This window comes from Malaclemys terrapin, chromosome 3 (assembly GCF_027887155.1).
Source record: "Malaclemys terrapin pileata isolate rMalTer1 chromosome 3, rMalTer1.hap1, whole genome shotgun sequence".
NCBI lineage: Eukaryota > Metazoa > Chordata > Testudines > Emydidae > Malaclemys > Malaclemys terrapin.
In genome coordinates, this window is record NC_071507.1 from 51,228,950 (window position 1) to 51,805,665 (window position 576,716).

Consider the following 576,716-nt stretch of genomic DNA (forward strand, 5'->3'; position numbering starts at 1 on the left):
TAAATTAAAGATCCTCTGAAAGCTCCAGCGTCCTGGCCAAGTTCTAGTTTGAATAACTACATTCTGCCTGCCTGACTATATTCTGCAGCTTCATTTGGAGAAGTTATTTTCCATTCCCTTTCTTAATTGTCAGCACACTAATAAAGCTGATCTATAGCATTGCTAGCACAGAATAGCTGCCATGCTCCATCCCAGAGGTGGCTGTGTTTTAGTGATGTGAATGAACTTTATACAGTAGGCACAGGGCAAAATTCTTCTCTCTCACTGAAGTGGGGATCTCTGCTGCCTGCCATATTCAGGATTTGTTTGACATGGGAACACAATAAGGGCAAAATTAGCATTTAGTGAGCTGCTTGGTATGTAAGAATGGAACATTTTACCCTTGGATTATAAAATGCTGTGGGATCCTTGCAGATGAAAACTGTGATGTACAGTGAAACCCGTGCTAAGGGTCAGCTGGGAAGGGTGGGCACCTTCCCTAAGGTCCAGTAAAATCTCTGGCCTCAAGAGAGTTCCTCTCTATTAATTGCAGTGTGTTATACACTGTAGCTACCCAGCAGTCCCTCTGGCAATTAAGGGGTCTCACTGTAACTACAGGGACTGTAATGACCTGGCTATATGTGTCTATGCGACAAGCTCCCACTTTCATGCAGAGGGACTAAAAGGGGAGCTCCTGCCCACTCACTATTGGGAGGTCCAGCCTTGGGCCTTGAAAAAGAACCCTCTCAGCTTCTTTGCCCCAAGGCCACTTCCTTCACCTCTTCCAAGATATTTCCCTCATGACCCAGAAGGATTTACACAGTCTGTTGCGTATCAGGATCTGGCTCTCCAGTCAAACGTCCCTTCCTTGGGCATGCTGTCTTCAGGCTTTCTTAGAAGTCCAGGAGCAAAAGTCCAAATAAATAACAAAATCCAGACTAAACAAGCTTCCCCTTCTTGGGGTTTCTTCTTCAGCCTTCTGGCCTCGCATGGCCATTCAACAGACCCTCTCATCAGCTCTCCCTCTTCAGTGGGAAGGGAACTGGTGGTATCTTCTGGCCCCTTCACAGAATTCTTTGCTGTGATAACCTCTAATGCTCAGCTGTCCCTCCAGACTTCAATTCCCAGCATAATGGGTGCGACCAAACCCAGGTGGTGCTGGATCCAGCTCCCCCACTACTCCCTAGTGGATGCATATGAACTGCTCACTGAAGTATCATAGACCCTATACCAGTAACCAATTTTTTTTCCCCTCTAGCTCAAGTAGCAGGGTCTGAGTTTTTGGAGCAAGGGGGTCTCAGGTCTTTCTCTTCCATCCCTGCAGATCTGATTGGCTATGATGTGCAGCATAGTGACAACTGTCTGACGGGGCCGGAGATTTTTGATGGTGCTATTATCCCTCCCAAAACAGCATAATAATCTGCATGCACCTGCATGTCTAAACAGAGAGAAGTCAGGGATGGCCCTAGCTCTGTCCAGCAAGTGCTCTCAGCCAGTTGAGCCAAACGAACACCTCCCCCCAGCACAGCATCCTGAGTATGTCCCACAATTCCTTACCAGCCATGCAGCACAGTAAGCTAACCGCATGCAGCTCTGGATTAGCTTTCTGCTCACATCTGCTAGTCATCAATTTAGTCCAATTACGCATGATCACAGAGGTGTCTCACAACAGGACTGGGTAAATCAAATCGAAATCCACTGGATGCTCCTCCTGCCCCTCCCCTCTTCTCAGGCAAAATGCCCCCATTTCAATATACCTCCTACCTATCGCAGTGGCTCTCTGTGTCTTTCACTCACCTTTCCAGGCTGGGCAGAGTGCTACACTCCATCCTCCTTTATCTGTATGAGGCAGGCAGTTCTAGAGGAGCCACGTCCTCTTTTCTTGGGATCTGGTCTCCAGACAACTGCTTAAAAGTAAGCCTTGTCATTGAATACACTTCTCCTTGCCACTTGGCTGCATCTGCAAAAAGATGATTAAGGTCATCTTGTTTCTCTTCCTCATGCGACAAGCCAAACAAGTGTCTGTGCGCATCAATCCTTCTTCTCCCTTGGCACTAATTGCTTGTTGACTAAAATGTCTGCAGCTGCTATTAGGGGGAATGCAGGACAGGGAGGGGGGTGGACTGAGCATGGGGCTAGGAGTTAGGAACTCCTGAGTTCTGATCCCTTGTTGTGTGGCCATGACTTCAGAGTTGCCAAGCACCCGTAGCTGCCATGTGACTTGAGTGCCTTAATCGCTTCATGAGTTCTTCTCGCTGTATAATGGGGATCATAGGGCAGGAGTGTTGCAAGAGCTCACTAATTCAGGTCTGTAATATGCGCAGTATTAGTAGGAAAACCTGACTGTGCCTGGTTGGGATTCCTAGCGCTTCGCATGTAGGATGGCAAATAAGAACTTGCCCATGGGAGCAATGCAGTGGCTAGTCTAACCGTTCCCTTCCCGCCCACACTTTGCAATGTTTCCATTGACTGTGCTGAAGACCATGCAACATGGTGCACTGCAAAGCCAAAATCTCACTCTGTGTTGCTGCGGTAGAGTGTTATAAATATTGGCCAAGGTCCAGAGGGCCGTACTCACTTGTGGACAGCTTGCCTTACATCTGTGTAGTCATATTAGTTCAAATGGCAGTAATTCCTACCAAAGAAGCATTTTACACCAACTTTGCACGGGACTAAATGATGGTGTGAGGTACAAAGCTGTGGAGAATCAGGCCCTGAATAAGGATGGTTTGTTCCACGTGTGAAATCGACAGGAGAATCAGGCCCAGCAAGTGCAAATAGCTGCCTCAGCTTCTGCCTTAGCAGTCAAAGGAGATCCCACACTGTAAAGTGATCGCTCGCATAGGGCGGGAGAGCTTTTCCATGGGGAATTATTGGGCTTCTCCTTCATCTTTCCTGTCATCTCAGGCTAGAGACCTTGGTTTATGCCTCAGAACAGGAGTGGTCCAGAAACCTCTTCCCCCAGTCATTCACTCAAAGGGATGCTGCTGAACCTAACGCCAATTAATTTTTGGTGGGTCTGCATTTCCACATAGTTTCAGACTGCCTGCCAGGCCTGGAAGTGCGGCAAGAACATGAGCAGTTCCTTCCTTGTGCTATTTCCAACCCAGACAGGCAGTTTCTGAAATCTCAGCCTGACATCAAAATCCCAGTCCAATTTTACAGCCTCGGGAGATTCAGATAAATTTCATAAAATCAACTGAGTGTTTGGGTGCAAGAGGAACCCAACCTCCCACACGTTTGAAGTTTCCCCTCTACTAATGAGGTTTCCTCACCCTCTTTACCTCTCTCATATCCTGGTACTGACATGGCTACAACTACACTGTATACCTACTTTTAAAAACGCAGCGGGATTGGACAGCAGTGGTTCCAAACAACGTAACTTCCAAGTGACACTGCAGTATTCTGGGATATTACCCTTTTCTACAGTAGTGCATCTTTGTGAGATAATCTGGTCCAAATCCAGTCCTGGCAGAAATGGGTGCAATTCCTGTCGATCTCAGTGGGAGATACACCCACTTGCTCCAGATCTCAGTGGGATCTCATGTGTTTACCCAAGCTAGGCTAGTCTGGCTCCTTTTAGCTTCTTCATCAGGTAAGGTTGTGAACAGTTTCCCCCTTGTCCAAAGGGACTTGCTCATCATCTCCCTTGTTCGCATTGTAGAGTCTCCTAACATTATACCTGCTTTAACCTCATGACTTGTGGTGTGAGGTCAGCCAGACATTAATCTCTCAGTCTTCCAGAGCACTGTGAACCAAGGGTGGCAGAAGCACCACTCACAAGTATTCACAAGCCTGTCAAGACACAGATGTAGCCATGTGATCAGCTGCTGGCTTGTCCCCCAGGCTGCACTTTCAGCAGTGGCTCAGAGACTTGAGTGCTGGATCACCAGTGAAGCCACTAGGAGGTACCACACAGAAAGCAGCATAAGTATCTTTCAGCTTCACTTGGCAGGTTTGCATTAACACACTTCCCTGTCTAATCGGGTAGGGCAACAGCATCACAGAGCACACAGGTCCGGTAAGCAGCCCAGGCAACACAATGCTGTGATCTCCAAGTCAGAGATAAGTTAATATGCTTTGGAGTCTACTGAGTGCCTGCAGCTAGACACCTACGCTGAGTTTTCATTAGGGATTCACAGGTCCCAGTGCAGTCAGCACCTCTGAAAAACCAGGCCACTTATTTTTGTGCACCCAGGTTAAAAAATGTTGGCTGAAGCCTTTAAAGAGAGGAAAGCGCAGAAATGGGAGAGGGAAGCACAACGTTGAGCTGGTTATAAAATCATAAAGGTCCATATTTATTTATTAATTTTGATAAGGAACTAAACCTCTTTTGGAATAGTCCAGCTGCAGATAGCAGCAGAATTGGGGCTTTCAGGGGTCTTTCACTTCTTCAGGCAAAAATCCTTCACCTGTAGGAGAAGGGGATTGCCCACTTTAGTTCCCCAATGGGGCAGTATCCTAGGACCACCACTCCCCCCTCCCAAATACCTGAACGTTAGAGACATCCATCTCAATTTTGGTTTGAAATCCCTATGCTGGCAGCAATCAGAGAGAGGGTGTGTGAGAGAGAGAGAGACCGTTCCTCTTTACTTTGGTTGCTTTACCTGATCATCGTTCAAGAAGCCATTTCAAATTGGAGGTGTCTGAGAGATTAGAGGTGCATCAGCAATGAAGTGTGTACCAAAGCCGATGTGATCATTAGAGTTTTAAGAACCACAATGACCAGCTGGGTCCAGCAGAGCTTACAGCATATTCCCCTAATTGCACATAATACTTGTTCATTAATTTTCAGTGGAACTAGCTAGGAATCAGAAAGCGTGATTAGCACTGAACCAGGGATTGTTCACATATGAGCATTATTCTTTAATTTTACTACCCTAGTGCACCTCAGGCCAAGAGTAGTTTGTTGTAGCACCACACATGTTCCTGCTAGAGGGCAGTAGTAACTGTTACTTCAGACAGGACTAGCTGGTCCTGCTTTAATATTGTTGTTTTTAGGCTGCCAGTGAAGGCCTGGAAGGACATTATGCCGTTCATTAGGCAACACCTTTCTGCTGTGAAAACCTTGCTCAGTAAGAAGTGAAGTGCCAGTGGAAATGGAGATTAGAAAAATATATGTGATTTCAGAGGGAATTAGCATAGAGTGAATTAAAGAGGGAAAAGGAGAGTAAGAGAAGAGGAAAACAAGAGAAAATGATAAAGAACCAATTAACTTTTTAATCTGTAAACACCATTAGTCAAAATCCTTTGAGATGGGCCCCCAGAGGTGATGACCCTAATAATAGTGAGGGTGTGGTCAATCCCAACAGTAATGAAGTGTTCCTACCATCTTCAATCTTAATTTCAGTTCAACAGGTTTTTTGCTGTAGATTGCTTTTGTACATCCCCCTCCAAACCGTCTGCACCCTAAACTTCGCAACAGTTGGTGAGTGCATGAGAACCTGAAAGAAGAGCTGACTAGGCAAGTTCCATTGTCCAAGCTGGGAGATGTGCAAAAGGTAAGTAAATAAACGGTATAACAGTGGAACAGAATAGGAAATTCACAATCCATTGTCAGTACTCTGTGGTATTATTGCTAACTTGGATAATAAGAGACTTTGATTATTTTTAATGATATGAGCCAAATTGGAGGTCTTTGAGTAAAACAAGGAAGGGTTATCTTGTGCCTTAGGCAATGGATTGGGGTCAGAAGATTGTGGCTCAGTTCCCTGCTCTATCACTAACTTTCTGTGTGCCCTTGGGCAAGTCACTTACTGTCTGTGTGTCCCTGTTTCCCCATCTGATTAAAAAAGGGGATAAGATCCTTCATTCAATCTTTTGGTGCCTCAGTTCCCCATCTATAAAGTGGAGTTAATAATATCGCCTTCCTCCTACTTTTTATCTGTTTTTTCCATTGAGACTGTAGGCTTCTTGAGGCCTTTTATGTGTATGCGTGATGGGGTGGAGTAGGCCCAGAGGCCAGCCCCCTGCTGAAGGCTTTAGGGTCCTGCTATATTCATCCCAGGAAAGAAGCAGTGGAGCTAAATCCTCCAAGCAGCCTATAGAGACTGCACAGGAAGCAGCCAGTCAGGGGGAGGCGGCAGGGGGCTAGCCAATCAGAGTGTTGCAGGCTAGTATAAAAGGAGCTGCAGTGCAATCCCCAGTCAGTTCTTTGCTGGAGTCAGAGGATTATTACTGGTGCTCCTGGCTGGCCAATGGGAACTGCAGCACCATAGACAGCTCAGTATTGGCAGGGAGTGAGAAAGAGCTTCTCGCTGGTTGGCTGGACCTGAACATAGAGGAGCACTGAGGTAGGAGTGAAGCTTTGGTGATGGCTGGGGCTGTGGGGAAGTGGCCTAGGAAACTGAAAGCAGTTTTGTTAAAGGGATATGGGGTGTATGTGGCAGCTATTCTGAGGGTCCCTGGGCTGGAACCTGGAGTAGTGGGTGGGCCTGGGTCTCCACCATAGGCCACTGGAGAAGTGGCCTACAATTGGACAGCAATAAGCCCCCCAGCAAGGGATCTGAACTACTTAGTGGTCCAGGGCAAAACCATTACCTCCAGGGAGGAAGCCCTGGGTTACAGCCTGATACCAAGGCAGGGACTGTTTAAAGACTGCAGCCACACCTGACCAGAAGGGGTGCTTGGGAGAGGTGGGTGCCATGCTGTTACAGTATATACAGTGGCTAGCACTATGGGGCCACAATCTTGGTTGCAATCTGGAGGTGCTACTGTAATATAAATAATAGTAAGTCGGACTCAATGAGGACTTTTGGAATTGTACTTTTGATTGTGTGTGGGTGGTGGTTTTTTTTTTTTTTTTTTTAAATATGCCACTGGCCATGATTTGGTTCTGTTGGGCCTCCGGGCTTCCTGGGAAGTAGTGGGGATATGGTGGGGTCCTTTTCATAAGCACTATTAGCATGACCTTGATTTGAAAGGTCTCTTTCTTAGTGTTTGATATCCAATAAGGACTTACTGAGAAGCATTTGATCAGGTAACAAGTATGTTTTCAAGCCATAATCCCATAAAATTTATTAGCCACATGACTATGGCTTGAAAACATATTTTTATCTGTGCTTCCTGACTGAAAGATCACACATTGTCATACAAATGTCTGATTTGAGCACTGAATAAAATGCTGTCGATTGGGATCCATTTAAACATATGATTTATCAAGTACTCTTCATTAAGTTATCTGATTTCCTTCAAATGTCACTGATTACCCAGCCTGAGACTATTTTATTAGTCTGTAGTGAGGCGGCCTGGCTCCCAATCGCCCCAGAGAGGGATGAGCCCCTCTGGATGCCAAAGTGGGCGGAGCCACTGGAGCCTGTGCCTGCCCCCCCCCCCTCCCCCCCCCCCAAGGTCAAAGCGCAGGACAGGAAATATAAAAACCCCACCCCAGAGCTCAGAAGCTGCCTGGCTGCCGGAGAAGCCAGACTCTGGTGGCCTAGCTCCCGCTGGGGAGACTCCTGCAGCCTGTGACCAACCCAAGGACTGGCCATACCAGTCAAGGCCTGGTGCCGACCAGACCCCGGAGAAGCTGTTAAGCCTACCTGGGAGAAGTGACCCAGAGGAGCTGCCAAGCCTACCGCTCGCTTAGTACTCTGAGGAGCCCATGGTGCTTGATTCTGTGGAGGACACCGACCAGACACAGGTACTGCTAGAGGGGGAGGTAGGAAGTAGCCCGGGGGCAGCTGACCCTAGTCTGGCTGCGGCACACCCAGAGCCGATGTCAGTGTGTTGCGGCCAGGATCCCCACTGACACAGTGGCAGGCGGCCTGCCGCTGTCAGGGCCCCGGGCTGGGATGCAGTGGAGTGGGCGGGCCTGCGTCCCCCCTGCCACCCCACTAACTGGTGGCAGTCTCCCCCTTGCCCCAGATGCTCAGAACCAGGGGCCTGGGTTTTGTTCCTGAACGATTTGCTCAGCCCCTGCCTGAGGGCCTGAGCCCTTGACTGTTTCCTGCCCCCGCTCAGGCTAATTCCTCGACTCACCGGACCTAAGTAGTGAGGCGGCCTGGCTCCCAGCTGCCCCAGAGAGGGGTGACCCCCAACCGAACCCCTCTACAGGGTCTAAAAAAAGAGGTTCCATATCCAAATTTAGAATCAGTGAGTGAGGTATAAGGAATGGATGGACATAGACTGGAACAAAACAGGGGCCTCCTTTAGAATCATTTGGTTAGTGAGGGTCCTAATGAACCTTGAGTAGAGCCCTTTGGAGTCTCTGTATTAGGCTGAGAATATGTTGCATATTTTGCTGCAGCTTTTGCTAAGCCAAAGTGATCAAGTGTATGTAGTGAATTAAGATATCTGCAACTGGAATGCTTCCTGGAGAAGGCTGGGGATAAAGGTCATCCAGAGACCCTATAAAACCAATCTGAAACCACCAGTAGACCTATAAATAATACAGATGCCAGACAAAATTGTGCTGTAGCTTGCCTTTAACCTAGTCTCCCTAAACATTTACTTCTAATTACTTTTCTTAACTGCATTACAGTGTACTTCCTAATTACAGCAGGGAAACACTTGAGTTGTAATTTTTTTTTTTAATCGCTTTTCTCTTAGCTCTCTACCAGTTAACTCTCCTGGCCTCTAACTTTATGTAAGTGAGTACAAGCTGTTTGGCAAATCCTTCAACCGATGGCAAGCTAAAACTGCAAGGGACAGATTAGGAGACCCTATTCACAGTGAGGATCACTTTACCCCTTGAGTAGTGCCATTGAAATCAATGGGACAACTTGCAGATGCCACTCAGTATGAGTAAGAGTGTTGTTAAGAGCTGATGTAAAGAGGAAGCCATTTATAGTGCACAAGTTTTATTGGTCCTACAAAACTCCACAACTATGCCACATTATTAGTTTCATAAGCACAGGAAGTAGAGGTGCAGGGGGTGCTACAGCATCCCCAGGTTTTGTGCCCAGTGTCCTGGCTCCTGGCCTCTGCCTCCTCCCAGCTGCCAGCCCTGCATGTGGGGTCCCGCTTGGCCACCAGCCCTGTACCCGGGGCACCACTGCCAGCCCCGGGGGTCCTGCCCAGCTGCTGGCCCCACACCTGGGGCTCCGCACCCGCCCCTAGCTGTGGCTCAGCCTTTGCTGGTCCGCATTTTCTCTCTTCCCCCCTCCCCCACGCTCCCCGGAGCCATGGCCCTACTCCCAGCCCCAGCTCTAGGGGCAGGGCCGGCTTTAGGCCAATTCCACCAATTCCCCTGAATCGGGCCCCGCGCCTAAGAGGGCCCAGTGGCAGGACCGCCGGGGGGGGAGGGGAGAAAGAAGTGGCCAAGAATCCCTTCCCTGGCTAGAGGCTCCTTTTTAATTTTTACTCACCTGGTGGCGCTCCGGGTCTTCGGCGGCACTTCGGAAGCGGGTCCTTCACTCGCTCCGGGTCTTCGGCAGCAGGTCCTTCAGTGCTGCCGAAGACCCAGAGCGAGTGAAGGACCCACCGCCGAAGACTAGGAATGCCGCCCGGTGAGTACAAGCCCCACGTGTTTTTTTTACGTGGTTTTTTTTCTTTTAGTCATCCCTGCCGGGGCCCCGTCGAAACTATTCGAATCGGGCCCCGCACTTCCTAAAGCCGGCCCTGTCTAGGGGATGGTGAGGGTCACGGACCGGGGTAAAGGCAGGGTGCAGCTCAGCAACCCCACTCCAAAAACTGTTCCAGCACCACTGGTTTGTTTGCCATCTATTGGCACCTTATCTATGAACTAACCTACTGTTTCTATACAGAGGGAGCCGTCTGGTAACAAGCAGTATAGTCTGGCCCCAAAGGAGTAATTTCACACAATGATTCAAACAAAGCAAACCCCCTTCCCAAACACTGCAGGATTCATTCATAAGTTGCAAATAGTATATAAACTATAGAGGCAAGTATATAACAAATAAATATCAGGACTGGCAAGTATTAAAAAGGCAAACCAGTTAAAAATCCTATTGTTAAAGGACCCATTTCCTTCCTGCAGGCCCCAACCCTGCAAATATTTAGGCATGTTATCATAACTATAAAGGGAAGGGTAATAGCTGTCCTGTGTACAGTACTATAAAATCCCTCCTGGCCAGAGACTCCAAAATCCTTTTCCCTGTAAAGGGTTAAGAAGCTCAGGTAACCTGGCTGGCATCTGACCTAAAGGACCAATAAGGGGACAAGATACTTTCAAATCTTGGGGGGGGGGGGGGGGGGAAGGCTTTTGTTTGTGTTCTTTGTTTGGGAGTGTGTTCGTTCTCGGGACTGAGAGGGACCAGACATCAATCCAGGTTCTCCACATCTTTCTAAACAAGTCTCTCCTATTTCAAACTTGTAAGTAAATAGCCAGGCAAGGCGTGTTAGTTTTCCTTTGTTTTCTCAACTTGTAAATGTACCTTTTACTAGAGTGTTTATCTTTGTTTGCTGTACTTTGAACCTGAGACTAGAGGGGAGTCCTCTGAGCTCTTTAAGTTTGATTACCCTGTAAGGTTAATTTCCATACTGATTTTACAGAGATGATTTTTACCTTTTTCTTTAATTAAAAACCTTCTTTTTAAGAACCTGATTGATTTTTCCTTGTTTTAAGATCCAAGGGGTTTGGATCTTGATTCACCAGGAGTTGGTGGGAGGAAGGAGGGGGAATGGTTAATTTCTCCTTGTTTTAAAATCCAAGGGGTTTGGATCTGTATTTACCAGGGAATTGGTGAAGGTTTTTCAAGGCTTCCCAGGGAGGGAAAAATTGAAATGGTGGCAGCTGAACCAGAGCTAAGCTGGTAGTTAAGCTTAGAAGTTTTCATGCAGGCCCCTACATTTGTACCCTAAAGTTCAAAGTGGGGATCCAGCCTTGACACATGTGAATAGTGCTATTGAGTTCGCCGGGACTACTCATGTGCATAAAATTAAACACATGGAGTATGTCTACATGGTGGTGGGCGGGGGGGACCCTACAGCAGCAGCAGAAAGTCTCAGAGCCCCATCTACAGACTAGAGCAAGCCCAGCTCTGTAGAGCCCGGTGCTGAAACTTGCTCCTGTGGGGGGTTTATACCATGTAGACGTACCCATGGAGTGAAATCCTGACCCTTGCACAAAGCACTTGCTGCTGAAGCATTAAATCAGTGCTGGTCAGGCCACCGCTTGCAGGAGCCAGTGCCCAGCCTGGGCAGGTCCTCCAGTGTGGCTGTACTGCTCCCAGCCCTGCCCACTGGGGCAGGCACCAGGCTCCCCATCAGCTGTCCCTTTTCATGTTGGTGTGTGCAAGTGGCTTGCATGCTCCCAGACAGGAGATGCTGACCAGGCGGGGCACTGGCTACTGCAAATCCACTTGAGATCTGTCGCTATCCGCATCTGCGGACATTAATTTTGTATCCATGCAGGGCTCTACTTGTTCGGCAGAGTGCATGCAGTATGTTACAGAAGAGAGATGTACCATGTTCTCTCATGGAGACTGTCTTCCTCCTTTTTGCTGCTTTTCCTTCATCTAAAATAAAAGCCATTCAGAGTGGAAAGTATATAGGTTTGCTCTTTGTTTCTGGATGTGCATAGCAGTGGAGATTGTTAAAGAAATTCACAAAGCACAGTTCAGGCAAATTTCAGCCAGTGCAGTAATTGCCCTGATCAGTAGCAATCACTGCAAAACAGGAAAAACATCTACAATTTACAACGTGTGGGACCACGGACACTAAGATGTATTTAAAAGTGCTTCACGTAACCCCAGCCTCTTCCAATTGTGACAGCACTCCATGAGTTTCCAACCTCTTCCTCAGGTGTGCCCTCAAAGAGCTCAGCACACAAAGAATCCCTTTATGTAAGCTCCAGGTCCCCTGATGACTATAGTTCCCAGATCATTCTAACAATCCCTTTCCTAGAGTGCACCTGTCTTTAGATAGCGATGCACCTGCTTATAAAAGACTTTAGCTAAGCACACTAAAGTGACATGAATAAAAGCCCTCTGGAATTTTAAATACAGATCCCAATAGAGCTCAGTCCGGAATGGGAAAGTGGCTGGGCACTCAAAGGGACAAAGCCCTTTTGCTTTAACCATGTATTTATTAGAGATGGTGGTCGTTCAGGTTTTGGTCCTAGGCTTCCCTTTCATTCTGCCTCTTAATTATAGTCTTATCACAGCAAGGCCTGGCTTTAGTGTGAGCGCTTATTTGCATCATCCATTTTAGTGACTAGTGTTTGTTAGAGGTGTTTGCTTTCAAATTGAATGTGATGTGCCCCAGCTGCTACAGCCAGGGGTATTGCACAAGCAATAAAAGATCAAAATTGCCTTCTGAACAGGATGATTATAACTTGTGTGAAATGTATCAGAGGGGTAACCGTGTTAGTCTGAATCTGAAAAAAGCAACAGAGGGTCCTGTGGTACCTTTAAGATTAACAGAAGTATTGGAGCATAAGCTTTCATGGGTGAATGCCCACTTCATCAGACGCAAGTAATGGAAATTTCCAGAGGCAGGTATAAATCAGTATGGAGATATCGAGGTTAGTTCAATCAGGGAGGGTGAGGTGCTATGCTAGCAGTTGAGGTGTGAACACCAAGGGAGGAGAAACTGCTTCTGTAGTTGGATAGCCATTCACAGTCCTTGTTTAATCCTGATCTGATGGTGTCAAATTTGCAAATGAACTGGAGCTCAGCAGTTTCTCTTTGGAGTCTGGTCCTGAAGTTTTTTTGCTGTAAGATGGCTACCTTTACATCTGCTATTGTGTGGCCAGGGAGGTTGAAGTGTTCTCCTACAGTTCTTGGGTCAGATATCAGGAATGGCAATACATAAAAACCATTTGCAAAACTCTGACCCAGACCCCTCAAGACTGTGCTTGGTATAATTTTAATGGCATTCCGAGGGGTCGAAAAAGTCTTCTACTGTGTTCCAGCAGCTGAAATGAAACTCTGATTAATACTGTTCACAGCTGGTAATAAGTAACTGAACTGCCCTTTGATCACCAGTAGCCTTTTTCTGTACGTAGCAGAAGCCAAGTGAGCAAGTAACAAAGGAGTGGGGAGTAAGGGAGGTACTATTAATATGTCACATTTGGCTTACACATGCCTGCTATTTAACTACAGTCCTCTTCTGTCTCACACCCCGAGGCAGCAGAAAACTAATAAGCCTGTCAACGGGGGAGATAACACAACACTGATCATTACAACTTCACTAAATAAGTCATTTGAAATTAATTATATTGCACCCTAGTAAGATTAGCTCTGGTTGACTCTACTCCTCTTAGATGATGATGATGCCAGGGTTGAATACAGTAGTTCTAACCTTGTGCTGGCTTGCAGATGTGCAGCATATAACTAGGGTAGGAAATCGATGAACACTGAGTCTGTTCATATGGTACCACAGTCTCATGCTGCAAAGTGCAGCATCTACTGCCCAGAGAGTGGAGAGAATTTAAAGCCCTGGCACCTCTGCAGACTGGCTGAAATCCAGGCAATGATGCCAGTTTATTTAGAGGTCTGAAGGATGATCTAGAGGCAGCATAATCCAACTACAGCTCCAGAGCTTGCTACATACCTCTTCTATGGGTAGGTGCACTCAGCCCCTGTGAGAAGTCTGGGGTCTCTTGCATCATGTCTGAGCAGCCCGTGTTTGCTAGGGGGAAGAATGGCTTCAGAGGGAGGAGGCCACAGTGCTGAGGCTGGAAGTGAGTTAAAGGGGTGGAGATGGAGGTAGCAGAAGCAGATCTTGGAAGGCACCAAGCCTTCCCCCACTAGTGTGCTGCAAATGGCAAGTTAACTCTAAATCAGCCATTTATATTTCAGAGCTATAGAGTTACATGTGACTGTCCAAGACCCTAACTATGGCTACCGTGGCATCCATTGGTCTCATCAGAGTTGTTCTCACTCTGCCCAGAAGAATACCAGGACACCAGTCACTGCAGAGCTCCCTGAAATATGTGAGAATGCAAAGCAAATTGGATGGCCTCTGACTAAGGCTTCCATCCAAGAAGAGAGGGGAGCAATGCCTCACCCTATGCATCCTTGAAGGGAACAAGAAGCAGAGATGAAATGTACTGAATGGCGTTTCAGAGGGTCCCAAACCAACCTCCACCTGGTATTCCAGTTCTGCTGGGTGATGGCTTTGTTATGTTGCATCAGTAGATTATGACAGAGTCAAGGTGATGCAGAGTAGAACACCTTACTGCAACTACTCCATGTCTCTGCAACCCTGTTCAGCAATGAAATGGCCCAGCAGCTATTCAAGGCTGGGCACCTCTGTTCTGAACAGTAGTGAGAAACTGCTGAGCGCAGATTTGTTCTTTTAACCTGTGGCTAGATGGTGCAAGCACTGCTATGGCTGAAATAAATACTTGCAGCTTTTCTCTGTGGGAGCTGCTGTAGAACTTGAAACGTTGCAGAGATGAAATGCCTGGGCTGATGGGCTTGAACTGTCTCCTCTCCACTTCAGCTGTTACAGAGAGCAGCATTTCCCTTTGGGATATTCTCCTGGGGAATCTGTCCTGCCTAACTGAGTCCTACTCTCTTGGCCTTACTTCCTGTCCTTTGGGGGGTGGAAAGGTGTTAAACACTGAGCTAGCAAGGGAGGGGAAAGAAAAACAGACCTTGTCCACGAAGATGCAGCTTGAACTCCAGCTACGTTAGTAAATTTTAGCAAAGATGGGGGGGAATGCTGCTAAAGAGTAAAACATTTTGGATGTTGTGCTTATCAAAGGGTTTAGTGGGAGAAGATTATTAGTGCAGTATGATAGGAACTGTGCCTAACGAGATCCCTCTCTGAAGAGCTCACAAGTCTAAAGGTCTGAGTGAGAACACTAGTGCTCAATGCATTATATAGACCAGTATGGGCATGAAGAGAAAGATGGCTTTGGAGTTAAGGCACTGGACTAGGTGTCCAGATGTAGCAGTTAGGAGGTTTAGGTTCAGTTCTCCTCTTTGCCCCAGGCTTTGTAGGTGAGTCTGGCTAGGTCGCTTTTAAAGCTATTTAGGTGTCCCTGCGCTCAGCGTTTCAACACTTAACTGATTTAGGAGCCTCAGTCTCTTTTTCAAAAGAGATTTAGTCACTTAGGAGACAATCTCATTGACAGTCAAATCTGGGCCTTAATCTGTGTGCCCCCTGATGACAATAATAATACTTCCTTTCACTTGCTCTTCCCTTTCTTGTCGTTTTTTAGTTTGTAAGCTCTGCAGAACAGGGACTGTCTCTTCCTGCATGTATGGTCCACACTATTCCCAAAGTGGCCTCTAGGCATGGCTGTAATACAAGTAATAGCTGGAATTCATGCAGGGGTTCAGTTTTCAAGAGCACATAAAACAGGGAAAGGAAGAGGGAGGAGAGCTTAGTACACACTAATTGTGAGGCTGTTCCAGGTGTCCAGTGCAACCTGAAAAAGGTCCGGAGTGGGTGAAGAAAATAATGGTAGTAACGTTTAGCTATTCTATAGCACTTGCCGTTTAAATATCTCAACGTGCTTTACAAACTGGGCAATTATCATTGCTCCCATTTTACATACACGGAAATTGAAACAAAGAGAGATGAAGTGACTGTCTCAAGGTTGCACAGCAAGTCTGTGGCTGTGTCAGGATTAGAGCCCAGGGAATATCCCCTCTGCTTTGGTCCCGTGTACACCAGGTAAAGGGGGCGGAGTGGCATAAAGGGGCTCTAAAAGCCCCAGATCTGACCCAGGGAGAATTTCTCTGGTGCTGGAACTTCTTGTGGCTGGCTTCTGAGAACCCCCTCATAACGGGGGGTGGTGTGTGTGTGTGTGTTGTTCTGGGCAGCGCTGCTGCCCCAGGACAGCCAGGAACAGATTGCCATAAAGGTTGCAGGAGGGGAGGGATAGCCCAGCCAGGCAGCGGTACAGCTGCGAGCAGCGGCAGCCAACAGGGCGGCTAACAGGGGAGTTTGAGAGGGAGTTCTCATTGGAGGAGAAGGTACCTGTATTTACATCTGTCCTGTGTGTTCTTGGGTGTTCTTGTGTGTTTGTTTGTAGGGGCCGGCAGGGGCTGGGTGCTGGGACGGACGCCGAGCCCTGAGCAGGGGGCGGGGCTTGGCTGATCAAGGGGCCCATAAAAGCGGCCGCCCAGCCAGGCAGCGGTACAGCTGCGAGCAGCCAACAGGGCGGCTAACAGGGGAGTTTGAGAGGGAGTTTGCAGGGGGAGGTAAAGGGGGAGGCAGGAGGGCGGGGTGTGTCGTGTGCTCTGTGTCCCCAGGTGCTGTGGGCAGAGACTGCAGCAGCCATGAGCCACGCAGCAGCAGCAGACAGAATGCAGATGGCTGCATGTGGAAGCTGTGGTATGTATATAGTCCTAGCAGGAGACCCGGAACAAAGGTATGTGTGTATGAAGTGTCGCCTTATAGTGTTACTGGAGGAAAAGATTAAGGGGCTGGAGATGCAGGTAGAGACCCTGGTGGAGTTTAGGCGGGGGTTTGAGCAGCTGATGGAGGATGGGCAAGGCGGGGCTGAAGGGGAAGGCTCTAGGGTGCAGGAGGAGGCAGTAGTAGATGACAGCGAGAGGGGAATGGAAGGAGGAGATCCAGGGAAGTGGAAGCATGTGACTGTGAGAAGTAGGCCAAGGAAAAGGAGGGCCAGTGAGGGGGGAATAGAACTCAGGAATAGGTTTGAGTGTTTGGATAACGAGGTAGAGGGGCAGCAGGTGGTGACTGAAGGTGGGAGGGTGAGGAAGAAGAGAAGAGCTGCTAGTCCGAGAGAGAGGGGGGAGGAGTTGATGGAGACAGCACCAATTATGGGCCACCAGAGGATACAGGAAGGCATAAGGGGGAGCATAAGGGAAGATAGGAGCAGACACAGGTCAGGACTAGAGGGATCGGAGACTAGATCACACTGTTGCCAGGCGACGGCAGGTGTATGTAATTGGAGACTCTTTACTGAGGAAATTGGACAGGCCTGTGACCAGGGCGGACCCGGAGAACAGAAGGGTGTGCTGTCTACCGGGTGCAAAGATACGCGATGTGGACCTGCGGTTGAAAAGGATCCTAAAAGGAGCAGGTAAGAACCCCTTGATAATCCTTCATGTAGGAACGAATGACACGGCTAGGTTCTCGTTAGAGAGAATCAAGGGAGATTATGCCAGGCTGGGGAAGACTCTCAAGGAGATAGAGGCTCAGGTTATCTTTAGTGGGATTCTGCCTGTTCCGAGGGAAGGGCAGCAAAGGGCTGATAGGATTGTGAGGATAAATAGTTGGCTAAGGGAGTGGTGCTATAAGGAGGGCTTTGGGATGTATGGCCACTGGGAGGCTTTCGGGGACAGACACCTGTTCTCGCGGGATGGGCTTCACCTGAGTAGGGAAGGAAATAGACTTCTGGGAGGGAGGCTGGCTCATCTTATCAAAAGAGCTTTAAACTAGGAAGTTTGGGGAGATGGTTGGGAGATGCACAGTTAATCTCCACGCCAGTTTCCGGTATTGAAAAGCTGAGTGTAATAAGAGGAGACATAGCCGGGGAGATGAGATTGGACATAGGAGGGACAGGGGGGACGAACACAAAGAGGCCCGCAACATACAGTGCTAGTAATGGGAGACAGGCTAAACGACATACATTAGGCTGTTTGTACACCAATGCGAGAAGCCTAGGTAATAAAATGGAGGAATTGGAGCTCTTGGTCCGAGAATTGAAACCGGATATCGTAGGAATAACTGAAACGTGGTGGAATGGCGGTCACGACTGGAACGCAGGTATGGAGGGGTATGTGCTGTTTAGAAAAGACCGGGATAAAGGTAAAGGTGGGGGGGTGGCATTGTATGTCAATAGTGAAATAAGCTGTAAAGAAATAATAGTGGATGGAATAGATAACACAGAGTCCGTCTGGGTGATACTCAAGCTGGGTAAAAGTACTACTAGAGCCTCTCCGGGGATAGTGCTTGGGGTGTGCTATAGACCGCCGGGATCGACCCAGGATATGGATAAGGAATTGTTTAATGTATTAAGGGAGGTAAATACTAATAGAAACTGTGTAATTATGGGTGACTTTAACTTCCCGGATATAGATTGGGGAACAAACGCTAGTAACAATAATAGGGCTCAGATGTTCCTAGATGTGCTTGCGGATCAATTCCTTTATCAAGTGGTAGCTGAGCCGACGAGGGGGGAGGCCATTTTAGATTTGATTCTGGTAAGTAGTGAGGACCTTGTTGAGGAAGTGGTAGTGGGGGACAACTTGGGCTCCAGTGATCATGAGCTAATTCGCTTTAAACTAAATGGAAAGAGTACCAGAATTAAGTCAAAGACTAGGGTTTATAATTTTAAAAAGGCCAATTTTAACAAATTAAGGGGACTGGTAAGGGAAGTGGATTGGGCAAACGTATTAAGGGACCTAAAGGCAGAAGAAGCCTGGGATTACTTTAAGTTAAAGATGCAAGAGCTGTCAGAGGCCTGTATCCCCAAAAAGGGAAAAAGATTACTAAGCAAGAGACTTAGACCGAGCTGGATGAGCGACCGGCTGAAAGGGGCGATTAGGAACAAACAGAAAGCGTACAAAGAGTGGAAGAGGGGAGGGATCAGTAAGGAAACTTACCTTAGTGAAGTCAGAGAATGTAGAGATAGAGTGAGAAAGGCCAAAGGCCGGGAAGAGTTGGACTTAGCGAGGGGAATTAAAAGTAATAGTAAGAGGTTTTACAGCCATATAAATAGGAAGAAAGCAAAGAAAGAAGAAGTGGGACCGCTGAAGACTATAGCCGGAGAGGAGATTAAAGATAATCTAGGCATGGCGCAATATCTCAATGAATATTTTGCATCGGTGTTTAATGAGGCCAATGAAGGTATTAGGGATACTAGCACCGTTACAGAGGGGCATACGGGATGGGGGATTACCGCATCCGAGGTAGAAACAAAACTAGAACGCCTTAATGGGACTAAGTCGGGTGGATCTTTATCCGAGAATATTGAAAGAATTGGCGCGGGAAATAGCAGGCCCATTAGCGACTATATTTAATGAATCTGTAAACTCGGGGGTAGTCCCGTTAGACTGGAGAATAGCCAATGTGGTTCCTATTTTCAAGAAAGGGAAAAAAAGTGACCCGGGTAACTATAGGCCTGTTAGTTTAACATCAGTAGTGTGCAAGGTGCTGGAGAAGATTCTGAAAGAGAAACTAGTTGAGGACCTTGAAGTTAATGGCAAATGCAATAAATTACAGCATGGTTTTACGAAGGGCAGATCGTGCCAAACGAATCTGATCTCCTTCTTTGAGAAAGTAACGGACTTATTAGATAAGGGAAATGCCGTGGACCTAATATACCTGGATTTCAGTAAAGCGTTTGATACAGTACCCCATGAGGAACTATTGGTTAAAATGAAAAACATGGGGATCGATATGAAAATCCAGAGGTGGATAGGGAATTGGTTAATGGGGAGAATGCAGCGGGTCGTATTAAAGGGTGAATTGTCGGGTTGGAGGGAGGTTACTAGTGGAGTGCCTCAAGGTTCGGTTTTGGGACCCATCTTATTTAATCTATTTATAACTGACCTCGGGACCGATTGCAAGAGTGGGCTGATAAAGTTTGCGGATGATACGAAGGTGGGAGGAGTTGCAAACTCGGAGGAGGATAGGGATACTCTGCAGGGAGACTTGAATGAGCTTGTGAATTGGAGTATCAGAAATAGGATGAAATTTAATAGTAAAAAGTGTAAGGTGATGCACTTGGGGACGAATAATAACAATTTTAGTTACAAGATGGGGATGCATTGGTTAGAAGTAATGGAAGAGGAGAAGGACCTAGGGGTCCTTGTGGACCGCAGGATGACTATGAGTCGGCAATGTGACGTGGCGGTGAAAAAAGCCAATGCGGTCTTGGGATGTATTAGGCGAGGTATATCTAGTAGAGATAGGGAGGGTCCTGCTTCCGTTGTATAAGGCGCTGGTGAGACCTCATTTGGAGTACTGTGTGCAGTTCTGGTCTCCAATGTTTAAAAAAGATGAACTCAAACTGGAACGGGTGCAGAGAAGGGCGACTAAGATGATCAGAGGAATGGAAAACCTGTTTTATGAAAAGAGATTAGAGGAGCTTGGGTTGTTTAGTCTGACAAAGCGAAGGCTGAGGGGGGATATGATTGCTATCTTTAAATATATCAGAGGGGTTAATACAAGGGAGGGAGAGGAATTATTCCAGTTTAGTACTAATGTGGACACGAGAACGAATGGATACAAACTGGCCGGGGGGAAGTTTAGGCTTGAAATTAGACGAAGGTTTCTGACCATCAGAGGGGTGAAATATTGGAACGGCCTTCCGAGGGAAACGGTGGGGGCGACGGACCTGTCTGGTTTTAAGATTAAGTTGGATAAGTTTATGGAGGGAATGGTTTAATGATAAAACATAGTAGCCAAGGAAAACCAAGCAATGGTACATGAACAGCATAATGGCCAACAAGGGTCAGGCTAGAGACTCTTGCCTATATGCTCGGGGTATTACTGATCGCCATATTTGGGGTCGGGAAGGAATTTTCCTCCAGGGTAGATTGGCTGAGCCTCTGGAGGTTTTTCGCCTTCCTCCGCAGCATGGGGCAGGGATCACTAGCAGGAGGGTCTCAGCCGATTGAAGTCACTAAAACACAGGATTGGGGACTTCAACGGTAGAGTCCAGGGAAGGGTCTTGCGGCCTGCAGCATGCAGGGGGTCAGACCAGATGATCATAATGGTCCATTCTGACCTTAATGTCTATGAATCTATTGGCCTACTAAACCCAGAGTTGGGAGTTCAATCCTTAAGGGGGGCCATTTAGGGAGCTGGGGTAAAAATCTGTCTGGGGATTGGTCCTGCTTTAAGCAGGGGGTTGGACTAGATGACCTTGGTCCCTTCTAACCCTGATATTCTATATTATCAGTTATGCTTGTGTCAGGGAAGTCAGCTCAGGCCTGGAGCCATGCAGAATTGGGAGAGCACAACAATGGTTTAAAGCCACCTTAGTTGTCATCCTCCCCCTGCACTACTCCCCCATCTCTCAAAGTGGTACAACATATAATCTCACTCCAGGCCTCCTGAATCTTTTACTGATGGGTTCCAACTACTAGACATACTGCCTCTCTGGTCTAGTGGTGAGAGCAACTGGGCCTCCTCATTCTGCTGACTGAAAGTTTTGAAAATATCCCAGTGGTTCTTGTTTCTCACTAAGTTGTGAGGCTAAGTGACTTAATGTTTGTAAAGTGCGCTGTGGTCCTTGGAAGGTGCCATGGAAGTGCAGAGAGTTATCGTGATGTTTGGAAACACTTTATAAATGCAGATTATGAAAAGACAGAATGTTGTTCTAATAGTTGAACAGAAATGGGGGAAACCCCAGAAGGGCTACGAAGGGTCATAGCAAAGTGTTCAGCCTCTTTTACAGATTCAAGAATTCTTTGATTAGGCACACTTCTTCCCAAAAGGACCTTTTCTTTGCAAATGAAATTGGTGCTCTGTCAGCATGCTGTTTGCAAAACAAACACACCGCTGGGCTGATGAGATGTAAAAGGAATTGTATTGCTGCAGGGTGTGCAAAGAGCAGATGTGGTTTCTCTGTATGAGAAACAGAAGTATGGCTATACAGATGGGAAGCAGGGAGAGTGGATGTGAGGTGTGTGCTGGGGGCCGGGATGGAGGAGAAACGTAATTTCATTAGTTTGTAAAGTGGACTGCAAAGGGTGAGAAGCCAAGTATAGGATATGGAGGTAAGAGTAAGATATTTAGTTACCCCCTCCACACTAATACTCTGTCTGAGCCCTGGTCTATGTTATGAGTTTAGGTCGAATTTAGCAGCGTTAGGTCAATTTAACCCTGTACCTGTCCACACTACCAAGCCTCTTTTGTCGACTAAAAGGGCTCTTAAAATCAATTTATGTACTCCTCCGCGGCAAGGGGTTTAGCACTAAAATTGACCTCACTGGGTGGAGTCTGGGGTAGTGTTGGCGCAATTTGACGTTATTAGCCTCCGGGAGCTATCCCAGAGTGCTCCATTGTGTTCTGGACAGCACTCTCAACTCAGATGCACTGGCCAGGTAGACAGGAAAAGCCCCGCGAACTTTTGAATTTCATTTCCTGTTTGGCCAGTGTGGCAAGTTGATAATCATGGGTGACCATACAGATTTCATCAGCACAGGTAACCATGCAGTCCCAGAATCACAAAAGAGCTCCAGCATAGACCGAACGGGAGGTACTGGATCTGATCACTGTATGGGGAGAAGAATCCATGCAGGCAGAACTCAATTCCAAAAGACAAAATGCCAATATAGTTGCCAAAATTTCCAAGGGCATGATGGACAGAGGCTATAACAGGGACACACAGCAGTGCCGTGTGAAAATTAAGGAGCTCAGGCAAGCCTATCCAAAAAACAAAGGAGGCAAACAGTTGCTCCGTGTCAGAGCCCCACACATGCTGCTTCTATGATGAGCTGCATGCAATTCTAGGGGGGGCCCTACCACTACCCCACCACTGTCTGTGGAGACTTGCAAGGGGGGAGTCTCACGCAACAGGGATGAGGATTTTGTGGATGAGGAGGAGGTTGAGAATAGCGCACAGCAGGCAAGTGGAGAATCCTTTCTCCCCGGCAGCTAGGAACTGTTCATCACCCTGGAGCCAATACCTTCCCAAGGCGGGCTCCTGGACCATGAAGCCAGAGAAGGCACCTCTGGTGAGTGTACCTTTGTAAATATAATACAGGGTTTAAAAGCAAGCATGTTTAATGATTGATTTTGCCCTGAAGACTTGAAGCATTTGCAGCCAGTATAACTACTGGAAAAGTTTGTTAACGTGTCTGGGGATAGAGCAGAAATCCTCTGGAGACATCTCCATGAAGCTCTCCTGGAGCTACTGTAAAAGCCTTTGCAGAAGGTTTCTGGGGAGGGCAGCCTTATTCCGTCCTCCATGGTAGGACACTTTACCACACCAAGCCAGTAGCAAGTAGTCTGGAATCATTGCAGAACAAAGCATTGCAGTGAATGGGCCCAGGCTTTGGTGGCATTCAAGCAACATCTGTTCTTTATCTCTGTGTTAGTCTCAGGAGAGTGATATCATTCATGGTCACCTGGTTGAAATATGGGAAATTTGTTTAAGGGGACATTCAGAAGTGCCCGTTCCTGCTGGGCTGTTTGCCTTTGGCTGAAAATGAACGCTATGAGAGGAGGGAGGAGCATGATGAGAGGAGGCAGGATGCAATGCTGAGGTTAATGGTGGAGCAAACTGACATGCTCAGGCATCTGGTGGAGCTGCAGGAAAGGCAGTAAGAGCACAGACTGCCGCTGCAGCCCCTGTATAACCGCCTGCCCTCCTCTCCAGGTTCCATATCCTCCTCACCCAGACGCCAAGAACACGGCACCCACCAGCGGAAGGGCACCCAGCCACTCCACCCCAGAGGACTGCCCAAGCAACAGAAGGCTGGCATTCAACAAGTTTTGAACTGTAGTGTGGCCTTGGCCTTCTCTCCTCTCCTCCTCCAGCACCCCACCCAGTGCTTCCCTCCTCACCCACCCCTCCCAGGCTACCTTGCAAGGTTTTCCGCCTATTTGTGTGATTGAATTAATAAAGAATGCATGATTTTGAAACAATGACTTTATTGCCTCTGAAAGCAGTGATCGAAGGGGGGAGGTCGGTTGGCTTACAGGGAAGTAGTCAACCAAGGGGGTGGGTTTTCATCAAGGAGAAACAAAGAGAACTGTCAGACCGTAGCCTGGCCAGTCATGAAACTGGTTTTCAAAGCTTCTCTGATGCAGAGGGAGCCCATCTATGCTCTTCTAATTGGCCTGGTGTCTGGCTGTGCGTAATCAGCCGCAACGTCCCACCCCACCATAAACCTCTCCCTCTTACTCTCACAGATATTGTGAAGCAAGCAGCAATAACAATGGGAATATTGGTTTTGCTGAGCCTAACCTAGTTAGTAAACTGCGCCAGCGAGCTTTTAAATGTCCAAATGCACATTCTACCACCATTCTGCACTTGATCAGCCTATAGTTGAACTGCTCCTTACAACTGTCCACGGTGCCTGTCTATGGCTTCATAAGGCATGGCATTAAGGGGTAGGCTGTGTCCCCAAGGATAACTATTGGCATTTCAACATCCCCCAACAGTAACTTTCTGGTCTGGGAAGTAAGTTCCTTCCTGCAGCTGTTCAAACAGACCAGAGTTCCTGAAGATGCGAGCGTCATGAACCTTTCCCGGCCATCCCACGTTGATGTCGGTGAAACGTCCCTTGTGATCCACCAGAACTTTCAGCACCATTGAAAAGTACCCCTTGCGGTTTATGTACTGGCTGCCAAGGTGGTCCAGTGCCAAGATAAGGATATTCGTTCCGTCTATCGCCCCACCACAGTTAGGGAACCCCAATGCAGCGAAGCCATCCACTATGGCCTGCACATTTCCCAGAGTCACTACCCTTGATAGCAGCAGCTCAGTGATTGTGTTGGCTACTTGGTTCACAGTAGATTTGCCCACTTCAAATTGATTCCCGACTGACCAGTAGCTGTCTGGCGTTGCAAGCTTCCAGAGGGCTATCGCCACTAGCTTCTCAACTGTGAGGGCTGTTCTCATCTTGGTATTCTTGTGCTTCAGGGCAGGGGAAAGCAAGTCACAAAGTTCCATGAAAGTGCCCTTATGCATGCGAAGGTTTCGCAGCCACTGGGAATCATCCCAGACCCGCAACACTATGCAGTCCCACCAGTTTGTGCTTGTTTCCCGGGCCCAGAATCGGCATTCCACGGCAGGAACCTGCCCCATTACCGCCATGATGTCCAAATTGCCAGGGCCCATGCTTTGAGAGAAGTCTATGTCCATGTTCTCATCGCTATCATGATTGTGCTGCCGTCACCACTTCGCCTGCTTTTGAAGGTTCTGCAGGATAATGCGCGAGGTGTTTACAATGCTCACAACAGCAGCAATGATGGTGAGCTGAGCGGACTCCATGCTTGCCGTGGTATGGCGTCTGCAGGAGAGCAGAGTTGCAGCGGTGGAGGACAACCGTTAGCACCACGCACATTTCCTGAGGAAGAACACACGTACCCAGAAGCACATGACAGACAATTCACTATTGAGGCAATATCATCAGAGCAGAATTGCAGCAGAAGCGGGGTGTGACGATGGTTTGCCGTCCTACTGCACCGTCTGCTGACAGCAGCACCCAGGACTCAACAGCGGTGGTGTCAGTGAGCTGAGCTGAGTGGGCTGCACGCTTGCCGTGGTATGTCTGCATGGAAAAAAGGCGCGAAATGATTGTCTGTCATTGCTTTCACGGAGGGAGGAGCAAATGGCGACATATACCCAAAACCACCCGCAACAATATTTTTTTGTCCCATCAGGCATTGGGAGCTTAACCCAGAATTCCAATGGGCAGTGGAGACTGTGGGAACTGTGGGGTAGCTACCCAGAGTGCACTGCTCTGTAAGTTGATGCTAGCCACGGTAGTGAGGACGCACTCCGCCAGCTTAATGCGCTTAGTGTGGACATATGCAATTGACTGTATAAAATCGCTTTCTAAAAATCGACTTCTATAAAATCGACCTAATTTCGTAGTGTAGACATACCCTGAGTGGCTTAGCATTCTATTCCTTTGTAACAGGGAGAATACCAATGGGCCCAATCCTCATTCCACTTAAACTAATGGCCAAGACTTCAGTGGGCACAGGATCAGGCTCATATGCTGTAGGACAGGAGAGCAACTATGAGAGCGGAAAAGTGACAATGTGCAAGTGGAATTCTAGAGAGTGATAAAAGGAAGGGAACTGAGGAAGGAGTTTGGGGTTGATGGTGAGTGGTTTTTTGAATTTTCACCTGATATTCCCTGGCACAGTGTTGAAGGTCGTTTTCTCCCGTCACATGGTTAACATCACTCCTTGAGGTGGCCCATGTCGGAGAATAACAGAGTTCTCACTTTTTGTTTGGATACAGCAAGTCAGATACTTTATTTTCTCTAACAAAAAGTGAAAACTCTGCTTCCACACCCAGGAAAACCTGGGTGCTGACACCCATTGTCCTTTTCCTAGCATAGACGGGCCCTCCTAAGATAAGTAGGGGAGCAATGGCGCTTGTGATACACGTTGGCTCTGGAGGAGATACACATGGTGGGATTCTTGAGGTGGGGGTAGGGGGACCATTTGTGTCCTCCCATAGGTAACATTTTCATGCTTAGGAATGTAAGCTTATTGCCCACCTAGCGATAGTTTTACCACTGTTGGCTTAGGAGGGGTCTATTTAAAAAACATCATTAGGGCAACATTATTGAAGTCAATGAAATAAGATTTGCTTCTATTTAAGTCAATCTAAACTGACTACTGCTTTGGGTAATCACCACCTGGTGTGCAGGAGAGATTTAAACTGACTTCAAGATAGGTGGAAGGAAGCAGGAGTGAGTTATGGGGACTTGTGCAATCCCTCCCCAGAGGAAAACTGTTTGTTTGTGGTCAGTGTGGGCATGGAGGCAGCTAAAAGAGCTGAAGAGTGCAAGGGCTAGTTACAATATGAAAAGGTAGTCGCATGCTCCACTTGAACTAAATTACTCTACCTTTATTGCCCAGACCAAGTACGGAAACTTGCATTCCTTACACAGACACACATAATTGAGAGATACATAATGCCCTTTATGGCAATAGGAAGTCTAGACACTGGACCTTTATGGTATGACTTGCCTTCTCCAGGTAAGGCACCTCTTACACTTCCCATTAACTGTCACATTTCACGTCTTTGTATTATCTTAGCTGTGAGGCACATACACAGAGGCGTTCTAGGGCTGGCTAAACCCACATGCTGTAATAAAGACTCTTATGACAGTGATGCTGTGAAAGAGGGTTGGAGGAGAATTTCCAAGGTGCTGTACTTTTATCGCAGCCCTCAAGCTATGTGGCACTGTGGCTAGGCTAGGGTAGTTAAGCCTATGTCACAAATGTCACCCTGATTCTGGGGCAGCTTGGACCAGTTCAGTCCCTGGAAGAAGATAGAGAAGTCCTCAGAGCTGCCTAAATTTGTGCCCCCACAGACAAGGTCCCATGGGCCTTATGCATCTGCATAAAGTTGGGATGTAGAGATGCCAGGGCCACAGATCTCACTACTCCCCTCTAATTCCCAACACGCTCCTGGACCGCCACCTGCACAAAGGGTTTCCTTTGCACGGGGAATTCAGCAGAGAGCTGATGCTTTGTGGCTGGTGGCAAGGGGCTTCAGGGCAGCCATGAATTGGACCCATAGATTTTAAACTTGACCTCAGGCAGTCATTCATTCCACCGAAGGGTGGGGGGAGGCTGGAAACCTTGTTGGTAACAACATTGCTCATCTCCTCACTAAACTGAATGGTACAGATGTTCTTACTCTCTCCCCAGATGGAATTCTTCCCATGCCTTTGATAAAATCATCCTACGATGTAATGGATGCACAGTGATAATTAGACCGCTGTGAGTCATGTAGCTTGGATCTGGATTCAGGTTTCAGTGGTCTTGTGAAGAATCTGAAAAGCAGAGTATTGTGCAATAGCTTCCTCTCTGGATTAGTGCCTGTAGATTGGAGGCCTACAATGAGAAGCAAGTAATCTAATACTTTTGCAGGTGTATAGTGCTCTTAATCAGAAGAACTCAAAGCTCTCTAGAAATAATGCCCTGTATCTTTGGGGGGGTTTCCCCAGTAAAGCTACAGTGTGTGCATGTGCCAGGCGTTGGACTACTGTGTAGAATAGCTCTAGCTAGCCTCATTCATTCCTAAAGGGATTGGTATTCTGGAAGGGTCTGTGATAGGTCCCAATGCCTCGTGTACCAGACAGATTATGACAACCTAGTTACAAGCAAAACAATACACAGTAGGAAGAGGCTGGTTATTTCAATGGCTTTGTACAAAGAGACCTGTATTCACCCTCTGAGGCCTCATGAGCTTGTCTAAAAATAGTGACTGGACTTGTATCTTGTAATATGGAGAGGTAATTGTGGTGAGATTAGTGCAGACATGTGCTCCTAAACCCCAGAGGACCATAGCGTGAGAGCATTATTCCTGGGAGACGTTTTTGTAGTGCAGAGAAGGGGAACGTAATGAATAAATGCCAGTGGGAAAAAATTGAAGAGAAAGGGGAAAGTGCAAGGAATAACAATCAGGAATTGAAATCCTTAAAGGAATAGCTACTTCAATGCCCTAAAGTACGGCACCCTGTTTAAGGTCACAGTAATTATTCTGTTTCCAAGCAATGTTTTTGCCAATATAAAAAATAAAAAGAGGTAACCAAAGTATTCTTGACATAATGAGCTCATTTCAGACCTGGCATCAGCAGTTTCAGTTCCATTGATGTCAGAGTCCCACCTGCTTATATCAGGTTGGAATTTGTACCATTATTTCTGTGTGGCCCTCCTCTGCCACAGAATTCTGCAGTGATCTTGAGTAAGTCACGTAATCTCTCTATGCCTCCATTCCCCCATCTGTAAAATGGGATAATAGCACTTCCTACTTCGCAGGGGTGTCAAGAGGATAAATACATTAAACTGTGAGGTGATCAGATAGTATGGAAATAGCTAACATATAAGTATCATAGATATATTTGTTTTCTAAAAGTTTTTTCAATGAAGTCATATTGATCACCTCAGCAGTGAGTTAAATTTAGGCACTGAATGGGCATTTCGTCCCCTTCAGCCAGACTCAAACCATCTTTTTTGGTTGGGCTAGCAGTTTTATTCCTTCCCCCAGCAAAAGGAACAAAATGTTAACACAGAGGGGGAAAAGTCTACTCTCTTACTCATCAAGGCATGAGTATTCCATGATATTGGCCCAGTATAATTGCAAAGAAATGATGACCCAGCATTATTAGGTCTCGGACCAGACTCTTTCAGAGATCTAGTCATAGTGATCATCATTTCAGTCTCCTAAAATCTTTAATGAGATTAATTCAATGAGAAGGGATCCTTTATCTGGCAACCAGCCCTACATTCTCAAGTTCATGTTGTTAAGAAATAGCCACTCTGCATGTACCTGCTGCTTCTCCCATATTTAGACTAATGAGGGCAGAGTTTGCATGGCTTGTTAAATGCTTCCTGTCATGTTCATATTCATGTTCTTGGAGAATTTAAAAAAAAAGAGGCCAAGCAGAGAAGCATTCCATTAAAAGCTTATGACCTGGGCAGGTGCTTTGGACCTGTATTTGGAAAGGTGAATCTGTGGTTAAATAGCAGCTGGGAACACTAGTAGAAGAGAATGTGACCTCTTTCTTTCTGGGACTATAGTGATGCAATCCCCTACTGATTTCAATGGGGCTGCAAGCAGCAGGAGGAGGATTTGGTTCATGACTCAGCTGTGGAAATCTCATTTAAAAAGAGAACCAAAAAAATCCCCCTCAGAGCAGGATTGGGTGCAGCATGTCCGTCTTAACTGTTACATGCTGGGGATGAGAAATGAAGAGCCTTTGACAATTGATCTAGTGCTGTAAATGTCATGTGGTCGCTCTGCCCCCAGGATCTTACAATCAAATCTAGACAAGATGAAAGACAGGACAACAGCTGTGAGGACGTTGAGAGCTGGGGGGCTTGATTCTCCATCACTCCGCACCTCATGCAGTCACTTACATCATGGCACAGAAAGTGTAAAAAGCCAGTGTTGTGACTGGTTAATATTTCACACCCAAATTGCACCGATGCAAATGACACCAGCAGGTTTAGGGCGGTGGAGAGCTGGGCCCCAAGACTGAGGTTACTGGTACAGGAAGGATTTCTGGCTGGGAAGCAGCTTGACAGAAAAGGAAGATTCGGAGGGGCTTGACAGAAAAGAAGTGGGAGACAGTCCCAGGCATAGGAGGAAGCAAATGTATGAATGAAGGTGTCATTGCTGAGAATGGACGGAAGACTAATGCAAAGAGCAAGTGGTAAGGAGGGCGAACTGGATGCAATGTAGAGAGAGTGTGGGAAGGAATGAGAGGAGAAACGTGGCAGTGACAAAGTCTATGTAGGCCTCTGAAAGTAAGCATGAGGCTCTTGAATTTGATCAAGTAAGAAATGAAGGTGTCAATGAAGGGGCTCAAAGAAGTGGTGATGTGGGTGGAGCAGTGGGAAAGGCAGAGGACTTTAGCAGCAGCCCTTTGGTGAGGGGGGAGGACACAGAGGAGAAGGCCATTTGCTCTCTGTAAGTCATTCTTCTCTCCATCAAATTCAGATACTTCTATCTTCACTTCAGAGGCTGCACTAAGGCTCTACTGTCCTAACCTGCAAGGATTTTCAGTGAAAACCCCACATGCCAAACACTTTTTGTGAAGGGAGGCCAAAGAACAGTCTCCAATGTCCAGACTTGCTAGAGTATGGAGCAATAACACTGACCTTGTGGGATGGTTCTTGAGGTAGCCAGGACTGCTCATCATCTTGTTATCTCCTACCTCCAGCATGAGGGAGTCTTGCTTGTTTAGTTTGGTGTTCGCTCCCTGATGCCACCAGCTTGTCAGGCACTCTCCTCTGGGCTATGCCAGTCCTGTCTTTGCCTGGCAGGTTAACAAGAGGTGCATCCCACTCCTAGAGTTCCCCTGAAGCATTCCACTATGTTGTCCAGCCCCGACACTGGTGCTCACAGAAATCCCAGATACTCTGACTCCAAAGGAGCAGTGTGCCCCAGTTTTACCTTCCTTCACTGCTCCTGTATAGTGTACAGCACTTGTGAGCACCTATAATAAATCTATTTAAGAAAGACTAGAGATTCCATTAGAAACAGGAGAAAGTGATGGAAGCAAATGGTTATGATACAAAACAAAATAATAAAATGTGAACTACAGCCTACACTTTATCAATTGTTACCCTTTCCTCTCTAAGAAAGTAGGTTTCCCCCCAAAGTTCAGTCTGTTGCAGTGCTGGCTGGCTTCACGGGAACCAGGATCCAGTCTTTAGGGAAACTCCCCTGCTCCACAAGCTGGCTTCTCAGCAAATGGATGCAGAGTGTCTTTTGTGATAGACTGAATCAGTCTTTTGCCTTTATTCACAAACAGGGCAATCCCCCTGTCTGTTATAATGTTCCTTTTTATTTCCAAGTGGGTTTTTTTGTATTACAGTTGTCTTTGGTGGATTTTCATTGACTGTTCTGAACCTTACATTTCATCACTGGCTAACCAGGAAGGGATGACAACTCCTTCCCACTCAAGACATATGAGTCAGATGACTCACTTTTACTCATAAGACACAGTTTCCAGTATAGTTACATTATTCCTTAAATATTACCCATACACACATCTTACAATGACTGAGTATTGATAAGTTACAAGCGTTCAGTAGTGACCTCACATGCTACCCTTCATGGATAAAAACCATGAAAGTGGTAGTAGGTGTAGTGAGTTTATCAGGTCTGAGACCAGAGTTGTTTGTTAAGAACATAAGAATGTCCGTACTGGGTTAGACCAAAGGTCCATCTAGCCCAGTATCCTATCTTCCAACAGTGGCCAATGCCAGGTGCCTCAGAGGGAATGAATATAACAGGTAATCATCAAGTGATCCATCCCCTGTCACCCTTTCCCAGCGTCTGGCAAACAGAGGCTAGGGACACCATCCCTGCCCACCCTGGCTAATAGCCATTAATAGCTCTATCCTCCCTGAACTTACTTAGTTCTTGGTGAGTCCCTTGCTGGCTGGTACCAATGGCCTCTGTGTCACACTTGGGAGTAGGAGTAACCAGACAAGATACAAAGCAAGTCTGAGTCTCAGTAGCTTAGTATCTAATTATATTGGAGGTGGGCTCAACTTGCAACTTGCATCCATAGTTTGAACACCCCAAAGTGCTAGTTATTTGGATCTGGGGTTCTGGGAAGGCTCCATTCCTATCACCTGTAAAGTATGGGATGTTCTGATCCATGATGAATACTCTCTAAATATACTGGATTTATATAATAAACAGTTTCAATATAAAATATAAATGCAATTCACTCTTAAGTTGTGCTTCAAGTGATCTGAAAAAAGTAGGATCTATCATAATCTGAGAGCAGCAGTTTTGGTAAGACAAAACATTTTTGTTTGTGCTGGGTCTGCAATCCCTTTGCAAATTCTGCCCCACCCCCCTTTAAGCAGTACCTTTATCCAAAAGATCAGCTCAAGGCCTATGCAAGTTCCACTTACCTAGGGTTTAACTAGGTCTGGATGTAAGTGGGGCACATATCTCATGCTGGCATCTTCACAGGGATGCAGTTCTTCCTCTATAAATTACATAACAATGTCACAATGTATGAATGTTCTTGGCTCAGATTTAATGTGTTACACAATGGTCTCTGTGTGATGCAGCAATCATCCCTGGCACTTTAAAGCAATATTTCAAGGCTTTCAAAGCTTCATCTTTTATTTCACACAGTAACACCTGAAACTATAAACTGTGGGGCTTACTTTCTTATCTCTAAACCAAAAAGCTTTTCTCCTGTTATGCCCATCTGCTCCACTCTTGTGAACCATCAGCACTGTATGATGGAATGGAAATGTCAGGATTCAAACCATAGGATTCTTGTACGATTCCTGTCAATTTTCGTAGACTGCTTAAAAGAAAGGAACGGACAGGCTTGGTAGGGTGTTACTGCATGCAGCAGCTGCAATCCAGTCCACACATGGTACTGTGTCTAGATCACATGTTTGACTTACCAGTGTTGAGAGGAGAGAGATAAGGTGGGTGAGGGAATATCTTTTATTGGACCAACTTCTGTTGGTGAGAGAAACAAGCTTTCAAGTTACCCAGAGCAGTTCTTCAGGGCTTGAGTAGTCCTAAACTTTATGCAAATGACATGTAAATTATTCAGTGTGTTCTGTTTGAGTTGCATGAAACCCATTTCCTAATGTTTAATATATGGGCTAAATTCTGCTCTGTTACACTCATGCAAAGCCATTGACTCCAATGATGTAGCTAAGAGCAGGATTTGGCCTTATAAAACCAATGTTGTTTGCTAATGGAAACAGTTCTATAGCTGCATATTTACTCTGAGTCCCGCTCATCTGCCATCTACACTTGTTAATCAGGACCCAATGCAACACTCCATACTCAGGCAAACTTCACACTAAACTCTATGGGAACTCTGTATGAGTAAGGATGGGTACATTTTGTCCCTAAATTTTGGAATCTGTGGAAAACACCCCTTCATAGCACCAGGGCCGGCTCCTGGCACCAGCGGAGGAAGCACGTGCCTGGGGTGGCACATGCTAAGGGGCAGCATTCCATCCATTCTTTGGGCGGCACAGTCCGAGCAGCTTTTTTCTTGGGGTGGCAAAATGGTAGAGCCAGCCCTGCATAGCACCATCCTAGCTCACTTGGATTATAAAAAGCAACAGAGGGTCCTGTGGCACCTTTGAGACTAACAGAAGTATTGGGAGCATAAGCTTTCGTGAGTCAGAACCTCACTTCTTCAGATGCAAGTAATGGAAATCTCCAGAGGCAGGTATATATCAGTGTGGAGATAACGAGGTTAGTTCAATCAGGGAGGGTGAGGTGCTCTGCTAGCAGTTGAGGTGTGAACACCAAGGGAGGAGAAACTGCTTCTGTAGTTGGATAGCCATTCACAGTCTTTGTTTAATCCTGATCTGATGGTGTCAAATTTGCAGATGAACTGGAGCTCAGCAGTTTCTCTTTGGAGTCTGGTCCTGAAGTTTTTTTGCTGTAAGATGGCTACCTAAACATCTGCTATTGTGTGGCCAGGGAGGTTGAAGTGTTCTCCTACAGGTTTTTGTATATTGCCATTCCTGATATCTGACTTGTGTCCATTTATCCTCTAGCATAGTGACTGTCCAGTTTGGCCAATGTACATAGCAGAGGGGCACTGCTGGCACATGAGGGCATATATAACATTGGTGGACGTGCAGGTGAATGAGCCGGTGATGTTGTAGCTGATCTGGTTAGGTCCAGTGATGGTGTTGCTGGTGTAGATATGTGGGCAGAGTTGGCATCGAGGTTTGTTGCATGGGTTGGAGCTGGGTTGCATGGGTTGCATAGATGGGGCTGGAGAGGAGGAGCAGACTGGGTTGACCCTATGTTGTCTTGCCTCATACCACATAATTATCTCGGGATACAGATGTGTTTCTATGACGCAGCTGCTGCCCTTCTTTGTACTTTCACACAGTATGTACAGTTACCTCTCAGTTTTTCAGGCTCCACTGGATCAGAGCAGTCTGGCAGCTGCAGCATAAACTGAAGTGAATGTGTTTTTAGGGATTGCTGCAGTTACTCTGACATGCCCAAGTTAGTGGGTGGTCTGCAAAGAGGCAAAACGGAGTCGGAGGGCTAGATCCCTGGTTCCAGCAAGGCTGCTTTGTGTTACTGGCGGCACAAAGCATCCTCAAAGCCAATTTAGCTGCAGGTGGAGCAGTTCCCATGCACAGGGGAAACCCCAGGTGGTACAGACTAACTGTAATAGCCCTTACACCATTCCCTTCCGGGCCATCAGCAGAGGTGGTGTGTCCTGAGGAAACTAGAGCATGTCCAGGTCATTTCTGTGCCCAAGTGATCCCCAGCTGCAAACAGCCCTTTGGGGTCATGGACAGCTGGTGTAATAAAGAGCAGTTCTGAGGCTTCTCTACTTTACACCAGACCAAAGAGTGGCAGAGTGGCCAGACAGCCCCTAGAGCAGGAAGCATAATGTTGACTTAAAGCTGCCTGTGTCCACATTTTCAAGGTGCACTAACCACAGGATCTTGGGTTTGAGAATTTTAACATTTTCCTACGTTAATGCCTCTGTTCCAAATTACTAGGCAGAGAGGGTTGGAACCAAATATCTGGAGCCAAACCTGCCCCTTAGGTTTTAGTTCCACGTCCGCTCCCAGACTGGAAGGTGCCTCTCTCCTGGACAGGGAGCAATGTCAGGAAGGGGCAAGAGTGACTATCAGCAGTGGGCTGCAGCTAGAAGGCACTCAGCTCCACAAAGGATCATGCTCCCAATGAACTGCTGTGGTAACTTGCCTTACCTTGGGCATTGCTTAGATGACCTTAGAATGCACTGTTATACAGATGTGATATTTTTAAGTACATCCTTCCAGGTAGTTACAAGTTTCTGGAATAAAGTAGACAAGCTGTGTGGTGCTGCAATATATAATGACCACTTATTAGGATCACCTCTGTTTCCTATGAAATCACCGGAGGCTGTGTAAAATATGCAGCTCGGGTCCATTATTTGCTCCCCTGGGCAGCAACTAGCTAGCGGTATCGGAATAGCAAAGATTTCTATATTCATTTAGTCATGCTCAACAACCTTTACTCAGAGACTTGATCTGTGGTGATGGCCAGGGGATAATTAGATTTCTGCCTGTTCAAGTTTAGGATCTTTATGATTCAGCAGAGTCTGTTCAGTTGAGCTGTTTGCCTACTGTTTAGGGACTTCACTAAAGAAAACGCAAGTTCATTATATAAGTGCAAAGTAAAGTGTGTTACTGAGTGATAGGCTGGGTTTTTCTGCAGTGAAAAGGAATGAAAAATACCATTGCTCATCACTCAATTATCCCTGTGTTTAGATGTCTGCAATAATGATCTTCTTGTTCTAAAAGCAACGTTCACTTAACTGGATCTCAGTGGCTCTGGCTATTCTATGTATAAAGTGATGTGTGTCTTGGGCTATGAGATTTAGTTGTACATATTTTGACAGAAAATAAATTGGGAGGCATCACCAATGCAGTGGAGGGTGGGAATATTACACTGGAAGAATTTGATGACCTTGAGGACAGGAGTAACAGAAACGGGATGAAATTCAATAATACAAAGTGCAAGACCGTGCCCTTCAGGGTGAATAACATGAATTTCAACTATAAGGTGGGGGAGTCATCAGTTGGAAACAACACAAGAGACTAAAGACCTAGATGTATTAGTCAATTAGAAGATGACCATGAGCTGCCAACGTGATGTGGAAGCAAAAAAGGCAAATGTGATCCTAGGATCACATCAGATGAGGCATTTCCAGTAGAGGTAGGAAAGTATTAATGCATTGTGGAAGGCACCGGTAAGAACTCATGTGGAATACTGTGTACATCTTTCTTAAACATGGGTGACCAGAATTTAATTCACACTAGACCAGGCATGGAGAACATCTACTAGGATGATCAGGGGAATGGAGACCCTATCTTATCACTTGCATCTGAAGAAGTGAGGTTCTTACCCACGAAAGCTTATGCTCCCAATACTTCTGTTAGTCTCAAAGGTGCCACAGGACCCTCTGTTGCTTTTTACTATCTTATCAGAGGAGACTAAAAGAGCGCAGCTTGTTTAACCTAGCAAAACCAAGGCCAGGGGAATATTATGTCTCTCAATAAATAAATTGAGAGTTTGTAGAACTATTTCACAATCAAACATACCCTTCAACAATATAATTTGTTCATTTTCCCCAGGAGTCAAAACACTTCCAGATCCATCTGAAGCTTCATGTTAGTAGAAAAGCCCGGAAAAAGAGAAGTTGAATGGTGTGATGCCACTGTTGGCATCTTTATAGAGATCTTCTGTGGTGTTTTCTTCAGAAACAAGTGGGTCACTTCAATGATACATAGGGACATAATCCTTCCCCACTGCATTTTTCCTTCTCATCACAGCCAAACTTTTTGCAAAGAGTGGGTCCCTTATACAAGGCTCAGCCATGCACACCTTGGTCTGGTTTCACCTTAGTGGATAATTTCCTGACCGTTTTTAATATACATTCAGTCTCCTTTTTCAGTGCTTACTGGACAGTGGTAAAATAGTTGTTCTGAGGGACATGGAACCTTAAATTTTTGCTCTGAGTATAGTGTTTAAGATCCAAGCTTATGATTCTAGGAAATTAAAGACATCATGCAGTAATTCTTCTTTCCTCCCTGGCTTTCATGTGCACTTCCCAGGAATATTAGTTCACAGACTCTGTGAGCAGCTTTCTTGGTATTGTCTCTGGGGCAATGCTTGATACATTTTTCTCTCCTCCTTGCAGATGGAACTCTTCCCTTAGGTCCTTAAATAGGCTAATCCTTCCTTACAGGAAAGTAATGAGAAATTAATTACTGTAGTCTCTGATAAACCAGGTGAGTAGCAAACTTTAGACTGGTGGTGGATAACGCTACACTAGAAAGTAGCAGAAGTCAGACAGACTTTCTGTGTATTAGAGCAGCTTCTCCTCTTACGGTGGCGAAGAACATCTCTTTTTTTTTATAACTAATGATCCACGTCACACTTGAAATTCAAACCACAAGGTTTGACCACCGCTAGGTTGGTTTTCAAAATGACTGTTTATTGCAAACAGCTTTGAGGAGGTAGGTAAATTTTGGATAGGAGGGTGGTGATGTACTCTAGTCTTCTCCTCTCTCATGTCCAGGGATTTACATGTAAAGTACCAGTTTTAGCCCATGTTTAAAGCCTTGACCAGTGCAGTGAGAATCCATTCTTTACCCAGAGAAGATTGTTAGCTGGAGGGCAGGGAGAAGTGACTTCTTTTCCTGCTGATGGAGTATAGTTTTCGGAGCCTCTGAAGCTTCCTCCTGGCCTGGATCTCTGCAGAGGTTCTCATTGCTGCTCCTGCCTTACATAAAGGGCTGGACTGTGAGATCTTTACTCAGTAGCATCTGATGCAGCAAGTAGTTCCATTGACTTCAGTAGAACTGCTGATCTCATGGAGTAAGATGTAACACAGTGTAATGGTATCAGTTTGGCTCAAAGTTAACTCAGGGTTTTGGGGGAAGTGGGAAGGGGAATGCCAAAATATCTAACGGGCAGATCTGCTCTTCCATTGGTAGCAAGCATTGCTCTAGGTGCATAACTGGAGTACAGAATTGTTGGCCTGATTTCACTCCCACTTACAGTGGTGCAAATCAGGAATAGCTCCACTGAAGCCAATGGAGTTACACCAGTGTACCAGGAGAGCAAGATTAGCATTAAGCCTGGAATCTTAATGTATATTTTGGAACAGGAGCAGTGAGGATAGAAGCATAAACAAGTTTGGGTTTTGGGGTTAATTGTTTAACCCTAGTGACTGTGGGGAAAGGAGCTTAGATGAAATCAATGGGACTACTCACCAATGTAAGTACTTCCCAGTCTGGCCCTAAGTGAGCATTACCGAGTCCTGTCTTGGGCATGATGAAAGTAACCCTGGCTATTGTAAATCCAGCAATGGACAGTCATGGACCATCTCTTCACACACTTTTCTCACTGGTAAATTGAAATTTAGTTAGTCCCCATCTCCTTAACGCTGCAGGGATGGGAATATTAAAGACTATATCTGGCACCCAGCCAGCGTCCGATACTAAACAAACTGACACCCTTGACATTCCCATGAAATATTAACACTAGTAAGACCCAGTTCTCCTCTCACTTAGACCAGTGTGAATCAAGGGTAACTAATGGAATCAGTGGAGTTACACCTTTGTAGTGCTTGCACAAGTAAGAGGAAAATCAATCTTACAGAGAACAAACAAAAAGAAAAAGCAAAGATGAAAGCCTGTTAAGAGGAAAGTACTAAGTCACTGCTTCTTCCCGCCTCTGGAAAACAGTTCTTGTAGCAATGATTCACTGTGGAGAACTAGAACAGCTTAAGTCCCCCTTGAGTTAAGTCACAAATGTCTACTGAAAAACCTGTTGTTTCAACCATACAACAGTGCATCTTTCAGGCTTATGTGGCATTTGGTCTTCTGTCTGCTGCATGTTGGCTGGGAGGAATTAAAAATCAAAAACACCTCCGGGCATTCTCCAAAGCGGCATCACAACTGGCAATCTCCCAGTAACACCCAGCAACTGAGGTTCTGAATGTTCATTAAAGAAACCAGAGCAAAACTTAATGGGCCTCATTCTGATTTTAGGTTCACCAGAGTAAATCTATAGCAACTTTCCTGAAGTAGAAGTATGACCAATGCAGACCCAGTGTGAGAGCAGCATCAGTCTTTATAGCTATTTTTTCATGAAGAGGAATTTTTCCTCTGATATTCACAAGTTTATTTCAACCATCTTCAAACTAAGTGTTCATATTGTATTTTTCTAATATCACAGGTTTATAGACATTAGAGACAGAAAAGACCTAGTAAGTCACCCATTATTTCTTCCGACCAATGCACGATTATTACTAGTATTTTAATCGGACTATCTTTTAAAAGTCCTATGCTATGGAGCTTCCATCATTGCCCCTGAAAGATTATTCCTCATCCTAATACATTTCACTGTCAAGAAGGTTTTCTGATATTCGGCTTATATTTTTCACTTCAACCCCACTGCTCCTAACTATGTCATCTGGACCACCATAAATCATTCTCTCTACAGTCTTGTAGGCATTATCATGTCCTGCCTTGGGCCAATACCCTGCAACAGCTCTACATGGATGAACCCCCAATGGGCACAGGGTTTTCTCGTGTAGATCCAACTGCAGGATCAGGGCCATAGTCGTCTTTAGATGAGTTATACATCTTTGGCTGTCTTTGCGCTTCCCTCAATCCTGCTGCCCTGTTGTAATTTACAGTATTGCTTTAAATTGTGGAAATCCTGCCAGGTTGGTTGGATTATTCCCTTGCAATTCTTTCCAGCTGATGATGCCAGAAAACAGGCACTGCGTGGATCTGAGAAGGGAGAGCAGATTTGAGTAACACCTCACCCTGATTTCTTTCTGACTTCTGCCTCAGAAATGGATCTTTGCCTGAATCTGTTATTTTTTGGACGTTTCCTCCAAACTTTCCAGTGACACAATTACTGGCTTATATTTATTTTCTACGGTGGATGACTTCTACCTCTAATACTTTGTATTTATGTAGCACTGTTCAGCCTATAATCTCAGAGTGTTTCACAACCAATTAAGGGTCCCTTCTGAGGTATATATTACAAGCCCGGTTTTACTGAGATTATTACTTACCCAACTGAGATACATAATAACCAATATTGTCTCATTATTTCCTTGCACTCCCCTATTGGTCTATATCTATCTGTTGTCTCTTTAGGGCAAGGACCATCTTTTTGTTCTGTGTTTTGTACAGCACCATCGCACACTGAGTTCCTGTTCCATCACTCAAGATTTAGGCACTATGGTAATACAAATTAATAAGTCCCCATCAAAATGGGACTAAAACCTAGAACTCGTGACTCTCAGTCCTGTGCTCTAACTAGTAGACAATTTTATCTTCCTCTTGAATACTAGACATTAGAATATACTGCCTGTTTTTCTCCCTTACAGTACAAACACAACAGAAACTTGGCAGACCACTTCCTCTTTTTAACTCTCCAGTTTCATGCAGCTTAAATTTCCCCTTGCACCTGATTTTGCCCACTTGAATTTTTATCTTTGCCCACTTCCCCCCCAGGAACTATTATTGTACATTAATCTAACTTCCTCCGGAGCAAAGATTCGTGCTTTATGTGAATCAAAGCATCTTTTTCATATGTCCAACCTCAACCCCTGTGATTACCCAAAAGACCATGACGTTTGTGGCTCAGCTCTGCTCTCACTCTGTTTAACTCCAATAAAGTTACTGCTGATTTGCTCCAGTGCAGTGGTCCCCCACTCTCCAGCAGAAGACTGTCAATGACAATGAAAAATAGACTTCCATTGCCTCCCAATTTGAGACAGACCTGGGAACTTACTGCTAAATTCTATACTTGCAGCACACTTTTTTTAAACAATATCTACTGTCAATGTTCAACCACGACAATGATGAGACAAGAGGCAGATGCTGGTTACAATCAGTGGGCTAAATCTGGTCCAATTTACACTGGTGTAAATTCACTTACTTCGGTGGAGTTCTCCAAATTGCCATCGGTGTAATTGAGAACAGAATCTGGTCCCTTTTATTTCTTTGTTACATCTTGCAGTCTAGTGAGCACATGAAAGCATTGACTAAGTGGAATTGGAAATTGGATACTCTCAGCAGGGACTTTTCTGTTTGTAACCCCAATGCATGCTCTTATCTATGTTCACATGCAGAAGTCACAAGCACCAATATCGGTCATGTGACTACAGAAATAAGTCATGGAAGATTCTAAAGAGTTTAAGACTGGTCCTGTTCCTGCTGAAGTCAATGGCAAAACACCCACTGACTTCAATGGGGGCAGGATCACAGCCTCTGACTGGTAAGCAGGGCAGACAAAGGCAGAATGAAAAGACATAAGAGAGGCTGTACTGGGTCAGACCAAAGGTCCATCTAGCCCAGTATCCTGTATACCGACAGTGGCCAATGCCAGGTGCCCCAGAGGGAGTGAACCCAACAGGCAATGATCAAGTGATCTCTCTCCTGCCACCCATCTCCACCCTCTGACAAACAGAGGCTAGGGACACCCTTCCTTACCCATCCTGGCTAATATCCATTAACGGACTTAACCTGCATGAATTTATCCAGTTCTCTTTTAAACGCTGTTATAGTCCTAGCCTTCACAACCTCCTCAGGCAAGGAGTTCCACAAGTTGACTGCGCTGTGTGAAGAAGAACTTCCTTGTATTTGTTTTAAACCTGCTGCCCATTAATTTCATTTGGTGGCCCCTAGTTCTTGTATTATGGGAACAAGTAAATAACTTTTCCTTATTTACTTTCTCTACATCACTCATGATTTTATATACCTCTATCATATCCCCCCCTAGTCTCTTTTCCAAGCTGAAAAGTCCTAGCCTCTTTAATCTCTCCTTATATGGGACCCGTTCCAAACCCCTACTCATTTTAGTAGCCCTTCTCAGAACCTTTTCTAATGCCAGTATATCTTTTTTGAGATGAGGCGACCACATCTGTATGCAGTATTCAAGATGTGGGCGTACCATGGATTTATACAAGGGCAATAAGATACTCTCCGTCTTATTTTCTATCCCCTTTTTAATGATTCCTAACATCCTGTTTGCTTTTTTGACTACTGCTGCACACTGCGTGGATGTCTTCAGAGAACTATCCACGATGACTCCAAGATCTTTTTCCTGATTCATTGTAGCTAAATTAACCCCCATCATATTGTATGTCTAGGTGGGGTTATTTCTTCCAATGTGCATTACTTTACATTTAGCCACATTAAATTTCATTTGCCATTTTGTTGCCCAATCACTTAGTTTTGTGAGATCTTTTTGAAGTTCTTCACAGTCTCTTTGGTCTTAACTATCTTGAGCAGATTAGTGTCATCTGCAAACTTTGCTACCTCACTTTTTACCCCTTTTTCCAGATCATTTATGAATAAGTTGAATAGGATTGGTCCTAGGACTGATCCTTGGGGGACACCACTTGTTACCCCTCTCCATTCTGAGAATTTATCATTTATTCCTATCCTTTGTTCCCTTTTAACTAGTTCTCAGTCCATGAAAGGACCTTCCCTCTTATCCCATGACAACTTAATTTACGTAAGAGTCTTTGGTGAGGGACTTTGTCAAAGGCTTTCTGGAAATCTAAGTACACTATGTCCACTGGTTCCCCCTTGTCCACATGTTTGTTGATCCCTTCAAAGAACTCTAATAGATTAGTAAGACACGATTTCCCTTTACAGAAACCACGTTGATTTTGCCCAACAATTTGTTCTTCTACGTGTCTGACAATTTTATTCTTTACTATTGTTTCAACTAATTTGCCCAGTCCAGACATTAGACTTACCGGTCTGTAATTGCTTGGATCATCTTTAGAGCCTTTTTAAAATATTGGCATTACATTAGCTCTCTTCCAGTCATTGGGTACAGAAGCCGATTTAAAGGACAGGTTACAAACCATAGTTAATAGTTCCGCAACTTCACCTTTCAAAGTGGCTGAAAAAGGAAGCATCTCTCCACCAGGGTAATTAACCAAATGTTTTTCTTTGTATGTGTCTGTTTTTTTTTTTTTTTTACATCAGGATCAGCTGCAATGTTGATATTTTAAACTAATTAAATTCACAGTTCTGCACAGACTTCTGAGCAGCCAATAAACTGGTTTATATAATTTACGATTTATTATATAAGAAATTGCCCCAGTCAGCACAGCAATCTGTTAGAATTAAATCAGTTTATGTAATCCACAAAGTAAAATCTGTAAATTGTGTGAAAGGTTTGCTCTTCTGACTAGTAATGTAACTCCTGAAAAAAGCAGAGAGATGATAAAATTTTCTGCCAGAGAAATAGAGACGGGGCAATGAAAAATGTGCCATGCATCTTTGTAGTTGAACTTGTAAGGATCTGATTTCTATTTTTAAACACTTTTGACACATTTGTTCCCCTCACTTTTACTGTTGGGCCTGGATCCTGCAATTAGATCTGTGTGGCCAGATCCCTATTCCCTCCCAGAACCGCAACAATACCTACATCCCCCTGCTCAGCTCCAAATACAGAATTGGAGTTTTTAAATATCTTCACTAGCAGGAACTAAAACCTCAGATCTATTTTAGTGTAATGATTTCTGAATCTCAGCTTCAGAAGATTTAGAAATAAATCATATTTTGTAACAAACATACTTAATTATATTCATTTCTGAAGGTTCTATCACGTACTAATAGACATGACTCTGGGATTCTTAATAACCTTTGAGTAACAATTTTTAAAAAATGTTCCCTGTCTATAAATGTCCTTTGGCTTCAAATGGAGTTTTGGGTCCTCAGCCCTTCAGAAAATCATGCCCCAGGAGTCTGATCCAAAACCCAGTGAAGTCCATCAGAATCTGACTTCAACAGGCTTTAGATCAGGCCCTAAGTGGGTGGCTGATTCTCCATTGCCCTGCACCTTTTGGGTCCCGTACCATGTCTTTGGCTTGCTTTCCCTAAACTGAAATCTTTCCTCAAATACCCTAAACACTGCCTAAAAATGTACATGTCTCAAACTTCTGGAGTGCAGTAAATATGGCTGAAGAATCAGATCTATGCACAAAGGAATGCCAATTCCCTCCAAACTGAACTTTGGGGGGAAAAGCCCATGCACTCCAACATGTTTACATTAGAAGTACAATGCATTAGTGTAATATTCTTCCCACTTCTCAATTGATATAAGTAAAGGTTTTAATTATTGAAATTATGCAGTTGTAAAAAAATGATTTAATGAAATTATTCCTCTCATTTACATTCATGGGCTCCCTGCATTCAGACAGTATGACACATGGTAAATTACACTGAAGTGTGGTAGAATAATTACCAAAGTTGTAATTCAGCCTGAGGACCCTGCACTTAAATCATTTCAAGTCTAAGTGAAATCAAACTGCAGAAAAGTAGATCCAACATCTTCTAAGGAGGATTAAATGTGACACCTGGCTTTTGAAATTCCTACCCCCTTTCTTTTATTGAACTGTGACCTAGACTCAAATATAATAATCTCAATGGGATGTTCTTGTAGAACTGAATTCTGCTTCCATTGAATTCAATGGCAAAATGTCTATTGAGTTCCATGATGCAAATGAGTCTTGGCAACCTTTCTGTAACATCTCTGATGTGGGCTCCAGGCAGGCAGTGTACTACCTGGGACATCATGTCAGTCAGCAGCTAGATGCCTCCATCCCCCTCAGGAGGGAGTCCCTGACCACCATCACCACCCTACAAGGGAGGGGGTGTGTGCGTGCATACTGTGCAGCAACTCTTATCAAAACTGACTTCATTCTTTGAGATTACAGATTTGGTTGATAAAGGCCACTGCATAGATGTAATATACTTAGACTTATGTAAGCCATTTGACGTTAATACCATACAACATGCTGATTAAAAGAATAGCACTATACAATATCAATTGAACACACATTAAAAGGATTAAGAACTGGCTAACCAGATCTCTATTCAACATTTTCAGCAATGATTCTGAAGTAACTATAAAATTACTGCAGCTAAAATTTGCAGATGACACAAAGATTAGCAAAGTGCTAAATAATGGTGAGCTCAGGGCAGTCGTACAGAGCAATCTGGATCCCTTGGTAACCTGGGCCCATTCAAACAAAATGTGTTTTAATACAGCCAAATGCAAAGTTATACATTTAGGACCAAGGAATACAGGCCATACCGATACAACGGGGGGATGGGGCGGGTATCTCTTGGAAAACGGTGACTGAAAAGAATTTAGGGATCATAGTGGACAAACTGAACATGAGCTCCCCATGCGATGCTGTGGTAAAAGGGCTTATGCAATCCTTGGGTGTATAAACAGGTAAGCAGTGAGTGGGAGGTGATTTTACCTCTGTAGACAGCATTAGTCAGACTGTTCCCGGAATACTGCATACAGTTCTAGTGTCCACGTGTTAAAAAGGACAACGAAAAATTGGAGAGGATGTAGAAAAGAACCACAAAAATGGTTGGTGGGCTGGAAAAAATGGCTTACAGGGAGAAATTTAAAGAGATTACTTTGTTTAGCTTATCAAAAAGATTGAGGGTATGTCTACACTGCAATTAAAAATCCATGGCTGGCCTATGCCAGCTGATTGGGGCTTGCAGGTCCGGGCCTAAGGGGCTGTTTAACTGTGGTGTAGATGTTCTGACTTGGGCTGTAGCCTGAGCTGTGGGACTCGCCCATCTTGCAGGGCCCTAGACCCTTGGCATCTACACGGCAATTAAACAGCCTGTGACAGGTTGCTATCAGCAGCATCATGACTACTGACAGAGCTGTAGCCTGGAGAAGGCTGCAGGCCCAACTAAGGGCAATTATATGCTTTCTGGTGGGGGATTGTGAACACCTGGGTGGCAATCACTGGGTTAGCAAGGTAATTGGGGAGAATATAAATAGAGGAAACCAGCTACAAAGGTAGCTGAGGAGGGAGCCCAGCCCATGTTATGGGGATGTAAGAGGGAAATAAATGAACGTCTTGGTGACGAATAAACAGGCAGCCTGTGTTTATGATTACGGCATAGGTGCCGACTCTGTGGGTGCCCTCCGTGGCCAGAGCACCCTGGGAAAAAATAGTGGGTGCTCAGCACCAACCAGCCACAGCTGATTGGCAGTGGGGGTGTAGCGGGGGTGGAGTAGCCCAAGGGAAAACTAGAAGTTGGTGCTTCTGGACTGTGGAACCATCTGAACTGGCCAGATGGTGAAGTTAACCAGGTAGCGATGGAGGCACTGTGTGACACAGCCTCTTACCATGAGACCTGCAAACCCGAGTGAGTTGGCATAGGCCAGCCACAGGTTTTTAATTGCAGTGTCAACATATGTGGAGAAGGGACCTGATTACAGTATATATAAATACCTTAACAGGCAGAAAATACTGGGTACTAAAGGGCTATTTAGTCTAGCAGAGAAAGGCATAATAAGAACAAATGGCTGGAAGTTGAAGCCAGACTAATTCAAACTAGTAATAGGCACAAATTCTTAACAGTGAGGGTTAGCCACTATCACACACTGCTCAGGTAAGGGCTGGGGTCGCCATCTCTTGGGGTCTTCGAATCAAGGCTGGATGCCCTTCTGGAAAATATGCTTTAGCCAAAAATGTTACATTTCAGTCATATGCAAGTTGTTGAGCTCAATTCAGGTTTAACTGTGAAATTTAATGGCCTTTGATATACAGGAAGTCAGACTAGATTTAATGGTCCTTTCTGGCACTTAACTCTCTGAATCGGTTATCTTAAAAAAAAAAAATAAAAAAATTTTGGTCCCATCTCTATAAATAATCATAATTCCCGTATATGCCAAAAATGTGTTCTGTTTGAATATATGGGTATATTTATTTCAGTTTCACTATGTTCTATAGCTGTATCCGAAAAATGTAACAAAGTAAAACTCCAGTGTAATATAAACAATATTATATTCATGGCACCTAATTACAAAAAAGAGTGACGCACTAAAAATAGCATTCAGTATAATAAAAGGGGAATAATTAATACTGCAGCAGGAACCTGACCGCTAACTTGTTAGTGAAACTTTAATGGGAAGGGTTGGTTTTTCATTAGCAAGCATAGGCGATGAGGAGGGTGGCTTCTGTGGAAACTTGAATATCTGAAAATTGGGTTATTCAGGAAAAGCCACAACTGGCTCCTTTGGGGAGCTCATGCAACAGTTGTATAGGTTCCATTGAAGTCCCACAGGATCCACATTCATTGAAGGGGATAATGGGTCTCATGTAGAGTAAACAGGGAAGCAACAAGCTTGCAAAGGCAGCAGAGCTCCAGCTGCTTTATAACCTCCATGCAGTAGTGAGTGCTGCTGGCCTTGACTCTTCAAGCTATGCTGAAGTGCTGCTGTCAGAGGGCTGCCTTTCTCTCCTTCCCTCTAGCCTAGGGAATGCTGGTTCCCTTCTTACCCCGACACTCTCCCTCTGTTAGTGAATCTCCTATTGTAACTGGCTAGGTTATATGCTGCCCTTTACCGCATGGAATCAGAAATATACAACTGTGTGCTATTGCCATTGGCCCTATATGATTATCTGCTAATGGAGATTCCCTTTTAGTTCAAGCTGTGTTTCTGGAGCAGCAGGCTCAACATGCAAGCCCTGCTATTGCTCAGAAGTTCAAAGTGGCCATGGTGTAGTATAGTGATGACAGGTAAGTTACAATATCACCTTTATGATAGCTTAACTCTTTCAGGTAAGGAATAAAGATCACAGGTGGGAAAACCTAAACTTATACATACCTCCAGTGAAATAAACAGCTGATGTAATTGGCACAACTCCATTGTAACTGGGCTGTGGATTAACTTAATTAATTTTATGGCTAGAAGAAAGAAAATGGCTGCAGCTGGAGGATAAATAATTTACTGGAAACCAGAAATGGACAAAGATCTGATACTTAATTTCTCCAAAGGTTTGGGGATGTGTGGAGCTGGCCATAAAGTTTTTGATTCAGGGCCACGTCTCCTGGATTTAATAGCTGTATGCTATTTTTCTTGATGTTTGTTAGAACAACTACTGAAGGAAGTTGCAATGATACTAGTGTAACACTGATGAAATCACACTTTGATAGTTCTTTGACTGCTCTGCTATAAAATGAAGTCAAATATAAACCAATGTATATGACTCTAGAAATGTAAAAATAAATAATTCTGGCATAAGTGAGAGAAACTCTATTGCCTGTAATGCAATTACGTCCATTTACAACAGGTTTAAATTTGACCCATGTGTTTAGACATCTGGGGACTTACAGTGCTCAATAGGGTAAATTTGACACCGTCTATGCTTTATTTCATTTCAAAAATGTATCTCTGCTTCTATTTTTATTGTGTAGAAATGAAATTTTCCCACCAATTCAAATCGTGGAACTAGACTAACTAAAATGCTGATTTAAAACTATGTTGATAGAATCAAATCTAAAATCTTAATTACATCTCTACCCTGATATAACGCTGTCCTCGGAGCCAAAAAATCTTACCGTGTTATAGGTGAAACCGCATTATATCGAACTTGCTTTGATCCGCCAGAGTGCACAGCCCCCCCCCCCCGGCCCCCCGGAGCGCTGCTTTACCGCATTTTATCCGAATTTGTGTTATATCGGGTCGCGTTCTATCAGGGTAGAGGTGTATTTGGAATATAATTAGGTGGTGCTATAAAATTATGATACCTTGTGTTATCTAGATATTACATCCTTAAATTTCTAAGAACCCTTCCTATATGCAGACTTAAACAGCCATTTTGTTCTCATAATTGCTGCCCCTGTGGCAGAGAAGGTACATGCTCACTTTGTTCCTTCATGGAGACTTTATCTGAGGTCTTCCTTACTGTTGTTTTTCCTTAATCTACAAGTCAGTTTGGGTGGAATGTACATGGTGCTGTTTATGAATGTAAGCACCTTGGGGCAGGGATTTTTTTTTTAATTTTTTTTATTTTTTTAGTCTGTATTTGTTCAGAGTCTAGGAGCACCTAGGCACTGCTGTAATACAAATAATAATGAATGTAAAATGTAGCATATTGAGCATGGATTTTGTACTATATATATATATATATATATATATATATATATATATATATATATATATATTCAAATCTTTGGAACACACACACAAACTCCCTAACCACTGATGATTTGGTGAAATGTACCAGATTAGACAGCTCTGGAAATGGAGCTCTTCTATTTATCCATATTATAGGCATAGAATGGGCACTGGCAGGGCGAGCGTTCACATTCTGCTCTACCACTACCTAGTCTCGTTTATTATTAATGAGAACTTGTAGCATTTCTCACCCATGGAACTCAAAGTACTTTACAGAAGGCGGGTAAGCATTATTACCTCCATAATAGATGAGGTACAGACTCAGTCACATCCTGAGTCAGTAGCAGAGCCAGAAATGAAATTCAGGGGTGAAATCCTGGCCCCATTGAAGTTAATGGCAAAACTCTCAATAACTTCCATGGCAGTCATGATTTCACCTGCAGTCTACTGGCTCCCAGTCTAGTTTCCAATTCAATGGCTTGCACTGCCTGATTTCAAGGGACCATCTCTAGGGATACATGTCTGATTCGGATTATATCCCGTTCCATGCTTAGCCATCTATCCTGAGATGGCAAACAAGGTTGCCAGTTGTGACACAGCCACTTGTCTGCATCCATTTCCTAGTAGACAAACTCATTTTTACACAAGCCACAAGCCAGGACTCAGTTAGTATTGAGTTTCAATAACTAATGAACTGGAAACCATGACTTGGAAGTGAAAGGTACTCTATCCTACTAAATTTATCCTGAGGTATCCTACACCCCGTGACTTGCCCTTAAAAGTTTACTATGAATCCTAGAAACCTTTGTTGTGGGTTCCTACATAATGTTGATAGTTTTCATATTTAGAGTGGTGTTGCAAATCCAATACTGTATATTAAAACGCACACATACTGAACTGTCTTGGGGTATGAGAGAGGCAGGTATTAATAACCTCTTAAAATGCTTTAATACTGGACTTGGTTTTAAAATGGTGTTTGATTGTGTGATTGATGAATACTTCAACTAGAAATAACCAAGTAAGGGCTTGCTGTCTCTTCCCACAAGAGTAACTACATCAGTGGGATAACTCCTGCAAGGCAAGTAGGATTTAGTTCTAATCAATAAAGTACAAAATGTAATGTTTTGTTTATCCAGCGAAAGAAATAGACCTCCTGTTTGCAAACCGAACAGCTTTAATCTGTACAGGCTTCATATTTTTGTTTAATTTCTTCTGTGTTTTGTTGAATGAAATGAGAGAATAAAGAATGCTTTCATGTTTACTAAACCTCTCTTTGGCATCAAGATGCTCTCTCATTTAGGCTTTTATTTAATTATTTTAAAGAAACAAAGCAAAAGCAATTATGTAGGTCATTAGTTTAAAAAAAAAAAAAAAGTAGTTCAATCTCAGGTCTTCCCTATGCCTCAAGTCTTTGTAATAAAGCTTATTTAGCACTAATTGATAAAAACTATACCGATGCCTAGTTATTCATGCTTGTGGATTGGTCCTAGACAGGGCTGCATGTCTGTAAGTGCTGATGATTCACTGATGAAAAGAGAACCATCCTTTTTGAGTCTCCTGTGATTTCCTTCAAGGACTGAGCACACTCATGGTCCAACCAATATTGATTATATTAAGAAAGGGGAGGTCTCTACTAAAGCCCTCTCTTGTAGGAAAACTGAACACCCTTAACTCCCATTTATAACTGGTGGGAGCTGAGGTTACCCAGCACTTAGGACCTGTGCAGGATCAGACTCAGCAACCGCAAAACTGCTATTCCTAAACCTTCGTAAGTGTTAGTGATTCAAAATTTGTTATAAGTAGTAATTGTTGCACTAATTACATACCTATGCTTGAAACCAGGCTTATTAGGCAAGCCTCTTTTCCAAGTGACCACCCTAAATGAGCCTGCTTGGAACGATTGCTTTCCTGCAATCATAGTGATTATAGGGACAGCAATCCTTTAAGGAAGAATAAAACAAGAGAGAACAGACCTTGCAGGACAGTGGTAAAATCAAGATGTGGAATAAGGAGGAAAAGACTTTTAGATGACTGCTGTTTTTTAAATTGTATATATGGCACCAAGATATATTATAATTGCATTATAAATGAAATTGGTAAGATAAATAGGATGGAAAGGAGATCCCAGAAGGTATGATAAACTTTGAAATCCCCTGAATTTCTCAGAGTTTATCCTAATCTTCTGAGGGTTACCTATTACTAATTAGGCTAGCTGGGTTGTTTGGAGGATAGGATAGATATGGATTTTTAATATTTATATAATACCTAAAACTGCACTAGGCACTTCACACATTTAAAACTAGAAGCCTTTTCCTGAAAAGTTTCCATGTATTATTATATGGATTCATAAGGTGCCCAGTATGGTATTTGGACACAATTTGCATCAGTGAGATTTGGGACCATTAACATTTCCAAGTAAGAGCAGAAATACACTACACTGCAGATATGAGGATTTCTCTGGAAAATTCTCTGTATATGGAGCATGTAAATAGGTTGAAATAAACTGCCAAACCCATCAACTGATCACAAGTTTGTGTGGAAATGCTCAGCCTGTTACGAATATAAGAAAATACCTACCATAAGGACTTGACAAGGTGTGTTTTATAGGTCATTAAGCTGATATGGGTCTTAATGGTCTTGTCTTACAAATCATTCAGGACTTATATCACACACACACACACACACCCTTTAAACATCAGATGGATTAATTTAATTTTGTTTTAAATGTTTCCTTATTTTTAAATATAGTTTTTTTTCATAGTATTGTCGTTTTTCCCCCCTTGTGGCTAATTTAAAAAAAAAAAAAAAGGAAGTTGGTTTGTGGCTATGATGGTCTGAATGCTGTTTGAAGTTATGTGTATTTACAGTTTGAAATGATTTTCTGTTAGCCCAATCTCTTTCCTAGTCCATGGCCCTTTTATATTTTAAAGTAATTCATCACAGAGGTGACTTCTTCTGAGTGAAACTCTTCGCTTCTCTATTAGACTTACCATCCCTTTACACCAGGGGTGGGCAAACTTTTTGGCCTGAGGGCCACATCGGGGTATGGAAATTGTATGGTGGGCCATGAATGCTCACAAAATTGGGGGTAGGAGTGCAGGAGGGGGTGAGGATTCTGGCTGGGGGAGTTGGGCTCTGGGGTGGGGCTAGGAATGAGAGGTTCATGGTGTGGGAGGGGGCTCTGGGTTGGGGTGCGGAGGGGAGCTGTGAGGGCTCTGGGGTGGGGCTAGGGATGAGGGGTTTGGGGTTCAGGAGGGGGCTCTGGGCTGGGTTTGAGGGTGGGAGGAGGATTGGGGGGGCCCCAAGGGTGCAGGCTCCAGGCGGCGCTTACTGCAAGCAACTCCCGGAAGCATGTCCCCCCTCCGGCTCTGAGGCGTGGCCATGGGGCTCTGTGCACTGCCCCATCCGCAGGCACCACCTCTGCAGCTCCCATTGGCCAGGAATCGTGGCCAGTGGGAGCTGCAGGGGTGGTGCCTGTAGATGGGGCAGTGTGCAGAGCCATCTGGCCACATCTCCGTGTACTATGTAGGAGCCAGAGGGGGATCATGCCAGCTGTTTCCTGGGAACCATGAGGAGTAGGCAAGCCCCCAACCCCACTCTCCAGCTGGAGCGCCGGAGCGGGGAAAACCCCCGAGCCTGCTCTCCAGCAGGAGCTGAGGGCCAAATTAAATGGTCGGATGGGCCAGATATGGCCTGTGGACCGTAGTTTGCCCACCCCTGCTTTACACCCGTGCCCAGCTGGAACTAGTCTGCAATATTCCCTTCCCTACAATGCTCACATTAGCTCTAACCAAACCATATATATATCCAGTAAGGAGTTCAGAAGCATTTGATCAAATAAAAGATCTGTTTTCAAGCAGTAATCACACACAGGTATGATATTGTACCACAGATAAAACTGTGTGCGCACACACATGCTGGAAAGGGGGAGGGAGGAGGCCCTTAACAAGGAGCTTGATTTTTCGATGAGTTGGCCTATATTTTCCTGAAATGTTAGGTGGTCACCATTAATGGATCTCCTACTTGCAAATGAGCTGGGAGTAAGCAGGAAACAGCTCCTCAAATTGAAGCTAAGTTGTAATCAAACTAAGACACCTCTGCGTGTTAGAAAAAAGCCCCAAACCACCTGCTCACACCAGCTAGGACAGAGCTGAAAAGCTCCCCCTCCAACTATCTGGAACAGAGCCAGAACTGCCTCTCACCAGATGGAACCAAACCCAAGCTGCTGTAACTAAGCAAGAATCTCCCTCAGTCTTATTTTGGGCATGTTCCTAAATAACAGGAATGTGTTTCTGGGGCAATCAGGCATGGTGCTGTCACTGTTTGCCTTGGGTCTGGATGGAGGTGGGTTGCTTTGGTTTGTGGGATGTGGTTTTAGCTTGGCTCATGTAAGTGAGCAATGGATGTGACTTGGCTGAGGTAGGGTGAAACTTGGAAGGCAGAGCTTTGGATGTATCCAGGGTTTTGACATGATTCCAACATGCTGGGGCTGGCTAGTGGTTCTACCTTTATTCTTCCCCCACCCAAGAGAGATTCTGTGTTACTTCCAATAGGTCCAACCATATATATATATATACGTTGAGGGGGGCATCCAAATGTGAGAGAGCATGCGATCTGCAGCTGTGAACCACAGAAATGTTGAGGGGACATATGCTCACTAGTGGCTGTGCTTCATTTGTGGTCTATAGCAGGGATTCATACAAGCTAGTTTCAGGCCCATTTACTGCCTCTGTCCTATTCTCAGATGGTCAAGCTCCATCTTCTAGCACTTTTCAGTCACTAAGGTGTCTTAGCTCTCCAGCTAAGTCATAAAAGTCCATCCCTTCCAGCATTAAAATCCAAACGGAAACAAAACCATTCCAGACTCTTGTTAGGAACAGCCCTTCCTCTCAGGGTCTGTCCTCTTCCTCAAGCTGTTAGCTCAGATTTTAGCTCTCTTGGGTTCCAGTCAATTCCTTCTTTCCCTTGTTGGCAGGAGCCCACCTCACGAAGTGGTAGCATGGGGGAAACCCAACCCACCCTCTATTACATGTCTGCAGCCTTGAGACACTAAACAATTGGGCTGTCTGCCATGTGAAATGCCCTCTCTCTTCTTCCCAGAACTGCTTCCTATATACCCAGCCTCGGCCTCCTCACTGGCCTTTTTATGCCTGTTCTGTCAATTTTTAATTAAGTGCTCATTCCTAGGTTTGATCTCCCTAGAACCTCTACTGACTGAACTTAGGCTTGCACTTGTATCTCCCCCAGCAGCCTCTTTAGTTACATGCTCCCCTTGTGATGTGACCCTTGTACACCTGCTAAGTGGGTTAAATCTGACACAAGTGAAACTGGCCCCCAACCTCCTTAAAGGGCCCTTTCAGCCAGTGACAGAGAGGTTCTGGGAACTTCTGGCTGATTAAAAGTGAATCCAGAAGGATATGTGAGTATTTTGTTTGGACAGCGTTGGTGGATTCATTGACCTGGAATGCCTTCCCTTCTCTAACTTGGTGAACCATATATCCATCCTCGCCTCTTTCCAGTCCTGACTCTTTTAAACGTGCATGTGCCATGAAGCCAGTTAGTGTTGTTATGCCACTCACCAAAGGATTTGCTATTTTTAATGTATTAAGATACAAAATAAATAGCTGTACCGTTGTGTGATAAATCCACTTCCTGATTACCTAGTGCTTTGTGTGTGCCATGGGGGTTGTTTGTCTACTTAGGGCTTGATCCCTTAGCCCTGTGCACATGGTACTCTGAAATTGAGGGTACTTGGCTTTTCACAGGATTCGACTTTAAGATTGTGTTCCTTGGGGAAAGGACTGTGCATTCTCTGCATTCTGTACAGACATAAGCACACTGGGAACTTCAATAGCAGCTGCCAATGATTAAGCAATAACTATTTATCAAAAGGGACACTCTTTTCCATTTGTCCCCTCTCCATCCAGAAGGGAGATGTGTTTCATTGGCACCCTTCCCAACATGTTGAAGTCACGAATGAAAATAAGGGTCTCCTGAATAGAGAGAACATAGGAATTGCCATACTGCATCAGAACATTGCTCAAACTACTTAGATATTCTGCCAACTGTATTGGCCAACACTTGATTGCTTCAGAGGAAGAAGCAACTCCATAATATAGCTGGCTTTTTGTGCTATGGTGTACGTGGGGGAAGGGGAGAGATTGCTGCAGTGTCTCTTTGGCTTATGGAAGCCGTTCTCAGCCATTCTCACTCATTGATCTGGCTGGTGAAGTGAAGACCCACAAGGTGAGTCTGATGTGAGAGCAGCAGAAAGAACCTGGCAGGGGAGTTTCTGCTGCTTTCAGATTTTCTATTGGTAAAGGGAGCAGCAACAGCACCTGACAAAGGAAAAACCATCCCAGAAATTGTGTGACTTTCTTCCTCTCCACTAACAGAAGATCCATTTCCGCCATTATATCCCTGTCCTTCCCGGGGTATGAGGGGAACCAGGAGACATCCCTCTCCTTCCCCCACCCCTTTATCAGACAAGTAATACATTGATTTGGCATAAAATCTCTTTTGAACGGTCTTAAAATCTAACTTGCAGACAATTGCAGCGGATTGCTCAGCCTCATCTGAGGAAGAAAACCCATCTCCCCCGCTCACCATACCCTCCGTTTATATATCAATATTAGGGCTGTCAAGTGATTAAAAAAATTAATTGCAATTAATCAAGCGATTAAAAAAAATTAATTGCCATTAATCGTGCTGTTAAACAACAATAGAATACCATTTATTTTAAATATTTTGGATGTTTACTACATTTTCAAATACATTGATTTCAATTACAACAGAACACAAAGTGTACAGTGCTCACTTTATATTTTTTATTACAAATATTTGCATGGCAAAAAACGAAAAATTATTTTTCAATTCACCTCATACAAGTACTGTAGTGCGATCTCTTTATCATGAAAGTTGAACTTACAATTATAGAATTATGTACAAAAAAACTGCATTCAAAAATAAAACAATGTAAAACTTAGAGCCTACAAGTCCACTCAGTCCTACTTCTTGGTCAGCCAATCACTCAGACAAACAAGGTTGGTTACAATTTGCAGGAGATAATGCTGCCTGTTTACAATGTCATCTGAAAGTGAGAACAGGTGTTTGCATGGCACTGTTGTAGCTGGTGTTGCAAGATATTTACGTGCCAGGTGTGCTAAAGATTCATATGACCCTCATGCTTCAACCACTATTCCAAAGGACATGCTTCCATGCTGATGATGGGTTCTGCTTGATAACGATCCAAAGCAGTATGGCCTGACGCATGTTCATTTTCATCATCTGTCAGATGCCACCAGCAGAAGGTTGATTATCTTTTTTGGTGGTTTGGATTCTGTAGTTTCCGCATCAGAATGTTGCTCTTTTTTAAGACTTCTAAAAGCATGCTCTATACCTCATCCCTCTCAGATTTTGGACGGCACTTCAGATTCTTAAACCTTGGGTCGAGTGCTGTAGCTATTTTTAGAAATCTCACATCTTTGCATTTTGTCAAATCTGCTGTGAAAGTGTTCTTAAAATGAACATGTGCTGGGTCATTATCTGAGACTGCTATAACAGAATGTGGGTAAAACAGAGCAGGAGACATACAATTCTCCCCCTAAGAAGTACAATCACAAATTTAATTGACGCATCATTTTTTTTAATGAGCATCATCAGCATGGAAGCATGTCCTCTGGAATGGTGGCCGAAGCATGAAGCGGCATACAAATGTTTATCATATCTGGCATGAAAATACCTTGCAATGCTGGCTACAACAGTGCCATGAGAATGCCTATTCTCACTTTCAGGTGACATTGTAAATAAGTAGCAGGCACAGTATTTCCCGTCAATGTAAACAAACCTGTTTGTCTTAGCAATTGGCAGAATAAGAAGTAAGACTGAGTGGAGTTGTAGGCTCTAAAGTTTTACACTGTTTTGTTTCTGAGTGCAGTTATGTAACCAACAAAAAAATCTGCATTTGTAAGTTACACTTTCATGATAAAGACATTTCACTTCAGTACTTGTATGAGATGAATTGAAAAATACTATTTCTTTTGTTTATCATTTTTACAGTACATATATTTGTAATCAAAACTAATAATATAAAGTGAGCACTGTACACTTTGTATTCTGTATTGAAATTGAAATCAATATTGAAAATGTAGAAAAACATCCAAAAATATTTAATAAATTTCAATTGGTATTCAATTGTTATAAGTGTGATTAATCACGATTAATTTTTTTGAGTTAATCGAGTGCGTTAACTGCGATTAATTGACAGTCCAAATCAATAAAGATTCTCTGTTTGGGTAGAAATTGGGGTGAGGAGCACCAGGGATGTACTGCTACCCACCCCCTGCACAACACCCCAATGCATATAGTTGGGTTTGGCTGGCTAGGGCCCCGCTTGGAGAGAGAAACTCCTTCCATATATGTTTCTTCTTTTGCCCCATTTTCTTCCACTTGCTGTATCCTGTTACCACCACATAATTTCCAGACTTGTGAGGAAAAAACATCAAAATGGGTGAGTTCTGCTACTCTGGTGTACTCTAACCACAGCTTCCTATCTTACCTTAACATGCATGCATGTGTTCAGGAACTTTAGTTGCCCATATGTGCACCATGATCTGCTTCAAAAGCATAGGCCTCCTACCACCTGAGTTGAAGGAGAATCTCTATTAGTTGTTAGCAATATTGGGCCTGACACTCAGTGGAGCAGTTCTGACTCTATCCAGTAGAAAGAAGTGTGCACATAAACACTAGCTAACTTAATAAATGTCATCTGAAGACATACAGTTTTCCAATCCTTATTTAAACCCACACACTATTTGATTCAATGATATCCCGTGGTGGTGAAGTCTACAGACTGACTAAATCCTGCTGGGTACGGCTTCCTAATAGGCAAACTGCTTCAGCCAACAGTCCTGATTGCCCACCTGAGGCAAATACCAGAATAAAGAGCTTTGTAATACACCCTCTTCTTGCCCACACAATCGGTGAGGAATGTCGGGGATGGAATAATATGAATTAATCATGTCTCACATAGGATGTTATGTATAATTGGTCAAACATACCACAGGCTAAATGATATTAAGCCCTCAGGGCTGCCTATATATTTGCCCTGCTTTGAAGCACAAACAAGGTGGAAGAAGACACTTTGGTTGATATTTAGCTGTCTTTGGAAGTGGCTCATAATAACAGGGATTTCATAAAACTCTGGTCGTGTACACAGACAGTGCTACATGACTGTACTAGGCTCCTGTCATGAATGCACTATGTGCCACAGAAACTCAGTCCTGGTCTATACTACAGAGTTAGTGTAAGTGTCGTGGTAAGGCATCTTAAGTCAATCTAATTACATCAGCGTACACGCTACAGCCTTGCTCCCGCCGATGTAAGTGCTCTACCACGCCGACATAATAACTCCACCTCCATGAGAGGTGTAGGGCTTATGTCGGCAAAGTTAGGGCAAAGTAGTATCCCTGTAGACCGGGGTGGGCAAACTATGGCCCGCGGGCCATACCCAACCCGCGGGACCGTCCTGCCCGGCCCCTGAGCTCCTGGCCCGGGAGGCTTGCCCCCAGCCCCTCCCCTTCTGTCCCCTCTCCCCCGCAGCCTCAGCTCACTCGCTCCACCGCTGGCACAATGCTCTGGGTGGTGGGGCTGTGAGCTTCTGAGGCAGCGCAGCTGCAGAGCCTGGCCTGACCCAGTGCTCTGTGCTGCATGGTGGCGGCGGTGGCGTGGCCCAGCTCAGCACGGCTGCTCCTGGCAGCGCGGTAAGGGGGCACGGAGCAGGGGGGTTGGATAAAGAACAGAGGAGTTCGGGGTGGTGATCAGGGGTGGGGGTGTGAATAGGGGTGAGGGGGAATAGGCAGTAGCATAGCTAGCGGGGTGCAGGGGAAGCAGCCGCTTCCCCCACCTTTCCAAAAGCAGCTGGAGGACCGGGGGGGGGGAGGGGGAGGCTGGCGGCCTGCAGCGCAGCTGGCAGCCATGGGGGGGCGGTGGGCACGGCCGGAGGAGCGGGGGGGCACAGCATGGCGGCCGGCAGTGGTGGCTGGAGGAGCGAGGGGGGGCCACGGGGGTGGCGCGGCAGGGCCGGAGGAGCCATGGGGGGGGGGGTGCGGTGCGGTGCGGCCAGAGGAGGAGCCAAGGGGGGGGGCACCTTTTTTATGTTTGCTCCACCTCCTCTTAGAAGCTGGCTACGCCACTGGGAATAGGGGGTTGAATGGGGGCAGGGTCCCTGGGGAGCAGTCAGGAAGGAGGGGGGTTGGATGGGGTGGCAGGGGGCAAGTTGGGGGCAGGGGTTCCGGGGGCAGTCAGGGGACAGAGAGAAGGGGTGGTTGGATGGGGCAGGGGTCCCGGATGGGGGGCCACCAGGAATGAGAGGAGGGGTTGGATGGGGTGGCCGCGGTCAGGGGACAGGGAGCAGGGGTGTGTGGATGGGGCAAGGGTCCAAGGGGGTGCCGTCAGGGAACGGGGCTGTTGGATGGGGCAGGAGTCCTGGGGCGGGAGGCAGATAGGAGGTGGGGGCTCCCGATGCGGCCCTCAGGCCAAAAAGCTTGCCCACCCCTAGCATAGCTGGAGCTACAGAAACCTGGCCTGTGTCATGATTGTGCTTCCAACTCTTACAAGAACAGGTACAATTGTTGGTGTCTCAAACAGCTCTTCCACGGGTCTTCAAATGTCTGTACGTTTTGTCATTGACTCAGATATACTACTATGATCTAATATGAGAGACACTTCACAACAGCAAAACAAACAAACAAAAGTGTCAGAAGGGCCAAATCATGCGACATGAATGGAGCTCAGCACCTTGCAAGATCACAGCCTAAATCAGAGGTGGGCGAACTATGAAGAAGTGGGTTGTAGCCCACGAAAGCTTATGCTCTAATAAATTTGTTAGTCTCTAAGGTGCCACAAGTACTCCTGTTCTTTTTATGGCCTGTAGGACCATCTTGCCCGGCCCTTGCGCTCCCAGCCGGTGAAGCTAGCCCCTCCCCTGCAGCCTCAGCTCGCTGTGCCACCAGCGCTCTGGGCAGCGGGGCTGCGAGCTCCTACTGGGCAGCACGGCTGGGCCAGCCATTGACTGTAGTGTATTAAATTGCTCCCCGTAGGAACGTGCTGCTTATGGAGCACCAGACCCACAGCTGTACGTAGCACATTCCTACAGCGAGCAATTTAATACATTACTCCCACCCTCCATACACTTTCAGAATCTTGGTATAGCCCTCAGGCCAAAAAGTTTGCCCACCCCTGCTGTAGACACTGTGCTACTTACATCTATTGGCTGTCATTCTGTAATTACTGTAGTTGCTTGTAAATCGACCTAACATAGGTCGACTTAAGTTTATGTGTAGACATGCCCTCGGGCTTCTATGCCTCATGCTGGATGGGGTACATTGGAAGATTTGCAGCAGATTCTTGCCAGCTCTTGATATGCCTGTAGCACGTGGCACAAGTAAGGGTATTTACTGCATGCTCTGGCCTAATCCTGACATATATTAAGCATGAGGCAAAGGAACATTTACAGCAGACTCCTGCCTGTCCCTCCTGTACATGCAGCACAGGAGACACGAGCATAATGGCAACAAATTTGCGCCAGCTCCTGCCCTGCATGCAGCACAGTGCATTAGCAATAAAATAAAATAAATAAATAAAAATAAAAAAATATGCAGAAGACTTTGTCCGCTGCTGTCATGTATTCATAGTAGGGCGCCCAGGAGGGCTGACACCCCAGATTCTTGCTTTCTCCCGCAGTCCCTGCAGAAGAGTGGGACCCATCAGATTTTGCAGCAGCAGCCCCTGCCATGCACACACAGCACAGGGAATGCGGAGGGGGTGGGGGCTGTGCACGCTCGGAGCAGGCCGGGGGTCTTCCCGTCCCTCCTGGGAGGGGGTTTGAGGCGGCTCGTGCAGCGGGCAGGTGCAGGCTCGGGCACAGGCTTCCCATTGGCAGCTGCCGCAGCGTTGGCTCCGGAGCCGCCCACCTCCTCCCTCCCCCTCTCCCAGACACAGGTGGGATGAGCGCGAGCGGCGGCGCGCGCTGCGTGTGTGGCTCAGCCCTTCCCCTCCAGCGGGCGGGGGAGCTGCCGCGGCTTACGGAGGAGACGGCGGTGGTAGCGGCAGCAGTGGGTCGTGCCCAGCTGGGGACTCGCCCGGGGGAGGCAGGCAAGGAGGCTCCATGCAGGCGGGCAGCCCTCAGGTAAGGGCGCAGTGCTCACCTGGGTCCATGCACCGGGGAAGCAGCGACAAAGGGGAAGGCAGTAAAGGGGGGAGTGTAAAGGGGAGCAGCGCTAGAAGCGGGCGTCAGGGGGAAGCCGGGGTGGGGAGTTAGAGGGGGAACCGTGCATTTCCCTCTGGAAGAATGAACAGAAGCTGGGGCCTGCATTCAGTAACCCCCCCCCCATCCCCGACAATTAGCTCCTGGGTGGAAATGGGAGCGTTGCAATATTTATAAGACGAGAGATCTAAGTCGGGGGTCTTGGCAGACTGGAGACCCTAGGTGGTTTATAAGACTTTATCATAGTGGCAACAAGCTGTGAATTGCATGGAGCAGCACAGTGAAGGTGGCTTCAGTGCTGCCTCTTTGCATTGAGGCTGATTTGCTGTTTGGAAACTGCATCCCATTCCCAGGGAGTCTTGGCTATTGCAGAGGGTAGAAGGAGAGTTCAGATTGGCACAGGGGTTTCGTGTGTATGCAGCGTGCGGGCGGGGAATTGCATATTAGGAGAGGGTGTTTTGGGGAGTGTGGTTTGCATGTCAGGGAATAGACAGTGGGGGATGGGCTGGACAAAGATGATTATAAGAATAATAATTTTATATCCTGTCTTTGGGGTACATAGTCCTGACCAGATGTGTAGGTGGCAAGGTCCTTGCCCCAAAGAGGTTTCTGTTGCATGTTAGAGCTGGGAATGGGATTGCACCTTGGAGAAGAGTGGGCAGAGATTTCATCTGGAGGAAGGGAGAGATTGATCCTCAGCTCTGAGATTGCTGGGAGATGGCAAGATAATATTCTCTTTCTTGTTGCAGATTATTGCAAACCGGATGCCCTTTGTGGATAAAAGATGTATCATGGAATGAACCTGAGCAGCGGGGATCCATTCTTAGAGCAGCAGCAGCAGCAGCAATCCCCGTCTCCCCGGAGACTCTTCGTGGTGGTCTTGTGGCTTCAGCTGGCGCTGTGCTTCGGCCCTGCACAGATCACGGGCGGTGAGTGACTAACTCATGTGACTGACAGGCAGCAGCAGCGCCCCTGCAAGCTAGAGAAAGAGGAAGAGAGAGAGGCTCTGGCAGGCTGCAGGCAAGCGGGCTCTCCAGTGACGGGGTGCTGAGCCTCCTTGCTGTGTTTAAAGGTTAACTCACTTCTGTCTTATAGCCCCCCCCTTACTTCTCACTACGGTTTACATTAAATCAAGCCATTTGACATTCAGGGCCCCCCTGCGTTTTTCCCGTAATTTGAGCACTGGAGACATCCCTGGTTTCTGACCCCATATGCACAAATTCCAGTCTGAGAGACTGTCCTGCACCCCACTGCATACAGACACCTCCTTGCATGAGAGCCTTCCCCTGCATGTGCCTATGCACACATGGATCCTGAGATGCAAGAACCCCTTCTCTCCCTTCCTGCTCCCCAACACTGAGGCATGCTGACAGGACCCACCGCTATATGCATATGTAGAAACCTTCTGTCCACCACCCTTCTAGACACATGCACAGAGAGGTGCTGCCAGGAGAGACTCCCCCCTCCTTATCCCCTTCTTTTCTCATTCCAAAAAACAAACCATGGATACTAATAGGAGAAAATCCTCACACTTCTCTCTCTCCACCCCCTCTCTTCCCTTTCATAGACACAGACTAGAGAACTGAATCCCCTTTCTCCTGAAAAAATCCCACACATACATGCTGGCAGGCAATACACCCCTCCCCGCATGCTGAAAGAAGAGGAGAAACTTCCCTCATATATACACACACATGGATGCTGGCAGGGTAACCCTCCCACACTCCTATACACCCTGCTTCCCCTTCCATACATGCATACAAATACTGAGAGGAGAGGAGAGAGCATTCCCTGCTGCCTCCAGGAAAGAACAATCATGTAGGTTGATGTGGAGACAACTACCCAAGGCACTAAAGTGGTGACAGGAGACAGCCTTGCCCAAATGCTGGCTGGAGAGAAGTAAGTGGTAATAAATATTTCTAGTATAACCACACATGAATTTTTATTTTAAAAATAATGTAATGCTTTAATAATGAATAGCAAGAATCCTCTTCTGTTAGCTCTCTTGCTATTCTTAACCTATGCATCTGGGGAAGCAAACCTTTTCTGTGTTTGGGAGGGAAGAAAACATCTAATGTGGGGCTAAATAAAGAGACATTAAAATTCAGTTCAATTGCATCCTCTTTGAAAAAGGACCAGTTCATGTTTGTTCTTTTTATGATTTTAATTACAATTTTTTACACCTTTTTTTATTTTATGGAGGCTTTTGAGGTATTTTAAGCACATGCGTTTAATTACCAAATTGCTTGAAACTGATTCCCTAATTAGGTCTGGATTGCAGGAAAAGTCTTCAGATAAACTGCTGTGCTGCAAAGTGAACTTAGTTGGAATAACATTAGCAGTTTCAAAGGATTTCCACTCTAAAATGGTGTTATATTTTTGAGGGGGGGAAATAAACTGTTTTGCGATTGGATCACACAATTAATGGCAGACCGAGAGACAGTGTAAGAGTAGCTTGGGGTTCTTTTCATGCTTCTGAATTACATCAAACTGTTCAAATTTCGGTGCTTGCAGTTATGCTCATAAATCCACTGTTACTCATCCCACTTCTATTTTTGGTGTTTATATGCTGCTCCCATTGTCTTCAGAAAAGCGGCCTTATTTTCAGAAATGTATTTTAGGTGCCTAATGATGGATTTAGGAGCCATATTTAGATACCCAAGTTTGAAAATTTTGGCCTGAGTTAACAACAGGCATGAGAAGAAACTCAAGCAGCTCCTACACTGACACACTTTCTCTTATTAATTATGTGGTCCATTTATAAACTGTCTTATCTTTTTTTCCTCTCAAGAACATAATGCCATTTTAGAATAGAAATCCCTTGAAGCTGCTAATATTCCAGCTAAGTTCACTTTGCAGTCGTACCTCCTGTGCTATAAAAGATCCTGTGTTTTTTGAAAGTGCTGCCTTTCTGATGAGTCTTAATTTATTTTTTAAATTAGTGTGGTCATTAAACACCCTGCTTCAGTTGGTGGGATATTTCACGAAAATAGAGTGTTAACTTTGATGTCCTGACCAACTCTTAAAGCACAATTACGTTCTGCCCACCTATGTTTCCTTTACAGTTTCAGTTGGACAGGCCAACATTCATTTTGTGGGCCACCTCATAAGCGAGAGAATGCCTCATGGATCCACCTCCTATCCCAAACCCCATATCCTACTCCTTAATTAATTGCAGATTAATTAAAGGTGCTTTGTAAACTACAGTTTTTGGGCCTCTGAGATGCATTGTTCTTTTAACTACCTGTGCTGAACTCTTGTGTGGTGGTGGATGTTAATAAACAGCTGCTCCGTTTCACTTCAGCAATGAAACCTGATATTGTTTCTATATCAAACTACATTTGTAAAGCACTTCGGGATCCTTCAGGATGAAAGGTTCAGAGGAATGATATGAATCCAATATATTGTTTGTTAATATGAAGAGCTTTTGTTATAGGCCAGCTTGAGGCAAAAGAGAAATTCTTGTCCTGATCCCAGTGAAAATTAATGCATTAAACAACTTTGATTAAAAGAACCAGTGGAAAAATATCGATTGTATTTCTAAGCAATATTATTTTTCAGTGAGAAGTACTGTCTATACGCAGTCTGCTAAATCAACAAATCTTTCATGTAGTAGAATACATATACCTGTTTTTCTGAAGGGTGGAAGTGGTGAGACAATGGGGGTTTATAGTTAAAGAAGGAGACTGTGACCCAGGACTCATCATCCTTATTTCCCACTCTGTTATGGTCTTGGGCAAGCCACTTCGGCCACTTGTTTTGCATGCTTCAGTTTTTGATTGCTCAACTTGAGACGCAGGGTGTGATTTTGAGAAGTGCTGAGCACCAATTGGACTTTAGTTGGAGTAATGGTTGCTCAGCACTTTTGAAAATCTGGCTTCTATAGTACTCTCAAGTTGGATATCCAAATATTAAGGCATGCACAGTCAGTGAATACTGTTGAAAATTTGGCCATTAACCTCTTTGTATCTTAGTTTTCCCTATCTGTAAAACAAGGCCTTCACCAAGCAGGGTGTTGAAACATAACTAATAGTTTATAAAGAGCTTTGATTATTTTAAATTAAAGATGCTATGCAGGTGGAAAGTATTTATTCTTTTGTTTCAGTAGTGGTTCATCTTTAACAACATCAATGTGCTATAAGGCAAAAATAAAAACTAAATAATATGTTGAAAAAGAGGAAAATGATAGGTTAGACTTTGCCATGGAGCACTGTTTTCATTTACAGGAGGAAAATACATTCTTCCCTTTCTTACCTGAGGGCAGAATTTGGCCCTAAGTAATAATCTTGTCATGACTTGTATAGCTCCTTCTATTTTATATCTGATTGTTCTATAAACTGTATTGATTTTAAGGTTCTGCCAGTTCACCCCAAATCAATATTATTTATAACCCTTCTTTTTTTTCTTTTCAGTGATTTTTACAGAGAATAAATCTGTCTGTAGTATTTTTACTCTCTCAAAAGTGGTTCCTGGAATGATCCATCAGAAAATTCACTCCACAAATGAAATCAAAAGATCAAACTCTTCAAAGCTCAGTAGGCCTAATTCCTCCCTGGTGTATGTAACTACATTCACAACAGAGATGAATTCAACCCCCTTGACGTTAGCTTGGGACTTTCTTCTAGTCACCTGGTATTTTTGCTCATCTTGTGCTTTTTACTGTTAGTCTATAATGAAGAAGTGTTTTTAATAATAGAAATAACCAGTGTTAAGACCTTCAGACACACTAAATACATAGCTGGTGCTAAAGGCAAGATATTTATTGCACATAAGCAATTTACAGAGTTCATGGCTGTACATGTATCATTCTGAGGGGATATTAAATATATATATTTTCCAAACATTGCAGATCTCTGGAAGTATGTTAATTTCTCCAGGAATTTGGAATTTTCTAATGACTGGGGGCAAAGAATTCACCATGTGAAGATTTATTTTAGTCAGTTTCTGAGTTTGGACGTGGGCTTTCGATTTTACTGTTGTAACGGGAGAGACGCTTGAGCTAATTTCTCTGTTTTGTTTTCTTGGTTGGCTCTGGAGTATTTCTAGTCCTTTGGAATGTCACTTTTTGGGGGGGTGGGCGGAGGGGAGGATAGCGCTTTGAGGAAGCTCACTACTGCAATTTGAGGGAGTATTTTTGTTACGTTTCAATCAATGTCAGCTTGTTTGTTTTTTAGTGGTTGATACTTTCTTGGAGCCAGATTGATACCTTTGCTCACACTGAGTAATCCCATGCTGTACAAATAGTTCCCATTTAGAGTACTTATGACATGTATGTAAGGTACTATTCGTTGTGAAAAAGGGTGTTGCATTCTGGCATTTTGTGAGGTACTCAAACATGCTTTGGAGTCTGTTGTAACCATGAAGAATAGTGTTTTTGCTTGTTAAATATAGGCTGAATTTTTATTGCTCTGTGGTTTTATTGTATTGCAGCCTGGACTCTGCCTGATTCTGGATTTGATGATTCCATAAGAAATCTTTCTCAGGTTGCCAAGCAAAGTAGAACTCTTCCATCTGGATAAGTCAAATCCTGTGCATGCAAATGACTTGTGTTCACATTAGGGATGTGCATCGCCTTTGTTTTGACAACCTACTGTCTGTCTTTGGTGGTTTTTGGAGACACAAAACTGCTTGAGATTGTCTTTTTAATTGGTGCATGCAAACTCTTAGATCTTATAAAGAGTCTTTTCTGAACAGACTCCTATTTGACTGACACCCCAACAAATATATCTGTAGCCAGCATATTTTGCTTCTCCCCTTTCAGTGTGGCTGCCTCAGTTGACAAGCAAAACAGACAGCACCCTTCTTTTCAACCTGAAATATGTAACTGAGGTTGGTGAAATCCTTAATTAGCTTTACAGTATCAGCCTTGGCTTGTTACTTTGTAAGACCTGGTTTAGGCATTGTATCTGCAGTAGCTTCCTTTCATATATCTGCTGAGATATGTTCTAAATTCATTCCACTGAGTAATTCTGATTTAAAATGACAAGTTCTTCTACACACCTTGGTATGACAACAGATAGTTTGCTTAGTGGTGTGTCCACCCACATCCTTGTGAGTTGTGGACTTATTTGATAGGCTAATACTGTAGCAGTTCCCTCTTGCGCTTCATGAGAAGGAGGTTGATCTTGTTGCTAAGGCATGGGAATAAGAATTAAGATCTGTGTTCTGTTCGCAGCTCTGCCCCTGACTTGCACTATAACCTTTGGCAAATCACTTAGCACATCCTTACAGAATGGTCCAAATTTGTGTGCCTGCTTTCTCTGCCATGATGATTGGCACTAATGAAAAAAGAACAATGCTCGGTTGCAAAGTACCTGGAGACGTACCTGCAGAGCCGCATATGGAAGATGCTGTGAAGTGAAAAGTATTTATTATTACATAAAGTAAAAGATTAATCTTTAACACTGGTTGTTTGCCTCAAAAGTTAGTAAGTAAAGATCCCTAATGAAGGTAGAAATATTTCATCCCTTTGATTTCTACAGCTTTTCTTATGGATATTTCTCTGTATAGAGCTTTGATCACACACTTTGAATTTTTCAAGTATCTACCACCTCTGCCTCTCTGATATTCATATGTTCCTTGTAACAAAATAAACCTCACTAGAAACCATGACTGCTGCACCCTTACAACTCCACTGATGTCAAAAATGTATGGGGTGGTTTTTGGTAGGGCCGAAGAAGACAGAATGTGACCCCAATTCAGATCTGATGTAAGCAAATGCCACATCCATGAAAGACTTAGCCAAATTCAGTAGTGACCATAGGCTACACATCCCATGTAAATTGGTCCGAAAATGAGTGTAAAGGGTAAAATGGTGTAACTTGCACAAATGTATTGTTCGGTACACTCATTTTATGTACAACTTACACACTGAGAAGGCTGAAGGTTTATATGTTGCAGGAAATCCAGCTAATTACAGTGTAAGATAAAGTAGCCTGCCTACTTCTTTTCACATCTTCCCATTTTGTTACTTTCCTTGCCATGTTACAGATCCATCAGCATGTTAATTACTCTTGGTTTACACACCCACTGGATGTATGCGGTATTGTAGTCATGTTGGTCCCAGGGAATTAGAAACATTACTTTACCCACCTGGTAGCTTTTATTGGACCAGCTTCTCTTCATGGGAGAGCCAAGCTTACACAGAACAACTTGATGTCAGATTGGAGCAAATTGCAGCACTGACCCTTAACATTTATTTATACTTGTTTTCTAACCACCTTACGCCATTGTTTGTAGGTGCTAATTTGGCCACCTGTGTTTGCAGAAGGGGTTCTTGGTGCCTTTCCCCAAACAGCTAGTCTGCTCATATGATTAGTCTAAATTGGGGCATTTCTTTTTCACGTATTGAAAACATTAGAACAATTTGTTAATACCATCTGTGCACCCCAAGCACCTGCTGATAAAATTTCAGACATATTTTCACACTCAAAGAGTGATCCTTGAATCACTTTTTTCTTTTATGTAGTCATATCTTCTTAATGATGTAGTGTCCATATTGAGTTGGATTTCTGCTTATTATTAAGGAATGATACAAAGCATCCACTCCATGGGGAAGTTCAAGTCTTTATTAAGAGAACTTTTCGGTTGAACAGTTCTCGCTATTGTCAACATTACTGGCCTTAGAAAGGTAATACATGGAGTTAGTCTGCTAGCATCACTACTAACACATTGCCAGGAGCATCAGATTAAAAGAAAAGATTAAACATATTCTAGCAAAATTTGTTGCCTATTAATAATAATTAATAATAATAAATAATTCATAGTTCTTTTATATAGCCCTTTTTGTCTCTAGATCTCAAAACATTTTAAAAAAGGAAGTTAAGTATCATTATCTTCTCTTTGTAGTTGGGGAAAATGGGCACAGAAAAGTGAAATTACTTTGCTTAAGGTCACATTGCATTGTCAGTGGCAGAGCTGGTAATAGAACTCTGGGAATAGATCTCCTGGTCCAGTGCCCTGTTCATTGGACTGTATTTTTTCCATGACAATGCAAAGGAAAAATGACTTGCAATTGCAATTTAAAATGGAGGTGCTGGGGCGTGGGCAACATCTACAATTTTCTTTTGATGCCACATTTGTATGGTAAAAATATCTGATGTATCTTTTTGGACTCAATTCTCTCATCACTGAAGTCAGTGACAGAAATCCCATTCACTTTATTGGAAGCAAGTGCAGGCCTGATGTGTTGCCTAAAGAAACTACACAGGCAGACTGTTAATCTAATCTTTTCAGGTGAGATTTATCTGTCATAATACTTCCGAACAGGAGTAGGTGTGTGGGGATGTGTATATTTCAGGTTGCACATGTCTTTTTCCAATATCAGAAGTATCTTTATCTGAATAATAAACAATAAAAAAGTATTACCCTTGAAAAACCAGCCATCTCTCTCTCTCTCTCTCTCTCTCTCTCCTTAGAACTAGCTGATGGTCTGTGGGATGGGGTTCTTATACTTTTTCATAGTAAGGAACACACATTAATAGTGAGAGAGTATCTTATGGATATCCCATAGATGTCACTCCCAGTTACGATCACAGGACTTTTCACTGTCATATAACAGTCCTGCAGCAACTACAGCAATTGTTTACATGGAAAGATAACATAAGCAAAGTATTGAATGTGTTTGCAGGTAATTTTAATGTGCTTTAGTGGCTGGAAATAAGGGGAGCCAATTCCATGTCAACAGCCAGCTCTCTGCAAGCCATTGTCAGAAAACAGTACCACCCTTGTCATTTGTTTTGGGATCAGTGGCTGCACTCAAAAACTTCTTCTTCTTTTCCTACAACTAACTGTTTCCCTCCTGCAAATAATACTGACATGTGTTCCTTGCATGAAGGGAAAGAAACCAAAGAAACAGTTCAATTCAGTTCCTTGCTGTTTACACCAGATGGCTATGCTGCTGTCACATTTTGCATATTCTCCTGTGGTAGAAAATGTCCCACTCCAGCCAGAAAGGGGTTAATGAGCTCCTCTGGGCACAGTCAGCTGATGCCTGTTCCACCCGGAGAAGGATGACTACTTAGAAGGCATGATCCAAACACAGTGAGGGGAGGCACTCGAGGGTAGCAGAGCTCCCTGCAACCACAGAGTGGAACTGCTGACCCGGAAACTTGCTGAAGGGCCTCTACCGCCTGGAGCCTCTGGACAAATGAAGGGACCTTCTTTATTTTGTTTGCTCTTTCCACTCAGCCTGGGCCTCACAGACCAATAAGGAGTTAGAGACTCAGCCCTTGCTAAGAGATTAATAGTCCATTTGCCTTGCAATCATAGTGGGGCAAACCCAGACCGTTTTTGGACTACCAGACTGTTATATTTTTCCTCTGTCACTCACTGGGACTGCTGAAGGACTTTAAGAAGAGGGGGAACTGCCTCCCTGAGATGTGTAGCTGGAAGCAGTGATGAGCTGGAGCCAGGGACGGAGAATTGAGGGGTTGGGCAGGGGGTGGGGTCCTGAGGTGCAGTTGGAGTGGGGGGATGTCTCAAAAAGGGGTGGTCAGGGGACAAGGAGCGGGGGGGGGTGGGTTTGCTGGGTTGAGGGTTCTGAGGGGGGCATTTGGGGGCAGGACGTGGGTGGGGGTCGGATGGGGGGGGCAGATGGGGCTTGTACTCACCGGGTGGTTCCCTACTGGGTCTTCGGTGGTGGGTCCTTCGCTCGCTCCGGGTCTTCGGTGGCTCTGAAGGGCCTGCCTCCAACATGCCGCCGAAGACCCGGAGCGAGTCAAGGACCTGCCGCCGAAAAACCGGTAGGGAACCGGTTCTTAAGACTTTGGCAGCTCATCGCTGGCTGGAAGGACATAGCCTTGTGGCAGACAGACTTTACAGCAACTACTTGCAGCCAGGTAAAGGCCTCTGGGACAGAGGAGGTGCTCTAGGTTCATAAGCACAGCCTCCGACATCTCCATTGAGCTGTGCATTATGGAGAGGTGGTAGGCTTACCATAGTTGAGGTTGCAGGTGAGATTCTGTTTAAAGCCAAATTTTCCATTTTTGGAAAAACCTACAAAAAAGAGTCAGATCAGCTTGGAAGCTTGGCAGAAAGGACAGGAGCTACAGTAGACTGGGGGAAGTGAAGGTTAGGTGATTCAAAATTTGCAGAAGATACAGAATTATTAAAGATAGTTAAGATACAGGCAGACTGCGAAGAGCTACAAAAGGATCTCTCAAAAATGGGTGACTGGGCAACAAAATGACAGATGAAATGTAATGTTTATAAATGTAAAGTAATGCACATTGGAAAGCATAATCCCAACTATACATATAAAATGATAGGGTCCAAATTAGCTGTTACCACACAAGAAAGAGATCTTGGAGTCATTGTGGATAGTTCTCTGAAAACATCCACTCAGTGTGCAGTGGCAGTCAAAAAAGTGAACATAATGCTGGGAATAATTAAGAAAGGGATAGATAATAGGTCAGAAAATATTATGTTGCCTCTGTATAAATCCATGGTATACCACATCTTGAATAATGTGTGCAGATGTGGTCGCCCCATCTCAAAAAAAGATATATTGGAATTGGAAAAGGTTCGGAAAGGGGCAACAAAAATTATTAGGGGTATGGAACGGCTTCCGTATGAGGAGAGATTAATAAGACTGGGATTTTTCAGTTTGGAAAAGATGGCTAAGGGGAGATATGATTGAGGTCCATAAAATCATGACTTGTGTAGAGAAAGTAGATAAGGAAGTGTTGTTTACTACTTCTCATAACACAAAAACTAGGGGTCACCAAATGGAATTAATGGGCAGCAGGTTTAAAACAAATAAAAGGAAGTATTTTTTCACACAATGCACAGTCAACCTGTGGAACTCCTTGCCAGAGGATGCTGTGAAGACCAAGACTATTACAGGGTTCAAAAAAGAGCTAGATAAATTCATGGAGGATAGGTCTATCAATGGCTATTAGCCAGGATGGGCAGGAATGGTGTCCCTAGCCTCTGTTTGCCAGAAGTTGGGAATGAGCGACGGGATGGATCACTTGATGATTACCTGTTCTGTTCATTCCCTCTGGGCACCTGGCACTGGCCACTGTTGAAAGACAGGATACTCTGAAAGGCACTGTGAGACACACTGATGAATTTGTGTAGTAAATAGTTTCACATGATGGCATTTCTATATAATGAATGAGGCTAGATGGACCTTTTGGTCTGCCCAGTAGGGCCGTTCTTATGATTAAGGGGATCCTGAAATGCTGCAGCCCAACAATGAGTTTTTTACAAAGATGCTAAATTCTTCTAATGCTGTTCTACACACATACATAGGGGAAATAGCAAGATGCAGGAGACACATGAAACTGGATTCTCTTTGTTGAGATCTCAAACAAAGAACTGAAAAGAAGACCTGTGAAATCTAAAAAGCTTTTTCAGACCTTGTTTTTGGAATTAAAGTTGTTAAAACGCAATGTTGAGGAGTTTGTGCAGACTCAACACCAAAGCACTCCCATGTACTCTGTGTGTGTGTATGGGGGGGGGGGGAGAGTGCGTCCCATCAAAACCACACTTTTGCAAAAGGGAAGGTGCACTGAACTGGGAGCCAGGAGACCATGGGTTCTAGTCTCCTCTCTTTCACTGATTGGCACTAGGTGTTGTATATACTTGACAACTTGTTAAGCAAAGACTCATACCCCTATTTAAAAGGCAGGAAGGTATCTTTTCCTGAATTTTACAGATACTGTAATGAAAGAGAGAACTGGGAATAGGATCCAGGTCTCTAATGTGGCAAACAAGTCTCATTCCTTTAGCTATATTGCCTTTCAGAATGAATGTGCTGAGCATGTGTCCTTAGCGATCCTGCCTGCTCTAACCACTAGATTACACTTCATTCCCAAGATTAGGAATAGAAAGAATCCTGATTCCCAGTATTCTACTGCTGTCTAACAAATAGCTGTGTAACTCACTGGCAAAGTGTTTATTCAAGTGGCAGAGGCCAGCGGTGTAGATCTAAAAGTTCTGTGTTCAAACCTTGCTGCCAACCCATGAAGGAGTCATTAAGGTGATGAAATTTCTGTTTTTTCTGTTTTTTTGAGGTCACCACTAAGTTTGTTTTAAAACTAGATTGTGTATCCTCCCCAAAAGCGATCTAAAGAGACAGATAGGCCAGGCTAGGTAGGGGGCTGGCAGAGATTCTGCAAGGCAGAGCCAGGAATAGAACAGGTCCCTTGTATACCAGAGCCAACCCTTATCCACATAGCCTGGTGCCTCTCAGCCAAGTATACAGATTTGGCCTATTTTTCCTATGCTGCCTGTACAAAGAGGCTACTCCGGCATACTGACCTCTGAAAGACACTGTGAGACACACTGATGAATTTGCGTAGTAAATAGTTTCACATGATGGCATTTCAATGTAATGAATGAGGCTGCAAGGGAAAAAATGGATGAACCTGGGGCTAAGATAATAGACTGGACCACAGGTGAACTGGCTTTTATGTATAGACATCCTATGTGATCTTGGGCAAGCCTCGTACACCACAATTTCTGGAGGTAGTTACTAATTAATGTCCTTGAGCCTTAGCTCCTCCTCTGTATAAATTGGGGGATAATAAATATATTATCTAGGAATGTTTGTGTCATGGAATAGTCTGGAGCTATGCAAGAAGTGTATTAGAAAGGTGTCTGGAGCATTTCTAGGTGGGGATGAAATGTGGGGGACTTAGAGGAACTAATCACTTGAGAAAATGGTACTCAACATAAGTTCAGCATCAGATCCTCTGATTGTAAGCACTTTATGGCAAGGAATGTGTCTTTTTATCTATGGCTTTTAAAGTTCTGTGTAAATTTACAGTGCTACACCAATGTTTTTGTAATACTAATTAGTATTCAGGAAGCATGGTACCTATGAGTGAAACAGGCATATTGCTCTGCATCACATCTCTCTCACAATTGCTATGATATTTTTAAAGAAACTGTATGAATAAAACACTGTTCAGAGAATATACAATGACTCACTCCAAAAGGAAAATAAATAGTAATTAATTTGGGTGCACATAAATTGGAATTGAGTGCATTTTAAAATAGCTTAATTGGAACTAATTGCTACTTTAACCTTAAAGATGGTAACCTGAGAACACAAGGGGAAGTAGTCATTATTTTGTTGTATCATTATGGGGAAACAGTAAATGTAGGAATGCACAGGCTATTAGCCTTATCTTGCAAAGTGTTCAGCATCTGTCCCTCCAGTTGAGGGCTCTCAGTGCCTCACAGAAGGTGCTCAGTGTCAGAAACTTGCCTGCTCCCCCTCTGGAAGGACACCAAGTGTCTACATTACAATGTTATAGCCCCTGCCCCACAGGCTGAGCCCTTGCGAGCCAGAGTCAGCTGACATGGGCTAGCCACAGGTGTTTTATTGCAGTATAGACAAATGCTACGGCACGTTCCCAGGTGTAGACCTCACGTCTGTACCCCTTCCTTGGGATATGGTGCTCTTGAAAGTTGGCTACCTTACACCCTGGAACCAGCCCTCCTGGTAGCTTTTGCACACTCCCTCGGAGTCTGCCTGACTGTGGGCACTCTGAGCTTCTCGATTAACCCCTTCAGGGACAACAATGGCAGGCACATGGAACACAGACTTAGCCAGGGAATTGCTTAAAAGCACAGGTATGTCTATTCTTGAAACCCTTGAGAGTTACAGGTCTTTGGAAAACAACACAATCCTGAATATACAGCCCATTTAGGGTGATCTCGCCCCCCCTTGTCAGCCCTGGGTTTGATATGGGTTCATAGGCTAGATGGCCCTTCCACCAGCCTACTCACTCCTTAGCCTGGCCTTCTTGCATGTGGCAGTGATCTGGCTCCCTGCTCAGAGAAACACTCATCTTTTAAAACAGTCTGTCCCCCTTTTTCCCATGTGCTTCAGCAGGGGAAATTCCAGAGTGTAGCCCCAGTGTAGGGAGTCATTCAGAAATCAGTGGCCCTACCAGTAGAAAACCCATCATTCCAGAAGAGAAGAATCAGTCACCATTAATGATCCTTGATGGCTTTCTCATTTTTAGCTCTCTCCAAAGTGTCTCACACCCCTGCATGAGCAGGACACTATTCAGAAGAGGCTGGCTGTGTCAGGGCTAGGCTGGTTGTTCAGTATAAACTGGATATCTTATTCAAACGTGGTGAGTACAATCAAAAGTGACAGTCACAATGAAGGTTACAGTTGACAATGGCATTCACAAAACAAAATGGAGTTTATGGTTTGACACACAGACGTTCCCCCCCCAATCTGTCACACTCAGCACCTCAGAGGAGCTGGGCTCTTTATCACTGGACATGCTGCCTTGTACTAACTGTGAAGGATTTAGGAGGAAGAAACTAAATAAATGGGCCCACAGATGAGGAGAAGGATGTGGAGAAAGAGACAGACTAATAATTACATGTGCACATGTGTGCTTTTATGAACACATACATGTATGTTAGTCTTAATCTTATGTGCACACGCACGCTTGCCATGAAAGTCAAAAAATAAACGATGTGGGAGTTGGAAAAAATTTGCTACTCTCATTAGCAGCCATTTCAAGGATATCTTCAAGTAGATTAAGCAGCTTTAGTAATACTAAGGAGGAAGAAAAAGGAGAGCAGCAGAGCAGTGAGGGATGGGCACTGCGTTTAACATTTCTATCTGAGTGCCATCTGTGTGGGTGTTGGAGAGGAGCACTGGGCTTGGCATATTCAGTTTCCATTTCGTTTTTATGTAATACACAGCACTGTATTTCCTCAAATAGATTCCAAATGAAAGAGAAATAGATCAGATAAATTGCATTCATTGTGGGAGAGAGGGATGTTGTCACAAATAGGCTGAAAAATACCTATTTACAGTGACTTGATTTGATGGGAAATCTCTGTCTTGGATGCTATTGATCCATGTGGTTTCCAAATCCAAGTTGGTTGTGTGTGTGTGAGTGAAACTTTTACTCAATTCCTCTAATGGATTCTCTGGAAAATCCTCTGGATAGAACAAGTAAATCCATCGTGTTCAAAAATATCATCAGTCAGCCTTGGTGGGTAAGGATATCAACCAATAAACGAGAGGATACAAAGTTATTTAAAACATAGGGTTTATAAAAGATAGTAAAATCACTGTTCTGTATTAATACACTGTAAAAAATTAAGTCAAGAGCACACTGTTTACTATATAATATTATAAATTAGCCCTGGATTATGTTAACTAATTTTTTTCCCCATGGTAGATTAGCATCTCAGATCGGAGAATCATGTTCTTTTAGAAATGTGCTTTAAAGCAGTAGGTGCTAGATCAGAGGTGGGCAAACTATGGCCCGCGGTCCACATCTGGCCTGTGGGACCGTCCTGCCCGGCCCTTGAACTCCCTCCCAGGGAGGCTAGCCCTCGCCCCCCCCCCCCCGTCCCCCTTCCCCACAGCCACGCCAGCAGCACTCTGGGTGGCGGGGCTGCGCGATCCTGCAGGGCAGCGTGGTAGCGTGTCTGGCTTCGGCCGAGTGGGGCGGCTGCCAGACATGCTGCTCTGAGTGGCATGGTAAGGTGACTGGGGGGTTGGATAAGGAGCAGGGGTCCCCTGGGGGGCAGTCTGGGGACAGGGAGCAGGGGGGTTGGATGGGGCAGAGGTTCTGGGGGCGGGCAGTCAGGGGACAGTGACCGGGGGGGGGGTTGGATAGGTGTGGGAGTCCCGGGGGGCCTGTCAGGGGGCAGGGGTGTGGATAGGGGTCGGGGCAGTCAGGGGACAGGGAGAAGAGGGGGTTGGATAGGGGGTGAGATCCCGGGGGAGCAGTTAGGGTCGGGGAGTCCCAGGAGGGGGTGATCAGGGCACAAGGAGCAGGGGGTTGGATCAGTTGGGGGTTCTGAGGGGGACAGTCAGGGGACGGGAAGTGGGAGGGGGTGGGGGCCAGGCTGTTTGGGGAGGCACAGCCTTCCCTACCTGTCCCTCCATAGAGTTCTGCAACCCCGATGTGGCCCTCGGGCCAAAAAGTTTGCCCACCACTGTGCTAGATGATGTCACCAAGCAGACTACCATCTGATGTTTGTAGTAATTGTATAGGCTCATTATTCTCAACTTAATTTCTGAAGTTGATTGGATGGGGAGAAAAAATAACCTTGCTATTGTAGCAAACAATGCATATTATAAAAAGCTTTTGTTCTTTATGTGGTGGTATTTTTTGTAGCTTTTTATTCAGGTGCTTGTGTGGTCAATATTTCTTTTGTAATGCAAAACTAAAGCATTTCAGGCAGCTGAACCAGAACTTTGTAGATTTAGTAGCTCTTCAGTAAATGGGCCCCATGTTGTCTATGCTAAACTGAAAACGATGTGTTGGTTTTTGTCACTTTTTTTTTTTATTTGTGGAAGTAGGGTCTGGGGATTTTTCCTACTGATCATATTTCCATTCCCCTGCAAGTGTTCTTTCCTTAGGCCTTGGCTACCCTCAGGAATTCACAGCGCTGCTGCGCCAGCACTGTGAAGCGCGAGTGTAGTCGCGCCGCCAGCGCTGCAAGAGCTCTCGCAGCGCTGTAAGTACTCCACCTCTCCGAGGGGAGTAGCTTGCAGCGCTGAGAGTGAGCGTGCAGCGCTGCAGGCTCTGATCACACTGGCGCTTTTCACACCCCTGAGCGTAGCAAGTTGCAGCGCTGTACAGCGCCAGTGTAGCCAAGGCCTTACTCTCAATGGCTTGCATCACAGTGACCTCCCTTCAGGTTGAGAAGCCTAGGATTATGAGAACTACTGTCATAGCTGAGTGCTGCAAGGGCAAATTAGGATCATATGTGCTGTCTGCGAAAACTACCAGATAGCACTCAAAGATTTCATTTTAAGTGTAAGATCTTATCCAAATTGCGCAAAAGTTAGCTCTATGTGAAGTATTTATATCATAAAGCAAACAATGAGATTGTGATTCAGGGATACCATTCCTCAGCAGTCTGATCAGAGTAGAAAGAGATTTACTTGCTTCCCCTCTTCATGAGGTGATGTTAAAGCCATCTTTCTGAGCATATTATTTCGACTCCACTTTCCTATCTCAATCTGGTAAATCCCTGATTTTTGTAGCATTGTTTTGCAACTTGAACAACTGCTCCTGTGTAGCAGAATTAAATCTTCCAGTCTGTTCTCGGTCTTCCTTGAATAAACCTGCCTGGTATTGTGAAAGGACTAAGTGATGAGAGAGGAACTTCACTGGGAAGATCGGCCCCAAGCCTAGCAAGTTATTTTTAAATGTAAATGAAATCATCCCTGGGTCCTTACACTTCTTCCCTTGGACACCCTACCCTACTCATTTGCAGCACACCTTATTGGTTACAGAAACTCCTTTTTGCCACCTTTACCTCCCTTAGAGACTGAAGACCATTTCTGCCTTTTAGAGGCAGCTTGTGTGAAACACTCACATAGAAGTTTTATTGGAAACAAGATTTATTAAAAATAGAAAATCAGATTAAAATAAAGTCATTTAAAATAGATGAAAATAAAAGAAACTGTGCATAACATACCTCATTTCAGTACTTTGCAAAATCCCATAGAAGCCAGCTCCGCTTCATTTAGCTGTAAGCTCTCTAATGTAGCTGCTCTAAGCTGATAGGAGTGAGCTCTCCTGTCAGCTTAATTACTCCAGCCCCTGTGAGCAGCAGTAGCTATGTTGGTGGGAGAAGCTCTCCCACCGACATAACACTGTCCCCACCGGTGCTTAAATTGGCATAAATTATGTTGCTGGGGGGAAGCTAATTCACACTTAAACTGTAGTGTAGCCACAGCCGTAGGTGTAGGTAGGGCTCTACCAAATTCACATTCATGGAAAAACTCATCATGGACTGTGATATCTAATTAAAATATGACCATGCAAATCATTGTTGCTACCACTGTTGTATAATTGCAACAAATCTTATACAAAGTGTGACGCATGGCCAGAAAGGGTTAAGCAGGATAAATGACCCAGATTCAACCTTTAGAGACATGTTAGAAAAGTATGTAAATGGTAATTAGGACCAATCCATGGTAGATAGGCTAGAACTTTGAAATGCAAACCTATATTGTTAGAAATTAGAGGTGATACTAATGGTATGTGTGTATTCATATCTTGTTAAATGTTAACCATGTAACCAGACAGTTCCTGTCTGTCACTATAGCTGTTGATTCAAAGATCAAAAGGGAATATTAACATTTTAGATGAACCTTGGATGAAATAATGTCATTGTCTATATGTCTCTTCAAAGTTTGTGATAGACTGCCTAATGGATAAATTGCCTTAAGTTAATTTGTGTAGCTAATTACTGATGATGCTTAGGAAATCGGTCTATTTCAAAGTATCCATAATTGCCTATTGTTCGCCTAAGGACTCCGAGCTGTCGAGGAAGACCTGGAACTGTATAAAAATGCCTGGGATCCTGATCCTTTTTATCTCAGATCTGCTTCATGCAGGGGAAGCTTAAGCCTAAGTCTACATCTACACTATGGAGGGGTGTCGATTTAAGATACGCAAATTCAGCTACGTGAATAGCGTAGCTGAATTCGACGTATCGCAGCCGACTTACCCCGCTGTAGGGACGGCGGCAAAATCGACCTCTGCGGCTTCCTGTCGACGGCGCTTACTCCCACCTCCGCTGGTGGAGTAAGAGCGTCGATTCGGGGACGCGATAAATCGATCTCCGAGAGGTCAATTTCTACCCGCCGATTCAGGCGGGTAGTGTAGACCCAGCCTAAGATTGAGATCTTCAGTCCTAAGCTGGAACACCCTGAATATGAGCATGGACTAATTCTAAAAGAACTCTTTGCAACTACAAAGCTCACCATCTCTACTATGAATCTAAATCTCAAGAACTGTACTCATGTCTGTATGTATACTGATCTTTTAACCAATACACTGTTTCTTTTCTTTTTTAAATAATTTTTAGTTTAGTTGATAAGAATTGGCTGAAAGCGTGTATTTGGGTAAAATTTGAAATATTAATTAACCTGGGAGTTAATGTGTCTGATCCTTTGGGATTGGTAGAACTTTTATATGATGAATAAGATTTTCAGTAATCCTCATCATATTTCACTTGGGTGTCTGGGTGGAGGCCTAAGGCTGGGTTACTTTAAGGGTACTGTGTTATTGGCTTCTGGGTAACCAGTGATGTATTATAGAAGTTGTTTTGTCTGGCTTAGTAAATCTAAGTATTGGAATATCCACCAGCTTTGGGGATTGTCTGCCCCATTCTTTGCAGTTTACCCTAATTGAGTGACCTCAGTTGGCACCCCTGGGACCCCAGTCACACAGACTGTGAAATCTGGTCTTTTGTGTGCTTTTACCCTATACTATATAGATTTCATGGGGGGAGGGAGACCAGTGTTTCTCAAATTGGGGGTTCTGACCCAAAAGGGAGTTGCAGTGGGGTCACAAGGTTATTTTAGGGGGGCTGTGGTATTGTCACCCTTATTTCTGAACTGCCTTCAGAGCTGGGTGGCTGGAGAGCAGTGGCTGGTGGCCGGGCGCCCAGCTCTGAAAGCGACACCCCGCCAGGAGCAGCGCAGAAGTAAGGGTGGCAATACCATACCATGCCATCCTTACTTCTGTGCTGCTGTTGGTGGTGATTCTGCCTTCAGAGATGGGCTCCTGGCCAGCAGCCACCGCTCTCCAGCTGCCCAGCTACGAAGGCTGCGCCGTCGCCAGTAGCAGCTCAGAAGTAAAGGTAGCAGTACTGCAACCCCTCCCCCCCACACACACAATAACCTTGTGGACTCCTCCTCTCCCCCACCCCCCAACTCCTTTTTGAGTCAGGACCCCTACAATTACAATGCTGTGCAATTTCAGATTTAAATAACTGAAATCATGAATTTATGATTTTTAAAATCCTATGACCATGAAATTGACCAAAATGGATTGTGAATTTGGTGGTGACCTAGGTATAGGGAAAAAGGAAAATCTCTCATTTCTAGAAAGCAAGTCCTTTTTTATTCTCCTGATCAAACTAATAGCCTCTCCCTCCAGTGTTCAGAGAAAACTCTCTCGTCCCCATCCCTATCCTTGTTGGCCCCTTCAATCCAGGGCAGTATCCCTCATTTTCCAAAACTGTTGTTTGAATACAAAACACACAGTGAGGGTTGGTGCCTTCCCCAGGAGATTATCTGAGGATGGGGTGAAGGTCCTTTTAACAATGCTTTGTATCAATGCGACCTGCTTAGCTACCAAACTTAAGTATAGCATTTCTCAGATCATTTGGTCTGTCTATCTCCAGATTATCCAGGCCTCTTTTTTTTTTTTTTTTTAAACCTTTTTCGAATGTTTCCTTTGCCATGAAATATAAATGACTGACAGACATTCTGTCACAGGAGGTGAAATGGGACATTTATCTTGGTGGTAAAAACTTTCAGAGGTTTGGGTGTAGCTTCGCTTCCCAGGTGGTGGGTAGGTCTGGGCTTGTTTGTCTTATCTGATTCAAGTTTGCATTTACACCAGGTTTATCTGGTGGGCAAGATGTTGTACATGGATGCTGATATTTGAATCCAAGGGTCAATAGATGCCTCTCTTAAAAATGTTCATGTTCTCACTATCATACTGTATATTAGGAAGGGAATGATTCTGCATATCTAGGCCTGATGGTCTAGGATTTGTAAAGCTAAACAACAGCAGTTTGATGCTCACATGAGTCACTATTATTTTTAGCTCTAAAGACAAGACAGTTGGTCCGAGGGCTTACTTGTCTTGCCACACCAGCTGTCGTTTCCTAAGGATGATCTGCCACCACTGATGTTTTTAACTCCAGGGCTCCCTCTTTAATCAAACTTCTGCAGGATATACTTATAGCTGTTCAGTTTTTTCTTATTACAGTGTCAGTCCTTGAAAGAATGGCTCAGTGAAGTTGAAAGGTGATCTGTTGCTATTCTTTTGCAAAGTGTCCTTTTTATGGTTCTCAAGGACCAAGACTTAGAAACTTGAGCTGCTGGAGTACCTGCAAACAGAGCAGGAGTAGCAGAGGCAGGAATTTACCTACAGTAGCAATATAGCAGACTTTGGAATAGGCTGGATAATTTCTTTTCTCCATTCCAATTTTGAAAGTTTATTCCAAATAATAATTTCAGGGATCAAAATTTGTGTAATGATGCTAAAATAAATAGATCAGGGGTCAATTTTTTCTCTTTTTGGTCACTGATCCAAGATCAGAATTTGGAAAACTATACTGGTTCTGAAAGCACTTTACTGGTCTGCTAAAGCACTCATAGTCCTGGCAAGTTGCATTATATTTAACTTAAATATAAGTTAATATACTAGCATTCTCATTACTTATCCCAGTGAAGTTTGAACAGCCATTATTATTCTAGTCTATTCTATTCAGGTTTTTATACTGTGCATGACAGAAGGGGTGAAAAAGAAGTGCGGTTCAGAATGGATTGGAAGTTCTGAGTTGAGTCAGTGAAGAGAGAAGGAAATGGGCAATAGAGTAACAGACATGTCTTGACTTGAGTGTGAGTCTATACTCTTATGTTCACCCTTTTTACACAATGATAATAAAGTACAAAGTACGCCTTGTGAACTATCATTTGAGAACTCATAATCTACTGAACATTATTGTCCTGGTAAAATGTGCGTAGCAACATAGTATATAAAGTTATAAGATTTTACTGTATGACATTGTTGTGACATGCTCCAAGTTTAGAAAAGCAGCCTGAACTAGTTCCTCGGGGACAAAAGGTTAACCAGCACCTCAGCCAGGTGTTAGCATAATCAAGTAGACTATCACCTAGATAAATGGCCATTCTTTGGCAGGAAGAAAAATGTGAACAAGAAATTTACATTTTGGGCAATGTAACAGCTGGGGTTTCCCCGTGTGGCAGACTGGCTGTCACCTGTACCCTGGCTGGAGTTCTTCCTTAAAGACAAGAGAGAGGTATAAGAACAGAGGACACTCAACACAGATTACTGTTCTCGTCCACTCTTCTCTGCTCACAGCAGCAACAATGCCTGAAAAAACCCTGAACTGAGGGAGAGGTCCTGGCTGGGAGGCTTTAGCTAGTAAAGACGGCAAAAACCACAAGGTGAGAAAAATCTTTGCTTTTAATTCATTTAGTTTGCCAAGTTAGATATTAGTGGTGTTTTATCTTTTATTTTTTTTGTAACCAATTCTGACTTTTATACCTCATTACTTGTAATCACTTAATCTTTCTTTCTGTAGTTAATAAACTTGTTTTATTGTTTTATCTAAACTAGTGTGCTTGGATTGTAGTGTTTGGGAACATCCATTTGAAAGATTTGTGCATATCATTTTCTGTTAATGAAATGATACTTTCTATGAGCGTGTACTGCACAGAAGGAAAGAGCTAGGCAGCACAAGACGCACATTTCTGGGGACAAGTCTGAGACTGGGAATTTGCTAGTGTTGTCCTGTAATGTAATTTGAGTGGTTAGCTATAACACTCTTTCAGTTCAGGTGCGAGTGACTTTACATGTGAGTGGCTGTGTGTGAGCAGGACCAGGAGTGGTTGCTCTCACAGCGAAGCAGTTGTAAAAGACATCCCAGGTTGGTGATTTGAGGCGGCACAGTTGTGATTTGAGGCAACCTGTTCAGATTGTACCCTGGGGAATTTCACCCTCAAGAGGGCCTGTTGGAAAAATCATAATCAATGGTGGAATAGTATGGCACAGGAAGACTCTGAAAGACATGATCAGAAATGTGTGTTTGAGATGTCCATTTTTGTGGCTTCCTCCAGTTAAGGATAAAAATGGAGAATACTGCCAGGATATTGATGCACAACCTGAGCTTTGGCCTGAGCATTATTTTTTTTTTTAAATTAATGAACTGATCCCTCACCAAGATGAAAATTACAACTTAATCCAAAAGTGAACCCAGCAGAAAACAGGCAAGTGACATTAGAAGAAATGATGATGAAGTACCTTGTCATGACAATATTTCATTGGAACTGCTAAAGAGTGGGTGCCCTGATTTAGTTAACTGATTTCATGCATTTGTCTTAAAAGTTTGAGGAAACTGGTTACATTCCAGAAGGTTGGAAAAGGGGCTGCATCGTCTCTTGTTTCAAAAAGGAGAGTAATCAGCTTGCTCAAATTACAGGGGAATAACCCTGTTATCAGCCCCGGGTATTACTGTAAATACAATACTACTGAATTGACTGAAATATTGTCTCAACCCAAAAGTGAGAGACAACCAATGTAGTTTCTTTACAGACTGATCTACAATTCCTGCTATATATGCTCTGCAGAATGTTATTGAACAACATTTAGAGCAACAAAAGGAAGTTAATGTTGCATTTATAGAGTTTACTGCTGATTTTTGGCTCTGAATTTATCAGCACTGTGAATACTGTGGTGTCTGAGGACTTAGTATGCCTAGGGGAGAAACTGTACCATAGTACTTTTAGCTGTGTGAGGGTCAATGGTTGTATTATAGACTGGTTTTCAGTAGGATCAGGAGTACACCAGGGATGTGTTATCACCTATGTTTTTAAAATATTTTAATAGATTTTCTAATGACAAAGCTGATTGAGGCCAAAGTATGGGGTGTGAAATTTAAAGATTCATCTTTAGAGGATCTCAGGTATATGGATAATATTGTCTGTCTTGGAGAGACTACTGACTAACTACAGCTAATACTGGAAGAACTGTGGAAAATTGCAGAATTTATGGGACTTGCGATCAGTGGTGGTAAAAGCAAAGCTATGCATGCTGCTTATAAAACAGAAATGAATGACCTGCTGATACTACATGTAGAAGGCAATGACACTGAATCTGTGATTAGTTTTATCTATTTGGGTAGTCGGTTGACAGGAGGTTCTATATCCGAGGAATGCACACCAGGCAGGTTTTGCTTCGTTGGCATTTCAGCATCTTCAGAAGCCCATGTTCGAGCAGTGGAAATGTCTGTGAGACAACTAAGATATGAGTGTTCAAATGTGGCAGTGATTATAACTCTTTTATATGGAGCAGAAACAGATGAGAGTTTAAAAAAAACTGAGGAGAGAAAACTAATCAGTTTTCAGCTTCAAAACTTATGGCGTATTATTAGCATTTGTTGGGTTGATTTTTGTCACAAACAGGGAGATATTGAAATGATCCCAGTGAGTTGCAATCTTGCATCAGTTGAGATCAAGATGACTGGATTGGTGGGGTCATGTCCAATGTGCAGAAGAAGGTATGCTTTTACAGAAGGTTTATAGAGCTGAGATTGAGGGAAGTAGAGCCCGGGGCCAACCATGAGTGAAGTTGGAAGATGCAGTTCTGAGGGAACCCTCCCATACTGACTATTGCCGAAGGAAGAAAAGTTGCAAGGAACCATTTAAGATGGAAATCCATTCTCTGTGCCACCATGGCTACATCATATCCATGTAAATCTGCTGTGCCTGCTGCTCTTCTACCACACTCATCACCAAAGTATCTGAACTCCTTCCTGTAGTGCACTAAGCAGTGTGACTACACATCTGTCACATGTTGGTTCTCTCATCTTCCCAGAGGGAGTGGTGTGTCTTGTTTTGGTAGTGTTTAATAAATATACCTGTTGCTACATGTGTTCATCAGAGAAGGCAAGGTCTAAGAAATGTGCCTCACACTTGGAATGGGAGTCGGGAGGTTTGTGTTCCTTTTGGGAATTCATTCCACAGGCTCAGACCACCCTCGGAGAACGTTCTGTGTCCTGCACAAATGAGCTTTACTTTTATTGTCGAGAGTTGCTGTGCCAGAGGGGCGAAGTTGTCAGTCATAGTCTTTGTCCTGAAGCTTCAGTCGGTGTTCTAGTTATCATGGCCACAGGCTATGGAGCACTTTAAAGATAAGGACTGAGATCTTGAAGTCTATAGGAAGCCAACGTAGAGGCCGGAGGAAAGGTTTCATTAGAGTCCTGTGCTGCTGCAGCTGTCTTAAGCAGTTCTCATTTTCATTTTAAAGAGGAGCTATTGTAACCCATGCCAGCTTGGCGTCGTGCTCTGTCCCCCTCTAGTGGCACCTCGCCCAGTTAGAGATTGATGAGTCTGCTACAGCCTTGGCTAAGAGACGTGGCTTTTAGCTCATGCAATGGGGACTCATACACTGAGTTTCAGAGGTCCCAGGTTCGATCCCGCCAACAACCGGGGTCTGTCGCTGTTACACTATGATGGCAAAAATCAACAAAAGTGAATGGAGAAAATATTGGACTTGGAAAAAAGATCAAAGGTTTAACATTTTAAAAGTACATGTGGATATGTCCCAAACAAAAACCCAATCACAGTGAGCCTTGAAGCCTGGGCCTACAGATGCAGGCTTTCACTATGGCACTAAAAATAGCCATGTAGACCTTTATTCAGCATTGACCTGAGCACTTGGGACCAGATACACAAAGGGAGTTAGGTGCCTAAGTCCCAATGGTAAATGCCACTGTGACCACAAAACCCCTGCTGAGCTGCTGCCTAATCTCAGCCAGTGCCACAATTTTTGCTGTAAAAGTTCCCTAGACATCTCCTAAATTTCTGTCTCTGGGCATGCAAAATGTTGCCTTGCTCTAGGTTCTGGATGCCTGAGACCCAGTGGGATCCTCAAACCAGGTGAAGAATAGCGTTCCCCCACCTGTCTTGTTGGTGGGGCCCAATCCACATACTGCAATAGTTGTTGGCATTGCCAAACCTAAGTCATGTTGACTTTCAGTGTGACTTAAGAGCCTAAATGCCTATGTGACTTTTGAAAATAGAACTTAGGCTCCTGAGTCACTTAGACACTTTTACAGATTTAACCCAAAGTTCGATATTTTCCCTCAGTGTTCACCAGGACCTAGACTGAAGCTTTCCTACTTTCATTATGAAGGACCTTGCATTTGGTCAGAGCAGTTCAGAAGGCTGTAGAGCTGCCACATTGATCACTAAAGATATATTTGGCAACTAGTTTTGACAGTTCACATCTCATTAGAAAAATGTAACCTCTTAGGTACTCAAAGTAGCATGTAGAGATTTATCTCTGTGACCTCAGTGTGACTTTACAACGAATTTTACAACAAGCTTTACTTGTTGAATAGAACTAAAACCATAAGCAACTCTGACAGTGTAGGGGAAAGCAGCTAAAGCAAATTCTACACCAAAAAGGTAGATCAACCCTGCTACATCACTCAGGGTGTTTAAAAAAAAAAAAAAAATCCACCCCCCTGAGCAATGTAGTTAAGCCAACCTAACCCCTGGTGTAGATAGTGCTAGGTCAACAGAAGCCTTCTTCCATCAACCTAGCTACCGCCTCTCAGGGATGTAGGTTAACTATAGTGATGGGAGAACCCCTCCTGTTGCTAAAGTGAATGTAGTGTGCTGCTGTAATGGTTTAAGTGTAGATATAGCCTAAGTTGCTGCTAAATGCTCTTCAGATACTTGATAACAGTATAACCAAAGCAAAAGCGCTGCATTCAGAAGTGTGTTGGGTCTTTGTGCTTCAGATATAGTAGCTTTTTTTTTTTTTTTTTGCTCATGCAGCATATTTGATGAGAAGATTACTGCATGTGCATGAAGGTGAAGGAAAGGATTTTTATTTTTAGTTTTTAGTTTTTCTGAGAGCTTGTACGCACAGCCCCTTTACTGGAAAGACTTAGCCTTGTGTACGTCTAATTTGAATTTAATTTATAAGGAAAACCTATGGATCAAGAATCTTGATGAGCAGTACTTAGTTCTCTATAATGAGGTTTCATCCTGGTGCACGTGGAAGGTTAATGTGAGTCAAAAAGGGAGGAAGGGGCAGAGAAGGAGGAATAAGGGGAGAATGTGCCCTGTGTAAACAGGGAATTGCAAGCTTACAGAAAGTAAGACAGACATTTTTCAAATAAGTTTGAAGTTTGCTCCAGGCAGTTTTAACTTACTCAGCCAGCACTTATAGTGGCTGATAACTCACAGTGACACGGACTCTGACAGTTGCACAAGGGTAAGCTCCCCAGAAGGATGAACTATTCTTGAACCGTTTCTCCAGTATACCAGGCACAATCCTGCATTCCTTCAGCATTGATTATGGAGGTCTGTTTTATTCCAGGGTCAACATATTGATTGCAGATAATATGTCTGAGCACTACTGCATCCATTATGTAGTACCGCAGGGCAGTGTGGTGCAGTAGAGCCTCTTGCGCCACACTTAGCCCTTTTTAAATTCTTTTTTTCCCGCCATTCCCCTTCAAAGCGCTGTAAAGAGTATTGTTTTGTTTAGTAATCATCTGCCCTGTGGTGTTCTGTCTTTGGGGTAATTTAATAATTTCTTCCAGTCTTGTATTCCTGTCTAGTGAGTGCCAAGTAATCTGTTACATGTACAGTTTCACTTGCACAGCCAGTTTTCAAGCGTCATAAGTGGCAGCTTTGAGCTGATCAGCATTAGGAGACAGTCAAGGCAGTAACATTATTTTTAAGCCTTTCTCTGTGCATTGGTGGAGGCTGCCTCTTTGCTGCTGAATCACTGTACCTCTTGCTAAATATGCCAGGGTCGTGGGTGTTGAACGCTGCCTGAATGTAAATCCTTTTTCTTGTAGAGAGCCCTCCAGACTCAAGAATAAAGTGCCACAGTAGGAGTGAAGCTTATTTGCATCCTCCCCATGCAGATCACTGCAGCTTCTGTGTGCTGAAAGGTCAGCTGGGGAGTCAAGACCTATCACGAGTCCTATCCTAGAACATGGAAGGTTATGAATTATGGTCTACTGCAGAGAGTCTTTAGTTGTTAGATAGGTTTTAGGAATTAAAGGGACACTGTCAGGGTTGACAGGCCCTAAATGCCTCCCTACTCTAAAAGAGAGTTATTTTTTAAAAATATTAGACTGTGTCCATGATACAGGAAAAAAACTTATTAAGCTATTCAGGACTGTCTGTGACTGCAGCTGTGTTAAAATTCTAGGTCCTCTGCTAAGTGATCTACCAAGAGCACATAGGGTCAGGGATGTTTTTGTGCATGTTACATTGTCGGTCTGTTCTCCCTGCTTTCTCTCATCCCCTGAGCTGGCAGAGGAGTGAAATTGACAAGACTTTTGCTCTCCCAGCTCTTCAGGGAGGAGGAATCTTGTCAATTTCAGGACCATGCCTGCTTACAAGAATTCAGCTGGCAAGGAAAAACAGATAGTATCATGGGGATGTGTGTGACTGCAGCTGAAAAAAACCTCTATTACCCGGTTTTACCAGCAGTCCTCAGGCTAGAGAATGGGATTTTAACATTCTCGGACAGTTGCTAATTTTTTTCTGTATCAGGGAGGCATTTAAACAGAAAAAGAATACTCTGAAGATTTCATTTTATTGCATCCACCTGACCACTGTGACCTTTTCAGGATATGATGTGCTAAGAGTCAGGCTCTTTCTTAGTGTCTCTCTGTTAACCACACATGTCACAATTTCAGGGTAACCACATTTATTTCTTCCTCTCCCTCATCCACTCCAGGAGTTCCTAGTCAGGTCTCAAGGTGTCATCTGCCAGGAACCTTTGTCCCATTCCCTTGTGACCGGGGTTTTAAGGCTGCACAGCTCCCTGCCTTACATTATGGCATCCTCAGCAAACTAGTGTGCCTAAAGGCTAGTGCCTGTGCGTTGTTTTCTCTCTCTCAGGGCTATCAACAGTATATTGCCAGCAGTTCCAAGTTACCACAGACCTCCTTCTAATACCACAGACCACCTATATTTTAAGGTAAAAGCATTACATACAAAACGTAGTAAAAACAATAGACAGATTTGAACACACACAAAATGTACCAGGAGTCCCCCATCAGTCTAGTGGAGCCCTAGTAAGCCAAAGTCTTTCCAACCTTTGGGCAAGTGTTGGGGCTCCCACTGGACAGAAGGTTCAGTCCATTTGCAGGATCAGAAAGAGGACCTTGAGTTGGTTCAGATGCAGCCTTTTGATGCCAAAAGTGCTCTCTCTTTGTCTATTGGTCTCTGAAAACCCAATTTGAATGAGTATATGCTAACCACCCCAAGGCTGATATCTTCCTGGAGGTATGCACAACCTAAGTGATTTACTTTAATCACCACCCCCTTGTTTTTGATTTCTTGAGGAGTTGTGATGACCCTCCCCATGGAGTTGTGTATAATCCCTGGCCCACAGTGATACATAAACTTAATACAATATGGTCCTCAAAGCTATTGCATGAGATTGCAATATCTGTCTCAATTGGTGCCATTTGTGAAATAAAATCAATTTCCTTATTAGAACTCAGTCTGAGTTCTGGTTGCTTGCATGTAGTTGGGACTACCACGTAACCAACCACAATGATAAATTACTTAGCACCCCAGGGGAAGGGGGTGGGTGTTTGTGCGTACAGATGGACCTGCACACATAAAGGCTGTAATTTGTATGCATGTGGTCGTGTGCAAAAATAGTACATGCAGAGTTCTGCAAACACAAATAGAAGCAGTGTTTGAAAATTTGGCCCATAATAAATAAGCGATGAACACAGTCTTGACATGCATATAAGAGTCTCTCAGTCTTTAAATTGATTATAAGAGGGCCGAATGGAATGAGGATTTGTAATAGGATATGGAGTCTTCCTCCTGCTAAAGGTCATTCCCTGCCAGAGCCAGACCTAAAGTTGTTCCCACTGATGGTGTTTATTGATCTGTGGTCCTAGAGGGTAGGTGTTTATCTTGTGCCCCCTTTGCAACTGACACTAATTTAGCTTGCTTGCTCTCAGTCTTGAGAGATTGGCTGTGTACTGAATGGGCATGGAGAATGAGTTACCTTCTTGACCTTAGAAGTTGTCAACCTAAACAGGGTTGCCATAAATTGATAGGGCAGTATAAGGAAGCTAGAAGCTGCTGCTAGGCCATGCTGTGTCACTTCTGGACCCTATCCTGCTCAATTGAAGTCCATGGGAGTTTTGCCATAGGTTTCAGTGGAAGCAAGATCAGGTCCTGAGTGAATAGGTAGAAGAATTCAGGCACCAGGGCTGCTTGTACGGTACCTTCTAACTTGAAGGTTGTTTAGAAATAACTTCATTTGAATTTATTTTTAATTATAATTAGTGCCATTTTTTTTTTTAAAGTGGCATGCTCTTCTATGGAGCGCATCTCATGTATAATTGGCTGACCTGCCATCAGAGATTATTGCCTGTCAGCTCTAAACTGCAACTCACAAAATCAAAATAGGAGGATTTAGGCTTTTAGTCTTTTGAGGAGCTGTAGTGTGATGGCTAATCTGTGTGAGCAGATGGCATCTTGCACAACTCTTAAGACTGCATCATAGTTTCTACCATAAACTCCTTTATTAGTCAGGAACGTATAAGTCAATTGTACAATTTTTGCTTGGAGCTAAAACTTGACATTCAAGGTCACAGCCTAACTGCAATGTCGCTGACCCTCTGAGGTAGAAAAACTCTGGAAGCCACAGCTTTGTTGTCTGAGCGACCTGATTTTCCAAGCTGCTGGGCCCTGTAACTCCTGCTGAAACCAATGGGAGTTGCAATATCACAGCTCCTTTAAAAATTGGACCCCAAATCAAGAGACCTACCCATTAGGACTTCAGGTCATTTGAGCACCATCAGATGGGAACAAGCCCTAACCCCTATTTGGGGGTCCCTGAATAGCATCCATCTGGCCAATACTCTCATAGTGCAAAATATATTGGCCTTGTTATAAATTGACTTTAGTGGCCCAATATACATCTCTACCCCGATATAATGCGTCCCGATAGAACACGAATTCGGATATAACGCGGTAAAGCAGTGCTGCGGGGGGGGGGGGGAGGCAGGCCTGTGCACTCCGGTGGATCAAAGCAAGTTCGATATAACACGGTAAGATTTTTTGGCTCCCGAGGACTGCGTTCTATCAAGATAGAGGTGTATTAGCCCAGTATATTGGCAATATTTTTGCTAAAGTGGTCAGTAAAAGTACTGTAAAATAAGAGGCTAATTGATTTGGTATTTCATTTTTTGAAACATTTCACCTTTCAGTAAAGAGACAGAACCACGTATTTAAAAATACATGTTTATATGAAAAAAAACATATTATTCCTAAAGGGACATTTATAATTAGGCCCTACCAATTTCACGGCCATGAAAACACGTCACAGACTGTGAAATCTGGTCTCCCCGCTGTGAAATGTGGTCTTGTGTGCTTTTACCCTATACTATACAGATTTCATGGGGGAGATCAGCTTTTTTCACATTGGTGGTCCTGACTCAAAATGGAGTTGCAGGGGGGTTGCAAGGTTATTTTAATGGGGTCATGGAATTGCCACCCTTACTTCTGTACTGCATTCAGAATTGGTTGGCCAGAGAGTGGTGGCTGCCGACTGAGGGCCCAGCTCTGCAGGCAGCAGCGCAGAAGGAAGGGTGGCAATACCATACCATGCCATATTTACTTCTGTGCTGCTACTGACAGTGGCTCTGCCTTCAGAGCTGTGCTCCTGGCCAGCAGCTGCCATTCTCCAGCTGCCCAGCTCTGAAGGCAGCACCGCCACCAGCAGCTGCGCAGAAGTAAGAGTAGTAATACCTCAACCCCCCCCTACAATAACCTTGCAACACCCGTCCCAAACTCCTTTTTTGGGTCAGGACCCCTACAATTACAACACCATGAAATATCAGATTTTAATAGTTGAAATAATTAAATTTACAACTTTTAAAATCCTATGACCGCGTAATTGACCAAAATGGACCATGAATTTGGTAGGCCCCTATTTATAATCTATTGTGTAAATAATCTGCATTTTAAATAGCCCCTAAACACATTCACACAATGAATAGTTTATAAAAGCTGTACATATATATTTCATCAGAGAAATATGTATTTCATCATTTATATGGCAGAATACTTCTCTCAATAACATACTTTAAAAAACAAAGCAGACCCACACATCATGCACACAAATAATGTTTAAATGAAGTTCAAGTTGCAAAATAAATCGGTTAAAACCAGCAAATTAGTTAAGACTGACACATTATTAGTAAGTATTCTGCTGTGCTTCACTATTACGGAGGTCTCAGATCAGTAGATAATTTTATATACTCTGACATGCAATAAGTAGGTAAGACCAAGAGGTTTCTAGATGGAGGGAAATGCATCACTTCAGTGAATTTACCTCTGCTTATGCCACCAGTCAAGTTTGCCCCGAGTATCAAGTTTAACTGTGAAATTCCGGGTTTTAATTGATTGTGACACAATCCTTACGTTGCTTTAAGCTTTGTGTAATTTGTGGGGGGGGGAGGGGTTTCAATGCATCTTAAATCTGAGGATTTGGAAAGTGTTTTTGCATTGTATTCTAGCTACTAATTCTTTTCCAAAGCAAGTGTTAGCTAAATATATACAAAATATGCAAGTGGTGAGTTGTGGCAGTGGCTTCTTAAATAAAACAAATAACATCAATTTTATGTTTGCATAAAATATTTTATTAACTCTTCCACCTCTACCAATGAAATGGCTATTCCTGAGACTAAATATTAAGGGTGAAAATCTCCTCCAATGTGCAAGGCCTGAGTGTATGAAATGAGTGTGTATGAAAGAATTCTCCCCACTCATCCATGGTTGATATCAAAGCTTGCTAAGCTCCTCCTCTGTGGGTTTTCAGGCAGTGAACCTGTGTAGTTTATACAAAAACTATGAATCTGAAGAAGTGGGCTGTAGCCCACGAAAGCTTATGCTCAAATAAATTTGTTAGTCTCTAAGGTGCCACAAGTACTCCTGTTCTTTCTGCGGATACAGACTAACATGGCTGCTACTCTGAAACCTGTGCAGTTTATAGACTCGCTAGTCATGCTGTTGGCTTTTGCCTGGCCTGCAGTCGGCCATGTTGCTGCAGAGAACTTCTCTATGACACAAGGAGGATGCCTGTTTGCAGCCTACACACTGGCTTAGTTGGGTAAATTTCCTCCTGATCCTCCTTGTATTTGTTTACCCTAGAGGAATGTTCAAAGCCAGCACAGTGCAATCCACCCACCTTGCTCTGTCTCTCAGCAATCTGAATATGAAGGAAGTTATTGTAGGAAAGCTAATTGAATGAAACGGGTCTTACATTTTGTTCTGATGGGGATAACATTAATGGTCATCTTGACAGCCTGTGAATGCAAGCTCTACAGAAGTGGGCCGTGTACTGAGACAGCTGCATCCCCTGCACTTGCAAGTCTTACCCTAGGCAAGGTGAGTTTTAGGATCATTGAGAGGAGTGCAGCTCTCATGGTTACAAACAGGGAGCAGCTGGGGGTGATTTAGGAGATAGTTGGGGAGCATCCTGTTGAAAGTTTTTGAAGATGAAAATCCAGACCTTGAATTGGATTTTTGGGCCAGATGCCAGTGCAGTATGTAGAGCAGTAGGGGTAATGTGTCCTCAGCACGCTTTGCTGGGTTAGAAGGGAAGCCATTACACATTGGACCCTCTGGAGTTTCTTTGTTCATCCCCAGGAGCAGTGAGTTCTGGTAGTGGAGCCTGGAGGTGATGCAGATTGTGGCCACCTTTGTCACAAATGGACGTGATTTTCTAGCCTGCTAAAGGGCCACTTGGATGTCCAGGAGCAGTAAAGAATCCAGAAGGACCTCAAGACTGCACACCATCTTCAGGATGGGAAAGCATTTACCCTTGGTTGAGGGTGATATTACGGCTTGGCTAGTTCTCCAGAACACTTTTGTCTTCCTATTAACATCACCTTTGTCTTGGCTTGGATTTAGTTTCCGATAGCAGCCCTTCATGCAGGTGCATTATTCACTGAAGCATCGAGAGAGCTGTGTGAGGGTACTGCCTGTATTTGATGTGAAGGCCATGTAAAGATGGGTGTTATCCATCTACAGCTGGCATTGGAATCCATAGCATCTCTGTCTTCTGCAGAGGTTTACAAAGCCTGTATAGGATGGGAGGAAATGATTGAGCCTTGTGGGACTTCACAGGTGAGTGATGTCAAAGCAAAAGAACAGCTACCTGCCACAATCTGCTTTGATCTATCCTAGAGGAGTGTTCAAAGCCAGCATAGTGCAAGTCCAGCCATCCTATTACAAGGTGTCTCAGCAATCTGAATATAAATATCTATCCATAGCTAAGAGTGCCATCTAGCTGCCGTATCCTGGCTTTGAGGAGTCTAGTATGTACTGCTGGAGATGATGGTTCTTCACCTGCTGCTCAGTTTACGTTGCTCGGGAATGGTAGATTTGACACAGGCTGACACATGAAAAGTTTTAACACCCAAGCATTCAAAAATGCTAGTTTTTGTAGCTGCAAATTCTAACACCTGTGTGTGTGTGTGTGTGTGTAGACATTTAAATTCTAAATGTGCATATGCAGAGGTTTGCACCTGCAAGGTGCAGGTACATATGTGCTAGTTTGTATACTGTGCATGCAAAATTGTATATTGTGCTGAGTGGACAACTATTTGAAAATTTGGCCTTAAAAATGTTTAATCTATGTATAGAACCACCTACCTCTTGCCCTCCCTGGCTCCCCTCCAGAGTTGCTGTTGGATTGGATGAAGATCAAGGAATTTAGCAACCTTTCCAAGTACAAATTAAAAGTGCAATAGTAGGAACTTTGCACTAAGTGTAACGAGATAAAAGTAGAGGGACTGAACTTAAGAAATCAAAAGGCCACTTCAGGCTTTATGTAGGGCAATGCTTCTGCATCTGGTCTATTATTTATTATTACAATTTGGCAACTGTACATCAGCTGAAATTTGGAACAGTTTACTGCATTGTGTCTTTATGAACATGCAACTTGACTGTATGCTGTCTTGGCATAACTAGGTCCAAACCATTGTGGGGATAGCTCACATTCTTCAGTTTCCTTGTGTTACTGCTTTTATTACAGGAGCAGCTGGTTTGGTTGGAATGTTTCAGGCTTGGTTAAATCAAAGATGTGAAAGGTCGTACGAACTGGCTTTTATTGGAATGTGCTAGTTATCTCGGCTAGTGGTTGTTTAACAATCAGTCTTCGAGAATACCTTTCATCCATTGCACAGATAGTATCAAAGGTCTGGTAGTGCAGGAAGGGAATACAACAGAAAATAAATTAAATGCTTTTAAGTAAGCGGTGCAAAATGACTGTAAATTCAGCACCATATTTGTCTATGCGTTTTGAGACATTTCTTGCTTGCTCTGATTCTGAACATGTAGCGACAACATTTTGGTTGAATAATACATAAAATGACTCTGAAGAATTGGGACCATTTCAGAGTTAGTTTACTTAAAAAATTCTGGGGTCTGGATAATGGGCTGTAGAAATTTACTATTTAAGCCAGTTCAGATTCTGCTCCAGTGAATAGTGACCGAGAATTGTTGCTAACTGGCATTGGATGATTTAGCATGTAAAATAAGTTGGTGGTTCTCAGTTTGGTTCCAGTTGCTCAGTTGTCCACACCACAGACGCATCCTAATTGGCCCTTTGCAGTCTCTGTATGGAGGCCAAGTTTGGAATGGACCCTGGAAGCTGAAATACTCTCACCTTTGAAAGTGATCTGGCCAGCTCAGGGTTGAAGTGCACTGAGGTGGGGGACGTGAAAGGAAGCTCACATTGCCAGTGTCTATGCAGTTACTGAAGGGCATGTCTAGGCAAACACTGCACAGCAAGCTGGGGTTTAAATCTATAGCACTCCAGCGTGCCAGCTCACTGTCTGTGTGGACCCTGCTGCCATGCATTAAAATTTCCCTAGTATGCTTTGACCGACTAAACAGTTTGTTTAGTCTCCAGGAGTGTTGATCCTACACCAGCACAAAATTCACTCTTTTGTGCCTAAAGTTTATTTTCTTGAATTTTTTTTTTTAAACTGCATTTATACTTGGCACCCTTGTCTATTATACCTTGTGGGATAAAGGGTGCTCTATAACAAGAACTGTGGTGCTTGTGCCAGGAGGTGTCAAGAAAAAGTAAACAATAAGAGCAGTTCTTTAAAGGGAGCCACTTTCTCTGCTTTCTCTTTTATTGACCTAGCACCAGATTTGTCTATATTCTTATCTCATTCTGGCATTTATTTCTTGATCACTTGAATGTGTCTTTGTTTTCTGCATAAAACTTGAATAACAAGTCACATACCTATGGATTTTAAGAAAGGTGGGAAATCTATCCATAGGGCTCCAAACACGTGGGGAAAATCTCATGTGGGGCTGGGAGCCTTTATATCAAGATAACATCTTTAAAACCTGTTTCTAATGTGATGATTTTGGTCTTGTTTCTGAATCTAAAATCGGTATCAGTTTTCCACTGATACCATGTTAGGTTGCATTTTCTGCATACAGACTATTTTCCCATTGTGCCACAGGTGGTATTTTTGCATTGCTTTTACTACCCATTGTGAAATGAAAAAAAGAGTCCCTGTTTTAAAAAATCACAGATGAAGACATCGACATTATTTAAAGAGAAAGGCGTAGCAGAAGTGTAAAGTTTTATTTATTTAGTTAGTTTATTCTATTCTAGTCTGATAAGATTCTGCAGAGAGAAATTAGGTGATCTGAGAAGTGGATCACAGTCACCTGCAGGGAAAGTTTGAGGGAAAAAAGCTTGATAGAAATGCTATTTTTCAGTTTCTCTCTGACATCAAGGGTTGATTATATAACAAATGATTGTTAGGTATGATGAGCTGTGTTGTAGAAGGGGGAGCTGGTAGCACTAAAATTACTAACAGTTTCCATTATGAGCCCCTGTTTTTAGTTGCTTATACTTTTGCCAGACTATAAACATTTGGATGCATGCTCTTTCTGTGGCTGAAAAGTTTTGAAAAGTTTCAGCAAAAAGGACTCAGCTTTTTTTGAGAATGAGGCTAGGGGAAAATAGGTAGTTTTGCCAACATTAAATTATTTTCACAATCGCTATTTTGAAGAGCTCCAGATTTCTTAAAGGTTTGGAGCAGGAACTTGAAATTTGCTAGGGGTAGGAGGTGCTTTTTGCTGTCCCTATGAAAATCTACCATGATTTGGTCAAGCTATGGGGCTTAGAAAAGCACTATCTTTACAATAGAGTTTGTCAGAGGCTTGATAACATCTCTGAACATTCTTTCTGCATGCTTCCACTGAGCATGCTCCATGGCTTCCATGGGCCTTCCTCTTCATGGAGCATGCTCCATGTTCCCACATATTTTGAGCTTCAGTTGTTTTAGACTCATAGACTCATAGACTTTAAGGTCAGAAGGGACCATTATGATCATCTGGTCTGACCCCCTGCATGCTGCAGGCCGCAAGACCCTTCCCTGGACTCTGCCGTTGAAGTCCCCAATCCTGTGTTTTAGTGACTTCAATCGGCTGAGACCCTCCTGCTAGTGATCCCTGCCCCATGCTGCGGAGGAAGGCGAAAAACCTCCAGAGGCTCAGCCAATCTACCCTGGAGGAAAATTCCTTCCCGACCCCAAATATGGCGATCAGTAATACCCCGAGCATATAGGCAAGAGTCTCTAGCCTGACCCTTGATGGCCATTATGCTATTCATGTACCATTGCTTGGTTTTCCTCGGCTACTATGATTTACCATTAAACCATTCCCTCCATAAACTTATCCAACTTAATCTTAAAACCAGACAGGTCCGTCGCCCCCACCGTTTCCCTCGGAAGGCCGTTCCAATATTTCACCCCTCTGACGGTCAGAAACCTTCGTCTAATTTCAAGCCTGAACTTCCCCCCGGCCAGTTTATATCCATTCGTTCTCGTGTCCACATTAGTACTAAGCTGGAATAATTCCTCTCCCTCCCTTGTATTAACCCCTCTGATATATTTGAAGATAGCAATCATATCCCCCCTCAGCCTTCGCTTTGTCAGACTAAACAACCCAAGCTCCTCTAATCTCTTTTCATACGACAGGTTTTCCATTCCTCTGATCATCTTAGTCGCCCTTCTCTGCACCCGTTCCAGTTTGAGTTCATCTTTTTTAAACATGGGAGACCAGAACTGCACACAGTACTCCAAATGAGGTCTCACCAGCGCCTTATACAACGGAAGCAGGACCTCCCTATCCCTACTAGATATACCTCGCCTAATACATCCCAAGACCGCATTGGCTTTTTTCACCGCCACGTCACATTGTCGACTCATAGTCATCCTGCGGTCCACAAGGACCCCTAGGTCCTTCTCCTCTTCCGTTACTTCTAACCAATGTGTCCCCATCTTGTAACTAAAATTGTTATTATTCATCCCCAAGTGCATCACCTTACACTTTTCACTATTAAATTTCATCCTATTTCTGATACTCCAATTCACAAGCTCATTCAAGTCTCCCTGCAGAATATCCCTATCCTCCTCCGAGTTTGCAACTCCTCCCACCTTCGTATCATCCGCAAACTTTATCAGCCCACTCTTGCAATTGGTCCCGAGGTCAGTTATAAATAGATTAAATAAAATGGGTCCCAAAACCGAACCTTGAGGCACTCCACTAGTAACCTCCCTCCAACCCGACAATTCACCCTTTAATACGACCCGCTGCATTCTCCCCATTAACCAATTCCTTATCCACCTCTGGATTTTCATATCGATCCCCATGTTTTTCATTTTAACCAATAATTCCTCATGGGGTACTGTATCAAACGCTTTACTGAAATCCAGGTATATTAGGTCCACCGCATTTCCCTTATCTAATAAGTCCGTTACTTTCTCAAAGAAGGAGATCAGATTCGTTTGGCACGATCTGCCCTTCGTAAAACCATGCTGTAATTTATCGCATTTGCCATTAACCTCAAGGTCCTCAACTAGTTTCTCTTTCAGAATCTTCTCCAGCACCTTGCACACTACTGATGTTAAACTAACAGGCCTATGGTTACCTGGGTCACTTTTTTTCCCTTTCTTGAAAATAGGAACCACATTGGCTATTCTCCAGTCTAACGGGACCACCCCCGAGTTTACAGATTCATTAAATATAATCGCTAATGGGCCTGCTATTTCCTGCGCCAATTCCTTCAATATTCTCGGATGAAGATCGTCCGGTCCACCCGACTTAGTCCCATTAAGGCGTTCTAGTTTTGTTTCTACCTCGGATGCGATAATCCCCCATCCTGTATGCCCCTCTGTAACGGTGCTAGTATCCCTAATACCTTCATTGGCCTCATTAAACACCGATGCAAAATATTCATTGAGATATTGCGCCATGCCTAGATTATCTTTAATCTCCTCTCCGGCTATAGTCTTCAGTGGTCCCACTTCTTCTTTCTTTGCTTTCTTCCTATTTATATGGCTGTAAAACCTCTTGCTATTGCTTTTAATTCTCCTTGCTAAGTCCAACTCTACATGGCCTTTGGCCTTTCTCACTCTATCTCTACATTCTCTGACTTCACTAAGATACATTTCCTTACTGATCCCTCCCCTCTTCCACTCTTTGTACGCTTTCTGTTTTTTCCTAATCGCCCCTTTCAGTCGGTCGCTCATCCAGCTCGGTCTAAATCTCTTGCTTAGTAATCTTTTTCCCTTTTTGGGGATACAGGCCTCGGACAGCGAAATAACATTTGCCCCTTTAGCCTATGGGAAGGGGGTATTGGGCTGTAATCCTGGAGGAGATCATGAGTTCTAATCTCTGCTCTTCTGTTGACTGGGAGGGAGGATGGTCAATATGGTTCCGCCTGATGGAATTTGTTATATCACTTTTCCTTTTTAGAAACCTAGAAAATTACATGTAATAACACTAGGTTAAAAGAGCAATAAGGTTGCAAAGTCAAACATGCCAAATTTAGGAAATGCTGGTGTTAAGATTGTCTCTGCAACCTTAATTCTAGCTCCCTTATCCCTTAGTCTAACCTAGGTTCTTTGCATGTAGTGTGGCATAAAATATGTGGGGAGGGGAAACACTTTAAAAATTATTTTTATGCATGTGATTTCCAGATAGAGTCTATGAGCCCAGTTACACAAGAGATGAGAAACCCACATGGGAAATCACAAAGGGGAGGGTTGATGTCTAAAAATGATGCTTTCAACATCTGAAGAGGATCTGGTGAGTGCCAGTCTGCATTATCTAGTGAACAATCCAGTGATGCCAGTCGACCCTCCCTTCCTGTTTATAGGATGAGAAACGGAAAATTCCCTCATTCCACTCCAAGCAGACCAAAACACCAGTTCTTGTTACTATGGCATGGGAGTCAGATTGGCAGTATCCTCCAGGTTAGGGGGATGATAGCTGAGAATTACTGTTCATATACTTTAAATGCATACTTTAAATACATAAAAAACAGCGTGAACAAGACACAGAGTAAGCAATTCCGATATAGGTCAGAGAGTAAGAACAAATTATCATTATTTCAATAAATGTGCTATAAGAGAGAACAGTTACTACCTGCTGTCTCGATCTCAAACCATTTTACACTTTAAGGCAAATTCACTTTGAAGGACTGTGCCAGGAATGGGATGCAAAGCATAATAGAGCTACCTTAGTTTTGTTTAGTAACATTTTGAAGGTCAGTAGTCCAGAGAATTAAGGGGAAGATGGTGCAAGATGGTAACAAAAACTGGAAAAGTTCCCTATGAAGAGTCTTCTTTCTTTTCTTCCTTTCCATCCAGCTGTGGAGCCTCATATGTAGTTTATCCATGGTGTGTGTCTGCATGTGTAATAAAAATTTTGTTTAATTACAAGAAGTTTGTGTCAGGAGAACTGAGAATTTGGATTCTGTTCTAATATTTGTACTTGCACATTATATATCTGTGTTTTAGAGGCTGACATTGCTTGTTTGACCTAAATTGGTTCTATTTACTCTCCTGAAGCTAATTCTTTTTGTTGTGTAGTTGAACCTGCTTGTTCTCTAGTGTCCTGTGCAAAACTCGACTGGTCATGCAGCTATCTGACTGCTTAAAGACGAAAAATCCTTGTTCTCTTTCTCCTCAACTTTACCTTGTTGAATGGAGCAAATCATACAATAAATTTACATCTGCTTTTAACAAACCCGTGCATGTTATAGAACTTGGTCTGAAGTAATAACTACCCTTTCTTGAAACTTAACTTCTCAACTATAATTGTTTTAATTATTTGCCCTTTGTCATAATATCTTTCTATTATATTGAGATTTCAGAGACACTCTCTTGTGGCTACTTTAACTTAATATGGCTAAAAAAAAAAACCCCCAAACATGCATCTGGAGGTGCACACACTCACAGGACCAGCCTGATACAGGGGGCACAAACCAAAAAAACAGTGTTCTCATAATTCCAGTCTTTTTGAGCGGAGGAAAGAGATGATGGCCAGTGATGCAGGTTCATTCAGAATGGGGTGAGGAAATGCTTTCTGGCAAGAACAGCTGAAGGAATTGTGGCCCAGCCTGACTGTTGGTAATGCACATTCAGATACTGTAATTATTGATCAGGCACACACAGATAGGATTAGAACTTGGGACCTCCCATTTCAAATCACAGCTTCTCTATTTGATAAGCTAAAGGAACAGCCTCATCTTCTCAACTAACAGGAACTATTGTACATGTGTCCATGTGCGGTGTCCAGCTCCCGCATTGGTGTGCACTTTAACAACAGATGAGTGGGGCATAGAGCCTTGTTTATGTTTATAATGAGAGTGTGTTGGGCACAAAAATATGCCCGTCAGTTTATCAGATTTGTAAATTATTTTGGAGGTAATTCTTCCAAGCACTCAAAACACATAAAATCATTCAACACTTCATTTTAGTTGTTAGTATTATCTAAGGAATATCTCTTTGTGCCTCATTATCCCACGCCCACTGCAGCTGGATGGAAGCAGTGTATTAGAGCTATCACAACCGTATTGCGACTCCCACACTATTTTTCTCTGAGTGACAGGATTGATCGGATCTCCCACAGCTGCAGGAACTTGAATTTATTCTTTTCCAACTGTAGAAATGACAAATGTTAGTCCAGTTATCCTCCTCTACAACTGCAACCCTCTTGTGTGGTGCTAGAGATCTGGAAACTTGTTCACAGTGCAATAAAGAGTCCAGATAATTCTCTTACGAGTCATGTGCTGACCCATGTCTTTGTCTTACCAAAAAGATGATGGGTTTAAGTGCTGCTCTGTTCTTTGTCACCATTTCCTTTAAATAACACCTCAATAGCACAAGAACAAGGCTTCTCCAGCTTTTTCATAGAATGGAGTGCGTCTTAGTGGTTGAGCCATGTTCTCTCTACATCCTCTCCCAATCATAGCCCCATTTACAATGATACAGCAACACTGTGTGTACACAAACACAGTAACTGGAACACTGAGTCTAGGGAGCAGAAACCAGGAAATTAACAGGAACAGGGAGCAGGAAGCAGTAAGACAAAAGGCAACACCCACACCAGTTGTCATATTAATATAATCACTGTGTAAAAAGCCCAGGGTGAAAAGGTATTTTCCCATGCTCTTACAAGACACATTTATGTGCCTAATAAACACTGAGGATTTCATGGTTCTGCTGAAATCTGTTAACATATGGAACAGACTAAAATGCTACAAGATTTCAATATGAAAGGAAAGCATGTACTTCACAATGTACTTACCAGGAAGAATATAGTTCTTCACTGTTCTAAATCTAAAACAATTTCCTCCTCCATTTGGATAAAGTACATTTTGAAATGGGTGTACCCATGTGTGTTTTTTAGCTGTCAGAGTAAATATGAACCAGAAGCTTTATTGGCACTGATTGGATGACATTCAGTAATTGCTGAGTTCATTCCGGTTTGGAGTGGCTGTGTTTGCCAGGGATGTTAGAACATCACTACCATTCATCATAAAACAGTTTATAGAGTCAAGACCGCATCCCTTGTGACCCAAGGGATAGCTGAGGCGGATCAGATCAAAAATGCTTCTAGAAGTAAATGTATTTCTTTACCGTACTGAAACAATTAGTTCTTACCTTGGAAGTCAGATAAAGGATGGTGTCCCTGTGCTGAAGTATGGTACTGTATACCGAGAATATTAGCTGCAGGCAAGGGAAATTCCACAAAGTACCTCCAGGATTTTTCAAGAACATAAAACTTAATTAAAAGAGAAAAATTGATCAGGGCCATCTCTACGTAGGAGGCGATATAGGGTGCTACGTTTAAGTAAAAGGCAAGATCCCTGCCTGCCCCAGGGCCTTACCATCTAACTCACAGGCAGCATTTATCCTCACAAGAAAAAGTCAGAGTCCAGTACTTAGTAAAAACAATATGGGAACTGGAAAGGAAAGACTTGAGACAGGCAACCCATTATGCACATGGCTGGATGCTGCAGCATAAGGATATAGGGTCTTGTATTTTTCTAACCCCCCCTTGCTACATAATTCAGGATAGTGAGGTTTGCTGAGGATGAAGCATCAGCCTTAGTTTGGAATTTTTGGTCTGATCACTGCAGCGTGAAGTTATTGAAAGAACAATCCCAGGTGACCTGCACACAAACAGATTTGGGTATGTGGCCTTTCTCTAGCACAGCATATGTATAGATCTGACTGAATGCACTCTTTTAAAAATGTATTTATTTATTTAAAAGAAATCTGATGTAGCTGTTGCGTCAGAAAGAAATACAGCACTGACGGAGAAGAGGCTGGGGAAATACTTACCTTAAACCCTACAAAGAAAAATAACATCTAAATAAGTTGCTTGTTTAGGTGTCTAAAATTCTTATCAGTACTACTTGATTAAGAACAATGGACTATATCATTGTTACTTTCAGACCCTTCCTAACTCCCAGCTAATCAGACAAATGATGCTATCCCCCATAAAAAATTATATAACAGATATTTCTTTTTCTGCCTCCAGTACTTTGAAATGATGAGAATCTATTTGCATGGCAGCTTGGGATATGAATATCTCTAGAAGAACAGGACCGACGTCTAAAATATTTTGAGTATCAGATATCACAGTGGACTAATCATGGTGTGTGTATTTTTGTTACTATATAAATTTGACTGCCTAGGTCTTCGCTGCTGTCATTGTGCTGCATGTGATGGCCACCTATAGTTCTTTGGAGGAAGGCCAGTGCTTGTTCATGTCAGAAGTGTGCAGTGCAGATGCTCTGCTTCTCTTCAGTTCTCTCCTGGCACCAATGCCACCTCCCACCTCTGGCCCCCTAGCTCTACTTCACATCTGTGTCTGTCAACACGTCTCTTCCCCACTGGTTCCGTGCCACTCCCCCAGCCTCCTGGTGTTCCGCCTCCCAGAATCCCTCCCCACACTTCATACTGCCCTGACTCCTCCTCCATGCCTTCCTGGCTTCTAATGATGCCTGCACCCACTCGGCTCTCACCCAGCCTACAGCCTGAGGTTTTACTTCACCTGCCCTTTCCAGTCCAGCAAAGCCTCTCTACAGCTGCTCCAGCTCCTCCCATTTTCACTGCTTCACCTTCTGCAGCTGTCACTTCAACCCCCACCTCTGCTTCCTGCTCTGTTCTGTTCTATATAGATTTTTATCATCATGGGCAGCGGGTATAATAGGCCAGGGGAGGCTCTGCCTTCCCTGGTGCTGCTGCAACCGCCGGACCCCCGGTTGCGAGGTTCAGTGGTGAAGTTTTTGCTTTATTATGCCCCATGCAAGTTTCAGGGTGGCTGAGGAAGCACATACCCCCTCCTGAGCTGGGGACCTGCATGGGGCATATCAAAAGCATCTTCTAACAGATGCTTTTCCCCTGGGCAGTTTGGGTCTGGGGAGGGGAGGCATGGTGCAGCTTTGGCCAGCCCGGGGCTCCTCCAGGCAGGTGGAGGGGGGCACTCAGGGCTTTGACCTGCCCGGGACTCCTGTGGCTGGGGGGAGGGGCTCCGGTCATGGGGAGGGTACAGGTGGAAGGGGCGAAGCCAGGGTCTAGCCTCTCCAAAGGGGGGCTTCACCCACCGCCCATGACTCTCATCACTGTCAGATCTGAGTGCCTTGCTTGTAGTAGTGCACTAAACAGTGTGACTAACATCAGTCAGGTGAGGCTGTTACTTATTTTCTCCCAGGGAGAGAAATGTGAACACTGGAATGTTTTGTTTTGGTAAGTTTATTTTATTTTTATTTTTAAATATCTAAATATGAATCCTTCCCTCGCTATCAGACATCCCTTTTAGGGCATGACCAAGGCTCAACCATACCTGACTATCCTGGGCCGCTCTTTGTGTATCCTCTCGGTTAAGTCCCATAAGTTTTTCCTGTCTAAGAACTGTTCAATGGAGAGATTATTTCAGTTGGCCCCTTCTGAGAACTACTCCAGCTACTCAATGGCACCTCTGCAATGGCAGATGCTCTGGCTTCATTGTTAACTCATGTCCCAGATATTTCCATCTTCTTTTCTGGATCATTTGGAGATAAGGATTTGTTGAGATTCAGAGATTTCGGCATTTGTTGTAAATTTATTCCATTTCACACCAAATACTTTTCTGAGCGCTTGCTTTTGAAGTCATTTAGACATCTGTCTGTATTTTTTTGATGGATTTCCAGTTTTCCACCTTACTATGAGGATGTGAATTAACATTGGAGTAGAAAATGTGTAGTTTGGTCTCTGAGTTGTAGTTTTTTTGTTTTTGTTTTGTTTTTTTCTTGCAGCTGCTGCCTTGCCAATTCATGACATTTTCCCCTTCTGGATATCCCATTTACCTTGCAAATTATTGCTGTGATATGTAAATTGATTCACCTTTGCCGTCTAACGTAATGCTTGAATTGGAAATTATTGGGGCTCTCATTAAATTTGTTTTTTTCCCGTAACTCATTATTAACCCTGTCTTTCACTCTTTGCTTGCATGTTGGATCAGTTGTCACTTAGAAGAGCTGTGTTGTCCACAAAATATAAATCTTCTAGTGTACTGTTGTGAAGCAATGCGTTGCCTGTATGTACCTATGTTGCTATGTGTTTGTTAGAGCAGGCAAGTCAAAGAAAAGTGCCTTGCACTTGGAGTGGAAGGTAGTGAGGTTATAATGATCCTTAGTTCCTGTGGGATTTGAGTTGACCTAGTACAACTAGCTCCCAAGAAGTCTCTGTCGCCTGCACAGAGAAAAGCTTCATCCTTATTGTAGAAAATTCCATTTTGTGCTGGAGGAGTGGAGTTGTCAAACCCACCTAGTTTCCTGATTATCTCACTCCTGGGTCATTGATGAGTTACTATGTGTCACTTTGACAGCCTCCTTGCTCAAAACCAGAGGTCCACAGATTTTAGAGAAGTGCTTGTAGGAGTATTTTAATAGTGACTTCCCTAGAATGGAGTGCTTTCCTAAGAGGTTCGAGGTCTTTACTAAGCTGTCTAGACTGTATCTGGAAGGAGTGTACAAGCTTTAGGGGCATTTCCCTTTGGTATTGTGGAACCTGAATTGGAAGCAATTCTGATTCAAAAGGACAGGAAGAAACAAGGGTTAGAAACCCACTTCTGCATTTTGTTATTGTAACCTACTTCTGATTTTTACAGCCTTTTCATCATGAATAAGATGACTCATTATAGTTCAGAGCATTTATAATGTATAATTTCACTAATACAGCCATTTTATTTTGATGATGGTGGTTCATTATCTACGCTCAAATAGATCTCTGCTTCCTTTGTATTCAGTTGTTTCATTTTATATCATTCTCTGAAAATAGCAAGCAAACTTGTCATTTGTCTCCAAGGAATGTACACTTGTTAAGGGAAACCACAAACTAAAACCTGTGCTGGATGTTTAATATTAGTGAAGCATAGGAATATATGGTCAGCTCTCAGCATGGAAGGAGATTAGTAGAAGAGTGCCCTAAAGATCCATATTAAGGCTAATATTGTTTAATGTATTCCTTCAGTGACATGGGAAAGGGGATGAACAGTAAGGTGGCAAACTTACATATAATACACAATTATTAACAGTAAGTTAGTCAAGTTCAGAAAAGACGTTAAGGAACTCCATTAACAAAGCTAGGTGGCTGGGCTAGATGATGGTTGCGTTATGAACTACAACCACTCCAGAAAAGAAAACAACTCTGGGTGTCGTAAGCACCTCAATAAAAGCGTCTGCTTATTGTGCAGCAGTATAAAAGAAGCAAATAAATGTTAGCATGTGTTAAGAAAGGTGTAGAGAATAATCTGAAAATAGGATAGTGCTTATTATATACATTGATGGTACGCCGTCATTTCAAATACTGTATTTAGTTCTGGTCACCCCATCTCAGAAAGCATATAGCAGAAATGGAAAACACTAAGGAACAGCAATGAGAATGATATAGAGCCCTGGAAAGACTTTGATATAAGGAGTGATTACAAAGATTAGGAGCTATTTAGCTTAGAGAAGAAACTAATAAGAGGGGACTTGTTTTAAAGAAGGTCAAGTTTGTGATCGTAGTTCTCCTCTGGGCAACGAGACACCCAATGAAATTAAAAGGAAACAAATATAAAACTGATAAAAAGGAAACACTTTTTCAAATTCAGTGCATAGTTAACCTATGGAGTTCATTGCCACAAGATATTACTGAACAGATAGCTTAATAGGATTCAAAAATATTTTATATTTATATGGATAATAAGAATCTCTCTAGTTACCCCAACATTTTTTTATCCTATCTAATGTATTAACCTTCCAACTTCAAGATGTAAGCCAGACATTAAGTGCTTGGTCTTAAGAAGAAAGTCCTCCTATTGTCAGGTTAGACCGTAAATGTCTGTTACAGAGATGGTTCTTGCACCTTCCTTGGAAGAGTCTGGCTACTGTCAGAGACAGGCTGCTGGACTTGGTGGGGGGTATTGGTCCAAATTGGTACTTTTTCTTTATTTAATTCTTTTTAGGGGAATACTTCTACCAAGGGGTAGATACTCAGCTTCTGGAAACTACTTCATTGATGTCAATGGAGCTACGATAATTTATACCAGCTGAGGATCTGGCCCATGTCTTCAAAAGCACTCTTTGCTGGGAGGGAATATTTCACTTTAAAAGTTGTGTGAATGGTATGTTAAGTCACTCCCACAGGTTTCAGCTTTGGCAATTTTTGAATTTAAACTTGAAGGGCCAAATTCTGCCATAATATGTACACATACAAGTCCCAGTGAAGTCGGTGGGAGCTCTTTGCTTGGATCTGAAGGCAGAATTTAGTTCAAAACATGCTTCTCCCATTTTCTCGTGTTGCTTGTCAGAATATTTGAGTCCTGTGTGATTTTATGTGGCCTTATTATTTTGAATACATATGTAGAGACACATTTATTACGTTTTTGTATATTGACTTAAATCTGGTATTGCATAATGCTATTTGCTGTGTTCTTGCAGTTCAGTGCCTTGAGGCCCTTATTAAATTACAGTTAGTATTATTGTTCCTGGAGTTATTGGAACGTGAAAGGGCTTGGGGTGGATGGGTAGTAAAAGTTTTTCCTGAAATCCTTAAGTATTAAATCCAGATGAGGAGAATATTTTATTCATCAATTTATATAGAATGCATATTTGACCTGTGTCTGGTGCTTTCTATAAAACATACAAAAAAGTATTTTCTAGAGGCATAAAATACTGATTCAATAATTCATTCCTCACAGAGAACTCACCTGCCATAACATCTAGCTCCTAAAGTAAATGAGGGCCTGATTTTTTTTTTTTTTTCCAGCCTGGCCCCTCTCTGTGTCCACAGTACAGTTACTGTGGGTGCAGTTTATTTCACAGAAATGCCTGTCTACCTAATGTACAGCTACAGTCCTGTAGTTAGACATTTCAGTGACATAAACTTGGAATTATTTGTGTATGCAAGTTACAGGCACAAAGGGAGGCCACGTTTAAAAAATAAGTTTCTAAATGTTCCATTTAAAAGTCTTACTTGAATAGAAGTATTTTGCCAAATGCCATATGATCTGAGGCAACGTCCAAAGACCTTGTGGGGATCCTCAACTGGAAAACACCTTGCTTTCAGCAAAAACACCTAGCCAATCTTATTTATTCCAGTCTCTTAGGTAAACAATGTGCCAGGCCTAGTAGGACTTTGTATCTTGTTCTTTCGGTCCTTTATATTGTACCTAGAACTAAATAAGGAGCCAGCCTGCAAAACACACATTTTCTGTACTCTTCAGGCTTGTCTACATGGGAAAATAGCTCGGAATAGATATTCATCAAAGCTATTCCTCATTATCTCCCTGTGTGGACACTTATTCTGCACTACAAGTGCCTGTGTGTGGTTTGGCTTAGCCCACTTCCAAAGTGGATTATTATTTATACATAGTGAAATTTGTCACAGATGAGAACATGAATGCTGAAACCTCAAGCCATGTACATGAGTATTTGATTCCTGAAGTTGTCATTGTGCCTTGAAGAAACCAGATATTCTGCTGCATGGTTTAAGTGACACTTCATTGTTCTGGATTTGCTTTGATTAAATGTATTTTATACTATTGGCCTATAATAACCACCTCATGCTTCATTTCTGCTGCTTTTTTGCTGTATTTAATCAGGGATGCATATGTAGAGTAAACTAATGAATGGTAATAGTAATTATTTTTTTCCATACTGCTGAAAAATCTATGATAAATACAACAGCAACACTAAAATGAATATTAAATATTTTTTTAAAAATACCATAGAAGAAGTAACATTCTGATTTTTTTTATTTTACTTCATGTTGCATACCTAAGGGTATATTCTCACAGCAAGAATTTAGAAAACTCCCTGTTAAGCCCATGAGAGTTTTGTGTATAAATTCCAGCTCAGACATAAAGGATGAAAATACACTCCTTTGACAGTTATGCTGAGTTTTTATAACTGAAACGTAAACTGTGTTGGTATGAGCTAAATGCTCTCAGAAGAACTACTGGCAGATTTACTTTCTAAATTTTGCCTTTCATTTAATTGATGCAAAGTTCAGAGAATTGCACAGTAGCGTGTAACATTTGTTGTTTCATAGGGATTAATAAATTATGCAGTCAAACTTGTCAGCTTTAAAAAACAAAAAGAGGCTGGAAACAATAAATGCCTCTTGCATTATAAATGAATTGGCTTATTTGTAAAGAGGCATATATATACTTCAGTTGTAGGAGGAATTTATGATTAGGGAGACAAACTGATGCTCTTTAAGAATAAACACACTGCTCCAGGAAGAAACAAATGCATCTTTTAAAATTTTGTTTTGGCCATATACGTAAATTACAGATTTGATGATGATTGTCTGAATTGGACCTGATATGTATGTGAATCCACTTGAAATCTGCATATTTGGATTTGACAGTTTCTGACCTAGCTGTCACTTCATCCCTCAGATTTCATAAAATGCAGACAAAAATATAAATAGCAGATAAACTGACAAGATTTAGGACCTGGTCCTGCAACAAATTTTGCTTGGGTGGACCCCTGCTCCTGTGCAGAGTTGATTGACGATACTGGCCTTAATTTATCTTATTATTTATACAGTTTCAAACACACAGATGTCCTTCACTATAGAGGGTAGTTTTTGAGACAGGAGCCTTCTTTCTGCCCCTATTCACCCTTTGTGGAATCGTTTTTGAGGGGGTAAAATGTTTCTTGAAAACTGTTTAAATTAAATTGTACCCTAACAGAGTCATCTTGTCACATAGGTGGGGATCTACGATTGTCTAGGTATACTTGAGAGAGGGTTCTCTTTGCCTATGAACCTTTAGGAACTGCCACATTGTATTAAGCCAGTGGTCTCTAGTCCTTCTGGCCTTTGTATACAACCATTTATAAAATTTGCCAATATTTAGTTGTCTGTCTTCATGTGATACAATTGAGTAGGACTCTTTTTCATTTGACTTTCTCTTAATTTTCTGCCTGTACTTCATTAACTTCTGTCTTCTTTACTAGGATATAGAGAATCCCCTTTAATAAATCCTCCTCTTAGGGGTGTCTGATCCAAACTTTGGGCTCCTTCACACCTGTTAGCTTTACCCCAGCCTTTAGTTTAAAAACTGCTGTACAACCTCTTTAATTTTACATGCCAGCAACCTAGTTCCATTTTGGTTTAGGTGGAGCCCATCTTTCCTGTATAGGCGCTTCCTTTCCCATAAGGTTTCCCAGTTCCTAATAAACTAAATTCCTCTTCCCAGCACAATTGTTTCATCCACTCATTGAAACCTTGCAGTTCTGCCTGTTTAACTGGCCTGCATGTGGAACTGGAAGCATTTCAGAGAATGCTACCATGGAGGTCCTGGACTTTAATCTCTTACATAGTAGCCTAAATTTGGCTTCCAGTACCTCTATCCTGCCTTTTCCTATGTCATTGGTAACTACATGTACCATGATCCCTGGCTCCTCCCTAGCACTGCCCATAAATCTATCTAGATGTCTTGCGAGATCTGCAACCTTCGCACCTGGCAGGCAATTCACCATGCCGTTCTCCCGGTTATCACAAACCTAGCTATCTGTTTCTAATAATTGAATCCCCCATGCTATCACCTGTCTCTTCCTAATAACTGGAGTTCCCTCTCCCAAAGAGGTATCCGCAGTGCGAGAGGCTATCATGACATCATCTGGAAGGAGGGTCCCAACTATGGAATCATTTCCCTCCGCTCTGACTTCATGATCTCCTTCCCTGAGACTTCATCCCCCTGAACAGCACAGAGGCTGTCAGACTGGGGCTAGGACTGCTCTCTGTGTCCCAGAAAGCTCTCTCAGAGAACATCCTGCCAGCTGCTCCTTCTATTTTGTAATGAGGGAGAATCCAGCTTGGGTGTCCCTGTTGATTGCAGCTGTGGCAGTGTGGCCTGGGGACAGAGGTAATCCCTCAGGTAAGCTGATCACAGACCATTTAAGGTGTTGTGGGTGCCCCTCGCAGTAAAGGAGCAATTACAGTCTGCACCAGCTGCATTCTATGAATGCTTTTAGAGTGTACTGCAGTATTAAGGTGTAATGCAGAGCACCTTACGGTAGGCCAACCTGAAGGTAAAAAAGCATGGGTACCAGTGACAAGATTTGCATCTGACGGGAAAGGGCATAGCCTATTAGCCAGGGCAGGTGGTAAAAAGCAGACTGAGTTAATGCTGTCATGCTGTCCGCAAACAGCAACTAGGCGTCTGTCAAGGCTCATTCCCCACTCTGAACTTTAGGGTACAGATGTGGGGGCCTGCATGAAAACTTCTAAGCTTAACTACCAGCTTAGATCTGGTCCGCTGCCACCACTCCCAATGTGCTAATTCCCTTCCCTGGGTAGCCTTGAGAGTCTCTTCACCAATTCCCTGGTGAGTACAGATCTAAACCCTTTGGATCTTAAAACAAGGAGAAATTAACCATTCCCCCTCCTTTCTCCCACCAACTCCTGGTGGATCAAGATCCAACCCCCTTGGATCTAAAAACAAGGAAAAATCAATCAGGTTCTTAAAAAGAAGGCTTTTAATTAAAGAAAAGGGTAAAAATCATCTCTGTAAAATCAGGATGGAAAATAACTTTACAGGGTAATCAAACTTAAAGAGCCCAGAGGAACCCCCTCTAGCCTTAGGTTCAAAGTTACAGCAAACAGAGGTAAACACCCTAGTAAAAGGTACATTTACAAGTTGAGAAAACAAAGATAAAACTAACACGCCTTGCCTGGCTGTTTACTTACAAGTTTGAAATATGAGAGACTTGTTCAGAAAGATTTGGAGAACCTGGATTGATGTCTGGTCCCTCTGAGTCCCAAGAGCAAACTCCCCCAAAACAAAGAGCACAAACAAAAGCCTTCCCCCCACCAAGATTTGAAAGTACCTTGTCCCCTTATTGGTTCTTTGGGTCAGGTGTCAGCCAGGTTACCTGAGCTTCTTAACCCTTTACAGGTAAAAGGATTTTGATGTCTCTGGCCAGGAGGGATTTTATAGTATTGTACACAGGAGGGCTGTTACCCTTCCCTTTATAGTTATGACAGCGTCTAAAATCATCCCTAAGTTGTGAACCCTAGTAACTAAAGGCAGAAGTACTCCCTCATGCACCTCCACCATTTTCTCCTATGCAGGAGCTGACATACTGCCAGTGTATCCTTTCACCCTTCTCACCTGTTCAGTTTAATCACTGGGCTGCATGTCAGCAGTCCCTGGCAGACTTGTTTTGTGCACTATGGGCTTTTTGCCGGTGTTGTAGCTTCTCATGCTTTCTAGCCCTGCATGTCTGTGGTCCTGTCAGAATGGAACAGCAGCTCATAGAATTGCCAGGGAGAAGATGGAAGAAACCAGATGAGGAAGGGTGCATGCAGAAAGGAACATTCAGAAAAGAAGGATGAGATGAAGTGTGAGGAAACATTCTTTAGACATCTGACATTGTAGGTCTTATCTAAAATTCAGCCATGTTGAAAATAATTTTCTTTGATCACAGATTTATTCTTGATTTTGCTCCCAAACTTAAGCGAGTACTTGGGTGCTACCTGGAATGTTCCCATCAGTTGAGATAAAATTAGGGTTGCCAACATTATATTTCAAGAATAAGGAACTGTTTTCTTAGCAACCCATCCCACCTCTTCTCCCCATATTATCATTATCATCATCATCATCATCATCATCATCATCAATAATAACAAGCAGTACTCACATTCACAAGGGGTATTTATTTCTGCTTTATGCAGCACTCAGCAGCTTGTACAGAGATAAAATAATATTTAGGGCTGTCAAGCGATTAAAAAATTAATTGCAATTAATTACACAATTAAAAAATTTAGTTTAATCGCACGGTTAAACAATAAGAGAATACCATTTATTTAAATATTTTTGGTTTTCTACATTTTCAAATATATTAATTTCAATTATAACACAATACAAAGTGTACAGTGCTCAATTTATATTTATTTTTGATTACAAGTATTTGCACTGTAAAAAACAAAGAAATAGTATTTTTCAATTCACCTCATGCAAGTACTGTAGTGCAAAGTCTTTATCATGAAAGTTGAATTTACGGATGTAGAATTGTTTACCACAATAACCCTACATTCAAAAATAAAACAATGTAAAATTTTAGAGCCAGCAAATCCACTCAGTCCTACTTCTTGTTCAGCCAATTGCTCAGACAAACAAGTTTGTTTACATTTGCAGGAGATAATGCTGCCAACTTCTTATTTACAATGTCAACAGGCGTTCGCATGGCACTGCTGTAGCCGGCGTCACAAGATATTTACGTGCCAGATGCACTAAAGGTTCATGTGTCCCTTCATGCTTCAACCACCATTCCAGGGGACATGCATCCATGATGATGACTGGTTCTGCTCAATAATGATCCAGAGCAGTGTGGACCGACACATGTTTATTTTCATCATCTGAGTCAGAGGCCACCAGCAGAAGATTGATTTTCTTTTTTGGTGGTTTGGGTTCTGTAGTTTCTGTATTGGAGTGTTACTCTTTTAAGACTTCTGAAAGCATGCTCCACACCTCATACCTCTCCGATTTTGGAAGGCACCTCAGATTCTTAAACCTTATCTACAGCGCTCGACCCATCTTTACAAATCTCACATAGCTACCTTCTTTGCGTTTTGTGAAATCTGCAGTAAAAGTGTTCTTAAAACGAACAACATATGCTGGGTCATCATCCAAGACTCCTATAATATGAAATATATATGGCAGAATGTGGGTAAAACAGAGCAGGGGACATACAATTCTCCCCCAAGGAGTTCAGTCACAAATGTAATTAATGCATTATTTTGTTAGTGAGCGTCATCACTATGGAAGCACGTCCTCTGGAATGGTGGCCGACGCATGAAAGGGCATATGAATGTTTAGCATATCTGACACGTAAATACCGTGCAATGCCAACTACAAGAGTGCCATGCAAATGCCTGTTCTCACTTTTTGGTGACATTGTAAATAAGAGGGCAGCATTATCTCCTGTAAATATAAACAAAATTGTTTGTCTTAGCGATTGGCTGAACAAGAAATAGGACTGAGGGGACTTGTAGGCTCTGAAGTTTCACATTGTTTTGTTTTTGAGCGCAGTTATGTAACAAAAAAATCCACATTTGTAAATTGTACTTTCACAACAAAGAGATTGCACTACAGTACTTGTATGAGATGAATTGAAAAATACTATTTCTTTTGTTTATCATTTTTACAGTGAAAATATTTGTAATAAAAAAAATATACACCTTGCTTTCAATTACAACACCAAATACAATATATATGAAAATGTAGAAAAACATCCAAAATATTTAATAAATTTCCATTGGTATTCTATTGTTTAACCGGGTGATTAAAACTGGGATTAATCGCGATTAATTTTTTGAGTTAATCGCATGAGTTAACAGTGATTAATCGACAGCCCTAATAATATTATTGTGATAAGGGACTGTTGACAATCCTAGATTAAATGTCCCAGGATATCCTAATAGTTTACTCCTGTGGGGACATGTGCTACATTTATTTTTATCAAGGAGTAATCTGCCATTTTTACAGGCCTCATTAAAGTCTGCATTAGGAAGCAATTGCCCGTGAATAGAGATGCCTATGTTAAGGAGGGTTTTATTAGGGTTGGCCCTATAAAAAGCTTTAAAACATGGAGCAAAACCTACTCTGAGGTGTCCTGACAATATCTGGCAGAGGGATTTCCAGAAGGTGAGCAATTTTGTGGGTATCTAAAATTCTGGTTCAAAATTGAACTTGGTTTGGAAACCTCCAGACTTCTGAGAGATAATTGGCTTCTGATTTTTCAGGCTTTTCATCATGAACAAAATGATTCATTATATAACAAACAATTTAAAATGTAGAATTTCAGTAGTACAGTCATTTCAAATGGATTATAATGGTTCATTATCTACCCAAAACAGAGCCCTGCTTTTTAGTCTTCTGATTGATTTTTCATCATATTTTTACACTGACAATACAAAAGTAATTTAGATAGAATGAACCTGAATAAAATGCTCTCTCGAACATGCTGTCTTATCCATGTTGGGAGAACTGCTATATCTCTATGACCACAGTTTGGTCCAGTAGTAAAATAGAGCCTATAGCAAAAACCCCTTCTGCATCAGGGACACGTCTTATTGCTGCCACGTAACTTCCTCACTCCTGAGCTACAGCAGAATGTGTTATTACTAGGGCTCTCGGTTAATCACAGTGAACTCACCTGATTAACTCAAACAATTAACCATGATTAATTGCACTGTTAAACAACAGAATGCCAATTGAAATTTATTAAATATTTTGGGTGCTTTTCTACATTTTCAAATATATTGATGTCCATTACAATACAGAATATGAAGTGTATAGTGCTCACTTTATTTTTATTACAATTATTTGCACTATAAAAATGATAAAGAGATAGTACTTTTCAGTTCCCCTCATACAAGTAATGCAGTGCAATCTATTTATCATGACAGAGTAACTTACAAATGTAGATTTTTTTTTGTTTCATAACTGCACTCAAAAACAAAACAATGTAAAACTTTAGAGCCTACAAGTCCACTCAGTCCTACTTCTTTTTCAGCCAATCGCTAAGACAGACAAGTTTATTTACATTTATGGGAGATGCTGCTTCTTATTTACAATGTCACCTGAAAGTGAGAATAGGTATTTGCATGGCACTTTTGTAACCAACATTGCAAGGTATTTATGTGCCAGATGTGCTAAACATTTGTATGCTACTTCATGCTTTGGCCACCATTTCAGAGGACATGCTTGCATGCTGATGATGCTCATTTAAAAAAAAAAAGTCTTAATTAAATTTGTGACTGAACTCCTTGGGGGAGAATTGTATGTCTCCTGTTCTGTTTTACCTGCGTTCTGCCATATATTTCATGTTATAGCCATCTTGGATGGTGTTCATTTAAGAACGCTTTCACAGCAGATTTGACAAAACACAAGATACCAATGTGAGATTTCTAAAAATAGCTAAGCACTAGTCCCAAGGTTTAAGAATCTGAAGTGCCTTCCAAAATCTGAGAGGGACAAGGTGTGAAGCATGCTTTCCGAAGTCTTAAAAGAGCAACACTCAGATGCGGAACTACAGAATCCAAACCACCAAAAAAGAAAATCAACCTTTTGCTGGTGGCATCTGACTCAGATGATGAAAATGAACATGCATCGGTCGGCTTTGCTCTGGATCATTATTGAGCAGAACCCGTCAGCAGCATGGACACACATCCCCTGGAATGGTGGTTGAAGCATGAAGGGAGATATGAATCTTTAGCGCATCTGGCACGTAAATATATTGCAATGCTAGCTACAACAGTGCCATGAGAATGCCTGTTCTCACTTTCAGATGACATTGTAAACAAGAACCAGGAAGCATTATCTCCTGCAAATGGTAACCAAACTTGTTTGTCTGAGTGATTGGCTGAAGTTGGACTGAGTGGACTTGTAGGTTCTAAAGTTTTACATTGATTTATTTTTTAATGCAGTTATTTTTTGGTACATAAATCTGCATTTGTAAATTCAATTTTTATGATAAAGAGATTGCACTACAGTACTGTATCAGGTGGATTGAAAAATACTATTTCTTTTGTTTTATACAGTGCAAATATTTGCAATAAAAAATAAAGTGAGCACTGTACAGTTTGTGTTCTGTTGTAATTGAAATCAATATATTTGAAAATGTAGAAAACATCCAAAAAATTTAAATAAATGGTATTCTTTTATTGTTTAATAGCATGATTAATTGCAATTATTTTTTTATCCATTGACAGCCCTAGTTATTACACATAACTCTACAAGATAGGCCCAGAGGTGCATCAGTACATAGACCTAACAAGTTGGATAAAGGATGGAGTTTTGATCCTGATAGTGAAGGGTGGGTAGAATTTCATTCTTAATTCTGCGGTCTTTACTTCTGTGGGTTTAAATCAGAATAGTAACAACATTTAACATCATTATTGATGATGCAACTTTACTGTTTATCCTTTGGATTTCCCAAATAACTAGTGGAGATACCCTGAGGTAATTGAGATCAGAATCTGGCTCTGCATCTTACAATCATATAATAAGTATTGGACATTGCAGTTTTTCCCCCTATGATGGTGGGTCACAGCCAGTTCAACATAGCAAGAAAAACTCCAGTAAACAAAATAAAGGTTATATTCCTTTCCTCTCCAGGGACTCATCTAACAGTTTGCAAAGGAATGAAGCCATCCCTGGTTCTGAAGTGATTTTTACTCTACTGGCTAGCAGCGCAGAGTGTATCTAAGACTTTTCTGTTATAACCAAAATAATTGTTTTTCATACTTGGAGCATCTTTGTCGTTCTTTTCAAAGATTTATCTTTTGGTTCATGCTGAAAACTCGTGCCCGGTTTCATCATACTCTAAAGTGATCAAGGCAAAGATAAAATAACTAGTAGTACTTGTGGCACCTTGGAGACTAACACATTTATTTAAACCTGTCACAAAGCAAAGATGTTGATTCCATATGATGAGATTGGTGTTCATTTCATTTTTATGATGGGACAGAGTAATTTCACAGTGGCTGTTATTAATAGGTTAGCTTAGATGAAAAAGTGACACAATATAGTAAGAGGAAAAAAGACATGAAATATTGGAACGTTATATATTGTATCAGAGACATACATTTGTGCTCCTTCTATACAACAGCATAGAATGAAGCTTAACTAATTAGTCTGGGATGCCAAGTGGGAAATTTTTGGCAAATTTTGGAAATGTAGGGAGGAGGGGGCAGAGTGAGGGCAGGGTCTCAGTGGAGGAGGGCAGAGCGGGGACAGGAAGAACCGGAGCAAGGGCAGGGCCTTGGCTGAAGGGGCAGAGTGGGAGCAGAGAAAATATCTAGAGTAAATTTGCTGTAATGAAATCAGCATAAGATGACCCCAATGTTATACCCATGATAAAGGACAGTCATTACTTGGACTTTTTAAAGAAATTTCAGAAAACAGCTTGACATTCTGACACTCTGCACCCCATATTCATCATAGTGATATGATTATGAAACCGTCACAAACATGATTTACAAAAACATCCATAATTCTCAAAGCAACCACTGCATAATATACCATCCCCCTGTAAAATCACTCCTGAGGTTAATTCCTTCATAAAAATGTAGGGAAATGCAATGAATCTCAAATTCAGACAGCGTTTTCCAGACTATAAATGAAGTTATGAAAAGAGAGAAAGGGTCAAATCCTAGTCCAGTCAAAGATACCAGACACACTCCTATTTTTCTTTATTGGATTCTCACTTTTGGGTTTTGTACCAGGTTTGTTTTGAGAATTACTCATGATAATGGGCTAAATCTTCAACTGCCCTGGAACATACTTGGTATATCTGGTGCGGGGGGTGGGGGTGCGGTGGGGTGGAAAGGAGGGTTACACCGTCTCTTTCTGGGCAGCTTTGTCAAAACACAAAGTAGCCTTAGAGTTGCTCTAACTTGTAGCAGTTTGTAATGGCCCCCTAGGGCCATGATGTGAAGGGGGGGGACTCCACAGAATGTGATGCACTCCAATCAGAGCCTGCCTTCCTTCCCTGTTTCCCTGTGTGGGGCGAGGAGGCAGGAAGAAGTGGCATTGAACTGGCTTTGCTGTTTTAAACCAGTTTTCTACCTCCCTTTGTGTCTTTGAAGCAGCATAAAGGGACCTGAATGCTAACTGGGATCTGGCTCCATATTTTTAAAAAGCAGAATTACATGTAAGTAACTTCCCTCTGATGTAGGTGGGGCCAAGGTTTGTCCCAAATCTGCTGTGGCTATTTTGGGGAATTACTGAAAAGAATTGTGAGTTCAGCTTTTATCATCTTTTTTTTAACTACTGCAAGATAAATTACTGTATTCTATGCATCCGAAGAAGTGGGTTGTAGCCCACGAAAGCTTATGCTCAAATAAATTTGTTAGTCTCTAAGGTGCCACAAGTACTCCTGTTCTGTATTGCATAGGTAACCAGTCTGAGTGTTTCCTCCCTGTACCATTCCCCGACCCTTCCTTTCTCCACTGACAAGAAACCTGAAATATTGTAGAGCAGCAAGTGGACTATACTGCCTGTATTACTTGTAGCTTGTGGGAAACACTTTGAAGCAGGGGTTTTTGGGAAAGTTTCAGGGAATATAATACCACCTTCTCCTTGCTGTTCCAGTTCCCTCCTGGAAATTGCAGTGTGTGCACAGTCTTCACACACAAATTGTGTCTGAGGGGTGGACATAGGTTAAGATAGAGGCCACATGCGGCTCTTCAGAAGTTAATATGTGGCTCCTTGTATAGGCACTGACTCTGGGGCTGGAACTACAGGCGCCAACTTTCCAATGTGTCAGGGGGTGCTCACGGCTCAACCCCTGGCTCTGTCCCAGGTCCTGCCCCCACTCCACCCCTTCCTACCCCCTCCCCTGAGCCTGCCATGCCCTCACTCCTCCTAAGACTTGTATGAGGGGTATATAACCCCACCAGTGTAATGAATCCATGGCTGCACGATCGTCGCATTTGTTAAAGTGGTGGAGGCATGTGTATTTTGTGCAGTAGGTCCTGAGTTGTATGATGTCTGTACTGTGTGTATTGGGGATTTGTTTCGCAGTATCATCACAGATGAGACTTAAGCTCCTGTGACTCTTTGATGCTCAGGACGAGCTTCATCTAACCGGGAATGGGAATATGTAGGGTGAGTCTGTGGCCTGTGCTGCTCCCTTTGTGCTTCTCCAGCAATGCAAAGGAAATGGAGACTGGCTGCATCGCTCTAGCTGGGGTTCCTCATGGCACAGGAGAACCCCAAGGGTATAGACCTAGTAGAGCAATTCCTCCTGCAGCCCCTGGCAGATGGGGTCTGTTGGGAGTAGGGGAGTGGCTCCTGGGGGTGTGATCAGCTGGTGGAGTTCAGAGCAGCCATGGAGCCTGGACTGACACTACAGTGGAGGCACTTGAGGCAGGAAATTACTGAGGCCCTACAATACGTTTCTTTTAAAATCAAAACATTAAATCTGTAGTTTGATGGTTTTCAATTTTTTCCAAGCATCCCTCCCATTGGCTGATTGCCCCCCTGCTGATCTTGTTGCAGAGCTGTTTGCTTCTTCAATATGCTGTACATATTCAGTACAACACTAAACCTTAGTTGTTTTTCAGAAAAAAAAAGGGGGGGGGGGCAAAAAAGTGTAAGACTCTGCATACGTTGTAGTGAGCTTGAAAAAGTGCTAGACGCTCATTTTAAAAATGTGATTCCTGGCTGTTTGTTGGTTAGTTAGTTCTCTGAAAGCAAATGTCTTAACGTAATTCCTCCTGGTGTTAACTCCTGCTAGTGGTCCTCAACCAGGATTTTACCAGTATGTGAACTGACCCACAAGCCAGCTTCATTGTGGGATCTCATTTACCCAACATAGAAAGTCACTTTTTCCTATGTACTGACATTCCCCAGAATGCCCATCCTGCCCCCAACCAGCTCAGCTCCTAGACTGGCACCTGATTCCTTGGATCGCAGCTAGACTTCATACCCTCTATGCTTTCCCTTTCACTCTCCCTTCCCATTCCCTCCCCCCTTCTCTTTTTCTGTTTCTTCCTCCCTGCTTTCTTTTGGCTCTTCCAAATCACTCTGGTCCCCCAGCTCCTGTGATGAGCTACAGATACGTTACCTGCTTTGTTCCCTGCAGACATGTGGGTCAGGTCTTTATTGACTTTGATTAGATATTGAGTGGCTAGGCTGACATCGCTTCTACTTCTAGCTCAATAGGCTGGAGCTATGAGAAGGGGCAAAGTACCTCAGCACCTGGAATTTCCTACTGGAGATTGGGGGTGAGTCATTTCCAGTGGGGACAGGGTGCCCTAGAATGCCCCTAGTGATGAGCTTGCTGACAGGCATTAGTAGGAGGCTTAGGGGCTCCCGTTCGCTACAGGACTTGCAGTGGGTGATTGTTGTGTCACTATCCTCCACTGGCTGTCGCTGTTCTCCAGAGCCTGTCAACATGGTGAATCCTAGAAAAAGGAAGACTGCAATTATTTGAGTAATAAATGAACATAATTGACTTGCATGTTTGTTCACATAGGATTTGATGACCTCCATGCTTGTGTTGATCCTGGAGTCCCTGAACATGGCTACAAGACACCCAGTGCAGGTGTTTTCTTTGAAAGTGCTGTAGTCCGGCTTCACTGTCAAGAAGGATACAGGCTTAAGGGTCCTTCGAAAAAGATTTGTGTGAGACATTTTAATGGCTCCTTGAGCTGGAAACCAAGCGATAAACCTGTGTGCCTACAAGAAGGTAAGTTAATTTTGTTTAAACATTTCACAAACCTCAATTGGGATCGCTTACATACATACCATTATGTCTCCCTGCAGAGTGCAAAAGCCTGGAACCAGTTTCATAGGATTACATTCAATATGTGTTTTAATTTCTGAGAAGTTTTTATCCAGATAAATTAGCTAGAATATGCCTGTGTGTGTTGTCAAGGCAGGAACAGGGGAAGTAAATGAATCTTAGCCATGAAAGTAATAAAGTCCCATTACAAATAGATTTATCACTGCTTTTGTCAAAACACACAGAGAGAGAATACTGCCACTGATAACAGAAACATTATTACTGTTACTGTTCACTTAGTGATCCTTTCTGTAATATCTTACTATAAAAATATAATACATCTTTGGTATCATTAGAAATTAATTTTAATCAGAGGTTTAAATCAATTATTATTTATTACATGTACATAGTTCATAATTAATTAGAGGATGAAATAGGCAGAGCAAGTAGTAGTTTATTGGTACTCTATAAGTTTACTTTTAAGTAATTCAGACATTCATGGGGTAAAACCAACTTGATTTTTGTTGCATGTAAATATGGTCTGTTTAAAAATGTATCTGGTTTTAAGTATTTGAGACACTGCTATTTTTTCTTCTAAGATGTTAGATGGAAGCAGGATTAGACTATCTAATCACAAACATTAATTCTGGCCAAAAATGTGTCCAAGTAGTACATACTATTCATTTCACCAAGTATATTAAAACTATCACTTCTTTCTACAATGGATTTATTTTTGTTCAGCAGAGATACTATAATCAAGAGACATAAAAAGTGTCAGCAGGATTTAGTGTGAATGCTTTACTTCTGTGAAACTTTATAAATAATATTTGGCTGGGAGTGTTATCTCTCTATTATATTAAAAACTGTGGGGCAGATCTTCAGCTGGTGAGTCATGCTGATTTACTCCAGCTGAACAACTAGTCCTGTGTATCCGAGAAGAATTTTTCTTCTGCTGTTTTTTTTTTTTTTAACCTAACTGTATACCTGTTGTGTTTTAGGGCCTGCTTTTGCCCCCATTAAAGTCAGTAGCAAATTACCCATTGACTTAAGTGAGATCAGGGTCGAATTTTATTTCCTAAGGCTCCCTTCATGTAAAAGAAGATAAAATACCATTACCTAGACACGTAGATCTGATTCAAAAGAAACAACTGAATGCTATGTGACTAAGACTTAGCCCAAAGTGAACAGTAACTGCAAATATATTATGAGGGAAAAACACTTTTATATTTTGTCAGTGGTTATGAATCAAATCTTCTAAGCATGGAAAGTACAAAGGCCTATGGTTTTGGATGGTAAAATTTATATCCTGGTGGCATGTTCTTTCTGAATCATAACTGAACCTTTTGCGGTCAGTCTGTTTCTGGTACTTTTTCTTTCAGTAAATCTCATTAATAGTTTTGCTTGTTTGTTTTGTTTTAATTTTTAACAGGGAGACATGAAAGTTTTGCTCTTTCATTCCATTGGCAAAGCAGGAAATTACCATCTTCCCAGGACAATTCAATTCCATTTTGCTGTTTGTGAAAGAGACGCTTCTATTATACAATGTTTTGCACATTTCATGCTGTGGCAGAAATAATCTTGTAGATATAGCACAGTAAATAGCAGTAACTTTTTTGTTTTTACTTCACTGTCTCATTACCAGCAAAATAGTTACAAAGAAAAAAATCAGCCACATTTTAACAGCACGTGTGTAATATTCACACGCTTGCATATTCCATTCACCTGGCATTGACATCCATACTCTCTAGCCAAATAAGTGTTGATGGAAAAAATAAAAATGGAATGACAATGGAAACAATTATGTTTAAAATTAGCAGTAAAACTAGGGGAAAAAGACAAGTTCTTGTAAAAACTTATTTTCTTTTAGACATTGCTAAGTGTTTGCTTGGGGGTTCTGCATATCTCTGAGCCAATATATGTATCACTTGTTGCAACTGTTACACTGAGCATTAATGCATTTTTATTGTGTACATAAAAAACAGTTTATTATTATCCATGGATGAAATTCTGCCCCCCATAGAAGTCAATGGCAAAACTCCCATTAACTTCATTGGGGGGGAGGGTCTCAAGATTTCACCCCATGTGTGGGGGATGGTAATGTGATGGGCTGAGTGCCCAACAATCTCATCGGAGGCAATCATTAACTTGCACCATTGGGCATAACATAACATTGCCTGTCAAGGCCTTAATCCAGCAAAATACTGAAGCATAAGCTTCACTGGGTGTGTCTACGCTACGGGATTAATCCGAACTTATATAATTCGAATTTTGGAAACAGATTGTATAAAGTCGAATGTATGCGGCCACACTAAGCACATTAATTTGGCAATGTGCGTCCATGTACCGGGGCTAGCGTCGATTTCTGGAACATTGCACTGTGCGTAGTTATCCCATAGCTATCCCATAGTTCCCGCAGTCTTCCCCACCCATTGGAATTCTGGGTTGAGATCCCAGTGCCTGATGGGGCAAAAAACATTGTCGCAGGTGGTTCTGGGTACAGCCTCACCCCTCCCTCCATGAAAGCAACGGCAGACAACCATTTCGCGCCTTTTTTCCTGGGTGAACACTGCAGACTCCATACCACGGCAAGTATGGAGCCCGCTCAGCTCAAGACAGCAGTCATGAACATTGTAAACACCTCGCGCGTTCTCGTGCAGTTTATGCTGACCCAGGACCAGAAAACGAGGCGAGGAGGTTGCGGCGATGGCAGCACAGCGACAAGCGTGATATGGACATGGACACAGAATGTCCCCCCTGCGTTCTTACACGTCTGCGTGAGGAGGCTATGGAACATGGGGAGGATATGCAGGGGCTATAGCGGCACTCTGTTATCCTGCTGCAGTTCCTGAAGCTCCACCAGATGCTGGATCATGTCTGTTTGCTCACGCAGCAGCCCCAGTGTTGCATCCTGCCTCCTCTGATCTTCCTGCCGCCACCTCTCATCTGGAGCATCCCTCCTGTCCTCACGTTGGTCCCTCCTGTCCTCACGTTCACTGGCTTCTTTCCTATACTTTGAAACCGTGTCCTTCCACTCATTCAGATGAGCTCTTTCACTGCGGGTGGATTCCATGATTTCTGCGAACATCTCGTCTCGCGTCTTCTTTTTCCGACGCCTTTTCCTTCGGGGCGGAGGAGGGAGGCTTGAAAAATTTGCAGCTGCTGGAGGGAGGGAAAAAAGGAGAGAATTTTTTAAAAGGATACATTTTGCAGAACAATGCTTATACTCTTTCACAGTGACCAACACTATTCACATTACATAGCACATGTGATTTCTGTGCAAGGTCGCATTTTGCCTCTTAATATTGAGTGCCTGTGGCTTTGCTGCTAGAGATCACAGACTCAGGTCCAGGCAACAGAATTCGGCTTGCGTGCGGCCATGGTAAGCCATTGTCTTTCGGCGTCTGCGCCCTCCTTTCCCACATACCAAGCAAAGCCCACTGAGTGCTACGGTTTTCCTGTTAACCTTCAGCAGCAGAAAACAAATTAACCCCCTCCCCCATCCAATTCTCTGGATGATCGCTTTATCCCTCCCCCCACCGCGTGGCTGGTATCAGGGAAGATCCCTGCTAGCTAAATGCGAAAAGCTCTGGGCCAATTCCCCCTCCCCCCCCCCCGGGCTTGGCTAACTGCAGGGAAGGATTTCTTTTTAGCCACAGGCAAACAGCCCAGTAGGAATGGCCACCTCTGTCCCCTTAATTAAATTCCCGTATTTCAACCAGGTTACCATGAGCGATATCACTCTCCTGAGGATTACACAGCGAGATAAAGAATGGATGTTGCTTGAATGCCAACAAACACCGGGACCATACGCTGCCAGGCTGGGTCATGCCATGATACCAGATTACTTGCTGCAAGCATGGCGTGGTCAAGTGTCCTACCATGGAGGACGGAATAAGGCTGCACTGACCAGAAACCTTGTGGCAAGGCTTTTGGAGTACCTCCAGGAGAGCTTCATGGAGATGTCCCTGGAGGATTTCTGCTCCATCCCCAGGCACGTTAACAGACTTTTCCAGTAGCTGTACTGGCCGCGAATACATCCCAAGTCCTCAGGGCAAGTAATCATTAAAAATGCTTGCTTTTAAAACAAGTTTTATATTTTAAAAGGTAAACTTACCTGAGGTCCCTTCCATGGGGTCATGGTCTTGGATACTGGGTTGGGAGGGTACTTCAGTCAGGCTGAGAAAAAGATCCTGGCCGTTGGGGAGAACGGAGTGCTGGGTGCTCTCCGCAAGCTGCTCCTCCTCCTCCTCATCTTCCCCGTCCGCAGAATCCTCAGGTGTAGCTGATGCTATGGTCAGAGGTGGGGTAGTTGTGGCGGCCCTCGCTAGAACTGCATGCAGCTTAGCGTAGAAGTGGCATGTCTGCGGCTCTGACCCGGAGTGACCGTTTGCCTCCTTTGTTTTTTATAGGCTTGTCTGAGCTCCTTGACTTTCACGCAGCACTGATCTGAGTCCCTATTGTGGCCTCTCTCCATCATGCCCTTGGAGATTTTTTCAAAAGTTTTGGCATTTCGTCTTTTCGAACGAAGTTCTGCTAGCACTGAATCCTCTCTCCATATAGCGATCAGATCCAGTACCTCCCGTACGGTCCATGCTGGTGCTCTTTTTCGATTATCGGCCTGCATGGTTACCTGTGCTGATGAGCTCTCTGTGGTCACCTGTGCTCTCCACGCTGGGCAAACAGGAAATAAAATTCAAATGTTGGCGGGGCTTTTCCTGTCTACCTGGCCAGTGCATCCGAGTTCAGATTGCTGTCCAGAGCGATCACAATGGTGCACTGTGGGATAGCTCCCGGAGGCCAATACCATCGAATGGAGGCCACACTAACCCTAATTCGAAATGACAATATCAATTTTGGTGCTACTCTGCTCGTCTGGGTGGAGTACAGAAATCGATTTTAAGAGCCCTTTATTTCGAAATAAATGGCTTCGTTGTGTGGACGGGTGCAGGGTTAATTCGATTTAACGCTGCTAAATCCGAATTAAAGTCATAGTGTAGACCAGGCCACTGTGAACACATGACTACTCATGTTTAGAGTTAAGTATGTGCTTAAGTGCTTTTTTGGATTGGAACCCAAGAGAGTAAGGCCCTGATTCAGGAAAGCAGCTAAACATAATACTTTACTGGTTAGGGATGCTTTCCTGAATTGAGGTCTAAATACCGTACTACCAAAAAAAAATAGATTTAGCAATAGAAAAGAATGATTTAAATCATATAGTTCATCCCCCTGCTAATAAGCTCCTGATTCAGAAAACCACTTAAGCGCATATGTGAAATAAAGATGATGATATGCTCTTCCTCCCATCTTTTTTCTGTCTTGTCTATTTAAATTGCAAGCTCATCCGTTCCGGGACTGTCTCACTGTTGGTCATATTAAAAGAGCTATTTTAATGGTCCAGATGGCAGTACCTGAAATTTACATAAGGCATAATGGCAAATATAAACAATCAACATCTGTCTTAAACAGTCAAGTAGTGCTTGTAACACAAAGATTATTTCACCTTCTGATGGGTTATAGTGATGTATGTTAAAATATTAAAAGCCTGCCTCACCACTAATTGCTCCAAATTTCTATGCATATCATTAAAGAAGAAAATGTCTGTCTGTACAGTGCTTACCTCTATAGGGCACCAGTCTCAGTTGGAGCCTGTAGGCACTGTTATTATACAACTAGTAACAATAATTAACAAAGAGCAGGACTCCTGTGATGTCTCCAGAAATATAATCTCTTTGTCATCCACAGAATTATCATACCAGCCTAATTCTGCCAACTTTATTTTATAGCACTCACAGACCAAGTTTTTCCATAATTTACAAAAATATAACTTAATGGGAAAATATAGATCCTTATATTTGTTTTTAAGAGGACACTGTCAAGATCAGTTAACCCAAAACTGACAATGTTCTTAATAATGCCGTTCCTGTCATATTTCCCTCCTAATCCTGGAAGACCTATACGTGCCCCTTAACAAGCACTGCAGCATAGATAATATACAAGCCACTCTGGTGGGCAACTGTACAGTAACATACCTGGAGCACTGGATTTCTTCATTGTTGTGTACATGTCCTGTTGTACCTCTGAGCTGTCTTTGTGTGCTGTTCTTGGAAGCAGGAAGTAGTTAAGAAATAATCCCTGAAATCTTAATTTAGAAGAGGTCATGTATGTTTCAGGGTCACAACAGAATGGAACAGACAAACATGTACCTCGGTATGAAAGATGAGCTCCATTTACAGCCATTGGGCTGCTGGAAGTTCACAAAGGTGTCTCTCAGAGAATGGTTTGGGCTCCCCTGCTTTCACATTGACGTATTAGATCTAAGCAGAGCATGCAAGTAGAATTCTTTGCTCTATAATGCTGGTAAAAGATCACTTACAACATGTGATGTGGTTTACACGTTCCAGGGGATTTGCTGAAGAGTGCCTAGAAAAGCAGTGACAGGAACACGTTTTATTTTGTCTGATGAAGAAGTCTTTCAGTTCGGTCACTTACTTTCAGCTATTCCAAATGGAATCTGTGGCAGCTCATCCAGTTTATGGAGGGGAAGACTACAACTGTTTATTCTTTCATTTAAGCCAACCAGGGTGTAGTGGGCTAATAATGGTACAGTGAGCAACTGCCACTGTATTCTGCTAACATCCATCTGAGTAAAATGTTTCAGTCTGCAGCCATCATTTGGGATAATAGGAACGAAGTCACTGTAATAGATCATAGTTACAGGATCAATTTTCTCTGCTTTGAAAATAAAATTTCATATTTCATCTCTTTGTATAGTTTGCTCCTGTATTTATGTAGCAGCAGGACACCATTATCCCAAGAGTAAGCTTTTCATCGGTATTGTCTCTTGCCTTCTGTCCTGAGCTTCCATCTGCATCAGGCTAGGAATTGGGATCCCTCTCTGTCATTCCATCCCTGAAGACTTCCACTGAAGCCCCCTCATGACAATATTCAAGACTTGGCATAAGGCTTTTCTGTTGGGTCAGGGCACCATTTTTTCACTCCCATGCTCACTAGCTCTCCAGTTTTTTGAGGGAATGTCTGGGTTTTTAACATGCCGTGGGTTTAACTTTTTGTTACTGTACACATCATCCGAGATCTGGGCGCTCTATAAATTAATAATCTCTGTTGCTGCCGTTCCCCTGCAACACCCGCCATCATCCATGAACACTCCAGTGGACAGCTGGTGTGCTCTGCCAAAATACCTGGCAAATTCAGCAGTAGTGAAATAGTTAAAGGTATTGGGAAATCATCAAATTTTTGACTACTAATTGTTTTCCGATGACATAATAAAGTCTACTAAAGAAAATGTAATCCGGAAAGGACAGGTATAAGTTGAAAACACAGAGGGATGTGTTTTTAAATTGGGGCAAGGCACCAGTCTCCAATTAAAGTCAGTGAGATCTGGTGTCTGAAAGGATCATAGAACAGAGGTTCATCTGCGAGCCATTGCTAGAGGTTTATCTAGTCTAGTTGTAAATGTCTAGGCCTTGCTTAGAAATTGTGCCCCTAGTAAACAAGCGGCTTGAAAGCAAGATGTTGCAGTTTTTCTTCTTTATGGATGATTGATTCCTAAATTGTAAATTTAAAAATATACTATCTGTGAACTTGGCAGAAGATTTCTCTTCGTTCCCTAAAATTTGCAGCTCCCAAGTGATTTTCAAAACAAGGTAGTTAGGCTCCTTGTGTAATAGTGCGGGTGACCGTCTCCTGGGAGAGAGATGTTTGTAAAGCAGCACAAAAAGAGACTTATGATGATTTTTATTTATTTATTTATTTATTTGGAGCCCTTTACTCTCCTTATGTTTTCTGGTGTCTACAGATTCTTAACTGTTGTCTCTGACATGAGTTGGTTCCTGGCATTCAGACAGATGATTACATGGGCATATTTCTCCAAGATTTCCTTTTTCCGCTTTCTAATCTTATTTTATGTTTATGAGGAGGATGAACTTTCTGAGTCATGTATACAGTTCTCTCTTACTATTTTACCTGGCTGTTAACTGTTTAGTATTAGTAGAATTTTTCTCTCTCTCTCTCTCTTTGTCCTCCCTCACCTTCCAGCCTATGTTTCATCTATTTGTGTATTTTTCCACTTTTGCTGCTTTGGCACTACTGTGTGTCTGTGCCCGTGTATCAATTCTCCACCATTCTTCCTCATATTTCATCTAGTGAACACAAGATTTTCAACAGTGGCTATTGATTTTGGGTCAGCTCAGTTTTGGGATACCTATGTGGAGGGCCTGATTTTTCAGAGGGAAGTTTCAGACAGTGCTGAGCAAATACCTTTTAAGGCATATCCGTTTGAGCACCAAAAAACTGAAGCATCCCCCCAAAATCGCTGGTAACTTTTGAAAATCTTGGCCATTGAATACACACTGGGCCTGAGTCTCTACTCCTTTACACTATTTTACACTGCTGTGACTACATTGACTTCAGCAGAGGCACACTGATGTAAAACTGCTGTAATGCATGCAGTAGAGAATTAGCTCCATCCTCTCTGGAAAGAGGGATTTTTTCTTATCCTTTGAACTAATGCCTCACATACAGTTTACACATTTTTACAAATAGACATCATCAGGGCTTAAATTCTCTTAGAGTTTCTGGGAGGCCCCCCACCCTTGCTATACAAACTTCTGAGGGTTGAAAATATTCCGCTCCAGACAGCTCCTACTGAATTTAAGCCCTGGACATCATCCTCAATTGATTTACCTTATTCAGCATCTCTGCCTAATATTCACAGTATGCAGCCTGGGAAGGTTAAGTATGCATGTGAATTACAACTTCATGGCCTCTTTATGACCAGCCTGTGGACAAATGTCTGCAAATGGATAACATGATGTGATCTCTTCAGCTATGTGTTTACTCTGTTTTACTGTCTGTGAGTGATCGTAATGTAAATCACTAAAAGCAAAAAACAAATGAGCAAACTGAACACTAGTAATGTGGGACTTTCTATTAGCTAAACACTGACGGTGTGTAAGGAGAAGGATATAAATATGCAAACGATATCTGCATTTCCTATTTTCTTTCCTCCTCGCCTCCCTGCCCCTACTCCCCCTCCCCCCCACTCCCTCCTGCTTCCACTGACTTACTATACATGCAATTTAACTTGTGCTGCAACGGAAGGGGAATATTAAAAACAATCTAGCTAGGCCCTCTTCATCTGCTTGTATACGACAATTGGAAATACGTACTCTCATTATAACACACCAGACTCTACTGTCATACAATGGACTGTGGTACTGATGAGTGACTAGGAAAATGTATATTAACTGAATTGCATTTTGTGCTGTGCAGGGGGCAAACTGTTTAACCAGAACAGATATATTATGGGTTAACTTTGCTTAAGAGCTTGACTATTGAGCCGCTGGCCATGGTTCTTTTTTTGTAACTAAATTAATAATATATAACTTTTTTATTAAGTCACAGATTGCCTTGTTCCGCATGTTGAAGATGCAGAGGTTCATAACAAGACATACAGGACTGGAGATAAGTTAATAATCAGTTGTCATGAAGGATTCCAGATCCGTTACCCCGACTTAGACAACATGGTTTCAATATGTCAAGATGATGGAATGTGGGATAATCTGCCCATTTGTCAAGGTATAGTACCCCAGAACACCTTATTTTATAGCTCTTACACCTTGTAATCCTTTACCAGCACTTTTTTCTGCGGCTAAAGAGGATAGCAATAAGCTGATAGATTCAGCTGTACAGTATTTCTACAAAGGCTTTTGGATTTGCTCATCCCTATTTGCTTTTGGAAGTAAAATTCCACATTCCAGCATAGCTTTATTTTAAAATATGTTAAATGTTACTTTTTGCTAGTCTAAAATCTGAGGCGGGCATATCCTTTTTTTAATGAAACAGGTTGAAATTCACCCTTGTTAGGTCAGCACAAGGCCCTTTGGACCACCTAACCCTGTGCACTACTTCATTTAGTGAAAGAATTAGTTTTTTTTACTGCTTTTTGCTTTGTTAGCCCTGCAGAGCTGATGCAACTAGGAGAGAACAAGTTAGAGTCTATTCCATCTTGTGCATTATCAACTGAATGGTTCACCAGGTTTTAAATCAGTTACACCCATGGATACTGACTGAACACTCTGCAGTTGCACAGGGCCTAATTTGGCCAGCAGAGCCATTAGTGCCAGTGATGGTGTATGAGAAGGAGACAGCTTGAGTTTGTCTAGACTTGAGAAGAGTGATTGAGGCTAGGCTGCCATTAGTGGACATGTGTTAAATACCCTGATCCTAACCCCAGCCCTTTTCTCTTGTATGGCCACAGATTAGCACCTTTAACCTCAATTTAGCTAGTTGAGGTTGATCCTAGGCTCCCCTGGGGTTAGTCTTGACCATTTTAGTCAAGACAAAAGGTGTTAATCTGCGTCTGCACCAAGGGAAAGATTAGGATTGGCTAACCTTGACCTCTTTTCCTTATCTAGCCAGGTCTTCTGTGTGTAATACAATTTAGAAAAGTATACTGTCATTTTGGGTTTGGATGTGAGAGTGCTGAGCCCGCTTTGAGTTGAAATCCAATGTGAATCACAGATGCCCATCCACTTTCAAGTTATTTCCATACATTTGGAACACATCTGGAAATGCAGTAATGAACTATTGTATTTTTAATGGTGTTGGGGATTGCAGAAAGCATTGAACATTAAGACTTGTCAGCATGGTGCATGTGTATTTTTTGTCAGTTTGATAGTTCCTATTATTCTGTAAATCTCTTTTAAAATGCAGGGAGAGCAGAAAAATAATCAAATTTCACTTAACAGACGGTTCCTAAATATGCTGTGGCCAAATAGAAGATAAAACAAGGCCTTGAGTGATTAATTCTGGCTTTATTTTTTTTTTAATTTAACCTGCCGCAGAGTCTCTACATATTTCACAAAGAAAGGTCTGATAGCTGCCATGTGGCACCAGCATGTTGAAGTTGGGCAACTGCCATAGCCCAATATTGCTTTGCACATATCTTAGAGATTAAATAAATTGTATCTGTAGATGCTAGCAGAAAAAGCAGAACCCTTAAGAAAATCACCTTTTCCAGTCAAAATGGTGAATGCACTTTGCACCATCGCATGCTGGTGCAAGGGGCATTTGTGTGTAGTGGTTTTAAGTGCCCCTGCCATTTTAAAACAAACAATGACAGACTCAAACACTATTTGTTTTGCACTTAAGGGACTTGCTCACACAGTTTACAGGTGGAATTTTTCTGGGCTATTATTCAGATGAACAGTCGTATCCATTGCTTTCCTCCAGTGTGATGTCAAAGCCATGGAACAGAAGACAACTGCTGCTACACACACCTCAGCTGCAGTGGATTGATAGCGCTTCCTAAACACACACCTCAGTTCTCCTCCTGCTTAATTCAACATTAACCACATTTTAAAAGTAAATTTAGTGCAAGTAAGCGGTATGACATTTGGTATCTACGAAACAGGTACAGAACAGGCAATAACACTGCAGGCTTCCTTACGTTGCTCTCCAGTGGTTCTCAAGTCTTGCTGTGGAGTTAGCAGCTGTTCCAGGTGCCTCCGGTCTGTTAGGATTGCCATCATGAGTGCTAAATATGAGGTGAGCACTTGTCCACTAGGACATGGACCACCAGCTCATTTTAGATAGCCCACCAATTACTGTGGACCCAATTCTCATTGCACTAAGGCCCCTTTCAAGTTGTCAGAGCAGTGTAAAGAGGTCTTGGCATAAATGAGAAATGGGACCAATGATTTTAGGCATTAGACAGTACTGGGATGGATTTAAGTTAACTAGACGTAAATGGCTTTGTTTTCTAATACCAACCCCAAGTTAGCAATTTTAGCAAAGGAAAAAACAGTGAAAAATTGTTAGAGTAGATAAAGTTAATTTGTTTAAAAATAGGGGGAAATGTATATGACCTTCTAATTATATTTTTGGGTGAGAGAAGCTGAGCCTGGTAACTAAGGCCCAGATCCTCAAAGGTATTTCGGTGCCCAACTCTGATAGATTTCAGTTAGGTGCCTAAATACTTTTGAAGATCAGGGCCTAGATGGCAACAAACCTTAAGTGCAGAGCATAAGTGTAGCCCATAAATCTGATCACATCTGACTTTGGGGATACCTGCCCTGGAGCTGGAGGTGTGACTGTCAGTCCAAGTAGACATACCTCCGCTAGCTCTGATTGATCGAGCACGCTAAAAATAGAAGCATTGCTGTGATGGCACAAGCAGCAAGATAGACTACCCTGTTTCCCCGAAAATAAGACATCCTCCGAAAATAAGGCCTACTTACAGTTTTGCCTCTCGTTGTAATATAAGGCATCCCCCCGATAATAAGACCTCCCCGATAATAAGGCATCCACCGATAATAAGGCATTTTTCATTTCTGAAAAATAAGACATCCCCTGAAAATAAGACCTAGCGCATCTTTGGGAGCAAAAATTAATATAAGACACTGTCTTATTTTCGGGGAAACAGGGTAGCCACCTGAGTATGATCCCATCTAAGATGTGTCCTCAGGGCAGCCAGCACCTTCCACCACTTGCGCTGCTATGGCTTCACTTCTATTTTTAGGGTGCTAGTTCAATCAAAGCTAGCATTGGTATATCTACCCGAGTTGCAATTACACCTTCAGCTCCAGTGTAAGCATACCCTTCACGAGTGCATTTGTCTGATGTGAAATTTTGGGCTGATTTTGGAAAACACCCTCCCTAGTTGCTGAATGACAGGATTTTAAAGGGAAAAAAGTTTGCTGGATCACTAAGAATTGTGAACCACTGGACGATGCCACCCTCTTTCTTGTTTTTTAAGATGAATTCTTGTGGAATTAAAGTTTCCATGCTTCTGGTGAAAATGGGAGGCTCCTTGTTTCTGGGTTAGACCTTCATTTAACTGTACCAGAAGATTAATATTTTTTTTCATACTTTTTTATATGCTGTGCTCTGTGAAACTTACATTTTGGAGGGGTCCCCCCTCCAAACTCTCTTGCCTCCAGAAATGGGAGACCGTCTTTCTGTGAACCCAGATTAAATGTCTGAGGAAAGGGCAGGTTAAATTTACTATAGCGCTGTGAACTGGGTGCTCATATGCAATATGATTTTCTGCACGTCATGTACAGTCACATAAGGAATTATAACCAGGCTTTAATACTACACTTCACAATGTACTTTTAAAATTTGCACTTACGCAGTGGTCCGTTGGGGCCTGTGCATCGGAGCTCTGTCATCTTTATCTGGACATCCAAACAAAACCTTGTCTGAACTTAGTGACGTAGGACCAGATTGTCAAACGTATTTATTTAGGTGTCTTCAGATGCATATACACACTTAGTGGGATTTTTAAAGCACCTATTGAAAATCTCAGTAGATGCCTACCTTCTTCTTTAGGGGCATAAATACCTTTAGAAATCTGGCCAAGAAGCCAAATTCACCCTGGTATAATTCCATTAAAGGTAAACTTACCCCATTTAATAGTCTGGACTCTTTGCCTGCAGAAGTGCATGTGTTTTATATTTGGTACATAGAGGAGGTAATAGCCAATAAATAGGGCCATTGTGGCTCTATTTGAGCAAAGGGGATTCATGAACTAGTAAAACTACTATTAAAAGCCGTTCTGCTGAGGGCTGAACGTGCTGCAACAGGTTTCCGTCCTCTCTCCCCCTCCCCCAATGGCCAGTGCCCTGAATTATTCTCTGCCTTTGGATTAGTTAGAAGCTGTTTCTTTAAAGTGGTGGCTTGGCATCTCAAGAAAAGGGAGTTGAAGGTACCCAGCACTTTGCAGGATGTACTCAAATTGGAAGATCTGTCCTGTAGCTTTTATTTTGATAAAGTACGACTTTAATTTTTACAGTTTGTCTAACAAGGCTTGAAATTATGGGAATCCATGTGACCTTCCTTCTGGAATTCCTGATAGTGACAAGAGGCCTATTAACGGTGGTTATTGCCACAACAAACAGCTTCTATTAGTCTCATAAATTTTCATAAGGGTTTTTTCATTCCCAGATTGCTAATCATCGTTCCTCAAAATCATTGCAAGCTAAAAATCAACACCATTAGTCATTACCAAGAGGGTCATTTTTTAAGGCAGTGAGCAAAATAATTGTAGTTTATTTCAGTACACAACTTGAAATCTCAAGTCTCAATATCCACTCAGAACATTGTTTGCACACATGTGAATCAAATATTAGAAAGTCGTGAGTGATCATGTAGTGAATTTCCTTTTAGTCCAAATGTCATCTCATTTGTGAAGCCAACTGCTGTCAATTCCCCCTCTAGGGTGCCAAAATTACAAAGTCTGCCTGGAGTTAATCACTCTGGGCCAAATTCATCCCAGGTGTAACTCCACTGAAGGTAAATTTGTCCCTTTCTAGATCGGCTGTGGCCACTGTTCTCAAAAATGACTGGTGAGTTTAGGTGCCTGCATTTTTGGGTGCCCAATCTGAAACACCTGGAAGGGCCTGGTTTCTGGAAGGTGAGCGCACTGAGCACTTTCTGAAAATCTGGCTCCTCTAAACTATTTCAAATTGGGGTCCCAAAATCACTACTCGTGTTTGAAATCTTGGCCTCTTTTGCTGCTCTGCACATCTCGTAACAGCATCAATTTCAGTATTAAACATAACCTCTGTGACTGCCTGTTTGAGGAGAGGAATGAAACCCATGGTTTTGTATAAGTGACAGTCTTTGTTTATTAAGGATTCCACCTCATAATAAGTGACAACTGCTAATCCGGTGAATCTGTGGGTGTGCAAAACAAAACATTGCAATTGTCATTAATGCTATGTTGGATTTGCAGAGGATAGATCTGATCTTGGCAGAATGTGTGGGCTAAGCAATAAAAGAACTTGAAATGAGGTAATGACAATCTCTCTCTTAGATGCTCAATGAAGTAGGAATGCCATTCACTGTGGGGAGGATGGGAAATATTGTGCTTCTCAACTTGGGAACCATAATCAAGATGTTACAATGACTAAGACGAGCGCCTCATAATAAAAGATACCTTCCTCTTCTTAATTTGCAGGTTGCCTGAGGCCATTGGTTCTTCCTCATAGTTACATTAACATATCTGAGTTCGAGTCCTCCTTCCCAGTAGGAACAGTGGTATATTATCAGTGCTTTCCTGGATATAAACTAAAGGGGACAAAGTTCCTTGAGTGCATGTATAACCTTATCTGGTCACATAGCTCACCTAGGTGCCTTGATGTGGAAGGTAAAACAGCTTATTTGTTTGTTTTTAATTTTGGACAATTTAACATGATATATTTTATTTGAATTTAGGGCTACAATTTTTAGCTCCATTTTGCCCACTGTCTCCTGAGGACATACAAAGTGCATCCATTCAAGTTCCTGTTTTGTTGTATGTATACTGTGTAATCTGGAAAATCGCATAGCTTAATTGTTAAAATTACTTACATAATGTTTGCTCTTTCGGCATTGTAATCATAATAGCTGAAGATTGTAACAACGAAGATTGTTTAGTTTTTAGATTTTAAGTATAAACAATGTAATCTGCTGTCTTTCTAATGAAATGCTGAGAAAGTTAATGAATCTATATTCACATAAGGACAGCCTGAGTAGCTGAAAATTTCAGCACCATACCATTCTGAACTAAAAGCATTTGTAAATATTAAGTATCAAGTTTCATTTCAGCCTGCATGCCAGGTGTATGCACAATCTAATACTGCATGATTTAGCATTAAGAATATTTGATGTACTATCCAAAAGTACTGGAGTGTTTCTTATTTTTAATTAGCAGTCTGGTTTCCAAAATTCTAAAAGGGCTTTGCAGTGTAAGGGTTCCACCTACAGGAACTGATTTTCTGATCTAACATCCTAGAAATTTAACCACAAAACAGCCCTGCATAAATCATCTTTCTTTTTATTTTTTGTAGTACATGTAATACAGTGTTATAGATAAAATTATTAGAAAGCGAGACTGCCTGTCAGATACCATAAAAAAAATTACAAAATGAAGCAGGATAAGCCAGAAGAAAGTCTGTGTGTTAGATAGGAGCATTAAAACCCACAAACATACGAAACTGAAAGTTTTGTATGTGTCATTTCCCTGTGCTCACTTAACACAGATGACAGTCTGAACTGCCTCTTCCAGCTCTCGTCAAAGTACATAGCAAAACTCCCATTGACTTTAATGGGGGCATGGATCATTTGTATTATATTAGCACCTAGAGCTCCATTGTGGAAAGCTACTTAAAAGTATACAGAGAGTATGAGAGAATCCCTGCCCTGAAGATTTTGCAGTCTAAATAGACACGACAAAGAAAGGGTGGGAGGAGAGGCAAAGTAGTAGTATCCCCAATTCACAGATGGGGAACTGAGACAGAGATTAAGTGCCTTGCCCAGGGTCATACAGGAAGTTTGTGGCAGAGTGGGGAATTGAACCTAAACCTCCTGAGTCCTGATCCAGTCCTTTAATCACAAGCTCATCCTTTCTCATGATCACTTTTGGCCCAGGGCTTGTTGTTCTGTTGTAACATTAAGACCAATTTTTTTCCTGGTGATTACTTGTAGAAACCCCATATATAAGGTGATGTACTATCTGAAACATTTGTGGTTTGTCTAAGAATGGGTTATTTTGACTTTGGGTCCTTTCTGTTTCCATATGGGTATGACAGAGTCTTATAGCTGACAACTCCATTTCTCAGGTGTCATGTGGGACTGTTGTAACTGGAACTCACAGAACTTGTAAAGTTCCATCCAGCACCTGTAAATCAACTTTAGGTATTCACATTTGAAAATGTTGGCCTAAGTGACTTATTCAAGAAACATCAGACTTTGTCCTGTCTCCCATCCATTATAACCTCCCAGATCCTTTTCAACAGTACTGCCACTTAGCCAGTTATTCCCCATTTTGTAGCTATGCATTTGAGCTTTCCTTCCAAAGTGAAATACTTTGCACTTGTCTTTATTGACTTTCATATTGTTGATTTCAGACCAATTCTTCAATTTTGTCAAGGTCCTTTTGAATTCTAATCCTGTCCTCCCAAATGCTTGCAGCCTCTCCCAGCTTGGTTTCATCTTCAGATTTTATAAGCATACTCTCCACTCCATTATCCAAGTCATTTAATGAAAATATTGAATAGTACTAGACCCAGGACAGACATATGCAGGACCCCACTAGAGAACCCTCTCAGTTTGACGGCATACTATTGATAACTACTTTGAGTGCAGTCTTTCAACCAGTTGAGCACCCACTTTATAGTAATTTAATCTCGACCACACTTCCCTAATTCACTTACAAGAACATCATGTGGAACTGTGTCAAAAGCCTTACTAAAATAAGATCCCTCACATCTGTTGTTCTCCTCCCCCTGCCCCCCATCTACTAGGCCGGTAACGCTGATGAAGGAAATTAGGTTGATTTGTCATGATTTGTTCTTGACAAATCCATGCTGGCTCTTCCTTATAATCCAGTTATCCTCCAGGTGTTTACAAATTGATTGTTTAATAATTTGTTCCAGTATCTTTCCAGGTATCAAAGTTAAGTGATTGATCTATACTTACTGGGGTCCTCTTTGTACCCCTTTTTAAAGATAGATATTATATCTATCCTTTTTTAGTCCTCTGGAATCTCATCCGTCCTCCGTGAGTTCTCAAAGATAATTGCTAATGCCATAGTTAAGGTTGCTCAACACTTGCCATTATAAGATTCTGTTTTCAGTTGCTTATCATTCTTCTTCGAGTAGTGGCCCTATGTGATCCCACTTCAGGTGCGCATGTGTCTCTCAAGCCCTTGATTGAAGATTTCTAGCTAGCAATGTCCGTTTGGCGTGTGCAAGTGCGTTATGCCTCTTCATGGCAGACACCGAGGCTGTCTAGATTGGGGGGGGGGGGAACAGCCCTCACTTCCTTCTCTACTTCCTCACCAGTGTGCAAAAGGGCAAATAAGTACTGTTCTTTACTTTTGTTTTTCTTTTTTTACTTATCATGTCTCTACCTGAAAACCCATATAAATTGACACAAATTGCAAATTAAAACTTTTTAAATGTATCAGAATTTTACTCACTTGGGCGCATTTGCCTCATGGCACACAAATTTGACCTCTGCTTCAAAAATTTGCACAGAAGAAATTTTTCTTTTACCTTAATTATACTATCTTAGGAGCCCGCTATAACATAGTACCAAGGTTCAATACAAAGTCATATAAAAGTTATACAAAAATGCATAATGCAGAGATTTATCTACAACTGCATTGATTGACTGCTGTGTGCAGTAATATAGTGACTCCTGGACCTACAGGCTTCCACACACCGTCAGTGCCTTGCTAGTGTGCCATGCGCCGTGAGATCTCTTCTCTTTGTGTGTGACTGTGAGTGTTTCCCTTGTATGTGAATTTATTCAACAAAATCTTGAGCTTCATAATGGATACCATGAGTGAAAAGAAAAATAGAAAAATAGAATCAGAGCACAGAGTTCAACACTGAATGGACAAATAAATACTTATGTACTATTTCCAAAGACAAAATACTGTGCCTCGTGTGTCGCGAAACGTTAGCCGTTCCGAAAGAATGCAACCTTCGAAACTAAGCATCCCAATCTCGCCAAATTGAGCCCAAATGAAAAAATAATTAAAGCAGCCAGTTTAGCGAAAAACCTTAATAGAGAACAGCAAATTTTTCAAGAAAGTGAGCACTGAGAACGATACAGTTACAAAGGGTACGTCTACACTTACCGGAGGTTCCGGCGGTAGGCAATCGATGTTCTGGGATCTATTTATTGCGTCTGGTTTAGACGCGAATAGCTGGTTTAGACGTGATAAATCGATCCCGGATCGATCCCGGAAGTGCTCGCCGTCGACGCCAGTACTCCAGCTCGGCGAGAGGAGTACGCGGCATCGACGGGGGATCCTCCCTGCCGCGTCTGGACCCGCGGTAAGTTCGGACTAAGGTACTTCGAATTCAGCTACGTTATTAACGTAGCTGAATTTGCGTACCTTAGTCCGAAGTGGGGCGTTAGTGGGGACCTGGCCTAAAGTAAGCTTTAAAATTTCTAAGGAAATTGCTGCTGCTGGGAAATGCTTCACAGAAGGCGAGTTATTAAAAAAGTGTATGTTGATTGCTGTATCTGAGTTATGCCCAGAAAAGAGGGGAATATTTGAGAATATCAGTCTATCATGCATGACTGTGCGGAGAAGAATAGCTGACATTTCTACCAATCTAAGTGATCAGTTAAAGCAGAGAGTCAGTGAATTCTGCTTTTGCTCCCTAGCTATGGACGAAAGCACCGATTTAAAAAACACCGCCCAACTTCTTATTTTTATTAGAGGTATTGATAAAAACTTTGAAATTACTGAAGAACTTGCTGGCATGTGCTCCACAACGGATCGCACAACCGGAAAAGAAATCTCCAGTGAAGTGATAAAGTGCCTGAATGATAAGTTGGGATTAGATTTCACAAACTTGGTGGCTATTTGTACTGCTGGTGCTCCAGCTATGTGCCAAAAAAATGTTGGAACAGTTACTCTTCTTGAAGAATTTATCAGGAGAGAAATAACCAAACATCACTGCATTATACGTCAGCAGGTTTTGTGTAGCAAAGTCTTAAAATTCGAGCATGTACTGTCAGTGGTAGTTTCCATTGTAAACTACATCCGTTCTAGAGGACTAAAACATAGGACATTTCGAGCCTTTCTTGAAGGGGTAGACACCGAGTGCAATGACTTAATCTACAATACAGAAGTGAGGTGGTTGAGTCGAGGAAGAGTGCTCCAGCGTTTCGTTGCTTTGAAAGAGGAGGAAGCAAAATTCCTAGAAAATGGGCCAATAAAATTCCCAGAGCTTGAAAATGAGTCCTGGAATCAAGATCTCTTTTTCTTTTGTGATATTACAGCACACCTGAATGATCTCAACATTCAACTTCAGGGAAAAAATCAACTTATATTTCAAATGTGTGCAGCAGTGAAAGCTTTCAAAATGAAATTGAAACTTTTCAGAAGTCTGCTGTCAAAAGGTGAAATGTGTCACTTTCCCACTTGTGCACAGCTTATCCCTCAGCACAAACACGCCGAGTTAGGAGAAAAATACGCAAAGCACATCATTCTTTTGATTGAAGAATTTGACAGAAGACTTACGTTGTCTAAAGAAGAAGACATCCAGTTGAAGCTGATTGAAGATCCCTTTTCTGTGGATCCAGAGGAAGTGCCACTAGATTTGCAGTTGGAGGTTATTGAACTTCAGTGTTCAGCAGTTTACCGAAATAAGCACAGAGAAAGCAGCTTGCGGGACTTCTACAAAAGTCTGGACAATGAAGTTGCACTGAAAACATTCAGCATTTTTGGACGCACTTACATATGTGAACAAATATTTTCCATCATGAACATGAATAAAAACAAGCAACATTCTTTTCTGACTGACGACCATTTGGAAGACATTATGAAAATATCCACTTCAAATATGATCCTCCGAATGCAGCAAGCTTGTTGCCGAAAAGAGATGTAATATTTCTCATTAAATTTGCAAGGTAATTATGAAAAGTACAAATGTTTTCTTTCAACGGAACAGATATTTTTCATTTTTCCATGATTAATAAAACAAAATAAAATATTTTAAAAAATTGTTTGATTTAATTGAAAAATTCTTAATAAAGTATCACACCCCCTCCTCCCCAAACCTTAGCTGTTTCGGCGGGATGGTGCTGGGGAAGGAGGGTTTGTTTCCGCGGGGCTGGGCGGTGCTGGGGGGGCGTGTTTCTGCGGGGCCACGGGGTTTCGGCCCTCAGCTGTTTTCTTTGGAGTAATATGGCCCTCACCGCTTTACAAGTTGTGCAGGCCTGGTCTATTCTATGCCTTTCCCTTAATGCCCCTAATTCTAAGGGTATTGAACAAGATCAGGCAGGACGAGGCCAGAGTTATCCTCAGAGTACCTACCTGGCCGAGACAAGCTTATTATCCTTACCTACTTCAACAAAATATCCAACCGTCAATCAAGCTCCCGACCATTCCTCTTCTCCTGTCTCAGGATGTGGGTTGCATGCTTCACCCCAGCCTGGTGGTTCTACACCTCAGGGTGTGACTCCTGGATGGTTCTCGGGAATAGAGGTTTCCTGCTCTATGGATGTGCAGCAGGAGTTATTAAACAGCAGAAAAACATCAACCTGTTCTTCTTCCCTGCAGAAATTAAAAAAAAAAAATTGTCCAGTGGTGCAGTCCATTTGTCCATTGCACCTCTAGCTGGAATTGGTTCCTAGATTACCTGCTGGATCTGAAGACATCCAGGATGTCCATCAGTTGAGTCAAGGTACACCTGGCTGCCATATCAGCCTTTCATCCCCCAGTAGAGGGATTCTCCATTTTTGTTCTCCTGGTATCGTCCAGAATTATTAAGGGTCTGGATAATCTCTTCTCCCACATTAGACACACCACCCTGTCTTGTGACCTCAACCTGATTCTCAACCACCTAACAAGTCTTTCATTCACACCAATGGTGACCTGATCCCTACTTCATTTATCTATGAAGCTGGCCTGGCTAGTTGAAAAATCTAAATGGTGCTTCTTATTTTTAAATTAACTGAATCTACGATCATAATTTGGGGGAAATGATAATCTGTGAAACAATATTAATTTTGAATGACTGCACCTTCTTTGCATTGTAGAAATGTTCTTTCATCTTCATTGTCTTGGAGTTGATGCACCCTGCATTGTTCATAGCATTGCAAGAAAGGCAAAAGACAACTTGTAGTCTGTTCCTTTTTTGGTCTTTTACTATGGCAGCCCTATGGATCAAGCTGAAACAAATCACCATTTTACACCTGCTGTATCACCTCTGTTCTTTGCAGAAACTCCTTAGCCTTTCCCAAATCAGCCAGACATCAGAACTTTCATGAAACCATAATTTCCTGCCCTCATGTTTCACATTTGCCCCCAGATGCATGATACATTTTATCCATGGTGTTGCAAATGTGTGAGGGATTAGACCAGGGAAAGCAGATCAGGTTTCTCCCTCAGGGCTGTCTTTTATATTGAACTTAAATGTTATCTGACAGTGCACCTCTAACAGAACAAGAGCACTACGCTGTGTCACTGGAGAGAGAAATATTACTTTGTGCATCAAGGTCATATTTATTGATTTTTCAGTCCACTTACTGCCATCACTGGGCCTGCTTCTCAGCTAGAAGAAATCAGTGCAGCCCCATTGACTGCAAGTCATTGGAATTATGCTGATTAGCACCAGCTGAAGATCTGGCCTCTCATTATAGAATCTAAACTATATATATTACATGCTAAATCAGTTTGTTCACTTTTTAGGCAGGAGTCAAAGGTTCACATTCAATTAATAGAAGAGCAAACAAAGGGTTGGAATCAGAATTGTATCACTAGTACTCAAAACCACCCTGGCTTTGTATGGTGATGTGATGTGATGTAGGGATTACTGCATTAGAATCTGCTCTGATCTAATTTTAAAGCCCAAATCAAGCACAGATGACCCAAGGTCGTTTTCAGAACTGACCCAAACTTGTGTCAGAACCACCACCTCATCCTAGGGGCTCAGCCTGGTGGGGCTTCCCAGGCCCCATGCCCGCAGTCTGTCTCTGACCCCCTCCTGCCTGTGGAGTTGGCACAGCAGTGGCTGTGTGCCCTACTCCTGCCTTGCTGCACTGCACATGTTGCGGAGTGACTGGCAATGTATCGACACCATGCTTCACAGCGCAGGAAGGCAGCAGCAGCCAGCAGAAGCAAGGCACGTAACCTCTGCCACCCCAACCCTGCAGGCAAGCCGAGGTGATCAGAGCCTACCTGACCCAAGCCAAAGGTTGTTTTCAGACCCAACACTGGTAGTTGAGTTCTGTAAGGTTGCAAGGCTCTAAGCTGCACCTCTGTTTGCTTCCTGGTCTCTCTGAGTGCACACCCTCAGGCCTTGTGCATGTACCTCTCCTGAGGCAGAATCCTGCAGTCCTCCACTCTTTGACCAGATTCTGGACTACAGTACCCTGTGCCTGAGTCATGCTTACTCAGCAGATCTGGCTGGGTTCAGCACCTGTGGTTCTTCCCTTAGGATCTCTCTGACCGTTGATGTATATAGTGACCAGGCAGCTTTCTTAAAACTAAAGCACTGTTTATTTCACTAGCTAGGAACAAAGCATTTAGAGGAAAAAGGATTTAAAACCACAAACAGTCTGCATAGGTCAATATTCAGCATTCATAAATTATTTCAGCGCCACATCCATCACACATGGCAGAAAGCACTGGCCCAGAAAGATGAAGCTTCCTGGAAAGTCCTTTTTGACATCAGTAGTAAATTAAAGGCCTGATTTGGAACAGGGCTCAAATCTAGACTCCTGCCTATGATTGTGGATGCAATTGATGTTGTTTGGACACCAAAGTATAGTACCTGATTGTAGCTACAATGCAGGTAGTGGAATGCCTAAATAACATCAACTGCATATGCAAATAATTATGAACATCAAATTGAACTTGCACCCACAAATTTTGAGCCTGAACAGCGAGGCCAGGTATTGAATGTCTGGCCTTGGAGGTTTTAAAGAGACAATGCATCATCGTTCAGTGAGGTACTGAGTTTATTGGGGTACATGTTTACAGAAGGGAAAAAAATGCGCAGAAGGTAGGTAATGCTGTGACTGACTAATACAGTACTTGTTGTAATTGCAACCCCAGTGCTCCAAACAGCCATGCGCTCCTAGCACAGCACATAGATGTATTCAAACATGATTCCGCTCATGTCTCTTTAAAAAAAAAAAAAAAATGGGCTCCATCTTGCAAAGTGTTGTGTTATCAACTCCCTGGCATCTCAGCAAGATCATGACAATAATTTGTAGTTTAAATGAAAGCTGCACTTGTTTAGGTTATCACCTCTGTGCAAAAGATCAGGAGAATTGTGCCTTGCCATGTATAAACTGTGAAATGTATTTGAAACTACAGTGTTTAATTAAGATCAGCATTTCTCCAGTTGCTCTGTTGCAAATGGTTGCATTACTAACAACAGCTATAGAGGCCAGTCTGAAAGTTCAGTGGGAGTTTTGCTTGAGTGGGGACTTGCAGAACTGAACCCATTATTTGTACCTCCAGTCACAGGGAAGGGAAGTGATTGTTAAAGGAGGAGAAAGTTATTTCAGTGTGAAACTATTATAAAAACAGAATGGGAAACGGTTTTCTAATCTTTCACTTAGGCTCATACTGCTGATGTCGCACTGATACCAATTTTCAGCAACAAATTTGTTGGAGGCAAACCAGAAAAGCAGGTTTTCATTAAAAACTTAATTATTCAACTCATTTCACAATTCCTGCAAGGTAAAAATGCTGCTCACCATGTGAACACTCAGCTTGCTGTGCTGTGTTAACGTAGCTAGTTTTTCTCTGACTCTTACAATTTGTACTCAGACAGATGTTCTTGGAGATTACACAGAATTAAGACATTTTTGGTCCAGTGCCTAGAGCAAACAGCTGGGTGTCAGGAGACCAGGATTCTACTGTGGACTACCACTGACTTGCTGTGTAACCTTCAACCAGTTGCTTAACGCTTCTGTGTTTCTTTTCTTCAATTGTAAAATATACACACAATGTTGTGAGGCTTAATTGACTGGTGTTTGTAGGAGCTAGAGAGATCTTAGGATAAAAGGTGCTATCCAATTGCATATTATTCTTACATGTTCAACCTTCTGTGACGGGATTTACTACTCACTGCTGTGGTGCCTTCTTGTGGCTCATAGGGGATTAGCTCTCAGCCAGTCTGACGCCCTGACCTTCAGTTGCCCACCTGTAGTGTGTGTGTGTGTGTGTGTGTGTGTCTCTCTCTCTCTCTGGATTTGGGGTGCTCTCGCTCTGGGGCTAGGTGACTATAGATTGCCCCTTACGGTGTACCCTTCTGGACAAACGGTCTCAGGCAGTCTTCTGATCTGCTGGTCAGACTGTGCCACTTCCCCAGTGGCTGATAGGGGAACCGAGACCCGCCCACTATTCCGCATTCCAGCCCACAGACTCTCTGCCCACCAACCACCATCTGCTCCTGCTCTGACTTGTTGCTGTTTCCCTGGGCTCTTTCCTACTTTTCTTCTCTAGCTCTGGCCCTCTGGGTTACCAGTGGAGCTTCCTCTACTCCTTGTGGCTATTTCACCCCCTTTCAGATTCTTGCCACAGTCTATAGTCCAAGGGAGGATTCCAGGGTTATTCTCCCCCTAGACTGTCTCCTTGTCTTCTGCCACATCCCCTCCTCTGTGGGTAGTGACTGCAGAGCCTCTCCTTGACATCCTCTTTCTTTATGAGCCTTGCCCAGCTCCACCCCTAGGTGGGCTTCATCAGTCTCTGGCTCTTCTCCAGATGCAGCCTAATTGGCCCTTTTTAACCTGCTCAGGCCTTGTGTGGGGTGGAGACCCCATCATACCCTCTACAAGATTCTTCTTGGTGCCTTTTAACAGCTTCCCATGATCGATGTGATCACCTCATACCTCTGTCACTTTAAGTCGTATCTGTTACAAGTCTTTATGCTATAGTCTTTACTGATTGTGGTGATTTATTTGTTGTTCGAGATTAGTTTGATTCAGTGTTGCTTTGCTGCGGGGAGTGTGGGACAATCTAAAAAATTCCTTGAAAGCACCTCTTCAGTGTCAAAGCACGAATTCCACATGCACAAGAACTTTCCAGTTTGTCCCGTTATAGCTACTACACAGCTGGGTGTACACTGGAAATGCATTCTGGGTATTGGAATGCAAATGAGGACACTGTCAGCCCCACTTTGTATCTGGAATGCCTACTCTTCGTAGAGACTCTTTTCGTGACCCTGGCAGTGTTTTTCATTTGCAAATAGGAAATAGTTAATTTATTGTCATGGTTAAGAGGAACTTACTCTAATAAAGCTTCCTGTTCTACTCCTGTTTCATGAGAAACTGATTAAAAGTAAATTTTGGTTTATGAAGCTGTTCTAGATCATTGTGGTTTTATAATACTTGTTTTTTAAGCAATTGGATCTGCGGTTCCCTCTATTCTGCAGCTCTCAACAAGTTGCAGACCAGCTGAGTCTGAGAATAAATCTTCTCTCCTACCAGTGTCAGACTACGCTGTGGGTTGAGAAGGGACTTGTATATAATTTGAGATATTTTTATTTTGCAGGTGAGAATGAAAGATGTTTTTAATTTAATTTATGTTCATGATCCTATAACTTAAGTCATGCAAATAAAATAGAAAAAGTGCCCTTTTTTGCTTATTTATAATGCATAAAGAATTTCTGTTCCTCCCCTTTCCAGCCCTAAAATAAGATATTTTTTCTTGCTTGTTTTCGCATTAGACATATCAATTCTTGGCTACTGATTTTTCTCCAGAAGTCTTTATGGACAACTGGAGAACTGGTTGGATGATGATATGAGACTAAAGACTAAAATTGAAGTAACTGTCTGTTTTGGTTTTTTTGTTTAAAGCACTTATCTTTTTGTGTGTTCTTGTTACCACATACCCCTGACAAATTCTTAGAAGAAAAAAGGCTCTTTGTGAAAGATTCTGACACCTATGACACTTCAATTAAATATGAAGATATAGGCACTGCAGTAATTTCTATAGTGATATATGTTTATAATAGGGGAATATGAGGTTGGAGTTAAGGCTTCATGTTGTAGTGCAAGCGTGAGTAATACGGTCGGTGTGTGTATAGGGCACATGTTGGAGGTACATGGTAGTTATTTGTGGAGTAGCCGAGTCTGTCAGATAGACTAGGTACTAGGTTGTGCGAGTTTGTGAAAGAATGATCCCTTAACGGGGCGTTTGACTGAGTGGGGGTGACACTGTTGTTAGTTAAATGTTTTTTAGTGGCAGTTTTCATAAAGAAGCAGAAATGGGCACAAACATCATTTTTTGTTTCTTTTAAAGGTTAACTTTAAAACCTTATTTTTCAAATTGTGCAGATGTTTACATTGTGATGTGGGGTTTGCCTTTGAGTCAGTATTTAAGAGACACTTTTCTCTACCGGCATCCTGGAGCCAATCAAAAGGGGGTGGGGCCATTCCAGAATAGTTGGGTCAGGCCACCCGGGGGGGAGAGGCTCCTTCAGCACCACTCCTGGGCAGACTCTGTTGGCACTGCCCCCGCCCCCCAGCCAGAATTTAAAGCCGCCCTTTCCGGGCAGAACCCCAAGGGGAGAGCAGCAATGGCAGCACCACCTGCCCTCTATGGAGTGAATGCCTCTCTGGAGCAGATGCACTCTATGCTCACTAGGTCCAATCCACCCCTAAATCTGATATGTAGGGTGGGTGGATGGGGCAAAACTTCACACTGGCAATAATGGATCTGAGTATTCTGGTGAAAAATGACTAGATCTCCTGGCTCTATTCTCCCATCTAGTGGCCAGCCATGGTATTGCTAACACTAATCTTTGAAGGGGCCACCTGCTTCTTGTCTGCTGGGGAGTATCATTAGAGTGAAAATTAGTGGGCCAGGATGAAGAAGATGGTAAAGGTTAGCACATTACCTCCCGAATGCTCCTCTCAGAGAGGTCAGAGTCCCTCTTTCAGGATGGTAGGTTAGAGGAAGTATGTATTGAAAAGACAGCTCTCATTTCCTGTGAATGGGGAACTAATGACTTTCACTGCACTCCGGTAATGTGGACCAATCTGGAAGGTAAGTAATGCTCTTCCTCCTTGGTTTCCAAAGCCTATGACAGGATGATAAACCTTGGGAAAGGTAATGGAACATATGTTTAGGAGACTGAGGTTTCCTGTGTGCCTTCTTTGCGATAAAATAAATAGTGATTATCTGGTCACTGTGGAACAAATGTGAAAATCACCTTGTTTTTCTGTTGCCATCTGCTTCACGTTAATTACAGAGAGGGAAGGAGTTTTGCTGACAGTACCGTAGTAGACTGGCGTCTAACGTCAATTTAGTTAACATGAAGTCCGGTTGTCTTTCTGGTACACAGGGGGAGACTAAGGCTGCTCGTGGAAGGGGAGAAATGCAGATGGCTGGATTTCAAGTATCCAGCTTGTTGGTGTGCACTGTGTGTATGAGCATGACAAGCAAGAGGGACAGGAGAGGTTCTTCTCTCTCCTGATCTGTGCACAGATGGTATGCACTTCGCAGGCATGCCAGGACATTTCAGATCTCCATTATTATCTAAGCAAAATGTGAAAAAGTGCTTTCCCTGCACTTTGCCCACTGCAGATTTTACTTGCACTGGCCTCATTATAAAGACTGATCTTAATTCTTTTTCATCCTTTAAAAAATAACAAGCAGGGATGCACAGCACATTTTGAACAAATGTTATTTTTGTTAAAAGCACCTACGTCCCCGTATGAAACATTAAAAATCAGGCCATGCATAGGGATGTTCTGAAGGTAATCTAGCACAGACAGAAAAGCAGCTGGTAGTCTGACACAGGAGGCAGTCTGCTAACTAGAGGAAAAACATATTATTTGATTCAGATTCTGATTCAAAGGCAGAAGATGGGCTTTGAAATGCCCTGGATCAACAGATTATCTTGCTCTTTTTGTCAGCCTTGAGTGTGAAAGTCAAGGCAAAGCTTGAATAATTTTTCTGCCGTTTAGCAGTAGCCCAAAGACTAAGCATACCAGCCAGGATGAAAAATAACTGTGTGATCATGCCCACAAAACTATGACCTCTGCAGTTTAAGGAACTAAATTGTTGTGTACTGTTAATTTTAACACGTCAGCTTCCAGTTTGTAACTTCAAAAAATGTAACACTACATCTCTCTTGCTTCCCCATTAAGGTTACTTGGAGTTATGTGAATGCCCAGAATCTCTCCTGAAGTTAGTAATGCCAAAAATGTAGGAATAGGCTAACATCCTGTGGGCAAATGCACTTGTCCACAATGAGTAGGAAGCTGTTCTGAGCAAATACCATCAACTTCTGTAGCATCTAAGCTGTAAGTGGCCCACGCTGCAGCTGCTCCCCAGAAGGCCCTGAGATGGGTGGGGTGTGTGTGTGTGCAGAATGCTGTGAGGATTCTGAACAGCAGAGCAGACTGGAGGCTGCCATAAGGCAGAGCAACTACCTTTGCCGCCTCTCCCTGTGCCTTCTGCACTCTCTCAGGAGACACAGAACAAAATCTAGCCCTGGGTATTTTACAGAGCGCTTCAGAAAATGAATTTGGTTATAGCACCTCCTGCCCGCCAATAGCCCCACAGATCAGCTCCGCCCCCACCCCAGTGCCTCTTGCCCACCGATGATGTTCAGCGGTGGGCAGGAGGCACTGAAGGGGAAGGAACGGGCGGAACGAGGGTGGGATGGGGGTAGGAAGTGGGGGGGAAGAGGCAGGGCAGGGGTGGGGCCTTGGGGGAAGGAGTGGAGTGGGGGCAGGGCCTGGGGTGGAGGTCGAGCACCCCCAGGGAAACCAGAAAGTCAGCGCCTCTGGTCTCAAGATTATAAGCACTTCCTATGAGTTGCTGCACACCCTCATTGAAATCAATGGGAGTTGGGGGCACTCAGTATATCTCAGACTAGAGCCCTTAGCTCCTGCTGTCATTAAAAAAAAATTGTACAAGCTCATCACATCAAACTGAGCTCCCCTAGTTTCATTGACCATCCGTAGTGTTGAGTATCCCAGGAGGGATTTGTTATGTTAGACAGACATGTTTTTTGTTTCTGTTGTCAGGAGGAAAGGGTAGTTTATTTCTGGTTAACCATTTAGCTTTTCATCTGGAATGTGCAGCTGCAAAACACCCAGCCTGATAATGAGCCTACTACAATCTGTGGCCATTGCCCATAACACCTGAATTCTCAGGAAACAAAAATATGGAACAAGGCTCATTTGATCTTGGCTACCCAGTATCACACACTTCAAAATCAGCAGAAGATAAGACATGAATCATACATGCCACTGTAGCAGGTTTTTTTTTTGTTTGTTTGTTTTTCCTTGGGGCGGCAAAAAAGCCAGAGCCGGCCCTGGTTACAAATAATGGCATAGATTACTAAAGCTGAAAGAATTTTTGAAGTGGAATTGCTTATCTCTCTATGTTCTTTATTTACTTTTCACATTTCTCTGAACTTGGACCATGAAAAAGGCTTGTCAGCTTCACTTCTGTTTGTTTTAATCAGTTTGTTGCCAATTTCATTTTGTTGGATCTCTCCTACACTAGCCCAAGGCTTCAGTCTGTGGATTACAAACACAATGGGAACGTTTTTTTTTCTTTTCTTTGGAGGGTGGTTTTTTTAACATGCAATGGAATTTTTCATTTTAGTTTCATGGAAACATTGCTATTTGTCTTCTGTTTGGTAACCTAAATTTGGGGTCAAATTTGATCTGATGGGGTCTGTTTAATCTGTAGGACACTGGTGTGATATACTAGTTTCTAACACACATGAGAGCCTACAAGAAACAGAATTTGAATAGCTGCAGAGTTCCATCATGTTTTAATTATAATTAAGGTGTCAGAAATGTAGGGCCCAATCCTGTGAAGTGGCTAGTGCCTCCTGCTGCATTCAGAACCCTCTATTCACTGGGAGACAAGTGTGTTCAACAGCCTCCATGGTCAGACCCTTAAAAATAGTGCTGTTTTAGTGCCTGCATATTTGAAGTCCCTGGGAGACTTTCCATTGACTTGGATCAGGCCTTTAGTTATTTTTTTACACAAGGTGGCTTGTGAAGAGAACTGGGAATATAACAGGCTGCTCCATACTCCATAATTAATGGATTGAAAGGGGTTGTTTGTAATGTAGCTTGCTTGCTTTGATAAAGACTCTATAAATCTGAAGGTTATTGATGACACCAAGGGTAGTCAATAGGCGGACCGTGGGCCAAATCCAGACCATCAGATGCTTTTGAATGGACCACAACATCTTTTTATTCACTTGTAATTATTATCATTGTTGTTTTTGTATTATTTTCTCTGGAGTCTGGTCCTTGACTATACCTTGACCAAGAAATTTGGACCTAGACAAAAATAATTAATTACCCCTGGATTACAAGTATCAATATCTCAATTTGCAGACTTGAATATAACCATAGGCCTGTGTTCTATGCAAATTTTGAAGTGCATTGAAGATTCTTTAGACTGGATTAGCATAAAATTCATTAGTGAGACATGCCTGAAGTGAGGGAAAAGCCCTTATTCTCTTGGGTAACTGAAATAAGAATAGAGTACTGCCTGAATTAAGTTTAACTTGCTCATTTTCAACCTGCTCCATTCTTTTCCCATCTGTTGCCCATAATAAGTATTTTAATAAAAAGAGCCATTGGCAGGCCAAGAGTGTTTTAAAACAAGTTCATTTCGTTTTATTTATTACCCAAGACAAATTTTCTACAAAGATAAAAAACGGATTGTTTACAAAAGCTCTCGGGCAGCAGCAATATGAGTTTCCCTTGAAACGTGGAGGGCATTTACAATGGATGTGGCACCAGCTTCAATTTTATCATTAGGAACACACTAAGATTAATGCTCCTGTTTTCAGGGTTTAATAAAATACGTCTCCCAATATAAGCAGGCTGTGACAGTATCGTAGCTGAGTTGAGCCAGCAATGGACACTTTTTAATCGTACTGTTGAAAAATGCTTGGTTACTGGGCCAACACAGAATGCTAGAAGGCCAGTGTTGTGCATTCAGAAGATTGATGCGGCCCCTAATGTCATTAATGGACTGGGGATTCTGAGCGCCAGGAGAGGCAGCAGGTGTCATTGCTTTAGATTAGAAATTTGCTTCTCGAAGCAGTTGATCTCTGTGATGAGAAGCTTTTTATTTTGCACATGGCTGGAGCAGTACTGTATATTGACACATCTCTGGCAGCCCTGTTACAGCTTGCTTTGAACCCAGCTGCAAAGAAGTTTAGATAGCAGGGGACCATAGGAAGATGGCAATAAATGTATGTAATAAAACATACTATGTCTGATGGTAGTGGGCTGGGATTGTGCTTTCATAGATTGGTGTAGTGAGGTTGTCCATGATTTAGATAATAGGCATTGTCCCTTGTCATCTTGGTGTCCCTCCTTTGAGCCATAGTTAGAAGAATTGTTTTAGGCAGAAGAAAAGAGAGCTCTTCAGACCTTTTCTGGACTTCCTAATAAACATTCCTGCTTCCCCTGGGTTTAGTCCACTTTGGAAAGTATGCAAAGTATTGCCTTTGGTGTGAATTACTTGTTCTGGGTTTCACATTATTATTAAGCCTTGCTAGCGAAAATGCAAACAAAGCTTGTCTTCAGGGTATGGGGAATAGATAGTGCTGCACATTTATAATCAGCCGCTCTTGAAGTTTCATTTAATGTCTCGTTGTGGGTTTTCTTTTTTTTTTTTTTTTTTGTTTAAGCGTTTAAATCCATTATTCATGTAACAAGATTCACAGAGAGAAGCAACTGAATTGTGATTTCAGTGGAGATTCTGTTTTAGAGAAATGGCATTTTCATTATTTAAATCCTATGGAGTAGGTCTTTACTGCATAGCAGATGCATGAAATTAACGCAGCAGCTTGTTCATGGGGCACTGATTCTGTTGGTTATTTGTTACTCCTCTGAAGGGAAATAAACTGACCCTTCTAGCTAATTCAGACACTTTAGGCTCTCAGAACGCTCAGTTCAATATTGTAGTAATTTTATTAATCATGACAGCAGCTTTGAGAAACAGTAACCAAACCAGTGGTCAACTAATCTTATTTCTTATTTTTGGTAAAGAGGCTTCCTCTGCTATACAAAAAAGCAATGCATTGAAATACTTCAGCTACTGCTATTTTCTAAAAATGTTCCTTCATTTAATTTGTCCACCCAACAAAGTGATTTATTTTTCTTACACTGTCTTTTTTTTAAAAGCATGTTTATATTGCAATTCTTTTTTCTTTGCATAGCCCTTTGTAGTATGCTTTATTAATACAGGGCCAGAATCTATCACTGTTGCATTTAATTCCTTACTTCCCGAGCAGGCCCATTAAAATCAAAGGGGCTGCTCACAAAGTGAGGTGCTATCTGATTTGAGTAAAGTTATCAGACTCTGACACCGTCTTTAAAATAATATATTTTAGGGGCTTTAATTGCTTTAGCAATATTACCTGTATTGTATCTATTACAGTATACTTTACAACAACTGGTTTCGTAGCATAAGCTGTTTAAGAATGGAATTATTGTTTTAACTACACCTCTACTCCGATATAACGTGACCCGATATAACACGAATTCGAATCTAATGCAGTAAAGAAGTGCTCCAGGGGGTTGGGCTGCACACTCCAGCGGATTAAAACAAGTTCGATATAATGCGGTTTCACCTTTAACGTGGTAAGCTTTTTTTTGGTTCCCGAGGACAGCGTTATATCGGGGTAGAAGTGTATTTAATAGTGTTAATGATTTATGTATTAACAGGACCTTAGGACAGAATTCCAGCTGCCTAGTAAAGGTGCTTGCCACAAAACCTCAGGGTAGAGGGGGATTATAGAGTGGTAGTTTTCTGCCGTAATTATGATTTGCCCCCTTTCACTTTTACCACCCCTTCCCCCCCCTTCGTCCCCCCTCCCCCCAAAAAAACAAAGGTCCACAGAAAGGCCACATCTTCATAAGTGCCACTGAGTTCTGGGGAGGAGGTTTTGAGGTATGGCCTGCACATTTCTGCCATGTGGTTTTCTGACCTAGCTGTGGGCATTCCTTCCCCCACACTGCACCAGAGATGTGTGGCAATGGTCATTCATGGTCAGAATTCAGGCTTCCAGTAGCATTAATATGGTTTGGGGCTCAGTTATACAGGGAGGCAGTATTTGGTCCTGTGTACAGTGTCATGTCAAATCCATACACTGAAGATATTCTGTATGAAATGGTTGCTGTTGTTGTTGACTCTTTTTTTTTCTTTTTGCCCAAGTTTGTCCACTACCTCCAATGGTGATTCATGGAGATTATATTTGCCATCCGCGGCCTTGTGAGCGTTATAACCATGGAACTGTGGTTGAATTCTATTGTGATCCTGGTTACACTCTTACCAATGACTACAAATACATCACCTGCCAAAAAGGAGAATGGTTTCCCTCAGCTCAAGTATACTGTGTCAAAACAGGTAAAAATAGCACTACGTTCACAACTTCTGAGGGAGTGTACCCTTTATTTTAACAGTATAATCACAGGTTGACATTGCCTGTCGAACTACATTTTTGTCATGTTTTAAATTTTACATGTTCATTTTGATGTAGTTATTTTCTGCTTTTATGATCTTGAATTTTCAGCACCTAGCTCCACAAATGCTAAAAGGTGCATATTAAAGGTCTGCTAGATCTTCTTTATTTTGAGGTAAATAAATCCAGATTACAAACACATTAATAAAAATAGCATGGAAGACGCTGAAAGATCTAGTAATTTATGACAATATGCCTTAAGGGTAGAGGTTTTGTCTATGTATTTATACAAAACATAGGGCCCTGATCCTGATTGGGGTCTCTGAGCATTACTGCAATATAAATATGAAACAACAATAATAATCTAATGAAACTATTTTATTGTCCTTTTGCTACAGAGCAAACCTGGCCAAATACACAGGAAACCCTCCTGACTACATGGAAAATAGTGGCATTTACTGCTACCAGCGTTCTACTGGTACTTCTGTTGGTTATTCTAGCCAGGATGTTCCAGACCAAATTTAAGACGCATTTCCTTCCAAGGTTGGTACTGGAGATGGAGGCCTTTAATTTAGTTATTTCACTGAATGCCCTTTGGAGAGGAAATAAAATGACATTGCAAATATCTTCTTTTCTTGCATTGAACAATAAATAACAGAGGGAATGGGGAGATATCTAGGCAATCCATGGAGTTGGGACCCCTGGAATTCCATAGTACTTCTGGCCTTTTCTAGGGCAAAGAGAAGAGGCAAAGTTTGCCAGATTCACATTGGGAGTGATTATAATAATCGCTAAACTGATACTGAGAGTTCTGTCTTTGATTGGATATACTTACAGGTAGAAGCCACATATTTTAATATGTAAATTTTGGGGGTTGGGGAATAGGTTCTTTTAAATATATTGGGTTTAGTAGTGTAAACTTCAAAAACAATATTTTTTTTCCAATGGAAATATGTTTTTAAAACTTCAGTGAGGCCTCCATTGAAACCCCTCCAGGATGTTCATTAACTCACTCTCTCTCACTCACTTCTGTGCAGACATCAACTACCTGCTAGTAATGCTCATGCTATTCCCTGCAAGACAGGGAGATAAATACTATTATTACCCTTCCTTTTCCTATTACCCGGTCCCATGGGAATCAAGACTGGGGGGGGGGAAACAACTGAGGAGAGTTGGCAGTTTTTCAAAGGGACACTATTAAGGGCCCAAAAGCAAGCTATTCTGCTGGTTAGCAAAGATAGAAAATGTGGCAAAAGACCACCTTGGCTTAACCACGAGATCTTGCATGATCTAAAAAATAAAAAGGAGCCATATAAAAAATGGAAACTAGGACAGATTACAAAGGATGAATATAGGCAAACAACACAGGAATGCAGGGGCAAGATTAGAAAGGCAAAGGCACAAAATGAGCTCAAACTAGCTACAGGAATAAAGGGAAACAAGAAGACTTTTTATCAATACATTAGAAGCAAGAGGAAGACCAAAGACAGGGTAGGCCCACTGCTTAGTGAAGAGGGAGAAACAATAACAGGAAACTTGGAAATGGCAGAGATGCTTAATGACTTATTTGTTTCGGTCTTCACCGAGAAGTCTGAAGGAATGCCTAACATAGTGAATGCTAATGGGAAGGGGGTAGGTTTAGCAGATAAAATAAAAAAAGAACAAGTTAAAAATCACTTAGAAAAGTTAGATGCCTGCAAGTCACCAGGGCCTGATGAAAAGCATCCTAGAATACTCAAGGAACTAATAGAGGAGGTATCTGAGCCTCTAGCTATTATCTTTGGAAAATCATGGGAGACGGGAGAGATTCCAGAAGACTGGAAAAGGGCAAATATAGTGCCCATCTATAAAAAGGGAAATAAAAACATCCCAGGAAACTACAGACCAGTTAGTTTAACTTCTGTGCCAGGGAAGATAATGGAGCAAGTAATTAAGGAAATCATCTGCAAACACTTGGAAGGTGGTAAGGTGATAGGGAACAGCCAGCATGGATTTGTGAAGAACAAATCATGTCAAACCAATCTGATAGCTTTCTTTGATAGGATAACGAGCCTCGTGGATAAGGTGAAGCTGTGGATGTGGTATACCTAGACTTTAGTAAGGCATTTGATAGGGTCTCGCATGATATTCTTATCGATAAACTAGACAAATACAATTTAGATGGGGCTACTATAAGGTGGGTGCATAACTGGCTGGATAACCGTACACAGAGAGTTGTTATTAATGGTTCCCAATCCTGCTGGAAAGGCATAACGAGTGGGGTTCCGCAGGTGTCTGTTTTGGGACCGGCTCTGTTCAATATCTTCATTAACAACTTAGATATTGGCATAGAAAGTACGCTTATTAAGTTTGCGGATGATACCAAACTGGGAGGGATTGCAACTGCTTTGGAGGACAGGGTCATAATTTAAAATGATCTGGACAAATTGGAGAAATGGTCTGAGTTAAACAGGATGAAGTTTAACAAAGACAAATGCAAAGTGCTCCACTTAGGAAGGAAAAATCAGTTTCACACATACAGAATGGGAAGAGACTGTCTAGGAAGGAGTACGGCAGAAAGGGATCTAGGGGTTATAGTGGACCACAAGCTAAATATGAGTCAACAGTGTGATGCTGTTGCAAAAAAAGCAAACATGATTCTGGGATGTATTAACAGGTGTGTTGTGAGCAAGACACGAGAAGTCATTCTACCGCTCTACTCTGCTCTGGTTAGGCCTCAGCTGGAGTATTGTGTCCAGTTCTGGGCACCGCATTTCAAGAAAGATGTGGAGAAATTGGAAAGGGTCCAGAGAAGAGCAACAAAAATGATTAAAGGCCTTGAGAACATGACCTATGAAGGAAGGCTGAAAGAATTGGGTTTGTTTAGTTTGGAAAAGAGAAGACTGAGAGGTGACATGATAGCAGTTTTCAGGTATCTAAAAGGGTGTCATAAGGAGGAGGGAGAAAACTTGTTCACCTTAGCCTCTAAGGATAGAACAAGAAGCAATGAGCTTAAACTGCAGCAAGGGAGGTCTAGATTGGACATTAGGAAAAAGTTCCTAACTGTCAGGGTGGTTAAACACTGGAATAAATTGCCTAGGGAGGTTGTGGAATCTCCATCTCTGGAGATATTTGAGTAGGTTAGAGCAATGTCTATCAGGGATGGTCTAGACAGTATTTGGTTCTGCCATGCGGGCAGGGGACTGGACTCGATGACCTCTCGAGGTCCCTTCCAGTCCTTGAATCTATGAATTTACAAATGGGAAAACAAAGGTTTGTGACTAGACAGGGCTACATAAGTGAGTTGGTGTCATAGCTTAGTTCAGTCCTATTTCTGGGCTCAGGCCTGTGCTTAAACTGCTAGACGTCTGTCTGTCTCTTTCTCTGTGTGTGTTTCTTCTTTACATCATTTGTAGGAATGAGCGATGGGAATGATATATTAGGTCAACTAGTCTGTCCCTGTGCCAGTGTAGGTGATGGACTAGTTCACTTACATTAGATATACACAAGTGAAAAGGCCTCTAGATTTAAGAGGCAGCTCCAGTGACAGGTGTCCTGGCCTGTGTTCCTCTGACTTGCTGAAATATGTTTCTGTCTTCCTCTTCCAGATGTTCCCATATCCTAAAAACACATGGGATCCTGGTGGGACTCCATTGTAATCTAATTGACATTTTTGAGATTAACAGATAAAAAATGTTATAGCCTGAAAAAAGTGGTTTGCTTGAAAATATCCTTTTAGTAGTGGGGGAGGGGGGAGGGGAGAGAACATGCATCCTTCCAAACTGAGGGTGAAGCGAGCTCAAAATCTCAACCCCAAAGCTTGCATCATCCAGCAGTTATCAGCCCAGTATAGTTTTGCATGTGCTGCAAGTACCCTACCCCTTTAGCTCCAGTGCTGATCTCTTCAAGGATTCACACATTTAGTGTTTCACCCCGATTCTATATGATTCTATATCCCTGATATTTACTGTGCATGGGACAACAGAGAATGCTCCTTATCTCTGCCTCAGACCTGTTTTCCTTTCCTTCTCTAAACGATGCCTCAGTTATTGGCTTTGTTTATCTCATCATAACAAATTGCACACACCTATCAGTCTGAGCTGATTTTTGCAGATCTGTGAAGTGGATATCCCCGTGAATGTTAACGACCTTGTATAGCTCCATTTCATGTGATTAGAAAATGTTACATCTTGAAGTGTTATTGAAATGTTCAAAGACTCCATGATAATCTGTCTTTGTTTGATGTAGAGGTGCCCAGGAGAGTTCCACCAGCAACCCCGACTTCGTGGTAGTGGATGGTGTTCCTGTCATGCTGCCTTCCTATGATGAAGCTGTGAGCAGTGGTTTGAATGCCTTGGCACCGGGATACTCATCTCCTGCAGGCCAGGGGCATGTTTTGCAGACAGATGATCAGAACCCTCCAGCTTATCCCGGCCCAGGAGACACAGACACATTACCTGCTGAATTTGAGAGCTGTGATAGCATATCAGGCTCCTCCGAACTTCTCCAAAGTTTATATTCATCCTCTGTGTGCCAAATGGGCGTGCATCCTATTTCAGATAGAACTGAGGTGATCAATAGCACCACTGGGGAGGCTGCATCCACAAGCCCAAGTATCGATATTGCAGATGGTAAGTTTTTCTTGGATATGTTACATGGGATGTGTGGCAAAGGTAATGGTCAATAAATATAATCCATGTGCTTGTGCTTCAGAGCAGGAATTAAGCAGGAATTATTTGCAGCATACATGTTATTCTTTATGCTTTCTTCCAAACAAATTCTTCAGTGGTTTTAGGGTCTCATCTCCCCTATCCGACCAGGCTAAGCCCTAGCCAGGTGGCAAGGGGGGTTGGTTCTCCAGGAATGGAACAGGGAGGAATATTCACCTCAAAGTCACACAGTGGCAACAAAGCCACTCCTTGGAGAGTTTTTCCTTGTTTATTTTGAAGTGAATGGAGGTTTTAGTTGACTAATTCCAGGCATCACAACAGAAGCGGGTCTTGAGGAGGAACTAGACTGGGAATGTTTTGCTCACAAGTACAACTTTTCATCATACACTATTTGTATATCACCAACTGGTAGGTGTGAGATGGCACTCTGCAGGGAAATAAATGACAGGTCCCCTTGACCCAAATAGTCTATAGGCTAAAGCCAATAATTCTTTTTTTTTTTTTTTTCCCTAGAAATTCCATTGATGGAAGAAGACCCTTAACCAGCACAAAATTTGTTCATTATATGATCGCACTAGGCAAAAAGAATCATGCACATATATATACATACAGATAGAGAGATAAAAAGACTATTTAAAGATTGGAGGGAGGGAATTTTTCCTATTTTTTGATCTTCCTTGTGATGTCACCAGATTGTGTGCACATCTTAATCAACTGTGTGGTTAGCAGCATCAGCAATTCAACAGCAGGTTTGTGAAATGAATCTTGGGGATTTGATGAGACCATTTGTAAAAAAAAAAAACAAAAAAAACTGAATTCTTGGAACTGAAATTAACCTATCTCTGCATCGCAGGAAGTCGGATGATTCTGTAGAAACACTGTTGAATTTTGATACAAGTACTAACTGCCTCATAAAAGCATGTCAGATTGTGTAGATTTGCTTGTAAAGGCTGCCCTATACTATCTGTGGACCCTGGTTTATGAAGGATTATTATAATTTTTTTTTAAAAATCAGTGTTGAAATCTGAAAAAAGAAAACAAACTCCTTTGAATTTCCTGTATTACCAGGTTTTTAAGAGGAAGCCATTGTTTTATTTCTTGCTAACATCATTTCAGACCTTGTCTGCAGAAAGCATAACAGAAGAGATGCAACTCGTATAAATTTTGACATTATGATAAAAATAAATATATCTATATATATCTATATACATACATACATACACTTTTTTAAAGAACATTAAAAAGAAAGAAAGGGAAAGACATGATCTGGATTTTTTTTAAGTAAAGTAGGATTTATATAATGTTCAAGGTATCAATATTTGTATTTATCAGCACTTCTACATTACATTTGATAAATCCTGTTATTTTATGAATGGATTTAGAAAGTGTTAAAATAACAAGGTCATGATGGAGATGTTGAACTACTGTCTTGTTTCCCCATTTCTTACACCATCCCATACAAATCTACATAGGTTATTCTACGGCCCAAAGCACTACAGTGTCCCTACTGTATGGGGAAGTACTCTGGGTCATTACTGTACAATACCATAGTACTTTAAAAAAAAAAAAAGGGGGGGGGGGGAGGACATTACATGTATTTCAGTGCTTTTCTGAGTCACCAGCTTGTATCCAGTTGACCTTCATAGAGCTGCTTCTTAGGCCAGGTCTACACTAACCCCCTAATTCGAACTAAGGTACGCAACTTCAGCTACGCGAATAACGTAGCTGAAGTTCGAAGTACCTTAGTTTGAACTTACCTCGGTCCACACGTGGCAGGCAGGCTCCCCCGTCGACTCCATGGTACTCCTCTCGTCTAGCTGGAGTACCACAGTCGACGGCGAGCACTTCCGGGTTCGACTTATCGCGTCCAGACAAGACGCAATAAGTCGAACCCAGAAGTTCAATCGCTCGCTGCCGAACTACCGGGTAAGTGTAGACCTACCCTTACTAACCAAGTGCTCTGCTACCATGTTAGCTTCCATGCAGGAACATTTGAAAGGAAGTAAGGAAACGGAGTCAGCCTTAAATGCACTCATCATGGGTACAAATAGACAGAGTGGTATTGTTTAAAGAAAATGCACAGTGCTCAGAGTGCTGTTGAAATTGGATTTCTTCCTTTGCAAGAATGGAACAGCAGGCTTCCTGATCCACTTGTGGCTCCATTTCTCTCTTTCTCCTCATGTGGAGCTGGGGCACAATCTAACCACTGCAAACAAATCCTGTATCTACAGTATGTTCCTGGGGGGTTATGTGATACATTATTTGTAAGGAATATTCCTCCCTGCTTCAACATGGTTATTCATTTGCCAAGCAAATTTTCCATCTTGTTTCTAGCATTGCATAATTGAAATAAGAACCTTATGTTAAGTTTACAATGGTTTAAACAGTAACTCACTGTTATCTTGACTGAGACAGATTGTCATCTGTGCAGGCTGGTTGAAAGAAAGAAAGCAATATAGCAATTAATTCTAGTTTCAACTGCGTAGAACAAATCAGGAGTATTTCTGTTATCAGTAGAGTCCCTCCAGATTACACTGTTGTTTTCATTCATTTATTTATTTATTTGTGTTGTGAGAGCAGCTAAAGACCCCAGACATCAATCAGGGCACTATTGTGCCAGGCGCTGTACAAACATAGGAGGAGATGGTCCCTGCCCTGAAGCGCTTACAGTCTAAGTATATGATGAGACAATAGGTAGATACAACAAACACGGAGAGGGAGCAGAGTGTAACATTGAGACAATGATTGTTATGATCTCGGTTGCCCCAGTCTAACTGAGATCAGAATCTCTAAAGCATGATGTTGAAAGGTAAGAGGCATACAGTATCATCTTTCATTGTTGCTTAAATGAGACCTGCAAATTGCTTTGACAGTTCTCTCAGTTGTATCAATATCTATGAGATTTCCCCCATGCGCAGGCCATGAGGACATTCCCACAATATCCAGCTGTGCTTGTATTGCCAATTCCTGGTTCAGTTTGCCATCCCAGCATATATACTGTGTGGGTGATGTGATATCAAGCAAGGAAGACCCTCTGGAGCACAGGGTTAATTAAATGATTTCATTTTATAGTATTGTTGCACAGATTTTCAAAATATTCAACATATTACATTTATCCTATAAAATATAGTGAAATCTGTACTTGCTGCTATCCATAGTCCCCTGTGTTAACAGTTTGCAAAATCTCAATCCTTGTGAAATTACTTACTTCCTTTATGTTAACTCCTACTCTGGTAGCTGCCTGGTTAATGTATGTCTGTCTGTCTGCAGACTGACATTGCTCTATACATTGTATTGCAGTCAGCCTGCTGAGGTAGTCAGAAAGGGCAGCTGGTTCCAAACTTGGAAATTTATTTTTCAAATGAAGAATTTAGCTCAAAACACTTCCAAAGTATCAGTAGAGAGATGGTTTATTGGACCTTTTTCTTTCTTTTTTTTTTTTTTTTTTTTTTTCTTTTTCTAGACCTGAAAATGCAATAGAAAACATGTACACCTCTACCTCGATATAACGTGACCCGATATAACGCGGTAAAGCAGTGCTCCGGGCGGGTGGGGCTGTGCACTCCAGTGGATCAAAGCAAGTTCGATATAACACGGTTTCACCTATAATACAGTAAGATTTTTTGGCTCCCGAGGACAGCGTTATATCGAGGTAGAGGTATATGAGTGGTATATGCCCATAGTCTTTTGGTCGTGGTGCTGTGCTGTATTAAATGTGACCGACAGAGGAAAAAAGATTGAGTTTGTGCCCTGTTTAATTCTTTTATGATATGCAAGATAGACTGAAAGGTTTTTCCAGATGTTTTGTTGCTTTCTTAACATTTTTTTCTGATTGTTTACATTGGAGTGGAATTATAAAGAGAGTTACATGCAGCAGTGTTGAGCATGTTTGAAAATTCCTCCCTAGAAATTCAGGTCTTATGTTTTTTTTCTTGGAAGACACGTTAGGTCACCGGAGAACTGATAAGATTATGATACTGTGCTTACCTGGCAAGTGAAAGCAGACTGGGAGGGTAAGGTGGTATTATTCTTCTTGTGGTTTTGTTTGTTTTTGTTAACATCTGTTTAACATAAACATGTGAGAAACCCTTGGGGAAAAAAACTCTGTTAGATTCCGCACGCAAGCTCCTTCATTTAAGGGTTAAGAGCTCACAAGCTACATTTCTGAGATCTCCAGGAAAACCAAGAAAGAGCAGACTTGACATTTCTGAAATTTCTAAGGCGAAAAATAAGCAGGAAAAAATTTATTTTGTAGAGAGGGCAAGAGACAATCATTTCTTCTTCGAGTAGTGCCCTACAGGTGCTCCACTGTAGGAGTATGTGCGCCCCTGCGACTCTAGTCGGAGATTTTTGGTAGCAGTGTCCCTTGAGCCCGTGCCTGTGCTCTCCCTCCCTTGTGGTCTGCCTCAAGGCTATCTAGCACTGCACCAGCAAACACCCCTCCCCTCCTCCCCCCCCCACACTTCCTTCTCAACCGCCTTTGGCCTCAAAGGGAGTGAGCAGTGGTCCCTTCCTTATCTGCATCATTAGCATAAGTCATAGTTGTTTTATTTGACCCCTGATCATCCCCAGAGCCTTTAACTTCAAAGGGGGTAGAGTTGTGAAAAAAACCAGCAGACTCCCCCTGTAAAGTTTCATAAAAAGGGCTCCAAGTAGTTGGCCAGCCAGAGGGGTTCCCTAGTGTGGCCACCTCTGTACCGACAGCACTGGAAAAACATGGGCTCCGAGTCGTTGGCCAGCCAGAGGGGTTCCCTCGTGCAGCCACCTCCGTACCAAGGGCACCAGCAGCTCTGAAGCATGGTACCCAGAAGGGGGCCTCGCTATGAGCTCTGCTCTCTGCCACACCGGCTACACCACCTGGAGAAGCCAGGGGCTCTGGCAGTCAGACTCTGAGGCAATGCTACTGCCCCCTAAGGAGACAGACAACTACCGTACCATCTCTAAAAGAGCGGCACAGAGAAAACTTAGTACCAGGTGCAACAAAACTCCATCCTAGTGGATGTGGTTAATGCACAAAGCAAGCAACATAATGCCAAGTCGACCCCATACAATCAGGCTTGGCAGGATGGCATATTTGTTGGCAACATTACCATTTAGAGTCACGAATTGCCAAACTGTTATGGCCAAATACAATTTTATTAATTATGGGAAAGTCAATGCATTTCTGGAAAATTTACTGGACACAAAAGGAGCAGTTTCAGACCATTCTTAGAGAGGTCAGTTAATTGCCAGACTGGTGCTAGAGACAGCACTGGATGTAGCTGATACAGTGGCCTGCCCACTCTCCATGATAGTGGTACTGAGGAGGGCTTCTTGGCAACACTTTTCTGGGTTGCCCAAAGAGCTGCAGAAGACTTCCAGTTTGAAGGGCCCAAACTCTTGGCGGAGAAGACAGATTCTTCTCTCCACATCCTGAGGGATTCCCGGGGCACATTACACTCCCTAGGAATCTGCACTGCGAGACAGAAGAGAAGATATACCTCTCAGCCACAGCACAGGTCACAACCTCCTCAATATTCACCATCTCAGCGCTGTTAGGAGCTGCAGCGTAATAGGACCAGGGCTCAAAAACAGAAGCAGTTCGCACCCCAATCCATGACCTCTCAACCTGCCTTCTTAAGCACTTTTGACGGGCTGGTCGAGTGCCTGAACAATTATACCTTGCAACATCAGCTGCCGTTTACACACCTGTCACGCCCCTTCAGAAATTGCCTGGCCCTTTGTCACAGCAGTTGGGAGAATATCACCTCTGACAGATGGGTCCTGGAGTTTATTTGGAAGAGTTACGCCATTCAATTCATGTCGTTCTCCCCTCCCTCCCCCCCCCATTCCAACCCTCCTTCCCCGTCCCCATTCAGGGTCCCTTCTCACGAGAACCTACTTCATCAGGAAATATATCATTTGTTATGCCTAGAGGCCACAGAACCAGTCTCGGTGGAACTCAGGATCAAGGGGTTTTACTCCTGTTATTTCCTGATCCCCAAAGTGAAGGGAGGTTGGAGGCCCATTCTAGTTCTGTGGGCACTAAAGAAATACGGGAAGGCGCAGACGTTCAAGATGGTCACGCTAGCAGCCATTATTCCAGCTCTAGAGCAAGGAGATTGATTTTCGGCCCTAGACCTACAAGATGTCTACTTCCATATCTCAGTATAGCCATCGTACAGGAGATTTCCTACAGTACACCTGCTCTGCCTGGAACTGCTCCCTGGATGCGGGAGACATTAGTTCCTCGCTGGGTTGTGGACTTGGGCTTAGTCCCAATGGAAGTGATGCAGGTGATGGGGGTGTCTCTGTCGATGTGAACCGCTCTCTGGGGGTGCACTAGGTTGTATTTCAGGCTCCAGTTGAGCTGCTTGCGCCGGTTTAGCTGCTGCTGCAGGTGCAGGCTCTGTGGCGCCCTTTGGTACTGGCTCCCCTGCCTCTGGTGGAGTTGCAAGCACAGGCCTGGTGCCGACTGCTCTGCCAGTTCCGATCCTTGGGCTGGTTCTGGCTGGGTCCCAGGGCCTGGATCTACAGCCGTTGCCATAGACTCTGGTCTGGGGTCTGGTTCCACACCTCTCGCTGGGTCCCCAGGGGTCATAGACTGGGTCCTTGTAGGAGGCTCAGGAATGGAGTTAGGTGTGGAGGCCTGTTTAGCCTGGCTGCAGGTGACCATCCCCACCCTTTTTGTTAGCCTCACATGGTTGGCTAAGTCTTCTCCCAGTAGCATAGGATGGGATAATCATCATAGACTGCAAAAGTCCATATTCCTGACCAGACCTTGTACTGGACAGGCAACTTGGCTGTAGGCAAGTTAAAAGAGTTGGCCTTAAAGGGTTGCACTGACACTTGGGCCTCTGGGTCGATGAATTTGGGGTCCACCAGGGATTGGTGGCTAGCTGACACCTGTGCTCCGGTGTCTCTCCACGCAGTAATCTTCCTCCTGCCCACACTGTTTCCCTTCGCTCTGGGGATATTTGTGAGGCATCGGGGCCTGACGGCTCTCGGTGGGATCCCGGGGTGATGAGTTGCAATCAGCTGGTGCTCTTGGGGTAATTGGCCTTCACATGCCTCAGCTCATTACATTTAAAGCATCGCCCAGCTGACTGTGGGCTGGGGCGAGGTGCGTGGTTGGACAGTAGGGTGGTGGGACGAGCAGACATCAGGGGTCTCCCTGGCTGTGTGGAGGGCTCCTCCTTGTGAGGTGGGGCCTTGAGCTGACTCCGATGGTGGGCGTCGTTTCGGGTTGCCCCTTCCGGTATCCCCACCAACTGCTACTACCTTTCTTCTCCGCCACCTCCACCCATTTGGCTCCAATCTCCCCCGCTTCGATTACAGTTTTGGGTTTCCCATCTAGGCTGTACCTTTCTATTTCTTCAGGAACGCTCTCTAAGAATTGCTCCATTTGTATTAGGAGAGACCGATCTTCCAGGGACTTAACATTTGCTCCTGATATCCAGGCATCCCAGTTTTTTACTTTGTGGTAGGCATGTCAGGAAAATGCCATATCTGGTTTCCACCTTAGGGATCTGAACTGCTGACAGGCATGCTCGGGTGTTAGCCCCATCCTAATTCTGGCCTTTTGTTTAAAAAGTTCGTACTCGTTCATGTGTTCTTTAGGCATTTCAGCTGCCACCTCTGCTAAGAGTCCCCTGAGTTTTGGCCTCGGCTCCACCATATCCTGGTCTGTAGGGGTGTCGTACCCAAGGCAGGCCCTTTCAAAATTTTCTAAGAAGGCTTCTGTATAATCACCTACGTTGTATGGGGGAATTCCTTGGAATGGGGAGCGATACCTGGAGGGCGACTGTTAGGGATACCTGGCTGACCCAGCTTAGCCCTTTCCAGTTCTAAGCACTTCAGCTCTGTCTCCGCTTCTAAGCACTTCGCCTCCATTTTCGCCTCCAAGCGCTTCATCTGTAGGAAGAAATTCCTGTCTTCTGCAGTTAGAACTCGGTCTGGGTTAAGGGCATCCCTCCATCTTGGCACCTGGATCTCAGGTTGGGGAGGGCTGACCATTCCCTCCAGGGAAATCTCCGGTCCCCCATCCCCTCCCTGCATTTCTGTCATGGAGCTGGATGTCTGGGCTTGATCTGGGTCTGCTCCGTGGCGTGCCACTTTGAGAAGACTGGTTGCTCTAGGGTTTAGGTGTCCGACCGCAACCTCATGCACAGGGCTGCCCTACTCTAGCATAGCTATTTTGTTGCCACTAAACTAAAAAAAAAAAATAAACTGCTTGTTGGACTCCCTTGCTTTGCAGGCTGAACCTTTTGCGTACCTGTTCCCCCTCAGGCAGAAAAGAAAAGAAAAGAACCTCCCTGACTCTGCAGGCTGCCAAAAGGAAAAATGTGTCCTTTTAAAATGCTGAGGTCTCTGCCTCTGGTTCAAAATGATCCCACCACTGCCATAGGTGCCACCTTACCCCGGTGCCGGTGGGTGCTCGTGCCCCCTCACCTTTGGCCCCGCCCCCATTCCAACTCCTTCCCCAAAGGCCCTGTCCCAACTCTGCCTCCTCCCTGCCCCTATTGGACCACTTCCCCAAATCCTCGCCTCTTCCCCGAGTGCGCCGCGTTCCTCCTCCTCCCCGCTCCCTCCCAGCCGTGTGAAACAGCTGTTTCGCGGTGCAAGCGCTGGGAGCTAGGGGGGAAAGCGGGCACGCGGCGCGCTCAGGGGAGGAGGTGGAGCGGAGGTGGAGGTGAGCTGGGGTGGGGTGGGGAGCTGCTGGTGGGTGCTTCAGCCCTGGAGCACCCACGGAGTCAGCACCTATGACCACTGCCACCATGTCAAGGCTAATTCCCCATTCTAGTACTTCGAGTGCAGAGATGCACTATAAATAAGTTTCTATTGTTTTGGTACAGGTGAGGGAATTTTGCAAGCTCAATTTTATAGTCACCTTTAAAGAAATAACATCAATGTTGAAATCTAGCCAGTTTCAAAAACTAGTTAAAAGTAGTTCCAGCAGCTACATCTCCTCTGCAGTCCCTCTGCCAGCTTCCCTGGTTTGATAATGTCCTATTTTGAAAAAAAAAAAAAAGTTTCTCTCCCGTGTTAACATGTGAAAGACCCACCTAGCAAGAGGAGGAATGCTGGCGCAGACAGCACACACAGTGCTGCCAAATGTAGGCTGAAAAAACAGAAACATGTTCCTGTCATCTCCAGTATAGTTCTCTTGAGTGGTAGTTGCTAACCATTTGGAGACAGAAGTGTAGTTGCTTATAGCAGACAAACCTCTCTGTAAGGATATTGCAGCATATATTGGTACTGAAGTGTTAACTAAGATGCCAACCTTTAACATAGAAATATGAACAGGAGATCCAACAGGATTGGTCAGAAGAATGTAGACAGAGGTGTTCTGAGGCCTCATTCTGAACCAGTGAGCATCTGTATCTTTGCGGATGTCATATCTGCCCCTGAAAAAAAAATTCTCAAAAATAACTGTGTCAGGCAAATTTGACTGGTCAACTCTCAGACCTATCCAGAAGTCTCACAGATGCACTGGCTCAAAGGATTTAGGAGAAATAACTGGGCTTAGCCCAGGTCCCATCATTTCAGCCTGTTTTCAGTGTTACTTGTATAGTAATGTATCCTGTGCATTGTCTTCTGCATGTTCGCCATCCCTTTGGTGTTTGCACAGATTCCAGCCAGAGCTGTTCTCCAGTCCAGCAATGGAAGTACTCCAGAGACCTGGGCTCCACTAAGAGCCTCGGAGTGTAATCCGAGCCCCACAGCTGCCAATGGGAGCTTTGCCATTGTCTTCTATGGGACCAGACTTCACCCTATATCAAATCTGAGATTGTGTTCATCTGCTCTTCACTTCTAGCTTTGGCTGTTCAATAGGTGCAGGGCTCCTTACTGGAAACTCCCTGTGCACGTTGCGAGGTCATTCACCCTCCGCATTTAGCTGAAGACAACAGTTTGAGTCCAGAGCTACAGAGAAGGCAGCAGTTATATTACTGACATGGTCGGATTGTCAGGTTTATGCAGAATATTCTTCCCCTCAGCATTGTTCTGGTTCCGCAAAAGGAGTTTCATAAGGCTGCCCGATCCTCTCTGCTTCCTAATGCAGAGGTTAGCACAGCATGCCACATTAAAAGCCAAACCTGGACCTAGGGGAGAGCAGCACACCTGCAGCTTTCTACGCATGGAGCTCCTGTCTTTTGGTCTCTCTTGGATTCTGGGGGAGCAAACAGGGACAGGGAGGAACCAGAGAGCGGCTTTTCTGGATCTCCAAGGGCACATCTGCTCCAAAACTAATACTGGTTGAACCAGTAGCAAATCCCACTGTGCAGCTGTAATACCCACCCCTCCCAGGCTGCTTTTGAAGGAGTTATGCTGCCATGGCAGAGAGACAGGGGCCTTGCTTTGCCCTGTCCTGTTTCAGGTCATTTTATGCATGCTCCTTCCCTCTGCAGGTAACCTGAGGGAGCCATCTTAGAGGAACAGCCAAGCCCTGCCACTCTCCCGTTTGTACCCCAGAATAATTGGTAGAAAGCTCCTCAGTAGGAACTCATGTAGTGTCCTTCATGCTCATTAGGGTTTTCCCCATACGGAAGCAATGTGGCCCAGACTTTCCAGACACACCTTTTCCATGAGTGGAAGAGCCAATATTTAACAATAACAGAAAATGCCCCCATCTGCTGGCTAGTGTGTGTGTGTGTGTCCTGCACGTTAACACAGCTGAGACTCAAACTAGGACCCTTGTGATCTGATGGTGGCAGCTTTCCTTGGTGAGTTGGAAAGAAATCCCCTTCTGGACAAGGCAGAAGGAGCTGAGCTAAGATCCATGCAGTCATTATTTGTTAACTACAGGAACACAAGATCCATACAATAACATATTTGAAGCAGAAGCCTGCAGAATAGATGGGTTAAAAGCAATGAAGGCCAGTGGAAACACCCTAGCAGGGCGCTATGGGAAGGCCTTTGGACTGATTCAAAATGAAATAAAGGCACAAAGAGAAAAAGATTCCATGAGAATATGCTTCAGGTACCTTGGGCTGATTCAGTTCTTCACTCTTGCCTCTGCACTTCATGGTGCCTGAATTAGCTCTGCTTGGAGCAGTGACTCTTGTCTGCCATGGATAAGACTTTCTTTGTGCTCAGATGAATTTCCTCCATCTTTCTATATTTGCTTTTTACTTCCTCTGCTTTTTTTCTTCTTCTTAGTCTTTCCTCTTTGCTTTCTCTATCTGCTCTTCACACTTACTTCTCTCTCTCTCTCTCTCAGACAAGATGTTGGGATGTGAAATGAGTGTTGATATCAGTCCGTTTCCTAGAGGCAGAGTTCCCCCATCACAGCACCACAATCACATTCCTCATTGGCATTCTCAGCAGAGAAGACTGAATAGGTCATAGAGACTGAATGACCCACTGTCCCTAGAATTGCTCTATGGAGATCATGGTTGAGGTGCAATGAGGGTTGCTTGTGTTCCTGCAGCCCATGCTTTACCTGTTCTGATGCCGTCGGTCCCCAGACCTGTCAACCCATGTGCACGTATACACACACAGACGTATTGGCCAAGATTTTCAAAAAGTGACCAGTGCTGTTGGGCGCCTAATGTGAGACACCTTTAAAGTGGTTGATCTTCAGCAATCGCTAAGCAGCCACTCTGCAAATCAGGCTAGAAAAGCTTGGCCACTGGACACAGCAGAACAGTCCATCCAGCTAGATCCTATTGCTGCTTGGTCAGTTTCTTAATAGAAGAATAATTGTGCTTTTATTATAATGAGCAGCTGAGAACCTGCCGGTTACTATGTTGTTAGGTTTACATCCAACTTCTTGCCAAAATGAGACTAGTTAGTTTTCTACTGCTCCTTGCCCTCAGCCTCTGGCTTCTGAGAGTCCAGTGCTGGACAAATGCCACTCTTAACTCTCTCCCTCAGCACCCAGGCCTGCTCTCTCTAGAGTATTTACACTTCTCACCTTCTCACCTTTGCTGTTGTGTTATCTCTCTGGCAGCACATTTGCCTATCTTGATCTTGCTGCTATCAGCTATTTTAGTGGGAATGCCATGTCAACTGATGTATTTTTTATAACCATATAATTCAGGGGCGGGCAAACTTTTTGGCCTGAGAGCCTCATCGGGTTTCATAAATTGTATGGAGGGCCGGTTAGGGGAGGGGGTCATGGCCCGGCCCCCACCTCCTATCTGCCCCCCACCCCCACCCCGGGACTCCTGCCCTATCCAACCCCTGTTCCCTGATAGCCCCTCTGGGACCCCTGCCCCATCCAACCACCCCTTCTCCCTTTCCCCAGAACCCCTGCCCCTGACTGCCCCCTGCTGCCCCATCCAACCCCCCCTCCTTTCTGCCCCTCTGGGAACCCTGCCCCCATTCAACCTCCTGTTTCTCCCCCCCCCAAATGCAGGGGAGGGAGGACAGCAGGGGAGGGGCCGGGGGCGAGCCTCGCTGGCCAGGAGCTCAGGGGCCAGGCAGGATGGTCCCGCGGGCCGGATGTGGACCACAGGCCATAGTTTGCCCACCCCTGATATAATTGCTGCCTTTCAAAAAGGTGCTTGGGACAAAAGGTCTTCCTAAGAACATTGGGATGGTAGCTATAAAGAGACAGGAATTTCAGAGTTAGCATTCCAAGGGGGTGGGCAGTTTCTATTACCACAAACCATCAGTTAAATGTATTTGTATGGGAGTGTCTCTCTCTTATGGGGTAGGGAAAGAATTGCCAAGCAAAGCTGTGCTGTTCTGCATCCTCACCGCTAAGACACACCTTGATACCACAAGAAATACCATTAATGGTGCATCTTCATGCAATAGATTTCTTTATTCTGTAGATCTGATAATACCTGCAAATCCAGTTTTTATAGGAAACAATCAGAACTGTTAGTCTATGGTTCCACTAGGAAGAAACCAAACAGGCCTGAGCCTACAAGGGCTGAGTGCCATTCACCACTGACCATGTGCTGCTCTACACGGTGTCACTAACGCTGCTTGTTTAACAAATGGAGTGTTATAATCCCCAGTGGAATTGTTTATTTACATTATAGTCTATGGATGAATTGGCCTCCTCATTCTATGATTCCTAATAGATCCTTTTTTTCTGAGCTGCCCATTTAAATCTTGTATCGGACGTGCACTGCATCCTCATCATCAAATATGCTATGAATGGATTCTTTAGGCCAGTCCTACAAGCTGCTAAATGCCTTCAACTCCCTTTGACTTCTCAGCACCTTTCAGGAGGGCCCTGAACTGGTTACTTGGTTAAAAAAACCAAACTGCACATTAGACATTGAGATTGAGCCTGATTTTATTCCCCTTCTTTTTCATTTGTTTTTTAATTTTAAATTTAAAAATTAATATCAAAACATTTAAAAAGTAGTTAAGGAAGCCCACTTTAAAGCAGATCAGACTCGGTCAAAATTAGAGCCCAGAAAGGAGTCGTCACTGGTTAAGAAGAGTCAATACAGCCCATAATTGTACTGAAATCTCAAAGCATAATGCAAGCCGTATCCCTACGTTAATTGCTAGTGTTTATAAGTGCTTTTGCTGGAAAGATACAACTTCTGCAATGCAGTTACATGTTTATACTCTGTACAATAGATCTGTACGCTTACAAAGGTGGGCCTGTGTCTTTGGCCACCATTCAGAAGGGAGCTGTGTGTAATATTCACAAGTGCAATACAAATAAAACACATTTGTGAACTTTGACATTTGGTGAATTTTTTTTTTCTTTTACAGAATGAAAAGAATGACTTGGAGCGTCAAGGAAAATGAGTCAAGGCATTAGTAGTTTGGTGGGGGGGGGGGAGAATAAAAGCAACAGTGTGGAGGGTGGTAAGTATGTTTTGAAGGATGTTAAAGGGGTTCTGTCAACTTGGATTTTTTTTTTTTACTACCTAATTTTAAAAGTCAGGTTTCTGATACAGGACACTTTAAACGGCTTATTTAGTTTCTTTAAAATAAATTGCCCTACTTGATTCATCTGCATCCCTGCAGATCTGCATCACTTACAACAATCTTTTTACATTGGTATTAAGGTTGCTGCCATACAACCGTGGTACCTTTGTTCCCCTAAAAACCAACCCAGGGTCCCACTTGTATTAGTTTTATTATGATGCCGCTGTTGGGTCAGATAGAAAAGAGATGGAGCTTATTCATACACGCACACATTCACTGCATTCATACTGCTATGCTAACAATAATTGAAGTTACAAAGTCTGCAAAAAGGTTGCAGAACTTAATGATACAAGTTACAGATCTTACAATTGCATTTGAGCAGAGGCTTTACATAACATTTCCCGTCCCTTGGTCACCCGAAATTGTGGTGACCATCCAAAGGGGGACGGCGTGCCTCCGCTCATCCATGCCAGTGCTTCAACTGCCGGAACAATTCCAGATTTTTGTTACACATAGCATGTCCACAGTAACAGAAATACATATCAAAATATTGATTGGAGGATGTAACAATGAGTGTCAAACAGCCCTTCTCATGTACAACATTTAGATGAAAATCAGAACATTTGGTGGGAAGGCTTTTGGACGGAGGTGGCCACCATGGGGATAGGTATGTGACTGACAATTTGGCAGGAGACGGAGGGATAAGGAGAGGGAGGGTTCTAGTTGGAGTTAAAGAGGGCTTGTGAGAATGATTTGTTGCTGTTCCCTGCCTAATGTGGTATCTTCCCTTTTCCCAAACACCATAATGCTAGCAATGAGACAAGTGCTACAAGACAAACAAGAAACACAGAACATGAGGCAACATAGAAGTTTTGTCGTGACAGTGCACCATGGTATGTTTCAGTTGTTCTTTAGCTGGTACCAGCCCTTTCTAGTGCTCTGAAAAACAGAAGCTGCGAAAAAGACTTAAACATTGTAAACCGTAGGCTATCATAGAGAGGAACATGGAGCCGGGTAGTTCCCCCTACATGCCTGAGCTGTCCCCAATGGATCCACTTCCCATTACCAGGATATTCTCAACATATGAGACCACCCACCCCTTATTCCCTGAAGGAAGATGCTCTAACATTTGGGTCACTACCTTATGTGCAATAGTGGGGGCGCTATGAAATCCCTGGGATACACAAGTAAAGCAATACTGTACCCTGTCCACATGGAACACGAATTGGTCCTGTGATTTTTCCTCAAGTGGGATAGCAAAGAAACAGTTAGACAAATCCAATACAGAAAATTTTTTAGCTTCCCTTGGTATGTCTTGTAACACCTGGGTCATGTCCGCGACTAATGGCGCCCACTGGGGGGTTATCGCATTGACTTTTCGATAGTCGACAGTCAGTCTCCATGAGACACCATCAGCTTTCCTCACAGGCCATATTGGGGAGTTAAAGGGGAAAGTTTTTTTTTGTTTGTTTGTTTTTTTTTTTTTTTTTTTTTTACTACTCTCCCTGACTATCTCTGCTACAGCCTGGCATGCTGCAGTGGTGATAGGATATTGTTTCTGTGGGAGGACCACTGGTCCTTCTATTTTCACTGGATCCCCAGTCCATTTACCGCAGTCCAGCTTGTGGGCTGCCCATGCCTGGGGAAAGCGCTTCCTCCACTTCTCCCTGCTATCCCCGGTCACTACCGCCACCCCCAGCATACTACATGTCAGCAATCTGGTATCTTCCTGCCTTACTTCAGGGGTCCAGTCTTTCTTTGGGGTCCTCCATAAACCTTTGTTAGCACAAATAACCACTATTCCTCCCTCCCGCAAACAATCTATGCCCAAAATTGGTGCTGTAGTCATGGGGCTACAAATCCAGGGCCATCTTCGAGTGAGATTCCCCACCCAGGTGATCAGTCGTCCCAACACTTGTCCCTGCGCCAAGGTATCATCAAATCCCTAGATCTCAATGGTACCCTGGATTGGCACTCCCTGCACGAGGCAGGGAAACAGTGAGACAGCCGCGCCGGTGTCCACCAGTACCACAAAATCTAGTTCAGATGTCTCAGGGCGCTCATGAGGCCCCTCCATCCGAAGGCGCACCTGCAACCTTCCTCCTGAATCCACCTGGAGAGGTCCCACCCAGACCCATTCCTGGGTGCTTCCCTCTCTCAGTGGACTCAGGGAGTCAGGGCCCCCCTAATTTGAGGTTGCTTTTCTGTTCCCGATGTCACCCCCTGGCTCCGGGAGCTTCAACCCCAGCTGAATACAGCGGAGTGCTAGGGACTTCATAGGCTTCCCGTCCCATTGGCCCCCTGGTCCTTCAAGGCTATCCACAACTGCATGTGGAGCCAATTGGGGTCTGGTTGGGGGCACCTGTATCTAGGTGCTGGGGCTGTGACCACAGCGACAGGAGCAGGAGCCCCAGTTCTGGGCTGACCAACCACTCTGGTGGCCTGGTGCTCCGCTTCCTTAAGGTGTGATATGTTTAGGGGCTCTCCCTGCCTCCAGACTCCCATAGCCATCTGAACATCTTTGGGCAACATTGCTGCAATAAGCCTTAATTCGGCTGTTGGGACCACAATCTCAGACAGGGTCCTGGGGATCGCTCCCCCCTGGGCACGGGCTGGATACCTCCAAGTTAACAATCCTGCTAATACCATTCTTTCCACAAAAATGTCAGGGGCCTCCCCTGGAGCAGGAGAGCCCGCTGCATACTGGCGGCTAACCTCCTGCAGTGCCTCTCCTTGAGCCAAATTATAAACCAGTGCAAACGGGGACTGCCACCGTCCGGCTGCCTGCGTCCGCAGTGCGATTCCCATATCACATCCTGGTACAGTGGATGCCGCCCTCAACAGTTTCCTAACCTCCTCTGGGTTTAACCCCGATCCTCTATTGTCATCAGAAACTGATATGCCCATTCCGAGAATGTGCCTGCCTTGGCTGAGCCTAACCCCTGAACTAGAGAAGTTATCCCCCCAAAGGTCAAGGCTATTTCCTGCATGGTTACCCCAGTTACCGGTCCGGGGCTCCCTCCCTGGGCAGAGGGCCATGCTGGAAAGTTAATTGTTGCACAGCTGCCACCAGGGCAGGCCGTGCTCCCGGCCCATCTGGCGGCCATCCCAGATTGGGATCATACCACATGTCCCCGTCCCAGTCTCCGGTGTCATATCGGAGTGGCGCCTTTGTCCCCAATCCCACGAGTCCTGTTGCTCTCCTGCGCGGACGGGTCCCCTGCTCTAACACTAATCCCCGCAAACACTCCACCTGGACCTCCAACTTCTTAGATTGTTCCCTCTCTTCCTCGGCCTGTTCAGCTCTCTCCGTAGCCTTGACGGCGGAGATTGCTAGCTGCTGACAACTTGCCCCTGCTGCTTGTGCTTGTGCCTTCCACATATTCCTTTCCACCCTTACTCACTCCAACTCCTGCTTCACCTGCATAATCTCAGAATTATAGGCAGCTTTAGCAGCTTGCCAAGCACAACAAGTTCGCCACAACAACCATGCCGCCGCCCGATCCTTAATCTTTGAATCCGGATGATAAAGCTCACAATACTTCTGGTACATATCTTCTACATCTACCATGGTGTCTCCTGATGAAACTGCTCCTGGGACCCATGGGTCAACACCCTTGGAGTGTGCCCAGAGGAGGAGGAGGGGAAATTTTGCCACCTTCCCCTCCATTGTGGATTTGGGGGGGCTCTTTCCCTTTCTAAACAATGGCATCATGCCTAAAATCAGGAAGGGGGAGCAGGCACCACACGCGCTCTCTACTTTGTCACCCCTTTCCTCTAGTGTACCTGGAAGGGGGAGCAGACACCGCACGCGCTCTCTACTCCGTGTCACCCCTGCAACCGAGCATCAAAACTGCAATGAAAGTGACTATACTCAGAAGCTCTCAAATGCACAAAGTAAAGAAACTAAATTAGTGATCTGGGGTGCTACTTTTAATAGCAGGCACATAATTTTCAGGCAAATATGATTTCCAAGTTGATTCTGACTTTTAAAATGATAGTAGTTATCTGTCCAGTGGAACTTGGGCTCCATGGAATCTCTCATGACCCCAGTCAAGCCTCCACAAGGAAACAGGAGGAAATGGAACAGATGTGAGCAGTGTTTGTGGGGCTTAGACTGATTGCACAAAGGGTCTGTCTACACTGCAATAAATCACCCGCAGCTGACCCATGTCAGCCTCGGGCTGCAGAGCTATAAAATTGTAACGTAGACAATTCGGGTTTGGGCTGGAGCCTGGGCTTTGGGACCCTCTTCCCCTCACAGGACATCTACACTACAATTTTATAGCCCTGCAGCACAAGTCAGCTGATATGGACCCACCATGGGTGTTTTATTGCAGTGTAGATAGACCCAAAATCTGCAGAGACTGGCAGCAAGCCCCGGACAGAGTCAACCACACTCTATAGTGTAGGGGCAGTTTCCGGAGCATGCTCCAGTCTGGCTCCTTAGAAGCCATCCCCTGGGGGCAAAGTTTACAACAGCTTCCAGGCTACTCTAAACTCAGATGTAAGACTGGCTCTAGGATCAGGGAAACTACCTCCTTGATGTACCAGCCCACCCTCTATGTGCTGTTCCCAGCAGAGCTCTGGACCACCATCTTCATTTTACAGCCTCATGAGCATCTGCTCTAAGTATACCTGATTGGTGATCACTTACTAAAATATCAGAAGGGAGAGGGTTGGTGTTTGCAAAGGTAGTGCTTAGGGGATGGGTCAAATGGACACTGGATGAGATGGAAGGAAGTGAAACCCCGGAAGGGAGAGAGCTGAATGCAAAGGCCCACAAAGGTGGACATGAGGCAGTGGTGTCCTTCCTGCTGGACTTTTATATGCAAATCCCACTTGCTTATGGACGGAAATGTGGTTTAGCAGCTACACAAGGGGAGTAGGGGACTGGCAGCCAGGACTCCAGGCCTCTATTCTGAACTTTGCCAGTATGATCCTTGGCAAGTCCCTGTGCCTCAGTTTCCTCAGCTCTAAAACTGGGATCATGTTACTTACGTCACTGCAGCGTTATGAGGCTTCATTAATTAGAATTTGTACAGCACTAGATAAAAAAGAGGAAATGACGTGCCAAATGTGACTAGCTCTGCAATTTTTATACTTTGTCATTTCATACGTGTACAAAATGTTACTACTTTTGCTAAAGTACAGTGTCTCCTCCACTATTTCATCACTTGAGGAAGTTGTCAGAGTGAAGCAATACAGCCATACCAGTGGGCTGTTTTTCATAATTACAGCTCTCCTCAGTGACCCATGAGGCACAAGGCTGTCTTGAACTTGCTGAGTTTAAGCCACAATTGCACTGGAGTTCAGCGTGTGCCAGTGTGTGCAATTTATAATTTGTTTCACAGGGCATTTCTTTTGGTGTTACTAGTGGCTTGGCTTTGATCTTCATCCTTCCTTTTGTTCACACACTGCTAATATCACTAGCTGGCTTATTGATACTGCATAGAATGGGAGATTCAGGGGGATGCAATGGGCAGGGACCAACAGGTCAGTCCATATATGTGTATGTGCAAACTGCTAGACACACCAATATGATGAAAGCTGTTACAGGCAGATTTAATAGGGTTAATCAAGCTTGTGTGTTGTTTAGACTAGTTTAAAAATAGATATAGGCCTGAGCGTCCAACTTTTAATCATATGAGTAATTCCACGGAGACCATTTTAAATTGGGAGTATCGGGCCCTCCGACATTAATCCTTATCATTTCCCTCCCTCTTTCTTGGCCATAGTGATAGTCTCTAAAGCATGATGACTAAATTCTGAGCCATTTTACCAGGATCTGATAGTAACTCAAGTAGCTGAAACGTTGGCCAACCAGTTGCTGCTTCAATTGTCCATAATTATAATGTAGGTATTTGCGAGTCAAAATAAAACATGTTGAATTATTCCAGTGTCCAGTGCTGGGAGCCCCAAGTCTGATGGAATGTTCTACTTTTTGATCAGTGAGGTTATTTGGTTTAATCAGACTGCACTGTCCGACTGTCATTACTTTTCTGTTCCTTTGTTCATATTTCCATTGAGCCAGATCAATCCCTAGTGTAACTTCTTTGTGCTGTGGTTGCAAGATTTTTGACCACATAAGAATGAGAAAATACTCTCCTTGCAGTTTCGGAGTTGATTCAGAACAAAGCTCACAGAAACCCTTTTGGAGCTGAATCCAAGCCATGTGAAATTGGAAGGTGTTGGCTTGGAGGATCTTTTTTGGGCTCACCTCTGCTTTCTAAGGGAAGAAAAGATGTCCAAGCACATACTGTAATTTCTTTTTTGTCACTCCATCATTTTGGTGAACAAACTGTTGAGTGTGTCCAAAAAGCCCGAAGGATATCCAGGAGTCACCTTCCATTCCTCTCCCAGCTGCAGAGTACACGTTTGGGCTCTTTAGAATTTGTGAATTTATTGAAAAATGAATAGATTTGTCTATACGTCCTGTGAAAATCAGCTGGAAAAATTCAAATACTTGGTATTTTAAAACCTTTGCCAGGCTGGTCTTTTAATGCTGAGACACAAGGAATAACAGGAACTGTGCCACCTTATTACTAGAACATATCCAAATGAACACAGTTCTTTATTATGGTGCAGGCCTAGAGAGGACACCAGAAGCAATGGCTTTGAGCTTGCATGGTTGGGGGCCCATTATAGATGAGACCATTGTGTCCCCCAAGAAGATTTTACCTGCCTGTTGTACAATATGCAAGAGTCCAAAGGTGCAATAAGAAATACATTTAGTCAGTGCAATACATGAAATAAATTATCAATTAATTTATGAATCACCAAAGTGCAATTAGGGGACTTCACTTAGAAAGTATTGGTCGTTCACCTTAGATCTCATCCATGGCTATTCACATTTTATGGGTTTAGTTCAGTTCATTTTGCCCTGATCCTCAGCTGAGGACAAATCCTTTTTGCAGTATAAGTCCAGCACTAGTCCTAGTTAATTTTTTTTTTTCATGCGTATAAGAAAATGTCTGTTTTGGGTCATCTTTCAGTAACTATCCTGATCACACTTTATATGAAGATTCCATTTATAAATGGCTTAGCAAGGCTTTGTATGTTATTGATACATGTTATAATCATGATACAGACCTGAGCGGTATCAAGTCAGAGTTATAAGCCATGGTGATAAACAACCTATTGGCCTATTGGAGACTATAACAATATATATAAACAATTGGTTAACCAGTCATTAATCATTTATTAACCCTTTATAAACGTGCAACCAATAGCCTTGATGTGGTTTCCCCCCTAAATTAGAAATAATTGTGTGTCTTACTGTTCCACCTGAATGCTTTAATTGATCAATGCGTCGATCTGGGGGGGAAACAGGCTAAATAAATGAAACTCCACAAATAGGCTTCCTCTTTAAGCTTTTCAGTGTTTTTCACTGGGGTGGGGGAAGTACCCCTGGTATTTATTTCCACTGTAGTCGCAGTGGAAACCGCAATATGGCATTTTAGAAGTGACAGATTTGTGGTCACAAAAATGTGCCTGCTGCAACTGCATGTGAAAAGCAGGGAGTTGCAAAAACAGCCAGCCAGGGGCTTAACTCACCAAGTGTGTGTGTGTCACGGCTTGAGATAAATGTAGCAATTGAAACTACATGGTGGTTGTCCAGTCCGTGCCACAAAGGCAGCTTCTGGTTTAGCTGCCACATCTCATGTGTCCTTGGAGAATGACAAATTAATACAACTAAGTGATTTTTCTTTGTTTGTCAAATACAGCAGCTGCAATATAGCCTGAGGTGGTGGTGCAGGTGTTAGTTTGGTCATCAGTTCATATCTTCTCCTACAGTAATCTGGCACTAATCACCCTGGATTTATCTTGAGGGCAGCATAAACTTTCTATTGAAGTATCCCATATTCATAACCTGACATCATCCCAAAATAATTATCATGTTAGAAACATCTCCTTTAAAAAATGCTCAGATGTGAACTTTAGGATGGTGTCAACTCTGTTATACGAGGGCTGTAATTCAAGGTGAATTCAGAATAGGGTCAGAAACCCCAATGATATTCAAGGAGTATGTCCCAGCTGGCTTGTAAACCGCATCCACACAGCAGATAAGGAAAAGAGTGGACTAATATTCAGAAGTGCTGAGCACCTTCAACTCCCATTGGCTTCAATCCCAGGTCAATTTCAGTAGTGGTTGTGAGTGCTTAGCATTTGTAGGTGAAATGCAAATCCATTTATCAAACACCTTTCATGTAAGTATTTTAAAATACTTCACAAAGAGGCAAGGAGAGGTCAAGTAACTTGTTCAAAACCATAAACCAAGTCTGTGGCAAAGCCCTGAATAGAAACCAGGTGTGCCAATTCACAGTCCCCAATTATTGCAACTAGCTCACACTGCCTTTCCTACGCAGTGTGGCAGTTAGTAGTTTCTACTTTGTAGCATGTTTATACAATCACATTGTTAGGGTGAGATGCTTTTATTATACCTTGATATGCTGGTATCCATGTACTGAAAGCACTGTTATGTATGTATTTTAAAGATGGAGCTGCTTAATAATTAATTATAAAGTCTTTTATTCAGCAGAGGCTTTTCAGCTGTAATAATAGTTTGTGTGGCTGCTGAATATCTTCTGTTTATTGTTCAGTGACAACCTGATATCTTTGATGTGTATATATGGCAGGTTTACACACACACAACCCACAAAAGCTTCAGATTGAATGTGCTGTCATAATCTGGCAAAGGCTTTTATAAAAAATCACTCTGTAAATTAGAGTTCCTTTGTTAGGCATTGGAAACTGATCATGCTCTTCTTTCCTTTGTGAGCCAGAACTCTGTGTACTGTACAGGATGTTGCTTAATGCTGTCTTGTAAGAGGACAGGAAAAGAGAGGATATTTCCAACAGCTCCTGATGCAGAAGGCTGTACTCAAAGGCAAACGGTGACATTTTAAAAATCTCTCCTCTTGCAATGACAAATTAGCTCTCGCCATTGCTGAGGTTCTCATCACCAGGTGATTTATGATCAGAATCATGTCAGCCTGCAACAAGTAAACAACAGTAATAATTTACATGTATTATAGCACTTTTTATCTCTGGATCTAAAAGAAATGTACAAAGATTGAGTATTTGGAAGTGATTGTTGGCTAGAACCTTAAGCTAACGTAAATCAATGTAGCTCCGTTGACATTAAAGTGCAAAAGTGCACCATGGTGTCTGAACAAATATGAAAATACAACAGTGGACAACCACCCCTAGCATGGCCTGCACTGTCCAGAGTTGCTTCACAACCTTGTTGTGCTAGCAGTTCTGCCGGGTGCTAGCACAGCAGCCTCATGGTTAGGAGAGTAGCCAGGAGGCTAGGACTGGGGTTGGCCGATCCACTCAGTTTTGCCGTAGCTGTATGCACATGACACTTCCTGACCCTACAGCTGAACTTCCCGTGCAAGGACAGGACTCCAGTGCAGCATCAGCATCATGGGCACTATGAGTTTGAATCCCACTGTGTGTTCATATGGAGCTCTCCCACCATCATACATTGCTAAGGCCCTACCAAATTCATAGTCCATTTTGATCAATTTCATGGTCAGAAGAGTTTTAAATAGTCAATTTCACAGTTTCAGAGGTTTACATCACAGTGTTGTAACCATGGGGGTCCTGATCTAAAAGAGTCATGGGGGGTGGGGGGAGTGTCGCAAGGCTATTGCGGGGGTGTTGTGGGATTGCCACCCTTACTCACCCTTACTTCAGTGCTTTTATTGGCAGGGGTGCTGCCTTCAGAACTGGGCAACCGGAGAGCAAAGTCTGCTGGCCGGGTGCCAAGCTCTAAAGCCAGCACCACTGCCAGCACCAAGCAGCACAGAAGTTAGGGTTGCAGGGTATCAGGGGGTGAGTTACTATATGTCTGGGTTTTCCCAACAGCGTCCCCACCAGGGTCGGGTGCTGACATCTGGGGCCGCAGCCCCCCACCCAAATGGGGAGCTGTCCTAGCCAGCAGCCATGGAGCTTCCTGCAGCCGGGGGAAGGTCCTGGATATGGTCTGACCTGGCTCTGGGAGTGGCCCTTGCAGGGGAAGAGGAAGGCCCGGCCCAGCCCAGGCCAGGAGTAGCAGCTGGAGCCTGGCCCACGGTAGGAGCCCCTGGCTGGGGTACCCCAGCCCTACCCTACAAAAGCCAGATTTCACAGGGGAGATCAGATTTCATGGTCCATGATGCATTTTTCACATCCATGAATTTGGTAGGGCCCTATACATTGGGGGCTCACAATGACACCCTGGGTGGAGTCCTGTACTTAGAGGTGATTCCCTGGGAAATCCCCCATTCTTCTTCAAGTGATTCCACAGTAGGTGTGTGTGCTCGCCACGTGCACCGGTGCCAGACGTTTTCCCCCTAGCAGTACCCATAAGGGGGGAGCGCCCCCCGTGACCTCTGGAGTGGCGTTTTCCTGGCGTGGTATAAAGGGAGCTCCCCCCACCCTCAGTTCCTTCTTGCCGCCAGTGAAGGTGCGTTGGAACTGCTCAGCTCCAGCCTTGCTGCAGCTTGTCACCAGAACTGTTTGTTCAGTAGTACCTGTAGTCAGTTAGTTTTCAGTGAAATTTAGTTAGTTAGTGAGCCCAGGCTGGGGCATGCCCTGTGCCCCGGGATTTAAGTTGTGCGGCTCCTGTAAGCGTTCTATGCCAAGGAGTGACCCTCACACACACTGCGCTGCTTGGGAGAAACCCACATCAGCGAAAGGCGTAAGATCTGCAAGTCAGTCAAGCCCCGGACTAAAAAAGAAAGGGACATTAGAGTCTGGGCCATCCCGATGGAGTCGGCACCGCAGCATTGGTGCGCAGAGACCCTCTGGTACCCTCGACTAGTTGGCACCGCTCCCCTTCCACGGGATGTTCCAAGAGGACCGGAAAGACTCCCTCTTCGCAACGGCACTGAGGGAAGTCTGGGACAGAGGCTAGACCCATGTCAGGTAGTCCTTGGTCCCCATCAGGCCCTAGGCCTCCAACTCATGCGGAGCGGAGTAGCCCGGCCCCTTCAGAGCAGACCTGTCCGGATGCCATCTATGCCTCCAGGTGGCTAAGGGCGTCATGTCCAGGCTGGTGCTCGGAGCACCGCCGATGTTGGCCCCACGCTCCAGAGGCAAGTTGCCACTGGGATCGCCGCCGTCGCCGCTGGCCCGGTACCGGTCTCGGTCGAGGGAACATTCCCGACACCACTCGCCGCCTAGTGACCATTCAGGTCTCAGTCCATGTGGATCGCCCTTGACGCTGGCCAGACTGTCTGGCTGGATGCCATCCGATCAGGACTCCCGGCACTGCTCGTCTTCATGGAGTGAACCCAGACGGGACCGTGGCGGACGTCATCAAGGGTCCTCGACTCGAAGGCGGTACTGCAGTTGGTCGCAGCATGACCGTCGACGCCGTTCCCACTCGGTATCCTGCTCGAAGTCTCCGCCAATGCACCGTAGCTCCGGGCGTCAATCGCCGGCTCCTTGCTGTCACGGGTCTGCCAGTCGAGATTGCTCGTGGAGCAACTACTACTGTCGGTACCATTCTCCAGCCTCGAGGTTGCAGTCCTGTGTCGTACGCCAGCTCGACCTCCGCTCACAGTCTCCTGTCTACAGGCCAGGCTAGCAATGGCACCGTGCGTTATGGCCAGCCCAGTGGTACCAATGGGCACCGTGGCCTCCGGCGCAGCCCCTGGTGGGGCTCGCTCAGTGGCTGGGGCGTCGGAAGGACCATCGGCCTCCATTCCTAGACCGCCGGGAAAGGAATCAACAGGCCCCACTTCCTCGGGGCCCCACTTCCTCGGGGCCGTGGCCGAAGTCTGAGCATGTGGTGGATCCTCCGGTGCTGGCCAACACCCAAAGCACTGCACCGGCCTCCTCGCCCCATCTGTAGGAGCGGATTGCAGCCCCGCCCCTCTCCGTCCTGCAGGAGGACTACCGGGCCCATCAAGACTTACTAAAAAGGGTGGCAGCGAGCCTCCATCTCCAGGTTGAGGAAATGGAAGAGCCCTCAGACTCCCTGTTCAATGTGCTGTCCCCCTCGGCACCGGGCAGGATGGCCTTGCCGCTCCATGAAGGGGTGGTGAAAATGTCAAATGCCCTGTGGCAAACACCGGCCTCGTTGGCTCCCATCTCTAAGAAGGCGAAGTGCAAGTACTTCATACCCACTAAGGGGCACAAGTATCTGTATACCCACCCCGTGCCCAACTCCTTGGTGGTCGAGTCGGTCAACCACAGGGAGTGACAGGAGCAGCCAGCCCCAACCCCAAAGAACAAAGACTCTCAGAGGCTGGATGCTTTTGGGGAAAAAAATTATTCGTTGTCAAGCTTCCAGCTGAGGGTAGCAAACCATCAGACTCTCCTGGGTCGCTACGAGTTTAATCTCTGGGGATCCCTCCCCAAGTTCAAGGACTCCCTCCGGGAGCATGATAGAAAGGAGTTTAAGGCACTCGTGGAGGAAGGGGCAGCCGCCGCAAAGCTGTCTCTGCGGGCCACTTCGGATGCAGCGGACACGGCTGCACGGTCCATGACCTCGGCGGTGTCCATGAGACGGGCATCCTGGCTTCTGCTCTCTGGGTTCTCCAGCGAAGCACAGTCGTCGATGCAGGATCTCCCTTTTGATGGGAAGGCGCTGTTTGCGGAGGAAACAGACACAAGGCTGCATGGCATGAAAGACTCCCGCACGACCCTTCAGACCCAGGGCCTCTATGTCCCTGCTCCGGCAAAGCCCAAGTTCAAGCAACAGCAGGGTCCCGCCCAGGCCGCCCTCCCAAAATACGAGGCCGCCCATAAGAAGCAACAGGACTATAAGAAACATCCGCAAAGACAATACCAGCCTGCACCCCAGACTGGGTCCTCTAAGGGCAAGCAAGTGGGTAAAAGGCGGTTTTGACGGGACGCTTGGGGGTACCCCGCCAGTACCCCCGATAAAGCTCCCTTTTTCCAATCAATTGTGTGCATTCCTCCTGGAATGGTCGCGGCTCAACTCGGACTGTTGGGTCCTCAACACCATCTCCCGAGGTTACACCCTCCAGTCTACCTCCTACCCACCCAACCACTCCCCACCCCTCTTGGGGGACCCATCGCATGAGGCTCTGCTCGAGCAGGAGGTCGGGAGGCTCCTGGAACTAGAAGTGATAGAGGCGATGCCCAAGGAGTTCCTGGGCAAGGGGTACTACTCCCGGTATTTCCTTATCCTGAAGGCCAAAGGGGGCTCAGACCCATACTGGACCTGCGAGGTCTGAACCAGTACTTGACGAAAACTCAAGTTTCGCATGGTTTCCCTGGCCTCCATCATCCCCTCCCTGGATCCCGGGGATTGGTACACGGCCCTCGATTTACAGGACACGTACTTCCACATCCACATATTCGAGGGGTAGAGGCGCTTCCTCCATTTTGTGGTGGGACGCGATCACTATCAATTCACAGTCCTCCCGTTTGGTCTGTCCACTGCCCCCAGGGTCTTTACAAAGTGCATGTCAGTAGTAGCGGCCTACCTCAGGTACTGGGGGGTCCAGATATTCCCCTATCTGGACGACTGGCTGGTCAAGGGCACCTCCCAGTCGCAGGTGAGGGATCATATGGCACTCCTCCTGTCCACATGCACCACCCTGGGCCTGTTGGTAAACAACACCGAATCCACATTAGTCCCGGTTCAATGCATAGAGTTTATCGGGACGCTCGTGGATGCAACATCGGCCAGGGCCTCTCTCCCCTCGGACAGGTTCAAGACCCTGAAAGGGTTCATCGACTCGATTGTAAGGTTCCCGGTGACGACAGCCAGGTCCCGTCTGTAGCTGCTACGGCACATGTCAGTGTGCGTGTATGTGGTCTGCCATGCCAGGCTCAGGATGAGGCCCCTACAACTCTGGCTGGCCTCGCAGTTCTCCCAAGCCATTGACAGGCTGGACAAGGTCCTCACCATGCTGGACTCGGTGACCGCTTCCGTACAGTGGTGGTCCACACCGAGCAACATGCTCTGAGGGGTCCCGTTCAGGAACAGGGCCCTGTCCATGGAGCTGGTGTCCGATGCATCGGACCTGGGCTGGGGAGCCCATGTGGGGAATTTTCAGACCCGAGGCCTGTGGTCTCCGTGAGATCTGACACTTCACATAAACGTCAAGGAACTCAGGATGGTGCGACTGGCGTATACGGCCTTCTGATTGCACCTGAAGGGCAAGGTAGTCAGAGTTCTCACGGACAACACAGCCTCAATGTTCTATATCAACAGGCAGGATGGGGCCCAATCCTCTGCCCTCTGCCACGAAGCCCTCAGTCTGTGGGACTTCTGTATAGCCCACAACATCCACCTAAAAGCTTTTCACCTACCGGGCACCCGGAACGTGAGGGCGGATCGCTTGAGCAGGAACTTTTCCTCTCAGCACGAGTGGTCCCTAGACCCAGAAGTTGCCCTCCAGCTTTTCCGGAGGTGGGGAACTCCCCAGGTGGACCTGTTCACAACCCGACAGAACTGACAATGCCCCCAGTTCTGCTCCGGGGGGGCCTGGGGAGGGGCACTGTCTCCAATGCCTTTATCCTCCCCTAGTCAGGCCAGCTCCTATACGCCTTCCGCCCCTCCCCCGTTCCCTTTGATCAGCAGGTCCTAGAGAAAATAAAGACAGACAAGGCCAGGGTCCTCCTCATTGCCCTGGCGTGGCCCAGGCAGCACTGGTACGGGACCCTCTTGGGCCTGGCAGTGGCTCCACCGTGGCCGTTGCCTCTCCTGGACCTGCTCTCTCAGGACCGGGGCCATCTCCTCCAACCCAACCTGGCAGCTCTTCACCTCATGGCGTGGCTGCTCAGTGGCTAGGTGGCAAGGAGAGGACATGCTCAGCTTCGGTTCAGTGTGTCCTCCTTGAGAGTAGACGGCTCTTCACTCGCCGCTCCTATATGGCGAAGTGGTCTCATTTTGCAGGTGGGCAGTGGACCAAGGTGCATCCTCAACGGCCGCCCTGATCCAGCTTATCCTCGATTACCTCCTCAGCCTGAGGGCCCAGGGCCTGGTGCCCTCATCGGTCAGATTGCATCTGGCAGCCATATCGCTTTCCATCTCCCGGTGCAAGGACACATGGTGTTCTCCCATGCTATGACCGGCCGGTTCCTTAAGGGGTTGGACCGGCTTTACCCGTATTCTAAGCCCCTGGTCCCACAGTGGGACCTGAATCTGGTGCTGGCTCAGTTCACAGGGCCCCCGTTTGAGCCACTGGCCACTTGCTTCTGGTCTCACTTCTTATGGAAGGTGGCCTTCCTGGTGACTATCATGTCGGCCAGGCAGGTCTCGGAGCTCAGGGCCCTGACCTCCGAGCCACCGTATACTGTGTTCCATAAGGACAAGGTCCAGCTCCGCTCACACCCCGCGTTCCTCCCGAAGGTGGTCTCCGCTTACCATGTGGGTCAGGACATTTTTCTACCCGTCCTTTGCTCCAAATCTCATGCGACTAATGAGGAAAGCCACCTCCACACGCTCGATATGAGGTGGGCACTGGCTTTCTACCTCAAGCGAACCAACCCGTTCAGAAAGTCCTCGCAGCTGTTTGTCGCCTCAGCTGAGCGCTTGAGAGACCAGCCAATTTCCAGTCAGCGACTGTCCAACTGGCTCACTTTGTGCATCCGCTCCTGTTATGAACTGATGGGTGTTCCCCCGCTGCCTATTGTTAGGGCACACTCGATGCAGGCTCAGGCCTCGTCGGCTGCCTTTGTGGCCCACGTCCCCATTCAGGACATTTGTAGGGCCGCCAAGTGGTCTTCGGTTCACATGTTCACCTCGCACCATGCAGTAGTCTCCCAAACCAGGGATGATGCCGGGTTCGGCAGGGCGGTTCTCCGTCCGAGTGTCTGTGAACTCCTACCCACCTCCAGCAGATACAGCTTGGAATCACCTTCTGTGGAATACACATGAGCAATCACTCGAAGAAGAAAAGACAGTTAGCTTTTCCGTAACTCGCGTTCTTCAAGCTGTGTTGCTCATGTCTATTCCACATCCCGCACTCCTTCCCCTCTGCCGGAGTTGTCTGGCAAGAAGGAACTGAGGGTCGGGGGGGAGCGCGCAGCTCCCTTTATACCGCACCAGGCAGGCACCACTCCAGGGGTCACGGGGGGCACTCCCCCCACCCCCCTACGGGTACTGCTAGGGGAAAAACTTCCGGCACCGGTGCACTGGTGAGCACGCACACCTACTGTGGAATAGACATGAGCAACACATCTCGAAGAATGCCAGTTATGGAAAAGGTAACTGTCTTGTCAGTGCTCACATGAGGTGGGGACAGGGTGTAAAGTGCAAGCCAGCCCTGCACAAAGAGGTTATTTGGCTTGCCCAAGGTCATCCACAATGAGCTACTGGCAGTGTCAGATAGAGAACATGGCAGCCCTCAATTTCAAGCCCCGGTTTTAGCCCCTAGACCACACTATCTCCAGACCACATGACTTGTTCTCTTGCAGTTGTCCAGTTCCAGCCCAGCTCTTGAAGCGCATCAGTTTTATTGCTGAACGCTCAGGTCAGTGTGGACCTATGTTTAAACCAAGTCAGGGATGCAATTGTGAACTAAAAACCTTACACCTCCAGGCCAAAGATGATAACTGGAATTCAGCACGGTCTTAACTATAACTGTTACAGCCTAGAGAGTAGGAATGTAGGCTGCCTGACTACGTCTGATGACAGGTATCAATTCTTGAGCTACCCACTGGGGAGAAGAAAAGGGATCAAAGCTAGTAGCTGGCTTGACACGTGACAACCCTGGAAAGAACTAGTTCTCTCCCTCTAGCTCAGGACTAGCTGTCAAAATATAAACATTCAACCAGTATTTGTAAGAAAGATGCCCTGCAAGCAGAGCCCTACCTGAACTATATAGTCTCCTACATGGCTTTCTTAAGACCCTCTCAGTCCACGTTTTGATCTCCATAATTCTACCTGGAAGTAGTTTGCTAATGTGTGTAATTTGGGATTTTAAAGAAAGAAGTGTCCAACAGCTGGACGGAAATAAACCTTCTAGACCAGCGGTTCTCAAACTTCATTGCACCGTGACCCCCCTTCTGACAACAATGGGGGGAGGAATAGCTCAGTGGTTTGAGCATTGGCCTGCTAAACCCAGGGTTATGAGTTCAATCCTTGAGGGGGCTACTTAGGGATCTGGGGCAAAATGAATACTTGTGAAGGCAGGGGGCTGGACTCAATGACCTTCAAGGTCCCTTCTAGTTCTAGGAGATTAGGATATCTCCATTAATTTATTTATTTTATTTTATTTTATTTTATAACAAATATTACTACACGACCCCAGGAGGGGGGCCCAAAGGCTGAGCACACGCCAGCCTGGGGGGGGCCCAAAGCTGAAGCCTAAGGGCTTCAGCCCTGGGTGGTGGGGCTCGGGCTGTGGCTTCAGCCCTAGGCCCCAGCAAGTCTAACACCAGCCTTGGCGACCACATTAAGATGGGGTCCCGACCCACAGTTTGAGAACCCCGGTTCTAGACTATGCCGAGAACCAGACAATGGGCACCTGTATAGCACAAATGGAGTACATTATCTTGTTGATAAAGAGGGATTTTCTCATCTATAGAGCTCCTCACCTGCGGAGATCTAGTGGTTGAGGCATGGGACTGGGAACGAGCACTGAGTTTAAATCTCTGCTGACGCTTGACTACGCATGTGGCTTGGGGCATATTTGCTAATGTCTGTCGTTTCTTCCCTATCTGTAAAATGATGATTATAATAATGACGTTCTCCTGTTCATCCTCAGGGGACAGACAGAGGATGAACTGGAGAATAATTGCAGAGTACTTTGAATATGACAAATGCTGGGGATAATTATTACAGTTTATAAGGAGAGGAAGCCAATCATCCCTTAGGTTAGCCCACCTATCCTCGTAGCCACTGGCCCTGTTATTCACCATGGCAGTTTATTTGTCACTCTGTTAAACAGTGCTGTTGTAAATTGTTTGTAAAGGGCTGGGCCCTGACAGAGCCTGAATTCTAGTTTCTTTTCTCTAGCTGTTGTCTTCCACCCTCTTCATTTGCAAGCAGTTAAGTACAGTAACCAATTACAATTTAGCAGTGGTAGCTCCTGCAAAATTACCTTTGCCAACTCTCAGATCCTTCTCTCTATTCCAGGAGACTGACTCTTTGTTCCTCCCGTACTTGAAATATTCTCTCTAATCTTGTGTGCTCTTCATTTTTATTCCTCACATTCACATTTTGATTAAAAGACTAAGGTTCATTCTCTGCCCTTTCCAGCTTTCCCCTAACGTTTCACACCTGACAATTATCTCATTCTTGCCTTCATCTTCTTTTTGCCCTTTCACCTTGCGTAACACTGGTCTTCTCTTACTGTGAGTCTCTCGAGGTAGAAATGCATTCCTGTACAACTTAATCCCCATAGCATGCCTTGACAGGAGCTTTAAGGAGTTATAGTCTGTTTCAAAAACACATTTCTGTCTACAAATGTTTTACCCTCTATTGTTACAATTAACACCTAAAATGACTATAAGATGGCGAGAGAAAGTCTTTGTTTTCATTTTATTCACTGTGCGTTAGGTCAGAAGGCCCAGATCTCACAAAGGCTCCTAACTTCCATTGGGATCAACTTTTGTGGGGCGGGGCCAAAGTGTTGTCACGTCACTTCAGTTGTTTCACCTGCACAGTTAGATTCTCCCTTGTAGATTTTACAGAAATAAGGGGGAAGATGAGAAAAAGCAGTTGTAACATTCAGGGCCAGGTGCAGTGTTTGGAATTATTTTCACTTTATATATATGAAACAGGACTAGTTTTCAAGGCAATGATAGCTCTTTAAATTGTGGAGAGGGCCTTAAATTTGCCTTTTGTACTGCAAGGCCATCACCAGATTAAACACTTTCATAACAGTTGAAACGGCAAATGCTACAGTAGTGTGGATGGGACACCAGTGCCTTTTGCTAGCACTCTGCTCACTGTAACTGGGGCTGCCAAACAGGCTTTGTGACTGACACTGGAGAATTGAAATGTTTCTGCTCAACTTCAGTTGCTTTTCCTGACCCTGCATGTCACTTTACCTCATTACTTGTTGTTCTTCCCCTCCCCCCCCCCCCCCCCCCCGGTTTCTTGTCCCTGCACTAGTTCCAGTAATAAATGGTCACTGAGCAAAATCTCATTCAGAGGAGGAGACCTGGATATCTATCACCTTTATCAGGCAAAGAGACCTTTCAGCTTCTGCTGCCACCGCTGAAGGCTTGCACTTTGAAGCCTGATTGGCCCATTGGCACCCTAATCCTTTCCACTAGCTCAGTGGAAAAGGCAACAGCAAAAATCTTTCCCAGCTCTGTCACGCTCAGAATTAGCCCAGACGATGAATGACGTTCATTCCTCCCGTCCAGGCCTGGTTCTGACTTACTGTGAAACCTCCAATAGCAGAGAGCCTTTACATGGAAGGGGCTCCCATGGTGTGCACCTCACTCCTCCTCCAGCCCACAGATGTAGCTGGGCTGCACACTGCCTTGTGGAAATACTGTTGTGAAGGCCAAGACTATAACAGGATTCAAAAAAGAACTAGTTAAGTTCATGAGGATAAGTCCATCAAAGGCTATTAGCCAAGATGGGCAGGGATGCAAAACTATGCTCTGAAGTATCCCTAGCCTCGGTTTGCCAGAAGCTGGGAATGGGCGACAGGGGATGGATCACTTGATGATTACCTGTTCTGTTCCGTCTGAAGCACCTGGCATTTGCCACTGTTGGAAGACAGGATACTGGGCCAGATGGACCATTGGTCTGACCCAGTATAGCCGTTCTTATGTTCCTAATGCATGAGATGATTCCAGACCTAATCAGACAGCTAGAACTTTTGAAGCCAATAATATCTAGCCATGCAGCTAAGATATTCATAGCACAGCAAGCCCCCTAGTTGGTGGGCTGGCCTGGATTTAAAATCACCACCTGTTGACAACCATGGTGAGAGACTGAGGGCAGGGAAGTTGGGGATATTTGATGTGTGAGGGAGTGTCCTGGGAAGCATGTATGTGTGGCCATCGCTCCTATCTTACCTTACTGCCTGCTCCCCTTGGCTTGGATACATCTCCAAGGCCTCCTAAGGGCTGTCACTGCCTGCCCCGCCCGCCCCTCCCTCCCCCAGTCTGTGGATCAGTGGGACCTCCCTTAGTCTCTGCTGCTGTCCCCTGGCTCTCCCCTGGCTGAGGCTGCATGTCCTTCCCTGAATCTGTGTGCATGCATGTGTGCGTGTAAGGCCAGGTCTACACTACAAACCTCTGACAGCATAGGTATGTTAGGGATGTGATTCCCTGACCGACATACCTGAGCCAGCCACAGCCCCTAATGTAGGCACACCAGTTTATACTGGCAAAACTCTGCTTTTAGCAGTACAGGTGCAGTTTTGCCAGTATAAACTGCATCAACACTAGCTGGTGTATAAACTTTGATGGTATAAACTTGTCTGAGTGTGTAAATGTAAGTAATTTAGTGATTATGAGAGGGTCAACGGTGGGCCATGGATGAACCTGAACTGGTTCTGCTCCCATCCAATCTTATCTACAATGTTCTTAGACCGGGACTAAATCTCACAGGAGCAGAGACCATATTCCATCTGCTAATCCTAATGATTTATTAATTAATCAGTAACTAATCTAAATCATGCCAGTGCTCTGAAATAGCACAGGCTGCAAACTGAACCTAACTCACATTTTATTGTTACATATGTGCTGCTAGTTTTTGCTATTTCGGATCTGAAATATTTTGTGTTCACAAACTATTCTGTCTGGCTTCATATTCCTCCAGTGTGAAACTACACTGAAGTGAGGAGAGGGAGGGGGGAGTATTAGCAACAGGATCAAAAATGAAGGTAGCAGAAATGATCAAAGACAAGCCTCCGATGAAAAGAGGACACTGCAGGATTCATTGAAGATACTTTTTTACTGAACATTTACACTGAGCAATCTGGAGTGTTTTCAACAAACCAGCTGGTATCTTAGTGTGACAAGACGAGCGAGGTGATATTGTTTATTGGCCCAACTTTTGTAGGTGGAAGAGACGAGCTTTCACGCCACGCAGAGCTCTTCCATGATGTTGGTCCAATAAAAGATATTACTGCACGTTCCACACCAGGGCCGGATTAAGACCTATTGAGGCCCTAAGCACTGAAAAGATTATGGTGCCCCCCCATATGTAATTCAAAATAAAAATACTATACTGTAAAATAAAATTTTATTTTTTGAAATGACACAAAATTTACATGTATGCTGAAATTAAAATAGCTTCTTTCTAGATTTTCTGATTGCAAAATTCTGGATAAGTTCATCGAAGCTGACTCGACAAAGCATGTCCACTTCCATACACAATAGGGAAAGTGAATTAAGTCTGGCCTGACACATTGTTGTTCTCTGAGGGTTTTTTATTCTTTTCAGCTGAGAAAGAGCGCTCTGCGGAGCAGTTAGTAATCATCAATGTTAGAAAAATACATCATGCGATCTCTACATTTGGAAATACACACTGTATTCTGTCTTTCGATATTGTGTCATGAAGATCAATGTGACAGAATTTCATTTTTCCTGTTTCATTAAACTTTGCACGCATATAACAGTGGAACTGCCGTACTTCTCCACAGAGATTCATGTTCAAGTCAACAGGGTATGAGTCAACCAGCTTTTGGGAATCTTGTGAATATTGTTAGTCAGATAAGTCCATATCCTTTAGAAAAGAAAATCTACTTGATACTTCTTTGTACACTTCACCTCTCCTCTTCATATGAGCTTCAAGTGTATCAATTATAGCATAGTAAGTAGATATGCGAAATTTGTCTCAAGGATTTGTGACAAAATTCCTCCTCTATCTTGGTGGGTCCTGCACTTATTGGTGGATTTTCTTGCCTCAGAGATTCACCATATGGGTTGGGGAACAGCCCAGAGACCTTCCCCTCTGGAAGAACCCAGAGTCCAGGTCAATCCGGAGGTTTGGGGGGGGAACCCGGGCCCGCCCTCTACTCCGGATTCCAGCCCAGGGCCCTGTGGACTGCAGCTGTCTATAGTGCCTCCTGTAACAGCTGCATGACAGCTCCAACTCCCTGGGCTACTTCCCCATGGCCTCCTCCAAACACCTTCCTTATTCTCACCACAGGACCTTCCTCCTGGTGTCTAACGCTTGTGCTCCTCAGTCCTCCAGCAACACACGCACACGCACACCCTCTCCCTCTCCCTCTCAGCTCCTTGCGCCTCTTGCTCCCAGCTCCTCACACTCACACCACAAACTGAAGGGAGCTCCTTTTAAAACCCAGGTTCCCTGATTAGCCTGCCTTAATTGATTCTAGCAGCTTCTTCTTAATTGGCTCCAGGTGTCCTAATTAGCCTGCCTGCCTTAACTGGTTCTAGCAGGTTCCTGATTACTCTAGTGCAGCCCCTTCTCTGGGAACAGAAAACTACTCATCCAGTGACCAGTATATTTGCCCTCTACCAGACTCCTGTACCCCACTGGTCTGGGTCTGTCACAGATTCAATGCTATTTCTGTTGCACTGCTATCATTTGCTTGTTTTTTCCTGATTTGCTTGTGGGACTGGGCTTCATTGTAGTTAGTATCAGGCAAGTTATCTTTTGATATGTCTTCAAATCTTTCGAAATCATTCCTCAAAGTGTGTAAGTGGTCAGCTAATGATTGACAGAGGTCTGCACATGTTTTCAAATCCAATTCTTTTTCTTGGAAAGCTTGACTTGTGTGGTAAAAGTGTTGTAAAATTTCATTCCACATGGTCAACATGAATACAAACTCTAGTTCTTGCATCTTATTTGCAACATTTTCTGCCTCTCGTTTAGTTTCTCCCTTTTGTGATTGGTCTTCAGCTATACTTTCTAATGCATCCACAATCTTTGAGTAGGACTCCAGAATTGCACTTGTTGCCATTGCATGTGCCTCCCAGTGAGAATTAGAGATTTCAACACACGATCATTGCCCGAATATGTTTTAAGAACTGCCCATTGGTGTGTTGAGGCAGAGAAAAATGTATAAAGTAACTGGACTGTTGAGAAAAACCTTACTGCCACCGGACAACAATCAACAGCACTGCGGCCAACAAGATTGAGAGAGTCTGCAGCACATGGTATGAATATGGCATATTTGTTCTGTTCTAAAAGCTTCTTCTGCATTCCTTGATAATGCCCTGACATATTGGCAGAGTTTGTCATAAGATTGACCTCTGCACTTTGAGAAATCTATTTTGCAAATTTGGCACAGATAATGCATTACTTGATTTGCCATTTCTTCACCAGTGTGGCTTTTCAAATTGAGGAATGTTATAAATCATTCAACTGCTTTTCCATTTATGGGAGACACATATCTTTGTACAATGCTCAGTTGATCAATATGTGAAAGATCAGGTGTAGAGTCGACAGATAAACTGAAGTACCCAGCAGTACTTATTTCATCCACAATAGCTGAATGAACTTTGTTACTCATTAGACCAATGAGTTCATCACATATTGTCTTGGATAAGTATGATGGGTTACCTTTGCCAGCATTCCCATATTTTGAGATATGGCCTTCTAAAAATGGGTCAAACTGAGCTACAAGCTCCAACAATCCCAAGAAATTTCCATTCTGCAATGATCCAAATGTGTCATTTGATCCCTGGAAAGGCAGACCACATTCAGCTAATGTTGGAATAACAGCTCTAACATGCTGCAAGACATGTTGCCAGTATTCACAGTCCCCTCTAATTTGTTCTTCCAATTTTTGTGTCAATTCAAAGCCCCGTCTTCGATTTAAATATGTCAACATTGAATCTCTGTGAGTAGTGCTATTTTCATGTTGTTCAATTAAAACAGTATTCCATCAGTCACTAAATCCATTTGCAGCAAACCGGGATGTTGAAGGTTTATATGCAAAAAGTTTGCAAACAAAACAGTACCCAGACCCTGTTGATGATGAATACAGTAGCCATTCTCGAGTGTATTTCTCATCATTCGCTTTCATGCTGAAAAATATTTTTTGTGGACAATATCTTGTTTGTTTGCCATTGGTAAAAATCCGACATGATTTCTCAAATGGCCCAGTGTGGTGTTGACAGTCATTTGGTCCACGATCTATCCAGTAAGCTACATCATCGGTACTGAAATCAACCCCCATACCAAGATCTTTTCTCCTATTATTTACAGCATGAGCAGGTTCAGTTTCTGACGCATCCACACCTTCTAGAACAATGTCTATTTTACCATCGGGAGTAGGATGATCAGTTACCGTCTCTGATTTCCTCACATTATTTCAATTTACGTTAGTAGGATGCCCCCCTGGTTTAGGTGGGGATAAGTAATAAAAAGAGAACAGAAAAACGGGGCAAGAGTGTGTAGGGGAGAGTAAGGAAGTCTAACAAAGTTCTGATATTTCCCATGATGACTTCTTCGATGCTTTTTGTGAAATATCAAATTTTTAAAAAAAAGATTTTTTTTTGTGCCCCCTGCTTTGCTGATGCCCTAAGCATGTGCTTTGTCTGCCTATTGGATAATCCAGCCCTGCTCCACACCTAACGTGTCTCGCTTTAATATCCTGGGACCAACAACATTGCAAACAGACAATATTGTATTTGATTGTATATATTGACACGGCTGAGTCAGCAAACCTTTGCTGTGATATCTGGCTTGTAACCAAGACTGAAGTGGCCACACTTTTCCAAAGTGGCCACTAATGTTGCGTGCCCTTGTTAAACTGACACCCCCCCCAAAGGAGACGCCTAAAATGAAGGGACGCTTGAAAAGGCCGGGCTTAAAGGGCTCTAACCCTAGTAGGCTATAGGGCACCAATCAGCCTAGGCGCATACCTACTAGCTCAGCTGTCTGTTCTCACGTCGTTGTAGCCCTGTCATCCCCAGGAGATTAGCTAGCTTTGGTGGCTGAGGCAATATCCTGTATTGGCCCAACTTCTGCTGGGGACAGAGACAGCTCTGGAGCCACACGGAGCCTCTTCCTCGCTGGCAAGTGTGTCTCGCAGCACCCGCCGCTGGGCAAGACACGCTAGGCCCGCGCCTGCCTTGTCTCGCTCCTAGGACTGGGGTAAGAGCGCGCGGACGCCGGGGCTGCCTTGCGCGTCGCTTGATGGACGTGACTTGTAACTGGGTTTTGTTTGGTAACTGCCGAGCTCCCCCGGGCTGATGGCCGGGCTGTTTTCCCGAGGCAGCTGGCACAGGGCTCGGGCTGGGCTAGGCGAGCCCGGCGGAGGGTGTCCCCCGCCCCGCGCCAGTCGAGGCGGAGCAGGGTTGGGGAGGCGCGGGGAACCCGGGCACGGAGGTGGAGCCCTGGCCGAGAATCCCTTCCCTGGCGGGAGGGCAACGCTTCGCGGAGAGGCTGGTGGCCGCCGCCGCCTGCAGCGCAGCCCTTTTCCAGGGGCTCGCTCGGCTGAGCTGCCCGCGGAGCCGGACCCCGGCGCTGCGGCCCCGGGCGGAGGTAAGCGGGAGGGAGGCTGGGTCTGTCCCCCACGGCGCTCAGCCACGCCCCGGGCCCTGCGGGAGGTGAGGCTGCGCGCGGGGACCTGCGCTCTGGGCCAGCCCTGCCACGGACCCCGCCGCTGGGCCGGGGCGGCTCTGCGCCCACAGGGGAGCTAGGGGCTCCCCGCGCTCCTGCAGCACCGCTACTCCCCGGCCAGGTGCTGGCCCCGCGGGGTACACCGCGCCTGGCAGGCGGCCAGCGGGAGCCTGATGCAGTGGCTCTGGGCGTCAGCTCGGATCGCTTGGCAGGTACAAGTTCAGCTTGGCTCTGACTTCCCAGGACGCTCTCAGCTTCAGCCAAAGGGACATATTTTGGCACCTTCCAGCCCCAGCACCTTTAAAAGAGGCAGGCTGGGATTTTCAAACAGGCTCTGTCTGGACTAATTTGTTCACCTGACCTCAAAAGTCAACCCCATTCATTGCCAGGGGAGCAGAGGGACTCTAACACTACTTGCTTTGGAAATCCCAGCGGAATATTTAGTTCTTACAACGCCCCTGTGAAGTAGTTTAGTCCCACTTTATAAATGGAAAAACTGAGCCCCACAGGGCTCATTGGAGGAAGGGGACTTAAAGTGATTTGCCAAAGGTCACACAGCCAGTCATGAATAGAGCCTAGGATTCCAGACTCTACATTGTAATTAAAAACTCATGTCTGACCTGTTCCAGCTGACGGTGGGCTTGGGCTAACAGGCTGTTTGATTGCACTGTAAACCTTCGGACTCAGGCTGGAGCCCAGGCTCTAAGACTCAGCGAGCCTAAAAGTCTACCCCACGAGCCACTTAGCCGGAGCCCCATGAGTCCAAGTCAGCTGGCATAGCTCAGCTACAGGCGTCTAATTGCAGTGTAGCCATATCCCCCGTTTCCTCTTTCGCAACATTCACACTGCACAACACTCCGAGCAACGATAACATTTGTACACTTCAATTTCAAGCTGTGAGCTGTGTTGTTTATAATATATGGATTTAGCACTGATTTTAGTTGCAAATTGTCACATGGTGATTAATAGATATCAGCTGGCATGAGAGTCCATAAAAAACAACTGAGGTAGCTGGCCACATTGCACAAAGCAATTGTTCTAGAATGACATTATCTAAGATTTCTGGACATTGGCCTGCCTGGCACAAAATCAATAAAAGCAAATACGGAGTGAGTGATTTTGAGTTGTTTTAAGACCCTGCTGCAGGGGAGATAACACAGATCCCATGCCACTACTGACCTATCTCAGTTGAGCAACAAGCAGTGACCAAGACCTGTGTGCTGAGCATCATAGGCTAGGTCTACACTACCCACCTGAATCGGCGGGTAGAAATCGATCCCTCGGGGATCGAATTATCGCGTCTCGTTGGGACGCGACAATCGATCCCCGAATCGATGCTCTTACTCCACCAGCAGAGGTGGGAGTAAGCGCCGTCGGCGGGGAGCCGCGGAGGTCGATTTTGCCGCCGTCCTCACAGCAGGGTAAGTCGGTTCCGATACATCGAATTCAGCTACGCTATTCGTGTAGCTGAATTTGCGTATCTTAAATCGACACCCCTTCCCCCCACCCCGTAGTGAAGACCTGCCCATAGTGGATCCAGAGGGACATCAGCAGCATGAATTTCAAAGAGGTGGAGCATTGACGTTGGGGGAGTGACGATGTTCAGCACTTCTAAAAACCAGGCCAAATATCTGAGAGCATTCCTCATTTCTGTGTGTAGCTCAGCAAAGGAAGGTTATCCCTTCTTATTCTACACTCAAGCTGATAAGAGAAAAGAAGTGCTGGCATCTGGCATGGTGGATTTGATTTAAATCATGATTTAAATCACTAGTCAGGAAGACTCGATTTAATCATGGTTTTCTTCATAAAAGTGCATTCTTGTTGGTTTTTATAACCTTAATCCCTTCTTCACAACTCAGAGATAGATGTAGGTTTCATTTTTAGAAGGTACACACTATACATTTTTAAACAGTGATTTATTTTGAAAACTTTTCAGATGAGTTTTACAGCTATATCAGAAAATGAATCATTGTTTGGTTATTTCATTTACCAAAGGTAATTGAAGCAGATATTTATGAAATCACTGGGAGGTGAACTATCTCCAATTCAACAGGTTAATCATTAATATTTGCCATGCTGTATTAGGAGGAGATCATCACCAGACAGACATTTAAATTGTTTTATTTAATTAAACCAACAACGTTAAATATTCTGGATTTTTTTTCTTCAACAGCAAACATAAAATATTTTAACAAAACAAGCATATGTCCCTCGCATCTCACATTTAACTCCAGACTTCTTCTCCTTGTCCAGATCTATTCTGCCCCCAACAATCTTCTATTCATTGAACTTTTTGAAACTTTGCACTTTTAGAGAGAGTAAAGGGATTGACTTTGTGTACACAAATTTGCAGAGGGACAGTAGAGTTGAGGTCTGTCATTTCTCACCTCTATATATTATTTATTTATTTTAAAACATTTTTTTTTGTTAACAAGCATGTTACCTCTGGAGACACAAATCCACAGTTTGAGACCTGCAAAAATAAGCATCTCTGATGGTATCTTCTAGACTGAGCACTGAGTTCTTTGGGTAGATAGAAAGATTAACCTAGATAATCTATACAGAAGCCTGTGGAACCTCATAAAATTGGGTCCTTAATCCATGAACTATGGAACTTATTTACAAAAGTTTTCTTAAACATTACATGAATATATTGTCTCATACTATAGAATTAGAATTTATAATCCCTATTCCATGATGAAATATCTTTGAGCTATAATGTATCTTAATTAAAACTATCTTTAGATAATTTTTTCCTCAAAAAGCATTTTATCAAAAATATCCGATTTAAATAAAAAAATCAGATTAAAAAAACCATTGATTTTTATCCACCCTGGCATCTGGGCATGGAAGAATTTTGGGCACTCTGCTAGCTCTTTATTAAATAATGCTCGTACATTGCTTTGAAAAATGTAATCACTCCTTCCACCACCACTGGAAATATTATTATCCCCCTTTTACAGAGGAGCAAACCAAAACCCAGAGTGCCAGTGCTGGAAATCAAACCCAGGTGTTCCTATGTCTTTGTCCTGCTCTTAGTCTACCATGCTGCCTTTTTAAATTTTTGTTTGTTTATCCCATTTTTATAAAGCCAATTAGAATATATGGCTTAGGTAAGAAAGGCATGGCAAACAGTTATTCACATTATAAACACTTAGGGAAGCATTCTTAAAAGCACTCAGTGTTGGTCAAATCCTGCTTCCACTGACATCAATGATAAATCTCCCATTATTTTAATGGGAGCAGTTAAGCCATCACTTCACGCTTTTAAAAATTCCACTCTTAATTTACTTTTTCTTTATTTACAGACTGGGAACAGTTAGGTGAACCTTCCTCCTCTCTGCCCCTACTCCTGGGAATGCTGGGGCTTTATGTAAAATGGAATCTGGTTTGGAACCAGCTCAGGTATGAGAGGAGTCCAAACTAAAATCTTTCAGCCATTGATTAACCTTTAATTGGATTAAAGATGATATCTAATTGACTGTTCTTCACTATTGGCTCCTTTTCATATGCAAAGCTGCCTTTCGTCCTGGTTATTTAACTATCATCTACTGCACCTGCCTGTTTATAGTAAAAGCAAGTAAGTTACATGTACATAAACAACTGATACTATAAATTCTGTAGATAATTGGGATTGGGAAGATTTCAAATCTAGACAAAAGCCTCATTGTTTTAGTAAATTGATTATGATGTTTAGTGGAAGCTAGAAAGTATAATGAATACAGAATGAAACATTCAGATAATCCTGAGAAGTTTGTCTATCAACTCATTGGGGAGATAATTCAGGGGAATGCATACCTTTAATTCTAGGAGCTTAATTTTCAGTTATATATTAATTACAGCCTCCAACTGCACATTTTTATTTGATGAAAAACTATAAATTACTTATTTTTATAGACAGCCATTTTCCAAGCCGTCATTGCTGAGGTGTAAGTGGAGGATTTGATGTCAAAAAGATTTATTGATGCAAAGTCATCTTCAGGGTACCTTGGCTATCTCTGCAGAAGCTGTTGAACCTGAGTTTTTTGTATGCAGTCTTATTCAAGGGCTGAGAAGAGAGCTAGGGAGGTTATCTGGTGCTGGCTCTTTGCTTTAGAGCAGAAGTTCTCAAACTGGGGGTCGGGACCCCTCGGGGTCACGAGATTATTATGTGGGGGGTTGCGGGCTCTCAGCCTTCACCTCAAACCCCACTTTGCTGCCAGCATTTATAATGGTGTTAAATATGTAAAGAAGTGTTTTTAATTTAAAAGGGGGGTTGCACACAGAGGCTTGCTGTGTGAATGGGGTTACCAGTATAAAAGTTTGAGAACCACTGCTTTAGAGAGCAGCTACATGAGGGACAGGCTCAAGTGGTCATAAGTGGATGATAAACAGTAACAGCCTGTCTCCAGTGGATGAAGGCATAGCCTGTAAAAAAGAACTTATGTCAACATCAGTAAATGTTCAAGCAATATTGCTCTGAAAGAGAATTAGTTGGTTTTGAGGATCGGCTCAGTTACACAACTGATATACCCCTAAATAAGATTATGAGTTAGAATGGTCTTGCAGGGGTAGTACTGGTTCTCAATTAACTCAGGTTAAAGCAGGAACATACATGTGAGTCTGGGCATGTCCTGTGTTGTGGCAGAAGAGTGCAATGTGACGCACCTAGCCCAGCCAGATAGCTTCCAGCTGCTGGAGTGAGTACTGGGGAGCCTCCTGCAGCCACCACCACCACCTCCTCAGACTCAGAACATTTCCCTAAAATATCTCGTCTTGGTCGGGGGCAGCAGTTTTGACAAAGGCTTAAGGTTTGGCCGGGGTTTTCTGTGAACTGGCTGGAATCTAGTGGCCCTATTTGTAATTTGGTGCGAGACTTTGGAATCTATAGAAAATTGGCTGCTCCCCAAGCCTTTTGCACTCCTTCATTTCTTTTGTTTGCATCTTCTTTATATCAGCTAGCTGAATTTCTTGAGGTGAGTCTATACTGCCACAAATATCTTTTTATACCATGTGAGTTGACTTCTCTTTGCATAGGGTGAGTAGATACATGTTTATCTGTCTCTGTAGTTAAGATTTATAAACTGTGATTGGCTTAAAAATCATGAAATTTTAAAAAATAATACCTTTGGGGTCTTTTTATTTGAATTGTAGAGTTGAACCTTTGGGTGGGGGGAAGTCCCAGTTCTTCGAGTGCTGGTCCCTATGTGTATCCCACATGTGGCTATGCATGAGAATCATGTGCCCGAGTCTGGAAATTCTTCAGAGCAGTGTCCATTGACCCGCACATGCGCAGTAGCTTACCTCGTGCTCTTGACCCAGGGTATACAAAGCAATACAGGTCAATGCCTCTCCAGTTCCTTCTTACTGCTGCATGGCCTGAGTCGGAATCGTGTCCTTCTGTGCATAACCTGCAAACTCAACTCCTTGTAAATAGCTTTATATCTAGTTTAGTAGTTATAGTTAGCATAAATTTATAGTTAGTATAGGATAAGCCCTCCGTACCCCTCAATCGGGGGACTATGCCCAGAGTCCTAGGATTCAAGAATTGTGTCTCCTGCTCTTGCTCCTTCTCCATCAGTGATGGGCATCAACAGTGCCTGCACTGCCTGGGTGAAGCACATATATCTGCAAAGTGCTGTATCTGCTAATCTTTTCCACCCAGAACTAGCGAGGCATGAGAGCTCTGTCTCAGGAAGTTTCTGATGGAGGAGGCTATAAGGCCTCGCTCCAACCCGGGCCTGCGAGACATCCCTGTACAGTGGCCTCAACTGACTAACAGCGCCCCTCCAAGCATGGGCCTCAGAGCAGAGCCATTACCACCAAAGCCCAAAGATGACTCTTACTGGGCTCTCCATGAAAGTAAGGTGCATTCTCATGGGCACAAGGATAGATCCCCACAGAGGACATAAGAAATGCATTTCCTCCCCAAGTCAGTCCAGGTCAGGTACGATGTCGCAGATGGAACCCATGGAACCTGCTCCACCAAAGACCTTCCCAGGTTAGAGGGTGAGGCATGAAAGAAAAGGGATCCAGGTAGTGACAGCAGGACCGAAGTGAAAAGCCAGATACTTGCCAGCTCATTAATGAATGCAAGTCCAGACCCATCATCAGTGCAGAGCTATTTATCTAAAGACTGAACAATAGCAACAGATGAGCCAGGTTCTTCAGGCATCCCAGCTGGAACTCCCTGGACTCTGGGCCCTACAGAGACCTTCGTAACCCCGAAGGATATATTTGTCTGTTATCCACAGTCTCTGCTCTTCGTGGGCCCTGCCCTCCTGAGAGAAATCCTTAAGCCTGGTGGAGGAATCGTTACTGATGTCTCAGGAGCAGTTACATCCCCTGGGCAGGAGTGCCGCAGTACCAACAGTGGAATTGGAATCAGAAGAGCTAGAGGAGATGGAGGCACAAGTATCTCAGAGAAAGCATAGGAGTCCCGACAGGCATTCAAGAGGCTACCTACCAGCACTCTGGACACGAACCCCCAAAGAGACCTGGTACAGATTGGGACTATCAAGGCTGATGGACCCCTCCTTCTTGGGGCCTTGGGACCTTATGGCAGACACCCAGACCCCTCTCACGTGTCATACCGCTCCTCTCCCTCTCGGCAGCTGGCTCCGTTGGTGTATGAGGAGGAAGAGCTGGAACTGGGTCCGACAGTACCAACAATTCCGATGGGGACTTCCTTATCATCCCTGGACGATGCTGTCACTCCTTTGTTGTCCTCTCTGCCGGATAACCATCAGCAATACCAGGAGCTGTTGCAAAGGGTAGCTAATAATCTACGGATCCCATTGGAAGAGGTCCAGGACCCTCAACACTGGCTCTTGGACATTTTACAACCACAAGGCCCGACTAGAATAGCTCTTCCAATTAATGAGCCTATATTAGATCTGGCCAGAGCAGTTTGGCACATACCTGCATCTTGTGCCCCTATGCCAAAAAGACACTACTTTGTTCCTGCCAAGGGAGCTGACTTTATATTTTCCTATCCTACCCCTAACTTGCTGTTGGTACAGGTGGACATGGAAAGAACTAGGTCACAGAAATCCATTCCAGCAGAGTAGGGCCCAAAGACACTGGACCTCCTAGCAGGAAGGTCTTCTCTGCAGATCTGCAATTTCGTATAGCTAATTACCAAGTCTTATTAGCAAAATATGATTTCAACACCTACATCTGACCTGCAGATTTCAGAGACAACTCCCAGTGGAAGACTGAGCCCAATTCCAGTCTTTTCTGGATGAAGGAAAACTAGTGACGAACTCTGCTCTCCACGTTGTAGTGTATGCTGCAAATACTGTGGAGATTATATGAGCATCTCCCAACCCCAAGTTCCTAGTTTAAAGCTCTTTTAATCAGTTGTGCCAACCTCCATTTCAGAAATCTAGTTCCCTCCTTCCTTCCTCAGGTGGAGTCCATCCCATGAGAACAGTCCTCTGCCTATGAATGCCTCCCAGTGGTCAAACATTCCCAAACCCTCCTTATAGCACCAATCATCATAATCTTGTCTTGCCCTCATTCTCCTCCCCTAGGGACAGGCAGAATCCTACTGAAGATCACCTGAGCTTCCATTTCCTTAAGCGTCTTCCCCAGTCTGGCATAGCTTCCCATGATGCATTTCAGCGAGAATCTAGCTGTGTCATTTGTTCCCACATGAAGGACAGTCATTGGATTCTTTCCTGCTCCCATTAGGATCCTCTTCAGTCTCAGGTCCACATCCCCTATTTTAGCTCCTGTCAGACAGCACATCCTTCTGTTCTCCGGATCAGCTCTGGTGACTGGCCTGTTCTTCTTAGTAGGAAGTCACCAATCATGTAGACCTACCTCTTCCTGGTGTAATTCTCCAGGTTTCCTCCTGTTCTTTCTGACTGCAAGTCCTCTTGTCTTTTATTCTCATTTGCAATCTTTGCAAGTCATCCTGAATCCCCCTGGGGCTCTGAACTTTTCCCATCTTTGACTCTTTCCCCTCTTCTTATAAGACTAGACATTCTTCTCTTCTTCCTTGTCGACCCACCTTCTGTTACAGCCTGCTGTGCCCCTTCTTCATTTTCCAGCTCCGCAAACCTGTTCCTGAGCTCTATTTCTCCTTCAGTAGCTGGTCTTTTCCTCTACGTGGTTCTTATAGGCATGTGCTTCCATTGGCCACTTTCCTCATCCAGCAGTCTGTCTCCCCATAGAGTTCTTCAGTCCAGCTTGCATCTGCAAGTCTTGATTTTTTTCCTTCAGTCTCCTCTCGCCTTCCCTCCATCATCTGTTCAAATCCCCTTTAAAACTCAACCAGAATTTCCACCTGCATCTCCAGACCTCGGATCTTCTCTTCCATCAGCTTTATCAGATACTTCATACAAACAAAGCTATCACAAGGTAACAACACAACTAGTTTTGTCAGGGAAGACCAGACACTGCTTTGAAGAATTTCCGCACTTGGGCGCGTGGTGCGCATGTGTACCCACGTCACGTGTGGAATACAGATAGGGATCACACATCTTGAAGAACCTTCAGTTACACTAAGTAACCTCTCATTTCAAGTTTTTCTCTGCAAGCATGAGAGAGCGAAATTTAATGTGGTGGGGTTTTTCCCCTTATACTTACATGAATTCAGGCTTTAAGAAAAAGAACACTTATTGCAAGGGTTGACCACACTATCGCTTAATGGATAGCAAGACACAAAAGCACTGCTTTTCCCCCAATGGGTGAAGTGATTCTTAGCTTCTGAGATCTCATCTTTAGTTGCCCCCTCTGCGTGTCCCAAGCTCTGCCACTTGGTGTTTCTCGTCTCTCCTTCTGACAAGTAACTTCTTTCATTTTCTCATGCCTAGAACAGCCTTCCTGGCCCAATACATCCTGTACCTCCACATACCTCCTCAGAACTCACCAATCAGCTTTCTATGGGTCACTGCTTCCTCAGCCCCCCTTTGGACAGTAACGGACTGTTACTCCATTTTTTTTAAATTCAGAGGAACTAATGAGATGCTCTACACAATAATAGACCTCTCTCATGAGCTTTCTCACTCCCTCTATTCCCGCTCTTCACCCTATATCCTTATGTCTCACACAGAAAGTTCTCTAGTGCAATGACAGGTCACTTGTAGGTGTCTGTACAATCCCAGTCAGACTTATGATGCTGTAAAAATAAGTTGCAGCCCGTTTCAAGTGTGTTCTATCCTAGGCCCTACTTCAGAAGAAAGCTAAGCCAGTGTCTCTCAAAATCTGACTTTTCTCTATCTTCATTCCAGGAGAAAGTGGAACTATGCACATGGCTTTGCCGCAGACACTCTTTTGTAAGTTGTAAATTGTAAGTTCCTACACAGTTGCTCCCAAGCGTAGTTCTATCCAGAATTCCAGACATACCATACCCCAAACACAGGTCTGTCTGCTTTTTGACCCTGCCAGAAAAACAGAACCTTTTAATTTTCTGAGGTCGGCAGGGGAGCATGCTCATCTTTGGTCTTTGTGGATGGTGTAGATCCCATGACATGATTTTTTTTAATGTGAGTAAGAGATTACATCAATGGCCTGTGCCAAAATGTTCCCTCTTCTTCTCTCCTTCTTCTGTGTGCTGTGCGTCTAGGCCAAAATGTTCAAACTTGAGCATCTAAAGTTAGAGACCTAAATAAATTACTCTAGTTTTTCCAATAGTGTTTAACATCCAGCAACTCTCATTGGTTACATCATAAGGTTTTGTCAGCTGGATCCGGGGGCAATAGGATCTTTGAGAAGCTGAGAAGGCATCAGAGATGGTTTGGGATTGTGAGGTAAGCATATTTAGCTGGATATTTCTTAAAACCATCAGCAGTGAAATAGTTAACAATGTTAAGATTTAAATGGTTAGCTTTAGGTTTCAGAGTTAAAACTCCATTGAGCTGTTCATAGCTCTCAAAGCTAGTGTTTCAGGCTGGCTGCAGACTCAGGCAAACTTCACTGCATTGTTTTACACTCAGTTCATGTTTTTAAAGATCTCTTAACATGATGTCTAGGACCCTGGAGAGCCTTTATCACCTTTGTTACCCTTTTCTGTACTCTCAGTATTTCTTAGCTTCACAACTGTGCACCATACTCCAGGGGTCATCGTGTCTGCTCCTTGTGCTCTTTTTCTGCGAGTGATACAAACCTCTGTTCTCTTTGCACTCTTAACTCCTCCCAGACATTCAGAAGATGGGGTTTAAGGATCTCTTCTCATCAGTCCCGCGCCTTTTTTTCATCAGGCTCTGGCTATCTTTTATCACCTTGAATATGTCTCTTTTGCTGTTTGTCCAGTCCTCTCCTAATTGCTTCGCATTAAGTTGCATGAGCCTCCTCAACCCCATTTTTCCTAATTACCTGTAGAAGTAGATATGTCCCCCTTGGGATTCAGCTGTCACTCTTAGTTCTAGGCACTGGCCTGCCTATTCCTTTTGCCAGTTCCTTGATGTATAGCATAAACAAGATAAGCATCAAGGAGTGAGTGTTGGTCCTAACATGTCACTTACCACCTATCTGATCTGTAGCCATTCAATGCTGGTCTTCCCTGACAAAACCAAGTGTGTTTTTACCTATCCCACTGTAAAAACATAGAGGAGACGGGTCACTTTCATTTTATTGAGGTAAACTAGGCAAGGTCAGCCATGGGTCAGACAGGTGCCTTGTCTCCATTTAGGCTTTTACAGCAAATTAGCTGTTGCGTTTGTTATCTCGCTGTAAAACATCACTTTGTTAAATAGTGAAGACAAAGCCTTCGCCAATGTTCTCTGGCTTCTGTTACCAAGCCAAGTTGGTTAAGGTTTGTTTTTTTTAGTCAACTCATTTCACCATTGTACTTGTGCTTGTTAACTTTATACACATTTTAACCTTGAAGACAATACTCTATTGAAACTCTACTTGAAGCTCTAGAGTACATTCTGTACATTACTCACCATCTACTCTTCATTGCCATTTCCTCAAAGGTTTTAATCAGTTTTGTCAACCCTGACCTCCCTTTTGTAAATAAGGGCTGTCTCTAGCCAGCCTATAACTGCCCAAGTTCTTTCCTGTTACCTTTCTGATCCTTCCAGGTCAGAGTTTTGGTCTTGGCTGGATTTCTAATTAACTTGTGAGAGTATCTAAGGATCCCTCATCTCTGTTCTAGCTGCTGCTTTGTTTGAGACATGGTTCAGAATAACTACTAATCTTCTTGGTTGCTCAATGACTAGATTAAAAAAAAAACTATTTAAAAACACACAGATTCTTCCCTGTGGCAATTCCTATTCTAATCAGAGCAATTAAAATTCTTCTCATGTGGGAGTTTTCAAGGAATATTGAGAGTCAACACAGATTGAGTTTGGGTTTGTGAGCCAGGAGCAACTGAGCTCTAATCCTGGTTCTGTGGCTCTGGGCAAGTCCTTTAACATCTCTGCCTCAGTTTCTCCAGAGGTAAAATGAGGGTAATACTTGTCCTCACAAGAGTGTTGTAGGGATCAATTAGTTGTCTTAATTGATTGTCTTAAAGTGCTTCAAATGAACCACACTGATACTATTAGCCTTTTTCAAAAAGGCCAAATTCTCTCCGACTTCACTGCTGTTTTGAGAGACACTAGCAACACAAAGGGCCGGAAACTGATCCATTTGGCCTGCTGAGAAATTTCCCCACTGTGGCAGAATCCTCAGCTGGAATAACGAGCAGAACCAGCTCCTTTGTCCAGTAGAGGGGACATGCCAGTGAGGGGGAGGAAATGGTTTGTGGTTGGAACACTCAGACTATGTTCAAATGGCGGATGGCTCATTGGGAGTCATCGGGAGCTATAAACATGGCTTAGAGCAGTGGTTCTCAACCTTTTTGGGCTCAGGACCCAAATGTTTATGACATATCGCGACCCAGTAAATAGTCTGGGAGTTGAGGCCCTGGGGTGGTTTCAGGCAGGTCCTGCCCTGCCCGGAGGGGTTGGGTCCTGCCCTGCACTTACCCCACAGTGGCAGCTCCTGTGCTGTGGGGCTGGCTGGGGTTGGCTCTCCACTCTCTGGTAGGGTTACCATAGTTCAACACTGAAAAAAGAGGACACTCCACGGGGGCCCTGGCCCTGCCGCAACTCCGCCCCTTCCCCACCCCCATTCCAACCCCTTCCCCAAAGTCCCTGCCCCAACTCTGCCCCCTTCTCTGAGCACCCTGCATTCCCCCTCCTCCCTCCCGCTGTGATCTTGGTTGGGGGTTGCTAAGTACTTCCCTGCTCCCCCCTTGCCCTGCAGCCCCTGCACCCCTTCCCGCTCCTGCAGCCTCTGTGCCCTGCAGCCTCTACACCCCCCACCTTCCCTGCTCCTGTGCCCCCTACCCCTGCAGCCTCTATGCCCCTGCCTGCCCTGCTCCTCCTTGCCCTGCATCCCCTGCACCCCCCACCCGTCCCTGCAGCCTCTGCACCCCACCGCCTGCCCTGCCCCTGCCTGCCCTGCTCCTCCTCGCCCTGCAGCCTCCGTGCCCCCTGCTCCCCACTCACCCTGCAGCCCCTGCACCCTCCTGCCCCTGCAGCCTCTATGGCCCTGCCTGCCCTGCTCCCCCTCACCCTGTAGCCCCTGCGCCCCCAGCCTGCCCTGCTCCCCCGCTTACCCGGCAGCCTCTGCCTGGCGGGGGCTTCGGACGCTCAGCGGGGACCGGGACAGCGTGGGTCCCTGCCGCCCCGGCACATGCCGCACTCCCTGCCCCGCGCCGCAGCCTCCTTCCTGCCGCTGCCAAGCACGTTCCCCGGCCTGTCTGTCCTCGCTGGAAACAGCTCCCGCGGCGCTGGGTTCCGAGCCGCGCAGGGTGACGGGGCCGCAGGAAGGGTCCCCGCAGTGGCCGGGGGGTCCCCACCCGCGAGGGAAGCCCGAGCCGCTGGCTGGGCCCGGCCTCCCCATGGTCCTGCGGACTCGGCTGGGGCGCACGGTCTGCCCGGCCTGCGGGGGCAGCAGCGGTCCCTCCGCCGCCTTCTGTGGCTGCGCTCTCCCCCTCCCCCCGCCCAAGCTCGCTACACTGTAGCCGGGCGGCTGGGCTGCGCTGCGGACTCGGCGGGTCATGCTGGGGCCGGGCAGACCCTGGCTTATGCCTCCCTATTTTCCTGGACATGTTCGGCTTTTTGGAAATTCCCCCAGACAGGGTTCTGAGTTCTAAAAAGCCGCACATGTCCGGGGAAATCCGGATGTATGGTAACCCTACTCTCTGGGTGTTGCACCCCCCTTTGCCCTGCAGCCTCTGTGACCTCTGCTCCCCTCTTGCCCTGCAGCCCCTGCACCCCCCAACCCCGGCAGCCTCTGTGCCCCCTGCTCCCCACTCGCCCTGCAGCCTCTGCACCCCCACCCCTGCAGCATCTGCGCCCCCCGCCTGCCCTGCTCCCCCGCAACCTCCGGGGTTGCAGCGCTGTTCAAAGTTGGCCTCGCCCCCCTTTCCCTCCCCCCCCGAACTGGACCAAATTTGTGTGAGTGGAGTTGTGACCTGGCTCATGGGGTTTCAGTGCCACTCCCTCAAATTTAGCCTACTCGGACTCACATCACGACAGCTGGGCCAAACCTGAGTGGTGCTGGGACCCCAGAGGTTGCAGTATCTGGAGCAGGGAGGCAAGCCCAACTCGGAGGGGGCGTGTGGCTTCGGGCAGCGTGGCGTTCTGGGGGGACGGGGATTTCGGCAGCACTGGGGGGGTATGGCGGTGCTGCGTGGCGCTCGTGGGGGCTGGGGAGCGGCCCTCTTCTTTTTTGCGTGGGGCGGCAAAAAAGTTAGAGCCGGCCCTGGACTTAATACAGCTTTGAAACTTTACTATGCAGAAGAAAAATGCTGCTTTTAACCATCTTAATTTAAATTAAACAAACACAGAAACCATTTCCTTACCTTATCTGAGCTTTTTTTTTTTTTTAACTTTAATGTTTTGTAGTTCATGTTTAACACAGTACAGTACTGTATTTGCTCTCCCCCCCCCCATTGCCTGATTGCGTACTTCCAGTTCCAAATGAGGTGTGTGATAGTCCGATCAGTTCGTAACTCTGGTGTTCGTAGGGTTCTACTGTATATTAGAGCTAAACCCACTCAGTATTATGATGCCCATTTAAGAAGAGAGTAAGGGATCACATTCAGTACATAGCCCAAAACACTGTTAAAGCCAATATTTTTTTTCAGATTGTAATTATTGGGATGAAATTCAGCTCCAGAATATTCAAAGCAATTTAACAATATTAATGAACAGGTGACAGCTCAGAGGGGGGAAAAATCTTGGCACTTTTTTTTTGTTAATAAATAATTGAATCTGGTCTAATCAGAGGAGAGCAGCAATGCAATTAGTCATGAGGGCAAAGATGTCGACAACCAGGCTTTTCTTATCTGGCCAATATAACAACCACCTAAAACCAATTTTACTGTAAATTGTACCTTATTTTCAAGAGCTTTACTATGGCCTAGATCAACATAATAAACAATCCCCTTGTCAATTGCCTTACTAACCATTTAAAAAAGAGAGATTAGGTTAGTCTCGCATGGTCTGTTCTCTTAGAAGCTTTGCAGACTTCCCTATAACATATAATGCCTTTGTCAGCTTCTGTCATCAATGTTTTATCAAGTTCTCCAGAATTTTATTTGGGAGTGGAGTTAGATTAATTATATTATAATTTCCTGGTTCTCCATTTTCTCTCTTTTTTTTTAAGCAATGGGAGTGGTCCTCCAGTCCCACACTGAACAGCAAGACGAGGTTGACTATATAATGGTAGCAGAATGGGGAGATCCTTTAATATTCTGGGAAATAAAGCACCCAGGATCTGGGACTGAGTCAGATTCAAGTTCTGTGAGCACAGTGCTGGTGAGGATGCTATCATCACCCTCTCCTGGTACATTTGTGACATTGATTTGGAGACATTCACCATCTGGTCACTGCATCACATTCTCTGTAGTAACTCAGATCCCACCCCATCTAACATCCCATCACAGGCCACGGGGCATATTTACTGCTAATAGTCAAAGATCAATTAATTGCCAGATTTAGGCTATCCCATCATACCATTCCCTCCATAAACTTATCATGCTTAGTCTTGAAGCCAGATATGTCTTTTGCCCCCACTGCTCCCCTTGGAAGGCTGTTCCAGAATTTCACGCCTCTGATGGTTAGAAACCTTTGTCTAATTTCAAGTCTAAACTTCCTGATGGCCAGTTTATATTCATTTGTTCTTGTGTCCACGCTGGTACTTAGCTTAAATAATTCCTCTGCCTTCCTTGTATTTATCCCTCTGATATATTTATATAAAGCAACCATATCTCCCCTGAGCCTTCTTTTGGTTAGGCTAAACAAGCCAAGCTCTTTGAGTCTCCTTTCATCAAACAGGGTTTCCATTCCTTGGATCATCCTAGTAGCCCTTCTCTGTACCTGTTCCAGTTTGAATTCATCCTTCTTAAACATGGGAGACCAGAACTGCACACACTATTCCAGATGAGGTCTCACCAGTGCCTTGTATAACGGTACTAACACCTACTTATCTCTGTTGGAAATACCTCACCTGATGCATCCCAAGACCGCATTAGCTTTTTTCACAACCATATCACATTGGCAATTCATAGTCATCCTGTGATCAACCAATGCTCCGAGGTCCTTCTCCTCCTCTGTTACTTCCAACTGATGCGTCCCCAGCTTATAACAAAAATTCTTGTTATTAATCCCTAAATGCATGACCTTGCACTTTTCACTATTAAATTTCATCCTATTACTTTTACTCCAGTTTACAAGGTCATCTAGATCTTCCTGTATGATATCTTGGGCCTTCTCTGTATTGGCAGTACCTCCCAGCTTTGTGTCATCCACAGACTTTATTAGCACATTCCCACTTTTTGTGCCAAGGTCAGTAATAAAAATGTTAAATAAGATTGGTCCCAAAACCGATCCCTGAGGAACTCCACTAGTAATCTCCCTCCAGCCTGACAGTTCACCTTTCAGTATGACGTGTTGTAGTCTCCCCTTTAACCAGTTCCTTATCCACCTTTCAATTTTCATATTGATCCCCATCTTTTCCAATTTAGTTAATAATTCCCCATGTGAAACCGTATCAAATGCCTTACTGAAATCGAGGTAAATTAGATCCACTGCATTTCCTTTGTCTAAAAAATCTGTTACCTTCTCAAAGAAGGAGATCAGGTTGGTTTGGCATGATCGACCTTTTGTAAAGCCATGTTGTATTTTGTCCCAATTACCATTGACCTCAATGTCCTTAACAACTTTCTCCTTCAAAATTTTTTCCAAAACCTTGCATACTACAGATGTCAAACTAACAGGCTAGGGCAGAGGTGGGCAAATCATGGCCACATACGGCCCACAGGACCGTCCTGCCCGGCCCCTGAGCTCCTGGCCCGGGAGGCTCGCCCCACCATGGGCGTAATGCTCTGGGAGGTGGGACTGTGAGTTCCTGGGGCAGCGCAGCTGCAGAGCCCAGCCTCACCCAGTGCTCTGTGCTGCATGGTGACGGCAGCGGCGTGGGCCAGCTCCAGCTGGGTGGCGCAGCTGTAGCGCCACCAGCCACCAGTGCTCCAGGCAGTGTGGTAAGGGGGCAGGTAGCGGGGGGGTTGGAGAGAGGGCAGGGGAGTTCGGGGGTGGTGGTCAGAGGGCGGGGATGTGGATAGGAGTCAGGGTGGTCAGGGGGAAGAGGGGGTTGGATGGGGTGGCAGGGGGCAGTCAGGGGACAGGGAGAAGGGGTGGTTGGATGGGGCAGGAGTTCCAGGGGGGCCATCAGGAATGAGAGGAGGGGTTGGATGGGGCGGCAGGGGTCCAGGGGCGGTCAAGGGACAGGGAGCGGGTGTGTGTGGATGGGGCAGGGGTCCCAGAGGGGCCATCAGGGAACAGAGGGGTTGGTTGGGGCAGGAGTCCCGGTGGGGGGGGGGGCAGATAGGAGACAAGGTGGGTGAAGGAATATCTTTTATTGGACCCACTGGTGTTGGTGAGCAAGACAAGTTTTTTGATCTACACAGGACTCTTCTTCAGGTCTGCGGAAGGTACTGAGAGTGTCACAGCTAAATACAAGATTGAACAGATAGTTTAGCATAAATAGTTAGGGACCATTCAAGGCAAAGGGGCCCATTAACACCCCCAGCATAGGACAAAAAAGGGGGTTAGTGGGTTACACATTGTTGTAGTAAGCCATAACACCAGTGGCTTTATTAAGACCATGATATTTAGTGTCTAGCAAAATTACAACTTTCAGCTCCCAGGCTTGTCTTTTGAAAGTGTTGTGATAAGTCTGACCTATCAGTTCTCATCCTCAAAGGAAACCTGCCCAATATGCAGAGAGTATACATGCTGATGAATGCGGAATCCGCAAAAAAGACTAGTCAGTACTTGCAGGTTCTGGGAGATATGCAAAATTTACCCTACACTTCAGACAGCCAATGTATTTCCTTTCCTGTCTAAAAAAGTGAGCAAACATTCTCAAGTATTGGCAGGGACAATGTGAATCCAAACAGGATGGCAACATCCTTCCCTGGTCTAATTAGCTTTATTGGCAACACTTGGCAAAAAACATCAGGTCTGCATTGCTTAAAAAACAAAAACCGTTGAACAAATGCTTTGGTTATAAATATGCTGCTTTTTTTAAAGAGGGGAATGGTGAGTGCTTTGCTTCAATGGACGGTTCTTTAGATTAGCTAGTGCTTCTCTCAGGGCAGGTCTACACTAACCCCCCAATTCGAACTAAGGTACGCAACTTCAGCTACGCGAATAACGTAGCTGAAGTTCAAAGTACCTTAATTCGAACTTACCTCGGTCCAGACGTGGCAGGCAGGCTCCCCCGTCGACTTCGCGTACACCTCTTGCTGAGCTGGAGTACCGCAGTCGAGGGCGAGCACTTCCTGGTTCGACTTATCTCGTCCAGACAAGACGCGATAAGTCGAACCCAGAAGTTCGATTTGCTTGCCGCCGAACTACCGGGTAAGTGTAGACCTACCCTCAGTGTCCCTCCCCTTCTCCTACCAATGGGATTTCTTCATTCACCAGATGCCCTTAGGAGAACACTGAGGTTCCACAAGGGGCCCGGCCTACTGCAAAATTCACCCTAAAACTACAGTCAGCAAGAGTGCTTCCTTTCATCTACACTGGGAAATCTTCTAACCAGTTTTAAAACCAGTTCACCTCAAAAGAGTTTCAGAACCTGCTTAGAGCTGTAGAGTAGGCCAGTTTTAGGCTAAGGCAACCTGAGCTGTTTTTACTGAGCCAGTTTAACCCCTGCTGAGAGGGAACTCAGAGCCTGGAGCTGGAATATTGAGATGGAGTCTCAACATACACACGCACTGGTCGGTCCTGGGGCAGGTGAAGCTCCATTTCTCATTATAGAAGTTCCCTTCCTGCTACACTAAGAGCTGGATGGTGAGAGGACCCATCTGTTATAGCTAAGGGTACGTTACTTGCTAGAGCAAGGTCTAGGAGTCACGTGAGCCTCCCTGTTCCCAACTCTCCCGGTCTCCGTTTTTTTTATTTCCTTCTGACGCCTAGGCAGGAAAACAAAATGAAGCTTGGATTCATGTGTCTAAATCCTGCAGCCATGGATCTGGAACTTTCAATGCCATGGTTCTCAATAACATATTAACCGGTTACCTAATCCCTCTTCTCAACAAGGCTGGTGTGGATACATAGCCCAAGTACACCTCTACCCCGATAGAATGCGACCCGATATAACACAAATTTGGATACAACGCGGTAAAGCAGCGGGGAGCCCCGGGCCCTTTAAAGCGCCACTCGAGCCCCGCTGCTTTACCACGTTATATCCGAATTTGTGTGGAGCCTCGGGCCCTTTAAATCCCCACCCGAGCCCTGCTGCCAGAGCTCCAGCGGTGATTTAAAAGACCCGGGGCTCCCTACAGCAGCTGGAGCACCGGGCCCTTTAAATCACCACCCGGGAAGCCGGTCCAGTCCGGCACAGCGTACCGGCTCTTGCCAGTACGCCATACTGGACCAAACCTGATATAACACGGTCTCACCTATAAGGCGGTGAGATTTTTGGGCTCCCGAGGACCGCGTTATATTGGGGTAGAGGTGTAACTGGGTAGTGTACTTAGGATTTCTGCAAGGTTATTTTGGAGCAGGAACGTGTTTGCCCGAAACATCTTGGGGGCTCAGCTACTACCCTGATGCGGCCATATAAGTGACCAACAGATTTTTTTAGGTTAAAATGCCATCTGTTTTCACATCTCACTCTAGAGCCATGATGGATCCCTGGCTGCCTTCTGGCCCTACATGCAGGGCCAGCTCCAGGCACCAGCCCAGCAAGCAGGTGCTTGGGGCGGCCAAGGGGAAGGGATGGCAAGTCGGGCTCTTTGGCAGCGGGTCCCTCGATCCCTCTCAGAGGGAAGGACCTGCCGCCGAATTGCCGCCGAAGAAGAAAGCGACGCGGTAGAGCTGCCGCCGATCGCGGCTTTTTTTTTTTTTTTTCCTTCTTTTTTCCGCTGCTTGGGGCAGCAAAAACCCTGGAGCCGGCCCTGCCTACACGTCTGTGTACCCAGAAGAGAAATCCTGAGTATATGCATTGGTGTGATGAGCATTGGTCTGATGAGCATTGGTCTGTCAGTAAGTTCTGCATACATTAAATCTTTGGTCAGATCACATTGCACCAGTAAAGGGCAAAGAATAGATTCTTGTTTATGCTTCAACAACAGAAAGAGTAGCCTGGTCTACATTTGGAAGTTGCACCAGTATAATTAGCTCAGTTAAGGGTGAGATTTTTTTTTACAGAAGTATTTATACTGGTATATCCCATATGCCGGACGCAGTCGTACTGGTATAAAGGTCCTTTACACTGGTAGAACGTATTCTCCTTCCACCATGGGATATGCTAGATCAGGGTATGACTATACTGCAAGTGTTGCAGCATAGACACTAGCTACAGCAATGGAAGGGTTTCCCATCGCTGTAGTAAATCCACTCCCTTGAAAGGCTGGAGCTAGGATGATGGACGAATTCTTCCGTCAACCTAGTGGTGTCTTAGGTTGGCTTAACTGCGTCTCTCGGGATGTGAATTTTTCGCACCCCTGAGCAGAATAACTAAGTTGATCTACGTTTTAGGTGTAGATCAGGCCTTAGTATATGCATGTACACGCTAGGGTGTTGTACCAATTTAACTCTCACAGTATAGGTAAAGCAGTACAAGTTTTAATCTGTAGACAAGCCCAGAGAGACAGAACTTCCCATGCTGTTCTATCTTATTTCCACTCCCCCGCCCCCACACACATACTTTTCAGCTCTCTATGGAGATAAAGCTGATGCTGTCATTCATTTAAAAATAGTTGGACTCCTAGTGGAATTTGCAAAACACCGTAGAATGTCAATTAAATTTGCTCCAGCAACACACAACTCCAGTCGGTTTTATGGCTAAACAAATATATTTTTACTGATCCTCCGTGTAGTTTTCCATGTTATATTGTGTTAAAGGAATGCTATCAGCTACCTCTAGATTTAGATTATGTAGATTGTTTTGCTAATAGAAAGAACCGCTGATGTAAGGAGTGGTTCTGAACTTCTCCCTGTGACAAGAGTGAATGGAAAAGGTCGCTTATTGTCATCACTCTTGCCAGTCCACACAAAGCTCCAAGTTTTCAGGAGTACACTGGTCCCACGAAAATATTGGAGGAGCAAACGGTTTATCCATTAGCCCCTCTCTGCAAGCAGACTCGAGATAAAGGCGGGATTGTATGAGGACACATGGCCTGATGGATACCTCCTTAACGTCTGATAGCAGCCAAACCCCGAACTATAAAGGGTTGGAGAATTTTTCAACAAAACATTTTTCTGATGTAAAAATGAGATTTCTTTTTCCATCAAAAATTGCTCCAGTTCCCCTCCATTTTCTGAGATCCTCAATCTGAACTTGTTGCAGTTCACCTAGTGCTAGATTTATATTGCTTGCCTGCACCACGGCCGTTATTTTACTTGTGGCTTTGTTTTGTTAATTCTGTGATTTTGCTTAAACTTAAAAAACAAAAATGTTTGGACAAATAGCAGGCATAGAAGTGTTCATCCTGAAAGTGAAAGACGAATGTTTAATAAAATAATAGCATATGATACTTGGAGATTAGAGACATTATATTTGCAACATCAAATATAGTGGTGAATATAAGCACCACCATGGTAATAAATAAAAGTGAAACTCACCAGTCTATTTTAGGACCCAAGCGAGTGAAGTGGAAAATGTAAACAAGGAGTCTAAATGGTGAAATGTATAATAATTTTTTAAATAATCTAAGCAGTTTTAGTAACAAGTAAAGGTTTTTAAATATATATATATTCACTGTTGACAGTGTATCTCTTAAAAGGCAGGTTTGACCAAACCTCTGGGATAGAAAAGACAAATAGTAAAAGAGCCCTTTGCAAATTAAATTATCGAGGATAATCCCCTATAGATTTTGTCAAAATCTCCATTAGATTTCTTTCAGAGTGGTAGCCGTGTTAGTCTGTATCAGCAAAAAGAACAGGAGTACTTGTGGCACCTTAGAGACTAACAAATTTATTTGAGCATAAGCTTTCGTGGGCTAAAACCCACTTCATCGGATGCATGCAGTGGAAAATACAGTAGGAAGATACATATACACAGAGAAAATGAAAAAATGGGTGTTGCCATACCAACTGCAATGAGAGTAATCAATCAAGGTGGGCTATTATCAACAGGAGAAAAAAAAACTTTTGTAGTGATAATCAGGATGGCCCATTAGATTTCTGTTGTCCATGCCTGCAATTTACTTTCTTTGGCCCAAATCCTGAATTCCTTACTCAAGCAAACTATGCATTAATCTTAGTGGGTATTTTGCTTGAGTAAAGACAGTGTGTAGGGTCTTCAGGATGTGGCCTCTTCTCCAGTATTGCCAACATCAGTCCTGTTCAAGAATTATTGGTGGATTATTTTTATGTGCTGTCTAGTGTTTGAGCATTTAGGGTACATATTTTCAAACTTTTCTCTGCAGCCATGACAGCTAGAAACTTAATTTAAAAATAAATAAATAGGACAGCTGAGATTCTCATGTAATCATATGACTGGAGGAATACGGGGCTTTAACAGAAAAACTACCAAATATTGTGAGATTCATGATAAAATTGCGAGAGTTGACAATGCTGCAGTACCATTGGAATCCCTGTTGTCCAATCTGTGAATTAAACTGGATAAGTGTGTAATTTACTGTTTGCAATGTATTTTTTTTTTTTTACTGTCTCAAAAGTCTGTAAAACTTGTGAGTACTAAACAAACAGTATTCATGGTTTCACTACTACAGAGCTGAGTTCAGCATAGAATCTTGAAATCATTTACTCTTACTGTGATGCTTCTGGGAAATCTCTGCCATTAGTGAAACAGTACAGTCAATCGATAACAACAATTAATGGGATTGACCTACTTGTTAAATACTGGATCAGGGCCTATCTTTTTCTCTATGAAGTAAATTTATTTAGCAACCACTATATGGCCAGCAGGGATTTGGTTTGACAAAAACTTATGCTTATTAAGTTTGAACACATTAGGCTGTAGAGTACAAAAATTCTTACTCTGGTTGTCAGCCAAGCAAACATTTCAGCGAATGCTTTTTAGAAAGGAGAGGCGGGTAGTTGCAATCTTTAGTAAATACATATTAAACAAAAGCATGCAAGTAGTCCTTTTAGTGCTGACATCTTGCTCTGTGTTATGCAGTAGGCAACGTAAGGACAGTGATTGCTCTGAAGAGATTACAGTTTAAAAGAGAGATGTTTAGCTGACAGGATGCATGAAGAAATCCAGAGTGGGGAAAACCCCAAAGTCTACATCAGTTAGATGCATTCATTACATTCACGCATTGCTATGCAAAATCTGACTGTCTACAGTACATCAAATGTAATCTTTTAATAAGCAGTAGGCTGTAAACAGTAGATTTGTCCCACACAATAAATCAGTGACCTTAATACCATATGCTAGATCTCTTGCGAGCTTCATTTGTACTGGAGAATATTTTAAGATGACTAATAGCAATAAGAATGATATCCTCCCCATCAACCTCTTTCCTGTGTATGCTTTTAAAGCATTGCTCTCACCATAAAAAACAACTTCATATTACTGGACTAGTCCCAGAGATTCTGAAACTCCAAATGAGCCTTTTCCTTTTAAACCTATAGCTGAGTCAAACTCTGCTGTGTTCAATTCAGAGTTTCTCCGCTGATGACCAGAAATCTTATGGGTGCTCCAAAAAGAAAGCATGCCATTTTTTTAATACTATTTCTGGAAGTGCCTTGTCTGTGAGACTATTGACATGTCATTGTTATCCATTGGAATTGTCTGACCTAGTCCCACTAGCAATGAGGAGTGGGGAGGAACATGGCAGTGATTACACTGTTCAGAAGGGTAGGTGATTATCTCAATACTTTTGTTAACCTAAAGCCTCTGACCATACTATCCAAACTTTTAAAAAACAGTCTGGCTAACTTTGAATAAGGACTGAGTTTCAGGGTAATGTACCAGTGTTGTCACATCAGGGGTGCAACTGTTAAATATTTGGACCAAGATTTTGAAAAGTGACCAATAATTTTTGGGTGCCCATCTTAAAATTCTTTGCATGGAACTTGATTTTTAGAGTGGGTTGCTCACCATTTTCTGGAGCCCATCCACTGAACATCAGCTCCCTTTAAAGTGTTTCAGATTGTATACTCAAAAACACATGCACCCAAAATCCCTCATGATTTGAAAATCTTGGCCTTGTTTTTTTATTCTGTTGCATTAAAACTTTGCTACAAAACTTTATTGGTCAGACAGCCAATTTTATATTTTGTTCTTACAACTTTCTCTCTCTTTTCATGCAGCATCACAATGTTACATCATCTAGTATTTCTCTTAGGAATGTCACTGGTAACCAAAGAAATATTTGCATTTACAAGCTGCTATTCCGATGGCCAAATTGCCAGGTATTATTTTTGTAACCTCACCGAGGTTCCACCTGTGCCCAATAATACAGTTATACTCTGGCTAAATTTCAACAAAATCAGGCAAGTGAATGCATCCTCCTTCCCTCTGCTGGAACAGTTGCAGATTTTGGAAATTGGAACCCAGCTTGTTTCTTCTGTTACCATAGGGAAAGCAGCTTTTAGGAACCTGCCAAACCTTCGAAACTTAGATTTAGGAGACAATAAGATACTTCATCTCGATCCTGATGCTTTTGTGAAGTTGTCAAATGTACAAATACTCCGGCTATATCACAACAGTCTTGAGGAGTCCATTCTGGAAGAAGACTATCTTCGAGATATGATCTCCTTAGAATATTTGGATCTTTCTGGAAATGAGATCAAAAGCCTTCGCCCTCATCGCTTATTTTACCGTCTAAAATCCTTGCAAATTGTGGACCTGAAAAACAACTGGATACCCATCTTATGTGAAGGAAACCTTGATAGCTTCCAGGGAAAATTCTTCACATTGTTTATTCTCAATTTTAATAAATTATACTACCCAATTTCTATGGACTGGGCCAAGTGTGGAAATCCTTTCAAAAACATAGCCCTGGACACCCTGGATCTTGGTGGCAATGGCTGGGGTGTAGATATAGTGCAACACTTCTGCACAGCTGTGAATGGGACTTCAATTGTTTTTTTGAAGCTTAGCCATCACATAATGGGTCCAGGATTTGGCTTTAAGAACTTAAAAGATCCAGACCAAGATACATTTGCAGGGCTAGCAAGAAGTGGCGTTCGCTTACTGGATATTTCACATGGTTTTATTTTCTCTCTCAATCCCTATGTATTTCAGAGCCTTGGTGATCTGGAATTGCTGAACCTTCACAACAACAAGATAAATCAGATCCAAAAACAAGCATTTTTTGGTCTGGGAAACCTAGGAACTCTCAACCTGTCATATAACATTCTGGGGGAGCTCTACGATTATACTTTTGAGGGGCTTCAGAATGTGATGCATATTGATTTGCAACAAAATCATATTGGAGTAATTGCTGGGAATTCGTTCAGAGATTTAAGAAGGTTAAAGTTGGTGGATCTCCGGGACAATGCCATTAAAACTCTCCCTTCTTTCCCAGCCATGATCACTCTTCATTTAAGTGACAATAAGCTATTATCTGTAAGGAACCAGAGTATAAATGCAACAATCCTTGTCTTGGAAAGAAACAGACTGGACAATCTGGGTGATCTTTATATTCTTTTACAAGTTCCAGATGTGAAGTATATCTTGTTAAGACAAAATCGTTTATCTTATTGTGTTAAAAGTGTTGATGTTATAGAAAATAACCAGTTAGTCTACTTGGATCTAGGAGAAAACATGTTAAAGCTTGTGTGGGACAGAGGTTTATGTTTGGATGTGTTCAGGGCACTTTCCAAACTAGAGGTGCTCCACCTGAATAACAACTACCTTACTACCCTTCCACAGGATATTTTTAGTGGTCTAACATCATTAAACAGACTTAACCTAGCCTCCAACCTGTTGTCTTATCTTTCTCCTGGTGTTTTCCCTGAGAGCCTAAAGACACTTAATATTTCTGAAAACCAACTTCTTTCACCTGCCCTTGAGCTCTTCATGACTTTGAGTATCCTGGATATAACAAATAACAGGTTTTTCTGTGATTGCAGTTTAAACACCTGGACAGCACGGTTAAATCAAACCAATGTGACCTTAGCTGGCTCAGAAAATGACACATACTGTATACTCCCACCTTTGTTAACAAGGGTTCCACTCTCTTCAGTGGCACTTGATGGCTGTAATGAAGACGAACTCCAGAAGCCTCTACAGTTCTCACTGTTCATCTTCACTTCAGTCACTCTGATAATGTTCCTAACAGCAGTCATCATTTTTAGTCACTTTCGGGGGACTTGTTTTGTCTGGTATAAGACCATCAAAGGTGCTATGCTAAAAGAACGTAAGCAAGCAATAGATACAAGTGCATATCAATATGATGCATATTTATGCTACAGCAACAGAGACTTTGAGTGGGTCCAAAATTCATTGATAAAGCACCTGGACTCTCAGTACTCTGAGAAAAACAGATTTACTTTGTGCTTTGAAGAGAGAGATTTCCTGCCTGGGGAGGAACAGATCACCAACATCCGTGATGCCATTTGGAACAGCAGGAAGACCATTTGCATTGTGACAAGGCAGTTCCTCAAGGATGGGTGGTGCGTGGAAGCCTTTAATTTTGCCCAGAGCAGATTCTTTTGTGACCTGAAAGATGTCCTCATTATGGTTGTGGTTGGGTCACTTTCTCAGTATCAGCTGATGAAATACAAACCGATTAGAGTCTTTGTGCAAAGGAGTCAGTACATGCAGTGGCCTGAAGACCATCAAGATGTAGACTGGTTTTTAAATAACCTTTCTCACCAAATTCTGAAAGAAAAAAAAGTGAAAAAGAAATCCAGTGTTATAGAAATGCAAACTGTAAGGACAATCTCGTAGTTGGGAGGGTTGTTCATGGTTCATATTATTAGTGCTATAAAACAGATTTTTGTAGTTACATTTTTGCTTGTGGCTTGACAGTTACTTAAATATTCTAAATCCATTTCCACCTGTGGCATGGCAAGAAAGAAGTATGGGCCATGCTTCAGCTTTCCCTGACAAATGGATAGAATATAACTTCCTTGGTTTAAGTTTTAATAAATATGGCGTCAGCTTTAAAGTCACCAGCAAATGGAATTAACAAAATTCAATTACTCTAGGAACTATGGCCCATATTTTCAAAAGAAGTCACCAAGTATGGGTGTCTCAAATTTTGGGTGTTCAGATTAGGACACCATGGGTCTGATTTTCAGAGATGCTGAGTGCTCACAGGTCCCCACGACAATGGAAGGAGTGGGTACTCAGCAATTACAAAAACCAGGTGCATGTTATTGCAAGTTAGGCACCAAATTTATAGGATTCTTGAAAATTTGGGTCCATGTGCTGAAAGCCCCTACTAACCAAACTGAATGGGCACATTAACTGATGGCAGTGCCACATTAAGGTCTTGCAATGTCTAGTCCTACCATTCACCACCAGGTCCCCTACTAAGAGAATGTTTTAGTGGTCATTATCCTTGCTTGTGATGTTGCATGATCAAGATGGTGTGGGTGTTGGGGAAGTCATGTACATGTCGCTCACATACACCCACACACCCACTATTGGGTACCATTTTTCACAGAACATCATCATTTTGTAAAGCCACACCACATAGTATTCTTTTTTTTTTTTTTTTTTTTTTTTTTTTTAAGGGGGGGTTTTACCTCTTCCTTAAAGCCAGGCTTGGAAGGATCACATTTTTATCAGTAAATGTCACTAAACATCAATTTCACCGTACATGTACAAACCAACCCAACATTTCCGTAATAATAAATGACATTTAGAAATAGACCAAGAAAGAAAAATGCTGCTTAAGAACTTAATAGAGTTTGATTTAAGGATATTTACTTTGTATATTTCGATATGTGATGTTGACAATTTGTGTTTGAACAGTTATAAAGCTTTAATTTTTTGAGATCAGTGTCTCCTGTCATTAAATAATTACTGTCTGCCCCACCCTGTTGTCTGATTACCCCCCCCCCGCCAATTTCCCACTACTGTGGAAATTTAAATGGATAAAAATAGGAAAAAATGCTTAAAAATAAATATTGACATTGTCCATTGAAATTATAAAAACAAATTCTGCCAAGCCTACTTATAGCAGACACTGAACAAATAATATATAGTGGTAACTAAAAGCTTAGACACTACATGAAGGTCATAGTCTAATCTTGATCTTTGGGCACATATCTCGCTGCCGTCAAAGGGAGAGCCTCTGTGGATTGAGGATAGTGTGTATAACCCTACATTTATAGCCCCACTTGGCCATGCACTCATTGGATGAACTGTTCCTGGACCTTGTGCTTTCTCAGCTCTATGACCTTTTAGCACTAATTTCAAAGAGTATGAAGTGTATCACCTTTTGCCACTGTAATTGCTGTAGTATAGTTCATGTTTACTTTTACCTGTGTGATAAAACAACAAACACAGTTTGCCTAGGACTCTCAGATTTAGCTGGCACACACAAAGCCCTGGATTTTTACATACCGTAGACTTTGCATCCCCTAATATGCTATTCCTGTAACTGCCCTAAGTTACAACTGCTGCTGTTTTCATGTGAAGATTCTTCAGCTTAGCTGCATCAAGGACTGAGGTGGATAAAGACCTTAGAGAGATTTGAACTCCCAAATCACAGAACAAACTTGAAGCCAGTCTTCTGCATAGTCTACCTTACTCTGCAGGCAACTGTAAGGGAATGCCTTGCATTGGATGGAATGTGGAGCTCCTTACTTTATCACAACACCTACTTTACTATATTTCAAACAGCAAACTACCTCATTGACATGAGCATTGTAGTCAAGAGGCATTCTACAGACCTCCCTGAAGCAGGCATTTCCAGTCTGCACCCACCTTCTGAGAAGGGGAAATAAAGATCATTTCAGTATCAGCTGAGTAACTGTCTGCACATCTTTTTCCTGATCAGCTCTGAAGCTGCCTCTGCTCCTGTTGAAATAGTCGGCTTGACTCACTAGGGCCTGGAACTGACAGTATGCATCTAGAAAACCAAATTTTAGAAGTGATCAGTTTACATGATATCAGCATCATAAGAATTAAGGCTGGGGTTCTCAAATGTGTCAGAGAGAGTTAAGAGGCCCAAATCCTGTTCAAATTCAGGAGGGCTAGAGCCGCCTTTCCCATAAGAGCCTTTGAAAAATCCCAGTCTAAAATAATAATTCTTTTACAAAAATTATAACATTGTGCAACAAAAATTTGTGCTTAAATGAACAGCAGCTAACCCAAGTGAAATCTAATAGGCACCTTACGTCTGAGCTGTTTACCAATGTTTTATGTTGAGGTGAGACCAAAGTATTAAAAGGAAGCTTTGTCTTTATGGCATGGTTATGCTTACTATCTTCTGTAGTAAATATTTCTAAGCGCTTGATTTGATTGGCCAGTCTGCAGGGTACATTACAATGGCAGTGTGACCCTGGGTGGCATTGTTATGAAAACTAAGCCTTTCTTTTGAGTGTGAAGCATTTCAAAGAGTGTGTGTGTTGTGTATTTTTGTACATTAATTCAGTTACAATGAACAAAATGAAAAATATCAGTATGGGCTGGGGAGAAACAAACCTTCCATTATTGGGTTATGAAGAGGCAGAGGATGGACTTTGCTTCATAAACTGATTGGTCAGTTAGGCCTCATCTGTCCACAGATACACATTGGTAAAGTTAATGCAGTACAATCCCGTAGTGTGATATAAAGGTGCTTATTCCAGTACAGCTTACTCCTACATGGGAAGCACTTTTATACCAATATAACTGTGTCCACACTAGGGGCTATACTGATATAAAAGCTTTGATTTAAAAAAAAAAATCACACCCCTAACTAGGGTGACCAGACAGCAAGTGTGAAAAATCGGGACAGGGGATGGGGGGGTAATAGGAGCCTGTGACGGGTTGGATCACAGAAATCCCCTTGGGAGCTGCCACCTAATGTACCAAGACTACTTCTATCCCTGTTTTCCCTGCCAGCTCAGGACTCCAGCACCCTGTCTTGCTGAGCCAGACACTCCCGTCCGCTCCAACACAGACCCAGGGTCTGAATTATTTGCCCCAAAGCTGCAGGTTTACCTGAAAACAGCTCACAGAAGTGTGCTTGGCTTTAGCACTCAGATGCCCAACTCCCAATGGGGTCTAAATCCAAATAAATCTGTTTTACCCTGTATAAAGCTTATACAGGGTAAACTCATAAATTGTTCGCCCTCTATAACACCGATAGAGAGAGATGCACAGTTGTTTGCTCCCCCAGGTATTAATACATACTCTGAGTTACTTAATAAGGAAAAAAGTGATTTTATTAAATACAGAAGGTAGGATTTAAGTGGTTCCAAGTAGTAAGAGACAGAACAAAGTAAGTCACCAAGCAAAATAAAATAAAATGCGCAAATTTATGTCTAATCAAACACCGAATACAGATAAGATCCCCACCAGTTCCAGAATGTTCGCTTTTACAGGCTAATCTCCTTTTAGCCTGGGTCCAGCAATCACTCACACCCCCTGTAGTTACTGTCCTTTGTTCCAGTTTCCTTCCAGTATTCTGGGGGGTGGAGACAGTAGCGTAGCTAGCGGGGTGCAGGGGAAGCAGCTGCTTCCCCGCAGCACATTTTCTAAAAGCGGCGCCTTAGTTAGTAACTCTTGTTGTGCTCGCTGCAGGCTGCCTGTGGCTGCCTCCGTCCGTCTCTCTTCCCAAGTCCAGGCTGGTGCGGGGAGACGAAGGGGTCACAGGGAACCCGCAGCCCTGGGGGGAATGATCAGCTGCTGCCTGAAGTGCGCCCGGGCAGGCCACTTCACCACCATTGGCAGCTGGGGCTCCCCTGTTAAGCAGGCCCCTCCAACCCTCACTCTGACAAGCCCCACCTCCCCTGCATCTGTACCACCCTGATGAGCCCCCCCAGCCACTCTCCCCACTGAGCCCCAACCACCTACACCCAGACCCCCACCCAAATGAACCCCACCTCCACCTCCACCTCCCCCCGCTGAGCTCCAACCACTTTCACTTGGTCCCCCCTGCAGACTCTCATTACCCCTGCACCTGGAATCTCCCTGTACATCCAGATCCCCCACTGAGCTGCCTGCACCCAGACTGCCCCACACAGAACCCTCTTACCCCCGCCCAGCCAATCACCGCCTCCCCAGCGCTACACGTGACCTTTGTTGACTTACATCAGTCATAGCACTCTTCCACCACTGTGCTCCAGCTTGGCTGGTGCTCTCTGCACCCATCCTGTAAGTGCCATCACGCCATTGGTCAAGGGGATGTCCTGGGGGTGGGATTTGGTGGGGACTCTGTTCTGAGCTGCGGCGTGGTAAGGGGGCTGGGCCGGGCAGGTTGGATATGGGTCAGAGGGTCTCAGGGGCAGTCAGGGGACGGGGAGCGGTTGGATAGGCATGGGAGTCCTGGGGGTCTGTCTGGGGGCAGGGGTGTGATTAAGGGTCAGGGCAGTCAGGGGACAGGTAGGGGGTAGGGTCCTAGGAAGGCAGTTACAGTGGGGGGGGTCTCAGGAGGGGGCAGTCAGGGGACAAGGAGCAGGAGGGGTTGGGAGTTATGAGGGGGGGCAGTCGGGGGTGGGAAGTAGGAGGGAGTGGATGGGGCAGGGGCGGGGCTAGGGCAGGGTGGGGGCGGGGCTAGGGTGGGGCTCCCTGGGTGCACACCCTAATGAAATGTGCTGCGCACGCCTATGTGCCCACATGGTATCTTGTATGTCTCCAGGAAGACTTCGTATGTGTATTGGAGCATTCCAAGATGCATTGTTCCCCAAGTGCTTCCTGATCAGGTACTTAACCTTGCGAATTCCTTCCTAAAGAAACTGACCAAATGCCTCACAAAGCTTACTTAGAAACCAAGCAAGTATACAGCCCATATTCTTAACCTCAAGTAGAAAATATGTGTACAAATAGGATGAATAGATATAGTGGACCATAACCTTTACAGAGATATGTTACATGGCACAGGCAACACAAAACATGTTCCAGTTTTGTCATACATACATTTATAAGCACACACAAACACACACACACCATAAAGCCTTATGGGGTACACTGTCACAGAGCCTATATAAGAAAAAGACCCAAAAATCGGGACTGTCCCTATAAAATCAGAAAATCTGGTCACCCTACCCCTAACTGACAGTTATACTGGCACAAAACCTATGTGTAGACCAGATGGTAGAGGATTTTTGTCAGTGAGAAAAAAATTGGTGAAAGTAGATCGTGAATTAGGCTCATCATCCTCTAGGGGGCATGATTGGACTGGATAACATCTAGGATTTAGGCAAATTGTTCCTAGTCAAAAGTATTGCACAGTAGCTGTTTACATGTAGGATTGAAGACTTTTCATAATGAACGTGCCACATAAAAAGACTTGAAAAGGAACTTGCTGCTCTGGCCCATCCCAAAACCCTTTGTACTTTCTACAGAGCCTGTGCCGACACTTCATTGTGTTAGTTATACCATTCTTGTAATGCCCTAAACACATCTGACCATTTTTTTACTGAAATATTTACAGGCGTCCCTGTGAGGTAGACGTTATGCCAAGAAACGTCTCACATCAAACTTTGACTACAGCGATCTCACGTGCTCAGGCCATTCCTCTTTCTCTCCCTTATCCCACAGCTTTTCACTTCCAGCTCAAGTATTAGGAGCAAGTTTGAGTCTGTACCACCAAATTCATATCCAGGTCTGGTCTGTGAACTCCCACAGATGGTGGGTAAGTAGAAGGGTTGGATCTGGGAATTTGGATCAGCCCATTGTAGAGATATCTGAGAAATTCATATTCAGATTTCTGTTCCAACACCCTGTCAAATTTGGGGGTTGGATTTGGTTCAGAGCTATCTCCAGTTACGTTACGTACTTGTAAAAAGTATTTTTCATAAGAATATCCCAGCACTTGAGTCACTTGCCCGTTGCAGCCATCCCACTGTTCACTAGGCTTGTGCTTCTACCCCTTTGCCCACCCTCTGCCTGTTTGTCTGTTCTGATTAGAAGCTCTTTGGGACAGCGAGTATCTTTGTGGTCTGGGTTGATACAGCGTCTAGTGCCATGGGGTTCTGGGCCCGGATAAAGTTTTCTAGGTGCCATAGTAATACAGATAACAATTGGCAGGTGCGGACATGACATGGATGGGACCTACCAGAGCCTTTCCATATCTTTTCTCAGCTTCTCTGAAGTGCAAGATTCTTGATTGTCTCATCTCTGTGCATGTCCCGCAGGTCAGAGGTGGATACACAGCACATGGATTTACTTATCACGCTGGCTTTAGAAAAAGAAGACTTTTTACATTTCTCAGAACTGCCTGAGAAGATAAACGCCCTTGGGATAGATTCTGTCTCCCCCAGGCATCTGAAATGCATTACTAGGAGCTGGAAGAGAAGTTCTTCCACCACAGGCATAGCATAGGGCTAGCATAAGCAGCCCTACTTTGGCCACTCATAGGCTTCAGTGCAAGGGGTGTGCTTGGGTCTGAAGGGGGTAGCTGTAGCACATGCTGCTTTGGAGATTCTGAGCTGTTCCAAACTGTGGCGCATTCCATAAGCAGCCCTCAGGAGGGTGCTGTAAATTAGAGCACAGCCACCTTTGCCCTGCCCCTCCCCTGGGCTGTAACTCCGCGTCAGTCCAGGGCAGTTCTCTTTGGTCTCCGCCACCCCCTCTGAATTGTATACTATACCCCAAGCAGAAACGTTTTCCTGACAAAGTCTTTGCACCTTGGGGTGTTCCAAAAATGAAGTGGCTGATGCCAGGATATTTTAAGCAATTGCTTTAAAGTTTCTCTTTTTTCACAGTCAGTAAGTCATGCTAATACTTATTTCCTCGCTAGTTTGTTACGAGAAAGTTGCACGTGAGTTCTGGGCTATCAGCATTGGAAGCCAAACACTCCCCTTTCCTATCCACTCAAACTACTGCAGGCTTTAGCCCCTCACGTCTCCCTATGAACAAATACAGCTTCCCAGGCTGATGGACCTGCAGCCATTACAGCGAGAAGACTCTAAGGGGAGACCACATCAGCCTGCTCACAGGGGCCCCTGATCAACTCCTGTGTGCAGCCTCCTCCTACTCCTCCCAAAGGCATGGGGGATTGTCAAGAAAGAGCCGTCCATGCACACTTTATATTACTCTTCTAGCAGGAACCACCAAGACCATCCTGCACAAAAAAAGGGGAATGACTATGTTTGATGAATTAAGCCCATAAATTGAGCCACGGCCCCGTAACTATTGACTGGAGTCCCTTTAGACTTGCTAGGAACATTACTGCTCTATTAGAATTTTATGGCTCTTTCGTTAAAGATACACTCATCAGTTTTACTCACGTCGCTTGATGAAAGACATTAAGTCATTGGAGAGCATCCAGAGCCGGGTAGTAAAGTGTGACACTGGCTCTAAAACTGACTATTATGGCGGAAGCCGCTGAATTTATTTGCAGCAGCAGCACAGAGAAGATTCAGAGGACAATGACTCACCTCCATAAACTACAAATGGAGGCAGATAGAGGTGTGCTACACAAACTCAGAACATCCCCCATGCAAAGTGCTTTATAAACAATCCTTGCCAGGGGAAGAAGTATTTTTCTGGTATTATAAATTGACACAGAGGTTAAGTGACTTGCCCAAGGTTGTTCAAGAAGTCTTTAGCAAGGCTTGGATTGGAATCCAGGAGTCCTGGCTCCAGGGCCTGTCCCAGGACCAGGCAGAGTCTCTGAGGCCATTGAAGGAAATCAGCAAAATATATGTATAATGTACAGGTATAATATGGTGAAGCCAGGAATCCTCGTCCACCAGTATGCATAATGTACAGGGCAAGGTATCACAAGGCCACATACTGCTCTCAGATGCATTGGTACCACCCCATTTAAGTCACTGGGATTGCTGAAGTGCAGCAGAAAGAATTTGTCCCCCAGGTACTAGAGATGGCAAAGACCTATCACTGTAAAGTCATACAGTCCATCATTTGGCTGGGACAGAACTGTCCTCTACTGTATTTTCTCCCATCTCAATTTAAATGTCCCAAGTGATGGAGGTTTCTGCCACTTTCCCATGGGTGACTGTTCCACATTTTAATAGATCCACCATTAGGAAGTATTCTCCTTGTTCAGCCTAAATGGTTTCTATCATTGCTATCACCAGGGGAGCTGCACTGGTGCGAGGCCACTGACAGGAAAAAATACAAGCACAGACAAGACCATAAAGAGGGGCAATACCCTGCCTGCACTCTGAGAGCTCTATGTTTGCTGCTCAGACCCATATTCCCTTTTTGGCCATTGTGTCACATTGCAAACTCATCTAATTTGCTGACAACTGGGTTTCTTTCAGCGTTACTGCTCTGCTGAGTCTCCCTGCCAGTGCCTGTGAATGCCTGTGTTTCAGATTACGTTTCCCACCATCTTTTCATGCCACTTGGATTATTTTACTGTGGCTTTAACATGCTCTTTCCTTTTGGAACTGTGAATTCATGCTGCCCAGTTTAATCATCAAAACAGGAACTGTATCTGGCAAAATACTTACCATTTTGCACAAAGAGCAAAGCACAGAAGAGTGGTAAGAGATTTGCAGGGAGAGGAGGGAAATGCACTGCAAGTGGGAGAGAAACAACTCCAAGGAGCAAACTCAGAAGCCAGGGGGCTCGCTATAAGGCAGGGAGGGTACACAGAGCTCTCCAAACACCATGTCATGTTAAATGGGACTCTCTCAACCAGGAGTGGGTTCTCTGCCAAGCAAAAAAGAATGGAGACACGATACCTTCTTAGGGCCTAATCTTGCACACACTACTAAGCATAGTGCATTAATATGGTGAGTAAATGGATTGAGTTCAATGGGATAATGATCATTCGTAGCAAGCACTATGCTTGGTAGCAAGTGTTTGCAATTGTTGCCAACCCCAAGCATTCAAAAATCACGAGTCAGGCCTCTGAAAACCATGCGATTGGCTTAAAAATCATGAGGTTTTTTTTAAATTAGGTCCCACTGTATTTACCTTCTGGTTTCTGAGCCTTTAGATTGCATTCAGGTTACATTTTCAAGGTTTTCTATGCAACTCGAGGGCTTGAAACCAACTGTTTTTTAAAATGACAATGGAGATTCTCACATAATTACAGAAATCCAGGAGCTGGGGCTTTCAGAAGCACACTAACTATCACAAGACTCACAATACAACACTCCCTGTACATTGAATAAAGAGGGGGTATGTGGAGGGGGGCGCTTTCAGAATGTGTTTAGATTCTTTACCTTTGTTTCGTACTGTTTATTTGATGTTAAGTAAAACAGCAAAGCATTCTTCCTGTATTAGAAAGAAGAAACCCGACAGAGAAGCAACAATATTAAGTCTCCTTCAGCAGAGCCATTTTCAATTGATGGCCTCTACCAAGTCTACTATGGCTGTTCCAGAGGGCTAGACTTGTAAATCTCAATACCTCAAGTCACCCCCTATATTCAAACACACCTCAGAGTTTGCAAAAGAGCCTGTCCACGTGTGCACAAGAGCTGTTTGCACATGCAGTTACTAACCCTTTGCTTACCTGCACAAAAAGATGTTTTGCCCCTTGTAAGGATGTCCTGAACAGCTGGGTTTTCAAAGTTGTGTCTCTGCTGCCCCCTAGTGTGATCCTACAGGACTTCACAGCTACAGCAGGGATAACAAGGAGTCCGGTGGCACCTTAAAGACTAACAGATTTATTTGGGCATAAGCTTTTGTGGGTTAAAAACCCACTTCTTCAGATACATGGAGTGAAAATTAATTAATTAATGTGTTAATTTTCACTCCATGCATCCGAAGAAGTGTTTTTTTTACCCACGAAAGCTTATGCCCAAATAAATCTGTTAGTCTCTAAGGGGCCACCGGATTCCTCATTGTTTTTGTGAATACAGACTAACACGGCTACCCCCGATACTTGACAGCAAGGATAGAACTCTGCTCGTTCTAATCCAGAAGCATGGGCCCACTGAGCTAAAACAGAATGACTTGTAGCTGTTGAGTATTAAGGAATATCAGCTGAGATATTCTGATTCCTCTCAGCCGTGCGGTGATGCACAAAAACACCAGTCCATAAAGTACATTGCGTTAAATTTCGTGGGTACACCTTAGGCACCACAGTTTTAACATATAACAAAGTCATACTTTTACCAAGGTTAAGAGCTGTCACCAGGACATGGTCAAGCCTTTCCCTTTGTACAGAAATTGACAAAAGGGGCATTTCCCCATCTTACTTTCCCTTTGCTTTTTATATTGCACATGCCTAGTGTGTTGCATGCTAAAAATAAGTCTTTCCTGTCCCAATATGCAGAAGTCACTGCAGGTATGACATGAGTTATTTTATAGTGCAAAGTTTGACTATCTAGTCATAGCAGAGCCCATTTGTTTTAGAGGTAGGCTTTTCCTTCCTCTCAGCCTATTGTTTGCCTTTTCCATTTGTATTAAAAATAAAATCTTTGAAAACTGCAAGTAAGGAGGAAAAAAATGTATTCTTTCTGAAACTAGCAATTCTCCAAACAGGAAGGTTAGCTCTTTCCTGTTTAGACATTTTGTCCAAAGAAAGGAAATTGGGATTTTAAATTGTAATAATAATTACATAAAGCAGTGGTATGTAAACATTAATAAGTATCAAAGAGGGTTGCACTGTTTATTTAGCGTGTGCTGAATGGTATCGCTTTGTTTCGAGTTTTTGTCTGTTGGCCAGTTCATGGGCGTTACACACAGATGTAGATTCATGAGCAATCATACCTCTAGTTTGATCACCTGTATGCCTCACCCAGGCTCTCACAGTATGAGGGGGGCAATATGAGTCTGCCTCAGATCTGTGTGAATTACAGCATAGAGGGCAAATGTATGTCCTCTGCAATGGAGCCAAATAGGGAACATTGTTAGAAAATGACACGGATGCGGCAGTGGCTTTCAGAACACAGAAGAATGTGTCTGAGCTTCACAAAATTGTAATGCTGACAAAAGGCTGAGAATTTCAGTCCACATTTGTCATCACTGTTCATAACAATGAGCTGGCAATTGAATTTTAGTACTGAGATATGGCGTGTTATTAGTCAAATATTTAGCACCAATGTGGCACTTCTCATCAATAGAGCTCATGGTACATTTTAAAGGTGAGTGCATTTGATTATCCTCCATTTTACAGATGGGGGAACGCAGGTATAGGGAAGGGAGGTGACCTGTCTGAGGTTGCACCCAGCGAATTTCTGGCAGAGGTGGGACTAGAACTCAGCTTTCATTTCCCAATCCACTCCCCCATTCAGGGGATCATGCTGCCTCCCTTAGACAGTGAGAGAGAGTGTCAACCACCAAGGGGAAGAAATGGAAACTCCCCTGAGATGCTAATACTATTTATTCTACCTTGTAAGATTTTTTCAAAGTGCATTTCAATCACCAGGGAGACTGGAGTCCTCTACTTATCCACAGAATTAAAGTACTTCAGCAACAGGGGGTAGGGATAGCTCGGTGGTTTGAGCATTGGCCTGCTAAACCCAGAGTTGTGAGTTCAATCCTTGAGGGGGCCATTTAGGGATCTGGGGCAAAATCAGTACTTGGTCCTGCTAGTGAAGGCAGGGGGCTGGACTCGATGACCTTTCAGGGTCCCTTCCAGCTCTATGAGATATACCTATCTCCATATATTATAACAGAGTGAATTCTCCACATGCTGCCCACCAATTTGCCTTAGCCTGGCCTGCAGGGACAATTTTCTAGGGATGATAAGGTAGTTAAGGCTTGGTGCTTTCTAAAGCTGGCACCTAGGACGGCAATAGCTTTGGCATGATGCAGACACCTGTCCACTAGGCACTTGATTGGGACTACCAGTACATGCAGCCATTAAACACTCAGAGAGTAGCCCCTTTGGGTCACTACCTGCCTGGGTGAGATTTGAACCAGTGACACATATTCACGGAGTCTGGCTTCCAGCTGACACTGCCAGCGTTCCTGAGGCAAGCCAGTGTGAGAAAGGGCTTTAAAGAGAGAAACTGAAAGGGGTGAAGGCCTTGCTGATGGAAGCACCTCAGAGCACCCAGCTTATAAATTGTGACAAGAATCTTCATCATTGCCTACCTCCCAGCTGATTGCAGGGTTTGGAAATGTTTCCCTGTGCATGCCTGGGACTGGGGGGTTAAGCTGCAAGGGAGTAAAAAGAGGAGTAGTGAAAATGAGGAGAAGGACCTAGGACCTAATTCAAAGCAGCAGATCCTAGGCCTGTTCTAGGCTCAGTCCTGTTTGGGAGCTCCTTTTGAAAGACCAGAGTTGAGGGTAGGGGAGTGTCTGTCTTATTTCCCTCCAAACTTCTGACTGGAGAGCTCAAGGATGTTAAAAATGCATCAGCAATCAAAGGGCTACTTTAAAATGAGGCCATTTTTTCCAAAACAATAAAAAATGCCAATCAGGGAATTAAATGGAGAGTGAGTGAGAGCAACAGCACAATGGGGAAGTTATATCAAACTAAAGAGAAAATAAGAGGACAGGCAAATATCTAGTACAAAGCTGAGCCTTCTTATAGTCTCTTTTGTCAAGAGGTCTCAAGGTTCATTAATTAGCTCTCACAGTGACCCTTCTGAAAGCTAAATTTTGGGGCTCGCACTGCCACAGCTGCTGTGACATACCAGGGCACAAACCAGAGTAGTGAGGGGCTGTGTTACCCCTGCCCTGTGACCTTGGGTGTCTTACAGTGCCTTGCTGTAGTAGCTCCCACCTGGACCACTCACAAACAGCCTTCCAACATGCAAGCCATACCCTGAACGTCTGTGTGTAACTGCAGTCTGCCAGCTATACTGTATCTCGCCAGCCTGGGTTATACCGCAGGGTGACCCCAACGGAACTCCAGTGCCAAATCTTCCCCCAGAAATGTATGACCTGTACTGCCCTGCACTCTTCTGGTCAGTAAAATATATTAAGGGAATAATATGCCATCTTATTGCTTTAAATGGAGTTGCCCAGACACTTCAACTTAAACACACTGGATTAGATAAAACAGTAGCACAAGTTTATTAACTACAAAGAGAGAGATTTTAAGTGAGTATAAGTAATGAGGCACAACAATCAGAAATGGTTACAAGAAAAATAAAGATAAAACACTTACTAGTATCTACTTAAGAAACTAACTTAGTTGCAAAGCAAACTTTCTCACCACATGCTCCAGCAGATTATTGACCAAATTTTCAGGCCAGGAGCAATCCCCCAGAGTCCAATGGCTTTTTCATTTTGTCTTCTCAGGTACAGAGAATGAGGTGGTCAGGGAGAGAGGGGGTATGTGCCTTAGAATGTTTGTCCCTCATTTTTATAGTTTCAGTCATCCTCTTCTTGAAAAACATTTTCAGCTGAGACCCAGGAGACAAAGAATCGATGTGGAAGGATGTTCTCTGTTGGGTTTTTTCCCCACACCTGTTTGAACTTCCTTTGTTTTCCCTCCCTACTGATGACTCTCTTTACCTTAAATGCAAATTAAGGCAAGCACACATTCCTTCCTTTGTTTAGGACAGACCTGACTTCTGCCTGGGTAGGGCTGTGGGGTTTGGAATGTGTGTTAATATCATACAGAGGAATCTGATAACTTCACATACAATGTTGACACTCATATTTTATCAGGACAATACTGACCAGCAAATTATGAGTGTTCAAATGATACCTTACCAGGCATAGTATGTACAAAGATTATTTTAAAAGTGTGTGTTGAGTGTAACTATTGAGGGATGTATTCTGTCACAGCTGCAAACTGAGCTGGGGTCCTCCCCAAAATCAAGGCATCCTTGGCCATTGTTTTCAATTGGGTTTCCAGTTTGAAGCCTATAGTTGCAAGAAAAGGAGCAAGAAACTTAGGGCCTGATTTTCAGAAGTGCTGAGCACTCACAATGTCACCTGAAGTCACTGCAGGCACTAGCAACTTTGAAAAACAGGCCATTGCTCTTTTAAAATGAAAGAATAGCCCTGACATTTCTAGTGGATCTGATGGCACTAGGTTACATGCAAGTTCCCTCCCAGCCAGATACCTGTAGCTGAGCCAGCTCCTCTGCTGAGCAGAAGCCAATGGGAGAGGAGGGCGCCCAACACTTCCAAGGTGGTGCTTGGCACTTTGTAGGGACACATCTAGAGAGACGAGATGATTAAGATATAGATCAATACAAAGCTAACTAGAGTGACAATATTCACTAGCCTGTATCTTCAAAATTCAATTTAAGAATAATTTGGAATCAGACTTGCTGGAGAACAGACTCTAGTGAGGCACAGTAGAGCCAGTTTAGTTTAAATAAAATTGGAGTTCCTTCCTCTCAGTCCCTGAACCTTCACCCAGGTGTCACAGTCATGAACCCAAGCTGAACTTTTTCTAACATTTTAAAAAAATCAATTAGCTTTCCTCCCTCTTCCCCCCATTGTTTCTGTGTGTGTGCAGTTCTCCTCTCCCAGATTCTGACTGGGGATGGAAGTAACAAATCACATGAGAAGAACTTGTCTCCATACAATCTCCAGTCCTGTGTTAGACTCAAGAGATTCCGAACATTTGAGATCCACCCCTCAGTTGCCAGAAGAATATCCTCAGTGTTAAAGCCTACAGTAAAAAACCAGAACAAAATGGTAACATTGGTGATAACTGAAGCTTCATCTTCCAGTGCTGGTCCCTGTGTGTACTCTACACATGGGTACCATGCACGCCATGTGCCTGAAGCTGGAAGTTTTTCCAAGCAGTGTTCATTGACCCGCACCTGGGCAGTATCTCCCCCATGCTCCCAATCGAGTGTAGAAGGGGCGGTGTGGGTTGACATCTCTCCAGTTCCCTCTCACCGCCACATAGTCTGAGTCGGAACCTGTCCTCCTTCGCTCTTCTAATCTCTAAAAGAGTTTTTGTATATATTTGCTGTTTAGAAATCTTTGTTGTATACATAGTCTAGTATAGTGTAAGAATACTCCCCACCTCCAGTTGGGGGGAAACCCTCTTTACCCCAGGGACTATGCCCAGGGTCCCAGGCTTCAAGAACTGTGTCTCCTGCCCTTGCTCCTTTTCCATTAGTGACGAACATCAGTGGGGCCTCTACTGTCTGGGTGAGGTGCACATCTCTGTGAAGTGCATCATCTGCAAGTCCTTCCCATCAAGAACCAGAGAAGCCTGAGAGCTCAGGCTGAGGGAGCACCTGATGAGGTCCTGCTCTGATCCTGGTCAGGAAGACCCCTTCTACATAGGCCTCAGCTGGCCAGCAGTGCCCCTCCGAGCACGAGCCATGGAGCGCAGCCACTGTCCCAAAGCCCAAGGACTAAGAACACAGGGCTCCCCATGAGAGTAAGAAACATTCTCATGAGCATGAGGGCAGATCCCCACAGTGGGCTGCCCACAAGAAGCGCATTCCCCTCCCAAGCTGTGCCAGGTTGGGTGAAATGTCATGCACGGATACCATGGAACTGGTGCCAAAGGCCCCCCACAACTGGAAGGGAAGGTGAAGAAGAGGAATCAGACAGTGACCACGGTACCAGGGCATACAGACAGGCCAATCCCATCCACGCTCCAGATGAACCACAGGTACCGCTTTGGCAATATGGAGAACAGCCAGCTATGGCAGTCAAACTGGGTTCCTTCCGTGTCTTGATGGGAACCCTGCAGACTCCAGCCCGTATGGAGACTTTTCTGACACTGAAGGAGGTCTTCCTCCCCATCCTCAGTTTCCACTTCTGTCGGATCCAATGGTTCTCAGGGAGGTTCCTACCCAGGAGGATGAATCACTGCTACAGTTTCAGGAGAGACTCCCCTTATCTATCCATCAGAGGGGGCCTCCGGGAACCAACAGCACCATCATCAGACTCAGAGAAGATAGTCCCACCAATGTCTCCAACCTGGCTCAGGAGCTCAGACAGAGCCTCGGTAACCCTCTCCACCTGGCTATGACCCCATCCCCAGGCTGGGACTCCTGGTATCCCTTCCCAAGGGGAGAAATAGGTCTCTCCTCTGGCCATACCGGGGCCCCAGCACCATCGCAGGAGTCCTACTGCTCTTCCTCCTCTTGTCTGCCAGTTCCATTGGTGTACGAGGAGGAAGACGCTGAGCTGGTAACACCAGTTCTGACTGGAGCCCATTAGAAAGTCTCAGTCTTTTTGTCGCCATAGCAGAAAGATCAAGAGGCCAAGCCATATCCTCACAGAAAATTTCTACGCAAGTCTCAGGATGCATATTAGAATGCTACAGGATAGCAGACATTCCCCCTGATCAGAGTGTTCCAGCTCACTCCACGTGAGCGCAAACAACCTCCACGGCATCCTTATCTGATGTCCCGTTGCAGGAGATTTGCAAAGCTGCAACTTGGCGATCTTTCCACACATTTTATTGCACAGTATGCCCTGACTCAAGCGACAACTGCAGATGCAGGAATAAGAAGGGCTGTATTACAAACAGCTCTGCCACCAGCCTCCTCGCACCCACCTCCATGCCAATCACTGCTCACAAGTCACCCATATGTGGAATTCACATAGGCACCAGCATTCAAAGAAAAAGAGGAGATTACTTACTGTAACTGGAGGTTCTTTGAGATGTGTGGTCCTTATCTGTATTCCACCACGCGCCCTCCTTCCCCTCTGCTTCGGACTTGATTACATTGCGGTAAGCGGGAACTGGAGAGATGTCGACCTATACTGCCCTTTATGCCCTCAGTTGGGAGCATGAGGAGAGATACCGCGCATATATGAGTCAACGGACACTGCTTGGAGAAACTTTCGAATTCAGGCGCATGGCGCGCATGCATACCCATGTGTAGAACAAAGATAGGGACCTCACAATCTCAAAAATCCTCCAGTTACAGTAAGAAATCTCCTCTTCCAAAGGGGAGAAGGAGTGAATATACACTGTAGTATTGGCCTGTCTCCAAGGATCAAGCGCTCACCTTCAAAAACCCATTGTTGGCATTTGTTGGCACCACAGTTGGTTCCAGTCTCAGCAGATAGATCAAGGAATGAATGAGAAAGGAAGAATGGTCCAGGGATTAGGGTGTGAGCATGGGACCGGAGAGTCCCAAGGTCTATCTCCCTCTCTGCCACAGGCTTCCTGTGTGACTTTGGATAAATGACTTAGTCTCTCCAGGCCTCAGTGCCCCATCTGTAAAATTGGGATACTACTTCCCTGGTTCAAAGAGGTGTTATGAGGAAAAATACATTAAAGATTGTGAGGTGGTCAGCTACTATAGAAGTGGGGGGCCATGCAAGTACCCTCTCAGTGGGGTCAAAATCCATTTCCTCAATGCGTTGAGGCACACGCGTTGGGTATCAAGCACCGCCATGGTCCTGGCCATACCTATTGTGTGTATGAGATACAAGTGCTTCACCGACAGCTGATTTCACCATCACTCCAGTTCACATTAAGAAGAACATTCACCCAAGACAAACACTACCTATTTCAGCGTTCTGCTAAAACTGGAAAATCTTTCCTATTTACCAGCAACGTAAAAATAAAATAATACTGGTCAATAGGAAATGGGACCCAGCTCCCCCTTGTTTCCTTTTAGAGTATTTTCTCATATTTCTGTGGTCATTTGTACTAACAGTGTCCTTTTCATCAGTGTTCTTCTCTGAAGAGACTCATTCATAATATTCTTGTTCGAATATATACACATGCGCCTTCTTGATACTTAAAAAAAAATCTACAACTTCATTCATACACCAACACACACACACACACACACACACACACACACACACATATCAGAGAGCTGGTAAAAAAAACAGGAAATTTGCTCACAGCCACGGTCTATTTTCAGACTTAGACTGGGTTTGGGAATTTTACAATATTGAGAGGACTTGGCAGTAGGACTGTATTTCCTCAGCAGGACATGTGTGCAGCCAGAACAACATGTACCGTACACCTTGTGGGGAAGGAACAGGCTACCCTTCAGACTAGGGGATAGAGATCAATGTTTATGCCATGCTCAATTGGTGGCTGGAAAACAGTTCTAATAAGCCACTAGAATCTCCATGAAGAGGTAGGCGATTCGGGGCGGAGTCAGCCATTTCAATGTCCAAACAATGGGCCTGCCTGCTGCCCCCTGCCTGCATTGTACCTCACAGTGAGTAAGGGTCTGGCTATACAGACATTTTTATTGTGTTAGAGGATGGGTTTGTTACTAGCTGTATAGGTGGCGTGGGACCAACTGTGTTTTGTTGATGGTGCAGCACTGTAAAGTTCATGGTTAAAACAGTTTGGTATCTTCTCTGTATGACCGAATCATGGTAAAATAAATTCAGGAGATTATCCTGATAGACTATGGTCCTAAAGCCTGCCGTGTAGATGCCGGGGTGCCGTTAGATTGTGTAGTAATAAGAGGTTTAAGGAAGAACAATGAACCAGCCAGCAGCCAGGATATTATAATTTTTCTACCATATTTAGTGTAGATCCTATGGCACCTGAGGAATGCACCACAATCCTTTTAACTGACACAGCCCAGGGATAGCCTGTTACGCTGATAAAGTGGCTGTACTGGGTAAGGTGAAGCCACTTAAAAGTTTATAGATTTTAAACAACAAAATACTGGATTGTATAAAAACTCAAGTCTAAAAGGGACACTGGCCACATTTCCATTTTCTTTAGTCCTTATTCTTCTCTAATCAACCAGTAGGCCACAGTTTAGGGTTTCACCCATAACACTGGGTCAGACACCACTAACTACTTTGGGAAGCATTCAAGCAACGCAATGAACACTGGCCTGATTAAGCAGCAGTCATTGCTATTCGTGGATAAGCTAAATTAGTCCCCTGTAGTCTAAGTCTACAGTTTAGGTAGGGCCCTGTAACTTACCTCAGCTCTCCATGTGCTCAGCCCTCAGGGCCGTTAGGGAAGTAGCTCTCAGTGCTGCAGCATAGGGGTCCTGCTGGAGCATTTGGGGCCCTTCCCTCCACCTGGATCCTTCACAGAAGAGATATTTGGTTAGAACAGACAGCTGTGAATAGCACCTAAAGCTGCGTTGAAGGTGGATTTATTTTACTCTGATTTTATTTTAATTTTTTCTGCGTGGGGAGCACCTCTGGTGCCCCAAGGTAGGCCCTCCACAGGCCCATACTCAATATGCATTAGAGACAGTGGTGGAGGAGGAGCCTTGCTGAAGACCCCTGGGATTTATTCAGAGCCCAGCTACAGTTCTTGTGTACAAAGATTGCACTTTCTGGCTTCATACATGGATGCTCTTGCTCTGACATGGTTGTGGTTAGTTTTTTGTAAATGAGTCTCATTGTGGTTCTCAGACTTCACCAAGTTCTTCATTCAAGAAAATGCGACTCTCCAAACTTTGGCTTCTTCATTTTCCTCTATGATTCTGCAACAAGGAGATGGGGAGGAGCGTGCCTGGAGAGGTGTGAGCTCAACTCTATGTGCTGGAGAAGCAGCTTCTCTTTCTCTGTGACCCTCCTGTTGGAGTTCTCCCCGCCTCCTGCTGACGGTCTGTCACTGGCATGACAAGGTAGCACATCTTGTTTGAATCCCGGAACCTTTGGCTGGGTCCCTCACCTTCCCAGCTCCAGGATATATAAACTAATGGGGTGTGATGACCATATTTGATTGGTCTACATATTAAAATTGGGCTTCCCTTTGGAAAAAAGATGCTAGGGCCTAGAGTCTTGCATCTAACTCCTAGCTCTGCTGTAAGCTTTGCTCTGCCACGGGAGTATCAGTCACAGTGAAGATAGCAGAGTGCATGCAGCACAACGTGAACAGCAACACTTGGTTTTGTTCTGGCTTAAAATAAAGGCTGGAGATGTGCTCCAAGTCTCAGTATTTAGACTGGGATTTTGAACCACCACAAACCTTGGGAGTTTTTGCACCTATGTGCTTGATTCAGGCTTCTCTGTAATAGAGACTCGATAGCTGTCTAGATCAATTTCTTCAATCTTTTTAGGGTAGTGACCCTTTATTCTAAGTCAAAACCATTTTGTGACACCCCCTTACATTTACTGTAAAAGAATAAAAAATACATCAATGATAACAATAAGCCTAGATAATATATTTGTGTGGGTGTTTTGAGATGCTGACAGAGGCTAATTGACCTTGAAGGACAAGGGTGTGTGGGGAGTGGGGAAGCAAGATCATCTTTGCTTTAGATTGTAATAACATTTTCAATGCCTCAGACTCCCCACTCCCACCCTCAATTTCCTTTTGTGACCAATTGAGAAACACTGGTCTAGATGGTTGCCAAATAGCCTGCAATGCAGCCAGTGCCTTAGTGGAGAATGAGAAGAATGATCTCCCATTTACAATCATTTCTTTTCCCTGTAATAATACACACACTAGAAACAAACCCAGTCGACAAGGTGGTATCTGATGATTTAAAAACTTTGATTCACAAGTATTTAGGCTTTGTCTCTGCTTAGATGCCAGAGGACAGAAAATGCAATACTCCTTTTCTTAGCAGAACATTTCTGATTCGTCTGTTTAGTATCTTTATTTCCCTTCTCATGAAGTCGGCAGAAAGTAAGTCTGTCAGCAATTCATGACTGCTTCCCTTCTCATCGCCTAGCCCCTGATCACCAGAAAGACATTAGTGCAATTTATGATTCATGCCTTGCCTTGCCAGAACAATATGCAATCTGATTACATCTGGAGACTCTGAAGAAGTGGTGGGTGTTAATGCATTGACTTGTAATTTGTGTTCAGTCCAGAGATTCCCACCCCAACAAAACTCTATGGTGAAGTGCTACCACAAGTCCCCAGATGGATTTCCAGAAGGAGCTCTCCACTGAAACCATAGCCACCGAGTTACCTTCTTCTAGTCACTGCAGAGAAGAAATGCATGTTTCCTATGCACTAGCAAGCTTTATTAGGCTATGATGGGTCAGCAATGTACAGCACACCTGCCAAGGTGGCACGCAAGCCGATTTTTGATGGCACATGGTGCCAGGCTGAGCGGCTCAGCCTGCTGCCACTCTGGGGTTTCCACCGCTGGTCCCACTCAGCGCCTGCTGCTGGCCTGGGTGAAGGAACCCCAGGCTGGCAGAAGCCAGCGGCTGAAACCCCAGAGCGGGGGCGGCTGAGCCACTCAGCCCGCCGCCACTCAGGGGTTCCCGCTGCTGGCCCCTTCCCAGCTGGGGTCCCGCTGCCGGCCCCACTCAGCGCCTGCTGCTGGCCTGGGTGAAGGAACCCCAGGCTGGCAGCGGGTTGAGACCCCGGCTGGCAGGAGCCGGCGGCCGGAACTCCAGAGCGGCGGTGGGCTGAGCCGCTCAGTCACTGCTCTGGAGTTCTGGCTGCTGGCCCCTTGCCAGCCGGGGTCCCTGCCACAGCCCCACTCACCTTGCTTCCAGTTGGAGTTCCAACGCAGGCCCCCTGCCAGACAGGGTCCAAGCCTCTGGCCCTGCTCTGCCCTACCAGCTGCCAGCTCCGCTCACCTCAGCTGCCGATCTGGGGTTCCAGCCGCTGACCTCCTGCCAGCCAGTTAACAACTGATCACTCAGAAGCCTGTGTGCAGCTTAAAATATCCAAATATATGCCAGACATTGGAAAACTCAGCAAGGAAAAGCAAGGGCAAGGATCACACTAAATTGATAAGATCTGCATTTTAATTTAATTTTAAATAAAGCTTCTGAAACATTTTGAAAACCTTGTTTACTTTACATATAACAGTAGTTTGGTTATATAATATATAGACTTATAGAGAGAGACCTTCTAAAAAAGATTAAAATGTATTACTGGCACACGAAGCCTTAAATTAGAGTGTATAAATGAAGACTCGGCACACCACTTCTGAAAGGTTGCCGACCCCTGGGCTATGATTTGTCAGCTCACCAAGGAAGTTAGAGCCTACATTTAAAAAGCGGCATATGAGGGCTGTGATGTACAAGTGATGAAGGGGACACCTCAAGAGAGGGACCTTGAAGAATAATATTTCATGGTTGAGTAATATTTCACTGTGTTACTCCTATATTTAAAGAAATCCAGGCTGGTATTACAGGAGGGGAGCTGTTCTTCAGAACAGAAAGGAAAAAACGAAGAGGGAGATAACTGAAGTTAGGAGAAACAGCCCAGATTCCTCTATTTGAAGTGGTAACCATCTGTCGGATAGGAAAAACTGTGTGTTTTGCCTGCCATTCTAGTAACCTTCAGTGAAACAGACACTTTTCACCCAAAGATCTCCGTGTTTCACAACAGTAAGCAAATATCTCTATTGTTAGGAAAATTGAGGCACTGGCAAATTATGTAGCTGTCCTAAGGTCACAAAAGCAAGACAGCAGTAGCACTGGGAATAATTCCTGGCTCTCCTCTGCTTGCATCCCCTTGGGCTGCTCTGCCAAAGGGAAAAAGATGCTGCATTCAACCCCCCAACCCCCATGTGACAGTTTCACGAAGTACATTCACTCCCAGAAGCCCATGCTCCCAGACAAGATCTAGCCCAGCACAGTGTTTGGTAGGGTTGCCAACTTTCTACTTGCACAAAACCAAACACTCCTGCCCTGCCCCGCCCCTCCTCTGAGATCCCACCCATGTCCCACCCCTTATCTGTGGCCCCACCCCACTCACTCCATCTCCCCTCCCTCACTCTGTCGCTCGTTCTCCCCACCTCACTCACTCATTTTCACTGGGCTGGCTCAGGGGGCTGGGGTATGGGAGCTGGTGAGGGCTCCGGCTAGGGGTGCAGGCTCTGGGGTGGGGCCAGAAATGAAATGTTCAGAGTGTGGGAGGAGGCTCCAGGCTGAGGCAGTAGGTTGGGATGCGAGGGGGGAGAAGGCTCTGATGTGGGGCTGGGGATGAGTGATTTGGGGTGCAGGAGGGGGCTCCAGGCTTAGGGGTTCAGAGTGCGGAGGGTGCTCTGGGCTGGGGCAGGGTGCGGTGCGGGAGGGTGTGAGGGCTCTGTCTGGGGGTGCAGACTCTAGGGTGGGGCTGGGGATGAGGGGTTTGGGGTGCAGGAGGGTGGGACCGAGAGTTTCAGAGGGTTGGAGTGGGATCAGGGCTGGGGCAAAGGCCCTGGAGGGGGTCGGGGTGCAGGCTTGGGGCAGCGCTTAGCTCAAGCAGCTCCCGGAAGCAGCGGCATATCCCCCATCCTACGCAGAGGTGCAGCCAGGCTGCTCTGTGCACTGCCCCATCTGCAGGCGCCGCCCCTGCAGCTCCCATTGGCCACGGTTCCCAGCCAATGGGAGCTGCGTGGGTGGTGCTTGGGGCAGGGGCACCTGTGCGGAGCCCCTGGCTGCCCTTACGCGCAGGAGCCAGAGGGGGCACATGCTGGCTGCTTCCTAGGAGCCGCCCGGCGCGGAGGCTAACAGGGAGCCTGCCAGCACCACTGCGCAGCACCGCCAACCGGACAGTCAACAGTGCTGACTGCAGCTGCCAGGCTCCCTTTTCGACCGGGTGTTAGAAAACCGGGCACCCAGGCACCCTATTGTACACGCTTTCCCCAAGCAACATAGTACGCCTATGCAGGACTTGCTTGTCACCATCACTAAAATTAATTGTGAGGAGACCAGGCCTCAGACCCATTTTGTGTAAGTGAGGCAAGGCGGCAGAAAGAAATGGAGGGTTGATGGGAAGAGGCCTTCACTGGGAAACGGTCTCATGACTGAAAATGACTACCTTAGTCCCCTCCCCTGCAATCACTGTTGCACGTTCCACTGAGGAAATTCAGACCTTCTAGCTTTAGAGTTCAGACTGAAGGTTGGGAAGTTTCCTAAGAGGCCTGTGGAAATGGTTCCTTTGTGGCTGTGGGTAGTGCGGATGCTTCAGTTAGTACAGTGCTGGGAAAATGAAAATCAATATAGAGGGTCTATTTAGGTTGTTTGTAGAACTCCCGCAAGAGATCAGCGTGACTACAGAACTAACCCCTTGCTGTGCTAAACACAAAACTCATTTCTCTGACTTAGATTCATCTCCGTTTCTTCACACAGCCACACACACACTCTCTCTCTCACACACATACACACACCCTACAAACTGTGCCTATTTCTCTTGCAGGCTGGGAAAGGAGAGAGATGCTTATTGTGATATTCGTTTTCCAGTACTTTGGAGGTGCACAGATATTGTAGTGATGAGGGCTATAGAAATACCTAGATGGATAGGACGCAGGGAGAGCTGCCAGGAGATTGTTTGGGAGACAGACAGGCACATGTTGTGTTGAGGAGAAGAGAATCAGGCACAGGGGACTAACAGCTTTTTTTAAACAATAATCTGACTGGGATCGGACCCAACTCCTGCTGAAATCAATGGAAAGATTAATCAGGAGTGCACCCAGGCCCTCAGTCAAACAAATCCATTCTCATTTCATTCTGAGCAGTTCCATTTTACAGCAAAAGTACAAACTTTGTTTTTCAAACTCTTAACGTTTCTTGAAAAGTTCTGTGTTATGCTAGCTCCTAATGGAGTGGACCAGGTGTGCCTTAGTCCTTGACAGCTCAGGCTGGCAGACTCTGCCCCGCAGCATAAAGGATGACCACAATGGCTTCTTCTGCAGGTGTGGTTTTAGGTGCAAAGTAAGTTAGGCAGCTGCCTAGGACACCACATCCAAGGGAGGGTACTGTTGGAAAAGCGCTGGGACCACTCGGGTGACTCACCAGTCTTAAATCGCTCTTCTCTGGCTGCAGCGTTTCTGCCTGTCTGGTGTCCCCACCCCTTCCCCAGAGTGCATCTGTTTCTGCTGAGTCATGGTTTCCAGATGTGCTCCAGAATCCTGCCCTTGCAGCACCATGTTTATATCAGGAGAGTGGCCAACAGCACAGATCATTGGGTGGGGCATGTGGGAAACAGAATCCCTGGTGCATATGGCTTCAGGGGTGGCAGAGCCTTCCCAAAAGTGGGGGGCCAGGACCCAGGGCAGGTGGAGGGACCCAGGCTCCCCACAGCTGCCCGCACGGTGGCTCTTACCCCAACCGCCTATGGCAAGAGCCGTGTGGGCAGCTGTGAGGAGCCACGGCATGGACCTTCCACTTACCTGAGCAGAGGACCCATGGGGCAGGTGGAGGGTCCACGCAGTTCCCACAACTGTCCGGGCTCCCCAGCCAGGCTCCACCAGCTGCTGGCCTGGATGGGGCGTGGGGCCGGGGGGGGGAGGGGAACAGGGTCCAACCTGGCAAAAAGTGGGAGGGCCCTGGTCCCCCCACTTTCAAAAAGTGGGAGGGCCTTGGCCCCCCTATTACGGCACCACTGCATGGCTGACCAGCACATGGCATGTACTTCTGGAAAGGGGCCTTCCGTATGGATTTGATTCTGTAGCTGGGTGGGAGGGATGGAGGAGGGCAGAGAAATCATCACTTTGCCTAGAGTACTAAAGCAACCAGGACTGGCACTGGTAGGCTGCACTCTCTGGGTTTTCCTTACAACAGCCATGCATGCACTGCCACAGAAATGAGTTTCCTAAAAGCAGCTCACCTGAGTTTACTTTAAATCACTTCCATCATTCTAATGCCTTCGGAAATCTCACCCTCAGGGACATTAGGAAATGGGTGTTTCCCGCTATCAGTGCATCACACACAGTTCAGGAAAACTGGCTGCCCAGAAAATATTTTGCCCACAAGATGCTAGTAACACCTGGCCTGGTAAACCACCTTCTGTGCTAGGCTTCTGTAATTAGATACAACTCTAGGAGAAGAGGAATGTGCAGGTACCTTGTCAGCAGCGTGAGACATAAATGGCACTTTAATAACTCACTTGACAGTAATGAAACAGAAGCAGCCATTTATCCTCATTGGAGGAACAGTGATTATATAGGAAAGTGCTGGGCCCATGGACAGCACAGTGCAAATAGCGTATATTCCAACTTAACGATTAGGTGAACTCTCCTGACAGACTCTGTACATGTGCATCTTCAGTGCATTCCCCCAAACAGAAAAATCAGCCTGTTGGAAGCTAGTATCAGCTAACGTTTGAAAATGGAGGGTTAATTCTGGCTGCTGAACATATGTGGCTTGAATAAATGAGAGAGGCCTATAGACAAGGGATGGGTCCCATATAGAAATCCTCCTTTAAAAAAGGGCTGAAAGCACCTGACGTGCATCTGGAATACAAGAAGAGAAACATCCAGTCTGGCAGTTACCTGTGACTGTTAACGTGAGAAGAACTTGCAGGCTTCCTCCCTGTGAAGAAAGGTGAATTGAAGTCATGACTGGCTTGGAATAAAGCCTTTGCTGATACTTATCACCTCTGTGTAAGCTCGAAAGCTTGTCCCTTTCACCAACAGAAGTTGATCTGATAAAATATATTACCTCACCCACCTTGTCTCTCTCATATCCTGGGACCTACATGGCTACAACAACTTCATACTTATCACCTCCGATAGTCACCTCTCTCATTTTGGTAAATCTCGCGCTGGAATTTCTTTGTCTTATCTCTAAATGGTTCCCACCTGATATGCTTGATAGGCTTCTGACCAGGCTCTGTACTGTCTTTTGGCGGACGAGACTCCTTCCCAGTATTCTCCCAAACCACCAGACTGGAGTTTTGCAGAAGGAATGCAGGCAGCTCCTCGTGTGATGCGAGTGCCTCATCTCATTCTGCACAGCAGCAGCTCCTGAGGCCAGTGAAGAAGCATCTGTGCCTGACTTTGAATGCAGCCCCATTCAGGAGAGTGGTTGTGACACAAGGTCGTGAAGGTTTGGCAGGGATATAAAACGGGGAACAAATAAAGGGATCCAGAAGAGCCCATAATGGACTCCAGCAACACACTGGAATAGGAGATTTCCAATGCTGGAGGGAGCGAAGCGTATATCCTTGGCCTCTGCTATCATAGGAATAAATTACCAGTTTGTACAAACACGCAACAGGCTTTTAATTCTCTGTTAATTGACTGGATCCTTGAGCCCTATGGAAAAAGAATAAAAACTTTGCCACCTATTAAAAAAAATACAATAGGAAAGACAGTGAATTAACAAAACATCCTCTGCCAGCAAAGGAAGCCATCAAAATTTGCTCCTGAGCAATGTGTGACATTAGAATCAGAAAACATTTACACTAAAGCCACATCATTGAGAGCATTCAGATCTTAGCAGAATTGGCTGCATGGAAGCCATGCTAACACAGTGCTGGTTTTATGTGCTGAAGATGCTGGATAAATACACAAGTACTGACCAAACAAGTACAGTGCTGACAGTTTGGCTAAAAAACCCCATCAGAGATGCTGTAAAACACCAACCAAAATGTGCTTCCACACAAAAACCGAAACAACCCCCCCAACAGCCTGGGATAAAAAAGACATTTACGGCCTCTGAATACTTAGCAAGATTAGACATAAAAGCATCTTGGGCTTATTCTGAATTGTACTTTCCTAACGTCAAAGGGTTCCCTTGCCTCAGAGAGATGTTTATACCCTCACGTGGGAAGCCAAAGGCTTTCAGATAAGATAGTGTCTTTGGAAGAGCAGATCTTTAAAGGCTCAGGAAGACAGCAATTATCATCAGTCAACCCTCTGTTCAGGATGGGGAGATTCCTGTTTGAGTTGGCTGCAGTCTTCATGCCTCAAGTCCCTGCCCAGGCCATTAAAATAGAACATCGCCCTGCAGCTGAAAAAGGGCAAAGAGCGGAACGTGTAAATAGCAATTTAAAAAAAATCTTGCTAATTAAAAGATACTCTGTGCTCTCCTCCTTGTAGGTGAGTTCTGCAGCCTGAACAGTCAAACCTGCCACATGAAATAGAGAGAAAGTTAAAGGCAATTTTTCCAGAATTACTTTCTGACTGGGGACGACAACATGGTCGCTGCAGCTATCTCTGCTTTTATTTTTGTATTAAAGGCAGTATTTCCTAATGGAGAGAGCTGGGACTCAGGCAACCAGGGTTCTATTCCCAGATTTGCCACTGACCAACTGGGTGACCTTGGAAAGTTACTGTGCCACTCTTGCCTCAGTTTCCCCATCTGTAAGATGGGGATAATATTACTGACCTCTTTGTAAAGTGCTTTGAGAACTACTGAGGAAAAATACTACACGAAGAGCCAAATATTATAATGTATTGTCATCTTTGTCAGTAACCGCTCCACCTGGGATGATGGACTAGATCAGGGGCAGGCAAACTTTTTGGCCTGAGGGCCACATTGGGTTTCCAAAATTGTATGGAGGGCCAGTAAAGGGAGGCTGTGCTGCCCCAAACAGCCAGGCCGTGGCCCGGCTAACGCCCCCTATCCCTCCTCCCCGGGACTCATGCACCATCCCCCCCCCCCGCCCTGCTCCCTGTCCCCTGACCACCCCCAGGCCCCCCACCCCTGACTGCCCCCCGCTGCCCCATCCAACCTCTCCTCTCATTCCTGACTGCTCCCCCAGGACCCCTGCCCCCACGTTCCCCACCCTCTGACCGCCCCGACCCCTCTCCACACCCCCTACCACCCCGAACTCCCCTGCCCTCTATCTAACCCCCCCCCGGTCCCTGCCCCCTTACCGTGCTGCCTGGAACACCGGTGGCTGGTGGCGCTACAGCTGTGCTGTCCAGAGCACCAGGACAGGCAGCCAGGCCGCTGCACAGCACAGAACACTGGGTCAGGCCGGGCTCTGCAGCTGCGCTGCCCCAGGAGCTCGTAGCCCCACCGCCCAGAGCATTGTGCCGGTGGTGCAGTGAGCTGAAGCTGCGGGGGAGGGGGAACAGCAGGGGAGGGGCCGGGGGCTAGCCCCCCAGGCCAGGAGCTCAGGGGCCGGGCAGGTGGGTCCCATGGCCAGATGTGGCCCGCGGGCCGTAGTTTGCTCACCTCTGGACTAGATGGAGAGGGAACATAGCTAAGGGAATTGAACGTGGGTTTGGGAGCCAAGAATCACAGTTTCAGGGTTAACTGCACCTTTGAATTCACCTCTGCCTTGGTCTTCCTTGAGGGCAACCACATAAGGTTTCAGGCTCCCAGTTGTCACCGCTCTTAGCTGGAGACCTGCAGACCATGGTTTTAGGCTTGCATTCCCTTGTATCTCACTGTGAATGCTCCAGCAGGCCTGATCAGTGTCCAACACATGCGGTTAACTCTTTCTCCAGGGGCTACCCCAGTGTACACCAGTTACCAACCAGCCTTCACAAAGCATAGTACATTTATTCTAAGGGCAAGTGTATTACAAAGAAAACAATAAAGGAACCTAGATGCATGCTAAAAGCTTACCAGAGGTCACCTCCTTGACTCCAAATAGGGCTCTGGGAGGTGTCAGTCTTTCAAACCCCTCAACTGGGTTACCAATTCATGGCAGGTTTCAGATCAAGAACCAGAACCACTTTGGGACAGTCCAAATGTTTGTTTAACACAGTTTGGGCCTTAGATCTTTGGCCTCCTGTGACAGATAATCACCAGCCAATGGCCCTCTCTTCAGGGCGAAACTTCAAAAGGCTGGGTTCTTGCATAACAGGTGTGAAGGAATTTGCATTAATCAGCCCCTAGTAATTCCAGATTCTGCAGGAAACCCCACCATATACACCGCCTATATTGATACAAAGGGCTATGAATATTCCACAGCTCATACTGTTGGCCCAGCCAATATAATGGTTTTTCATGCTTTCAATGTAAAATACAATATGGTTCCCAAAGATACTTCATGGGGTTGCAATATCTGTCACTCTAAGAACTGCAGAGTTCCTTTTCTGACTGTCACTGACTCGCTGTATGATCTCGGGAAAGTCACTTAGGGACAGGTTTTTTTAAAGGTATTTAGGTGCCTAACGATGCAAATAGGCACCGAGTGGGATTTTGAAAAGGGTTTAGGTGCCTTATGCCCATTGAAACCAATGGGAATTAGGCACTCAAAAGCTTTTGAAAATCTCACCAGGTGCCATGCTACATCTTTAGGTATCTCAATGCCTTTAAAAATCTGGCCCTTGAGGCCCAAGTTTGAAAGGAGCTGAGTGCCCCCAGCTCCTATTTATTTTACTGGGTGTTCCAGGCCCTTAATGTCCCTGGACCACAGTTTTCTAGTCTGTTAAACGGTTATAAATCAGCCCCCATTGCTCTCTCACATAGGGTGACCAGACATCCCACTTTTAAAGGGACAGTCCCGTATTTAAGCCCTCCTGCAGGTGTCCCAACTTTTTCTTAAAAACGGGCAAAATGTTCCATATTTTCTGTCTCACTCCCCATCAGTACTGGCAGGTCCTGCTGCTGGCTGGATCCCTGCTCACCAGCTGCCTGCCTACCAGCAGTGAGTTGGTGGGGGGGTCCAGTGGCCAGGGCCAGCTCCAGGGTTTTGGCCGCCCCAAGCAGCCAAAAAAAAAGTGCCACCATCACAATCTGCGGCGGCAATTCGGCGGGAGGTCCTTCGCTCCGAGCGGGAATGAGGGACCGTCGGCCGAATTGCCGCCGAATAGCTGGACCTGCCGCCCCAAGCACCTGGTGCCTGGAGCTGGCCATGCCAGTGGCCAACGATGGGGGTGGGTGTGTAAGGCCGTTGGCGGGGCGAAGATGCAGCGCGTGGGGCCTGCTGCTCCCCCTGCTGGTCTGTCAGCACAGCCCCCGCTGCGTGCTGGCTCTCAGCCCGCAGGGCCCACCCCCTGTCCTGTTTCCGGGGGGTGCTGGCTGTGTGCTGCGGTGGCTGGTGAGTGCAGGTAGGTGCCAGGCGGCAGCCAGTTACGTGTTGCCTCTGCTGTCCATCCAGTGGCCCTTTACATGCCCTCCCCCCACTGTCCTCTCCCTGCTTTGCCCCTTCACCACCCCAGCCCCGCTGCTCCTCCATACCACCCCCAGCAGGACGCATCCCACTCCCAGCCCATGGTCAGAGCACTCAGCCCCCCCCGACAGACCAGTTGGCAGGCTGGCTCCTTCCTCCCCCCCCAAATCTGGCTGGGCCGGCGCCCCAGGAAAGCCGAAGACCCTCTGGCCTGGGATGCTGACCAGGAGGAGCCGAGCCCTGCATGTGTCAAAGCCCAGCACAGCACTGGCATGAGAAGCCTCTCCGCCCCTCAGCTAAGCTCTGGAGTGGGAGCGATTTCCAGCCTGTTCACGCCCCAGACCCTGCAGGCTCCACAGCAGCCCCCCGGGTGGGGGCATAGCACTCTCTTCACCTACCCCCCTCACCCTGGGTCCTGTGCTGTCCATGGGCCCAGTGTAGGGCTGCTCTGTCCCCTAAGTACTCTCCCCTGCTGAGCCACCTCTCTGGGCCCTGGTGCACAATGCATCTTGAGGGCTTAACCCCTTCCTGCCTATGCTGTGGTCGGAGGTGGCTGCCTTACGTCTGTGGCCAGCAGCAGCCTGCAGGTGTTAGCTGCCTTTCAGTACTGTGTGGGCAGGAAGGGACAAGCTGCTTCCAGCCACACTGGCGGGGGTGGGGGAGGAGGGAGAAGCGATAAACTCTGCAGAGACATGGGCCAGGTCATTCCTTCCCTCCCCATCCTCCCCTGCGGCTGGAAGCAGCTCCCGTCCCTTCCCTCCCACACAGTACTAAAAGGCTGCTGCTGGCCACATTCTAGTGTGAACCCTGGAAGAAATCTGGGGGGGACCCCTCTGTGCCCCCCACTCTCCCGCCCACGTGTTGCCTTGGGAAGATGCGGCACCAGGTACCAGGAGAGGCGCATCCATCCTGGGGGCCCAGCCCAGCATGGAGGGCAGAGAGCGCCAGACAGGGAGGGAGGGTCGGGTTGATCGGTCACCCCCCCCCCGTGTGAGAGAGGTGTACGGAAGCGTGTGCGTCACCTCTCCCCGTGTGGGGGAGCTAGGGGTGTGTGTGACCCCTCCCCCTGTGCACCCTAAAGCCTTAAAGATAAGAAGGTAAATAAAAAGAATCCAGCTATGCAGAATTTCTTTTTAACAGGAGCTCAGCCAACTTGACGTTAATTTGAATGTTTGTACTGCATAGTTCTGATTGAGTGCCATTGAATTTGCTTGAATACAAGTACTTTTACCAGGTGTCCCGTATTCAGCATAGGGCAATATGGTCACCCTACTCTCACATGGCTTTGATCAACACAAAGTGCTTTGAAATGATCTGGCAATGGGTGCTGTCTGAATGCAAAATAATGTGATTCCATCTTTGAGAGGAATCTGTAACAGCACAGACAGAAAAGCTGTTCTCAGAACATAAGGGATGGGGGATTCAGTGAGGAAGAGTTTAAAGGTGAAATTCTTCTCGTTCTGAGTGCCAGATTCTGCCTTTGATCACATGCTCAGGACTTCCACTGACTTCAACAGCAACTGCACCCAACTAACACAGAACAAAACTGTCCTCAACAGCTAATTACACATGCAACTAACCACAGGTAAAACGGACTCCAGCGGGAGTTATGTGCACATACCTAGAGGCAGAATTAGGCTGCAGGAGAGTTCTCGGCATCTTTCCTCTCTCTTCAGACAGCATTAGAATTGTCTGGAAAGGGCCAGACCCCAGCACACATGTTCCTATCTTCAGTGCTTAGGCAAACCCTGACACCCAGGATGCTCTTTGAAGCAGGTGAGTTCATGTCTGCCAATTTTTAAAACTAGAACAATTTTGAATAAGGAGCTCAGAGAGAGTGTGAGCAGCTACTGTCTACGGTAAATGAAAGGGCCACGTACTGCAGCATACTGAGTAACAGAGATTGGGGGCTTGATGTAGAGAAATCCCTAATGCTCCCAGGCACACACCTCAGCTGTGGTTAAGGCGGTCAACAGGACCTTGGGTTGAGTTTGTGCACAAACAGAAGATAAATAAAGAGTATTTAATACTGTAAAAGACATTGGCTACACTCCTCCTCAGCCCAGCTTCCTCTGGAACCAGAGCCCTGAAGGATAAAGGTGAGGGGCACGGTCTGGTTTCATTTGCTGTTTATCTCCCTTCCTTCATGACCCCCGCCCCATCTGCCCTAGGAAGGGAAGAGATTGTTTGTTTGTTTGGGATGCCTTTGGAATGCTGGGTACATCAGCTAAGTAGAGGCAGGTTTAACATGTATGGCTGGAATAATACAGCAATTTATGCCTACACAGTACTTTACCAACATTGATTAACTCCCTGCACTTCAGTATTGTCAATCCTAGTGCACAGCTGTAGAAGCTGAGGCACACAGTATAAGCGACTGGCCTTAAGTCACACAGTAAGTTAGTGCCTGAGCCAGGATTGGAACTTTGAGGGTACGTCTACACAGCAAGTGGCGGTGAATCTCAGAGCCCAGGTCAACAGACACAAACGTGCAGGGTTTAGGCTACTGTGCTAAAAATAGCTTGGGCTGGAGCTCAGGCTCTGAAGCCCATGAAGTGGGCCTGAGCTCCAGCCTAAACCACAACTTCTACACAGCTATTTTTAGCAGGTAGCCTGAGCCCCACAATCCCAAGCCCGTCGAGCCTGGCTCTGGGACTCGCTGCAATGGGCTGCCGCGTGCTGTGTAGGCGTCCCCTTAGTTTCCTGCTCAAACCACTAGACAACACTCTCTGGACATCCAAATAGAAAGCATCTTATGAGTGAGTAAATGAATATCCTGATTTGCCTGGGACAGTCATAGGGTTTGTTGGCCAAGTTCTGAGCGAACTCACTGAAGGCACAAACATCTCCGCTGGGAAGGCAGGTTCCTTTCCACTGTGTGGTCCTGTTGGCAGGCCTCAGTTCAGATCCCACAGGCCTTGCCTCCCTAAAGAGAGGAGGGGTTTGTTTAGCCAAGGAAGGTCAGTGAGTTCATAGATTCATAGATTCATAGATTCTAGGACTGGAAGGGACCTCGAGAGGTCATCGAGTCCAGTCCCCTGCCCGCATGGCAGGACCAAATACTGCCTAGACCATCCCTAGTAGACATTTATCTAACCTACCCTTAAATATCTCCAGAGACGGAGATTCCACAACCTCCCTAGGCAATTTGTTCCAGTGTTTAACCACCCTGACAGTTAGGAACTTTTTCCTAATGTCCAATCTAGACCTCCCTTGCTGCAGTTTAAACCCATTGTTTCTGGTTCTATCCTTAGAGGCTAAGGTGAACAAGTTCTCTCCCTCCTCCTTATGACACCCTTTTATATACCTGAAAACTGCTATCATGTCCCCTCTCAGTCTTCTCTTTTCCAAACTAAACAAACCCAATTCTTTCAGCCTTCCTTCATAGGTCATGTTCTCAAGACCTTTAATCATTCTTGTTGCTCTTCTTTGGACCCTTTCCAGTTTCTCCACATCTTTTTTAAAATGCGGCGCCCAGAACTGGACACAATACTCCAGCTGAGGCCTAACCAGAGCAGAGTAGAGCGGAAGAATGACTTCTCGTGTCTTGCTCACAACACACCTGTTAATGCATCCCAGAATCATGTTTGCTTTTTTTGCAACAGCATCACACTGTTGACTCATATTTAGCTTGTGGTCCACTATAACCCCTAGATCCCTTTCTGCCGTACTCCTTCCTAGACAGTCTTTTCCCATTCTGTATGTGTGAAATTGATTTTTCCTTCCTAAGTGGAGCACTTTGCATTTGTCTTTGTTAAACTTCATCCTGTTTAACTCAGACCATTTCTCCAATTTGTCCAGATCATTTTGAATTATGACCCTGTCCTCCAAAGTAGTTGCAATCCCTCCCAGTTTGGTATCATCCGCAAACTTAATAAGCGTACTTTCTATGCCAATATCTAAGTCGTTGATGAAGATATTGAACAGAGCCGGTCCCAAAACAGACCCCTGCGGTACCCCACTCGTTACGCCTTTCCAGCAGGATTGGGAACCATTAATAACAACTCTCTGAGTACGATTATCCAGCCAGTTATGCACCCACCTTATAGTAGCCCCATCTAATTTGTATTTGCCTAGTTTATCGATAAGAATATCATGCGAGACCGTATCAAATGCCTTACTAAAGTCTAGGTATACCACATCCACCGCTTCACCCTTATCCACAAGGCTCGTTATCCTATCAAAGAAAGCTATCAGATTGGTTTGACATGATTTGTTCTTCACAAATCCATGCTGGCTATTCCCTATCACCTTACCACCTTCCAAGTGTTGGCAGATGATTTCCTTAATTACTTGCTCCATTATCTTCCCTGGCACAGAAGTTAAACTAACTGGTCTGTAGTTACCTGGGTTGTTTTTAGTTCCCTTTTTATAGATGGGCACTATATTTGCCCTTTTCCAGTCTTCTGGAATCTCTCCCGTCTCCCATGACTTTCCAAAGATAATAGCTAGAGGCTCAGATACCTCCTCTATTAGCTCCTTGAGTATTCTAGGATGCATTTCATCAGGCCCGGGTGACTTGCAGGCATCTAACTTTTCTAAGTGATTTTTAACTTGTTCTTTTTTTATTTTATCCGCTAAACCTACCCCCTTCCCATTAGCATTCACTATGTTAGGCATTCCTTCAGACTTCTCGGTGAAGACCGAAACAAAGAAGTCATTAAGCATCTCTGCCATTTCCAAGTTTCCTGTTACTGTTTCTCCCTCTTCACTAAGCAGTGGGCCTACCCTGTCTCAGTTGTCCTGATACGTTTATAAATCCATCTCATTTCCAAGTGTTCATTGCCAAAGCAAAATGTCCTTAACTAAAGAGCTCTTTGTGCGAAAGGTGGAAATGAGTAAAACAGCAGAACTAGATGCCGTTTGGGTTAGACTAATTCAGGAGTGGAATAGAAGGACTGAGGTGTATTGCAAAGGAAGCTGATACATCGCCCTCTGTACAACTTCCATGAGAGACAAGTGCACCTCAAGTAACCCCATGGAAACCGCAGCTTGATCTCGGCTTCCCTACTGAGCATTCATTTGGCTGGCAGGTTGTAGAGTGCCAGCAATCTTAAAAAAAAAAAAAAGAGTGTACCCTTCTTTCATGAAGAGGAAAGAAGGAAACTAGGTTAAGGAACTGTAGAGATGTTGCAGGTATCTCCAAATACAGTGAAGCTCACTGACTGATGTTTGGGTAGGGTGGATCTTTTGGGTGAAATCCTGGCTCCATTGAAATCAATGGGTGTTTTGCCATTGACTTCAGCGGAGCCAGGAGTTCACCCATGGTTTCTGTTTATGTCCCTGTGATGAAAGGTCATTCATAGAATGACCATTGCCTGCAGAAGGCGGAGCTAACAAATATGGGCCTATTAAGTTAGCTGAATGTGAGTCAATTCATGATTTAATCCCCTTTACTTTGAAGTGATGGAGATAAACCAGATACTTTTCGACACTGTCACACAGAGCACACAGAGACAACTTAATTTCAGTGCATGCCACACTGCGGTGAAGGTTATGCAGACAATTTGCCAGATGGATGCCTGACATTCTTCCCAAATTGGAGTGAAGAAACAGACTGTAGTTTATGTGAAGAGAAGCCAAAGATGAGCAGAGGCCAGAGACAGGAGAACCTCAAAAGAATCATAGGGCTCTATAAAGCTAATCAAATTTACTTGAGTATTTTTAAATTGAAAAATGCCATTTTTCAAAAGTAGAAATTTTAAATTTCCCCCCATTTTCTCCTGAGTTGTCTTTTTAATTTTTTTTTAATGAATCCCCAAACTACAGTATTTCAGTGTTCATTTCTTGGGTTTTCCTCCACGTTTTTCCTCTCGTCCTGCTCCCTTTTAAATGGCAAAATGGAAAAAAAAAAAAAAAAAGAAACAATGGGAAAGAATGGTGGTGGGAGCGGGGGGGAAGGGGAAAGGAAGAGTAAAAGGAGAAACTTGAAAATCCAATCCCCCAAAAATGAAAAACTGGATGTTTTCCATACAAATTTTGGCAAAATGTTTTGAACAAACAAAATTATTATTCTGTAGAATGAAAAGGTTTTAAAAGTTTTTATGAATGTTCTTGACCTTTTTTGTACTATAATTAGTTTGATTTGTCATTTTAGAACCACTAAAAAAATGCTCCAGAGGGTTTACAAAACACTTGTGACATTTCAAGAGTTTTCAAGCTAAAACTAAATGCAAAAAACCTTGCCGCTTTGTAGGGTGACCAGACGTCCCGATTTTATCGGGACTGTCCCGATATTTCCTTGTTTGTCCCGCGTCCCGACCGACATGCGGTCGGGACACTGGACAAACAAGGAAATGCCCCGGAGCCTGGAAGTGCTTGCACCCCCCCCCGCCCCGACTCCGCCCCCTCCTCCCCCGATTGGCTCCCTCCCCGAATCCCCGCCTCTTCCCCGGGCTCACCATTCCTCCTCCCTCCGCAAGCGCTGGAGGGAGGCCCGGGAGACGCAGGGGAAGCGCGGGGCCGGGGTGAGTAAGAGTCCGGCCTGGCCCCGAGCAGGCAGGACTCAGTTGGGTGGTAGGGCGAGGATGGGGGCGGCCCGCGGGGCCAGGCGGCGGCTGTTGTTGTCCCCCCGGGCAGCGGGACTCGGGAGCAGCCGCTGCTGCAGCTCCCACTGCCGCGGGGGAGGAAGCGGCCATGGCGCTCCGCGGCTGCGGCGCCTCCGAACCCCCCGAGCCGGGGCCTGCTGCGGGGACCCAGCAGCGCGCACGCTGCGCCCAGCCCCTGGCCAGTCGCGTCTGGGCTGCTGCCCAGCTGGTGCTATCCCGCGGCGGCCCCGGGGCGGAGGCATCGGCCGCCCAGCCCCGTTCGTTCCCCTGCGGGACCCGAGCGGGACGGGGGGGCTGGGGCCTGCTGCCCCCACTCCGGGGCCGCCGCGGGATAGCACCAGCTGGGCAGCAGCCCAGACGCGACTGGCCAGGGGCTGGGCGCGTGCAGCGTGCGCACTGCTGGGTCCCCGCAGCAGGCCCAGGCTCGGGGGGTTTGGGGGCACCAGAGCCACAGCCGCCGAGCTTGGCCATCGGCCGCTTCCTCCCCCCGCGGCAGTGGGAGCTGCAGCAGCGGCTGCTCCCGAGTCCCGCTGGCCGGGGGTGAGAACAGCCACCGCCTGGCCCCGCGGGCCGCCCCCCTCCTCGCCCTACCACCCAACTGAGTCCTGCCTGCTCGGGGCCAGGCCGGACTCTTACTCACCCCGGCCCCGCGCTTCCCCTGCGTCTCCCGGGCCTCCCTCCAGCGCTTGCGGAGGAAGGGTGTTTTGTTTTTGTTTTTGTTTTCCCCCGCCCCGCGTCACCGCCCCCCTCCCCCCGATATTTGTCTTGGGTGATCTGGTCACCCTACCGCTTTGAGTCTATAGATTCAAATATGATTCTTAGTCTCAGCTCTAACGAAAAGTGGTGACTTTGCATGGTAATGTGGCCGTTTGTGCCTGTTCTGTATTTCCAGTTGATCTTTTTAAGATGAACATTGACAAGCCTTGTATAGTCCTCGGCACAAAATCCTGTACTGAGCAGAACCCCGTACTAGCTTGGCATTTGCAAGTACAACTCTGGGGCTGAATACTCTGGCAAGGTGCCAACAGAGAATAATTTCTATAAATGGGCTTTTTCCAGTGAAAATGTGATCAAATTAAAACATTTTTACTTTAATTGAAATTTTTTGTCAGATTCTTGGGTATTTGCTTAAAATCCCAAACCTGGAAATTTGGGAGTTTTCAGCAACTGCACTGCAGTGCAGGACTTTGATTCTACCAATTCCCCCTAGGTTGGAGGCAAGAGAAGGTGGGATGGGGAGAGCTGGGAAGTAGTACTTATTTTAGTCTTCATTGCGGCTACTGTCTGAAAAGAACATCACAGTGAGGTCCTAAAGGTTCCATAAGGATTCTGGTTTATTCCATGATTTGCTTTCTTAGACAAGATGTTTCCTTGGTAGTATTTAGAACAAATTCCTAAACCACAATGGTTTGGAGAAGATTTTGACTTCCTACCTCATTTGAACTGGAATTGTTTGATATATATTTTGGGTGAACACCGTTATTATTTATTTGGGGGGGGGGGGCGGCAGCAAAACACAATTTCCTCATGCTGTGTCAATATTTTGCCAGTTTAAAGCCCTAATTTCTCGTAACACTAATTATTGTTATGTGCACATAAAACATTAAGGGATTATTCCAAATCCTCATTAACTTACCAGCAAAAGGAACAGGAAACTGCAGCAGGAAAAGCCTGTAATTACCACTGTGCATTCCCTCTAACATCAGTCACACAGCATCGGGACACTGTCTGGCTTATTCTCCGTTTTGCTTCAGCTCGGATATCCTTTTTGCAGAGCCAGCTCAGAGAACACAAAGATGGATTAGACATTTGTCTGAATAAGAATAGCATCTGATGTTACGTTAGCTAGGTAAAAATTAAAAGGGCATATCAACTGTCATGCTTCAAGGGGATAAGCTGATCACCAGCTGGGGTCAGGCCCATCCCCCAGGGGAACAGGATAAAACAATGACAATTGGTGCATGAGGAGGTTTTAAACCTTCCTTTGAAACCAGAGGCATTGAGAAGCAGGATCCCTGATCAGACATTTCATTTATCTGGAAAATTCCTATGATGCTACCAAAAGTATGGACAAGATACAACGTGTCATGTTGGGCCAGATAAAGGTAATATACAAGGATTTTGTCCCCTCCCTTCCCAATGTCCCTTTTCTGGCAGGTTTTAGAAGACGAAGCATGTGGATCTGTGTTCTGCGATTTGCACGTACAAATGAGAGCTGCACCATTCTGTCAAGATGGTAATAACACTGCTTAGCATTTTATCTGCCTCGCTCACTTTTTCCTCCAGGACCAAAATGATAGCTGCAAGTGTTTTCTGAACAGGCTGTTTAAATTATTTCTGACAATTGCCCATACTTGCAAGAGCCAGCTCCTTTATTACACCTGGTTTTCTAACTCAGTTCTAAAGCACTGCTGCGTCCATATACTCCACTATTCACAGTGCTAGTAAGACATGCTGAGCTGAATTCTGCTGTCAGAACTCTTGCAACTCGACTTCAGGGAGAGGTATGTGTAGGAAAGAGCAAAACCTGACCCGCTGCACTTACGTCCCTTCTAGAACTTATTCCATGTCGTTTCAGCTTTTCTCTTCAGAGTGGCTGAGCTTTGAAATGACACTGCGGGGATCTACACTTGCTCGCTTTACCAGTCAATGTTGCAGGCCCCACTTGGGATCTCAGAATCAAGCCAGAGTCTTTCTGCCTTTCACATCATTTCTACTAAGAAAAATCCTTAAACTGACATTGGGAGGCAGCAGCGGGATTGTAGCACAGGGGCCTGATGCACTCCTGGCAGCTTGAGCCACAGAGAATGCAGGCAGCCACGCTCTGTACCAGATGGAGAATGCGCATCATCTTCAGGTATGACGTGGTACAGCAATCCAGTCTGGAAGCGACCCATGCCTGGCTCACTGGGGCCAGGGTTTCCCCCAGGGGAAGGGATGAAGTTCCCTGACAAGCAGGAAGTAGAAGAAAAAACAGTTACCTACCTTTGGTAACAGTTGTTCTGTGAGATGTGTTGCTCATGTCCATTCCATTCTGTGCACGTGGGCGCCTAGCCGCCTAGAATGGAATCGCCATGAGCAAGCACTCGAAGAAGAAACCATTTTTGGAAATCGATACAAACGTGAACTTTAGTCAGTAAAATGAGCCAGTGTGACTCAGAGACCCATAGGGAGCAGACTCATTGAATAAGAACAGGATGGTTTTAACAGTGTCACTTTTATGACAATAACAAACCTTTAAAAGCAGATGTTGCTGTCTCAGCTCTACTGCCGGAGCTAGCTGTGTTTCAGTGAAAAATCGATCCCCCGGAAAACCACCCTTGTTACAAGAAGGGTCTGTACAGGGCACACAGAGGAATTATTAAAAACCTGAACCAGATCCTACAGGATGTACATAATTTTCAGTTGCCCAGCTGAGAGCACAGCAACCTTCCTGTCCAGCTCTGCTCTGGAGGAGTGAGGAGTTTGCACTGCCTTAGCCTCTAGATTTTCATGCTGGCAAACTCTGAATTGAAGCTCCAGCTTTTAACTTGGTGAAAAGATGCAAAAATGAAGGCTCTGACTAATACAATTGCAGGACACAAAGGAAATAAGACCAACGGTCCTGGCTGAGTTCACGCTGATGCCACAATCCTTACTCAGTCCTGAGCAGCTTTTCCTGTTAAGAGACGCACAAATAAACAAACAAAGAACGGCAGATTAGTCAATTGAATTAAGGCTTTCTAGGCCTGTGTGTAGCAGCTGGAAGAGCTCTGAGCCCAGAAGATGCGCTGGCTTTAAAGCAGCAGCAGCACAAGCAGGGAAGACAGGAGCCAGGCTCAGAGCCAGGGGCCTGATCAAAGTGCTGATGGGTGCATCTTGAACCAGGGTACCAGCTCATTCTGGGAAATGAGGATTGTTATTAAAGAACCTTACAGAAGAAGAATGCTAGAGTCTGAGGCCAGGTCTACACTACTGACTCACATAACTACATTGCTCAGGGGTGTGAAAAATGCTCCCCGACGTAGCTACCGCCTCTTGGGGAGCTGGATTAAGTACGCCAACAGGAGAAGCACAGTAGCCTCTTCACTAATGCGCTAGCGCACTGTAGCTCTGTATGTGAAGACAAGCCCTGATATGATAGAATGGGAGTTTCTGTGACCCTCTGGTGCCAATAAAGTCTGCACAGACACTGTATCTTAAATAAGTTGAGGCTCACCTACTACATTGATCCCATTGAAAAGCTGTTTTAGAGCTCCCCTTCTCGGCACATACACACTGATTGCAGAGAGAGGAGGGAGGGTCTTGTGCTTAAGGCATTGGGCTGGGATTCGGGAGATCTGGATTCAGTCACGGCTCTGCTCCAGACTTAATAGGTGACCTTGGGCAAGCCACTGAATTTCTCAGTGCCCCATCTGTAAAATGGGGCTAATACAACTTCTGATCTGCCTCCTCTGCTAGGGCAGGGGTTCCATCTAGACAAACCCAGAGCAAGAGCCCAGCACAACGGGGCCCCAGTCTCAGCTGGAGCCCCAGCTATTGTAATACAAACCATAGTTTATTATAAGGTATAAATTGATAGTAATCATAGGACCTGAGAGCAGATCATTGCAATATGAACTAGATACTGAACTGAGTGCTCACAGCACCTGAAGCTCATTCCTATCATGACGATTTCCTCGTGCTTGCTAGGAGGCGATGCTGCTGGGATGAAGAGAGTGTGGCCCTGTCTTCTTTACGACCCCAGGCCCCTTATGGTAGCTGCACCTGTGGCTCAGAAGAGCCGAATGCTTTCCCATCCTCAGAGGCCGTCAGCTTCTTTCTCTGCGCTGGGAGCTACAGACACATTGCTCCTGCAGCACTCCCAAGCTTGCTAGTTCAGAGAGAAAGGGAGGCAAGGTGAGCCATCCATGTGCTAGTCCCGCTCTCCCATCTTAGTATGTGAGGTTAGGACTATACTGGGTTTATAGCCACCAAAACACTTCAGCCCCTGGAAAAACACAGAGTGCCAGGCCCACAATTCACAGCTCCTTCTTGTCCTGCCTGTCCCTCGGGTCACTCTCTGCAATGTCAACTGAGGAGCTGCAGGGGACCTAGGACGCATTGCCACCTCCTGCTCCCTGGGTCCAGCCCTGGCAGCACTCAGCTGCGTGCCATGGCACCTACTACGCACTGACTCCGTGCCTGCAGATTGAGGCCTGGAACTCACAGAGCCTACTTCATCCTTCCGTATGTTCAAAAGAGTCCAGTCTGAAGTAGATGCTTTATATACAGACACTGCATCAGGAGGATTTATTTATGTTTCCCTTAGTGACTGCCGCTGAGATGCACCAGAACAGCTGCCGCCTTGCAGAACTGAGAGGCAAGATACTGAGAACAAGACTCCTGAGCCAATCCAAACCCACCTTTCCCATGTCCCTCGCTCTCTAGAAAAGGGCACACACCAGCCTACTAGTTTCCACTTCAAGGTCCTTTAAAGCAAAACATGCCAATCTGAGAGCTGTGGTAGCTTGGAGGAAATCGCTAAGGCACATCCCAAAGTAGCAAACACGAAGAGGCTGCGGCTTCCTTGCTGTCTGGGTTTCCTAAGGAAGGGCGGACTCCTCAGCAGAGAGAAGGGCAAAGGGAAGGGGTGCAGGATTGGGGAGGAAAGTGCTAACATCAACATCTGATAGAAATCTCTGTTCTCTTAATCCTAAATCACAACAGTGTGAAACCAGAGCAAGTGTGAGAGCTGAGGACTCCAGCTGGTTTTCACATCAGTCCCTCTTTTTAATGTTACAGAGTATTAAAGAACTGGGGGCTGGGGATGGGAGGGGGGAGGAAGCAAGCGTGAGTTTGGTCATTAGGTGCCAGGGCTGTTTCCAACCCCATGCATAATCAGACTAGCAACTATGCAGACACACAGTCCATCTCTGAAGTGCACACTGCCCATTCTCTGCTCCATCCATGGCAGAGCACGTCAACATTAATACAGACCAGGGCTATGTTCAGGGGGGACACGATTACAAATGTGAAAGCCACCAGCTCTCCTGTGCGCTGACAAATGGGCCATGTCAATGCCGTGCATGAACAGTTTGGAATGCAAACCCGGGGGCTGGCTTGATGGACAGGAGCAACTGCTGGTAAACTGGAGGCTTGGGGGTGGTACTGGCGCAGAAAGGGTCGTTTTTGTAATGAGTCACTGTGATGATTGATACAGTCTATCAGTATCTGAAGAGAACAAGCACTCAAGAGGGAGAGGTCTTGCAAAGGGGAAGAACAACTAGCAAAGTAACAGGGCAACAATGAGCAAAAGGAAAAATTTAGACCTAATCTCAGGCAGATAAATTGCTTAGAGTGCCGTTAGACTGAAGAATAATCCTCCAAGAGATTACTTGGCCACTACTCCCCAGTGTGTGGGGTGTCACACCTGCTCAAGTACATGAGATCAAACACTGGCTAGTGGCTGGGCGACCGCAGTGGCCATACTAACACTAGGACTCGATTACTTAATGGGTCTTTTCCAGGATCTCTCTCTGGGGAGTGGGAATATAAAGGCAGGGCACACAAAGCCCATAACTGCAATACTACGGGTCCTCCAAAACGGATTTGAATCCATTCAGTGGGATCTCCAGCCCTGTCCCCTGAGGCCATTCAGGCAGCAAAGCAAACAGGAGTTGGGGCTGAGTGAGAGAAGGGAGGGCTTGGAAGAGGGAGGGATGGAGGCACATCATGGAGGGAATGTTGTGTGGAGGACAAGATGGCGGTGGGAGATGTGGGAGGAGGGGGCACTGGCAGCTGAGTGTATTTAGGCCTGTGTTTAACTATTATGCATCAAAAAAATGTTTCCACTTGTTTCCAACCAGTTTTACAGCCAACTGAAAACTGGCTTGAAGGGATAAACATAGTCAGGCAAGTGGCTGAGGCCCAGCATTTAGATTTTGTTTTTAAAAAGGCATTTTACAAAACATTGTGACTAGAGCCAATCATGAAATACTGAAAATGAAGTCACTGTGCCACTCTAGTGCTAGGCCCCTGGTAGAAATACTGGAATAATGGTTAAAAATTTTGAAGGAGCTGACAGTAATAGGAGTGCAGTGTTTGGGGCTATTACTGTAGGATGTATAGAAGGACAAATTAAAAACACAGCAATATTGTATTTCTTCAAGACATCCAGAAAATGAAACTGACCAGTTCACTGCCCCTGTTCAGGCTGAGCGAGGTGCAAAATTAAACAGCCAAAATTGGCAACAAGTAACTTTTTGGGTGAAATAACACAAGTATTTAGCCGGAGCAGATAAATAATTTTATGCAATGGAGCCAGACATCTATTGTCCACATCAGACTCCCACACAAAGGTTCCAGTTGCCTTTTGAACTTTCAGATTGCCTGGCTGGGCAAAGTCAGATGAGTTTTTCTTTAAGGGGCAGGGGGCAGTAACCGACTTGAGACCCTCCCATTGCCCAGCCAGTCACAGTCAGGCAAAAGAGGAACAAGATTCCTTACTTCCTGTCCCAAGGCTGACCTCAACTCTGAGCCACCCATTCTAGAAACGAGGGGCAGTTCAATCTCTAGCTGAGGTCCCAAGCAGTGACAGCCAAATGTGCTGGATTGTGCCTGGTGTGGACTCTGTCCGCTCAGTACCCTGTGGCACAGTGCCAACGTTATAGAACTTAAAGTTTCACATTGTTTCTATCCACTAAGTTACTGTACACCGGGCCCCCAGTGCTTGCGCCTATTCCGAGCAAATCCTGATGCTCTCTTTTTAAATACTGGTAAATGTTAAACACTTGGAACGTTGACGTCCCCACATAAACTATAGTGCAGTTCTTACTGCTCTGAGGAGTCCCAAACAAACCAACCCCCAAACCTCATGCAAGTTCTTATTATAGTTGTCCTTTTCCCAACTCAGGGATCTTAAACATTGTGGTTCACAGACGCTTTCCAAGCCAGTGGAAAAGTTAGCATATTTTAAACATTAAAGTCCATCTGTATCCTGTGCAAGTGTTCAATATAAATATAGCTTTGGGGTACTGCTTTTTTTTTTTTTTTTTACTGGACTAATTGAGGGCTATAGATCTAAGTTGTCCAGCGCACCCACTGAGCTGTCTCAAATTCTTGCTTAGGGGCTTAAGTATCTTGCAGTTAAAATATTTCAGTTCAAGTCCCATATTGATTTTCAGCTGCAAATGATGAAAGTGCCAGGATAGAGTAACACTTGAGTGATTGTCTTCATTAAGACACCTTCTTTTGGTATGGTATCATCTTTCCTTAGTGCCATTCAAATTATGTAATTTATTCAAACTTCTCTGGAAAGTGATACCATCTAAAGATGCCTGCAGACAACTTACTGAATTCTCATTGTAATAGAGGATTGTATGCTTTTCGCCTGGGACGTATTAGTTTTTCTAGATAGTTCAAAAGTCTTTTTAGAATCTAGTAAGTACCAAGTGCCCCGCCTGGCAAATCATCTTAATCCTAATATTTTTTCCATTTTCTCTGGCTTACTATTTCCTCATTTAAACAAACCCCATTATTTCTTTGCTAGTTATTTAACATACACTATATACAATGCTACACAAACATAAATACCATTTACATATGATACAAGGAGGAATATTTAGATCATAAACTCTTCAGAATAGGGACTTTGCCTATGTCTTTGTGAAGCTTATTTTATATATTCCAACTCATGTAACAACAGGCTGGTATAAATCTTCAATGTAATGTCAGCCTGTGCTTTACTTTCTGCCCTATGCTGTGGTGTAATCTTGCTGTAAGTTATGAAAGTTTCATCCCAGAAGTGGTTGAAATCAGTCCCATTCAAAGTTTTGAGATCCATTCATTAAATGCTGTGAGATCTGTCAAAAAGAAAACGCTCTGAGATCCGTCAAGAAGAAAAGAGTTCTCTCAACTGTGTGCGACTATCAAGAGACGAGCAAAGTGAAATCAAGCAATTCCAGATTGTGAACAGTTTTATCTGAAAAGGAAAGTGCCCCCAAATAATGTTATCTCCCAGCAATAAGTTAGATTTTGACAGCTACGGTCAGGTGGAAGAAAAGCCACAGGATGCATAATTATTAACTGAACAGTCCCATAAAGTCCCCTGCCTGGTATGAAAATAGACATAGGTAAATGAATCAAGGGGTTTGGCCTGCCATCTGACCAGGAATATTGCAGGAGTAAAAATATTTACTACAGAGGAATATTAACGTGCAGAGTACTACAGAGCAAGCTGCCTGAGGCAGGGACCATCTTTTTGTTCTTTCTTTGTACAGCACCTAGCACATGGTCCATGTCCATGGCTTGGGCTCTCATTCATTACTGCAATACCCATTGATAACCAACAACAACAACAGTGACCAATCAAAGCAGCAGAATGAGGAGCTCTAGGACCCTACAGAATGAAGGCAAGAAGAAAAATGCTAGAGATGAATGGAAGTATGAGTTCTAGAAAGGCTGTGGTACTCAAGTTCCAGTGGTAGCCGTGTTAGTCTGTATCAGCAAAAACAACGAGGAGTCCTTGTGGCACCTTAGAGACTAACAAGTTTATTTGGGCATAAGCTTTCGTGGGCTAGAGCCCACTTCATCAGATGTATGAAGTGAAAAATACAGGAGCAGGTATAAATACATGAAAAGATGGGGGTTGCTTTACCAAGTGTGAGGTCAGCCTAACAAGATAAATCAATTAACAGCAGGATACCAAGGGAGGAAAAATTTTTGAAGTTTAGACAGTTGACAAGAAGGTGTGAGTAACAGTAGGGAGAAATTAGTACTGGGGAAATTAAGTTTAGATTTTGTAATGACCCAACCACTCCCAGTCTTTATTCAGGCCTAATCTGATGGTATCCAGTTTGCAAATTAATTCCAATTCTGCAGCTTCACGTTGGAGTCTGTTTTTGAAGTTTGTTTGTTGAAGAATTGCCACTTTGAGGTCTGTTGTTGAGTGACCAGAGAGATTGAAGTGTTCTACTGGTTTTTTAATGTTATGATTCCTGATGTCAGATTTGTGTCCATTTATTCTTTTGTGTAGAGACTGTCCGGTTTGGCCAATGTACATGGCAGAGAGGCATTGCTGGCACATGATGGCATGTATCACTTTGGTAGATGTGCAGGTGAACGAGCCCCGGATGGTACTCAAGACATTTTTCAAGACCCCAAGGGGCAAAAGAAAGCAACGGAATGGTCTTTAAGCAATGACAAGTGTAATGTATGGATAAACGAAGTACCTGGAAGATTAAGTAGCCAGCCTCAGCATTCAAAGTAATGGAGCGAGGTCAAAATGAGATACATTTGCCAAAGGAGACAGACTTAAAGGAATCAGGATCATGCCAAAACAGACAAGTCAAGCAGTTAGGACATCGGAAAACTGACAACATTCCAAGGCCAGATGAGATATATCCCAGAATTGAGAGGAATGCAGCATGGGAGAATGGATCTTGGCAGTTTCTGCTCTGGAAAAGACTTAAATAGCAGTTTCACATCAGGATTGAGGAGCTGGGTGGACAGAAAAATGTGTATTAAAGTCAAGGATTGGCACTAGTCAGCATCATGATTCTTTCCAACTTGAGAACACTAATGTCTCCATCACTCGGAAAGGGTTCCCGCAATTCTACAAATTCCTTAAAAAATGAGGACTTTTATTGTAGCCAAAATGAGAGAGTGGGAATGTCCCTAGCTCTGCACATATTGAAATCTGAAGAAAGGCACCCGCCTTTCCTAAATCTACTCTGAAAGTATAATGCAGCCCTTAAGTACTCATGCCACATGCTCTGGTTAACTAGGAACATCCTGTTCTGCTCCTTGTAGCACTCTGGACTCCTTGGTCATGCCTGGGTTGTGGCTTTATACATATAATCTCCCTTTGCAAATGGGTTTAAGGCCAAGCATTAAAATGAAACAGGGATTTTTATGACAACCAAAAAGAAAAGGGCTGTGTTTCTCCTCTCGAAATACCAGGGTAAGTCTGTTCATTTTAACAAAGTTACTCCTGACTTACACTATTGTGAGAGGAGAATCATATCTCTGGAAGACATTTGTATAAGATTATCCTATAACCAAGTGTGTGTGTGTGTGTGTGTGAGAGAGGATGGGGGGGGGGGTGAGGATTGTCATTTATTGCTGGACTATATATATATATATATATAGTGTGTGTGTGTGTGTGTGTGTGTGTGTGTGTGTCTGAGTGAGAGAGAGAGATTAACCTATAATAAAGTCTGTGCATTTGTACGTATATAAGTATATGAAGCGTATGTGTGAGATATTGAAGAGTATATGTGTGTACACACACATACTGCATTGTAAGTTAATCACATATATCTACTATATGTGTCCAGAAATAAATCAGTGCATCATTCATCTAAAAGTCTTAAACCGTAATTTGTCACTTCATTGAAAAGTCTTTGAAATAGGTAGAAGAAGAAGATATTAAGGGTAGATGTCAGATTTCTGAGTGTCATTTTTAGGTTTTAATCCAAATATACCTAACGGGTTGGGATATCAAAACGTGGCTCAAGTGTGATTGTAATTAAGAGTCAGCTAAAAATTTGATCCCTTTTTAAATAGTAGAGAAGTTTCCCAGAAGTGGCACCGAGAAAAGACTATGGACATATTTTGGTAAACACTCTTTTCTAGTGTTTAAGAAGGTTGGTTTAGACCCCAAAGGAAAAAAACATCCATCTGCTCTAAAGAGTCCTGGTGGGAGAACTGGAGCTCTAACAGTATAATCATTGTGGCTAGCCTGAAGCAAGAGAACAAATGTTAGTCCTGCTGCTTGTAAGACGACAAATCAGCACCAGTTTTAATTAACTTTAATGGTTTGGAAACTAGACCAGACAAACTTGTTTAACTAGCAGAATTTAAATACAAGCAGGAACCAGCTGCTGTCCTGTTTCTTCCCTGGAATGTGATTATCCATTCACAGGTAAAATGACATTTATGCCTTTTTATACTTCTTTGCGATTTTAAACTAAACTAAACATTGTGCAGGATACATTTGTCAAAACCTCTCTGGAATCCACAAAAAATGAGCTGTTTCTACAAAGTACCTGGTCTATGGATCTTTATAAACTGGAGAGGATAGCACAGGATGTACCCTGTGCAAACACAACTCCTTCTCCCCCCCAACACAGGAAATGAGCAAAGCCAGAGCTCTCAGTTTAAAGTTGCTTATTAATAACTAGTTTTATTACAATCGCGGCTAGAGACTCCAATCGAGATTGAGGCCCTCTTGTGCTACACACTATCTCCACAACAGGAGACTGTCCTCACCCCACAGAGCTTACACTCTAAGGGCACAGCTCCATTGCAGCTGGAGCTGTAATTTCCAGCTCAGGCAGAAGTACTCATGCTAGCTTGGGTCAAGCTAGTGAACTAAAAATAGCAGCATCGCCATGGTAGCACAGGCAGCAGCTCAGGCTAGCTGAGCAAGTCCAGTCCCATCAGAGATCCTAGGTGTGTACTCGGGCGGCTAGCCCAAGCTGCCACCAGCAAACATCAAGGCTAGCCTGCTATTTTTAGCACGCTAGCGTGATCAGAGCTCACGCATGTACATCTACCTGAACTGGAAATTACACCCCCAGTGGCAGAGTAGATGTTTGCTGAGTAGACAATGCAGACGAACTGTGGGAGGGGAAAGAGAGGTACAAAGAGATGAAGTAATTGGCTCAACGTCACAGAGCACGTCAGTGGCAGAGCCAGCAAGAGAAACGAGGCTTCATGAGCGCAAGCCTGTGGCCCTATCCACTAGACTAGACCATGCTGCCTCCTTCCTAGCTGACATGAAGGCTTGTTAGGGGGACAACAGCTCCTCCCATACTTTAAGCAAGAGCCATAGCCCTGGGCCAGCAAACAGCTTGACATGAATGTCTCCAGTGACTGCCTAGTCTGCTCAGAGTCCTTCCTGGCCGTGCTGGTTTTTCAGTGCATATTGGTCTTTTCTTTAGTCTTCAAGGATCTCAAAGAACCACCACCACCTTACAGCAGCCAAATATATATGCTGCTGAAAGCCTGAGTCCAAAGCATTGCCACTTCCTATATTACTATTCTTGAAAAGAATAATTAGCCTTTTTCGTCTTGAAAGCACTTTACAAACATTAGCTCTCACAATTATCCATGTGAGGTAATGTAGGTGTTATCCCCATTTTACAAATGGGAAAACTGAGGCCTGGGTAAAGTAATTAACTTGCTTGAGGTGAAAGACGGAGTCTGTCTGAACTGGGATTGGAATGCAGGAGTTCCTGTTCCTCCATCCTGTGCATCTTACCACAAGTGTATTTCCTTACTAAACTATCAAACAAGGTTTATGCTCACTCCTTGCCACTGCCAGAGCGGAGTCTAAGGCTAGGTCTATACTACCCGCCTGAATCGGCGGGTAGAAATGGACCTCTCGGGGATTGATTCATCACGTCCCGTTGGGACGTGACAATCGATCCCCGAATCGACGCTCTTACTCCACCAGCGGAGGTGGTAGTAAGCGCCGCCGACAGGAAGCCGCAGAAGTCGATTTTGCCGCCGTCCTCACAACGGGGTAAGTCGGCTGCGATACGTCGAATTCAGCTACGCTATTCACGTAGCTGAATTTGCGTATCTTAAATCGACTCCCCCCTGTAGTGTAGATGTACCCTTAGAAGATGAAGGGCCTACTTCTGATCTTATTTACATCAGTGTAAGTCAGGGCTAACTCCACTGAAGTCAATGGAATTTGTAAGAATGCTGTGGGAGCAGAGTCAGGCCCATATCATATGGTTTCAGGACTCTCTGTTTTTATTATTAAATCATGATTAACTGTCTGTTTAGAAGAACAGGAGTACTTGTGGCACCTTAGAGACTAGTACTTGTGCCACAAGTACTCCTGTTCTTCTTTTTGCGGATACAGACTAACACGGCTGTTACTCTGAAACTTGTCTGTTTAGCTTACTCTGCTGAGGAGCATTTGAATGTTACACCATGTCTGCACTAGAAACTTTTGCTAGTACAACGTCAGTTAGGGGTTTGATTCTGGGGGCAAAAAAGCCCCTAATGTAAATACAATTATTGTGGCATATAAGTGCTTTTGATAGTATAGTTTATTTTGCTCACTGAACTGTATATAAGCTATACCAGCAAAAGCCCTTTTTTGCAGGTATAAGCTGCATCTACCCTAGTACGTTGTTGGCAATAGCAATACTAGCAAACTTTTAAAGGAAGATGAGGCCTTAAACTTGTAAATGTAAAGATAAAAATACATTTTAAAAATAAAAAGGAAAAATTATGTACAAGTACAGTATCTTAGGAATCAGCAAGTGAAGGGTAATGAAATAAAGCACAAAGAGGAAGGATGGTCTTGTAATTAAGGCACTAGATTGGAATTCAGGAGAGCTGGATTCAATTCTGGTTCTTCCTGAATGACCTTGAGTAAGTCCGCTTCCTTTACTTTCCCTATACAGAGTGTGAACTCCTTAATGCAGTCATGGTCTCCCGATGTGTGTCTTGTCTATACAGTGCCTAGCACAATGGTGCCCCGTTCTTGCTACTGTAATTCAAATACTATTACTAATTCTTTACATGCCGTTGCTACAAATGAAATTTAATATCGTTTGCCAGCTTGTGGCAAAAATATTAAGGTCAATTTCAATTAACTCAATGGAGTGTTATCTGAGTAAAAACTGAGCAGAAGCATCCCTCAGTTTTTTGAAACCATCCGCTACTTACATGAAGTAGTGTAAGATTTTCTATTAAAATAAAATGCATTCGCGTTCACTTTGGATATTTCTTACAGAGTTAAAATCTTGTAACAGGTTAACCTATAAGTTCTGATTTCTCTTGGATTGACTGCCCAGCTTCCATTTGGCAAAATCAGAGGTCTTCCAAATCCAAGGCACTTTCAAGGGAGTACTCCCATTTTGCCAAAATACAGAACCAGTTACAGCTGATGTCAGATGATCACTAAAGGAGTTTGTTTTAATTTGGAGGAATACAAGCTAAAAAAGCCTTTCAGCTAAGAAAGCCTTAAAAATGTGGCTTGTTTTCTTGTATTTTATGAGACTACTAGCTGCTCCTCCCAACCATGAAGGAGTTGTGCTAAATGTAGAATGCTTGCATATTGGGTGTGGCAAGATATTTTAAAGGGTTTAGCATAACCTTCCTAGTATATTGTTTTTGTTAAATACATTATTTTTATTAGAATGATGTTACTTACCATCCAGTACAAGCACATGGGAAGACACTGTCTCTATCTCAAAGATCACACAATCTAAATAGACATGACAGACAACACATGAAAACAAAATGTCATCTATATGTTAGATCTTGGTTTGTTGTTGGGGTTTTTTCCTTCTTCCCAACCTCTGGATCATCTTTTCCTATTATCCTTCCCTCTTGTACTGGTAGTCCAACCAACCTGCTCTGTTATGGCTGCCCCAATGTACCCTCCCCTTCTACCGTACCAAGCCCTTGCCATGTGTAACAAACGCCCATTGTCAGGCATCTGCAAGGACAGAGCTCAGGACCTAAACACCAAAACATAGGACTCGATCACATGAGCTCAAGGAATAACTGTTAGCTGCTAGCAGTAGAGGGATCTTATCCAATATGCAGACTGGTCATGGGGAACACAGCACACTTATTTGGTGTGTTACATATAGATTCAGGCTCATTAGGAGATGGGGTAGGAGAGACAGCCAGAGAGACTCTGCCCATGGTCAAAGTTTGCTGCAGTCTCTTGTGGGCAGGTGCTTCACTTACCTCCATGCAGTCATTGGCAATTCTAGCTATCTACACCCTATGTATGTGTGGGGCTGGTGCAGTATCGTGGGGTGGGGAAAGATCTCACATTCTCTCATTTGCTCCTAGCAGTCTCTGGCAGCTTCCCCGAGGGGGGTGGATTACTGTTATTCGATTCTTCCTTGGGGAGGATCCCTGGGGGAAGAGTCTCACGTGGCCTCACCTGCCTCCAGCAGTCACTGAGAGCTCCTCTTTTCTTCTCTCCCTCCCACTACATGGGGTGAGTTGGAGATGGAATGTCTGCCTTGTGTGGATATGCGCTGTACTGTATACATGTGCATTTACATAAGTGAAACGCACATGCACACATCTGTTATAAAGAAACGCCGTCTATGCAAACAATGAACTCATTCTCCTTTAGATATTTCTGATTGCTACTTGTCCAGCTAAGTTTGACTTGGCAGGAATAAAGATTTCAGCAGGGATGTAATCAGAGTACAAAGTCACAAATGGTAAATGCTATTGTTCATCAGCCAAGTACCTTAGCTAATTTTAATCTTTTGTAAGTACACATTACTTCACGACTCCTTATCTACCCAGACAGTTTTGCTATATCAGCCCTTCTTAAGAACATACACATCGCTATTTTAAAATATTGGGTTGCTCCTTTATCGCTTACCTCCCCTATTATAAAAACATTTACTAATGACCTGTAGGACAGGGTTTCCTTATGCAAAGAGCCTTCATGAAAATGTTATTTAGTAATTAGCTGCCAAATTTACCAATACATCTCTGTAGAGTGCCCCAGCACTACAGCGGTCTGAACCAGGGACTTGCAAACGGTCCATGGATTTCAGTGGCATGAAGATGGATGACAACAGGTGTGGCGAAAGCAGCACAAGCATTACACTGTACTTTGGGAGACTAGAGTGAAGGCAGCCTAAACTAGCATCAACATCTTTCCCCTTTTATTTCACACCTTATTTTCTCATAGCTCTAACGTGCCTTATATAGCAACTCCACCACCGCAGGTGCTCTAGGAAGCATTATGGAGAAACATTCCACTGTAAGAAAGCACAGATACTGGGCCCCTGCCCTTTAAGAAAGTACAGTGTAGCCTCCCTTCCATGACTGGTCAGCTCTGTTAGTTGATGCCATTGGGGCTATCTTACCTCCCCCATTCCCTTTGAGAGTTGCTAGCACTGCTAACCTCCCGCAGTTATTTACTGAGCCAGAAAATGTGTCCAATGTCCAGCCCCTGTTTGGTGGGGAGATTCTTTGGGTGGCCCTCCCCTTTATGCTTCTGCATAAGGGGGTGGGCACGATTTGGCCCTGAATTTAGTGAAGATTTGTAAGCCATATAAATCTGTATTTTATTTGTAGATGTAGGGAAGTCAATTATTCTACGCAAATCTCTTATGCTATTCTAGTCTATTCTTTCATCTTCAGGTTCTTATGCTGAGCCCATCTTTGTGGTATCTGAGCATGCTGGGGTCCCAGCTAAAAGAGAAGTGGTTTGTCACATGACACTGATTTGTCACATCCCTTGGACATGAAAAGTAGAACAGGAAAAATTTACTCTCCTCTTTCACTGATTCATAGTGTGCTTAATATTGGACAACACCCCATTCTATTAAATGAGTCTTTTACAATTATATTATCTTTAAAAAATTCGGCATAATGTTTGCTGTAACAGCTCAATTACTGGGCACAAGATTAAACACTAACAAATATTGAGTTAAGATACTCTATAAAATTTCATTTCTGAAATCTGCTTTGGCAAACCACTGACACCTGCAGCTGTATATAAGACAAATCTATATCTGACATCTGACAAAACTCTGCAGTTATGTGAATACAAAATGCTTGTAATCCAATTTCTTGGTTATGTGGCTTGGACCAATATTTGTAATTATGTCAGGGTTTGGAACTCCTTTGGATAAGCAAACCTCAATGTGAAATTAAAACCTAATTGTTTAAAGCCTTTTTGACTTGACCTCCTCCAGCCTATCATCAACAAGACTATAGCACAGTTATCAACCGTGCTTCATCTGCAGGGGTTTCACTTCCAACTTGTACAGTACTCAGTGAAAAATACTATATTGGAAGGTCTTTCACTCCTGATTTTAATATTAAATTACATATACAATTTCTCTGCTATTGTCATTAAAGAGTAGGCATTTTCCAATTACCATCTGAATTAAGGTTACCATTGTTTACTTATAAGAGGTCTCTATATAGTAACTGTCACTAATGGCCAGTATTAAATGGGTGCTATTATACAGCACATATATATATATCTAGTAATGGCATCCAGTGCATTTCTCTCTGTTGACCTCCAAAGGGGCTGCTTTTCTTATTTCATTAGAATATCACATTAACAATTAAACATACTCCCAACTGAACACACTGAGAACATGGGCTACAGGAGATCTAGGTTCAAAACAACCGTGGCAATTCCAGCTCTTTCAGGTGCCAGCATTGTCTTCAGCAGAAGGGCTGATTAGATTTGAATCATTCATAGCTCCTGTAAGCCTGCTAAGAGAGCAAAGGAATAGAGTAGGGAGTATACTTGGACAATATGGCAGCATCCCCTTCCCTCAAAATTTTACCAAATCTCCTAAGTCGTGGTCTGAGAAAGGGGACAGTCTCTTTGGAATGCTTTATTTTTCAGCATGGTGGGAAAAGGAGAACTCAGACTCAAATATCTGGGACAAAAACTAAATTAAGTGTAAGCCCTCTTACTACTTACAGAGAGTCATTCTCAACAATATCAGGTTTCATTACACAGTAATGAGTTTTTTAACTAATTTTAACAAATGTTCATTGTTTGGTAAAATAGATTTTCCATTTCAAAATGGTGCTATAATATAAATTATAATTTGTTTTATCCATAGTGTTGTTTTTTAATTACATTAATTTTAAAAGAGACATAGGATTGCCAAATGTAAGATTTATTATAGCGTTTTTATTAACAAACTTTCATTGGAAAGTTCTGGATGCGTTAACAGAGCAGGCACATTGGCTTCAATGTTTGGCATTTGACCATCAACAGAATTGCACTTCACTGTTATAGTTCTGTTACAATATTGTGTATTTTCAGGGCAAGACTCATACCCAGCCTCTCTCACTGTATTGTTCAGTATGTGTTTCTGATAATTTTGGTCAGCCACCAAAAGTTGTTCAGTTTGCGATGGATTCGGATCTATCTTGATTTCAGTTATCTTCTTCTGCTTTGATACTGAAGTTCTCTTGTCTTCATTCCCACTTACTTCTGTACCCCTTAAATCACACTTGTCTCTGATTTTACAGAGTCCCTTTTGGTTACTTGATACATTATTCTCAGCTTCAGAACAAGGTTTTATAAGAGAACCAGCACTTCTGCAGATAAACGGTGAGGAGCTTGTTACCTTTGGAAGAGTTCTTATGCTCTCCTCTGTATTCTGAAGATTAGGTGTATCTCTCCTGTTTATTCTTTCATGTGTTTGAAACTGCTGTACTGAATGCAGAAAAAAATTTCTAGGCAAAGAGTTCTGCATCCTGGGTCTTTTCAGTCTCCCCTGAAGACAACTGCAATGGAGCACATGTTGGACTGGGGGAACATAGCTTTCAATAGCTTGCTGTAAAACATTTACAGGAGGCACAGAGTTTTGGATCTGCACAACATTACCAGATGACGGAGCACATTGATAGCACAAAGTGTCACTTAACTGCCTATATGCATCTGGACAGCTGCACTGCCTGTTCTGAGAGGAGAGTGGGCACACGGTATGCTGGTCGACACATGGCTGTACCATGGCTGAGCCAGCTTCATTTCTGATGCTTTTATTCAATTCACTGTTATATGCTGAATGCACAGACATGCATGCATTTGGGGGTCTGCCATTGAAAAGTTCTGAGCAGATGTGGGTTTCTTCATAACTTACTTTCTCTGATGAATTACAATTACTGGCATGTGATGCCAGAGGCTCTAACTCATAATGCTCCTGTTCCATTTCTGGTTTTTGCCCTCTGGAATCCAACTGAAATGTGTTGACAGGATGTGCTTTGTTTTGTCCCCGGTCTCCTTGGCTTCCTGACAAAGCTTGGGAGAAGACATTGCATTGCAATTTTTTTGGCAGAGGAATCTGGCCACAAGTGCCTTGAGGTCCAAGGCAACGGCACATGCATTGGAAAAAGAAGGTTGCAAAAGCCCAACTAATGCACATTATAAGCATCATGAAAGTGCCAAGTTGGGTGTATGCTAAGACCGTGGAAGGCATCATCATTGCTCCAGCCACAAATGTGGTCAACGCAGCCATTGCAATTGCAGAGCCCATGCGGCTTAGAGAGAAGATGACTTTTCCTTCTCGGTCTGGATCAGGAGCTAAGCGGTAAGCAACTCCGTAGTGAACAGCGAAGTCCACAGATAAGCCAACAGCTACAGAAATAGTGACAGACTCTAACACATTTAGCTCCCATCCAAGAAGAACCAGAGAGCCAACAGTGACAAATATAGTTCCAGCTATAGAAACTATTGCATAAAGGCTTATAATTATATTCCAAGTTGTAAGCAGCATTACGCTAAATGCAACAGCAACTGAAAGACCCATGGCAATCAGAGTACCATCAGAAAGACTGTCCTGCAGGTCATAGAACTCTAAATTACTCACAAACCATCCATTGCCAAGACCCTCAGGAGCAGAACTAAGCTCATTTGAAATCCATGAATCCACCTCTCTGTAAAACTGATGCATTTTCTCATAAGCCAGTGTGAAGAGATAGGTGCTTTGGAACTCCAGTACCACAGCCCTGATGGTATCGTTTATGTCAAAGCGAGGCCCTGGGGTTTTGCTGTACAAATGGTACCCAGTGCTTCTTTCTAACTCCATGATGGCCCTCTTGATACACAACTCAAAAACTTCTTGTTTGTATGGAAATCTCCAATGGCTGCAGCAGGGATAAAGAGCTGGCTCATCACAGTCCTGATTTTCCATCCACTGCTTAAATGTCTCAATAAAGCAGCTTGCGAAGTCTTGTTCTTCAGTTTGGTAATAAAAAGTTTGATTTCTTAACTTCTGGCAAAAATGTAAAATCCAGACCTGTGAAGCTGGGCTTGCAATATTAAAACTGCTGTCTAGTTTCAGCTTTCCTTTACTTTTAGGATTTAGAGGATCTCCATTATCTTCAGGAGAGACGCCCCAGATTACTGTAATTGGCATGTGGAGCTCCTCTCCATGGTGGACACGTTCAAACATAAAAAGCTTTTTGTACTCTGCATCATAGCGTTCAAAAGGGTGAGAAGACCTAAACACCTGAAACTCAGAGAGCTCCAGTGATGGTAATTTCATTTTTGGATTAACACATACAATATATGCTCCACCTACAGTTAAAGCAAGGAACCAGAACAGCCAAATATATCGAAACTTGATAACGATGCATGGCAAGACTTTTTCAAAAAATATCCTGGATGCTTCTGAGACTGCAAAAATAATCTTGTGGCACACTTGGCACAATACTGTGCAGCAGCCTTTGTTGCTATATACCCTCTGCTGAGGTTTTTTGAAGCAAGTGAATATATTGAGAAGATACCGTTCATGTAACACAACTACTGCTGGTAACCATGTTACCATTAAAACATAATTCACCAATATGGCAGTGCCAGCGTAAACACCAAAACATCGGATTGCTGTAATATTGCTGACATAATTAGCATAGAAGGCAGCCGCGGTGGTAAAACTGGTTACAAACATGGAAAGAGCAGCATGTTGCAAGGTGATGCTGACCGTCTCAGAAGTATCAGCGTGAGATTTATCAAATTTTGTGTAGTTCCAAACATCACACAGGACAAAAGCATCATCTGCGCCAATTCCAACAAGAATAATTAATGCAGTGAGGTTCATAAAAGGGAAAAACTCAAAATTAAATACTACGCGATAAAGAAAGTAAGATACAATCAAGGAACTAATTATTGCAAACATGGTCATCAGCGTGATAAACATGGACTTCGTGTACACACACATGACTAAGAGAACAATGACAATGGCTATGGCAGGATACACAGTATCCATTAATAGGTAATCTTGAAACAAACTATGTTTTATTCCGAACTCAATCCCTGTGATGGTCGTTATACCATCAGAAGAGTTCCAGTTCTCAAAATTATCCAGGTAAATATTCATCATGCTTTCTCCTTTTTCTGTTGGAGAGAAAAGCATGCTGTACTTTAAAGCTGGCAAGACATAGTCAGCAGTCTTTGGGCTTAGAAAATCTTTGTCCACTAGATAGTGCAGAATCTGGTAAACAGCATTGTACTTTGTACATTTACGAGGCACATTTGTACATTTGAGCTGGTCCTTCCTTTTGGCTGCCACATCCCAGCAATCTGGCCCCAGGGTTCCGTTGTTGTAGTATTTGGCACATGTACGAAGCAGCTTTAGGGTGTGAGAAACATCTCGTTCTACAATTTTTTGACATGACGATCTGTTGTTTAGAATGGCAATATAGTTGCCCAGCGTCCAGCTGGGACAGCATGAAGCAGCAGTGGTCCTCTGGCAGAGATCACCAAATTGGGAATGAGATCTTATCTGTGAAGAGACAGACACAGAGTTATAACATTAGGGCAAGAGCCATTTAAACGGGGCGCTTTGCATTTAATTGTTAAATTTCAAATAATTCACAGACAGGTTCATCGAGGAGGGATGAAAGTGACACTCATGGAATTCTGTGCCAATACTTGTAATTCTTAAGCACACATACACACAGGCCCTGATCCTTCTCTCACATACATCAAGGTAAATCAGGAGACCCTCCACAGAAGTTTACAGAGTCCTAACCGTGTAAAAACTAGTGTAAGTGATAGGACAATCAGGCCCATATGCTCAGAAATTTTAAGAATATTGTACATTAGCAACTACAGTCTAGTACATAAGAACACGGGACTGGAAGGAACCTTCTGGTTACTGAGTCCAGTATCCTGCTATCACAGGCAATCCTGTCATATAATCCCATTCATAAATTCATCAAGCTCCATCTTAAAACCAATTAGGTTGCCCCCACTATTCCTATTGGAAGGCTGTTCCAGAACCTCACTCCTCTCACGATTAGAAGCCGCCTTCTACTTCTGCTTGAAGATGCAGCAACTGATGTGCACCTTTTCCCTCTAATGCTCCCCAATGTTTATTTTTCTAAACTAATCAGTTGCCCAGAGGGTTGGTTGCCATTTGTTCCTCACCCCTCCTGAGACCACATAAAGATGATTCTAGAAGCTGTAGGACTTCTCCTGGCAGCTCTAGCACAAGCGGATGGGATAGCTCCAGGACAAGGAGCTATGTAACCTAAGCTCCCTTCTACAGCCCACTTTGTACATGAGACATTTTTGTCTTTTTGCATCTGGCTGACTTTCCTCTGAATGACTCTAAAGCCTTGTCTACATATGAAAATTATACCCATTTAACTACTTAGATTGAGAAACTGATTTAGTAAAATCAGTTAAATTAGCTCCATCAGTGTAGAAACTCTTATTTCAGCATAAAAAGTGCCTAATACTGATTTAACTTAAATGGGTAAGGAACTGACTTAAGCTAAATCAATATGAAGCATTCTTCAACCAAAGTAAGAGTGTCCAAAAAGAGGGTTGTACTGATTTAACTACACCAGTTTCTTACCTAATATAGTTACATCAGTAAAATTTTCTCAAGTAGACAAAGCCTAAAGGCTAAATAAGGGCTCGAAGAATTTAAGACCCCCAGATTCCATGCACACACTGCGAGTCCAAACTCCTGGCTTGGAAAGAACAATGAATTGGAACCAATCTTGCAAACACTCCAGCATGGGCATAACTTCACTCGCTTGAATGGTCTCAGTGAGTGAAGTTACACATGTGCCTAAGTGTTTACAGGAGTGAGCTCTGAAACCTTTATCCATGCAGATTTCAGATCAGCTAAATAAGTGACATACTACTTCTTATTTATACTGAAATTACACTGGGTTATTATCAGTGATCACTTGTAGCACAGACAAAACCCACAATTTGGGGATTGTCATGATGGTTATAAAAGTTGTAATATGGACTTAATTTTGTCAAACAATTCCTGAACAAGAATGACCTGACATTCCATAAAAACAGGATAATTCACATTTGATTGTTTCCAGATAAATACACTCTCACATGCAAACTCAGGAAAAAATGAACAACCTAATAAATAAAAGGAAGCACTGGAATAGCATATCTGTATTTTTCATGGCACATCTCCAGATTTATCCTATGAGGATATAATATGCAAGCTCTGGGTCAGCCAAGCAAACTGGGAGGAAAGGATTGCATTGTCCTCTCTACATAGTCAAGTTCAAGATGGGACAATGAGGCTTATATGTTATTCTTCAATACTCGCTGCAAGCTATAAACATTTGCTGGTAAAGTAACTGTTGCCAAAGATCAAGTAACACAAGCGGGCAGCAGAAACTTGGAAAGAAAAAACAAAATTTAGTCTGGAATAACTTTTTAAAGCATTATGTAAAAACATTATTTACAAAACATTAGCATTGCAGGATTAGGCCCTACTTTGTTGACTGATCAAAAGATATTGCCAAGGTTAGCCGGTACTTGCCAGGTCAGCTGTGTCACTGGCAACATCTCCTTTTGTTACTGGGATATCTAAAGAAGTGAAGGTGTGCATTCTGAATGTATACTACCTACAAGGGCATGTCAGCTTGGCAAATGGATCTGCCTGGTGATGTAGGCTTGTGCTCCTATATTTGGAATCTTTGAAGTTTATGAAAAATAGAAGCATACGGATAGTAAGGGAAGCTTCCTGTAATTGATGTGGGAAGGAAAGGACTTCTCTAATTCTAGGAATTTAAAAATTAGGGGCCTGATCCTGTAGCCAGTCTGCATGTGGAATTTCCATTGAAGATTATGGGAATGCCATGTGCTGAGCAGTTGCAGGACAGCACCCTAAGAATTAGTAAACCAGATGGTTAAAGTTGTTATAATAAACCCAAGATAGTTTCTGTGTTTAAATGCTAAGCAGCTGGAAATAAGATTTTAGAAATTCCTTCTTCTATTGATGTGAAGGAGATTTATACAGATAGCTCATATTATTGCAAATAATAGTTTGGCACAGAAATCCTACATATCAAGAGTAAAATATATGAAACCTTAAGTGTGCACTTCAACTTAACTTGCAAAATTCCAGAAAATGTACTGCCTCGTTTTGCTACCATTGAATTTAATTGAAGTTTTGCCACGGATTTCAGTGAAAGCAGAACTGGGGCCCTTAATCAGGCATGAATTTAATAAGTGAACTGTAGCCAACAGAAGAGAGAGTCTAACAAAGACTAAAGGTCAAAAAACACACCAATTTCTTGAGACTAGTTAGAGTGGACACTGACTTGTGCTGTAAGAGGTCAAATACCAGCAAAAGAACATAGTTGAAAGCAGGGCACATCTAAGCACCTTATGAGATCCAGGAGGTGCTTGAAAAGGAATTACATTTCCATATGGCTTAAGCAATAGCACGAGACATTTAGAAGCAATATTTTTTATGAAAACAAGTTTTCGTCCAGATTGTCTAAGCAACTGGCATCTAGTTTAACTAATTTTTAATTAAAAGTACTGTGCATATAGACAGGTAATACTTACAACAACCATTCTTATCAAGTTATAAATCCAACTGACTAACTAGCCACACCACCACCTTGCTACATGCAATTGTGCTCTCAAAATTGTGCTCAACTACAAATTGAGGTTACAAGAAAAAGATCACTTGTCCAAAATGTTTGATCTGCTACAAATATCCTATATAAAATATCTACAGACACTGCTAAAGCTTCCATGATCCTAGTACTTAAGTAGTAGTTTGTTTGTTTTTTAAGGGAGAGACGTTTTCATGGCTTACTATATGGTGCTTTTTCTTCAAAGTAGCTTCCTCTTATTCTCCCTTGCAAAGGGTTCACTACTTTTTGGCAATCAGGACTTTTAAATAAGTTGTATTTGAGACAATAAATTCTGAAAGTTCAAGGTATATTTAGGATAAAAGGGTAAATTGTTCAGTAAAAATACAAGCTCCACAAAATTATCCTTCAGATGTAGCAAGCTGTCTTCATTTAGTTATCCAAAAATATGTTTCCTTTTTATTTATGACCCAAATATGCTGTGCTCTGGACTGATCAATGATGAGTGGCATTTATCTGAAACAGCTGTCTACATGGACATTCACAGACTAACACTTCTTAGATAGCATTTAGAATTAGTCCTTTATATTTAAGTGTCACATACAAATAAAATATAACTTCATATCTTAACTTCAAAGTCACTGCCATGACTCCAGAAATCCTACAAAAATTGGGAGTGACTATAGGAAACCACTGTCGTCTTATTTTGTTAAACTAAATTTCAGCAAGATTCATTTCTTGGCACCACTGGCTGTAACATATTTCACTACTTATATTAGGGAACTCAGAATCCTAAGCAAGCAAATATCAGCTAAAAAAAGGGGGAGGAAATTGGCTGTGTTAAGGTGACTGCCTGATGACACTGAAATCAATTCTTGATCAAATATCACAATCTAAAAAAACATGTCTGGTTAAATGCCTATGTTTTGTTTGTTAGGTTAATTGGTGATGGGAATTTTGTTTGGTGAGGGGGAAAGATAATGGGCCTCTACCCAGGAAATCAATTGATCATTACTAAGGCCATATATTTTTCATTTTATCTAAGTTGTTTTCTACACCAGGTCTCTGAGTTTAAAAAAAATTACAGTTGCATTGCAATTTAAAGCATTGTGTTTTCAGCAAGTGAGAAGCTTATACTTTTCAGATATATTATTCAAATACATTATGCCTTTTAGTTCAGAATGGACTTTGTAACTGTCAGTTAACATCCATTATTAGTTGAAACCAGACATCAATCTCAACTATGTGCACAGTTAACTTCTAACACATGCAAGACCAACTATTAAATTCCCTAAGGCGAGCTGTTGCCTTTATCATTTTGACTCTTTACGGGATGAGAGCAAGGCCCTATCGACACCGACCATGGAAAAAATATCTACTAGTCCGGGTTGACAGGGACAAAGTGTCTTCTTTCATTCTCTCATGTTCTAAGGTAGAAGTAAATGTTTATTTCAGAACTATGCAATCTGGACTGGATTACTTTTGCTGTTTGTCTAGAAACTGTATTTATGTCCCTTTGATGTCTCTGATGCCAAACTATTTTCTTTTGAGTTCATAGGGCTAAGTGACCCACTGACAGCAAGAGATGTATACAGAACAGAACAAGGATGCTGACAGACTGTCTTAAGGGAAATAAAAGTAAGGGGCAAAAATGAAATCCTTGCCTTCTTTGGGAAACAAAAAGGTTGGTGTATTATTATGAAAGGAAATACACTGAAAAAGAATAAAATGTACTCTTCAGTACAGAAAGTGTTGGAGTATGGAAACAGGCTTTATCTTGAGTGAAGATCACTTGAGGTGCAAAACCAGAAATTCTGATCTGTAATCTGGCAAAACTGTTTTTCAACTAGTGCCTGCCCGTGGATTGCTTACTCTGCAGCAAGAAAACAACTTGAAATGCTTTCATCTAGTGGTTACATATAACGGACAAGGAGTTTCAAATATACATTTTCATCTGGATTAAGCAGAATAAAGATTTTCTTTACTTACCCTCAAATTATCTACATTGCACATTGATTTAATTGCATGCAAATTCCACAAGTTCTCTCCTTCTGTGGAAGTAAACACCACTCGTGAGTATCGATCACCTGGAAATATAGTAAGAGGGTTTATGAATTTCTCAGGTATGTCTGATATCAGAGACTAAAACAGACTCCCATCATTCAAAAAGTAGATAATTATTTTAACTGTACATCTTCAGAACATCTGTCTGAAGGTGGGAAACTACATTTTCCAAGAGAGGAGATGGTCTCTGTATCTGAAAGACTTGAGTCCTATAAGAGCTTCAATCTCCTTCAACATCTTAAAGCTGAAAGAATTCTCTAAACTTCAGTCTCCTATCTTTTTCAGTTTTATACAGTTCAGAAAACCTAATAAATTTCTAGCCACGCTTATTGTCTGTCCTCTGAAATCTGACAAGAAAGAAGGAAAGGTCTCAGCAGCAAACTATTATAGGCCTATCTCAATTCACAGCATATTGGTAGTGGATACATAATATAATCAGATGCTGCCTTAGTGAAACAATACACTTGGGGATATCATTAATAATTACAAGGACATTTATAAAATGATTTCTTTGCTTTAGGGGCTGGTGACTGCAGTTGAAGTTTCTGGGAAGTCCTTGGGGCCTTTTTAAAAACAATAAATAAATCTGTATTCTGGAAGTTATATAGGTCTAATGCATACAAATTCCACCGTAAAAGCAGCTTAATTTATCAGTTAAAAATATTAAGTTACTTTTATTTGAAACAGCTTTCAGTAACAGGGAGTAATGTCTTAGTGGCTACCAGAACTTTATACTTAGCTAACCAGGAATGCATATTACACACACACAAACCTTAAGTACCTTGGAGTACAATATGGTACTTTGGGCTTCATATTGCCTGATTTTGTGTAATTTAGGGACAGACATAGAAGAGGTCAAATAATTCACATATCTTGGAAGCACTGTAAGTACAACAGGTAGAACAGATGAAGATACTAAAGCCAGAACAGCGAAAGCCAGACATGCCTTTGTAACTCTAAAGCAGATCTCAAGAAACAAAAATCTTGTCTTCCAAACTAAAATTTGAATATTTAACATCTTTGTAAAGTCAGTCTGACTATATAGCGCTAAAACTTGTAGACTTAGTAAGGTCTTAATAACTAACCTCCAAGTTTTTCATAAACAAAAACCTCAGTATCCAATGGAAAAAAAAAAAAAAAGAAACACCACATCACAAATGAACTCTAGAGGAGGATGCAACAGAAACCTACAGGACCAGAAATTATAGAACGAAAATGGAGATGACTAGAACATACACGGAGGAAAGACTCAAACAACACAACAAAGCAGGTATTTGACTGGAACTCCCACGGCAGGAGGCAATGAGGTAGGCCAAGGATAACATGGCAATGCACAACAGAAGCAGAACTGAAAGCTATCTAAATGACATGGGAAGAAGTTAAGAGCAAGAGATCATCAAAGATGGGAGGCAGTGGTGAAGGCCCTATGTTCCGCATAGTTTTGTAGTAGAACTTTAAAACATGCACTAATATGAAAAATTATTTCAATAGTCATCAGATTAAAAATCTTATTTTAACAAAAGAAAATAGCCAGATCTTCCCCTGCTGCTAATGAGTAGAGGCGGCAAAAAAACCCCACAGCATGAGGTGCACCATACAGATTTGTCACGGAAGATGGGACAGGCTTTTCTAAGGCCTGGTCTACACGGGGTGTGTGGGGGTGGGGAATCAATCTAAGTTATGCAACTTCAGCTACATGAATAACGTAGCTGAAGTTGATATACTTAGATCGACTTACTGTGGTGTCTTCACCATGGTGAGTCGACTGCTGCCGCTCCCCCGTCGACTCTGCCTGTGTCTCTCACCGAGCTGGAGTACAGGAGTCGACAGGAGAGCGCTCGGGGGGTCGATTTATCGCGTCTACACTACACGCGATAACTTGACCCCCGCTGGATCGATCGTTGCCCGCCGATCCGGCGGGTAGTGAAGACATACCCTAAGTGCTTTAGGAGTAGTGAGTCACAGCCTCCCAAATCCTGGTGACCCTGAAGGCACACAGGGAGAGAAGTCAAGGAACAAAGAAGGCAAAGGGGTCCAAGATGAGAGAGCTACCTTGTTGCCATTGCCTGACTCCCCTGGGATGGTGTAAATGCTATCATGGATGGGACTATAGGAGTTAATGCTGCTTCAAGCAGTATTAACTCACAAGTGGATTTCAAGATAGATCCTCCCACATTTGCCCTTGCTCAGGAGAGATCTCAATTATCTCCACTCATGGAAAGAAAAAGGATGATCTGGGCCAAATTTTCTTACCTTTGTTAAAAGACAGACCTTATATTATTAAAAAAGAGAATTTTATAAAATCTACTTTGGTATTTACTTTGCCTCTCTCTCAGCTTAGACAATAGAAACAAATTAGTCACTTTCTAGTCAATTTCACATTCATGTTCCCATGCGGTATTATTAACATTTATACTGCACTAGGCCCCAGAGGCTCCAGATCAAGACTGGGGCCCAGGGGTAAGTACTGTGTACACACATACCAAGACATGGATCCTGTCCAAAAAGTGCTTACTATCACAAAGATGAAATATGTGGTTGGTTAAATATGAAGAGTAATGTTTATTTGCTTTAAATAGCCCTCCCCCTGCATATTTTAAATTTCATGGAAATGTTTCCATTGGTCTTAGGTTTTATAAAGGCTTGATTTTATAAAACCTAAATTTTGGGCCAGATTTGACCTCACAGATGTCCTTTAAAAATAGTGTTGCAAGAAGAATATATAAGGAAAAGTGAATTTCTGGTTTTAGATTTAAGCTGAAGTACAGATAATGCATTACTAATGTCTTAATGTATATTAAGTGCTACTTCTGTACTAATGTATTTTAAGGTACTAACATTTAGGATTATCAACAACTAAAACCAAAACCTTTTCAAGAAATGCTCAATAAGAAAAGATGAGGTGTAGTGCTCAGTGGGAACTGCTGACTGAGTTTAAAATGTGATTTAGTCTAAATTTCTCAGAGCCTTATGCAAAGAGGAAGAAGGTGCATATCATAAATATAGGGAGCAAGACCTCTTTTTTCTAATAGTGAGACATTTCCTGTGAATATTCAATATTCCCACAGTATTCAGATTTACTATTAACACCATTCCACTCACTTGGAATATCACAGAAAAAGCTGTCTTTGTGGAAATTCCAATCTGCTTGCCTTTTCTCTCTCTCATAGTGATCATCTGACCATCTGTCATCCTGATGACTAAAATGGAGGAAACATTTTTATCTTATTTGAACACAGAATATAAGATTCTTAAAAGGAGTTTCCTAACAACTTACACATTTTACTAACTTTGGCCAGAGAAAATAGATATAAGTGCTCATATGACTTCAACATTCAATAACTCAAATATTCATGACACTTTTATCCTACTAGGGACCTTAAAGCATATTATCTTTATCTTAACATTGAACAATTCTTGTAGTTCAAAGTGAAAAACACAAGACATTTTAAATTGTTACACTATGTCGTAGGGTAAGTTTTATCAAACCCTCTCTTCAGTCTAGTTCCATACATGAGGCCTAAGGAATATCTGGGGGGTGGACGGGGGTTTATCTGATCCAATGTCCCTTCAAGTCCATGGGAGTTTACTCATTGACTTCAAGGGCGTTGGAGCAGGCTCTATTTCAGCAAGCGGAGACAATAACATGATTTAAAAATTCTTACCTTTTAGCCTGTTCATCTGCATATTTAAAAGGATAATTTGCCAATGTTGCTTTGTACCCTGTGTTTTTCACCATATTATTCCACGTGACCAATCTCTGGCCTATTGCAGTCCCTCTTGGCTCGAAACCCTAAGGCAGAACATTACAGAATTTTATTAGTACATTTCATTCTGTTGCTTTAAAAGAAGAATGGAAAACATGATCATCAAAGTGACGGACAACTATAATTAGAAAGTTCAGTTACTCCAGACATCTAGTTTAGAGGTGGATTGCTTTATAACAGGATGTTTTGACACAATAATGACCAATTGCATACGTTTTACAGGTTATAAATTGGTTATAAATTCTGATTTATGTTACACACCTTCAGTCAGAAATAGTGATTGTCTATACTGCCTAGCCAATCAGTAAACTGGCTCTTGATATTTTCAGTGGATAAACGGTTTGAGCTAACTTATCTCAATTACAGAATATTTTGTAGCTTGAGTAATTATCTCTGTTGGTTATCTCTGCATGTCTCTGGTCTCTTCTACAGTCCCAGAAGAATAACTCAAAGCCTTAGAACCATTTAAAAGGAAAAAAAAATTCTTGACTAATACAATTTAAAGGACTGCTAACTGTTTCTAGAAATACTAGTTTACTGAATTCCATTTTTTCTGTACAGTGGAATGGTATTATAGTATCAATTTAACAGTAACTTTGTAGTACTTTAGGGTAGTCAAGTAAAACTCTTTCCATGACAGTTCTAAATACATGGTTGAGCTGGTTCAGAACAAATAAGAACTGACCACAGTCTTTATCAGAATCAGATAAAGATTCCTTTCAGACCTTCACTACGGATAGGACTCCATTACTCAAAAGTTCTTAGGTTTCCTCTTCCTTTAATAGATCCTGGCACCCCACTCCGAAACCTAATTTAGAATGTATGATCTCCAGGACAGAGAACCTGTCTTCTGTGACGATGTTCTAAGGCATGGAGTAAATTCACAACAATATTAAATGCATAGAAATTCGTTTGTGGAACATGTATAAGCTTTGGATAGTTGTCTTCTGGGTACTGGAATTCAAATCTAGTGCAAAACAGACTGATGTGCAACCACCTCTTTGTATCCCTCTTAACTCTTTTGGTTTCTTGATCTACTAGGACATTTGCATTAGAAGAAATACCAGGAACTCTACGATCTACTATTCTCTTCCATAGGATTTATTAGATAAGTCTCACTACATCTGTTAGCCTTGCTAATACAAGAACTTCTCTCTTAAAATATACTCAGAACAACCCAAATAGATTTATGTTGACAGAAAACTGTCATTTTTACCAACAAAATCTGAAAAATTCAGCAGCTCCTCAGCCCTTGTGAAAATATAGCTGGGTCTGGACTGCAAAGTTCATACCCAAATGTCCTAAAAGCTCAGATGTGCTCAGATTTGGGGTTTTGGTTTGGGCACATCTGTATTGGAAAGCAATGTAACAAGTTCTCTAAACTCTACTTACATTTTTACCTGTTTACCATTATTGTTGGGGGAAATAGTACAGCAGAGAAAATTATCTGACAGTACAGGAAACAGTTGCTAACTTACCAGCAAAGGATCAGAGAAGTCTGGAAGATCTGGAACTAATATGCCAACCAATGCACACACCACTATTAACACAGTACACATGCCTAGAACCACCACAGGCCAGTCAGCTATCAGGGCTGCATAACTATAAGGAAAAAAATATATATTTTAGCAAGGAAAGAGGAATTTGAAAACAAAAGAAGACAAGAACAGAATTATTTCACACCTCTCTCCTTACTGAATAAGACCCATCTAAAGCATGGTACTATTTTTTTATTACACCTAAATGGAGGCTTCAGACCTTTGCCGGGTATCTATGTGAGATCCAGTTTAATCTCATTTTCATTTTTTTTTTTAAATTGAAGTGAGAAACAGACCAAAAAAAGATGATGTTAATCTCCAGCAATTCCCTCTCCTCTTGAAACTTCATTTGAGTTCTTGTTAAAAAAAGTCTCTCTCACCAGTCCATTGGTATTAATTTAAGATTGTTATAAAAATATAGATTTCAGTTTAGCATTTTTGAGTGTGCTGCTGCTGCCTCTAAGATGATTATTTCTGACTTATTCAAAAATAGATTTCTTTGGTTCACAGGTCAGGTAATGATAATTGCTACTTTTACTCAATCTATTCTGGCAACTATGGATAAAGCACAATTAACGTCATTTTAAGTCAAATTGCATCATAAGACCAAGTACGCATTATTGATTTTTATACTACTTCCTCAACTTTATAGTTCTGGTTTGGTCAGAATGGTTTTCCCTGATCCGTACTACACAAGAAAATAAGTGATTTGCATAAGCCAGAAGAACCATTTGCTTTGTAACTTAAATCTACAATTTTAAAAAAGTTATTCCGAGCCTATTATGATAGTCCACAGAATTTGCTGCAAGTTCAAGGATGAAAATAAACTGCAATACCCACACACATATTCAGATTTCAGTATATATCATATCTTGCTAATAAATTCTTAGAGCAAAGAAGCTTTCACATACATAATTAAATATTTATCTCAATAAGAGGTTCTTCTTACATTGACAAAAAGTGTGCAATAAAAAAAAAGCAAAAAAATGAAACCCAGAAGTACGAAGTTCACTATAATTAGTCTTACATCAGTCATTGAAATCAAGGTCCTAGAGTTCCAAGGACAGCTTTACAGAAAGGTTATGCTGTCTAATCTTCAGAACAGAGGGGACAAAGTCCGGTGAGGTTTGTGATGCATTTTGAAAAAACATTTAAGTATGAATCATAGCATATTGATAGTAGTTGTACACATGTAAATATTAAATCAGGACAATTTATATTCTACTTCCTCCTCAATCTCCATGCAGACTAAAATAAAGGTTAGTTTATATTACAGCTCTCTCTACACCTACTTTCACTACCCCGAGAGACTGTTGTTGTTTTGAAAAATCAGATCAGCACAACATCTGTATGTTCTTACCTGGACCCAGTTACCCTCTGTCCAGAGATTTTCTGTCCTATTGCTAAAACAACATCGAATTCCCCTTTTTATCCCAAGGCAACAGGACAGCCACTCTGGCAGCAGTTTACCATTTCTCTATAATAAAACCAACAATGCTGTTACTGGTTTCAGAGTAACAGCCGTGTTAGTCTGTATCCGCAAAAAGAAGAACAGGAGTACTTGTGGCACCTTAGAGACTAACTGCTAATAAATTTGTTAGTCTCTAAGGTGCCACAAGTACTCCTGTTCTTCTTAATGCTGTTACTGACTGCCCTGGGAGTCCTCTGCAGTGTGCCTCAACCTGAAAAATCTTCACTTCAGCAATGAGAAAGGGGTATGTTCTACAGGGTTCAGCACAGACTTGGGAAGATTCAAGTGCTAGTGTGGCTTTGCTTCAGTTTCTCCATAGATAAATGTGGAATAATTTTTACCAATCTCACACAGGGATTCTCAAGCTTAATTAGTGAAAGTTTCTAAATCTGTTTGAAGTGCAATTTATTATGAAATAAAAGTTTAAGGGAGAGGGAGTAGATGACTTAATAACATTTTTCTATTTACAGGATTCAATATTTCTATATACACCAGATTCTACATTGACTAGTTAAATGTTTGTCGAGAGCTCTGAAGACTTGAAAGTTATTTTTCACCAGTATGTTGCTACTGCAAGAATGATTCCTTTACCCTGTTGTGTGTGTGATTCCATCCTCTGCTGAGCAGCTTGCGCTCATCTCAGTTGAGCAGAACTCTTCACTCAAGAACACTAAAGAAAGTTGTGGCCTACATGACCTGTTTAAAGACTTTAAGAAACCTTATATAGGAAACATTACCAGGTCTTTACTCTTGTAAATTGTCCTATTTTTTTGTGTCACTGTAGTGGGAAGATCTGATGACCAGCAAGCCTAGTGGATAGCTCTTGGCCTTATGGTTTCTGCTGGCCTAGTCATCCCAGAGGGGGCCTCAGTTGTGGTCTCAATCACCCCCTTGTACAATGATTGGTCCCCCAGAGTCCAGTCAATACAGAGGAGCAGGAGAAAGGGTGCAAAGTAGGGGACCCGGACCCACCTACTTCACCGGGTCCCGAACCAGGGCCCTAGAGGTTATCCAAGTATCCAGCCCAGTTACTGAACTACCCCAAATTATGTGTTCTCTGAGGTCACTTCCTAACATCTGGAGTTCCTTAGTTTGGGGCATAATCATAGGCTAGGCAGACTTTCCTCAGTCTCTTAGTGTCCTGTTCCGTTAGTTAATCTCTCTTAGAGCTTTCAACTCCCAAAGAAAGGGATGAATCCAAGTCCCTGCTGCTAGAGTAGCCTTCACAGAGCTGTTGCTACTTTTGACACAGCTCTCAGCATCAGCCTGGCTTCCTGGTGTCACATGCACTCGTTTCTCCCTTCTCCTAGCAGTAATGTCCTTTAAAAACTGCTCCTGGACTGAGAACATGCTATGCAAGTTCAACTTGTTAAGGGGCGGGGCCTCCCTAGCCCAGCATTGCTCCAGTGTCGGTCCCATCACAGTCATACACTGGATATTTGTATCAGCAACGATCACTGCAGCCAGAATAGCAAAAGCATCCATTTGAACTATGGACAACAACATTTGTTTCTACATAATTTGCAATCCTTGTTGGTTTTCAACACTCTGATGCACTTTGTTAATTAGCCTATGTGCTTTTTGGTACCTTGAGCATATAAACAATTTCACAGCTCACTGAAAATGCAAAAAAAAAAAATGGCATGAGTATGTGTATCAAATAGATTCACAATAATTTTAAGTCGCCTCTGACAAATCTGGAAATATCTTTCCCTTTCCAGACAGCGCACATTTTTGAGATACAGTAATTAATTCTCTTTTCTCAACTTCAAATTTTCAGATTTTGTCTGTCTGAGCTTCATTTGGCACCACTAATGACACTGGTGTAAAGCAAGAAATCTCTTCAAGTGATTTGTCCACAAACAACTGAGATCCTGAGTTGTTATTCAAAAGGAAAAGCTGGTCTCTCCACTTCTTCTTATTTCGTAGCCATTGTGTGGGAGGTGGGAGCTTTAAAATTAAATTGTAGTTCTTCCCCTAAAAGGCAAGCCGTGGATTTGACCTGAATTTAAAAAAATGTGGGTGCATTGACCTGAAGATGAAAGTGACTGGCCTCAGACCTCTGCCCCCAATTCAGAAAAGCAATTAAGCATCTGCTTAAATCCACCCCTATTCAAGAAAGAACTCAAATTTAAAAACGGCACGCTTTAAGTTAAATATGTGTTTAAGAGCTTTCCTGAATCAAGGCCTCAGTTTCCTGCCTTATACCAGCTGACTAAACCCACCAATACATTGGTGCAACTGGCTGAGAAGAGTCAGAGGACTGGGCCAGACTGGTAAGCAAGTCATTTCTTCGGCCATTCAGTAGTCCGAATCAAGTGGAAGTTCCCACTAGCCACAAAGTTCATAGCTGCCTGAAATTTATTTTATGCCAAAACATCTGCTGCATTCAGTCTAGTCTGTAGTATGTTAACATTTCCTACACTGCTTTGTGGTATGGTGCTCCTCTTTCCTAATCTACCCAATCCATATATTTGTGATTCTTTACTTGCCTCGCTGCACTTCTAATGAGCTGGGAAATCACGTTTGCATACTAAGCAATAAAACAATGCTTTGGAGTTCTCCATTGTGAATCTGTATCTCTGTGTATAAGAAGAAAAACCTGGTTCATAACAATCTGGTTGTACACAAAAAGATATATACAACTTTTCAAAATGTCTAGTTGGTGTATATTTAAGAGGTTTTCATTGTTTCATGTACAGTGGAAATGTATTTGATTGGATTTATATGCAGTATATTCACTGAACAGATGTATTATTTACTGAGAGCAATTCCTGCACCTGGATTATTCCTTTAACATGTGTTCATTTGACATGGTATCTAATATTTCAGGTGCATGAACAATTTTGGGTAGGCCATTCTCCTTTCTACCATTAAACGTACAGAGCCTATAACCATGCCGTATTTTTGTTTAAGAGTAGGAAAGATTATTGCAATGCCCTCTCCTGAGCTTTTAAAATCAAGCTGTTTTATAATTATTGGTGTTGGACCAGAGAGTTTCTGGTGGTACACTCAGGAGCAGGACTGTGGTCAGCTGTGCGCACGCACACACACACACACACACACACACACACAAAATTTGTAAAGAAAATAAAATTAAAAAAGTATCAGAAGACAACACGGGATATTTGTCCAAAATTAGTATTATTCTTTCCATCTGCTTTTAGAAGGAAACCTAGTCATATGCACAACAGCTAATTTTACAATACACTAACACCTTTGTCTGAGACATGGTTTTCTTAACACATGAGAGAACATGCACAAGATTTGTAAGTGCTTATACGGTACCTTACCTTTTTGGTAATTTGAATGGTCTGGTTGGTCTGAAAAAAAAAAAAAAAAAAAAAGAATTATCGAACATAAACAAATTGCACTAATACTTTTATGCACTAATATTTTTTTCCTGTGCAGTTCCGGGGAAGAAAATATTTTAAATTGGCATATTCTATCCCGGCATTATCCAGAAAACTGGAACCCCCAAAGGTACCCAACTGCAAATGTTGTTGTTGCTTCTTTACTAGAAATTTAGCTCTACCAAAGTTATTCTGAATAGCAAGAGAGAACAGGCACAAATGTATTGGTTGCGAATACTTTCTCTTCTTCAAATGGATCTTAGTTCATGGAGTAATAATCTTCAGTATACACTTCATATTTTAAAAAATTGTAATTAAGATGACCAAAAAGCAGTCTCTGGGGGAAAACCATAAATCCACTTAAAGATTCAGTATCTATGGATATGACAAACAGACGTTCCGAAGATGCAACTAAAACCACAGTTTCAGGTAAAGCATGAACTTGGTTTACTTTCAATAGTCATCTTTAATACTGTTTCTATATTCCGTAGATAGAAGACACTAACTAAGAGACCATTTTTCACCAAAAAAAGTCACTTTATAGTACTAAATTCTCAGTTCTCTAAAAGAGTACAGATTTGCTAATTCCCACACCACTGCATTAATGCCTCAAAATTTATGAGGCCTTCTGAGATTGTTCCAGAAGCAACTAAAAAAAATCAATTTGTCCAAAAATAAGATACATTGTCCCTGCAAAAGATACTGAGTGAAATCCTGGCTCTGGGGAATTAACTGTACCATTATAAGCATCTTTGTACAGGTATAGCTGTGTCCACACTAGGGTGTTGTACTGCTTTAACTACATATGTTACTAAACCAATATAGTTATGGTGACAAAAACAAAGAAACAAAAACCACCCATGTATAAAAAGTTAGGACTGCCCCTAAAAAGTTAGGACTCATTTAGACAAAGCAGAAAGCACAATCTTATGTAGAATAACTTAACATACCACTTCACAGATATGCTGACCAACATAGCTGTGATAAGAAAGGAATAATCAAAAATATGTTTTTCAAGCAATACTCTAATTCAAAGCATAAAATAAGCTACACGTTAGCATACCTATTACTGGGCATCATCAATGACACACTCCTTACATCAGCTGTGAAGATGAAAGAACAGATAAAGCTAGACAAACTAAACCTAGTTTCTAATCCATCTTTTAAGCATCATGGCTAAGTGCATGTGGTCGGTGTCAAATGATACAGAGAATAACTACAACTCTTAACTACTTAATTCCTGATAAATAGATAAAGATAAAGATAAAGATAAATTAAAATGACATAGCATTTTAAATGTAACTGTACTTTAGAAATACAAAGGAATCACAAGAAAACAAACATTTTCATTTTATAACCAAAACAGGATGAAAAGTCCTTAAAAAAACAAAAACAAAACTAAACCTTGTAGACAGATATGTTTTACTGTAGGTTGTCCTCAGCTTTTAGAATATTAAATAAAGCATTTATTTTCCTACTGTTGTGCTACAGAAACTGATATTTTGATTAAACCCAAACTGACGACTTCAAGAAGTTGAACACATATTTGTAAATAATCATGGAACTCATCACTATTGATGGAGCAGGTGCTCGTAATTCCCAGAATTTATAGGGAAAATGGAAAGTCTCATTGCATTTAGTGATGAACAAACTGGGAAACTTGAGGTAATGGAGGACTTGAAAAATCCATCTGCCACTGGAGAGTAAGCAGCTTTTCCTGACGCATAGAAGAACTTATGCCAACTTCTGCAGAATTTTAGTTTTCCCTTGACTTAATTAAACAAAGAGTTTCTATCCCTTGCTGTTGCGAAGATTAAATGCATTTCACATTTGGAAGGTTAACAACGCAGTGCTGTCTTGCTGGGTTGGAGAGAGAGAGAGAGAAGACTGTAATACCCCTCTCTGCTGCTGTTGGTCCTGCTCCTCAGAGTTCTCCTATGATTTAACAGAGTGAAAACAGACTTGATAGTAGTTAGTTTTTACTGCTGCAATTCTGAAAACTGTGGGCAACCATCAAACTGACATCCCATCAATTGTACTACTGCTTGAGAAAGCTATGAGTAGCAGTGGAAACAGACATCAGAGCTATTAACTGGGATATAAATGGGGGGAATATAGATTAGCAAACATTGCTCTGTGTTAGCAGCCAGGAAGCTGGAGGGAAGTGGTAGAATGGCAGAATGCCCAGTGCCCAGCTACAACAGCCAGGAAGCTGAGGAGGCATTGTGGAGCCCCTTACCTATGCAGAAGATAGGAGGCTTTGGGATGGGAAGGAGAAGAGAGAGACTGCTCCTTCCCTCCAACCGCCAAAGGGGGCTGGTAACTGGCACATTTGAAACCTTCCTTTTAGCTGGAGGGTAATATGAAAGATGGAATCTCTTAAGTGGGATCTAGGAATCCCTAAGCGGGATCTAGTAGGAATCTCATCACCCTTCCCCATTTCTAGAACTTCTCACTATGGACTTCTCACTATGGTTCTACCTCTGGACAGTGGGGCCTTCCCATCTTTCACAATGGACTCTGGAAAGTAGATTAAGTTCTCTGGCAAAGAGGTGCCTGCAAAAAATTTTTAAGCCTTGATGTAACAACCTTGATCTAGATTCAAAACTCCCAGCCTATATGGTAAACTCTGTCAGGCAATCATTGGGCCTTTATTGTCTCTGAAAAGCACGACACGCTTATAAATCTCTACATAAATGTTAAAAGAAAAAAAATCTCCATGGAAGAAGTTAAGATAGGGTATCATTTTTCCACCTACATTAGAGACCTACTTAGAACATCAATTTTATGTATAGGTTTCTCTGTCGTGTTCATCATCGTAGCAAGTAAGCATCACACAAACAGTAAACCTGCACTTATCCTCACAACATCCATAGGGAAGGGTTATAATTCTCTATTTACAGATCAGAAACTCAAACAGAGAGATTAAGGTCAAAATTATCACATGGCCACTAACTTTGGATGTCCAGTGTGAGACACTTAAAACAGAGATGCTGAAAAGTCTCAACTTCAGATGAGGTCAATGCAGTTACGTCTGAAAAAACATCAAATTAGAAAGCCAAAATTTGTAGCATCCAAAACTAGTGGACTCTCTCAAAATGTTATGCCTAAGTGACTTGCCCAAGATCACACAGGAATTCTGTTGCAGCGTTGGGAACAGATCCCAGATCTACTCATTCCCAGTACAAGACCATCCTTCCTCTTTCAGCCCAATTGGCAGATAGCTGGTTTTTAGAAGTCAGTGTGGCTGAGTGCTCTGAATGTGGTAAGGACAAAGTTCTGCAGACCGCTCTCAAGGTATCACCAATACATGGAGAGGTTTCTACCCAAAATTATTTCAATCAGATTTGAGTAGCAATAAGACCATGTATGAAAAGAAACGTTCACATAAACCAACAAGCTTTTGGATTACCTCAAAGCCAAAAGGCTTATAAACAAGAATGAACAAAGGACAAATTAGCTAGAAAGCTATAATTAAATGCTCAAGAATTTTTCAGAATGACAGCCACTCTCAATTTAAGGTATCATTCCATGTAACTATACAAATTATGAACCTCTACCTTCATTCATGTAATAAAAAAGGTCAAAGCTCTGGTGGCATGATCAACTCTTTTGAGTAGGGGGCTAAGGGAAGAAAACGAAGGAAAGATTTTTTAAATCTGACTGTACAGTTAGGTTGAAGTGCAAGAGAGAGGTGGATATCTACACTCTTATCTTTAGTACATTGACCCAATGACCAACCAATTTCTAGCCTTTAGAAATAAAAGATTTGCATTCCAATGCACGTTCTGTCACCTGTGAAAATGAATTTCATTCTCTAATCTGGACATTACTACAAATAACTGAACCACCACATTATTTGGCACATGTGGCAGCATGTTACCCAGAGAGATCGGTCTGGTACTGGAACGGTATGGGCTGTTGCAAGCAGATTTGTGATGTGTTGGCAGGGTTATGTAGAGAAGTTTGCCAAGCACATGCCTGACTCACATCAATTCCAATAGCCTTCACTCTAATCAGTAGATAATTAAATGATAAAAATGAAAGATTAAGTAAGTGGCTGCTCTATAGAGACAAATACTCTCCTCTCCACAAAACTGGCTTTCCACTGAGGTGCTCCAGAGACCAGAACACTCCCCTTTCCCCAACCACTCCACTCACCTCAGGCTGCAGAGCTGCTGCAGTAGTTTCCATGGCAGCTACCCCCTCTCTTCAACCCTTAACCATGGCCACACCTCTACCCCTGTCCCCAAAATACCCCCAGAAGGGGGTCTGGTTGGAACAATGTATTGCTGAAGTATGCTGTGACACCTTCCCAGCAGAACTGCAACAGCAGCTGCTGCTGTTCAGTCAGACAAGGCTGGATAGGGAACTGTGTTCATTTTGCATCTGTTTCATAATTAGGGCTCACTGAACATTTCCATTAAAAGTCTATAATGAGGAGTCTTTGTACAAAATATTGTTCCTAGGCAAAAATGTCATTTTTTTTTATACAAGAAAAACAACAACAAAACCCCAACTTTAATATTTTTGTGAAAACTAAACCTCTCAAATGCACATTTCCCTTCTGTTTCCTCTCTGCACAAAGTATATTCAGTGCTGAACAAATGAGGATGATTAAGTCCTTCAAGTCTGGGAAGGTTAAAGGTCACACCTGCTATCAAATTGGTTTTTTTCCAAAAGGCATGCATAAAAAAAATTCTGTGTACACCAGAATGAATTCCAGCAGTGTAACCAATACCTTGCAGCTGTTACAATATCTTTATTACACTGGTCAGTAGGAAAAGTTATCCCCACAAACTTCACTAAAAATTCTTTCGTTATGCCCTAAAATACAGAAATGCATAGCAAAATGGATCTTTGCTTCTTAATTAATTAATCCTACTGTGTGTAGTTTTTTAAACACTGTACTTCTATTTAATTAATTATATAAGTCTATTAAACTCTAAAGAAAGTTTTGGTGAGAAAAAGATCGTTCATCAATCTTCATGTGAAAGGAACTGTAGGTTTTGTAATAACTTCACCGAAAGCACTAACAGTGTACGTAGGTTAACCATATAAGAAAGCCTAGCTGGAGGGGATTCAAATTCAACTCAAAGCTAAAATACCTCTGTGCTTAGCACAACAGGGGGAATGCTGAAAAGTGATATGGCAAGGATTTAAGATGGGACAATGCAGGATTGAATTGCTGCATCACAGCACTAGTACAATTTCAGTAAATGCTACAGAAAAGACTGGAGAGGGGACCTTGTGGTGGACCTGAACTCATCCACAATTTACTCCACCATGGTAGTTGCAGCCCTCATACCCCATTCCATCCTTCCCAAATGGTTCATCCAGAGGCACAGAAGGCCATACACCGAGCTGTTTTAGGCTGTGTGCAGCAAAAGCACAATGCATCAGTTCACATTAGAAAGATTCCTTCTGTAACCTCGACGAGCAATTTAGTTTTTATTTTAAACAGCGGGGAGCACGGTGTTCTGCCACATTCTGTCTCCAATGCTCTACACTGGAGCCAAAGTATGTTCTTAGTAACACCCAGGTATTCCCATAGACATCAATGGAGTTGCACGGATGTAACAGAGGGGACAGTTTGGCCCCAAACTCTTATCCTTTGGATATAACAAAAGTATTATTAATTCACATCAGGTCTCTAACTTTCACCTGGATGTTTCCTTGCATAAAGCAATGTTGCATTAGCATGTGCCTCTCTACAGAATCATAAAAATGTAGGGCTGGCAGTGACCTCAAAAGGTCATCTAGTCCACGCCTTGTGCTGAGGCAGTATCAAGTATATCCAGACTATCCCTGACAGGTGCTAGTCAAAACTATTCTTAAAAACCTCCGATGGTGGAGATTCTCCAGCTGGACCCAGGACAGACCCCGGAAGCACCCCACGAGCTAGGCCCTCCTGGTTTGGCAGTGACCCATTGATAACTACTCCGAGTACTGTCAGACAGTTCTGCACCCACCGTATAGTAATTTCATCTAGACCACATTTGCCTAATTTGTTCATAGAATGTCATTTGGGACTGTGTCAAAAGCCTTACTAAAAGCAAGATGGATCAATATGAAACTGCGCTAATTGAATTTAATGCTCATCAATAAAAGTTATGCATGGTCTGGTGCTTTTAGCAATCTCTTTGGTTCTTTGACCTAAAGTGCGTTAGAGGAAAACAATTGGCAAGAAACCCAAACATGTTTAAGGACAAGTGGTGCTCTTTAACATTACATAGAGCTTTTTTCTCAGCCCTCCCATTGCACTTCTAGGTTGGGAGAAACTCTCTTTACTCCACAGATAGGAACTGTCACACTGGATCATTACTAGATGCTCCAGGAGGTGCTAGAAATGCTACCGAAGGCCAGTTTGGATTAACCAACCCACAAGGCCATGGGAAAACTAGCAAAATAAGCTGTGGTTTGAAACATATTTAACCAACAAATGTTCACTTTAAAAAGGACTTTCCACAGTCTAGACAGTGCAAATTGTGTTTAAAAACATGCTAGCTGGGTTGACAAATGACCGGTCAGCATTCTTTTTAAAGCATGACTTGCCTTTTCTACGCTAATGTTTAAAAACCTTGTTGGTTAAATCCTCTTGGCTAAACACATTTCAAAACACAACCTACTATAGCCAGATCCTTCCAAAACTTCAAAAAAAAAATATTATAACCATATTCTTGTTACCCAGGTAAGTGTTCTCCAAATCCTGCTAAGTTCCTGATCTTTTCAAATGTTACCTTGTGATAATTTAATTGAATGTCCCCTCATTAATGTATTATTAGAAAAAGTGAACAGAAGTTCCTGACCCACATTCTCTATACCATTCATTAATTTGTATGCTTTTATTAGATTCTCTCTCAACTGTCTACTCTTCAAGATAAACAGTTCCAGTTTATTCTATTTCTCTTCAAGAGATTTTTTCCATGACTAACTATTCTTGTCACTTGTTTCTGAACCTCCTCTATTTCTGCTATATCCTTTTTGAGATGGGATGACAAGAAATGAACCCAGTATTCCAAAAGGGGAGATATTGATTTATATAACATTTTATTTTAGCACTATTCTTAATCATATTCCTTATATCCTAACATTTTGTTTGCCCTTCCTTTTCTTTTCTTTATGGCTGCCCTACAGCCACCCAAGGAGTTCATAAAGCTCTTCGCTGTGATGGTCAGGTCTTTTTATCCAAATGGTTACAGCTAACTTAGAACTCAGTAAGGTACATGAGTAATTCACATTATTCCTTTATATGCGCATTACTTTGCATTTGTCAGCATTTACTTTAACTACAGTCATGTTTCTCATTTAGCTAGCATGGTTAGGTCTCTCTGAAGGTCCCCCAGTCTTGATTACTCTAAACAGCTGTATGTTGACATACATACAGCTAATTTTGACACTTCATTCTTCAACCCTTTCCCCGATCATTAAACACCAGCCTTAGTATGAAATCTTGTGGCACCCCACCATTATCCTTTCACCGGGAGAACTGACCATTTAAGCTTGTTTTCTCTCTCTTAGCCAGTTTATGATCCAGCCCATGATTTTGCCTCTCACTCTTAGTTTCCTACAATGACGCTTCAAAAAAGTGCTAAAACAATACTTCTTTATACTTTTGCCCTAGAAGTCACAGAGAACTGGCATCTAGTTATTCCTGGCAGATCTTATAGATAGTGGGACAAGAATATGGGTTCTGTTCTATTTGTGTACAGTCCCTTAGTACAATAGGGGTCTGTCCCATGATTAGGACTCCTATGTACTACTGCACAAAAAATAAACAAACAACAATTAAAGGAATTTACATACCCAAAAAGGCTTAGTATACAAAATTAGCCTCAAAGTAATTGTAGCTACTAACAAAGAAATGTCAAGAGCCCTTCTGTTCCCATACCACATAACTAAGGTAAAACAATTGTTTAAACCGTTGTTCAAGCTGTGCAGAGCACATATCTGTCTATCTAGGATCCCAAAAATGCCCCCCATCATTGAAATACCTTAAGCATCTCCCAAATATTTATGGATTTCTCCTTAACATATTTGTTAAACCAGAAAGCGTTCGTTCTATTTTACCAATGGGGATCTCAGACAGAGACAAGTAAAGTGATTCACCCAAGCTCATATAAGACGACTACGGGAGAGTAAGGAATGGAATCCCCTTTCCTTCCTAACATGAAACTCAAGTAAATCTTTATTTATGCAGGCCTAATAGTAAACAATTGGATTCTAAGCACCTCATCACTTGATACACAAAGTAAATCTAGACAAAACACTAGATATCATATTGAACGGGACAATCCTGTACTGGCAGGATAATGGCTAGACCAATGGCTTCCAATCTGTAGTTCACAGAGAGATGGCTGCTCAAAGTGCTGGCTGTTCTCCTTGGCTTCAGCTACTAAGTTACACTAAAAGTTGAAAATACATTAAATATTTTCCACATAAACAATTGCTGCAATTGCAATAAGGATATTAAGTTATCACCAGTAAGATGGTCCACCCTGATAACAAATAGCTGAGAAGGTGGTTCATGAGAATCACTCTAATGAGATGTAGGCCACTGTCAGAGACCGTTTAAGAACCCAGAAGTCAGACAATTTAATAGGTCTTCTCCAGCTCCAATTTCTGTGATTAAGGTCAAAGACCATTTATACTTTACTGAACGAGGCCCTCACCTCTATCTTCCTACTGCAACAACTTGCATCACTGTATTTCACTTTGCTCTGAAGTTCACTCTTAAGAGTCAAAATATTAAGTTACAAATAGCTATACTTACTGAAAGACTTATCAATAGAAAGACCTCTGTTCAAGGATTATGAAGTAGTTAACACTGGCATTTTATTTTGCCCAAGGGAAGTTCTCCCCTTTGTTGGTAGATCTGGTTACAAGTAGTGATAAAACATAGCTTTTTATCATCTACTACACTGAGGAATAAGCTAAAACCCTGCAAGACAGAACTAGATCTGCATCACATTGTACATCTTCCATCAGAATTTAGAACAGAAGCGAAATTCCTACCAGGAAAATAACTATGCTTTCAGCATACTGTTCACCATCAGAACCACTTCAATCATTTTAAATGGAAACAACATCTGATCATTTAAACTATCAGTTTAAGAGGCTGAGCAACAACTCAACCAACAAATCCAGATGATTAGATCAAGTTACCCTAAAACGTTTAACAAACCATACTGATTTAATTATCGGTTATGTTGTATGACACCTTTCCTTGATTCTAACCACAGACTGGCTCTTGAAACAGTTTAACCACGTGGTGTTTGCACCCTTGAGCCTTGGCTACACTTGCGAGTTACAGCACAATAAAGCCTCTCACAGCGCTGTACCTCACTCCCCGTCCACACTGGCAAGGCACGTACAGTGCTGTGTCTCCACAGCTACAGCACTGCTGGTACTCCACCTCCCTGAGTGGAATAAAGTTTATTGCGCCACCGCTGTTGCGCTGCGGCGCCAGCGTGGCTGCCCAATGCACTCTGATTGGCCTCCAGAAGTATTTGGCAGTATCCCACAATGCCTGTTCTAGCCACTCTGGTCATCAGTTCAAACTCTACTGCCCTGGCCTCAGGTGACCAACCATCAGACCCGCCCTTTATATTCCCTGGCAATTTTAAAAATCCCCTTCCTGTTTGCTCAGCCAGGCGTGGAGTGCTATCAGCGAATCTTTCCACCACGCGCCAAGCGAGCCCCAGTATGGAGCAATGGCGAGTTGCTGGAACTCATCAGTGTTTGGGGGGACGAAGCTGTCCAGTCCCAGCTGCACTCCAGCCGTAGGAATTACAATACCTTCGGGCAGATATCAAGGGACATGATGGAAAGGGGCCATGACCGGATGCACTGCAGTGCAGGATTAAAGTGAAAGAGCTGCGGAGTGCCTACTGCAAAGCCCACGAGGGAAACGGCTGCTCGGGTGCTCCCCCCGCGACCTGCCGATTCTACAAAGAGCTGGACGCGATCCTTGGGGGTGACCCCACCTCCACTTCGAGCACCACTATGGACACTTCAGAGTGGGAGGAGGAGGAGGAAAATGGGAGTGAGGGTGCTGGGGTGGGGGGAGACACCCTGGAATCCCTGGAAGCATGCAGCCAGGAGCTCATCTCGAGCCAGGAGGAAGGCAGCCAGTCGCAGTGGCTGGTACTCGGTGGAGGACAAACAGAAGAGCAGGTTCCTGGTAAGCAGCTTTTTTTTGGGAAGGAATTTTTTCGGTGCGGGCTCTTTGGGAGAGGAGGGTTAGGGCTGCATGCATGCCTAGATGCGGAATAGCGCATTGATGTGGTCTATCACATTGTGGTAATCGGTCTCGGTAATCTCTTCAAAAGTCTCATCCAGAATGTGGGCAATGCACTTGCGCAGGTTTCTTGGGAGAGCCACCGTGGTCCTGGTCCCAGTCAGGCTAACGTGTCCGCACCCCTGTGCCGCAAGGGGCAGGGGGACCATTGCTGCACACAGGCAAGCTGCATATGGGCCAGGGCGGAAGCCGCATTGCAGCAGAAGACCCTCCCTTGCTTCCCAGGTCACCCTCAGCAGCGAGATATCGTCCAGAACGAACTCCTGTGGAAAATGTTGGGACAGTGTTCAGTGTAGGTGCCCCCTGCAACTGTTGGCTCTCCCCAAGGCACAGAAACCCAGAGGACAGTGCAGCCCTGAAACAATCAGTCCCTCTTACTCACCATTTTGGGGCTCCCGTGGGTTATGTGCGCTCTCTTTGGGATGGGAAAATTATGCTATTGTGTAGACTGTGTGTGCCCTCCTTAAGTGCGGGGAATCATTACTCTGTCTGATATAAACAATGCTGCCTCTGTTAAGTGTTGCATTTTGCCTTTACAGATGAAAACTTGAGATCTCAGCCGTCCGTGTTATTACTGGCTGAGAGACTGCAAAGAATCAGGAAGAGGCCGCGAAAAAGCAAAGAAGACATGCTGCAAGAAGTGATGAAGCAATCTCTTAAAGAGAATCAAAAAGCGCAGGAGTGGAGGGAGAGCAAAGGCAGGATCCACCAGGAAAACGCAGCGCACCAGTGGCAAAGCACGGAGCACCAGCAGCAAAGCACGGATTGGCTGATAAGCATCATGGAGTGCCAAGCGGACTCTATCTAGGCGCTCGTAGCCATGCAGGCGGAGCACTACCGCACCCGCCTCCCATCCCCACAGCCCTTGTCCCAAAACTCTTTTCCTTGTGCCCCCATGTCACCTCCAACCCACTTTCCCCAACAACTGGGTTCTTACCACCACCAGCTGCCTCCAACACCTGTATCTTCACCACCTAGCCCTGAAAACTACGACCCTTACCCTCTGCACTCAACTCCATCACCATGCAGTATAGCCATCCTGAAGTGCAGCATTCATTGCACCAGCACTCCAGACAGGACATACGCAAATCTGCGATTGTACCGTTCCCCACCCCACCCCCCTGCCCTTTCTGATTCCCAAGCGGTTGTGTTTCTTTTCAATAAATGGATTTTTTGTCTTTGAAAACATTCTTTATTATTGCTTAAAGTAAAAGATACCTTAGCGCAGGAAAGAAACATGCACTGCAAGTCAGCTTAGCAAACACAGATTCCTACTAACCACTGCACTTCATTCCCGTGTAGGGCACCAGATTACTGCTGGTTTTCAGCCTCAAATTGCTCCCTCAAGGCATCCCTAATCCTTGCAGCCCCGCGCTGGGCCCCTCTAATAGCCCTGCTCTCTGGCTGTGCAAATTCAGCCTCCAGGTGTTGAACCTCAGAGGTCCATGCCTGAGTGAATCTTTCACCTTTCCCTTCACAAATATTATGGAGGGTACAGCATGCGGATTTAACCGCGGGGATGCTGTGTTCGGCCAAGTCCAGCTTCCCATACAGAGATCGCCAGCGGCCCTTTAAACGGCCAAAAGCACACTCCACAGTCATTTGGCACTGGCTCAGCCTGTAGTTGAACCGTTCCATGCTGCTGTCAAGGCTCCCTGTGTAGGGTTTCATGAGCCACAGCATTAATGGGTAAGCAGGGTCTCCAAGGATCACAATGGGCATTTCAACTTCCCCTACTGTGATCTTCCGCTCTGGGGAAAAAAGTTCCGGCCTGCAGCTTCCTGAACACAGCAGTGTTCTGAAAGATGTGTGCGTCATGTACCTTTCCGGACCAGCCTGCGTTAATGTCAATGAAATGCCCACGGTGATCCACAAGCGCCTGGAGAACCATAGAGAAATACCCCTTCTGATTAATGTACTTGGATGCTAGGTGGGGTGGTGCCAGAATAGGAATATGCGTCCCATCTATCGCCCCTCCACAATTAGGGAAACCTATTTTTGCAAAGCCATCCACAATGTCCTGCACATTACCCAGAGTCACAGTTCTTCTGAGCAGGATGCGATTAATGGCCTTGCAAACGTGCATCAACACCATTCCAACGATCGACTTTCCCACTCCAAACTGGTTCGCAACCAATCGGTAGCTGTCTGGAGTTGCCAGCTTCCAGATTGCAATAGCCACCCGCTTCTCCACCAGCGGGGCAGCTCTCAATCTCGTGTCCTTGCGCTGCAGGGTGGGGGCGAGCTCCTCACACAGTCCCATGAAAGTGGCTTTTCTCATCCGAAAGTTCTGCAGCCAATGCTCATCATCCCAGACTTGCATGACGATGTGATCCCACCACTCAGTGCTTGTTTCCCGAGCCCAAAAGCGGAGGTCCACGGTGCTGAGCATGACCATGAATGCCACAAGCAAGTTCGTGTTGTACGCGTTACGCGACTCGATATCATCGTCTGACTCCTCGCTGTCACTTTAGATCTTAAGGAATAGCTTGACTGCCAAATGTGACGTGCTGGCGAGATTCGCCAGCATACTCCTCAGAAGTTCAGGCTCCATTTCTCGCAGACCGAAACGGAACACAGATCGCGCTGCACAGAAACTGTTGAAAGATGGCGTTGAAAGATGGCGCCAAATGTGGACGGAAACACAGGGATTGCTGGGATGTGAAGCGATGCATCACGGGGCATTGGAACAGGACCCAGTATGCCCCACACCCACGCCCCCTTCCCACAACCCATGGCGCCAGAATGGGAAGAGGTGCTCTGTGGGATAGCTGCTCATAATGCACCGCTCCCAATGCTGCTGCAAGTGCCGCAAATGTGGCTACGACAGTGCGCTGGCAGCTGTCAGTATGGACAGACTGCAGCGCTTTCCCTACTCAGCTGTACGAAGGCAGGTTTAACTCGCAGCACTGTACATCTGCAAGTGTAGTCATGGCCTTTATTTGTGCTTAACTTTGCTTATTTAGACCCAGAAAACTGGGAGTCTTAGACAACACACAGCAGAACATTGCACCAATGTTGTACAAGTTCTGAAGATGCTGAATTCTTCATTTGATAACTGCTTTTGTTTTCCCCTTAGCGGAAAGCAGTAAGAGAGGTGCAGAAAAACTTCTGGTCAACTTAAATGTACATTTACAAGCAGTAATCCAGAATGCTTTTGTTTCCCTCTCTCTCTCATGTTGTTAGGATGATATGGGTCTTAAAATAATACTAACTAAAGGTTCATTATATCACAGTCTAAGGAAGTGACCTTACAAAGACTTACACATGTGTTAACCCTTATGCATATGAATTATTACTTCAATGAGATAGTTCACATGCATTAAGTGATGCATGGATGCAAGTCTTTGCAGCACGGAGGCCAAAAATCAAATTTCATTACAGCTGTGACTAAAATATACATAGCATGTCATATTTTTACAACCGAGACATCCAGACTTAAGGGATCTCATGTTTTGCTTGTATTCTATCCCGCTCCTCGTGGGACATCTTGCCCTACGCTCACAGTAAATGTGAGCAACTAAAATTGCCTGTTTCTGCAAGGGAAGGAAGTGGAATTAAGAGAATCAACAAAAAAGCTACACTCTCTAAATGCTGCTTGCTACCACTGATGACTTTGCCAAGGAAACTTCTGCTCTGGTGAGTTAGTGTAGCAAACATAATGCAAGAAATCCTGGCCCTACTGAAGTCCATTGCAAACCTCCACCAATGTCTTTCTGGTAGTAAACCTACATTAAATCCATTTGGCAGTTTACTGACCCACTTTTGAAAAAGCAAAACCACTTTAGACATCTACTGATCATGAGCTTTCAGTTGATGGCATGACATGCAGAATGGTTCAGCAGGAAAATAGGTTTCCGATGGGCAGCAGATGTGTGAAGAGTTGAATAAAAGGATATACCAGTTTTGTAGATACTTAATTTGAGTTGGATATTTTTATTTTGATATTTAATGTCAGACTATAATTATATACTACACCTCTACCCCGATATAACACTGTCCCCAGGAGCCAAAAAACGTGTTATAGGTGAAACCGCGTTATATCGAACTTGCTTTGATCCGCTGGAGTGTGTGTCCCCGTCCCCCCCCGCGAGCACTGCTTTACAAATTCGTGTTATATCGGGTTGCGTTATATCAGGGTAGAGATGTATTTTAAAAATTAAAGCTTATATAATGTTCAGAAATATATACCCCATAGATGACTTTTAAATCTAATTCTCACATAAATGCTCCAAACTTTCTTTCATGCTGCCCCATATGGACGGAACATCCTTCCTGAATTTATTTGTAAGGCCTCCGACTCTGTATTTAAGCTCCTCAAGGAGACTCATTTTTGCCATTTTGACATCTGATTTATACGGAGATCCCTAAACAAATTAACCTTTCCACACTTCCCCTCCATGTTCCCCAAGAATAGACCAAGTATCACCTCATCCACTCTGTTTGCTGGTTGTGCCCCTTCCCCTAGTTTATAATCTGTTTGCCTGCCTTTAGATGGTGAGCGTGTTGGGACAGAAACCATGCCTTTTCTGTCTGGAGGCCACCCAGCACATTATGGGTGCTAATACACAAAACCCTACACACTAAGGATTTTATTTTCCCTCCATCTCCCTGTCACTATAGACCTAGCTCTCTCAAGTTATATTCTGAGATAATAGTATATCACATTAAATGTACTCCAAACAGCTGCTCTCCAAACAGGGCAACCACTTTTAAGGACAATTCTTATATACACAACAAATAAGAATATTGCCAACAACACGCTTAAAATGTCTCATCACAGTTAACCATATCTGTAATAATATTCTCAATGACAGAATTTATAAATTTAGTGCAAAGTAATTTCTTCTTCCTAAGACCTAAATGAAGTTTATATATTCTTTTCAAATGGCACTAAAAGCAAAGCTACACAATGCTTTGCAAGTTAAACAAAAGTTTTGAACTATTCAGGAAGACAATAAAAAGGCTTTTTATAATACCACCATGAATCACTATTTGAAAACAAGCCAATAACTAATTTGGAGCAGACTAATATTATTTCAAGATCCTTCATAAGTCAGAAGACATTTGTCTTATTTCCTTTCTTTATAATTACAGTGAAATTAACAGATCTGTTCTGGGAGGTAAATGATTACTGGAGTAGTTTTCAGCAGCTTTTTTGGCACAAAGTTATTTCCTTACAAAATGTTATTTATATAAATATACATATTAAAAAACTAAGCTGTTATTATACTTCCCAGTTTAATGTAGCAATGTAAGGTCATGGTCCCATCTTGTAGGTCTCTGATGGACAGGAAATGAACAGGACCTAACAAAACACGATACACGTATGTGCAAAAAAAAAAAAAAAAAAAAAAAAAAAAAATCAAATGACACCAGAAAGGACAAAACGGATGTTTTGCACTATTTTGTTACAAGCCAAACTAACTCAAATGAAGCATGTACAAATTTGACTCTGGAATTAGGAGGCTACAGATTTTCCATGTACTGTATTAGCACTTCAGCTGGTACATGCTTCCGTCTTCCTTCCTGTGCAGATGCAAGGACTTGTGAATGTAAGTTGCCAAAGGGGTCCACTTCTACTTATTGCACAGCCCTGCAGGTGTGGTAAACTTTGATCCAAGTCTTTTTGAAGATAGATTGTTGCCTATTAGAATTACTTCCATAGTGCTAAATCGTCTAGACACATTATGGGGATGGGAAACATTACCTTTCTGTATCATTAAATCTTCTTTAAAAACACTCTGGCTTTACTTCAACAATTTTGTCCCCAGTTTTACAAAGTGCTCTGCTTAATAAGAATGGACTTAAGCATGTGCTTTAATGTTTTGCCAAATCAGGGCCTTTAAGGCCACACTCTGACCTAAATACACGAGCATAGCTCCCATTGAAGTCTATCGTATTTACATGCAAGTATTTGAGGGTAAAATGTCACCTTATGGACTTTATAGTCCTATGTATGTATCTACTCATGAGACTAGGCACTGAAGGCAAACTCATACCAGTCTGCCCAGGAAACCATCTTGCACTCAAAATTACTCACATGAGCAATATTAGCTACAATGCAAATGTAACCCACCCTTTGTGCTGGATCCAGAGGACGATAGTCAATTACAGACCAACTACAGAGCCTAGATTTTTATCTCAAGCTGTTGAAACTTGTGCTTTTTAAGCATAGAAGTTCTCTGGTTCAATCCCTGTCAGTCAAAGTGGTGGTTATGAACATTTGCATGAACATTTACATATAAATTCACATCCATTTAATGAAAATAAATCTTTGAAAGCCATTTTGGATTCTCCACAATATAAAATGAGTTTGAGATATAGTCATGTAACCATTAATATGTAAATGTGCATACAGACAAGTTGTACAGGAAGTCAATAATTCAGTGGACAGTTAACCTAACTAAACTGCATTTCTACTTAGGATTTTCCACAGTCATACCACAGAGCTATTCCGATATTAGAATTTTTAGAGCCACAATTACATTAATTTTTTTTTAAAATAGCAGCATATAACAATGCATATTCAACAGCAGTACTAAAACATTAAAGTGACTTAATATACCCATTATTTTATTTAAAAAAAAAAAGGCTTCTCTAATCCATTGCTGACTTTGCCTATTAAATTCACTCATCTTGTTCAGATGTCATCTACTTTATTTCCTGAGAAGAAATTCATTATTTGAATCTGGTTTACTTATTAAGAAGCAAGTGAGAAAAAATTCAGGACTTGGTGAAAACTTCAGTGGTTCAGTATTTTATTTATGGAAAAGAATAAAAGCAGTGCTAGATTACTGGATAAATTAAAGAAAATGGGATTAATGTAATCAGTGTTTGTCAGCATAAAAAAAGTTATAAGAAGAATAAAAAGTCAGCATAAAACCATCCGTCAATGGAATCAACTAGATACACAATGAACTTTTAAATTATAACATAAAAATTCCACAGAAGTATTTTCCTAGGGGATATGACAGTGAATACTGGAAATGTGAGAAAAAAAATAATTTGATCATTGTTTCTAATGATCCTTTTCTCAACATTCATGAAATCTTTGCGGTTTTCTTAAAAGGCAAACACAAGCCTGCAGACTCCAATTACACATAACTCAAATTAGATTCTACGGTCTAGTCACCAAAATTTTGTTTTCCAGTCTACAAAATTCCATAATGCCGCTAAGAGTTGGCATTCACTAAATCACTATTCTGTGGTCTGCTAGTTAGTATATGGGACTGGGAGTAGGGAAAACCAGGTTCTGTTCACAACTCTGCTACTGATTTGCTATGTAAAATTGGGAAATTAATTCAGGACAGATCATGATATCCTTACTCACAGTGAATAGTACCTTACACTAGAATTAGTCTCACTGGAGTCAATAGGAATACTTGAGAAGGTACTGAACATGAGTAGAGGTTTCACAATCTAGCCCTCAGTCTCGGATCTCCAAAGGTATTTAGGCTCCTAGCTTCCACTGAAATCATTGGAAGTTCGCAGACTAAACACTGTTCAGGATCTGGGTCTTAGTGCCTCAAGTTTACTTATCTTACTGTTTACAGGTAGGTAATTACCTAAACAGGTGTGCTGTAAGATGTAAAGTGTTTGTAAAGAGCTTTGAGGTCCTACAGTAAAAGACACTACAGATTTTTATTATTGTCCCTCGAACTTTTCCAGTTTGCGATCCTTTTATAGTTCTGCTAATAACTACCATTTTCCCAGGGCAAAAATAGGTCTTAAAATTGTTTGCATATTTTTCATTTTTCTTTAATCATAGATGCCTGAGACAGAGAATTGCTTGTATGATAGCTGTGAGGAAGGCAGACAAACTGTGCAATAAAACAGGCACCACAGTGGAAAAACTATGCTGCAGATTAAAAGGATTCTATATTTTTAGATTTTCCAAGGTTTTCACACTGAAAGAACCAAAGACTGAAACACTGCTTACATGAGGAACAATCAACAGTTTCTACCTTTAGACGATACAAGGATGAAAAGAGTGAGCATTCATAGTATAAGCGACCAGATAGCGATGTCTCAAATTAATGTCAAATCTTTTGTCATCTCACTTCATTGTTGTAATGAGCAACTTATTAGAATTCCCATATAATGCCTACAATTTGTTAACACACATTGCACCTCCAGATTGGAAACAAAATAAAGTTCAGTTTCCAGTATAATTCATATTTGTAAATACTCAGTTAAGTAAATCATGTCATGCACGCTCTCAAAAAAATGTTTCAACCGCTCAATATACAGTACATGCTTTTATAGAACGGTACAGTCACCTCCTCTCATTTACACAAGAGCAATGGCAATACTATTTTCAAAACTAGTTTTCTTTCTGTAGCGTATGTTTAAATACGTTCTGTAATGTCAATGAAGGATTACTAAGATTCCAGTAAACCCAGGATTTCTGCATGTAAAATCCACTAGTGCAACTGGACAACTTGCAGAATGAACATCAATGCAATATTGATAAAGATTTATTTATTTAGCCAGGGTGGTGGGTAGTAATCTCATATTGCTGTTATTGTTGTAACAAAATTAATGTCAATTACACTCAGGAGGCTCACACTTTGGTCTGGGTCTACACCTTAAATCTGGGTTGCCATAATGTCGTACAATGTGTGAAAAATCCACATCCCTGACCAATTTAGCTATGCCAACCTAACATCAGTGTAGACGCAACTAGGTTGACAGAAGAATGCTTCCCTCAAACTAGCAACCATTGATCGGGGAGATGGAGTTCCTATACTGACGGAAAAACCCTTCCATCCACATAGGCTGCATTCTACACTATGGGATTATGGTGGCACAACTACAGTGCTGTAGCTATGCTGGTACAATCTCTGTAGTGTAGAAATGGTCATGCTGTTTTCTCTCACATACACACTTTTATTCTCCCTTCTCTGTTCAAGAACATTTGCTTCACTGAGAAATGTGTGTGTCAACTATTAAATTACTTGCTCCTAGATGAAGGCGGAATTATGAAATGCTGTCACAGAGGAGGAAGGACAGATTGTAGGAAGGGGCTAGATATAGAGAATTGTGGTTATTTACAAGCTGCTTTTTGAAGCCCATCTTCTTCATCCCTCACATAGAAAAAAGCCTCAGAATACTAGGAATATACCCACCCCCTACTTACAGCTTCTCCATGAGAATACTGAAAAGCAGAGAGACAGCCTTGTTGAGTCTAGTTTCTCCCTCCATCCCCAAAATGTCTAGTGTTGTCTTGTTTTGAAACTGAACCTTGTTACTAGCCTACTATAAAATGTCTGGAGAATGAAAACAGACAATATATTTGGCAAAAAAAAAAAAAAAAAATCCCACCACATTTCTTTTTAAACTGCCGTGTTTTCTTGCTCTGCGTGTACTTTTTAAGGCTTTCACAAACAAGCTTTATGTAATTTATGCAAATTTTAAAAGTTGTCCCAACCACAAAACCAGTCCATCCTATTAAAGGGGAGCACAGTTGATGCTATTTTTCCAGCCAATTTAGTAAACAAGGAAGAACTTGTTGTTTGCCACTCCTCTTATATTATCTGTTAATTTCTCTCTTCTGAAGACTACAGTTCAAAGGCCTAGCAGATCACTAGTTAAGTACTAACTATTATGTTGTTCACGGAAAGGTGAGGGATCCAGGGCATGGGAAATTCATTTTCAAACACACTTGGTCTCTGCCACTTACAAGCACCAGGTTCTAAAGGTCAAAAGACTGTAAGACTCTGGTACTCCGGAGCACACAGACCAAAGCAGGAATTTTAGAAGTTCTTTTTGCTATTGCATAGACACTTAGCTCAAAGCAATCTGAAGTCTAGACAGATAGCAGTGCTTAATTAGTATGATTAAAAAGCTTGAAAAAGTCATTAGATTGCTTAATGAATAAGTTGTTTAAGACCATTTAGTTTTGACCTGCACAGACTATTTTAATTTTGTCAAGCATTTAATTATGAACTGCCTTTTTTTTTTTTTTTTTTTTGCACTATGGTCTCTGCAAGTTATCCCACTGCCTGAAGCTCTGTGCAAGTGTCTAATGAAAAATACAGAATATTGTTTTCATAAGCAACTTATGTACAATAGTCATCATCATCATGGGATCTAAGAATACTTATTAATTAAGCCTGAACAAGTCTATTAAATTAAGGCTGAGTATGACTAATTTATATAAAAGGGAAGTCAGACTGAAGACTAAAAACCGAGGCTGACAAACTGACACTCGAAGATCAGTCAGTTTGGGGGAAGAAAATTTCAGTCAGAGAGACAGTTCTTTCCCTTCACTTGCACAAGAGGACAGAACCTAGATTTGGCAAACCTGGCTGATGTCACAAAAGGGATGTATCAGTTTGCTTCGCTATCCCTTCCCTTCCCTGGCCCATGGAAGTCCCCATTATAGGTATCCCATGGAGCAATGTGTTTCCCGGGAAATTGGGGCCCCTGCTCTCCCTAGCATTGTGCTTCCAGCCGCCATGGGAACTCAGGGTAAAATAATTCCACAAGAGTGTGTGAAGCAAACCTTCGCCCCCCTCTCCCCACATGAGAATAAAGAGATGGATGGGATTGGGAATGCTTTATTGTTACCATGTAGATTACTACCACACAGCAATTACTGGCACATACTGTGGAATTTTAGTGCGTTTATGGGTGGACATCAATCCACTAGGTACTAACTAGAAGCAAAGTAACTGAACAACAGAAACTGCCATTTAGCTGTTTGAATGTTGATAAAACAGATCAGAACCAACCCCGCAGGGGTGATCTGAATAAGTGATTACTTTTGGAAACGTGTATTATTTTAGTTTTCTAACAAGGTTTATTGAGCTAAGTCTCTGTCTTACAGATGTTTATTATAGTTTATGCACATACACTGTACACAAAAAGTTATTTATACCTCAACATAAAAATTAAAACAAAGGAGCCTTGAAATTTAACCTTTAAATGTGTGAAATACATTGTAAACTAAATATGTTTATATTGAAAAGTGTTTGGCAGTATGCAAAATCTTTTATTTTTAAACGAGATTCAGTATAGAAGTATTTTTAGAACAGTTTTTAAATATTGCTGAAGTGAGAAATAACCTCCTAAAATGTTCAAGTCAGTAATTTCTTCTTAAATATAACGTATAGCAGCTCTGCAAGCACTTGAGGAATGTACTAGATAACAAATATCCTTTTCCTGGAATTGAGGAGGGAGCTGTTTCATAACAAAGTCATGTTATTACCACTTGGTATTTGGCAAACCTTTCCACTCTTTTTAAAAAGGCTTTTTAAAAACAAGAGCTTTTTATTTCTTTCTGGTTCTCAGTTGTCTGCCAAGTAACTAGCAGCAAACTGTAAAATGGATAGGAGGCAGCTAAAAAAAATTCCATCCCCAGTTCACAACTTTTCAGCCACTCATTTTTATAAAACACTTTTTTTTTTTTTTAAAGGAACTCATTAAATGGACAACTGTATTAAAGCATTTGGAAAATGCAGTTTAGACAAGTGTGTGACACCAAACTCTGAGATATAGCAGACCCTAGAATCCCAGAACTCAAGATATAAATTAGTGACCTCACAATAGTTTTTTTAAAAGTGGTCTTAAATCGACTGAACGTTACCTTTGCAACAGAAGATGAATGATAAGTCTGAAAACATGAGCGCTTTGTTAGCACTTTATGTATCTATGTAAAATAGTGTATTTTAGTCTTACTTAAAATGTGAACAGTTTTGCCTCTGATGTGCTACGTCTGCACTGTTGCTGAATTCTGTAGTTTTATCTCCTCTCATAAAATGATGTTCTTATTTAAGTTTCAGCTCCTGGAATCATGTGATAAGATGAGAAGCTCAGCTTTAATTTAAAAAGTAAATTTTTAGCACTCATGGTTGCTGAGAAAAAGATTTAAAGCTAAAGGCTAAAAAAACAAGGAAAATAAAGCCAAATTTATTATTTTTAGAAGTATCAATTTTAAGTCAATATAAAGATTTATTTTGTGGTTTGACTCATTTTTGAATGCTTCATGTTGACAACACTGTAGCGTGACTTTAGAGCAGTGGTGGGCAACCTGCGGCCCACTAGGGTAATCTGCTGGCGGGCCGCGAGACAGTGTTTTACACTGACCATACACAGGCACGGCCGCCCGCAGCTCCCAGTGGCCACAGTTTGCCATTCCCTGTCAATGGGAGCTGTGGGAAGCGGCGCCGGCCGCAGGGACATGCTGGCCGCTGCTTCCCACAGCTCCCATTTGCCGGGAATGATGAACCGCAGCCACTGGGAGCTGTGGGGGGCCGTTCCCACGGACAGTCAATGTAAACACTGTCTCGCGGCCCGCCAGCGGATTACCCTGACTGGCCCCAGGTTGCCCACCACTGCCTTAGAGAAACCACCACCTACTTGTGTCAGTTTCCCAATCTGTAAAATGGGGATACCACCTTCTTTCTTTGCAGGGAGTTGTAAGGCTCAATTGTTTGCATAGTATTTTGTATATGTGAAACACCGTGAATTAGTATTGTACTTTTATCAAGAATCGTTAATTAGTTTCCGTAACATTCTGATATTTGTGTCACCTCACACAGAACATTTTACTTGTTTATCAGCTGCAGTCAATAGTTTCTGCAACTTCACCTCAAAACGTAAGTGATTTGGGAAGATATTGAGCCTCTCTCTACTTTGGAGATGTGCGAAGAACATTGGTGTCCCATTTGTGGACTCAATCCTATAGGTGTGTAAGTGCTGTATTAACAGGAGATTAAGTGGAATGGTTCACTTGCCCCCAGTAGGACCTCCTCCCCTTTGCCTCTATTCAGTCCGTATATGAATATATAGGTTTAAGTTCTCTAGGCTGAATCACACAAAAGACATTATTCTCAGGCCTGGTCTACACTACGGGTTTAGGTCGACTTTAGCAGCGTTAAACCGAATTAAGCCTGGACACGTCCACACAACGAGGCCCTTTCTTTCGAATTAAAGGGCCCTTTAAACCGGTTTCTTTACACCACCTCCGACGAGGGGATTAGCGATAAAACCGGCCTTTGCGGGTCGGAATTGGGGTAGTGTGGACGGAATTCGATGTTATTGGCCTCCGGGAGCTATCCCACAGTGCTTCATTGTGACCGCTCTGGACAGCGCTCTCAACTCAGATGCACTGACCAGGTAGACAGGAAAAGACCCGCGAAGGTTTGAATTTCATTTCCTGTTTGCCCAGCGTGGAGAGCACAGGTGACCACGCAGAGCTCATCAGCACAGGTAACCGTCATGGAGTCCTCCCAGGATCGCAAAAGAGCTCCAGCATGGACCGAACGGGAGGTACGAGATCTGCTCGCCATATGGGGAGATGAAGCAGTGATAGCTGAACTCCGTAGCAGTAAAAGAAATGGAAAAGTATTAGAAAAGATCTCCAAGGCCATGAAGGACCGAGGCCATAACAGGGACACACAGCAGTGCCGCGTGAAAATTAAGGAGCTAAGGCAAGCCTACCACAAAGCCAGAGAAGCAAACGGAAGGTCCGGGGCAGAGCCGCAAACTTGCCGCTACTACGCGGAGCTGCATGCGATCCTAGGGGGTGCAGCCACCACTACCCCAACCGTGTGCTATGACTCTCTCACTGGAGAAACACACAGGGAAGACGGTTCGGGGAACGAGGAAGATGACGATGGAGGTACTGTAGGTAGCTCACAGCAGCAAGGAAGCGGAGAAACCGGTTTCCCCAACAGCCAGGATGTTTGTGACCCTGGACCTGGAACCAGTAACCCCCGAACTCACCCAAGACCCTCAGGGCACACAGGAGACCTCTGGTGAGTGTAACTTTGTAAATATTTGTAAACATTACAAAAAAAAAGCAAGCAAGTCTGTTAACGTGTATGGGGATGGGGCGGAAATCCTCCAGGGACATCTCCAGAAAGCTCTCCTGGTTGAAATGGGGTGATTTTATTAAGGGGGACATTCAGAGGCGCCCGTTCCTGCTCTTCTGACCAGAAATGTTCCCCGCTGTTAACCACGCGGTGGGGGGGAGGGGTGAAGTGATCATCCCAGAGAATCGTGTGTGTGTGTGTGGGGGGGGGTGGTTTACTTGTGTTTGTGCCGCATGTTAACCGGGAAACCGCAGCCCCCTCCTTTTACATTGAAACCCCATTTTAAATGGACAACCCAATTCATCCTTGATATGGGAAATGCGCTGCTGTTTGCAACCTTTCCCGCATGTTAAGAAGGTTAAAAAAGCCAAAACACTGTGGCCTACGATGGCTGCCTGCAAGCCGAAATATGCGACCTTGTAATGAAAGAGTGTACCCATTGTTCCCTAAAATGTGTCCTTTTTAACCACCTCTCCCTTCTCCTCCACCAGCTGCAAATGTTTCTCCTTCGCAGAGGCTCGTGAACATTAGAAAGAGAAAACGTAAGACGAGGGACGAGATGTTCACGGAGCTGCAGATGTCCGCCCAGGCTGATAGAGCACAGCAGAATGCGTGGAGGCAGTCAATGACGGAGATGAGAAAAGCCCAATATGAACGAGAGGAGAGGTGGCGGGCTGAATCGCGGGAAGAACAGAGCAAGTGGCGGGCTGAAGACGATAGGTGGCGTCAGCTTGCAGACAGACGGCAAGAGGCAATGCTCCGTCTGCTGGAGCATCAAAGTGATATGCTCGAGCGTATGGTTGAGTTGCAGGAAAGGCAGCAGGAGCAGAGACCGCCGCTACAGCCCCTGTGTAACCAACAGCCCTCCTCCCCAAGTTCCATAGCCTCCTCACCCAGACGCCCAAGAACACGGTGGGGGGGCCTCCGTCCACCCAGTCACTCCACCCCAGATGATCGCCAAAGCATCAGAAGGCTGGCCTTCAATAAGAGTTAAAGTTTTAAAATGCAGTGTGTCCTTTTCCATCCCTCCTCCCCCACCCATCCCAGGCTACCTTGGCAATTATCCCCCTACCTCTGTAAGGAACTAATAAAGAATGCATGAATGTGAAAAAACAATGACTTTATTGCCTCTGCAAGGGGGAGGGGAGGGTGGGGTGGGGTGGTTGGTTTACAGGGAAGTAGAGTGAACCGGGTCGGGGGGGGGGGTTGGAGGGTTCATCAAGGAGAAACAAACAGAAGTTTCACACAGTAGCCTGGCCAGTCACAAAACTCGTTTTCAAAGCTTCTCTGATGCGCACCGCGCCCTGCTGTGCTCCTCTAACCGCCCTGGTGTCTGGCTGCGCGTAATCAGCGGCCAGGCGAGTTGCCTCAACCTCCCACCCCGCCATAAAGGTCTCCCCCTTACTCTCACAGATATTGTGGAGCGCACAGCAAGCAGCAATAACAATAGGGATATTCTTTTCGCTGAGGTCTGAGCGAGTCAGTAAGCTGCGCCAGCGCGCTTTTAAACGTCCAAATGCACATTCCACCACCATTTGGCACTTGCTCAGCCTGTAGTTGAACAGGTCCTGACTCCTGTCCAGGCTGCCTGTGTACGGCTTCATGAGCCATGGCATTAAGGGGTAGGCTGGGTCCCCAAGGATCACGATAGGCATTTCAACATCCCCAATGGTCACTTTCTGGTCCGGGAAGAAAGTCCCTTCCTCCAGCTTTCGAAACAGAGCAGAGTTCCTGAAGACGCGAGCATCATGTACCTTTCCCGGCCATCCCACGTTGATGTTGGTGAAACGTCCCTTGTGATCCACCAGGGCTTGCAGCAGCATTGAAAAGTACCCCTTGCGGTTTACGTAGTCGGTGGCTTGGTGCTCCGGTGACAAGATAGGGATATGGGTTCCGTCTATGGCCCCGCCACAGTTTGGGAATCCCATTTCAGCAAAACCATCCACTATTGACTGCACGTTGCCCAGAGTCACTACCCTTGCTATCACCAGGTCTTTCATTGCCCTGGCAAATTGGATCACAGCAGCCCCCACCGTAGATTTGCCCACTCCAAATTGATTCCCGACTGACCGGTAGCTGTCTGGCGTTGCAAGCTTCCACAGGGCTATCGCCACTCGCTTCTCAACTGTGAGGGCTGCTCTCATCTTGGTATTCTGGCGCTTCAGGGCAGGGGAAAGCAAGTCACAAAGTTCCATGAAAGTGGCCTTACGCATGCGAAAGTTTCGCAGCCACTGGGAATCGTCCCATACCTGCAGCACGATGCGATCCCACCAGTCTGTGCTTGTTTCCCGGGCCCAGAATCGGCGTTCCACGGTATCAACCTGCCCCAGTGACACCATGATTTCCACATTGCTGGGGCCTGTGCCTTGTGAGAGGTCTATGGCCATGTCAATTTCCTCATCACTCTCGTCGCCGTGCTGCAATCGCCTCCTCGCCTGGTCCGGGTTTCGCCTTGGCATGTTCTGGCTCTGCATATACTCCAGGACAATGCGCGTGGTGTTCATAGTGCTCATAATTGCCGCGGTGATCTGAGCGGGCTCCATGATCCCAGTGCTAGCTATGGCGCCTGGTCAGAAAAAAGGCGCGAAAGTAGTATCTGATGGACCAGGAGAAGGAGGGCGGGAGGGAGGGAGGGAGGGCGGGCCAAGTGACGACATGGCGTACAGGTACAGGAACAGGGAGAAACACAAACAACTGTCACACAGAATGGTCCCCCCAAAGATTAAACTGGAAACCCTGGGCTTAGCAGGCCGTTGATTTCACGGAGGAAGGGGAAGCAAATGAACACAGAATAAATCTATTTTTTACATCTTAAGGTGGCAGCCGACGCTGCAGCATGAGTGACAGCCATACCAGTATGATGATGATGGGTACCAATCATAATATACCATCATCTGCCAAAAGGCAAGGGGCTGCTGCTGTGTAGCAATGCAGCCCCATGTCTGCCAGCCCCACGTCCGCCAGCACCCAGCATCGCCCTCGGCCTCTTCTGGGTGCTTAGCAGACAATATTGGGCAATTGGCAGAAAATAGTACATTATGACTGGTAACCGTCATCATCGAGACAGTAGCATGTCTGCCCAGGTGGCCATGATTGACAGCCACTCCAGTACGACGACGACGGGTACCAGTCATAATATACCATCGCCTGGAAGGGGCTGGTGCAATGCAGCCCTACGGCTGCCAGCCCCACGGCTATCACTCATGCTACACCGTCTACTGCCAAAAGGCAGTTAGCAGCTGCTGCTGTGTAGCAATGCAGTCCCACGTCTGCCGGCACCCAGAGGACATATGGTGACGGTGAGCTCAGCTGTGCTGAGCGGGCTCCATGTTGTCTGCACAGGTAACCCAGGTAACCCAGGTAAAAAGGCGCGAATCTATTGTCTGCCGTTGCTGTGACGGGGGAGGGAGGGGCCTGACGACATGTACCCAGAACCGCCCGCGACACTGTTTTGCATCATCCGGGCATTGGGATCTCAACCCAGAATTCAAAGAAAAGGCGTGAACCGCTTCGCGGCTCGAGCTGTGGCGCAAACGTAGTATCTGACGGCCTAGGGGAAGGAGGGAGGGGGGCCGAGTGACGACATGGCGTACAGGCACAGGGAATTAAAATAAAGAACGGTGGCTGTGCATCAGGGAGAGACACAAACAACTGTCACAGACTGGTCCCCCCCAAAGATTAAACTGAAAACCCTGGGTTTAGCAGGCCGTTGATTTGACGGAGGGAGGGGGAAGCAAATGAATACAGAGAAAATCTATTTTTTACATCTTAAGACGACGGTGCAGCGTGACTGATAGCCCTCGGCATCTTTCTGGGTGCTTGGCAGCAAATACGGGGCGGTGTATGACGATGGTCTTCAGGCCTATTGCACGAGCTGCTGCTCAGGGAAGACTCTGCTAATGTGCGATGACCCGACTTGTAATAGGCCGGCTAACAGTCATAATACACCATTTACTGCCAAAAGGCAAGCCCCACGGCTGCCAGCACCCAGATCGCCGATGAAGGCTACCAGTCTACTGCACCGTCTACCGCCAAAAGGCAGTTAGCAGCTGCTGCTGTGTAGCAATGCAGTCCCACGTCTGCCGGCACCAAGAGGATATATGGTGATGGTGAGCTCAGCTGTGCTGAGCGGGCTCCATGTTGTCTGCACAGGTAACCCAGGTAACCCAGATAAAAAGGCGCAAATCTATTGTCTGCCGTTGCTGTGACGGGGGAGGGAGGGGCCTGACGACATGTACCCAGAACCGCCCGCGACACTGTTTTGCATCATCCGGGCATTGGGATCTCAACCCAGAATTCCAAGGGGCGGCGGAGACTGCGGGAACTGTGGGATAGCTGTGGGATAGCTACCCATAGTGCAATGCTCCGGAAGTCGACGCTAGCCTCGTACTGTGGACGCGGTCTGCCGACTAGAGCACCTAGAGCATTTTATTGTGTGGACATACACAATCGGCTGTATACAACCGATTTCAATAAAACCGGCTTCTATAAATTCGAACTAATTTCGTAGTGTAGACATACCCTAAAAGACTCAACATCAAGGTATCAAGGACAGCATTCAGTATTTTGACTATAGCTGTCTATTTTTAAAAAAGGCACATGAATCTGAGAAAAAACAGTGCAACTCTGCTTGAAAAGAAACTGCATACAGCAGGGTTATCATGCTTTCCATAGTTCAGACTACATTTTAAGAAATGTAATCTTTGCAGTTACCATCACTTTCCATTTATCCCGCTTATCAGCCCTATGTGAATAACTGAAATGGGAAAGTATCAAGAAAGCATTAAAAGTATTTTTAATTTTCTTTAATGCAGTGTTTTGTTCCATTTGAAAAATTAATCACATTTTCTTTTGTTCTTCCTCTCTCCCCCTATATGCTGGGCTGCATAGTCTCCATCTTCCCTGGCAGCTCCAGTCCCACCAGTGCCTCTGGTTGCGAAGGTGGGTCATAATACTTCTCCTCCTCCTTTTGGAGGACAGGAGACTCTAATAACGGTTTTGCTGATTCCTCCAACCTTGTCTCCAACTGCTTCTTTGTGGTGAGTACCCTGGTTGGCTATAGAAGCAGCTGAAAACAAAGGTACAGAAAGAATAAGACCAATGTGACCTGCCAGTGTTCTAAGTACTACAGTTTGAGAATTGCCAATGTGCCCAAGCTCCGCCTCTCTCTGCCTCAGTGAGGGTCATTGGGATGTGGGGGCATTTGAAAAGGAGGAGGAGGTAGAAAGCCCTCCAAAAACTAAAAATAAACCACAACCCTCTCTATGAAAAATAAAGTTCAGAAAACATTGGTTTGAAAGCAACATTTAAAAGTCTGGGTAATTTAATTCTATAGTTTGGGCAGACAGCTGGGATTTCACAGATGCTAAACCATTTTACAGTGAGATATGCTGCTCATGGCAAGAGAGTTAATTCAACTGTTTTCTTAACCATGTATCAAGTGTTAAGTTAATTCAGGACATTTGCAATCTCTTACCCAAGATTTTCAAATCTCAGAGGTTTGATTTATTAAAAGGCCATGGTCAATGTTATTAGGCCCAACATTTGATCTATTCTATCTACTTTTATATGCATGGACTTGGCAAACAATTCTTCTATGTACTATACCCACCACCACAAAACTCAGCCCACTCCTAACATGTTACAACATTTCCTCCATCCCCATTGTAAAATAAAATAGCAACAGCTTAGCGCCCCCACCCCCCCGAGCAATCTTTCATACACAGGTAACTAGTTCTTCCCACGTAAACACAAATATTTAGTGAATGAAAGAGATTTAAGTCTTAACACTGTAAAAGGTTATAAAAACTGAGTAAAATGAGATTTTAAAAGTTATTCAAAAATATATTAATTTGATGGTATTCATTTGAACAGTTCTTGTTAGATGTAGATATTTTATTGCAAATGTAGTCAAACTACAAAATTCCAAGTTGAACACATTACAAACCCTGCAATCCAGCTTAGTTTAAAAGGCGAGCACAAATGTGCAATTCTTCAGTCTCTCTTCTTTATACTCTTTAATCCACAGGGATATACCAGCCCTTAATTCTTTTAAGATTAGGTCACTGACAAATGTTATGCTTTAGCCTTGACACAACCAGCCATGCTGAAATAATTGGTTACTTTCCTATATGCTTTAAATTTTAGGGAAAAGATTTGTGCAAAGTTTCTTTCCATACAATGTACCTCTTCTCCAACTCCGCAATTATAACCAATAATCTGAATATATATTTATACAATTGAAGAATAGCAATGAAAGCTAGCTTGATTATACACTAAAGTTAACTAAATTTCGGAAAACTTGCATTTAAAAATACTTTTGTCAAAACATACAAATGATTTCCAAATTAGTGTATGTATGAAGAAACATCTCTGGAAAAGGAAACTAATCAGTCTAATTTTTGAGGTTTAAAGTATAGTTAAGTGAGTATGTAAAAATGGCACTAACTCAACAGATCCATTCATTTTGTGTATTCAATGTGTATTCTGATTTATTTAGCAACAAAAATATGGTTTTACTGTTTTATACTCTTTTTAACACTGCAAAGCCCCAAACAGTAAATTGGAGAACTGTCCTCCCCTTCAACCGCCTTCACAAGCAAGGTCACAGGGATCAATCCCCACTCTTCAATAGCTATGAGACCATTTGTAGTGGAGGTAGTGAAACACCGGTTCTTTTGCCAAAAGCATAATTGAGGACACTCTGTTGTACACTTTTTTCCATGAATGCAACCATCCCCATCACGTCACAATACATACAAGAGATCTACACCTAGATCAGGGATTAGCATCCTTTGGCACCCGGCCCGTCCGGGTAAGCCCCGGGCGGGCCGGGCCCATTTGTTTGCTGCAGTGTCCGCAGGTCCGGCCGATCGCAGCTCCCACTGGCTGCGGTTCGCCGCTCCAGACCAATGGGGACTGCGGAAAGCGGCATGGGCCAAGGGATGAGCTGGCCGCCCTTCCCGCAGCCCCCATTGGCCTGGAACGGTGAACCGCGGCCAGTGGGAACTGCGATCGGCCGAACCTGCGGACGCTGCAGGTAAACAAACCGGCCCAGCCTGCCAAGGGCTTACCCTGATGGGCCGGGTGCCAAAGGTTGCCGATCCCTGACCTAGATGTACAGCAGCTAACTCAACCCAAGCAAAACCAAAATGACCCTGATCAGAAGGGCATGGGGGTGTTGTACTTCAAATTATGATGAGAGCATACTCTCCTCACATATAAGGTATCTCCCCTCAGTTCTCAGCATGGCACCCAGCCTCAGAGTCCTGGTCACCTCATTAAACCTAAATGACAAGGTGAAGATTATCAAAGACATTTGGCTAGGGGAATGAGCTGTCAGAAGAAGCCAGACAAATTCAGAGTCTGACCACCTATTAACAGTGCTGCAAAATCTCCTCTGAGAAAACCTGCTCACTATAAAAGGAATGAAATGTGGGGGGGGGAAAAATGTCCTGAATATTTTCATATAATGATGGATAGAGAACCCCAACACCGATAGTTAATAGTAGCAGATGCTACATAAAGTTCTAATTGCAGGGTCAAATTCTGTCCTTATTTGCAGCAATGCAACCATATTGCTGGCACAGGGATTACATAGGTGTAGCGATTTACTCCGACATTTACCCCAAATAGTGATGAGGTGCAATGAGGAAAAAATGCAGCTTGCCTCAAGATCCCTGAGGTAGCCATTAGAAAAGACATCTTTTTATTTTTAAATTGAGCAAATTTGACTTGAAAATCAATGCATCACAATATATATGGAAACTCGCCTTCACTACACAAACCTGATTCATTCCCTGAACAGCATCCATCCTGTGCACTAAGACTATATCATACAAACACATAAAGAGGACAAATCAAGGTCGAACAGGCTACCTTAATTTTGGTATTTCTTAGACATGCAGTGGTTGAATTTGAACTTTAACATTAAAATAATGTAGGTGGTTTTTTGTATGTGATTTTGTAAGCTTTAAAAAAAAAAAAAAAAAACAGAAAACAAATTCATTAGGTGGAATTACACTGGCTGTCACTTGGGTCATCAGCAAACCAGTTAAGCTAACAGAAGTAAGTGGTAAAGCAGGTGAAAAACTCGTTATTTCATGCAAGAAAATTTGAAAAAAAAAAAAATGTTTTTTTCCTCTTAGAAATTTATCACAAAATTGATGAAAAACCATATATATTTGGGTTTTGAAAATCATTTTTTATTTTAAAAAGTTTATTTTCAAAAACCCAAAACATTTTCACTAAAAATAAATATTTTTACTGCCAAAATTTTGGTTCCTGGTTTTTCATTTAGATTAAACATAAATTTTCCACCAAAATGTGTGTTTTGGTTGAAAAACTAAGGACATTTATTTTGACAAATATTTTGAACAGCTCTACTAATTGGGAGTATCAATGGGCTGTTATCCTTTTATATTGATCAGCTGTGGAGGGAGGACTACTCAGACACTCTGCCAGTGCATAACTGTTTGCTAGACAGTAGAGTACTATTGGGACTCAGAAATCCTGGGTTCTGTTCTGGAGAGGGAATGTTCTGCCCCGGTCTCCACACCCCTTCCACTCCACCAGAAACTTCCTCCTGGCTTTCTACATCTGGGCTCCAACAAAGGCTAGCATTGAGAGCACAAGAAAGATGGTCTTCTTGCTGTCAGTTTTGATGCCCAGTGACAGTGGAGCCCGGCAACTGGGAGGAGCAATTGCAAGGAAAGTCCTTTTTAGCCGTGCAACAAGATCACCCACAATCCAGATGGAATCCACTAAAAATCTAGTTGCCAGACTCTAACAAGCCTCTACTGAGCATGGACACATGGTAATTCCTCTCCCCCCACACCCCGAAGTATTAGAGCTGAGCCAAATTGAGTGGCTTTTCACAGGGACGAGAAAAGCCACCTCTCTGACCCTAGGGTGAACCCATCTGGTAAATTGCAAGTGCCTCCTCTAAAGCATGGAGATGCTTGTCAAATAGTTGTAAGAATTTAATGTTAGTGAAACATTTTCTTCCCAAACCTCACTGGCAGAAATGGATGAACCATTTTTGTTGAAATTTCTCAAAAACAAACAAACAAAAATTCAGCCTGAAGCAGACACCAAACATTGAGAATTTCAAGCTGAATAGTCTGACAATGTTATTAAAAAATTGAAAATAGGGTCTTATAATGGAAACTATTAGGTAACTTTAACTATTGAAGTCTTTGCCAAGTCTGCCTATAATAAATATAATAAGTATCATTGCTGGAGCTATTTATATTTGCAAAGTTTTTTTCACATCCAGGAAGGCTGGATAGTTTTTCACCACCCCAAGAAAACAGCTTTTAATCAAGGTTGGGAACCACTGATCTACAGTGAGATTCAGGAAATTAAAGTGATAAACTGGGTTCCCTAAATCCTGTAGTCTTCACCCAATGCAGCAATCTTTCATCCGCAAAAAGAACAAGAGTACTTGTTTCAGAGTAGCAGCCGTGTTAGTCTGTATCCGCAAAAAGAACAAGAGTACCTATGGCACCTTAGAGACTAACAAATTTATTAGAGCATAAGCTTTCGTGGACTACAGCCCACTTCTTCGGATGCATATAGAATGGAACATATATTGAGGAGATATATATACACACATACAGAGAGCATAAACAGGTGGGAGTTGTCTTACCAACTCTGAGAGGCCAATTAATTAAGAGAAAAAAAACTTTTGAAGTGATAATCAAGCTAGCCCAGTACAGACAGTTAAGAAGTGTGAGAATACTTACAAGGGGAGATAGATTCAATGTTTGTAATGGCTCAGCCATTCCCAGTCCTTATTCAAACCGGACATCAGGAATCAAAATACTCAAAAACCAGTGGGAGAACACTTTAACCTGTCTGGTCATTCAGTGACAGACCTGCGGGTGGCTATATTACAACAGAAAAACTTCAAAAACAGACTCCAAAGAGAGACTGCTGAGCTAGAATTGATATGCAAACTAGACACAATCAACTCCGGTTTGAATAAGGACTGGGAATGGCTGAGCCATTACAAACATTGAATCTATCTCCCCTTGTAAGTATTCTCACACTTCTTAACTGTCTGTACTGGGCTAGCTTGATTATCACTTCAAAAGTTTTTTTTCTCTTAATTAATTGGCCTCTCAGAGTTGGTAAGACAACTCCCACCTGTTTATGCTCTCTGTATGTGTGTATATATATCTCCTCAATATATGTTCCATTCTATATGCATCCGAAGAAGTGGGCTGTAGTCCACGAAAGCTTATGCTCTAATAAATTTGTTAGTCTCTAAGGTGCCATAGGTACTCTTGTTCTTTTTGCGGATACAGACTAACACGGCTGCTACTCTGAAACCAATCTTTCATCTGTGTCTGTGGCGCTCTATAGCTATGAAGGAACGAATACGATTTGCTCCATAATGTGTGATTCTACTCTGAAAACAGGCGTCTATCCCTCACTCTACAAAGTTCCTCTGTGATGATTTGCAAGTCACTTAGCCTGTGAAAAGTTTGGCTTTTCCTCATTTTCAGGGTGCCCAATTTGAGACAGGTAGAGCCTGAGTCACAAAACTGCTGATTACTGACAGTTGCAACTGACAGCAGCAGGAGCTGTGCTTTGAAGAAAAAGAGTCCTGAAGAGACTGCTGTAATTTTAATAGCCACTATCTAGATCAGTGGTTCCCAAACTTTAATAACCTGTGAACCCCTTTCACTAAAACGTCAAGTCTCGCAAACCCCCTCCTAAAAATGACTATTTCCAGGGATTTTCTCCTTTACCTGAGTATAAATTATAAAAGCAGTGATCTTGGAAATATAAAATTTGTTTTATGACATGTTTATTGCACACTATTTATTATTACTTATTATTTATCATTACAGTATTTTTATTACATTATGAAAACGGCAAGATCTCACTTTCGTAGCTTGTATCACTTTGAATAAGCCTGTTATAAGACAAGGCTTCTATGTTTCATCAAGGAGTATCAGATGTGAAAGAATGAAGGTATTTAAGAAACCAACTCAAAGAGTTCCTCCTACACAAGCATTCAGGTCTTGAGCAGTCCAGGCAAACAATGCACGTTACAACAAAACTTAAACCTGTTCTTCATAATAATTTTAAAAACAATACTAGCTGCCTATTTAATTTTAAAAACAGCAAAAAATATCCACCTCCCTTTCCATTTCTTATAAGGACTCTTGAAGTTTAAATCTTCTCAGTGTGATAAATATGCTTGCTTTGGTCTGCTTAGCTCTTGGAAGTCCAGGGGCTCCGGGCTGCTGGCCCCAGGCTGCCCGGGGTCCCTAGAGACAGCTCTTTCTGCCATAAGGGAATTTTTTCCCCTGAGAACCCTCTGTAACATTTTGCAAACCCCCAGGGGTTCACAAACCCCAGTTTGGGAACCACTGATCTAGATAAAGTGTAACAAGCCTCGAATTGATTGAATTGGGAGGCTTAGGGCTTGTCTACACTGGCAAGTTTTGTTGCCAAAAACTGCCTTTTGGCGACAAAACAGTAAGAGCATACACACTACAATGGGACTTTTGTTCCAAAAAAATGCCCAGTTTTGTTGACAAAAAAACTTCCACCCCTATGAGCAGGGCTGGCTTTAGCAAGTGCGGGGCCCGATTCCTGGGGCGGCACTTCAGATTGCCGGCTGGGGGGGCCGCGCAACTTGCCGCACTCCGGTCGGCGCTCCGGCCGGGGTCGCGGCGCCGTGGGTCTGCCTGGGGCCCGGCCAGCCCTCTGGCCAGGGTCGTGGGGGTGGCTGTGCTCCGGCCGGCACTCCAGCCGGGGTCGTGGGAGTGGCCGCGCTCCGGCCGGAGCTCCAGCTGGGAGAGCGGGGTCCCCGAAGACGACCGCTGCTGCGGTGAGTGCGGGGCCCTCTTAGGCGCGGGGCTCAATTCCGGGGAATCGGGCCAATCGGCCTAAAGTCGGCCCTGCCTATGAGAGACTTTTGTTTTTTCCCCTCCCTTTATTGTCGACTAAGAGCCAGTGTAGACACTGCTGTTTGTTTTGTGGACAGAACTGGCTTCCACCAGTATCCCACAATGCCTGCCCTGATTGCTCTGCTCAGTGTTTGATCTTTTCTGCCCTGCAGGCATGCGCCCCTCCCCTTTCAAAACTCCAGGAAAGTATCTGTGTGCTGCTCGTTTGGGGAACAAAGAGCAAATCATTGGAATGCCTGTTCTGCCCGGCAATAGGAACACAGCGGCAGGCAGACGGCTGCTGCAGGGGGAGGGGGACAGACTGCTGTGCTGCTTTGCCATTGCTCAGCACGGAGAGCTCACAGAGCTACTCATGATGCTACTCTCGGCAGCTGAGGGGGCTGTGGGAGAACTCGGAGAGAATCCCAAAATGCGCAGCGATCAACTCTTCCTTCCCACAACACTGCACTGTGGGATACATACCACGGTGCATTGCTCACCCTGTCGACAGAGGGAGCAAGTGTGAACACCCTTCGGCGATTTTTGTTTTGTCGACTTTTGGGTGTCGACGTAAGTTTTGTCAGCAAAACTTGGTAGTGTAGACAACCCCTAACTGTCTGGTAGATGAATGAGTCTCACTTTGGGATCCAAAAGATCAGATAATAACAGAAATACTGAATGAAAGATTCCAGCCCATTTGCTATCTGTGATCTTCTCAACTGGTTGCATAATTCTCACAATTCAGCTAAAACTATCACTATTTTCTCTCCTAGAAGCCGAAGAGCTGACTAGCAATGAGGAAAGAACAGGAGTGGCACCTTAGAGACTAACAAATTTATATTTAGATATATATCTCCTCAATATATGTTCCATTCTATATGCATCCGAAGAAGTGGGCCTCTAAGGTGCCACAAGTACTCCTGTTCTTTTTGTGGATACAGACGAACATGGCTGCTACTCTGAAACCTAGCAATGAGAAGTAGCTTTTATCATGGAGTTTTGAAAGCTGAAAGTGACAGCTAATTAACAGGAAGAACTGCATGACTTCCACATGACCCAAACAACTCCTAGGAGGATATGTCTTTGTGGGAGGAAAAAAGGGAAGCTTTCCTACACTACATACATGTTCTTGACATGAATTAGTTCCCCCTGAACAGTAAACCCTCAAATTCAAATAGTGACATTATTAAGATAAAGTATATCATCCTCACAGTTTGCATGCATTTAAGTGGGGTCTGCCTCAGATTTTATTATTGTCTGCAAAACAATATGTATAAAAGATTTAACTCACTCTTCTTTTTGACCTTTTCTTATTTTTGTAAAAATACATGTAGAATTAGTTGCATATTGAACACCATTGAAAATTCATTCCGCTCACCTTACACTGGTTACATGTTGTTGAACAGACTGATGTTGAAAATGGTCAGGCCATTGATGATGAAGGCAGAATGATGGGGAGTGTTGAAGGCAGCAGGTGGTCTGATACATAGGTGTATGTTTTTGGCAGATAGATGTTGAATATTCAGTATGTGGCTGCAGGCAGCAGGAAGTCATAGGAGATGGTGCTGTGCTCCCAGCCAGTGAATGACATTCTTGCTGTTTATTATGGCTACTTAAAGGATGATGGTATGGGCAAGGGTGGCAGCATTGTGTCAACATCTGTTGAGTTCTTTGGTTGTCTAAAGGCAGAAAGGATGGTTTGATTGTACCATTAAGTTGCAGGCATCCATTTAGACTCACTTTTGCTCTTGGTGCTTCCTTGGAGGGGAGATGTTGGGCTGCAATGCCTCCATCAGTAGCTGAAAGGATGCTGGGACTGGTAGCACTGGAGAGGATGCTGCCATTACTCAGGACCACAAAATCATTATTGCCATTGTTCATAGCCATACTCTGACTGTTCGATGGATCTGCAGTATTTCTAGAGAAAATTAAATAAACCAAATTTAGCAGGCGGCATAATTTTTTCCAGTGTTCAAAAATTCAAAACAGTTTACATTGAAAACGATAAGACCCTAGTCCTGAAACTAGATCTCCATATAGGCCCCAATCCATACAACTAGATCCAAGAGTAGGGGGACCCTTGCCTACATTAAACAGCATGGGCTTTCTGCAGGCATAAGGGTCCGCCAGTGGATCTAACTGTATTGTTGAGGCCTAAAGCACCAATTTAGCAAAGTACTTCAGTACATGCTTTTGTTTCTCCATGCAGAGTCCATCATTGCTGTACATTTCTTCAATGGAAAAATAAGCTTCTCTCCAAGAATCAAGGACAACCTCTTTGAAAAGGAGATCTTATATTTTAAAAAACCTGATTATTACATCAGTGGAAATGATTAAGTTGGGCAACAGAATAAATGAGACAAAAAGTTAAAGCCTGATAATAAGATTTCAATAAATACCACATAAGAGACGGGGTCTAAAGTTGATTTTATCCAACTTCCACTCTTGACTAAATAAGAAAACAACCATCTTCAAAGTGGTATGTAGCAACCACAGGCACAAAGCCTCAGGCAATTCAGCAGGAAACAGCTCAAACCATCAGCCTCTTAGCTGGGAGCCACTAGGTTAAAGTTTTCTAAAGCAAAAGGTGAAGATTGAATCCTTTTTGCAAGTGGGCTCTTAGGGATGTCGTAGTCTCTACAGCCGGCTTCACGGAAGGCCACGGTCTGTGGATCTGTGCAGTCTTCTTACTGCCAGCCCCAACATGCCTTCCAAATATCCCTGCAGATGAGTGCACAGATAGTCCTTCAAGAGCTGGACTCTGGGCTCCCCAAATCCTGCCTCCCATTCAGGGAGCTACATTGTATACAGACAACAGGCAGAGAGCAGGATGAGCTCTCTCTAAAAAAAAGGGCACCAGCAGGAAGGGAATGGAAGTGAGCCATAGGCAGCTGTGTGTCTGTTTCAAAGGCCTTTTACTTGTTCAACCAAACCCCAAAGTTAAAAGTGACACCAGAGCAAAATGTATAATTCAAACGAACACACACTGTTGGCTGCCTCTGGTTTACAGCCAGCTTGTGGTTGAGAAGCAGTGGTGCACCCTAGAGCTGCCTGGAAAAAGTTCACTTCGGTCAGTATAAAGACTAACTGAAAAAGTACTATTTATAAAAACAGACTTCAATGTAAACTAAAAGTAACCATCAAAAGCGTCCACTGCAGTTTGCTGACACCTTTTTAACAGTTAGTGAGAGAGACAGGGCTGCACGGCAGCCAGCATTTAGCAGTAATCAACATGGTGGTTACAGTTTCTGCCCTCCCCTCACATCAACCACTAGCCATTGAAAACCAAGCTTATAAATATTTTGAAGAGATTCTTTTTAAAGGTTATTTAAAGAAATCAAAACATTTAGTTTGCCACCTAGAAGTCTCTGTAGATATTTGAGATAATGCATAATAGCAGCACAAACCGTACGGTTAGACTAGGAATATCTAGCACAATCAGCATGCTTTCCAAAACTTCAGTTTTAAAAAATTAAAGTATGACAAAATCCCAGGCGTAAGTTATTTTCCACTGAGCAAATTGAGGAACTCACCCTTCTTAGTAGCAGCAATCCTGAAGACAATTAGAATGTGCACTGTGGTGGAAGCATTAGCTTAAACAGTGAAGAAAGGTATTAAAGACAAAGTTTTTCTTACAGATGATTTTGTTCTGTACACACACCGTAAATAGGTCAGAGTTACGTACACTGGAGCGGCAATTGAGAGGGGGTGGCTGAAAGCCAATGAGAGTCTAAGGTGCCAGCAACAGCTAATCTGCCTCTCTTTTTAACTATAATTTTGTTTTAAGATTTGAAAGAAGCCATGAGAAGATTATTTGGATTATTTTAAAAAAACAAAACAAAAAGGTCTTCAAATACCACACCTAGCCAGGATAGGAATTTGTTTCACAAGTTACCTTTGTAGATTATTTTGTGTGTGTGTGTGTGTGTGTGTGTGTGTGTGTGTGTAAGAAGGGTGAGAATAAAATACTGTTAAAAATAATTCTCTCATACTTTTAAAAATAAGATAAATCAGGTCATTAAAACCATGTTAGCATTGATTAAATGCAACATTAAAATTTAGGATTAATAGTCTGACAGGTGTTAAGTGCGAGTAGTAACTTATTGGTTTGAGGCCATGTCTCCACTACCACTCATGTCGGTTTAATTATGTCGACAGGCATGGGAGGCCGGTGAAATGGCCGTTGGGGGAGGCTAGCCCCCAGCCCCTCTCCTTCTGCCCGAGGCCCTGTCCCTCTCCTTCTTCTTCTACCCTGTTCCCCTGCAGGAGCCCAGAGCACCCAATGGCAGCCCCTAGTCTCAGCCCTGGATGGCGTGGCCACAGCACCCCCAGCGCCGGGTGGCGCGGTCCAAGCCTCTCTGAGTCCCAGCAGCAGGCAGACCAGCCCACCCCAGCCCCAGCCAGCCTGGGCCACAGAAGAGCACTGGGATCTGCAGGAGGGCGTTTGGGGGTGGAGCGTGGGCGGGGTTATGCCAGGCTGTTTGGGGAGGCACAGCCTCCCCGAGCCTATGATACCCCCTGCCCATGTTGATGGGAGAGCTGTTTCCCGTTGGCACAGAGTGACTTACAGATCTTACAGCGGTGCAGCTGCATGATACAGCTGTGCCGCTCTAAGGTCTCTAGTGTAGACATAGCCTTAGACTTTGCAGGAAGACATAACACACAGCTAAAGAATGAAAGAGAAGCAAGAAAGTTTAACTCGTTTTCTTCTCCTATACTGCCACTGAGCATTTAGAGTGCTAAGAATGTTCAGCCAGCTGAGCTATTCAATCGGTTGAACAACTAATATCAAGCAGAAAGTGCCTTTGCACAATGGAATGCTGCCCATGGCAACCCCTGGGGCTGTGTCTCAGCTATTATCCTTCCCAATCCTCAACTTCTAAAACTAAAGGAAAATGTAACCTCTGATAATGCATCCAATGCTATTTGTTATAGATCATATGCAGAGCCAGATTCTTTGTGAAGTTAACTTAGTGGTTTGAGCATTGGCCTGCTAAACCCAGGGTTGTGAGTTCAATCCTTGAGGGGGCCATTTGGGAATCTGGGGCAAAATCAGTACTTGGTCCTGCTAGTGAAGGCAGGGGGCTGGACTCGATGACCTTTCAAGGTCCCTTCCAGTTCTAGGAGATGGGATATCTAAATAGTAACTAGTCAGAATATGACAACCAACACATTTGCTAAACAGGAGTATTTTCTCAAAGGTCCAATTCCTCAAATTCTTTCTGAATATTCCCTCCCCTGCTCCGAACAAGTCAAGCCTTTTAAAAAACTTTTCACCAAGCATAGAAGAGTAAATTCAAGTGGCTGCTAAAGCTTGTCTCAGTGTGAAAAGACATTAGTTATATGAAACACTGCTGTGTTTAAACAGCCTGGTTTTCTCCCGAGCTGCATGGTAGCTTCAAAAAGAGGCTGCTAAAGGGGACATAGCTCAACATCCAGAAAAAGAAAGCTCTTATTGAGTTGTCTGGCCGCATTTTAGGAATTTTTGTCTGCTTATATTTGCTCATTCATGGATAGGATTGATATGCTGCAGGATGACATTAATAATTAGTTCTGAACAGGAAATTACAGTGCATCAGTATCATGGCATGAGGAAATTGTACCTTTGATTGGCTTACAGGAGTTCTAAAGTATTTACTAGTGCTATCAATAATACAACAAGGTGTGCAAGAATACCAGATGCCCATACACTTCAGCAGGATGAGAGCGGTTGGTTTTTGGTCTTAAAGTGCAACACATTTGTAGCATACACCAATGAATGTAACAACACTTCTTGGAGAACTGTGATTTTGTGTGGTACGTTTTGTAGCAGTTAAGTACCACAACATCTATAATCATCCTGGATAACCAGTTCATGTAGAATCTTTGTCAGAATCATGGTCATTTTAAATCAAGTCTGAAAAGATGAAGAAATAAGTCTTTATGTGACGTCACTGTCTCTGCTTGAATGTTAGAAATCTCTTCATGTGGAAATTCAGAGACAATCTTCAGAAAGAGTTGTTTAGAAGCTGTTTGATTTGGGTCAGGTCACATCACATTATAGACTGCCATCTTCCACAAGGTGGTATATAAGATTTGATGCAGCTCAGTATTTGTTCAAGCACCTCTCTTGGTGACCAGACTACTTGTGAACTATTTCAAGAGATGAGGATTCTGACAGATGAAGCTGATGTATTCTTTCCTTTAAGGCACCAGAAACTTAAGTTTTGTCAGTTTTCATGGAGTCTTCCAGCAATGCAGTTAAGCACCTGTTTATCTTGAAGCATATTAGCCTCATTCAAGTAAATGGGACTGACTACCTCACAAGCCCAAGTGTTTGCTGGATCAGAACTGGAGAGAGGTCAATGTAATATAAGGGTCATAAAGCAAAATAAGAGTTGGGTTTGTTTCTATTCATTAGGTTTGATGATATATCTTGTGCTTTTATATAAACTAAAAAGCACTTGTCAAGAGAGTACCAACAAGAAGTTTGAATTTTGTTTCCATTAGCTTATTATACAGAGTCTAATTGAAAACTTCACTGAACTATTCTGTTCTTTATTTAAAATTCATTAGGTTTTTAAAAGGTACAGGAAGTTACATAGCAAGTAGAAGGTAAGAATAACGTATTACAGTATCCTAATTCCATTGAGTCAGACTCTAGTGCATACACAGATTGATATTAAAAGGCAATGAGTCAAATTCTTTTCAAGATTTTGGTATCATACGGGCTTAAAAAGTGAAAAATTGAGAATTATGATTAAGACTAAAAATAAGATTCAGTAAAATCTTTCAGAATATTCAACAGTTAATGACTCATTTCACTGCTGCATATCACCAGAATTTAGTTTTATTCAGATTTACAAATGAAAGTTTTGAAGTGATGGATGGAAACTCTAGACCGATATTGAGGCTATGGCTACTGCAGGTCACATATACCCAGCTCTAGTTACTCTTAAAGACTGCTTGTAACTTGAGTCTTATCTGAATATTTAATACAGCACACACATAAATCCATCCACTTGTCTGGCTGGCTGAATGGCCAGCATTTTGAAGGTTAATGTCCATCTAGAAATGACGCCAGTTGGATTACCACCAAAAGGAAGCTAGAATTGCCTTTAACTATTGTACACTTGACAATGGAAATTGCTGAGAGAAGGTACTTCAGTGATGCAATCAAGGCCAATAGTTTGGAGCATTGTCATATCTGGAAGCTACTACACAATATAAAGGCAATGTTATATAATGACAGTTTTATGAGTGATCCCTCTATGATTTGGAGAGTTAACACTGAACACTGCTTTACCCAGCAGACCTCTCTGCTGTCTAGGTTGCAAAGCCTTCAGGAAGTACCGAATACCTAAAGATGTTAAAACGTAGGATTTGGTGTTCCTTAACTTCCATGTTCTTTTAAAGCTTGGATTAAGTTCACCTGTTACTTTGGCTGCAATTGAAAGAATTTTCATTGCTTTAAAGTTTGTTAAAAAAACGCATAGGCTTAAAAAAACCATTCGTTAAAGAAATACCATCTGGACTAATAATGCTTGCAGCTGAGAATGACAGAAGTGCAAATTCAAATGTGAATGACGTAGTGGAAATTTGGTAGAAGCAGCTATATAGCACAGATCATTTATGGATCTTTAAAAGAAGTTAAGAACATAAGAACAGCCATATTGGGCCAGACCAATGGTCCATCTAGCCCAGTATCCTTTCTTCTGACAGTGGCTGGGGCCAGATTCTTCAGAGGGAATGAATAGAACAGGACAAGTATCAAGTGACCCATCCCCTATCACCTAGTCCCAGCTTCTGGCAGTCAGGATTTTAGGGACATCCAGAGCATGGGGTCATATCCCTATCTTGGCTAATAGCCATTGATGGACCTATCCTCCATGAATTTATTTAATTCTTTTTTGAACCAAACCCAGTCATACTTTTGGCCTTCATAACACTCCCTGGCAACAAGTTTCAAGGGTTGACTGCGTGAAGGAGTACCTTCCTTATGTTTGTTTTAAACCTACTGCCTATTCATTTCATTGGGTGACCTCTGGTTCTTCTCTTATGGGAAGGGGTAACTTCCTTATTCACTTATAGACTTCTATCAGATTCCCCTTTAGTCTCCTCTTTTCTAAAATGAGCAATCCCAGTCTTTTTAATCTCTCCTCATAGGGAAACTGTTCCATATCCCTAATAATTTTTGTTGCCCTTCTCTGTACCTGTTCCAATTCCAGTATATGTTTTTTGAGATGGGGCAACCAGAACTGCACGCGGTATTCAAGGTGTGGGCGTACCATGGATTTATATAGTGGCATTATGATATTTTCCATCGTCTTATCTATCCCTTTCCTAATGGTTCCTAACATTCTGTTAGCTTTTTTGACTGCTGCGGCACATTGAGCAGATGTTTTCAGAGAACTATCCACAATGACGCCAAGAACTCTTTCTTGAGTGGTAACAGCTAATTTAGAACCCATCATTTTGGATGTATAGTTGGGATTATGTTTTCCAACGTTCATTACTTTGCACTTATCAACATTGAATTTCATCTACCATTTTGTTGCCCAGTCACCCAGTTTTGAGAGATCCCTTTACAACTCTTCTCAGGCAGCTTTGGACTTCATTGTCTTGAGTGATTTTGTATCGTCTGCAAACTTTGCTAGCTGTGTTACATCTTTTCCCAGATGATTTATGAATAATTGAACAGCACTAGTCCCAGGACAGATTCTTGGGGGACCCTGCTATTTACCTGGTACTGAAGTTAGGCTTACTGACCTGTAATTGCCAGGATTGCCTCTGGAGCCTTTTTAAAAAATTGGCGCTACGGTAGCTATCCTCCAGTCATGTGGTACAGAGACTGATTTACGTGATAGTTAGGAAACAGCTAATTAGTTTATTTAACCATTTAAGAAAATGTACATCTCAAATCTGTGCCTTGCACCAAAATATAACCCCTAAACTGGTTTATAATAGTTTGCTCCTTTTAAACTTAGGACAGGATACAGCTCAGACTGCATTTTAAATGATCTAAAACATTCCAAATCAGGAGCTGCAGACATCCTCCAGACAAACAGCCTATTAAAACTGTTTGTATTTTTTTGTTTTTTTTAAGAGAACATGATAGTCCTGATAATAAGCATGATCCTTGATGAAAATATCTCCCCATGCCAAAATTTTGTTTGAAACAATTTAATCCTAAGTGTTGCAAGAAGTGACACATTCTTAAACTGAGCAATATTTAACAATCTTAGCTTAGACTCCTTCCAGAAGAAACAGTATAATGGATTCAAGTCCCATAACACTACAGATTTTTTAGTACACAAGTGTGTACCTTGTTCTCAGTTCTATAAACTCAGATAAATCCTTCCAAGACTCCATTTACTATACCATCAATTCAATGCACAACCATTCTGATGAGGTCTTTCTCCCCTTTCACTTCACCAAAATTATTTTTGCCATTGTTTTCCCCCCCAAAGTTCACAAAAGTAATAGGTGGGGCCTAGTCTTTGATACTGGCTTTCATGGGAGAGCCTAATTCTCTATCAAGACAGTATTTGTTCAGAAGTCAAGAAACTTTTAAATGCTTTATGATTGTTGATCTCTGTTTTTGGCTCTCAGATGGACATTCTTAAAATTCTCTAGCATCTAATTTTTGTGTGTTCACAATATGTGGGAGTTGGTTTCTCTCAATTTCCTGATTCTTGCTTTTTATTTTGGTTGTAAACCGCTAGTTCGTCCTTGAAAAGCTTTCATTATTTAGTTAAGGAAAACTACCAGAAGATAACAAAAAGCAAAGGTTTGTCCTCTCAACATATAGAACACTTTTCATTTACTTAGTTTGTCTACTTTAAAATTTATCGTCTAAGAAAAGACATCTTTTCAGTTTTTATTCAGTAGCAATTGTTTATAAGAAATTCTCAGCAATTTTTAAAACACTAACTTTTAAACATGTTACAGTCTTTTTAACATGTTGCGTATACCAGTGTTAAATATTTATGAATGCTAACACTACAGTTTGATGGTACTGAACTTATATATTTCCTATTTGTCTGGGATTTTTGCATTTTTTTCCACTGTACAGGAACTAGGTGGACCATAATCATAATAGTCTCACTTTTGAATATATTCATGCCCTTCTTTGCTGATAAATAGCTTTTCAGTAATCTAAATATCTGTGACATGAAGTAACGATTAGGGTACAATCATAATAAAGCATGTAGTTGTTGCTACCTACCCAAGCCATACGGAAGAAGAAGAAAGCATCAAATTTACAGAATAAAAAATTATTCTCCTTCCCTTGCCACATTCAGTATCTATATTAAGCTGTTTTTCCTCCATCCCCTTCAACAGCTTGATATGCTAACAAGCTGGCCTGTCTTAAACCTGGGACACTATGATTTCATTTCCTGCTTTGCAGGCTGGGTCAGGAATTGCAATTCATGTGACAGGGAGTTTCCAGATGTCACCAAGCCAGGATTGTAGATCATGCTGCAAATGGGCACCTAGTGAATTGATTTCACTCAGCTGGCACACGACGTAACCCATCAACAGCTAGGATGTGAAGGAGTGGGGATTGGGGAAAAGAGCCAAGGGTGGGGAAGACAATCATTTTAAGACCTTCATAAATATCTTATTAACCAGAAGTTAACTTGTTTAGCACAAGCTATGAAAAACAGATTATTATGGGAACCGTCTGTGGTGCTTTGACAAGCTCTTTTTTCTGAAGTGTATGTATATGTATGTGTGTATATATATATATATATATATATATATATATAATTTGATAATTTTATATGTATATAAGTGTGTGTGTGTGTATATGTGTATAATATATATATATATATATATATATATATACATATACACACACATACAAAAACTACCTGAAGAGGATTTACCAGTTTATTGCAGTTTATTTTTAATACCATCACATTTGTGGTTTAACAAAAAACTAAAAGCACAAAGAAGAAAACAAGGAATTATAATAGGTCACTGCAAGAATTACTGTTTTGAAAAAAGACATATAGCTAGAGACAAGCATGATCACTACAAAATGTTTTATTTATATCTATTTATCTCAGTGTATTAGTAGAAATAGCTCAGGAAAATTTAAGAGCATGGAAAGCAGTAAAAACTCATTGCCTGCAACAGAAGTACTGTCCTTACACTTAATCTTATTTATAGTTTAGTGACTTTCTATTACCATATAAAGGGTACTTAAGTTTTCATAATCACTAATACTCTTATTATCCAAAATAACCCTACTCCATGTACAGTAAAAATCAGAATCTCTCTCTTTTTTGGGTGTGTAAAAGGAGTTACTTGTAGTAAAAGATTCACAGGGATTTAGTAAATTGTATAATGGGGTTACCATATAAATATACCTGCAGAATGTCACCAAAAAGAACCCCCCTGCTATGGTACAATTACTGCTATAACAAACCACCACAATGCCAATTTGAAAGGTATGTTATGTAACAGATTAAAACCTGTATATTTTACAGATTCATTACACAGCAGTGTGTTGCACTAAAACTCTCTGTACCTAAAAAAATTCTGTTTATCTCTTGATTATACCATGCCCACTGATTTGTAATTATGATATAAACTGGTAAATGTTATGCTGAAATTTTTTGTAGACATCCAAATTTCAAAATAAAATTATATTTGGAGATCCTTAAAAAATGCATTACTAATTATTTTCTCTTAAAATGAGAAAAATACTGTGTATTAAATATGCAACCAAAGTGATAAATATGCATGTCAATGCACATCAAGCAGAGATATTATAGCCACTATATCAGTTTACTTGCTAATAAAAATAAAGTGCATGATCCATAAGTAGTTGCAGATACTTTACCAAAGTCACTGTATGTGCAAAAACAGATTTAAAACAAAAAACAAAACAAAAAAAACATAAAAACCCATCTCACTTCAGCAATATTTTTCTTATTAAGCTAGACATCCTAATAATAATTTTTTGCAATACACTTCTCAATGTACTTCATCCCTGCATTAAATTAAAAAACAGCAATTTAATCTCACATTAGTTAATTTAGACTCTGAAAAACAAGTGAGAAACTACATATAATAATGCTATAACAAAAGATCAAAACTACCTACTACAGTAACAATGGATATTTGTATTAGCACTGTTCTGTTCCAGGCGCTCAAATGTTTCTGAACAGCTGTAACCTTTTACAAGAAAGGAGTCTACTTATTACAGTCAGGGTAACATTTTAGTGCAAATAAACCGAACATACATCAAAGTCTTAAATCTACATTTGTAATAATTTCTGAAATATCAAATAGTTTAATCTCTAGCCTAAAATTTACTACAGAAAAAATGGTTGGATTTTAAATACATTTCCATGTAAAATACTTTCCATGCTTCCTAAACACAAATAAAACAGATTAGCAGTTATAGAAATAAATGCTACCTTGAAATTGATTAACAGTATCTCCAAGGTACGACAATCGTCTTTTATGAAATCGTCTTGAAGCAGAGTGTGATTTGTGAACTGCTCAAACAGCAGCAACACAACAGAAACAAACAAGCTGGTTGGAGCTGCCCTACAATACTGCAGAGACAAGCCTGAATGACAAGCATACGCAGATTGCCTTGAATTGGGCATGTTAGGGGCTGGAACTTTCAGTGTTTGCTTTCCTATAGACAGCTGAGTTTCTCTCCTACTTAACCCTTGGGGGCAAGATCTTAATGGTTACAGCTGGTATGGTGAGGGCTTGATCTCAACACAAGGTCAGGAAGCCAGGATATGAAGGTGACATGTAATTTCTAGCTTTTTCCTGCTTCTACGGGAGTATTCCACCAAATGCTGCTATTAGTTATAACTTTCTTTGATCTTTTTGATTTAGGTTAGTAGATTAAAGCCTGTTGGATGGTGTTGTTTGATGCTTAGACTTATTTTAAGTTTTAGAGATTAGCTTTCTAGCACATCGGTTTTATCACTTACGTTTATATGACCAGTTATTAAATCTGTGTATATTTCTATGTATTTTGCAGACCAAACTCTCTCTTACCTTTACATTCTAAGGGGGAAATATAAATGGATGCAAGTTGCTCCAAAAAAAGTTATTTATTTATTTATTTTTGACAGGAGAATAATTTATGGAAAACAGGATACCAAAGATAGAACTCGTTACAATATGGCTCCTTTCAAATTCACTCTGGTCCTTTCTTATCTCCTGTATCACAACTCTCAAAAAGCCCAACAAATCTGACAAACCATGCAGAACAAGTGTGTTGTTCACAGATGACATAAGAAACTACTGTACCTCACCTTTCCTAAACAAGTAAAATCTAAAAACTCAAACACCTTAAAAATCAAAAAGTAAAATTCTCACAGAAAAACTGTAGTAGACTAATAATTGAAAAATGTTGTCTCTAAAGTGAAAGCAATGTGGGTGGGGCAGATAGAGATTCTCATGCATATAAGCCATATCAGTGCTTTGCCTTGTGCTGCTTTTTAAATTTGTGAAACTTTTTTTGTTACAGGACTATAAAAAACAAGGATGATCAACCAGCTAAGTTATCAGACTTGGTACTACTATCGTTTTCAAAACTCCATAGGTCTTATTCATAACTATTTTAGCAAAACAGCAGCCAGAAGAGCTTTTGAAACCCCCGCGATGTAGCCTTGGCTCCCCATTAGGCTACAACGTAGCCAGCTAAGAAGACTTCATCATCATTAGACCCAGTCTACACCTAAAAATTCGGTCAAACTAGCTACAATGCTCAGGGCTGTGAAAAATTTCACACCCTGCGTCATGTAGTTTGGTTGACCTAACCCCAACTATTGAAGCATCTAGGTCGATGTAAGAATTCTTTCGTCAACCTAGCTACCCCCTCCCTGAAAGGTGGGTTACCCCTACATCAACAGAAAAACACGCTTTGCCATTGTAGCGTAGACATACCCTCATCATGCCTGCTTCCATTCCATCTTTGATACTTAGGCAAAGACTTCCCCATCCAGCAGGCTGAACTGCCATCAGCCCTTAAAATTCCTTAACACATTTCTTCCTCAAAGTCTTTCAACAACAAATAAATAGGCACATTCTAATGATAGGTTATCAGACCACTTTGAGATCAGAACTTCTGATCATCTTTGTCACCTAGCGTACAGTTCTGAATTATGATCTGTCCAATGCAGACAAATCTCTTTTGGAGCATGAGCTGCGTCTTCTGTAATTTGGACCATGCTTTGAATGATGACAGTGCTCAATAACTTTGTTTATTTTTACTGTTTTGTTTATTTTTTCAAACTTCTTTAAAGCACCTTTCCCAACAGTTCTAGGCACTTTTATCAATTTTTAAAATATAAGAGAAGGCATACTATTTGCTAATGTAAAATAGTAAAGACAAATTGATATCTTCCCTCATCTATTATGAATGAATGAGCTGTTGTCTCAGCACTACCAGCGAAAGCAGCACTGCAGTGCCAATTTTTCATTTTAGGAACACAAACAGAAAATTATTTTATTCAGTAGTGTTTCTTTTGGGGGAACCCCGCAAAACACTTAAAATATTGCCAGAGTACAAAGACTGCACATATAGATTGAAACACTTGTTAGAAGCTACAGCATACCTGATAACCATACAAAATTATCTTTTTAAAAAAGATGACATAAAAACCACACATCCATTCCTGACGTATGACATTTCAAACTGTACACCCTTAAAATGTTTACGCCAAGTTGGATCTGAGTACTACTAACTCTGACTCGGAAGGGTCTTTTTTCCACTGAATCAATCTAGATTGCTTACGGGGCATGCCCAATACACAAATCTCTGCTCGTGTCCTGGAGCTTCCACACCTTCTTAAGAAAAGCATGGAGTGTGCTGGGCTCCTATCTCACAGGGACTGAAGAGGTGTGAAGATAGCATGCTCTTTCAGTGAGAGTAATCACCTTCACCCAAGCACTTGAGACACTGGATATGTTGGTCCAAAAATGAACTATCTGGGGGGCAAAATCCATTTTCTACTAAATGCTAGAAAACGTACATGCCGTCCAAAATCCCCAAACTCATATTAATAACTAATAAAAATCTAAGTTAAGTAAATTAACTTTCTAAAAAACAAGAGAGACCAGTTGCTTAGACACATTCCCCTCAGCATCCACCTGGCTATAGGAGTGCTGATTTCCATGTTACACCCTTCAGGACCAGATTGTGGCAGTAAAGAAGTGAACACTGGTTTAGCAAAGGAATTTCTTATCCATAAACACAAACTCTTCAAAAACCAAAACACAAACAAAATACCCCACACAGCACAAGAGAGTTACAGATCTTAGGAAAACAACTAACTCCTGAAAGCAACACCTCCCCGTTACTATGACCTCCCCAACTGTATAAATCCTTGATTTAGTCTAAGTCCTTAGACCAGGCAGCTCTTCTATTGGTGGAAATGAAATGACCTCCTTTCATAGAGAACCACTAAGCAGCATCTAAACCGTTTCATACCGTTCTTGCCCATGCACTTCTGCTGGGGAATTTCCAGGCCTCCCACAGCTGCCAGGTAGAGTTGTTCAAAATCTATGGCCCTGCGAGTAGAAAACCCATTGTTCCACCAGACTGGAGCCATGCTGTGTTGATGGCTTTTAACTGCTCTATCCTAGCTTCCCGGACATAGTCTCTCCACTAGGGCAAGGACTACACTACAGTTTAAGTCGACATAAGTTATGTCGCTCAGTGGTGTGAATTAGCCAACCCCCTGAGCGACATAACTTATGCTGACTTAAGCGCAGATGTGGACAGTACTAATTTGACAGAAAAACGTCTCTCACCAACATAGCTACCACCGCTCGCAGGGGCTGGCGTAACTAAACCAACGGGAGAGCTCTGTAAGCCGTTGGCTTAGAGAGGCTCCACTAGAGACCGTGCTTCTGCACTGCAGGAAGCTCTCTAACGTAGCCATAGGTTAGGTGTCAAGTCCCCACTACAAAATGGATGCTCTAACTCACACTGATGACTACATTCAAAATGGAGTCAAACACAACATAACATTCACAAAACACAATGGAATGCATAATTTGACATAGATACATTCCCCAAATCGCCACAAGAAGAATGTAAGAAAGCTAATCTCAGTCACAGAAAGTTAATTCACCAGGTATTTTTGCAAAAGTTACCTAACTTATAAAATACCAACTCTGTTTGTGGTCATTAAAGATCATATACCACTTTTATAAAGTCAAGGTGTTAGCCACAATGTTCTGGCTAACAACATATTGCCAACTGCATAAAACCAGTTCTTCGGATATTTTACAGTTTCATCTGGATACAATGTTATTCTACACTTCCTGTCTTAAACTGTTGTAATTGTTGCTGTAAACTGCCATACAAATGCTGTATTTCACCTCTGGGGTGTGTCAAGTGATTCCTTTCCATACATATTTGTTAACTATCTCCCGGAGTGAAGAGAGGCTTAATATTTGTAAAGCACTTTGATATCTTAGAGGAAAAGCACTAAAAAAATCCAGAGTATGACAATCTATTAAAATGCTCCAACGCTACATACACTATTGAAAACAATGTTACTATATCTTGGCTCATGTACAATGATAGCCAAATTGTTTCCTAGGATATTAAAATGAAAGTATAATACATATTTATGGATTATGAGTAATAAGCTTTCTATATACATTAGTTTTAAACACTATATCATAAATTTGAATAAAAAACTTCCCAAGTTAGTAACTGCCTGAGTATTACTCAGCAACATCAGTGGTTGCCCGAAGGTGCAGGAAAGGGGCCTAGGCAAGCCCCCTCCCAACAGAAACAGGACCATATTTTTGCAGCCCAGGAGGCCCAAGTACATCAGCAGATCCAGCCAGTACTGCCAACTCCAAGCATTTTTAAAAACATCATGGGATCATCTTAAAAATTATATTTTTTTCAAAACCTGGGGGTTCATTTATTTGCTTTCTGACACCTGAGCCCTCAGAATACACTCAAGTCATGTTTTCAAGTTTTTCTTCTATGAATGAGGGCTAGAAACTTACTTTTAAAAAAAAGTAAAGCAGACTTTCACCAAATCACATGCTTCCAGCACCTGGAGCTTTAAGAAGAGTACCAACTTTTGCAAAAATTGCAATAATAAAATTGAGAGAGTTGGCAGCACTAAGAATCTGAGCTATTATTTGGGATTGGTGGACTGGCTGTTGGGAGAGATAAAGTATGGTAACAGGCCCCTCTCTGGAGGGGTGAAAGTAAGGTGGTACAGGGCGGTACAGCACACCGGTAAAAAGTGGCCGCCAGCACTGGCCTGTACCCAGCTGACTTTAAAGCGCTGCCGTGGCAGTGCTTTAAGGACCCTGCTTAAACTGCTGCCGTAGCAGCGCTTCAATGTCATTGCCCCGTTAGCCCCCGCCCCCCCGGACACAATGGGGGAGGGCAAAAGGAGCAGCTGCCCCGGGGCTGGCGATTTAAAAGGGCCCGGGCCCGGGGCTTGGGCCGCCACTGTTGCTACTGGGGCAGTGGCCGGAGCCCTGGGCCCTTTAAATTGCCACTGGAGCCCTGGGTGGCGTGGGCCAGGCAACATGGAAGGGCTGGCTGGGGGACACTGATCCCCAGACCTGCCCCTCCCACCCGAGACCCTGCCTCTTCCGGGGCCAGAGCTGGCCCCCCGTACTGGTAAGTCTTCGACTTTACTTTCATCCCTGCCTCTCTGGCATCTTCACACCATTGGACTACTGGAAAAATCAGACTATATGCTTCACAAGTGATCGGTTACTCTGTCCTCTTACGCTTGCAGGGATCAATCCCCTGAACTATGCAGAGAGAATCGCCTAGCAGACTAATGGGTCAGGCATTGTGGGGGATCTCCCTTCCCCCCAGGAAATAATAAAATGCTAGGTCCAAGGGACGTTGTGAATAGCCTCAATGGATGGGAGGCAGGGAAAATGTACAATAGGCAGAAAGCCTAATATCTCTTTTTCTGGTATACTGGAAGATGAGGTAAAAGTTTTAATGGAAACAGGGACTCACGGTTTGACAGGGAACTTTTAAAGTGAAAAACTAAAAATATTTTAAATGATCAAGTTCAACACATTGTTAGCCTATATAAACCACACTATGTAATTTTGGTAACCTCAGCTTTTTGTCCTATTTGTTACTCACTCTGGTCGCATCTTCTACTAGTTTGACTGAAAAAAAATCTATAGGACAGAGATCATGTGTACCTGTGCTTGTAAAGTGCCTACCACAATGAGGTCCCAACCTGACCAGAGCCTTACCAAGAGACTTGAGTAATAAAATTACTACTCCACTATAACAACCTATTAAGTACCGGTTTTTGGTCACATTAAACTGAAAAATCTCTTGGAAGTTACAAAGAATCTACAAAATTTAACTTCTTAGTCTTATTTTGGCAGTGTTTCAACACATGTAAGATAAACATACTTCAGCTGAATAACTCCATTGCTGAGCATCTCATTATGATCAGTCAAGTGCCAGTGTGCTCACGGCTGTACAAAACACAAATAAAGACTGCCCCAAAATAACTTAATATTTTCTTATAAATTAAGTTAGGTTAAAAGAATTAGAATGAAAATAATTCAGTTACAGAATTATTTGATAGTCTAGATGCTTTGTAGAGCAATGAAATCTCATCTCCAATGAGACCTACATCAACCAACTGTAAAACTGGGGATTAAAATGTATACCTGTTAAGTAAGGTGGAGTGGTCTTAAACAGAGATAAAGAAAATAATGAGATATTCATGGAAACTGCAGTTCATGTACTCCAAAAATTATGGCACTGAAGTATGGTTCCAGAAACTTGTTTAAAATATTTAAGTAAAACCCCTCTCTCTGTGTGATGTTCTTGAAAGGCAACGAATAAGGTTATAATCGGGTTTCAAATCCTGAGGAATTTAGGAGCAAGAGAGTTGGAAATGTGAATTTGAGTCTTAAAAAAACCACCTCTATGGAAAGCATTGCACCATAAGGAAGCTTAAAATTGTAATATTTGCTATAAAACATTTGTTTCTATTTCTTCAGTGTGGACTGTATTTGATAGCAATACTTCTAATGTAGCATTAACCTGTAACAAAAATTTGATCTAAAAATCTTCAGTACAAATTTTTCCAACAAATATTTTAAAATTATTTTCAATTACTTTCCTAAGAGAACTCATCGGTGTATAACACATACAAAAGCACAAATGTAGTGGTTACAGGAAGGAGGTGGTTGATAAACAGATGCTGTCCGAGGTCCCTTTGCTTCACTAACATCTTGAAAAACCCTCAGAAGTCTGGAGAGAAAGCTATCATGATTTTTAGGCCTTGGCTACACTTACCAGCTAGTTCGACGGCTGGAAATGGAAGTTCTGGGTTCGACTTATCGCGTCTAGTCTGGACGCGATAAGTCGAACCCGGAAGTGCTTGCCGTCGACTGCGGTACTCCAGCTCGGCGAGAGGAGTACCGCGGAGTCGACGGGGGAGCCTGCCTGCCGCGTGTGGACCAAGGTAAGTTCGAACTAAGGTACTTCGACTTCAGCTACGTTATTCACGTAGCTGAAGTTGCGTACCTTAGTTCGAATTAGGGGGGGTAGTGTAGACCAAGCCTTAGTTATTTACGGTGAGATTTTCAAAGCTCTTTGCATTTGCCTAACTGTGCTCCCATTGGCTTGAATGAAAGCAGAGTAAGGTCAAAAGCTAAGCACTTTTGAAAGTCCCAACCACTGGGCCACCTGAATAACTGCTATAATTTATTAATATCTCTTAGCCCTGGTCTACACTTCGGGATTAGGTCGAATTTAGCTGCGTTAGGTCTATTTTAAAATGAATGCATCTACACAACCAACCCTGTTCCGTCGACCTAAAGGGCTCTTAAAATTGACTTCTGTACTCCCCCCTCCCTGGCAAGGGGAGTAGCGCTAAAATTGACCTTTCTGGGTCGAATTTGGGTAGTGCAGATGCAATTTGACGGCATTGGCCTCTGGGAGCTATCCCAGAGTGCTCCAATGTGACCACTCTGGACAGCACTTTGAACTCCGATGCATTAGCCAGGTACACAGAAAAAGCCCCGGGAAATTTCGAATTTCATTTCCTGTTTGGTCAGTGTGGTGAGCTCAGCAGCACAGGTGACCATGCTGTACCCCCAAACCAGCTCCAGCATGGACTGAAAGGGAGACACTGGATCTGATTGCTGTATGGGGAGAAGAATCTGTGCAGGCTGAACTCCAATCAAAAAGAAGAAATGCTAATATGTATGCCAAAATCGCACAGGGCATGGTGGAGAGAGGCTACAACAGGGACACACAGCAGTGCCGCGTGAAAGTTAAGGAGCTCAGGCAAGCCTACCAAAAGACAAAGGAGGCAAATGGTCGCTCCAGGTCAGAGCCCCATACATCCCGCTTCTATGATCAGCTGCATGGCATTCTAGGGGGGACCCTACCACTACCCCATCACTGTCTGTGGACACCTGCAAGGGGAGAGTCTCATGCAACAGGGAGAAGGAGGAGGAGGAGGAGAATGAACAGCAGGCAAGCAGTGAATCCATTCTCCCCGGCAGCCAGGACCTTTTCATCACCCTGGAGCCAGTATCCTCCCAAGGCGGGATCCCCGACCCTGAAGCCGGAGAAGGTACCTCTGGTGAGTGCATATTTCTAACTACAGTACAGGGTTTAAAAGCAATTGTGTTTAATGTTTGATTTGCCCTGAAGAATTGGGATGCATTCGCGGCCAGTACATCGACTGGAAAAGTCTGTTAACGTGTCTGGGGATGGAGCGGGAATCCTCCAGGGACATCTCCATGAAGCTCTCTTGGAGGTACTCTGAAAGCCTTTGCAGAAGGTTTATGGGGAGGGCTGCCTTATTTCGTCTTCCATGGTAGGACACTTTACCATGCCAAGCCAGTAGCAAGTAGTCTGGAATCATTGCAGCACAAAGCATGGCAGTGAGTGGTCCTGGGTTTTGGTCGCATTCAAGCAACATTTGGTTTCTATCTTTCTGTGTTAGCCTCAAGAGAGTGATATCATTCATGGTCACCTGGTTGAAATAGGGGAATTTTTGTAAGGGAACAGTAAAAGGACCCCGTTCATGCTGGGCTGTTTGGCTTGGCTAAAAGGGATCATCCAGGAGAATAGCCCCATGGTGGGGGGAGGGGTGAAGGGATCATCCCAGAGAATAGCCACACGGTGAGGTGGGGGGAGGTGTGTGCTGCACATCCACCCGAAAACTGCAGCCCCTCCTTTTAAATGTGAAACCCAACCAGCATTGCTTGCTATGGGAAAGGAGGGTGCTGCAGTTTGAAACCATTCCCACATGTTATGAAGGCGTAAGAAGACAACCCTATGTACCCTTTGGCTTACCATGGCCACCTGGAAACCAAATTCTGTTGCCCAGCTGTGTGTGATGTGTCACCATACTGGCAGGTGCTCAATATAAAAGGCAAAATGCAATCTTGTACCTAAAGTACATGTGCTGTCTGCTGTGAATTGCTTGATTCACTGTGAAAGTCTCCCTTTTCTTCTCAAAAATAAATGATCTTAAATTTTACTCTCCCGTTTTATTCCCCCGCGGGTGCAAATGTTTCTATGTTCCCCCTTATCATCTCTGTCCCTAAGATTATCGCAGATTAGAAGGCAAAAAAACTGCACTCGTGATGACGTGTTTTCTGAGCTCATGCAGTCCTCCCGCACTGATAGGGAACAGCTTAATGCATGGAGGCATTCAGTGGCAGAGGCCAGGAAAGCATTAAGTGAGCGTGATGAGCAGAGGCAGGAGGCGATGCTGAGGCTAATGGGGGAGCAAACGGACATGATGAGGCGTCTGGTGGAGCTGCAGGAAAGCCAACAAGTGCACAGACCCACCCTGCATCCACTGTATAACTATCCCACGTTGATGTCGGTGAAAGGTTCCTTGTGATCCACCAGTGCTTGCAGCACCATTGAGAAGTACCCCTTGCAGTTTACGTACTGGTTGGCAAGGTGGTCCGGTGCCAAGATAGGGATATGGGTTCCGTCTATTGCCCCACCACAGTTAGGGAACCCCATTGCAACAAAGCCATACAGTATGACCTGCACATTTCCCAGAGTCACTACCCTTGATAACAGAACATCAGTGATTGCATTGGCTATTTGGATCACAGCGGTCCCCACAGTAGCTTTGCCCACTCCAAATTGATTCCCGAGTGACCCGTAGCAGTCAGGCGTTGCAAGTTTCCACAGGGCTATTGCCACTCGCTTCTCAACTGTCAGGGCAGCTCTCATCTTGGTATTCCTGCGCTTCAGGGTGGGGGAAAGCAAGTCACAAAGTTCAAGGAAAGTGGCCTTACGCATGCGAAAGTTTCGCAGCCACTGTGAATCATCCCATACCTGCAACACTCTGCAGTCCCTCCAGTCTGTGCTTGTTTGCCGGGCCCAAAATTGGTGTTCCACTGTATCAACCAGCCCCACTGCCAACATGATGTCCCAACAGCCACAGCCCGTGCTTTCAGGAATGTCTGTGTCCATGTCCTCCTCACAATCGTCCTCATGCTGGCGTCTCTTAGCCAGGTTCTGCACATACTGCAGGATAATGCATGAGGTGTTTACAATGCTCACAACAGCAGTGGTGAGCTGAGTGGGCTCCATGCTTGCCGTGCTATGGCGTCTGCATGGGTAACCCAGGGAAAAAGACGTGAAACAATTGTCTGCCGTTGCTTTCACGGCAGGAGGGGAGACTGACGACATGTACCCAAAACCACCCGCGACAATGTTTTTGCCCCATCAGGCATTGGGAGCTTAACCCAGAATTCCAATGGGCAGCGGAGACTGCAGGAACTGTGGGATAGCTACTCACAGTGCACCGCTCCATGATTTGATGCTAGCCACGGTATTGAGGACGCATTCTGATGACTTAATGCGCTTAGTGGGGACGTACACAATCGACTGTATAAAATCGATTTCTAAAGATCAACTTCTATAAAATCGACCTAATTTTGTAGCGTAAACATACCCTTATTCACTTACCAAACAACCTATGACCCTATATTTCACCTTCTCCATATTACTTCCACATCTACCACCTACACCACACAGACTTCCTCTCTCCACCTTCAACATCAAACTCAGAGCAAGTACAGTAGTTAGAAATGGATGTCTAAGCTTTCAGACCACTGAAGCAGATAGCTAGTATGAATGGTATACACTTTTAGTTGATAGCTATACTTAAATGTGCTACATTTGAAATGGTTACCACTCTTTCACTGGTAACCAAGGGATAGGCCAGACGGTAGTGAAGAAGTTCAGGGAGATAGCAACAGGGTCTGGGAGCTGGAGCAAATCATGGTTGTTAGACCATGGGTCCCTGGGCTGGAACCTGGAGTACAAGGGGAGCCTGGGTTCCCCTACCAGCCACTGGGGAAGGGTACAATCTGGGCAATAGAAAGAAAGACTTCCTGAGACAGATAGTTTAGAGGGACTTTGATACCTCAGAATGGGAAAACGATAATGACCTAGTGAAACCAGACATAGGGGGAGCACCCTGAGTTACGGAGAGGGATCAATCGAGTCCAAATAAAGAGAAGGAGAGAGACAGCGTGAGCAACTAAAGGAAGGGGCATCAGACTGGTCGAAAACTAATCCCCGGCCACATGGAGGCGTCACAACAGTGAGTAGTAAACCCAATGACTGGGTCACTTCCAGGATACTGGTCACAGGCTGGGGCATTGACCAGACCATGTGACTGACACCTTTCCAACATGGCAGCAGCTCCTCCCTCCACCTTCTCTGCTGGCTGCCTTCTCGCCCTTCTCTATGCCTAGTACGCCTATGGGAGAAGCATTACAGATACCCTTTGTCATGGCAATGTCTTCTGAAGGAAGAAAGATACTCACAAAAAGGGGGCTGAAGGACTTTGCTGGTACTGGATGCTAAGAGAAGACCTAAGGGTCTTTGTGGGAGCTCTGCACACTTCTATAGCCTTTCAGGTTTACTACGCAGCCAGAGAGGAGTTCAGGTGCTTTGGGAATGTTGTGGGAAGGAGACAAGATGGGTAAGATAATATTTTTTTATTGGACCAACTTCTGTTGGTCCAATAAAAGAGACAAGCTTTTGAGCTTACACAGAGCTCTTCTTCGGGGCAAGGAAGGGGCTAATGGGCTTTACAGGACACTGTAGGAATCCTGTCAGGATATTACAAGAGGCTGAAGGACTGGGGAGAAATAAGAGACTGGTGGATTACAGGGGAGAGATAAGAGTAAAAAAGTTAATCAGAGGTTAAAATGGCCAAGATAGACTGTTGTTCCATATGAGATATTTAAAATACTTGCACAGTATTGTCTATCTTTACTTTTTTTTTTTTTTTAAATAATTCCTATCATTCTACTAGAGTTTACTCATGGTATTTTTCTTGGGTAAAATATGCTTATTGCAACTTCAATGCCAATATAAAATACAGAGTAAGCAAAGCGTTCCCTCTAATTTTTCCCCACGCATGTACAGAATGAATTGTGTTATGTGCATCACTATGAGGTGATGTGTGACAAAATTCATGTGGCGGGGATGGGGCCGAGGGGTTCGGAGTGTGGGAGGGGGCTCAGGGCTGGGGCAGAGAATTGGAGTACAGGGGGGTGAGGGCTCTGGCTGGGGGTGTGGGCTTTGGGGTGGGGCCAGGGGTGAGGGCTCCAGCTGGGGGTGTGGGTTCCAGGCTGGGGCCAGAAATAAGGGGTTCAGGGTATGGGAGGCAGCTCCGGGCTGGGGTTAAGGGGGGGTGAGAGCTCCGGCTGGAGATGTGGGCTCTGGGATGGGGCCGGGGACAAGGGGTTTGGAGTGCAGGCTGCCCTGGGTCTACGGTGGGGAGAGAGGACTCCCCCCAGCTCTCTCCCCCCTCAGCAGCACCTGGTTTGGGGGGGAGAGGCGCCTCTCACCACCATGGCAGCTCCGGGGCGGGCTGGGTTGGGGCCAGGGCTGGGGCACCTCTCCCGCGGCAGGTCCGGGGCAGCCGCGCAGCTTAGAGGGAACTTAGGCTGTGAATCCAATCAAGATCCACATATATTAGTTATCTGTTAAATGGAAAAGGTGCCAGATTCAAAAAGCAAAGGCATTCCATTTCTGTTGGGTGGGGAATGATGGATTGTTCATTTTCACAGACATGTTATATGCCACAAAGTACTCTTGGCTGCTTATCCAATTCCTTTGGGTCAAGAACAGAGTAGAAACTGAGGGTGTCTGAAAAAAATAAACCAGGAGAGGGTAATGGTACTAGGGATGTTTGGTATGACAAGAAGCAGGTCAATGATCTTTTTATGTATCCTTTCATTTCAATTGTTCATGGTATAAAATAGGTAGATCAAGCAGATCCAAGCCCTTTATTTCAAAAGGGGCATTGCAGTCACAAACATGGTTTCAAAGGCGCCACAAAGGCTGCTGCTAAGTACACTCTACTCCTGTACAATCACCTGAGATGAAATGCTAGCCCCACTGAAATTAATGGGTGGGTTTTGCCACGAACTTCAATGGGATCAGGATTTCACTCCTGGTCTTAGGCAGAAAAGTCCAAGGTTTTGGTGGATTCAGGCTCCATTTAGGCTTTATCCATTGCATATACTATGTAGTGGACTAAAACTTTAAGCACAGCATGGTGTTAAACTGTATAAATAAGCAAACAATATACTAAAACACGAAGTGGAGTGGTTTGGTGCTTTATCCAGGATGTGATTAGATGAGGCCACAATACATGGACGGGACTGAAAGAAAAGGCTGGAGTGGTGGGAATGGTAGGTCCCTTAGCCACCAATCCTGCAAACACTTATACAAAGGTAATTTTACTCAGGTGAATAGTTACACATGTTTCCAGTATTTAAACCTTAGAAGTTAAACTATAGATAAAGTTTTGACTTGCTTCAACTGCTTAGTACACCTCTACCTCGATATAACGCTGTCCTCGGGAGCCAAAAAAATCTTACCGCGTTATAGGTGAAACCGCGTTATATCGAACTTGCTTTGATCCACCAGAGTGCGCAGCCCTGCCCCCCCGGAGCACTGCTTTACCACGTTATATCCGAATTCATGTTATATTGGGTCACCTTATATTGGGGTAGAGGTGTATTTACTGTGTTTTATGTCCATTTAATTTTCCTCATATCAGGATGCAACAATCCCGATGGCAAGGATCCCTTTAGTCCACGTCCCACTAAGGAAGGTGTGCTTACCCAACCATCTCTCATCATTTAAGCTACCACTTATGTGGCAGCTGTACAAAGGGACTATTCAAAGCCTGACAGAAGACTGTATCATCCCATGGCAAGGGGGTAAGAATAATTACAAGTAAAGCATGTACCTTTGTACTATCTCTACTTTTAGAAGCTGGGGGGAAGTTTTTACAATTTGTATTTAATTAAATTATTTCCTTGTATATTGGAGGAAACACTGATGGAGCAGTAGCCACTTATTTTTTCACTTTTTTAATATAAATATAAATAAAAGCACAAACTGAGTAACTCAAGCTGCCTTATCCTAAGGGATTGGAACGGGAGAAGGAAAACAAAACTACAAAGGTACTGAAGAATGTACATATGTACTTCTGTGTAAATAAATGTGTGTTTTTGTCATATTTGTGGATTAGTGGAAAGAGTTAAGAGGTATGGTGGGAGAAAAGGGAATGGATGGAAAGGATCCAACATATTTAAAATGGTTGCTACTTTATACTGGCATTCATCTAAATATCCTTTCTTTTCAGCAAAGTTTATACAAATACAGGTCTAACAAGACCGCCAGATACATATGTAAATCACTTCCAATATACGGAATCATCATATCCCTAGGAATTAAGTACTGAGACTTTCAGCTTTAGGCTGCCAGTTTGAAATCTCCCCAGTTTAGTGATGACCAAAGATTACTGCTATCTGATAGATCCTCAGTTTATGTGATGTAAATTGGTTGTCCCAATCCAGTTCCCACTCAATAGGCCTTTATCACAAAATTTTCCACAACAGGCACCCTAAAGAAATTGAGCTTGGGGAGAATGAATGAAGTGTAGAGAATGCCCTACCACGTAAACCCCAAGAAGCAGTCCTTCCAGCTCCAGGCGGAAATGCATTGTGGAGAGGGGAGTAGGAAGGGAAAACGTTAGGGGTCGATACTACCCATGCTGTAACTTGGTCGATGGATAAACAGATGCTTTCAGGCTCTAAATCTAGAACATTTTGGAAGCAGGAAATCCACCAAACACTAAGACTCTATTAAACAGAACTAGACACCTTTGACGATTTCTTTATTTAAACACAGTGAAAAGGAAATATTTGAAGTTGCATCATCTTAAGTGATACTGAAGGCTAAGTAGTGCAGACTGAAGGTGTCTAGTTCAGAGAGTGTTGTAACAAAATAAGAGTTGAACTTCTTAGGGCAAGACAGTGTTACTCGTCTATGCAGTGCCCAGTACAATGCGGTCCCAATGCTGACTGGAGTAGACACTCAAATCATTATGGGCATGGCTACACTTGCAAATGTAGAGCACTCTGAGTTAAACCAGCCTTCATAGAGCGCAGTAGGAAAAGCGCTGCAATCTGACAGCTGCAAGCACACTGGCGTGGCCACATTAGCAGCTCTTGTAATGGCCACAGAGAGCAGTTCATTGTGGTAGCTATCCCAGCATGCAAGTGGCTGCAACGTGCTTTTCAAATGAGAGGAGTGGGGTGGAGTGGAGTGTGACAGGGAGTGTGTTGTGTGTATGTGGGGGGAGAGAATGGGTTTTTGGGGGACTGAGAGCATGTCAGCATGCTGTCTTGTAAGTTCAGACAGCAGCAAACCCCCTCTGTGTCCCCCTTCCCCTCCGCCTTGCTCCCTCTCTCACATACAGCATTCCACAGTAATGGTTGCTTTGTCTCGGAGCAGATAAGCATGCCGGCTGTCAGAAACGGAGCTTTCAAAGGGTGTATGGGCATGCCTGCAGTGATTCCAAAACAATGACAAGAGTGGCCACTTGACTTAAGAGGATTATGGGAAGTTTCCGGAGGCTGATCAGAGTGCAGTAATGCAACACCTCGTTCACACTGATGCCTGTGCGTTTCAGCCAATGCACACCAAGTGTTAATCATCTTGCTGAGGTGGAGTACCAGGAGCGCTCTATGTGCCTTGCCAGTGTGGACGGGTAGTGAGCTAGGGCGCCTGGGGCTGCTTTAATATGCTCTAACTCGCACGTGTAGCCAAGCCCTTAGGTTCTGCAAACAAATACAGTAGGGTAAAAATAGTGGTTACTTATTTATTAAATATTTTAAGCCATTCCAAGTATGACAATCATGTTTTCCTAGTCTTTATATAAAATGGCAACAAGCCACTCTCTCCAGCAGGGATTCTCGGACTTTGGTATTTGAGAAGAACTTGGCTGTACCATACATCCCATTTGAGAAGAACTGTGCCTATAGCTTGCATCTTACCACATAGGTATTGGCAGGGGAGATACTACGATCATGAAAGTGGTTTTCCCAGGCTCATCCATTCCACTGCGGGTGTGATGACCCCTGCGATTTCCCCAAATGCGGGAAACTCGACTGCATAATTTGTGGTAGTGGGGGACTGCGTTCATGCTTTCCCCTGGCACTTGGTCAAAGACAGAGAAATAAACACATAGGTATTGTATCCTACTGCTTAATTTGTTACGCACTGCCTACTTATAGATAAGTAGAAAAATTACAATATCAGTTAACTTCAATGTAGATCAAATGGAGAGGAATGTTTTACTGACAATGTCCTTCAATTAATATTGACATTAATTGGAAGTAGCCCTACATTGCTCCACAAAAACCACAGAGTCCTAGCTCCCACAGAATTATGCACCACTAACAAACTAACACTTTCCCCCTCACCCCCATACATGGGCTTGGGAGCCAATAGTCACAGTTTTAAAATAAAAAAAATCCAAGCAATTTATTAAGCAGAAAGTATCACAAGCAGCAAATTCAGATTTAATATATTCTTGTGCGAATAATGTGGACTATGCAAAAATGCCTTCATAAATAAGGCAAAGCATGTAGGTTAAGACACAAGGTGTTAATATCTTACGTCATTTTCAAGTGATGATATGAGCGCATCTTGTTCAAAGCAAAGCCTATTTGAAGAGGAAAATTGATTGGTTTCATTAGCTACCTGCTAGTAATGGTACCTAATTTTTCAGAGCAAAGTTTAATAGTTCTGTTATTAACCAAAATGCATTGCATGATTCTGTAAACAGAGAACAAGTTACATTGAAGTGCAGCTGTAAAAACATTTACGCACACTTACATACTCTTATGCACATTCTTTTACCACAAATGTATGTTTTCCACTATGAACTATAAGTAATATGAATCTTACTTAAATATATGCACACACAGAATATCAAACTAGGGTGTTTTATAAATTACCATGGAGGGAAAGCTATAAGGGAGTGCTTTATCTGTACATGCAAAAAACAAATGATGCAAATAGCGATAGGTAGTAAGCCATCCTTTGTACAACATTAATATTCTAACCACTTAATAGGATTCTACAGCAAATATCACGTATATTTCTGACTTGTGCAATTAATCATGCAGACAACATGAAAGTGTGCTTTCTCCTAGCATTTGGAAAAATTTAGGCAACAGTAGTACACGCACACAAAAAAATGCAACTGCCACTATACCAAGTTAATGTAACCACAGGAATTTTTTGTCCAAATTCATGTTCCTATTTCAGATAATAAAAATGCCTACGTTGTTTATGTGTATTAATTCAGGTATCAAGCATACTGATTTTTAAAAGGTACAGAACATTTGTTGTCTTTAAGCATCAAAAGCACTAAACTTAGAATCAGAATTTACTATGACCACAAAAATATTAATAATACAGATAATACATACCCTGTGGAGTTCAAAATTATTCTTTTTTGTTATTCTCCTTCATGGATGAGGCAGAAAGTTGGAAGTGTTCAATTAAGAGCAAATTAGGCAACATTTGTAGCTCTCAAACATTTCTTCTACCGAATGAAGAGTTCAGACTTCATCCTGGGAGGTTACTACTTAGTCAAAAAAAACCTGCTAGGCCAAGCACTCTAATCACTTGTTTTTTCAAGGGATTTCCAAAAAGCAATGTCCAAATCTTCAAAGAATGCACAAGCTGCTCCTCCCACCCCGCATTTTGTTCAGCAGCAACAGTTTATCCACACCTTTCTTGATTAGGGAAATGAAATAAGCACCATCCTACTTTTCTTCTTCACAAAAAAGCTCCAAGTGGTTTGAGTAAACGGACACTGCTACAGCACATACAGAAGGTTTTATTTGATTTTAGCTTTGCTGACACACTAATGAAGGCCCAAGCAGACAAGGCAAGAGAAAATGTTATTTGAGCACAAATTTAATGTTTATTCACTAGACTGCTTGCCTTTGAGAGGGTTGCCCAAACATAGCTCTTGCAATGCAGAGTCAATCTTTTCTAGTTGTCTCTTAGCAAACATATGGGAGCCTGGGAATTTCTCATGCATTCAGATAAATCAAGAACCAGACCTTTCAGACCACTAACATTTAGTACCTTTAGAAGGAGATGTCAGATTTCTCTGGGACTCTCTGACTTTACATTGTTTAGATTACACCAAAGCCACCACTTTTCAAAATCAAAACAAAATTATTTCATATATAATAAAATGGGGACTTCATTTCAAAGGCAGTTCTCTAAAACAAATCTGAGACAAACATGTTTTTACATTTACTACTGTAGGTCTCAAACCTTATAACAGACAAACCTAAACTATTAAATATATGCATCGTATCTGGCTCTTAAAATGTACTGCAGCTTCTCTATTTGTCTGCATGATTTTTCAAATGCCAAATCTATCCTTTTTGTATCACGCTTCTTACACATATTCAAAAGTCACGCCTTAAAAAACTTGGTCCAATGTTTTCAGCAAAGCAGCCGCGCTCATCAATTACCTGAAGCCAAACCATGTTAGGTTATATCCTTGTTGGATCTCCTGAACGATGCCTGACTAGTCACTACTTTGATAGGAGTCTCAAAACTCCTAGGAAAAAAACACTGGTGCTGCAGGAAGTTTTATTGCAATATAGCCAAACACTTAACACTCCAGCCAAATTATTTTAAAAATCATACCCACTTTTTTGCTTGGGAACAGTTCAACATACTCCACATATTATCCTGAAAGTTAGGTCTTTCCAGCATGGCCACTTGTCCACATTTTAAGGCTTGCCAAACCTGAAGTATATCTGAGATTTGGGCTTGGTATGTTCAATGGGACATCTGGCTAAGAAAAAAAGTTCAGAATCAGGCTGAATTCTGACGATTTTGGCTATAATTTTTCAGTTAAAAACAGATCTCTGCTTGTACAATTACTAGGTAGACAAACAAGGCTACCTGTTTTGAGCTATACTTATTTGTATGAGCTAGATCTATTTTTAGGTGACAGTTAATTTAATATTACATTTCCATTTACCACTGGAGAAATTTCTTTTAAAATAGATAAGATGTAACAACTCAATTCTCTTAATACTTCCCAAAAAAGAATTAAACCATCTGAAAGGGATCTATACCTCAAACAGTTTAACTACAGAAAAAGAACTGTACTTAAGATAAAACTTTCTTTAAATACCCTTCTCTTCCTGCACTCCCTCCCTCCCCTCCGCCCCCTACTCCACCTCCTGGCAGGCCCTGGGAACCCTGAAAGCACCAAAACTGTTGTAGTTCCCCTGTGTAAGAAGAGAGGATTTAGGAAGGCTGAACAGGGGTTTTATAACACCCTGCACATCAGAGAGTACAGTCCTGTGGGGGATCATTTTACTCCAGCACAGAAAGGAGCTTGGGCATGAACCAGTGGATCCACCGAATACAGATTCAGTGACAAAATACCATTCGCACCCTGGACAAAACACAAGGTGAGAAGTACACAGCAGCTTCAGAGACTATTGTAGCCCTAAGGGCTTGGCTACACTTGCAAGTTAGAGTGCATTAAACCAGCCCCGTGGGCCCTAACTCACGACCCATCCACACTGGCAAGGCACTTAGAGCACTCTGACTCCGTGGGTAGAGCGCTCCTGAAATGCCTGGGTGTCAGCGTGAACCAGGTGTTGTATTACTGCACTCTGATCGGCCTCCGGAAACTTCCCTTAATCCCCTTAAGTCAAGTGGCCGCTCTTGTCATTGTTTTGGAATCGCTGCAGGAACGTGGATATCAAAGCAAACCATTACTGTGGAATGGTGTGTGTGAGAGAGAGAGAGAGAGAGAGGCGGGGGACGAGGGATCTGCTGCTATCTAAACTTACAAGACAGCATGCTGACATGCTCTCTCCCCCCCACATACACACTCCCTGTCACACTCCACCCCCCACTTGCATGCTGGGATAGCTACCACAATGTACTGCTCTCTGTGGCCACTGCAAGTGCCGCATATGTGGCCACGCCAGTGCGCTTGCAGCTGTCAGCGTGGACAGACTGCAGCGCTTTCTCTACTGTGCTCTACGAAGGCTGGTTTAACTCAAAACACTCTACATTTGCAATTGTATCCATGTCCTAAGACAAGTATCAGATGGGTAGCCATGTTAGTCTGGATCTGTAAAAAGCAATAAAGAGTCCTGTGGCACCTTATAGACTAACATACGTATTGGAGCATAAGCTTTCGTGGGTAAATACCCACTTCATTCGACGCATAATTTGTCCCCCACACTTTAAAATCCAACAGTTTCACCAAGTACAAACATCTCTTGGGTCTTCTGTTAAAACTTGTAAGCTACTGTCTGTAGAAACCATTGATTATATCTGTCCTGTGAAAGATACTTTATCACTATGTAAAACTTACAAACAAGTTAATTGACTTTGTTCTTAAAGTAATTAATACAATGTAAACAAACGCTATAAGCCGTTAAGTGACTTTCACTTCATTGTAACAGCAAGGGCTCCTAGGAACAGACCCCCACCCTCTGTGATTAAAGGGCCAGCAGTCTCAAATTAATTAGCACACACCCCAAAAGTGGTGGAGACAGTAAATTAAAACACGGTTAAGATATGGAATGTATGTTGATGAATGCTTGATGTACATGAATGGTTAGGGAGGTGCCAGCCTAGAAAGGGAGTATCCATTGGCCGAAGAATGTGTCAAGTAGGACCACCAGACAACACCCCCCTACCCCTCCGGAGGGTAAACTGGGATCCACACCATCACCTGGAAGGATGAGAAACACAAACTTTGGACAGTGTGGAGCCACCAGGAATGTGCCACTTTGGACAGGAATGTGCCATCTGCTGATTGAGTCAGCAACAGCAGGATGAAACTGCTCCCATAGAGTAACATAGGAATTAATTCCTATAAGAATGGACTCTAAAGATTGAGGACTTTGAGTCTCTGGTTCTGCTGCCAGCCTCCAGGAGCATCAGGTGCACCTGACACAGACTCGGCTCCATCCTCATGACCAAGATACCTGGCCAGTAACTTGGCATGAGCAACTTCTAGGCTGGTAACTATAACACCTATACAGAACTTGAATGAGAGAGAGAGAGAGAGAGAGAGAGAGAGAGAGAGAGAGAGTGTGTGTGTGTGTGCGCGTGTAAGGAATAAGTAGTGATAGGAATAGGTAGTCAAACAACGTTGTTTACTTTTATCTTTTGCTTTATCATTATATTTACAATAAATGTGGCATCTTTGCCTTATCCCTCTTAATAAGATCCTGCTGGTTTTTATTCTACTAGTACCGGTATAACCGTAGTACCAACTTTCCTCCCCACTTCAGTGACTTGCCTGACCTGAACAGTGACAGAAAATAGTTCAGACTTGGCCTCTTCACTTCATACTAACAAGGAGCGCAGCCATGATGATGCCTTTGATGTAGATACCTGGCAATGACAGGCCCCCTGATGTTAATCCTTTTGGACAGTGGATGATTTTTGTGCTTAGGCTTAATCACCAAATTAAGACTGTGGCTACAAAAGGATTCTGCAGTAGCAGAAAAAGGCCTGACCTCAAAACCTCACAGTTTCTTTCTGTGGTAGGTCTAGACCAGTGGCTCTCAGACTTTCCAGACTCCTGTACCCCTTTCAGTACCCTGTGGTACCCCTCCTCCGCCTCTCCCCCCCAGCCCAGGTGCTGCTGTGGAGAGATAGACCTGGGGAGAGTCCTCTCTCCCCACCGTAGCCCCAGAACACCCTCCTGCACCCCCAAACCCTGCATCCCCAGCCCCACCCCAGAGCCTGCACCCCCAGCCAAAGCCATCCCCCCCACCCTAACACTATGCTCCATCCCTGAGCCCCTCATTCTGGCCCCACCCTACCCACAGCTGGAGCCCTCACATCCCTGCACCCCAATCCTCTGCCCCAGCCCTGAGCTCCCTCCCACACTCCAAACCCCTCGACCCCACCCCCACCATATGATTTTTGTTATATGTACCAATCTGGAGGTGATGTGTACATCACCTCCATAACATCACCTCCATATTGGTGCACATCATAAAATTCATTCCGCAAATGGGTGGGAAAAATTAGAAGGAACACTGCTAAGAGACACTTTCCAGCAAATCTATTAGTGAGTTTCCACTCTCACCGAGGTGACGATTTCCATTGCACTGTATTTCTTTGCTCTCATGCCACAGTCACTATCCAGCTAGAATCTTTTCCATGGTTGCTCCAAACTGTGGTGGGAAAAGTCAGTCAGTCCACTGCCCCCAAATATCCTGTATTTTTATAGACACCTGTTAAGATAAGTACAGTAATTGATAAAGGAATATAAAAAAATTAAGTGAATATAAAGACCTTTTCACAAGACAGGCTATAATCCAGCAGTAACACACAACAGGGTGTGTTACTGGCTCATGAGTGCATTCCAGTGTGCATTGTGGGGCCTTTAATTTTTACTTGGAAAAAACTAGAGATGGGGGAAGGAAGAAGGCACTTGCTAAATTCTGTTTTTCAGAACAATGATACAAGTGTCACATGCCATACTTTCAGCAAAACCAGAAAAGAAGTTTTATAGGTGTGGCTCTGTGTACCAAAACCATTTCACACAGCACTGCTTGTCTACCAACAGCCATCTCTCTCCACTCTCCAAAACATGGCACCATCTCCCTCACTCTTTCCTTCTTCTGCTTTTCTTTCCCCTATCCCTGATCAGTTATTTCCATTCCGCCTTACTTTCCCTAGTGCCCTTGGATCATACCACTGAGTCAGACTGGCAGTTCAAAAGGTTTATTTCATGCTGTGGACAGATTTTCTAGAAGCAGCAGTTTCTTGCATTGTCTTTCAAAATGAGGGAGGAGAAACCCCTGTATCCGTCCTCATAGGCAAGCTCAGTATACAGTAAATCTAGCAGAATAAACACTATTTATCATTTCATAATATTTAGAATCAGGAGACAGTTCGAACAAATCACTAAAATATTTCCGTATGCATGCTGATTCCACAAACCCATAACACCGTCCCATTCACCCGTCGCCTTTTTATCATTACAGTGAGCTTCACTGCACTTGTATTCGCTACAACGCTGAAATGTCAGCCACCATACAGCTCATTTATGAGATATATGTCAAGTTCTCCATGTTTAGGCTAGAATAGTCACAAAGCAATCTAAGATCATGGCTACGCTACCCCTTATGTCTGCAAAACATATGTCGCTCAGGGGTGTGAAAACCACACCCCTGTGCGACATATATTTTGCTGGCATAAGCACTTATGGGCACGGCGCTATGTTGGCGGGAGAGACACTCTCCCACAGACAAAGCTACCTCTGCTCATTTAGATGGTTTTATTACATCAACCGGAGAGCTCTCTCCCGTCAGCACAGAGGGACTACACAAGCAATCTTACATTGGTACAGCTTTGCCGCTGTAAGCTTGCTAGCGTAGACATGGCCTAAACTGGTAAGAAGGAGGACAAACAGAAAATAGGAATTTTGCTGTGCTTTAAATTAGTGGTTCTCAAACGTATTTGATCGCACCCCTCTTCTTTGTGTCTGTAGTAGTTTACACCCTCCCTCCTGCCACACAAGCACACATACCAATAAAAAAAATCAACATGCAACTCTCACTAAATATTAAAAACAGTAAGGCACTGAATTCAAACAGAGCCATTTAAATACATAGTAAGTGAGATATGCTTACTGGCATCACACTGTTGTTACTAGTGTGATGGGTGCGCCTGTTTTCTAGAGTGGAGCAATTCCACAAATTCCACGAATGAGCGAATGATCCATTGTAATAAGAGTAAAAGAAGAACTGTGATTGTGGTCAATGCTTACAATTAAATGTGCACACCGCGTCACAGCAAACGGATTAACGTACAGATGGCAACGCCTTTTTGTAATACTATGCAAGCTTAACAGAAACCCATAATGCACAGCGCCAGCTAGAGTCAAATGCATAGTGCCATTTGAGGACCTGATATGTCTGGAGGAATCAGCTCTGCTCCAAAATGTCTTAATCTATAAGGTGCCACAGGACTCTGTCGCTTTTTACAGCTTTGCTGGTTATTCATTGTGGTGGGGAAAATGTGTGCATTCTCCCCCCCCCCGCCCCAAAGCATCTCACGCCCTTCACCCCTCCAGTTTGAGAACCTCTGCTTTAAATGAAGAACAGGAGTACTTGTGGCACCTCAGAGCTTTCGTGGGCTAGATCCCACTTCTTCGGATGCATAAATTTGTTAGTCTCTAAGGTGCCACAAGTACTCCTGTTCTTTTTGCGGATACAGACTAACACGGCTGCTATTCTGAAACCTGCTTTAAATGACTATATCAGTGACAAACTAACTTTTAAAGGAGGCATTAAATGGGTGTCCACTGTTTTACAAATGTGACCATCAGGAAAATATGTTAGTCAGATCTTTCAAAATGTGGGGTGGTAGATTACAGCTAAGGGGGTGTGGTCAGAGGGTTTTTCCTCCAATACTGAAGCTAGTTCTCTTGGGGTATTTGTTTCAGAGTAGCAGCCGTGTTAGTCTGTATCTGCAAAAAGAACAGGAGTACTTGTGGCACCTTAGAGTCTAACAAATTTATTAGAGCATAAGTTTTCGTGGACTACAACCCACTTCTTGGGATGCATATTTGTGTGGCTTGTTCCATGATGTGATCTACTTCCCCGGTGAAGTGTCCTTGTTTGGCAAAGGTGATTTTAAGTGTGATGAGGTATGTATCCCAGCCTTTCTCCTTAGACTATATTCTATGGTATCTGAGTGCCTGACTGTAGATAACAGATTTCTTGGTGTGTTTGGAGTAATTACTGGATCTGTGAGGGTAAGTGTGGTGATCTGTGGGCTTCCCGTATCTAGTTGTCTGTATGGTCACATTGTTGAAACGGACTGTGGTATCCAGGAAGTTGATGCTGGTGTGGGAGAGTTCTAGAGAGAGTTTGATGGATGGGTAGTGGTTATTGAAGTTGTGGTGGAAATTATGAGGGAGTTTAGGTTGTCTGTCCAGAGGAGGAAAATAATATCCATGCATCTCAGGTATATCATTGGTTTTGTAGTGTATTTGTCCAGAAATTCTTCCTTGAGGTGGACTATGACGAGCTTGGCATATTGCGGAGCCATCTCAGTACCCATGTCTCAGTTCCCACGGTTTAGACAAAACTATTGTTGAACGTAAAACTGTTATGGTTGAGGATGAAATGGATGAGTTTGGTGATACGTTTCTGGTGAATTTATGAGCATTGTCCATTGTCTTGTAGATATTTGATGCAGGCATTGATGCCATCATTTTGAGGAATGTTAGTGTATGGGGAAGTGACATCCATGGTGGCAAGGATGGTGTTCTGAGGGAGGTGATTAATGTTGGGGTCGTTCTGAAGGAGGTCAGTTGTGCCCTGGAGGAAGCTGGTTCTTTGTACAGTGAGTGATTTGAGGATGGTTTCTGAGTCCTGATATTCCTTCAGTAAGAGTTCCATGGAGAGACATGAATGGTCTCTCTGGGTTCCCTTGTTTATATATCTTGGGAAGCATATAGAACATCTCTGGGATGGGTTCATGGAAGATGAGGTTGTAGACTCTCTCTTGGAGCTGTTTGGGAAAGGATCTGAGGATATTCTTAAATTCCTGGGTGAACTGTGGTGTGGGATCTTTGAGTTCTTTATAGTAGGTGGTGTCAGAATTGTAATCATCACAGTTGAGAACTACGATGGGACTCCCCTTTATCTGCTGATTTGACCACTATCTGGTGGTTGGATTTCAGAGACCGTATAGCTGTTCTTGCGGCAGTGGAGAGATTGTGGTGGATGTGATTAAGCATTTCACAGTCAATTTTTCCTCCTGAAGCAATGTAATGTAATGATCAAGTGTGTGATTTTGCCTAGTGTGGGGTGTCTAGTCAGAAGATTCTTTTTTCGTACGATTATTGGTGGGGAGGTGTCATCATTGTTGTGAAAGAATTCTTCTAGTTCTCCACATTTTAGTATGGTATCAGGTTCCGAGGTGGGGCAGAAGTTCGGTCTTTTGGAAAGAACACATAACTCAGCACCAGTGATGGGTAGTTTCGATAAATTGATGATGTTGGGGTGTCTGGGAGTGGGTCTTGGAGCCATGGTTTGTCCCTGAGGTAGTGTTCTGTGGGTTGTGGAGTTTGTTCCACTTTTTGTTTTTGTGCTGGATAACTGTCATCGGGTTTTTTTTATAGTAGTTTGGGTTTCATGTATGATTTCCAGGTAGGTTTCCTGATTATTTTTTTCTTTCCAGTGAGCTCAAGAATATGTGATGATTTTTTGTCTGGGGTGGTCCCTTCCAATAATATGCCAGATATTTTCACCCTCTGGACAGACAACTTAAACTCCCTCATAGATTTCCACCACGACTTCAACCCCCACCACCCATCCATCAAACTCTCTCCAGAACACCCCCGTATCAGCATCAACTTCATGGACACCACAATTAGCTTCAACAATGGAACCCTACAAACAACTGCATACCCATGAAGAAACCCATGAATCATCACACTTACCTTCACAGATCCAGAAACCACCCCAACAAACCAAGACATTTGTTATCTTCAGCTAGACACCAAAGAACATGCTCCAAGGAGACAGTCCGGGGTAGACACCTCACTATACTTAAAATCGCCTTTACCAAACAATAACATTCCATCAGGGAAGAAGATTGCATCATGGAATGGGGCACACTAATACCCTGAGAGAACCAGATTCAACGTGGGGACTGCATACCCCTAGCTGTCACCTACCATCCCATACTAGAACCCATAAGGGGTATCAAACAATTACAACTCATACTCAATGGGGACCGCATCTTGAAAGAAATCTTTCCTGAACCCGCTCATTTGGCATTCAAAAAAAAAAAAAAAAAAACCCAACAACCAACAACAAAACAACCGAACTTTGCCAAGCTCATCAGAAGCAAGCTCCCCACAGACCATGACCCACCAACTCCAAGCAGCATGCAGACTCTGCCAGAATAAATGCAAAACCTGAACACATATCTCCAGTGCTAGGATGATCAACACCCCCACAACACACCTTTCAAGATCCATGGGTTCTACATATGCCTATTACAACATGTGGGTGTACCTCATCCAGTGCATTAACTGCCCCAATAACAACTACGTGGGTGAAATCAAACAATCACTACACTCTTGAAAAAAGCAACAGAGGGTCCTGTGGCACCTTTAAGACTAACAGAATGAACTCAAAGAAAAATGATGATAAAAACCCAACCCCACCATATCACCTATGGGTGAACACTTTCCACAAACAATCACTCTGTATCTGACCTCTCAGTCCTTATCCTCAAAAGAAACTTGTACAACACCTTCAAATGATGAATGTGGGAGCTTAAATTCTAAGTTTGCTAGACACTAAAAATCATGCTCTTACTAAAGACACTTGATTTAAAGCTTATTACAACAATCTGTAACCTGATAGCCCCCCTTTTTTGTCCTATGACTGCAAAGGTGTTAACAGGCCACTTCACTTTGAATGGTCTCTTACAATAAGCGTTAACTACTTGTACTAAACAATCTGTTCCACCTTGTATTTGGCTGTGACACTCTTGAATACCTTTCGCAGACCTGAAGAGCCATGTGCAGCTCGTCTCTTTCAGAAATTGGTCCAATAAAAGATATTAGCTCACTCATCTTGTCTCACTAATATCCTGGGAGCAACATGGCTACAACAATGCCAACAATATGGAACAGAAATGGTTACAGCCCTAAATCAGTTTCAAACCAGACCAGTTAAATACACAAAACTGTTAAAAGAGCTAAGTTGCTGAGTAAACCTCATCTGTTAATTATCAAAGCCCCTGCCTTTGTTTAAACTCCTGAAATAGGTTTCTAATATTTAAGCCCTTTTCACATAGAAGTTTAAAAATATTAAAACAGGCGGGTGAGGTTTTTTCGTTGCTACGAAACTATTTCAGAAGCTCATTTGTCTTGTTTAAAGCACCTTTCTTTAGTACTAGATAAAGCTTTAAAAAAAAGTTACAGGATCAAATTGATGTTCTTACTGTTAGTCATTAAAATTCAAAAGTGATAAAAAAAAAGCTTAGAAGTCTTTCCTATTTTCCATCACAAATAGGCCCTACAGTAACCAACTTGTTTCACTTCAGATATTTCATCTTCCTTGGTCTCAGATGCATGAAACTTATGAGTTTCTTTAAAAGAGTTGCATCCGAAGAAGTGAGGTTTTTACTCACGAAAGCTTATGCCCAAATAAATCTGTTAGTCTTTAAGGTGCCACCAGACTCCTTGTTGTTTTTAAAAGAGTAGACAAATCTGAAGACTTAGGCAGTTTGACTGCTTTGCTTTCAATTTTATCTACATTCCTTAAGGACCCCTAAAGGCACATCATTTCCCCCTCATTTAAATGCCACCTTCAGAGTCTTTATCCCAGTTACCCCGAGTGTTCAGAGTATTAGCCACAAGGATGGTATGTCTACATTGCAATTAAAAACCCATGGCTGGCCCATGCTAGCTGACTCAGGCTCACGGGGCTATTTAATTGTGGTGTAGACATTCAGGCTGGGTTCTAAGACCCTGGAAGGTGGGAAGGTACAAGATCTCAGGTTCTGCAATCTGAGCCCAAATGAACTTCTGCACCACAGTTAAACAGCCGGAGCCCTCCAAGCCCAAGTCAGCTGGCACGGGCCAGTCACGGGTTTTTTATTGTACTGTAGATATACCTTCCAAGGGTTCTTCAATTAACATAAGGTATTCTCTTGCTGTTGCCCCAGAGTTGAGACCATTGATTCTGCAGGACTCCCAACCTCTGTGCATGCACCCAGATACATTAAAAATGTATTTATAGTTTGTAAATGCTACAGAATTTAGTGATTGACAGCCTAAAAATACTTAAGATAAGAAACAGCAATTACCAAAACTCTGCAATTTTCTAGGAATTGCTTTGCAATAAAGCTAAACCAAAATAAGCTATATGCCATTTAACTTCCATTGGGCTTTTGTATAATCTGAAAACACTTCACTTGCAAGTGAAACCATGGTCTCCAATAGCAGTTTGGAAACTAGAAAAGCTAGAGAACCCATGCTCCACAGGAACTGTCACAAGTATGGTCATAAGTTTACTCCATATTCCATGATAGTCAGAGACAGAAAGCAGAATATACAGTACGCCAGACATTTATAAACATCCTTTAGAAAAGGCAACATTGGCAGACATACATGTATGAGAAAATACCTACTCTATGAATAGAGCTTTGCAAATCCGCAGGTATCCACTTTATATCTGTGGACCATATTTGCGGATCACAGCTTGGATGCGGATACAAATTTTATATTGTAAAATATACAGGGCTCCGCAGCACAGACTCCCCAGAATAGAGCGGCTGCAGGCTCCTGCATGCAGCCTGCAGGCTCCAGCTCGGCTCTCTGAATCACACAGTAGCAGGGATAGCCTGCTGGGGATTCTGGAGTTGTAGTCCTCAGCTTGCTTGGATGGAGGAGGTAAACTACAACTCCCAGAAGGGAGTGAGCCAAGCGCCATTTTGAAAGAGGTGTGGTTGTAATTTAAACTAGCGGGCGGCAAGGGCACATGCTATGAAGAGAGTAGTTGTTACTGCTGTCTGTCCAGGCCGGGTCTGCATGATTATAACCACCGCAGCTACATAGGGGTGTCTGAGCCGCCCACCCCTCCCCACAGGAGGGCGGTGCTGAACATGAGGGTCCAGGAGTGTAGCCCTCCTACTGGGAGTGGGGAAGGAGGTACGGCAAGGGTGGAGCAGGTGGTCTCTGGGGAGAAGTGAGGGGTGGTTGGGAGTCGGGGGCTTGGCACAGCCCTGCGTCAATGCTGTGCGGTGACCTGTGGAGCTGTTTAGAACCCTGCAAATCAGCAGACTATTTTTGCGGATTGTGGATTGGATGCGGATACACATTTTTTTTAATCAATGCAGGGGTCTATGAACCCTGGTGGTGAGTACAGCCATGATAGAAACTTGAGCTGTATCTCCTTGTGTTAAGACTAGACAGGGCTGCCCGGGGGGGGGGGGGGGGGGGGTAGCAAGTGGGACAATTTGCCCCAGGCCCCACAGGGACCCCCACAAGAATACAGTATTCTATAGTATTGCAACTTTTTTTTTTATGGAAGTGGCCCCTGAAATTGCTTTGCCCCAGGCCCCCTGAATCCTCTCGGTGGCCCTGAGACTATAACAGACTTATTGCCAGCATTTTAATCACTGTGTTGTCAATCCTGCTCAGAGCAGGTCTAGAACAACTCCAGAGGTCATAGCCAGAATCTAGTGGTTCTTCTGTGGAGCTGCCCCACCAAGAGTACTATGGAAGGCAATTTAAAGAAAAATGATCACATATACAAGGCCCTAGACTAGAGAACACCTTTTATCCAAGGATCTGAAAGTCCCTTACAAAGATGGGTAAGTAACCTCATTTTACAGACAGCAAAACTGGGGAACCAAAAGTTGAACGCTCCCAAAGGCCACATTGAATGTAGCTGAGTAAGCAATAGGCCTCCTGCCTTCCACTCCCTATAAGCAATACTGTTTGCCTTGCAGAAAAAGATCCTTGAAATTTGGAAGGATGATGTTAAGGTTGTCTTTCAGTTCATGAAAAAGTAAAAAGCAGCTGAAGACAAGTTACTAGACAAACAAAGCTTGACCATTAATTTCTTCTAGTTTAAGAACCAGATCTGTGCTACGCTCTCTTGTCAAAACTACTTGCGGATAACAATTATGCTTTTTTTAATTAAGATGTTTAGAATTTGTGACCTTTCTAAAGTAATAAATAATTTTTAAAATCTTCAGGTCATTGTGTATTAATTCTATTACAACTTTCCAAGGTTGTGCAGTGCCTCAGGTGCTGGTGAGATTTTACAATGAAGGCTGATCAAAGAGAAAGATTTCCAAAATTAAAATTTTACCACAATACTATTATCTCCTTGTTTGATGTATTAGCTAACACAGCTGTTGGCTTGGAATGGAACTTCAAAACTAGTAAGTAAAACAAAACAAAGAAGCTAAAGAAAATATATCAAAGTTAACTTTTGATTATATTTTAAATGCAGGAACCAAAGGCTCAAGTACAATTGAAGTCTGAATCAGTCTTCTTATAAACCTTTGTTTTACCAAACAAGTTACAAGCTTTCCCATTCATCTTATTGAAGAGCTACACTGCTGAAAGATGGGCTTTGTCCTAGACAAACTAAAAGTCTGACTGAGACCCTAAAACTGTACAGGGAACATCTTTATTCCTTAGCAGCTAACAGATATGGAAGACTAAAGCCATATCCACATTAGGCTATGAAGTGAGCTAAAGAAACATGGTTAAGCAAGTTTGCAATACGGAATAGCAAGTCAGAGTGCCTACTTAAGTTAAAAACAGTAGTTTTAAAAGCCACAGAACAGCCCATCCACATGGACTGGTCAAATTGCATTAGAAATGAGTTTAAACTAGAAGGTGTTTAAACAAATATTAGCCTGGTATATACTATAAAACAAATCAAGTCAAGGGACCTGGCCACATGAGAACATATATAGGTGCTTCTATGATGCTCTCCATATCGTTATGCTGTGGTGCTTCATGGCACTTCAGGGAATTTTGTCCAGTCCTGCTCAGTTGGTATGATGTTAATTGCAAGATAGGACTGAGGCAACAGGGAGCAAGAGAATGAGGTAAAAGCAGAGCCTAGTGGGTGTAATGAAAATAATAAAATAGTTTCAAAAAGGATGCCACCACATTGAAGGCTGCTATATAAAGACACAGCAAGTTGGAGCCACACTTTCTTTAATTTTTCCCTCTCTAAGAAATACTTTTTTTTATTGTTATTGAGGAAAATTTAAAAAAAAACATTTCAAAGAGAGGCACAAAAATAGAGTAATTGCAAGCCAACTTACATACACTACAGTTCCCAAGAAAAGAAAATTTAAAATCTCTAAAGACAACATGGCTTATCTTTTTGCAGCTTGTCTTTACATTCGTCAGCACAGACTTGACTATGAGGGATTTGAATTTCAGACATTTTGTGAAGATTATGGATGTTTTACCTGTTACTAATGCCTAGAAAAGCTGACATTATGGCTATGTCTACACTAGCACTTTTGTTGGTAAAACTTTTGTCAGTCACGGCTGTGAAAAAAAAACCCGACTGACAAAAGTTTCACCAACAAAAGCACAGTGTGGACAGCGCTATATCGGCGGGAGAACATCTCCAACTGACATAGCTACCGCCGCTCGTTGGGAGTGATTTAATTATGCCAGCAGGAGAGCTCTCTCCTGCCAGCATAGAGCAGCTACACAGGAGACCTTGCAGCGATACAGCCTAGTACTAACTACCTAAGCAAATAGCTAAGGAAATGGTCAAGCAGGAAAGAAACTGACCACAACCATGGTTGTTTACTAGTCAGACTGCTCTGTCAAGCAATTTTATCTAAGTAAAAAAATAAAATATTCCCCCAGTCCTGTCTGACTGAACTGATAGCCTGACGGATGAGAAACAACTGACTTCAGAACAGCATACCAAACAGGTTTCCAGAAACAGGGACACATTGAATTAGGGTCTAAAGAAAGAGTTATTGCCAGCTTTAACTGCATAAAAAGACAAACAAGAACACACTTTCCCGTAATTCCAAGGACTCTACTTTGCTGCCCTTCTACCTACTACTCACTTCCTTTGAACCAGAAGTCACTTGCCAGTTGACATACACTTAGTTGACATTTGAACATCTCGTTCCATGCAGCCTGCTCCATATGTGCTCAGCACTCAGACACTGCTTGAACAGAGATGACGCCCGGGAGATCATCGTCCCACTGGGAGGTTAGCTGACAGAGGCTCACACCAGTGTTCTGGTGGACTACTGGTATGAGGTCAGTAGGGTCCACAATTTGGAATGATGTACCTTACTGGTCTGGGTGATCCCCCAAACCTCACAGTGCCTGAAATCACCACCTGTCTGATAACATCACCAACAGCCTGTCAAAGAAAGGGATTAAGCTAATGGTGATTCAGTAGAGGGAGAGAAAAAACTTGAAATCCACATACCACAAGGCAAAAGACAACAGCAAGTCTGGAAACTCACTGTCAACCTGCTCCTGCTACAAGGATTAGGACCAAGTGCTCAGCACCACCCCAACCACACAACTCACTGTTGTGCCTGACGGGCTTTAGAGACTGAAGATGTTTATTTTTGGACTACAGCCAGAGACCCATGGCAGCAGATAGGCATCCTCTGCCTGGAATCCACAGACCTGGTTTGCAGAAGGGGCCAGGGAACAGACCAGCGAAGAAACAGCAGTATAGCCACAGCTGGGTAAGAGGCCACTGCCATCTTTGCTATTGTTTGGGGGAAATTGCAGCACGTGTGGGAAGGTTTTGCTGTGCTATGAGCCATGCAATTATTGTTATGGAAGATATTATGTGCTGCGGGACAGCCTTTACTTCAATTGAGCACTGAAGCGATGCCATTTCCCGGGCCCTCCTTCCCTTCAGGACCACAAACAATCAAAGATGGATTCTAAGAAAATTTAAACATGCAACTAGTGATTTATTCTAGCTGGGATTTAATGGATTACTGCTAACAATTTATTCAAAAATGGGATTACAAAGTAAACAATGCTTGAAGATGCATGGATGTGTACGAATCAAGCTTCACTCTTTTTCTTATATGGGAACTAGCACTAAAACACAATCATCCTAGATTATAAATCCCATTGTATAACCTGGGGCTGCATTAAGTGCAGAGCACTTCCAAGTCTCCTAGTACTGACAAATCCGCTGTCTGGGGGAGTGGAAGTGAGAGCTGAGAGGACATCTGTTGTAAACAAGCTTCTGCATCCTAATTCAGCATCTTGTTTATGTTGGCCCACATTTTTATCCATTGACTGATTAGGCTTGAGAACTCTTAGAATACGGGAAATACAAGACAGTCCATGAGATTCCTGGGCAATGTAATCCATGCCTCCTGCACCCTCCAATCTTACTAGTCTTCTCCAGACATCAATTTTCTGGTCAGTCACCAGTCAACAAAACATCTCCTAACATATATACATAGTCTTCTACCAGAGGTCTTGAAAAATTGTTCCCTCTTCCAGTCTGTAATCTCCATCCAATTAACATCTTCCAAAGCCATCACTGCTTGAAACAAGGTTAAAACCATCATTGGTAAAAGATCCCTGGCTTGTACCGCAGGCCAAAACATGTCTTGCATTTATTATTTAATAAAACATATGAAATATTTACCACTGTCTTGGCAGACTGGTGACCCGAGATGCGGGGCTTCTGACCAGGTGACTGGAGAGAGACAATAAAGGCATACTACCCAAGCAGAAAAAAGTTGCAAACTGATGTCCTTTTTTTCTTCTCCGGACAAACAAACAAAAAAAACCCCAAAACAACTCTTTCATTGCCTTTGCAGGCATTCTACCTTGTTTGGAACAAGGCACCCACCCAGGCCTCTTGGGAGAGGACCCTCAACCAGTAGAGGAAAAGAAAAAGGATCAGGGACAATCAACTGCAGGACATGCAGAAGGATACTGACTGCAGGTTGGACCAGCACCTAGAGATCCAGAGGCAAACGATGGAACACAGGAAGAGGGAGGCGATAATGGTGGCAGAGTACTTCAAGCACAACAGGGTGTTGTGTAGGGTTACCATTTGTCCGGATTTACCCGGACATGTCCTCCTTTTTGTGCTAAAAATAGCGTCCGGGGGGAATTTGTAAAGCACTCACAATGTCCGGGATTTCCCCCTCCCCCGGCATAGCAGAGCGAGCGGCTGGGAGGGCTGCAGGAAAGTCCCGGGCTGGACTCCGGAGCAGCTGGAGAGGAGCTCCGCCCTGCATTCTGAGCAAGTGTCTCAGCACAAAGTGCAGCCCTCCCCTTTTGCAACTGGGAGCGATTTCTGCCATGCAGCGTAGCAAAACGGGAGCGAGAGCACTTTGTGCTGATACAAGGGCAGCTCTCCCCTGCAACCCGGTCCGGATCAGGGACCGGGTTTTGTTGTGCAGGGCCAGGGACCGGGTTTTGTTGTGCTGGGGAGCTTAGCCACGTGTCCGGCTCGGCTCGCACAGAGCCCAACACCCTGTTCTGAGCAGCAGGGTAAGGGGGGGCAGGAGAAGGGGCAGGGAGGTTCTGGAGGGGGCAGTCAAGAAACGGGGGGGGGGCTTTTTGGGGGGAGTGGAGAAAGTTTTGGGCAGTCAGGGTACAGGTAGGGGGTAGGGTCCTGGTGGGCAGTTGGGGGGGGGTCTTAGGAGGGGGCAGTTAGGGGACAAGGAACAGGGAGTCTTAGGTAGGGGGTGGGGTTCTGGAGGGCAGTTAGGAGCAGGGGTCCCAGGAGGGGGCAGTCAGGGGACAAGGAGCGGGGGGGGGGTAGGGGGCTGGGAGTTCTGGGGGGGAGCTGTCAGGGGGCAGGGGTGGGGAGAGGGATCGGAGCAGTCAGGGGACAGGGAGCAGAGGGGTTTAGATGGGTTGGGAGTTCTGGGGGGGGCTGTCAGGGGGCAGGAGTGCGGAGAGGGATCGGAGCAGTCAGGGGACAGGGAGCAGAGGGGTTTAGATGGGTTGGGAGTTCTGGGGGGGGCCTGTCAGGGGGTGGGGAGTGGTTGGATGGGGCGTGGGAGTCCCAGGGGTCTGTCTGGGGGTGGGGGTGTGGATAAAGGTTGGGGCAGTCAGGGGACAAGAGGCAGGGAGGCTTAGATAGTCCTGGGGGGCAGTTAGGGGCAGGGGTCCCAGGAGGGGGTAGTCAGGGGACAAGGAACGGGGGGAGGGTTGGGAGGTCAGGGGGGGCAGGAAGTGGGAGGGGCAGGGGCGGGGCTAGGGCGGGGCTCCTCCCGTCCTCTTTTTTGCTCGCTGAAATATGGTAACCCTAGTGTTGTGGGAGCAGAACTGACAGCAGCAGAGGGAACTGAGCATCTCTGCCTGTTAGCCAGAAGGCAACAGACCCCCAGCACCTGAACGTATGGACTTTCCTCTACGTTACCACATTCTGAAGCCAGCACAGTCACTAGAAAATTCTGGAGGAGATGTATGGACTGAGCCAACTGATGCATTAGTGGAATGGAAGTGTACCTGGGCAGATGTAACCTGTTCACTCTACCTGACATGCAACGGCTACACTGGGGTTTGCAATTCTATTACCAGTGACACTGCACCGACTGGAGTTACTGTTGGTTTAATTTGCATGCTGCGCTCTTCATTTTTATTAACATTTACACTATGTCATGGCAGCTGAAATGCTTGTGTTTTTAACTATTTCTTTGCACAATTAATCAGTGTGCAAGTGCTTGGGAAACAAAAAAGAGACAGGAAATATCCTTTCAATAAAGTCTCAAATAACTGATGGGTATAGCAAATCACCTTGCTCCACATTTCCCCATGGAAAACCAGGAGGTGGTCACACAGCGTAGCCCTTGCTCTTCTAGACCCAGCCCAATTATCAGAAGGGCACTTTCTGGTTGTCTGTACCATGCTTGTAAACCAGCACGGTCTTCCACCAAGTCCTGGTAAAAGTTCTCTCCCTTATTTGCACTGCACACCCCAATAACATGAATGGCACTGGACACACTGACATCCAAACAGATCTGCAGGCAGTGCCTTCTTGTCCAAACAGGTGAATACCCGATCTCCTGAGCACCCTAGCGTCATACACTCTGTAAGTGCATCCCCCTTTGGGGTTCATGAACCTCCCTCTATGGTTGTCCATAATGAGTGAGTAGCATCTTTTCTGGGTGACATATTCATGTGCACTTGTGGGGTGACCTGATGGGGACACAGACAATGGCCACGTGTCATTAATGTCCCCAGCACAGTTCAGGAATCCCATCTCCCAAAGCCAGCTATTATTTTGGGGACATTAGCAATTGTCATCACACCGGGGTAGGGCCCTACCAAATTCACAGCCATGAAAAACATGCCACGGACCGTGAAATCTGGTCTCCCCCCGTGAAATCTGGTCTTTTGTGTGCTTTTAGCCTATATTATACAGGTATTATGGGGGAGACCAGCGTTTCTCAAATCGGGGATCCTGACCCAAAATGGAGTTGCAGGGGGGTCACAAGGTTATTTTAGGAGGGTCGCGGTATTGTCACCCTTACTTCTATGCTGCTGCCTTCAGAGCTGGACAGACAAAAGTGGTGGCTGTTGGCCAGATGCCCAACTCTGAAGGCGGTGCCCCAACAGCAACAGCACAGGAGTGGCAATACTATACCATGCCACCCTTATTTCTGTGCTGCTGTTGGCAGAGGCTCTGCTTTCAGAGCTGGGCTCCTAGCCAGCAGCCACTGTTCTCCAGCTGCCCAGCTCTGAAGGCAGCGCTGCCACCCACCACAGCGCATAAGTAAGGGTAGCAGTACGGTAACCCGCCTCTACAATAACCTTGTGCAGTGGTGAATTTAGAGTTAGTGGGGCCCCGTGCACAGCTTCATTTTCGGGAGCCCCTCTTCAGGACCCAGCCAAGAAAAAGAACATTCTTTTTTTCTTCATCCTCCTCCTATATTATAAGTAAAAGGAAGTAAATGAAAATAAAATGAGGTACCTTGATTGGGGTGGGAGTTGGGGTGCAGGAGAACGTGCAGGGGTCAGGCTCTGGGAGGGAGTTTGGGTGCGGGCTCTGGGCTGGGGCAGGGGGTTGGGGTGTGAGAGGGGTCAGGTGGCCAGCGCTTACCTTGGGCGGCGCAGCTCCCAAAGCGACCGGCACACCCCTCTGGCAGCAGCTCCTAGGCGAGGAGGGGGGCAGGGGGTCTCTGTGCACCGCTGCCCACAGATGCCGCCCCCAGAGCTCTCACTGGCTGCAGTTCCCAGCCAATGGGAGCTGCAGAGTCGGCGCTTGGGGCGGGGGCAATGCGCAGAGACACTCCCCCCACTCCCCCCGGGACTGTAGGGACATGCCGGCTACTTCCGGGAGCGGCACGGCGCGGAGGGAGGGAGGCAGCACAGACAGGGAGCCACTTTAGCCCTGCTGTGCTGCTGCTGGCATGTCTCTGCGCACCCTTTGGGGGGAGGGGAGGAGTGGGTCTCTGTGCACTGCCTGGGGCAGGGGCAGTACACGGAGCCACTTCCCCCCGCATCAGGGGCACACAGAGACATGCCAGCAGCCAGCCGCTTCCGGGAGCAGCGTGGGGTCCCCGGCCACGGAATGCAGGCAGTCGCCTGCCGGAGCTCTACTGCGCCGCCAGCCGGGATTCAGGGGCAGGTTGTCAGATTAGATTTGTCTTGCATTTTGGGGGGCCCCTGTCATTGGGGGCCCCGTGCCACCGCACTGTTTGTTTCATGGTAAATCTGCCTCTGACCTTGTGACCACCCCACAACTCCTTTTTGAATCTAGAGCCCTACAATTACAACACTGTGAAATTTCAGATTTAAACAGCTGAAATCATGAAATTTACAATTTTAAAAATCCTATGACCGTGAAATTGATCAAAATGGACCCTGAATTTGGTAGGGCCCTACACATGGGTAAACCACAACAATAGCTGCCTCCCAAACCTCAACCGCCACTGCACCTACAGCTGACTTGACAACACCGAACTGGTTAGTCACTTACTGCGAGCAGTCTGGGGTAGCAAGCTTCCAGATGGCAATAGCAGCCTACTTCTGGACTGGCATAGCCTCCCTCATCAATGTGTCCTGGTGCTGGAGGGTCAGGGCAAGCCCCTCACCTAAGACCATGAAGCTCTCCTTCCTCATGCAGTAGTTCTGGAGCCAGTGCTGGTCATCCCAAGGTCTGCAGGACGATGCAATCACACTACTCTGTGCTCGTGGCCCTGCTCCAGACCAACCGGTCAGCAAAGAGGAGATTCCACAGCTATTACAACCTGAATCAGCTGTCTCCACTTCATCACATTTTCATGCAGCCCTCCTCATCAAGGCATGTCACCCTCAGAAGTGGTGACAAGATGCTGCCAAAATGTCATCCATTGTGTCTCAAACACTCTGCTTCTACTTGCAGAAATGGGCATTGCATTAACTATGCCAAAAGTCCTGAGCTGGATCCATGCCTGGGCACCATCTAGAATGGAGGTTGCAGGCAGAAATGAGAAGTGTGCCAAGCCAGAAGTTCAGTAGTTAACTGTGTTGATAAGCTAAGATCATTTCAGTACAGGGGCCCAGGAAGGACAGACAATACTGTGAAACAATTCGTAGAGCAGCATAGCTTACTGCAGTGCTCAGAATCATGGAACGTGTCCCCTGAAACCCTAGCACCTAACCCAGGTTACTGCAGCAGCAGTGTGGATGCTGCTCCATGGGTATGACTTGAGTGTGGCTTTGCAGCACACATGCTTGCAGCTGGGCTTGGTTAGCTCAAGTTCCCAGGGGCGGCAAGTTATATGGGCCCATGGTGCCAGTGAGCCATGAAATTCAGGGCCCAGGGGCCCGGCTCCACCAATGTTCAGGGCCAGGTCTCTCCCCCAGCCCCACCTGCTGCCACTGCGTGCCTGCCCCAGAGTGTTTCTGCTTGTCCTGGGCAGTGGGCAGGGAGCCACCACCTGCGGAGGGAGGAGGCGCACATGTGATGGCAGCCCTCCCTCCCACCCGGCACCTACCACAGGGGAGACGAGGGGGCTTCCTGGACATGAAAGCAGCCCAGCCCCTAGGAGCATGTGCAGTGACTGTGCCGGGTGAGTATGCTGCCGGGGGGGAGAGGGCTGGGGGACTGTGGAGTCCTCCTCCTCTCTGGCCCCAGCCCCGGGGCAGCCTGCCTGTGCCCCAAACTCCTCATCACAGCCCCACCCCAGAGCCTGCATGCCCAGACAGAGCCCTCACCCCCCACTGCACCCCAACCCTCTGCCTAGCCCTGAGCCCCCTCCTGCACCCTTTACCTCTCATCCCCAGCCCCACCCCACAGCCCTCACTCCCCACCCCACATTGTGCAATATAGGGAAACTGTGAAACACTTACTGTTTCCAGTCCATTTTTACATTATTTTAAAATATATATATCAGCTTACAAGGCAGGTGGGGAGGGGGCCGGGGGGAGAGAGAGAGAGAGAGAGGGGAGACTTGGACCTGTTCTGGGCACCAGCAAAAATTATACAAACCTGTCACCCCTGCAGGTTCCCACACCCACGTAAATTCTGCAGTTAAGATATATCCTAAATAAGCCAGACCCGCCATCCTTCTAGCTGATAGATGGAGTGTGATGAAGAATCTCAAAGTGCTAGATGTGTGAAGTAGAGGAAAATACAACATGATGGTGATCAGGAATACACCTCTACCCCGATAGAACGCTGTCCTCGGGAGCCAAAAAATCTTACCGCATTATAGGTGAAACCGCGTTATATTGTACTTGCTTTGATCCGCCGGAGTGCGCATCCCCGCCCCCCCAGAGCACGGCTTTACCGCGTTATATCCGAATTCATGTTATATCGGGTCACGTTATATCGAGGTAGAGGTATATTTGGGAAACAAGACAAAATGACTGAAAAAAAAGATAACTACCACAGAATCCCCTTTAGAGGCACAGTAGCTACACATGCCAAGAGAGCTCATAAAAGGTGCATTAGTGGATCCACTGTCCTTAAATCTATTATTAGTAGAGACTGCTACTCATACAAGGACTAAGTTTTCTCCTCAACTACTAGGACAAAACTAATCCATTAAAAACAAGTCTAATTAGCAATTAACTTCTCTCTCTGCCAGTTAATGTGAGCTGACTAGTGTTGGACATGTGACTAGATTTAACAGCATCAGTCTTTTACAGGTGATGTTTTGGCACAAAGAAGTTTTTGTCTGAGCTGTCTCCATGCCTTGGTGATACATCCAATTCAATAATTTTTTCCTTCCTCACTGTAGATGACTTGCAAATGAGAACCAAAATATATTTAACAGGGACATTACTGCCCCCAAAATGTAGATTTTGTAAAATAAGGTTTTACAAAGCACAATATTAAAATAAATGCTATTAGGCTTTACAAAATTCCATTGAATACAGTTGGTTTGGATTTATTCATGCCTCTGCAGCATTTACAACCCAAAAAAGTGCAGCATTTCTAGGGCATAAGAACCAGAAAATGAAGATGGCCAGTCTGTTTACTTCTTTTTTGCCTACATTATTTTGCTTAGTTCAGGCATTAACAAAGAGCAAAACCGGCCAGAAGTGAAATGAAAAACATTTATAATCTCAGGAGTTATAAATGAGACAGGTGAGGATTTTTTTTTTTTATCCTGACAGTTCTTTTTAACTGATGTGACAAAGTTCCTCCTCTATCTTGGTGGGTCCTGCGCTTATTGGCGGATTTTCTTCCCTCAGAGATTCACCATATGGGTTGGGGAACAGCCCAGAGACCTTCCCCTCTGGAAGAACCCACAATCCAGGTCAATTGGGAGGTTTGGGGGGAACCCGGGCCCACCCCCTACTCCGGGTTCCAGCCCAGGGCCCTGTGGACTGCAGCTGTCTATAGTGCCTCCGGTAACAGCTGCATGACAGCTACAACTCCCTGGGCTACTTCCCCATGGCTTCCTCCAAACACCTTCCTTATTCTCACCACAGGACCTTCCTCCTGGTGTCTGATAACGCTTGTGCTCCTCAGTCCTCCAGCAGCACACCCTCTTGCTCCCAGCTCCTCACACCCCCACCACAAACTGAAGTGAGCTCCTTTTTAAAACCCAGGTGCCCTGATTAGCCTGCCTTAATTGATTCTAGCAGCTTCTTCTTAATTGGCTCCAGGTGTCCTAATTAGCCTGCCTGCCTTAACTGGTTCTAGCAGGTTCCTGATTACTCTAGTGCAGCCCCTTCTCTGGTCACTCAGGGAACAGAAAACTACTCATCCAGTGACCAGTATATTTGCCCTCTACCAGACTCCTGTACCCCACTGGTTTGGGTCTGTCACACTGAATATAAGCACTGAGAACCAGTAAGATACCAGAACACTAGTTTCAATTCCTTGCATGCTGAATGGTCCAGAAAATAACTAAGTAGTACAGGGATTAGCAATAAAGTTTTTTTTTTTTTTTTAGCTCTAAACCACTAGTTTATGTCCAGCACAGGTCAATAAGGATCAAAAATAATCAAACAGTTTTTTAGTTGCTTATGTAAAATGAATCTGTGATCTCTGTTTACAGTACAATTCTTAGTCTTAGCAAAGGGTTGAATGAATTAGATAAATGTTTATCAGGGATGGTCTAGACAGTATTTGGTCCTGTATGAGAGCAGGGGACTGGATTCGATGACCTCTCGAGGTCCCTTCCAGTCCTAGAATCTATGAATTCTTGGGCAACCATCAAGCTTTTTCCTCACTACTGGTAAAGTTTAGGGTGATGATTTTTATTTATTTATTTATTTATAAACAGCAATCTCATCTCTCCAAAGCAAAAAGATTTCTTCTCCTTAGAGGAATGCCTGAGAAAACAGATAAATCTTGCTTTGCAGAGTACCTTGAAGACTGCACTGGAGCTCCACTGGACTCAGGGTGGATGTGGAACATGCAGATTTTAGAGTCAAGGACACTCTGAGGAGCATACCCTGCATTAAGCACCTAGATGTACAATTCTGTAGTCTGTTAACTCGATTGCCCTGCTAATCTCATCTACCATACGAACAGAAAATTTCCCCAGCCATCCTCAAAAATGTAACTAAATGTATTATCTTAAACAATAAAAGGAGATGCAAGTATATTAATGTGCTTTAGCGGCAGACATCTAGTATTCTTAAAAAACTGCTTTATGTCAGGAATATAATCTCAAATCTACAGATTCTTTACTCGAGGGGGTAAATAATTCAGCTGAAAGCACATTTTTGCTTGTTACCCAAGACCACACCTTTTTTGCACAGAACATTTTATGAAGCTCCCTCCAGACAAAAGTTTTTAATTAGAAGTGTGTCAGAAAACCGTGCCTCAAGCTGTCTAAAATTTTCAAACATTACTCTTTGGATCTCAAGGTACAAACTGTTTCTTGAAATTTAGAAAAAGAACATTAAAAGCAGTACCTGTATCTGGATTAGTAATGACAGACAGAAACACAGCCTGAAACTATTAGTTTCATCTGGGCAGGAAGGAATCTCAGTGTAGAAATTTCTAGCCAGAGCTGTTTTCAACAAGACAATTAAACATTGTCCCACTATAAAGTGTAAGCTGTCTGTGCTGATCACTGCAACAGAGTATTCAGGAGGGGAAAAGTTGTATCAGTGCTGCAAATATTTGAATAAAACATGGATTTTTTAAAAAACATGTGGAGTATAAAACACTCTAGTGCTAGATGTGTGAAGTAGAGGAAAATACAATAGGATAGTGATGAGGAATATTTGGGAAACAAGACAAAATGACTGAAAAAAAAGATAACTACCACAGAATCCCCTTTAGAGGCACAGTAGCTACACATGCCAAGAAAGCTCATAAAAGGTGCATTAGTCGATCCACTCTCCTTAAATCTATTATTAGTAGAGACTGCTACTCATACAAGGACTAAAAACTCTAGTACCAAAGACTACGTGAAAGTAGTTGGAGTGTCCTGATTTTAATTCATGAAACTTAATTTTCAAGCTGTAAATCTCAAATCTCTGAAAACAGCATGTCTTTACAAATTAAACAACTTTATTACGATATGGAAATATTTCCCCACTAATTTAAGTCTGTTTTTAAAATTTAGCTTTCATAACCAGGGCAGCTGCCCTCGTTTTTTAAAGTGGCAACTGATAAAGTAGGACAGGACAGGGATACAAAATAGAAATGCTGATTTGGTTAGGTGAGTAGCAAAGCACTTCTACTGTACATCTGCTATCTCCCTTCCATCTCAAGATATATGCATAACAGGGTATTTCCAGCAAATATTTTTCCTGTTTTATTTCTGAACATGAAAGTAAAAAATGCTACTGTGAAAGAATCTATCCTTTAAGTTTACAGAAATTAAGAACTACTGCTCTTCAGACCTTGCACTTAAAATATCAAAGCACGGCAGTTAATGGCAAGGAACAATAAAAATTCAAGTCAGAGCACTAACAAATCTGATCTAAAAATTTCTGCAAACATTGAAAGAAATACATTTACTAACATTGCAATGATCACAGCTCATAAAACTTATAAACATGACTTCTGATTCAGAATGTTTTGTTTGGAGTTTGTGACCATTTAACTGTAAGGTTGCATTCATATTCAGGTGTCTAAACAGGTTGGATAATTAGTTTACCCTGGAGACTATTCTCCCATTAACAAGCTAAGCATTTATAGGCATAAAACTCTTGTCAGCATTATATGCAGTTAAAACCCACACACGTTGATGGGACAACAGACCCCCTTTGTCTACAAAGGTCTCTATCTGCCACAGAAATACAACTCCGTGAAGAGGTGCTGCAAAGGTCTAGATTTTCTACACACATATCCAGCGCAACTCCTTGTAAATAAGCCATGTGATGCAAATGTAACTAAAAATGTTAACAATATCGTGCTAAATGCCTGCAACAGAATAATAAGGCCAATGAGTTGCTTTTATGATTAAACAAAAACTACAGTTAAAGTGAAAAATAAATAAATAAATAAATACAGGTAAAGTGATGCAACTGTATATTTGGGTATTTAAGCGCTAAATGATTATATAGAGGGAGAGCAATGAAAGCATCCCTCTGTATATAGTTCGTTAAGTATACAAAGTAAAAAAGTTTTTAGGTATTATAATCTTGGATATTACTTGAAACACTAGTAGGCAAACATTTCAAGTAGAACTGTGATTAAGGCGATGTCCCTTGAAATGTGTTTTCTTTTAATTTAATTCGGTGTCTTCTTGATAACACTGACATTTCTGCAGACTCACCATTTTGTTGCAATTCCTACACATTGTATTTGCCAAGACTAAAGACAAGCAGTTATTTCTGATTTAAAAAAAAAAAAAACCACAGGATTAAGGGCTGTGAAATGCAGCCAGACATCTGATTCCTATATAGTCTGCACCTGTGACATGATCATGATTCAATGGTTGAAATTAAGCAGCAGTATGACAGGGACACACAGTGTTGAAGCAATACATACTTTTCTACACTTCCCTGCTTTACCATCATGTGAAAAATGCCAGTTACTGGACACTTGAGAAGGCTGAAGTTACTTGTGAACTTGGGATGCAAAAAAACCTCACCAAGCTTCCTCAACCAAAACCACGCTGAGATGCAAGAGACTGGCTCAGTGTAACAAACTCTTGACCATCAATGTAATCACAAATTGCATTTGAAAAAATGAACACACACATTAAGATTTCAAAGCCAAGCTAGGAAATGAAGAATTGAGGTTGCCAATGCAACCTTAATTTGAGCCTCTTTTGCATGTGCATTACGATACAGTCTTTAGTTAAATGATCACTAGCATGTTTGCCACAGGACCCTTGCCTCATTCATTTCACAGGATGGACAGTGCTCAATGAATGGGTTGCTATCTAATATTTATTTTTATCTTTAACATTCAATGTGCGCCCTCTTGCCATATTTACAGCACTCTCTTCAGACACTGCTCTGAAGACTGAACTGCTAATTTCCTCATGGGCTTATTTATGGTGTTCATCACCATAGGATCTGAGTGTTTCACAAACACTAATGAATTTAGCTTCACAATTCCCCCGTGAGGTATTGTGGTATTAATATCCCCATTTTAAGGATGGGTAACTGAGGCAGAGAGAGACTAAGATCAAACATGAGCTTTAATTTTGGGTGTCTGACGTGAGTGTCCAGTAGCTGGAATGCATCTACCAATCAGACTTACGCCCTGATTCTTCACAATATTTTGCAGTTGGCACTTTTTAGGTTCAGAACACAGATCCCATTGACTTCAGTTACCCTTATGAGTGTTCAGCACTTCTGTAAACTGCTCCCAGCATCTGAAGGTGGGCACCCAGAAAGAGAGAAACACACAATTAGTAGGTCCCTGTAAAAAAAAAAAGTTTGGTTTCAGTGACTTTCCTAGAATCATACACAACCCTAATTTATTCCCTGAGCACTATCCATCCTGTGTACTGAATAAGGCAGAGTGTCAGAGTGTCTTGTGGGGGGGAAGGGGTGGAGCATATATCATACTGCATATGCACAAGGGGGTTGACCTTAATTAATCCCCTTGAGCATATGCATAAGGGGATGCAGTCTTAATTCTAGCACTTCCTAGTTTGAGTTCTTGATTTTGCAACAGTAACGTTCTTTGAACATATTGATCCCCACGTCAGTCATCAGCACAGTTGAAACCTTTAGATCTATACCACAGATCTCTGCCTCTTGTGCCAACAGAGCAACTGATGGCAGTAGGTTCCCATCTTATATGTGGGATGGGGGCCATCCTCTAAAGCGAGATCACATTTTGCCAGGGAGTTTCACAGCTATTTCCTGACAGCTAGGGACTGTTGAGAATGTAAAAGGAAAAATACCCTACTAAATCAAAAAATGGAGCATATTGCAGAGGAAAGATTAAGGATTATCAAGTATACATTTGTTAAAATCTTTTACTATTTGGCAAGTTTTATTCAATTAAACTAGTTGTGAACAGTCAGACAAGCATATGGGCCCAGCCTTCCTCTGTTCAAGGAGAGGTTACCGCAATACAGTTCTTCAGAAGGAGCTGATGTAAATCAAAGTGCTCTGTTGGCAAACACAAGCACTTTCTTCTATGAAGAAGTGCAATGAGTGCCACAGGATATCAAACTAATTTAGTTTTCTACATAAGAATTTCTCCTCATTTGGCGAAAGTAGGAATCTACCGATAGACGTTTTCTTGGAGTGTTTGATGAGGCAAATTTTCTCTTTTTTTCTGCAGTCCCATTTCTGTAGGTCTCACTACACTTAAAATGCCTTTGAAGAATTAACTGTAGCTACTGCCAGGTAGTGACAGAAGGAAAGTGCTATTCAAGTGAGGTCCAGAGCAAAAATACCCATATTCTTGGCATGCCTATGGATTAAGATCCTTAGCAGACAATATTTATTGAAAGTTTTATTGCTGTGCTCCTGGACTTGAAAGATAATATTTAGGTATGTATCATTTACAACCTACATAATTTATACAATGCACTTATGAGTAAACTTAGCAGAAGGCCAAATCCCAGTCAAACTCAGAGTTGTCCTATTTTACTAAACTGACTATGAGAAGTGTTCAGAAGAAGAGATTAGAGAACAGAGACTAGAAAAGTAAAAGTTAATTTTCCATATGATCCCGATAACTAAGGCAAAAGAAACGACCTTGAAGGAGTGATATAGGTCTTTCTGCACTAAGGAATCCACCGCTACATGTGCTTTTTGCACGTATCCTATATTAAGAGTGTGTTTTCTAGAACCACACATATCAGGAGATTTTAAGAATGATTTGGGGGGGGGGGGCGGGAAATCAGAGAATTCTCTTGTTTTGCAATTACTCCATGCGCTATTTGTCAACACTGTTTCAATGCAACTCTCATGACTGCATGCTTCGGCTGTTTTTACTATTAATGCCACAAATGCTCATTATCAGATCTTATTCTTAGTTTTCTGATGTTTTATTATCTGCTGGGATATTCTATTTTCTGATCAATAGGTAGACATCCATTTTAGCATCTAGGCCAACTGGCAAGAGTGCTTTACAACAACATTTATCTGATTACACTTTTTGGACTTAAGTACCATCTCCACACCAATTACACACAAATCTCTACCTGTCCACTCCTGACCTGTATCCTTCCAATCCCACATCTCGACCTAACTTCAGGGCCAGATTAAGAAAGTTTGGGATCCTAGACACACCATGCCACTGCACCCCATCCCCCCGCCCAATGGCTCTGCTCTTTGCTTGATATGATATTAACAGGGGGTCCCCTTCCTTTCCAAAGGGGCAGGGGGCAGCAGAATGGTGCCCTCTTCTCTTTTTCATGAGAAGCAAAGGCTCTCCGCCCTGCCAGAGAAGCAGAAAGGCAGAAGTGGCAGCAAGGGAGACCCCAGGAGGTCAGTGTCAGAGCCAGGAATAGAGCCCAGATTATCTGAGTGACAGACCACTGTTCTCAGCAGGTCTGTTCTCAGCTCCCCATCCAGAGGGGAAGGGCTTCTCCAAATGCTAGCTCAGAAGGGGGCCACAGGAAAAGAGAGGCACTCTGACCCCACCCCCCAAGGACAAGCCCCCCTCCTCCCCGCCAGATCTCACAAGAGGGGAAGGGAAATCAGAAACCCCCAGAACAGTAACCCTTCCCCAGATCCTGGTTCCCACATAGGGAGGAACAGAAAGAGGGGGGCAGATCACCCAAGCATAAGGCCTCCCAACCCACTCACATGAGACAGACAGGGAGAAGGACACACACCTCCAGGGCCGCCCCTCCCCCAGATCCCAGTACACCTATGGGAGGGGAGAATATGGGGTTGACAGGTGGCCTCCGTTCCAATCCCTCCCACTGACCCTGCCACCCCTGCCCCCCATGTCAACCCCCAGTGCCCCTCTGTTCCCACTCCCTTAATCCCCACCACCTCTGCCAGGCTAACCCCTGCCCCCCAGACTTCCCCACTAACACCCTTTTATTCACACACACCCCCACTGCTGACTCAAATTCTTCTCTCCCTATTCCCCTAATTCCTCTGCTCCCTAATTCCCACTCCCCTCCCAGTGTAATTTATGTCACATGTGTAATTTTTTTCCCTTTTTCAAAAAGAAGTGGAGCGCCTTCTGAACTTTCTGCTATACTCAGATTATATTTCCCCAAAGTAAAACAAAACACCCTACCACAGAGGCAGATTGTAGCAAGATGCCTCCTTTTTTTTTTTACACTTCAGATTTCTACCATGGGTTGGATTTGAATTCTCAGTGCCTAAGGTGGTGCACAGATTTGATGACTATAGCATTCCCTCAGAGCTAGGTAGAGTCCTGTGACTCATAAGTGCCTTTCATCACTCTTGGGCTCTCTGCTCACACCTCAGTGATTGCACTGAGAGTGTGAGTAGAGAGCCCAAGAGTGATGAAAGGCACTTATGTTGGCTTCCAAGCATTAGGTTATGTATGAAGCTAAACTCTCTTTTGAATATCATTTTCAGTTTTGGTCAAGTGACTCCAAATTCGGATTGCTAACCCTACACCGCATCTCCTTGAGGCACAGCAAATTTAAAAAAATCAATCCCAATGACCATGTGGGAACTTGGATTATTTAGAAGAATCTACCTTTAAACAAAAAGCTGTTCTTAACCGCACTATATACTGTGCCAACTATTTAGGCCAATGTATGGAATAAGTGGAAATCTGGCTTCTAGACCTCTGTACATTCCTCCAGATCACATGACCTCTAGGTGAGCACTAGCTCCACTTTATGTATTTTAATTAGGCCATGTCTACACTAGCGAGCTTACAATGGCATAGCTGTACCGATGCAGTTGTGACACTGTAAGATCGCTCAGGTAGCCACTATGCCAACAGGAGAGAGCTCTCCTGTCGACATAATAAAACCACTTCCACAAATGGCAGAACCTATGTTGGTTTGAGAAGCTCTCCCGCCAACAAAGTGCTGTCCACACCGGCACCTCTGTCAGTGTAATTTATGTCACTAAGTTATACCGACAAAAGTTGTAATCTAGACATGGCCTTAGTCTGTACCCACGTGAAAGCTGACTGAACCGTCATACTGCACATCTCTATGCCACGTACTAGTTGGGCACTTTGTATACCACAGCAGTTCCGAGAGCTTTCTAAGGCATGCAAAGCAGCTGTTTCATGTGGAGACCCTCAGGTGTGCACAATACCATTGTACATTTCTGGACTCTCACATCCAGCTAGTGCTGATTTCTTAAGACAGCATGTGACACTAAGAATTTCACAGGGATCATAACATACACAAGTTGGTTTAATATCCAAATTCCAACAGGAAAACACTCAAAAGTAGTCAAGGATACCAATCTTCTCCAAGACAGATTAAAACAAACACAGGGTTTCAAGGCCAAGCTGTTTGGGGGCTATAATAAATCAAAACACTCCAAACAATTAAAATAATCTCCCAAACGCGGTCAGAGTTGCCTCAACGTCTCCAGAAAAATTCTACCATGGTGTGTAAAAAAAAAGTCTGATGTTTAAGGCAGACAGTTTTAGCTTTGGCAAAACTAGAGCATCTAAAAATCAGATTTAGACTTATAATGGAAAACAATTTTCTCCAACTAGACACAGAGGATAAGAGATGTTCTACATTTACAAAAGGTAAGTTGTAAATACTGTTCTAGAGTGAAGAAAGCTTGTAGTGGGAAAGGAACTCGAGATCAAAATATTTTATGCTTGTGTAACTCAAAGCAAGCTTACAAGTGTGTAGAGAAAAGCATCTAGAAATAAACTGTACATTTTAAATTACTAACCAATTAAAATCATTTGTCTCGGATCATTTGCAATTCCTGACAAATCTGGGTTTGCTGACAACATCAGACTATGAATCATATATATCCCACAAGGCTGGGATGAAGGAAAGCCACAGACCTATTATGGCGATGAGATATGTAACCTACAAGGTTAGAACTGCTTGTTAGGAAATTGTCTACAGCCCCTTGAATTGTGATCACTGAAGGCATTTCCTTAATTCACAGAATTTCTTAGATGAAAGAATCACTTTGTATAAAACATGTGGCTTCATGTATACTAAAAGGAGAGATTCAGCACCACTGTGGAGGATTTGAAGGGTACCAGAATTACGTATGTTCTGTTAGTCAAAGAAATAGACCTGTTTCAATGGCATAGTATGCTAGTTCAGAGACCACATCTTAGTTAAGACAGAGTTTTTCCTTATTTGGTCCAAGTTGTTTCCTTTTTAATTCCAAATGCAAGTTCCTACTGGGTCAAGCCCCAAGCAACATTCACTCTTGAAGTTGAAATCAAAGAGCAAATCAATTTAAGGAAGAAACCAACCATTACAATAATAAACAGAAATAATCCATGGCCTATGTACGTTTCCCAAAACACTATCTGGGTCTATCTAAGTATAAATATAGCCTCTAAGGGAATGCCTACACTGCCATTAAAACCTTGCGGCAGGCTAGCTGACTTGGGCTCACTGTGCTTGGGGTTAAGGGACTATTTAACTGCGGTCTAGACGTTCGAGCTCAGGCCCAGAGCTCATGCTGCAGCATAAGCTTGAATGTCTACCCCGCTAGGCCAGCCACAGGTGTCTAATTACACTGTAGACATACCAGAGCCACTGCCTTCCTGGTCTGCATATCCTCTCCATCCCTGCTCTTTAAGCAGGGCAAACACCAACTAGCCAGCAGTGGAGAAAGAGCCACACCCATTAAACTTTCACCACTATGGATGGCTTTGTCTACACTATCACTTTTGTTGGTCCGGGAGGGAGGGGCGTGTTGGGGGGGGGGGGGATATGTTTTTCCACATACAGCTTAAGTTTCACTGACAAAAGTGCTGGTGTGGACAGCGCTATGTCAGGAGGAGAGGCTCTCCTGTCAACATAACTAACATTGCTCAGATGGGGTGGTTTAAATTATATACAAGAGCGGCTACACAGGAGAGCTTTCAGCGGTACAGCTGTGCCACTGTAAGGTCTGTAGTGTAGATATACCCTAGGTCATGCCTTCAGTTATCTGCTCTGCACTTAATTAGATGGTTGTCAGTCATCATTACCTTACTCACACTCACCCAAGTGGTTTGTACCCTATCAGCTGCCTGACTGATTAAGAGCAGGTTCAATAGGCAACGATCAATTGATTCTCTCTGCTAAACTGATTATTTATCATATTTAATCTGGCCCAACTTTTTTTGCTTAGTTGTTTGATCAGCTCTTAATCAACTGATTGCCTTGCTAATTAATCAAATTACCTGCCATTACACTGACCTTGTTACTTGATTTGTTTCCTCTCTGCATTTTTAGCTTTGTACCTGTTCTCCCCACACTACCCCCCTGTGCTTGCATAGGAAGAGGGAAGCCCTTACACCAGGCATCCTCACTTCCCTCCTCAGAACACATTTCTTTCACCCTGCCTTCCACTATTAACTTTCATTCCCGTGCTGTCAACTCCTCCACTCTTTCCCTACCTCAAAAACTCTACCTAAACTATCAGAAGGTTTAATATTCTTTTCCTATAGTAAATTACTCAATCTTGTTTTAGTATTTCTTTCCTTTACTAAACCCCTTTAGCTTCAGATCCTGTGGTGATCTAATTTCGACTGTAAGCTTCTTGGGGCAGTAACTATGTCTTTTAAAAATATCGGTGTTAAGTGCCATGCAAAATGATGGTGCTACAAAAATGTAATACTTGCATTTCTTCAGCTGTTAAATTCCACAGCCATACAAAGTTTTACTTTCTTTTACAAAGAGATTGCTATCTAGCAAAAACTGCTGAATGTTCAACTACCGTTAAACAGGACAAATCAATGAAATCTACCTGAACTTGTTTCAAACCGCATATTAGAAGAACACATTCTAATATACCAGAACATTTTAAAGGTCATGATCCAGAGGTGAATTTTTGCACTGAACTACTTTTGGTTTGACACAGTGCTCTGATGTTCTACTGATTGTGGGAACACCACATACATGGTATGAATATAAAACCTTCAGTAAAGGAAGAGTACCTTCATTTGGACACTGTAGTTAGTTGACTTATGAGAAATTGAGGGTAAAAAAAATTAGAATAAAAACCATCCCAACTATATTTAACTTTACAACATAAATGAAGAGTGATTATATTTTCAACTAGAAGATAAATACTAAAATAACTATGTATTTGAATCTAATTCTTCCAAATTAAAGGATGTGGAGGCATTAGTATGCAACATTTGTCCCTTCCATACTTTCAATAGGGGATATTGACTTTTTTCACAGATTCATAGATTCTAAGGCCAAAAGGGACCATTCTGATCATCTCCTCTGACCTCCTGTACGACACAGGCCATAGAACTTCCCTAAAATAATTCCTAGACCATATCTTTTAGAAAAACATCCAATCTTGATTTAAAAATTGTCAGTGATGGAGAAACCATCACAGCCCTTGGTAAATTATTTCAGTGGTTACTCTGTTAAAAATTTACACCTTATTTCTAATGTGAATTTGTCGCTAGCTTCAACTTCCAGTCATTGGATTGTGTTATATCTTTTTCCTGCTAGATTGAAGAGCCCATTATTAAACGTTTGTTCCCTGTGTAGATTCTTATAAACTGTAATTAAGTCACCCCTTAACCTTCTCTTTGTTAAACTAAATAGAATGAGCTTCTTGTGCTTAATCCATGTTGATTGCAGAATTTTGATGCACTCTCCACAGGCTTTATGAGAAGCTATAAAAATCAGTTCACAATAACCAGTGATAACACAGACAACCATTTTGCCAAGGGAGAGCAAGTTTGGATTCTCCTTAATTAACTCAAACTCTTGGGACTAGATCAGTTTTGGATTATTTCACATTATTTCTTTAAATGTTTGAATTCAGAGTTCCAAAGAAACACACTTCTTATAAGCAGAAATCCACTTTGAACTAAATGAATGAATACCACATTTCTATATTTTTCTGTACATAACTGCATATTCCCCTTAAAAAGAAAAAGTTACACAGCCTTTACAAACTGGGTACATGAGAAACAAAGAGTACAATACACTTCAAAGACACCAGGAAAAGAAACAATGGTTCAACCATGTATAAAAGTTGCAAAACGGTCATGCAGTATAACTTAGGGCTTGTCAAACCTACAATGAGATAGTGGCACAGCTGCGCTGCTGCACCACTGCACTGTTTCAGTGTAGAACTACCTCTACCGATGGGAGGGATTCTCCTGTCGGTATAGGTAATCCATCTCCCCGAGAGGCAGTAGCTATGTTGACAGAAGAATTCCTCTGTCGACCTAGTGCGGTCTACTCTACACCAGCGTGTAGCTACACCAGCAAGCAGTGTGTGGATTTTTCGTGCTCCTGAGAGATGTAGCTATATCGATGTAGACCAGGCCCGACTGTAGATCAGTTTGGCAGCAGCCATCCTCATATAACAAGGCATGATGAACATTTAAAAAAAAAAAAATCAAGTCTAATCATATAAATTGTGAACGTGCCATGAAGATTTCATGAGCTATCCAGACATTCAACCACACTAATGTTACTTCTACTTATTCATACCATATGGGTTTCTGCAAGAGTTTTTTTGTGTTTAGTCAGAAGCAGGGTTACATCATTTTGTCACTTTCATCACTTCATAGCTCAATATATTCACACGTTCACTTATAATCCAAATAAATGACAATATAGATTTAGTAATTCCATGTAGATAAAGGAAAACTGCTATGTTTCATTTTAATACCTTAGGGTTACATTTTCCTTTACAATGCGTATTACTGGCTATTCCACTCCCCCGGCATGTGTCAAAATCCCTCAGTGAGTTCATCAGGAGTTTCAACAACACAGGAAGAGTCGAACAGATACCAGGAAAAGCACTGCATGCATTAAAGAAGGAATTTAGCTCTTAGATTATTAAGGAGGAAGTCTGGATGGTTCACATTAAGGGGATGTGGAGCTTTTTGACTCCAGAACAATCTGTATCCAGTCCTAATCTGTAGTGACTCATAGTTACAACCCTCTTAATGGCCTATAAGAAGCTAGTTCATTCCAGTTTTTAGTGGACCTATATCCATATTAGAATACACACATAAAAGCCATAAACCTCACACCATTACCCTAATAAGCACTCTTAGTAACAATCTCAGCACAGAGACCAAGGACTGAGTAAGCATAAAACTGAACTAACTTTTGCCGCTGGCCCTCTAGGTCAGGGCTAACCAGTTGGGGCAGTCATGCTTCTACTGCTGGACCTGCAGAAAACCTATGGCTATCAATCCAAAATCTGTCTGAAATCTGACAATCATGATTTTCAAAATGGTTTCTACAAATACACGTTACTGTCTGGTATCTCTGCAACAGTGAATGCTGGTCCTGTCTCAGGGCTTGTCTACACTTAAAATGCTACAGTGGCTCAGCTGTACCACGGTAGTGTTTCAGCATAGACACTACCTATGCCGGTGGGAGGGTTTCTCGCGTTGGCATAGGTAATCTACCTCCCCGAAAGGCAACCTACCATGGTCTACACAGGGACTTAGAATGGCTTAACAATGCCACTAGGGGTATGGATTTTTCACATCCCTGACAGACAGTTAAACTGACCTAATTTTCTAGTGTAGACCAGGCCTCGCACTCCACTACCATTTTACTGCTTTTCCCAGCAGCAGACTAGTCTGCAGTGCTAACAGTTTTGGATGAAATGCTTCTCAGCATTTGAGAATGAATAAGAAAGAGCTGAAGCTTCATCTACTTTAAGTTAAGTTCTAGAAAGATTTGCAGAGAAAATAGATACTGTTCGTGTTATGCCCTATTAAAATAGAATTTGCCCTAGAACAGCTTTGAAAAATTTCCTGCTTCTCCTGTGCATATTCAGCAGCTGAATATTTCCTTAGTCATAGAGCAAATATAACTCCCTGATTCATTAGCCATTTTTATTTTATTCGTTTTTTTTTCAAATCCGTTTACATTTTTCATAATATAAATCATAAATATTAAAATAAAGTAGCTTTATAAGCAAGTCTTCTTTATAAGCAAGTTCAGCAAATCCTATCTTTTACCAGCTTCATTTGTTAAGTCTTAAAATGCTTTCCAATTCTGGGGCAGCTTAAAGTTTTGGGAGCCTTTATACAACTATCCAAAAATCACCTCATAAGAAGTGTAATGTCCCTTTAAAAGAGTTATTTGTATTACAGCATGATTATGTCACTGTCTGTTTTGTGGATAATTTATTATTTCACTTTATAAATGCAAGTGTTATTGTAATTGTTTTCCTCTGTTCCTCCCCTCCCAAATCTCCACATATCATAACACTACACAACGTAATCTTTTGCACTTTAAAAATCCAACATCTTGCTTGGAAACAGCTTTGAAAAGTTGGCATCTGGCCAACTTGCAACTGATACTACAGTTTAAATACCTTCCCAGCAAAGTTGCACATTAACTTCAAAATACTCTGGGATCAGCCATTAAAATGTTTTTGTTTCAGTTACAACACTAATGAAAACCAAATGTCTGAATATATTTTAAGCTGGTCTAATGCACTAGGGATTTCACTTAAAAGAGAAAGGTCCGAATCAACTTCCATTTACCCAAATGAACACAGATTAGTCAGTACTACACTATGCAGATATATGGCCAACACTTGGAGTAAGATTAAATAATTATAAAGAACATTTCAACCACAGATTAAATGAAGAAAGTCTGAGTAATTGGCTGAATTTGATTCTTCTCCTAAATCTTTTGGTTACAGTCTGCTAAAGCTATTGAGCTGCAAGCTTACAAAATCCCATTTACAGGTGGATTCAGGACCCTAAACCTCTGCTTTGCTAATGTCTAAGCCAGTGGTTCCCAAACTTGTTCCGCCGCTTGTGCAGGGAAAGCCCCTGGCAGACCGGGCCGGTTTGTTTACCTGCCATGTCGCAGATTCAGCCAATCGCGGCTCCCAGTGGCCGCGGTTCGCTGCTCCAGGCCAATGGGAGCTGCTGGAAACGGTGGCCAGTACGTCCTTTGGCCCACACCGCTTCCAGCAGCTCCCATTGGCCTGGAGCAGCGAACCGCAGCCACTTGGAGCGGCAATTGGCCGAACCTGTGGATGCAACAGGTAAACAAACCGGCCCGGTCCGCCAGGGGCTTTCCCTGCACAAGCGGCGGAACAAGTTTGGAAACCACTGGTCTAAGCCATTGCAAAATACATATTTTCACCTATCCAGGTAAGGCACATCTACTGATCTTGCTCTGTAAATTTAAGCAAACCCTAAATATTTGCTTTCACAACAAAGACCTAACAGCTTTGAAGGAATCTATACATTCTACCAGAAAAAAAAGTTTGTCTAAGCTGACCTCTTTATGGGAATGATTTCAAATACTGAATTTTAAGAAGTCCAACAGCGAGGACAACCATAAAATTAGGATGTACCCCTAAAAGAGTGATTTTATGTACTGGATTATGAACCAGTAAAAGGAAAAGAAACAATTTTAACTTTAGGATTCTGGACTTGTGAGTTTCTACCAGAACTTCGTCAAAATAATTATTTTGACAAGTTCCTATTAAGTGTTTAAAGGGTAGAGGGTAGTCTTGTGGTTAAGGCATAGGACTGGATTTAGGAGATTCATTTCCTTGCTTTGCCAGTGACTTCCTGAAGACCTTGGCATAACACTTTATAACCAAAACTCAGTACTCTGTGTGTAAAATAAAGTTAATTCGTCCCTACTTCAGAAAGGTTTTATGAGGATTAATGTTTAAGAATCTCAGATATCATGGTGAAGAGGGCTTCGTAAACAGATTACCCAATTTACTTAAGGCCATACCCATATTTCTGAATATCAGTCCTCTCAGGCTACAGCAGAATTTCTCATCGTTGTCCAAATTACTTCCAATCTAATTCTACCTTTGAATTTTGACTTTAAATTAATGTATTTGTTGTATTCATTTCTTCAAGGTCATTCCCCAAAGCCAAAAGAGAACTGTTTAATTGTCCAGTGATTGTAATTATTGCAGTCTTGTGGCTAATTAAAGAGCGCAGTAGACTGAGAATACAGAGTTAGCTTCTAGCATGTTCATCATATTTTGATGTGCCACAAAGAGTTACCAGGTTTGAAGAGACATTTTAAATAACAATGAAATTAAACATAAGCTATAGGAATAAAGAAGAAAAATTCAGTCCTGAGTAACACTACAGTAGGTCACATGCATAAAAATTCTTTCTATAGCAAAATGAACCGCTCTGTCGTTGAAACTAATTAAGAAACCCAGACCTTTAAAAAGTCAACTAATTAATGAAGAGCTACATTTCCATTAACTTTTTAAAAAATAGTCAAGTAATTTAAAAAAGAAGAGTACTTCTCACCATTGTATCAATGCATCTCCAAAAAGTCAACCTAAAAATTGCATTCCGTAAACAATGAATACTTTGTGTAGATTTAGCGCAAGCTATGAGATGCAAGTTACAAAATAGCTTTTTTAGCCAAGAATCAAGACAACCTGTTGACAATTTATTTCTTTAACAATTAAATTAGAAATTCTAACCTATTTCAATGCAAGCTATAATGATAATTGGATATGAATCGTAAAGCAATATTTTTCCCTGAAGAAATACATTGTAGAAAACCCTGCAGTAAATACTTTACACGTCTCTGAAAGAACCAGAAACTCAGCACAAGCTATCCCAGGACTTATACCAATATCTAATTTTTCATGACATGCTCTGACAACTTTGTTGACTATGGTCCATATTTCAGAAGTTTAGTACATAGACCACCTGTTTCCGACTAGCATTCGAACTGTTTCTATTGTACAATCAACAACAGCTGCTGTAGGGTCTAAAATATCAAGGATTAGGAACGGACAATTATTAATGGCTATATTATACTAAGATAGGTCAAAAAACTTTCTGCTAAAGATGTATTTCACAAATGCATCAATACTTTCTGTAAACATATATGTACATTTCACACTGCTTTCTTCATTTTGTTCTTAAGACCATTTACTGTAATTCAAACTTTAGGGTTGTTTTACCTGCAAGCACAGCAAGTAGTTGTGCCACTCTGATTGTGCTAGGGACAGCAGAGGAGGTGAGTTGTGCAGAACCCTGCATGTAAGCTTCCAGATCATTGCATGGTTAAGAAGTTCTTAACAGGGGATTTTCAAATTCTCGTGTGTGTAAATTAATACTTGTTAGTCATCCAAGAGGCTGTACAATATCTTACTGTTGGAACATTTTTGTGGAGAGATTAAAAAGTCTGCAGCGACAACAGGAACTGTCTCACCCAAGCAGAGATGCTAAGCATGCACATTCCAAGCCAAGAAGGAAACCAAAGATGCAGGCAAGTGAAAGTTGACAATTTAATCAAGTAAAATCTGGAAAGTAGCATCTGGCAAGAATTAAAGCAAGAATTTTGATGTCATTTATCAAGTGGTTAATTGTTTAAAAATAAAGTTTAAGACCTAACTAGTGCTTTGCTTAAAACGCAAAGCATATTTATAAACTGATATATTCCCATCAGACTTTCAGAAGTGTGATGAACCATAAGGGCTTGTCTCCAGGTCAAATTTGTTGTGGATCAACTTGAAATGTTTCTCATTAAAACATCTTACAGCCATACGCAAAATGTTTTGTTACAAATCTTGCTCTTTAATGCATGTTATAAAACCCACTTTGGAGGTGGGTTAACTTAGATGCAGGAGGAGCTTAATAGCTCCACAGCAAAATATACGTGGATACATCTGCATCCTGTACCATGTGTTGCACATCTATCAAGTCCTCCCACCAGTATCCCATACTGCTTTGCTGTCTACCTTGGTCTCCTATAGACCTCATTCTGCTCTGGGGTCATTCTGACCGGATGTCACCTCACTGTTTAAAAGGTCATCCTGAGCCAGGTGCCATCCTTTGTGATTCCATCATGAGGAGTTCATACATAGCAGTGTTATTCTTGTGATAACTCTCTAGTCATGCCTCATGCTGCTGTTTGGTGATCCCATACTATGATTCTGGCTTTTTAGACCTCTTGGGATAGGAGCTTTATCTAGCCCGGCTGGCTGGCAGTAAGCTGATATGCAAGCATCATGGCAATTGTTCAGTCAGGAGCACAACCAGAACACTTTCCAGTGCTGCAGTATAACAGAGGAGCTCCAGCTGGGACTACAGACATTCAAAGTACTATTCGTCTGAATAGAGAAGTGGCACAGTCTGATCTTACTATGCGGACTTTGACTGTTCTTTGCTACGTGTCACCATTATACCAGTGTTTGTTGTGAACAGTCTGACTGATCCACAATGACCTAGGTGAACCCTGAGCCAGTCAGTCATGAAGGTCCCACCACCTCTATTTGGAGTAGAAGGATGAGTCTGAACCATAAACAGAGACCCATACTGTGGATAGCATCAATTCCTGGAAGTATTAAAATGATACCTCAAAATACAACACAATGAGAGGGCAGGTTACATATGTTGGGTACTGCAAGGATGTCTCCATGTTGGCATAACTTTTCACTGATTCATGGGCTTTTAAACTCCATCCCCAATGCTTAATGCAAAGGTGGCACTGGAGACTGCACAAACTCATTTATAGTGATAAAATACCTAGAGAAACACTGTGTAACCTTCCTATGTCCTGTCCCATACCCCCATCGCAGTGCTTATTGGTCTTTCCCCCTCCACACAGTCACCTCCCCTTCCTTCACAAAAACAGTGGAATTGCATAGCTTAACAAGAAAGGAGATTCTTACTGAAAATCTTTTTTATTTATTTTTTATTTTTCAGCATGTCAGCAGGATCAGGAAGAGAAGAAAAAGACACAGAAGCACATTGGACTATGGAGAGGCAGACTATGTTCCTAGAGCAGATGGCCTACTAACTTCGCACAGCAGTGCAGCAGCTCAATAAAATTTTAAAATGCTTATAAAGTTCATCTTAATTTATTATTTGTATTGTTTACAAAAACAATTTGAAAGTGTGTTTTCATTCATGTTTGAATCTTAGACCTTCCTTTCTATTGCAAAGCATCCAGTTAAAACCACCTAACTGGTACAGTAATTCCATCAAAACAAGTACTATACTAAAAGCATTGCTTTACAAACTGCACATACAATGCAATAAGAACAAAGAAATATGTGTAGTAATGTTATGACATGCCTTACACAACATACGCATTTCTCATGAGTAGGAGCACAACATATCCATCACAATTATTCTACACATAGGCCTCCTCCCTCGCTGTTCAAAATGTTCACCACGTGTGCACATCCCACTCCCATCATGTGCAATGCTCTCCCTTGCTCTCACAAAGATTATATCTGGTTGCTGTGTTTTGTACAATCAGAAGATGTCCCTCATCAGCATCCACACTTGACATCAGGATCTTCCATCTACCTTTCAGTCTTCCAAATGCACATTCCAGTGTCTTTCTGCAACTACTCAGTGTATAACTAAGCAGTTCCTTTTGCCTCTCCAGTGACAGGCTTCCTAGGCCAGGAGAGCAGAGAGTAAACTATCTCCTAGAATGACTGGAGGAACGGCAATGTCATTAATGTTCATATAGACCATCAGTGCAAAAGTTCCATTTGTCATTACATGAAAGTGTCCAAACCTTCTAAAAATCATGGTGTCGTAGACCTTTCCAGACGACCCCACATATATATTAGTGAACGTTCCACACTGATCAACCAAGCCATGCAGCACCACGGAGAAATAATCCTTTCTGTTGATGAACCCTGAAGCCTGATGTGGGAAGCAAAGAATGGGCACATGGGTCCCATCAATGTCCCCTATGCAATTAAGAAACCCCAATCATGAAAAGCCATTAATAGCTACCTGCATATTGCCTAGAATTATGACCTAGAAGGACACCACCTTGATTGTAGTGCACACCTCCATTGCAACAGCCTGATGTTTGATCCACCAACATTTAACTGGCTACTAACTGATCAGTAGCAGCCAGGGGTGAAAAACTTCCAGATGGCAATAGCCACATGCTTCTCCATGCTGAGGGAAGCTCTCATGTACATGGTCTACCACTGCAGCTCCAGGGGCAAACTCTGCACAAAGTTCTAGGAAAGAGGCTTTTGACATCTTGAAGTTATGCCACCACTGCTGGTCATCTCAGGTCTTTCCCACCAGTCGGTACTACATGGCAAAACCAAAAAAGCAGTGTTCTGAGTGAGTCTGCTCCAGGAAAGCCGAGGAAATGTGATTATTTTCAGTCTCCTCCTTCTCAGGTTCCCTTATTATTCTGGTTGTACCGCCATTGCACAACTTGAGATATTATACCAGCAGTCTTTATATGTATGACAACAAGGATTGCAGTGCTCAACAACACTTCCTCCATGCTGTCTGACAGTGCTTTAAAAGTGGCACTGGATCAGAGAAACAAAGAGGCTGATGGGGTGAAACAAGATGAAAAATAAAAGTTATTCTGTTTGACCACAAACCCCAGAATTCCATTGCTTTCTGGTTCAAAAAACTAAAAATGTAGAGTGCAAAAAAAAAAAAAAAAATATCCCAGAAGGCATGCAACAGCGTGGCAGAACAATGATGCGATGTCTGACCAGAATGCTGAGTGCTCATTGCAAAATAGTACTGTAAATGGCCACAAAGATATGAAGCAACATTAACTATTTACTCCTGGGGGGATTCTGTGCCAAAAAGTTAAAAATTCTGCCAAATTCTGCATATTTTATTTGTCAAAACAACACTATATAATCATGCCAGTTTCAATTATTTTGGTAATTTATTTCAAAATACCTGTCAGCAAGTATGTCTGTAACAATACAGACGCACACAAAACCTCCCCCAGGAGTAGAGAGTTAAAGAAACCCCTATGACAACCCAGTACCTATTTCTCTGCCCCCTGTTCTCCCCCAGAGCCCAGCTGTACCCCCCCAGCCCAGACACCTGCACCTCCACCCAGCCCAGAACCCACCATACCCCTTCTCCCCCAGAGCCCAGCTGCAGGCCCCCCCAGCCTAGACACCCACACCCCTCCTCCCCCAGAGCCCATCTGCGGGCTCCCCGCCAGCCCAGACACCCACACCCCTCCTCCCCCAGAACCCAGACACGGGGCACCCAGACACTTGCATCCCTCTCCCACAGAGTCCAGGGATCAAGAGGGAGAAACAGCCTGATACTAGGGGCTTGCGTGGAGTTTCCTGCATGCTGCTTTTCTTCCTTCAGGGCAGGCCAGGAATTGCAGCTGCCAGGAACCCTCCAGCTCCCTCTACCTTCCCCCAGCAGCGTCTTCAATTTGCGAGCTGGACTCTGAAGGGTCCAGCTGCCCCTAGCGGCAGCCAGCAGCTCTGCAGCCCATTTCGGGGGAGAGAGGAAGGGAATTCTGCGTGCACATTAATTTCTGTGCAAATTCTGCATGTGCAGTGGCGCAGAATTCCCCCAAGAGTAATTTAACTTGATTGCAGGATAACAATGCAGGGTGTAGAAATTAATTGTGCAACAGTGGTTGCGAATCACTTAACATGGATAAACAAAATCTGCACCAAGTTAAAAATGTAGACATACTCTCAGTTGCTTTCTCTCTTCTGTAGCCCTCCTACATTCTAAACATAGTTGGAAGCTGCAATAGTCATAACAAAAGGCCATTTTTGTTTTTTTCAGAAGGTTCCAGGTCACATTTACTAAAAATCTAGAAGTTATCTTGCACTTACTGCTAACAGTTGTGTCACTGTGCTCACAACAATCCAATCAATTTAATTTGTTTGTATAGTTTAGCTTTTCTCCTCCATCAAAGCCAGAAGATAGAATTTCAATATTGAACTTAATGTAAAAACATTTAGCAGCTGTTTTATCTCCCAAAGGGAGCAAAAGGAGAACGACAGCGAACAGGTGAAATTTTCTAGTGTTGATACATGTGAACACCTTGTCACATCTTACAAAGAACAATTCGTGCTGCAAGAACATTGAAAACTTTTTACAGTGTCACACACATTAAGAAGTTGAGCCTGGGTTATTGTGACCTTTTAGCCAGATGCCAATCATCTCTACCCTCACTACAGACACCAGTTAAAGGAACTTCAAACTTCTAGCTACATTTCTACCAATAGAAGTAGCAAGTGTCATTAAGAAGCTAAGTTGGTTGCAGCATGAGACTAGTACGCCTCCATCCCAAACATGTCACCTCTAAAACACACTTGCTGTCCGCCACTCTAAGGAAAGGAAGACCCAATAAATTTCTTAACTTTGTGATAAGTTTGAACAATAACTGTACAAGACAATAAAAGCCACAGAGACTCAGTGTACTGTAGTATGATTCTACAACTACCCCACCTCCCCAAAAAGATTCTGTGCACCCAAAACCATTACAAAGTCACTTCTAAGTTTCAGTTCTCTGAAAACCTGAAGACCTACTTACAAAACACTCAGATAGTTTTAACTAGACAAAAGGTCCTTGATTAATGATCCCACCCCACTGCGTGAATGTCTTCAATTCCCATTAAGGAAGTTTAACTGCGCTTCGTATGCCAACGCTTAACATTTAGAATGGGACTGGGAAAATACTTATTTTGTGCATTCCCTGTAGGATGCCAATATGAAGCATTTTGGATTAAATGAGTAGTCTTCCCAAAGGTTAGTCTAGTTAAATAGGTCACTTCACTGACTCAGGGAGAGAGGGGAGGGGGAAAAGCACAACAGAACTAAGAACGGCCATACTGGGTCAGACCAATGGTCCACCTAGCCCAGTATCCTTTCTTCCAACAGTTGCCAGTGCCAAAGTCTTCAGAGAGAATGAACAAAATAGGGCAACTTTCAAGTGATCCATCCCCTGTTGTCCAGTCCCAGCATCTGGCAGTTGGAGGCTTAGGGATATCTAAGGGCAAGAGGTTACATTCCCAGACCTTCCTGGCTAATAGCCATTTCTGGATCTATACTCCATGAACATATCTAATTCTTTTTTTAAACAAGCCCCGGTATACCTTTAGCATTCACAAAAGCCTTGGCAATGAGTTCCACAGGTTGGCTGTGCGTTGTGTGAAGAAGTATTTCCTTGTTTGTTTTAAACGTGCTCCCTATTAATGTCACTGGGTAACTCCTGGTTCTTTTGTTGTGTGAAAGGGTAAATAACACTTCCTTATTAAATTTTCTCCACACCAGTCAACATTTTATAGCCCTCTGTCATATTCCCCTTAGTTGTCTCTTTTCTAAGCTTAACAGTCACAGTCTCTCTCCCCCCTCATCAGGAAGCTGTTCTATACCCTTATTCATTTTTGTTGCCCTTCTCTATACCTGTTTCAATTCTAATATATATTTTTTGAGATATGGCAACCAGAAACGAACACAATATTTAAGTCGTGGGCATATCATGGATTTATATAGTGGCACTGTGATATTTTCTGTCTTCTTATCTATTCCTTTCCTAATGGTTCCTAACATTCTATTGGCTTTTTTGACTGCTGCTGTAGTTTGAGCAGATGTTTTCAGAGAACTATCTTTAATGACTCCAAGATCTCTTTCTTGAGTGGTAACAGCTAATTTAGAACCATCATTTTGTATGTATAGCTCGGATTATGTTTTCCAATGTTCATTACTTTGAATTATCAACAATGAATTTCATCTGCCCTTTTGTTGCCTAGTCTCCCAGTTTTGCGAGATCCCTTTGTAACTCTTCTCAGGCAGCTTTAGACTTAACTGTCTTGAATAATTTTGTAATATCTGCAAACTTTGCCACCTCACTGTTCACCCCCCTTTCCAGATCATTTATGAGAATGTTAAATGGCATTGGTCCCAGGACAGATCCTTGGGAGACCCTGCTATTTACCTCTTTCCACTATGAGAGCTGACCATTTATTCCTACCCTTTGTTTCCTATCTTTTAACCAGTTACTGAGCCAGGAAAGGACCTTCCCTCTTACCCCACAACTGTTTACTTTGCTTAAGAGCCTTTGGTGAAGGACCCTGTCAAAGGCTCTTTGAAAGCCCAAGTGCACTATATCAATGGGATCCCCCTTGTCCACAAGCTTGTTGACACCCTCGAAGAATTCTAATAGATTGGTGAGGTATGGATTTCCCTTTACAAAAGCCATGTTGACTCTTCCCCAACATAGAGTGTTCATCTATTGTTGAAACTATAGTGAACAACAGACTATCAAACTGCCTGGTATTGAAGTTAGGCTTATCAGCTTGTAATTGCCACATCACTCTGCAGCAGTTTTTAAAAATTGGGCTTACATTAGTTATCCTCCGAGAGTCCTCGGGTACAAGGGGCTGATTTTAGGGATAGGTTACATACCACAGTTAGTAGATCTGCAATTTCATATTTGAATTCATTCACAACTCTTGGCTGAATACCATCTGGTCCTGGCGACTTATTACAGTTTAATATATCAAGCTGTTTCAAAACCTCCTCTACTGACACCTCAATCTGGGACAGTTCCTCAGATCTGTCACTTTAAAATGGTTCAGGTGTGAGAATCTCCCTCACATCCTCTGCAGTGAAAACTGATTAATAGAATTTGTTTAGCTTTTCCACGGTGGTCTTGTCTTCCTTGAGCGCTCTTTTAGTGCTTCTTCATCCAGTGATCCCCACTAATTGTCTGGCAGGCTTTCTGCTTTTGATGGAATTAAAACATTTTGCTGTTAGTTTGTGTTTTTTGCTAGTTGCTCTTCACATTCTTTTTGGCCTGCCTAATTATATTTTTATTCACCTCTACCCCGATACAACGCTGTCCTCGGGAGCCAAAAAAAAAAAAATCTTACAGCATTATAGGTGAAACCGCATTATATCAAACTTGCTTTGATCTGCCAGAGTGCGCAGTCCCGCCCCCCCAGAGCACTGCTTTACCACGTTCTATCCGAATTCGTGTTATATCGGGTTGTGTTATATCGGGGTAGCGGTATACTTGACGTGCCAGAGTTTATGCTCCTTTCTACTTTCCTCAGTACAATTTGACTTCTAATTTTTAAAGGACGTCTTTTTGCCTTTAACTGCCTCTTTTACTTTGTTGGTTAGCCATGGTGGCTTTTTTTTAAAAAATTTGGGATATACATTTAGCTTGAAGGCAATTCATTCTTGTGACAGTTCCTTTTAATTTATGTTCAATTAGCATCATCATTTTTGTGAAGTTTGCCTTTCTGAAATTAAATGCTATTGTGGTGGGTTTCATTAGCATTTTGCCCCTACAAGGGGGTATTTAATTATGTGATGGTCGCTTTTAATAAGCAGTTCAGCTACAGTCATCTCTTGGATCAGCTCCTGTGCTGCACTTAGGACTCTCCCCTCCTTGTGGGTTCCAGGAGTGACTGCTCTAAGAAGCAGTAATGAATGATGTCTAGAAATTTTATTTTGTGTCCTTCTATCTTGCATCCCTTCCTCAAGTGACATATATCCAATCAATATGGGGATAGTTGAAATCCCACATTAATGTTGGGGTTTCTGTTTTTGTAGCATTTTACAATCACCATACCTGTCAGGTGGTCAGTAGTATATTCCTTCCGCTATATTCTAATTATTTAAGCATGGAATTTCTATCCACAGAGATTCAATGATCTAGTTTGATTAATTTAAGATTTTTGCTATGTTTGACTCTATGATTTCTTTCACAGATAATGCCACGCCCCCCTGAGTATTATCTATTCTGTCATTCCCACAGATTTTGTACCCTGGAATCACCATGTTCCATTGAGTATCATCATTTCACCAAGTTTCTGTGATGCCTATTATATCAATATTCTCATTCACAACCAGGCACTCAAGTTCACCCATCTTAATATTTAGACTTCTAGCATTTGTGAATAAGCAATTATAAAGTTTGTCAATATTTAGTTGTCTGCCTTCATGTGATGTAATTGAAGGAGATTTTTTCATTTGACTGTTTCGCTTCATTTCCCATCTGTACTTTATCAGTTTCTATCCTCTCCTCTTTTCTAGAGTATTCCCTTTAATAAATCCTCCCTTAAGGGATGTCTTTGTCCCAACAGTGTGCTCCTCCACTCCTGCTTTCCCCCAGCCCTTAGTTTAAAAAGTGCTCTACAAACTTTTTAATTTTACATGCCAGCAACCTGATTCCATTTTGGTTTAGGTGGCGCCAACCCTTCCTGTATAGGCACCTCCTTTCACAAAAGGTTCCCCAGTTCCTGATAAACTTAAATCCCTCCTCTGAATACCTGTCTTATCCACACCTTGAGACCCTGCAGTTGTTTGTGTGTCTAACTGGTCCTGCAGATGGAACTGGGAGCATTGCAGAAAACGCTACAATGAAGGTCCTGGACTTTAATCTCTTACCTAGCAGATTAAATTTGGCCTCCAGCACCTCTTTCCTACCTTTCCCTATTATCGGTGCCTACATGTACCACAACCACTGGCTTCTCTCCAGCATTGCCCATATGTCTATATAGATGTCTCAAGAGGTCTGCACCCGCCAGACAATTCACCGTGTGGCTCTCCTCATCATCACAAACCCAACTATCTAATATTTCTAATAATTTAATCCCACATGATTATTAACTGTCTCTTCCTAATAACTGGGGTTCCTTCCCCTAGATGGGTATCCTCAGTGCAAGAGGATATCATGACATCTGGAAGGAGGGTCCCAACTATGCGATCATTCATGTTCTCCTTCCCCAACACTGTCATCCTCAACTGTGTCCCGGAAAGTTTCATCTGTCTACCTCTGTCTCCCTTAGTTCCTCCAGCTTAGCTACTCTGGTCTCAAGGGCCTGTACTCAGTCTCTGAGGTTCATGAGCTGATTGCACCAAATGTACATATTTGCCATCTGCCCACAGGCAGGTAATCGATCATAAATGCTCAGGGCCGGCTCTAGCTTTTTTGCTGCCCCAAGCAGCAAAAAAAAAAAAGCGCCGCCCCCCCCCCAGCCCAGCGCCGCTCCCCCCTGCGCCGAGCGCCGCCGGAACCCCCCCCCCCCCAGCGCTGAGCCCCACGGCGCCCCCCACCCACCGAACGCCGCGCTGCCGGAGCCCGCCCCCGCCCCCTGCCAAGCGCCGCCGGAACCCCCTCCAGCACCACACCCGCGCCGCATCCCCACCGGGCGCCGCGCGGCGGAACCCCACCCCAGCGCCAAGCCCCACGCTGTCTCCCGCCCGCCGCACCGCCGGAGCCCGCCCCCCACCGAGCACCGCCGGAACCGCCTTCCAGCGCCGCGCCCGCGCAGCCCCCTCACCGAGCCCCGCACAACCGGAGCCCGCCCCGCCCCCCCCCCCGCGGAATGCCGCGCCGTGCTCCCCCCGCCGCCCCTTACCAGGTGCCGCCCCAAGCATGCGCTTGGGTGCTTGGTGCCTGGAGCCTGCCCTGTAAATGATGCATTCAATACAACAAACTGGATAGCCCCCAGTCTGCTGCTGGACTTCTGCCTGAGTTATTTTTACTCTTGCAGGGGTTTTTGTTTGTTCGTGCTACGATTTGTTTGTTTGTTTGTTTTGGGGGGGCATCACTGGCCTAAGTTTAGAGTATGTTTGTTAGGTCTATCTGGCTCTCACACTCCTTCTCTAAACTCCCCTGTTTCCTAGCTCCTCTGGGTGCTTAGAAGCTGGTTTTTTAAACCCCTGTTCTCCCTGATTTAGCCCCGCCCCCAAGGATAGCAGACTAGAGCCTCATTAGGAAGCTTTCAGCCTAGCCTAGCAGGAATCTAGGCTCAGCACACAGCCCCCCAAAAGAGACCACACTATAAAATTCAATCAAGCAGGCACATGGCAAGAAAGCACATAACAAAAAACTAAGACAACAAACTCACTCCAAGGATCACATAGTTGCTCCTCTTTCACCTGGAGCACTCCTTCACAAAACTCCCATTTGCTGCTCCTGTTTGCTAGCTAACTGTCATGTATTGCTTCTAGCCCAATCAGGTAGTGCATGGGTGCAGACCCTGGACTTTCAAAAGACCTATTTTTTCCTCAACTGAGAGTACAAAGACATCTGCAACCAACTAAATTATTCCAAATACTCAAATATGGGCTTATTCCTTTCATGCAAAAGGTACCCCTGAAAAAAGGGAGGCAACTATAGAAGAGTCAGATTAATAATACAAATTAAAAATACCTCCAAAATATTGGATCTGTGCCCTAGCTGGCTCACTGAAGCAGTTTATCTGGTTTTCTGGCTTAGATAAGGAGTCACCATGGGAACTATAAAATGAAGAGGGACTAAAAGGGGGAAATGAAATTTATAAAGCGACAATGAAATTCTCTTCAGCATAACAGACTGATTTGAATTTTTTTCATTTCTATAACAGCTCTGTCACTTTAACAATCTGATAGATCCATAGGAATTGTGTTACAGGAACCACAAGAACCCTCGCACAACCATTTTCCTATTATCAGTTGCTCCAAGCAGGGTTTGTTCAATTAACTAACAACACTGTGGGGTAGGGGGAAGCAGATTTGAATGCAAGCCACAGTGGAAGTCTATATTTAAAAACATTTGGACAAAGAAAGCTACATAGACAGTAACAGGCATGCTTGAATTTAAAAACGAGGATTTCCTGCCCCTTTCAGGACCCTGCAAACACTGGAAGTTCAGCACTAAGACCTTGTCTACCTGGAAAAGTTTTAGCAGTTATATTGGTAAAACCACCACCCCAGACACTTTTTATTACAGTATACGAGTGGCTTTTTTTTTTTTGTTTTGTTTTTGTTTAATTTAGCTTAAGTCCCTACCCAAGCAACAAGAGCTAAACCGAAAAAAGCAACTATTACAAATACAGGGGTTATACCAATACAACTATATAAGCTTAAATACACATCCTAACTTATACTGGTATGAATCTCACATGTAGACAAGCCCTAAATGTGACAGAACTGGAGCTCTTCAAATATTCTGTTGCAAGCTTTGCATCGATTTTTTTATATATTGCCATAGTCAGCCAACTGAAAATATGCACTGCATTCTGCAGAAGTTTTTTTTTTTTTTTGAAAGTAACAAGGGAAATATCCTGGAGCAAATTTTTTTTTTTTTTATCCTCACCATTTAAAAAAAAGCAAAAACAGGTAAAGATAATTAGAAAAACGTGTGCCATCATGGTAAATGTTACAACTGTAGTGGTTTTTAGCTAGCAAAATCTTAACTACCGGTACTCATTCTCTGCAGCTAAAAAGCCAAAGAAGGAAGTCTCAAATATGCTTAGTCATTCTCAAGTGAAGGGCTCTAGTTTTCACTATGTTAGATATTAATTCAATTTTCCTAATAAAAAGGTTTATTGGGGGACTTCTAATCTTTAAAGAGCTGGACAAAATTAATTCTCAGAGCACCCATCTGAGGCATTAGCCACATTCTATAGGCGAAGAGAGGCAGATAAATTAAAGGACTTGCCGAAGGCCACTCAGTAACTTAAGATCAGAGTTGAGATTAGATTTCAGGGGGTTCTGTCTCCCAGGCCTAGTCTCCCTCCAGTGATCCATACTGTCTCTTATTTTTGCATCTTTCACTTTTAATTGTTAGTCCAAGATAAAAAGACCAGCATTTGCAAATTAAGAGATTGAGATATGAAATATAACAACTCCAAATAGAGCAATAAGTAAATCAGACTGGAACCTTGAAATTTGACAGATTGTACCCAACATAATTTGATAAGAGATGTGATTTTTCAAAGGCAGCTCTGGGGGTAAACTTGCTCAGGGGGTCTACAGTGCAGCAGCAATGTGTACCTCACTGATTGATCCCAAGATATCATTTGTTTGTGGCAACAGTTTCAGGAAAAGGTTCTTGTCCTGTCCTCCTAGCTGGAGGAAAGATGCAGTAGTTCTCTTTGAGAAGGAGGGAGTAAGAATACCAGATATATAATAAAGATGTGACACTTATTCAGATACCCGAGGCCCAACATCATCACAAGAGGAGAAAATGCATGATGAAGACCTGAGATTAACAACCACCACTGTATCCTTTTTATTTATATTTGTTGCAATGAGCCGTATTCTGATTCTATGTACAGTGAAATAGAAGAAAAGGCCTTGTGCTCAAAGAGTGCATCATAATGTGCCCATTGAATTCAGAAATAGCGAACCTTGATTTAGAGAGAAGTCGGCTAGTGAAAAAAGAAAATTGATTTCAAGACAAAAGAGTCACTGAAACTTGAGATGTCTATTAAATACCTGTTTTATTGCATAATGAATTCCAGCATACAATATTTAAACCAGATCAAGATTAAACCTTAAATTTTCTGAAGAATGGAACTTTCAGAATTCTGCATGACCTACCTTTAGATCAATGTCACAGCTCCGATCTCAGCTGAAATTGCTATTTCCCAACGTCGTAAAACACACCCTCTAAGATAGTTAAGAGTACAAAGCCAAGATCCTGTGCCAATTGCTTTTAGATACCTAAAAGGGAAAACAGTATACATTTAGTCATACAATTGTACACAAGAGGCCCTTGATTGTTACTTCTTATAGTGCTAAAAAATTATATCTGAAGGTTTTTCCCCCTCCAAAGTATGCACAAAACCAGTCAGAATCTACAGGTATACAGTAACTCAAGTTGTGTGGGAAATGATTTTGCCATCCTGGGAAATTTTTTAATATTGCAAAAAGTTTTCCCTTTCCAAATTGGGACAAGATCAAAATCTTGAAAAATTTTAAACTGAAACTAAAAAAACCCCACAGTTCGTTCAAACATTATTTCATTTAAATACTTTTGAAATGTTTTGTTTGACTTTTATTATTATTTAAATTTCACTACAAATTAAATTTCAAAACAAAGGTATTTCAAACCAAAAGATGGAACTTCTGCTTTGAAAGTGCCCAAAAAGGACAGAACACCAAAAATTGAAAAACTTTTGACATGGAAATGTTTAGTTGAAGAATTCCCAACCAGCTCTACTTATGACAACTGTTGATCTGGTCATCTGCATCGTAGTAAACGGAGTGCTCAACAGCATGCAGTCTTCATATGCGACCAGTCGACTTTGGTACAAGGAACTTGTTAAATAAAGCTGCTAAAAATATTTGGCCTTGCCTGAATACTGTAATAGTCTGAGTTTTAGAACAGAAATGTACTAACTAAAGGATTGAGTTTAGGTTACGTCACTAAACTGAACAGCATTGGTATCAGTTTCTAAATAATAACCGGCCTCCTGCGCAGGAGGAAGCATGTGCAGTCAGACTATAACATGGAAACATTATTAGTATTAATTAATAAATAACAATAGCTAAAATTACTTGATTTTAACTGACTGAAGATTTATGAATTAATAACCAATGCAGATTCAAATACATAAAGAAGGTCGAGGGGATGAGAAGTGGAAGAGTTAAAACTACAAAAAGGGAAAAAAATGCTGCATAATTTTCCTATTGAGTGAAACGGTGCAAGCAATACTGATACAGGTTAGTCTTTTCCCATGTGTGTTAATTAAACATGAAACCAAAGCTCTTTCCTCCCACCCCCAACTGGGACAAGCTCAAATAAGGCAACTTCAAAATAATTAGTGCCCAGTACGAAACAGTTACCTTTAGTTTCACAATTGAGATTACATTGTAACACAACACAGTTTTCTTTTGCATAATTTTATTATTGATACAACACTCGTCATACGAGTCCACAATAATAAAAGAAAGAAAATTTGTCACAGAAATATGAAATAAAGGAAGACCTACACACAGTCAGTCTTGGTACTAAGTCTAGCTGGGGACCTTAGCAAAGCCTTCTTGGTGACATAGTTCAGTCTTAGAAGAACTAGTCAACGTTAGTACCATTATCAGTTAATATAGTGAACTACTGAAGCAGCTGTTCACATAACCCTGCTTACAAAAAAAGAAAGAACAACACTGCAAGACAGAGTGGACAGGCAGGAACTTTGTTGGCCAAGCTTATATACTGCTAAACATCACTGGACTCCCAGAGCAGAGAGATGTCTTAGGGCTTTCAACACTTAAAATGCTACAGCAGCACAGCTGCACCACTACAGTTGCAATGCTTCAGTTGTAGACACCGCTTACACTGACAAGAGGGTTCTCCCGTTGGTGTAGGTAATGCACGTCCCTGAGAGGCAGTAGCTAGGTCAACGGAAGAATTCTTCCATTTACTCAGCTCTGTCTACATGGGGATTTAGGTCATCTTAATGCCACTCAGAGGTATGGATTTTTCATGTCCCTGACCAACATAGTTAAACTGACCTAATTTTCTAGTGTAGACCAGGCATTAGTCTTGTCATCCCATCATCATAGCTTTAGCCTGGGCTTCTTACAGCACAAGAAGTCAAAGTCACAACTGCACCAGGAAGCTCTAGACAAACAATATATCCAGACCCTCTCTCTTTAGGGCTAGTGGGGAAGAAGATCAAGATAATTCCAAATAGAAACCCTGAGATCATAAGCTCACAGATGCTATGTTACTTGTACATACTTGAATGATAGCCAAATACCAGACCCACTGTTGAATTTTTCTGAAACTCAACCTATTATCTTTGTTGTTCAGTGTGTTGATCGGAAAAGTCAATATAAAAAGCATTATGGTAATTTCTGCAAGGTAACCGTTTTTTAAAAGATAAAATGATACGGCTGAGAAAATACCAACAACTTTCTTTTCATTTTACTGACCATACACACACGCCCCCACTATAAGCAAAAGAACCCTTTAAAACAGCTGCTTAATTTCATGGTCAAGATATTTGGTTTGTAGAACTTGAAGGTATTCAAGGCAAAGATAAAACACTTTCCCTTATGGAAAGACCATGGAAAAGTCTATGTTTGGATGTATGGACAAATGAACGTACCTAATCGTTATTCAACACCACCACTCACAAAGCAAGTACCGGTAATTGTTTCCTCAAATTGTTTCCAGAGTCTCTATCGCTTTTAACAGAAAACAAAATTACCAAGGTACCAAATTTAACCTTAAACTGGCAATGTCCACTACTAACAGTAAATTAATGCAAAAAGCTATGTTAATGAAACACTTAAGTATCTACATCAGAAAATGTCTAGCTAAAGTTGTATGTTCATCATAGCATCTTGTAATTTTTTCTTCATTCTTGCATGCTTACATTACTTTTGTTGTCATAATTGGCCATTATATCTTTGTTGACGTAGGTCCACATGGAGCTCCTTGTAGGATCAAGGTCTCAGACTTTTTATATGATCAGGAACATCTCTAAACTAGGTGTTTTAATAACTTTATCAGACTACCACAGAAACACACAATGAGCTGTACTAAAAATGTTAGTAACTATAAAAATAAAAGTAATAAAATTAATAAAATAAAACATTTATGATTTTTGTTTTACCATGTTACTTGTGTAAAATGGTCATGGTGTATATGTCATGTACCCTAGTTTCAAAGGGTCTTAATAAAATTAAAATATTATATTCTCCTAGTGTTTGATGCATTGACTTTATTGCTGACAGTTTCTATAATAAGTGAGAACGTGTTTATAGGGTTAGAATGAAATCTGTTCTGAATGGCAGAAATTCTTCTGGTACTTTTTCACAATGGTTTAGCATACTGTGCCTAAGAGAGAGTTATTTTAGTTCACATGCAAAGTTATCTGTAATTTTTCAAGTAAATCATAACAGTAGCAGCCTTAACTGAATCGCCTTACTTCTATTTGTCTCAAAATCTTAAAAAAAAAAAAAAAAAAAAAAAAAATTGGTCCCTGAGTGCTCCTATTATAAGTACCTACATGCCACGTAGGTCCAGTGGTTAGGGTTCTAGCCTAGGACTTTGGGAAACCTGGGTTCAAGTCCCTGCTCTGCACAGATTTCCTGTGGGTGTTTAACTAAGGGCTAGCCTACACTAGAAGTGTTGTAGCTCATCTCGTGAAGATGTTCTATGCCGACGGCATAATAAATCCACCTGCGCGAGAGGTGGTAGCAGCTCGACCACCGACATAGCCCTGTCCATACCAGCGCTTAGGTTGGTGTAATTTATGTTGCTCGGAGGGGTGGCTTATTCACACCCCTGAGCAACGCAAGTTATACCGAAATTAAATGCTAGCCTAGACCTAGCCTTAATCTCTATGCCATAGTTCCCCATCTGTAAAACAGGGATAATACTTCTGTACCTCACAGGTGTCTCAAAGATAAATACACTGAAGATTGTGAGGTGCTCAAATATCATAACGAAAGCCATATAAGTATCTTAGATTAAAAAATCTATTAGATACATTTTTAAATTTGAGACATAAAATCTATCCAAAAGTTTATTTCAAGTCTAGAAACTTCTTCACTCTCTGAAACCGGAGGTGTCCGAGAACCCACCATACCTATTACAGTTGACAGTAATTTATGGCTGTGAAAGTAATAAAAGACTTGAAGGGGGATTTTTAAAATCACATCTTCAATTTCAGCCCTGCCCTTCAGCACAGTTGTAATTTGAGATATACTATACCCCTAACATTCCAGGTGAATTGAAGTTTTATGTGAACAGTTCCCATGCTTAATCTGCTTTGTCTAGTCTCACTGTTGATATTCCATCCCCTAACTAGAAATTTAATCAGGTACAAACACTTAACTATCAAACGATTTAAAGATACAGACAAATGCAGACTTTCCACATTTTCCAGTCCAGAAAAAATATTTTATGGCAAAAATAAATTAAAGTTTTTGATACAGTAAAGAAATGCAAAGTTAAATATGACATTACCATGGAATCCCTAGAGAAGTTTTTAAGGGTGAAAAGGATCTTTTAATTATGTTGGTGTCATGAGATTCTATGTACGTTGGATTTATAGCTGGAGTACACACAATTCTAAATGTAAAGAGGTTCAAATAGCTCCATGTCCATCTTTCTGAAAGTATTGTTTTTTTAAAGTCCACTTATTGTTGGGACAAGTATGAGTAATAGGAAGATGACGGTACTGCGGGTACAGTTAGATGCCCTTGATCTTAGACAAGACATTTACCCACATTCTATTCAAACTCATCTGAGTGGTGAGCTTCCTACTTTGGGAATAGGGAGTGACAGGCATCGCACTAGCTGTGGCACCAGATACTTTAGAAATTAGCCCCATTCTACAGTCAATAAGAGTGCATCCTTCTACTCTTGAGGTGCCAATGGCATAGAGGACTATTATGAAGTCCACATTAGAAGTGTGTTTGCAACCTCCTTGCCAATCTTAGATCAAGAATAAAAGCACTGGAAGTCTATATTGATTCTTGACAATCCAGGAGCAGCAATGACCTTGATTTCATAAATGTTATTTATGGCTAAAGATAAGAAAGCTCTCTTTGCTTGAATGCATGCTTAGCTAGGAATATAAATATTTTCTGACACAAGCGAGTAAAACTCAAGTCTCATTCCATTAGAGCCAAAACTTCCTTCCCTACCATTTCACCTGCACATGGTGACCACTGACAAAAGTTATGAGAATAGAGGCAAGATGCATCCAGGTACTAACAATTTCCGCAGAGATTAACGAGTGTTCTGATTAATTGGTGCTCTACAATATTGAAGTCACACTTAAGTATTGCATATGCCGATTCTGTGCAAGACATAATTATGATCAAATCTGTTTTCTCTATTGTGTTGAATTAGTCTGATTTTATGGAAAACAATTGCCATCAATATTCTTTAGAGCAGCAGATCATGAGTAAACAGCTCTTATTTGGGCATGAAAGACAGAGAAAGACACACAGCTATACCTGGGTATCTGAGTGTGTATTAGAAACATTTCACTTTCTATATGTGCCTATATTTTCTAACCACACAAGATTATAAAATATATGACGTGCGGCAAGACCTGTGCCCAGAGAGTAAACTTAGTAGAGCGGAGGGCTGATTTACTTCCATTTTCAGTCTCAGGATGAACATGCCAGTCTACCATTGCATTTGGCATTTTTAAGTTTAGATTAGTCACTTTTCCAGCAGACAGTAACCTAGTGGATCAGACACTCAATAGCTCTGCTAGCCTGGGCACATTGTGCCCATGATGGGCTCCTTCCGTCCTTCCATTCCCCTCATGGGCACAGTGTGCTCAGGCTACAACTGCTCTCCATTCTGTTCCCCCCTCCCCCCGGTGGACAATCTGTGTGGCTCCTCCATTTCCCCCTTCCCATCTCTCTTACCCCCAACCCCCATATCAGGGTCACTGTGTATCTCCCATTTTCATCTCATTTCACCCACCTCTGGTTCCATGCCATTCCTGGGGACCCTGCTTTTCTCTATCCATCTCCACTTCCCACCCCCTTCATCTGCACCTCCCCCAACTCCAGCTCCCCACTGCTACATCTGCTTACCCATCCACCCCTGGGCTGCCTGCTTTCTTCATCATCATCATCACCATTCCCCCTGCTCCCACTCCTTTGCAGGTTCCAGCTCTGTTCCCTTTGGGATCCTGCTTCCACTGACAACACTTTCCCCCTCCGATCCCTGCTCAGATTACTCTCCCTCCCAGTAAGGCTTTCCTATTTCCGTTAGAGTCTAGGCTACGGACAATATCTCCACACAGGAAGTTAAGCTGCTGCCTCTGGTATGTGTAGGCAGCAACAGGGGGCAGCAGAAAGATTCCTCTGCTTGCAGCACAAGGCTGCCTTGGCCCCCCAATTTTCCTGTCAATCAGGCTTTTCTGTGTTCCGATTTGCAAGAAAAATCAATCAGTTGTGCCCATTGATGCCTAGAAATTTCCCTGACATTTCTGAATTGGTCAGACGCAGCAAGACAGGCAAACAAGAGTCAGTGAGTTGAGTGTTAGACCACGCTTCACCTGGCTAGTAATTAAATTTCACTTGCCCAGATCAGATTTCTGTAGTTTAGGGATGTGTGGAAAAAAGGATTTTTCCTAGCTTGACCCTATCTCATGGCTAATAGAAACTTACTCTTCTCAGATGGAATGTTTATCATTACCAGCTACATTTCTGATGACCATCACCATAGTTTTGGATACTTAGTCATTCATTTTACCTACACAAGATCAAAACAGACATCTCACTGGCCAAGCTTGCAAAGGCCTAATATTCAATTCAATGGCATTTCAGTGTTTGTCTGCCTGTAACACCAGACCTTTTGAATGCCGCAGCCAATCAGTTCCCAAATTTCAGGCAACGTTACAGGCATCAATGAGCAGAACCCTATTGATTTGGGGGAAAATGGGAGACACATGGAGTCCTTGACATTGGAGTACTACAGCCAGGGGCTCAAGCACCTCTGCAGCTGTCTACAGAATAAACAACTGGTTGATGACCCCTATGGCTTCCAGAATAACAATATTCCTATATCATCTCGCTCTGCCTAGCCTCCCAAAGTGGACACCCTGAATGATTTCTCCCCCGGGCAGAAAATATAATAATGGGTTGGAGGAGCGCACACAGCCTCTGGTATGGTGGAGAATAGGGAACCCTGCTATGGGGGGGGGGGGAGGGGGAGAGGATAATGGGGAGCACACAAACTATGGGAGGAGAGAAGCATGAAAGGAAAAGGGGAGAATATGGGTGCACAAAGAGCCCCTGCCATGTAGGGGGAGAATGGGAAACCCTGGAATGGATGAGGGGGATATGGGGGACACTCAGAACCCTGATGGAGGGGAGATTGGGGGAACCTGGTACAGGGGATACGGAGAACATCCCCTGCCATGGGGAGAAAGCGGCGGCATAGGGGTGCTAGTATGGGGGAGAGTTGGGGACCTCTGTATGGGAGGAAAAGGTAATGCGGGGGACACAGAGTCACAGACAGAGGTGAGATTGAGGGTAGTTGCAGGGAGTCCCTAGAAAAAGGGGGTGGGGGAATGAAAGATTGGCTCACAGGGAGTTTGTGAGGTAGTACGGAAGAATACAAAGAGCCCATCCTATGTGTAATAAGATCAGTCTACCCAACCCATAAATCATGCAAACCTGCGACCCTAAGAGCACTCCAGTGCCAATTGGTACACTGTTGTCATGATATACACAAAAAAGGTCGTATGTAATAAATCACTGCTGGAAAACTAATAATTCACTGATCATTAATATTCTTGCATGATGTATGAACAGTAAACTTACAAAGGGCATTATAGAGATGTGCTGCAAACAGGTTATTAAAACGTATTTACCAAGCCGTGCCTACCCCTGTTCCAAACAAAGGACTGTGTCTCTGATGTGAATTAAGCAAGATGTGACCAAAGAGAAAGAAAAGCACATTTACATGCAAGATAAATAAAGTCATCAAGAGAGCAAGTGGGGAAAAATGACTAACTATCTTGATGTGGGAGGGAGACTGCATCTTCCAGAAGCCTTCCTGCCTCTTGAAGCAGGGCCACTAAACTCTGGGAAGATATAAGGAGAGAGAAAAAGCCATTTTGGCATCCATCACTTGAGGGACTAAAGGGGCCAGAGCTCTTCAAATCACAGAATGATTGATCCTTCAACTAAGGGGACTGAATATAGGTGAGAAACCTGTTTAGGAAAAGATTGTAACTTGCTGAAATTCAGTTTTAGTGTCAGATGCATATTTTTGCTTTTGTTTGTAACCTTTTCTATACTTATACTTGTTGTCATTTAAACCTACAACATTCTGTTTAATAAATTTGTTTTACTTTTACTGTAAGCCAGTTCAGTACTTTGATTGAAATAAGAGCGTTTGACAAACCCCAGCTAAATTAATGAGTTGCTGTTTACTGTCTCTTTAAAGGAGCAGCAAATTTAACTTCTAAGAGTGTTCCAGGAGAGGGCTGGACACAACAGGGCAGATGGTTTTGGGGAAACTCAGGACTGAGGGATGGGGTCATGCTTCAAAAAGGAACTGGATGGTGGAAGCCAGGATGTGACCTACATCCTTGTAAGGCTGACTGTTGGTGTCCTGGCTGTGAGCCACAGTAGCATAGCATTTAAGGTATCCAGAATTGCAGGGCAGGTGGTGAAAACCCCTTAGTGGTCTGGTTGAACCCCAAAGCATCACAGACCCCCTCTCTAAACTTGAATAAAGACTGTTAATCTTGGTTTTTTTAGCATATGGTTGTGGAATTAATACTTTCTCTAGTCTAAAGAAAGACTGAGGGCTCCCCTGTTGGCTTCATATTGCCCTTCTATAGGACAGATGGGAGGGGTTCAACAGTTAGGTGTGAAGTAGCACTTAATATATTAAGAGCTGTTCAGGATTTTATCCCATGTGCATCTTATCTAAGTAGCCTCTTTCCCTAAGAGTGAAATTTACTACAAGTCATCAATGACTAAAGTGTAACTCAGATATTTTTCAGATCTTCATTATTATTTCTACAAAATATCTCAAATATATTTTAGTCAAACTGATTAAAGTGAAATATTTAGCTTTTATAATAAAGTTTCCCCACTCCTCAGATATTTAACCGTTCATTTTGCATAATTCCATGTAATTTCAAAGCTGTGTCAGAGATAGCAAGCTAAAGTAAAAATAGCATTAACGGTCTTCCCAATTAGCATCTACAGTCACACCCTTTTCAGGTTACTATAACCACAAAATTTAGAATGTGCATCCATAAAATTCTGTACCAATTCTAGTCAAGAGACAATGTTAAATTGTAAATGACAAAGGAATTAGAAGTGTATTAATTTACAGACTTCATGAGAAAGATCATTTAAGAGGGTAAACTATTAGAACCGAGAAGCCTCCAAAGTTTAAAAATAAGTTATGAAATATTTTACTTACTGCTGAAGAGGGATTCTGTCACGCAACTTTTTGATAATAAGCACTTAACATCTTCAAAGAGTTACACATGCAGTAGTAATTAATGCTTAGTTCGGAAATGCTTAAAAAAATTATTATAATCTTGTTGGAAACAGTCTTCTTAATCTACTCTTATGCTGCAAACTGAAAATTATCTGTTCATATAGGCCTTAGCCAAAAAAGTGCTTTTATTCCCACTTATAGGTGCAGCAAAAGTTAAACACTATTACCAAAGAACAGCTGACATTATAAAAACTGGTCCCAGGCAAGCAAGTCACGCTAAATGTTAGAAATCCCATACGTTCACTGAACTAGAGAATAATAGCAGTTGCTAAACCAAATGAATGCTATTGATCAATTCAGAGAGAGATCTCTGTACTTTATTATTTTTTGCATTTTATTGAAATGACCACTAAATTTAATGTTCAACAATATTAACAACTCAGATGTCTGATTAACTCTACAACCTTATCACAGTTTTAAGGGTTTGGCGGAAAAGGAATGCATACTACTCAGACCTACAGTTAACATATGAGAAACATTACTGAAAGTCATTCAGCAGCCTCCTCATGGGAAAGGGTAACATTATGAGAACTGTAAGTGTTTGCATATGTTGTTTTACCTTTGTTCTTTTATTGTCTTATTTCTCACCTCTTACATGTTAAGAGTTTTGGGAACTACTAATTTGACTGCCTTCTCTTTCTTTCTGGGGCCCTCTGGGATCACCCCCTTCATTTCACTCTCTTTTGTTCCTGCTACCGTGACCCTCCCACCAGTCAAGGACAGCCAGACATGCCATTCTCTGGGGACATTGATAGCCACCAAAGAGCTGGTCATGGCAGGGGTTTGGAAAGGACAAGGTGAAAGAAGAGAAAGAGAGCGCAACGAAAACAGATACATAGTTCAATTTCTCTCCATTTCCCTCCCCACATCAACAGGCTCCCAACTCACTCTCAATCATCCAGGGAGCAGAAGCATAACCTTGATATTGAACTCACATTTCTTGTACACCTCTACCCCAATATAACGCTGTCCTCGGGAGCAAAAAAAAAAAATCTTACTGCGTTATAGGTGAAACCGCGTTATATCGAACTTGCTTTGATCCGCCGGAGTGCGCAGCCCCGCCCCGCTGGAGCACTTTTTACAGTGTTATATCCAAATTCAGGTTATTATATCTGGGTCGCATTATATCGGGGTAGAGGTGTATTAGGTAGAGCTGGCCAAAATTTAGGGGTTTTTATTCGCAGGAGATTTTGCTACTTACAAATTTGCATTCCTTCTGATTTAGAATGAAACCAAATTTACCAAAATTTCCCATCAAAACCAAAGATCCCCCAAAATTTTATTTTAGAAACATTGAAATATGGTGTTCTTGAAACAAAACATGAAATTTATTTCTTGTCAATTTCACAGCTGCTATTCAGGCTCCCAGGGCTGCTTGCTGGAGAGAGGGGAGCCTGCCAGCACCCAGAGTCCCAGCTCTAGACGGGGCTCCAGGAGTTGGCAGGTTTTCTGCCATAGCTGCAGACCCTGAAGCCTGCCTTTGTTTCAGCAAAAGTTTAGTCAAGTCTGTAGTAGATTCATCAAAACATTTCTCTACAATGAATTGGCATTTTCTGAATAAATGTTTTGCTGGAAAATTTCTGACCAGCTCTAGTATTAAGAGAGCTAAAAAAAATAAAAAAAACCCACTCACACCTTTTACATAAGTAATGGCTGCTGCTATGCTACAACAAAAATGTGAGCATTTGAGGTAGAAATTAACAGCCAGGGGAGGAGAGGCATACATTCAAATACAATCACAGCTCATACAGTCTTTTAATTATCACATTGCAAAATGCAAAACCAAACTTAACTCTGCTCCCATAGCCACATCCAGTCTCAAAACTACAGATAAGAAATCCTGGCATTTTATTCTCCATATGGAAACAATATTTTCAACCCATCCATCAGAAAGTAGAAAGATTTCGTATCATTCTCTTCATATACTCTCAAAGTCCCATTATACGATCCATATTTCACACCCTTATTGTATAGGGCCTCACTTTCCGCCTGTCCATCCACCTCCAACCAGCTCCTAGTCACCCGCCTCAGTGTAACATCATCCAGAGTGAGGACAACCTAAAGGGGATGTAGAGGTGATTATTATCCATCTCGCCCCAGATTCACCCCACTAACCCCTCCAAAACCACATAAGCACATCCAAGGCACAGCAAAGCCAGATCAGGAACATACTTTCCAACTCCATCCCTGCCCCAGCCACACATCGTATGAAGCATAGACAATAAACCCACAGCACACACCACTTACCCAATCTCGGAGAATACTTGGGATGGAAGAATCTCAAGGAGGTAAAGGCAGAAATGCATGGAAAAAAAAGTTATCAGAGCCTCCCTAGACGAGGAACAATAACCGCTTTTTTTTTTTCAAATATATAATGTCCCCACAGCAATGACACCTGCATGGGACAGACTCAAGGACAGGGCCCTTATCAACAGCAGAATGGCTGGCAAACCTGAGGGGGAGAAAGCTTATGATAAAATGTTTGTGGCATCATTACAGAGGCCCCCCCAAAAAAGCCCAAAATGCAGAGAGTTGGAAACAATATCTGAGGACTGAGAGATTGTTGCAATGGCAAAGGACAGCCTGGCTATTGCCAGGGAAAGCACTGCCATGTCCAAAAATAGTATAGAAAGAGTGAGATGCAGAGGCAACTCCTGGGGGCAATACAAAGCCAAAATTCCATACTGCAGTGCTCCCAAGCCATTCCACTCTCAGGCCTGGTCTACACTACGAGTTTAGGTCAAATTTAGCAGCATTAAATCGAATTAAGCCTGGACACGTCCACACGACGAAGCCCTTTTTTTCAACTTAAAGGGTCCTTTAAACCAGTTTCTTTACTCCACCTTCAATGAGGGGATTAGTGCTGAAATCGGCCTTTCCAGGTCGGATTTGGGGTAGTGTGGACGGAATTTGACGGTATTGCCCTCCGGGAGCTATCATTGTGACCGCTCTGGACAGCACTCTCAACTCAGATGCACTGACCAGGTAGACAGGAAAAACCCCACGAACGTTTCATTTCCTGTTTGCCCAGCGTGGAAAGCACAGGTGACCACGCAGAGCTCATCAGCACAGGTAACCATGATGGAGTCCCAGGATCGCAAAAGAGCTCCAGCATGGACCGAACGGGAGGTACGGGATCTGCTTGCCATATGGGGAGACGAATCAGTGCTAGCTGAACTCCGTAGCAGTAAACAAATTGGCAAAATATTAGAAAAAGTCTCAAAGGCCATGAAGGACAGAGGCCATAACAGGGACGCACAGCAGTGCCGCGTGAAAATTAAGGAGCTAAGGCAAGCCTACCACAAAGCCAGAGAGGCAAATGGAAGGTCCGGGGCAGAGCCACAGACATGCCGCTTCTACGCGGAGCTGCATGCCATGCTAGGGGGTGCAGCCACCACTACCCCAACCATGTGCTTTGACTCCATCAATGGAGAAGCACGCAACAGGGAAGTGGGTTCGGGGTACAAGGAAGATGATGATGAAGATAATGAAGACAGCTCACAGCAAGGAAGCGGAGAAACCGGTTTCCCCAACAGCCAGGATATGTTTATCACCCTGGACCTGGAACCAGTAACCCCCAAACTCACCCACAGCGTGCTCCCAGACCTTGAGGGCATACAAGGGACCTTTGGTGAGTGTACCTTTGTAAATATTACACATGGTTTAAAAGCAAGCGTGTTTAATGATTAATTTGCCCTGGCAATCACGGCCAGTACAGCTACTGGAAAAGTCTGTTAACGTGTATGAGAATGGAGCGGAAATCCTCCAGGGACATCTCCAGAAAGCTCTCCTTGATGTACTCCCAAAGGCTTTGCAAAAGATTTCTGGGGAGGGCTGCCTTATCCCGTCCGCCATGGTAGGACACTTTACCACGCCAGGCCAGTAGCACGTAGTCTGGAATCATTGCATAACAAAGCATGGCAGCATACGGTCCCGGTGTTTGCTGGCATGCAGACAACATCCATTCCTTATCTCTCTTTGTTATCTTCAGGAGAGTGATATCATTCACGGTCACCTGGTTGAAATGGGGTGATTTTATTAAGGGGACATTCAGAGGTGCCTGTTCCTGCTCGGCTGAACAGAAATATTCCCCGCTGTTAGCTACAAAAGGGGGGGGAGGGGTGAAGTTATTATCCCAGAGAATTGGGGGGCGGGGGGAGAAAGGGTTAGTTGGGTTTGTGCTGTATGTTAACCCAGAAACCGCAGCCCCTCCTTTTACATTGCAAACCCATTTTAAATGGCCACCCAACGGGTGCTTGGTATGGGAAATGAGGGCGCTGCTGTTTGAAACCATTCCCACATGTTATGAAGGTTAAAAAAGCCAAAAGACTGTGGCTTACCATGGCTCCCTGCAAGCCGAATTTTGTTGCCTGGCACTGCGTGAGTGATCTCTCACATCAAACCGGCAGGCCCTCAATATAAGAGGAAAAATGCGACCTTGTAACGAAAGCACACGTGCTGCGTAATGTGAACAGCAAAATTGAAAGAGTGTACCCATTGTTCTCTAAAACGTGTCTTTTTTAGCCACCTGTCCCTTCTCCTCCACCAGCTGCAAATGTTTCTCCTTCGCAGAGGCCAGTGAAGATTAGAAGGAGAAAACGGCAGACTCGGGATGATATGTTCTCGGAGCTCCAGATGTCCTCCCACGCTGACAGAGCACAGAAGAATGCGTGGAGGCAGTCAATGTCAGAGTGCAAAAAAGCACAATATGAACGAGAGGAGAGACGGTGGGCTGAATCGCGGGCTGAAGAGGATAGGTGGCATCAGATTGCTGACAGAAGGCAAGAGTCGATGCTCCGGCTGCTGAAGCATCAAACTGATACGCTCCAGCGTATGGCTGAGCTGCAGGAAAGGCAGCAGGAGCAGAGACCGCCACTACAGCCCCTGTGTAACCAACAGCCCTCCTCTCCAAGTTCCATAGCCTCCTCACCCAGACGCCCAAGAACGCGGTGGGGGTGGGGGGGGCTCCGGCCACTCCACCCCAGATGATTGCCCAAGCATCAGAAGGCTGGCCTTCAATAAGAGTTAAAGTTTTAAAGTTTTAAACTGCAGTGTATTCTTGTCCTTCACTCCTCCCCATCCCCTCCCGGGCTACCTTGGCAGTTATCCCCCTAGCTGTGTGATGAATTAATAAAGAATGTATGAATGTGAAGTAACAATGACTTTATTGCCTCTGCAAGCGGTGCTAGAAGGGGGGAGAGGAGGGTGGTTAGCTTACAGGGAAGTAGAGTGAACCGGGGGTGTGGGGGAGGTTCATCAAGGAGAAACAAACAGAAGTTTCACACCGTAGCCTGGCCAGTCACAAAACTGGTTTTCAAAGCTTCTCTGATGCATACCGCGCCCTTCTGTACTCTAACTGCCCTGGTCTCTGGCTGCGCGTAATCAGCGGCCAGGCGATTTGCCTCAACCTCCCACCCCGCCATAAATGTCTCCCCCCTTACTCTCACAGATATTGTGGAGCTCACAACAAGCAGCAATAACAATTGGAATATTGGTTTCGCTGAGGTCTAGCCGAGTCAGTAAACTGCGCCACAGCGCTTTTAAACATCCAAATGCACATTCTACCACCATTCTGCACTTGCTCAGCCTATAGTTGAACAGGTCCTGACTACTGTACAGGCTGCCTGTGTACGGTTTCATGAGCCATGGCATTAAGGGTAGGCTGGGTCCCCAAGGATAACGATAGGGATTTCAATATCCCCAACGCTTATTTTCTGATCCAGGAAGAAAGTCCCTTCCTCCAGCTTTTGAAACAGACCAGAGTTCCTGAAGACGCGAGCATCATGTACCTTTCCCGGCCATCCCACGTTGATGTTAGAGAAACGTCCCTTGTGATCCACCAGGGCTTGCAGCAGCGTTGAAAAATACCCTTTTCGGTTTATGTACTTGGTGGCTTGGTGCTCCGGTGACAAGATAGACGGAACCCATATCCCTATCGCCCCCCCACCCCCCACAGTTAGGGAATCCCATTGCAGCAAAGCCATCTACTATGACCTGCACGTTTCCCAGAGTCACTACCCTTGATATCAGCAGGTCTTTGATTGCGTTGGCTACTTGGATCACAGCAGCCCCCACAGTAGATTTGCCCACTCCAAATTGATTTCCGACTGACTGGTAGCTGTCTGGCGTTGCAAGCTTCCACAGGGCTATCGTCACTCGCTTCTCAACTGTGAGGGCTGCTCTCATCCTGGTATTCTGGCGCTTCAGGGCAGGGGAAAGCAAGTCACAAAGTTCCATGAAAGTGCCCTTACGCATGCGGAAGTTTCGCAGCCACTGGGAATCGTCCCACACCTGCAACACGATGCGGTTCCACCAGTCTGTGCTTGTTTCCCAGGCCCAGAATCGGCATTCCACGGCATGAACCTGGCCCCAGTAACACCATGATTTGCACATTGCTGGGGCCCGTACTTTGTGAGAGATCTATGTCCATGTCAATTTCTTCATCACTCTCGTCGCCGCGCTGCAATCGCCTCCTCGCCTGGTTTTGCTTTGGCATGTTCTGGCTCTGCATATACTCCAGGACAATGCGCATGGTGTTCATAGTGCTCATAATTGCCGCGGTGATCTGAGCAGGCTCCATGACCCCAGTGCTATGGCGTCTGGGCTGAAAAAAGGCGCAAAACTATTGTCTGACAGAGGGAGGGAGGGGCGAGTGATGACGTGGCTTACAGGGAATTAAAATCAACAATGGTGGCTGTGCATCAGGGAGAAACACAAACAACTGTCACACACAATGGCCCCCACAAAGACTGAACTCAAAACCCTGGGTTTAGCAGGCCGTTGATTTCACGGAGGGAGGGGGAAGCAAATGAATACAGAACAAATCTGGTCCATCTATCCTTTATATCTTAGGCTAGCAGCAGATGGTGCAGCATGACTGATAGCCATCGGCATCTTCTGGGTGCTTGGCAGAAATGCTGCATTACAATTGCTAGCCATCATCGTCAAGAGAGTGCAATAGGACTGCTGGCAGGACTGCGTCGCCAGGAGACAAAACATGTCTGCCCAGGCGCCTCTGACCGAACTCACTGAGGAGTACGACAACCATGGATACCAATCTTAATACACCATCGACTGCCAAAAGGCAAGGAGCTGCTGCTGTATAGCAATGCAGTCCCACGTCTGCCAGCACCCAGATAGCCAATGACGGCTACCAGTCATACTGCTCAATCTCCTGCTAAAAGGCAATTAGCTGCTGCTATGTAGCTATGCAGTACCACGTCTGCAGGTACCCAGATGACATATGGTGACGGTGAGCTGAGCGGGCTCCATGCTTGCCGTGGTATGTCGTCTGCACAGGTAACCCAGGAAAAAAGGCACGAAATGACTGTCTGCCGTTGCTCTCACGGGGCGGGGGGGAGGGGGAGGCCTGACGACATGTACCCAGAATCCCCCGCGACACTGTTTTTGCCCCATCAAGCATTGGGATCTCAACCCAGAATTCCAATGGGCGGCGGAGACTGCGGGATAGCTACCCACAGTGCAATGCTCCGGAAGCCGACGCTAGCCTCGGTACTGTGGACACGGTCCGCCGACTTAATGCGCTTAGAGAATTTTATGTGGGGACACACACAATCGACTGTATAAAAACAATTTCTATAAAACCGGCTTCTATAAATTCGACCTAATTTCGTAGTGTAGACATACCCTCAGACCCAAGCTGAGGGCGCTGAGAACAATGGCAATTGGGATCCCAGCTCATTTGAGCCCTCTATTGCCCCTTGTAACTTCAAACATCAGCATGCCACACCAGAAGGCCCACAAACCAGAAGAGGTTGAGCAAAGACATATACTCACCTGTAAATTTAACCCTTGCCCCTTTGTGTTGTGCCCGCATTGCACTGTTGCACTTGACTGTTTTGTTTCACTGGTGATATAATGAAAGGGTTCTTTGTAGTTAGATAATAGATTGCTGTTTAATATAGGTCATAATTAAAAGCTGTTTTTCAGCTTTGTTTCAGTTGAATGTTTGCTTCTGCTTATTATATAATAGATTAATAAAAACCTTCATATGGAGTTGACGACAGTTCATTTTACACAGAAAGTTATGTTGGCATTAATTGATAGGGCTTTACAAACACATGCAGGCAAAGACAATACGTGAAATAGGGGCTGCTGGCTCTGTTGTGCTTCCACCACCCATAAACTACACTGAACTGAACAAAAGACTTCAAACACCCCTCCCCTCTCCAGGAGTTAGTAGCTGGATGTACAGCTGCACAATTCAGGCCCGAGCCTCCAAATAACAGCAACAGGCATCCCTGATAATACTGTCCCGGCTGTTTGCATTTTGTATTGGATGCTTTGCTGGTTGCTCAAATCACGGAGCAAGTCTCTGCACCTCAGCCTCCCACCCTTCTCCTTTACTCTCACAAATATTGTGCAAAATACAACATGATGCTATAATCGCATATGTGTTTTTCTTTTGCTTCCAACCTATTCAACAAATAGCACTAACTCCCTTTGAAACAATGTAAAACTTTAGAGCCTACAAGTCCAATCAGTCCTATTTCTTGTTCAGCCAATCACTCGGACAAACACATTTGTTTACATTTTCAAAACATAATGCTGCCTGCTTCTTGTTTAGAAGATCACCTGAAAGTGAGAACAGGCATTCGCATGGCACTGTTGTAGCCGGAGTCGCAAGATATTTACATGCCAGATATGCTAAAGATTCATGTGTCCCTTGATGCTTCAACCACCATTCCAGAGGATGTGTCCATGCTGATGACAGGTTCTGCTCAATAACAATCCAAAGCAGTGCGGACCAATGCATGTTCATTTTCATCATCGAGTCAGATGCCACCAGCAAAAGGCTGATTTTCTTTTTATTGGTGGCTTGGGTTCTGTAGTTTCCACATCAGAGTGTTGCTCTTTTAAGATTTCCGAAAGCATGCTCCACACCTCATCCCTCTCAGATTTTGGAAGGCACTTCAGATTCTTAAGTCTTGGGTCGAGTGCTGTAGCTAACTTTAGAAATTTCACATTGGTATCTTCTTTGCATTTTGTCAAATTTGCAGTGAAAGTGTTCTTAAAACGAACGACATGCTGGGTCATCACCCGAGACTGCTAGAACATGAAATATATGGCAGACTGTGGGTAAAACAGAGCAGGAGACATACAATTCCAGCATAGGAAATTATGCCTGGTAAAGAAGGGAGCTCTTGGCGTTGTCTAATTTCTGGGAATTTTTAATCCAATATAGTTCCCATGAAAAGAGAACTGCTCGCTGGTTTACGTTTCATATTGTTGTTAAGTAGTTGGCCACCTCCTGGAAATCAGCCTTTTCAACACACACTACTGGGCATATATGCCAATAATTATTCCATGCAGTGGTGTTGTAGCCGTGTTGGTCCCAGGATATTAGAGACACAAGATGGGGTGGGTAATAAAAAAAAAGAGGGGAAAAAGAGGGCGGGGGAGGTGGTTTGAGCATTGGCCTGCTAAACCCAGGGTTCTGAGTTCAATCCTTGAGGGGGCCACTTGGGGATCTAGGGCAAAATCAGTACTTGGTCCTGCTAGTGAAGGCAGGGGGCTGGACTCGATGACCTTTCAAGGTCCCTTCCAGTTCTAGGAGATGGGATATCTCCATTAAAAAAAAAAAAAAATTCTCCCCCAAGAAGTTCAGTCACAAATTTAATTAATGCATTTTTTTAACGAGTGTCATCAGCATGGAAGCATGTTCTCTGGAACGATGGCCAAAGCATGAAGAAGCATATGAATTTTTAGCACATCTGGCACATCAATATCTTGCAACACCAGCTATAACAGTGCCATGCGAATGCCTGTTCTCACTTTCAGGTGCATTGTAATTAAGAAGTGGGCAACATTATCTCCCATAAATATAAACAAGCTTGTTTCTCTTAGTGATTGGCTGAACAAGAAGTAGGATTAAGTGGACTTATAGACTAAAGTTTTACACTGTTTTGTTTTTGAGTGCAGTTACATAATAAAAAAAACCTACATTTGTAAGTTGCATTTTCATGATAAAGAGATTGCACTACAGTACTTGTATGAGGTGAATTGAAAAATACTATTTATTTTGTTTACAAATATTTGCACTGTAAAAATGATAATAAAAAATAATACAAGTGAGCACTGTACACTTTGTATTCTGTGTTGTAACTGAAACAGATTATATTTAAAAATGTAGAAAAACATCGCTAAATATTTAATACATTTCAATTGGTATTCTATTGTTTAACAGTGCGATCAATCGCAATTAAATTTTTTGAGTTAATCGCATGAGTTAACTGCGATTAATTGACAGCCCTAATTTAAAGTGAGGCATGTGTGAGAGTACTGTAGTCTCATTGACCACCCAGGTGCTTAGAGTGTTAGCATTTGCTGGTCTAGTGCTTGTAGCAGTATTTTTGCCATAACTAAAGATGTTAACCTGTTTTACAACTTGTATCTAGAACAGCAGTGCAGTGTTTTAGAGAAAAATGACATATACCTAAAGGCTAATATAAGATCCCGTCCCCGCCAAGAGTCCAGGAACTATAGGAATCCTAGCACCCTTTCCCTTCCTCTTCTCAGCAGAGGAAGGAAGGGAGAACAGGTTGTTCTTTCCATCAGGACATCATCCTTTAACAGTGCCTCTACTCCATCTTTCATGTTTGCTCCTAACTAGCAGGTGCCTGAAGTTTTTCAAGCCCTGCTTTTACACATGAGAAGGTGTCATGAGAAACTATTATACAAGAGAAGAGATATGATGTGTCCCTAAATGAAGCAGCCTGCCAAATTATACAGTTTCTAATTCATTCATGCAGCCTCACAACCACATTGTCTCCTGAAATATAAACGGGGGAAAGGATCAGGAGGTAGCCGTGTTAGTCTGTATCCACAACTTGTTTTGGGGGGAAAAGGAGAGTAACTTTTCAAAAAATAACCAGCATCCAAAAGCATGTTCAAGTCTCATCAGATTTCAGTACTATCCACGTTATATGAATGCTAAAGACTAAATTCTTAATTTACACACATATTTAGGAATGAATGCAAAAATCAAGTCACTTCTTATGTATGGCTTTTTAGATAAGGGACAGCCTTGGTTCTTTCTTCTATTCATTTAGCACTGCTTTAAACATAGTAATATTTGCTGTGTCCTATCTTAGGCCCAGGTGGTTGTCAGGTAAGTTCCTCCCTCCCCATCACCTGACAAGTACTAAGTATTCAGTACTTCACACATACACAAAAGGTCTCCATCGCTCCCATCAGTGACTAACTTGATGCTGGAATCACTGCAAAGATAGAAATATTATTTTTCCTACAGCAGTGACAGCCGTAATTAAAGTATCATTCAGAGGCATTGCTAATGTCTTCCCAAGCTAGAATTTCAACCTATTTGGGAAGAGGGTTACAAAAGGACGAGGAGACTAGGCAAACGATTGGAAAATCTTATCAATGGGATACTATCCACGGAAAATCTCTCTCAGAAGTACTTCTAAATCCATGACAAACCCAAGTACCCTGGTATTATTACCGGTTCTGAGATGGGGGGAAAAGGGAAGAGAGATCTGATAAGGCCAAGGCCACCCCTATTGCTACCCCAAGTCTAGAGGCACTTGCACCTACACATGAAACAGATACTCCAACACACACAGCGAAGGAGCCATGAAGCCAACAAAACCCCACATATGCCGGTTTCAAGACACATCCACACACGTTGCTTACACGCCGTTGCTACAAGAAACACCTGGGGTCGTGTCCGGGTTCCTGACCCGGGACCAGCGCAGGGGGACGCTCTCAAGCCCAGCTCGGAGCCGAACTCGCTGTCACGGGGCGGGTGCCCGGTCACGGCACAGCCACCCCTCAGCCCGGCTGCCCCCACGCAGGGCGGTGCAGGGACCGGGTCGGGGCACATCCCACAGCCGGGCAGCGAGTCACGCGCGGCGGACTAAGCCCCCCCGTGCCCACGAAACAGGAGCCGGGGGGGATCGGGCGCCTCGGCCAGGCCTAGGCCGGGCAGGGCTCAGGACCAGGGACCAGCCCGCCACCGACCCGCCGCAGCGGGGCACCCGGCTCGGGCAGCCCTGGCCCCACCACGCCGAGGAGGCGAGGGCAGCCCCGCGAGACCCCGATCCCGCCCGAGAGGAGCCCCCAGGGCGGGAGTGCGGGGGTGACACCCCCCCCCGCCGGGCAATGCAGCCAGGGGGCGTCTCGCACTCAGCCCCGCCGGGCGGGGGCGGGGGGCACCTGGCATCTGCCCGGGGCGGGGCCCCCCGGGGGGGCGGGGGCCCCCCTGTCTCTCTCTTACCCCCGCCCCGCTCCGGGGTTGTCTCTGTGCGGCAGGAAGCGTTGAGCGGCCCCGGTAGCGTCCCCAGCGCGGCGCAGTTACCATGGGACGGGCGCCCGCTCGCTCTCCGGAAGTCACTGCCGGGAACGGGGAGGGAGAGACGCGGGGCGAGCCGCCATCTTGAGTGTGGCGCAGCGGGGCCGCTCGGCTCTGGCAGGCCCGGCCCGCCGGGGGCGTGTAGGGATTTGCTGGCGCAGCCCGCCCGCCGGTCCTGCCCTGCGCTCCGCTCCGCTCGGGGAAGGGGCCCAGCGGCGCGAACTCCCAGGCCCCGGGGCCCTACGCCTGAGCTCCAGGCGCCCCTGTCCGCATGCCCAGGAGGACGGGGAGCCGAAGGCCACAGGGCTGCGCTGCAGCAAAGGGCCATTGGCTGCAGGGGGTTGGTGAGGATGGAGGCTCAGCCCCACCCGCGCTAGCTGTGGCACAGGGCACAAGCCAGAGAGAGCAGCGTAGCCCCTGATCCTTAACTCCCACCCTGCCTGGGCCAGAGGGCAACTACAGCCAGGCTCTTCTCACCCCTTCAGCCACCCTTCCCACCCGTGAGAGTTGTGACCCTAACAGCATCCCCCTGCAAGCGGCTCCCTGGCATCTGGTTAGGGGGACCAGAGAGCAAGTGTGAAAAATCAGGACGGGGGGTGTGGGGGGGTAATAGGCACTCATAGAAGACAAAGCCTCAAATATCAGGACTGTCCCTATAAAATCAGGACTTCTGGTCACCCTACATTGGGTAGTGAGTTTCAGCTGGTCTGCTGCCTTCTGTGCACGCCAGTTGATTAATGTCATCAACTGCATCCGATGTGTGTCATCATTGGAAAGTTGATAACATACTCATCAATATTTTGCATGGTGCATGTATCGTAAATACCCAACGGGACCATACACAGGAAATATGGTACTAAAAGGTATTTGTGAGACAAATCTGGGGAGTGGGAAAACAGGTTTCTCCCAGAGAAAAGATAAGTCAGTAGTTCCAGTCCAGTGCTTCTATATCCTGGGAAATTTCCCAAAACCTAGGAATTTGGGAGTAAAATGTTTCAACTTGGGAAATAGGGAATTTTTATTCAAAACATTTTACTCACAAATTCCCAGATTTTGAGAAATTTCCCATGATATAGAAGCACTGTAAAAGAACGTTATCTGGGAATTTTTCACCAGATTTGGGAAATTTTTAGCACGAGGTTGGGAAAAGTTGGCATCACGCTATAGAAGCGCTGTTCCAGTCCGGTGTTCATCAGAATCAATCAGCAATCACATGTCAAGCAGTAATTCGTTTGAATCAGAGGACAGAAACAGCTCAATTTGCATTTTAGCAAACAGGAGGCAGGAAGAAGCCACCCCCACAGAATTTCCTTCAGCCCCAGCCTCTGTCCTTATAGCTTGAATGAACTTTCCTTTGGAGGATAATCTTCAGAAGGATCCATTTCAAAGGTTCACTGGACTATAAAAGACAAAGGGCAAAGAGCCCCATGTTATCTTTTCACCTAAAATGACAAAGAAACTGAGCACTTTAGTCTTTGAGGAGAGATCTTCACCATGGGGCAGTCAGCTGTCTTGCTGTAAGAAGTTTGTGGTAAAAATCTTACCTGATACCTAGACAATTCTTATTAAAGTTTTAGCATCAGAAAATGTATTTTTACTTTTGTTTGTAACCCTTTCTAACTTAATTCCTTCTACATGGTATCACTTAAAATCTGGTCTCCTTTTGTTAATAAGCTTGCTTTACTTTTTATCTGAACCAACCCAGTGCTATGTTTGAATGGTAAGCCACTTGAAATGATAAAGCTGGGCATTTTGTCTCTTCAGAGGACCAAACAAACGATTGTTCCTCTGCATGGTCCAAGAAAAGGCTGGAAACTGCAAACCACACAGTTTTGTGAAAATGAGAGACTGGGGCATGTTGTGGTCCTCTTGCCGGGTGTAACCAAAGCTGGTGGATACTGAAGTGTAACAAGGAGGCTGCCAGAATCAGAATTGGTGAACCACAGCTGGTTAACTCAGTCTTTGCTTGTCTACTGGTATTCAGGCTGTGAGCTACAGCAGCAGAGCATTTATGGCACCCAGGGTTACAGGCAGTAACACAACCACTTACTGGTGTGGATTGCACCCCACAATGTGAGTATCCATATCCCTGCAACTAGAGTCTCTGGAAACAAGAGTGTTTTGTCAGAGTTTTTGAATTGTTAGTTTCCCCAAGAGCGCTTCCTTATTTGCTTTTTGAGTTTGGGTGCTAGAAGAGAAGGAGATTAGGATTATTTGAAGGACAGCAGGGTAGTCCGCTAGTTAGAAAAGATAAGGAATCAGGACTCTTGAGTTCATTTACTTTGATCATAGGGAAGTCAAATAAACTCTATGCTTCTGTTTCACAAACCGTCAAATAAGGCCTCAAAGAAATCCTGTGAGGATTAATACATTCAACAAGCAGGTTTGTAAGGCTCTTTGAGATCCTTCAATGAAGGGTGCTACATAGAGTATTGGTGATCAGGCCCACTGCCTCCCAATCACCCTCTCCTTGCCTGGGGTCACCCTACAGCCAGTCTGCCTCATTTCCCTCACCTTTCCCCAAAGGACTTCTTAAATTCCACACCCTTTTGTCCACTCACAACATCCCTTCTTGAGGTCTGGGTTTATTCAGATAAAATATACTAAAAAAAGAAAAAAAAATTGCTGAAGCAATCTATTCATTTTATCTTCTTGTCAGATCACTCCCCAGCCTTTCCCATCTGTAGCCTCAGCCCCACACCCCAGGACTCTATGCTGGAGCCTTATCACTCCTAGCAGTTTCTGATCACTGTGCTCCCAGGCCTTCCCTGCTTTAATAGGCTACTCCCAGACCCTGCCTGGCTGAGTTCAGCTTCCTGGCCCAAACCCAGTCAGGATTTCCTACTGGAACCTCATACTCACTAGGTTCTAGTTTCAAAACTCCACTGACCTCAGGATCTTTGCTACAGGAGCCTCTCTCTTTCTTTGCAATTTCCTGCTGATCGATAAAGGAAACCACCTGATCCAACCCAGGTGTGCCTTTTGAGTAATCAGGGTTGGCTAGCCCCAGTACCTCTAGCCTTTAAGAGTCAAGCTACCCTGTTGTTCAATGGTATTGTCGGCTTTGCTGATGGTGTTTCTCTTCTTTGTGCTTGCTGACATACTACTGGTCAGTTATTTCAAGATTGCATGTGCCTGAGATAATTCAGTCTGGGTAACAAGTTTTTCATAGTACTCACACTTACCGTAAAGATAGCAAATAGCACTGGATGTATGTCGTCATGTCAAATTACAAACAGCAGTTGACTTTGAGGGGTTTTAGACATTTCAAGTGCAAACAGTGAAATGGGAAGAGGAGTGTGGGGCTCTGTTCTTTAATGGCTTTTGGAGGCTGTTAATCGACTTGTGCTTCAAGAGGGTCTCTTTAGTTAGCCCCCCAGCAACACTAGGCATGACAGCAACATTTACAGAAGTAATAATACTAGTTTCTAAACCAAGATTGGGCCTTAACCTACAGATAGTGTAAGTAGGATACCTAGGAGTACACTTTTTTCGACTTGTTTTATGGATCTAAACTGGTGATTTATGGGCTTAAATGGGTGAATAAACCAGAAGAAACCATCGCTATAATTTTCTGCAATAGACACTCAAGCGCAGTGCAGTCCAAACTACATCTTTCAAAAAGTAAGGCATGAAAGACATGATTTGTATGTTGAGCACGTAATTGACATTTTCTGTCGTTTAATCTTAGGCACAATTGCTGTAACCAGATGCCACAGTTCAGTCACTTACTGGTTATATTTATATAATTGTCTGAAAGCTATACAAACAAAGATCTGGAAAAAGATTTGTTTCTTTAGATTCTGGACTGCAAGTCTGAAACAAGAGCTGAATTTTCCTTGGCCAAGAGGCCAGTGTAAATCCAAAAATATTGTCAATTTATATTTTGAGATGCTGGAAAGAGAGATGGTGCAATTATGCAGCCCATAGAATACACAGAAGTGGATACTGTTTTCTTTAATTCTGTAAAGAACAACTATTTCTGAGATACATGTTAGAGATAAACAGACATTTATAGCTGTGTGTGGAATTAAAGGGGGGAATTAGAGTCACATAAACAGAAGTTATACCACATCTGGTATTAAAATTACTGTTTTCAATTTAAAGATTTTTAAAAGTACAGCGATGTTTTAAAAAGAAAATATCTCAGGGGCGGGGGGGAGCTGTTAGAGGAGTTGTTGCAAGGGTGGTGGTAGGGGGAGAGAAATAGGCTGGGCTCCCCATGACCACTCCACCAACAACCACGCTGGAATGGATCATGGCCCCAGTGATCTAACCACATGGGGCAGGAACTACTCCATCCTAGGGGGCTGAGAAAACAGCAGGAAGAGAGAGAACAATACTGGGCTCCCTCCAGTCACCCCTCTTAGCCATTGTACATGTCTCCAGCAGCCCATCCCTCCAATTGGGGCACCACATGGGGTAGATACCCCGCACTCCTGGAAGTGGGGAGAAAGAGAGACAGATCAGTCTCGCCCACCCACCTCTGGACCCAGTACACAGTCTCTGGGCTAACAGCCTTCTCTGGCTGCCTGCTAATTTGAGCTCTGGAGCTAAACTTGTTCTGCAATACTGAAGATTCAGCGTGCATTATGTGGGGGTTGTTTCATTGCACAGAATAGAAATTGTTTTAAAACTTTTTCCAATTAAAAAAATACATAAAATTACACACAAAAACTACACTAGAAGAACATGACTTAGATTGCAAAGTCAAACACAAAATGTTAAGCAATGCCAGTTTTGCAGTTGTCCCTGCAACCTTAGTTCAGCCTCGTTGTACATATGCCTTATGACAGTCTTTAATTACATGGTCACATACTGTTTTTTCCGTAGGACCCTTCCTTCATTCAGTGCACACAATGGTCACACAAGAGGGCAGAGCTTAGATTGCACTAACCTCTATTAATCCGACTACGTTTCCCAGACCTGAAGAAGAGCTTGGTGTAAGCTCAAAAGCTTATTTCTCGCTCACCAACAGAAATTGGTCCAATAAAAGGTATTGCCTCACCTACCTTGTCTCTCTAATATCCATAAATCTGGCATTTCCAAATTAAGTACTTAACTTTATAACTTAAAGTTCTTTTGACATATTTTGTATGTTATATATTAATAGATGATATGCAGTGTTGTAGCCATGTCAGTCCCAGGATATTAGGGAGACAAGGCGGGTGAGGCAATATCTTTTATTGGGCCAGCTTCTGTTGGAGAGAAAGACATGCTTTTGAACTACACAGAGTTCTTCTTCAGGTCTGGGAAAGGCACTAAGGCCATGTCTACACTAGCGAGCTTACAGTGGCACAGCTGTGATGCAGCTGCGCTGCTGTAAGATCACTTGTGTAGCCGCTCTATGCCGAGGGAGAGAGCTTCTCCTGTTGATATAGCGCTGTGCACACTACCACTTATGCTGGCGAAACTTACGTTTTTTTCATACCCTGGAGTGACATAAATTTTGCCGACATAAGTGGTAGTGTAGACATAATCCAAGTGTGGCGTGCTAAACTATCTGTTCCATCTTGTATTTAGCTGTAAGTAGTTAGCACATATTCTAAGGGACCATTCAAGGTGAAGTGGCCCATTAACATATGACTACAGGGGGGTTAATGGGCCACTTCACCTTGAATGATCCCTTAGAATATACACTATCTGTTCCATCTTGTGTTTTAGTGGTGGGCATGACTACACTAGAGAGTTTACAGTATCATGCAGCTGCGCCGCTGTAAGCTCTCTGCCAATGGGAGAGAGCTCTCCCGTCAGCTTAATTAATCCACCCCCAACGAGAGGCAGTAGCTATGTCAGTGGGAGAAGCTCTCCCACCACCATAGAGCGGTCCACACCGGGGCTTAGGTTGGTGTAACATATGTCGCTCAGGTTGGTTTATTCACATCCCTAAGCAATATAAGTTATGCCGACATAAGCTGTAGTGTAGACATAACATCAGTATCTTTCCCAGACCTGAAGAATTGCTCTGTGTAGCTCAAAAGCTTGTCTTTCTCACCAACAGAAGTTGGTCCAATAAAATATATTAATTCACCCACCTTGTCTCATATATTCATAGAGTTTAAGGCCAGAAGGGACCATCAGATCATCTAGCCTGACCTGTATGTAACAGGTTGTTAAATTTCACCTTGTTGCATCTGTTGTTGAGCCCAGTAACTTGTGTTTGACATACTAGTCATTAAGTTAAGCAAATAAGACTTTGAATACATCCAGGAAGTAGAATTGCTGCGGAAGAAAGTTACATTTTATTGTCACTTTTTGGGGTGGAGCTACACTTGAAGAGTGTGGAGGTAAATTAGAAAAAGCAAGTGAATTTAGAAAGCCATAATTCAATTAATTTGAGGTGAATAAGGAGAATTCCAGTTTTGTCTGGTTCTACAGAAACTTTGCCCACCAAAGCTTCTCAGAAGGATAACCAGTTACATCATGAGAACAATGTTTCATTGGCTAATTACAGCCAGAGGGTGGGATGCTGTTACTCTCAGATCTTCCTAGATGTCTCTAGCTTTTCTTACAGATTGGAGTCTGTTTCCCCCTACCTATCACAATCATTTTAATAGATTATGTAATTCTCATTGCCTTTTCACTAAATTTAATGAAGTGTATCTAGTGAATATAGCTTGGGCTTCAGTGTCTTTCTTTTGCTAACTTTTTGTGGCAGAACACGTCACGTTTTCGGAAATTTAAAATGCTCTGTTAAGAAATATTTATCTCCTATCAGACAGTGCCATCTAGTGACTAGATGTAGAAACGGATATAAGTATAATGTAACTAATGGAGCTTCTTGTCAGATAAATAAGTAGTTTCAGGATAAATAAGTAACATTTTCGAAATGAATGAGTTTTACAAATTGAGTTTATCATTGTAAGTTAATAGCATTTTGGCAGACGCAAAAATGTTATGCTTGTGCATACAGTATGTTGCTTGTATGGGGATCATCAATGGGTAGTAACATTTACTTATTTAGATTTTTATGGCACTAATTTCTGACACTGACACTTTGCAATATTTGAAATCAAGTCTAGTAATGTATCAAATGTGTATATCGATAATTTGCTTCTGGCTCCACCATTATCAGTAGTTAAGCAACCTTTTCCATAGCAGAGGCAACAATCACAAAAGAAACCCACCACCTCAAGCCTGTCACCAAACTTCACCCTGAAGCCCCTGAAAAGATTGGGATCATAAAGATCAAAGGCCCAATCCAAGGCTTATTGCATATATAGGCCCTAAATTAGTCTAGAAGAAGTTGATTGTAAATGTTAATGTCTTCATAATGATCTCATTTCATCTGGCCATGCTCTGCCTATCCCTCCTGCACTACTTCTATTGTTGGGCCACACCCCAGGCTGCCCTTTTATGCCTGACACAAAATGCTGCCATTCTCTCTTCATTCAAATCCCTCCGTAAAATACAATTCTTCCTCCATTCCCACCCCGAGTTAGCACATGCAACTTGTATGTGCTGCTACACACACAATACCAGGGGTACTCAAACTGGGGGTCGGGACCCCTCAAGGAGTTGTGAGGCTATTACATGGGGGGTGTGAGTTGTCAGCCTCTACCCCAAACCCTGCTTTGCTTCCAGCATTTACAATGGTGTTAAATATATTAAAAAGCCTTTTTAATTTATAAAGGGGGGGTGTCACACTCCGACGCTTGCTATGGGAAAGGAGTCACCAGTACAAAAGTTTGAGAACCACTGCACAATACTTTTTATTTTCTAGTTAAACCACTCTGATAGAATTCCACTGGTGATCCAAGGGAATTTGTATTGTTCTGCTTATCCATTTAGATGCTGATCTCCATAAGTAGGGACCGTGTCTTCCCGTGGCTTTTATGGCACCACACATGGAATAAGAATTTAACAAATATTAATATTTGTATTTAAAAGCGACAATAAAGGGACATTATTTCTCCTGTACCTTAGAGTTGCATTCAGCATTAATCAATGGGAAAAGATGCTCCCCTTTAGGCCCAAAGCTATTTCTGCTTTTTCCCCCTTCTTTCTTCCCCACGTTCCTTTCTCGTTTCTCTCTGCACCTTAGCTGAGGCTATGTCTACACTACTTATGTCGGGATAACTTATGTCGCTCAGGGATATGAATAAGCCACCCCTTGAGCGATATACATTACACCGACCTAAGCACCAATGTGGGCAGCGCTATGTCAGCGGGAGAGCTTCTCTTGTGGACACAGCTACTGCCGCTCATTGGGGGAGGATTAATTAAGTTGACGGAAGAGAGCTCTCCCATCAGCTTAGAATGGCTACACTTGAGAGTGGCACAGCTGCATCAGTGCAGCCATTGTGCTGCTGTAGTGCTTCAGTATAGCCACTCACGGCAGAGATGGGAGGGGTCCTCCCATTGCTCTAGTTAATCCATCTCCCCACAAGTCAGGAGCTAGGTTGACAGCAGAATTCTCCCGCTGACCTAGTGCTGTCTACACCGGGGGAGTGGGGGGGAGATTAGATCAGTTTAACTACGTCACCCAGGGGTATGGTTTTATCACACCCCTATGCGATGTAGATGGGTATACTTAACTTTTTATTGGCCTTAGTTTTCTATATTTCCTTCCATGCAGCAACTCCCAGCTCCTGTCCCCATCTCCAGTCCTATTTCATCCACTAAATGACCAGCAATGAAATAGTTCATGCTTACATTAAAGTGTCCTTGTTGGACCTTAGCATTAACACTTCATCGAGATTACTTGCGGGGGGTGGGGAATCTGAAGATGTTCATACCCCCCAGCCTCATTGTTTCAAGCTGGCTGCAGACTCAGGAAGACAACACTACTTTGTTTACCCTTGGTTACATTTAGAAAGAAGGTTCTCTCTCTGACCATAAGGCCTAGTAACTTCTTTTTTGTTTTATTTAAATCTTAAATTCCAAACATTATCTGGGTCCCATGTAGCCTGCCCACCAAGCGTTTGACACCACTGACACAGAGGGAGAGTCCCTACCCTGAAGAGTTTGTAACCTTGATTAAGATATAAAACATGAATGTATTAAATAAACGAAGAGAAAGAGAGGGTGAGAGTAAAAGTGAAAGGAACACTTGGCTCCATCAGTAGCTTTGTGAACAATTAGATCATCTCAACGCAAAAAAAAATTAATTATAAGAAATAAACAAAAACCAAAATAGATTTCACTAATGGCTGCTGGCCCCCTGCCTAGCCATGGAAGAAAAAGTCATTATCATTTGAGTTACTCTGGTTACAAAAAATAGACTACAAGGTGCACAGCTACTCTCATTCCAGTGGGAATTTAATTTAATTAGTGTCTAATTTCAGATCACATTTCTGGCAGCTGTGTTTATTGCACATTCTTTAAAGCCAGAAATTAGCATGCATTGAAGTTACCATCAAAGCTCATTTATCCGTATGTCTACATCCTGCCGGCTTGTAGCAATCTGGGCTTGTGTGTTTATTTAGCACTTTATTAAAGTTACAGTAAATAAGATTTCAGTAGATATTCTGCGTTTGTCACAGTATTTAGTATGGACTTGTTACACTGTCATGTTACAGCCTTCATTGGAAGTTTGATCAGAGAAATGCTGTTCAGTATAGTAGATGGCATATTAATATGGTGGCATATTGGTAACAAGAATATGCTCCGATCTTGATAACAGCATGCTCGCTCTCTCACACACCCCTCTCCTGCTCTCTCATTAACAATAAAAGCTCTAGTTGGCCTTTCACTCCTAAAGCTACTGAAAACTTTATGAAACTGTAAGTTGATCACGTTGTTGGTCTTTGTAACTTCTTATAGGTTTAGGAGAAAGATTTGCTCTGTAGTGAACCCAGCAGTCCCTGTCATAGCTGCTTGGTCTATTTGCCAGCACTTGCAGAGGCACTATCTAATGAAACAAGGCAGTGTGACAGACAAGGAACTGATATATATTAATTTATGAATATTGATATGGAATAATGGTTTGAATATTGTAAATGACCTAGTCAATCAGGTAAAATTATTGTATAACTATGTTGGGTTATTAGAATTACCTGTATGGATCTAACTTAATAGGGGGTAGTGGGAAAAGCAAACAAGAAAGCAACACAATATATCTAAATAAGAACACACCACCAGCACACATTTTAAACTCTGCAACAAACTATCATCTCCAAGGATGCTGTCTCCATCAAGTTGCAAGCCTTTTTTTGCCAACGCTAGGAGCCTTGAAATGAAATAAACACTAAAGAGTTTAAAAGTACTTCTCAAGGGAAGAAAGGAGTGTCAGCAGCTGTTTAGGAAGACAGGTAGAGAGAGAAAGATGCTGTGGAGGGAGCCTAAAGAAGGTTTCCTTCCCATATCCAGGGAATGGTAAGACTTAGGGAAAAGCCAGAAATGCTTTCAGTATATTTGTTGTTTTAAGATCCATTTTCTCTTAAATGTTTTTGTTCAAAATAAATAATACTTTGCTCCAAGGAGGCTGTTCACTCCCAGTCACTGCTGTCATTGCTCATGGAGAGAACAAAACTTCAGAGTCTGAGCCTAAGTCAGACCTGCTGAGGTCTGGTTAATGCCTGGGGACTGCAGCCAAGGCCCAGTCTCGGTGTGGGAGAATTGCATGACTCCACTCAAAGCCAGGTGACAGCTGGAGGCCTAAAAACATGAAGGGGATGCACCCGACAAGACCAGAGGTCAGGGATGCAGTTTGCCTGGGAACTGTGACAGACAGCGTAAGCTGTATTAGGCTAGCAGGGTTGGGGAGAAATACAGCTTTCTGTCTGATGTAAACAGTAATCTTCATTGAGGTAGTAAAGAACTCCCCATAGCTTCATTACAGCTGAGTCCTGTCTCTTCTTTTACACGAGGGATGCTCCAGGCCCAAATAGAAACACCAAATCCAGTTCTCCTTGAATCCTGAGGAAGTCCTAATTTGGGTCTACATCTGAAAATAACTGTTCTAGCCAGGAATGGCGCGAATGGAGGAACATGAGAGTGTCCAACAACCTAATCCCAAATATGTATCTATAGGGGGATGTGACAGGGAGGCATCACACCCTCTACATTATAAAGTTTGCTGGCACATCAGTGATTGTGTTGGTACACTTAGAAATCCTCCAGAGGGAAACAAAATCAGTTACCAGTATTGTGCATTCCAGATTTTTGTATAGATTTATATTTGTTGTATTGTCCAGAACCACTGTTCTACAAACAAGGCTCAGGACCTTGTGTTTATTTGTGGCCTGCTCCTCTCTGCATAGTAGGCCCCTGTTGACACACAAACTTTCCAGTGGAAAGAGGGGGGGAAATGAAGATGTTCTGTGTTATCAAGGGGCTTATAAAGGGGATGGGTGGAGAAGAGGAAATCAGAACTTTTACAGATGAAGTCTGCATCTGACCCACTAACCTCCTGTCTCACCACACTCAGCACCTTGTTTAACTTGCAATCCTGGATTAAGCTCTTACCCTCTGTAACACACTGCTGGGGATACGCAGAACTGTGAGTCACTATGTTACCTCTCTGCCTGAGCAAGAATGAGTTTAGCTGGCAATTAGAGTGTGTGTCAGCTCCCTGCCACACCAGCCTGTCTTCCTCAGTAGCAAACTCCTCAAGGTTCGCCCAGCCCAGACTTTGCCTAGCAGATAACCATCAGTGAACTCCAGCCCCCCAAGTTCCTCAAAGATGTTTCTCTGCAATGCATAGTCCCTACCACTGTTCATTCACAGAAGAGATTGTTTGCTGCTCTGTTAAAGAGTCAGTACGTCACAGCTTATTAATTTAACTGAGGTAAATACTCCCTTCCCTTCAAACACAGCGCTGAATTGGTTTATAGTAAAAGTGAAAAGTTTATTAACAGAAGAGTATGGATTAAGTATATCAAGTAAAAGAGATAAAGATAGAAATGGTTACAAGCAAATAAAAGTGAAAACACACATTTAAAAGTCAAAAACTTGATCTAGCAAGATAGTTTCTCTTACCCCGAGTCTCCTTTCCAGCTTTTTACTGCCTGGCCTGGCCTGGCCAGGACCCATCACAGAGATCTGATCACTTGTTTAATTGTCTCCTTAAGGTGCAGGATCAAGATGGAGAGTCTCTCTGTTCTTTCTATTCCCAAAGGGATGTCTTCGTTTTACAGGTCAGAAAGGTGTCCTGGGACTCAGTCACCTGTGTCCCTCTGGGGTGCAAGAGCCAGATTAATTCTCTGTCTTTCAAGTTCAGTCTCAAGATAACCCCCACTGCTTTCAATGATTTCAATGAAATCCTAGTGAACTTTAAAAATCCAAAGTACTAGAATCTAACTCAAAACATTCATCCTTGGTAATAATCCTACAAAGGAGCAGCAGCCAAACAAATCTCAGTTTTGTGCTTTTTCTTTCATTACTAGGTAAAAATGAGAAGACTATTTCAAGACCTGAAGGATGAGCTGAACCGCACTTATCAACTAGACCCTTCCATCAGCTACACTGGCATACACCATAGTGATACCAGCACCTTTAAAACATGTTTTTAGCGTATTACTATCAAGTCACATTGATTTTTTTTCCATTTCCAGACACTTCAGGAGACAAACATAGAAAGACAGCAAACTAGACTATATTAGCATGAATTGTACTGCGAGCCTTGCACAAAAAGGAAAAATCCAGCCAATGCATTCTCTGCAACAGAATATACAATTGTTTAATATCACTGTTGTAATAGTCAGATTACTGTACACAGAACAATACTTGAGTGCCAATGACAGCATTTGTATGGAGACTTTCATAAATCATAATGGAGTGCTAAGGACAAGTGTGCTTTCACTGATGATTTATCAGCCCTGGCTCAGAAAGTTGCCTTAATTTATACAACCATCTTACCTAGAATTTACTCTAGGAATTCTTCTTGTTTTATGTACCACACACCTGATTATAGATAGATTAGAAATTAAGAACTGAGGGTAAAATGTTCAAAATCACCTAAACAACTCAGGAGATCATGTCCTGTTTGTTTCCAGAGACTTAAGCTCCTAAGCAATTTGGGAGCCTTTGAAAATTTTATCATACAAAAAAATTAAGTTTAGAGGGAGTTAAGGTAGAGAGTCCATAGCACTAAATCACATTACAGGAATGCTTTAAATTTTCCCAAAACTAAGCACCACAAATGCAGGAAATTCAACATTAAAGTTACATTTAAAAAGTAGTACAAATAGGTTAAGAAATGAAAATACACAGTTAACACAACCTTAACTCTTCCCTGTAGTGACACCATGCAATAACCATAGGACAATAAATGTTTTCGTTTTTGTGACCTCAGTTCAGCTAAAACTGATTTTTTTTAAAGACTTTTTCCCAAACTCGTCTCCCTCATGTCGTCACTACAAAGTCAAGATGGGTTGGGAAAAATTATAAAACCCCTATAATCTTTTTTACCCTTACATTACTGATATATACTCACAACCATAACTTCATCTTAATGTACATTTTGTATGAGTTTCGTTAATTTTTTATTACCAAAAATTTCACACATAATCACCAAACAAGGAATCAAAAGAAAATGCTACTATGATATTTCTAATTATTAGAAGCTATGCAGTGTCAATCTTTAATCATTTTATTTTAATTTTAACTTTCAAGGTCAGATTCGCTGGCATACCAGAACAGCCTAAAGCATCCAGGACGCATTGGCCATTTAAACTTAATGCTAATTGGCATTACTAGAACAACACAAAGCCGATAAGTATAGCGGTGAATCTGTCTCTTAATTTGCAATTGACTTGTTGCTTTAGAGAGCGGTATTATTGAGATTCATGCTATGTGAAAAGCGGGTGGGTAAAGCACAGTCTGCAAGTCTCAATATCTGTGAAATTTAAAGACTCCTCCTATGCGCCTCAGTTTCCCTGCAGGGGCTGCCTGGGTGCACAATAGAGCTAAGGCAGCAGTGTCATCGGGAGCCTTTCAGGCATTGATACCCAAGCTCGTGTGCCAGCATGGAACCTTCAAAGAGCTGTGAAATTGGGCCAACTAATCTACCAATGAGCACTCCACTCATGTCCAGTCTCATTCATCCAGAGTCATTGCACCCCATAGAACTATTGCATGAAAAATAACATGAGAGAAAGGGGGGTGGGATTGGTGAAATTGCATCTGATGTCACAATGGTCCCAATTAAAAGTTACCTGACCGGTTGAACTGACCCTGTGTGTAGTCTATATAACAATTAGAGTAAAAAAATCCTTAAAATAGCTTAATTGCAACCTAATTTCTTGCAATATAGCCTACACACAAGTTTTCAATTAATTTTAACTATATAAAACATTTGGAGAGTTTGTGTTAAGATCATTTGGGACATAGAAGAGAGTGATACAAATGCTAAATTTCTTAAGGGTCCCAGTTTTCAATTAATTTAACTAATTAATTTATTTTCTTGTATTTCTCAGAAAATTCATTCTGTGCTCAAAAGGAAAGTACTGTAAGTTTGAGCAGGCAGGATAATGCTGTGTTTTCCATACATAAAAGACGTTGAATCCTTATTTGAGTCTAAAGCTCAACCTTAATTATGCTTAATTTTTTCTTCCAACTCAGATCAGTAAGAACTGAAGAAGAGAGACTGTAAAAAGTAGAAGATACAAAGAAAAAATGAAATCTTCTATATATATTATGCAAGTTACAGTCTTACAGTGTTAATATTAGTGTCATAGCCGATCTGATTTTTCTAATACATGGCCTGGATAGGGAAACATGATCAGCACTGCTTTGGGAAAAGTCATTTCTACTCAGTTGGACAATTATTGATTTTAATTGATTCGGCTGATGTGACCCTTTATATGTTCCACTGCACTGCGGTGGGCTGCTAGATTGAGCCCACTAAGGCCTTTTGAAGTGATGAATACATTTTTTTAATGTAGAGTTTATTTGGAATGATTTATCCCAAACTCAAGTGCATTATGATGAACAAGGTGGAATTCCCATTTTTACTGAAATGCAGCTAGGCTTGTAGACATTCTACTGTGGACTTAATCATCCACTTGTATGTCATCCTTTGTCCATTAAACTTTGTTATATTTACAGTACATTCTATTAATAGCCTCAGGTAAAGATGGACTGAGAAGTTGAAATGATAAGAGCTGGAGGCCAAGACCTCTGGGAAACCCTTGCTCAGAGGTTTAGCCGTTAGATGGTATCTTCTGCCTTTCCAAGTAACTGGAAGGAATCCAACACCATTCTGCTGTGCAAGAAGTGATCGTGAAGATCTAAAGAACTTTTGTCCAATATGCCTGCTCTCACATGTCTACAAGCTGTTCACCAAAATAATAACAAACCGACTCTCACAGAGTCTGGACGAGCAACAGCCCAGAGAACAGGCAGGTTTTCGGAGGAATTTCACCACATGGACCATATTTTCACTATATTCCCTTTATGTATTGCCTTTGTCGACTATGAAAAAGCGTTGGACAGCACAGAGATCAATACAGTGTTGAATGCTCTTGCAGAGCAGGGCATCGACACAAACGATATCAAACTATTAAAGAAAGCAAATTGACGGCACAACTGATACAATCTTATTTGATACTCCCCATCCCAGTTAAGAACGGCGTGAAACAAGGCGACATGGTTTCACCGAAACTCTTCACAGCCTGCCTCGAAATAGTAATGAGGCAGATGAATTGGAAGGGTGGAATCAACATCAACAGAGAGCACTTTTACCATCTTGGATTCATGGGCTATATTGTGTTGATTGCCAAAAATACTATCAAAACTACAGAAAATGCTGCAGGAACTCAACACAAAAAGCAGCCAAGTCGGACTGAAAATTAACCGCTCCAAAACAAAATGTATACGATCTGATACCTTGCCAAAAGCCCAAATAACAATGAAGGGAGAACAAATAGAAGTGAACAATATGTCTATTTGGGCCAAGGAATTAACATGCGCCACGATCAGGAAGCTGAACTCTTGCGAAGAAAGAACGCACATTGGTGTGCATTCAGTTCTATCAAGGATGTCCTCCAAGGAAAAATCAACAAGGCAACACGTGCCAGCCTCTTCAGCTAAACAGTACAGTAACTCCTCACTTAAAGTCATCCCTGTTAACAGTGTTTCATTGTTATGTTGCTGATCAATTACAGAACACGCTCGTTTAAAGTTGTGCAATTGTTAGTGGGGGAATGGTCCCGCTATTGTGGGGAACTTTCCTGGCTTCTGCACTACCCCGGTGAAGTGGGCTAGCGAAAGGATCTGAGTCCTTGCTCCCACTCCCTTTACCCAGAGGCCTCCCTGCCCTCTAGGGCTCCCCTTCCACTCTCCTGTCTGGCAGAGTCCTCGTAACCCCAACAAGGCTGGGCCCAGGATTGCTGTGCCCAGGATTCCTGGGGGGCTCAACCCCCAACCCTGCTGTGGTCACCTAGGACAGGGGCTAGGGTGTCCTCACTCCGGGGTACCCTCTCTGCACTGGGCACCTCCCTGACCCACTGATTATTCCATACAATTTAAAGCAAATACAAGTTGTTTAATTAACAATTAATCTAAAGAAAAGAACAAGGAAACATGGGAAAGGTTAAAGGAAAACACATCACCCTGCTCTGTGGCAGGGAACATCACAAACAGTGTCTCTGGACATCAGGGCACTTCGCAGTCTGTTCCTTGTAGGTCCCAGATTTCCTTCTCAGGCCCTGGCTGTGCTGCAGGTATGCTGCGGGTTGGACACTTGCAATGGTGGTGGCCACAGACCTCCGGGCTTTCAGTGGTGGGACCCTTCCCAGCGTCAGCCCTCCCATCAGGTTAAGGTCCCCCGCCCGGTCTGGCCTGCAAGGGCCCTTAGCTAGGGGTGTCTTTCTGTGCTGGGCCCTTTGCCCGAGGTCCCCCTTTGGCTGGTCCCAGTTGCTCACCACACCTGGCTCTGTGGCTGCAGCTCTGCTCCCAGCACAGGATCTGCTCTCCCTGGGCTGCGCCTCTGGCCCCTCTGGATCTGGCACGGTTCTGCTCTCCAGCTCAGCTTGGGCCCCTGCTTTCTCCTTAGCTCGGCCCCACTCAGTCTGACCCAGGCAATTCCAACTCACACGGAGGACGGGACCCACCCTGGCCTCCTGTCATGCTGATTAGCCTGCCTGCCCTGTCAATCAGGCTGACCTGAGCATTGGCCTCTCGCCATTGTTCCTGGGGACTGTCAGTCTCAGGGTCCTGATTTCCCATCGACCCCTCCCCTTTTAGTGCTGGGAGCTAGCCAACCAAAACACCCCCACTGAATGTTAGTAAGGGGCAACGGTCCCCTTACACAATGCTGCCTTATGTCATAACAGATAGTTAAGGGTTAATGCCTCTTTTACCTGTACAGGGTTAAGAAGTTCACCTAGTCTAGCTAACACCTGACCAGAGGAACCAATGGGGGGATAAGATGTTTCAAAAGGAAGGAGGGAAGTTTCCTTTGTTTAGTTTCAGTTTAAGTTTTGACCGGAGTGGGCAAGCTCCAGAATTCAGCCTCTTATCAAGTAGTGAGTATTAGTGAAGGAAATAAATAGGTTTATGTTTATTTTCTTTGTAACTTGTCTTGGGCATTAGGGAATAATCAAATTGGGTATTTTTTGTGTAACTAAGTTTTTGCCCAGGGGAACATCCTCTGTGATTTGAATCTGTTGTCTGTGAGAGTAGCTGGTATGCTAATCTCTCCCAGAGGGTTTTCTTTTACCTTTCTTTTCTTTAAGTAAAAGCCTTCTTTTTAAGAACCTGATTCATTTTTCCTTGTGTTAAGATCCAAGGGGGTTGGATCTGGACTCACCTGGAATTGGTAGGGGGAAAGGAGGGGGAATGCTTAATTTCTCCTTGTTTTAAGATCCAAGGGTTTGGATCGGTGTTCACTAGGGAATTGGTGAAGAAGTCTCTCAAGGGTACCCAGGAAGGGAGTTAGCACTTGGGAGTGGTGGCAGCAAAACCAGATCTAAGCTGGTAATTCAGTTTAGAGGTTCACATGCAGGCCCCCATCTCTGTACTCTAAAGTCCAGAGTGGGGATGAAACTTAGGACACCTTATAACGTAGTTTGGCAGCCGCCTGCTTTGTCCATTGCTTGCAGGAAGAGCAGCCTGTTGCAGCTAGCTGGTGAGGGCTTAGAATCTGGGTGGACCAGCAGCCCCCCCTTTCAGCTCCCCACTCCCCTAGGTTCCCTGTGCAGCAGCTGCCCAGCCAGCTATCAATTGCGGGCAGTTCAGATGTCCCTCCGCCCACTGCCATGTGCTGCTCCTGCCCTCTGCCTTGGAGCTGCTCTTGGGAGCCTCCTGCTTGCTGTGCAAGGGAGGGGGGCTAATGTCAGGGTTTCCCCCTCTCCCCTGCACCCCACTTACCCCTTCTCCATATAGAGCAGGGTGGGGACACTGATGGAGAGAGACAGAGAGAGCTTGGGGCAGCAGCTGCTGTCTCAACTCCCGATACACTTAAAAAGACAATGTACTTACGAGTGGGTTCAGCATACTTAAAGGGGCAATGTGCATCTCTCTCTCTCTCCCACACACAGGGTGTGTGTCTCTGTTTGCCATGCTGTCTCCCCACATTGGTGCTGCCTTGTAGAGTGTGAGGCTACATTAACAACATTTTAACCCTTGAAGGCTCAGCCAAAAGCTAGTTCATCATTTAGCAGTAAGGCATTCCCTGGGGAAATATCTCACTCGCTTCCACCCCCTCAACCAAGCTTCACAATCATCATCGCTGTGTACAGTATTAAAGTGTTTGTTTAAAATATGGTGTGTGTGTGTGTGTATAGTTTTTCCTCTGGTGAAAAAAATTTCCCTGGAACCTAACCCCACCCATTTATATCAATTCTTATGGGGAAATTGGTTTTGCTTTCCAATGTTTCGCGTAAAGTCATATTTTTCAGGAACATAACTACAACGTTAAGCGAGGAATTACTGTACTGCAATGTTGTATGGTAGTGAAACATGGGTGCTGACAGAGGAGCAGCAACTGTTGTCATGGAGAGGGTGATGGAAAGAAGAATTCTGGGAATTTCAATCCACGACCGAGTCCCCAATGAAGAGATCAGACAGCAGAGTGGAGTGCTGAACGTCGTTGTTTAGAGCAGGCATAGTGAAATGCGATAGGCCGGGCATATAGTGAGGCTCACTGACAATCGATGGACTAGCAGCTGCACTTGGCCAAACTCCAAAGAGATGGGAAGATGTTACCATGAAAAGACATGGCCGCACACGGAGAAGGAAGGCCATGATACAAGAAGAATGGAAGACGTGTTGTGATTGGTGCAATCGAGACGAGGGCTGAAGGACCAATCGATCAATGTGAACTTCTAGTAATGAATAGTCTCAGAAATGTGTTTTGGAAATTTAATGAAACATCTATATACAGAAGGAATACTGCTAATGTAATGTGTGGTTTGGTATTTAACTGCATTTCTATTAAATTTTATCTCAAACAAGTTTCTACAGAATTATTTACAGAACATTGTACAACCATCAGCTATATTACCAACATGTTGTGAAATAAAAATGGATATGACCATTCTTTCAACATAGCTTTCCTGACATAGTTCTCAGAAAATGTTTAACAACAAGACCTGTAAAAATGATTTAGTGTTCAAAGTATTATACAAATTATTTTGACAAAAAATAGTGAGCATATAGTTTTCATTCCTAGTCATGAAAACTATTTATCTTCCAAAGGTTGTCTTGATCTGAAGTGATATAACTGCAGTGTAGAAGGTTCGTGCCGGGGCTCGACCCTCCTGGGCAGGAGGGGAGCCACACCGACTCACTACTGGTGGAACAAACAACCAGTTAGTTCAGGGCTCAGGCCCTCTGGTGCAGGGGATGAGCAACCGTATAGAGTTAGGGAGCTCAGGCCCTTTGGTGCAGGGGCTGAGCAACAATATAACAGCCAGTTGGGAGGCCCAGGCCCTGGATCAGGGCGGGGCACAAACAGTCACAGCTCAGGCTCTCTGGTGCAGGGGCTGAGCAAACAAGCAGCAAGTTCAGGTAGGGCCCAGGCCCTGGATCAGGGCGGGGCACAAACAGTCACAGCTCAGGCCCTTTGGTGTAGGGGCTGAGCAAACAATATCCCAGTTGGGGTAAGCGCAGGCTCCTACACCTCCTGCAGGGGGGGACGCAGGCCCACCCACTCCACTGTGTTCCAGCCCAGGGCCCTAGCAGCGGCTATCACCTCTGCTGGTCAGTGGGGTATCCTGCCCGAAACACGCCGGGCTCGGGCCAGTCCAGCAACATCGGTTCCTCTGGTCCGGGGCTTGGGGGCAGGTCTGGCAGCTCCTCCGGGAAATCCGGCCACTGAGGCTACGGCGGCTCCTCCGGGTAACAGCAGGGGCGGAGGGGCTCTGGGGCTCCTCGCCTTCGTAGTTGGCGCGGGGCAGGTCTGACTGCTCCTCCCAATGTCGGGAGCGGACGGGCTCCGGCGGCTCCTCCTCGTAGTGGGCTCGGGGTAGCTCAAGCTAGTTAGGGCAACAGCCTCGGGCCTCGGAGGTCTCCCGGCCGCACGTCTGCTCCATGCGGTGGCTGGGCCTCACTGAGCTCTGGCGGCCAGCTTTTACACTTCCTGTACCGCCCCTTGACTTCCGGGGGGCGGGAACAGGCGTCGGTGACTCCGCCCACTTGGGTGTCTGTAAGGGCTCTCCCTCTGCTGGGCAGGAGGGGAGCCACCCCGAGTCACTACATGCAGGCTAGTAACATAAGGGTCCTAAAGTCAATCCAACCCTAACCCTGTCCCTTGACCCCTTAAGCCCCACCCCTTGACCCCTCAAACCCCGCCCACCTGTCAAAGGAAGTCCCGCCCCAGAGGGTATTACTTCCGGGGTCAAATCAGCCACATGACTATAAGCAAGGTGCCTTCTGTGACCCCTCTATGAACTCCTCCCACTTCCCTCTACCAATCACCATGGGTTTTGCCCTGATAGGACCTCCCAGAGAGGAGATTTGACCAGTCAGGATGAATCCTAGGGCGGGGTGACCTGTTCGGAAGTGGGTCGTGTTACCCCTCTAAGAACTCCTCCCAACACCCTCTGCCAGTCAGAGTGCAGAACCATTACCCCAGAAGTCCCAGCTACGGGCAGAAGAGGCCGTCTCTTACCAAGGACACGTGTTTTAGAAATTGTGGAAAGGCTGGTGAGAAGAAAGGTGGACTCCTTTACCACCCCCGTGAGAACTTCAGACTTTGTTTTAGACCCGAGCACCTTTGGACGTGTGTGGAGAAAGCGCTACATCAGTGACAGTTCCAAGGAGGACCTTTTGACTCAACAGTTGATGGATACGTTGGAATCCAACCCCAAAACCCTTGTGAGGCACCCCGATGAGTGTGACAGCCTCTCATTGTTCAACCCCCTAGAGGTGGAAGGTGATCATGGCTTGGAGGAGTCACCGGCGGGTAAGGTGAACGGAAAAGACGTTGCTCAGGTAAATGAATGATTAAGAAGCGAAGGTCGAGGCAGGGTTGTCTCTAACTTTTTTGCCGCCCCAGGCAAAAAGAAGAGCGCCGCTCCGCCGTACCCCGCCCCGTGAGTGACGCACAGCTGAACCCGCCCCGACCAGCGCTGCCGAAATCCCCACACCCCCAGCACCATGCTGCCCGAAGCCCCACCCCCCGAGCAAGCCCCCGGCCCCCCAGCGCCGCACCGCCTGAAGCCCCGCCACCTCCAAGTGCCGCGCCCCCCCCTACGAGCGACGTGCCGTGCCAAGCCCCTGCCCCCCCTCCGACCGACGCGCCAAGCCCCCGCCCCTCCGAACGTCATGCTGCCCAAAGCCCCACCCCCGGAGAGCCGCGCAAGCCCCCGCTCCCCCAGCGCTGTGCCGCCCGAAGCCCCGCCCCTTCCGAGTGCCGTGCCAAGCCCCCGCCCCCACCTCCGAGCGCTGTGCTGCCCGAAGCTCCACTCCCCGTGCGCCACGCAAGCCCCCGCGCCCTCGGCACCGCGCCACCCAAAGCCCCGCCCCCTCCAAGCGCCGCGCTGCCTGAAGCCCCCGCACCTCTCCGAGTGACATGCCATGCCAAGACCCTGCTCCCCCTCCGAGCGCCGTGCCAAGCCCCCCGAGCGTCCCGCCGCCAAACCAAAATAAATAAATAAATAAAAATCCTAGCGCCGCCTCGCTGTAAGGTGCCGCCCCAAGCACGTGCTTGGTCGGCTGGTGCATGGAGCCGGCCCTGGGTCGAGGATGGAGTGTAATGGGGCTAGGAACCAGGGATTGCATAAATTAACAAATTAAAGCCTTATGGGAGGTACCCTCACAGCATCGTCGAGCTGTTGAGAGATTTTCAGAAAAGAAACAGTGTAAGCACCCCACTGCTGCTTGTTAATTTACGCAATCCCTGGTTCCTAGCCCCATTATACCCCATCCTCGACCGTCGCTTTTTAATCATTCATTTACCTGAGCGACGTCTTTTCTGTTCACCTTGTCAGCTGGTGACTCCCCTAAGCTATGATCGCCTTCCATCTCTAGGGGGTTGAACAATGAGAGGCCGTCACACTCATCGGGGTGCCTCACAAGGGTTTCGGGGTCGGATTCCAACGTATCCATCAACGGTTGAGTCAAAGGGTCCTCCTCGGGACTGTCACTGATGTAGCGCTTTCTCCACACAAGTCCAAAGGTGCTCGGGGCTAAAACAAAGTCTGAAGTTCTCACAGGGGTGGTAAAGGAGTCCACGTTTCCTCTCAGCAGCCTTTCCACAATTTCTAAAACACATGCCCTTGGTAAGAGATGGCCTTCTCTGCCCGGAGCTGGGACATATGGGGTAATGGTGCTGCACTCTGACTGGCAGAGGGTGTTGGGAGGAGTTCTTAGAGGGGTCACATGACCCACATCCGGACAGGTCACCCCGCCCTAGGACTCACCCTGACTGGTCAAATCTCCTCTCAGGGTGGTCCTATCGGGGTAAAACCAATACCGAGGAGGAGTTCTTAGGGGGAGGGTCACATGACACACCTTGCTGCCGGTCATGTGGACGTCTTGACCCCGAAACTAACACCCCCTGGGGCGGGACTTCCTGTGACAGGTGGGTGAGGTTTCAGGGGTCAAGGGGCAGGGTAAAGGGGTCAAGAGGCAGGGTTAGGGTTTTATTGACGGTAGGGCCCTTATACTACTCAGGTTTACAGTATTATACAGTTTTTGCCTTCCTCATTTTGCTCAGGTGATGTTTGTGTGCTCAACGAACATCTGCCTTTGTGAGTGTTAAAATTCTCCCTAGAGGTCTGAGCAACCGTTTTTGTGGGTTGCTCATTTATGCAAAGAGATCTTGAACTAGATTCCATGGGTTCAATAGCTGTTTCTGCTTGGCACTGTTGAGTATCATCTACCTGCAACACAACAAAAAATAGTCTTGTTAAGTACCAGCAGGAAGTGAGAGACGCATTCCAAGCAACCGAATACCATGAATTAGCAGACACCCGCTAAATGCAAGAATCTTCAGTGTTTATATTGATCACTTTGAAAATACAACAGTGCTGTGCAGAATGCTTTAGAGCAACTACCTACTCCTCACCACGTTCATGTTTTACAAATCGCAAGTCACATAATATAACAAGGTATAGGCAAAGCTAAGGAGTAGTACACAGTAATTCCTTGTCTAGTCTATTCTTGCTCAATCACTAATCTGCAGAACTGTATTTTGAGATATGTAATTTAAGTTTAATTACTGATATTTCATAATGAATTTGTAAATGTCCTATAGTTCATTCTGTAAATAGAATAGCACTTGAAAAAGTTGTTTTGTCCTGAAGCATTTACACTGGCCTGCAGAGGATATCTTTTCCAGATGTTCTGCTGTTCAACACTAGCTTTGTAAAACTGTTGAAATATTTCACAATATTTATACCTTTGGGGTTATCTCAAATTCCAGTCCCCACTGCTATTACAATCATCCTTGTCTCCCCTGCACTTCCCACCAAATTCTGACATGATTTTAGCATCAATTAGTTAAAACTTAAGTAGTTATAAATGTGTGCTTCACGACAATTGAAATCCCAAATGCCACAGCTTCTGATAGTGTAGGTAATTGGTCTCAATTCTCATCCCACTTACACTGATGTGGGTCCTGTGTGAGAGATGAGCATCAGGGCTTATCCTTCTAGCGCCGATACTTATCAAAATAAAAGCTGTTAAAATGTTGATGTCAAGTGGAAAAAGGGAAGACAGTCCTTACAGTTCCGTAATTGTAATAGTAGCTTGAGAAATATAAGGCTAAGTCTAAAAATAAATGATTTTTACCACTGAAAGCAGAGACTGTGGAAGCATTCCTTTTTAGACCTAAGAGTTGTGGAGATAGTGTGCCACCTCTCTAATTGTCCTATCACTCTAACAGTGTTTTTCTAGCAATGGGCAAAATCTCCGATTGTGGACATGCAGTTACCAGTGTATGGTTGAGGCTATAACAATACAAGTATTAAGACAAAGTACAGTACCAAAACTTCTAAAGAATTAGATCAATTTTCATTCCAGTGTCCTCAATAATTAAAAGCAAAGGAAAAAAATTAGATCAAGTTTACATAAGGACTGAGAAACGACTTCAGGGTCTGGCCCTAAAAAATGAAAACTCTGGGAACAGAATATCTCTTTAAACAATTTGTTGAAACATGATTGTTTTTGTAGAGATTGTTACTTAAAGAATGATTTTGTGTGTTGTTCACAGCAATGCAACAGCAAAAACAAAATTGTTACCAACATATATTACTGGGAAAGCTAGTAGGATCATTTATTATTAAGGTTACCTGTCTCCTCCCATTACAAGACCCTGTTTTCTGCTGCTTATAACTTTACAAACTTTAATTGCTTGGGCTGAAATTTTCCATGCTGTATGTCTGCCTCATGCTCTTTTTCTTCGGGGGTGGGGGAAAGAGGCAGAATTTCAGCCAAAATGGTTAAGCTATTCCCAAGAGCAAGGCTAGGGAAATCTACATTTTTCTCATATTAAAATATTCTGGCAACTTTTCTTTGAAAAGCTCCATGTGTTGGAGCAGGGACTTGTCATTTGGCAGGGAGTGGCCTTTGTGTCAGAGAATGTGCTTTTTGCCATCCCCAGGAAAACTTGCCCAAATTTGGCCAAATTAGAAACCTTTGAAAAAAATCACAGTTCACAGACGCTCAGTAGAGAGAATTCTTAGATTTTTAGCAGCTAAAATCCCTGAAGATTTCATCCTCGCTGCGTATACTTGGATCTCGCACAGCTCTTAGTGCTAACCAAACTGCGCATGAGCTATTCCCCACAGAGTGACTGCACATGTGCCATTTCCCCACAGCTCCTGGATATGAAAACACAGCACTGAGCCATCCTCACAGAGCAACTGATATGCTCCAACCCAGGCCTACAGGGGTCAACGCCAGAGTTTCCCTGCAACGGTTCTTCCCAGCTGCTTTGGGCCAAGCACCAGAACTGAGACAGGAACCTTTCTTTCCTGTACTCCCAATGACCCCTCCAAGCTGGTGCACATGAACGGTGGTGGAGGAAGATACTGGACTCAAATGCAGATGGGACAAAAGGCAAATGGGGGTGGGGGGGTGGGAGGGCAGACTGGTACAAGGAGTATGCCAAGATTGGGACTGGAACGGGGGTGAGGAGAGGGGGCCAAGGACAGGGAGCCAGTAGGCGAGGCTACGGCTAGAAGACTATGAGAGAAGGCGGGGGTACGGGGAAAGGAATGTGTAGGAGACACTGAGAGAAGACACAGAGCTAAGAGGAGGAGGAGAAGAGAACTGGGGCTGGCTGAACAGAGAGATTGGGACAAGGAGCCTTCATTCCAGCATATCCGAACTTTTGAGTGCTTTTGTGTGTAATCCATCTATGCACGCACACACGCACCCCCTGCTCTAGGCAGCCAGGTCTTTCAAGAAATAATCAAATATTTGTGATGAGCATTAAAGTGGGAAGATTTACCTCATTTCTATTTACCAAGTTAATGAGCACTTGGCATGAGATCACAGATTTGATCATACCAACAATTTTAAGTTTACCATTATGCCCAGATCTTTGTTATATGCCACACTTTATTGATTGTATTTACATTGATGACCTTGCCTTCACTATATTCATGGCAGATAGAAAGGAGGTGTGAATAACACGGCATAGCTTCAAACTCACTTGGAGAGATAAATACATGATGTGGATTACCCATGCCCTGCACATTCAGATACATTTTTAAGATCAGTTACCTTTTGTGATTTGCTGCCACCAGCTGTCGGTTTACAGATCTCCCCAAGATTATCTGACCTGCCTTTTCGTAAAAGTTGGGAACCTGGTGACAATTTTTGGCTTTGGGCAGCAAGACGGGGACTGGTCCTTAGGTGAAAAGTTGTTCTGCACAAAATGTAAGGGTCGGTTTTCACAATAGGAATAGCAGGAAACCCTAAAAAATAAACAGCTTCTATTAACCAAGGTTGCTTAAATTACTTTATTGTTCTAATCAATCTGATCTTGCTCATTTCAAGATGGAGATGACAACTGGTAATAATTTAAGAAAGTAAAATCGCATTTACTCACTGAATAAAATATTATAGGGCAATTATTAGGACTATCTTGCGTTCCTAGAATTTTATAGGTGAACTCAGGCAAGGGTGTGGATCTGTGCAACAGCAGCTCTACTAAAATGGCCAAAAGCGTTTTCCCCAAGAAAATGTTCTCTTTTTCCTTTAAAGGAACACCATTAACTGGAAAATCATTTCCATCTGAAAATGATGTCTCTTCTACTGTTCTAAGTGGAGCTGGCCGGAGGGCGACAATTCTGTTTTGCGACACCTTTCGCGGTTTCAAAATTTGTTTTTATTCTAGATTGGAATGAAACTATAAGCCTTTCAAATGCTTTCACAAAATGAAATTGAATCAAAAACATCAGGTTTTCAATTTGGGGGCCTTCCTCCTTGCAAGAGTCCACTTTGCACCTCAGAAACCTTCCCAGCAAAAACTTTGTCTGAATCAATACATCTCCGTGAAACATTTCGGCTTTGACAATGCAGCACATTTCAATTTAAAAACATTCAGTTAAAAAATGTTTAAGCAAAAATTTCCCCCCTTCCTCTCAACCAGAAGAAAAAGGTGTTTTATACTTCGAATGGCTGGGCCTAGAATCCCTCTCTTTTTGCCAGAGGTCTTTTGCAAAGTTTTTGGAGAAGTCCCAAAGTCAACAACATGTATCTAGACTGATTTTCAAAACTACAACCTGATATTAGGATTCTGGATTTCAGAATTTTTGGCTGTTTTGCTTTTGTCATCAAATACTACAAAACTATACAGATTGGAAGACATCACAGAGACCAAAAACCAAAACCACTAGAAATTACATACATCTACAACAAAATATACTAGCCCCCGATAGCCTCAATTGTATACTAGGGCTTTTTTTTAAAGCACATGGGGCTAAACTCAGTTCTGATAAGCAGTTGAGTTAAGTGGACTTATGCAACCTATACGAGGGCTGAATCTGGCCGATGATGTCCAAGTTTTTACAATGCTTCCAAGTCACACATATGACAACACGATTGTCTAGATAAGCGTGCGCACACACACTCCCCACCAATGTGGTCTCTTCTTCTCTAACGAAGTAACAATTACCTTTTTTCACCACCTCTGGGAGTCTGTCTAGCTCATACTCTGGCTCATTCTCACGTAGGGAGATGGCAACCTCATCAGCACCTGACCAAAGGGAAGAGTCATTACCTGTACAAATAACTTTAAGGAGACTCTGGAAAGATGAGTTTAGAATGCAATGATCTCAATCATTCATTTGTTAATTAAGTACATAAGATGTGTGCTTGTGCAACCACAGTAAACTATACCAAATAAAACAAAACAGATATCATGTAAAGGTTACTTTACAGAAGAGATCTCTGTTCATGCCATATTTACTGTCAGGGTGCCAGGTACCCCGATTCCTTGGAATCTGCCCCTGGACACACAATGCATGGGCAACATTAATTCTGGCATTTCCTAACTTTTAAGTGCTTAACATTATCACCTTACCATTATTTTAACAATTTTTGGGTATATAATTGAATATAGCTCGTCTCAGAAATATGGATCTCTTTTTATACCGCTAGTGATTCTGCTTATTGGACACTCATGAATATTTGCTAGCCTAACTTACCCTAGCTAATGGCAGACAAGTTTTAATATATTTTACACACTGTGGTGACCACTTTAAACTGTTGTCCTATTAGCTCTATACTTAGCCCCTGACAACTCTTGAAATGACTGAAGCTTGTGATCAATAAAACCCCAATGTATGTGTCTTACAAAACATTTGTTAAAGTTAATAAACTCCAGCACTTCCTGGTCCCAGAAAGCTGCAACTAGTACCAGGCTGATGATAATTAGAAAATGGAGGAACTGTCTGAAGCATGTTTCTTCAGATGCAAGTAATGGAAATTTCCAGAGACAGGTATAAATCACTATGGAGATAATGAGGTTAGTTCAATCAGGGAGGGTGAGGTGCTCTGCTAGCAGTTGAGGTGTGAACACCAAGGGAGGAGAAACTGCTTCTGTGGTTGGATAGTCATTCACGGTCCTTGTTTAATCCTGATCTGATGGTGTCAAATTTGCAAATGAACTGGAGCTCAGCAGTTTCTCTTTGGAGTCTGGTCCTGAAGTTTTTTTTGCTGTAAGATGGCTACCTTTACATCTGCTATTGTGTGGCCAGGGAGGTTGAAGTGTTCTCCTACAGGTTTTTGTATATTGCCATTCCTGATAGCTGATTTGTGTCCATTTATCCTCTTGCATAGTGACTGTCCAATTTGGCCAATGTACATAGCAGAGGGGCACTGCTGGCACATGATGGCATAGATAACATTGGTGGACGTGCAGGTGAATGAGCCGGTGATGATATAGCTGATCTGGTCAGGTCCTGTGATGGTGTTGCTGGTGTAGATATGTGGGCAGAGTTGGCATCGAGGTTTGTTGTATGGCTTGGTTCCTGAGTTAGAGTTGTTATGGTGCGGTGCGTGGTTGCTGGTGAGAATATGCTTAAGGTTGGCTGGTTGTCTGTGGGCGAGGCCTGGCCTGCCTCCTAAGGTCTGTGAAAGTGAGGGATCATTGTCCAGGATGGGTTGTAGATCACTGATGATCACTTCAACCTCCCTGGCCACACAATCGCAGGTGTAAAGGTAGCCATCTTACAGCAAAAAAACTTCAGGACCAGACTCCAAAGAGAAACTGCTGAGCTCCAGTTCATTTGCAAATTTGACACCATCAGATCAGGATTAAACAAAGACTGTGAATGGCTATCCAACTACAGAAGCAGTTTCTCCTCCCTTGGTGTTCACACCTCAACTGCTAGCATAGCACCTCACCCTCCCTGATTGAACTAACCTCATTATCTCCATACTGATTTATACCTGCCTCTGGAAATTTCCCTTACTTGCATCTGAAGAAGTGAGGTTCTTACCCACGAAAGCTTATGCTCCCAATACTTCTGTTAGTCTTAAAGGTGCCACAGGACCCTCTGTTGCTTTTTACAGATTCAGACTAACACGGCTACCCCTCTGATACTTGTCTGAATCATAACACTTTAAGAGTTGCTCCTCTCTCCCTGTCTACAAGCCAGAAGGACACCAAAAGCTGTTTGGAAGGACATATGTATAAACTCTAAAAGATGTCAATTTCTCCATGGTGGATGCTGAACTATCAGCCATCTATACCCAGAATGTGAATTTTCTTTGTTGTGATGGCCAGCAACGGAAAGAACAGACACACTCCAACATTTTACACTCTCATGTCTCACACAAAGCATTGTAAGAAGTTATACACACCACTCTAATTTTCTTTAAAAAATAGCCTCCCCTTCATCCTAAGGTCAGTTTTGATTTCAAAACATAGGCATTGGAAATCTATATTCATAACATAGAAGGAGACTCTGAAATTTGAGGAGACAGATCTTGGGCCAAATTCTCAGCTGGTGTGAATGGCAGAGCTTCAGAAACTATAATGATTTACACCAGCTGAGGATCTGGCGCCTCATCTGAATCGAACGTAATAATGCATGTTTTGAAAACATATTGTATAAATAAATGCATTAAGGTTAGAAACAGGATCATGATTAAGGCTATGTTTTAGTCTCGGGTATTTTTAGTAAAAGTCATGGACAGGTCACGGGCAATAAACAAAAAGTCACGGCCCCATGACCTGTTCATGACTTTTACTAAAAATACCCGAGACTAAAACATAGCCTTAATCATGATCCTGTTTCTAACCTTAATGCATTTATTTATACAATATGTTTTCAAAACGGAAACCGTGACTTCCATGAATGATTTGCAGCCTTATAATAACATTCTAGTATAGCATTTCCTTCTTAAACTACCCCATACTTGGCTTTTGCTCCTTTAATGGAGCACCATGTTCAGCAATTTGTTTCTGCTGAATTTTTTCCCCTTCTCTAGCTGCTTACAGGATTTCATCCACGTCTTCATTTTACTGCATGCAAATCCATTTTGCTTCTTCAGTTGAATTGAAGACTTCTGATTGTCCAACTATAAAATAAAAAATTGTTTGTAGTTGCTAATAGGAAACTTCATTCTTCTGTATAAGCATTATACTCTCACTAATGGCATCTCACCTGTCATTAAAAGTTCAGTGCAACTAAAAAACCAGACAAAAGTTATAATATGCATTTGTATAGTAGATTCACTTAGTAATATACAATTGAATTATAGCAGCTTCTAATTCCAACAGAGAAACATTAAAGTCATGTTTATTGGAAAGCTACATGTGTGTAGATTTCCTTGATAGAGAAATAATAATCTAAATAGAATATTCAAAACAACCAAATGACAAAACCCAGCTGAAAAGCATGTGGTCCAGGCAGGTTTGTCCACCCTATGTGCATTGGAATGCCAAAATAAATGGATGGTGGATATCTGGCAGCCTTATAAAACACACTTCAGGATAACGTAAATATCAAGCACAGTGCTCCATTAGCTGGGCATGGAGTGAGCACTGTATCTCAGTGCCTGCTTGCCACAATATGGGCTCCACACTGTGCTACAGGATTGCTTTTTCATGTGTTTATTTCTGAAGCGAGAGCACAGAACTACAGTCCGTCATTCACCACAAATGGAAGTAGAAAAAGACGGCAGGCTAGAAAATGCAGAGGGAATTGATAAGAAGAAATTCACCTAGATGGACAGGTTTAAAAACTAAAAACGCCTATCTAAATTATTAGCAAAAATAGTGCTGTCATAAGAAGAATCACTTAATTAATAATTTAGATGGAAATTCTGCATACATCAGAACTGATATGCTCTCACAAGTTGCGTGTGACATAATGAGGTAGTAGAAGCAGTTTAAAGACAATAGGGGCACGTCTACAGTGGGAAGTTTCACGAGGTATTAATTAATGTGTTCATTAACATGGTGTTACAACATGCAGTGTAGACACTGCGCTGTTATGTTTAATATCGCATCAGTCAGTTATGGTTAATCTTAGGGGCAGAGTGAAAAGACATGTTTAAACACGGTCTAATTTTGAAGTACAGACCCTGGCAAGTAAGGTATTGTTTCCTTTGCACCATAAGTGGAGGCATGGCGATATCTCTCTCTGGTAGGACTACTGCTGCACTTAGGTTCCCCAAACTTTCAAATTTTCCTTACATTTTAGTTTAACATCTAGTTTTAACCGGAAATGATGATCTCAAAGGAGGAAAGCATGAGAAACTAGATAGTTTATTATTATTGAGGTTTTTTTCAAGATACTGGCTTCCAGTGCTGAGAGAGTCATGTGGGTTTGGGATTTTTGTGTTGTTCTGTACATGGGGTACTTCCCCCGATTGTTTACAGAAGTGAGGTAGCACACTGATCACCCTGCTCTGGGCATCTCTCAACTAAGTAGGGGTACTGAGACAAATGCTGATTGTTGGAATAGCTTGCTAGATGGCCCCAGGTGCCTGAAAGGGTGTCTCTCTACACCCTTCCAAAGAGAATTAGTACCACTTGGGGCTTTTTACTCAGTAAAGCAGGAGCCATTTTGAACATGGGAAGGGATTTCTCCTTGAAGCCTCTGTAATCCCCTGATGGTGCAGCTACATAAGGAATAACAGGAGTACTTGTGGCACCTTAGAGACTAACTAATTTATTAGAGCATAAGCTTTCGTGGACTACAGCCCACTTCTTCGGATGCATATAGAATGGAACATATAATGAGGAGATATATATACACACATACAGAGAGCATAAACAGGTGGGAGTTGTCTTACCAACTCTGAGAGGCCAATTAATTAAGAGAAAAAAAAAAACAAAAAACTTTTGAAGTGATAATCAAGCTAGCCGAGTACAGACAGTGTGATAAGAAGTGTGAGAGTACTTACAAGGGGAGATAGTCAACGTTTGTAATGGCTCAGCCATTCCCAGTCCTTATTCAAACCGGAGTTGATTGTGTCTAGTTTGCATATCAATTCTAGCTCTGCAGTCTCTCTTTGGAGTCTGTTTTTGAAGTTTTTCTGTTGTAATATAGCCACCCGCAGGTCTGTCACTGAATGACCAGACAGGTTAAAGTGTTCTCCCACTGGTTTTTGAGTATTTTGATTCCTGATGTCAGATTTGTGTCCATTAATTCTTTTGCGTAGAGACTGTCCGGTTTGGCCAATGTACATGGCAGAGGGGCATTGCTGGCACATGATGGCATAGATCACATTGGTAGATGTGCAGGTGAACGAGCCCCTGATGGTATGGCTGATGTGATTAGGTCCTATGATGAGTTCCATTCTATATGCATCCGAAGAAGTGGGCTGTAGTCCACGAAAGCTTATGCTCTAATAAATTAGTTAGTCTCTAAGGTGCCACAAGTACTCCTGTTCTTCTTTTTGCGGATACAGACTAACACGGCTGTTACTCTGAAACTTGTACATAAGGAATGGAATTCTTATGTGCCTCTGTTCTGGGCACACACTGTCTAAAGTGCTTCCCTGGTTGAAAGAGGATCCCAGGTTGAAAAGCAGAGATGAACAATTTACATTACCCTGCCACCTGAGACAGGGCTTCACAGAAGTAACACGTGTCTCTGCACACCCAGATATACTCCAGGGTGGGAGGGGGCAGGGAGTCTGATACAGAGCACTCCAGGAGACCCGCATATAGGAGAAAACCCCAGCAAACACATCCTAAGGATGGGAAGGCAAGAGACAAGAGTTAAAGCCTGATGTTTATACTACCTGCCCATTAATTATACATATTACTTCCTTACAAAGGGGACAATTCCATTTGTCTTTTTGGGACCCAGAGCATATGGAGTTTCCAAGTGTTATTCCTGAGCAGACTATGTGGGGTTCTCATCTCTTTGAGAATCCTCATGCTCCTGATGAAGCCTTCTCACAATAGAGTTAGGGCTTCAAATGGGTGTGTTTATGTGCGCATGCAGGGCACTAGTGCGCTGGCCCAACAAAGCCCCATCCCCTCACACAGCAAGGGTTGGTGGCTTGTAGCAGCAAGACGTAGGTTACCCTCTAAGACCCCTAAAAAGCTGCCCACTGAACTACTTGGACTTAGCTTGATTTTGCAGGGCTTTTCTACCACTGCACTAGTGGTCAAAGGGAGTTACTGAGAAGTGCTGTGTTTGCGGATCCAGAGAACTTACTTGAGGAGAGAGAAAGAGGAGCAAGAAGTTGAAATGAAATCAATATAGCAGAAAAATGAACAAAAATTAATGATAAAGTAAAGTTGTTGGGAGAAACTGAACCGCCAACTTGTTCTGCTGGTGGACACAATTTCTGGTGGCCTGAGGTGAAGGATGGAGCTTAGTCCTGGAGCCTTCAGCAACAACACTGGTCCACCTCCCAGTTCTACAGGTGAGCCGAATCACCTCTTTGTTCCAAATGAGGAGAAAAGCTGGGCCACAGAACAGACAAAACGTGCACATTTTATCATGTTTTCAGGTGTCCCGCTAAAGACCTCCTGTATCTTTGATAGCCAGAAGTTTATAAGATAACAGATTTAATGAGATTTCCATGCTACTAATGGAGAAGTTATAGCAAATGTTATATTCGAATAGAGACTAGATATTAAAAAGGACACAAATAAATATTTTGGCTCTTAAAAGCTTAAGTATGAAATGCCTTATTAAACTATATGAAAAACTTATGTTTGGTTCTCGTATAGTCTACTTTTTCTTCTTCTAAAGCCTTGTTAATGTCCTTAAGGATTCCATTTTCGAGTTGTAGCTCCTGGACTGAATCCTGGAGCAATTTATTGTTGCTTTTTAAATGCTGAAGCTCGGCTTCTTGTGCTTCCAGTTCTATTTTCTGAGACAAACTCTTGTCTATAGTAATAAAAAAAATTAAGTGGTTAATTTGTGAAAGCAAACTATGTCAAATATGCAATATTAGCTTTTATGGGTAACACTATAAACTGGCAATATTGACAATTTTCAATTTTTCACCTATCAATAAATTTTCTTAGTATTTCAGAATATAATTACGTATGTGTTCTAAAACTGCCTTTATTCCCAAACCATGACATTGTATAGCATTGCCAGAATTCAGTTTTGCAGAAAGAACATACTGCTAGTCAAGTCGCTCTATGCTTCACAATTGTAACTCTGTTTCTACAGCCCATCTTCACTGAGGTCTGATGGCTTGTACTCTGAAACTCATGGTTGACAGGTAACAGTATCAATGGCTAGATAAAGAATTTTGGTGCCCTATTTGTCCATTTTCCTGTCGTCAAAATCCAGAATATATAAAAATGATCAAGGTGTTTGATGGACTGATGTATGGAGTAAAATTAAGAGAGACAGACAATACGAGAGATTTCCTGTATTGCAAAGAGAATTCTATTGAATAACACCAACTTACCATATAAAACAAGACTACGCATTCCCTTCCTACAGGACAAGGAAAATTCAATGTCTCCAAGACCCAGAACTTGGTGAGAAAGAGGGGCACAGAGAGGGGAAGGGAAATGATAGCAATCAATAGATATTTGAACTATGTCAATCAGACACTCAGTCAATCTTCCTCTAGCTCTGAAGGGAGAGGGAACTAGCTGTTGGGGAAGCTAAGGGTACTGGAGTGAAGCAGGGCTAGGGAAAGGCCAGAGGAGCTGGGGAGCTCCAGGCTGACAACTCCCCAGGCTGCAGGGCCTTGTCCAAGGCCCAGAGAGGTACTGAGTTGTAGGGAAAGGCAGCAGGTCCAAAGTCCCCTGCCAATGATGAGTGGCCATTACAGACTGCAGCTGGCCCTAGTGAAACAGGGCTAGAGGGTGACTGGCAGTAGCCACTGAGGCAAGGTGGAGGATAGGGGTGGGGATTCCCCTGGGTGGGAATCCCTAGATAGTGGATTACTGCTGGGGGCAGGACCCTGACAGGGGAGGACACCAGGGTCCGGGAGGGACACGGGGGCTAATGTCGAGCAGGATGGTGACCATCAGAGGGTGCTCTGGCTAGAAATGAGCTAAGTCCCTGGATGACCAGAAGGAGGCACTGCAGGGGTGAGTCCCACTCCATTACAAGGGGGAAAAGGTATAACTAGAGAGGATAATCAGAGACTTCTTAGAGAGGAAGAACTGTCCGGGGGTTAAGGGTGACAGCCTAGGACTCTGGGCACCCACATTCAGTTATGTTTCAATTAGGACAAGTTATTGTTGGTTGCAGTGAAGAGCTACAGCACAAACATCTTCTGACTTATTTTTTTGTTCATAATTATTCCCTCCAGAAAACTGAGAGAATGCTCCCATTTGACACCTTAAGAACCACAGATAAAAGATAGCGAAAGCAAGAAAATGGACTTAGAAGGCATTACATTTTCTTAGCTAGCCGAAAGTGCTGCCACTTGCCAAGAAGAAGATCAAAACGCAAAGCAGTTATTTGGATGGCCTCATGGATTGGAGAGTGCAGAAATACTGATTAAAATGGGAGCAGGACTAGGTCCATAAATTTAATTTTGAAATCTCATTAAGTGAGGTTAGACTTCTACAGCGATAAGTGGGAGCAGTCTCCTTCTTTACAATGGTTAGTTAGCAGAATTACCTGTTCTCTTAAACCTCAGTCTGCAAAATGCATTTTCCCAACCAGATAGACAAATGTAGGGAAAAGTCAAATTAGGGCTCGGCGGGTAACATTTCATCACGTTTTAGCTTGATGGAGTCCATATACAAGCTAAAGGATAATAGTTTGAGGTATATTTGTTTGCTTGGGATTTTAAAACACAGGAGCACATTGTAGTATTTAATTTGCTGACCATATAGTTTTGTTTGGGACATATTTATTCCTCATTTTAAATCGCTTTAAAACCATATAATGTGATGAGTTAGTATATTTGTATAAAGACGTTCCATCTCAGTTTGGAAAGAGAATTGCGTGTATTAGCTGAAAGTTAATTTAACTATATCACACAGTGGGAACTTATTATTTCTTGGGGATGCTTCAAATCACCATTTATAATGAAGTTTACAGATCTCCCACACTGAAGTAATAGTTTGTAACGGGATTTAAATGGGTAGAAATGTGTCACTCACTTTTCATCTCTTCAGCATCCTTCTGGGTCTCTTTTAGAAGGTGTTGGGCTATTTTAAGTGCTTCTTCCAGCTGATGGATTTTTTCTGATTTTTCATCAGACTGGCAGCAAAGACGGTTTTTTTCCTTCTTCATTTCCTACAACAAAACATTAGTTACAAAACAGTCGATTAAGTCAATAAACTGAGAGTAGTGTGATGTGGCATACTACCCCTCTGAGTCCCAGGAAGACTCTGGAAAGTTGGGCCTTGGTTTCTAAGCACTTACATGATTTAGGAACACAAACTGCACTCTTGGCAATCCTCAGAGGGCAGACAATCCTTTTGGGACATCTCCCAGCTGGCACAGATCACAGCAGTACTTAGCTGGCTCAGGATATGGAACCAGGGAGCTGCAACCAGTTCCCTGTTGCCTGCCCATAGCAGATCTTGACACAGGATAGAAGTCACCCAAAGAACATGAATAAAACAGTTGCTGCTTCTAATTATTTTCCTTTTGTTTCACAACCTCCTAGTCCAAAATATCCAACTGTTATATTGAGAAACACACACACACACTCACACTCTCTATCATCAATCATTCTAAAATACAGAGTTGTCAAGAGACAAAATTTTTAGACAATGCTGATGTATGACAAATGTCTCAAAGCTGCAGGAATTGAGCTTCCTGTGTTCAAAATACCAATGAAATTCAAGGGGTTTAAATGGCCCGCCCCTCTTGCTGTGACTCAGCACAAGTGGCTCTGATTAAGAAGCATTCAACAAAAGTCTGGAACCAACAACCTAACATAGCTGCAAAAAAATCCCATGCTCTGATGCTGGACTTTCACAAAACCATTTACAAGACATGCATTCTCCCACCTTCATGTACATCCCATCCCATCATTTGCAATTACAATTTGGCCTCAATCACATAGGCCATCATTAACTCTTGCTTGAATAATCGAAATCCAATGTATTTAGACTCGAATGCATCTGCCCTGAAAAATCTGCAACAGTTACAGAACACAGCAGCACACCTCCTCAGTAATACAGGTTCACTTGAGTACATCAGTCCTATGTTTCACTCACTCCGCTGATTCCCCAACAGAACACTCAATCAAATCTGTCTTTATTTTTGAATTTATAAAGAACATGGGCCCAAAATACCATCTTACTCTCTCAGACTTCAGTAGCTGTGTTCCTCAGGAACAACTGTCTACACATCAGAAGTAAAACTAGCATATGCAGGAGACAGGGCTTTTTCAGGAGCTGGCCCAATACTATGAAATTCACTCCTGCAAAAACTTAGAATGACAACTAACATCACCATTTTTCATATTTACACTCCCCCCACACACACACACCCTTTACCTTCTGGGACAATGGCTTTCAACCTCTTTTCCATTTGCGGACCCTAGAAAATTTCAAATGGAGGCGCAGACCTCTTTGGAAATCTTAGACATAGTCTGTGGATCCCCATAGACCACGGGTTGAAAACCACTGTCCCATTGTAACGACAACCTTTCGAGGACCCCTTAGACAGTCTGCAAACTCCCAGGGATCTGTGGACCAGCGGTTGAAAACCACTGCTCTGGGGGATATGGGAGAAATAGAAACCTCAAATAACAGATTCTAGTCACCTTAATTATTCTTAACTCTGGAAAGCATTCAGATACACCAGCAATTGGCACAATATAAGAACTTAAAAAAAAAAATCTCGGCTGTTGCTTCTATGACTATTCTGACTTCTCTTCCCTTTCATTTTCCTTCCAATTCCAAATTAAAAGGAAAATCTTTTAATCTACAATCAAGGTTTTTTTTAAATCAAAATTTACAGCCAAATCCTTTTCATGTAAATTGGAATAACTTTATTGATTTCAATGGAGCTATGCTGATATATTCCAGGTCAGGATCTGGCTTCATAGTTAGAATTTTGATGATAATGCTAGTCTATAGTGCTTGAAAAAGTAAAAATGTACAAATCATTTTGGGGATTTTCTCTTGCTTTAAATTGATTGTGTGACCAAAAAAGTACCCATTCCTCCACGAAATCTTGGAATTAGGCCAAACACACTTATACTTAGGAAGCAGCTAATGATTCTAGAATTTCCAAATGAACTCAACCCGATATTTAATATATTTTATTTTTAGGACTAAACAAAGAGTCTTTTGAACCATACGACATGATTAGATTAGTCAAAAAATTCCATATGAACTGTAACCCTATCTGTAGTATAGCTGTTGCAAAATAATTTTTTGAAACCCTGACCATACAACTAATTTTGTGCCTGGGGTCAGTCCACATGGAATCAATTGCAAAAACTGCAAGATCAGGGCCTTATTTTGTATCACATCTATAGGTCTTGTGACAGGGTCGGGCCAGAGGGCTACAGGAGAGTGATCCTATTGGGATCCAATAAGGATCCAATTGGGATCTGCTAAAAGATCCCCCCAGCCTTAGCGGGGGATCCACAAGACCTGGAAACCAAGTGATTTTGGGGGACAACTAATGAAATAACAGGGACAGGAGTGCGGTCAAAGGGTCCGAAGGGAACCTGAATGGGACACTGAGCAGAGAACCCCGGACAGCGCCCACTGCTCCTCGAAGGCGTCAAGGGAGTCAGTGGACGCCGCCCAGAGGAACTCTGCCTGGATGCATGAATGGACGGAGGATCAGAAAGAGGCCCCACAGTCACAGGAGACTCCATCCGCCAACCTCCTCTCCCTGGTTTTATAGATGGCCATTTTAGCCAGGACCAAGAGGAGGTTGACCAGGAGGTCCCATGACTTTGTGGGGCCACGGAAAGAGAGTGCATAAATAAGGAGGTGAGGGGAAAAGTGCAGCCAGAAACGGGATATCTGTGAGGACCCGGAATAGGGGCTGCAGCCTGGCGTACTCCAGGTAAATGTGCGCCAGGGTCTCCCTCACGCCGCAGAAGAGGCAGGTGTCCCGGGACGGGGGTGAACCGCGCCAAGTACATGCCCGTGGTCACGGCCCCATGAAGGAGCTGCCAACTGACATCCCCGGCAGGCCTTGGGAGCAGGGTGGAGTATAGGCTGGCCCACCGGGGCTCCTCACCCTCTAGAAGTGTCGGGGTGTGACGCGAGAGTGAGGAAGTGCAGGGTGTGGAGCACGAGCGTGTATAGATGTTTCCTTGGCGCAGTCTGGAAACGAACCAGCTTCAAGTCGTATAGCCGGCTTACGGTGAAAGGGCGGGAAGGCCGGTTGGGTCCACAGGGCAGGGGCTGCTAGAATCAATTAAGATAGGCAGGCTAATCAGGGCACCTGGTTTAAAAAGGACCTCACTTCAGTCAGTGAAGGGTGCGCAAGGAGCTGAGAGTGAGAGGGCGTGCTGCTGGAAGACCGAGGAGTACAAATGCTATCTGGCATCAGGAGGAAAGTCCTGTAGTGAGGATAAAGAAGGTGTTGGGAGGAGGCTACGGGGAAGTAGCGCAGGGAGTTGTAACTGTCACACAGGTGTTACATGAAACTCTGTAGACAGCTGCGATCCACAGGGCCCTGGGCTGAAACCCAGAGTAGAGGGCAGGCCCAGGTTCCCCCCTCTCCCTTCCCCCTATTGGATATAAGAGGAGTCAGGGTGACCAGACAGCAAGTGTCAAAAATCGGGACAGGGGGTGGGGGGTAATAGGAGCCTAGATAAGAAAGAGACCCAAAAATCGGGACTGTCCCTATAAAATCGGGACATCTGGTCACCCTAAGAGGAGTTGACTTGGACTGTGAGTCCCACCAGAGGGGAAGGTCCCTGGCCTGTCCCCCTGACCCAAGGTGGGTCAGCAGAGACTGCGGGGATTGTTCTCCTTCCTTTTCCCCATGCTGGCCAGTGATGAGGTTAGCTGAATGAACGGCAGGTTTGAGCCACAAAAGTGTCCAAACTGAGGGCTGCCGTGAATCTCTGAGGTGAGCAAATCCGCCAATAAGCGCAGGGCTCACCAAGGCAGAGGAGGAACATTGTCACAGTCTTAAGATGGTCCAAAAAAGGACAGCCAGATTAAGACAGTATCGAAACACAACTTCTGGTGGAAATACACTATTCTCCAACACACAGCTTGCAGAGTTCCCCTGTGAGTCAGTAAGGCCTAAATGGCACCAGTTCTTACTGATTTCCAGTTTAAATTCTTAATTATTCCAGTTGCCCCTCTGATTTCTTTACCTCAAAGTTTCTCCTCAACTCATTTTGCTTTGACTGGCTTGCCAGTAAAGCCTCTTCTGCTCTGCACAGCCTCTCTGTAAGCTCATTGGAGTTGTTTTCCAAATGCTGTTTCACTGCTATTGCCTATGAGGAAAACACATCACATTTTATTTGTAGTCATATTTAATCTATTTAAAAAAAATAAAAATTCCTGATGTCCCTTGAAATGATGAGCTCCAAAGATCCGTTATAAAACAAAGCAAAAAGAATAAGCTATGTTCTGCTTCCTCTTACAGAAAGAGAACTTTGGAGTAACTGTTGACTTCTGCGTTGTATAACTAAGAGCAGAATTTGGCCCTAATCCTTGAAACTCAGCATGATGGCTTTAAAAAAGTACAATTAAAAATAGGCCAGATATCTGAAAAATCCATCCTCCTTTCACTGCAATATTTATAGTACGGTCTGTTAATCATTGGGAATCCTAACCAGAGCTTTCTTTTAAGTTCAATCATAAGGGCAGCAGATTTAACGCTTGCTCTCAATTTTTTTTAACGTAACATATTTTGCAAAGCAAGCACCTATTAGGTTTAGAAGATGCTTCCCCATTCCCACTCAGTCCTCAACTGCTCATTTGAGAGGTAACGTTTAGGTGTTGGACTGATGATCAGCTATCACCAAATATGCCATTGAACAGCCAACAAACAGAAAGGATCAATACCAAACTAGACTCAGTTCTGTACAATCCAAATGTCGGAGAAAAACACAGTTCTCACTTTTTGTTTGGGTACAGCAAGTCAGATGCTTTATTTCTCTCACACAAATATCAAGAGATTGACAAATTACTCAACCTTTTTAATCTGTTTTATATCTGTCATAAGAGCTCTATAGTACTCCAAATTAAAAAGGAAGTAAATTTATTACCAACATCAAGAGAGAAAAAAATGAGAATGAAATAATTTCGTTCCATTCTAGAAAGGAGTACGCTTTTCTGGATAAAAATCTTTAGACGTCCAAGTTTCAGTATGAATCGAGTGTTTCAAGAGTAAACATGGAAAGAAGAGTATGTGTAGTGGTTAGTATTTTCTCTGCTGTAGAAAATGTTTGATTAATGTGCTCACACAGCTAGGATGACACATAGCTATGCCGGACAGCTATCGTGGACAAATTTAGAACCTCTGTATTAAGTCAGTGTAGACCATGTGTATCAAAAATAAAAAAGCAGTTTTCTATTAGAGAGTGTGGGTAGAAAAGAAGCAGTGCTCAAATCCGAACAAGTCTAAAGGGAACGGTTCCAGGGCATTACCCCCAACTGCCTTTGGGCCCATCTGCTACCTCAGTTTACCATCAATCTTGCATCAAACCAGCTATCACATGTGGCAATTTTACAGTAGTGCTCTCTTCCAGTTTGGTTTATTATCATAACACAACACTCAAACATACCCTTACCAGCCTCAATTATTCCTTTCCGTTTATAATGCCTCAAGTTTTTCCAGGTTTTTATCAGAACATGCCCATCCCTGCAGTCCAGCCCCTCTCTTAGCTGGGATTTCTGCATCCTGCAGGTCCATCAATGGAGGCTTATCCCTGCACAGTTTACAGTTCCTTGTAAATCTCTTCTCCCCAAAGTCTTCTGCCTTAGAGTTCTGGAAAATTGTCACCTGTCCTCTTCACAGGCTCTCTGCCTGGGAACTAAGGAGAGAGAGTGTGTCTCTCTGAACTTTTGGGGCGTGGGGGGTGTGTGTCTCTCTCTTGAATGACTACAGGCTGCCATGCATCTAAACCAGCAGGCCTGGTTTAGATGCATGCTTCTGTCACATGACCCTTGTATTCATTCCCATCATACAGGGAGATGGGCTAAACCTGAGAAAAAGTGCAGCTGTGCCCCAGTCTTTTAATGGACCAGCTCACCCTGTGACAGGAACATAGCGCAGCTTGCTCTGACCTGTGATGTATTTAGTTGCACTTAAATATTAGTCATGTATAGATCTTTAAACACAAAAAAGAGGACAGTTAAAATTTTACATAAAATAAAAACTCAGCATCACCACTTCCATTTGAATAGTTCCTACATTGTCAAGTTCTGCCCGTAGACCATCGGAATCGTTCTTGGCTTGCTGCAAGTCCTGGTTGAGTTTCATCTCCTTGCACTGCTGGGCCACTGTCTGTAAGGCACGGAGCTGACGTAATACTTCCTAGAAATGTAGAAGATGGGGGAGGGGGAGGGAGGAGGGAGAAACACACTCCTGTTACATGTTTCTAGTCAAGTTACTATAACTATTAACACTGGAAAACATGGGGGAGGGACAGTAAATAGTCTCTGTAAATAGTTACTAATTACACTAAAGCCCTCTCTTGCAGAAGCAAAAAGAGTTTAAAAACCATTTTTAAGTAAAATCTAAATTCTGTTATGGCCACTAATGGCCAGGACTCAGTTTGGCCAATCAGAGTAGCCTACTGAATCTGTTACACCAATACAGGTGGATCAAAAAAATACTAGCAAATAATGGAATGAAGCTTATGTATCAATTCAAAAGTAGATCTCCATAACAACATTGAGCATTACAACTAAGCAACCAGACTAATCCCCAATAATCATGATCCTTTGGGGGAAAAAATTCCTTTCTTTGCTATGATTACATGTTTTACTTACTGCTGTAAAAATGTTTTTTTGTGAGGAAACTGCCTTAGTTTTTTTCAATTTGACTTAACATAAGACTGAGTAGCAACAGAAGTTTGGTAGAGGGGCATTCACTCCTCCCGCCTCAGTTCTGGGGGAGCAGAACTTCACTAATGCACACCTCCGAAGATCCTTAGGAATCTAGCCCATCTCCTGCAATCTTTAGAAGATGCAAAGTAGATATCCATCCAGGTATAATTAGTTTTTGAGGCTTCTTCCCAGCCCCACGGTCCTTATGGTTGGGGCTCTACATGAATTTGAGAGGGAATTTATGTGGGGGAATAGGGCTATGAGGGGCACAGGACTTTTAGTAGAGGGTGTTGAGGTTGGTAAGGAAAAGAGAGAGCTAAGTGGGGGAGCAGAAAGTGGAGGAAGATAGGGAAGGGAAAGCACTAGTGGCGTCTCCTGGCAACAAACCTCTCTGCCAAACTTCTCTTGGCAGCAGTTGCAGGACTCCCCTCTAACAAATCATAGCAGGTTTGTCAGATGGAGAAGGTAGTGAAGTGCTAGTGCTTCCCCTCTGCTTTCTTCTAAGCACCCTCCTATTCTCCAGCAAGACACCTGCTCCATCCCAGTCCTCAAGTACCCCCACAGCCTGTTCCCACTCTCATTGCCAGCCAGAGATCCATCCTATGAAGTCCCCAACCCTCTTGGATCCCGGTGATCCACTTCCCCAAATCTTTATGTCTCCCCCACTTACCCGCAGCCCCTCTGCCCTCAAAGCCTTTCCAAAGGCCCACTCCTACCCTGGGCTGGCCTTCCAGGAGCAGAAGACCGCAGGTGGGGAGGGTCACACTCAGGAATAAGTGAGCCAATTACTAGCAAAATGTTCACACTTTTTTCTGATTTTTTTATCATCTAACTATAAATTAGAGGTGAACAAATTGGTAGCCTGCCTGCCCGGCCTACCTTGAAGAAATACGGATTCACTTCCTCTTATCAAGTTATAACCACCAGACTACTATTATCAACAGGTAGGGAACATGGCTTTAATCAATTTAATTCGTGGTAGGCCAATAAATTGTTTCACTAACAAATGCAGATCCATCCAGCTGCCAAACTAAAAGAAAAGAAAAAATCCAAATAAAAGTAGCAAGGGAGAGTGTGACAAAGGAGAAAAAAATGAAAGAGGGAAGGTCAGAGTGGAGATACTTAAAATATTTTCCCACTAACTTTCCCTCAATTTGAATACGAGCTACTAAAATTTGCCCCTTAGTAGCAAAATCAGAATATCATGTTACAAAAAAGTTATTTTCTTTACACTAACTGGTTTCTTTTGAGCTGTTTTGGCTACATGGATCCTGCTCTAGGTATGCATGTGCCCCATGTGCATGAGATTGGGTTCTTTTGAGTTGACAGTGCACAGTGTAGCATCAGCAGGTATCTTAATATGCACGCACACACACACGCACCCCCCTCACACACACATAACACCTGCGGGCAAAGCAGGCCCAGCCACTTCTCATTTTCTTTGCCAATACAGAATCCCAAAACTAATGGATTTCACAATAGTAGAGAAAGAGGACTGGTCGTGGGGTCCATGTGGGCAGAACAGCCAGAAGAACCAGAATTACTGTAAGGTAAGTCTCCCACTATCTGTTAACATGGATCTCACTTTAGGTGACTAACAGTTATCTCCCTATGGAGGGGGATGTCAAGAGTCTAATTTACATAAAGACTGCAGGACTGCCCTAACAAACTGGGCATCAGATCTAGTAGTTGCAACTAGCGAGTAGTGCTGAATAAAAGTAGGCAATGAGCTCCAACTGGCTCCCTAGCAAATTTCTGACATAGGAACCTTCCTCAAGCATGCCCATGTCACTTGGGGCCTAGTATAGTTTGCTTTAATATGATAGGGTTACCATTCGTCAGGATTCCCCCGGACTTGTCCGGATTTTTAAGCTAAAAATAGCATCTGGGGGGAATTTGTAAATGTCCGGACTTCCCCCCCATGCAGAGCGCGCGCGGCTAACAGGGTAGCCGGCTGGATGGTGCCACTTACATGGGGCTCTGACAGCCAGAGAGAGCCCCTCCTCCTCCCCCCTGCAGCAGAGATCACTCCCTCCCTCCCTGCATTCGCAGATCGCCTCCGGCAGTCTGGAGCTCTGCCCCCGCTCCTCCTCCCCTGCCAACCAGCCTGCCGGGACGAACGGATCCAGGCATTCCTGAGCAAGCTCACAGAGACGTTAGGTGAAGGCCAACAACAAGGGGGCCAGGGGGTCGGAGAAGGGGCAGGGAGCTTTTGGATGGGGCAGTCAAGAGACGGGGGGGTTGGGAGTTCGGGGGGAGCTTTCTGGGGGGAGTATGGATAAGGTTTTGGGCAGGTAGCGGGTAGGGTCCTGGGGGACAGTTGGGGGGGGTCTTAGGAAGGGGCAGTTAGGGGATAAGTAACAGGGAGGCTTAGGTAGGGGGTGGGGTTCTGGAGGGCAGTTAGGAGCAGGGATCCCAAGAGGGGGCAGTCAGGGGACAAGGAGCGAGGGGGGGGGTTGGCAGTTCTGTGAGGGGCTGTCAGGGGGCAGGAGTGGGGAGAGGAATCGGAGCAGTTAATGGGACTGGAAGCAGAGGGGTTTAGATGGGTCGGGAGTTCTGGGGGGGGCTGTCAGGGGGTGGGGAGTGGTTGGATGGGGTGTGGGAGTCCCAGGGGTCTGTCTGGGGGTGGGGGTGTGGATAAGGGTTGGAGCAGTCAGGGTACAGGTAGGGGGTAGGGTCCTATGGGGCCAGTTAGGATTGGGGGGGGTCTCAGGAGGGGGCAGTCAGGGGACAAGAGGCAGGGAGGCTTAGGTAGGGGGTGGAGTCCTGGGGGGCAGTTAGGGGCAGGGGTCCCAGGAGGGGGTAGTCAGGGGACAAGGAGCTGGGGAGAGGGTTGTGGGTTCTGAGGGGGGCGGGAAGTGGGAGGGGCAGGGGCGGGGCTAGGGCAGGACAGGGGTGGGGCTAGGGCGCGGCTCCTCCCGTCCTCTTTTTTGCTTGCTGAAATATGGTAACCCTATAATATGAGAAGGTGGATCTAATTTATTTAGTTCACAGAAGATCTTTATGCAGTCAAATATCCATTTCAAAAGTCTCTGGGTTGAAATAATGAGCCCTCTAGACCTGTCCCAAATATTACAAAAAAAGTTCTAGGCCAGTTATGGAAAGGCTTTGTTCTATGGAGGTGGTAGAAAAGTGCCCTAAAGACACCACTCATATGAAGTTTTGCCTCTCCAGGAGTCAAATGAGGTTTGGGGGGAAACACTGAGGGTCTAGGCCCTGATGCAAACAAAAGCCTGAGACCACTCTGAATAAGAACCTAGGGCGAGATCAAAGAACAGTCATCTTGTCTTTGTGAAATATAGTAAAAGAGGTCCTGCCATTAACGCCTAAATCTAGCTTATCCTTTGAGCAGAGATAACAGTCACCAAAAATCCTGTCTTGATAGAGAGGTGATAAAGGCTCTAACAGGGACAGGGGGGAGATCATTAGGTCCAGGAAGACAATACTTTGGTCCCAGGAAGGTCCCTCACTTGGGGAAGTGTAGTTGCTGTAGCCAACTACACTTGAGCACCACAATCTCCAGCGGCATGGTTCCAACGCAGGGCACAGGGCAGCCTCCATCAACATAGCTTTTAATCAGATATCCCTGTCTTTAAGAGTGCGAGGTCTGAAGTTTTTGCAGATCCTACACTTCTCTTTAATATGCACCTCTCTGAGGCACTTAAGGCAGCTCGTGTTCAGGTCACTAATAGACATAGGTTTGCTGCACCCAGCCCATGGCTTAACCCCAGGGACTGGGCCATACCCCGTCCTTGGGGCTATGTCCCTAATGGGATTCCTCCGCTCCTAAATGCTAACTGCTAACACTACAGTAACGATATACAAGAAAAACTCAGAGTCCAAAGTTAGAGAAACCACTATCGGACTTCTGAAAACAGGAAGCGTTCCAACAACCGTCACTGGTGGAAAGAAGGAACTGAGAGGGCATGGGGCCAGCAGGGCCCAATGTACCAGCGCATAAACACAGGGCTCCAGAGGTTGCCAAAGCCGGGCCTAGGGGGCGCGCACACATCAAATATGGAATCGACATGAGCAAGCACTCAAAGAAGAAGAATCCAATGTTGCGTGCCTGAGGCACATATGCACCTAGAGTGGGATCTACATAGACAAATACTCAAGGAACAACTTGTTCACTCTGGTAACAGCAGTCTGGAGGCAACTTTAAAGTTGTGAAAAAATGGGTCTTGTCTTACCTTTTCCCGTTCTTTTCTTTTCTCTTCTAAGGAGCGACGATTAATTTCAACTTCTCTTTGCCATTTCTGTACTCTTTCCATGGTTTGCTCCATCATTTCAGTCTATAAAAAGTTTAATCATAAATCACAGTGATGCAAGCGGAATTTGTACTACAATAGCAATCCCGCCCCCGCAATCAGGATTGAAACCCCAGTTTAGTAGGCACTGTTAAAAAAAAACAACAACAACACATACATACGAGGAAGTCATGGTCTCTGCCCCAAAACTGCTTACAGTCTTCCATGACCTAGTGAACACCCACACAGGTATCCCATCCCAAACTGATAACAAATTACACTTGGCTATAGTACAAGTGTGTGCTAAGTTTCAATAAATGAGCAGCAAAAACTAAAAAAAACTAGAAGTGTTTAGGCACAAGAGATAAATTCAATGCAACTTTCAATTTACAGGGAATCAGCACATTGATTCAACTGAAAAAAATGAGTGAACTATTTTGAACAGCAAGAACAGAAGAATTTTCATTGTTTAAAGTAGGTTAGACTGAAATTTTAAACTGAAAATCAATATGCTAAGAATTTCCTTTTTAGAGGAAATTCTCCTATTAGAAGTGTTTCAGTTTATCTCTCATTTTATTAAAATAATAGATTGCTTGTAATTTTGGTGGTTTATAAAGAACTAGAGTACACTGAAACCCCATTTAATAAATTCCCAGTGTAATTTCTATTGTGAAAACAATCTGCTGATAAAAGTCTGAGAGTTGTCCAAAGCACACTACTATACATTTTCTCAGAACACAATACTACCGTCGCTCCTTTGCCTCTTACAGTTTCATTGTATTCACAGCATGTTAGGGAGACTTACAACCAATTTACCAGAAAGCTGTCCTAGCAGAATAACTGTTTTTCTCTCCACAGAACACATTTTTATTTTCTGAAATCTTTTCTTTAAGACAAGTAACTATTTTTAAAGGTAATAAAAAAGTGAACTGCTGCTAAGATTTAAATCATCTTCATGGTTGGATGCTTTTAAAAACAGAAGATGAACAATTTACTTGAATATAATTTTAAAAGGATGTGAAAAAATGCTGCTTTTGCTTTATTTTTTAGTAGTTTAACACAGTACAGTACTGTATTTGCCTTTTGCGGGGGGGGGGGAGGAAGGGGGTGTCTCTGCTGCTGCCTAATTGTGTTCTTCAGGTTCCAAATGAAATTTGTGTGGTTGACTGATCAGTGTGTAACTCTGGTGTTCGTAACTCTGAAGTTCTACTGTAAATTATGGAGCCACCATGAGCAAGCACATACATAGTTAAGCTTTGTTGGAGAACTGTGTAATGAATTGTGTTAGTCAAATATGTACTAAGTAATGTTAGAGAAATTATTATATACAAGACTATAAGAAAATAGGAAGGAATTTTTGCTTTTGTATGTATTTCTGCTGCTTTAGATTTTGCTGAAACAGTCTGTAAATCAGAAAACTGGTTTGTGTGTCTCAGATATAAAGTTCTTGACCAAGCAGAGAGCAGGGTAGAGAAGAGAGCTGTTAGCTTTCAGTAAGTCAGGTACAATCCCTCATCCTCCACCCGTCCAACAAGTAAAAACTCAAGACCACAAAAACAGATGAGTAAAAAGAATAAAAATTGCTGTAATGTAAGTACAACTGCATGGAGCCAGTGAGCGTGACAGCATGTTTATGTAATTCATAGGTGATAGTAGCATTGTCTGAAAACATATATAATAAAGGCTAAAATAAATTGTGTCAGCCTAAATTGAAGTGGATTTGGTTCTCACCCAACAGGTTGACATTGGCATTTAAAATGGAACTAAAAATCCCTGTTTCACAGTATAATAAATTAATCTACTTTTCAAGTTTAGCAGAGTTACACTTTAGATGACATTAATTTTCTGCATAAAATAGTTTCTTACTTTGCCAAAGAAAACAATTAAAAAAAAAATCACAATATTAATAAAATTCACCCCTTGTTCTCTCACCTTTTCCTTGGCTTTGAATATTCCAGTGACAGACCACCCCAGACTCTTCATATATTCCATATTTAATAATATAATTTAATAATATAATATAATTCAATCGGATTTCAAACTCATTTAAAGAAGCTAGACTGTAATAAGAAAAGCTCTTAACAGTCACACCTAGAGGTTATGGTGACAGAGCTATGCCAGTAACTCAGGTGATTTATAAGTAGCATCATTGTGACATCAGAAGTAGCAACCAATCAATCTTTCCTCTGCAATTTGCTCAGTAACTCAGGTGATTCATAAGTAGCATCATTGTGACATCAGAAGTAGCAACCAATCAAGCTTTCCTCTGCAATTTGCTATCAGTCACTGAAGTGGAGAGGGCCTAGTCACAGGTCAAAAGTTCTCATTGTTAAATTACTTCAACATCTGTATACAAACATGGTAATAACACTGGATTGGCTCAATGTCCCTGGCCTCAACCTACTCCCAGCCAAGACCGTCTCTCGATGGGCTTCTCACAGAGGTAGCAAAGAACAGCCCTTACTGTACCTCTCCAGAGAGAAATTCTTAACCCCCATTCATGTGATGGTATAATCTTCAGTATCCTGTATATAGGGTGTAACATTCTTAAGTAGGCAGCAGAATCTGCATGCATCCATTAAAACCCTGACAGCAAAGGGTAGGTGACAACCATCACATCTACAGAAGACACATGTGGAGGTCCCTTTCTCCACGGCAACATAACTTCTTTCATCTAAGTGTGTATGGAGGGGCACAAAGGGGATGGGAAAAGAGTTAAACTAAAGATAAATATGAAGAATCGTGGAATCCATGACTTGCATGAGCTACAATGTTCTACCAAATGCACAGGAAAATTGTGGAGCTGCAGCAATTGGCAGAGGCCAAAACATTCAGCTGGACTTCCCCATGTTCTCAGGAATTCCTGTAGCCCCTCAGAGTTTCTCCACTAATCTCAACTCAGAGTGCCTGCAAAGTTCAGAAGCTCCACCAGAACCTGCAGTCCTCCTGGTAACAGAACCTGAGGAATACAGACTGGTTAACCCCTATCGTACTTCTAAGCACTACAGTGTTCCCTGTTACTTAGCTAGGGTTACCATATCTAATAAATAAAAAAAGAGGACCCTCCACGGGCCCTGGTCCTGCCCATTTCCCCACCCCTAGCCCCGTCCCAACTCTGCCCCTTCCCTGCCCTAACTCCGCCCCCTCCTCCCTCCCACTCCCAGCCACCGGGAAAGGGCTGCCCAAGCGCTACCGGCTTCAGGGTTTGCCGGGCAGCCCCCAGACCCTGCGTCCCCGGCCGGCGCTTCCCCAGTGCAGGTGGAGCCCAGGAGGGGAAGCGCCCAGCCGGGGGCGCAGGGTCTGGAGGCTGCCCGACAAACCGTGAATCCGGTAGCGCTCGGGCTTTGGGCAGCCCCTATGCTCCGGACCCTGCGCCCCCAGCCAGGCACTTCCCCTCTGGGCCTCCGGCGGCTCTGCGTAACTTACACTGTATAAGTTACACAGAGCCGAAGAGGAGCAGAGCCCCCGCGGCTGGAGGCTCTGCTCCTCTTAGGCTCTGTTTAAGAGCCGGGCTGCCCCAGCGTTACCGGCTTCGGGCAGCCCCCCGTGTCTCCGGACCCTGCGCCACCGGAGCCTGGGAGGGGAAGTGCCCGGCTGGGGGCGCAGGGTCCGGAGGCAGGGGGGCTGCCCGAAGCCGGTAGCTCTCGGGCAGCCTGGCTCTTAAACAGAGCCGAAGAGGAGCAAAGCCTCCAGCGGCTGAGGCTCTGTGTAACTGACACTGTGTCAGTTACACAGAGCCCCGGGGGCTGGAGGCTTTGCTCCTCTTTGGCTCTGTGTAACTGACACTGTGTCAGTTACACAGAGCCCGGGGGGGGAGGGAGGGGCTGGAGGCTTTGCTCCTCTTTGGCTCTGTGTAACTGACACTGTGTCAGTTACACAGAGCCCCGTGGCTGGAGGAGCAGAGCCTCCAGCGGCCGCGGCTCTGCTCCTCCCCGACTCTTCAGCTCTGTTTAAGAGCCGGGCTGCCCGAGCGCTACCAGCTTCGGGCAGCCCCCCTACCTCCGGACCCTGCGCCCCAAGACGGGCACTTCCCCTCCCGGGCTCCGGCGGTGCAGGGTCTGGAGGCACAGGGCTGCCCGAAGCCGGTAGCGCTCGGGCAGCCCGGCTCTTAAACAGAGCTGAAGAGTCGGGGAGGAGCAGAGCCGTCATTTTCCCGGACATGTTCGGCTTTTTGGCAATTCCCCCCGGACGGGGGTTTGACTGCCGAAAAGCCGGACATGTCCGGGAAAAACAGGACGTATGGTAACCCTAGTCCAGATTTTCCCGGACATGTCTGGCTTTTTGGGCCTCAAATCCCCGTCCGGGGGGAAATCCCAAAAAGCCAGACATGTCCGGGAAAATAGGGAGGTAGGATGCGGCGGTGCGGGACCGGGGTCAGCGCGGTGCTCGGCCGGGGCTGGGGCCGGGGGTGTGGGGCCAGCGCGGTGCTGGGCCGGGGGCTGGCGCGGGCTCTCGGCCGGGGCTGGGACTCGGACCGGGGTCTGCGCAGTGCTCAGCTGGGGCTGGGGCCGGGGGCGCGGGGCTGGCGCAGTGCTGGGCCTGGGGCACGGGCACTTGGCCGAGGGCCGGGCCTGGGGTCGGCGTGGTGCTGGGCCGGGGGCTGGCGCGGTGCTCGGCCGGGGGTGTGGGCACTTGGCCGGGGGCCGGGGCCCCAGCCGGGCAGGAGACACCGGGGCCAGAGCCTCTTGGCCTGGGCCGGCCGGCCGCCGAAGGGAGCCGCTCGGCCAGGGGGGCCGGACTGAGCCGCGCCGCACCCCGCCCCAGCTTACCTGCTCCCTCCGTTTCAGGCAGGGGAGGGGGAGGAGCAGGGGCGGAGCATTCAGGGGAGGGGGCAGAGTTGGGGCGGGGCCGGGGCCCCATGGAGTGTCCTCCTTTTTAAAAATTAAAATACGGTAACCCTACCTACTATGGACCCTTGCTATGTGTGTGTGTGGGGGGGGGGGGGGCGGCCCTGGTGGCTCTTCTTCTGCAAAACAGCTCATTCCAAGCAACTTGTTTCCCGGAAATTTGTCATAGAAACCAAAAGATCAATAGATTTAGAAGACAGTGTAGCAATATCTGACATTTATGCATCTAGTTGATAGTGCAGGGAGCCATTTAACTGGGCAGAAAGTAATGACTAGATCTGGAATTTGTGTAGGACATTCAACGTCCTGCAGAAAGCACTATGGGATTTTAATATTCATAAGTGGTCAGGACCATAGTTTTAGTACCTTATATCCAAAAGATGGTCCAGCTAGAAGCACAGTGCTAACACTATGCTGGCTCATTGCTTCAGTACTGAAGCAGAAGAAAGAATGCCTGTATTGAATCCCTCAATACTGTCTCCTAGATGTTCTCTGGTTAGGTGTTTTCCCCTATCCCAGTACTAACCCCTCCCCTACTTAGCTTGGCAGAGCAAATAGGATCACAATATAAGGAGGAATAGCTGCCGGCCAGCGTAACTTGCGATATGTGAAAGCATTAATTACCAGCTTAATCATCAAAACTTATAAGCATTTACAACAAACATTTTCAGCATCATGTACTGATATTGTTTAAATCCAAGGTAACAACAACTTGGTTTTCTTATATGCTGCAACTAGATGTGGCATTCAGAGGTATTTTAAAGACAGATAGCAGTAAATATCAAAATATTCCTGCTGTGAAACTAAAACAGGGTCCAACTGTTAATCTGTTGCACTTTCTATCCTCACTAGATAGAATTCTGGGCTGTTTTTTGACTTACAGAAAATTCTGCCAGCAAGCCAGTAAATGGAACTCTTCTCTTGGAGCCAACGCAGAAGCAATGGCCTCAGCATGATACTTCTCTGCTGGCAGTTGCATCTTCAGGATGAGACTTAAAAACAGGGATCTTATGCCCATGAACGATACCATGGTACTTCTCTGTAAAAGCAGAAGCATTATCCTTGCTGTCCTAGCCAAATTCTAGCATGTGTGATTACATTTTGCTTACTTATATTCTCTTTGAGGTTTTGTTTGGATACACTGTTCTTCACTGCCTGCCCTGACCTAGGGTAGAACATTGCTATATACTGTTAAACTTGCTTCATTCTAAGCATTTTGATGGTGGACGTAGTGATCCCTCTGTGCCATTCAATTACTATTACAGTCAGTTTTCCCATTGACTTCAGTGGGATCAGGCCCTGCAGGCCCAATCCTGCAACCCTTCTCTCCACATGAGTTCGTGCAAGTAGTGCCCTGCAAGTTGAGTAAAGGTTGTAGGATCAGACTCTACATTTGCAGAGCACTTTCTGATTCTCGGGAATCTGTCTCTAAGTATTTAAAATAGCATTGATCAGCTTGGTATGTGAATGCCTGTGTGATGAAAGGCACTATTTAAATACGGAATAGTGCTATGAGTAGGGCTCCTTACTAGTCTGTAAGAACAACCTATTGATGGGTCCATTTACTAGAAGGAATCTAACCTTCTGTTGACACATCTTCAAATCAATCTTTTCTCTTGCTCACCTATTATGCTGGATCACAGATGCATTTAGCACATATCCAATAACTTGTAAGGTTGCAGTGGACGAAAGTCGGTCACAGGATAGCACAGAAAAATCTGATTACACTAGAGAATTTTGGAATTGCAAACATCTGCCATGCTTCTAAGAAACCATGCGTCTGTGCACAAAAAAAAAAAAATGCTTGAAGTGGTTCACAAGCGCTGCCAGCAGTTACAATTACACCTCTTTAAAAGAATTCTTGCTGCTAGCCGTGTTGCCGTTCTAGTGTAGATAGAAAGCACATTGGTGCTGATAGACTGTTAAAATTGGTTCCCCCAGAACAATCACAGAATGTCCTACAATTCTTTCATCACCATGCTGCAGTTATTCTCTGGTTAGAAAACGCCATGAGGACAGTCTTCCGCCACAAGTAGTTACATTTGGCTTACTTAAACTCACTCTGCAGTTTCAACTTGATACGGTAGAACTTTTCACTTCCCACACCACGCTATTGCATAATGCTGCTGTGCTCTGTTAAACGGCTATTATATTTCACCCCAGCACTGGCTGCATTTTGTTACTGAGTGAAGTGATCCTGGGCTATGTAGTCTGAATAGTGGGGTGCAAATCTCTTTCGGAGGCTTGTAGATGAAAGGTGCTTGTAGCGGGGTGGCTACCCCGCGCCTGCCTGAGGGGTTTAAAACAGCCCTGGCAGAGGGCTGGGGCAAAGGGAAAAGCTACTGGACTGATTGGGGAAGTAGCCACAGCTGGGCCATGCCCCAATCAGGCCCCAGCTGGCCTGTATAAGAAGGCTGGGAGCCAGGAGCTCAAGAGTCTCTCTCGGAGTGCAGAGAGAGAAGGGCCTGGCTGCAGGGAGCTAGACAGGGTACCTGAGTGGAGGAGGGCTGGGGAAGGAAAGGCTGAGGAGCTGGGAAGCTCCAGCCTGGATAGCCCCAGGCTGTGGCCTGGTAATAGGCCAAGGGGTACTGGGGGTTGCAGAGGGCAGCCCAGGGCTAGGCCAAGGCAGCAGGTCCGAACCCAACCTTGCCGATGATGAGTGGCCTATACTGCAGTCTGCCCCAGAGAGTGGGGGCTAGCTGGTGACTGGCAGTGGCCTTATCCTGAGGTGAGGTGGGGTTAGTGGGTGGGGGTTCCCCTGGGAGGGGAGACCTAGCGTGTGTGTGGGTATTGCCAGGGGACAGCACGCAGAGCAAGGGGCACCAGGGTCCTGGGAGGGACACGGGGGGCCAGAGCCGAGGACAAGGTGGATCACCGGCCTGCAGAGGGCGCTCCAGAGGCTGGGGAGCTAATTCCCTGGACGACCAGCAGGAGGCGCCGCGGGAGTGAGTCCGGACCTCTTACGTTGCTGAATAAAAAGAAAGATATCAAGTCACTGAGTCTCCTTTTAATGAGCTAAAGGATATAAATGAATGAGATGGTGAGGGCAAAAATAGTACACTTCTACCCAGATACAACGCTGTCCTTGGAAGCCAAAAAATCTTACTGCGCTATAGGTGAAACCTCATTATATCGAACTTCCTTTGAGCCGCTGGAGTGTGCAGCCCCTCTCCCCCTCCACCCCTCCCAGAGCACTGCTTTACCGTGTTATAGCCGAATTCGTGTTATATCAGGTCGTGTTATATCGGGGTAGAGGTGTATCTACATCGATCCCCGAGAGGTCGATTTCTACCCGCCAATTCAGGCGGGTAGTGTAGACCTAGCCTCAGTTGTAGCACAGGATAAACAGGCATAATGACTTGCCAGATGTTTATGCAGAGTCAGTCTCCGAGTGCTGCCTTCCAAAATTCAGCTTACCCAAATACAAAGGAGCTCGACCCAAAGCCACGTTTACATTTAGAGACTCTCGCAGCCATGCTAAGGACATAACCTCATTCTAGTCAATTCAGTGGCCTTTCTACTTTCATGTGACTTTAGTAACTGAAAATAATGCTTTTCATACAAGGCACCAGCCAGCTGCTGTGTAAGCTTCCCCAGGCTGTTCTAGCAGTACACCTCCATCCTGACTTGCAGTTTCAGTTTTGGGCCCCCTATGCACAGACTGCCAATCATGTCCAATTAAAGTGAGAAACTTACTTCTCCGAATTCCCCAGCTCAGCAGTCGTGAAAAGCGAGTATATTAAACCCTCTTGTCCCCAGCAAATCATAAGGAGAAGAGAACTGCTGGGGTTTTTTTGTGAAGAAATCCTAAACATTTTGATTAGGTAGCTTCCCAAAAACTTCAGTCTAAACACACTGGCTTAGATAAAACAACAAAACAAATGTACTGACAACAGAAAGATTGATTTTAAATTACTACAAGTAATGAGGCATCTAAATCAGACTTGGTTACAAGTTAGGAATTGGTTGTTTTACCTTTTAACAAGCTAAGTGAATACAAAGCAAAGATCTCTCTCTCACCACAAGTTCCAGCAGTCTTACTGGGTGAACCTCTTTCAGTCAGGATCTCTCCCCCAGTCCAGTGCTACTTCCTTTGTTCTTCAGCTGTGGATGATGCCAGGGGCAGAGAGCAAGGGAGAGATGATTTGAGGCATCAGCCCTCTCCTCTTATAGCCCTGTCTCTTGCTCAAGTATCATCTCCAGCTGATGTCTGGCCAGGAAACAAACTACTTCGTTGTGAAAATGTAGATGTTTTCCCCCATACTGCTCTTCTGCCAAAGAGTGGCCACTTACACAGGTGGTGGTCCAGTTGAGCTCATTAACACCTGGCTGAGCCATTGGCTAGCCTTTTGTCTCTGGGGGACTTGTTTGTGACTGCCCTTCAGAACATGTTGGAACATATCTTTGGTTAGCTTTGGAAAGTCATGGAAGATGGGAGCGATTCCAGAAGACTGGAAAAGGGAAAATATAGTGCCTGTCTATAAAAAGGGAAGTAAGGACAACCCAGGGAATTACAGGCCAGTTAGCTTAACTTCAGCACCTAGAAAGATAATGGGGGAACTAATTTGCAAACAGCTGGAAGATAATAAGGTGATAAGCAACAGTCAGTATGGAATTGTCAAGAACAAATCATGTCAAACCAACCTAATAGCTTTCTTTGACAGGGTAACAAGCCTTGTGGATGGGGGGAAGCAGTAGATGTGGTATATCTTGACTTTAGTAAGGCTTTTGGTACTATCTTGCATGATCTTCTCATAAACAAAGTAGGGAAATACAACCTAGGTGGAGCTACTATAAGGTGGGTGTATACCTGGTTGGAAAACAATTCCCAGGAATCAGAGCCTCCCCGGGCCCGAATGAACTCGGGCAACTGGAGGAGCCAGAGAAGGCAGCCAGCCCAGCTGTCCAGGGAGACGCCGAAGGCTCATGGGAGACCAACACAGAGACCAGTAGGAAGTGACCCAGGCAGGGTGACGGAGTGGTACCTCCCGCCCGGGAAAACTCAGCGTGTTTCGGTAGGACCCCCTGCTGAGTCAGTGGCAGGATGCCACACAGCTGTTAGGTTAGGGGCCTGGTGGAGTCGGGTGGGCCTGGGCCCCCATACCGGGGCCACCGCACCCCTTGGTGGGCACTCCACCCTTGATAGACTCTGGCCAGTAGGCCTCACTGCCCTGCACTAAGGGCTGCTCAATAGACTCTGGTCATTAGGCTGTGCTGCCCTGCACTAAGGACTGCTTAATAAACTCTGACCATTGGGCTGTGCTTCCCTTGTCCTAGGGGTGTCACAGTTTGCAAGTGCTTTGGAAGTTAGGATTAAAATTCAAAATGATCTGAACAAACTAGAGAAATGTTCTGAAGTAAATCGGATGAAATTCAATAAGGACAAATGCAAAGTACTCCATTTATGAAGGAACAAACAGTTGCACACACATAAATGGGAAATCCTAGAATATCAGGGTTGGGAGGGATCTCAGGAAGTCATTTAGTCCAGTCCCCTGCTCAAAGCAGAACCAATTCCCAACTAAATCATCCCAGCCAGGGCTTTGTCAAGCCTGACCTTAAAAACCTCTAAGGATGGAGATTCCACCACCTCCCTAGATAACCCGTTCCAGTGCTTCACCACCCTCCTAGTGAAAGTTTTTCTTACTATCCAACCTAAACCTCCCCACTGCAACTTGAGACTATTACTCCTGGTTCTGTCATCTGGTATCACTGAGAACAGTCTAGATCCATCCTCTTTGGAACCCCCTTTCAGGTAGTTGAAAGCAGCTATCAAATTCTCCCTCATTCTTCTCTTCTGCAGACTAAACAATCCCAGTTCCCTCAGCCTCTCCACAGAAGTCATGTGCTCCAGCCCCCTAATCATTTTTGTTGCCCTCCGCTGGACTCTTTCCCATTTTTCCACATCCTCCTTGTAGGGTGGGGCCCAAAACTGGACACAGTACTCCAGATGAGGCCTCACCAATGCCGAATAGAGGGGAAAAGACAGTTACCTTTTCCGTAACTGGTGTTCTTTGAGATGTGTTGCTCATGTCTATTCCACAATAGGTGTGCGTGCTCACCACGTGCACCGGAAGTTTTCCTCCTAGCAATACCTGTAGGGAGGAGCGCCCCAGCGACCCCTGGAGTGGCGCCTCCATGGGAGTCTTCTCTTCTCCAGACTAAACAAACCCAATTTTTTCAGTTTTTCCTCATAGGTCACGTTTTCTAGACCTTGAATCATTTTTGTTGCTCTCCTCGGCACTTTCTCCAATTTGTTCACTTCGTTGCCAAAGTGTGGTGCCTATAACTTGCCACAATACTCCAGTTGGGTCTTATCAGTGCTGAATAGAGTGGTAGAATTACTTCTTGTGTTTTGCTTGCATTTCTTTTGGACTTTCTCAGAAGAATTGAGGACTCTGATCGCTGCTGACTGAAACTACTGATAGGTTATTTCTCAATTCTATAATAAATCCAGGCCATTCATAGTTTTAAAAATCAGTAGTAGCACAGTGTATTGAGAGTTATTTAGCACAAGGCTGAAAGAATAAAAACAAAGACTTATTTCAGTGCAAATCAACGGAAAAAAACAATTCTGCCTCATTTGCCTCTAAAAGATGTAGGACAATGAAACCCAGAATGTAGAACATGTTAATCTGGTCTGGATTGATTGCCTAAATGTCTGTAAATTAAATGTTTGTCTTTTCAGCAATGTTATTAGAAGCCTATACATCATGTTCCACACCTACTCTAAGTGGCTCCCTTCAAGGAACTCTCAACTCTCAGAAGACAGTATGGAATATTGAAAACAGACTCTCACTAATCTGTCATTTTTCTATTTAATTTATAAAATGGGACAGAGAGAGAACATTGTGGGCTGCGGATTTTGCAGTGCACAGATCAGTCTCAGAAGCATTGACATAAACATCTGAAAGCTTGAATTATGAATATAGACTGATTTGTCAGGCATTCAAAGAAGACAAAACAATAAAAATATATTTTTGGAGACTGAATTGTTTTAAAGCTACCCTCTAGCTTTTCAAAGTGCTGTTCAGTTTCTGAGCACATTACACATTGAAAAAAGGTTTATATATAACCATACCATCTTTGGAACCGCAGTCTTACCAGTTCCATTTTGATGCAAATCCAGGAATTTACCATGGGTTTATAAAATCAATTTCAGTACTGTCGTGGTTGAGATTATATTGTAATCCACATTTTATAGAAGATAACCAAATAAATACTCATCAGCATTGCCAGAAAGTTTTAAAAATTGTTTTGAACAACTGAACTCTTCACAGAGGATTGAAAGCCTTAGTATATCTTGCTTAATAAGGCTGATGCTAGGTAGGACATGTTTTCCTTCATAGTGGTGATGGGAATTAAAGCCATTACATGGGTCAAGTTGGCCTAAATCCTTATGAACAGGAACATGAAGCAGCCAGGCAAAACCAGTCACAGGGGCAAATCTATAGAGAAGGGCTGTAATCTACACCAAGGGCCAATGTTTTTCTTCGGGACAGGGCACATTTACCTTAGTTTGCCAAGTTTTCATTTGTTAAATGAGCATATTTGTAATTCATAATGCAAAGAAAATCCAGTTTAGTACACATGTTCTAGTTCCCTCTCTGATCTTCTTCTAGGAATTGTAGGACTATGTGGAATTATATTCCAATGTACATGTCTGAATCTGATTTGGATATAGATAGCAGCTCCACCTAATATGTTGTTAACATTTTCTCCTTAACATGTGACACAATTGTGTGCAATCAATACCAGCAGCAGACAACAGAGAGAAGCAGAAAAAGCAAGAAGATGGATGGTGTTGAGGCATTTCTTCTCCTTCTCAAGAAAAATCCTTACAGGACTGGTAAATTCTTGTGAACAGTGTGATGTATAGCTAGCATTAACTACTGCAGTGGTGAACACAACAGGGCAGCCCAGTGTTCCCTTTGAATACTGGCACTTCCAAAAGCAGCATAGGATGAGGTTTGGTAAATGCGTTTAGTTCGGGTGAGAGCTATATATGTATACTGTTGGACATGAATGAACTGAGTTGCTAGGTGGACTGTAGCTGTCATGGCAAATGTTGAGAAATCATGATATGTGGAGAAAGTGAATAAGGAAGAGTTATTTACTCTTTCACCTAACACAAGAACCAGGGGTCACCCAATGAAATTAATAGGCAGCTGGTTTAAAACAAATGAAAGGAAATACTTCACACAGTGAACAGTCAACCTATGGAACTCATTGGCAAGGGATGTTGAAGTCTAAAACTATAAAGGTGTTCAAAAAAGAATTCGATAAGGTCATGGAAGATAGGCTATTACCGACGATGGTCAGGCATGCAACCCCAAGCTCTGGGTGTTCCTAGCCACTAACTTCCAAAAGCTGGGAGCATTGGCCATGTCAGAAGACCAGATATTGGGCTAGATGGACCATTGGTTTTGATCCACTATGGCCGTTCTTATGATAGGTCAACTCACTAATCATAGCAAAACCTAATTACTTCACTATTGCTCAATCCCGTGACAAATCTTCTATTGATTTCAATGGGAACAGGTCAGGTCCTCACTGTACATCAAGGGTTCTTTCATCCCCATATGCAACAACTTTGTCTCCTTTTCTTTATGCAGTTGTCCTGTATTACCCAAGCACTAGGTCACCAGGGTATCTCACAAGAGGTCCGCTGAGCTAGCCTTGAGTGCCTCTACAGTGTGGTCACTGACATATTGCTTTTGGAGTACGTGTAACCCTATGGAGGTTTTGTGGCAGAGGGTTCCAAGTGCTTTTCTAGTTTGGAATCCCATTGAAATCAATGGTGTCGAATGGGTTGCAAAGAAGTCAGAGTAGAGCAGCGTAGTGAACTTTGAAAATCCAAAGTACTAGAATCTAACTCAAAACATTCATCCTTGGTAATAATCCTACAAAGGAGCAGCAGCCAAACAAATCTCAGTTTTGTGCTTTTTCTTTCATTACTAGGTAAAAATGAGAAGACTATTTCAAGACCTGAAGGATGAGCTGAACCGCACTTATCAACTAAACCCTTCCATCAGCTACACTGGCATACAGCATAGTGACACCAGCACCTTTAAAACATGTTTTTAGCGTATTACTATCAAGTCACATTGATTTTTTTTCCATTTCCAGACACTTCAGGAGACAAACATAGAAAGACAGCAAACTAGACTATATTAGCATGAATTGTACTGCGAGCCTTGCACAAAAAGGAAAAATCCAGCCAATGCGTTCTCTGCAACAGAATATACAATTGTTTAACATCACTGTTGTAATAGTCAGGTTACTGTGCACAGAACAATATTGGAGTGCCAATGACAGCATTTGTATGGAGACTTCCATAAATCATAATGGAGTGCTAAGGACAAGTGTGCTTTCACTGATGATTTATCAGACCTGGCTCAGAAAGTTGCCTTAATTTATACAACCATCTTACCAGGAATTTACTCTAGGAATTCTTCTTGTTTTATGTACCACACACCTGATTATAGATAGATTAGAAATTAAGAACTGAGGGTAAAATGTTCAAAATCACCTAAACAACTCAGGAGATCATGTCCCGTTTGTTTCCAGAGACTTAAGCTCCTAAGCAATTTGGGAGCCTTTGAAAATTTTATCATACAAAAAAATTAAGTTTAGAGGGAGTTAAGGTAGAGAGTCCATAGCACTAAATCACATTACAGGAATGCTTTAAATTTTCCCAAAACTAAGCACCACAAATGCAGGAAATTCAACATTAAAGTTACATTTAAAAAGTAGTACAAATAGGTTAAGAAATGAAAATACACAGTTAACACAACCTTAACTCGTCCCTGTAGTGACACCATGCAATAACCGTAGGACAATAAATGTTTTCGTTTTTGTGACCTCAGTTCAGCTAAAACTGATTTTTTTTAAGACTTTTTTCCAAACTCGTCTCCCTCATGTCATCACTACAAAGTCAAGATGGGTTGGGAAAAATTATAAAACCCCTATAATCTTTTTTACCCTTACATTACTGATATATACTCACAACCATAACTTCATCTTAATGTACATTTTGTATGAGTTTCGTTAATTTTTAATTACCAAAAATTTCACACATGATCACCAAACAAGGAATCAAAAGAAAATGCTACTACGATATTTCTAATTATTAGAAGATATGCAGTGTCAATCTTTAATCATTTTATTTTAATTTTAACTTTCAAGGTCAGATTTGCTGGCATACCAGAACAGCCTAAAGCATCCAGGACGCATTGGCCATTTAAACTTAATGCTAATTGGCATTACTAGAACAACACAAAACCGATAAAGTGTACTGGTGAATCTGTCTCTTAATTTGCAATTGACTTGTTGCTTTAGAGAGCGGTATTATTGAGATTCATGCTATGTGAAAAGGGGGTGGGTAAAGCACAGTCTGCAAGTCTCAATATCTGTGAAATTTAAAGACTCCTCCTATGCGCCTCAGTTTCCCTGCAGGGGCTGCCTGGGTGCACAATAGAGCTAAGGCAGCAGTGTCATCAGGAGCCTTTCAGGCATTGATACCCAAGCTCGTGTGCCAGCATGGAACCTTCAAAGAGCTGTGAAATTGGGCCAACTAATCTACCAATGAGCACTCCACTCATGTCCAGTCTCCTTCATCCAGAGTCATTACACCCCATAGAACTATTGCATGAAAAATAACATGAGAGAAAGGGGGGTGGGATTGGTGAAATTGCATCTGATGTCACAATGGTCCCAATTAAAAGTTACCTGACTGGTTGAACTGACCCTGTGTGTAGTCTATATAACAATTAGAGTAAAAAAATCCTTAAAATATCTTAATTGCAAACTAATTTCTTGCAATATAGCCTACACACAAGTTTTCAATTAATTTTAACTATATAAAACATTTGAAGAGTTTGTGTGAAGATCATTTGGGACATAGAAGAGAGTGATACAAATGCTAAATTTCTTAAGGGTCCCAGTTTTCAATTAATTTAACTAATTAATTTATTTTCTTGTAATTCTCAGAAAATTCATTCTGTGCTCAAAAGGAAAGTACTGTAAGTGTGAGCAGGCAGGATAATGCTGTGTTTTCCATACATAAAAGACGTTGAATCCTTATTTGAGTCTAAAGCTCAACCTGAATTATGCTTAATTTTTTCTTCCAACTCAGATCAGTAACAACTGAAGAAGAGAGACTGTAAAAAGTAGAAGATACAAAGAAAAAATGAAATCATCTATATATATTATGCAAGTTACAGTCTTACAGTGTTAATATTAGTGTCATAGCCGATCTGATTTTTCTAATACATGGCCTGGATAGGGAAACATGATCAGCACTGCTTTGGGAAAAGTCATTTCTACTCAGTTGGACAATTATTGATTTTAATTGATTCGGCTGATGTGACCCTTTATATGTTCCACTGCACTGCGCTGGGCTGCTAGATTGAGCCCACTAAGGCCTTTTGAAGTGATGAATACATTTTTTTAATGTAGAGTTTATTTGGAATGATTTATCCCAAACTCAAGTGCATTATGATGAACAAGGTGGAATTCCCATTTTTACTGAAATGCAGCTAGGCTTGTAGACATTCTACTGTGGACTTAATCATCCACTTGTATGTCATCCTTTGTCCATTAAACTTTGTTATATTTACAGTACATTCTATTAATAGCCTCAGGTAAAGATGGACTGAGAAGTTGAAATGATAAGAGCTGGAGGCCAAGACCTCTGGGAAACCCTTGCTCAGAGGTTTAGCCGTTAGATGGTATCTTCTGCCTTTCCAAGTAACTGGAAGGAGTCCAACACCATTCTGCTGTGCAAGAAGTGATCGTGAAGATCTAAAGAACTTTTGTCCAATATTCCTGCTCTCACATGTCTACAAGCTGTTCACCAAAATAATAACAAACCGACTCTCACAGAGTCTGGACAAGCAACAGCCCAGAGAACAGGCAGGTTTTCGGAGGAATTTCAGCACATGGACCATATTTTCACTATAATCCCTTTATGTATTGCCTTTGTCGACTATGAAAAAGCATTGGACAGCACAGAGATCAATACAGTGTTGAATGCTCTTGCAGAGCAGGGCATCGACACAAACGATATCAAACTATTAAAGGAAGCAAATTGACGGCACAACTGATACAACCTTATTTGATACTCCCCATCCCAGTTAAGAACGGTGTGAAACAAAGCGACATGGTTTCACCGAAACTCTTCACAGCCTGCATCGAAATAGTAATGAGGCAGATGAATTGGAAGGGTGGAATCAACATCAACAGAGAGCAGTTTTACCATCTTGGATTCATGGGCTATATTGTGTTGATTGCCAAAAATACTATCAAAACTGCAGAAAATGCTGCGGGAACTCAACACAAAAAGCAGCCAAGTCGGACTGAAAATTAACCGCTCCAAAACAAAATGTATACGATCTGATACCTTGCCAAAAGCCCAAATAACAATGAAGGGAGAACAAATAGAAGTGAACAATATGTCTATTTGGGCCAAGGAATTAACATGCGCCACGATCAGGAAGCTGAACTCTCGCGAAGAAAGAACGCACATTGGTGTGCATTCAGTTCTATCAAGGATGTCCTCCAAGGAAAAATCAACAAGGCAACACGTGCCAGCCTCTTCAGCTAAACAGCACAGTAACTCCTCACTTAAAGTCATCCCTGTTAACAGTGTTTCATTGTTATGTTGCTGATCAATTACAGAACACGCTCGTTTAAAGTTGTGCAATTGTTAGTGGGGGAATGGTCCCGCTATTGTGGGGAACTTTCCTGGCTTCTGCACTACCGCGGTGAAGTGGGCTAGCGAAAGGATCTGAGTCCTCGCTCCCACTCCCTTTACCCAGAGGCCTCCCTGCCCTTGAGGGCTCCCCTTCCACTCTCCTGTCTGGCAGAGTCCTCGTAACCCCAACAAGGCTGGGCCTAGGATTGCTGTGCCCAGGATTCCTGGGGGGCTCAACCCCCAACCCTGCTGTGGTCACCTAGGACAGGGGCTAGGGTGTCCCCACTCCGGGGTACCCTCTCTGCACTGGGCACCTCCCTGACCCACTGATTATTCCATACAATTTAAAGCAAATACAAGTTGTTTAATTAACAATTAATCTAAAGAAAAGAACAAGGAAAAATGGGAAAGGTTAAAGGAAAACACATCACCCTGCTCTGTGGCAGGGAACATCACAAACAGTGTCTCTGGACATCAGGGCACTTCGCAGTCTGTTCCTTGTAGGTCCCAGATTTCCTTCTCAGGCCCTGGCTGTGCTGCAGGTATGCTGCGGGTTGGACACTTGCAATGGTGGTGGCCACACACCTCCGTGCTTTGAGTGGTGGGACCTTCTTCCCAGCGTCAGCCCCCCGTCAGGTTAAGGTCCCCCGCCCGGTCTGGCCTACAAGGGCCCTTGGCTAGGGGTGTCTTTCTGTGCTGGGCCCTTTGCCCGAGGTCCCCCTTTGGCTGGTCCCAGTTGCTCACCACACCTGGCTCTGTGGCTGCAGCTCTACTCCCAGCACAGGATCTGCTCTCCCTGCGCTGCGTCTCTGGCTCTGTGGCTGCACCTCTGGCCCCTCTAGATCTGGCACAGTTCTGCTCTCCAGCTCAGCTTGGGCCCCTGCTTTCTCCTTAGCTCGGCCCCACTCAGTCTGACCCAAGCAATTCCAACTCACACGGAGGACGGGACCCACCCTGGCCTCCTGCCATGCTGATTAGCCTGCCTGCCCTGTCAATCAGGCTGACCTGAGCATTGGCCTCTCGCCATTGTTCCTGGGGACTGTCAGTCTCAGGGTCCTGATTTCCCATCGACCTCTCCCCTTTTAGTGCTGGGAGCTAGCCAACCAAAACACCCCCACTGAATGTTAGTAAGGGGCAACGGTCCCCTTACACAATGCTGCCTTATGTCATAACAGATAGTTAAGGGTTAATGCCTCTTTTACCTGTAAAGGGTTAAGAAGTTCACCTAGTCTAGCTAACACCTGACCAGAGGAACCAATGGGGGGATAAGATGTTTCAAAAGGAAGGAGGGAAGTTTCCTTTGTTTAGTTTCAGTTTCAGTTTTGACCGGAGTGGGCAAGCTCCAGAATTCAGCCTCTTATCAAGTAGTGAGTATTAGTGAAGGAAATAAATAGGTTTATGTTTATTTTCTTTGTAACTTGTCTTGGGCATTAGGGAATAATCAAATTGGGTATTTTTTGTGTAACTAAGTTTTTGCCCAGGGGAACATCCTCTGTGATTTGAAGCTGTTGTCTGTGAGAGTAGCTGGTATGCTAATCTCTCCCAGAGGGTTTTCTTTTACCTTTCTTTTCTTTAAGTAAAAGCCTTCTTTTTAAGAACCTGCTTGATTTTTCCTTGTTTAAGATCCAAGGGGGTTGGATCTGGACTCACCTGGAATTGGTAGGGGGAAAGGAGGGGGAATGCTTAATTTCTCCTTGTTTTAAGATCCAAGGGTTTGGATCAGTGTTCACCAGGGAATTGGTGAAGAAGTCTCTCAAGGGTACCCAGGAATGGAGTTAGCACTTGCGAGTGGTGGCAGCAAAACCAGATCTAAGCTGGTAATTCAGTTTAGAGGTTCACATGCAGGCCCCCATCTCTGTACTCTAAAGTCCAGAGTGTGAATGAAATTTAGGACACCTTATAACGTCGTTTGGCAGCCGCCTGCTTTGTCCACTGCTTGCAGGAAGAGCAGCCTGTTACAGCTAGCTGCTGAGGGCTTAGAATCTGGGTGGACCAGCAGCCCCCCCCTTTCAGCTCCCCGCTCCCCTAGGTTCCCTGTGCAGCAGCTGCCCAGCCGGCTATCAATTGCTGGCAGTTCAGATGTCCCTCCGCCCACTGCCATGAGCTTCTCCTGCCCTCTGCCTTGGAGCTGCTCTTGGGAGCCTCCTGCTTGCTGTGCAAGGGGGGGGGCTAATGTCAGGGTTTCCCCCTCTCCCCTGCTCCTGCACCCCACTTACCCCTTCTCCATATAGAGCAGGGTGGGGACACTGATGGAGAGAGACAGAGAGAGCTTGGGGCAGCAGCTGCTGTCTCAACTCCCGATAGACTTAAAAAGAGAATGTACTTACGAGTGGGGTCAGCATACTTAAAGGGGCAATGTGCATATCTCTCTCTCTCTCTCCCACACACAGGGTGTGTGTCTCTGTTTGCCATGCTGTCTCCCCACATTGGTGCTGCCTTGTAGAGTGTGAGGTTACATTAACAACATTTTAACCCTTGAAGGCTCAGCCAAAAGCTAGTTCATCATTTAGCAGTAAGGCATTCCCTGGGGAAATATCTCACTCGCTTCCACCCCCTCAACCAAGCTTCACAATAGTCATCGCTGTGTACAGTATTAAAGTGTTTGTTTAAAATATGGTGTGTGTGTGTATAGTTTTTCCTCTGGTGAAAAAAATTTCCCTGGAACCTAACCCCACCCATTTATATTAATTCTTATGGGGAAATTGGTTTTGCTTTCCAATGTTTCGCGTAAAGTCATATTTTTCAGGAACATAACTACAACGTTAAGCGAGGAATTACTGTACTGCAATGTTGTATGGTAGTGAAACATGGGTGCTGACAGAGGAGCAGCAACTGTTGTCATGGAGAGGGCGATGGAAAGAAGAATTCTGGGAATTTCAATCCACGACCGAGTCCCCAATGAAGAGATCAGACAGCAGAGTGGAGTGCTGAACGTCGTTGTTTAGAGCAGGCATAGTAAAATGCGATAGGCCGGGCATATAGTGAGGCTCACTGACAATCGATGGACTAGCACCTGCACTCTGCCAAACTCCAAAGAGATGGGAAGATGTTACCATGAAAAGACATGGCCGCACTTGGAGAAGGAAGGCCATGATACAAGAAGAATGGAAGACGTGTTGTGATTGGTGCAATCGAGACGAGGGCTGAAGGACCAATCGATCAAGGTGATCAAGGTGAACTTCTAGTAATGAATAGTCTCAGAAATGTGTTTTGGAAATTTAATGAAACATCTATATACAGAAGGAATACTGCTAATGTAATGTGTGGTTTGGTATTTAACTGCATTTCTATTAAATTTTATCTCAAACAAGTTTCTACAGAATTATTTACAGAACATTGTACAGCGATCAGCTATATTACCAACATGTTGTGAAATAAAAATGGATATGACCATTCTTTCAACATAGCTTTCCTGACATAGTTCTCAGGAAATGTTTAACAACAAGACCTGTAAAAATGATTTAGTGTTCAAAGTATTATACAAATTATTTTGACAAAAAATAGTGAGCATATAGTTTTCATTCCTAGTCATGAAAACTATTTATCTTCCAAAGGTTATCTTGATCTGAAGTGATATAACTGCAATGTAGAAGTTTCGTGCCGGGGCTCAACCCTCCTGGGCAGGAGGGGAGCCACACCGACTCACTACTGGTGGAACAAACAACCAGTTAGTTCAGGGCTCAGGCCCTCTGGTGCAGGGGATGAGCAACCGTATAGAGTTAGGGAGCTCAGGCCCTTTGGTGCAGGGGCTGAGCAACAATATAACAGCCAGTTGGGAGGCCCAGGCCCCGGATCAGGGCGGGGCACAAACAGTCACAGCTCAGGCTCTCTGGTGCAGGGGCTGAGCAAACAAGCAGCAAGTTCAGGTAGGGCCCAGGCCCTGGATCAGGGCGGGGCACAAACAGTCACAGCTCAGGCCCTTTGGTGCAGGGGCTGAGCAAACAATATCCCAGTTGGGGTAAGCGCAGGCTCCTACACCTCCTGCAGGGGGGGACCCAGGCCCACCCACTCCACTGCGTTCCAGCCCGGGGCCCTAGCAGCGGCTATCACCTCTGCTGGTCAGTGTGGTATCCTGCCCGAAACACGCCGGGCTCGGGCCAGTCCAGCAACATCGGTTCCTCTGGTCCGGGGCTTGGGGGCAGGTCTGGCAGCTCCTCGGGGAAATCCGGCCACTGAGGCGCCGGCGGCTCCTCCGGGTAACAGCAGGGGCGGAGGGGCTCTGGGGGCTCCTCGCCTTGGTAGTTGGCGCGGGGCAGGTCTGACTGCTCCTCCCAATGACGGGAGCGGACGGGCTCCGGCGACTCCTCCTCGTAGTGGGCTCGGGGTAGCTCAAGCTAGTTAGGGCAACAGCCTCGGGCCTCGGAGGTCTCCCGGCCGCACGTCTGCTCCCTGCGGTGGCTGGGCCTCACTGAGCTCTGGCGGCCAGCTTTTACACTTCCTGTACCGCCCCTTGACTTCCGGGGGGCGGGAACAGGCATTGGTGACTCCGCCCACTTGGGTGTCTGTAAGGGCTCTCCCTCTGCTGGGCAGGAGGGGAGCCACCCCGAGTCACTACATGCAGGTTAGTAACATAAGGGTCCTAAAGTCAATCCAACCCTAACCCTGTCCCTTGACCCATTAAGCCCCACCCCTTGACCCCTCAAACCCCGCCCACTTGTCAAAGGAAGTCCTGCCCCAGAGGGTATTACTTCCGGGGTCAAAACAGCCACATGATTATAAGCAAGGTGCCTTCTGTGACCCACTATAAGAACTCCTCCCACTTCCCTCTACCAATCACCATGGGTTTTGCCCTGATAGGACCTCCCAGAGAGGAGATTTGACCAGTCAGGGTGAGTCCTAGGGCGGGGTGACCTGTTCGGAAGTGGGTCCTGTAACCCCTCTAAGAACTCCTCCCAACACCCTCTGCCAGTCAGAGTGCAGCACCATTACCCCAGAAGTCCAAGCTACGGGCAGAAGAGGCCGTCTCTTACCAAGGACACGTGTTTTAGAAAGTGTGGAAAGGCTGCTGAGAGGAAAGATGGACTCCTTTACCACCCCCGTGAGAACTTCGGACTTTGTTTTAGACCTGAGCACCTTTGGACGTGTGTGGAGAAAGCGCTACATCAGTGACAGTTCCAAGGAGGACCTTTTGACTCAACCGTTGATGGATACGTTGGAATCCAACCCCAAAACCCTTGTGAGGCACCCCGATGAGTGTGACGGCCTCTCATTGTTCAACCCCCTAGAGGTGGAAGGTGATCATGGCTTGGAGGAGTCACCGGCGGGCAAGGTGAACGGAAAAGACGTTGCTCAGGTAAATGAATGATTAAGAAGCGAAGGTCGAGGCAGGGCCAGCTCTAACTTTTTTGCCACCCCAGGCAAAAAAGAAGAGTGCCGCCCCGCCGTACCCCACCCTGTGAGTGACGCACAGCTGAACCCGCCCCGACCAGCGCCGCCGAAATCCCCACACCCCCAGCACCACGCTGCCCGAAGCCCCACCCCCCGAGCAAGCCCCCGGCCCCCCAGCGCCTCACCGCCCGAAGCCCCGCCCCCTCCAAGTGCCGCGCCCCCACTCCCAGCGACGTGCCGTGCCAAGCCCCTGCCCCCCCTCCGACCGACGCGCCAAGTCCCCGCCCCTCCGAACGTCATGCTGCCCAAAGCCCCACCCCCGGAGAGCCGCGCAAGCCCCCGCTCCCCCAGCGCTGTGCCGCCCGAAGCCCCGCCCCTTCCGAGTTCCGTGCCAAGCCCCCTCCCCCGCTCCAAGCACTGTGCTGCCCGAAGCCCCACCCCCCGTGTGCCGTGCAAGCCCCCGCGCCCTCGGCACCGCGCCACCCGAAGCCCCGCCCCCTCCAAACGCCGCGCCGCCTGAAGCCCCCACACCTTTCCGAGCGACACGCCATGCCAAGACCCTGCTCCCCCTTCGAGCGCCGTGCCAAGCCCCCCGAGCGCCCCGCCGCCGAACCAAAATAAATAAATAAATAAAAATCCTAGCGCCGCCTCGCTGTAAGGTGCCGCCCCAAGCACGTGCTTGGTCGCCTGGTGCATGGAGCTGGCCCTGGGTCGAGGATGGAGTGTAATGGGGCTAGGAACCAGGGATTGCGTAAATTAACAAATTAAAGCCTTATGGGAGGTACCGTCGCAGCATGGTCGAGCTGTTGAGAGATTTTCAGAAAAGAAACAGTGTAAGCACCCCACTGCTGCTTGTTAATTTACGCAATCCCTGGTTCCTAGCCCCATTATACCCCATCCTCAACCGTCGCTTCTTAATCATTCATTTACCTGAGCGACGTCTTTTCTGTTCACCTTGTCAGCTGGTGACTCCCCTAAGCCATGATCACCTTCCACCTCTAGGGGGTTGAACAATGAGAGGACGTCACACTCATCGGGGTGCCTCACAAGGGTTTTGGGGTCGGATTCCAACGTATCCATCAACGCTTGAGTCAAAGGGTCCTCCTCGGGACTGTCACTGATGTAGCGCTTTCTCCACACAAGTCCAAAGGTGCTCGGGGCTAAAACAAAGTCTGAAGTTCTCACAGGGGTGGTAAAGGAGTCCACGTTTCCTCTCAGCAGCCTTTCCACAATTTCTAAAACACGTGTCCTTGGGAAAAGACGGCCTCCTCTGCCCGGAGCTGGGACATATGGGGTAATGGTGCTGCACTCTGACTGGCAGAGGGTGTTGGGAGGAGTTCTTAGAGGGGTCACATGACCCACATCCGGACAGGTCACCCCGCCCTAGGACTCACCCTGACTGGTCAAATCTCCTCTCAGGGTGGTCCTATCGGGGTAAAACCAATACCGAGGAGGAGTTCGTAGGGGGAGGGTCACATGACACACCTTGCTGCCGGTCATGTGGACGTCTTGACCCCGAAACTAACACCCCCTGGGGCGGGACTTCCTGTGACAGGTGGGTGAGGTTTAAGGGGTCAAGGGGCAGGGTAAAGGGGTCAAGAGGCAGGGTTAGGGTTTTATTGACGGTAGGGCCCTTATACTACTCAGGTTTACAGTATTATACAGTTTTTGCCTTCTTCATGTTGCTCAGGTGATGTTTGTGTGCTCAAGGCACATCTGCCTTTGTGAGTGTTAATATTCTCCCTAGAGGTCGGAGCAACAGTTTTTGTGGGTTGCTCATTTATGCAAAGAGATCTTGAACTAGATTCCATGGGTTCAATAGCTGTTTCTGCTTGGCACTGTTGAGTATCATCTACCTGCAACACAACAAAAAATAGTCTTGTTAAGTACCAGCAGGAAGTGAGAGACGCATTCCAAGCAACCGAATACCATGAATTAGCAGACACCCGCTAAATGCAAGAATCTTCAGTGTTTATATTGATCACTTTGAAAATACAACAGTGCTGTGCAGAATGCTTTACAGCAACTACCTACTCCTCACCACGTTCAAGTTTTACAAATTGCAAGTCACATAATATAACAAGGTATAGGCAAAGCTAAGGAGTAGTACACAGTAATTCCTTGTCTAGTCTATTCTTGCTCAATCACTAATCTGCAGAACTGTATTTTGAGATATGTAATTTAAGTTTAATTACTGATATTTCATAATGAATTTGTAAATGTCCTATAGTTAATTCTGTAAATAGAATAGCACTTGAAAAAGTTGTTTTGTCCTGAAGCGTTTACACTGGCCTGCAGAGGATATCATGTCCAGATGTTCTGCTGTTCAACACTAGCTTTGTAAAACTGTTGAAAAATTTCACAATATTTATACCTTTGGGGTTATCTCAAATTCCAGTCCCCACTGCTATTACAATCATCCTTGTCTCCCCTGCACTTCCCACCAAATTCTGACATGATTTTAGCATCAATTAGTTAAAACTTAAGTAGTTATAAATGTGTGCTTCACGACAATTGAAATCCCAAATGCCACAGCTTCTGATAGTGTAGGTAATTGGTCTCAATTCTCATCCCACTTACACTGATGTGGGTCCTGTGTGAGAGATGAGCATCAGGGCTTATCCTTCTAGCACCAATACTTATCAAAATAAAAGCTGTTAAAATGTTGATGTCAAGTGGAAAAAGGGAAGACAGACCTTACAGTTCCGTAATTGTAATAGTAGCTTGAGAAATATAAGGCTAAGTCTAAAAATAAATAATTTTTACCACTGAAAGCAGAGACTGTGGAAGCATTCCTTTTTAGACCTAAGAGTTGTGGAGATAGTGTGCCACCTCTCTAATTGTTCCGTCACTCTAACAGTGTTTTTCTAGCAATGGGCAAAATCTCCGATTGTGGACATGCAGTTACCAGTGTCTGGTTGAGGCTATCACAATACAAGCATTAAGACAAAGTTCAGTACCAGAACTTCTAAAGAATGAGATCAATTTTCATTCCAGTGTCCTCAATAATTAAAAGCAAAGGAAAAAAGCAGATCAAGTTTGCATAAGGACTGAGAAACGACTTCAGGGTCTGGGCCTAAAAAATGAAAACTCTGCAAATAGAATATCTCTTTAAACAATTTGTTGAAGCATGATTGTTTTTGTAGAGATTGTTACTTAAAGAATGATTTTGTGTGTTGTTTAAATTGGCTAAGTTCACAGCAATGCAACAGCAAAAACAAAATTGTTACCAACATATATTACTGGCAAAGCTAGTAGGATCATTTATTATTAAGGTTACCTGTCTCCTCCCATTACAAGACCCTGTTTTCTGCTGCTTTACAAACTTTAATTGCTTGGGCTGAAATTTTCCATGCTGTATGTCTGCCTCATGCTCTTTTTCTTCGGGGGTGGGGGACAGAGGAAGAATTTCAGCCAAAATGGTTAAGCTATTCCCAAGAGCAAGGCTAGGGAAATCTACATTTTTCTCATATTAAAATATTCTGGCAACTTTTCTTTGAAAAGCTCCATGTGTTGGAGCAGGGACTTGTCATTTGGCAGGGAGTGGCCTTTGTGTCAGAGAATGTGCTTTTTGCCATCCCCAGGAAAACCTGCCCAAATTTGGCCAAATTAGAAGCCTTTGAAAAAAATCACAGTTCACAGACGCTCAGTAGAGAGAATTCTTAGATTTTTAGCAGCTAAAATCTCTGAAGATTTCATCCTCGCTGCGTATACTTGGATCTCGCACAGCTCTTAGTGCTAACCAAACTGCGCATGAGCTATTCCCCACAGAGTGACTGCACATGTGCCATTTCCCCCACAGCTCCTGGATATGAAAACACAGCACTGAGCCATCCTCACAGAGCAACTGATATGCTCCAACCCAGGCCTACAGGGGTCAACGCCAGAGTTTCCCTGCAACGGTTCTTCCCAGCTGCTTTGGGCCAAGCACCAGAACTGAGACAGGAACCTTTCTTTCCTGTACTCCCAATGACCCCTCCAAGCTGGTGCACATGCACGGTGGTGGAGGAAGATACTGGACTCAAATGCAGATGGGACAAAAGGCAAATGGGGGGTGGGGGCGGGAGGGCAAACTGGGACAAGGAGTATGCCAAGATTTGGACTGGAACGGGGGTGAGGGGAGGGGGCCAAGGACAGGGAGCCAGTAGGCGAGGCTAGGACTAGAAGACTATGAGAGAAGGCGGGGGTACGGGGAAAGGAATGTGTAGGAGACACTGAGAGAAGACACAGAGCTAAGAGGAGGAGGAGAAGAAAACTGGGGCTGGCTGAACAGAGAGATTGGGACAAGGAGCCTTCATTCCAGCATATCCGAACTTTTGAGTGCTTTTGTGTGTAATCCATCTATGCACGCACACACGCACCACCTGCTCTAGGCAGCCAGGTCTTTCAAGAAATAATCAAATATTTGTGATGAGCATTAAAGTGGGAAGATTTACCTCATTTCTATTTACCAAGTTAATGAGCACTTGGCATGAGATCACAGATTTGATCATACCAACAGTTTTAAGTTTACCATTATGCCCAGATCTTTGTTATATGCCACGCTTTATTGATCGTATTTACATTGATGACCTTGCCTTCACTATATTCATGGCAGATACAAAGGAGGTGTGAATAACACGGCATATCTTCAAACTCACTTGGAGAGATAAATACATTATGTGGATTGCCCATGCCCTGCACATTCAGATACATTTTTAAGATCAGTTACCTTCTGTGATTTGCTGCCACCAGCTGTCGGTTTACAGATCTCCCCAAGATTATCTGACCTGCCTTTTCGTAAAAGTTGGGAACCTGGTGACAATTTTTGGCTTTGGGCAGCAAGACGGGGACTGGTCCTTAGGTTAAAAGTTGTTCTGCACAAAATGTAAGGGTCGGTTTTCACAATAGGAATAGCAGGAAACCCTAAAAAATAAACAGCTTCTATTAACCAAGGTTGCTTAAATTACTTTTTTGTTCTAATCAATCTGATCTTGCTCATTTCAAGATGGAGATGACAACTGGTAATAATTTAAGAAAGTAAAATGGCATTTACTCACTGAATAAAATATAATGGGGGAATTATTAGGACAATCTTGCGTTCCTAGAATTTTATAGGTGAACTCAGGCAAGGGTGTGGATCTGTGCAACAGCAGCTCTACTAAAATGGCCAAAAGCGTTTTCCCCAAGAAAATGTTCTCTTTTTCCTTTAAAGGAACACTATTAACTGGAAAATCATTTCCATCTGAAAATGATGTCTCTTCTACTGTTCTAAGTGGAGCTGGCCGGAGGGCGACAATTCTGTTTTGCGACACCTTTCGAGGTTTCAAAATGTGTTTTTATTCTAGATTGGAATGAAACCATAAGCCTTTCAAATGCTTTCACAAAATGAAATTGAATCAAAAACATCAGGTTTTCAATTTGGGGGCCTTCCTCCTTGCAAGAGTCCACTTTGCACCTCAGAAACCTTCCCACCAAAAACTTTGTCTGAATCAATACATCTCCGTGAAACATTTCGGCTTTGACAATGCAGCACATTTGAATGAAAAAACATTCAGTTAAAAATGTTTAAGCAAAAATTTCCCCCCTTCCTCTCAACCAGAAGAAAAAGGTGGTTTATACTGGGAAGGGCTGGGCCTAGAATCCCTCTCTTTTTGCCAGAGGTCTTTTGCAAAGTTTTTGGAGGAGTCCCAAAGTCAACAACATGTATCTAGACTGATTTTCAAAACTACAACCCGATATTAGGATTCTGGATTTCAGAATTTTTGGCTGTTTTGCTTTTGTCATCAAATACTACAAAACTGTAAAGATGGGAAGACATCACACAGACCAAAAACCAAAACCACTAGAAATTACATACATCTACAATAAAATATACTAGCCCCCTATAGCCTCAATTGTATACTAGGGGTTTTTTTTAAAGCACATGCAGCTAAACTCAGCTCTGACAAGCAGTTGAGTTAAATGGACTTATGCAACCTATACGAGGGCTGAATCTGGCCGATGATGTCCAAGTTTTTACAATGCTTCCAAGTCACGCATATGACAACACGATTCTCTAGATAAGCATGCACGCACACACTCCCCACCAATGTGGTCTCTTCTCCTCTAAAGAAGTAACAATTACCTTTTTTCACCACCTCTGGGAGTCCGTCTAGCTCATACTCTGGCTCATGCTCATGTAGGGAGATGGCAACCTCATCAGCACCTGACCAAAGGAAAGAGTCATTACCTGTACAAACAACTTTAAGGAGACTCTGGAAAGAGGAGTTTAGAATGCAATGATCTCAATCATTCATTTCTTAATTAAGTACATAAGATGTGTGCTTGTGCAACCACAGTAAACTATACCAAATAAAACAAAACAGACATCATGTAAAGGTTACTTTACAGAAGAGATCTCTGTTGATACCATATTTACTGTCAGGGTGCCAGGTACCCCGATTCGTTGGAATCTGCCCCTGGACACACAATGCATGGGCAACATTAATTCTGGCATTTCCTAACTTTTAAGTGCTTAACATTACCACCTTACCATTATTTTAACAATTTTTGGGTATATAATTGAATATAGCTCGTCTCAGAAATATGGATCTCTTTTTATACCGCTAGTGATTCTGCTTATTGGACACTCATGAATATTTGCTAGCCTAACTTACCCTAGCTAATGGCAGACAAGTTTTAATATATTTTACACATTGTGGTGACCACTTTAAACTGTTGTCCTATTAGCTCTATACTTAGCCCCTGACAACTCTTGAAATGACTGAAGCTTGTGATCAATAAAACCCCAATGTATGTGTCTTACAAAACATTTGTTAAAGTTAATAAACTCCAGCACTTCCTGGTCCCAGAAAGCTGCAACTAGTACCAGGCTGATGATAGTTAGAAAATGGAGGAACTGTCTGAAGCATGTTTCTTCAGATGCAAGTAATGGAAATTTCCAGAGACAGGTATAAATCAGTATGGAGATAACGAGGTTAGTTCAATCAGGGAGGGTGAGGTGCTCTGCTAGCAGTTGAGGTGTGAACACCAAGGGAGGAGAAACTGCTTCTGTAGTTGGATAGCCATTCACAGTCTTTGTTTAATCCTGATCTGATGGTGTCAAATTTGCAAATGAACTGGAGCTCAGCAGTTTCTCTTTGGAGTCTGGTCCTGAAGTTTTTTTTGCTGTAAGATGGCTACCTTTACATCTGCTATTGTGTGGCCAGGGAGGTTGAAGTGTTCTCCTACAGGTTTTTGTATATTGCCATTCATGATAGCTGATTTGTGTCCATTTATCCTCTTGCGTAGTGACTGTCCAGTTTGGCCAATGTACATAGCAGAGGGGCACTGCTGGCACATGAGGGCATATATAACATTGGTGGACGTGCAGGTGAATGAGCCGGTGATGATATAGCTGATCGGGTTAGGTCCTGTGATGGTGTTGATGGTGTAGATATGTGGGCAGAGTTGGCATCGAGGTTTGTTGCATGGCTTGGTTCCTGAGTTAAAGTTGTTATTGTGCGATGCGTGGTTGCTGGTGAGAATATGCTTAAGGTTGGCTGGTTGTTTGTGGGCGAGGACTGGCCTGCCTCCCAAGGTCTGTGAAAGTGAGGGATCATTGTCCAGGATGGGTTGTAGATCACTGATGATCACTTCAACCTTCCTGGCCACACAATCGCAGGTGTAAAGGTAGCCATCTTACAGCAAAAAAACTTCAGGACCAGACTCCAAAGAGAAACTGCTGAGCTCCAGTTCATTTGCAAATTTGACACCATCAGATCAGGATTAAACAAAGACTGTGAATGGCTATCCAACTACAGAAGCAGTTTCTCCTCCCTTGGTGTTCACACCTCAACTGCTAGCAGAGCACCTCACCCTCCCTGATTGAACTAACCTCGTTATCTCCATACTGATTTATACCTGCCTCTGGAAATTTCCCTTACTTGCATCTGAAGAAGTGAGGTTCTTACCCACGAAAGCTTATGCTCCCAATACTTCTGTTAGTCTTAAAGGTGCCACAGGACCCTCTGTTGCTTTTTACAGATTCAGACTAACACGGCTACCCCTCTGATACTTGTCTGAATCATAACACTTTAAGAGTTGCTCCTCTCTCCCTGTCTACAATCCAGAAGGACACCAAAAGCTGTTTGGAAGGACATATGTATAAACTCTAAAAGATGTCAATTTCTCCATGGTGGATGCTGAACTATCAGCCATCTATATCCAGAATGTGAATTTTCTTTGTTGTGATGGCCAGCAACGGAAAGAACAGACACACTCCAACATTTTACACTCTCATGTCTCAAACAAAGCATTGTAAGAAGTTATACACACCACTCTAATGTTCTTTAAAAAATAGCCTCCCCTTCATCCTAAGGCCAGTTTTGATTTCAAAACATAGGCATTGGAAATCTCTATTCATAACATAGAAGGAGACTCTGAAATTTGAAGAGACAGATCTTGGGCCAAATTCTCAGCTGGTGTGAATGGCAGAGCTTCAGAAACTATACTGATTTACACCAGCTGAGGATCTGGCGCCTCATCTGAATCAAACGTAATAATGCATGTTTTGAAAACATATTGTATAAATAAATGCATTAAGGTTAGAAACAGGATCATGATTAAGGCTATGTTTTAGTCTCGGGTATTTTTAGAAAAGTCATGGACAGGTCACGGGCAATAAACAAAAAGTCACGGCCCCATGACCTGTTCATGACTTTTACTAAAAATACTCATGACTAAATCTTACCTACTGGGAGGGGGGACAATCCTGAAGACTGCTGGAGAGTGGGGGAGAGAGAACAGGGTGACGCTGTTGCAAGGGGGATGCCCAGGATTCCGCTGTCACTAGTCCCAGACTCCTGCTCCAGGGCAGCACCAGGGACCATGCCTAGTGCTGCCGGAGCAACGGCCAGTGCGGCTGGCTCCTGGGCTTCCCCAGCTGATGGGGTGGTCCTGGGATCAGCTGCACCAGCACTGCAAAATTCACAGAGGTCACGGAAACCGTGACTTCCTGAATGATTTGCAGCCTTATAATAACATTCTAGTATAGCATTTCCTTCTTAAACTACCCCATACTTGGCTTTTGCTCCTTTAATGGAGCACCATGTTCAGCAATTTGTTTCTGCAACATGTTTTTTCCTTCTCTAGCTGCTTACAGGATTTCATCCACGTCTTCATTTTACTGCAAGCAAATCCATTTTGCTTCTTCCGTTGAATTGAAGATTTCTGATTGTCCAACTATAAAATAAAAAATTGTTTGTTGTTGCTAATAGGAAACTTCATTCTTCTGTATAAGCATTATACTCTCACTAATGGCATCTCACCTGTCATTAAAAGTTCAGTGCAACTAAAAAACCAGACAAAAGTTATAATATGCATTTGTATAATAGATTCACTTAGTAATATACAATTGAATTATAGCAGCTTCTAATTCCAACAGAGAAACATTAAAGTCATGTTTATTGGAAAGCTACATGTGTGTAGATTTCCTTGATAGAGAAATAATAATCTAAATAGAATATTCAAAACAACCAAATGACAAAACCCAGCTGAAAAGCATGTGGTCCAGGCAGGTTTGTCCACCCTATGTGCATTGGAATGCCAAAATAAATGGATGGTGGATATCTGGCAGCCTTATAAAACACACTTCAGGATAACGTAAATATCAAGCACAGTGCTCCATTAGCTGGGCATGGAGTGAGCACTGTATCTCAGTGCCTGCTTGCCACAATATGGGCTCCACACTGTGCTACAGGATTGCTTTTTCATGTGTTTATTTCTGAAGCGAGAGCACAGAACTACAGTCCGTCATTCACCACAAATGGAAGTAGAAAAAGATTGCAGGCTAGAAAATGCAGAGGGAATTGATAAGAAGAAATTCACCTAGATGGACAGGTTTAAAAACTAAAAACGCCTATCTAAATTATTAGCAAAAATAGTGCTGTCATAAGAAGAATCACTTAATTAATAATTTAGATGGAAATTCTGCATACATCAGAACTGATATGCTCTCACAAGTTGCGTGTGACATAATGAGGTAGTAGAAGCAGTTTAAAGACAATAGGGGCACGTCTACAGTGGGAAGTTTCACAAGGTATTAATTAATGTGTTCATTAACATGGTGTTACAACATGCAGTGTAGACACTGCACTGTTATGTTTAATATCACATCAGTCAGTTATGGTTAATGTTAGGGGCAGAGTGAAAAGACATGTTTAAACACGGTCTAATTTTGAAGTACAGACCCTGGCAAGTAAGGTATTGTTTCCTTTGCACCATAAGTGCAAACTTTCAAATTTTCCTGACATTTTTATATAACATTTTAGTTTAACATCTAGTTTTAACCGGAAATGATGATCTCAAAGGAGGAAAGCATGAGAAACTAGATAGTTTATTATTATTGAGGTTTTTTTTCAAGACACTGGCTTCCAGTGCTGAGAGAGTCATGTGGGTTTGGGATTTCTTTTTTGTGTGGTTGTGTCCATGGGGTACTTCCCCCGATTGTTTACAGAAGTGAGGTAGCACGCTAATCACCCTGCTCTGGGCATCTCTCAACTAAGTAGGGGTACTGAGACAAATGCTGATTGTTGGAATAGCTTGCTAGATGGCCCCAGGTGCCTGAAAGGGTGTCTCTCTACACCCTTCCGAAGAGAATTAGTACCACTTGGGGCTTTTTACTCAGTAAAGCAGGAGCCATTTTGAACATGGGAAGGGATTTCTCCTTGATGCCTCTGTAATCCCCTGATGGTGCCGCTACATAAGGAATGGAATTCTTATGTGCCTCTGTTCTGGGCACACACTGTCTAAAGTGCTCTTTAATCCTTCAACGCTGAGCAAGCCTATGGAGAGGGGGGAGGAGACTCCAAACTCCTTTCCCTGGTAAAGCCTGGGTCCTTGACCTGATAAACGGACAGGGACAATTCCCACTCCATTGTGACCTCAAATTTGGGTCCCCTTCCCTGGTTGAAAGAGGATCCCAGGCTGAAAAGCAGAGATGAACAATTTACATTACCCTGCCACCTGAGACAGGGCTTCACAGAAGTAACACATGTCTCTGCACACCCAGATATACTCCAGGGTGGGAGGGGGGCAGTGAGTCTGATACAGAGCACTCCAGGAGACCCGCATATAGGAGAAAACCCCAGCAAACACATCCTAAGGATGGGAAGGCAAGAGACAAGATTTAAAGCCTGATGTTTATACTTCCTGCTCATTAATTATACATATTACTTCCTTACAAAGGGGACAATTCCATTTGTCTTTTTGGGAACCAGAGCATATGGAGTTTCCAAGTGTTATTCCTGAGCAGACTATGTGGGGTTCTCATCTCCTTGAGAATCCTCATGCTCCTTCTCACAATGGAGTCAGGGCTTCAAATGGGTGTGTTTATGTGCGCATGCAGGGAACTAGTGCGCTGGCCCAACAAAGCCCCATCCCCTCACACAGCAAGGGTTGGTGGCTTGTAGCAGCAAGACGTAGGTTACCCTCTAAGACCCCTAAAAAGCTGTCCACTGAACTACTTGGACTTAGCTTGATTTTGCAGGGCTTTTCTACCACTGCACTAGTGGTCAAAGGGAGTTACTGAGAAGTGCTGTGTTTGCGGATCCAGGGAACTTAGTTGAGGAGAGAGAAAGAGGAGCAAGAAGTTGAAAAGAAATCAATATAGCAGAAAAATGAACAAAAATTAATGATAAAGCAAAGTTGTTGGGAGAAACTGAACCGCCAACTTGTTCTGCTGGTGGACACAATTTCTGGTGGCCTGAGGTGAAGGATGGAGCTTAGTCCTGGAGCCTTCAGCAACAACACTGGTCCACCTCCCAGTTCTACAGGTGAGAGGAATCAACTCTTTGTTTCAAATGAGGAGAAAAGCTGGGCCACGGAACAGACAAAACCTGCACATTTTATCATGTTTTCAGGTGTCCCGCTAAAGACCTCCTGTATCTTTGATAGCCAGAAGTTTATAAGATAACAGATTTAATGAGATTTCCATGCTACTAATGGAGAAGTTATAGCAAATGTTATATTAGAATAGAGACTAGATATTAAAAAGGACACAAATAAATATTTTGGCTCTTAAAAGCTTAAGTATGAAATGCCTTATTAAACTATATGAAAAACTTATGTTTGTTTCTAGTAAGTCTACTTTTTCTTCTTCTAAAGCCTTGTTAATGTCCTTAAGGGTTCCATTTTCAAGTTGTAACTCCTGGACTGAATCCTGGAGCAATTTATTGTTGCTTCTTAAATGCTGAAGCTCGGCTTCTTGTGCTTCCAGTTCTATTTTCTGAGACAAACTCTTATCTATAGTAATAAAAAAAATTAAGTGGTTAATTTGTGAAAGCAAACTATATCAAATATGCAATATTAGCTTTTATGGGTAACACTATTGTCATAACTATAAAGGGAAGGGTAACAGCTGTCCTGTGTACAGTACTATAAAATCCCTCCTGGCCAGAGACTCCAAAATCCTTTTCCCTGTAAAGGGTTAAGAAGCTCAGGTAACCTGGCTGGCATCTGACCTAAAGGACCAATAAGGGGACAAGATACTTTCAAATCTTGGGGGAGGGAAGGCTTTTGTTTGTGTTCTTTGTTTGGGAGTGTGTTCGTTCTCGGGACTGAGAGGGACCAGTCATCAATCCAGGTTCTCCACATCTTTCTAAACAAGTCTCTCCTATTTCAAACTTGTAAGTAAATAGCCAGGCAAGGCGTGTTAGTTTTCCTTTGTTTTCTCAACTTGTAAATGTACCTTTTACTAAAGTGTTTATCTTTGTTTGCTGTACTTTGAACCTAAGACTAGAGGGGAGTCCTCTGAGCTCTTTAAGTTTGATTACCCTGTAAGGTTAATTTCCATACTGACTTTACAGAGATGATTTTTACTTTTTTTCTTTAATTAAAAGCCTTCTTTTTAAGAACCTGATTGATTTTTCCTTGTTTTTAAGATCCAAGGGGTTTGGATCTTGATTCACCAGGAGTTGGTGGGAGGAAGGAGGGGGGATGGTTAATTTCTCCTTGTTTTAGATCCCAAGGGGATTAGATCTGTACTCACCAGGGAATTGGTGAAAGGTTTCTCAGGGATTCCCAGGAAGGGAATCTAATTGGGAAATGGTGGCAGCGGAACCAGAGCTAAGCTGGTAGTTAAGCTTAGAAGTTTTCATGCAGGCCCCTACATTTGTACCCTAAAGTTCAAAGTGGGGATCCAGCCTTGACAACTATAAACTGGCAATATTGACAATTTTCAATTTTTCACCTATCAATAAATTTTCTTAGTATTTCAGAATATAATTACGTATGTGTGCTAAAACTGCCTTTATTCCCAAACCATGACATTGTATAGCATTGCCAGAATTCAGTTTTGCAGAAAGAACATACTGCTAGTCAAATCTAGGGTTACCATTCGTCCGGATTTACCCGGACATGTCCTCCTTTTGTGTGCTAAAAATAGCGTCCGGGGGGAATTTGTAAAGCACTCACAATGTCCGGGATTAGCAGAGCGAGCGGCTGGGAGGGCTGCAGGGAAGTCCCGGGCTGGACTCAGGAGCAGCTGTAGAGGAGCCGGATCCGCCCTGCATTCTGAGCCGGCAGCTCCCTTGCAGCCCAGTCCAGCAGCACTGTGCAGGGCCAGACCGGGTTTTGTTGTGCAGGGCCAGACCGGGTTTTGTTGTGCTGGGGAGCTCAGCCACGTGTCCGGCTCGGCTGCACAGAGCCCAACACTCTGTTCTGAGCAGCAGGGTAAGGGGGACCGGGGGCAGGAAGGTTCTGGAGGTGGCAGTCAAGAAACGGGGGGGGCTTTTTGGGGGGAGTGGAGAAAGTTTTGGGCAGTCAGGGTACAGGTAGGGGGTGGGGTTCTGGAGGGCAGTTAGGAGCAGGGGTCCCAGGAGGGGGCAGTCAGGGGACAAGGAGCAGGGGGGGGTGTTTGGGAGTTCTGGGGGGGGCTGTCAGGTGGCAGGGGTGGGGAGATGGATCGGAGCAGTCAGGGGACAGGGAGCAGAGGGGTTTAGATGGGTTGGGAGTTCTGGGGAGGGGGTGGGGAGTGGTTGGATGGGGCGTGGGAGTCCCAGGGGTCTGTCTGGGGGTGGGGGTGTGGATAAGGGTTGGGGCAGTCAGGAGACAAGAGGCAGGGAGGCTTAGATAGGGAGTGGAGTCCTGGGGGGCAGTTAGGGGCAGGGGTCCCAGGAGGGGGCAGTCAGGGGACAAGGAGCAGGGGGGGAGTGTTTGGGAGTTCTGGGGGGGCCTGTCAGGTGGCAGGGGTGGGGAGATGGATCGGAGCAGTCAGGGGACAGGGAGCAGAGGGGTTTAGATGGGTTGGGAGTTCGGGGGGGGGCTGTCAGGGGGTGGGGAGTGGTTGGATGGGGCGTGGGAGTCCCAGGGGTCTGTCTGGGGGTGGGGGTGTGGATAAGGGTTGGGGCAGTCAGGGGACAAGAGGCAGGGAGGCTTAGATAGGGAGTGGAGTCCTGGGGGGCAGTTAGGGGCAGGGGTCCCAGGAGGGGGCAGTCAGGGGACAAGGAACGGGGGGAGGGTTGGGGGTTCTGGGGGGGCGGGAAGTGGGAGGGGCAGGGGCGGGGCTAGGGCGGGGCTCCTCCCGTCCTCTTTTTTTCTTGCTGAAATATGGTAACCCTAGTCAAATCGCTCTATGGTTCACAATTGTAACTCTGTTTCTACAGCCCATCTTCACTGAGGTTTGATGGCTTGTACTCTGAAACTCATGGTTGACAGGTAACAGTATCAATGGCTAGATAAAGAATTTTGGTGCCCTATTTGTCCATTTTCCTGTCTTCAAAATCCAGAATATATAAAAATGATCAAGGTGTTTGATGGACTGATGTATGGAGTAAAATTAAGAGAGACAGACAATACAAGAGATTTCCTGTATTGCAAAGAGAATTCTATTGAATAACACCAACTTACCATATAAAACAAGACTACGCATTCCCTTCCTACAGGACAAGGAAAATTCAATGTCTCCAAGACCCAGAACTTGGTGAGAAAGAGAGGCACAGAGAGGGGAAGGGAAATGATAGCAATCAAGAGATATTTGAACTATGTCAACACATAGGATGGAGAAGGATTATTTAGGGTGGTGATTCAAAGGGGAGTGTAGCGGGGCGGTTGCCCGCTCTAGCCCTGAAGGGATTGGAACAACCCTGCAGAGGGCTGTGGCTGGGGAAAGCAGCAAGCCTGGGCTGATTGGGGAGGCAGCTACAGCTGGGCCACGCCCCCATCAGGCCACAGCTGGCCCTTATAAAAGGGCTGTGAGCCAAACATTCAGTCAATCTTCCTCTAGCTCTGAAGGGAGAGGGACCTAGCTGTTGGGGAAGCTAAGGGTACTGGAGTGAAGCAGGGCTAGGGAAAGGCCAGAGGAGCTGGGGAGCTCCAGGCTGACAACTCCCCAGGCTGCAGGGCCTTGTCCAAGGCCCAGAGAGGTACTGAGTTGTAGGGAAAGGCAGCAGGTCCAAAGTCCCCTGCCAATGATGAGTGGCCATTACAGACTGCAGCCGGCCCTAGTGAAACAGGGCTAGATGGTGACTGGCAGTAGCCACCGAGGCAAGGTGGAGGATAGGGGGTGGGGATTCCCCTGGGTGGGAATCTCTAGATAGTGGATTACTGCTGGGGGCAGGACCCTGACAGGGGAAGACACCAGGGTCCGGGAGGGACACGGGGGCTAATGTCGAGCAGGATGGTGACCATCAGAGGATGCTCTGGCTAGAAATGAGCTAAGTCCCTGGATGACCAGAAGGAGGCGCTGCAGGGGTGAGTCCCACTCCATTACAAGGGGGAAAAGGTGTAACTAGAGAGGATAATCAGAGACTTCTTAGAGAGGAAGAACTGTCTGGGGGTTAAGGGTGACAGCCTAGGACTCTGGGCACCCACATTCAGTTATGTTTCAATTAGGACAAGTTATTGTTGATTGCAGTGAAGAGCTACAGCACAAACATCTTCTGACTTATTTTTTTGTTCATAATTATTCCCTCCAGAAAACTGAGAGAATGCTCCCATTTGACACCTTAAGAACCACAGATAAAAGATAGCGAAAGCAAGAAAATTGACTTAGAAGGCATTACATTTTCTTAGCTAGCCGAAAGTGCTGCCACTTGCCAAGAAGAAGATCAAAACGCAAAGCAGTTATTTGGATGGCCTCATGGATTGGAGAGTGCAGAAATACTGATTAAAATGGGAGCAGGACTAGGTCCATAAATTTAATTTTGAAATCTCATTAAGTGAGGTTAGACTTCTACAGCGATAAGTGGGAGCAGTCTCCTTCTTTACAATGGCTAGTTAGCAGAATTACCTGTTCTCTTAAACCTCAGTCTGCAAAATGCATTTTCCCAACCAGATAGACAAATGTAGGGAAAAGTCAAATTAGGGCTCGGCGGGTAACATTTCATCACGTTTTAGCTTGATGGAGTCCATATACAAGCTAAAGGATAATAGTTTGAGGTATATTTGTTTGCTTGGGATTTTAAAACACAGGAGCACATTGTAGTATTTAATTTGCTGACCATATAGTTTTGTTTGGGACATATTTATTCCTCCTTTTTAATTTCTTTAAAACGATATAATTTTATGAGTTAGTATATTTGTATAAAGACGTTCCATCTCAGTTCGCAAAGAGAATTGCGTGTATTAGCTGAAAGTTAATTTAACAATATCACACAGTGGGAACTTATTATTTCTTGGGGATGCTTCAAATCACCATTTATAATGAAGTTTACAGATCTCCCACACTGAAGTAATAGTTTGTAACGGGATTTAAATGGGTAGAAATGTGTCACTCACTTTTCATCTCTTCAGCATCCTTCTGGGTCTCTTTTAGAAGGTGTTGGGCTATTTTAAGTGCTTCTTCCAGCTGATGGATTTTTTCTGATTTTTCATCAGACTGGGAGCAAAGAAGGTTTTTTTCCTTCTTCATTTCCTACAACAAAACATTAGTTACAAAACAGTCGATTAAGTCAATAAACTGAGAGTAGTGTGATGTGGCATACTACCCCTCTGAGTCCCATGAAGACTCCGGAAAGTTGGGCCTTGGTTTCTAAGCACTTACATGACTTAGGAACACAAACTGCACTCTTGGCAATCCTCAGAGGGCAGACAATCCTTTTGGGACATCTCCCAGCTGGCACAGATCACAGCAGTACTTAGCTGGCTCAGGATATGGAACCAGGGAGCTGCAACCAGTTCCCTGTTGCCTGCCCATAGCAGATCTTGACACAGGATAGAAGTCACCCAAAGAACATGAATAAAACCGTTGCTGCTTCTAATTATTTTCCTTTTGTTTCACAACCTCCTAGTCCAAAATATCCAACTGTTATATCGAGAAACACACACACACACACACACACACACACACACACACACACTATCATCAATCATTCTAAAATACACAGTTGTCAAGAGACAAAATTTTTAGACAATGCTGATGTATGACAAATGTCTCAAAGCTGCAGGAATTCTGAGCTTCCTGTGTTCAAAATACCAATGAAATTCAAGGGGTTTAAATGGCTGAAAGGCCCGCCCCTCTTGCTGTGACTCAGCACAAGTGGCTCTGATTAAGAAGCATTCAGCAAACATCTGGAACCAACAACCTAACATAGCTGCAAAAAAATCCCATGCTCTGATGCTGGACTTTCACAAAACCATTTACAAGACATGCATTCTCCCACCTTCATGTACATCCCATCCCATCATTTGCAATTACAATTTGGCCTCAATCACATAGGCTATCATTAACTCTTCCTTGAATAATCGAAATCCAATGTATTTAGATTCGAATGCATCTGCCCTGAAAAATCTGCAACTGTTACAGAACACAGCAGCACACCTCCTCAGTAATACAGGTTCACTTGAGTACATCAGTCCTATGTTTCACTCACTCCGCTGATTCCCCAACAGAACACTCAATCAAATCTGTCTTTATTTTTGAAGTTATAAAGAACATGGGCCCAAAATACCATCTTACTCTCTCAGACTTCAGTAGCTGTGTTCCTCGGGAACAACTGTCTACACATCAGAAGTAAAACTAGCATATGCAGGAGACAGGGCTTTTTCAGGAGCTGGCCCAATACTATGAAATTCACTCCTGCAAAAGCTTAGAATGACAACTAACATCACCATTTTTCATATTTACACTCTCCCCCACCCCACCCCCCCACACACACTCTTTACCTTCTGGGACAATGGCTTTCAACCTCTTTTCCATTTGCGGACCCTAGAAAATTTCAAATGGAGGCGCAGACCTCTCTGGAAATCTTAGACATAGTCTGTGGATCCCCACAGACCACGGGTTGAAAACCACTGTTCCGTTGTAATAACAACCTTAAGAGGACCCCTTACACAGTCTGCAAACTCCCAGGGGTCTGTGGACCAGAGGTTGAAAACCACTGCTCTGGGCGATACGGGAGAAATAGAAACCTCAAATAACAGATGCTAGTCACCTTAATTATTCTTAACTCTGGAAAGCATTCAGATACAACAGCAATTGGCACAATATAAGAACTTAAAAAAAAATCTTGGATGTTGCTTCTATGACTATTCTGACTTCTCTTCCCTTTCATTTTCCTTCTAATTCCAAATTAAAAGGAAAATCTTTTAATCTACAATCAAGGTTTTTTTAAAATCAAAATTTACAGCCAAATCCTTTTTGTGTAAATTGGAATAACTTTATTGATTTCAATGGAGCTATGCTGATATATTCCAGGTCAGGATCTGGCTTCATAGTTAGAATTTTGATGATAATGCTAGTCTATAGTGCTTGAAAAAGTGAAAATGTACAAATCATTTTGGGGATTTTCTCTTGCTTTAAATTGATTGTGTGACCAAAAAAGTACCCAATCCTCCATGAAATCTTGGAATTAGGCCAAACACACTTATACTTAATATATTTTATTTTTAGGACTAAACAAAGAGTCTTTTGAACCATACGACATAATTAGATTAGACAAATAATTCCATATGAACTGTGACCCTATATGTAGTATAGCTGGTGCAAAATAATTTTTTGAAACCCTGACCATACAACCAATTTTGTGCCTGGGGTCAGTCCACATGGAATCCATTGCAAAAACTGCAAGATCAGGGCCTTATTTTGTATCACATCTATAGGTCTTGTGACAGGGTCGGGCCAGAGGGCTACAGGAGAATGATCCTATTGGGATCCAGGAAGTGGGCAGGCCAAAGCCCGCCCACTGCTAAAAGATCCCCCCAGCCTTAGCGGGGGATCCACAAGACCTGGAAACCAAGTGATTTTGGGGGACAACTAATGAAATAACAGGGACAGGAGTGCGGTCAAAGGGTCCGAAGGGAACCTGAATGGGACACTGAGCAGAGACCCCCGGACAGCGCCCACTGCTCCTCGAAGGCGTCAAGGGAGTCAGTGGACGCCGCCCAGAGGAACTCTGCCCGGATGCATGAATGGACGGAGGATCAGAAGAGGCCCCACAGTCACAGGAGACTCCATCCGCCAACCTCCTCTCCATGGTTTTATAGATGGCCATTTTAGCCAGGACCAAGAGGAGGTTGACCAGGAGGTCCCATGACTTTGTGGGGCCACAGATAGAGAGTGCATAAATAAGGAGGTGAGGGGAAAAGTGCAGCCAGAAACGCCACAGGATATCTGTGAGGACCTGGAATAGGGGCTGCAGCCTGGCGTACTCCAGGTAAACGTGCGCCAGGGTCTCCCTCACGCCGCAGAAGAGGCAGGTGTCCCGGGACGGGGGTGAACCGCGCCAAGTACATGCCCGTGCTCACGGCCCCATGAAGGAGCTGCCAACTGACATCCCCGGCAGGCCTTGGGAGCAGGATGGAGTATAGGCTGGCCCACCGGGGCTCTTCACCCTCTAGAAGTGGCAGGAGGTCCCGCCACTTTGTGTCGGGGTGTGATGCGAGAGTGAGGAAGTGCAGGGTGCGGAGCACGAGCGTGTATAGATGTTTCCTTGGCGCAGTCTGGAAACGAACCAGCTTCAAGTCGTGTAGCTGGCTTACGGTGAAAGGGCGGGGAGGCCGGTTGGGTCCACAGGGCAGGGGCCCGCTACAGGAGAGTGAGAGAAGGCAGATATATTAGCCCCAGATTAAGCAGGTCCCTTTTCCCTGGGTAAGATAACAGGGGCAGTTTCAGAAAAATCAGGAATTTTCTGGAACCAATTAAGGCAGGCAGGCTAATTAGGACACCTGGAGCCAATTAAGAAGCTGCTAGAATCAATTAAGATAGGCAGGCTAATCAGGGCACCTGGTTTAAAAAGGACCTCACTTCAGTCAGTGAAGGGTGCGCAAGGAACTGAGAGTGGGAGGGCGTGCTGCTGGAAGACTGAGGAGTACAAACGCTATCTGGCATCAGGAGGAAAGTCCTGTAGTGAGGATAAAGAAGGTGTTGGGAGGAGGCTATGGGGAAGTAGCGCAGGGAGTTGTAGCTGTCACACAGGTGTTACATGAAACTCTGTAGACAGCTGTGATCCACAGGGCCCTGGGTTGAAACCCAGAGTAGAGGGCAGGCCCAGGTTCCCCCCTCTCCCTTCCCCCTATTGGATATAAGAGGAGGAGTTGACTTGGACTGTGAGTCCCACCAGAGGGGAAGGTCCCTGGCCTGTCCCCCTGACCCAAGGTGGGTCAGCAGAGACTGCGGGGATTGTTCTCCTTCCTTTTCCCCGTGCTGGCCAGTGATGAGGTTAGCTGAATGAACGGCAGGTTTGAGCCACAAAAGTGTCCAAACTGAGGGCTGCCATGAATCTCTGAGGTGAACAAATCCGCCAATAAGCGCAGGGCCCACCACGGCAGAGGAGGAACATTGTCACAGTCTTAAGATGGTCCAAAAAAGGACAGCCAGATTAAGACAGTATCGAAACACAACTTTTGGTGGAAATACACTATTCTCCAACACACAGCTTGCAGAGTTCCCCTGTGAGTCAGTAAGGCCTAAATGGCACCAGTTCTTACTGATTTCCAGTTTAAATTGTTAATTATTCCAGTTGCCCCTCTGATTTCTTTACCTCAAAGTTTCTCCTCAACTCATTTTGCTTTGACTGGCTTGCCAGTAAAGCCTCTTCTGCTCTGCACAGCCTGTCTGTAAGCTCATTGGAGTTGTTTTCCAAATGCTGTTTCACTGCTATTGCCTATGAGGAAAACACATCACATTTTATTTGTAGTCATATTTAATCTATTTTAAAAAATTAAAAATTCCTGATGTCCCTTGAAATGATGAGCTCCAAAGATACGTTATAAAACAAAGCAAAAAGAATAAGCTATGTTCTGCTTCCTCTTACAGAGAGAGAACTTTGGAGTAACTGTTGACTTCTGCGTTGTATAACTAAGAGCAGAATTTCGCCCTAATCCTTGAAACTCAGCATGATGGCTTTAAAAAAGTACAATTAAAAATAGGCCAGATATCTGAAAAATCCATCCTTCTTTCACTGTCCAGTCCCGGGTTCTAGATTCTGTATCATACCAAAAACAGTACATGTTAAGGTAACACAAATCTTTAACTCAAGACTGGGCAAGGATATGAAAAATATTTTCAGGCACATTTTCAAGTATATAGTTGTAATGTATAAATATATTCATAATTTAAGCAATATTTATAGTACGGTCTGTTAATCATTGGGAATCCTAACCAGAGCTTTCTTTTAAGTTCAATCATAAGAGCAGCAGATTTAACACTTGCTCTCAATTTTTTTTAACGTAACATATTTTTCAAAGCAAGCACCTTTTAGGTTTAGAAGATGCTTCCCCATTCCCACTCAGTCCTCAACTGCTCATTTGAGAGGTAACGTTTAGGTGTTGGACTGATGATCAGCTATCACCAAATATGCCATTGAACAGCCAACAGACAGAAAGGATTAATACCAAACTAGACTCAGTTCTATACAATCCAAATGTTGGAGAAAAACACAGTTCTCACTTTTTGTTTGGGTACAGCAAGTCAGATGCTTTATTTCTCTCACAGAAATATCAAGAGATTGACAAATTACTCTACCTTTCCCACTTACTATATATTCAAGGAATAGGTTACATGTTCTTAAAAACCAGTATTTGTACACCTTAATTCCCTGTATTTATGGACCAACAAAGACATTCAGCTTGCACCTCTGTCTCCAGAACTACATTCTTCGGGGGAAAGGGAAATTAGTGTAGTGCTATGCTCAATCTTAAATTTATCACCTGACTTTATATCGCTATCTAAACCAGGAAGTTAACAAGACCATAACTGTGACACCACCAAATTCTAATTGGTTTTCAACCTTTTTAATCTGTTTTATATCTGTCATAAGAGCTCTATAGTACTCCAAATTAAAAAGGAAGTAAATTTATTACCAACATCAAGAGAGAAAAAAAATGAGAATGAAATAATTTAGTTCCATTCTAGAAAGGAGTACGCTTTTCTGGATAAAAACCTTTAGACGTCCAAGTTTCAGTATGAATCGAGTGTTTCAAGAGTAAACATGGAAAGAAGAATATGTGTAGTGGTTAGCATTTTCTCCGCTGTAGAAAATGTTTGATTAATGTGCTCACACAGCTAGGATGACACATAGCTATGCCAGACAGCTATCGTGGACAAATTTAGAACCTCTGTATTAAGTCAGTGTAGACCATGTGTATCAAAAATAAAAAAGCAGTTTTCTATTAGAGAGTGTGGGTAGAAAAGAAGCAGTGCTCAAATCCGAACAAGTCTAAAGGGAACGGTTCCAGGGCATTACTGCCTTTGGGCCCATCTGCTACCTCAGTTTACCTTCAATCTTGCATCAAACCAGCTATCACATGTGGCGATTTTACAGTAGTGCTCTCTTCCAGTTTGGTCTATTATCATAACACAACACTCAAACATACCCTTACCAGCCTCAATTATTCCTTTCCGTTTATAATGCCTCAAGTTTTTCCAGGTTTTTATCAGAACATGCCCATCCCTGCAGTCCAGCCCCTCTCTTAGCTGGGATTTCTGCATCCTGCAGGTCCATCAATGGAGGCTTATCCCTGCAGTTTCCGGTTCCTTGTAAATCTCTCCCCCCCAAAGTTTCTGCCTTAGAGTTCTGGAAAATTGTCACCTCTCCTCTTCACAGGCTCTCTGCCTGGGAACTAAGGAGAGAGAGTGTGTCTCTCTGAACTTTTGGGGCATGGGGGGGGGTCTCCCTCTTGAATGACTACAGGCTGCCATGCATCTAAACCAGCAGACCTGGTTTAGATGCATGCTTCTGTCACATGACCCTTGTATTCATTCCCATCATACAGGGAGATGGGCTAAACCTGAGAAAAAGTGCAGCTGTGCCCCAGTCTTTTAATGGACCAGCTCACCCTGTGACAGGAACATAGCGCAGCTTGCTCTGACCTGTGATGTATTTAGTTGCACTTAAATATTAGTCATGTATAGATCTTTAAACACAAAAAAGAGGACAGTTAAAATTTTACATAAAATAAAAACTCAGCATCACCACTTCCATTTGAATAGTTGAGATATTAAAAATCCTACGTTGTCAAGTTCTGCCCGTAGACCATCGTAATTGTTCTTGGCTTGCTGCAAGTCCTGGTTGAGTTTCATCTCCTTGCACTGCTGAGCCACTGTCTGTAAGGCACGGAGCTGACGTAATACTTCCTAGAAATGTAGAAGATGGGGGAGGGGGAGGGAGGAGGGAGAAACACACTCCTGTTACATGTTTCTAGTCAAGTTACTAGAACTATTAACACTGGAAAACATGGGGGAGGGACAGTAAATAGTCTCTGTAAATAGTTACTAATTACACTAAAGCCCTCTCTTGCAGAAGCAAAAAGAGTTTAAAAAACATTTTTAAGTAAAGCCTAAATTCTGTTATGGCCACTAATGGCCAGGACTCAGTTTGGCCAATCAGAGTAGCCTACTGAATCTGTTACATCAATACAGGTGGATCAAAAAAATACTAGCAAATAATGGAATGAAGCTTATCTATCAATTCAAAAGTAGATCTCCATAACAACATTGAGCATTACAACTAAGCAACCAGACTAATCCCCAATAGTCATGATCCTTTGGGAGAAAAAATTCCCTTCTTTGCTATGATTACATGTTTAACTTACTGCTGTAAAAATGTTTTTTGTGAGGAAACTGCCTTAGTTTTTTTCAATTTGACTTAACATAAGACTGAGTAGCAACAGAAGTTTGGTAGAGGGGCATTCACTCCTCCCGCCTCAGTTCTGGGGGAGCAGAACTTCACTAATGCACACCTCCGAAGATCCTTAGGAATCTAGCCCATCTCCTGCAATCTTTAGGAGATGCAAAGTAGATATCCATCTGGGTATAATTAGTTTTTGAGGCTTCTTCCCAGCCCCACGGTCCTTATGGTTGGGGCTCTACATGAATTTGAGAGGGAATTTATGTGGGGGAATAGGGCTATGAGGGGCACAGGACTTTTAGTAGAGGGTGTTGAGGTTGGTAAGGAAAAGAGAGAGCTAAGTGGGGGAGCAGAAAGTGGAGGAAGATAGGGAAGGGAAAGCACTAGTGGCGTCTCCTGGCAACAAACCTCTCTGCCAAACTTCTCTTGGCAGCAGTTGCAGGACTCCCCTCTAACAAATCATAGCAGGTTTGTCAGATGGAGAAGGTAGTGAAGTGCTAGTGCTTCCCCTCTGCTTTCTCCTAAGCACCCTCCTATCCTCCAGCAAGACACCTGCTCCATCCCATTTCCTCAAGTACCCCCACAGCCTGTTCCCACTCTCATTGCCAGCCAGAGACCCATCCTATGAAGTCCCCAACCCTCTTGGATCCCAGTGATCCATTTCCCCAAATTTTTATGTCTCCCCCACTTACCCCCAGCCCCTCTGACCTCATACGACTCATCAACGACTTAGATATTGGCATAGAAAGTACGCTTATTAAGTTTGCGGATGATACCAAACTGGGAGGGATTGCAACTACTTTGGAGGACAGGGTCATAATTCAAAATGATCTGGACAAATTGGAGAAATGGGCTGAGGTAAACAGGATGAAGTTTAACAAAGACAAATGCAAAGTGCTCCACTTAGGAAGGAAAAATCAATTTCACACATACAGAATGGGAAAAGACTGTCTAGGAAGGAGTACGGCAGAAAGGGATCTAGGGGTTATAGTGGACCACAAGCTAAATATGAGTCAACAGTGTGATGCTGTTGCAAAAAAAGCAAACATGATTCTGGGATGCATTAACAGGTGTGTTGTGAGCAAGACACGAGAAGTCATTCTTCCGCTCTACTCTGCTCTGGTTAGGCCTCAGCTGGAGTATTGTGTCCAGTTCTGGGCGCCGCATTTTAAAAAAGATGTGGAGAAATTGGAAAGGGTCCAAAGAAGAGCAACAAGAATGATTAAAGGTCTTGAGAACATGACCTATGAAGGAAGGCTGAAAGATCTGGGTTTGTTTAGTTTGGAAAAGAGAAGACTGAGAGGGGACATGATAGCAGTTTTCAGGTATCTAAAAGGGTGTCATAAGGAGGAGGGAGAGAACTTGTTCACCTTAGCCTCTAAGGATAGAACCAGAAACAATGGGTTTAAACTGCAGCAAGGGAGGTCTAGGTTGGACATTAGGAAAAAGTTCCTAACTGTCAGGGTGGTTAAACACTGGAACAAATTGCCTAGGGAGGTTGTGGAATCTCCGTCTCTGGAGATATTTAAGAGTAGGTTAGATAAATGTCTATCAGGGATGGTCTAGACAGTATTTGGTCCTGCCATGCGGGCAGGGGACTGGACTCGATGACCTCTCGAGGTCCCTTCCAGTCCTATAATCTATGAATCTATACCCTTTCCAAAGGCCCACTCCTACCCTGGGCTGGCCTGCCAGGAGCAGAAGAATGCAGGTGGGGAGGGTCACACTCAGGAATGAGTGAGCCAATTACTAGTAAAATGTTCACACTTTTTTCTGACTTTTTTATCATCTAACTATAAATTAGAGGTGAACAAATTGGTAGCCTGCCTGCCCGGCCTACCTTGAAGAAATACGGATTCACTTCCTCTTACCAAGTTATAACCACCAGACTACTATTATCAACAGGTAGGGAACATGGCTTTAGTCAATTTAATTCGTGGTAGGCCAATAAATTGTTTCACTAACAAATGCAGATCCATCCAGCTGCCAAACTAAAAGAAAAGAAAAAATCCAAATAAAAGTAGCAAGGGAGAGTGTGACAAAGGAGAAAAAAATGAAAGAGGGAAGGTCACAGTGGAGATACTTAAAATATTTTCCCACTAACTTTCCCTCAATTTGAATACGAGCTACTAAAATTTGCCCCTTAGTAGCAAAATCAGAATATCATATTACAAAAAAGTTATTTTCTTTACACTAACTGGTTTCTTTTGAGCTGTTTTGGCTACATGGATCCTGCTCTAGGTGTGCACGTGCCCCATGTGCATGAGATTGGGTTCTTTTGGGTTGACAGTGCACAGTGTAGCATCAGCAGGTATCTTAATATGCACGCACACACACACGCACCCCCCTCACACACACATAACACCTGCGGGCAAAGCAGGCCCAGCCACTTCTCAGTTTCTTTGCCAATACAGAATCCCAAAACTAATGGATTTCACAATAGTAGAGAAAGAGGACTGGTCGTGGGGTCCATGTGGGCAGAACAGCCAGAAGAACCAGAATTACTGTAAGGTAAGTAATTGGGGTTTTGTCTCCCACTATCTGTTAACATGGATCTCACTTTAGGTGACTAACACTTATCTCCCTATGGAGGGGGATGTCAAGAGTCTAATTTACATAAAGACTGCAGGACTGCCCTAACAAACTGGGCATCAGATCTAGCAGTTGCAACTAGCGAGTAGTGCTGAATAAAAGTATGCAATGAGCTCCAACTGGCTCCCTACCAAATTTCTGACATAGGAACCTTCCTCAAGCATGCCCATGTCACTTGGGGCCTAGTATAGTTTCCTTTAATATGATAGGGTTACCGTTCGTCCGGATTTCCCCGGACATGTCCGGATTTTTGAGCTAAAAATAGCATCTGGGGGGAATTTGTAAATGTCCGGACTTCCCCCTCTATGCAGAGCGCGCGTGGCTAACAGGGTAGCCGGCTGGATGGTGCCACTTACATGGGGCTCCGACAGCCAGAGAGAGCCCCTCCTCCTCCCCCCTGCAGCAGAGATCACTCCCTTCCTCCCTGCATTCGCAGATCGCCTCCGGCAGTCTGGAGCTCCTCCCCCACTCCTCCTCCCGTGCCAGCCAGCCTGCCGGGACGAAGGGCTCCAGGTGTTCCTGAGCAAGCTCACAGAGACGTTAGGCGAAGGCCAACAACAAGGGGTCCAGGGGGTCGGAAAAGGGGCAGGGAGGTTTTGGATGGGGCAGTCAAGAGACGGGGGGGTTGGGAGTTCGGGGGGAGCTTTCTGGGGGGAGTATGGATAAGGTTTTGGGCAGGTAGCGGGTAGGGTCCTGGGCGGCAGTTGGGGGGGTCTTAGGAAGGGGCAGTCAGGGGACAAGGAGCGAGGGGCGGTTGGGAGTTCTGGGGGGGGGCTGTCAGGGGAGAGGAATCGGAGCAGTCAATGGGACTGGGAGCAGAGGGGTTTAGATGGGTCGGGAGTTCTGGGGGGGCTGTCAGGGGGTGGGGAGTGGTTGGATGGGGTGTGGGAGTCCCAGGGGTCTGTCTGGGGGTGGGGGTGTGGATAAGAATTGGAGCAGTCAGGGTACAGGTAGGGGGTAGGGTCCTAGGGGGCCAGTTAGGATTGGGGGAAGGTCTCAGGAAGGGGCAGTCAGGGGACAAGAGGCAGGGAGGCTTAGGTAGGGGGTGGAGTCCTGGGGGGCAGTTAGGTGCAGGGGTCCCAGGAGGGGGCAGTCAGGGGACAAAGAGCTGGGGAGAGGGTTGTGGGTTCTGAGGGGGGTGGGAATGGGAGGGGCAGGGGCGGGGCTAGGGCAGTGCAGGGGCGGGGCTAGGGCGGGGCTCCTCCCGTCCTCTTTTTTGCTTGCTGAAATATGGTAACCCTATAATATGAGAAGGTGGATCTAATTTATTTAGTTCACAGAAGATCTTTATGCAGTCAAATATCCATTTCAAAAGTCTCTGGGTTGAAATAATGAGCCCTCTAGACCTGTCCCAAATATTACAAAAAAAAGTTCTAGACCAGTTATGGAAAGACTTTGTTCTATGGAGGTGGCAGAAAAGTGCCCTAAAGACACCACTCATATGAAGTTTTGCCTCTCCAGGAGTCAAATGAGGTTTTGGGGGGAAACACTGAGGGTATATGCCCTGATGCAAACAAAAGCCTGAGACCACTCTGAATAAGAACCTAGGGTGAGATCAAAGAACAGTCATCTTGTCTTTGTGAAATATAGTAAAAGAGGTCCTGCCATTAATGCCTAAATCTAGCTTATCCTTTGAGCAGAGATAACAGTCACCAAAAATCCTGTCTCGATAGAGAGGTGATAAAGGCTCTAACAGGGACAGGGGGGAGATCATTAGGTCCAGGAATACAATACTTTGGTCCCAGGAAGGTCCCTCACTTGGGGAAGTATAGTTGCTGTAGCCAACTACACTTGAGCACCACAATCTCCAGCCCCAAGTTGGAGGCCACTCTTTCAAGCAGCTCCTGGTAGGCACGGAAATCATCAGGTAGCAAAAGGTTGGCAGGTCCAGCCACCGCCTCGTAGGGTAGGTGTGTGTGGTGCCAGAGAATGACCTCGTTCCAACCATGACTTCTTATGCCTCTTCTTAGGCATGGGAGAAGGGGAGCGGCACCAAGAAGGTCCCGGTGTCAGAGGGGCACTCCGCACAGATGCCGAGGTGCTCGACGCTGAGTTGGAGCGGCATTTTTCCAGCGCAGGGCACAGGGCAGCCTCCATCAACATGGCTTTTAATCAGATATCCCTGTCTTTAAGAGTGCGAGGTCTGAAGTTTTTGAAGATCCTACACTTCTCTTTAATATGCGCCTCTCTGAGGCACTTAAGGCAGCTCGTGTTCAGGTCACTAATAGACATAGGTTTGCTGCACCCAGCCCATGGCTTAAACCCCAGGGACCAGGCCATACCCCGTCCTTGGGGCTATGTCCCTAATGGGATTCCGCTCCTAAATGCTAACTGCTAACACTACAGTAACGATATACAAGAAAAACCCAGAGTCCAAAGTTAGAGAAACCACTATCGGACTTGTGAAAACAGGAAGCGTTCCAACAACTGTCACTGGTGGAAAGAAGGAACTGAGAGGGCATGGGGCCAGCAGGGCCCAATATACCAGCGCATAAGCACAGGGCTCCAGAGGTTGCCAAAGCCGGCCCTAGGGGGCGCGCACACATCAAATACGGAATCGACATGAGCAAGCACTCAAAGAAGAAGAATCCAATGTTGCGTGCCTGAGGCACATATGCACCTAGAGTGGGATTTACATAGACAAATACTCAAGGAACAACTTGTTCACTCTGGTAACAGCAGTCTGGAGGCAACTTTAAACTTGTGAAAAAATGGGTCTTGTCTTACCTTTTCCCGTTCTTTTCTTTTCTCTTCTAAGGAGCGACGATTAATTTCAACTTCTCTTTGCCATTTCTGTACTCTTTCCATGGTTTGCTCCATCATTTCAGTCTATAAAAAGTTTAATCATAAATCACAGTGATGCAAGGGGAATATTTATTATTTGTACTACAATAGCAATCCCGCCCCCGCAATCAGGATTGAAACCCCAGTAGTAGGCACTCCTTTAAAAAAAAAAAAAAAAAAAAAAAAAGACCACATACATACGAGGAAGTCATGGTCTCTGCCCCAAAACTGCTTACAGTCTTCCATGACCTAGTGAACACCCACACAGGTATCCCATCCCAAACTGATAACAAATTACACTTGGCTATAGTACAAGTGTGTGCTAAGTTTCAATAAATGAGCAGCAAAAACTAAAAAAAACTAGAAGTGTTTAGGCACAAGAGATAAATTCAATGCAACTTTCAATTTACAGTGAATCAGCACATTGATTCAACTGAAAAAAATTAGTGAACTATTTTGAACAGCAAGAACAGAACAATTTTCATTGCTTAAAGTAGGTTAGACTGAAATTTTAAACTGAAAATCAATATGCTAAGAATTTCCTTTTTAGAGGAAATTCTCCTATTAGAAGTGTTTCAGTTTATCTGTCATTTTATTAAAATAATACATTGCTTGTAATTTTGGTGGTTTATAAAGAACTAGAGTACACTGAAACCCCATTTAATAAATTCCCAGTGTAATTTCTATTGTGAAAACAATCTGCTGATAAAAGTCTGAGAGTTGTCCAAAGCACACTACTATACATTTTCTCAGAACACAATACTACCGTCGCTCCTTTGCCTCTTACAGTTTCATTGTATTCACAGCATGTTAGGGAGACTTACAACCAATTTACCAGAAAGCTGTCCTAGCAGAATAACTGTTTTTCTCTCCACAGAACACATTTTTATTTTCTGAAATCTTTTCTTTAAGACAAGTAACTATTTTTAAAGGTAATAAAAAAGTGAACTGCTGATAAGATTTAAATCATCTTCATGGTTGGATACTTTTAAAGCAGAAGATGAACAATTTACTTGAATATAATTTTAAAAGGATGTGAAAAATGCTACTGGCATATGTGGAGATATATTTCATTTTAATTTATGCTTTATTGAAGTGAGGAACTATGCAGAAGAAAAAATGCTGCTTTTGCTTTATTTCTTAGTAGTTTAACACAGTACAGTACTGTATTTGCCTTTTGCGGGGGGGAAGGGAAAGGGGGTGTCTCTGCTGCTGCTGCCTAATTGTGTTCTTCTGGTTCCAAATGAGATTTGTGTGGTTGACTGATCAGTGTGTAACTCTGGTGTTCGTAACTCTGAAGTTCTACTGTAAATTATGGAGCCACCATGAGCAAGCACATACATAGTTAAGCTTTGTTGGAGAACTGTGTAATGAATTGTGTTAGTCAAATATGTACTAAGTAATGTTGGAGAAATTATTATATATAATACTATAAGAAAATAGGAAGGAATTTTTGCTTTTTGTATGTATTTCTGCTGCTTTAGATTTTGCTGAAACAGTCTGTAAATCAGAAAACTGGTTTGTGTGTCTCAGATATAAAGTTCTTGACCAAGCAGAGAGAGGGTAGAGAAGAGAGCTGTTAGCTTTCAGTAAGTCAGGTACAATCCCTCATCCTCCACCCGTCCAACAAGTAAAAACTCAAGACCACAAAAACAGATGAGTAAAAAGAATAAAAATTGCTGTAAGGTAAGTACAACTGCATGGAGCCAGTGAGCGTGACAGCAAGGAATAGATGCATTGGGAACTACACAGATATAAGTAAGTTTTAGCAGAATAAGCAAAAAATGTATTAATTTGGGTTAGTTATTGTGATTTATGCAGGAGAATCTTTTAATTAGGAGGTTAGAGTGGAATGTATACGGATAAAGACACAGATGAGGTAGCTTACTATACTGAGTCTGTGCAAAGTTACAGAACAGAGGATTAAAAAAATAGATGATTGACATAATAGTGGAGAAGATACAGAGGAAAAATAGCCAAGCATAGCAGAGATTTGAAAAGAGTCACCCTGTCCCCAAGAAAGATAAATTGAGCATTTCCTTTTCTTGTCTTATCTTTTTTTGCATGTTTATGTAATTCATAGGTGATAGTAGCATTGTCTGAAAACATATATAATAAAGGCTAAAATAAATTGTTTCAGCCTAAATTGAAGTGGATTTGGTTCTCACCCAACAGGTTGACATTGGCATTTAAAATGGAACTAAAAATCCCTGTTTCACAGTATAATAAATTAATCTACTTTCCAAGTTTAGCAGAGTTACACTTTAGATGACATTAATTTTCCGCATAAAATAGTTTCTTACTTTGCCAAAGAAAACAATTTAAAAAAAAATCACAATATTAATAAAATTCACCACTTGTTCTCTCACCTTTTCCTTGGCTTTGAATATTCCAGTGACAGACCACCCCAGACTCTTCATATATTCCATATTTAATAATATAATTTGTAATTCAATCAGATTTCAAACTCATTTAAAGAAGCTAGACTGTAATAAGAAAAGCTCTTAACAGTCACACCTAGAGGTTATGGTGACAGAGCTATGCCAGTAACTCAGGTGATTTATAAGTAGCATCATTGTGACATCAGAAGTAGCAACCAATCAATCTTTCCTCTGCAATTTGCTCAGTAACTCAGGTGATTCATAAGTAGCATCATTGTGACATCAGAAGTAGCAACCAATCAATCTTTCCTCTGCAATTTGCTATCAGTTACTGAAGTGGAGAGGGCCTAGTCACAGGTCAAAAGTTCTCATTGTTAAATTACTTCAACATCTGTATACAAACATGGTAATAACATTGGATTGGCTCAATGTCCCTGGCCTCAACCTACTCCCAGCCAAGACCGTCTCTCGATGGGCTCCTCACAGAGGTAGCAAAGAACAGCCCTTACTGTACCTCTCCAGAGGGAAATTCTTAACCCCCGTTCATCTGATGGTATAATCTTCAGCATCCTGTATATAGGGTGTAACGTTCTTAAGTAGGCAGCAGAATCTGCATGCATCCATTAAAACCCTGACAGCAAAGGGTAGGTGACAACCATCACATCTACAGAAGACACATGTGGAGGTCCCTTTCTCCAAAGGGGCACAAAGGGGATGGGAAAAGAGTTAAGCTAAAGATAAATATGAAGAATCATGGAATCCATGACTTGCATGAGCTACAATGTTCTACCAAATGCACAGGAAAATTGTGGAGCTGCAGCAATTGGCAGAGGCCAAAACATTCAGCTGGACTTCCCCATGTTCTCAGGAATTCCTGTAGCCCCTCAGAGTTTCTCCACTAATCTCAACTCAGAGTGCCTGCAAAGTTCAGAAGCTCCACCAGAAACTGCAGTCCTCCTGGTAACAACAGAACCTGAGGAATACAGACTGGTTAACCCCTATTGTACTTCTAAGCACTACAATGTTCCCTGTTACTTAGCTCCCCCATTGTTCTCTGCATAACACCGGGGACTCTCTGCCAGCTTTCTTTCTTTGCATGGAAAAGATTTCAAAATGTCTTAAAAAAAATAATCAGGAAAATCCCCAGGCAGAAACCAAACCAAACAAATCATTAAAATCTGTGAGTAAAGTTGACAGTACATGTAAGTGTTTTTTTAAATTCATAATAATGCTGCAGTTATTCAAAACAAACAAAATCAAGCATTAGAAACCAAGGTAATTCAGAGTTAAGATCAAAATAAAAGACAGCCTAACATTTGAAAGTAGGCAAGTCCCTCTGCCCCTAAAGCAGGGGTGGGAAATTTTTTGGCCCGAGGGCCACATCGGGGTGCAAAACTGTATGGAGGGCCGGGTAGGGAAGACTGTGCCTCCCCAAACAGCCTAGCTGCTTTACATATTTCCACAACAGAAACATATCAGCGATGATGCCTAAGCTCTGGTAGAATAAATGCTGAATGAAGCAGGCGAATCCATATTAACCACTTATTAAACAGGCCCTCACACAGTCATCTATGCACCTAACTGGATGAAGATCTAAAAGATTTCATCCTTTGCGAATTAACATGCCAAAGCACGTCTGACATTCAACATAGAGAGCATAGCAGCAGCCTTAGAAGCGGGTGGTTCAGAGAAAAATAGAGGCAGATGAATCTGCTAGTTCAGATGCAAGTCTGTTACAACTGTCAGTAGGAACACAGGATGTGTCCTAAAGACGCTTTGTCCGGACATAAGATAGCAGAAGTTGGCTTTGAGCAGGGAGTTGGACTAGATGACCGCCTGAGGTCCCTTCCAACCCTGATATTCTATGATTCTATGACCCAGGGCCTGAAGCTAGTCTCATTGCTTTACCCATTAAGTACATCTGGAGCAGGGCTTCTCTAGATTTGCAGGTCCTGCAAGTGAAGGACTTGCAAATAGAACATTTTCCAGGGATATTCCCCCAGACAAAATAAATATTTTAAATGCCAAACATTAAAGGGTATAGTGCCCTTGTTTGATGGGCAGTATGTAAATCCAGGGGACTTAGAAGAAGCCATCCTGGCACCAGAAAGAAATAGCTATTCTGGTTAAAAAAACAAAATGCCAATGGGCAACAACTAACCAGCCCTATCTATACTATGCACAAATTTGAAAAGAGCCAGTTATTTTGTTAGCACTGCTCACTGCCCATGTTCTTCTCGAAGCCAGGAGGCATGAGAAGAACTGAGTGGTGGCTGGCCTGCTCCACCCTTTTATGCCCTCGGTGCAGGACATGAGGTCGCTCAAGGTGCATGAGACTCTGAACATGGGTGAGTGGGGTACATTGCACACCGTCAGCAAACTGTGCATATGGATAACCACTCGAAGGGGAAAAAGTTACAAAGGGATAGCAGTGGTCTGTTCACTAAACTGATAATACACTGGCTTTTACAAATTGTCCTAGAGCCAGTACAAAAAGCCCTTGATCAAAACACCAGTTCAGTATGGAGACCTAATCTTGCAAACTCTTATGTGAAGGACTTGAAAACAGCACATTTTCCAGGAAGAAAGATTAGAGGCTAGAGTCACTGATGAGGCAGAGTTGAGGTTGTTTGAGAGCCTTAATGATACATTTCCAAATTTTTAAATGTTTGGTTGCGATTTACGTTTAACTTAAAAATACAGGAAATTCAAAGTTAATACTTGTTAGTTTTAATTACTACAAATTTATTGTAAGGCACTCTCATTCTTAACTTGAGTTTACCCAAGTATTTAGCCTGCGATAGTTTAGAATCCAAGTAACTTCCCCTGAACTTATGGTAGTTTAGGCTGAAAATGTTAAACTATATGACAGTGTCCCTTTAAGGTCACAACTGGCCACCAGGTGTCATTCTTGCTCTATGTAATATTATTGGTAGGGACTACAGTCCATTTTGGTCAATTTTACCGTCATAGGTAGGGCTACCATATGTCCGGATTTCCCCGGACATGTCCGGCTTTTCGTTCTATAAATAGCCGTCCGGGGGGGATTTTTAAAAATCTAAAAATGTCCGGGATTTCCCCAGTCAGCTATTTATAGATCGAAAAGCGGCGGCCAAGTGCCGCTGGGCAGCCAAAGCCCCTTCCCGGCTCCCCCCATCCCCTGCAGCCTTACCACTCCGCTGGCCCCGCAGCTATCTTCCCCCTCCTCCCCTCCCCTGAACGCTCCGCCCCCTGCTCCCCTGATTCCCGCGAAGCTCGAAATGAAGCAGGGGCAGGCCGGCGGCAGCAGCAGGTAAGCTGGGGGGGAGGAGGAGGAGAGCTCCGGGGAGGCGCGGCCCTGGCCAAGCGGCGCCCGGCGGCCCCAGCAGCACCGGCCAGGACCCGGCCCGCGCCCCAGCACCCCCGGACCCGGCCCGGCCCAGGCGCCAGCAGCGCCGGCCCGGCCCGGGCCCCAGCAGCGCGGGCCCCAGCACCGCCGGCCCGGGCCGGGCCCCAGCAGCGCCGGCCCCAGCACCCCCGGACCCGGCCCGGCCCAGGCCCCAGCAGCGCCGGCCCCAGCACCCCCGGACCCGGCCCGGCCCAGGCCCCAGCAGCGCCGGCCCCAGCACCCCCGGACCCGGCCCGGCCCAGGCCCCAGCAGCACCGGCCCCAGCACCCCCGGCCCGGGCCGGGCCCCAGCAGCGCCGGCCCGGATCCGGCCCAGGCCCCAGCAGCGCCGGCCCCAGCACCCCCGGACCCGGCCCGGCCCAGGCCCCAGCAGCGCCAGCCTGGCCCGGGCCCCAGCAGCGCCGGCCCCAGCACCCCCGGCCCGGGCCCCAGCACCCCCGGCCCGGACCCCAGCAGCGCCGGCCCCCAGCACCCCCGGCCCGGCCCCCAGCACGCCCGGCCCGGGCCCCAGCACGCCAGCACCCCCGGCCCGGCTCGGGCCCCAGCACCCCCGGCCCGGACCCGGCCCGGGCCCCAGCAGCGCCGGCTGAGCACCTCCGGCCCGACCCCAAGCCCTGCAACCCCGGACGGAGCGCAGCCCGATTCCTGGGCTCTTTAAAGCTGGCCCTGGTCAGGGGACAGGGAGGGGGGGTTGGATGGGTCGGGAGTTTTGGGGGGGGGCTACCAGGGGGGCAAGGGTGTGGAGAGGGGTTGCGACAGTCATGGACAGGGAGTGGGGGGGTTAGATGGGTCTGGAGGGGCTGTCAGGGGGCCAGGGGTGTGGAGAGGGTTTGGGACAGTCAGGGACAGGGAGCAGGGGGGGTTAGATGGGTCTGGGGTTCTGGGAGGGCTGTCAGGGGGCAGGGGTGTGGAGAGTGGTCGAGGCAGGCAGGTAGCAGAGGGGGTTGGATGGGTCAGGAGTTCTGGGGGTCCTGTCGGGGGCAGGGAGCAGTTGGATAGGGCATGGGAGTCACCAGGGGTCTGTCTGGGGGCAGGGGTTTGAATATGGGGTGGGAGTGTGGATAAGGGTCAGGGCAGTCAGGGGACAGGTAGGGTAGTAGGGCATTTTCAGGAGGGGGCAGTCAGGGGACAAGAAGCAGGGGGGCTTAGATAAGCGGTGGGATCCTAGGGGGCAGTTAGTGGCAGGGGTCCCAGGAGGGGGCAGTCAGGGGACAAGGAGCGGGGGGTTGGGGGTTCTGAGGGGGGCAATCAGGGGGTGGGAAGTGGCAGGGAGTGGATGGGGGTGGAGCTGGGGCGGGGCTAGAGTGGGGCTCCTCCCCCCCCCCCCCAGTGTCCTCTTTTTTGCTTGTAGAAATATGGTAACCCTAGTCATAGGATTTTAAAAACCATAAATTTCATGATTTCAGCTATTTAAATCTGAAATGTCACAGTGTTGTAATTGTAGGGTCCTGATCCAAAAAGGTGGTGTGTGGGGGCGGTCACAATATTATTGTGGGAGGGGGCGTTTGCGGTGCTGCTACTGTTACCACTGTGCTGTGCTAGTTGCGGCGCCGCCTTCAAGCTGGCAGGCCGGAGAGTGGCAGCTGCTCGCTGGGAGCCCAGCTCTGAAAGCAGAGCTACTGTCAGCAGCAGCACAGCAGTACGGATGGCATGGTATGGTATTGTCACCCTTACTTCTGCGCTGTTGCAGGTGGGGCACTGCCTTCAGAACTGGCTGCCTGGCCAACAGGCACTGCTCTCCGGCTGCCCAGCTCTGAAGGTATCACAGAAATAAGGACCTTCAATTTGAGAAACACTGGTCTCCCCCATGAATCTGTATAGAATAGGGTAAAAGTACACAAATGACCAGATTTCATGATCCGTGATGCGTTTTTCATGGCTGTGAATTTGGTAGGGCCCTACTGGAGAAGATGTTCCAGGTCTTCAGTGAATCATGCTCAAAGGCATGAGGCTGCAAGATGCTAAGTACCTGCTAAGAAGTGCTTGGACCCTTGCAGAAAATGGAAAGCTAATTAAGAACTTAAGGTTGTCCAACATAATGCATACTTTCAATTCATCATCCTCAGGATGTTCTAAGAAACATTATTCAAGTATCTTGAATCTTGTAAATATGACTGAATGTTTGACACACACTACTGCTAACAATCATTATAAAAGCAGCCAGAAGAGGCCTGGTGCAACATGGTACAGTGCCTGGGCAGTACCTTGATCATGTTGTGCTGTCATTCTATTCAATTCATCTCTAATTTTGTGCAAAACAGAATCTTTTTTCTGTGAATTCCAATTTTGTTTTCTCCGGCTGGAGTTGAATTTCTTGAAGTTTGTTCATATGGAATTTCTTTTCTTTTTCTTGATCTTGTAGCAGATATTCCAGTTCTTGAACTTTAAAGTTTAATTCTTAATTTAAAAGAAAAAGGATTAATATGATGCCTTCTACTTAAAAAGGTATTTACTATATTAGTATTTTAAAGCAGCCTACACATTCTAATTAGACATATTCTATGCACTTGATAAGATGCAAATAAAAAAATAACTACTTAAAAACTGCTTATCAGGTTAAATGTGTAGCAATATAAAAAATTTTAAAAATCTATTATCAAATTGGCAAAATTGAAAGGCCTTTAAAAGTCTAGTTGGCACAATTTAGGTTTATTTTTTGAGCTTGGATAGTTACTGTAGATCAGTTTCACTTTGTTTTTTACTAGCTTCATTTTCTGATTCTTATGCATTGGCACAACATCGCAGTGTTTAGGCTACAAATTTTGCAGAGGCTCTTTGTCAGGGGTTCTCAAACTGAGGGTCGGGACCCCTCAGGGGGTCTTGAGGCTATTATGTGGGGGGGTCACAAGCTGTCAGTCTCCACTGCAAACCCTGCTTTGCCTCCAGCATTTATAATGGTGTTAAATATAGTAAAAAGTGTTTTTAACTTATACGGGGGGGGAGGCACTCACAGATGCTTGCTATGTGAAAGGGGTCACCACTACAAAAGTTTGAGAATCATTGCTCTTTGTTTATAAGAACTACCCAGTGTTTGGGGCCAAATTTAACCAAATAGTATTCATTTAACTTATTCAATGCATGTCTCCCTTTTTGGAAGGGGCTTTAGTAAATATAATATAGGGTCTTTTTTTCACATCACTAAAACACTGTGTATCTAAAAATCAAAACTGCTTTTGTCATGATACACATGTGTGTGTTTGGGGAGGCTCAGAATCTATAGTTTCTTTTCCACAGACTTCAATGGTATTTTGCACACGAAGAACAGTAATCATCAATTTCAGATTATTAGCATGTGAAATAAATGATCTGATCATTCTTTTATGAAGACCTATTCCACTGGTACTCTATCTGCAAACAAACAGATGGCAGCCAATAGCAGTTGAGAATTTTCCTTTTTTCGGTCATTCACCCTTCACCCTGCCCCATCCCCTTCCTCCCCCCCCCCCCCAGCCCTCCCCCAACCAACCAAACAAAAAACCTTCAGGCTTCCGAAGCTGAAACTTCATCTTAGGTTTGCAATTAACTTTACGATGTGACCGTGCACATAAACTAAGCCTTGAATGAAAACTCTTCCCATTTAAACTAACGGTAAGCAAAGTGTGAGTGTTTGAATTGAGACAACTATCCTGCAGAACAGCATTACCATTTAAAAAATTATCTTTTCCGAAGACCATTTGCCAACGATTTTTGTCGATTAAAGTAGAAATCTAAGAAAGGAGACCCATCCAGTCACTGAAAAAAAAATGGAGGATACAGACACTGTCCCAAACACTTCCAACAATGTAACAAAATTTACTGACAGAAAATCTGAAGACCAAAGACAGATGGCAGAGCAGAAGACATGAAATGGCCTTAAGTCACCGGTCACCTTATCTGCTGAAGATAAGGTTCATCCTATAGTGTTTATTAAATGTTTACAAAGACTTCCAAGGGAATATTCTGCACAGCTGCACTGACACTATGGCTACACTACAGCTTAAGTCGACATAAGTTGTGTTGCTCAGTCGTGTGAATTAGTCACCCACTTGAGCGACATAACTTACACAGAGTTAAGCATCATTGTGGACAGCACTGTGTCGGCAGGAGACATAGCTACCACCGCTTGCGGGGCCCGGAGTAATTAAGCCAACGGGAGATCTCTATTCCATCGGCTTAGAATGGCTACACTAGAGAGCTTAAGCTTAAGCTCTCTAGTGTAGCCGTAAGGGGGATGGTGGGGGAAAAGACTTCTCAGTTGAAGAAGCTCCAGATGCTCATTCTACTATGGTTTGAGGCAAGGATCTCCATGAAAAATGAGTTCTTGATAGAACAGATTACTCTACAGAATCTTCCAAAGAATTAAATTCAAAAACACAATAAAACAAGTCAGTTTCTTAGCTCTGTTAATTTTTTCATACTGGAAAAACTTTATAAATCAATAAAATAATTAATAAACATGTACATAGTGTTTTTTACCCAAAGATCTCAAAACATCTTACAAGTTGAGTAGGTATTTTACCCCTATTTTATATATAACAGTCTTCAGTGAAGTCCTTAAACACTTGCATCTGAAGAAGTGAGGTTCTTATCCACGAAAGCTTATGCTCCCTATACTTCTGTTAGTCTTAAAGGTGCCACAGGACCCTCTGTTTCCTTAAACACAGAGGGTTTTAATTATCTTTAAAAAAATAAGATGTTCTTATTTACAAAATAGATTTAACGTCAACTACACTTGCACGATACCTTGGTTCTGTGTTTTTAATTGCTCGATGACAGAAGAATTATTACAATTGTCAAAGAAACTGTTGTTGAAATCTGTCTTCTTTGATCTTAAGCCACGGTGTCTAGGAGTTGCCTCTTCTTCCCATGGAGAATGGGAAAAGTAAAACTTCTCTTTAAAGTGGTTTCTTGACTGCTGGATGAAGGGCAGCTTGGTGTCTTTTCTTGTTGCCACGAGAACACTGATGAAGAAGCCTGATGCCGAGCAATCTCTCCATGACTCTTAGTACTTTGAGGATGAGAATGATTTATTTTCTATTTAAAAAGAGGGGGGGAAGCATATCTACCTTTACACAGCTGACAATTCATAAGAGAATTAATTCACTACTGTATGGTGGAAATAAGATAGGGCAATTGGTCAAGCTGTCAGTTACAATTTTTGATAACAGAGTCATCATCCATCAACACAAAGTATTATATGATTCACACGAGTGCTTTTATACCCCCAGCAGTCAACTGACTGGAATACTTTGCCGATTAACATCACAAGCAGCTGAAGAGCGTTGGGAGAGTACTATCTGCAATTCAAATATATCTAAGCTGGTCAGCATCTCAAGGACAAGACGTTTGACTTGTGGTTCCTTATATTTAGTAGATCAAGTTTTTTGTTTTGTTTTTTAAGAAAGGCATCCTATCAATTAACATTGAGGTACCTTCCCTGCACGTTCCTCACGATCAGATCAGTTTTGTAAAGCTAGATGTTGACATGCATAATATTCATTTTTGTACTTCATTCTAGACCTACTGTAAATTAGTTCTGATCCTCATTTGTGTTCTGTGGACAAATATAGCTACATTTTAGACTATGGGCTCTATTCATCTCCAAATGTGTGGTGATCCCATTAGCAAGAATTCTCCATGTAAATCATTCCACACACAAGAGAGAGACTCATTTATTTGCACTTCCTTTTACAAAATACCTGGACTCCAAAAACATGTTTTGGCTCTAATATCAGATATTTTTCTGTCCCTAAACCTCTGACTGCCAGAAGCCGGGACTGGATGACAGGGGATGGATCACTCAATAAATTGCCCTGTTCTGTTCATTCCCTCTGAAGCATCTGGCACCATCTGGAAGCCAGGATCATGGGCTAGATGGACCATTGGTCTGATCCAGTAGGGCCAGTCTTATGTTCTAAAAATACAAAAAAGCTGCTATTGATACTTGCAGAACTTGGTTTTTCAATACATCTAACATTTGAATGGGGTTTTTGACTAAAGCACTAAGGGCCCCAATACTGTGTGATTATTTACATGAAAACAATACATTTAAAAAGTCCTTTTTGTGTATTCTAATTAGTACTAACTTTTCTAAAATGCTGCCAGGAAATTAACCATACCCACTGCTTACTCTTCTTAAATCTATACTTTAATCTCAATGGCATGACCAGTGAGCAAATTTAATTTTACCAGTTTCCCTAAAAAATCATATGGCTAATTTTGAAGAACTGCACCTTTCTCCATTTCACACATTAAATGAGATTATAATGCTGAGATACTCTATACCCATACTTTAATCTGGATATTTCTCAGATCTGCCTCCAGGTTTTTTCTTTCTTCGACTTTTTTATTGTATTTTTCTTGGAGTTCTTCAAACTTAGACTCTACAAATTGACAATGAATATTTGCTAATAATCTGGTTCATTTTATACATAATATCTTTCCTATTCCATTTCTTATGTCTAATATTAGACAAGGGTGAGAAATGCAACAGCTCTCATTAATCTCTAGTGATATATTAAGACAACGACTCAAAGGGAGTTCTAAAACCAATAAAACTGAATAGTTCAGGAACTGAAACCTGAGATCTGGAACTCAGTGCCACAATGAAAATGCAACCACTAGACTGAGGGACCAATACCAGGGGTACAAATGTATATTGTAATATGGCCTGAATGAAGAATTTTTTCCCACCGTTCCCCTGGCATTAACATTTGTTTGTAACATGACTGAAAAATCAGGCATTGAGATTCAAAGGAGTTTAAAAAGAAAAGTCAGTGGGAGTTGGACACCTAACTTCTTGCTAATGGGACTCACCACACATCTGAAAACTCAGCCTAAAGTCACATCACTAAGATTCCTATCTTGCTTCTCTCCACTTCCTTCATAACTGTAGCAGCCACTTTCTCAAGGAACACCATAGCCAGAATGTTTTGCATCTTCCGAAAGCATCTGAAATCTCAGCTTTCAAATGAGAACAAGGACTGATCTCCAACTCCAGTTAGTCAGGTAGCCAAATGCAAGTCAAATGGCAGTACCTTGTTTTAGTGTCCATGAAATTGGTGTGTTTTGTTTTGTATTGTAGATTCTGAATTTCACAACCCTAAACTCAAGCAAATTGTGCGACGGTACATTGTCACTGGTAAGCATTTTGAACTCTGAGCACTTACTACTAAATCCCTCAAGCCCCCGATTCGCCAGCCAGCAAAACTGAATTTCAATTGTTTTTAATGAAAACTTCACCTGAATATTTTGTTATAGAACATAATTAGTTAGGATGTACATATGTTATGTCCACATTAGTATCTGCATTTGTACCTCCCCTGAATCAAGACAAAGCATATTCTCGGACTCATAAAGCATGCTCACTTAAATTCCTACAGATTCACTCATGGGAATTAATTTTCAAATATTGGAAAATTATAGACATTAGCAGATTATAAGCCAAACACATGGTCAGCTGTTTTCTTCATTCACCTTTTGTTTTCTTTTATGCTTTCTGGAGTGACATGTACTTTCAAAGGAATTTACATTTTATTCAGTTGCATACTAGACACGGGGGGGGGAAGGGAGGTTACCATTGTGATTTTGATTTTGTGTTAAAGGAGCAGCAAAATTCTTCTGTTTTGGTGTACTCCTGAATGATAAGTCTCCTGTAATCAGTGTTTACTAACTTCTTTCAAGTTCAGATTTGTACCTGTTTAAAAGAGAATTGGAAGTGCAATTAATTAGTTACAGAAACAAATAGGGCCCAATCATACATTTTTAAGAGCCCCAAATACACATTGAATGGCAATTTTGGTTCCTCAAGAAATATAGAATTAGGCATAATAAAGATATATCACTAAAAATATGATTCTAGATGACAATACGACACCTTCAAATAAGTATTGGAATCTGTACTTTCACTTCTAGTGATATTGGGTTGTTGTTTACATTTGTTCTTATATGAAAGAGACAATTTGTTTATATTTTATATATACACTCAAGGTTTGATATTTCAGAAGACTGAAAACTAAAAGAATTATACACAAAAAGGACACATGGATGAACAGCAATTACAATGATTATCCAGTCACAGCTCTGATAAAGCTCCCTCTGCTGGACATTCACAAGACTGCTGTGTTTGGGTCCCAATATGCTTGATTTGTGCTCTTAAGCTACCCTTGGCCTGAATAGGCTGCAGCAACTGCCTTTTCCCTTGGCTTCTCTGGTACACTTCCAGGGCAGAGGCTCCTAGTTCCACTTCCCAGAAATAGGACCAGACGACCTAGCTGTCTTAAGCACCCACGCCAGCACTGACCCTGCAGACTGAAACACACCCTTTTCCCAAAGCTTCAACATTTTGGGCACTCTGGGTACACAGTTCACCTCTTCAATGATATGTAGTAGTTGAACACAGACACACAGACTTTACAAGGGTTCCCCAAAACCACTCTCTGTTGGCAAGCACAATAAGTATACAGATCTGGACAAAAAAATAATAAAACCCTATACACAATTCCCTGTCTCAATTTCCTCACCACTCTTAGAGCATTCTTTGGACTTAGGTCAGAGTCCTCTAGTTCAGAATTCTTCCTCTCTCTCTCTGCCCCCCTGCACATGGTTTCTCCCCTGAATCATGGAGTATCTGTAGTCTTTTCTCTCCTTGCCCCCCTCCCCAGGGTTCGTTAGAAACCCTCTGTTATTATCTCCCCTTTCTTTATCAGGTGACTCCCAATCAGCCTCATCAGCTAATGAAAGTACTTTACCACAGAGTCTGTTGCTTAGTTACCATCACTCCTAGAATTCAGATTTTGAAAAACTAGTTTAGCCTGGATAGTAGCCCTTGCTTTGTCCCAGGGTGCTCCATTTAAATGATCATCAAAATTTAACAGCCTATCACTGATAGCCCCATGCCCCCGCACTTGGAATTTTAGTCCAAGATGGAGGTGAAAAGACAGAGGCTAAAAGACCCACATTCAAAATGGAGTTTGCAATCTGACACAGGGTCTCCAATATCAAACAATTTGTAAACTGTACATAGGCAGATTCCCCAAATGTTCATAATTAAATTATTTTATTAAGAGTCCATTTTATGAAGCTACTGCTATATGTACAACAATCCCCCTAAGGGTCATATAACCTCCAAACTCTTTATCACTCTCATTAATCTAATACAGAGAGTTAGGTGAAGACTTTCAAGCCTGTCTCTCTAAAAAGTTGCACTAGAAAGTTGCAGTGGTAAAAATTCTGTTGTCATGGTGACACTGCCAAAACTATTTTGGTAAAGTGTATTTTACATTCTGCCACTTCTGCTGGCATGATGTCTACATAGCATTGAATTGTATTGGCAAAAACATGCTGCACTCTGGATAGGCATTCTAGTGTTACATTCCCAAAGACTCAGCATTCAAAGACTCAACTGAGTCTAACTGGAAAATAAATGCAGAGGCTATTCATGGAACAACCACATTTGGTGGAGTGGGAGTTCTGAGCCCGGCTAATGAGTGGTGGGACAATCAGTGGTTCTAGAACTTTTAGACGCAGAAGTTCATTCCTAGAGTTGCATGCTCAGCTCACCCCACTCCCCCAGCACAGAAACAGCAAGGCGAGAGCTGCCCTTACAGTGGGGAAACAAGTGGTGATTGCCCTATGGAATCTTACACCACCAGTTTGCTATCAATTAGTGGGGTAATCAATTTGGTGTTACAAAAAAAGATCAATGGTAAGGACACGCACCACTGAGGTTTACAAGACAAAAAAGCATCCCCATTCTGTGCTCCCCCTTCCCAGCTTCTGAGCATATTAAAAAAAGATACCTTCAAAATTTATACAGGCCTTGGTAGGTCAGAAGGGACACGTTAATGACAAACACTGGCTGGTTCAGAGAAATTCAGGACAACCACGGCTTTAGAAACACTGTGCTTTTTGACATATTGAAAGCAGACTCCCCACTCGATCCAACTGGAATTAATGACATTTCTGTGCCAATCATAGTTTATGGAAACTGCCTACCTTTAATTCTCTGGCTTAAGAAACCATCTACTAGCAAGCTAGACAGAAGCAAGGAAAGATTTGACTCTCACCTGTGCAACTGAAGAAGGAATGTGAAGTGGGCAGAGTTGGAAGACAACAGGATAGGTGGAGGGGTCTCATGCCAAAGCTCCTTATCAACAAGTAAAACATTCTCAGTTCTTATGCAATGCACAGCATGCAGCACTATCTGAGAGACCCTACTGCCAGGGTGGATGAGTGAGGTGGACAGGCTGGATCTAAAATAGGCTAGCTAACAGTTGCATTGCTAACACAGTTTAAGTAAAGGAAGCCTTAAAAGCTTACTTCGACAGTAGGAAATGGCCTAATCCTGTTTCTATGAAACTATTAATAGAACAGGTATGTTTTCTGTGATATACATTACTTTTAAGGAATTTGTTATTGAAGTATGGAAAATGACCGGACTAATTGACAGTAGTTTCTATGACCATCAGCATAGTACAGGTGGTGTATTTCTAGACTCAATAAAGGCTAGCACTTCTTTAATATACATGCATTAACTTTTTTTTTTTAAGAGGTATGGAAGCCTTTCTGGTTATATTACTTTCTAGCACTGCAATACCAAAAAGTCACAATAAAGTTGCACCAACTTTCAAGTATGTACGTTATTACCACCACGGCATGCTAGACATAAAAAAAAAAGATAACTTATAATTGACTTTACTAGCTATATAATTTGACTAGGTACAAGTACAACATGCAGCCTGGATGTCAGTGCATCACAGATGACTGTACGTGTAATCAAAGTTCTTTGTTCCCTAACATGTCCATGGGAGTAGAATACACCAGGAACTGACACAAGGGGATGAGGTGTCTATATCCCTGCCAACACCCCATATTTATCCATGTTTTGGAGTGGGTGAACTAATGCAGTGAGATTCTTAATCAATAATTGATCAACAATTCATTTGAGCAGCTGGGTCAGCAGCAGCAGCATTTATTTTTGATTTTTGTCCTCCCTCTACCCCTTCAACAGCTGTTCAAACCCCTGCCTCATTGCCCTTGCATTTCACTTTTAGACCTGCATAATCTCACAGAGCATGTCCTTCTCTGTGCGCTTCCTCTTGGCTCTGACAGTGACCAGACAGCTGTGGAGGTGTTAGGGAGAATCTTGAGGAGAGCCCCACTATCAAGGTTAGTGATAAACACAGAACTGTTAGGTGGAGAGGAAGGGAGGCAGCCTTCCCTGACATAACTGTCGCAGCTACTCAGATTTTCCCACCCTGTACAGCATAACTATGTGGATTGCCTCCAAATTACTAAGGCATAATGAGTGCTAGACCTTACATGAAGAGTAGATCAGGATTTCTTAACCCAATGCCTTGGGGAGGGGATGGGGTTCATTCTGATATAGAAAAAGGATAGTATTTCATCAAGACAACTGCACTTATTTCAGGAAGTCATGCTCCTTGATGAGCCCAAAGTGACAAAGAAAGAGCTGTTTAAGAGGTCTTAGTCTGCCCATGGAAGTATGCAGTCATGCTGTTTTCTGCAATGATCCCCCTCAGAGGTCCTGGAAAAGTGGCACGGGGATGTGCCATATCACGGTGGGCTGGCAAAAGCGTATCTTCAACATAATGTTTGGGCAAGTCTTAGGGTATGTCTACACTACGGGATTAATCCGAATTTAGATAATTCGGATTTGAAAAACAGGTTGTATAAAGTCGAAATGGATGCGGCCACACTAAGCACATTACTTCGGTGGTGTGCGTCCAAGTACCGGGGCTAGCGTCGATTTCTGCACCGTTGCACTGTGGGTAGCAATTCCATAGCTATCCCATAGTTCCCGCAGTCTCCCGCGCCCATTGGGATTGTGGGTTAAGATCCCAGTGCCTGATGGGACAAAAAACATCGTCGCAGGTGGTTCTGGGTACAGCCGCACCTCCTCCCTCCCTCCTTCCCTGCATGAAAGCAACGGACGGCAGACAACCATTTTCGCGCCTTTTTTCCTGGGTGGGTGAACACTGCAGACTCCATACCACGGCAAGCATGGAGCCCGCTGAGCTCAAGACAGCAGTCATGAATATTGTAAACACCTCGCGCGTTCTCGTGGAGTTTATGCTCAGCCAGGACCAGAAAAACGAGGCGAGGAGGCAGCGGCGGCGGCAGCGCAGCGACAAGCATGATGAGGACATGGACACGGACACGGATACAGAATTCAGTGAAACCACGGGCCCCGGAGCTTTGGAGATCATGTTGTTAATGGGGCAGATTCTATCCATGGAACGCTGATTCTGGGCAAGGGAAACAAGCACAGACTGGTGGGACCGCATAGTGTTGCAGGTCTGGGACGATTCCCAGTGGCTGCGGAACTTTCGCATGCGTAAGGGCACTTTCATGGAACTTTGTGACTTGCTGTCCCCTGCCCTGAAACGCCAGAATACCAAGATGAGAGCAGCCCTCACAGTTGAGAAGCGCGTGGCGATAGCCCTGTGGAAGCTTGCAACGCCAGACAGCTACCGGTCAGTCGGGAATCAATTTGGAGTGGGCAAATCTACTGTGGGGGCTGCTGTGATGCAAGTAGCCAAAGCAATCACTCAGGTGCTGCTACGAAAGTTTGTGACTCTGGGAAATGTGCAGGCTATAGTGGATGGTTTTGCTGCAATGGGATTCCCTAACTGTGGTGGGGCAATAGACGGAACCCATATCCCTATCTTGGCACCGGAGCACCAAGCCACCGAGTACATAAACCGCAAGGGGTACTTTTCAATGGTGCTGCAAGCACTTGTGGATCACAAGGGACGTTTCACCAACATCAACACGGGCTGGGCGGGAAGGGTTCATGACGCTCGCATCTTCAGGAACACTACTCTGTTTAAAGGGCTGCAGCAAGGGACTTACTTTCCGGACCAGAAAATAACCGTTGGGGATGTTGAAATGCCCATAGTTATTCTTGGGGACCCAGCCTACCCCTTAATGCCATGGCTTATGAAGCCGTACACAGGCAGCCTGGACAGGAGTCAGGAGCTGTTTAACTACAGGCTAAGCAAGTGCAGAATGGTGGTAGAATGTGCATTTGGCCGTTTAAAAGGTCGCTGGCGTTCATTATTGACTCGCTCTGACCTCAGCCAAAGAAATCTCCCCATTGTTATTTCTGCTTGCTGTGTGCTCCACAATCTCTGTGAAAGTAGGGGGGAGACCTTTATGGCGGGGTGGGAGGCTGAGGCAAACCGCCTGGCTGCTGATTACACGCAGCCAGACACCAGGGCGATTAGAAGAGCACACCATGAAGCGCTGTGCATCAGAGAAGCTTTAAAAACCAGTTTCATGGCTGGCCAGGGTACAGTATGAAATATCTGTTTGTTTCTCCTTCATGAAAACCCGCCCCCTTTATTGACTCATTTTCTGTAAGGAACCCACCCTGCCCCTTCCCCCAGCTTTCTTTCAAACCAAATAAAGTCACTATCATTTAAAAATCATTTATTCTTTATTAATAGATTAGAAAACGAGGGAGGGAACCCGGGTGGTATTTGGGAGGAGGATTGCTGGGAAGGAAAAAGCCACAAAGAAAAGCTTAAAAAAATGACAGCCTTTTGCTTGGGCTGTCTACTGGGGTGGAATGGGAAGGTGTACGGAGCCTCCCCCCCCGCGTTCTTACACGTCTGGGTGAGGAGGATACGGAACATGGGGAGAGGGGAGGGTGGAACAGGGGCTGAAGCGGCAGTCTGTTTTCCAGCAGCCGTTCCTGAACCTCCACCAGACACCGGAGCAGCCCCAGCGTTGCATCCTTCATCCTCTGGTCTTCCTGCCGCCACCTCTCATCTCGAGCGTCTCTCCTCTCCTCACGTTGGTCCCTCCTCTCCTCACGTTGGTCCCTCCTCTCCTCACGTTCACTGACTTCTTTCCTATACTTTGAAACTGTTTCCTTCCACTCATTCACATGAGCTCTGTCACTGCGGCTGGATTCCATAATTTCAGAAAACATCTCGTCTCGCGTTTTCTTCTTACGACGCCTTATCTGTGATAACCTTCAGGATGGAGGGGGGAGGCTTGAGGAATTTGCAGCTGCTGTAGGGAGGGGAAAAAAGAGCGAATTGTTTTAAAAGCTACATTTTGCAGAACAATGCTTATACTCTTTCACGGTGACCAACACTGTTCACATTACATAGCACGTGTGATTTCTGTGCAAGGTCGCATTTTGCCTCTTAATGCTGAGTGCCTGTGGCTTTGCTGCTAGAGATCACAGGTCTGGGCAACAGAATTCGGCTTGCATGCGGCCATGGTAAGCTTCTGCCCTCCTTTCCCACATACCAAGCATAGCTTGTAGAGTGCTGCAGAAGCCTGGCCAATCTAAGCCAGTTGGGGGGGGGGGGGCAGTGGGGGGGGGGGCTTGTCTGGGCCCCTTCAGGCAAGTAGAGTGCTGCGGTTTTTCTGTTAACATTCAGCAGCACCAGAAAACAAACTAACCACCCCCCCCTCACCATGAATTCTCTGGGATTATCGCTGTACCCCTCCCCCCCACCGCGTGGCTGGTATCAGGGAAGATCCCTGCAGGCACCAAACTAACCCCCCCCCCGCCGCCGCCGCCCCCCTCCCGCCATGAATTCTCTGGGATGATCACGGTACCCCTCCCCCCACCGCGTGGCTGGTAACAGGGAAGATCCCTGCTAGCCTAATGCAAAAAGCTCTGGGCCAATTCCCCCCCTGCGCTTGGCTAACTTCAGGGAAGGATTTCTTTTCAGACACAGGCAAACAGCCGAATAGGAACTGCCACCTCTGTCCCCTTAATTAAGTTCCCATATTTCAACCAGGTTACCAGGAGTGATATCACTCTCCTGAGGATTACACAACAAGATAAAGAACGGATGTTGCTTGAATGCCAGCAAACACCGGGACCATACGCTGCCAGGCTTTGTCAGGCAATGATACCAGATTACTTGCTGCAAGCATGGCGTGGTCAAGTGTCCTACCATGGAGGAGGCAATAAGGATGCACTGCCCAGAAACCTTCTGGCAAGGCTTTCGGAGTACCTCCAGGAGAGCTTCATGGAGATGTCCCTGGAGGATTTCCGCTCCATCCCCATACACGTTAACAGACTTTTCCAGTAGCTACAGACTTTTCCAGTAGCTGAACTGACCGCGAATGCAAAGTCAGGCAAAGTAATCATTAAAAACCATTTGCTTTTAAAACAAGTTTTATATTTTAAAAGGTAAACTCACCTGAGGTCCCTTCCATGGGGTCAGAGTCTTGGGTACTGGCTTGGGAGGCTTGGGAGGGTACTTCAGTCAGGGTGATAAAAAGATCCTGGCTGTTGGGGAGAATGGAGTGCTGTGTGCTCTCTGCAAGCTCCTCCTCCTCCTCCTCCTCCTCTACCCCATCGGCAGAATCCTCAGGCGTCGCTGATGAGACTATCCCCGACCCAGAATCCACGAACACAGGTGGGGTAGTGGTGGCAGCCCCCCCTAGAATTGCATGCAGCTCGGCGTAGAAGCAGCATGTCCGCGGCTCTGACCCGGAGCGACCGTTTGCCTCCTTTGTTTTTTGATAGGCTTGTCTGAGCTCCTTGACTTTCACGCGGCACTGATCTGAGTCCCTATTGTGGCCTCTCTCCATCATGCCCTTGGAGATTTTTTCAAAAGTTTTTGCATTTCGTCTTTTAGAACGAAGTTCTGCAAGCACTGAATCCTCTCCCCATACAGCGATCAGATCCAGTATCTCCCTCACGGTCCATGCTGGTGCTCTTTTTCGATTATCAGCCTGCATGGTTACCTGTGCTGATGAGCTATCTGTGGTCACCTGTGCTCTCCACGCTGGGCAAACAGGAAATGGAATTCAAATGTTCGCGGGGCTTTTCCTGTCTACCTGGCCAGTGCATCCGAGTTTAGATTGCTGTCCAGAGCGGTCACAATGATGCACTGCACTGTGGGATAGCTCTCGGAGGCCAATACCATCGAATTGCGGCCACACTAACCCTAATTCGAATTGCTAAAATCGATTTTGGCACTACTCCGCTCGTCGGGGTGGAGTACAGAAATCGATTTAAAGGGCCCTTTACATCGAAATAAATAGCGTCGTTGTGTGGACGGTTGCAGGGTTAATTCGGATTAAAGCTGATAAATCCGAATTAAAGTCGTAGTGTAGACCAGGCCTTACATACTACTCACTGAAAAAAAGTTCTGTGAAATTGTGCCCACAAACCAGAAAGCTTTGTGTGTAAAAATTAACAGGCTGCTCTGTCTGTACCTCAAAGTACCGCAAGACACCAACTGATGGAGTGCCAACTCATGTGTGTTTACTTGCTTCCGTTCTCGGCCTCTGCTATTGATGCAGTTAGAACCTTCCCAGTAAAAATCGTTTTCAGAACGCTGGTCTGTCTTTTTGAGAGGAAGATATGATTATAATGTGGACACTAGATCTGGACTTGGGTACAGCTCCTGATAGAAACTAGGTGAGGGGCAGATCAATTTGGGAGGGCTGAGAATGTAAAAACCCGAACCAGAGTGTCTGTTACAGGTGACTGACAAAGTGGGGAAGGTGGAGTAATGGCTGACTGTTTGCAGCCATAGTGGGAGGTTATGTGGAGTATATATGGGAAACACCATCTCACTGTATGGCAAGAACTGACAATGTAAAAACACAAGTTTGCATTTGCCAAAAGTTAGGGCGTATCAGCAGACAAAAGTTTATTTAATGCGATAATCACTTTCACCTACCATAATTTCCCTTCACCCAAGGAGGAAACATATTGGTGCATGTCATGGCTAGGTATGAAATAGCCCCTGGCTGTCACCCGCCTTGCTGTATCCCTCCTTGTTGTCCCCCTCCTGGTCAGGGCCAGATACCTCTTGTTCATCCATTGCTCCAGGGAGGGATTTCTTTCTCCTCACCAGAACACACAGAGTATCTACAGAGTTAAAGGGAGGAGGTAAGGTCCTTCCAGAATATAGCACCCAGCTCTCTATGAGAGAGGTCATGCAGGTGGCTCCAAAATTTCTCTTTTCTTCACCTTCTGGTACCACTGCCTCAGCTCCTTTTCCTTTCCTTTCTCTGAAAAGGCTGAGTTTGCCACAGCCTTCAGCAAATTGCTGTAAATATTCTTGTTCCATCAGGAGTGCTGTGGCTGTGCCTGCACATGCTCTTTCCCCCACAGTGCAAGGAAACTGAGCACCCCTCTCGTGGAATAGACAGCAGCATGAGACAGTGCTAGGAACCTACATTCAGTGAAAACGTAGCAGGGAACAGGAACAGATGTCGCTGTGAAGAAGCACGCTGGCATATAAAAGTGAGGTAAGGACAACTTCCAGGTCGTTGCATCCTGGACAGTGGACCTCAAGAGTGCTATTAGACAGTAACTCTGGAAGGGAAAGTTGCATTGTGGGATTGCAGCTAGGGACTGCTTATACTGGTACAGGTACATGTGCATTCATGACAACTCTACTGGCAGCGGACTTGTCACTCTGAAAAGAGAAATAATTAATGCCGTAAAAAGCAGACGGCTTTGTTGGAGTAGAAAATGAAATGTGGACACACACCAAGCTGTGCTATATTAATAAAAAAAAAAAAAATTCAGTGTAAGCAAGGGCCTTCCATAAAAGGCCTTATCTTGACAGGCAAAAAGTATATATTTTTTTCAATCCTGTTAAGCTAACAGGTTTGAAACACAACTTTTTTGCCCAACAAAGAAAGGGCCAAATATTCAAATGCGCTGAGTATCTATGAATTCCACTGGGCTTAGTGGGAGTTTCAGGTTTGCATCACATCAGATAATCAAAAAACTTTATTTAGAAGCCTAAACGTTGTAGGAGCAGGATTTTATATAGCACTATAAGAATTAATGTATGATTTGATTTCATCCTGCTAGCCACCCTTTTTGAATAGCAGAAAGAAATGATCCTCTGGGACTATGAGATTCTGTTTTCCCATATGCATTACAGATTGGGCCCTCTTTAGCTCTTTGTTTTAAGATTTAGTTAGTAAGAGACAGGATTCTGTATTGTGTCTATGTTAAGTAGATTAGAGGACCATTGAAGGCCTGGGTTTCAATGTAAATTGTCTTGGTTATTGATTATAAACCTTAACAAGGTTTAATTTGCAATGCCTTTTTGCTCGATACAAAATACTACTGTTTGTATTCCCAATCTGTCTGTGTGAGTAAGGAATGTACACATTAGGAAAAGATAAGGTGGGAAGGCCATTGTTAAGCAGATGGTCAAGAAAGGAGGAGCGAAGACACTTATCGAGATTTGTTGATGCCAAAGAACCATCAACATGTATCCATGATTGAGGAAGGGCAAATTGACAACCCTGAGGTGAAGGCTGGCACCCCTAAGGACAACTGATTAAATCGGAACCAGGACAGGATGACCCTCTTGGAGGTGTATTGGAATGTTTACATCAAAAGATACACCAATTAAGAAGTAACCCGGTCACAAACTGACACAGCAAAATCCATAGACTTCAACAAAGAAAAAGGACTATAAGAAGAGGGTGCTTGGCCATAAGACTTTGTGGGTTCGTCTTGCCACACTCCCGGAGCATTGGATCGCGACCAACAGAGCCCTGCTCCCCTCTGCGACCAATCTGGCTGGCCACTAGATTGATCCAGACTCTGGACTGATAACTATAAACATCAACTGGCAGGACTGTGTGCATGGTATGTGTGTGTGTGAGAGACAGGGCCGGCTCCAGGCACTAGTCGAGCAAGCTGGTGCTTGGGGCGGCAGCTAGTAGGAGGCAGCATTCAGCCCAATCCTAGGGCGGCAGAGCCGCTTTTTTTGTTTGTTTGTTCCGCTCCGGCCGCCCTGTAGGGGGCGGCGGCGCAGAGGATGGGAGCGCCCTGCAGCAAGCCCGGCAGGGCAGCCCGCGTCCTTCCCTCCCAGCCGACTGGATGGTGCGGAGCCTTCCGGCAGGGGGGACAGCAAGAGGGGCCCCGGGGCAGCGCCCCGCTGAAGCCCTGGCCGCCCCCCTTCTCTCTCTCTCCCCTCCACTCCCTCCCCCTGCCAGCCGGGGCAGGAGTCCCCCTGTACCCTGTCTCCGGCCGCGCAGCAGGTTTTTTTTTTTTTTTTTGCTTAGGGCCAGAAAGACAGAGCCGGCCCTGGTGAGAGAGATTGAAAAGCATATGCTAACTGTTGTAGTCTCAATAAATGCGGCGGGCTGCCTTCTTACCTATAATGATCCCTTGTGCTTCTTATAAGTATAACAACGTGGGACTCAGGAACCTTGTTTTAGGCACCCAGGTTTGAAAATTTTGGCCACAAACTCAAACTTCTATTTAAATATGGAGTACAGTTAAAGTAAGATAAAGTGGACAAAGACAGTAATTTGACAGTCATTTACATGTCTAAGCAAAATAATACTTAAATGGGATAACAGCCACACTTCAGTTAAAGCAGAATAGTTTGGTCTCACCTTTTAAGTTCCTGTCCTAGTCTTTCAATTTGTTCTTGCTTGAAGTTAGTTGTCCCGCTTGATAATTAACTTGTCATTCTTTTACTTGAAGATCAAGTGAAATTTTCTGCTTTGTTTTCTCAAGATTATCACACAATTCCATCAAGTTCTGGTTTTCTCTGTTTAGTGTTGCTCCTTCATTTTTTTCCATTTTCAACCTAATTTGATTAGTCAATTATAAAATTATATATATATATATATATACATTAAGATTTTGATCAAGCCTGGGAATACACATCTAGTAATAGTCTTGTTAATTACCAGCAGGAAGTGAGAGACCCATTCCAAGCAACCGAATAGCATGAATTAGCAGACACCCACTAAAAGCAAGAATCTTTAATATTTATATTTATTACTTTGAAAATAAAACAGCACTATGCAGAATGCTTTACAGCAACTACCTACTCCTCACCACGTTCAAGTTTAGAATGGGCAATATCATCCATGTTTTACAAATTGCAAGTCACATAATGTAACAAGGTATAGGCAAAGCTAGGGAGTAGTACACAGTAATTCCTTGTCTAGTCTATTCTTGCTCAATCACTAATCTGCAGAACTGTATTTTGAGATCTGTAATTTAAGTTTAATTACTGATATTTCATAATGAACTTGTAAATGTACTATAGTTTAGTCCGTAAATATAATAGCACTTAAAAAAGTTGTTTAGTCCTGAAGCATTTACACTGGCCTGCAGAGGATATCTTGTCCAGATGTATTATGAAATATTCAGTAGAATGTCATGTCATTCTAAATATTTAACATAATCTGCACAATATTTTTGTTGTGCTGTTCAAATTAGCTTTGTAAAACTGTTGAAAAATTTTACGATTTCACAAACCTTTGGGGTTATCTCAAATTCCAGTCCCCACTGCTATTACAATCGTACTTGTCTTCCCTGCACTCCCCACCAAATTCTGACATGATTTTAGCATCAAAATAAAACTGTTAAAATTTTGATGTCAAGTGGAAAAAGGGAAGACAGGCCTTACACTTCTGTAATTGTAATAGTAGCTTCAGAAATATAAGGCTAAGTCTAAAAATAAATGATTTTTTACCACTGAAAGCAGAGACTGTGGAAGCATTCCTTTTTAGACCTAAGAGTTGTGGAGAGAGTGTGCCACCTCTCTAATTGTTCCTTCACTCTAACAGTGTTTTTCTAGCAATGGGCAAAATCTCCGATTGTGGACATGCAGTTACCAGTGTCTGGTTGAGGCTATCACAATACAAGCATCAAGACAAAGTTCAGTACCAGAACTTCTAAAGAATGAGATCAATTTTCATTCCAGTGTCCTCAATAATTAAAAGCAAAGGAAAAAAATCAGATCAAGTTTGCATAAGGACTGAGAAACGACTTCAGGGTCTGGCCCTAAAAAATGAAAACTCTGGGAACAGAGTGTCTCTTTAAACAATTTGTTGAAGCATGATTGTTTTTGTAGAAATTGTTATTTAAAGAATGATTTTGTGTATTGTTTAAATTGTCTAAGTTCACAGCAATGCAACAGCAAAAACAAAATTGTTACTAACATATATTACTGGCAAAGCTAGTAGGACCATTTATTATTAAGGTTACCTGTCTCCTCCCATTACAAGACCCTGTTTTCTGCTGCTTTACAAACTTTAATTGCTTGGGCTGAAATTTTCCATGCTGTATGTCTGCCTCATGCTCTTTTTCTTCGGGGGTGGGGGACAGAGGCAGAATTTCAGCCAAAATGGTTAAGCTATTCCCAAGAGCAAGGCTAGGGAAATCTACATTTTTCTCATATTAAAATATTCTGGCAACTTTTCTTTGAAAAGCTCCATGTGTTGGAACAGGGACTTGTCATTTGGCAGGGAGTGGCCTTTGTGTCAGAGAATGTGCTTTTTGCCATCCCCAGGAAAACCTGCCCAAATCTGGCCAAATTAGAAGCCTTTGAAAAAAATCACAGTTCACAGACGCTCAGTAGAGAGAATTCTTAGATTTTTAGCAGCTAAAATCTCTGAAGATTTCATCCTCGCTGCGTATACTTAGATCTCGCACAGCTATTAGTGCTAACCAAACTGTGCATGAGCTATTCCCCACAAAGCGACTACACATGTGCCATTTCCCCACAGCTCCTGGATGTGAAAACACAGCACTGAGCCATCCCAACAGAGCAACTAATATGTTCCAGGACAGGCCTACAGGGGTCAACGCCAGAGTTTCCCTGCAACGGAGTTTCCAGCTGCTTTGGGCCAAGCACCAGAACTGAGAGCAGGAACCTTTCTCTCCTGCACTCCCAATGAACCCTCCAAGCTGGTGCACATGCACGGTGGTGGAGGAAGATACTGGACTCAAATGCAGAGGGGACAAAAGGCAAATGGGGCGGGGGGGGCAAGAGGGGCAGACTGGGACAAGGAGTATGCCAACATTGGGACTGGAACAGGGTTGAGGGGAGGGGACCAAGGATAGGGAGCCAGTAGGCGAGGCTAGGACTGGAAGACTATGAGAGAAGGTGCTGGGAGGGGGAAAGGAATGTGTAGGAGACACTGAGAGAAGACACAGAGCTAAGAGGAGGAGGAGAAGAGAATTGGGGCTGGCTGAGCAGAGAGATTGGGACAAGGAGCCTTAATTCCAGCATATCCGAATTTTTGAGTGCTTCTGTGTGTAATCTATATATGCACGCACACACGCACCCCCTGCTCTAGGCATCCAGGTCTTTCAAGAAATAATCAAATATTTGTGATAAGCATTAAAGTGGGAAGATTTACCTCATTTCCATTTACCAACTTAATGAGCACTTGGCATGAGATCACAGATTTGATCATACCGAGATCTTTGTTATATGCCACGCTTTATTCATTGTATTTACATTGATGACCTGGTCTTCACTATATTCATGGCAGATATAAAGGAGGTATGAATAAAACGGCATATCTTCAACCTCACTTGGAGAGATAAATACATTATGTGGATTGCCCATGCCCTGCACATTCAGATACATTTTTAAGATCAGTTACCTTTTGTGATTTGCTGCCACCAGCTGTCGGTTTAGAGATTGACACAAGATTATCTGACCTGCCTTTTTGTAAATGTTGGGCACATGGTGACAATTTTTGGCTTTGGGCAGCAAGATGGGGCCTGATCCTTAGGTTTAGAGCTGTTCTGCGCAAAACACAAGGGTTTTTTTTCCCAGTAGGAATATCAGCAAACCCTAAAAAATAAACACCTTCCATTAACCACAGTTGATTAAATTACTTTATTGTTCTAATCAATCTGATCTTGCTCATTTCAAGATGGAGATGACAACTGGTAATAATTTAAGAAAGTAAAATGGCATTTACTCACTGAATAAAATATAATGGGGGAATTATTAGGACTATCTTGCATTCCTAGAATTTTATAGGTGAACTCAGGCAAGGGTGTAGATCTGTGCAACAGCAGCTCTACTAAAATGGCAAAAAGAGTTTTCCCCAAGAAAATGTTCTCTTTTTCCTTTAAAGGGACACCATTAACTGGAAAATCATTTCCATCTGAAAATGATGTCTCTTCTATTGTTCTAAGTAGGGCTAGCCAGAGGGCGACAATTCTGTTTTGCAACACCTTTCGAGGTTTCAAAATTTGTTTTTATTCTAGATTCGAATGAAAACTTAAGCCTTCCAAATGCTTTCACAAAATGAAATTGAATCAAAAACATCAGGTTTTCAATTTCGGGGCCTTCCTCCTTGCAAGAGTCCACTTTGCACCTCAGAAACCTTCCCACCAAAAACTTTGTCTGAATCAATACATCTCCGTGAAACATTTCGGCTTTGACAATGCTGCACATTTCAATGACAAAACATTTAGTTAAAAATGTTTAAGCAAAAATTTCCCCCCTTCCGCTCAACCAGAAGAAAAAGGTGTTTTATACTGGGAATGGCTGGGCCTAGAATCCCTCTCTTTTTGCCAGAGGTCTTTTGCAAAGTTTTTGGAGGAGTCCCAAAGTCAACAACATGTATCTAGACTGATTTTCAAAACTACAACCTGATATTAGGATTCTGGATTTCAGAATTTTTGGCTGTTTTGCTTTTGTCATCAAATACTACAAAACTGTACAGATGGGAAGACATCTCACAGACCAAAAAACAAAACCACTAGAAATTACATACGTCTACAACAAAATATACTAGCTCCCTATAGCCTCAATTGTATACTAGGGCTTTTTTTAAGCACATGGGACTAAACTCAGCTCTGACAAGCAGTTGGGTTAAATGGACTTATGCAACCTATACGAAGGCTGAATTTGGCCAATGATGTACAAGTTTTTACAATGCTTCCAAGTCATACGTAGGACAACACGACTATTTAGATGAGCGTGCGCGCACACACTCCACCCCCCAATGTGGACAGTTCTCCTCTAAAAAAGTAACAATTACCTTTTTTGACCACCTCTGGGAGTCCGCCTGGCTCATACTCTGGCTCATCCTCATGGATCAGTGAATGTAGGTGGATGGCAACTTCATCTGCACCTGACCAAAGGGAAGAGTCATTACCTGTACAAATAACTTTAAGGAGACTCTGGAAAGATGAGTTTAGAATGCAATGATCTCCATCATTCATTTCTTAATTAAGTACATAAGATGTGTGCTTGTGCAACCACAGTAAACTATACCAAATAAAACAAAACAGACAACACGTAAAGGTTACTTTACAGAAGAGATCTCTGTTGATACCATATTTACTGTCAGGGTGCCAGGTACACGGATTTGTTGGAATCTGCCCCTGACACACAATGCATGGGCAACATTAATTCTGGCATTTCCTAACTTTTAAGTGCTTAACATTACCACCTTACCATTATTTTAACAATTTTTCTTTATATAATTGAATATGGCTCATCTCAGAAATATGGATCCCTTTTTATACCACTAGTGATTCTGCTTATTGGACTCTCATGAATATTTGCTAGCCTAACTTACCCTAGCTAATGGCAGACAAGTTGTAGTATATTTTACACACTGTGGTGACCATTTTAAACTGTTGTCCTATTAGCTCTATACTTAGCCTCTGACAACTCTTGAAATGACTGAAGCTTGTGATAAATAAAACCCCAAAGTATGTGTCTTAAAAAACATTTGTTAAAGTTAATAAACCCCAGTACTTCCTGGTCCCAGAAAGCTGCAACTAGTACCAGGCGGATGATATTTAGAAAATGGAGGTACTGTCTGAAGCATAACACTTTAAGAGCTGCTCCTCTCTCCCTGTTTACAATCCAGGAGGACACCAAAAGCTGTTTGGAAGGACATATGTATAAACTCTAAAAGATGTCAATTTCTCCATGGTGGATGCTGAACTATCAGCCATCTATATCCAGAATGTGAATTTTCTTTGTTGTGATGGCCAGCAACGGAAAGAACAGACACACTCCAACATTTTACACGCTCATGTCTCAAACAAAGCATTGTAAGAAGTTATACACAGCACTCTAATGTTGTTTAAAAAATAGCCTCCCCTTCATCCTAAGGTCATTTTTTATTTTAAAACATAGGTGTTGGAAATCTATATTCATAATGTAACCCTTCTGCCCATCTAAGTTGGCAGCAACAAGGGCCGGGTTCTGTATCTAGGGGTTCCGCTTCAATAACACAGTGCAAAACCGGCTCGAGCCCCCACCCAGTGACCTGGGACAATTACATACCACCCCCTGGGTGCCTCTAAGAGGCAATACTTCCCCTCTCGCAAGCACGGAGTCTGAGTGTAACAGAAAATGTTTAATAACATGAGGTAAACGACATCAGCATTAAATTGGAAAAACACCACAACTAGAGTTCATAGACCAAACCATGAGCGAAGACCCACCCCAGCAAATTGGGCCGTGTCCTCTCCCGTTGGTTCTTGGAACCAGCGACCCAAGAATCACCAAAGTCCCAAAAGTCCGACAACCCCCCAAAGTCTCTGTCCCTGATCAGTGCAGCCCCAGAGTTCAAAAGGGGGGGTGTGTGAGCAGGGTGTTAAGGGGCACCTTACGTGATCCGAGGCCAACCGGCTGCTTCTCCGTGGGGTTCCACCCAGCCTTCACCACGAACTGCTCCACTCCACCCGCAGTCCCACTCCTGCCGTCCCACGAACTGCTCTGGCAGCTGCTCCGCTCCGCTCCGCTCACCGACCTGTGAGCCGTGCCGCTCCGCGCCGCTCCGCTCCGCTCACCGACCTGTGAGCCGTGCCGCACCGCGCTGCTCCGCTCCGCTCACCGACCTGTGAGCCGTGCCGCACCGCGCTGCTCCGCTCCGCTCACCGACCTGTGAGCCGTGCCGCTCCGCGCCGCTCCGCTCACCGACCTGTGAGCCGTGCCGCACCGCGCTGCTCCGCTCCGCTCCGCTCACCGACCTGTGAGCCGCTCCGCTCCGCTCCGCTCCAGCCGTCCCTTGGGCCGCTCCCACAAGGCTCTGTTCTGTTAGCTGCTCCTCCAGCCGCTCCACTCACCGACCTGTGAGTCGCTCAGCGCCACTCCAACCGTCCCACAAGGCTCCACTCTGCTAGCTGCTCTGCCAGCTGCTTAGCATTATAGCTTCAGGCTCCCCCACTAGTTAACACCACCTCAGTGATCTCAGCTCTTTTGTGATTTCAGCTCATAGTAGGGGAGCCCCAGTGCTAGTGCACCACTGGCCCAAAGTGAATTCAGTTCAGCAGTCTGTAATTAGACTTCTAATGGAATCAAAAGTTAGCTCTGATATTCAACAATGGAGAGAGGAGGTAGTGCAATTGGTGTTTCAACCCCTCAGAGAGGGCCCATACCATCAGGTACAAATACCTGTCCCCATCCTCTCTCCATTCACTGGGTTTTGTAACCCATGCCCCTTGACAAGCACATGCTACTTAGGTAATGGTGAATGACTCACTCAGTCCTTCTGTCATACACAGTTCCACTGGCCTTGATTCACAGAATCAGGGTAACAAAACTTTATTCTTCCTGCCCCAATAACAGAGAAACTGGGGATCCCACACCAGCCAAAGTAACCACTTTGAGTTGCTGTTGTTTCATGCCAGGCGAGTGGGTGTGCCTATGCAAACAAGATCAGCCCCTGGAGTTCTTTTCCACACTCGCCATAATTCACCACCAGATGTCAGGGTAGAGCTCATCCTGACTCTGCTTACATCCTCCCCCCAGCCGAAAATTTGTCGTCCCGACAAATCACACTCCCTATTATAACAACTCACTGGTTCCCTCCAAAGGGCCTCAGATAGCCCACTTTAGCTTCCACAAGCCTGTGTGCTAAACATATTGGTTCCTCACTAGTTACCCCAGGTGCATCATAAGTCAACCGTTTTACTGGTCTTATTACCCTGTCTCGTCTATTGAGAATTTCTGTTGCCGTGGTGGGCGGGACAGCCTCTTGAACGATGGATGGAGAGGTGTCCTTTGAGGGTCCCTCGGCTACTGGCATAGGCCCCTGCATTTCTAGTTCTAACAGTGGAGGGTCCAAGGTGCCCAGGACATCCTCCACCTGTATGTCTCCACTGTCCAATAACCTGGGTGTGTCATCACATGGGGGTCCCACCAGTGGCTCAGGGGTGTCAGGAATGGGCCTAAATACTTCTGCCATGGGGTTTAGGGTGGAAGAAGAGGAGCTCTCTTTTGATTCAGCCGATCGAGACTGAAATCTTGTCTCCATCCCAGGATACACCATGGTTGTATCTTCCTCCTCAGACTCACTCTCAGATGTGCTGCATGGGGGTAGGTTAGCTGCAGGGGGCTGGCTGTCCACGTTGGAGGGCGGCTTTGGTCCAGCACCCTCGTTCTGCCCAGTTGCCCTGTTGTGGCCCATCTCATACGGGGTGCCTACCAATTCCCCCACAGGGAGCAAAAGGTTTCTATGCACTGTCTTTGTCTGCCCTGGACCCTCTTCAGGTTTGATCTTGTAGACCGGCAGGTCTCCTAGCTTTTCCATCACCAAGTAAGGTATTGCCTTCCATCTGTCGGCTATCTTGTGTTTGCCAGCAATACCCAAATTTCGCAGCAGAACTCTGTCCCCCGGCTGGAGTTCTTGCAGACGTACCCTAGCATCATATCGATGTTTGTTGCGGTCTGCATTCTTCCGAGCCGCAGATGTAGCTAAGTGATAAGCATCCCGCAGCTTTTCTCTCAGTCGGGATACATATTGCTGATGAGTTTCATAGCTATCTCCATCCTCTGATACACCAAAGCACAGGTCTATGGGTAATCTTGGTTCTCGTCCAAACATTAAGAGATATGGGGTGACTCCTGTAGCATCATTCTTTGTGGCATTGTAGGCGTGCACCAGATATGCAACATGTTGGCTCCAGGTTGCTTTCTGCTCTGGTCGCAAAGTCCCCAACATATCTAATAGGGTTCGGTTGAACCTCTCTGGCTGAGGATCACCTTGCGGGTGATAAGGCGTTGTTCTAGACTTCTTAATTCCCGCTATCCTCAGCACCTCCTTCAGAAGATGACTCTCAAAGTCCCGCCCCTGATCCGAGTGTATCCGGGCTGGAAATCCATAAACTGAGAAATATTTCTCCCACAGTACTCGAGCAACAGTGGTGGCCCTCTGATCACGCGTGGGATATGCCTGCGCATATCGTGTATAATGGTCAGTCACTACTAGAATGTTCCCAATATTCCTCTTGTCTACTTCTAAAGACAAGAAATCGATGCATACCAGTTCCAAAGGTTTGGTGCTGGTGATGTTCTTGAGATATGCAGCCCTCGTGGGCAGAGTTTTCCTTTGAACACATCGAGCGCAAGTCTCACATTTCCTACGAACATCTTCAGCCATCCGGGGCCAATAGAATCTACTACGAAGAAGTTCCAGGGTCCTCTCCATCCCTAAATGTCCAAAGTCATCATGCAGGGCCCTCATGGCCAGGGCTCTGTACTCTTTTGGCAGCACTAGTTGTGCTCGTTGCTTTTGTAAAGGGTTGGTGGTCATTCGATGTAACACTCCCTGGATCAGTTTTAGTTTGGTCCATTCTCTCAATAGTAGTTTACCCT

General features: G+C 43.9%; 5 protein-coding genes, 2 long non-coding RNA genes and 1 other non-coding gene across 24 annotated transcripts; 5 read left to right on the forward strand and 3 right to left on the reverse strand.

Annotated features, from left to right (window-relative positions):
• Nucleotides 1–60,512: 60,512 nt before the first annotated feature.
• Nucleotides 60,513–174,740, forward strand: SUSD4 (sushi domain containing 4). Of its 2 annotated transcripts, XM_054023607.1 has the most exons (10): nucleotides 60,513–60,671; nucleotides 61,499–61,678; nucleotides 122,171–122,383; nucleotides 131,837–132,016; nucleotides 137,403–137,591; nucleotides 156,120–156,311; nucleotides 156,765–156,909; nucleotides 160,594–160,976; nucleotides 164,955–165,028; nucleotides 174,681–174,740. In XM_054023607.1, exons 2-9 carry the CDS (start codon nucleotides 61,534–61,536, stop codon nucleotides 165,011–165,013), a joined length of 1,506 nt encoding a protein of 501 aa, XP_053879582.1. In that variant the 5' UTR covers nucleotides 60,513–60,671; nucleotides 61,499–61,533; the 3' UTR covers nucleotides 165,014–165,028; nucleotides 174,681–174,740. The 2 variants fall into 2 exon arrangements, with proteins under 2 accessions (XP_053879582.1, XP_053879583.1); XM_054023608.1 differs by lacking the exons at nucleotides 164,955–165,028; nucleotides 174,681–174,740 and adding an exon at nucleotides 161,529–164,944.
• On the forward strand, nucleotides 61,689–67,355 carry LOC128834655 (uncharacterized). Its single transcript, XR_008444463.1, has 2 exons — nucleotides 61,689–62,645; nucleotides 65,159–67,355. It is a non-coding gene; the product is annotated as an uncharacterized LOC128834655 (long non-coding RNA).
• Nucleotides 174,741–199,635: 24,895 nt separating the features above from the next.
• TLR5 (toll like receptor 5) lies at nucleotides 199,636–227,226 on the forward strand. 5 transcript variants are annotated; one of them, XM_054024173.1, is made up of 3 exons: nucleotides 199,636–199,797; nucleotides 203,574–203,670; nucleotides 223,989–227,226. In XM_054024173.1, exons 2-3 carry the CDS (start codon nucleotides 203,624–203,626, stop codon nucleotides 226,573–226,575), a joined length of 2,634 nt encoding a protein of 877 aa, XP_053880148.1. In that variant the 5' UTR covers nucleotides 199,636–199,797; nucleotides 203,574–203,623; the 3' UTR covers nucleotides 226,576–227,226. The 5 variants fall into 5 exon arrangements, with proteins under 5 accessions (XP_053880148.1, XP_053880147.1, XP_053880150.1 ...); XM_054024172.1 differs by lacking the exon at nucleotides 199,636–199,797 and adding an exon at nucleotides 200,093–200,187; XM_054024174.1 differs by lacking the exon at nucleotides 199,636–199,797 and adding an exon at nucleotides 200,404–200,477.
• A 4,197-nt stretch (nucleotides 227,227–231,423) lies between these two features.
• LOC128833971 (uncharacterized) lies at nucleotides 231,424–291,002 on the forward strand. Of its 4 annotated transcripts, XR_008444368.1 has the most exons (4): nucleotides 231,424–231,488; nucleotides 232,327–232,420; nucleotides 245,896–246,110; nucleotides 247,301–248,164. It is a non-coding gene; the product is annotated as an uncharacterized LOC128833971 (long non-coding RNA). The 4 variants fall into 4 exon arrangements; XR_008444365.1 differs by lacking the exons at nucleotides 245,896–246,110; nucleotides 247,301–248,164 and adding an exon at nucleotides 290,603–291,002; XR_008444367.1 differs by having other exon boundaries at nucleotides 245,896–248,164.
• Nucleotides 282,339–442,941, reverse strand: LOC128833970 (protein dispatched homolog 1-like). Of its 9 annotated transcripts, XM_054022311.1 has the most exons (10): nucleotides 442,821–442,838; nucleotides 338,645–339,184; nucleotides 330,376–330,428; nucleotides 302,301–302,340; nucleotides 301,178–301,207; nucleotides 296,354–296,477; nucleotides 294,774–294,901; nucleotides 294,211–294,308; nucleotides 291,034–291,131; nucleotides 282,339–285,956 (listed from the first exon to the last, which is right to left on the reverse strand). In XM_054022311.1, exons 2-10 carry the CDS (start codon nucleotides 339,151–339,153, stop codon nucleotides 282,348–282,350), a joined length of 4,689 nt encoding a protein of 1,562 aa, XP_053878286.1. In that variant the 5' UTR covers nucleotides 339,154–339,184; nucleotides 442,821–442,838; the 3' UTR covers nucleotides 282,339–282,347. The 9 variants fall into 9 exon arrangements, with proteins under 9 accessions (XP_053878286.1, XP_053878277.1, XP_053878280.1 ...); XM_054022302.1 differs by lacking the exons at nucleotides 302,301–302,340; nucleotides 330,376–330,428 and adding an exon at nucleotides 421,153–421,275 and having other exon boundaries at nucleotides 442,821–442,941; XM_054022305.1 differs by lacking the exons at nucleotides 302,301–302,340; nucleotides 330,376–330,428; nucleotides 442,821–442,838 and adding exons at nucleotides 421,153–421,275; nucleotides 442,902–442,919.
• Nucleotides 365,623–365,779, forward strand: LOC128835195 (U1 spliceosomal RNA). Its single transcript, XR_008444612.1, has one exon. It is a non-coding gene; the product is annotated as a U1 spliceosomal RNA (small nuclear RNA).
• A 71,905-nt stretch (nucleotides 442,942–514,846) lies between the features above and the next one.
• LOC128834233 (centromere protein F-like) lies at nucleotides 514,847–530,067 on the reverse strand. Its single transcript, XM_054022850.1, has 6 exons — nucleotides 529,935–530,067; nucleotides 525,307–525,461; nucleotides 522,320–522,401; nucleotides 519,304–519,384; nucleotides 517,909–518,102; nucleotides 514,847–515,053 (listed from the first exon to the last, which is right to left on the reverse strand). Exons 1-6 carry the CDS (start codon nucleotides 530,065–530,067, stop codon nucleotides 514,847–514,849), a joined length of 852 nt encoding a protein of 283 aa, XP_053878825.1.
• Nucleotides 530,068–561,839: 31,772 nt separating this feature from the next.
• On the reverse strand, nucleotides 561,840–565,856 carry LOC128834841 (myb/SANT-like DNA-binding domain-containing protein 2). Its single transcript, XM_054023973.1, has 2 exons — nucleotides 563,541–565,856; nucleotides 561,840–562,389 (listed from the first exon to the last, which is right to left on the reverse strand). The coding sequence occupies exons 1-2, from the start codon at nucleotides 564,082–564,084 to the stop codon at nucleotides 562,352–562,354; spliced, it is 582 nt and encodes a 193-aa protein (XP_053879948.1). The 5' UTR covers nucleotides 564,085–565,856; the 3' UTR covers nucleotides 561,840–562,351.
• Between the last annotated feature and the right edge of the window lie 10,860 nt (nucleotides 565,857–576,716).

Coding starts and splice junctions, on each gene's coding strand:
- SUSD4 (XM_054023607.1), top strand. CDS start 61,534: ATGTATCATGGAATGAACCTGAGCAGCGGGGATCCATTCTTAGAGCAG. Junction 61,679..122,170: donor CCCTGCACAGATCACGGGCG/GTGAGTGACTAA, acceptor TTGTTCACATAG/GATTTGATGACCTCCATGCT. Junction 122,384..131,836: donor ACCTGTGTGCCTACAAGAAG/GTAAGTTAATTT, acceptor TTTTTTATTAAG/TCACAGATTGCCTTGTTCCG.
- TLR5 (XM_054024171.1), top strand. CDS start 203,775: ATGCAAAGCTGCCTTTCGTCCTGGTTATTTAACTATCATCTACTGCAC. Junction 203,846..223,988: donor CCTGTTTATAGTAAAAGCAA/GTAAGTTACATG, acceptor CTTTTCATGCAG/CATCACAATGTTACATCATC.
- LOC128833970 (XM_054022311.1), bottom strand. CDS start 339,153: ATGGCTATGAACAATGGCAATAATGATTTTGTGGTCCTGAGTAATGGC. Junction 294,309..294,773: donor GCAGATGAACAGGCTAAAAG/GTAAGAATTTTT, acceptor CCTCCATTTTAG/TCATCAGGATGACAGATGGT. Junction 291,132..294,210: donor CTTTTTCTGTGATATTCCAA/GTGAGTGGAATG, acceptor CTATATTTCCAG/GTGATCGATACTCACGAGTG.
- LOC128834233 (XM_054022850.1), bottom strand. CDS start 530,067: ATGAAGAAGGAAAAAAACCTTCTTTGCTCCCAGTCTGATGAAAAATCA. Junction 519,385..522,319: donor GAAGACGTGGATGAAATCCT/GTAAGCAGCTAG, acceptor TCCTTTGGTCAG/GTGCTGATGAGGTTGCCATC. Junction 515,054..517,908: donor GTGGCAGCAAATCACAGAAG/GTAACTGATCTT, acceptor GTTGTGTTGCAG/GTAGATGATACTCAACAGTG.
- LOC128834841 (XM_054023973.1), bottom strand. CDS start 564,084: ATGCAGGCTGATAATCGAAAAAGAGCACCAGCATGGACCGTGAGGGAG. Junction 562,390..563,540: donor CCCCATGGAAGGGACCTCAG/GTGAGTTTACCT, acceptor CCCTCCCTACAG/CAGCTGCAAATTCCTCAAGC.